Source organism: Aedes albopictus, chromosome 2, assembly GCF_035046485.1.
Source record: "Aedes albopictus strain Foshan chromosome 2, AalbF5, whole genome shotgun sequence".
NCBI lineage: Eukaryota > Metazoa > Arthropoda > Insecta > Diptera > Culicidae > Aedes > Aedes albopictus.
The window spans coordinates 214,840,929-215,417,644 of NC_085137.1; the positions used below are offsets into that span (position 1 = coordinate 214,840,929).

Here is a 576,716-nt window from a genome sequence, read left to right on the forward strand (position 1 = left end):
GAATGGGAACTCTTCTAAAAATTCCACTGAGAACTCTTCTGGAAGTTACACTGGGAGTTTATGTATGAAATCCATTTATGAATTAAACCACCACTAGGAATTCCCGTATGAGTTCCAGTGGATTTTTTGTAGAAGTTTAACTGACCATACCAACAAAAGTTGCACTGAAAAATCCTCTAGGAGTTATACTGGGAATTTATTCATACTGAAAGTCTCATTAGGAATATCATTATAAGATTCGCTAGCAGTTCCACCGAGGATTCTGATGTTTAATATTCATTCAAAACTGAATTTACAAGTTACGTCCTTACAAGTTATACCTACTCATTTAGGAATTTGACCAGGAATTTCTCTAGATATTTCATAAGGAATTTCTCATGAAACTTCACTGGGGACTCGAGTCCCCTCATTTGTATTTGCAACGGGAATTTCTCAAGGAGTTCCTTCGGATATTGTTGTATGACATCCACTAGAAATTTTTCAGGAAACTCCAGCAGAAATTTTTCTGGCATTAGAAATCTGTGGGGATTATTGTAGCAACTCCTTTGGAGACTTTTGGTATAAATACGTTTGTAATTTCTTCCAGTAGATCTTTCGTAAGTTTATTTGAGAGTTCTTCTGTAACTTCCTCTAGAAGTTTATCAAGGAATTTGTTCGAGTGGAACTCCTAAACTTCTTCCGGTAGTTTTTTCAAAAGTTCCTTAAGGAATACTTCAGGGAGTTCATCCGTGTCTAATTTCCGAAGTTTCGCCGAAGACTTCTTCAGGAGTTCCTGCGGAGATACTTCGTAGATACTTTCTGCGGGAATTTTCCATGAAGTTTCTTCAGAAAATCTTCAAAAGACATTTAAAAATTTCTTTCAAAATGCCATCCGGGCATTGTCCTAGAAATTCCTTTTGAAATTATACCTAAAAATTTTCTGGATTTTTTTTTCGCCAATTCTTTTGAAAGGCCCTCCGGGAACTCTTGCTCAAGATCCTCTGGAAACTCTGTTGAAAGATCGCATAAGAATCCTCTCAGAAGCTTCTTCCGAAATTCATTCTGAAGTTCTTTCGGAATTCGTACTTCCTGGAACTTGTTCGAGTGATACTCCAAAAATTCTTCCGGAAATTCGACCCTGAGTTTTTTTAGAAGTTCCTCAAGGAATACTCCCGGACCCAGACGTTCCTCTGGGACTTCTGCCCAAAGTTCCTCCAAAGATAATTTTCAAAAGACAATTTTGAAGTTCCTTCGAAAGGCCATGCATAAATTCTCCCGGTAATTCCTTCGGGAATTCTTCTCAATTTTTTTCTAGGAATTTAGTTTTACCAATTCTTGCGAACTTTTGCGCCAGATTTTATGGACATTCTTATGTAAGTTCCCAGGTGAATTCATGTGCAAGTTTCTTTGAGAACTCTTCAGAAGGTTCATTCGGAATATCTACCGCAAATTTGTCCCGCAATTTGAGCTGGATATTCCTCCTGATTTAAACTTTTTCAAAAGTTCCTCCGGAATTTTCTTTTCTGGGATTTTCTATAGATGTTCCACTAGTAATACTTTTGGAAAACCAGCGAAAACTTTTCTGAAATTGCCTGGATTATTGAAGTATTTTCGGTAATTTTGTAGAAATTCGTTTGTTATCTCTCCCAGAAGCTCCTTCATAAATACTTCTAATAGCTCTTTCGGAAGTTCTTTGAAAGATGTTCAGGAAATTCATGCGCAAGCATATCCCGAAATTTGTTCGAGTTTTGATACCTCCAAAAAATTCTTCCAAAAGTTCGACCGTGAAGTTTTCCAAGGAATACTTCCGGAAGTTCCTGTGTGACATCTTTCCAAACTTTCTCCAAAGATGCATCCAGAAAATCTTCAGAAAACTCTTCAGAAATCCGGGAATTCCGCTAGATATACATTGAAGAATTATTCTCAAAACTTTTCCAAGAATTTATATTTGCCAATCCTTTTGAAAGGCCCTCTGGGAACTCTTGCATAATATCCTGAAAAAAATTAAGGGAATTTTCAAAAGATGTTTTTTTTTTTGAAGTTCCGTGAGAATTTTTCCAGGAGTTTTTTTCGAAAGCTTTTTAGGGTCCTTTCGCAAATTTGTCTAGAAAAATATCCAATAATATGTTCAAGTGGTATTAAAAAAAATCTACCGAGAGTTCAACCGTGAGCTTTTTAAGTTTCTCAATAAGTAATTCCGGGAGTTCCTCCATTCTTCATAAAGCTTTTCCAGAGATTCTTACAGAAGATTCTCGGGGAATTACACTCAAAGTTTCTTCTGTAATTCTTGTGGAAGTTCCTCCAGAAAATCCTGAAAAAACTCTTAGGTTATTCGGTAAAATCCTCCCACAAGTTCCTTCAGGAATTCTTCCGATTTTTTTTTTCCATAAAATTCTTTTGATAATTCTAGTTCCTCCGGGCACTCTTGCACAAGCTACTCTGGAAATTCTTGTGGGAGTTTCTCGCAAGTTCCCTTGAGAATTTCTCCGGAATATTTCTCCAAAAGTAGCTGCGAGAATTTTTCCAGAAAATCCTTCAGAATTTCTTCTAGAAATTTGTCGTGAAATTCTTCCGAAAATTCCTTTTAGAATTTTTAAGATAAACCCTGCGAGAATTCGTTCAGGCGTGCTGGAGAAACTTCTTGTGTAATTTCTGAAGTAATATTATGGAGTTTTTAAATTGGAATTCATTGAAACATTGCCAGAGAAATTATGCTGGTATTTTTATTTGAACTTATTGAAGTATTCCTGGGTGAATTCTTAAAAGATTACTTTTAAAGTCACTCAGGGTTTTTCCCCTTATATCAGGGTTACTCAGAGTAATCTTTAAATGAAGCATTAACATAAATAACATATAAACGAAAGAATTATGTTGCAATTATTCAGCACTTCTCGAAAGGATGCCCTCATAGAATTATTTTGAGTTATATTGACAGTTTGACAGTTTTTTGTTCGTCATGACTGGTTTTTGTCAGTAAAATTTGGCTTCTACGGAATTTGACTCTACGGAATAAATCATTACTTGTTCTGTGGCTTAGTTGGTTAAAGCACCGGTCTGCTGAATACAGAGTCGTGGGTTCGAATCCCACCGGAACGCGATTTTTTTTTTCGCAAATTTCATCTCTCAATTTGTCAATTAGCAAAATTTCGTGCCTTCTAATTACAAGTTTGTGAAATCACTGGCAAAATCACCAGAGGAATCTCTATTGAAACTTGGGAGAACCCACGAAGCAATCTCTGTAAAAAAAAAAGAAAATTATTCATTGAAGAAATCTTAGAACCTGTGGTATAATCCCGGAAGGGATGCTTGGAGAAATTAAGATAAACCCCGGAAGAAATACCTGGATTCATCCAGGAAGGATCCTTTTGATGACAAATTACGAAAAGCATCCCAGAGATATCCGAAGAGGAATCCAAGGACGAATCTTGGGTGGAATCCCGAGAGGAATCCTTGGAAACATATTGGAAGGAATTCCGGTAGGAATCCATGAAAGAATGTTTTAATAGAATTCTTGGAAAATTCCCGAGGGGATCCTGGAAAGAATCTTGGGAGGAATTCTGGATCATCTGCGATTAATCCCTGGACTGGCAGAAAAAAAAAATATTGGAAGGATCTCTGGAAACATTTCTGAAAGAAGTTTCTGGACGAAGCCTGAGAGATATTCCGAGAGGAATGCAAGAAGACATCTCTGGAGGAATTTTTTAGAGGAATACCTGAAGAAATCCGAACAAAAAAATCACTGGAGCAATCCTTAGAAAAAAAAATTGGCAAATAGGGTATTGGTTCCATTCTTAAGCATGTGGCTCCCGTTTTCATCCTACGAAAAACAAAGGATTGAAGCGTTGTTTGTTTTGTTTCATATTTTTGTATTTTTTGTTAGAAGTGAGCACGCATGAAAACAAAAAGAACTAGGGGTCGCAGTACCGACCACTTTCGGTGAGTACCGGTATTTCGGTACTGGAGCGAACAGTACCGGTAGTACCGGTAAAATACCGGTACTGGGAAATTTTTCACTAAGATGAAGAGTAATCTAATTTACACAGAAAATCTACAATTTAACAGACATTCGTGAATTCCGGTTTTCAGAAATGTCTTGAAAGCTACCCAGAAAATAATAAATTAAACAAAAAATATGGATTGATAAAAAGATAGAAAGAAATTAGTTGTATGAAACTGATTTCAGAGCTATTGATTAGCTTCTGCGCAGGCAGTATCTTGGTCAGTCTAAAATGGAACAGATACAACCTTACATGTACAAAAATCAGATAGCTGCGAGGAGAAGACAGAAGAAGATTTAACTATTTTTTCCTTTATGATGCTATCAACGGATTCTAAAAACAGAAGAAATAACAAGAAACCCTTATCTAACCAGTTTTATTCTAAGCTAGTAAATCCATTTCCAAAATTGAACGTTCATCAAACCAATCATTATGATATCCTGGATTTGCAAAAATGTTACACACATGAAATGTTTGTTTGTCAAAGTACTTGGTTTTAAATGTTTTGTTTAATATTTCTATTGCATATTGGAATCCGTCCTACTAATGACCGGATTTCAACACTTCGGGAGAGATTTCGCGGTACCGGAAGTACCGGTACCAAGGCTCAGTTAGTACCGGTATTTCGGTACCAAAAATTGGTCGGTAATATCGGTATTTTCGGTACCGGTACTACCGGTACTACATCCCTAAAAAGAACGGAATCAATCGGTGCCGTAATCGCTTGTTTTCGAATAAGATTAATATGGGAACGTGAGATTAATGATAGCACACGTACCCTACTCCTGAAAGAGTCCCAAGTTGAAACACTAAATGCATTCTGGGAGGAATCTTGGGAGGAATCCCTGAAGTAATCACAGGAAGAATTCTGTATGGAATCCGTGCAGAAGTCTCTAGAACCGAAAGAAATCATCAGAGGAATCCCGGGAGGAGTCCCTTGACTGAAGGACTGGAGGAATCCTAAGAAAAATGCCTGGATGAACTCTGTGAGGAATTTTGGGAAGAATACCTAGAAGAATCAAGGGAGATATCCTTGACAGAATCCCAGGAGAGATTCCAGGAAGAATGGAAGAAATTCCTGATAGTATTGCTAGAGTATCACCGTAGGAAACCCAGAGGGAATCAATCCTGTGAGGAGTTCTGGAAAATATCCCTGTGGGGGTCCCAGGTAGATGAACTTCTGCATTTTTCCCCTGTTGGGGACATACTAGATATCACTACTGTAATCATTCAGTTGACCTATTCTGCCCATAACTGCATCTTTGTAACATTTGCATATTTTGCTGGTATTGAGTTAACATCGGGAATCACCATCAAATCACAGGTACTTTCGGCTACCTGAATAAAAATTTCAAGTTTGTTCTAGGATTTATGAAAAAAAAAATATCCAGTAATTTTGTCTCATTGACCAATGTAACCGCATAACAGTCACACTGGAAAAATATGCTGGCTTCAAGCGTTGCATCCATCATAAACAGGTCCGATTTATTTTCTGACAATTCATCTAGTATATAAGATGTGCTGTAGTAAAAAATATTGCTAAATGATTGATTACGAATTTATGAGAAATTTTTAAAATTTAGGTTCATTTTCATACTATTAAAAGTTGAATCTTTGGGCTCCATTTTCTCCAACGCCTTCTTTTGTCGAATGTTACTCATATGTGATTATGGGCAGTATTGTGACCAGCAATTATTCTTGGAGGAAATTCACCAAGAAACTCCTTTGGAAATTTCCCCTAGTGTTTTTTTTTTAATTCCCGGATGAGCCATGTTATTTTCAAATGAACTTTTTGAGTAAATTTCTAGCGCTTCTTCTGAAGGAGTTACCAATATAAGAAAGGTAGTCGCCAGGCGAACGACAACAAATAACAAGAAGCAACAAATATGAATTAATTTGGAATGGATCGATTCCCATTCCGAATGCTGCGAGATATGAAACAATGCATAGAACAGTTTTATTTTGTTTGCCGGTGGAACAGAAAATCTTAGTTCGGTCTATTTAACTGCCAACCACTCGTAGAAGTTGTCATAAGTGCGAAATCGCAAATAAAAGTGCGCAATTGTATCAAATAAACTCGGTATATTCGAAGCACTTTATTTAGCGTAGATCGAAGAAATAGTGAACTGAAGGCACTTACTCAATTTCTGCGCACTTTTATCCAGCTTTTTACGCTGGCTATAAAACTGCGAGGGGTGATTCAAATTTGACAATTCTTGCCGACAGATTTTATGGTTTGATCCAAGTAGACAGGAATTCTAGTTTGTTGATTTTACTGTCAAAATTTTTCACTGAATGTGTGTGCAGACTAAACATTTTTTGCGAGCCATTTTTTATGTATTTATAGATTTATTTTTTCTTTAATAACTTGCCTTTTTTAATTTTAGGAATCCGGCGATCGCAAAACTCTACATTGAATTGTTTCCTTGTCTATTAAAACTTAAACGAACAGTCAACAGGACGAAACTCACACAGGCCCCGAAAACCACCCGTTTGTTTCCAGTCCATGTCCAAGATTTAAAATTATAATTTAGGGCCATAATTTTTATTACCAATTCTGGCGTAGTTTTCAGTAGCCTTATTTTGCTTTGTTCGAAGCAAAGTCTTGCAAATAATTGCGGTAATTATTCAAGGAAAAGAGATGCACTATAGTTCAAATTTGTAAAATGAATAACAAAGGAATAAATTGATAAATTTCAAAACATGCCGGATATAATTTTAATTCTCCATACAGCACGAATACAACACATCCAGCAGAGGACGATGTCCAGATAGTTTCTGGTCAACTTGCTAGCTTGAAACTCGTTACTTGCAAAATGACGTGCTAGTTCCCATTATACCTCGCCGTAATTTCACGAGCCCCAACGGGCCAAAGACTGGATGGACCCCTACCTGAATTGTACCCATTCTCGGTCCAGTTTAGAAGGAATAGCCCCATTTTTATTTTACGACAGAATTCAGATCGAAAATCAACATGAATTTAACAGAAATTTGAAAATAGGTATAACTGAAGCGTTCGGTGGAACCTGCGCTGGAATTGTGATTGAATGATGAACGGTCTTCGGCGTCTTCGGCGTTGCACAATTTTCGGTAAAACCAATGTAAAATATGATATTGTATTCCATTAACCTATTGCAGTTGCCCAAGCAGTTACCGTTTTCAGCTCTTCAACCACCTAAAATAAATAGTAAAAATAATTAGATTACATGTAAGGATTCAGTAAAATTAGATTGATTTTGTACAAATGTAAATAGAAATGAAAATTCTTGACGTGTTACAACAATCAAAACCAACACCACGAAGATTGCTTTGATTGAACCATAATAAAATTTATAGTGTCGGCAAGATTTGTCAAAGGGGGGTGACTCAAAATTTATGGTAGGCTAGCGTAAAAAGCTGGATACACTCAGCGAAGTAACCTACCGAAATTCATCAAAATACTTTATGAAATTTAGCCATAACTGTAAAGTATGGATGCCATAAGAATACCTTATGAAAATTGAACATGCTTATTATGACTTAATTACATAAGATAAACTTATGAAAAGAGCAGAAAAATCACAAAATGATGCATACTGGAATCGATCCATGAACGTCGAGATCACTGAGATCGACGCTTGAGAATATCGTGTTGCTAAATGTGTATAAAAGCCAATCTGTGAGTCGATTCTGCGTCATAGACCGACCTTATGAAAATCGTTCTAGCCGTTATGAATTGTTTTAAGGCCATTTCATAAATTAGACCTTATGATAATCATAGGTTTATTTGCCTGAGTGTACAAGTTATCTCACTTATGAAATCTAAGTGCACAGTCCAGTGGAGAACGTAATGCGAAAGTTTTTATTTTTGACAGGAATGCGTGAGAATTGGATGATAGAGTGACGCTTAAGTATTAGATAATTTTAAATCCTGACTAATACGGATGATATATATATAAGTTAAGAATAAACCAAACCAATTTGAGGTGTACTCACTCTCAAAGGCTGTGTTGACAATAAAACCCTAGTATGTAAGATAATCATAAAACACAGGTTAACGATTATGTTCTGTTCCGAGTTGAACCGTTTATCTTTTCAATCAATTGTTAAGTTTTCAACACGATTCACTTTTAGTTGATTACCTTTAGCATGTAAGCAAGCATGTAAAGAGCAAAAACCAAACAAATCACAAATGTGACGAATACAATAAAACTCTAGATTGTAAGCGCTGATTCAGAAGAATCTGTGTATAATACTAGCTGATTTAAACAAAATACCGCTTCTTAGTTGTACGCCTGCAAGCAAATATTTAACTTTGCTGCTCTACTATGGAGCGTAGTGTAGACATAATGAAGCCATCATCTGCATCATAATGAACTGAATAGGAACAACCATTTTGGAATCGAGTGCATCATTGTATATATTTAGTACCCTGTACGCAGAATTTAAAACAGTATGCAAATCCCTGTACATAATAACAGGTGACTGATTCTACACGTTCAGTTAATTTAGTCAAATTTGTTACTAATATGTATGGATAAATAATTCAATAACGGGTATTGCGGTTAAGGTTCATTAGGATTTGTGTTTCTTCAACAAATATGTCTGTCCCTAAAAGTGATCGATTTAACTCTGTTACCATATAGTCGTTTAATAAGTATGATTGTCATTTATTTCTTATCAACTAAAGAGCACTGTATATTCAATAACTAATAAGTTTAATAGACCTAATAAATCCACTAGGATGGCAACTTCTCCAGTAAGTTCCATCCTCCCTTTCTAGTAGCACATCCTTCCCGTAAGTATAACAAACTCAATATACACACCCAATCTAGACTAGCAGACAACGAGACAACCTAGCCGTTTTGATCGTTCAGAGCTGGGCCGATTCTCAGACCGGTTAAGTTTCGTTATACTAATTGTTGTTGAATTGAAAAGTATTTAACAGACTCTTATTATATGGAAGAAAACAGAAATCTTTGCTGAGCAGGAGAGGGGAAAATCAGTATTCAGGCAACTGACAAACAAGAATATAAAGAAAAACATTGCAAATCATTATCAATATAATTGTTTACACTGATAGCGACAGGTGATAGGATATTCTAGTAAATAATGAAATATAATAAATCATAAGTTTCAAGTTCGATTACACTAGTCTCCAATGTATAAATCAAATCAAGTGCACCCATTACTCAACTATGACATTGATCGTATGTATAACAACTAACTGGAAAAGTACGTTTCTTCATCGTGTTCGCGAGCGAATGTAGGCTCTACGGTAAATGTAATGAAAAATGAAAATCAAACGGAAATAAGCTGAAGTCCCCAAAGAATCCAATAGAGAAGTGTGGTACAACGGCTACAACAGCAATCGAAGATAAAATTAAAAAAAAAAAGACAAGAAGAACAGCAACTATATTGAATCATTTAAAAGTATGAGACAACAATAAAGATACGTATATATTAAACTGTTGAGAATCGAAAAGCGTTTTATTCATTATTCTAAGGTGAACACTTTATTTGCACGTCATTCAGTAAGCACAAGTTATTTTGATCATTACTGCTACATTTCACAATCCTATCAAGTGGCATTCCTCAGAACAGGTAACACTTGTTTTCGCAAAGCACTCCGCGTGCCGTTTCTCCTTGGAAGCTTAAATCTATTTGGCGCGTTTACTAGTTTAATTCGCTTCTAAGCTGCTCACTTCTAGCCAAAGTGCATAAATTATTCGACGGTTTTGATTCTCTACATGTCTACTGCCTACGGTTACGGTGTTAATCTGCTGCGTATTTGAACTTTCCCCACGTTGTTAGTTTCTATACTCTGTATCCGAACACACTACACTTCTACTCTACACAATTAACTCTAGAAATACGGTTTTATGTCACTGATTTCGGCGTTTGATTTCCGTGCGCTCCGGTGTATGCTTCTATGCTTCTTAACAATAACATATTTTATTGTATCACAACCATTTTGCTTTCGATGACTCCGCTCGGCTTTGGAAGAACCGTCTACCAGGGTCACTTCCGCCGGACGCCACCGTATTCGCTGTTTTTGGCCGTTCGTCGATTCTTCCCCGGAAAGCCCCTGGCGTAAGGGGGTTTGGCGTTCGTCGTTACGTAGTACACTCCACGAGCTCTGAGAACGAACATGAAATAGTCAATTTGAGTTTCAGTTTAGATTTCTGTGTCACAAGATACTCACTTATGGGAAACGTGCTCGCCCATCAGTACGTAATCGGAGTCCTTGGGTTCACACCAGCCCAGCAGGTAGGACACCAACGTGGAACAGGGACCAGCCCAGAACCCACGTTCGCTGTTGATCGATTCGATGAAGTACGGCGTTACTTTGGTGTGGTCGCAGGCGAGCGTTTCTGCAATGGAAAGAGGGATTTCTTTTATCTGGCCGTATTTGAATTTCATGTTTCAAGATTCTAAGATTACTGTTATGTGTGAACAAAGGAATCATTCCCATTGCCTGTCCTTCCCCTACCATACCAGTGATAGCAAGCATCATGACGAGGTTGTCAGTTTGATGCTGTCTTATTGAGCAACGGAGCTTTGGCTGAGTAAGTCGCCTTGATCGTGAGCCGTGAGGTCGTATAATGCCAAATTATTCTACTGCAGTTTGCTGAACTGGCTGGGAACAGATGGTTCCAGTGAGTTACGCAATATTCACAATTACGACCAAGTATTAGTATAATAATACACAATATACAATTATTTCGATACTCAGTAATTAAATTCTCTAAAGATTGACATCACTTAAAATAAGAAGCAAAAAAGGAGTAAACTCAGTCAACTGAATGCTGTCGTGGTTAAGATTCCGGAACGTAGCGCCGACATTACGTCCGACCATCAACTCTTAATCGACGAGATCTGACTCCGACAGGAGGAGAAAATCGAGCGCTGGTTCAACACACGCCGACTGGAAGACGATGCGTTGAAAAGGTTCTTTGTCGAGGAGCTATTTATTATTACTAGCTTTATTTACGAGGCATTCAGCCCTAGGCTGGTTCGCCTCGGTATCGAGCAGCGAGAGAGCCGTGCTGCGAATATCTTAGAAAGTGGAAGCGTAGAAGATCAATGGATCGTTATCAAGAACGCCTTCATCGCCACCGGCGAGAATAATTTGGGTGAGCTACGCACCCGGAGAAAGCAGTAGATCACAGAAGATACCTGGAGGAAGATAGAAGAGCGAAGGAACGCCAAAGTCGCGATAGAGCGAGCAAAACCACGAGGAGCCAAAGCCGTAGCCCGTCAGCGCTATTCGGCTCTCGAGAAGGAAGTGAAACGCTCATGTAGGCGGGACAAAAGAGCGCAGCCGGACTCCCTAGCTGACGAGGGCGAGAAAGCAGCAAACACCGGCGACATCCGTCTCCTCTACGATGTCTCACGTCACCTTAGTGGGACCAAGATGAATGCTACGATGCCCGTGAAAGACACGTGTCTGGACAGTTACTGAACCACCCGACTAACCAGTTGAAACGCTGGTTCGTGCACTTTAGAAACCTTTTTCAAGTGTCGGCCACGCTATCAACACCTCAGCATGATCCTCCACGGGTTCGACACATTACCCGTGTCAACACCGAAGCTCCATTAGTGCAGGAGATAGAAACAGCCATCCGTAGCATGACATCGAACAGGGCCCCAGGGGTCGTTTGCATATCAGCTGAGATGCTTTAAGCTGACCCCGTAGTATCCGCACAACTACCGCATCAATTATTCTGCAACATGTAAGAAACCGCGACATTTTCGACTGGATGCAAGGCGTTTTAATAAAGGTACCAAAAAAGGGGACCTGACTGTATGCGATAATTGGAGGGGCGTCATGTTACTGTGTATCGTTCTCGAAGTCCTCTGCAAAGTGATCCCTAACCGGATACAGGAGATGATTGACGCAACTCCCCGGCGGTAGCAAGCAGGATTCCGTGCTGGACGATCCTGTGTGGACCATATTGTCATGCTCCGTATCATTCTGGAGAAAATCAATTAAAGTATCTCTACCTGGTGTATATTGATTACGAAAAAGCTTTCGACCGTCTCAATCACGAAAACATGTTGGAAGCCCTCAGGCGCTAGGGTCTCCCTGAGAAAATCATCGGCCTCATTGAAGCACAGTACAGGGCATTTTCGTGCAGCGTACTGCACAACGGTATTTTGTCCGATCCCATCCGGGTCGTTGCTGGAGTTAGGCAAGGATGTATACTATCACCGCTATTGTTCCTCATCGAAATCGACGAGATCCTGGTAGGTGCGATTGATCGTGAACCAAATCGTGGATTGCTGTGGCAGCCCATTACCATGGAGCACCTAAATGATCAAATCGTTGGATGTTAACACGGTCAACCCTTCCAGCTTTACGATAGCTGGACAATGAGTGGATAATGTTGAAAGCTTCCAACATCTTGGTAGCGAAATGGCTGCCGATGGCGGCACCAAGATCGACATAGGTTCACGGATCAAGAAGGCGAGGGCTGCTTTTGCGAGTTTAAGAAATGTATGGAAAAACAACCAGATCAGTCGACGCACCAAAATCCGAATTTTCCACTCCAACGTGAAATCTGTGCTGCTCTACGTCAGTGAAACATGGTGTGTATCAATGGAGATCACGGAACGGCTGCAGGTCTTCATCAATAGATGCCTGCGGTATATAATTCGTGCATGGTGGCCTCACAATTGGATCTCCAACATGGAGTTCCATTATCGATATCATCAAAAGCCGATAGCGACGGAAATTCGGGTGCAAAAGTGGAGGTGGGTCAGCCACACTCTACGCAGGGGCGGAAACGAAATCTGCAAACAAGCGTTAGACTGGAACCCAGCAGGACATCGCAGCAGAGGCAGACCCAGAGGCTCATGGCGGCGCCGCCTCAACAACGAAATCAAGCAAGTCGACAAAAATTTGACCTGGCCACAGGTCAAGGCGATGGCTGGCAATCGCTCAGGATGGAAATCTTTCAGTTCGGCTCTTTGCACCACCGTGAGTGCCAAGGACTGAAAGCGAAATATATATGTATGTGACAGTAAAAGTAGCGAAATCTCCTCAGTACCATTGGTAAGTGCAGCAGCGGCACAAGTGATCGTCCAGCAAAAACCAATGCACTGAAGACATCGATTCCAACGTTCGTTGAACCCTACCAAAAAATATATCTTCGTGTTAAGTCAACTGCAAAATAAAAGTTTACCGAGTTCATTTTAACGAAGTATAAGGCGGAAGATATCAATTAAAAATCCGCATTATCAAGCAAAAAATAGTATCTATAACAATAGCAATCCGCGTAAAACTCTGTTTCCATATCTTGAAGTCAGGTCAGCTATATCTAGTGAACAACCTTCCGCTTTTGCGAGACACCACTTTGGGTGGATTGTATCTGGTGTCTAACGTCTCTCTACCAGCCAATCACAACTTCGTGAACGAATTATGCAGCAGTTCTGGAAAATCTAGTAGTTGCCAGATTGGCCCGTGCACAAAAAGCGGAAAGGCAGGGATTTCCCATTTTCGGTAAAACGCGATGGGACGCTTAGTATATTAAATTTGGGAAAAGGGAGGGGTTAAACCCCCAAAGCCCCTCCCTTATGCACGGGCTTGGTGCCAAATGTTCCCAAGCTTAAGACTGAAGTCCCGACTGAAGACCCAAGTTTCCTGCAGGTGGTTCAACAGCCGCGAATGGATGTGTTGGTGGGTAATCGATTGTTTTCGGCGACAAAATGATAATACTTTAGTTTTGCCAGATTATTCGGACTGGTAATGGTCGTTCGATAGTGAAAAGACAACTATAAGATTAGTCCGCAGAAGATGGTCGGAGTCGAAGACCAGTAAAATCGAGCGAAACAAAAGTTTTATCATTGTTTCGCCGAAAGCTATCGATGACCCACTAACAGAGAACTTCTGGAGAACCCACCCATCGCAATCGCTGCGGGACCAACGAGGTTCAACGACATCGATGTCTAACATCAACTAACGTGGAGGTCCAACGACAACTCGAGCCGGTCATAGTGTTGGTGAACCGACTGTTGAAGTTGTTGAAGGCTTGTTGGGACGATCTAATCAACGAAATCACGGCGCAAGACATGCGTAACATCTGTTGGAGTGATTACGTGCGATTTGCATGGGTTCTTCGATATCTCAACTGTGGCATTCGAGGCCTGTATCTCTAGCGTCTAAGTCTCTTGGATATGAGATTTTCGGGAAGTTGTGCTGAGGTTCGACACGATTGTCCTGGCCTGGATAAGGACTCAAACAGCTACAGCTCTTTGTTCGTAACCGAATAGCTGCCATCCCGGATGCAGATGCAAGTACGTTCGATTCCTATCCCAGCTTGCATTGTCGTGAAGCGAGGCCAAGTGGAATGGGCCCAACTCACTTCATAGAGTGGTGTATAAGGCTGACACAAATTTCGATTTTCTCTTATGTCACCGCCCCCTCGGAAAATTTTGGTCAAAATTCAACATTTTGAGGGGGGACACCAATAAATTTTTCACGAAATTTTAAAATTTTAAGGTGCCATTAGAGTTTTACAGAAAATTTCTTAACAAATCCGATGAGTTTGAAGATTTTGCCGAATTGTTTGGGTATTTCTTCATCAAATATATTTATTATTTATTGTCCTCCCCCTTAGCGAGCCAACGATTATTGTGACAAAAGAAGAAAATGAGATTTGTTCCGGCCTAATATCGACTAGCCAGAGCTCGTCCCATATGATCATCCAACGTACGTTGAGCAGGGATGGAATTTCTCTCATCGTGTCCGTATCCGTGTGTGAGTTTATTCGCACCCGCTTGTTTCATGAGTATGAAGCAAAACAAAAACAAAATATTCATGAATTTATATTTGCGAACAACTAGTGGAGGTGCGGGAAGTGCATTTTAGAGCAAATTTCATAGTAAACCTTGTAATTATCCATCAGAAAATAATGCATTGTGCATCATTGTTCCTGAAAAGCAGAACTTTCAGCCGTGTGAACGCGTTTATGTTTACTCATCTGCAATCCTCACTATTTTCTATCCCTGCCGTTGAGTACGTTCTGCATTTCACTCGGAATGAATAAATAATTTTCCACTTAACCCTGTGGAGACGACATTTTCACCTCTCTAGATGTAACCTCGCTAGTCTAGAACAAATTTGCGATAACTTCGCACGCACCGCTATCCGTCAAAACAGTGCACAGTAGACCTGTTCACTTTGAAACTTTTTTTCTCCGATTCTCCGTGACACATCAAATTATCAATCCACATGCAAAAACAAGTCTTCAGTCCAAAATTGAGCCAAATTGATAAAGATTTAAAGGTGTATCAAATCGATTTTATGTTTTTTTAACCGTTTTCACAGAAATTTACTCATAAATCCAGAAAATTGCTCCGAAAGGGTGCCGAAAATACCGTTAGAATATAGTTGGAACAATACTCTACAACTTTGCCGAAGAAACTACGGTGTTTAAATTGCTTATTTCGAAGTTATTCAATAATTTTAGTTGAAAAATCACGAAAAAACACGATATTTTTACGATTTTACATATAAAAGTCATGTAATTTTACATTATTTTAAGTGACCAAATTAATTAGCTATTTCTCCTTTGTGTAACGAACATTTCGTCCATACATCGTTTTTGTGTTGGAATTCGTTTTCAATGACTAATTATCAAAAGTATGTCACGTTGATACTAAAAATCGCGTAGAGTTGCCAGCACGAATTAAAACAAAGTTACCCATGATTAAGACGTCATGCCATCGTATTCTAATTCGATTCGATTCAAGTATCAGAAATGGCGCAGATGATAAGGCTCGTGCCTGCGGATCAGAAGGTCCCAGGTTCAAGCTCAAATACATAATAAACTTTTTTTTCTTTCTTTGTAGCAGTTAGGATGATGAATCTGCCATGAGCCATGGCCCATGACTTACACGCAATCTCCCAAATAATGATGATCGGGACCTGCCAATTAAGCCCATTCCAGGACTAGCTAGATATTTAGTTTACTTGTTGACAAGAAATCGTGTTGACGAGATCAGCTGGACGAAATATTGGACATCTGTTTGATACCGATTAATTTAGCTAAAACAATTCAATACGATGATGAAACTGCGTCTGGATGCAAAATTTATCATACAACTGTGGAGATTACTTGCATCTATCTAGCCACAAGCTACACAACTACACGATAAAGGGAAACTTCATTCTTACAATGCACTCTACGGTTTCGAAACAAGGCTATGATGGCAAATTGCAATGAGATGCAGAGTGTAGTCTCATTAACTTATAGCTGGATCGAGACGCAAAAAAATCCTATTCCAGGGCTCGAACCTTGAATCTTCGAATCGGCAGTCTCATGCTCAACCATCTACACCAAATTGAAACTGATGCAGATGCGACAAAGAAATGTAATGCCGTTTTAATCATGGGTAACTTTGTTTAATTTTGTGCTGGCAACTCTATGCGATTTTTAGTATCAACGTGACATACTTTTGATAATTAGTCAATGAAAATGAATTCCTACACTAAAATGATGTATGGACGAAATGTTCGTAACACATAGGAGCAATAGCTAATTAAATTAGTCACTTAAAACAATGTAAATTTACATGACTTTTACATGAAAAACCGTAAAAATATTGTATTTTTTCGCGATTTTTTAACGAAAATTGTTGAATAACTTTGAAATAAGCAAATTAAACACCGTAGTGTCTTCGGCAAAGTTGTAGAGTATTGTTCCAACTATATTTTAACGGTGTTTTCTGTACCTTTTCGGTGCAATTTTCTGGATATTGGAGTACATTTTCGTGAAAATGCTCGAAAAACCACAAAATCGATTTGATACACCTCTAAACCATTATCAATTTGGCTCAATTTTGGACTGAAGACTTGTTTTTGCATGTGGATTGATAATTTGATGTGACAAGAGTAGGTCAAAAAAAGTGAACAGGTCTAGTGCACAGTGGTCCACGAACCAGATTTACGAGGAAAGATGCATTCGACACCTTCAAATGAGTTTTTTGGCAAATATGGTCTTCTATAAAGTTGTCCCTAATAATAAGGCCCTCTTTCCAATGTGCATAAAAATTAGGGTGGTCCATATTTTCAAAGAAATTGGGAACCAAACATTTTTATTTGCAAGAATAACTGTATACATTCCTCGGGAAAGTTGTAGATCTATCAATTTTGAGCAAGTTTGATAAAGACACTTTTTATGTAGCTTTTAAATTGACCAATCTAGAGGTATTTTTCTGAATAAACTTAGGGTGATTCAAGAAAAACCGGTTTTCTGGCGTTAACTTTTTCAGTTTCGATTTTTCATCAAAGTCGCCCAAGTAACACTTGTAGAGCATTTGAAGACGCGTCGTTTCGTGCGCTGAGATGATCGTTATCTCTTTTGGTTCAAAAGTTACAGGCGTTTTTCTTAAAAAAAATCATAGTTTTTTAAAAAGGTGTTATGACGGGGTGGGGCAAAAATAAAAAATATCTTTTTCCCGCATTCAAAAGAAAAAATGTTGTTATAAAACATATAAAAAAATTAGAGGGGTGTTATTTTAGTAACCAAAGTGAAAAATACTTGAAAAGTGCCTATTTTGAATGACGTAGCAACATTCTCAGTGCACGAAATTGCGCGTTTTTGGAAGCTCTAAAAGTGGTTCTTAGGCGACTTTGACGAGAAATTTGAAACAAAAAAGATAAAACAACCCCCCCCCCCTCTCCGTAACGCTTTTTTGTATGAAAACCCTAAAATTTTTGTATGGACCGTAACGCTCGACCACACTCCCCTCCTCCCCCTAGAACGTTGCGTAATTTGTGGACGGCGCCTAAAACGATTTGTTCCAACGCCACCCTATGAAAACTATGAGAAAATGCTCCAAATTTGGTCAAAACAGTTTAAACGCTTTATCTTTTTTGTTTCAAATTTCACATCAAACTTGTCGAAGAACCGTTTTAAGAGCATTAAAAAACGCACATTTTCGTGCGCTGAGAATGTTGCTACGTCAGAGCAAGCAGTGTTTATCAATGCTTGCTTTTTACAGATGGGACTGACGGCAGTTAAGGAGGGTTCTTGGAAAACATTAAGTAAAATACCCCAAGTAAGAAATTTCCAATGGATTCTCTGGAGAAGCTTTTGAATGAATCTCTGGAAGAATTCCACCAAACATCAAATCTTATTTTATTTTATAAAAAAAGTTCTGCATTCTGCAACTTAGCAAACTTTGCTTAATAACGTCATGACTTGAATGGGTAACCAACTGTTAAAAAGGACAAATACAAAGTGCCAAAACGTCGGGCAGCACAAAATTAACCATTTCGATCCATTTGACAGCGAAAGTCAATAAAACCCTAATATATTTTTTATGTTTCACAAAATAGGGTTATACTCACGAAATATTGTAGTGCTCGCACAGCCCGGCTGACTAGTTCCACCATTCACGTAGAAATCGGCATGTCCACTCGCGCTCCATTGCCCCAAAATTCCGGCTCCGGTATGAATAATATCTACAAAATGTGCATCACTGGTATCCAAATCTCTCGAGTTGTTCGTTCCTGCATAGAAGAAAATCGTCGGATCCAATCCAGTGATCCGCCCCAGTTTTCCTTCCTCCGGCGTCAGGTAGTTCGCCACCAGTCCAGCAATGTGCGCCCCCACACTGTACCCGATCAGGTGCATACTATCGGGGGGAACACCTCGCGGGTGCTTGGCCAAGTATTTGACTAGTTGCGACACGCACAAGCTTCCGAAGCGAGGCGCCCACTCGATTTGGCTCAGACATGGCTCCGTTACTGCCGACCCGTAATCGACGATGATGATGTTATAGCTACCCCGAATGAAGTAAGCCTTCCTCATGTCGGGGCTGGGTGAAAGGTTGCGACCCCCACCGAATCCATGGATGACAATTTTCACTGGGTGCTTCGGATTCCAGTGGGTGTTGTAGAGAGACTCCTGATCCAGAACATCGATCAGCTCCGGGTTCTGCTGGGTACGTTTGGTGTAGAGGTAGAACTTGATTCGTGGGTGAGGGCAGCGATAGGGTTTCTCCAGACACGAGCTGGTGTTGAACACATTGTTGGGGTCTTGCTGGTTTTGTGCTGCGTTGGAGAAGTGTGAGGAGAGAAAAAAAAATAAGAAAGAGGTTAAATTGCGATTAAGTGACCGTAAATCGATGATTTTAACGACGTCTTCGTGGCTGGAAAGTGCATATTATTGTGTTATGTAAGCTAAAGAGACAATAATCATAAAATGGGCAGTATGTGCAATGAGCCGTGATGGAATTTTCTTGTCATGAGAAGCGAGTACATCTGCTGCATTTTAGACTCGTGGTTGTGTTGCACTGAGATTGACAAAGCCAGTATATGTAGCTGTACGAAGATTCAGCTTTACACAAAGTAATCATTGGTTTGAGTTGAATAGAACAAAAATTATTTCAATTCAAATATTGATTATATAATCTGACCTTCATAAAATTACCGCGAAACTTCTAGCATGATTCTTCAACAGTTTGAACGTTGTATCAAAAAGAAGGAGAGTAAGTGTTGAAATTTTTGTTTTCATTAATTTTTCCTTTTAAAAATACACTGTAGTTGAAAAATATTCAGTGAACGTCTAGATCATCTCATTTCTGATATTCCTATTGAATTTGGATTGCCTTAAATTCCGTTATGTAATAGAAAATAAAACTTTTCTATCGGAAGCCTGGAACCCAAATGATGAAGAGCGATTCGCTCTAATTGCTTAACGGTTCAAGCTTTGTTCGTTTTGATGACGTATAACCCAACATAAAATCATTCTCCTGTTACTATTTTGACCACCAAACCCAACATAGACCCAATAGTTATTCAATGTGGGTCCAACAGGGGTCCGAGAAAATTTTACCTGACTTTGGCCCGATATCCGATAACTTTTCAGTTTGGAGGATTTTTTCCAGGATTTTCATGTTTTGTGTCCATTTATTTATTCAAATGACAAGAAATCGCTTCTCTTTCGCAGAGAGCTCTGATTGACTGCAATCGTTTTAAACATGACTAGAAGCGAATACTACTGGAAAGATTTGTGGTTGAGATTCAGAGGGTTGTCAAGCAAATTTCAGGAAATTTTCAGAAAGGTCTCAAGCTGTTTCAGGATTTTAGATGATATCAGGTATACATTCCCTGGAACGCCCCTGAAACTACCTGAATCCACCAGGAACGCCTTTGGAACTTCTTGGGATCCACACGGAACGTCATGGAACATCCCGACGACTCCCTTTAATGCCCATGAAGCCCTTTGAAACCCCCTAGAACGCTCCTGCCCCTGAAGCACCCCTTGAAAGCTCCTAGAGCACTGCTAGAAACCTCAGGAACGCCCATGGCATCCCTTTAACAAATTAAGACACCATTGAAAAGTCTCTGGAAGACCTGGAATACCCCAGGAACACCCTGAACATCCCCTAGGACCCTTTTAACCCTCTGATTCCCTCTAGAACACCCTTGAAACGTCCTTGGAACGCCATTTGAACTGAACGCCTTTGAACGCCCTTAAAGACCCTTGAAAACCCCTGGGACGTTCGTGAAGGCCTATGAAGCACCCCTCGAACAATCCTGAAACGCCTCTGAAACACCTTGGAATGCATGATTCTGTAAAGTAAAAAAAAAAGTCCAGCCGTCAGCAGTTTAGGTTTAGGTTATGTTCAACATTTGGATCACGGATGCATACTACAAGTGCGATATAAAAATATTTTTTGTTCATGCAACAACTATGAAAATGTTTTGTAAACAATGTAAAAGTGTAAAAGGCTTTACGGAGGACCCCAAAAACAGTGCCGGATTTAGACTTCGGGGGGCCCGGGGCAAACCCTTTAAACTGGGCCCCCTAAACCAAAATTGAAAAACAAAACAAACCATACATTAACTTTTTTTAAACTTTTTAATATTCGAATTTTTTTTTTCAAAAAAAATTTGGCGCGTTAGAAAAAAAAAACGATGAGAGATGATATTGGACTTTAGTTTTCCAAAACTGACCCAAGTACCCAAAAATCTCTATATCTTACCTGCTTTTTCTTATAACATCTGTCTTCAGCAGACCGATGCAGATGGGTAATAACACGGGCATTAGGTATTACATATGTTATCAGTTGTTATCACTATATGATCTATGATGAAATTGATAGAACTGTGAAAACACAAGAATAATTGAATTCTCTAGAGATGTAAAAGTTACAGTTACAGTTATTTGATGATTTTTAATGAAATAATCCTAATGAATCAAACTTTTTTGGATTAGGATACAATAAGGAGGTCATTGTCATACAGGATCTCTAAATTTTTTGTCAAAATATTCATTGGTTACGTATATGGGATACCTTATAATTGTTATCAATTTCCAAATAAAATCAAGTTTTCCTCTAATTTTCAGAGCAAAATGAACTAAAATTAAAACTTTTAAACACGTGAAAACCATGAAGAAATATGTACTCTTTAATACGCCCATGTTTGAACAATATTTTAAAAATAATTTCGAATGTTTAGGAAACAAAATAACTAAAAAAGGTGTTACATATTAAAAATCGTATTTAAGATAAATTAATAAAAAACTATACACTGTTTGAACATTTTTCAAAACAATTTTTTGTCGATGAAGGCATATAAACCTACCTTCATGATTGGTACAAATACTAAGTACAATTTCATGCTTAAGTGCAGATAAGTGGCTCTATTATACTTCCAAAAGATACATGCAAGGTTAATCAGTTCGAAGTAGGGGAACGATGACTTTGAAAACTTTCGCATTTTTTATGGGTCATACTGTATACCACTAAAGAGCTCAATTATAGACATGCACAAAATATAAACGTCTATTGAAGTTCATTTTATACGGTTTCGTTGAAAAAAGTAAATAGTATTCGATTCCGAAATTCTTTGGGGGCCCCCCTTACCGGGGGGCCCGGGGCACTTGCCCCCATTGCCCCCCTTAAATCCGGGCCTGCCCAAAAAGATCTTCTGGAAGAGAAACAGCCGAAACTACCTTCCTGGATTTCTTCAGTAGTGGAATTTTCGATGTCGTTCAGGTTCCAAGATATAACGCATTCTGGAGGATACCCAGAAATCCGTCGGGGATTCACGAGAGGCATCTCTCCCTAAAATCACTGGAGAAATTCCTAAAAAAAAACACAGGAGAATCCCAGGAAGAATCACTGTAAGAATCCTGGGATGAATCCTTTGCAAAAGTCCTTGAATATTCCTCGAATATATCCCGGAATCTCTAATAAAATCCCGGAAAGGGTACTTGACGAAATGCCTAGACAAATTCCGGGAAAAATACCTGGGATTGATCCTGGAAGGGACTTCTAGATGAAAAACTACGGCATGCATCCTTAAGGAACGAATCCAAGGACGAATCTCGGGACAAATCCCGAGAGGAACTGCTGGAAACATTCTGGATGGAATGCCGGATGGAATCCATGGAATAATTTTTAATGAAATTCTTGGAGGAATCCCGAGAGGAATATCTAGAAAATTCCTAGCAGAAATTCTTGGAGGAGTTTCTGGAGGCAAGGCTCTCCGACGACTGATGACCGGTGCTTTGTTCATCATTCATGACATATACCTCAACATAAACCTATGGTAGACTTGTTTTTATTTTGGCCACCAAATCAACAACACAACCCAACAGTAATTCGGTGTTAGTCAAGTAGAGGTCCAATTTTCAGTAAAATTTGACCAGACATCCAATAATTTTCTACATCGAAGGGAGAAAGGAGTGCCTGAAGATGTCAGGGGCGTTTCGGAGGATTTCAGGGGATACCAGGAGATCTCATGGACATTTCAGGGGGTCTCAGCTACATTTCAGGGTATAGGTCTCAAGGACGTTATTGGGAGTCTAATTATGATTATAATATTTTATTAAAGACACTTTACCAAAAAAAGTTGGCATTCGTGTCCAATTGGGAGTCTAATGAAATACCTGAGGTGTCCTGAGAATCAGCTTAAGCTAAAATAAAATAAAAAAAGGATTTGAAGCGAGTTGCAGAGTGTTTCAGGGGGTCCTTGGACGTATCATACTACTGAAACACTCCTGAAATCCCAATAATCCTTCAAAAATACCCCTGAACGCCCAATAACTCCTGAGATCCCTTCAGTATAAAAACTTGAAACGGTCCAAGAATGTATCGAAACGCCCCTTCACATCCATAATCCCATTAAAACACCTTTAAAATCCCCGTAATAAATTTGAAATACCTTTGAAGACCTTTTGAAGAAACTTAAGTTTTCTGAACCTCCCCCCCCTCTGAAATGACCCTGAAAATCCCTTGAAGAATCCTAGAAATGCTATGAAACGCCCCTAAAATCTTTTGTAATGCCCTTCAAACTTTCATAAAACCCCTGAAACTTTCCGAAATACCTTGAAACGCCCCAGAACCCCCTTGTGTAACGCCCATTGATGACTCTTTAGATACCCTTAATCACCCTTAAATCCTCTTGGAGCGTCTCTGAAACCACCCTAATTCTATTAATACACCATTGAAATCCACGTAATCCCATCGGAACGCCAATGAAAACTGTTAGAATGCTTTTGAAAGGCTCCTGAAATCCTCTGGAATAAACCCTTGAAAAGCCGCTAAAGCCTCTTGAAACCATCTTTTTTGAGTATTCCAGGAGCTTCCTGAAAACTCCCTTGGGTCCATCTCAAATTTCCAGAAGCAAGGCCTGTACTTGTGAAATAACTTTCCTCATTAATGCCCTGACCTAGAGAACCGTCAAACAGATCTGGCTGAAAATGTAAATCAATGTTTACTGTGTGGAAGCAAGCATCAAGTTACAGATAGTTTGACGGTTCTCTTGATTTGTGCTCGAGAAAATTGTAGCTATGTACTCCAAATACTAAGCAGTCTCATGAAGATTTTTTGAACGATATCCAGGAGTGCCCCTGAGAGGAATCCGCAGCTGGATCTACATACATTTATTTGTTCAACATCATTAAGACAAGACATAATCAACAATAGTACGCCACAATACTCGGTTTGTGGCTGCCGCTCTCCATCCTCGGTCGCGCCCAATGCTCGCCAGGCCACGCTCCACCTGGTCCGCCCATCGTGCTCTCTGCGCTCCACGCCTTCTTATGCCAACCGGATCAGTTGCAAACACCAGCTTTGCAGGGTTGTTGTCCGGCATCCTTGCAACATGCTTTGCCCAGCGTATCCTTCCGGCTTTGGTCACCTTCTGGATGCTGGGTTCGCCGTAAAGTGCAGCGAGCTCGTGGTTCATTCTTCTCCGCCACACACCGTTCTCCTGCACACCGCCGAAGATCGTCCTTAGCACGCGTCGCTCGAAAACTCCGAGTGCTTGCAGGTCCTCCTCGAGCATGGTCCATGTCTCGTGCCCGTAGAGGATCACCGGTCTTATTAGCGTTTTGTACATGGTGCATTTGGTGCGTGGGTGAATCTTTTTCGACTGCAGTTTCTTCTGGAGCCCGTAGTAGGCCCGACTCCCACTGATGATGCGCCTCCGAATTTCACGGCTCACGTTGTTGTCAGCCGTCAGTAAGGATCTGAGGTAGACAAATTCCTCCACCGCCTCGAAAGTATCCCCGTCTATCGTAACACTACTACCCAGACAGATCCGGTCGTGTTCGGTTCCGCCTACCAGCATGTACTTTGTTTTTGAGGCATTCACCACCAGTCCGACCTTTGCTGCTTCGCGTTTCAGGCGGGTGTACAGCTCTGCCACCGTTCCAAATATTCTAGCGATAATGTCCATGTCGTCCGCAAAGCACACAAATTGCCCGGATTTTGTGAAAATCGTTCCCCGGCTGTTGAGCCCAGCTCGTCGCACCACACCTTCCAGAGCGATGTTGAAAAGTAGGCATGAGAGTCCGTCACCTTGTCGCAGTCCTCGGCGAGAGTCGAATGAACTGGATCATTCATTCGAAACCCTTACGCTGTTCTGCACACCGTCCATCGTTGCTCTTATCAGTCTAGTCAGCTTCCCAGGAAAGCCGTTTTCGTCCATGATTCTCCATAGCTCTGCGCGGTCGATACTGTCGTATGCCGCTTTGAAGTCGATGAACAGGTGATGCATTGGGACCTGGTATTCACGGCATTTCTGGAGGATTTGCCGTACGGTAAAGATCTGGTCCGTTGTCGACCGGCCGTCGATGAAGCCAGCTTGATAACTTCCCACGAACTCATTCGTTTTAGGTGACAGACGACGTAAGATGATCTGGGATAGCACTTTGTAGGCAGCATTCAAAATAGTGATTGCCCTGAAGTTCTCATATCCCAAATGGTCGCCTTTCTTGTGAATGGGACCCCTTCCTTCCACTCCTCCGGTAGCTGTTCGGTTTTCCAGATCCTGACTATCAGCCGATGCAGACAGGTGACCAACTTTTCTGGGCCCATCTTGATGAGTTCAGCTGCGATACCATCCTTACCAGCTGCTTTCTTTGGTTTTGAGCTGGTGAATGGCATCCTTAACTTCCCTCCCCAAGCAACACACATGTTATATAAAAGTTACGGCAGCGCAAGTTTTGGTTGTATAGAAGTATATTTTACGTTATTGAAACACAATGCTAAAATTACGTCAAATAAACTTCTATACAACCAAAACTTGCGCTGTCGTAACTCTATTATAACATGTGTGTTGCTTGGGTCAGCGTGGGAGTTGGTTCATTTCCGTCCTCCGCTGCACTGGCGTCGTCGTTTCATCCGTTGCCGTGGGCTCGCGTGCCTACTTTCTCTACGCCGTTCGGGTGCTGATCGAAGTGCTGCTTCCACCTTTCGATCACCTCACAGGCGGGTCTGCTGTTTCCGCTTCTGTTTGTAACGTTCCACGTTCTGTCGAGTCCCTGCTGCAGCATTACCGCCTCCGCTGCGTTCTTCTCCTTCAAAACCGTTCTGCACTCTTCGTCGAACCATTCGTTCCGTCGATTCCGTCCCACGTACCCGATGGTGCTCTCGGCTGCGTCGTTGATGGCTGTTTTCACTGTACTCCAGCAGTCCTCTAGAGGGGCCTCATCGAGCTCGCCCTCGTCTGGCAACGCGGCCTCGAGATTCTGCGCGTATGCTGAGGCGACATCCGATTGCTTCAGTCGCTCTAGGTTGTACCGTGGCGGTTGCCGGTACCGTACATTGTTGATAACGGAGAGTTTTGGGCGCAGTTTGATCATCACCAGATAGTGGTCGGAGTCGATGTTGGCGCCACGATAGGTCCTGACGTCGATAATGTCGGAGAAGTGCCGTCCGTCAATCAGAACGTGGTCGATTTGAGATTCCATCTGCTGTAGTGATCTCCAGGTGTAACGATAAGAGAGGCTGTGTTGGAAAAAGGTGCTACGTATGGCCATATTTCTGGAGGCGGTGAAATCAATGAGTCGTAGGCCGTTTTCGTTCGTCTGCTGGTGGGCGCTGAACTTACCAATCGTCGGTCTGAATTCCTCCTCCTGGCCTACCTGAGCGTTCAAATCTCCTATGATGATCTTGACGTCGTGGCTTGGACAGCGATCGTACTCGCGTTCGAGCTGCGCGTAAAATGCGTCCTTGTCATCATCAATACTTCCGGAGTGTGGGCTGTGCACGTTTATTATGCTGATGTTGAAGAATCGGCCCTTGATCCTCAACCTGCACATTCTTTCGTCGATCGGCCACCAACCGATCACGCGCCTCTGCATATCACCCATCACGATGAAAGCTGTTCCCAGCTCGCGTGTGTTGCCGCAGCTCTGGTAGATGATATGATTACCTCTAAACGTTCGCACCATGGATCCTGTCCAACACACCTCCTGCTGCGCTACGATGCCGAACCCACGGTCCTTCAGTAGATCGGCGAGTATGCGGGTGCTCCCAATGAAGTTGAGAGATCGGCAGTTCCACGTACCGAGTTTCCAATCGCAAGTCCTTTTCGTTCGCTGGGGTCGTTGCCGTTGGTCTCGGTTCGTATTATTCTGTTGCTGATTTTCCGCTACAATGATTTTTTACGGCTGTCTCGTAGGGCTTGACACCAACCCCCTACTTTCCGGAGGACCAGTGCACAGTGGAGCTTAGAGTCCTTCCCTGGCACTCGGACGTAGATCAGCCGCCCCTAACATGGGGATCAGACGCTGTTGTGAGCCGCTCCTCCTAGAGAACAGACGCTCAAGTTTGCCGAAGCAAACCCCCCTTTCCCTGTCAGCCTCCGATCAAAGTTCCCACTGGGGTTGATTACCCGATCTTCCCTAAGATTGCTCATAGTTTCCGGCCGGTACCGCGAGGAGGTAGGGATATGAGTTGCTGGGCAGAGGCTAGTGGATCACAATGGGATCTGAATCGCGCAGCATACCCAGCCTTTACCGTGCTTCGCAGCTGGATCTCTGGAGAAGAATTCCTGGAAAGATTCTGGCGATAATCATGAGAGAAATTGTTTTCCCCGGTGCAGTCCAGGTGTGAATGCCTGAAAGAATTCCTAGATAATTCTCGGAATTAATTCTGGTTGGAATCTCTGAAGAAATTCAAAGAGGCATAATGGGAGGAATCTTGAGTAGAATCCATATAGGAATCGTGGGAAAAAGGCTTGCAGCAATCCCGAAAATCTCTAGAGGAATTCAGAGAGCAAACCGTAGAGGAATTCTAGAAGGCATCCCTGTTAGAATTATAAAAGAATAGTGATGGAATCCCTTGAAGAATGTGTGGAGGGATCACATAAGGAATCCTAGGAAGAATCCCGGGAGGAATTCTGGAAATAAAACTTCCTGTAGAAGTCCCAGGAAGATTTTCTACAAAAACAAATCCCGGGAGTTATCCTTAGAACCTTAGACAAACCCAGGGAAGAATTCCTTAAGACATTGGAAAAAAATCGGCAAGAGTCGTTGAAGCAATTCCAAGTGGACCCCTTGAAAAATACTTGGAGGATTTTTTGGAGGAATTCTGGAAGGAATCACTTTAGGTGTACGAGAATGGTGTGATAAAACAAATTAAATAATTGCATCGACTTTATGCAATTATTTAGGCGAGTACTGTAAACAGCAGATTGGAGCAGAAAACTAGGCAAACAAATTTGCTTTGACATACAAAGTACAGTGAACAGTCAGTTATAGGAGCAGCATCCAATGCAACATTAAAGACTATGCAACCTAAACTGCGTGTTATTCAATGACTCGCCGTCCAGGCACTGCATGCCTTACGAAGTCGCACCGATTATTAATAATGATGAACATGATGCATCAACTTCACCATCAACGATCTCACATTTTACCTTGCAACTCATCAACAAACGAGATCGCAAGGTGTTACCCATTTTCAAATCGTATAGTAAGTTATATCACCAAATTGTGACTCGCTACAGTGACAACCACCGTCGATGTGTGCAACTTGCGATGAGATAGCAACCCGTCTTTGAAGCAAGTTGGCTAAATCTCGTAAGAAAACGGTTGTTTAATAAGTGACATCTAGTTAGTACCTGGTATTTATATTCCCATCTAATCAGTAAACCACCGCACACCGCCGGTCTGTCATTAATCAAGCAGCGAGCGTTTTTTCGGTTCAATAGCGCAGTCGACGGACGAACCAGCAGCGTGTAATCCGGTAGGCCTTCGGTTTGGAGCCGGCCCTTCACGTAGCCTTCTGCCGAGACATTTATTGGAAAACAACGCAACGCAGACAATAGCAACGAGGGCATACTGAGCGGGTGGTGCATTCATGGGTATTATTGAAACAAATTATCACTAATTCGAATGCGTGGGTATGTACTTGGGATGTGACAGAAATACGCAGTACTGGAGGTCACCGATATGTAGGCTAAGTACAGGTTGATGTTGGGTCACAGAAAACGTGTGTCATCAATTTTAATGTATGTGCTAAAATGTTACAAGGTAAAAGGGCATGTCACTATGGTAAGAAATTTCTCATTACATTATTGGAGTTTCAGTGGGATTCCGGAAAAAAACCTTATCTTAGCTAAAAAAGCAAAGCAACTATTGAAAAATAAGGGACGTCCTAGTGGAAAGCATGCAAATTGGTAAGCAGTTACGCCTTTTTTAAAACGTTGCTACCCAAAAAAAAGTCAGCCAAATCAACACTATCAAGCTCGCATATAAAAAGAATAAATGCTTACTCTATTTCGAGCCTCAGCTTATCCGCCGCCCAAAACTGCCCAGTGCTCATATTCCATAAAGCAATGCGTTCAGCGCCAAGAGAAAATCTCCCAATTTCAATGCCAAACATTTTGCTCTGCATCTAAAATAAAGCGGATCCAATCGACCTTGAAATGCTGGAAACGTATCAAGTAGCTGGCTAGCAGTTTGGCGGTCTCGTGGAAGTAGCTCGCTCAAGCCCCGTAAATCAACCATTGTCGGGCGGACGGACGGTCACAGTTTGTTAAACTGCATTTTAGCGCTCGGTGGAACCGGTTTTTGCTCCCATTTCGAAGCCTGCAAATATTTAAAGCAACTATGATGAATATTCATCGACCTATCAAATCTACCTGTTTGCACTGTTGGAGGTTATTACGGGTTGACTACGATAGGCTTTTAGGTTTTGAAAAATGTCAACATTGACCCCAAAAACTCAAAAAAGTGACCACATATGTCAACGGTGGCTTTGGGTTGATTGATTGCAGCATGCCTATCGCACCCTAGTAGCTGTAGTGGTGCAGCGTGCTGAAATGCTTTAAACTCCACTAGATCATTCGTTGACCCGTGCTGCCGTGGGGTGTTTACCTGTTCCGTGTTTGTAGCCTCGAGCAATCGCCGGCGATCGGCTGCTACTGCTGCTGCTGCCTTGCAGTTCGCATTGAGAATAAACAATCAGTTTTCATTGTCAAGATTGGTGCAAGCAAAAAAAAAAGTGTTTGATCAGATGCTTTAACTGCACTTTGCGGGTTGCGATCGACGAGGTAGCTCATTATGAGTGAGTGTTTGGAAAATAGCATTTAAGGCGGAATTGCTTCAAGTTTAAGGTTTGAGGAGAACAGTGTGTAAGATTTGATGTTATCAAAAAGCTAAGTGATTGCAACGTTTAGAACGTCAGCAATGGTCAAATTCAAGACACTCTAGCAGCGAGAGAAAATAAAACTCTCGTCGATTAATGCTATTTGCTATCTTATTTTTTGAGTCTCATGTATTGCAATACATAAAAAATCCAAAATTACTTTGAAAGTAGGGTAAGGTTCGATATTGGCAGGGTGTCTTATTTTGGTTACTTTGCACTATAACTTAGTCAGGTTCATTTCAATTGGCTTCATGTTTGTAAAAGTATTTACCCGTGAGCAAAGTTTAAAGTGTCCAAAATAGAACCTCCTGTCTAAATTGCCTCGCACACAATGCACTGAAGTATGTATAGGAAGAAAGCAATACTACTCCATTGAAGGGCCGATTACAAACTACGCTGACCAAAGATTAGTTACATCAGACTCCGCCTCCTTCTCGTGTACTTGAAAGTAAAAAAAAGCAGTTTTATTCACTGAAGCCTCCATTTAGGTGAAATCTATTTAGGTTCCTCCATTTAGGTAACGTTACCTGAATGGAATTTGATTGTGTTCAGAGCAGTTGGAGTACTGAAGATTACAGATAAAGTTGGTTTACGAAAAAAAGCAGAATTAAGAGTTAAGGACGTTTACAGAGTGTTTAAGGGTTAAAAATTTAAGAGTATTCGAGAACACCCTGGAGTTAAGGCCATCTGATCTACAAGCGTATTCAGTGATCTATTGGTGCATATGGAATGCAATTTATACTTACACAGCCTGTTGCTATGTGTTGTCAAGTGGTGGGCTCGTTGTCAGTTTGAAGATCATCAAGAACTCGCTTGAGAATAGGTCATCGAATCTACGAAGGTTACTAGTTGTATCTAAGAGCATAAAGAATTAGGTTTATACTCACACAGCCTCAGGCGTTTATGTTCTATCAAGTGAGTTCTATGATTGTAAAGGAATATCCGAGAACTCCCTGGAGTTAAGGCAATCTGATCTACATGTGTAATCAGTGATCTATTAGAGCATTATGAATGAAGCTTAGGCTGCAAAACGGTGAGTCGATAAGGAGAGCGTCCAACATAGCTCTGGTCCTCACAAATTCCTACCTCATGCTTCCACGGGTCAAGCGATGACAAAGACAGCCAGCTAAGAGTTGTGTGCTTAGCTGAATTGAGGAGGTACGATTCGAGCGTTTGTTCACCAAGGAGGTGCGGCTCAAACAGCGTCTGTTTGGGCATCCAGCGGCTGAGTAAGAAACGCTGCACCACGCCCAGCTAGATCCAAGGTGGCAGCCCCATCAGCGTGGTCGTCCCAGTGTTGTTTGGGACGTTAAACAGAACTGGCACGATGGCCCTCCGGCGAGACAGGAGTGTTGGCGTAGGCCCAATAAGCCACCCGTAAAAATCCCCATTGCGAATAACATATGAAAAAAATACGACTTGATACAATCGGCAAAGACCCACGCGACGAAATAAGGACTACGATTGGAAACTTGGAACATATAATTGCAAGTCACTAGGTTTCGCAGGATGTGACAGGATAATCTACGACGAACTACATCCCCGCAACTTCGACATCGTGGCGTTGCAGGAACTTTGTTGGACTGGACTGAAAGTGTGGAAAAGCGGGCATCGAGCGGCTACCTTCTACCAAAGCTGTGGCACCACCAATGAACTGGGAACAGGATTTATAGTGTTGGGCAAGATGCGACAACGTATGATCGGGTGGCAGCCGATCAACGCAAGGATGTGCATGTTGAGAGTTAAGGGCCGTTTTTTTCAACTACAACATCATTAACGTCCACTGCCCACAAGAAGGGAGACCTGATGACGAGAAAGATGCGTTCTACGCACAGCTAGAGCAAACACACGATGGTTGCTCGACGCGTGACGTGAAAATCGTTGTCGGCGACATGAACGCGCAGGTAGGAAGGGAGAAAATGTACAGACCAGTAATCGGGCAAAACAGCCTGCACGCCGTATCGAATGATAACGGCCAGCGATGCGTAAACTTTGCAGCCTCCCGTGGTATGGTAGTCCGAAGCACCTCCCTCCCCCGCAAAGATATCCACAAAGCCACCTGGAGATCACCCGACCAACAAACAGAAAATCAAATCGACCACGTTTTAATCGACGCTAAATTCTTCTCGGATATAACCAATGTCCGCACATACCGCAGTGCGAATATAGATTCGGATCACTACTTAAGGTCCCATTAGACATGACAAATATTTGGCCAAACAAGCCCAACAAATGACCAACACAACGTGAATCGTAGCAACCTTGGATGAATGTCAAGCTTCGATGGCAAATATTTGTCATAATGACAAACAGTCTAATGACACCTTTAGTCGCTGTATGCATGCGCTCAAAACTTTCGACAGTTATCACCACGCGTCGAAGTCGAACTCCGCGGCTCAACATCGAGCAGCTGCATAACGTAGAAGTGGCTCAAGACTACGCGCAGCAGTTAGCTGTGGCCCTACCAACGGAAGAGCAGCTTGGCGTAGCTACATTTGAAGATGGCTGGAGGGACATCCGATCCGCCATAGGTAGTACCTCGGCTACAGCACTAGGCTTCGCGACTCCGAATCACAGAAACGACTGGTACGACGGCGAATGTGAACAGTTGAAAAACGAGAAGAATGCAGCATGGGCGAGAATGCTGCTACACCGTACTAGAGCAAATGAGGCACGTTACAAACAGGCGCGGAACAGGCAGAACTCAGTCTTCCGGATGAAGAAGCACCAGCAGGAAGAAGGAGATCGCGAAGCGATGCACAATGGGAAAAATAGGTATAAAACGCGAATAAATTCAATATCTCTGTTCGGAGTGGATAGATTCGAATGAATTTTTGACACAAGCTTCAAAAATCTCTTCAGATTCAGAAAAGGAGGGTGGCATTCGCCGCACGAAGGTGGAAATCAGTGTATCGGGCCCGTTCTCCCCCTCTCTCTCCAGTTTTCTCCTTTTTGGAAAAATCCTGAAGTGCATAATAAATGATTTATTTAATTAGTGTTTGTGTAAAAACTTCCGTAGTATCGAATGGAGCTGGTTTGGCTCACCGCACAGCCTTAAAAATTGAAATATCTTCAAATAACCCCGACATGCCCTTTTTCTTTAAACTTTCACATGCATCTCCGCCTGGAATGGAACGCAATCCATAAGAACAGGACCAACCCTATGTCAAATTGCCTATACTATGGAAGTTTTTACACAAATACGAGCTAAATAAGGCATTTATATTGCACGCCTGGTGGCCGACATGTGCCGAGATAATTACGGGAATATTTTCACGAGCGAGCGTGAGGTGGTCGAGAGGTGACGGCAGCATTACGATGGCGACGTTGCAAGTACCGAAGGTGGCAAGGTAACAGATCTAGGAGTATGTGCACAGGACGAAAGACTTCCGGCCCCTGACCTCCAAGAGATTGAGGAGGAGGTTGGCCGGTTAAAAAACAACAAAGCCGCTGGAGCAGATCAACTACCAAGCGAGCTTCTAAAATACGGTGGAGAAGCACTCGTGAGAGCACTACACTGGGTCATTACCAAGATTTGGGAGGAGGAAGTATTACCGGAGGAATGGATGGAAGGTATCGTGTGTCCCATCTACAAAAAGCGCGACAAGTTGGATTGCGGAAACTACCGTGCGATCACACTACTGAGCGCTGCCTACAAGATACTCTCCCAAATTGTGTGCCGCCGTCTATCACCGATTGCAAGAGAGTTCGTGGGGCAATATCGGGCTGGATTCATGGGTGAACGCGCTACAACGGACCAGATGTTCGCCATCCGCCAGGTGTTGCAGAAATGCCGCGAATACAACGTGCCCACACATCACTTGTTCATCGTTTTCAAATCGGCGTATGATACAATCGATCGAGAACAGCTATGGCAGATTATGCACGAATACGGATTCCCGGATAAACTGACACGGTTGATCAAGGCGACGATGGTTCGAGTGATGTGCGTAGTTCGAGTATCAGGGACACTCTCGAGTCCCTTCGAATCTCGCAGAGGGTTACGGCAAGATGACGATCTTTCGTGCTTGCTGTTCAACATTGCGTTAGAAGGTGTAATAAGAGGAGCGGGGATAAACACGAGTGGAACGATTTTCACGAAGTCCGTTCAGCTGCTTGGTTTTGCTGATGATATTGATATTATTGCTCGTAAATTTGAGACGATGGCGGAAACGTACATCCGACTAGAGAGTGAAGCCAGACGAATCGGATTAGACATTAACGTGTCGAAGATAAAGTACATGATGGCAAAGGGCTCCAGGGAGGAATCAACACGCCCGCCACCCCGAATTTATATCGACGGTGATGAAATCGAGGCGGTTGAAGAATTCGCGTACTTGGGCTCACTGGTGACCGCCGACAACGACATCAGCAGAGAAATTAAGAGGCGCATAGTAGAAGGAAATCGTGCTTACCTTGGACTCCGCAGAACTCTACGATCGAATAAAGTTCGCCGTAACACCAAGGTAACCATCTACAAAACGCTGATTAGACCGGTCGTCCTCTATGGGCACGAAACATGGACCCTACGTGCAGAGGACCAACGAGCCCTTGGAGTTTTCGAACGGAAGGTGTTGCGTACCATCTACGGCGGAGTGCAGATGGAAGACGGGACTTGGAGAAGGCGAATGAACCACGAGCTGCATCAGCTGCTGAGAGAACCAACCATCGTCCATACCACGAAAATCGGGAGGCTACGGTGGGCGGGTCACGGCATCAGGATGTCGGATAGCAACCCGACTAAAATGGTTCTCGAGAGTCATCCGACCGACGTGGAGCGCAGCGAGCAAGGTGGGTCGACCAAGTGGAGGACGATCTGCGGACCCTAACTGGAGACAAACAGCCATGGACCGAGTGGCATGGAGACGGCTACTATGTACAGCAGAGGCCACCCCGGCCTTAGTCTGATCGATAATTACTTAAGTAAGTAAGATGGAGTTTCCATTATCATTCACAGGCGCATCGACCACCTTTTTACCTTTTACGTTCACCAAAGTGAACTGAAAGGCTATATGTTCACTCAAAAAACGGATTTTCGATAGCAGGTTTGGAGAGTCAAGTCACATATACCAATCAACTCAGTTCGACGAATTGAGATGATGTCTGTGTGTATGTATGTGTGTTTGTATGTATGTCTGTGCACAAAAATGTCACTCACTTCTAAGTCACTTCCCATTGGCCGATGTTTCGGGTTATAGCTCGAATCGAACCGAAATTTTACCGCATTGTGTATAATTGAAAATGGTCCCGATCGGTCGAGGCGTTCCGGAGTTATGGGTATTTCAGTGATCCGGACTTGCACCGGTTGAACTGGCCGTATATAAAACTGAACCAAGCCCCACCATGCGACACAGCAAACTGCGTCGATTTGTGTGTATCGCATGTTTGACGAATTCGGTGTAGAAATTAAAACTGGAGACCAGAAATTCGACGATGTAGGCCAAAAATTCAAGATGGCAGCCTAATATTCAATATGGCGGCTCCAAATTAAAGATGGCGACTGTTTAATGGAGTTTAAATCCTGAAACCATGCAATATGGGTATATTTGGTATGGGGAAGATGTCCGGAGTCCACTGATGGCGATCAGAATATCCTAGATGGCGATCTAACATCAAAAGATTGTGGCTCAAAATTCACGATGGCGGTTGTTTAATGGAGTTTTAGGCTCTAAGGGCCGATTTCTTCACCCGGGCTTAAATTTTATACCAGGCTTAGCAACATTTTAAGCCGGGCTTAACTTTTTTTCAATTTCTTCACCTCGGCTTAACCCCTAAACCCGGTTTAATAAAGCTACGATTTACGTTAAGTGTGGCTTATTTTAAGCGGTGCTCTGAGGTGGCTTAACAACGCTAAGCCAGGCTTAAGCCGCAAATTGCAGAGTTTGGGTTTCTTCACCTGCTTCATAAATAAATTTTTGAAACGGCAGAAAATATTTTTTAAGAAACATGTACACTTAGGAACGATAAAATTGTAAAACGTTTGGTTACGGATGGAGACGATGATAAAGAAAGTGATAACCTATAGCCGGCGGGTCGTCAATATCAAATATTCACGTCGGGTTTGGGACAATCAAGTTTTTACATTAGATTGAAAGCCTTCAAAAAGGCACCGTGTTGAAAGTTTTGGAAATTTGTCATACTGATTTGAAAGTCGAAAGTACATTTGCATTGAAGTTTCTATTTATTTTAACTAGCGGGACCGCGGTCCTTCCATAATTTGAGGTCACAATAAACAACAACAACCGTCATGGGGGGTTTTTGTCGGCCAAAATGCCTGAAACATTGCCATATCATTCAGCTTACTTTGGAATAGAGGTTCCAACCCGGGATATCCCGGGACAAAAAATCCCGGGATCTTGAAAAATTCGGGATTTCCCGAATCCCGGGATAAAAATTTTCACCGTCCCGAAAATCCTGGGATTCCCGGAAAACACATTTCCTACATATTTTTTTCGCTTTGATTTCGATCTGAAGAGTCTTTGAAACGAATTCGAAATCGTGATAATTTTTCAAAAATTGCCTTCAACAAAAAATCACGAAAAAGTTACATAAACCACTTCAACTGTGTGTGGACGTCAAAACTCGTTGAAATTCAACTGAAACGATGCTGGAACACTTCATTCGCTGATTTGATTGTATCAAAGAAACAGTTTCCGAAATAGGCCTTTCAGTTCTTATGTTGGATAAGTTTCGAGGTTGCAATAAACCTTTAGGAAGTTCTTCAGTCAATCAGACTCGCTTAAGAAGCGTTGGGAAGACAAGATGCTACATTACTCTCTGCGGAAGGCAGCTTGAGTTTCTTGTAATCGAAGCTTGAAAAGTAACTCCAAAGTTGGAAACGACCTTTCGACGCAATCACGAAGAGAATCAATGAACGGCGACAAAAAGAAATAATAACAGTGCTGTAGTTCCTTGACGGTCTTACGTTGTCAACGCAAGTGCCAGCAGAATTCGAAAGCTTATCTAAAACGCAAATAATTAAGTTCATGAAGAAACTAGAACTACGATTGTTGCAAGACTGCCAAAGACAGACCGAAAATGGTGCTGCCGAGGAGTTGAATGCTGGGTTGTCCTGTATGCATGACACCATCGAGCATGCGTGAATAACTGGAATCGGCTATAAAGGAATATGTTAATCCGTTCCAGACTGATTCGGCATGATTGATTTTTCAAAAGTTATTGCGAAAGAGCTGTCAGATTTTGATCTACATGGAACATTAGACCGACAACTGAACCGACGTCATCTAATAGCGAGCGCATCTTTTCGAACTCCGCATATATTTGTTCAAAAAAAACGAACCTCACTATCCGATGAAATCATTATTAACATTTACTTCTTGAAGTCGTATCTTCAGAGAACGAATTTAAATTGATAAGAACAGTAACTTGATTTTTTTTTATTGATGAATAAAACATATTCCTAACCACCAAATTGCGTTTTTAACCACATTAAAAAATTTCCCGGGATCCCGGGATTTCCCGAGACAAACAACAAATTTTATCCCGAATCCCGGGACAAGCAAGTTGGTCGGGAAATGGAACCTCTATTGGAAGGATTTGAGGCCAACTTCGAGTTCCATAGTGTAGTGTATGTGATGTGTAGTGTATGTGATGTTTCTAAAATCCTCCCGTGACGAAGAGAACAAAACTGCCGAAAATACGACGCAAGTGGATTTTAAATATCTTTTTGCAACTCAGCACTATGAAATTTGATTTATACGTGCCGTATCACAACGGACTAGTTTATCGTACTATACCAAACAATTGCAATATGATTCATAATGCAACTGATTTCGGTTGTATTATGAATCATAATGCAATTGTTTGATCCACAACACGAGTTGTCATGGCAAGAGCTTGCTAAATTGTCACGGTTATGGTACAGCTTGCTTGATCAAAATTTAGTGTCTAGAATGATAGAACACATGACTGTTCCCATCGAACCACCGCGAAGCATGATGGTACTGATAGAAATGATCATATTCTAGTAATTTGTTTTACATTGCAAAAAATGCAACTCGTTGCAAAACAAAAGCGCACATTTAATCCCATTTTTTTCATGATGAATATTAATTGGACACGATCGGCTAAGTACTAGATTTGTAGTAATGAACTGAATTTTTGTATGGTGAGAAGGTGAATTCTCCGTTTCTGCAAGGAAATCGTGCAAAAAGCGTGGGTATTATGGTTCCTTGCATAATTTGATGCTGTTTGAGCAAAACTTTAGAAAACTGTGTTGTTGTTTTGGCTATTTCTTGTCCCTTAATTAGTACAGTTTTCCAAAGTTTTGCTCAAACAGCATCAAATCAGGTAAGGAAAAAAACGGAGAATTTAACTTCTTACCATACAACAATTTAGCTCATTACCGTCTACCCCCGTTGGATTGACCCCCTCTAATCTGCACATCGTTCAAACCAAAAATGATTCAAACGTCATTCTGCTCATGGAACGCAGAATCATAACAAAACAGCAAAAAGGGTTACCATCAGTGTGTTTTTCGATTCCCACAGGGTTACTAGAAGTTCAAATTAAAAATGAACCCTGTTCGTTTGCATGAGGTGTCGTTCAAACCAACGGGGGTAGACTATACTACAAATCTAGTGCTTCAACGACACGATCGTTGTCTTTTTCGAAGATATTCGATGACATTGAATCTAGATAGGGTTTGTGTTCCATCAGTAATCTCACGCTCCCAATTTCATCCTATTCGAAAACAAGCGATTACGGCACCGATTGATTCCGTTCTTTTTGTTTTCATGCGTGCTCACTCCTAACAAAAAATACAAAAATAAGAAACAAAACAAATAGTGCTTCATTCCTTTGTTTATCGTAGGATGAAAATGGGAGCCACATGCTTAATAAGGGAGCCAATACCCTAGGTCGAAATTACATTTTCGTAATTACGTTTCGAAAGTGCTTACTTTTCAATCGGTGAAAAGGCAGCAAATTGGCCTACTTTTCCAACCACACTTTAACAAGTGTGCCGAAAAGTAGTACTTTTCGGCACTGTTGTTTGAATGGACAATTTGCTCCTAGTTTGGCTTAATTTATCATAGTTAACAAAGGTAATATGCCGGAAAGCAATACATTTTATGTCCGCGCACTTTTTTTTCGGTCACTTCCTGTATTATTTCTTCCAAAAACTTCTCCTTTTAGAAGAAAAACGTACCAGATTGAACTGGACGAAAGCTTGAAAATTTGCGACAGCCATCTCGGTCTGTCCTGGTCTGTAGGCCTAGTGAAACGCCTACTTGATCGGATAATAGGCTAAGACGGCTAATACACGTGAAAGCCCGCTTGCATGTTTTCTCAGAATGTGCAGTTAAGGTTGTAATTGATGGGTGTTTTTCGTAATTACAAAAAAAACTTTGTATGCAACACGTTGCAAAACTCGATTTTTTCAGCACTCGTTGTATTTATCCAACTCGGTAAGCCTGGTTGGAAAAGTGTACAACTCGTGCTGAAAAAACCATCATTTTTGCAGCTTGTGGCATAAATAACTATTCCAGCACTGCGAAAAACGTTCCGTTTCATATTTTAGTACAAGGCAGCGTGCAACGTAATAACGCATTTTTTATATTAAAATTCTATTTTTTGAATGGTATTAAAACACCAACGAATGGAATAAAAGTAGAATAAACTGTTTTTATTAAGGGATTTCAGTTTCTAGTGTAACTTGAACTTTGCTGTGGCTTTCATTGAATGTACACAGTTCATAATTTTAAACATATTCGAAAATATGTATGAAAACTCGCTATCGAAATGCAACTTTATTCGAAGGCGATTATGGATATCAAAACATAAAATCAACATTGCAACCCCTTTTCTGCAAAACTTTGTACAATGAGAGGCAAATTCGAACACCAAATGTTGTGGAAGGATCATATGTAGTAGGTACTAAATCGTAGATTCTCGATACTAGCGTTGGATAAAACATCAACAGTTTAGGTAGATCATTATTGTTAATTTTCTTCTGTATCCGAAAAAATTACCGAGCGATTCTGCTTTTCCTGCTAAAATTTCAGTGGATGTTTTGTTGTTGTTACTCCATACTGCATAAAACGGGCATTTCAAAATATCGGCGGCTTAAAATGACGTTTCCATTGGAAAGTCACTGGAATGATATGGGAAATTTCGTTAAGCTTGGCTTAGCGTAAGCCGTCGCCTTTATTTGCTAAACCGGTGTGAAGAAATGCAAATATTTAAACCTGGCTTAAGAATTTGGCTTAACTTTAAGTGTGGTTTAAGATAAACCAGGCTTACGTCGTTAAGCCGGGTAGGTGAAGAAATCGGCCCTAAAACCTCTAAACCTCTATATCTGGTATGAGGATGAAGTCTGGAGTCTGGCGACCAGAACATCCAAGATGGCAGACTTATATCCAAAATGGCGACTCAAAATTTAAGATAGCGGCTTTTTCTTAAGAGTTTGAGGCTCAAATATCACAAGCAAGATAAGCGATATGATTTATGTTAAACGTATGAAAGTGCGATATTCATCATCATGTCACTTGAGTTTTGTTGAAATGGGTTATCGAAGGCACGAGAAAGGCGCCATCACCGCTAAGTGGATTAATTAAGGTTTTTCTATTTTATGTTTCTTCATTTGTTGTTTCAAGAATGTTCTTTGCTAAAACTGAACTAGAGAACTGGTCGCTGAAACATTTTTTTTCCAATGTGTGTTCAATCCACCGATATTATCTCAGTGCATCATAATTTGGGATTGTTTGAAACGTAATCATCGAAAAAGCCCGAGCAAGTTCAGAGCAAAAATAAACCCAATTCCATCAAGATCGAAACAAGTTTATCTTCCGCAATCAGCCACTAGATGCCTAGAGCCATTGTCTTAGTGTTCCCGCCAACTTCTCGACGTTTCACTGCCAGCGATGTCGGTCGCTAAACGACGGCGGCGCTGCTGGTTTTGCTGGCGAACGTCGTCGTCGTTGTCGTCATTTAATCCACTATGATTATTGTTTTGTTGTACTTGATATTGATGGCAATAGGGCCCGCCCCGGCCCCAGCCCCGGCCCGATGACGACGACGTTCGTTGTTTTAACGTATAATTCTAAAAAGTGCACAGGGCTCAGTCAAGCGTGCAGAAACATTTTGTTACATCATATGTAAAGCCGCAAATCCACTTCACACTCATGTATGGTACCTGTGTGTAACTGCAGCGCAGCAGTGGGTTTGTCCCAGCAAACATACATATGAGTAGGGGCGGTCCAAACCATGCTTGAAGACGGTTCATGCTGATCGTATGCCTCAGCTACTGAAAGAGGGGTATGGTTTGAAATGCAAAGTTTTAGGGATAATGTGCCTTTTTTATTACAAATTTCTTGAAAAAAAAATATGTACACGTTTTGTGAGTACTATTAGAGGTAGACAACAATAATATACCAACTATAATTCTAACGCTGTATTAATTACTTTGTAATGCGGAAGATTTGCGTAACTGACACATTTTTGTTCAACTTTCCTAGAGCATTCCAAAATAAAAACTTTATCATTCTTAGAAACGCTGTTCTCAAAAATTGAAATTGAATAGAGTGGGATCTTGCTTAAATATTGAACCTTCAATTAATCATTTCCTCGTGTAGAGCGTTTTACTCCGTACCCACCCATGCTCGCTAAAGAAATCATTTCAATTTCCATCCACTGCACGTTTTAAATGTGCTGCTCTCTGATGAATCCAACACTCGAGCTTTCGAGACTACTCGACAGAGTGCTATACCACGAGCGATCGTATCCGGATTCCGTGGCGCTCTAGCTAGCCAGTTGTCATAGAAACTGCGTTGGGGTTTTTGACACTTGTTGGACCGATGGTGGTCCTTTTTTTTTCTGAACAACAGTAAAATGTCCAGACTTGTCATGGTAACAAATGAATTTCCTCTCGATCGCACAGATTCCGTCATCCTCGTTTCAAATTGTGGTTTAACAAGTGTCATGTGTCATAAGATTCAACTGTTTTTTTCTTCTCCGAAAGTTGGCTTGGTTCGCTGGTCAAGGTCGAACTGTTACGATCATGGTGACATGGTTTAGTACTTCAACTATGGCTTTTTGGCTCACCTGCCAGCAGCCTGATGGGGATTTCCAACAATCAACTTGGAATCAGAATCATTGTGTTGTGACCTTAAGTTTAAGAGAGTCATCTCCAAGTCTCCAGTTAAATAGATTTTTTTAATCCATTTAAACCCATTAAAAACCACACCCGGCGAAGACTGGCGCTTGAGTCTAACTATTTAGCACTGTTTTTGGAGGAAATGAATATGCAGAACCCAAAGGTAAGGCCAGTTCCCTGCCCATGTAACTACGGTTCTGAGTAGAGGTGTGCGCCGCCGCGCCACACCGGCGCCACCGCCGATTTTTAATTCACGCCGCCGCTGCCGATTCTTTTTCGGCGCGCCGTTGCTTACGCCGCCGTACTCCAATTTTCTACGCCGATCCCAAAAACGCATTGAAAAATAATATTATTTCTTGGGGAGCATCCATTAAGTACGTCACGCCAAAATTAGGAATTTTCAACCCCCCCTCCCCCCTTCGTACGGGTTTTTCCTATACTTAATACATTGCTTGTCACACTTTCACAAACCCCCCTCCCCCCTTGGACCATGACGTACTTAATGGATGCCCCCTTGATTGATTTCATTATAATATTTCAAGCAATTTATTGGAGTCATCTGCATACATAGCATTTGTAAAGTCGTTTTCAGTGGTGGTCCATTTTTATGGTCCAAATTTATAACAGTTCTTGAAATTTAGAACGCTAAATATAGATCAAATTACGCTCAGTTTCACCGGTAGTTGTTTTAAATTCTAAACTTCGCATGTCGCATCAACGATGTTTTGAAAGTGATAAAGTTTGTCCTTTGAGTTAAATCGAGTATACAAAGATATCGGGGGTTCCTGAAGATAACTGATGGCTGCTGAAAGATCTACGGACTCCGAAGATTGTAGAAAATGCTAGTGCTAGTGATTCTAAAAAAACATGTTGTTGTCGTATACATCTCCAGAAGAGATAAAATTTTCCAGCAACTCTTTTGAGGATTCTTCCAGCAGTTTTGCCAAGAATTCCGCTAGGAGTTCTTCCTGGAACTCTAGAAGTTTCTTCTGGAATTCCTTTAAGAGTTTATGGAAATTGCACTGGTAATACCAGAAGTTTACTCCGGTAATTCCTCTTGAAGTTCTTCAATTTCAAGTTCCTGTAATTTCTGTATCAGTTCCTCCTGGAATTCTTCCAGAAGCTTCCTTAAGATTTCTTCCTGAAATTCTTCCAGAGGTTTCTCCGGAATGTTCTAGAAGTTCCTGTGGGAATTTCTCTAGCATTTCCTCCGGGAATTCCTCCGTTGATTCCTCCACGAGTTCCTTCGGGGATTCCTCACCGATTTTTTTTTTCGGGAATTACACAAAGAGTTTCTCCGTGACTGTCTCTAGAAGTTCTTGCAGGAATTCGTCTGGGAAACTTCTGGGAATTCGAACATCTTCGGGAACACCTTTACGAGTTTCACCGGGAAGAAATGCCCCAGGCAACTTCGCTACGAGTTGCTCTATAAGTTTTATCTAGCAGTTGCACTGGGTATGCCGAAGTTTCCTCCGAAAGTTCCTTTAAGAATTCCCCGGAAGTTCCTCTAGAAGTTCTTCCGGAAATTCATGTAAAGTTCCTTCAGTAATTCCTTTAGGAGATCCTCCGAGAACTCTTCTAAGGAGTTCCTTCAAGATATCTTCCGGGAATACATCCAGGAGCTTCCTCAAACGCTCCTCTAGGAGTTCTTCCAGCAATTTTTTTAAAAGTATCTCGGGAATTTCTCTAGAAGTTCTTCCGGGAATCCCTTTATGAGTTCATCCGGGAGTTCCTCTACGAGCTCTTCCGGGAATTTCTTCATGAATTTCCTTGGAATTCTTCTAGGAGTTCCATCGAGAATTTCTATACAACTTTTCTCAGGAACTTATGTGGGAATTCATCCGGAAATTTTTTAGGAGTACCTCCGGGAACTCCTCTACAAGTTCCTCTACGACCTCCTCTAAGAGTTCCTCATGGAATTTCTTTACGAATTTCTTCGGGAATTCCTCAAGGAATTCTTCCGAAAATTCTTTTAGGAGTTCGTCCGGGAACTCATCTAGGAATACCTCTGCTTGTTTTTCTACGAGTTCTTCCTTGAATTCCTGCCCGAATTTCTTCGGCAATTTCTCTAGTAGTACCTCTCAAAATTCCACCGAAAGCTCATCCGGCAATTTATTTACAAGTTGCTCTCTGAGAGTTGCAAGGAATGACCAGAGTTTCCTTCGAAAATTCCTCTATGAGTTCCTCCAGTAACTCCTCTAAGAATTCCTCAGGAAATTTCTCTAGGAGTTCTTCCGTGAATTCCACTGAATGTTACTCTGGCAATTTCTCTAAGAGTTCTTCTAAAATTTGTTTCCGGAATTCTTCCAGGAGTTTATCTAAACGTTCCATTAAGATGTTTTTTTGGAAATTCGTTTAGGAGTTCTTCCGTGAATTCCACTGATAGTTCATCCGGGAATTCCTCTAAGTGTTTCTACGGGAATGCCTGTACGAGTTCCTCCGGGATTTTTTTTTAAGTTTATGCGGAAAATCCTCTAGAAGTTCCACCGGGAATTTTTCTAGAATTTCTTTCGGGAATTTATTTTGGAAGCCATTCTGGATTAATTTTTGCGAAGCTGATATGTATTCGGCGTCATGCCGATCACGCCGCCGCCGCCGGCCAAAAAAATGCAAAACGCCGCCGCCGACCGATTTCAAATCGGCGCACAGCTCTTGTGCTGAGGCCTTATTGCATGCAGATATACGGTGTATTTAAAGCAATCATTACAGGTTAATTTAAAGTGGAAATGAAAATTAATCGACTGATTCAAGATTATACCAGTAGGGGAATTGTGGGTAAAATGAACAGGGTGTTGTTTTACAGCAATTAGCGTATTTCTGCATGTTTTAACGATTGGATGCTGTGTGATAACGTAAAACATTATACTTCTGCTGATCTTGAACTTAAAAATTGAATAAACCACTTGATTATGACGAAAATATCAAAAACCACACAAAAAATATGCTCTGATGTAAAATTGAGCTTATCTGAATTAAGGTCAATTCGTATATTTTTCGCAAATTATGGCATACATGTCATGTGTGATACCATATTCCAATAATGTACTTCCAAAAGATAATATTCGGTTGAAATGAAAAATTAGGTTACGCTTTCAATACAATTTTTAGAACAACTTTAAAACCAGAACGACTTGGGGGTAAAATGAACAGCTGGTTCAAACTTTACCCATTTCTTATAAAATTTTGTGCAAACTCGATATATTGAAATCTGTAGCACATATTTTGACACAACTAGTGCAAAAAGTTGAGGAAAAAAAGTATTTTGCGCTCATAAAATAAGATTTTTATCCGAAAAATTGCTTGTTTTAGTACATTTTTTACAAATAATTATTTCAGCACATTCCAAATTACATATCAAAAGTTTTAAAAGTGTAGCATATAAAGTTTGTATTAAATTTGTTGGCCTACACTTGAATATATTGAAATTATACATTTAACCCTTATGTGTCCGACAGGGTACCCGGGTACCCAGCGCCCATTTAAAAAGCACGGTGTAGAAAAAGGCAAAAAGTTCGTCGGACACATAACGGTTAAACTTATTTTTGAAGACATGTTCATTTTACCCCCATCGAATGTTCATTTTACCCACACTATTTTTCGTGACTCTGTTTTCTTGCATGTTTTGTAATCGAAAATAATGTAAGAAAACTGTATTTTTCATTAATATTAATCCAGAACTCTTTGAATATATAGCCATCTACGATATTACGGGGTGAAAAATAAAGATTTTGTCATATTTACATTGGAAACGACCACAAACGCTTAGGGTGTTCATATTACCCCCAATTCCCCTATGATCGTAATATGATTCTATAATTGCCCATTTCCACTTTAAATCAACCTCCACGAAAGAAAATACTTATAGATCGGCTAAAGAAACTTCCTCTGTATTCTTGGTCTCGTGTACACGTTTCTTCCACTTCCTTCTTGACGTCCTACTTTCCTACCACTTTCCTCTAGCTTTCTGGCGTCCGCCCACAACAATGGACGACGCCTCCCACTTTCTTACTTCTCTACTCCTACCTTATTCGAACTTCGTTCTCACTTCTTTGGGGCCCGCGCACTGCAACGCCTTCGCTCCGCTCCTGCGTTCGTGGGATTATTGGAACGTTACACGTAACCTAACTACAAACGTTTTCTTTTTTTTAACAAAATTCAACGAATACTACACGCGACCAATCTCATCAATACTGGACGTTACACTGCCACTTGTTACAGATTGCTCCCTATACAGTCATGACTCGCTGGTTGGGGGCTTAATAGTTGGGTGACTTTTTAGTTGGGGCCCCGTTAGTTGAGCTGTCAGCCAACTAAAATGTACCTGGATGTCATAATTCAATGTCAAACTGAAAATGACAACCAATCTGTAATTCCGAGGGGCGAGCTAATGAGTTTTTGGTTTCTTAAACTTTACTGATAATCGAAAAGAATTTCTATTTCATATTTCTTCAAAAAAAGAATATATACAATTACTTCGAAACAAAGGCAAAACATCGGTACCCAAGCAACCAAAAGTTCGAATTCCACTTGAAGAACGAACTCAGAAGTTCAAGTTTGGTTCAATTCCAGTTCCGTTGAACTTAATTCTCCAAAAAGTTACTCTTGTATTGTTTATGAACTTGGAAGTACATATACAAGCTTTTGACTTCTCTTAAAAACGACATTAAAGTCGAAAAAAGGTTCGAAAAGAACTTTTGTTGAACTTTAAATCAGAGTTCAATCAAATATTAACCGAACTCATGTTGAACTTTTGCGTGCCTTTAAAACTCAAATATAGTTCATTTGGACATATTCCAACAACTTGAAATCATCCGTTACGAACTTGTTTCGAACTTGTGTTGAACTTACTACTTAAAGTTCGGATAAATATTAACCGTACCAAAAGTGAACTTCACTTGAACTTCGGCGACAGCGGGGCCGGGGAGAAGTTCTCATTCAATTAAATCACTCGGAAATCGAGCCCAGCAGCCACAGCTTGTGTTGATTTCACAAGTACACTTTGTTCCACTATAATATTTCGACGTACTTACTTGTAATCAATGCAAAGGATCCATATTGTGTGGCTCAAAGGCTGCCCCCGCAGCGTACAACTGTTCCCCCCAGGATTCCGCCGGGGGTTTTTCAGCTGCGCACAAAAATTTTTCAGCTTTGCTGAATGTTTTCACACCCGTCTCACTTGTCGCTGCAGTGCGCTGGTAATCGCCGCAATCGTAGTCACTGGATACCAAGCTGAAAACTTATAATCTTTTCTTAAAGTCGATGCACTGGCCCGAATTTATTGCTTTGCACTGCGAACCACAACAAATTGAAAATGTCAAACTGTGTAAGTTCACAAGAAGTTCCACGTGAACTTCTTTTGAACTTTCGACTTCAAAAAGTATTCCAAGTTCAGGGAAAGTTCACACGCTAACCTGAATGAGCTCTACTATATGATATCAGCACATTGAGTAAAATCCCACAGTGCCTAACAACACATACACGGAGTAGTGGTTAGGCACCGACTTTCAACGAGGAGAACCCGAGTTCAAATCTCAGTAAGTAAAAAACATCAAAAATTATTTCAAGGTATTGATCAATTTGGATTCCACATGAACTAATGTTTCTTAATAATAAATTACTTTTGAGGACTAAACACATTTTTTTCATTTTTTCGAAGTTTATTTTTAAGCTGAATAGCGTTCCTTTCAGCAACACAAGTGTACTTTTTGTGAACTCAAGTTCGGTTAACTACTTAAAAAGTGAGCTGAATAGAATGCTATTCATCTTCCTTCGAATAGCTGATTAAGCCCAAACATGCTATTTTATCCGAACTTTTGGTTGCTTGGGTAATCTTTATTTTGTCGATCATTGAAAGCGTTTTGTGCTTGCTTTTGGTCCGGGTGGTTTCATAAACATCTATATTTTCACTTCACCGACTAAAAATGGGTGAAAATAATTATTTCTCGCATTGGCCATATATGTATCTTGCAAAACGTATCAGTTTTGCTCTAAATGTTAAACAAATTGAAAAATTTTCCTTCTTGCTTCCAACCTAAACATAATTTAAAAAAAAAAACAATGCGCACGCCCCTTGTGCTGCTGTCACTTCACCCAACTAGCGAATCGAATTCGTTGGTTGGGTGGAGGTTGTGGCTCAACGAGCGGGTTCCGACTGTATCAGCATGCAATAAGGCTTCAACACCGTGGTTACTTGGGTGGGTTAGTGGGTTGGTGTCAGGCCCTGCGAGCCAGTCGTAAAAAGACAAAAGGTTTCCAAAATTCTGTTCTCGAACCAGCGTTTCAACAGGTCAGCCGGGTCGGTTAATATTTGTCCAAACGTGTCTTTCACGGGCATCGTAGCATTTATCTTAGCCCAATTATGGCGACGTTAAACATCGTAGAGCCTCTAAGTCCATCCTAGAGCCTCTAGAGGAAACGGATGTCGCCGATGTTGGCGACTTTCTCGCCTTCGTCGGCTAGGGAGTCCGTTCACGTTCGTTTGTCCAGTCAACATGAACGTTTCACATCCTTCTCGATAGCCGAATAATACTGATGGGCTACGGCTTTGGCTTCTCGTGTTTGCGCTCGCTCTTTCGCGGCTTTTGCGTTCCTTCACTCCTATATTTTCCGCCAGGTATCATTTGTGATAAATTGCTTTCTCCGGGTGCAATTTATTCTCGCCGGTGGGGATGAAGGCGTTTTTGATGGCGCTCCATTAATCTTCCACGCTTCTACCTTTCGGAATATCCGCAGAGCGGTTCTCCAGCTCCTCGACGAAGGACATTTTCACCACAGTGTCTTCCAGTCGGCGTTTGTTAAACTAGCGCCCGATTTTCTCCTTTTGTCGATGGATCCTCGCTATGCGCAGCCGGATCTCGCCAATTAGGAGATGATGGCCAGACGCAATGGAGGCGCTACGATTGTTCCACACATCAAAAAGGCTCCGTCTTCATTTTTGGCTATTGCAGATGCGGTCGATTTGATATTCCGTCCCAATCACCATGTCATTGTTGTCCCAAAACTCTGCAAACAGCTCTCCGTTCTCGCTCATTTCTCTGAGACCATGGCGTCCCATGACGTCATGGTCCGAGTTGTCGGACCCAACCTTCGCGTTGACGTCTCCCACGAGGACCTTTTTGATTCTTGTCCACGACAGCACTCAGTTGGTTGTAAAAGTCCTCTTTGTATTGCATTTCAGCAGCATCGGTTGGCGCGTAACATTGGATCATGGTAAGGTTTCGAACCTGTGTTCTGAATCTGGCCATAATTATCCTACAAATATCCATTAATAGGTTCCCACTTAATAAGCGCAGCGTGGGCGTGAACGCTGAGCAGGAAACCAACTGCAACACCACCGTGGCGAGGGGCGTGTGAACTTCACATCACAGGCCAGAATATAGTAAAATTTGACTCGACGCCAATTTGTGTTCTCCAAAGTTCGGCCAACGGACTTCGTACCGTACTAGGACCTCAAGCTTCATACAGCATGCTTCATTGGCTAGTTGTGCCAGTTTACTCTTCAGAGCTCTTCTGAGTAATATATTAGCCATTCCAAGGTTGTCCGTTGTTTTGCGCTAATAGTCATTGCCATTGAATCAGTTCGTAATCTTTCATTTTCGGTGTCTGTATCGGTTTTTGGGTTTCGGGAACAGTAGGTTTTTGGCCTAAGGTCCCCTATCCACCATGGTGGGGCTGCCACCTTAGGTGTAGCTTCCGGTGGAGGAGCATTTCATACTCAGCCGCTGGATGCCAGAACAGATACTGTTTGAGCCGCACCTCCTTGGTGAACAGACGCTCGGGTTGTACCTCCTCAATCTAGCTGAAAATCAGAAGGACAACAATGCCCATGCTGATCTACCGCTTAGCTGGCGGGCTTTGTCATCGCTTGCCCGTGGAAGCATGAGGTAGGAACTTGTGAGGAACATAGCTATGTTTGACGCTCTCTTTCTTGACTTACCGTTTTGCAGGGTACGTAGATCAGAGTCGATGAAATGATTGGTTCGACGAGGAGTGCAGAACGGTTTTGGAGAAGAAGAACGCAGCGCGGGCGATAATGCTGCAGCATGGAATCCGACAGAATGTGGAGCAATACAGACAAAAGCGGAAGCAGCAGACCCGCCTCTCCCGAGAGAAAAAAAGCGCCACCTGGAAGAGGCGAAGTGCAAGGAAAGGGAACTGCTGTGCCGTTCACAAGAATCGCGGAAGTTCTACCAGAAGCTCAACGCATCCCGCAAAGGCTCCATGCCGCTAGCCGAAATCTGCAGGGATAAGGACGGGAGACTCCTGACAAACAAACGTGAGGTGATCGAAAGCTTGCAGCACTTTGACGAGCACCTGAATGGCGAAGAGGATGTAGTCACGGGCAGTGGAGCAAATGAAATGACTATGTTGGTGCAGCAGAGGACGGGAACAAACCAACTCCTATGCTCAAAATCAACGAAGCATCTGATATGGACAGTATCGCAGCAGAACTCATCAAGATGGTCCTATAAAAGTTAGTCACTTTGATAATGATTTCACAGCGCAATATTTTTTTGTCTCGAGAGCAAACTTATGTGTCTCTGACAGATTTTGGGCCGCTGAATCCGAATCCGGGCTCAGATTTGCTCCAGCACGTCACGATTTTGAGCTATACCTCAATTTATAGGACAAAATATGTGATTTTGGGCTTTCTAGACTGCAAGTAATTAAGCGTGGAAATATATATTTTTAAGCAATCAACGGATAAATGGGTCAATTAACATCTAAATTTATGACACATGCAAAAAAAATCGTTTTACCAAACCAAATTCGATAGATTCAAGCATTTAATGTCAGTATTGAAACTTGCATGCAACTTTTGGAGGGTGACTTGTATGGGAAACATCGTACCTGACATAAATCGCTAAAAACTATCAAATTCGATTTGGTAAAAAGAAATATTTTGCATGAGTCGTTAATTTAGATGTTAATTGACCAATTTATCCTTTGTTTGATTAAAAAATATATCTCCATGCTTAACCCTTCAGCGCGCGCGCTGTTGTAAAAAGTACAACACTACCAAAAAACCTCGCTTTTCGTATACAGCGCGAGCGCGGTGCAGTTTCGGTTGCTTGATGGCTCGCGTCCTGGAAGGTTAATGGCTTGCCGTCAACAATGCCCAAAATCGTATATTTTGCCCTATAAATTGAGGTATAGCTCAAAATTGTGACGTGCTTGAGCAAATCTGAGCACGGATTTCTGATTCAGCGGCCCAAAATCTGTCAGAGACACATAAGTTTGCTCTTGACACAGACCTAAAGTCAATATTTGTTATGCTGTGTTTTTCATAGGGGCCTAACTGACTTGATCGATTTCTCTTCGTCGACTCTCCCTATCGCTAATAACTTGATCAGAACAAACAAAAACATTATTCTTTTTGTTTCTATAGCAAGATGTAGTCGGATTCATTCGAATCTCGACGGGGCCGGGAATTACGACAAGCTGGGATGAACTCTCATACCTATTCTTCAACATTGCTCTGGAGGATGTTATGCGACGAGCCGGGCTCAACAGCTGGGGTACGATCTTCACGAAATCCGGCCAATTTGTCTATTTTGCGGATGACATGGGTATAATTGCTAGAATATTTGGAATGGTGGTAGATTTGTACACCCGTCTGAAACATGAAGTAGCAAAGATCGAGTTAGTGGTGAGTGCGGCTAAAACAAAGTACAAGGTGGTAGAACAATTTGTCTACCTCGATGCCTTTCTGATGTCTGACAATAACGTGAGCCGTGAAATACGAAGGCGCATCATCAGTGAAAGTCGGGCCTATTTATGGGCTCCAGAAGAAACTGCGATCAAAAAAGATTCAGCTCCGCACCAAATGCACCATGTACAAGACGCTAATGAGACCGATGGTCCTCTTTTTTTTTTCTTCTAAACCATAGGGGGATAATCTGCTCAACAGACACCCTAACAGAAGGTTAGGGTAGTGTAGGTCTGAGGCCGTCTTCTACAACAAAATTAAAAGCCAGGACTACTCTCTCCTCGTACCCACTAAACCATTCCTATGGTCGCCAAACCCTACGTCTCTCCGGAACCACCAAGAAGGTATTGCTTCAGAGAGGGGCTAGTGCACATCGCACCCACAAGGTTAGCTGCGTAGCCTGCAGCAACGAACATCGATGACTCGCTTTGGAGAGTCCATCACGGTAGCATGCTGGCGCTTAGCCAGTTTCCCGAGTGGTCCTCGCCACTCCCTTTGTCCTCGGAAGGCGGGCAGGGTCAATCCCGCCCGCGCCCTACTGCTGAGCGGACATCAAGAACTGATGCCCACATGCAACCCGATCTGGCCTGCCCGCAAAGGAAGGGTATCACTACCCTTCAGGCCCTATCAGATGCATCCGTAGGTTGCAGACAGCAGGGTCTCACCTACCCCGACCCTTGCCGGGGACCCCTTTCCAAACGCAGGCTCAGATCCAATCCAGTAGACTGACGCCACGACAGCACCGCTACCGGGACTTCCTCTCCGCGGCCACATAATCGCTGTAAGGGTCGATCTCGACCGCAGGGCACCGGTATGACCTACGAAGCCGACTCCGAACCCCTGGACCACCTCTTGTACTGCATCTGGACTAGCCACTCTCCGAGTCCACGCGCCACCTCCTCTGTAGCTCCCAGACGAATGGGTGATAGCCGTTAAAACGGCGTTCCAGCCAAACTCATCCCTACACATCCTCTGGACCAAGTTGTCCGGATTTGTGTCCTCCCCGCATGTGGCAAGTATGCGGTCACGCATTGTGCGAAAACGCGGGCACACGAACAAAACGTGTTCCGCCGTTTCCTCTAAACCATTGCACACTGGGCATTCGGGAGAATCCGCATGCCCGAAACGGTGTAGATACTGTCGGAAGCAACCATGACCTGTAAGGACCTGTGTCAGGTGGAATGTAACTTCCCCATGGCGCCTATTAATCCAACTATCCAACGATGCCCAAGCAACCAAAAGTTCGGATAAAATAGCATGTTTGGGCTTAATCAGCTATTCGAAGGTAGACGAATAGCATTCTATTCAGCTCACTTTTTAAGTAATTAAAAGTACACTTGTGTCGCTGAAGGGAACGCTATTCAGCTTAAAAATAAGCTTCGAAAAAACCAGAAAAAAATGCACTTAGTCCTCAAAGTAATTTATTATTAAGACACATTAGTACATGAGGAATCCATATACCTTGAAATAATGTTTGATGTTTTTTACTTACTGAGATTTGAACTCGGGTTCTTCTCGTTGAAAGCCGGCGCTTAACCACTACTCCATGTATGTGTTGTTAGGCACTGTGGGATTTTATCAATGTGCTGATATCTTTTAGTAGAGCTCAATCAGGTTCGCGTGTGAACTTTCTCTGAACCTGAAGCCGAAGGTTCGAAAAAAGTTTACGTGGAACTTCTTGTGGACTTACACAGTTTGACGTTTTCAGTTTGTTTTGGTTCGTTATTTGAACAAGTGCAAAGCAATAAATTAGTACCAGTTCCAATAATTTAGAAAAGTTTATATGTTTGCAGTGATTACGATCGCGTCGATTACCGGCGCGCTGGTACGACTAGTGAGACGGGGTTGAAAACATGGGAGACTATTATCCGCAGCTGAAAAAAACTCCGGCGGAATCCTGCTCTACCAGTTGTCCGCTGCGGGGCAGCTTTTGAGCCACACAATATGGATGTTTTGCATTGATTACAAGTAAGTACGTTGACATATTATAGTGAAACGAAGTGTACTTGTGAAATTAACACAAAATGTGGTTGCTGCGTTCGATTCCCGAATGATTTAATTGAATGAGAACTTCTCCCCAGCTCCGCTGTCGCCGAAGTTCAAGTGAAGTTCACTTTTGGTACGGTTAATATTTATCCGAACTTTGAGTAGTAAGTTCAAAACAAGTTCGAAACAAGTTCGGAACGGAACATTTCAAATTGTTGGAACATGTTCATATGAACTTCATTTGAGCCTTAGAGGCACGGAAAAGTTCAAAATGAGTTCGGTTAATATTTGATGGAACTCTGCTCTAAAGTTCAACGTAAGTTCTTTCTGAACCTGTTTTCGACTTTAATGTCGTTTTGAAGAGAAGTCAAAAGCTTGTACATGTACTTTCAAGTTCATAAACAATACATGAGTACCTTTTTGGAGAATCAAGTTCGACGAAGCTAGAATTGAACCAAATGTAAACTTCCGAGTCCGCGCTTCAAGTGAAATCCGAACTTTTGGTTGCTTGGGTGGTCCTCTACGGACACGAGACATGGACCACGCTCCAAGAGGATCTGCAAGCACTTGGAGCTTTCGCGAAACGCGTGCTATGGACGATCTTTGGCGGCGTGCAGGAGATTGGCATGTGACGGTGAAGGATGAACCACTCTACGCTCGCTGCACTCAACGGTGACCCCAACATCCTGAAAGTGGCCGAAACAGGACGGATACGGTGGGCAGGCCATGCTGCAAGAATGCCGGACAACAACCTTGCAAAGTTAGTATTTGCTAACTACCGGTTGGTACAAGAAGGCGTGGAGCACAGAGAGCACGATGGGTGGACCAGGTGGAGCGTGGACGTTGGAGATCTGCAGCTGCAAATCGAGTATTATGGCGGCAAACAGTTAAGTAAAAATTATCTGAATAACTTAGTTTAATTATGAAATTGATGCTGAACTATATAAATGAAATGTATGAAAAGAACGCAGATACGCCCGCATGATACTAAACGCAAGATTTGTTCGAATGAGTGTAACTAATTTCTATGAGTAACTTGCCACTGATGTTACCCATGAATCAAAAAAGTAAGGTCATTACCATTTTTGATTGTCAAAACAACCTGCCTAATTATCGATCCAAATGGTTTCTCGAAATTCAAAGTCACGATCACCTACATCCAAACATTTTGGCTCTCCACCACCCCATAGAAAACTCACCTCAACGCCCGGCACACTTACCTTGAATTGGTTCCACCAGCAGTCCCAGGGTGAGGCAGATCAATCCAATTAGGACCGCCGGAGCACATGACAGCACGGATGCCACGCCAGGAAGCTTCATCTCGAACCGGCAGTCCCCCCGTCCGGCAATTATGCTCTATGCGGCAGTGTCAAATTACACCTGTTCAATTTTTAAGGAAATAAGTCTCAACTGGATTTCCTACTCCTCACGAGACGTGCGGCACCTTCTGCTATCCACTTGATTTAAAGTAAACACCCTGCAGCAGCCTCGGAAGTCAAACCCGTTCAGTCATCGTCGCCACTCCTAAATCACCCAATATCACACACAACTCGGTTAAGTAATACCTTCGGCTTCGGCTTTGGCACCGTCGTCGTCGTCGACGTCGTCGTTGGAGCCACCCGTGATTGGCAGTCACGAAAAGGGGGCCACCACAACCCAGAAACTGGTCTTCACTCGCACCACCCGAGTCTTTCACTTTCGTTTGAACTAGGGGTATCTCTACAATGTGTCACCGCCAACAAGACGCTCAAAGCACTTCACTTCACTTCGGGACGGGGTGTGTTGATTGGTAAGCAAGCAGTCAGCAGTGGCAATCGTTTAGGTCGTCCCCCTAGCTGGTGCAATCATGATGGTTAACCTGATTTTGTCTTAAATCTATCAAAGCGCGCTCAATCAAATGGTGGCTACGAATGTAGCTAGTCTTTGACTGGCTTGTGTCGAACTGAATCAACTAGGTAATCACTGCTGATTTTAATGGCAGGTTTAGAGCTTGAGATACAATCGGTGGTTTGTGACTCTGCATTTTAAATAGTTTGTCTGGAGTAAACAATCGCAACATTTTGAAATATGGAAGTTTATTAAATGGAATAACTACCCAAGTAACCATGACGCTTTATATAGAGCATTATTTTCGACTTATAGTGTATTATATGACATGCGATATAAAGTTGTTTTGCCATATAGGCACCATTAAAGTAGGTTTAGAATCGAAAGTGGCGCTACTATTGTTGATTTAAAGCAAGCATTACTGTAATGATTGCTAAAGCATATAAAACGCTTGTACCTTATAGCTAATGCAATCAAATCGTATGGAATGCATACTTAATGCATCATGTCAAAAAAGAAAAAAAGTATGTTTTTCATTTTTCTATCTATTTTTATCTTCCGATACTCTCACTTTGATGTTTTTTATTGTATTTCGGGATTTGAACCTAGACTGCTGAAACTGACCACGATGAAACTCGGACGCGCTAACGCTGTGTGCTACGATACCATGTATTTTGCACCTGGAAAAATGTGCAACATAAGGTAACGTATACTTAGCTCGTGCCTTATTGAGTTGTGTTTCCAGCAACTCTAAAAAATGTGCCGGGGTCTGAATGCCATCAGTTATGTTACTCTCGAATATAAATTCGTTTTTGTTCCCTCAGCATCTGATTGTTTTCATGTCCCAACCAAAAACCCAAAAAACCATACATAATATACATTTTCACGCAGCAACATCTGAGCATGATAATCTAAGTGCTCCGCAACAATCCATGAAAATTTTGGTTTGTTTTTCTTTTGTTTTGATTGGTTCTGTTTCTAAATGTGTTTTACAGTTTTTTTTTTTCGAACTGAGCGAAATTTTTCTGTTTACAACGATGGAAGCTTTAGTAAAGGTATATATAAAGTAATAAATGCTTGCATTATTGATTGCTATAAAACTTTTAACATGGTAATGCAATGAAGCATTTAACAACGGCTCTATAAAACTATACAGAACTGTCAAAATATCGTAATGCTTCAATGCTTTCATAATGTAGATTAAACGCTTCATTACTTGACAGATGTAAAATAAAAGTTATGTTGCATTAGCTAAACTATAATACGATTGAATTAATGTTATGATATAATGCTTGTGGTTACTTGGGTATGTTGTTTGCATCTCCTGAAACTGGGTTATAGCCATCCGTTATATAGAAACATAGGAATTTCAATGGCATTCTATCAGGTCGTGGTTTTTAAGGTTCCATTTGAGGTCCCCGAAATCTTTGGGCACGATTGTTTATGCCTAGGTTTTGAAATTTGTTTCAGACACGTCAAAAAATACACTTTTCTTACATTTTCGCGAGAAAGCCTCGTAATCTTGGACTGTATAAACGATGCGATTTACATGCATCGGATGTCTTCGCGGTCTTCGACAAAATGTTTAGTCTAACACACTAGAAGATCTACTTAAAAGCATCACAAAACTAAAACAAAAGCCATTAGGTTTTGTGACGGTTCCCAAAACCTCTACAAGACTAATTGGTCATCAAAATGTTACTTGGGCAGGATATATGAAAGGTTTAGTGAGAGAACGGGGGGATTCTGATGGATTCCGATGAGGTTTCAAGGAAGTTACAGATTTGAAGTGGGAACGAATTTCAAGGAGTTTAAAAGGAGTAGGGTAAATGTACCAATAGTGGTGCTATTAGTAGCTCCTTGTAGAAAAATAATTAAATAAAATTGATAATACCACAAAATAAAAAGTCTCAAAACGTTAATCGGTAGTTTTTCACTTAAATTTGATAGGAAAAATGTAAAAACCATTGTTTATTTCAGTTTTTGCTAATAAATCACTTGCACCAACTATAGGTACACGGTTCCTATTATGGAGGTAAAATTTATTATTGGTTCCTATAGTGGGGTGGAAGCTCAGGTAAAATATTATCTCCTGGGCGCCCATTAAAAACACCACCCCCGGCGAAGACTGGCGCTCGAGCCTAGCTATTTAGCACTGTAGTTGGAGGAAATGCCAATGCAGAACCCGTAGCTTCCGGGAAGGTAAGCCCAGCTCCCTGGGTTAGTGGGTTGGTGTCAGGCCCTGCGAGCCAGCCGTAAAAAAGACTAGCACCGGAAAATCAACAAGAGAAGAATGCGAACCGATACCAATGGCGACGACCACAGCGACGAAAAGGGACTTGCGATTGGAAGCTCGGTACGTGGAACTGCAGATCTCTCAACTTCATCGGGAGCACCCGAATACTCGCCGATATACTGAAGGACCGCGGGTTCGGAATCGTAGCGCTGCAGGAGGTGTGTTGGACAGGATCTATGGTGCGAACGTTTAGAGGTAATCATACCATCTACCAAAGTTGCGGCAACACACGTGAGCTGGGAACAGCTTTTATAGTGATGGGCGACATGCAGAGGCGCGTAATCGGTTGGTGGCCGATCGACGAAAGAATGTGCAGGTTGAGGATCAAGGGCCGATTCTTCAACATTAGCATAATAAACGTGCACAGCCCTCACTCCGGAGGCACTGATGATGACAAAGACGCATTTTACGCGCAGCTCGAACGCGAGTACGACCGCTGCCCAAACCACGACGTCAAGATCATCATAGGGGATCTAAACGCTCAGGTAGGCCAGGAGGAGGAATTCAGACCGACGATTGGAAAGTTCAGCGCCCATCAGCTGACGAACGAAAATGGCCTACGCCTCATCGATTTCGCCGCCTCCAAGAACATGGCCATTCGTAGCACCTTCTTCCAGCACAGCCTCCCGTATCGTTACACCTGGAGGTCACCACAACAAACGGAATCGCAAATCGACCACGTTCAGATTGATGGACGGCACTTCTCCGACATTATCGACGTCAGGACCTATCGTTGCGCTAATATCGACTCTGATCACTACCTGGTGATGGTTAAACTGTGCCCAAAACTCTCCGTTATTAACAACGTACATTACCGGCGGCCGCCCCGGTACGATCTAGAGCGACTGAAGCAACCGGATGTCGCCACCGCATACGCGCAGAATCTCGAGGCAGCGTTGCCGGACGAGGGTGTGCTCGATGTGGCCCATCTAGAGGACTGCTGGAGTACAGTGAAAGCAGCCATCAACAACGCAGCCGAGAGCACTATCGGGTACGTAGAACGGAGTCGACGAAACGATTGGTTCGACGAGGAGTGCAGAGCGGTTCTGGAGGAGAAGGATGCAGCGCGGGCGGTAATGCTGCAGCATGGAACCCGACAGAATGTGGAGCGATACAGACAGAAGCGGAAGCAGCAGACCCGTCTCTTCCGGGAGAAAAAGCGCCGCCTGGAAGAAGCGGAGTGCGAGGAAATGGAACTGCTGTGTCGTTCACAGGAAACACGCAAGTTCTACCAGAAGCTCAACGCATCCCGCAAAGGCTACGTTCCGCAAGCCGAAATCTGCAGGGATAAGGACGGGAGCCTCCTGACGGACAAACGTGAGGTGATCGAAAGGTGGAAGCAGCACTTCGACGAGCACCTGAATGGCGAAGAGAATGTAGGCACGGAGGACCAAGGCAGCAGAGGAAATGACTATGTTGGTGCAGCAGAGGACGGGAACGAACCAACTCCCACGGTGAGGGAAGTTAAGGATGCCATCCACCAGCTCAAAAACAACAAAGCGGCTGGTAAGGACGGTATCGCAGCAGAACTCATCAAGATGGGCCCGGAAAAGTTGGCCACCTGTCTGCACCAGTTAGTAGTCAAGATCTGAAAAACCGAACAGCTACCGGAGGAGTGGAAGGAAGGGATAATCTGTCCCATCCACAAAAAAGGCGACAAATTAATGTGTGAGAACTTTCGAGCGATCACCATTTTGAATGCCGCCTACAAAGTGCTATCCCAGATCATCTTCTGTCGTCTTTCACCTAAAGTAAATGAGTTCGTGGGAAGTTACCAAGCCGGTTTCATCGACGGCCGGTCGACAACGGACCAGATCTTCACCGTATGGCAAATCCTCCAGAAATGCCGTGAATACCAGGTCCCAACGCATCACCTGTTCATCGACTTCAAAGCGGCATACGACAGTATCGACCGCACAGAGCTATGGAAAATTATGGACGAGAACAGCTTTCCCGGGAAGCTGACTAGACTGATAAGAGCAACGATGGACGGTGTGCAGAACAGCGTAAGGATCAGTGCTGGGAAAAATCGTGAAGTTCATTCTGCGGAGTCAAAGCTATTCAAATCACAGCTACCCATGGTTTTGAATGCAAAACCGTTCGCTACGGTAGTCTAGCTTGTTGAATTTCATTAGAAACCCAATGTTGCTACGGTAGTTTGCTACAGTAGATCGCTCTCGCTGTTGTATCAGGTTCTAATGAGATTCTCTAGATGGGTCGTATTCAGGGACAAGCTTGGAGACAAGGCTTCGGGATAATTTGGTATCAGGCTGGGTAGACATTCGCTGGATGTATAGATCGGGCTCCTGGGTGAGATGAGCGGAGGAATGTTCCCTTGACTGATTGATAGCGAGGATTTTCGCAGGCAAATCGCACGGGAAATCGGAGCAGACCTCTGGAGAAACGCCACTGGACGTGTGTGTGTTTCGGCTTGGAACCAGCGTATACCGGTTTGTAGCTTCTCAAGCATTTGAAAATAAAGCTAACTAATTTGTTGAATAAGAACAACAGGACCTCTTGTCTTGATCTGATTCAGATTATTTTATTCCGATGCATAGCCTTTCTGAATAACGGTACGCAGATCGGTGTGGGGTTTTCACGCCGCCGCCGATGCTTCCTGGAACGGCATCATACATCATAACCAAAAACTGGACACACCAGTGATCCACAATGCATACAATATACTATATTCTTGAGAACTTGGGGAGCCACAAGCAGCCGATTTGCGTCGATTTCACAATTTTACATCGAAAAAAAACTCCCACTGGAGAGGTGGAACGAGACAGCCTGTTCCTGCTGAATCACGAATGAGGCATTCGAGGACCGAGAGTAAAGTTGTTACGGGAGGGTTTCTGCTAAAAGGCATAGTCGGGCTTTCGGAAACGCGTCCACGGGAAGTATGGTGCTTTGGATATGATGGTCGATCATCCTAAAGAAGTGCGCCAGGCGGCAGTACGACAAATGAATTTCAATGAAACTCATTTGGAGCTCCCGCGTTGTAGCTGCTACTGTAGCAGTTTATTGGATCGCCTACTATACTGGTTCAAAAAAAAATCTCCCAGATATGAAGAGCCAGCGATACAATCATCAAATTCAAGCAAACTACTGTTACCATTCCCAGCACTGGTAAGGATTTCAGGTGAACTATCCAGTTCATTTGAATCTCGACGGGGACTACGACAAGGTGATGGACTTTCCTGCCTACTATTCAACATCGCCCTGGAAGGTGTTATGCGACGAGCCGGGCTCAACAGCCGGGGTATGATCTTCACGAAATCCAGCCAATTTGTCTGTTTTGCGGATGACATGGATATTATTGCTAGAACATTTGGAACGGTGGCAGAACAGTACACCCGCCTGAAACGTGAAGCAGCAAAGGTCGGACTGCTGGTGAATGCGGCTAAGACAAAGTACATGCTGGTAGGTGGGACTGAGCGAGACAGGACAAGCCTTGGCAGCAATGTTACGATAGACGGGGATACTTTCGAGGTGGTAGAAGAATTCGTCTACCTCGGTTCCTTGCTAACGGCTGACAATAACGTGAGCCGTGAAATACGAAGGCGCATCATCAGTGGAAGTCGTGCCTACTATGGGCTCCAGAAGAAACTGCGGTCAAAAAAGATTCACCCCCGCACCAAATGTACCATGTACAAGACGTTAATAAGACCGGTGGTTCTCTACGGACACGAGACATGGACGATGCTCGAGGAGGACCTGCAAGCACTCGGAGTGTTCGAGCGACGCGTGCTAAGGACGATCTTCGGCGGTGTGCAGGAGAACGGTGTGTGGCGGAGAAGAATGAACCACGAGCTCGCTGCACTTTACGGCGAACCCAGCATCCAGAAGGTGGCCAAAGCCGGAAGGATACGGTGGGCAGGGCATGTTTCAAGAATGCCGGACAACAACCCTGCAAAGTTGGTGTTTGCTAACCATCCGGTTGGTACAAGAAGGCGTGGAGCGCAGAGAGCACGATGGGCGGACCAGGTGGAGCGTGATCTGGCGAGTGTTGGGCGTGACCGACGTTGGAGAGCTGCAGCTGCAAATCGAGTATTATGACGGCAAATTGTTGATTCAGTATTATCATGAATTTGATGTTAACTAAATAAATGAAATGAAGTGGCGCATCCCATTGAATTCTTATGGGGCCCACCACTATAGGAACACTATCACCACTATAGGTGCAAAGGAGCAAAAAAAACTAAGGAAAAAATTATTTAAAATAGGTGTTTCGGCAAATCCTGAACACAAAACTGAATTAATGTTATTAATTAGTTATGATGCATCTATTAAAAATGTCATTTGCAAGCTTTTTGTTCGAAATAGTGCTAAATTGGCACTACCACCACTATTGGTACTACCTCCACTAAGGGAGCTTTTACCCTATAAGGAATTGAATCGGGAGTGAAAGAGGTTTCAGGGGCTAAGGCAGAAATGGTTTAAATAGTAGTTAATAAGTGGAAAAGACTTAGGAGGAGGGATTCAGGAGAAATGACTTCAGCACGACCTCCAACTATATCTTCCGAGACAGCCGTCGTCTCAAAAACAAATTAGTCTTCTGAGCAACTGTAATGTTACTTTAATTGACGGTGCTGGATCACTTTGTAAAGAAATCTCATTTTTACATATCAAACTAAGTTGATAACGATCAATATACTCATAACTCCATAAGTACTGCATAACAAGTCAAAAATAATGTAATGGTTCGTAGATACGATCTACATACGTTACAATTTCACATGCCATAAGTAAATGCAGACATAGGTACTCAAACAACCGTTTATCTCTATGCACCCAAAACAAAGCTCACGTGTGCACGGCCAAGCATTCGGTAAGTTTAAAAGAGACGACTATTATTCATCCATTCATATAATAGCGCAACTGTCGGAGTACACACATCAGTTGGCTTTATTCCTGAACCAAAACTGAAAACAAAAGGCTTTTTCGCGAACCGCTTGGACGGCGCGGCGGTGGCAGTATAGCACACCGCGTTTCTTCGTCTGCGCTCAAACCAAAAGAGTAAAGACTGGAATTATCTAGCGTTTCGGTTCGTTTTTCCTGTTGACGCCGTTGCCGCTCGTCATTTATTATTTCATAACTGACTGCCTGTGTGACCAACGACTACGACGACGATCACTTCCATGCGTTGTTGCCTTCTCCCGATCTTATTGCGCGGTCACTAAATTGCCTTACCTAGTAAGAGTGCAATACTTTTGTCGGTCACGTTCAAAATTGTTTGCAACACTCAGCGAAGTAAACTAATGAAATTCATCAAAATACGTTATGGAATTTAGCCATAAATGTGAAGTATGGATGTCAAAAAAATACCTTATAAAGATTGATCATTATCATTCTGATAAATGAATGAAAAGGGCAGAAAAATCGTAAAATGATAGAGTAAAGTGGGGTACAAGCTCGAGCGGGGCAAAAGTTTCTTTTAAAGTTGTTGAGCTCAATACAAACTATTTCTTTCGGGTGTCAAGATTGTTCGAAACCTTTTAGAATGAGAATCTTTCACTCTGAAAATTATGAAAATTGATTAATTTTGCGAAAAGTTATGACTACATGTTGGATTTTGGTCAAAAAATTGTTATTTCTCGGTGGTACTTTCGACGCATGGAATGAAGTTGTAATAAATTTGAATTTGGTTTTTCATTTTGTGGTGTAACTAGGTATATTTTGAAGATGCTTTGGCATGTATAACTTATTGCAAAAAAGTTTTGGAAATCACACTTGACACATAGTGGGACAAAAAAAAAATCTTCCACCTAGTGGTGATGGCGCCTTTCTCGTGTCTTCGAAAACCGATTTTACAAAACTTCAGTAGGGTAAGTGTACCAATTATGGCTATAGTACCAATTATTCGCCATAGTTAATTTTTACCCTTTAACGATGTAAATCAACAAGAAAAATGTCGTGAACAACAGATCACGTTCACAAAAGATAGTCGCACTCATTTAAACTCCACATTTTCCTCAAATCATGGTAGAAATTAATCATTTTCCTTAAAATTTCAGCTTCCTTGCACCCTTTTTCGCCCTAGTGTACCAGTTATGGCCAACTCCATAAGGAATGCATGCAAATAGTGCGAAAAGGAACCGAAGTTAAAAAATTTAACCATTACTGATACAGGGTTCCTATCATTGGCATACGCTGTAATCAATACTAAAAGTAGTTTTGGCTCCGTTTCTATATTTTTCCTGTAAGGTATGGAAACTAAGCTGTTCTTTAACTTATTGAAGACATTCGATGGTCTTCTCGTTATTTTAGTATGAATAGCTTTCCTTAGGTAGTGCAATAATTGGTACACGTACCCTAATATGTTAACGAATTTCGCTCTTTTATTTGTTAAACAAAAATCCATTTCGTTACACCAGGCTTCTGATGCTTGTGCCTTAAACTCTAAAAAGAGCCGCTATCTTTAATTTTAAACCGCCATTTTGGATGTAAGCCCGCCATCTTGGAAACTTTTATCACCATTTTTGGACTCCAAACTTCTTCCTCATAACAAATATACCCATATTGCATGGTTTTAGAGACTGAAATTTCTTTAAACTGCCGCCATCTTGGATTCTCGACTCCAGACTTCTTTCCATTTATACTATATATGTATATATGCAATTTACCCATATTGCATGGTTTTACAACATTAAACTTCAATAACCCTAGTAAGATTTTGGGGTCAATATGATCCAGACAGGCTCGTTGAGCGTGCACTACAACATCGTTGTGAGCCTTGCCTAATATCCTAGGAGAGTTTAACAACCGCCATCTTAGATATTCTGGTCGCCATTTTTGGACACCGGACCACTTCCCCATACCAAATATACCCATATTGCATGGTATTAGAACCTAAAACACCTTAAACTGCTGCCATATTGAACCATGAGCCGGCATCTTGGATTTTGGGCAGCCATCTTGCATATTATGGTCGTTATTTACTTTTGGACTACGGACATCTTCTTAATACCAACCCAAGCAACACACATGTTATATAAAAGTTACGATAGCGCAAGTGTTGGTAGTATAGAAGTTTATTTTACGTTATTTCAACACAATGTTAGAATTACGTATAATAAACTTGTATACAACCAAAACTTGCGCTGTCATAACTCTATTATAACATGTGTGTTGCTTGGGAAATATACTCATATTGCAAGGCTTAAGAGCCCAAAACTCCTTAAAACAACCCCTATATTGAACTTTGAGCCGCCATCTTGTATTTTGGGTCGCCATTTTTGAACTCCGGGCATCTCCAATGATGAGATTCTCCATACCAAATATACCCATATTCCATGGCTTAAGAGCTTAAAACTCCTTGAAACAGCTGCCTTGTTGAAAGTTGAATCGCCATCTTAGATTTTGGGCCACCATCTTGGATATTCTGATCACCATTGCTGGTCTCCGGACATCTTCTCCATATCAAATATACCCATACTGCATGGTGTTAGAGCCTTAAACTCCCTATTATAGCCGCCTCTTTTAGTTGTGGGCTGCCATCTTGAATTTTAGGTCGCCATCTTGACTTTTTGGCCAACATCATGATTTTAAGGTTTCCATTGATGATTTCCGCATAAAATTCGGCAACCACGTTAAAGTTTACAAAGTTCGGCACAATTTGATGTGTCGCATGATAGAATTTAGTTCAGTTTTATATATGACCACTAACCAGTTCACCGGTGCTGGTCTGAATCACTAAAATGACCAGAACTCCAGAACGCCTTGGCCTATCCGCACCATGTTCTATAGCAAACAATGCGATGAAATTCCGGTTCGATTCGAGCTATAATCCGAAAATCCGACCAATTGGAAGTGCCTTAAAAGTGAGTTAATTTTGTTTGAGCACAGACATACATACATACACACATACAGACATCATCTCCATTTGTCGAACTGAGTTGATTGGTATATGTGACTCGACTTTCTGAGATGTCTATAGAAAAATCGTTAATTGAGTGAACGTATAATAGCCTTTCAGTACAGTTTGGTGTACGAAAAAGGCAAAACCTAAAATTCTTCAAAATGTACATATTATTTCTAAAAATAAAGAAACTAGTGAGATAATTCGATCGGAGTTATAAGAATTTATCGTTTTTTCTAAATTTAGCGAAATGCTACTATTTTTTGGTGTAGTAAATTTTACCCTAATTTGGGTAAAATCCATGAAATGTTAATTAGTTTCAAGTATTCCTATCACTAAAGAGTCAAAATATTTTGTTACGGCTAACTAAACTCGTCAAACACTAGATTGGAACTTTTGAAAAGACATTAGGCGTACCTTTGTTCAGCAAAGTTTTAGCTCATGGATGGTAGAATCACCAAACGGTATCCATTTATTTTTATTTGCTTTGGGGTTTTGGAAAATATTGAATTTTCAACTAGGGTCGAACTTTTGCTCCACCTTACTCTACAGACTGGAATCGATCCATGAATGTCGGGATCACTGAGTATGACGAATATCGGCGCTTGGTAATATTGTGATGCTAAATATGTATAAAAGCCAAGCTGTTAGTCGATTCTATATCATAGGGAAACCTCTTGAAATAAAAATAAAGGAAGTTACTGTTTTGATAAGAAAAGATATTTCACCATTGATTGAAGTAATTTCACTGGATAATTTGATCAAAAACCATCATTACGGGCCTTCTCGATGCAAAAATTTTTGCTGCAAATTTCTCAACAAAAAACCCAGATTAATCCACCTAGTGGTGATAGTGCCTTTCTCGTCGAATAAATATTCATGATCTTTCCGTCGACGTTGGCAAAAATGTTCCTGGGTCCTTTATATAGAAAAGCAACAATTTTAACAAAGCCACCATCGATTTGGGAAACTTATTGGTGGTACATATTTCGCTGTTATGTTCAACAGCAAAACAGAGTTGCAAAATGCATTGGGATCATTATAACTCCATTCTTTTCACTACGGCAGCGGCGTGAGCGTCAGCTAATGCATGAAGAAGGTTAACTTTATTTACAATCACGGATTACTTTGTGATCTTCGACAATAGTTATTTATGTAAAGAGTTGCAAAACGTTGATTTTTTCAGCACGAGTCGTACATTTATCCAACGAGGCTTGCCGAGTTGGATAAATACGAAGAGTGCTGAAAAAATCGAGTTTTGCAACGAGTTCCATACAAAATTTTATGCAATGATTTTTTCATAATGCAACCCATTTGAGTTGCATAATGTTCATAATGCAACTCAAATGAGTTGCATTATGAACATTATACAACTATTTTTCATTATGCAACTCATTTCAGTTGCATAATGAGCCAGTTCGGAAAAATTGGCCATTATGATACCAAAATGAGCTATATAAAATGTCAATTATAATACTGAATTGCATAAAGTTTTTTTTAGCACACTTTAGGCTATAGTTTATGTATTATCATTGGTAACACGATCCATGTGAAATTTAAACTTTGATTTGATGAAAAATGCAGAACATGGAATTTTCACTTCAAATTTCAATTAAATTGCTATGAGAAGAGCGAGGGCTCAACCAGCTGCACCCAAATTGTGAGCTGACATTTTATAAGCAAAAGGTGATTGAAGATTGAAAAAACTTTACTCGGTGTTGATGCGATCAAATTATATTTTTTTCCATAAAACGTTGATCCATCCTACTAATTTACACCGCAGGAATCTGAAATGGTGTGATTTGATGAGATCGCTTTGGTCACGATTTTGTTCTCTTGCATATATGAAGACTTTTACCATTTCTTCACTTATAATCTTACCAAACGTTTATTGCTTTGACGTTTATGTTGTTCACTTTTATAATTCCGATATTTGATGTGCAGCTTGCATGGGTTTTGTTTAATTTTACGTTTGACTACTTCCGGCGGGACCGATTCCGGTTATCTCAAATATGGTCTGAGACTATGTTCTTGTCAACTGTTCATCGGGTTACATAAAAAGCCGAATATTATTGTGATCTGAGGCTATTTTCTTGCTAACCGTTTGGCAAAGTTTTGAAAAAGCCACGATTTTATGTGTCGCATGCATGATTTTGGTTCACTTCTATTTAATTACTCCCAATGGAACACCCGCAACCGATTCCGAAATACTATTAGTTGTCCTAGATATGGCGTGAGACTACCCAAGTAACAATCAGCATGCTTTGAAGGTTTATTCATGTTTTATCCTGGTTTTATACGAGCATGTCATAAAGCTAGTTGTTCTAAATTAGTTTTATGTGGTAGTTTTTTACTTTGAACCTTTGGCGTTCCATAAAACTATCATATACCTTCTGCTATAAACATCTTCAATTAAAAACTTGCCAGTAGACATGAATTGGTTTTATCACTTGTTATATACCATTTCAATAAAACTTGTATTTGCGGTTGTTGTCGGAGAGATTTTTTTTGTAAACAAATACACAAAACTGTGAGGCAATGCATAAAACCAACAAAAGATTTCGTGGCCGTAACATAAACCAAAATCATGCTGTGATAAAACCGCTAGTTCTATCATGAGCTCAGTTATGACCACCTCAGGAGGGTTAGCCCTATTGGAGGAATCATCAGGAACACAGAGTTTTATCAGAAAAATATGTCGCCTAGCCGGGATAACTCATGTAAATACAGCAAAATTATTGCTCATTTTTATGATTTCACGTACAGATTAAGATCAAATTGAACCATACATCACGTTTCCGTCATTTTATTTCGTCAGAAAAATTACATAATTTTTTTTTAAACTCCGGTATGTTGAAAAAACCTATTTTGCACCCAATTCCACCAACTAAATTAAATGCATTTAACTTCCAAAATATGCATAGTTTGTGTGGCGCACTTAGTTTTTGTCATTATCACAGTCACATTCACCATAAATTTTCCGTGGCATGTCTCCTGACACGTATTAAATAGGAAAACAAATCTGAATTCCATATCTGCATCTTTCCAATTGATGGCTGGATAAACAACCAAGCATAATTTATTCTGACGATCGAACATTGAGAGTGAAAAATAATCAAAACAATTATTTGACAAGTCAGAAGATGGTTTTATTTAGAAGATTGATAAAACTATGATACAACCCGAAATCCTAAGCCGGTTTGCACACGAAGTCCTGTAAACCATAATAAGACTGGGCCAACTAGCCAGAACGTGGGCTTATTGAGGCATGCAAGAACTCGAGAGCATTTTAAAGTCGGCATCAATGGTTTTATGTTTAGGATTTTTGGAGCGCTAAAAAACTTTGATAAAATTAAAATTGTTACTTGGGATATTTTCTTGTTGGCCGTTCATCAGATTATCAAAAACGCTGCTCTGGTTTGGTTTCCATCTATATTTTACCACTTCCGGTGGGTTACTCGTCTCATCACCACTTCTGGAACACTACCGGTTCTCCCAAATATGGGCTGCGATTATTTGCTGGCTAACCGTTTATCATGTTATTGAATAAGTCAATGATATGTCGCATGTATTGGTTCTCTTTTACATTTGACCATTTCTGGCGGGACACCCGGAATCTGTTCCGCAACACACTGATATGACTTGCGTCTATTTTTTGCAACTTTTCATCATGTTACCTAAAAAACCACGAAACTTCAATGTATGGGTTTGGTTTGAGCCTATTTCCTTGCTAAGTTTATCGAGATATCAACAAAGCCGCGCTTTGCTGTTTCGCATGCATGGGTTTGGTTCAATTTTATATTTAGCCGCTTTTGAAGGGAAACTTGGAACTAGTTTCGGCACTACTGTCAGTCGCTAATGTGGTCTTAGCCTACTTCCTTGATTAGCGGTCATCAAGTTGTCGGAAAAGTCGTGATTTGATGTGCCGCATGCATAAGTTTTGTTCACTTTTATATACGGCCACTTCCGGCGGGACACCCGGAACCGGTTTCGAAACACTACCGGTCCAGATATGGTCTGAGTCTTTTTTTATGCCAACCTTTCATTATCATAAAAGCCGCGCTTCGAAATGTCGCATGCATGGATTTGGTTTACTTTTATATTTGGCCACTTCCAGCGGGACATCCGAAACCGGTTCCGGAACACTAAAAGTTCAGTTATGGTCTGAGACTGTTTTCTTCCTAACTGTTCATCAAGTTATCGAAAATGCCGCAGTTTGATGTGTCGCTTGCATAGTTTTAGATCACTTTTATATTTGGCCACTTCCAGTGGGACATCCGGAACCGATTCTGGAACACTACCGGTGGCCTGAGATTGTTTTCTTGCTAACTGTTCATCAGGTAATCGAAAATGTCGCAGTTTGATGTGTCGCATGCATAGTTTTGAATCACTTTTATATTTGGCCACTTCCAGCGGGACATCCTGAACCGGTTCCGGAACACTACCAGTTTAGATATGGTCGGAGACTGTTTTCTTGCTAACTGTTTATCATGTTATCGAAAATGCCGCAGTTTGATGTGTCGCTTGAATAGTTTTAGATCACTTTTATATTTGGCCACTTCCAGTGGGACATCTTAAACCGGTTCCGAAACAGTACCGGTTCAGATATGGTCTGAGATTGTTTTCTTGCTAACTGTTAATCAGGTAATCGAAAATGCCGCAGTTTGATGTGTCGCATGTATATGTTTGCTGCATTTTATGTATGGCCCCTTCCAAGGATACTGGTCCGGAACACCTAAATGGCCATAACTCCGGAACGGCTGGACCGATCCGAACCATTTTCAATAGGAAACAATGGGACCAGATTCCGCGTCGAATGAACCGTCGGTCATTAAAATCGGTTGAGGTTTACTGCCAAAAAGTGATGTGAGTTTTTTTGTACACATACACACATACATACACACACACATACACACACACATACACACACACAGACATCACCTCAATTCGTCGAGCTGAGTTGATTGGTATATGTAACTCGACCCTCCGGGCCTTCTATCAAAAAGTCATTTTTGGAGTGAACATATAGCCTTTCCTGTACACTAGTGTACGAGAAAGGCAAAACGTTAAGCGAACGAATGTCTTACTTGATGTTTACTGTACATATTCGTTTTTATGGTATGACAACCTATGTCATCTAAAAGAAGCTATGTTTAAAATATGAAACTTGATGTCAGAAAAAATGCCTTTATCGATTTTTCCAGGATTTGTTGAAGGCATTTCTTGGAAAACTTGTAGCGAATATAATAAGAAGCCGAAAGTCTTTATTTAAACAAACCAATTAATTATAATAAGAAGATACACCGTGTCCAATAAGGTCTCATACAAAATACAAATTTAAAAAATATTATTTTATTTCACATCTGTGATTTATATTTTCAAAATGAATGCATGTATTGAAGGGCAACATAATATTGATAAAATAAAACATACGGTTTAGAATAACATTATTTTCTATTTGTTTTTATAAAACTTGCAATATACTTCCGTTTTCTGAAATCCGTTTGCTCCGGCACGCAAGAAAAATGTTCGAAAAGTTTTTCATTCTACGGTACCTAAATAGAGTCCATACCCGAGCAGAGGAGAATAGCAAGTTAATAACTACGAAATCACATAACCTGTTTTTATATCTTGTTTTGTTATTATTAAATTATCAAGGCATAGCTTTTCCATAACAAATTTTGTTTGACAATCTTGTTTTGTTATAATCAAGCTATTGATATACATTAACTAAATTACATTTAAATAACGTGTTGTACTAATGATGAACTTTTCAGCAATAGCACAACAGTAACAAGTTTTGAAATCACAGCAACAATTCGACAATTATGACCTGTCCCTTTGTCTTGCTCCATTTTTGTATTCAGGAAATTCCTGAACGACTCCTTTTAAGAATTCCTTAAATAATTTTCGGATAAGCACTTGGAAGTTCTGGAGAAATCTTCAAGAGAACTAATGGCGCAATTTTCTCAGAAAATCCGAAGTAAATTCTTCTGAGCAATTATTAGGATTCTTGGCAGAATCTTTTGAAAAACTCCTGGAGAATCCATCGGAAAAACTCATGATGAAATCCTCAAAGAAATTTTCAGAGAAATCTTAAGATGAACTTCAGGACTAATGACCGCAGGAAATTCTGAAAAAACCCTTGAAGGGATTCTATGCAGGATTCTGGAGGAATTTCTTGAGAAGTCTTTGAAAATCCATGGAAGATTCCGTCAAAGAACTTTCGGAGAAATTTCTGGAAGATTTTTGGAGTCATTTATGGAAAAGTTTATGACCAAATCTGTCGACAAATTTTTGGAAGAATTTTATGACTGTCATTTGATAAACATAAAAGGAGTTTTTGACAGAATCCTTAGAGAAATAAATAGAGGAATTTTATAAAAAAAATATTGCAAAAAATTCTGGTTAAAGTCCTGTAGGAATCATCAGTGGAAGTTCAGGGGAAATTATAGCAAAATTTCTGAAGGAATTCTTGTAGAATCCAGGAAGAATAGGGTAACCAATATAATTTGGACCCCCATATATTTTGGACCCCCTGGGTCGTATTATTACAACTTACACAGATTTAATGAAGAGATGACGCAAAATTTAAAAATCATTCGTTAAACTAGATTGCTCTACACGGGTAGCAATCATTTCCTCACTGGAAATATCATTATTTGCCTTGAAATTAAATTTTATCAATCTGGTCATCCATACGAGTGTCGCAACATGTTTACATAAAGAGATTGCGATGCTGAAGAAACTTGCAGATGTAAACAAAAACGTTTATCATTCTAGCGCATTAAATTCGCAAAGTTCGTCTAATCAGCCTTTGTCAATCAAGTAATTAGGATGTGATCCAACTTATTCAAGTGGCAGATTCTTTGAAAATAGTTTCAAACGGGTTTAAACACCGGGTGTCCAAAATATATATTGAGGAGGGTCCAAAATGTATTGGGGTGCCCAAAACAGTGTAATTTGATGCTATAAAAATCAGTCATTTTCATCAAATATTCAGCCAGAAATGACCTTGTATATATTTTTAACGGACAGCGGAGGCTTTTACGACCATACTTACATCATCATTATGTGTAATACCATCTGAATCTGTTTGATTTTGACTTAAATTCAAACTAATGTCCTCTAGGGGTTCAAAATTCGACCGTTACCCTATTCGACATAATTCTTGAATCCAGGAAAAAATCGGATAAATTTAAACAATCTTTCCAGGAAAAATGCAATAATCTGTACAATATTTCCAATATCCCAAAAAAAATCTGCAAAACTGTTGAGCATTCTAAAAATTCTTCAGTTTCTATGCTGAAAAAAAAAACAAAGGTCACACGTGCTCCGAAAACAATTAAAGCATAACAGTTCATAAATAACAGGTGGAAATCGAAACTCGTCGTATTTGAAAATACAGAAATTATTAAAGTTCGATTATCTTAAAATCTCTTAGAATGAATTAAGAGCTGAATATAGTATTTTTCGATCATTTGAAAATATTTTTTACGTCATAGTGATGAACCTCATGCTATTGGCGGGTTTGAGAGACAAAGCGAATAATTTTATATGATAAGCATTATAACTTATTCAGTAACAAGTTTGATATCATAGCTATTTCTGCTCTCCGATTATTATTAATAACATATTAATATCAAAATTGGTTATTGAAATATTTTCCGAATTCACTGTTATTAAGTTGTTATTGAAACTAACAAAACAAGTTAGTGAAATGGTTTTCCAGAAACATTTTTTTTGTTATGGAATTTGTTATTTTGCCGCTTATGACAGACAAGTTTGTAACACAATATGTTATGGTAATAACTTAAAAATAATCGATTCTATTATTTAGTTATTTTTCTCAAATAACACAGCTCCTTATGCTGTTGTTATTCCCTTCTGCTCGGGTAAGGTTAAATTTTTGGTTTCCTTGAAAATTATCGTTATATTAAAGATAAACATCATAAACCGTTAATTTTGGACAAAATTTACCACAATAAGGATACAAGTACGTTTTAGAAGTGAGAATGTTGTGAATCAACAAGATAAGATACAGCCATGCTTCTTTAACACAACAAATTTCATTAAAACAGGTAAATGGACATTATTGATCGATTCACGTTTTATTTTGTACAAAATAAAATGGCTTCGTACTCTACCAATACAGAGTTTCATATTTTTCTCTCTTTTGGTCATAATTACTACTAGCAATGGTGAGGACAGGAACCTAATTAATTTTAGCTTAAAATCATTACTCGTTGAAATGTGACTAAATACCAAAGAAATGGCGTGCGTGCCAGCTGGAATGGAGTTACGACACATAAGCGATCATCAGAGAAGGAAAAAGGACAGTTAATTCCAAAACATATGCTGCATTTGGTCAGAGTTAATTTGCCTTTCAATAAATATATTTACTTTGATAATCCTAATTACAGATGTGAAATGAATTGAATTTGATTTTGCATGAGAACTTATTGGACACGGTGTAGATAAAATTTTGTATTTAATGATGAATAATGTTGAAATCATTCAAAATTCCTATTGGGATTACAGGAGTTTTGTCTGTTTGGAGTTACTTACTTTGGGGAACAGGAGTTTAGTCTGGGTTCCAGGTATTCGTAGGATTTCTTTAGAACTCCTAAAGGATTCCCAAAAGAAACTCCTAAATAAATCTTATCAATTCTGAACTTTGCATTCACACAAGGAAGTTCTGGAACATTTGCAGAAGGAACTTCTGGAGGATTCCTAGGAATATCTTCTGGAACAGCGTTTCTTAAACTATGAGTCCCAACCCACTGATGGGTCGCGAAAGCTACGGCGATATTGCAATAAATGTCTCAATTAATTTATGTCAACTGTTATTGTTAGACATGTTTCTTTTTTAAATTTTCAAATTCTCTCTAAAAGAATCACGAGTAATCTCCAGAAATTAGGTTTCACCCTTATTAATCTGGAAATCCATTCGAAAACTATGAGTTTACGTTTGAAAGGTTAATAGTTCAAATCTTTCTAGCCTTCTAAAAAATAATTTAAGTTGTTGCTTGAAGTTTGTATTTTCAGTTACTCAGTTAGATTTATACGGTTAGTTTAGCAGTTAGAATTTCAGAAATTTGTTGATATATTAAAAACCAGTAAACAAACTACCGAAGCAAACTAACAAACGCTTGGTAATCTCCAATAAATTATCTGTTCATTTTTACCGAACTTCGGTAAAGCATAGGTTCGGTAAAATACTCCTAAATTTCAATAATCCGGAATTTCACAGAAATTAGAACTGCTAAAAAGTGAAAGTGAAAAGTGAAAAGTTTTACAGAAGCATGAAATTGCCTATAGATCTTCATAGATTTATAAACTCTACTTTCGTTTGTTTCTAAAATTTGTATTAGAAACTATCTAACGTTGGTTTATTAAAGACTAGGAAAGCGATAAAATGTATTTATTCAAAAAGTTAGCCCATTTTTTAAATGTATACGACATGAACATATGAGCTGGCGGGTCGCCAAGTTCCATAACAATCAAAAGCGGGTCGCTAGCTTAAAAAGTTGGAGAACCCCTGTCCTGGAAGATTTCTATAAGGAACATAAGAACAGCTCCCAGAAGAAACTTCTGGAATGTTTGAAGAAAATCCTGAAAAAATGCAGAAATAATTCCTGAAGTATTTCCAAAAAAAAAAGTCATGGAGGACTCCCAGAAATAACTCCATGAGGATTCTTAGAAAAAAAAACTCTTGGAGAAGTTGTAAATGCAAATGAAGAGAGAATTCAGCATATAGAAAGTATTAAAAACTGAATTTCCAGAGGGGGCTCCTGCCGCATAAATACCTAGATTTGCTGCAAGACTTCAGGAAAGAACTTTTATTAATGATTCTCAGAAGCATGTCCTGGAAAAATACCAAAAGAAGCTCTTGAACGTTCCAAAAGAATTTTCAAAAGGAAATTTGAAAAAAAAAAAATCTGGGAGAACCCCAGCAAATAAGTCCACACTAGAGTCAGTCTAGTTAGAGTCTGTCGGACTGTCCCTTTCGATCGGAGGCAATCGAGCATGACGTCACGGTGTAGCATTTATCGGTGAGGACACTATGACGTCATGTTTGATTGGCTCCGGTCGAAAGTGAAAGTCCGCCAGACTCTAATTATAGGGACTCTAGTCCACATTAACACACTGTGTATAACCTCCATGTAGAGACAAAACAATAAAGAGTTGAATTCCCCATCCCGCCGCGTTTACACGTATTGTGGTGTTATTCGGTTCTGTGGCGTTCGAAAGTTACCATTTGCCACGGTTCAGCACGGGATTATTCTCGTCCACTGGTACAGTGCCCCTGGGAGTGAATCTATCACATATTAAAGTGGAATTGCGAAAGAAGTTCAAACTACCCGCTGGGAAGTGTCCCACGGGCAACTGAAGGAAAGAAGAGTTGTTAACCTTCCAGGACGCGCGCCATCAAGCAACCGAAACTGCACCGCGCTCGCGCTGTATACGAAAAGCGAGTTTTTTTTGGTAGTGTTGTACTTTTTACAACAGCATCTGGGTTAATCAGAGAAAAAAACTCCAAGGGGAGACCGAGAGGAATTCCAAACTTCCTAAGGAATTCCGAAACTAGTTCTGGAGAAGTTCCAAGTGATTGCATTGAAAAAATCCTTTAGATTTCCTAAAAGTATCGCAGAAGAAACTTCTTCAGGAATCCGTGAAGGAATTCCTGCAGAAATATCAAAAGATACATATCCTTCTTTGTTATGATATCGAAATTTTCGTTCCGGGGGATCATTGATCATTGATCATTGTAGGACGTGCACTGAACGCATCATTCCGGGTAATGGATGACAGTTCCATGTGTCACTCTTGCGTAAATCTAAAATGGACAGATATATTACTTCACATAGATATTTTGATTCAGATTCAAGGTGAATCAATATTCACAATTTCAGGTGAAAGGTAAAGGCTGCTTTAACGCGTAATGCAAACCCCGTTATCTCTGCCTCGTTGCGTGCACCGGCTGGGTTGCGAGCAACTCTAGGGAAGATCGAATAACTAACGCTGGTGGGAGCTTTGGTCGAAGGCCAACAGGGAAGAGGGTTAGCTTCTGCTAGCCCGAACTGCCGATCTGCGAATGTTTAGAACTAGTCATACCATCTACCTAGAGCTAAGCCAACACACAAGAGCTGGGAACAGATTTCATCGTAACGCCTAACGCACATAACCATCACTCAGGAAGTACTGATGATGACAGGACGCATTTTACGCGTAGCTCAAACCTGATACGGTATCCAAGGTCGTATCAGTACGACTTAGGACGTCTGTCCACAATAACCAGATGTCACCTGAGCTTATGCGCTGAATCTCGAGTCAGTGTTCTCGGACAAAGACGAGCTCGATGAAGCCCATCTGAAGGACTGCTGGAACGGAGCTGTCAAAAGTATTGAACGGTGAGAAGTGTAGTTACCGAGGATCATGATACTCAACAACTCAAGAAATATAAGGCATCTAGTAAGTATGATGATAAGCTGAAATCAAGATGAACCCGAAAAGTTGACAACTTGTCTGCATCGACCAGTTTGTCAGGATCTGGGAATGGAACAACTAAATACCAGAAGAGTGTAAGTTCAAGGGAATTTATCAAGCTGGCTTCGTTGATAGCTGGTCGACAATCTATTACATGGCGAATCCTCCAAAAATGCTGTGAATATCAGATCCCCTCGCATCACCTGTTTGTCGACTTCGAGGTGGCATACGACAGTATTGACCGCAAAAGAGCCTTGCAAAATTGGGGCCGAGAACGGCTTTTTCGGGAAGCCTTCATGTTTGATACAAACAACGATGGAAGGTGTGCAATACTGCGTGAAGATTGCGGGCGAACACTCTGATTCTTTCGATGTCGACGAGAACTACGACAAGGTGATGAACTTTTGTGCCTGCTGTTCATAAGTGGCATAAGTATCAAGCGAAGAACTGGGGATAGCATCCTAGGTACGATTTTCAATCGATCCGCAAAATTGTTTTGTTTCGCTGACGTTATGGATATCATTGGCTTGGTGACAGGGCTGTAAACCCGCCTGAAACGAGTAGCGAAGGACATGGTTGTAGCGGGAACTAAGCGAGAAAGGACAAGCCTTGGTAGCAGTTTTACGAAAGCCGGGGATACCTTCGAGGTGGTGAAGGCATTCGTCTACCTCGGTTCATCGTGAACCACGGAATACGAAAACGTATGATCAGTGGGACTGCCTGCAGAACAAACTGCGACAAAAAAAACACTGCTACTCCAGGACGCTCAAAAAACCGACAGTTCTCAACGGGTACGTAACATGGACCATGGTCAATAACCAGTGCTAAGGACGATTTTGGCAGAGTGCAATAGAATGGTGAGTGGTGACTAAGGATGATCCACGAGCTCGTTGTGCTCTACGGCGATACCGGCATTTAGAAGATTTTAAACGACAAACAGATGCGATGGGCAGGGCATGTCGCAAGAATGCTTAAAACCAAACTTGCAAAATATGTGTCCACACGAGATCCGGGTGTTATAAAACGACGTGCAGCACAGCAGACCAGGCAGCTCACCAGATCTTTGTAGATGTGCTGCACTAAAAAATGAATGTTTGAAATTTAAAATTCCTGTTCATGATAACGTGTATGAATTTGTATGTCTGTTGTGAAGCTGCCAGACCTATATGACAGCTAAACGTGTTACTAATTCCAACTTGTTCATTTAAACGCGTTAAAACGGCCATTTCATACACAGTGCGCTGTATTGAATAAGAAAGAAGTCATTGCGTGATTGCCGCTCACTTTCCATCAGCACGCATGCGGTAGGTACCAAAACTGACGGCGCAAATTTTGAAATTGTCCTAAAAATGGAAATACCGCAAATTTCGCGATGAGTAATGAATGATAATTTATCACTTGTAACAGTCCGCGACGAGACTTCGACCTTCCTCACTGAGTCCAAGCACCTATACAGTTTTTCACTGCCGAATCCGTATTTCCCCTGCGGTGGTGGTCCCCTCACACCCCTCACACGACGTCTGCTCTTCACAACAGCAACAACAACAACAGCAACGCCAACAACGAGGGCCGATAAACTTGCTATCACTGAACTACATTCGAACTGTTTTGCACGTCTGGGGGACGACGACGACGATGATGACGACGATGGCAGCGACGTTGTTATGGATGTTACGCGATCAGTTTGGAGCACTGAGACTGAGACACACCGAATCGCGCCACTTACTAACTTGACCGCTTTGAGTTGAGGAGGGTGATTCCGATCGCGACGACGGTTGAAGAAAAACTAAACGAACGCAACGGAGCGCGGGCTTTCTTGCGGACCGCGTGGTGTGATCGCGAGAAGCTTGTCGGAGTTGCTTGTTGAGGCGCATGGCGCGTTCGCGGTGAAGCCGGCCGATCGTCAGTCATTGCGATGCGATGTTTGCGCCGAGGTTGAGGTAGGTGAAGCGGGCTGCATTGCTGCATAGAGAGTGAGAGTATTTTGTGCATTCGGACGGAACTCCGACGGACGCCTTAGATGCAGATTGCTCAATATGGTTGGGCTGTGGCAAAAAGTTTTGTTTTGATTTGCTTTTTTTTTTCTGTTGGAAGGTATGTTGGCTTAAACGGTGCGAGGTATGTGGTTCGAGATGGCTTGTACCAACGTTATTGACACGGTCGTAAAATGCGGTGCCCTCGGAAAGGTTACGTTGCCGCAGAGAATAAATCTGACAAACGCTTTGAATGGCAGTTGAACTTTTTCAATTGAGGATAGAAGCAATTGATCAGACGCATGGCATCCTCTTCGGAGTTTCGCTTCTTTGCGAATGTTTTCCTTCGTTTCTTTGTAATGAAATACCTAAACAGAAGTCGCATCATAAAAATGGTGTACACTAATATCCTTTCCACGAAGTCAATAAATTACCGTTGCTTGAAAAATGGACTAACAATTATTAGAACATGTAATAGAGCAAACTCAGGGAAAACCTTAATGGGCATCTTTAGTGGCACAAATGCTCTTGAAAAGTATATGCATCGCTTTTATTGCCAAATTCGGCCATACAAGAGTTCCATATACTTTTGTAGATTATATGTGCTACTCAAGATGAGCATATCGTTCAATTCGTCGATGCAACTCCAGACCACTGATCAGAATAATTGAATCTACACAAGGAATCAACAAACCGAGAGATGACCGAGACTCAGGGTATTTTTTTTGTCATATAATAAGAAAATCTGCTTATCAGATACGCAAGAGGTGGTTCTGTGGGGTTATGTGGGGATCGACCCGCAAGAAACACATTCTTGTTCCTTAACTTCGCGTTACACCCGTTAGGGATGACTTCGAGAAGGGGACTAGTAGCACACATGTTCTACAAAAGCTTATATTAATCATATATGACCAAATTTGGTCATATAACAGCGACATATACTAATATAGAACAAGTGTGCTACTAGGGGCGTACATGAGTACACTCTAATAGTAAGCGTTCCACCTGCCACCGCCTCAAGTTGTTCACTCTTCACTGGATACTCGGGTCCTGGCTAGTACTTATGCTACCCGTTGAACTCAAGCTCCTGGATGTGGAGTGCGGGGGTAACTCAAATAGCCGTGGTTCGGCTCGCTATTTCCTCTATAGTTCTAGTATAATTTGAGAAACCGTGGAAGTAACGGAACCCCACTTGTCCGCCCCACTTGTTTTCTACAAGGAGCATTGATCGTTTTGAATTAAGGGGACAAAGGGCGACCTCTGGGATTTTTTATCTGAAAGTATAACTTTTCCCATACTGTTTTCGGGTGGCTTTTCAGTCTAGCGTAAAATCAAGACGCTAGACTGAAAAGCCACCCGAAAACAGTTCATTCTACAGTCGAACCTAATTCAAAAAAAACTTTTCCCATAGTAAATCCTATGAAAACTTTGAACCGCTTCCGCTAAATTATAGTTTCACCGATTGCGCTGAAATTTTGAACAGTTCATATGGGACCTAAATGGAATCGAAAAAGTCGACTGGATCGAGAATTTGATGTTTGTCCCATACTAATGCTCACCCGAACAGCCGAACAACACCTAATGGGTTGGTTTTAGAAGCTACGGCACGAACGCTCAACACGCAAGCAGAAGCAACATGCGCATGTACCGACACCACACCAATAATGTTTCCAGCCTACGATGCTTTGCGATAAGCTGATCGAAAAGCATCGAAAGCGATGAAAAGACAGGCTTGGCTGGAACGCAACAGCTCAACGACGAAAAGGAGCAGCCAACAATGCTGATCAGCGTCGAGTCTGTTCGTGTGCTATTCGTACGGGAGGTTGATTTGATAGAGCGAGGAAAGATGAAAACGTATCATTGTCGAATGCGAATCGCATCATTTCGCGAATGTTTTCACCAAATACCAAGCTTGGTAAAATCATAATCTATTCGTTGTATTAAGATGCGCTACACGGTTCAACAGGTTCCATACCACTACACACAAACACCGCTATTCAAACCCGAGAAATTGAACCGGGTTGTTTCTAAAAATAACTTTCGCTTAGCTGCTGAGCTTCGCGTCCTATTGTCTACTAGGAATTTTCCATCAGTAAACAGCACACTGCCAAAAATGTTTCTGCTAAGTCTGTCATTTTTTTTGTATTATTGTGAAATGAGTACGGTCACTCGAGTGTGGCTTATCCGAAAATCTGCTGATTGATTATTCTCTCTACAATTTCAAAATGTTCTACAAAGTTGTAGCAAATTTGCAATGATTAGAACTTTTTGAAAAGTATTCAATAAGTTGCAACTTCTTTTCCCTTTGGACATACTTTAGTCGAGTCCAACTGTACATGAAGAGCAATACATTAATCATAAACTTTCAAAATTAAATTTAATTCGGTTCGCTTAATCCTAAGGTACAGTAATTTGCTAAACAGAATTCAAATAATAGGTATTCTACTAGAAGGGCTCTTATTTCGTGTAGAGTTAATCAATCAAGACTAAATTTGTACCAATTATATCTAACTCGTTGAGGAACAAGTAATTAAAATTTGAATAGTTTTTGTGTACTTTATAAAAAGAAACAACTTGCTAAAAATGTTTTAGGCAATTTATCAAACTTGGCATGCTTTTGCATATACCACTAGGCGACGCTAGAGATCAAGCAAATTTTAAATTTCATATATTTCAGAACTCTTGTCACTTACAAAGTTGGTGTCTTGGACAATGTTGTTTGGTAGGTCAAGGGCTTACAGTTAATAGTCCACTTGTTTCGAAATTTCACCACTAGGAAGCGCTAGTTACACATTTCCAAAATTATGCAAATAAACGTAAAGTAATCAAAAAGCTGTAATTTTGTTTTCTTTGAACGTATTTAAGTCAAGTCAATGGTTTTTCAATGAGCTATATTTTAGTCATAAATGTGCAAAATTTCATTTCATTCGGTTCACTTAATCATGAGATATATCAGTTTAACGAAGAACACTCAAATATGAATCATTTTACTAGAGTCGCTCTAACTTCATGTAAAACTATCCAATCGAGCTCAAATTTGTATCATTCATAGCTAATTAGTTGTGCAACTAGCAGATAAATTTTGAGAATTTTCCCTACACTTTATAAAAACTTACAGCTTGCTGAAGATTTTCGAGATAATAAGTAAAAGTTGCATGCTTCTACTAATTTGCAACTAGCGCCGTCTACTGGCAGAATCTTGAACCAATCAGCTAATCAACTGAAAGGCCTTAATAAACCAAACAACATTGCCGAAGAAACCAACTTTCTAAGTGATCAGAGTCCTGAGATATATAGAATATAAAAATTGATTTATCGTCAGCGCTACCTAGTGGCGAAATTTTGAATCAAACGGCCCATCAAAAGTAAGACCTTGGCTGACCTAACAACTTTGCTAAGTACACCGAATATTTGAGTGATCATGGTGCTAAGATATACGGTATGGAAAATTTGCAAGTGCTACGTCTTGCTGTCTGTGATATCTGTCATGCCAGAGACAAACAGACGTAACACTGATGAAATGTTTATACCAAATATCTCATGATCCTTATTACTTGGAGAGTTGGTGTCTTCGGCAATATTATTTGGCTGGTCAAGAACTAACAAATGATTGACCGTTTGTTTCAAAATTCCACCACAAGGCGGCGCTAGTGAGCATACAAATCTTATGTTCCATATATCTCAGGACTCTGATCACTTAGAAAGTTCATGTCTTCGGTGATGTTGTTAGCTTGGTTAAGGTCTCTCAGTTAATTAGCTGATTGGTTCAAGGGTCTGCCAGTAGGCGGCGCTAGTTGCAAATTAATTGAAGCATGCACCTTTTATTTAATATTTTGAATATATTCAGCAAGCTGTTATATTTTATAAAGTAAACCAAATATTCTCAAATTTTACCTGCCAGTTGCACAACTAGTTAGCTATAAACGGTACAAATTTGGACTCGATTGGATAACTTTACATGAAGTTGGAGCAACTCTAGTAAAATGTTTCATATTTGAGTGTTCTTCGTAAAATTGCTATATCTCTGGATTAAGTGAACCGAATGAAATGAAATGTCGCACAATTATGACTAATACATAGCTTTTTGAAAAACCTTTGACTTGACTTAGACCCGTTCAAAGAGAACAAAATTTACAGCTTGTTGATTACTTCACAAAAAAAAATCCAGTACTGTAAATATGGAAGTGATACTATCATCTGCAAAACTTCATTCGCACTTGTTTGATAAATCTTGTGCCACCATACTTGAGTGCAACGCTCAATGAACGCATTCAGTTATCAGTTCCCCAATGCGATCGTGAGAATGCAGCAATTATTATGTTTTCACCTCCTCCATCATCCATGTGAGGCTGCAGCCATACTCCACTACTTAATTACCATCTCTAATTCATCATCAAGGTGCCTCATTAGCGCGACTTCTAACATTCGGTTGATTGGCGGTCAAAATAAATGACTTCCTTATTACTTTAGAGGGCAACCTGAACGTGGAAGAGGTTAATCACCTTCCACCTGGCTTGACACAGAACCACAGAATTGTAGAATTACGGCATCATAAAGTGTAATTTCGCATAAAACTGAATCTAATCGTAGCTCACAGCCACTTACCTTGATCTCCTTCCACTGCTGACTGTCGTGATCCGCTGGAAGTGTTGATACCGGTTGGAGCAATAAATTTAAGTTGACCATTCGCCCCCACAGTGAGATATTCAATATGTTTGTACACCCACGAAGTAGAGTCAGTAAATGCTCGAAAAATGCACCATCATCCATATGCATCCATGCTGCTGGTGCAATTCGAGTAGAGACCATCGGATTGTTTTTATTTGATGGGCATCTGATAGAAATATGGTGAACTACACTGGTCAACGGAATCGAAAAAAGTTGAGTTCACGGTTACACAGTTTGGATCCAGTAGGGAATCGCGCCACTTGGGCGGTGGCTTCTATATTCGTCTGTTTTCCGCTATAACTTAATCAATTTTGAACCAATTGACACACTTTTTGGAATGCAGTGAAATAGGTATAGTATCTACCCGTGTACAACATTTCAAGTCAATTGGTTCAAAATTGACTGAGCTATAGCGGAAAACAGACGAATATAGAAGCCACCGCCCAAGTGGCGCGATACCCTATATCCGGGAAGGCATTGGTGGTGAACTGACCAAAATTGATTAAAAACATGATCATGGCCGCTGTGGCCTCGCTGGTGTTGTGTATTATCAGCGAGGTAATAATCTAAGTAACCCATCACTATTGCAACTCTGAACAAGTTGCAATAAACTCGTATAGCTCTGTATTTCTGATTAACGTTTTTCACAAGCTTTCTTACTGTCGACCAGTGTCGGTCAGCCACATCAGTCAGCCTACGTACGAACCAGGGAGGTGTGTATGAGAGCAATAACAAGACACGCGCAGGTTGCATCAGGTGCGAAGGTTGAATTGGTTAGATCGGTTTTTATTGTTTTAAATGATCGATGCTTTCATGCTCGCGGTCATCTGGGCTACCAGGTAAGGTGAACAACAGGTGTCGGCCGCTTCACCCTGGAATGGGATATTCGTCTTTAAGCGAGAAGTTTCTACCTTGGGCGTACGGTGAATTCATGTTGGCACTCAGGAAGTAAAGACCGCGGGATCTGTGAAGGGAAAGGATTAGAAACATCAATTTGATGAGATTTGATGTTTAGCTTTCGTTAGAAGTATTTCCAAACAATCTTGTTATTATGTTAAATCTTAGTTTTAAGTAATTCTCCTGCGGTGGCGCAACAAAACGATCCCAATACATTGGGAAAGCAATTACGGACAACACCTCACAGCCTAAAGGAGTACCTTTCAATGAAAAAGAAATTGCCAACCAAAGTGGTAACGAACGATAATGACCGGCTTCAAAGACCTGCATACCGAAGCACTAGGTTTGATCGAGATCACGCCGCCGCCTGTTCACACAAATGCGTGCGATCTAGGACGGCCATAAAGCCAAATTGCAGCATTATTCGATCAATCCTTCAGAGGAGCCATTCTTGCGATGGTTTTTTCACTTCTATGTCATTTTTCTAGATTACATAATTTGCTTTGTTTTTACAGCACGTAACCTAAAACCTGCTGCTCTCGAGGAAAGTAAAAGGGACTAGGAAATGCCGTAGAGCGGGTAATGAGGTGAATACAAACCAGACTGATGTTTGCAAAATTAAGATGCATCAGACATGCACTAATGCCAGACAGGGGCGTGACTAGAGTCACGGGTTTGCGTATCGGAATGCACAATAATAAAGGCTGAATTCAAGTAAGGCTTACAACAAAAGTCTGAAGGTATGGGATAATTACATAAGGCTGACACTTGGAAAACCGAAAAATTAATAGGGCTGAATATTTAAAAAAAAACATGAATTTGGTTAGAGAGCATTTCCAGTCCAAAACGCGAACAAAACGCCATTTTATTTAAATTTGAATGTGATTTTGGTAATGCGCTGGATTTCATGAATCATTTACTGTTGCATTAACATATAATAATTTTTCCTCATCCAACTTTTGAAAAGGGCGTTTGAAAAAACCCTAATTTGCTGCTTAAAAAAATATTTCTCAAAAACAGTTCGTTAGCTTTAATTGACATTTTCGAAAATATTTGGGGATATTTGATGGACCTTTAGAAAAAAAAAATACACTGAGAGTATCATCGCGAATCTATGTTAGTTGGCATATAATTTCAGTTTTCCACAAACCTTACCCTTCGATTGTTTTTTTTAATTATTTTTCTGTAGAAAACTGACTTTCAGCCTCAAAGTTAGCCCAGTACACCAGGATGGTTAACCGTAGTGTGGCCAGCAAAAAAAACACCCGTAGAAGGCCGGCAGGGTACCCGGGTACCCACGAAATGGAAATGATCATATCTCAACGATTTTTTCACCGATTTTAAAAGTTTTTGCCTCATTCAACTCAGAAACTCATTATCGAGATCGTATTTGGTTGGACCGGTCCGATCACCATAGGTACCGGAAAATCCGGATTTCCGGATCCATGTTTTTATACAATACAATATACGGGATTTTCGGTAGGTTCGTAGCAATTTCGGTGCCAAGCATCGTAAAATTGCTTTGGCATATTGTATCTGACCGGCCTGGAATCATAAAACGTGTTGACTTTGAAACTGTGATTTCGGAACACGCTTCCCGTGGGGCCATGGTTGACCATAAACAATTTAAGGTATCCTAGCCTTAACAATATATGATTCAATATGGTATAAGGACATGCTCCCAAAAATATGGATTTTCCGAAAACCACGGTGATTAGATCGGTCTAACCAAATATTTTCCCGATAGATGATGAGTTTTTGAGTTGAATGAGCTAAAAATTTCTAAAATCGATGAAAAACTGACGGAGATATGATCATTTCAAATTCGTGGGTACCCGGGTACCCTGCCGGCCTTCCACGTAATAAAAAAATGCAGGAGCCCCTCCCCCTGCCCCTCCTCACTTTAAAATTCGGTCAACTCCATTAATTGATGTACATTCACGAGTTTTAAGATCTAACAGAGTTTCGACATCCTAGTCTCAATAACCATTAAAATATCGAGATTTGAAATTGAAAAAGGTACCCGGGTACCCTGCCGGCCACATAAGTGTTAGGGGCTGTCCATAAACCACGTGGTCATTTTTTTGGGACTTCTCAAACCCCCCCCCCCCCGCGTGGTCATTAGTCCATACAAAAAATTTAATTCGTCCATACAAAATGATCATTGGCCGAACCCCCCCCCCCCCCCCCCCTCATGACCACGTGGTTTATGGACAGCCCCTTAAATACATACTTCTAACTATTTTTCTCAAATTTGTTTTTCATGTATTTTTAATAAAACAAAAGCAAACATTTTTTGCATTTTTTAATCAAAAATAGTTTTGACAGGCTCCAATGAAAAACAATGCATATATTTTTCTTACATATAACTACACTGAAGTTAGAATGCCTGTAACAGTTATGGTACTACCTAAGGAAAACTAATTCTACAAAAATATGAAGACTCTTGCAAATATTGTCTATGTGTCAAATGATAGTTACGTTTTCATACTTTACAAGAAAAATGTGGAAATGAAGCCAAAAGCACATTAAGTATTTAGTTAAGGACACAATATTTTAATTTTCAATTTCCACTTCGCATTAGGGAAGTGGAACCATTTCGGCAGGGGTCCTATTTTGGGCACTTTTCTGTTATAACTCAGTCAATTTTTAACCAATTGATACATTTTTTGGAACGTGGTGAGATACGTATAGTATCTAGCCGTGTACAAAATTTCAAGTTATTTGGTTTGGAATTGACTGGGTTATAGTGAAAAGTGCCCAAAATACCGGCCACTGCCCAAGTGGCTCGCCACCCTATGTGTGCATTCCTTACGGGATTAGCCATACTGGTACACTATGGCGAAATAAAGTGCAAGGGAGCCAAACTATTAAGGAAAATGTTTTTTTTTCTGATAGAATTTGTGGAAAGTTTAAACTAATGCAACCATCTTATGTAAACGTAAACTTTCATTCATAAAGTGTTTCCTGTTGATTTTCAGCGTAAAAGGCTGAAAATCAACAATTTCATGTACTATAGCCATGACTGGTACACTGAGCTTATAGCAAATAAAAAAAAATAAGAAAAAAGTATCCGACTTCGTGAAATATTATTCGGGATTTTTTTTACTGGTTTACAGTTTTTGTCAAAAAAAAGGATCAATTATTTTCCAGATTTGTGTATTTTTAGACCGTCTCGAATAGCATTTAACAAGGTCCAACTTGTTTTCATAGTTTTTTTTTAATTTTTTGAATTCGCTGTTACCACCAGAGTTTAAAATTTTCAATTTCAATGAGTGAAATCAACGTGAATTTTGAAAATTCTCAACTCATTTTGGTGATCAAAGTTCGTTCAAAGTAATATTTACAGTCGCAAAATTTATTTCACATCTGTCGTTTAAATTTTCTAAATGAATGCATATGTTGAAGGAGCACATAATACTGATCAAACAAAGCATACGGTTTAAAATGACGTATTTTTTTACTTGTGTTTGCCTTTCTCGTACACCAAAGCGTATTTAAAGGCTACATGTTCACTCAAAAACGAACGCTCGGAAGGATAAGTCACTTTTACCAATCAATTCAATTCGACGTATTGAGGAGATGTCTGTTAGTATCTGTGTGTATCTATGTATATCTGTGAACGAATTGATCATTCGAACTGGAATTTTACCATAATGTTTGCTACTGAAAATAGTCCGGATCGGTCGAGCCGTTCCGGAGTTGTGGCCATTTTATTGGTCTGGAAGATGGTGGTTGTTTTATTGAGTTTTAGATTCCAAAACCAATAAGGGTACATTTGCTATTAACAATAAATTTGGATTTGGATTTGGATATCCAAAATGGTAACCCAAATTTCCCACAGTTACAGTAAAAGTCGCAGTTACGCGGTATGTTATGAATATACACATGCTGTTCTAGTCTAGTCTACACATACACAGCCATTAATTGAAAAAATCATGAAAAGTGGTAGGATCGACTACTACAATCATTTTTCTTGTCATTATTAATGGTTGCAGTACATCAGAGATGCATTACAAGCATTAAAGTGGCCAGGCCTACTGTGCAGCGTTTTTATTGTTTTTAGAATCAGTAAACGGGTACATCTCGTACCAATTGTTTTGTGAAAAGGGAAAATAATATATTGCTTCGTTTGGAGTTACTTTGCTAAGAATGTTAATGTCACTCCATATCCTCTGGAATCCTGGGATAGGGCAAATGCATTTCCCCCGTATGCCCTGGCTCAACTTATTGTGGTGAATCTCACAGGCAACGTAAACAAAAGTTTGTTCGCACACATATAATTATAACTAATGGCTCAATTATGAAAACAGTTAACATAAAACAACATAACATTAAACATAAAACAAAGACTAAACAGATGAAAAAATATGCATAGCTGCTATTGCTCGGCAGCACGGCGTCACGAAAAAGATATTACAATTAATAAGGGGGTTAGGGATATAATTGACACCCAAAGCAAATGAGTAAGTTGGGCCTGAAAAACAAAGAAAAAACATAACATACCATCAGTTTAGGCCAGCGTTTCTCAAAGTATGGGTCGCGACCCACCAGTGGGTCGCGAGCTGATTTTTGGTGGGTCGCGGAAGTTTAGACAATATTGTATTAAATATACTGAAGGTGAAACTAGATGCATTTCTTTTCTTTCTGAGTGGAAAATGTTTCCCTTTTTTTAAGAAACCATTTTTTAAGAAATTTTGATTAAAAATGTTTTTTAGTGAAAATTTAAAAGTTTTCGACCAGCCTTGAACCTCCCTCTAAATGTGAATGAAAACCGATTTAGAGAATATCGAACCGTCATTTGATGAAAATCAAAAACCAATATATGAGAGAATGCATTCAGTTAGGCTTTTTGAGATTAAACATTAGGAATCCTCAGATTTTTTTTCCCTAGGAATAAGGTTTTTTCTTTATTTCTATTCAAACTTTCGTATTACGAGCCTTATTTATACATTTTTATTGAATCACAGCGCAACATTTTTTTGTCTCAAGAGCAAACTTATGTGTCTCCGAAGGATTTTGGGCCGCTGAATCCGAATCCGGGCTCAGATTTGCTCCAACACGTCACAATTTTGAGCTATACCTCAATTTATAGGGCAAAATATTTGATTTTGGGCTTTTTTGACTGCAAGCCACTAAGCATGGAAATATTTTTTTTAAGCAATCAAATGGTTAATTGGTCAATTAACATCTAAATTTACGAGTCATGCAAAATATTTCGTTTTACCTAATCAAATTTGATAGATTTAAGCATTTTATGTGAGTATGAAAACTTGCATGCAACTTTTGGAGGGTGACTTGTATGGCAAATATCGTACCTAACATAAATGGCTTAAAACTATCAAAATCGATTTGGTAAAACGAAATATTAAGCATGAGTCATTAATTTAGATGTTAAACGAGCAATTAACCTTTTGATTGATTAAAAAAATATTTCCAAGCTTAATAAGTTGCAGTCAAAAAAGCCTAAAATCGCATATTTTGCCCTACCAATTGAGGTATAGCTCAAAATTGTGACGTGTTGGAGCAAATCTGAGCCCGGATTCGGATTCAGCGGCCCAAAATCTGTCAGAGACACATAAGTTTGCTCTTGAGACAGACCAAAAGATAATTTTTGTTACGCTGTGATATTAAAATTACTGCTGCCGTTCTGAAATCGATTCCGGAACAAGTTTAGTATTAAATGGTGCTAGATTTTGGGATGTTTCTATTAATTTAGATATCTTTTTGCATCTTTAGATTATTTTACACGCTGGAAATAAAGTGCCAAGTTCAGCAGTTAGAATTTCAGGAGAACAAAAAAGCAGGCCGTCAAATTCTATGTATATTTATTTTTAACAAACTTCGGTAGAATTTTGCTTAATCTTCCAAAATCAGAACTTTTACAGAAATCACTAACAAAAAAACCCAAATTAATCCACCTAGTGGTGATAATGCCTTTCTCGTCGTATATGTTCTCACGACCTTTCCGTCGACGTAAGTCAAAGTGTTCTTGAATTCTGATATTTAAAAAAAAAGTAAGCATTTTATCAAAGCCATCATTGAATTGACTCAAAAATTATTGATGGGATATAGTCCGACGTTATGTTCAACGTATAAGCAGAGCTGAATAATATCAGATTTCTCAGTTGACCGCTTGAGCACCTTCACTAACACTGGGGGCTGATCAATATCAACATGATCCTAACAAGCAAAGATATAACTTTTTAAACAATCACAGATCACTTTGTGGTCTCCGATACTGATATCGATATATGGCCGGAAACTTTTTTTTGCTAAATCAAAAAACCTAAAAATCCGCGATTTGATGTGTCACTTGCATGGGTTTCGTTCACTTTTATATTTGGCCATTTCCGGTGAGAAACCCGGAACTGGTTCCGGATCAAAACCGATTCAGATATGTTCTGAAAATATTTCCCTGCTTACTATTCATCAGGATAAAAAAGCCACTATTTGATATGTCGCATGGATGGGCTTGGTTAACTTTTATACTTTGCCACCTCCGGCGGGACATCTGGAACCGGTTCCGATATGGTCTGAGAATGCTTTCTTGCTTACTGTTCATCAGGTTATCGAAAAAGCTGCAGTTCGATATGTCGCATGCATGGTTTTAGTTCAATTTTATATTGGCCACTTCCAACGAGACACCCGGAACCGGTTCCGGAACACAACCGGTTCAGATATGGTCAGAGAATATAATACTACCTACTGTACATCAGGATATAAAAAAGTCACTATTTGATATGTCGCATGCATGGGTTTGGTTAACTTTCATTTCCCACCTCCGGCGGGACATTTGGAACCGGTTCTGGAACACTACCGGTTCCGATATGGTCTGAGAAAGTTTTCCTGCTTACTGTTCATCGCGTTATCGAAAAAGCCGCGGTTTGATATGTCGCATGCATGGGTTTAGTTCACTTTTATGTTTGGTCACTTCCGGCAGGACAGCTGGAACCGGTTCCGGGACACTACCGGTTCAGATATGGTCTGAGACTATTTTTCTGCCTACCATTCATCAAGTTATCGAAAATGCCGTAGTTTGATGTGCCGCATGGACACTCAGAAAAAATAGCATATTGATTTTAAAATGTCTGCACTTAGATTGAGACCAGTTGCTTTCACACTTGAAAAATATGTGCGCCGCTATTGAATCTTTATCGATTCAGTCATGATAGATTCCATGTGCGGCGCTTTTGCTTTGCAATAACCAATCTATTGGTTTTCAATCGTACTGCTTATGACAAGGCTCATGGTTTAAAGCCATGAAATAAGGAAAATGAATTAAAAACACACTCATTCGGATTCAAAATAGGAACTAATGAGGAATTTATTATCATTGAATATTTAGTGTTCACAACGCAGGACTCGGCTACTGCAGCACCGCAAATTTGAGTGGCTGATGTTGATTTATCCGCTCGGTCCGCTCGATACTTTCCATAGTGGCTTGTAGTGGCGATGATCCGGAACAAACCGCCTGCTGCTGCTGTTTTTGAGAAGTGGTTATATCATCTGGTAGAGCTGTAGGTAGGCACTGTAGATAAGTTTGGTTCCTTTTCTGCTGTTATCCGGTAACATAACTCATCCCAGCTGCTATTGCAGCCAGGATCCGGATGCTTGTTAACCAGCTCGTCGCTCGTCATATTTGAGCTCGCAGTGGACCATCATAAATGACTGATTCCATATGTACAACTCTGCAAACGAAATCCTACGTGAGAATAATTTTCTTAGATTATAAAGAAACGAGTAACGATTTACTTACCTTCCAATATCTAATAATTCGCCAATTAATTGAACGAAAATGCTCGCCTCTTGCGCACCCCATTTTGTTTTTCATGTTCAAGTTTGTTTTGAAATGTCGTGTGTGCAGAGTTTTTGCTTTTTATGCTCCTACACTTCGAATGTATTCTATTCATAATGTAAAATGAAGGTATTCCTAATAGTTTCTATTACTTGCACTTAAACTGATTACACCTGCAATCTATGTGGTTTGTGCACATAGAATTTATCAGTCAATTTATTTGAGTGGATGGGTTTGCAGCGTTTTCATATCTGGCCCCTTCCTGGGGTACCGGTCCGGAACACCTAAATGGCCATAACTCCGGAACGGCTGGACCGATCTGAACCATTTTCAATAGGAAACAATGGGACCAGATTCCGCGTCGAATGAACCGTCGGTCATTAAAATCGGTTGAGATTTACTGCCAAAAAGTGATGTGAGTTTTTTTGTACACATACACACATACGCACACACACACATACATACACACACACACATACATACACACATACATACACACACACAGACATCACCTCAATTCGTCGAGCTGAGTCGATTGGTATATAAGACTTGACCCCTCCGGAGGCTCTATCAAATTTTCGTTTTTGGAGTGAACATATAGCCTTTCGGTACAACTTGGTGCACGAGAAAGGCAAAAATAATGGTAGCATTTTTAGCCCATTCTGATTCATATATCTCGAACTTTATGCACGTAAACACGATTTCAAAAGATATTCTTAAATTCAGCAGAAGCGTATACCAAATTTGTATGAATTTTTAGGTTTTCTTTAGCTTCAAAATGTGTGATCGTATTCTTAAAATATGAAGATTTCTGAAGTGTTACATTGAGCTAGAAAGTTTAAATTTGTATTAGAAACCTGCCAACTTATCCTTAATTTTTAAGACAGAGAATTAACTAAAACTTGTGTATTTGAACCAAAAAGAGAGCTGCAAATTAAAAAATAAACATCAAAATGTCTAACAATAAGTGTTACGTAACTGAAGCTAATCGCAACATTTAAATAGACATTTTTCACACAATTACACTTATATAACAATGAAATTAATAAAAGAAATATACCCAGCACCCATTTGAAAAGCACGGTGTAGATATAGCAAAAAATTGTCGGACACATAACGATTAAGAATAAGTTAAATATTTTGTACCATTTGATACATTGTGGAAGCTCATACATTCACCCGTTAAAACAATAAATTTGGTTGTCCCCAAGATTGTTCCTGTCATAAAAGAAAATACTCTGTCATTGACGTAGGTGTCAAGATTAAGATGACAAATTACTATACCTGAAGCTATTTAAAAATTTATAAATTGCCGAAAAACACCCGAACGTGATCTCCTTCTCGTCGAAAGCCCCTGCACGTGTCTTTCCTAGCTCAGCCAATGATCGACCGGCGCTACAATGTTTCAACGCATCAACCATACCCATCGCAACATCTGAGGCACCAAATTGCTAATGTGACTGCGCCCAATAAAAGAAGAAAAAATGCAGTTTGTTTTGCAGTAGGTAAGTAGTAGACTTACGTGTTCGGCGTATGTGCTCCCATTATCTCAACCATGCTGTCATCGTTGGCCATGCACAGACCCAACATATACAGATACCAGTGGGCGCATCTGTACCCCCAGAAACCGACTTCCGTGGCAATGGATTCCGCATAGTACTCCGGGGCGCGGTTGTGATTGCATTCGCCAGTGGTCATCATGGATTGAGCGTTGCAACCCGGTTGTTCTACACCTCCGTTGATGTAGAAATCGGTATGCCCACTGGGATGTAGGATTCCGCGCGCAAAAACATCCGTGTGGATCACCTTTTTTAAATGGAGAGTTCTTTATGAGTATAATTTAACAATTAGTTATGGGGTCACGCTAACATTTTTGTTATTTAAAAAAAAACTGAATCAACTAGATGAATCTCAATTGGGAAATTTCAAATCCCTTCCAAGCTCAAATTCCGTCGTGCTTTCTGAGAAATTCCAAGAAAAAATCATTAGGAAACAAAGCATGTTACATGTTTGATCTGTTGCATTAACAAATTGCATTTTTACTTTTGTTACCTCAAAACTACCAAACAGTAATTCAGAAATATGTTCGAGTTGAAGATACGTTCGTCTATCATGGGAAGTGTCATTCGCTTCGGTAATAAAACTTACCTGCACAAACTCTGCATCGGTCTGATCCAACTTAAATTGACTAGGCGCAGTGATGAAGAGTGGTTTCGCTGGATCCAAGCCGGTAATTCGTTTGAGTTTACCCGAGCGCAGATAATTGGAGATCATGCCGGAAGTCTGACCTCCCAAGCTAAAGCCTACCACGTGAATGTCGTCCAGTGTGAACATCCTTTCGGCGATCAGGAAATCCAGCAACTGAGCTGTGCAGTTTGCCACCGTCGGAAGATTGCGCACGCCTTGGTAGTAGCACGGTTCCAGTACCAGCGGATTATAGTCCAGGGAAATGATGTTGAACTCGTCGTAGGCCAGGTAGGCGGGCCGAATCGAGGTGTTAGGTGCGTAATCGCGGTGGCCTGTGTAGCCATGAATCAGTACGATCAGCGGACGGTTCGGTACGAATGGAGCTTGTTTTATCGTGTCAGGTGCGAACATGCTTAGTTGGGTTGGGTTGCTTTCGGTTTCTCTGTAATAGGGGAATAATAAGCGACATAATTGAATTTAACGTTCTGGCTCGCTCAATGGTTTTGTTGCAATATATTACTGTTCTCCATGTGGACCCATGTGGACAAAGCTTGTTTATACGAGAAATTGAGCGTACATTCGGTAAACGGTCATTAAGCAGAAAAGTTGCCAAAATTATACCAGAATGCCAAAATATAAGTCAAACGGCGCAATAAAGGCCTGTGCCAAGCCTTTGATGGCCTCCCTGCTTGCATAGATAATTACCAGGATCATTGGAAACTACTTCATTGGCAGTGATGGATAGCGGCTCTTAGGGGACCCAAAATCAATGAGTGGAAAAATTCCAACCCAACAAGTGAACGAAAACGCAGTGACAGAGGAATCTGCGTTGAACAAGAAGAACAACTGTCGGAGCACGAATCAGTTAAGCTCTGCATATCGCATGCCCTGGCCAAGAAGGAGTACAACCTCCTTGCCAAAGAGCGGTCCAACCAGCGCAACATGGCTGAAACCTGCCGAGGAGACGCGACTCCCGGCGGGCAAGAAGCGCCCGAAAGAGACGGGCGGAATGTCAAAGTGGAAGAAGGGGACGGTTAGCGCGAACAATCTGGCCTCCAAGTCAGCTGCGAAACGCGCAATCAAAACCAAGCCCCAGGAGGCCAACCCCAAGAGAAACGGGGGCCAACCGAAAAAAAAAACCTTGGATTACGGTTGCAAAAAAAAGAAGGCGTTGAGAAATGTCAAACCAGCATGCAAAGCTGAGACGGATATGTACGCCGAGATGCTAAGGGCCATGTGCGGCGAAAATCGTCTCCCACCGCTGGATGCGGATGTAAAAAACATTCGGCACACCAGAACCAGAGCAACAATGCTAGTGCTAGAAGGGTCGCCAACAAAGGGCACCGCCTACAAGGCACTAGCTCAGGAGACACTGGACGAAAAGCTGCAGGTGAAAGTCATGACGGAGAAGGCAACTCTCCAGGGTCAAAAGATGTACGAGATCACGGACGCAGAGGAGCCTCAAGCAGCAGTAAATGGACAACGTGCACCGATTCGTCTGTAGAAGGGCCCGGCAGGCACGAATGTCGCCACGAACCTCCACGAACAAGCTCTCAGTAAGGAAGGTGAACAGTCGGCAAGATCATAGTTGGCTGGTCGGTGTGCTCACTTAGCATTTACGAGCCGCCAGAGACGTGCATCAAATACTTCGAGCAAGGACACAAATCACGGGCGTGTAAAGGCCCTGACAGGAGTAAACTCTACAGGATGTGCGGAGTACAAGGACACATCGCCAGAAAAAAACAACTAGGCTCGGCACCCAAATACCTGATTTGACGAATAAGAGCCACATGACGGGCGGGCCTAAATGCCCACTCACGTGAGGAGTTTGATCAACTGACGATTACGCAGATGTAGGTTACACAGCTAAACCTGAACCACTGTGAGGCCGAACAATAGTTGCTGTGGCAGTCAGTCTCGGGAGTCAAGTACACAGATCGCTTTACTATCGAATCCTAATACCGCATCCCTCCCGATAAAGGGAACTAGGTTGTGAATAAGGCTAATCTATCGGAGATCTGGTAAACCGGTCGTTTTCCGGTCCAGGAAATAGTCTCCACATCGCACGAGGGCTTTGTAAGAGCGGAGATCAACGAGGTGGACCTACTACTGCAGTTGTTATGCTCCTCCTAGGTGGCTGATAGACCAGTTCTCGTTTATGCTGGATTCGGTATCAATCGCACTAGTGAGTCCCATGGTCGTCTGTGCAGACTTCAACGCCTGGGCGAGTCAAAGATAATGTCAAATAGCTCGACAATAATGCAATAGCAATAGAGTAAGGTGGGGCAAAAGTTCGACCCTAGTTGGAAATTCAATTCGTTTCAAGGAGTTGATGCAGATAAAATTAAATGAAATTGCAGATTACATCTCAAATTGGACTATCACACTTTTTTTGATACGCCTAAAAAGTATGATAAAAGTGCACATTCGCCTCGGATCGTCTCGACGTCTTCGGTGCATTTATTCCTCCATTTACAAGGAGTAAGTGCACCGAAGACCTCAACTCGATCCGACTTGACCCTGCGCTGCAATCACACTTTGAAGGTGTGTGCACACTATTGTTTCAGTCCAATTTGGGGTGCAGTCAGCAATACTGTGTGGCGATTCTACCATCCATGAGCTAACATTTTGCTGAACAAAGTTACGCCAAATATCTTTTCAATTTTGAGTTACAACACTTTTAGTATGTGTGTGTCTTATTCGAAGTCTTGCCCCACCACTGGGGCAAAAGTTCGAATCTAGTATTTGTGGAATTTCGCTAACCGTGGCACACTATTTTGACACTTTTGTAATAGGAATAACTGAAACCAATTAATAATTGATTGGCCCATTTTCAAGATTTGGCTCTGCTATGGATTTATGCCGTTTGAGCCTTTATTATAAGTTATTATATTACCTTTGTAAATGTTTTGTGAAAAGATGAAGAGGTTTTATGCCTTTTTGAGAACGATTTCATAATGAGAAAAAGGAAATCACTCAAAGGGGCTTTTCCCTCTTCCTAAATTTTTGTTAAAAAATAAAACTAAACTAAACTAAACTAATTAATAATTGATGTTGGAACTGGAATACACTTTAACGTTCGATCTAGATTTTACCCAAATTAGGGATAAATTAAATACAGCAAAAATTAGTAGATTTCCGCCAAATCCAGATAAAACAACATTTGTTTTCAACTTTGATCGAATTTTCTCACTAATTCCATCATTCTTAGAGATAATATGTACATTTTGCACTATTTTAGGTTTTTACCTAAAGTTGTCACGTGACTCTAACTCTTACCCCACAATTCGAACTTTGCCCCACTATGTGTAAAATATGATTTCCAGATTCTTTTGCAAAAAGTTATACATGCTAAAGCATCTTCAAAATATACCTAGGTACGCCCAAAACAAAATATCGAATTCGATTTCATTACAATTCCATTTCATGCGTTGGAAAGGACCATGGCATGTTACAATTTTTTTTTATCAAAAACCAACATTTTGTCATAACTTTTCGAAATATTGATCAATTTTCATATTTTTTGGAATGGAAGACTCTTTTTCAAAAAGGCTTCGAACAATGTTGACAACCGAAAGAAATAATATGAATTGAGCTCAAAAACTTCAAAAGAAACTTTTGCCCCACTTTACTCCATATAACGAAGAGCCGGACCGTACTATTTGGAATGAAGGAGGACCGCAAATTTGTCCAGGTTCAATCGTTTTTTATACTGACGGATCGAAACAAAACGATCAAGTGGGAGCTGGAGTAATAGGCCCAGTTGTCAGTCTCAATGGGTAGATGGCCAACCGTCTTCCAATCTGAAATACAAGCAATACTAGAATGTGCCACAATTTGTTTGAAGAGGAAATACAAGCATTCATATATTTGCATTTAACTACTGTAATTCGAAGTTAGTATGGGAATGTATTCTCTTGCTACAGTAATTATCTGCCAACAATACCATAAATATTTACTGGGTGTCAGGGCACCAAGGTATAGATGGGAATGAAAAAGCAGACGAACTAGCAAGAATTGGATCATCAAAACCTCTTCTAGGCCCAGAGCCTTTTTGTGGCAACTCTCCATGTTCCATAAAAATGGAACTTCGGAACTGAGAAAGGGTTATGGTTCATGCAAATTGTAATAAAACCCAAGATGCACGACAATCTAAAAAAGTTCATTACTACAAATGTATCAATTACAAACAAACTTCTTTCTCTGTCCAAAAAAGACCTGTGCACATATACAGGACTAATAACAGGACACTGTCTTACCAATTATCACAAGAAATTAATGAGAAAAGTTGAAGATGATACTTGTCGATTTTGTGATGAGGAATCTGAAACTTCTGCATATTTATTGTGTGACTGTGTTACATTCTTTACTACAAGAGTAAGATATTTAGGTAAGGGATTCCTACAGCCCCTGAAATATGGTACTTACAGCCTTGTATAGTAATTAATTTTATACGACACACTTTTCCCTGCGGGGAAACATCCGACGATCATGCGCTGAGGATCTCTGCTCATAGTGACCTATTGCCTTGATATGTGGTTATATAGATTAAAGCGGGTGGTGTATCACAAAAGATCAGAAAATTGGTCGCAGTGATAAGTTATCCTACAGAAAAAAAAAATATAAAGTCGTTTCCTTCGTAGGAAAAACCCATCTCCCGGTTTGTACTTTCAATGCCAACATCATGTTTACATCTATTAGATAATATACGCTCCCGAAAACAACGGGATTTCGTGGAGACTTTCGGTGAACCTTGCCTTCTTTTGCAGGAGTAAATCTTGTTTGATGTTGCAGCTGGAACTTGTGAGTTTTGTTTATGTTCTTGACGGTGGAACGGGGGACTCCTAAATGGGTATTGTCGTAATAAATGTGTAATTGAGCTAGTTTTAAAAATTAAAATTTTAGTTTTAAACATTTTATTAGTTTACCGAATAAACACGAATATTTTTGTTTCAAACGAACGAAATTTGTCTCTGTGTAGGTGGAGGTATTTTGACGGACGATTGTAAAGTTTAGCACCCACCAGCTGATGTACGAAAACGGCCTACGGACCATTGAATGTTACAAACGGTAGCGGAAATATCAGACCCACCTCTTTAAAGAGAAGAAACGCCACCTGGAAGTAATGGAGTGTGAGGAGATTCGTGCTTTTCGCAAGAATCAGTTCTTCAAGGACTTTATGCTGTTAACGAACTTGAGGAGACTAAAAGATGGACGCAGCATTTTGACAAGCACCTGAATGATGCAACCCAGTCACATATGATGTTGAATAGGATGCTAAAGTGGAGGCGATATGCATACACAATATACAAAAATCGATTGAGGGTTTCAGCAAAATTTTGCTGAATTTTGCCGAGCTGAAGGTTTCAGCAAAAAAATTGCTGAAATCCAGCAAAATTTGCTGATTTGTTCAGTAAACTCTGCTGATCAGCAGTAATGTTTTGCTGAAATTCAGCAATCTTTGCAGAAAGTTCAGCAAAAAGTTTTGCTGGACCCTTCAGCTCGGCAAAATTCAGCAAAATATTGCTGAAAGCGTTTGGTGTGTAGAGCAGGGGGTTTCAAAACGTGCACTTGATGTACTTCACAATAGTTTGCCTTAATTTGAATTATTACTACTTGTTTAGTAATTAATTGACCCACCATCTTTCAGCTACACAAAATAGAGGTGGCCCTGCTGATTAAATAAAACTAAAATAATATAATTCAGGTTCTATGATAGTTATTTGAACTTGCCAATAGCTAGTTAGACTTGAAAGTGTTGTTTGGGCTGATGGCTTATTGAATTAACAAAATTTGCAATAAAATAATGATGAAACCGATGTAGAGAATGGATCGTATAAAAATTCTGAGTTGAGAAATCTTTGACTTTCTCAAAAACTGCGAGAAAAACCTACAAGAAATTTTGCTAATGAACCAAAGAAAACATGCAGGAAATTCAAGGAAGGTCTCCCAAAAACAGTTCGAAGTTCTTTAAAATCCACATTTACCAAGCATAAAAGTAGGACTTTACTGCAGTACTCGGCAGGAGTTAAGAAAAAACATTTATTTAAAAAAAAAAACAACTACAAGAATGCTCAAGGGAACTTGATCAAAAAATAATGACATAAAATCAATTCAGAGATATGATCAGGGAAAAAAAATAAAACGATAGTGTACCTAGATGTAACGTCGAACAATTTACCAAGAATATTTAAAGAGCTAATAAAAACTGAATTCCCCGTCACATGAAATAAACACATGTTTTACGTCACATTCAATTAAATTTTACAAAAGTCGCGTAACATTAAGTCCAAGGACCTGTCAAACATTTATTTTTACGTTTAGTATAATGCTTTCTGGGGCCTTTAGTGTCGTGTTTATTGCTTACCCAACGTTTTGGCACCTAGGGATGCCCGAGCAAAGGTGATTAACAAAATGATAACAAGTTCTGTTAGCTGGTTTTCATTCGTTTAATTATTCAGTTTGTTATCATTTAGGTTGAATAAAGAGCCAACATAACAAAAATTAAAGCTCAAATTTACTTCTCGAATACCAACATGATAAGGAATTAAGTTATCATTGAGTTCAAGTTGATAACTAATTGTATAATACAACATTTTGTTCAACATTGCATTTAGTTATCAACTTGAAAAATACATCTGATTGATAACTGGTTTTGTTATCAGCGATCATTCATAGCTATTTTATCGACGAAAAAAGCAAACGTTTACTTTACCCACATCGTCAGTAATTGAAAAAAGTTTCTTATAAATCACAACCCATGGTTTCAACTGTTGCACCCACCGGGTCTCGAACCCTGATTGCGGTCGCAGCCTATAGCCCCTATACCAACGGGACTCAGTGTGAGTGAGAGTAATTGAAAGCAACGATTTCGTACTGCAGTTATGAAGGTGGAAAGCAGAATCTATATTTAGATTCGAGGTTAATCAGACTCTCAGTTTTAGGAAAGCTTTGAAATATGCGTTTGGTAACTGATATCATATTTTATTATCATTTAGTATTTTTATGTTATCGCAATAGATGAAAATTATCGATAACTAAATTTGTTATCATCTGGTTATCACCAATTGGAAAAAATAATAACAAAAATAATAAAATGATAACACAGTTCATTACACTGCTCGACAAAATTTTACAAAATTTTGTGTTATGGGATGAGAAAAAAAATAACAGGGGTTTGGGACCCTCGAAGTGTCATAGTGAAAGAATTTTTGGAAAATATTTTACCGGGCCTTCACAGTTTAAAACCGAAGTTTGTATGGAGAACTTGGGGTGTTCAATTGATACGTGCATTAGAACGCGCTGTGCATATATTTAGGCGTTAGATAATAACGAAACTAACTCAAATACCGATAGCACCTAAAAATATGCACGGCTCATTCTAATGCACATATCAATTGAACACCCCAAGTTCTCCATACAAACTTCGGTTTTAAACTGTGAAGGCCCGGTCCAATATTTTTTCAAAAATTCTTTCACTATGACACTTCTAGGGTCCCAAACCCCTGTTATTTTTTTTCTCATCCCATAACAAAATTTAGTGTTGAACGGTGTTATCAAAGCGATATCACTTTGTTATCCACATTTGCTCGGATAATGCCTTTATCACGGGGAACATAATGTTCTCGTTTTGAGATATGCGAATTGTCAAAAGTGAGGCAGATGTCACCATTTAGCTTGTCAAAAGACCATTATTTGCGAATTCAATTTATAGAACGTTGAAGAATTCCCAGCCAGCAATTTGGTTGCTATATCGAAATTGAAACTGAAATAGTCAAACATATATGTTTATGCATATGTATTATGCATCAAAGAAATCGTATTCAATGCACGAAACAGGCATGGATCTTCAAAAACATTTGTAGTTATTCCAGTAGCTTCTGCCGCCTTTAAGGGTATCATCCCTAAAGCCAATCCGAATCTAGAGTATTTTTTTTTATTATTTTTTGGTTCGTTAAAGCTTCGTTACTCCAAAGGCAAACCGTAAACCGTTCGAAATGCTCGCCGTTAACGCTAATGGAAAGTTGGTGGTTCCGCAGTATGGGGCTCTACCAAATCAAACAACTCGCGCACTCATGAAGAACTGGGTGCTGCGAATAGAAACGGTTTTTATTTTTCAAGCTAGCCAACACACACCTACACGCTCCCGGCATACAGCTTGTAAACACGCACGAGCGTACAATTTTCTTGCCCTCTCTCAGCGCGGTTGTCAAACACGCCGTCGCGACGCTGTTCGGAAATGGTAAACATGATCAATCCACCATTATTCCCATTCTGTTCTCGTGTTCAAAGTTTATTATTTTCCATTCGCGATGGAAATTTTGATGGATAGATGTTACAAAATTAGCTTAAATAGGCTCAAAACAATGTTTATCCTTCTCCTCGCTTTCCAACGGCTTGACAGTGGCAAATAAAGATATCGTGACATCAGTTTTGATTATATCCGCAGCACAGATAACAATATTCTTCAATCAATCACACAGGTTCGCGAAACTCAGAGGTACACCTGTAGTAAGCCCATGTAACACATTTGTCACAGAACAGTCACGGTGGCTCAGGTTTTTGTTGCGCAGAAGTCACTGTGACTTACTTCTAGCAAGTGAGTATTTATTTGTCAGAAGTAAGTCACGGTGACTTCTGCGCAAAAAATGCTTCGCTGCCGTGACGCTTCTGTGACAAGTGTGTTACTTGGGATATAGATGTTGTCAAGCCGGCATTATCGACCGCCTGTCGACAACGGACCAGATCTTTACAGCACGGCAAATCCTCCAGAAATGCCTTGAATATCAGATCTGTACACATAAAAACTTAAACTTAGCCCACGCAGAAAACACATTGAGTTTGAAGTTCTGGAACATACTATTCGAAATTTCTAAAACCACCAATATTCATGTGGCAACGTGGTATTTTACAACGCAACTGCCCATTTCTATTATTCATAATTTTAAACATTGCCATGGTTGGAGACTGTAGGACCATAACCTTAATATTTTGTTACTGACACACGACCTTCAGATTGGTAACTTGGTATACACTCGTTTAACAGGACAACTAGAGATCAAATATGCTTCGCAGGGAACGCTTCACTCATGAAGTTGAGTACCGATTGATTCAAAGTCGAGAACACTGAAACAGTTTATCGATCACGGTAGTAACCAAATTTTCAATTTGAACTTCTCAGTTATTCACTGTACAAACTTTCTTAAATTCATTTGATTTCCCGGCTATATCAACGCACCTGGTATACAGCCAAAATGTAACGTTTTCGTTAGGGCATCTTCTCTCCGTTTCAAAACATTTGAAGAAATTCCAATCCGCAGCACTCAGTGAAAGAATTCCAGTAATTATAAATATTCCCCAGTATTTCATCATCTTCTTGGCACTATTAATAAAACACCAAAAAATATTCTCGATTCAAATCAGTTCATCACAATCGTCTAGATTTCATTCTTACAGAGCACTTCATTTTAAAATATCGATTCGTTTGCTGGTATTCGCCGATTCGCGCAATTTTCGAAATACACCTCCGGGAAAAGTAGTTAGAACGTTCTGAAAACCACTTTCCACCGTGGAACAGACTTTTATATCGAATGTCGTCGAATGAAATTTTCGAAGAGCTGTCTTCTTGAGTCTGTACGCCGTGTGGCGCTATCAGGCTACGTAGGGGAGAGTGTTCAAAAATGCATCTCTGGACCAAGACTTCTCGATACAAGTTATGCCAGAAGGTTTGTAAAGAACAGGTGTTTCAGGACACAATGTGAAACGCATAACTATTTTAAATATTATTTTCCTTCCGGTTGTTTGTGAACTTTTTCGGTATTTATTCTAAACATATTAGAAAAAAAAACTTAAGTACACATGCATTGTGACATCTACAAAGCATGTGTGATAAAATGTGATATAGCTATTGGTATTTAAGGACAAACGTCTTGAAATCCCGCTACAACAGTGCATCAGAACTTCAGACGCACAAATCTCGAGAAGCAAGTTTCAAACAACAGTGCATTTTATTATTCTGTTCTTGCTCACTTGTAATAAGCTTAAAATAAGAAGCTCAGGAACGCTGGTTTTGTTCATGTAGAGATTTGTGCCCTCGAAATCATGAGTAGGTGCCAAAGTCATTGTGGCGGCCATTTTGGGATTCTAACAAGTCTGTTCTTAAATGTTGCTTGAAAATAGTAGACAACTCATATTGTACCATTTTGCAGCACTTTTCCCTACTCCCCCAAGCAGGCAATAATTCATTTTCTTATCAACTTTGGCGCAAAGGCCGAAAGGCGTGTGTCGAACATGGGTAGTTAGACAGAAAACACAATAATGAGGATCAAGTGCCAAAAGCTTCTTTCCCTCGATGATGACGGTGACGCTAATAAGTTCCGTGTACTATACGATGTGGGAGTACCTCGCCAAACGCCAAGCCAGGTTCTGCTGGGTGGATCGGTCCAATCGGATCCGATGCAGGGCTTTAATTAGTTTTTTATGCAAATGAGACTCGTCGTATGTAAATACTGGCGATAATTTGGCAAACACTTGTTGAACCCTTCCTCCTTCTGTTGTTGGAACTGGAAGAGTGATCTTTACCGTTGCTGCTGTCTGGTAATCCGGCGAACTTGTCGCTGTCCGGGAACAAGATAACTACCGTTAGAAAGAAGCCGTTATCAGACTCGTCAGCTGAGTACAAATTGAAGTCTTCGTAGCCCGGTCTGGGGTTCTGGGCTTCTTGAACTTGACACGATCTATAGGGGATCAGGTTGGGTGCATTTTTACCATATGGAATTGTGGATCGAATAGTACTGAAGTTGAATTCTTTTTCTAGATACATTGTATTAGGAATAACACAATTAGCTGAATCAGGGCTACACTTTCATGTATGAGTTCAAAAATGCTAATTATTTGCGCACAGAAAGTGTCACAAAGTCGTTAGGTAAAGCTATTTCTTAATTAAAATTTATCGTAGGCAGGGCCCAATTAACTTGTCGGAGGTTTTATCTACAGGTTAATTGAATAAGCATGGCATTGATTTGTGAATCGTTATGTCGTCTTTCATTTCTATGAGGAATAAAATTTTATTTTTATAAAAAAACCTATTTGAACAGATTTTATTGTATTCAATTATGGTTTTGATAAAAACTTACTTCACGAAACTAAATCACGTCAAAAAGCGCAGCATTCATCATCTGCAAATTACGGGTCTTCAACTAGTTAGAGAGCCCTGGGGAAAGGTTCTTAACTATACCGGTCAAGATAAAAGATTGCTCCAAACGGAATTTACTTTAGCAATTCCGTTTGAGGTCCATACATAGCATTAAAAGGTACAAATGCCACTTACACGGCTAGACGGTTTATTACGATGATATCGAAGTATCACCGAAAATAGAGAGATAATCCCTGAAGAAAGGGCTTAATAAGTCTTATCCCTGCCTGGGCTTAATAAACAATCCCTAGAGGAATATCTGAAGCAATTCCTGGAGAAACATCAAGAAAAGCTTCCAGAAAAATCTATATTAATATTTCACAAATACATAGTTAAAAAAATCCCTGAAAAAATGCCTGATAAGTAACATTTCTTAGTCAAATAGACTAGAAAATGTTCTTGTTCTTCTTCTTCTTTTCTTCTGCTTTTCCTTATTCCTTATCTGCTATTTAGCTCCAAGTTTCACTGAACCTTCGCCATTCCGTAACGAGGGTAGATCACCTTGTAATGGTGCGTTACGGCGTAAGATCTACCAGAACATTTTCTGAATTCTGATCTTGTATTTTTTTTAGCTTTGTTAATTTAAATGCAAGAAAAAAAATCCAAGATCACAATTTGGTCTACTTTTTTGTATTTTGTTTTTCATTGTTAATAAACCATTTGTTTCAGGAGGATTCAGAAATTTTTTTGTCTATGTCTAGAGGGATTTATTTCCGAAAATTATGTAACTGTTGTGAGCCTATCACCATTTAATACTATTTTCTCTTTCAGATGTACAAGCAGGCAACCCTACAGTCGGGCTTCGGGCCGAGTGTCGTAATGTCGCGATTTTTTTTCGGATCGCTAACTTTTTTTTTACTCGTTTGGCGTGATCTTGTTTTATTTTTTTTTATTTTTCATTTTTCAGATAAATTGAGATGTTTTTTTGTTGTTGTTTAACACGATTTTTTGTTTATTTTTTTGCTTTCCTTTTATTTCGTTATTTCTCAAGTCGCCATTTTTTTCCTCGCGTTTTAAACATTTATTGTAATGATGATGATTAACCTGGGCTTGTTAGGGGAATATCTGTAAATAAAAGAAAATCAGGTTAAGTACGGTTCCTTTGAATTCCACTAAGAATTTGCATCCTTTGACAGATACGTATTTCGACCTCAACTGTAAGGTCGTCTTCAGTGTCTTGTACTTGACTCGACTTGAGTCAAGTCGACCCGATTTTCTTTTATTTATTTATTGTAATGTTCCGATGACCCTGAAGGGATCGATTCTGCTTGGACCTCTCACTGCGCAGAAACATAATTATTTAAACAATAAAAAGAAAAACATCTCTTTTGATTGTCGGCTTTCAAAAGATTAAATCTTAACCAAGTAAACAACCAATGCCGTGGGTCCATCGCCAGCTTTTCAGGCGAATCCTTGACCTACATAATACATCTGCCAACCACCCACTCCGTATTTATGGGAGTGTCCTTCCCCTATCCCAAGTTACGGTAGAGATGGGCGTGGCCGGGAATAATGACAATTGTGCTTTTGGTATTCTTGCAAAAGATTGGAGCAAAGTTAACTCCCCGGCCTTGCTCCGAAAAGCAATCCGAGAAGGTTAGCAAAAGGTACTGAATGTTGTTAGTATCCAAACTACGAAGTACATATACCGTAACTTCGCTATCGTTAACGCTAACGCCAAGTTTCACTGAACCTTCGCCAGCCTCTTTTCAACTTAGGGTTCTTTGAGCATTTCCACAGTTATTAATTGAATGGCTTTTTTGCCTACCATTGCATGAATTTGTACAATTGTGAGGCAAGTATCCATAGAGACGGGCTTGGTGGTCTAGTGGCTACCGCTTCTGATTCATATGCAGAAGGTCCTAGGTTCAATCCCTGTCCCTTCCCTTACCTCCTACTTTGTATCTTTCTATATACTTTTTCCCTCTTCTCTACATTTACAACATCATGTATGATGTACATGTTCATTGCCATCGCTAGAACAGAAACGGGTTGAAAATGCCGTTTCCCTTCATTCCAAATTTTCCTAGCACAGTGTTACAATCCTATTAGATAACGCCTACAAGTTATGCAATCAAGGGAAGTGTGCCGCACATCTTCAGAATAATAAAAAACAAACTATTTTATTACCTTACCCTGGTATCCACGCACCAATGTGTGAACCTTCTGCCAACCCAGTCCTACCAACACTCCGACATCCGCATGAATTTGTGCTGACGCAGAGGTATATTCGGTCAGACGTGGATACAAACGATTGCGCAATCATCACTTCCTTACCCTTCCCCACATTGACCAGCAACCTGACGTGGCAGGCGCCATTGTTGCTAAAAAAAATAGAAGATCACCAACGCTCACACACTGAAGTTGCCTGCTAGTCCCCGGCAGATATCTCATTGGTTCCTTGTGAGAGTGTAGCTGGTCTGGCGATACTGGAGTAGCACACGGACGGTCAATCAAGCTCAAGCTCAAGCTCAATTGTGAGGCAAGCATCCATCATAGCCTTAAGGTGTCATAATGCATCACGAAACTTTCAAACGAATCATTGACTTTTTGCTTTTCAATGATTGTTTGCCTCACGTTTTCGAAGTGATAAAAAACTGTCAATTCTGCAGCAACGCAGCAGAAAAAGTATCATCGTAATCACTGCGAGTGAGCAAATAGAGTGATACTTTTTCATACGAATATTCGCTTTGGTAGCAGAGAATTATCACTTTGAAATTTCGAGCTGCATATCCAACATGGCTGTCGATGCTGATGATGCCGTAAGAAGCCTTAACTACTACGCTAACTGGAGAAGAGGTTCCCAAGTAGCACTTGTAACTTAGGAAATATTTTAGAAAAATATTAAAGATTGCATAGCCGTTTCACTTCAGACTAATGGTAACAATTCTGTTTTTGCAGTACACATTCTGGTTGCTCAGACATCGCAATGCAACCTTAATCTTGCAGAAGCTACATTAATGTCACACAGTGGCTTTAGTGAAACCTGCTCTTGAACTGTCAAATTCAAAAAGTTGCATGCTTGACATCATCCTGTTACATTAAAACCAAAAACCAAAACAAATAACCAGACCAGTTGCTGCGAAGTCATTGTTTGGTTACCATGTATCATGTTACCGAAAGTCGTTTCCAAATGACGACAGTGTAACTTTTTGTTGTTACTTTGTAAACACATATGAGACGCGCAAAAACGTTCGGTTACTTTGTCACAAATGTGCAACTTACCAGTTACTAACAGGTTGAGTTCAACACTGCATGTCGAAAGTATTAAGTAATTAGATATGTTTGTATGCTAAAACGTAACAAATACGATGTTTAGAACTTATTATTTTAAAGAAGCTCACGGAAAATCCGAACTACCTATATTTTTGGGTGAATTTTACCAAAAAAAAAGAGTATATCGAATAAATTAGTTTCCCAAAAAAAAAACAAATAGAGATGCATCGACCCAAGGGGAGGATCATGAGGTGAACTCAAATATGACGATTCAGTGAATTAAAAAAAAATGCTTTCAAGCTTTTAGTTGGGAATTCTGTATGAAGTAATGTTTGATGTGAATATTGATATCTTCAGACATCCAATTGGCAATGTAGGTTCTACCTAATAATCACAATGGCGATTAGTTGTACCAGTTACAAAAAATTGACATAATATATCTTTCAATTATGACTATGGAGTTCTAAGCGAACAGAATAGAAAAGAAAATTTATCAGAAGTGATAAATAAATTGGCCTAACAAGCCTAGTACCCTTTTTCTCGTTCAACAATTGTACAACGAATCAGTGCGATGTGCAAATGTTTATGCTAAAATTGTCGAATTTTGCAAGCGAGCGATTCCAAGCAACAGCATCAAAATTAAGGACATTTTTTAATTCATGATTCTCTATTGAACTGAAACTTTGCACAGTTTTTCAGTTCCATCTAAATCGCCATTTTTCGATATCAAACTTTTATTTTGAATCACGACTAACTTTTCAAAAGGGTGTATGTGAAAATGGTTCAAAAATATTCAAAAATCTGCACAGCCAAAATGGTTCGTTCGATTGCTATTAATTTTTCAGCAAAGTTAGATAACTAAATGGTGATTCCTAAGAAAATATACACTGTGAAAAAAAAATCTTTTTTACATGAAAAAATATAATTTTTGCCACAAAAACTCAAATAACTCAAAACCCTATCTTTTTACCAACGTATTTTTTTAGGGAAGACGGTCCATTGTATTAGCAATCTACCATAAAAATTTGGTGATGGTAAACTTATAAACAAAAAAGTTATGACAATTCAAACATTTCACAATTTTCACATTTAGTAATAATTTTTTTTCAGTGTAAATTATTTCGGCCGGAAATCGCAGTTTGATGCTGATTTTATTGTTAATGGCCTTGTGTGAGTAAAACAAGCTGTTTTTTTTTATGTATTATGTATACACGGTAAAAATTCTGCACGCTGGATGGAAGGGAAAAATCCCTTAACTATTCAACGTCTCAATCAACATGATTAGAAATTCTTTTCCTTTTAAATCGCAATGCTGTCAGTTTTGATTTGAGAACCAAAACAAACCCACCGAAGAAATAAACTGAAAATCACTTCAATTTGCACTAATGTACAAAGCAATACAATCGAAAGTGAAAAGCTGTTGATTTTGTAATGACTGTTTTGGGCATGAAAGTAAATATAGATGACAGGTAGTAGAAAGTGTTTCGCTTCGATTCGCACCTCAGCATCAGATGTAAAATAGTGTGGTGGTAAAGCAGAAGACCGTGAATCTCATGGTCGTGGTATCGAATCTTGGTGTTGCGGGGATATGCTTTATTTTTTATTTTGAAATCAAAATATTGTCAACAATGAATTGAAGTGCACTTCCAGTAAAACTGAAGAGGCATTGGATGTTCTTTTTCAAATGATATTTAGATGATAATAAACTGTTTGGACAGTAGTGTGAATTCAAGTGCCAATCTGTTCATATCAGAGTGCAGATTTTTTACCGTGTATTATATGTACAGTAATGTTCCGATTTTATCACGCCCTCCGCGCATTAGTCGTTTATTCATTAATCTGCTGTTACATTTGAGGACAAGTGTTTTCCCTCTTCTTCAAGAATGTTGAAAGCGTGTTTTGCAACGTTAAAATATTGAAATGGGTATAGATGTTGAAGAATATTTCTTAGCATTTTTGAAAAGGGGCGTGATTAAATTGTTTAAACAGATGTCGCTGATGGTACGGTGGCATGACTCTCTGCACTTAGCACTTCTGGCAATTTCTCAGTTGTTGTCGTTTTCGAACTTCCTGCGCCCTGCTTTACCGATGATATACAGATGGCTCGTTTGTCAAAGGACGTGAAAATGCGTAAATTTGCATTCAATGTGGAAATTGCACTCTTAGAAAAATTCATGTAAATTTAAGTTCACTTGGATGCACATAAAAGGAGCGGCCCGTTTGACACAAATTTACGTCATCTATCACTAATAAAAGTCGAGCTAGCAATCGCTAGAGCCGAAGCGAGAGATAAAACATATGTATGTAAAATAATGAACCGGATTCGAACTCTGGTCCGCTGATTGAGAGGCACGTTCTATACCTCTCGGCTATATCACCGAGTTCTGAGACATATGATAAATGTAAAACTGTTTCTACCTATCTGGTCAGATAGGTTTGTTGACATCTTGTGCCACCAACTCGAACTTACATGATGGATGTAAAATCCAGTCAAATTTGCCATTCAGTCATGAAATGTTTACGTACGTTGATGGTTTACGTCACGTGTAAATTCCTAATTTTTTAAGAGTGTGGGCATAACCAGTCTCTTTCAGTTTATCTATGGTGCTTTCGGTGAGATTTCGTATCTCTTTTGAACATTTTTTTTTCATCAAACGGTCTACAAGAGAGCGTTGAGTTGAGGACCTTTGAGAAAGCGACTGTTCATGTTGTTCGTTAGATTATAATATACAAAATCACTTATTAGTTTTAACTGACTAGTTTGGTGTTGTTTGCTTGGCTGAAGAAAAAATTTACTATAAAATCTTTAATATCCATAGCCGTAGTATTTTTTTTTGCTTTTTCGTGAGCATTGTCATGGCATGTATACAGACAATCAAACGTAACACTGACGAAATTTTCATTGACCACGCCTTTAACGATCATTTTGAATCTTGATTGTTGCTTTCATAACCAGAAGAGCGCCCATCGTTTTTCATTGCGTTTGACGTTTCTCACTAGCGCCTTCTGATGATGATATTGCACAACGCAGTGTTTCGTGAAACATTGCCACCAGGTGGTGGTAGTGTGAACTGGGCGATGGATTTTCACGAAAATTGTTCTAGACGTTTCGTCTGTTTGTCTGTGGTATGTACCTCTCATGCATTTGTTGTTGTTGAAGTTACTCGCATTCTTCCGATCATAAAGTCTGTTCTCTAAGAGGTATTTTTTTTTGCAGATAAACTAGACGTATACGCGTATATAAAACTTTTATTATACAGCTTTTGTCTTAAAAATAAGTTTAATCCCATTTTTCTTAAAATCAACAACTTTTCAACACTATCATTTTTCACCAGTCACGTACAATAAAAAGTATGACACTCTCAATATTCTGATCACAACACTGGATCGCGTCTAAGTTTCAAAAAGATACTATAGTAATTATGAATAATCAAACAAAAATATCATGAAAACAACTTGTTTAATTCAGGCGGTAGCCTTTACAATAAAATCAGCATCAAAATATTATTCTCGAAATAATTTACACAGAAAAAAATTTTTATTGTTATTAAATGTAAAAATTGTGAAATGTTTAAAATGTCATAACTTTTTTGTTTATCAGTTTACCATCACCAAAATTTTATGGTAGATAGCTGATATAATAGGTTATTTCCCCTAAAAAATTGACGTTGGTAAAAAGATAGGGTTTTGAGATATTTGAGTTTTTGTAACAAAGATCATATTTTTTTATAGTAAAAAAAGAAATTTTTTACAGTGTATATTTTCTAAGGAATCGTCATTTAGTTATCTAACTTTGCTGAAAAATTCATAACAATCGAAAAATCCGTTTTTGCTGTACAGCTTTTAGAATATTTTTGAACTATTGTCGCATACACCCTTTTGAAAAGTTAGTCGTGAGTGAATATGAAGGTTTAATATCGAAAAATGGCGATTTAGATGAAATTGAAAAACTGTGCAAAGTTTCAGATATATTTGAAATGGTCGCTCAGGATCGACTGACAAGACTCCGTGGAATTCCTCAAGCGCACGTGTTTTTCGCTAGTAAAATTGACAATTTCACCAGAAAAATTCAATTGCCAGTCAATTTTATGTGTGTCCCGACGAAACACATTTCCATTTTACTAGAAAGATACTTATTTCCAATCGCCATTGCCATGTTTATCATTTTCCATAATTGTCATGACGAAACAAGCAATGTAACTTTGAGTTTATTTTTCTATTGCAGTGTAAACAAACTATATTACACATTGGTTACCATCCATGCTCTTATGCGACGAACGACATATGTTGCACAGGCTCCACCTCCTGCGCTTTTTCGGTGACATAGCTGTAGAAATCAACGTTGCAGTATTTTAAAATCGATTTTTGTATTTGACGCGTAGAAGTTACCGTGATTTAGTTGTAACAAAGTGTGCTGCTTGGGTTCTTAGAACCATCAAAACCCCAAAACAAAAGGTATTAGGCTTAATAACAATTCTCAAACTTCTTCAAGACTAATTGAGGGGCCAAGAAACAAAGGGGTGTAAGTGACCTTTTTGCCAATTTTGAGCTGAGCATATAATAAACTTCTTCAGATTTCAAGCTTTCCCGAACTTTTTTAAGATTGTTTCCACGATGATTGAAAAAATTACAATAAATCAGAGAAAATTGGGTGGATTTTGAAGCTCCATACATTTTGAATGGGATGAGAAATTGGTCAAAACCTTTAAACCTCATTTACTCGAAAGTGGGTTTTTTTAATTGAGAAAATTTAGAAATAGAAATATATTTTAGATCTGATGATGGCTGAAGAAGAGTAAGCCGAAACGTAATAAATCGAAGCGTTAGTGTGTAGCACTCACCGCAAAATATCAACAACCAATAAATATACAAAAATTTAAAAGTTTTGATTGCCCAGGCTAGAAAAAATACAAAAATGTTTTCACCATACCCCGTCTAAAGGCGGAGTTGGGTATTAGAGGGTTAAAGAATCTTAGGAGTAATTTTAGACGAAATTAGTTATTCTGTTATAATCAACGCACCCCCGGGCCGTGGCCAATCTGCGTTGAATCGCAGGGCGTAGGAGTACTTTTAGACGAAACTAGTTTCAAAACAAAACCTTAGACAAACCCTAGATGAAGATCCAAGGATAGATACTGGAGAAGTTTCTAAAAGTATTTCTGTAGAAATTTTCGGGGATTTTATAAAGAAATACATAAAAAAATCGGGAAAATTTTGACAAATTTAAAAAACAAAAACCATAGAGAATTTTCTGGCGATGTCCCTGAAGGTAATCAATGAAGAAAATTTTGAAAAGTACATGAAAAGAAATCCATTATTAACCCTACTTTGGCATTAGGGTCATTTTTGACCCAAAACGTACACGACGTCAGCGAGCTGCTCCCAACGTGATGCAAAAGGAAGGTTAAAGAACTCTCAGGTAAATCTCCGGAATGAGGAATTTCTGCAAGAATGTCTCTTCCACAATAATTACCTAAAAATATTGTGAAAAAAAATCACAGAGGAATTTCCCCGGATTTTTTTCTAAAAGTGCAAAATTGAAAACATTCCCAAGCGGGCATTACTGTATAGGGGCCCCCAAAATTTGGAAACCTAGAGTAACCAGCGCTTATTTTACCATAAAAGCACTGGTGTACTCCCAGAGTTTATCTATGATTTGTCGCAGAGTAAACATCATTTAATCCGTCGTTGATCGGCGCTTTCAAAAACCAGCTTGGTATTTGTCGACGAAGGAACCTTTTGCCCTCAGACAGTTGAACAGAACACATGACATATTTTTTACGCTGAGTTGAGGAATGTTATTCTTCTTTTTTTTCCTTCCCTGTTGGGGAATTTAAGCCACTGCGTCCAATAAGCTGAACTGTTGTGGCATGTCCCGTTTTGATATTCGCATCTAGCCAGCTAATTACCATGTGTCAGGTAATCAGCTACTGCCACGACGCGTCGTCTCCCAGTCAGGTGCAATGGAATTAATAAACCCCAAGATCTTCCCAGGTTCTGCAGACCAGATCTCACTGGGTTGCAAGAAACCACTATTTAGAGATCTTTGCCTGCGCATGTATAAAGCACCACAACTGCAAAGCAGATGTTCCGAGGTTTCACGTTCCATATTACAGAAACGACAGATATCACTCTGAATCTGGCCAATATTTTTCAAGTGATACCTGCTCGGACAGTGTACAGTTACTAGGCCAGTGTATGTACATTAGTGTGGGACACCAAAATACATTTTACTCCTGTACACTTTTTGAGTTCCATTTTGGCCCCATATCAACTGTGCAAAATTTCAGCTCGATCGGAGAAACTATATTTTAGCGCCAGCCGTTTTAAATTTTCATACGATTTACTATGGGGAAAATCACTTTTTTAAAGAAAAATCACCACAGGTTACTCCTTAACCCCTAAAAATATAGCGATGAATGATTTCTGTTGGAAATTTTACGAGGAACAAACCCTCTGAAGACCACAAAGCGATCGGAGGCATGTGGAAAAAGTTATTGACTGAAAACCGAATGACATGCCCACGCTGTTTAACACGTAAGGAATAACAATAAATAATAAAATCTCGTCATTTTATCGATCAGGTAAGGCTTAATAACTTTTTCCACAAATGTCGCATCGCTTTGCGGTCTTCGGTGGTCTGATTCCTCGTGAAGTTATCTACAGAAATCATTCAACGACTTATTTTTAGGGATCAATGGTTGACCTCAAGCGATTTTTCTTTGAAGAGGTAAATTTTCCCCATAGTAAATCGTATGAAAAACTAAGAATGGCGGGCGCAAAAATATAGTTTCTTCGATCGATCTGAAATTTTGTACAGTTGATATGGGACCAAAATGGAGCTCAAAAAGTATACAGGAGTTGGAGTTTTTCCATTTTTTATATTTTCCCATATAAACCGTGTACCAGGCTAATGTACATAGAGCACTCTTGTTAAGCTCTAAGAGCTTTTTGGTTTTATAAACACTTGGTGTTATGAATCGTTTTGACTGATTGCAATTTTTGACATCCATCCAATTGGATATCACCCTCTGCTCAACCCAGCATTTCAGGTCCATTTTAATTGTGCAGTTTGATATACCGCAGAATGGTTCTGGACCAACAAATTGTGAATTGGAACCACTTTCAGCAAGCTCGTCTGCCATTTCATTCCCTTCATATTATTCTTCTTTAGTCTGTGTCCCTTTTTGTAAATAAATCTTATTTATTTAAAAAGATCGTCAAACCAGCTTGCAGGGTGTTCTTCTTGTTGTTTTTTGGAGTTTTTTCTCTCCATACGCCATCGACAATCTCGTACAATTTCCGCATATCATTTTGTTCCATGTTCTTTTGCGCCTCAGCAATGGCACTCCCTTAATTCTGCTACTATTTTCTTGTATTGAAATCTTTTCTCGGCTGCTCTCGCTACCTTGCGCGGCTCTCTATTCTGCCGAATATCAGACACTTAGGGTCTGGGACCATTTGGGCAGGAGCACCTATTTTGCGCACTTGCTACTGTAACTCAGTCAATTTCAAACCGATTGATTTGAGTTTTTAAACATGGCTAGATACTGTGCCTATCTGATCGTGTCTGAAAATTCAAAACAATTGGTTCAAAATTGACTGAGTTATAGCAGCAAGTGCCCAAAATAGGTGCTCCTGCCCAAATGATCCCAGACCCTATATCCGGCTACTGGCAACGTACCGTTGCATTCCAGCACTTCTCACCGAAATTAACATTTCTATGTCGGTTTCCGCGCTCCTGTGCTCGCTGTTTCGTGGATAAATTGGCCGGGGTTCTGCTAAACCGAACTAAGCGCCAAAAAGTTGTAGCACGCCAAAAAGTCGTTTGGGAACGACTGGCGGTCTACTCCGCAATAAGGGACTAACACTCCAAAAGAACACGCATGGGACTACCGAGCCGCATTCCGTTGTATAACGAATGGCTCATGCGCCACCTCTATTGAGGACCATTCGCACGTTCGATTGCCCGGTATGAGACCTAACCTCAGGTAGGTTCAGATCGATCCTTGGAAAGGATAAGAAAACGGTTCGGCTGTCCCCAATTTCACCCACATTAGTCTTACAGATGACAATCTCTTCGAAATACCATAACTAACGACTCTCCCCTAATTGAAACGGTTATGAAATGTTTCCGGAAAGCTTTCACATCTCATCATCGGAAGTTTACCCATCACTCAAACCAAAAACTGAAACCGATCTGGAAATCTGTCCAACCTTCATAGAAAACTTCACTCCATTCAAAATTCAAATCTAAGCGCGCGCAGTGAAATCTTTCATGAAATTAATAACCATGCTTCAAGTTCCGGAAGGGAATCTAAGGGATAATTTATTATTCTAATAGTCTTGAACAGCGATACTCTAGTTCACAAGGTTTATTTCATGTCGCATTTCGAATTCAATTCTTATCCTATTCCCTATCCTATTCTGTGCGTGTCTCACTCCGCTTTATCTCCAACCATCTATTGTATTCCAAAAACAAAACGCTAGCAAAAATCTCTCGCCGACGGGCAAATTTCAGAACGCCGCAAAATCACAGCCGGTCGTTCATTGACGAATCGATTCGATCGTCGGTCGCATGTGCACACGGACAAAATAGTTATTTATGCAACAAGTTGCAAAATGATGATTTTTTCAGCACGAGTCGTACATTTATCCAACGAGGCTTGCCGAGTTGGATAAATACGACGAGTGCTGAAAAAATCGAGTTTTGCAACGAGTTGCATACAAAGTTTTTTGTAATTGCAAAAATACCCAATTAGTATAATCTTTCCTTGCACACGAACTTGTATCAAGAGGAACCACGTGCCACCATTCATGCGCGTCAGCGTGCTGCTTACGTTCGATCAGGTAGGCTATGCCAGGGTAGGTGTCAGAAATTTGCAAGCTCCCGTCGTCGTCATACCGCAGCATGGGCAAGAGCAAAAGTAGTTTCAGCTGCTGTTTCTACGCCTAATCTAGTGCAGTAGTAATCAGAATCTGAATTCGAGCTGCTCAGAGGATGTAGAAGCAGCAGCTGTGTCTACGATAGCCGCAAAAGTTGTCGAAAAGATAGTTCTGTCAAAGGTGCCGAAAAGTGCTACTTTTCAGCACTCTTAAGAGTGCCGAAAAGTAGTACTTTTCGGCACTTTTGTTTTAGTGAAGAAAAGTAGGCCGTTTTATCATTGTAATCGCGAGTGAAAAATAGGGGAATACGCAACGCAATTACAAAAAAGATATATAGAGCTCTATTTGTACTTACAGGCGCCTGTTTTTGATGATACGGGAAACGTGGTCGATCGTTCGCCTCCTCGATCACATGGTGTCCTGGTAGTCGATCAGGTGGTTCACACGGTGGGGGGCGTCAAACTTCTCCTCCTCGCTTTGCACGCTACTAGGGCTAAGGGCTGGCACCTAGCACGGCGGAATCGAACCTCGAAAGGTTAATGCGGACCCACTCCACGTGGATCGGCTCGCTTGGGCACGTTGATGACGGTTGGCCCGACTGACCGTGGTGACGGTGGTCAGTTAATTTGCACACCAGAAATCTCGATGGATCAATGTGGCTGGGATGATGGCGGTTGGCCAAATCAAATCTAAACTGGAGATAGAAAGCCGTCGTACGGCTGTACGACATCGGAATATGAGGACACGCACTTTGCACGCACAGAATCAATTTATTACCTTTCTTGAGTTTCTAGCTCACACAATTTATTATCCTATTGGTAGTCAACTGACTTTGGGTTTTAGCTACTGAAATTGAAGCACAATTAATTAACTGTGAAAGATCTATCTAAGTCAAACACTACTTCGATTTCCGCGATCACAGGCAGAGCCACACTTCCAACACTTTTTCGAGTCTCCGGGCAAATGACAGAGTCTACGTTGGTCCTCAGATAGGAAAGCTAAGAACCTAAATTAACCGGAAACACATCAACCCCGAACAATTACGAAAGAGTCGTTAATTATTTCTTAAGGGTTGATTGCATCTCGCTCTTGCCAGTTCCATTAGATCTAGCTTTCCCATTTCCCCATCCGACCCAAGGACACGAACTGAACCTAACCTTCGGATTTGTTACGAACTCTTATGCTCGGTATCGTTAATCATTACTCTACTTCTTGACCTTGTAACTCCTGGAAATCGCGGTGCGTTACCGAGTGTTCAACTTATTGCATAGTGACTAGGCGCATTCCAACATTCAATAATATATTTACATCCTACAGTAGTAACTCAATTTAATAAACAAGGGTCATGGATGTGAATTCATTATTAAAGTTTAAAAAAATATTTACAAAGTTATTTACTTTTAGTATCTATTATTATATACAAAGTAACGGACGCTAGGCGTACCGGTTACAAAGTTTATTCCGAGATAATTAAGCTTCAAGTTCAACCACTCAGAAATAAACAACAGCTAAGATTGTTTGAAACTTTTTCGCACACATGTAACTTAAAAGCCTTTATTAACCATCAGAAATGAAGAATTTATGAAAATTAATTGTAATTATTGATATAATTACATTTAATTTCTCAGTACTTTGCACTCAGTTCACTCTGGCTGAACAAAAACATTGGAATATGGTTAATAGTTCAGTGTGGCTGACTGTGTTTCTTTGTTTCAGAGAAAACCAGTCGGAATGTGATAAAAAATCTCGATTTTTCAGTGTCTATGAAGTTGAAATCGATATCACTCACAATTCTCAGAGAGGACGCGTAGTATGATAGCACAAAGGTCTCAAAATAGTGTGAAATGTAAACGGCGGAAGCCCTCCCAGCTCAGCCCTTCCCATCTATGTTTTTTTTTATAGGCGGTGCATGTGCAGGCACAGAACAAGAGTGATTATGTCAAATTATGTCCTTGCATGTCCTGAGGTCCTGAGATGTGAAAATGGAGCAATTTGTGTACTTCAAATTTATACTGGTCGAAGAAAACCATGAAAATGATCTGCCAAAGTGAACTAAGACAAAAAAAAATTCGAAAATAACAAAGAGATTCGAACTTGGGTCCTTTAAGTGATAACCAAACACGTTACCTCTAGGTCATTTTAATTAGCTGAAGGTCAGTTGTTAAGTCTGAATCAAGTTCTAAACATTCTTCTCTAGCATGGTTTTCGTGAAAACGCCATTTTTCGATCAGCCAAAGCGAACCAAGTGTTTGATTTTTTTCAAGCTTTATTATTCTTATTAGCCTTGTTGTTCAATGACGGCTCCTGGGTTAAATAATAAGTATGAGGTGTATCAACATAACGCATGTATTCAAAGCCAGTTCATCTTTGTATTGTTGAGAATAAATTGATTTTTAAATGCAGGGGATTTGGTTCGGACTGGCTGACTGTGATTTGGAAAAATGGCGATCAACGCCATCGAAATCCAAATCGATCCTCCAACACCCGTATTTTTGATTACGTGGTAAATTCTCTCACAGATTGTTACTATGAGTCGGTTAGAAGTTAGAAATCTGACAGCGATGAGGAAAATTTGAAATGTTCATTATTTGGACCAAAACTAAAATATTTCGCTGATTCTATGGAATGGTTTACAGTTCACTCTGGTTGGATGCAATTTTATTTTTTGTATGTTCTGCCATACAGAAATTTTGAATTTACTCCACGAAGAGCTGTCAGAATTACTGGATTTTTACACGGAAAGAAGATCATCATATTCTAATGGTTAAGAAAACTCAATTTTTCAAAAAATGGTCTTTGGTTCGGTTTAGCAGAACCCCGACCAATTCCCACAGGTTGTTGAGATTGTCGTATATTGCTTCCCCTTGTCTGCTCATTCAGCTTCTGGAAGTACTCATCTGCATTCCTTCCAAGATTTTTTCAGAAATTCCTCCAAGGATTTCACCGCGGATTTCGATAGAAATTATTTCAAAAGTCCTCCACAACTTTTTCCATGGATTCCTAAATCGCTTTACTATCCAAAACATATTTAAGCATTTCGCAAGAAATTTTTTTAAAGATTTTTCATAGTATTTTTTAAGAAGTTTCACCATGGATTCATCTAAAAAAAATTCTCGTCAAAAACACCAGACAATAACAAGGAGACACACTGCATTTTTAAATAATCCGGATAATTTTAAAGATTCCTTTGGTGATTCATGCAAGTAGAGTAAGTGTACTAGTTATCGCCATGGTGGTTCCCTATTTGGCCATAGTAGAAATTTAGAAAGCTTTCAAGCTTTGACTAATTATGAGAATTTGATGGTATCTGGGATGATTTACTGCGTGGCAGTCGCAATTGCAATCAAGCGATCAGATATTCTTCATCATCATAAATTAAGGTTCACTTGGATGCACATAAAAGGAGCGGCCCGTTTCACACAACTTTACATCTTCTATCACAAATTAAGTCGAGCTAGCAATCGCTAGAGCCGATTCGACATATTAACTAAATGAAAGTGAAAAAATGAGCTGGATTCGAACACTGGTCCGCTGATTTAGAGGCATGGGCTATACCTCTCGGCCACATCACCGAGTGTGTTAGATAATAAATGTGAAACTGTTTCTTCGTATCTGGTAAGATAGGTTCGTTGACAGTCTGTGTAATCGACTCAAACTTACATGATGGATGTAAAATTGAGTCAAATTTGCTACTCAGTCATGGCATATTTACGTACGTGGATGGTTTACACATGTGTAAATTCCTATTTTTAAGAGTGCACTAACGGCCCTGAAGAAGATGTAATACACATCGAAACGTCGGATGAAGGAGAATATCTGATCATTTGATTGCAATTGCAACTGACGCGCCGAAAATCATACCAGATGTTCAATAATACCTCAGTCAAAAACTACCTCAAAATTTTATGGCACCTTAACACTAAATCTCTTGAAATGATGCAAAAATGTTGAATATTATCAAATAACCACAATGGCCAAATAGGGACCCACTATGGTGATAACTGATACACTCAGCCTATGCGTCTAGTATTTTCTCTAAGAATCCTTCATCAATTAATTGAAGAATTCCTGTATGAATTTTTCTATAGAATTTTCATATAAAATTTGTTTACATAATTTCTCTAACACGTTCTTGGAGTGTTCCTCCAAGGGTGTCCAAGGTTTTCTTCAAGATCTCTCTCAGTAATGGGAATGAATTTTCTTTTCGTGGATTTTTTCCATGGATTCCAACAATAAGCTGAGGCAAACTCGTATTGCTGCTATCGCCGACTACAAAAGCAGAGAGAATCCTCATACCGGTTCAAACCTACAGTCGATAAGCAATCAGATTGAATTTCTTAGTAATTTCTTAGGTTGTTTCAAAGAATTTATCCAACGATTCCTGTTGGATTATTTCTATAAATTCAACAAAGATGCTCCACTAACAATTTATTTAAATTGTTAAATAAGGAAGGTCCAGGAATTTATCCAAAGAAATCTTCCAACCAAGGACTCCTTCAAACTATTTGTTTTCTTAAGATTTTTCTAAAAAAAAATCCCAGCACTAACTGAATTTTCATATACAAACTTTTTGAGAACATAACTAAAAACTCTTTGGATGCATTCTGAAGAGAATACTGAATAGAACTAATAAAATTACTCGTGAAAGAATTCAGGTAAAACACTGTGGAAGATACTTTCCTTACTGGTCAAAATAAAGCCTGAGCATCCTCTGTTGTACGTAGAAGTTGTCTCCATTCGACTCGATCCACAGTGGTGCGTCTCTAGTCCAGCACTCTGCAAAGGGTCCGCAAATCGTCCACTTCTTGATCGTTGAAGATAGACTGGTGAATTGCCTGAAGAAGCCGGTAGAAGAATTTTTGGAATTTCAATGGCGTGATTAAAAAACACATTGAACATTTTCGGTAGGAATCCATGTGATAATTCTTGGAAGAATTTCAGAAAGATATCTTTGAAAAAAATCTGAAAGAGATTTTATTATAGATTAGCTGTCCCGGCAAACATCGTACTGCCTGCCATCGTACTGTCTTTTTTGTCATACAGCCCTCTAGAGAATTCCCTCGCAACTTCACCTGTATGGGAGGCCCTTCTATGCTAAGAACCTTCCCCGGCCCAAACTACCCACATACGAAGTTTCACGCCGATCGGTTTAGTAGTTTCCGAATCCATAAGCATCAGACGGACAGACAAAAATTCATTGTTTTAGCATATTATCATATTATCATATTATTATCATCATATTATCAAAAATTCATTTATATATTTATAGATGTTTCAACAATTTATAGCGGGATCATTGAATGGCTCGGAATTTCGGAAGAAAACTTGAGAGAATTGAATCAAATACTTTTCCGACGGAATCCTCGAAATGATTCTTGGAAAATCCATGAGAAACCCCTGGATCATTTCTTGGAGGATTAAATAAAACATAAATGAAGAAATTAAAAAAAAAACTTCTGGAACAATTCGTGCGTGTACGCAAGATTTCTGGAAGATTTCTCGATGGGTTGTTAGAAGATGATATGCAGAAATATGAAACATGTTTGCATGGAGCCCTTGAAGCAATTGTTGAAAAAATCCCTATAGGAAATACTAGAAGAATCAATTAAGATTTTTTGGAGGAAACCTGGAAGAAATTCCTAATGAATCCTTTGAGGATATCTTATAGATCCTTGTAAGATCCACTGGGGCAATTCTTAGAAGGATTTCTTATACAGTTTTCAGGATAAATTGTTGAAGATTTGCTTAAAAGAAAACTTGAGCAAATTTATAGAAGGAACTTTATAGGAATTTTATTTAAAACCATCCAGAATTTTATTCTGCGATATTTCTCAAATACAGAGAAGAATTCAGATGGTGGGGATACTTGAGAACATTTTAGCAGAAATTCACTATAAATCTTTCGGAATACAAAATTGGAAGTAAACTCCGGCCAGTATGAACAAAATTCTCGGAAATATTACAAAAATCTGAATGAGCCTTCTAAGAATACTTGAAGTTGTATAGCGCACGTGACTATCACGCCGAGGACCAGGAATCGAATCCCACTCCCGACAAACTCGCAAAATGTGAGTTCTTCCTTCGTAAGGGAAGTAATACGTGGGTGCCGAGATGAACTAGCCTGGGGCTTAAAATCCCGGTAAAACAAATAAATGAAAATACTTGAAACAATCCACAGAAGAACTTTCCGGAAAGTTCCGGAAACAAATTGATAGTTTGATAGACGATCGTGGAATTTAATGGGTTTTCCTACTTATTTCAAAAATTTATTGAGTGCACAATTTTTATAAGAAGTTTCTGGTGAAATTTGTGATGAACGATTTAATAAAAACACTCCAGACGAAATCTTGTTGTTTTTTTTTTTTTTGTATAAACCTGAAAGGAAATTCTTGCTTTCGTTTCATCAGTTAAGCGTAGTTAGCCAAATAAACGCCTCATAAAAATTTGAAAATTTAATAAATCATTCCAAATTTGCCAATAATAGAGGCGAAAGCAATATTCTACTACAAAAGTTCCATAAATAAATAAAAATTCAAAAACTTCCCATAATTAATTGATTTTCGAGCAAAAAAAAAATCAGAATTTTTATATTATTTTCATATTTTTATATTTTAGACTTATGCAATATTTATAAGAAACTATAGTTTTCCCACCAAAAAAGTTTGAACTTTCCTTTTACATAAAGTCTGAATACACGATAAAATCTATTTATGTGTGCAATTTTACAGATAATCGCTTGCTGTCGGAACGCGTTATCTCTCTTCGGATTTTAAAAAGGGATAACAACTTTGTTCGTTTTATACCGAACAAATGCATGGATCTGTTGATTGCCTAGAACCAAATCGACGCAGTTACGGCGCGTTGGATATCGGAACTGATTGGGATTTTTTCTTCTACGTCCATTAAAAGATAAATTTCATTTTCATGTCTAAGCAAGAATCTATCTTTGCAAACACATTGGTTGCGGGTACAGTCAAATCAATTCTCATTTATTGTATAACAAGCACAGAAATCTAATTGGATTTTTATTCACGAAAAGTACCATTTGATCAAGCACAAAAAAATAACGAAAGATGGCGCCAATTTCGGCCAAAGCGTGCAGGGAAAAGCTTATATTTGTTCATTCGTCATTTCGTTCAGTTGAGATAGAGAGTGTATATTTTTGCTGCATGGGCTCACTGTACCCGCAAATGAAATGCTGTGTTGTTTTGCTTAGAAAACCTTATCGGTGTTTTTATTATCAAAGTTTTGCCAGAGTAATATTAATAGCAAGGATCAATAGTTGTAACTATCTTATCTCGAACATTTCGGTAAGTACCATAGACTTTTTGAAGCAATGAAGCGAATTAGCATAGCCTTTGTCTTATTGTAGATTATATTTTGGATGCTGATAAGTCTTCGATTCAATCACTTCGCATATATTCATGTTATCATCATTGCTTCGAAGGCATTCGAATCTGGTATCGGTTGGATATCGAAGGTTACACGTGAATTGTACAATGGATCCCCATATTGACGTCCTCAAATCATTATTCATCGGAGCCGTCAATTCAGTTAAGCCAAAGGCGCTATTTGAATCGTTCCTGCAAGATGATTCCGTCAAGAACCAACTTCACATTCCGGACAAACGCTACCATGTTGTGGGCTTCGGAAAAGCAGTTCTTGGGATGGCTGTTCAAATAGAACGTGTTTTGGGGGACAGATTGACCAGCGGCTGTATTAGCATTCCGACGGGAGCCCTTGAGCGGTTCAAAGATGACTACGAGTTTCAGCTTAGTAAAAGTTCAAACATTGCGGTTATCGAAGGTGCTCGCAACAATCTCCCCGATGTGAAAGCTGTGGAAGCTGCTAGGAAAATCAAACTCCTGGCTGAAAGCATGACCGACGAGGATATTCTCTGTGTTCTGGTTTCCGGAGGAGGATCCGCGTTACTTCCATTACCAAGGAGTCCCGTAACTCTGGACGAGAAACTAGCTGTGATAAAACTTCTTGCCTCGGCTGGAGCAACGATCGAAGAGTTGAATGTGGTGCGGATTCTTTTGTCGGACGTCAAAGGAGGAAAACTTGCATTGGCCGCCAAGAACTCACACAAGTTATTTAGTTTTATAATTTCCGACATCGTTGGCGACCCCATCTCACTGATTGCAAGTGGACCAACTGTTAAAAGTAGTGCTACCGGTAAGGAGCATGGACCATTTTGGAGAGGTATCATCTAAGTGATCAAATGCCTCATTCTGTTGCCAAGATTCTGAATCATACGGATACTAAACAAGTTGAAGTTCCAGGAGAAATCCACCTGATTGGTTCCAACAAAATTGCGATTAAATGTATCGTTAACGAAGCTTCAAAAACAGGAATCGTCACAGTGCCATTAACATCTAGTCTATATGGAAACGTCGCAACCCTTAGTATAGCTTACGCTGAGTTGGCAACCCTCATCAGACAGTTTCAGCAAAACGATATAGAAAAATCCACTTTCCTACAGATGGTTTCACAGTTGGGAAAGTCGCTTCAATATGACACAACCAAAGCTACTGAACTGGCTGCAATCATTGCCAACAATCCATCGAAAGACTTGCTCTTGGTTGCCGGAGGAGAACCCACTGTAGTAGTGCAGGGCCACGGATTGGGCGGACGGAATCAAGAACTTGCCTTAAGGTTCAGTTTGGAGTGCCATCACAGAAATAACAAATCCGTTCACGATGTAATCCTTCTGTCTGCGGGAACGGATGGAATCGATGGACCAACGGAGGCTGCAGGTGCGATTGGAGCAGCCAGTGTTGTTGAGCAATTCAATGCAATGGCAAGCGAAAAGTTTGTGCTGGGTTTTGTTGAGGACAATGATTCCAATACTTTCTACAAATTGGTGGGAAATGGGAAATATCATATCGTTACCGGGCATACGGGGACTAATGTTATGGATATTCATATGCTGTACATACCTAGGGAAGAGCAATAAAAAGATGATATATAACTCGATCAATTGAAATTTATTTTGGTTAAAAGATCAGATTCCAAAGTGAGGGAAATCTTAAAAAAAAATATTTTTAAAGAAAACTCTTTACGGAGAAATAAAATTTAAAATGTTATAAACTACTACAAGAAACTCCGAAGAGTAAAGTTTTGCACAAAAATTCCATATGAATTGCTCCCAAGTATCAAACATTGCAAATATGTTGATTGAGCCTGTCCAATTTTTAAAAATATTCTCTGATTTTCAAGTCCATCCCATATTTTGATTGGTATTCTAAACGAAGAAACTGATCAAAACTTCAACCAAATCCATTGATAACATAGAAATTACAGTTATTTGCATACGCTGTTCGGAAAACATGTAACAAACAAGTATATATTTCATCTTGTGCTGAAAGAATATTTTTTAATCAAGTTATAGTGTACTCATGATTTTTTGAAGTTTAAAAATACTCAAAAATTCAAAATTGATTTGCTTCTTAATTTTAGTGGATTTGATTGAAATTTTTACCAGATACTTCTTTTAGGATTCCAATCAAAATATGGAGGTGGACTTGAGAATCAGAGAACATTTTTGAAAAAGTGGCCAGGCCTAGTTGACAGATATTGAGAAAATTTCATCAGATCATTTTTAATAATTTCCACAACACTTCCAATATTTTTATAGAGTTCTACCTTGCATTGCTCCAGGATTTCAACAATTATGTATCCAAAGGCTTGGAAAACGAAACCTCCAGCAATATTTGATAGATGCTTCTACCAATTTTCATAATCAGCTAATTTACCAAAATATAACTAATTTATCAAAGTAGCTTTTAATTTATTTACAAGAGAACTCGTGGGAACCTGATTCGTGGAGTAAATTAAACACTTTTCATTATCCTGACCCTTGCAGCATTCTTTTCCACGGTCTAGTTATCTATATCTTCTCTCTAAAAGGTTCTTAAAAATCCAGGCAAATGATTTTTTACAAGTTAAGTGAAGTGCGGCTGATTTTATTAAAGTTTTTGCAAAACCTATTTTTTTTTTCTTTCTTTTCTTACCTACACAAATTTTGCTGTAAGGCAAATTGTGTACACTTTCTCACTTATCCGCCTTTTGTTATAAAATAATGAATCAATATTTTTGAAATCGGTTTCCGGTAAACTATTATTTTACGTGATTTTAGAAAATGCTGATGTTCTCCAAATTTATTGGAAATCAATGTCGAAGAGATTTATGTAAAAAGAAATCGGGTAAAAATTGAGAAAAGTATGATATTTAGTGTTGTACATATGAATTTTCCACAAGCTGTACAAGCAACTTCGTCGCCACCAAATCATAACTTTTTTGTCGACTTTTATTCAACCACCAACTTTATCACATAACGAGCTTCAAAGCGCTGCTAATTTGTAAAATTGGCAGAGTTTCTAAATTCTAAATACTGTATAGAAGCAGCTGAATAGTGGGGACTCCTAAAGGGTGTCCCGATCTAAATTGCACCACGGAAAACAGTGCATAAATGTTGATTGCATGCATCGAAATTGCCGATTTTTTAACCAGCAGCAGTACATTTTGTTTGGATTATGCCATACAATTTTCATATTAATCGGTTAAGTATTGGCGGAGATATCTCCGACGCGAGAATATTAGATTTTTGGAATCTTGTACACTCATTCTGAAAATGGTTTAGGCTATAACTTTACTGTTAGTGTTCCAAAACGTCTGCAAATTTGGCTATAAGTTTTCAACATAATAAATATTGAGCGGTCAGCGTTTCATTGAAATCGGTTGAGTACTTTTTTTTTTGTATAATTCAAAACTCAAACCGCTTCAGAGCACTTCACAACAATTTCAAGGTCCGTTTGCACTATTTCGACTATACAACTGTCAAATCTGCTGCGATTCTCAATCAAATAACAGTGTTAACTAAACATAATAACATGTTTTCAATCAAATTTTGAGCCATTTTGGTTCAACACTTTCAAAGTTAGAAAACTTTGAACGTCACAATACATTAAAACATGTTTGCATACTGCAACTTTTGGCTACATTGCGACCACAACTTCTTATCCGCTTGACCAAATGGAATGAATTTTTAAAACAATACTTCTACATACATATGCCACCCACGGAAAAAAATCATTGTATTCGGTTCTGTATATATGTAAAATATTTGTTATTTTTATTCTTTGTTTGTACAAGATCCTCAAAACCAAATTTCTAGCGTCAGAGATATATCCATCAATACTAAACCGATTGTGATGAAATTTTGATGGCATCATCTGCACGGTTTATCTGCTGCTGGTTGAAAAAATCAGCCAATTTGATGCATGCAATCAAAAGTTATACACTGTTTTTCGTGATGCAATTTGGATAGGGACACCCTTTATTCCTTCATACTCGATTGGTTCAAGTTTTTACATCTTTCGGGAAACCACCCACAGTTAGATTATAGTGCAGTAAAGGCAGCTCCGGTGTTTGATTACAGAAATTTCCCGTAACGTGGGTAGATCACCTTATAATAGTGCGTTGCGGTGTAAGATCTGCCAAACAAAATTTAGATCTTGCTACATATTTTCCTGTCTAAAGTAATAAGACAGACCTTTCAAGATCTAAGTTTGGTGTACTTTTTATGTGTTGTATGTGTTATATTTGAATTTTTACTGCTAATTAACATTTTATTTCAGGAGGATTCAGGTAAATTTCATGTATAAATATAAATGCCAACCAAATATAATCATAACATTCAATTTTTAGATAACAAAAAGGTAAGAATGTTCTATCATATAAATAAACAGTCACACATATCATATCATATATTGGGAAAAGGAGGGACTATCAGGGCGCCCGATTAAAACGATTTGGACAGGAGCCTGGAACTGCCTCTTCCTTGTTGTTAACATTTCGTGGGCGGGCTCTTCGATCCCATCTTTTGAGGGCGGTCTCTTTGAACCCTTCTATTGGGGTTAATCGAGGGCTTGATTTTGCAATTGTTCGGGAGAACATTCTTTTGGAAGGAGAACCCTGCACATCCCTTTTTGGCCCTTCATACAGGAGAATTGCTTATCACTAACAACAGCACAATCTTGATCAAATTGCTTTTCAGATGATTCCAGTGCTATAGACTGGGGCCCATATAGTCGAAGCGGTAAACGCACGGGTATTCAGCATGACCATGCTGAGGGTGACGGGTTCGATTCCCGGTCGGCCCAGGATCTTTTCGTAAAAGAAATTTCCTTGACTTCCTTGGGCATAGAGTATCTTCGTGCCTGCCACACGATATACACATGCAAAATGGTCATTGGCAGAGGAAGCTCTCAGTTAATAACTGTGGAAGTGCTCATAGAACACTAAGCTGAGAAGCAGGCTTTGTCCCGATGAGGACGTTACGCCAAGAAGAGGAGAGGAGAGGAGACTGATGCCTTGCTACAATAGATGGTAGAACAAAATCATCATCCAGTGTTTGATTAAAAAAATCTGAGATGGATGATTGTATGGTGTTTGTATTGCAGCTGTATTATAGCTTATGCTTTGTTTTTGACTTGTTTTCTTTTAATTTTGCGAGGACTATTTCAATTTGATTTTTATACAGTAGAAAGCAAAAGACTGAAGCTTATAGCACTGAAAATGTTAATTGGGAAAGGATCAAATTGTGTTTAGGAGCAAAAAATATACGATTAATAGCGTTTTTTTGACGTTCGGGTCCAAATTAGTTCCCTTGTTTTACATTCATATCAGAAAGTTTCCTAATGAAAGAAGCTTCCATTTCAGGGATTCTTTAATACATTCCACCCAGAATTCTTCAGGGGTATTTTGCAGCATCATTCAATGTTGTTGCACGATAGGTTTGCTTTTGTTCTATCATATAATCCTAAAAACATCGATGTAAGTAATAAGAATACCAAGAAATAAAGCAATGAGTGAAATCGCTAGTCAACTCATGCATGATTTTTCTCGGCGATGAGTTTGGCGAGACAAGAATCGCGCGTGAAACAGCTCAAGCATGAGATTTGAGAATTTGAGTTTTTACCAACACTGGATGGCGAACATCTGAACCGTTGTAGCGCGTTCACCCATGAATCCAGCCTGGTATTGCCCCACGAACTCTCTTGCAATCGGTGATAGACGGCGGCATAAAATTTGGGAGAGTACCTTGTAGGCAGTGCTCAGTAGTGTGATCGCGCGGTAGTTCCCGCAATCCAACTTGTCGCCCTTTTTGTAGATGGGACACACGATCCCTTCCATCCATTCCTCCGGTAATACTTCCTCCACCCAAATCTTGGTAATGACCCAGTGTAGTGCTCTCACCAGTGCTCCTCCACCGTATTTTAGAAGCTCGCTTGGTAGTTGATCTGCCCCAGCGGCTTTGTTGTTTTTCAACCGGCCAACCTCCTCCTCATTCTCTTGGAGGTCAGGGGCCGGAAGTCTTTCGTCCTGTGCACATACTCCTAACTCTATTACCACGCCACCTTCGGTACTTGCAACGTCGCCATTGAGGTGCTCATCGTAATGCTGCCGCCACCTCTCGACCGCCTCACGCTCGCTCGTGAGAATATTCCCATAATTATCTCGGCACAAGTCGGCCTGTGGCACGAAGCCTCTGCGCGAGCGGTTCAGCTTCTCGTAGAACTTTCGTGTGTCCTTAGCGCGGTACAGGTCTTCCATCGCTTCGCGATCTCGTTCTTCCTGCTGGCGCTTCTTCATTCGGAAGACTGAGTTGTGCCTGTTCCGCGCCTGTTTGTAACGTGCCTCATTCGCTCTCGTACGGTGTTGCAGCATTCTCGCCCGAGCTACATTCTTCTCGTTTTTCAACTGTTCACATTCGCCGTCGTACCAATCGTTTCTGTGATTCGGAGTCGCGAAGCCTAGTGCTGTAGGCGAGGTACTACCTATGGCGGATCGGTTATCCCTCCAGCCATCTTCAAGTGTAGCTGCGCCAAGCTGCCCTTCCGTTGGTAGGGCCACTGCTAACTGCTGCGCGTAGTCTTGAGCCACATCTACGTTACGAAGTTGCTCGATGTTGAGCCGCGGCGTTCGACTTCGACGCGTGGTGATAACTGTCGAAAGTTTTGAGCGCATGCATACGGCGACTAAGTAGTGATCCGCACTGCGGTATGTGCGGACATTGGTTATATCCGAGAAGAATTTATCGTCGATTAGAACGTGGTCGATTTGATTTTCTGTTTGTTGGTCGGGTGATCTCCAGGTGGCTTTGTGGATATCTTTGCGGGGGAAGAAGGTGCTTCGGACTACCATACCACGGAAGGCTGCGAAGTTTACGCATCGCTGGCCGTTATCATTCGATACGGCGTGCAGGCTGCTTCGCCCGATTACCGGTCTGTACATTTCCTACCTGCGCGTTCATGTCGCCGACAACGATTTTCACGTCACGCGGCGAGCAACCATCGTATGTTTGCTCTAACTGCGCGTAGAACGCTTCTTTCTCGTCATCAGGTCTCCCTTCGTGTGGGCAGTGGACGTTGATGATGCTGTAGTTGAAGAAACGGCCCTTAACTCTTAACATGCACATCCTTGCGTTGATCGGCTACCACCCGATCACACGTTGTCGCATCTTGCCCAACACTATAAATCCTGTTCCCAGTTCATTGGTGGTGCTACAGCTTTGGTAGAAGGTAGCCGCTCGATGCCCGCTTTTCCACACTTCCTGTCCAGTCCAACAAAGTTCCTGCAACGCCACGATGTCGAAGTTGCGGGGATGTAGTTCGTCGTAGATTCCTGTTACATCCTGCGAAACCTAGTGACTTTCAATTCCATGTTCCAAGTTTCCAATCGTAGTCCTTATTTCGTCGCATGGGTCTTTGCCGATTGTATTGAGTCGTATTTTCTCCTATGTTATTCGCAATGGGGATTTTTACGGGTGGCTTATTGGGCCTACGCCAACACTCCTGTCTCGCCGGAGGGCCATCGTGCCAGTTCTGTTTAACGTCCCAACCAACACTGAGACGACCACGCTGATGGGGCTACCACATTGGATCTAGCTGGGCGTGGTGCAGCGTTTCTTACTCAGCCGCTGGATGCCAGAACTGACGCTGTTTGAGCCGCACCTCCTTGGTGAACAGACGCTCGGATCGTACCTCCTCAATCTAGCTGAAGTCAGAAAGACAACAGTGCCCAGGCTGCACTACCAGCTAAGCACACAACTCTTAGCTGGCGGTCTTTGTCATCGTTTGACCCGTGGAAGCATGAGGTAGGAACTTGTGAGGACCAGAGCTATGTTAGACGGTCTCCTTATCGACTCACCGTTTTGCGGCCCCGGGAAAAAAGGCGACCCTGAATTTTCCTCAATTTTTTTTTGTTCATATATCCATGAGCCCTGCCTGTGGAAAAAGTTTCATGAAAATCTGAGACCCTTCGGCTCTAACCCGTACGGTAATAAAAAAAAAACCCTAGTAATAACTGCTTCCAACTAGTGGAACAGCATATTTTAGTAATCAAAGGAAAACACTTTGGTCCATATTACATTTTACACATTGTTGAAAGTGAAAGGTCTCAATTTTAGGTGTGGCCGAGATGGATCTTGAAGCAAGGAAAAATGGGTAAGTATTCCTTATCTTTTAATCAGTGTTCACTGGTTTGAGACAGTAAGGACTAGGGTTCCGATGCGTGGTCAATATCGGTATGAAATTTTCGTAAAGGAATTAAATTTTGACTGAAAAGGGAGCTTGTTAAAAGCGGAACCCATCATTTGAAATCCTTCCTTGCGATTAAGTTGAAAATTACTACTGAAACAAAACCAAATACTTTATAATTTCTCAATAGTGATAAAGTGATACGACATGCACCAAATGACAAGCGATAAACCACATAGATTAAATATTTGTAGCTTGGAGAAGAGAAAAAAAATCTTCTAGTGATTTCTACCTTGTTTTGATTTTACTGTAACATAAGTATGATTGGGTGTGAAAAAAATACGCATAGTTTTTGCATTGGAAGCTAGACTTAGAATCGGCTTTTAATATCATAAATAAAAAAATAGTTTCGTTCTGCTTGTCACATTTATTGTGCCTTTCTCAAAGAATTTACTATGCTCTTTTATGACCGAAATTTCGCATGAAAACTTGGGACTCTGGTTTTCAGTTATTCCTCTCAAGACTGAAACCCATTACCCCTAAACATGATCCGGAAGCTTTCGAAATATTTTGGGCACATCTAACATCAATCCTAAAAAAATCTTCTGAACGGTTGATTCTCATCAGTCCATCGAACCAGAAAAGACTAAGTGTCGCCATCGAGAGAAGTTCAGGGACAAGATCATCGATAAAGGTCATCTGGGTAGATTTGCTAGGCCGCCATCCATCTCCCGAAATAAATACATATACTTAAATTCATCACATCACTGTCGGAGTGGATCGACCGGTTGAAACTTGACCCCTTGAGACTTGTTGCTCCGAAGCGATGCTGCCAATGATGACGACGACGACAAGAGAACATCAAAGATTACGTGCATGAAGGCAAAGAACTCAAGCCTGTCTTGTTTCGTGTACCCCCGAGGCCCGAGGGTACATTCATTCATGCTGCTGACTTGCTACCGCTGCGCTGCGCTGCTGCCGATCTAAATGGTGTCAGCCGATCATCAGGAAGAGACCTTCCTTCCTTCGGTATGTGCAAAGTAGCTGGCCGAAAAAAAGTATCCAATTTCAAACACCGCTTGATTGGTTGCTATAACACGGCAGGACTCCCCGATAGATTCGTGTTATTGGCTAATAAAGTCATCCAGGTAGAAAAACGATGCATGAAACGATCAGATTAGATGCATCTTTCGGGCCAACAACAATGTTGCAGCAATATGGTAGGGATTTTTCCCGGAAAATGTTGTTTGCTAAACTGAGGCTCGCTCAAATATCGCTTGAGGTGGTTTCTTTATGTGGTCGATTGGCGAGGGATTGAAAAATGGATAACTGGATCGGAACAAAATTTATATAGAATTCACAACAAAGGGCCTAGATCTTTTATCTTTCCAAATAGTGAGTCTGGAAGTTGTACTCCTGGAATTCGACTTGGATTTACTGAAATGGGAAAATATCTGATCCGTCGGTTGTTCTGGAAACCAATCCGGTATTCTCCAATGAAGGACTCTTCAAGTGTGTCAGGACACGCGACAATAACGTATACGCTAAATTCAGAATGGTAACTCTCCTTATTAGAATTTGGCGAATTTATTAGTCCAATTGCTCGCTTCCTTCTCAATCTCTTTCAAAGTTTAAGGTCGCACTGTCACATTGCTTTACCGTGATCAATTAAATATGGGAATCCTCCTGCATGGCACACCTTCGCCTTCCGGCAAATTTTGCATAAAACCTTCGCATACCGTTCCGACCCATGCTCTAATGCGCTTCAGCAATCACACTTGTGCTGTCGTTTCTTGCTGCAGTGTAGGTATTCGGTTCTCTTATGCTCTTGCCATCCTGTACCGTTTGTACGCGTTCCATGATTTCACCCAACTTAGCAGTTTTTAAGCATCAAGCTTTACATTCCATCTATTCAATGCGCTGGTGGTCCCCGTACAAAGTTGTCAAAAAAACATCCAGTCAGTCCACAACTCATCTGTTAAAAAGGTTAGAACGTTTAGGTGGAGCGTTCGTTGATTTTATCGCCGCGCTCCTATCTTTAGATTGCGGTCGGCATCAAGGCAGACCCCGTGGCGATCCGGCGAATCGATGGACTGGACCGTCATCGTCGTCCATCGGGTATGGGTAGATAAAATGTTTTACGGCCCGGCCCGGTGAGCCACCATCGATCGAATGAACAGCCAATCTAGAGACAAAGAAGTTCAATGAGTTTATTCTCGATCACCCCCGGGGAGTCTGATCGGGCAGTAGAACACAATCTCGGGTGAGGCACAAAGTCGTAAAATTAGCGGTGACTAATGTTGGAAAATTTGATTATCGGTTGATGGTTGTTTAGAAGGTAAACGGAATGTTTGCTTTCGATACTCTTTTATAGATTCAATGACGAAATGATGTTAATAACGTAGAATAAAAATAGTATAAAGTGTCAATTACTAATTTTCGAACTAAGATAAATGCTGTCCAAGCGTAAAATTAAAGAAAATCCTTCCCCTAACAAATTTTATAACAATCTTTTCAAAATGTGCATTTTCTAAAGCTTTGCCTTTTTCGTACACCAAAGTGTGCTGAAAGGTTACTCAAAAAAAACTAATTAACGATAGAAGGCTGGGAGGGTCAAGTCACTACCAATAACCTCAGTTCGATGAATTGAGATGATGTCTGTATGTGTGTATGTATGTATGTCTGTGCGCAAAAAAAAGTTCATTCACTTTTAAGGACAGACTTGTAAGAATCCCAAAATGGCCGCCACAATGGCTGACTTTGGCACCTACTCACGAGGGCACAAATCTCTTCGTAAACAAAACCAGTGCATCTGAGCTTTTAATTTTAAGCTAATTACAAGTGAGCAAGATCAGAATAATGAAATACATTGTTGTTTGAAGCTATCTTCTTGAGATTTGTGTTTCTGAAGTTTTGATGCAATGTTGAAGCGGGATTTCATGACGTTTGTCCTTAAGGCACTTTCTATTGGCCGATTTTTCGGATTATGGCTCGAATCAAACCTGAGTTTTACTGCATTGTTTGCTATTAAAAATTGGTCTAGATCGGTCAAGGCGTTCCGGAGTTATGATCAATTCAGTGATCACCGACACCGGTAGAATTGGCCGTATATAATTGAGCCAGCCCCATCATGCGACACATCAAACTGCGGCGATTTTTGTAACCTTTAGCATCGCTGATGAATTTTATGCGGTAATCAAAATTAGAGATCAAAACTTCCATGATGTCGACCCAAAACTCAAGGTGGTAGCTAATATTCAAGATGGCGGTTCCCAATTCAAGATGGCGGATGTTCATTAAAGTTTTAGGCTCTAAAGCCATGCAATATGGGTATATTTGAGAATATTTGGAAAAAGGCTGCACTCCACAAATGCCTACCAAGATGGCGGTCTAAAATTCAAGATGGCGGCTTAAAATCCAAGATGGCGGATAAGCAATATGGGCATATTTGGTATGGGGAAGAAGCCTGGACTCCAAAAATGGCAATCAGAATATTAAAGATGGATGCTCCAAAATAAAGATGGTGGCTTTTAAATGGAGTTATGAGAGCCCCAAACCCATGCAATATAGGTAAATTTGGTATGGGGAAGATGTCCGGATTATAAAAATGGCGACCAGAATATCCAATATGGCAGCTGCTTAATAGAGTTTGATGCCCTAAAACCATGCATTTGGGTATATTTGGTATGGGGAAGATGTCCGGAGTCCAAAAATGACGACCAAAATAATCAAGATGCCTTTCAAAAATCCAAGATGACGGCTACAAATTCAAAATGGCGTCTATTCAATAATGTTTAGAGCTCCAAAACCATGCAAGATGTGTATATTTGGTATGGGGAAGAAGCCTGGACTTCAAAAATGGCGACCAGAATATCAAATATATCGGCTGTTTAATAGCATTTTAGCCTTTAAACCATGCAATTTGGTTTTATTTGGTATAGGAAAGATATCCGGAGTCAAAAAAGGCGACCAGGATGGTGGCTTCAAATTCAATATGGTGGCTGTTTAATGGAGTTTTAGGCTCTAAAACCATGCAATATGGGTAAATTTGGTTTGGGAAAGATGTCCGGAGTAGAAAAATGGCGACCAGAACATCCAAGATGGTGGCTACAAACTCAAGATGACGGTTCTAAATTCAAAAGGGTGGTTGTTTAATGGAGTTTTAAGCTCTAAAACCATGCAGTATGGGTATATTTGGCATAGAGAAGATGTTTGAACTCCAAAAATGATGACCGGAACATCCAAGATGGCGGCTCCAATTTCAAGATGACGACTGGTAAACGGAGGTTTAGGCTTCAAAATTATGAAATATTAGTAAATTCGATATGTAGTAGATGTCCAGTCCGAAGTCTTAAAATAACGACCAGAATATCCAAGGTGACGAATTTAAATCCACAATGGCTGCTCAAAATTCAAGATAGCGGCTTTTTCTTAAGATCTTACGGCTCAAACATCAAAATCCAGATAAACGGTATGGTTTTTGGTGCCTTGAAATGAATTCTTGTTAAACGTATGAAAGTGCGATTATCATCAACATATCACTGGATCCTTGGTGGATTTTATTAAGAATTTTGGAAGTATTTCTGAAATGATCCTTAGAGAAGTTTTTGGAGGAATTTCAGAAGCAAACTTTAAGAATTTTCTAGAGTCAATCCTGAAAGCATTTAATGCGAGTCGCCGTCGAAAACGAGGTGGTGGAGCAGAAGCAGAAAGGGACCCCGCAACGCAAAAGAACAGGCCAGATAGTTAGTAAGAAAGTAGGAGCAGAATAGTGCCAGGAAGAAGCCAAGAAAGTGTTGAGCTGTAGTCAAAATAAACTGGTGTAGAAAGTGTTAATGTGCTGTGGTTTTCCTCCATTTTGCACGAAAATTACCTGCCCACGATTAATTGTATAGTGACTGAACATATCTCAAAAACTAAATAACATACATCTCTGATTTTTGTTATATTTTGCGCAAAATTTCCTGAATTTTCTGATGAAAATATAAACCTCTTTGGTCCCGAGACCTTCAGAACGTGATAAAACTAATATATTTGCAAATTTGTTGCACAAAAACACAATTTGACCCATTTAACGTATTTTTCTTCAAATCCACAATTCAATAGCTTTCAAACAAAAAAAAATCGGTTAATTGGTTCAAAAGTTATGATTTATTTTTATTTTTTTAGTTTTTAAAACTTTCGATTTTTAGGACCACCCTATCCGAAAATAGGTCACTCTTATCACGAAATAAAAAAAATACGCGTCTAACTATTTTCAAAGAACTTCGAACCCACCAGGTTTCATGACAATCGGAGTTGGACTATATCGTTTTTCTATGGAATGGCTGCATAAGGAGTTACAAAAATGTTTACATACGAGGATGCACAAAAACTTGAAATATTCACCAGGGACATTTGTATAATTATCGGAAAATCACATGAGCAATTTTTCTTTACTCGAGAAAGCAAAAGAAAAATTCCAATATCTTAGTGATTAGTCACCCGAGCAAAGGCGGATTACAAAATGATAACAAGTTCTGTTACCTGGTTATCATTCGTTTGATAATTGAGTTTGTTATCATCTAGGTTGAATTAAGAGCCAACATAACAAAAATGAAAACAAAAATTTACTCCAAGAATACCAAAATGATAAGAAGTTAATCTATCATTGAGTTCAAGTTGATAACTAATTGTGTTATACAATATTTTATACAATATTACATTTAGTTATCAACATGAAAAAATACAGCTGATTGATAACAGGTTTTGTTATCATTAAGTTATCATTCAGATTTATTTCACCGACCAAAATAGTAAAAATCTACTTTACCGACATAGTTAGCAGTTGAAATAAGTTTCTTATAGGGTATCGCGCCATTTGGGGCGGTGGCTTCTATATTCGTCTGTTTTCCACTATAACTCAGTCAATTTTGAACCAATTGACTTGAAATGTTGTACACGGGTAGATACTATACCTATCTCACCACATTCCAAAAGTTGTGTCAATTGGTTCAAATTCGACTGAGCTATAGTGGAAAACAGACGAATATAGAAGCCACCAATTGTTTACAACAATTGCGCCTAGTAGGTCTCAAACCCTGATCGAGTGATTACCGGTCGCAGCCAATACCCCTATACCAATGGGACTCAGTGAGAGGGAGAGTGGTTGAAGGCTACGCTTTCGTACTGCAGTCGCATTGAAGATGGAAAGCGGAGTCTATTTTTAGATTCGACGCTTACCAGACACTCAATTTAGGAAAAGCTTTGAAATGTGCGTTTGGAAACTGACAACATATTTTGTTATCATTTAGTATTTTTATGTTATCGTGATATACCAAAATTATGTATTGATAAATTTGTTGTCATCTGGTTATCATCAATTGAAAAAGATGATAACAAAATGATAACACCGATAACATGGTTTGCTATGGAAGTGATATCACTTAGTTATCCGCCTTTGCTCGGGTATACGTCTGGATAGCCTTAGGAACTCAACGTCGAAAGACAAAACGTTAGATGCCAAAACGTCAAATGACTAAACGTCGAAAATTAGTTATCTTACAATTGGGTTCTTTAGGGGTATCCAGATTATTTCATAATCAGATTCTCCACCCAAAAATTAGTCGAAATCCAACATTTCATAATTTTTGGAGTCTGCAAATTATTTTTAAAATGCATTTAAAGTTTGTATGGAGAATTTTTTTTTGTTCGGGTCGAACTGTCATTTTATCGAATGAACTGTCATTCTATCAACGAAAGTTAAAACTGTTTTGTTAATTAAACCATCAAAACAAAGGTATTGAAATCCAGTAAAATCACGTTATGCTCAGAAAAAATAGCTCTTTCGATTATGATATAGAAAATAGCAATATTTTATTCACTAAACAACCCAATTAACGAATAATGAGATCTTTATTCTTTCACTTTTCAACATTCTGTTATTTCAACGTTTTGTCCAAGGTAAGTAAAAGGAAGGTAATCCAATATGTCAGATTCCACCATCCGCCATATTGGAAAACCTAACGACAGCTGGCGAATTTGTATTCAACTTTTTTTACTAGTGAGATGACAAACAAAAACTTTCAGCCCTAGCAACGTAGCAACCCAAAGAAACCATGCACGCTTAACTTTTTCAACACTAAAATCGGACAAACTCCATGACACTCATCGAGTGTTCCCTACTTACACGGATTACAAATTAGCTCGTACACCCACTCAAGCAAATATTTTGCAATATTTTCGGCAAAGCAATCTCTTTTGGTTAAGAAATCACCATTGTATTCATGATTAACAAAAATGCGGGGGCACGAGCAAATTTCAAACCTGGGGAAATATTACTCATTTTATGAGTGCCTTGGAAATATGTCAACATTGGTTATCCGTGTTGAAAATGTTGTTGCCGATGCGGCGCAGCAACGCTTCTGTAGCGTTCTGCAGCATAAACAAACTGGCCGGCTGTCACCTCCATCCCCCCCGCAGTGTGCCGCACTCCCCGCATCCACTTACTGCTTATACGCTAACACCTTCCTTATAAACATCTTGGTTTTGTCATTCAAACACGTCTGGGTATTCCTCTATATATTTTTCCAAAAAATAAAGGGGGAGGGGATCAACACCCAAAATCCCTCGCTTGAGCACGAACTTGTCTCACGTCATTAGAAATGCTTCTTGAAAAAAGCCATCTTAGCGTTGAAGCTTATCAAATGAAAAATCGATTACCTTGTGGTGGAACAAACTTGATTTGCGTGCTGATTGCAACTTTGTGCAACAAAAGTTTAAGTAAGCAACACAACTAACGGTGGCATTAGTAGCAAAAAACATCATGATGAAAGCTGCACTCTTTTTCGTGGTTACTGTTCTGAGTCTTAGCCTACTCACGTACGCGAAAGAAAGCCCCGAAAGCGCTTCGGATTCTTTGAGTTCTTCAAGCTCTTCGGAAGAAGTGGTAATGACGTCCGCGTGTAACTAATCGAAAGATTTGTTACATTTAAAAAATGCTTTTGAATTGCAGGTAGGCTGGGGTCGCTGGGCAACCGTTGATAAAAGGAAACCAAATGAGATGAAAACCAGGATAGCTGGAACGATGACTGAGGCGAGCAGTTCAGCAATGCACAATGGTCCGAATCCACGTTTTAGCAGGAAAAAAATCCGTATCTCTGTTTTCGTTAATTTTAGGTGTTTGGTGTCTTCAGAGAAGTTGTTTGCATTTGTTTGGTGCATCTTTTCCAAAAATTTTTGGTTAGGGTGGTCCGCGTCTTAACTCAAATCTGGAAAAGAACTTTTTAGTTTTAAGTCATACGCGATCAAGTTCTTCAGAAAAGTTGTGGGCAATGCTATTTCGAGCAACTTTGCCGAATACGCCGTTTATCTAGCTCTTAATTTGAACATAGTAGGTCAATTTTAAGTTTTAACTTAGGGTGAGCCACCCAAAAACGGTTTTTTTCGCAATAACTTTTTTATTTGATTTTTTTCGAAGATGTGAGCTTCGGAGCATTTGAAGAGCAAGTAATGACGCATATTTGTTCTGAAGATTTCATGTTGCTAGGTCTTGTCATTCAAATGTTATGGGTAATTTTGACTTAAAAACAACGATGTCTTCAAATGCTTATATATCATGGATCTGGTAAAATAAAAAAAGTTCTTTAAGCGGCATTTGAAAGGTCACATATAAAGCCAAATTTGGAGTAAAAATTACTAGAACGTAATTTTTTAAATTGGAATAAATCGACTCCAAAAATCCCCTTAAAAAATCGAAAAACTACATATAACTCATACAATTTTAAAGATAGAGTCAAACTGTCTTCGGAAAAAATGTAGGTTTTTACCATACCTAAAAGTTTCCCATACACGGCTTTTTTGTAAAACGTGAAACAAAAGCTTGAATTGGTAATTTGTTTTTAAAGAATATAATCGTTCTGATTTCCTAGAAAAACATAGCATGTACCCCTAAGAATCAAATTATCAATTTCAAGCTTTTGTTTCACGTTTTGCAAAAAACTCGTGTATGGAAAACTTGTAGGCGTGATAAAAACCTACATTTTTTCCGAAGACAGTTTGACTCTATCTTTGAAATTGTATGAGTTATAAAACTACTATTTCAATTTTTAAGGGGATTTTTGGAGTCGATTTATTCCAATTTAAAAAATTACGTTCTCGTAATTTTCGCTCCAAATTTGGCTTTATATGTGACCTTCCAAATGCCGCTTAAAGAACTTTTTTTATTTTACCAGCTCCATGAGATATAAGCATTTGAAGACATCGTTGTTTTTAAGTCAAAATTGCCCATAACATTTGAATGACAAGACCAAGCAACATGCAATGTTCAGATCAAATATGCGTCATTACTTACTCTTCAAATGGTCCGAAGCTCACATCTTCGAAAAAAATCAAACAAAAAAGTTATTGCGAAAAAATCGTTTTTGGGTGGCTCACCCTAAGTTAAAACTTAAAATTGACCTACTATGTTCAAATTAAGAGCTAGATAAACGGCCTATTCGGCAAAGGTGCTCGAAATAGCATTGCCCACAACTTTTCTGAAGAACTTGATCGCGTATGACTTAAAACTAAAAAGTTCTTTTCCAGATTTGAGTTAAGACGCGGACCACCCTAACCAAAATTTTTTGGAAAAGATGCACCAAACAAATGCAAACAACTTCTCTGAAGACACCAAACACCTAAAATTAACGAAAACAGAGATACGGATTTTTTTCCTGCTAAAACGTGGATTCGGACCATTGTGCAATGTCATCTGAGTCGGGGAACTCCGAGTCATCTGCTGAGACGGATTGAAGCTATTTTGGGTTTTTAAAGGATAAGTTGACAATAATCTCATGAGTGATCACTACTTATGAGTTTATTCCTATTCAGATGAAAAAAGAATTGCTATTGAACACTACAATTTACTTACTACTTTCAGTCCTGAACACCCACGGTGGTGCAGAGGGACGAATTAAAAGATCTCCATCCTGGGCGATTGCCAGCCATCGCCTTGACCTGTGGCCAGGTCAAATTTCTGTCGACTTCCTTTATTTCCTTATTGAAACTGCGCCACCATGAGCCTCTGGGTCTGCCTCTGCTACGATGTCCTGCTTGGTTCCAATCTAACGCTTGCTTGCAGGTTTCGTTTTCGAACCTGTATGGAGTGTGGCCGACCCCCTCCACTTTCGCTCCTGAATTTCTGTCGCTAAGAACTTTTGATGGCATTGACGATGTAGTTCTACGTTAAAAATCTAATTATGAGGCCACCATGCACGAATTGTATACCGCAGGCATCTATTAATGGAGACATGCAGCCGTTGAGTGTTCTCCACTGATACACACCAAGTTTTACTGGCGTACAACATCACAGATTTCATGTTCGTGTCGAAAATTCGGATTTTGACGCGTCGGCTAATTTGATTGTGTTTTCATACATTTCTTAAACTCGCAAAGGTAAGTAGTTTCCGCCTTGTTGATCCGTGCATCTATGTCGATCTTGGTGCCGCCATCGGCCGTTAGGTATTTGGCTATCATGATATTGGAAGCTTTCAACATTCTCCACTGATTGCCCAGCTACCACAAAGCTGGAAGGGGTGACCGTGTGTACATCCAACGATTTGGTCTTGTTGACGTTGATGGTAAGATCTGCCGCTGAGGAGCGATTGGCAGGATCGTCGAGCTTGCTCTGCATATCAGAGCGCCGTTGAGCTAGGAGAGCAACGTCATCAGCCAATTCGAAGTCATTTAGGTGCTTCATGGTAATGGGCTGCCACAGCAAACCACGATTTAGTTTATGGTCAATCTCACCTACCAGGATCTCGATGTCGATTACGATGTGGAACAGTAGCGGTGATAGTGTACATCCTTGCCTCACTCCAGCAACGACCCGGATGGGATCGGACAAAACACCGTTGTGCAGTACTCTGCACGAAAATGCCCTGTACTGTGCTTCAATGAGGCCGATGATTTTCTCAGGGAGACCCTTGCGCCCTCAACACATGTTTCCGTGATTGAGATGGTCCAAAGCTTTTTCGTAATCAATGAACACCAGGTAGAGAGACTCTTGGAATTCATTGATTTGCTCCAGAATGATACGGAGCGTGACAATATGGTCCACACAGGATCGTCCGGGACGGAATCCTGCTTGCTTCCGTCGGAGAGTTGCGTCAATCTTCCCTGTATCCGATCAAGGATCACTTTGCAGAGGACTTTGAGAACGATACACAGTAACATAATGCCCCGCCAATTATCGCTTATAGTCAGGTCACCCTTTTTTGACACCTTTACTAAGGCGCCTTGCATACAGTCGACCAGATATGTCACAGTTTCCCATATGTTGCAGAATAATTGATGCAGTAGTTGTGCGGATACTACGGGGTCAGCTCTAAGCATCTCAGCTGATATGCGATCGACCCCTGGGGCCCTGTTCGATTTCATGCTACGGATGACTGTTTCTATCTCCTGCACTGATGGAGCTTCAGTTATGACACGGGTAATGCGTCGAACCCTTAGCGGATCATGCTGAGGTGTTGATGGCGTCACCGACACTTGAAACAGGTTTCCAAAGTGCCAGAACCAGTATTTCAGTTTATCAGCGGGATTGGTTAACAACTGTCCAGATGTGTCTTTCACTGGCATCGTAACATTCATCGTAGTCCAACTAAGTCAACATTTGGTTTCGTAGATGGAACAAATGTCGCTGGAATTTGCGGTTTTCTCTCCCTCGTCGGCTATGCAGTCCACCTACGCTCTTTTGTCCTGTCTAAATGAGCAATCAACTTCCCTTTCGAAAGCCGTGTAGCGCTGACGGGTTACGACTTTGGCTCCTCGTGTTTGCGCTTGGCTTTGGCGTTCATTCGCTCATCCATCTTTCTTTATTTGTCATCTGTGATCTACTGCTCTGTCTGAGTGTGTAATTGACCAAAGTTACTCCCGCCGGTGGCAATGGAGCCGTTTTTGGTGGTGCTCCGCTCCATCGATCTTCTACGCTGCCACTTTCCGTAATATCCGCAGCACGGTTCTCTAACTCCTCAACAAAGAACCTTTTCACTACAGAGTCTTCCAGTCGGCGTGTGTTGAACCTACGGCCGATTTTTGTCCTGCTGTTGATGCTTTGTAGCAACTCATAGCCGGTTCTCGGGAAGGAGATTTTCGCCGATCACCATACCGTTGTTGTCACAAAACTATGCATTGCGCGTGAGAAGCTTGGTGTCACCTTATGGAATCTTATCCACGACAGTATTCAGTTGGCTGTGAAAGTTCTCTTCAGTTTTCATTTCGATAGCATGGGTAGCAACATTGGATCATTGTGAGGTCTCGACCCCGTGTTTTGAATCTGACCACTATTATCCTCTCGTGGGCGTGAACGCTAAGCAGGAAACCAATTCTACGGTTAAGAGAAGCTTGTCTATAGCGGATTCTCGTGTTTCAAGGTTTGCGCCCTAATTCTCCCTATCCATCGTGTTGAGCTGCCACCTGAAGTATATCTTTCGGTGAAGGAGTATTTTTTGTTCATCCGCTAGCAACCAGAACAGATGCTGTTTGAGCCACACGTCCATGGCGAAAAGATGCAGCTTCGGCTATTTGACCATGTGTCATGGTGACATATAGAGATCTGCAAACCATAAGCTTTACAGTCGCTAGCAGAAGATTATTCAAATAATTATTTAAATGTGTTTGCCTCAATTAACGGAATGATATGAGTAATTATACACTTCACTCGGCCAGGAATGCCACACTAGAAAGATGAATTTCGCTGCCCCAAGAGATAATTCCTCACTAAAGCGATGACCGTCAGCCTCAGAACTACGCCCAGCGAGCTCCTACGGAGCTCGTGTGCGTAATTATACCGGCACACGGTGCTTGACTACAACGCTACAACGCCAGAACGAACGATGGCAACCCTCGTCGGCTCCGTCATCCGCCTCAGCGTTAAGCGAAATGCCAGCTCATAACGGGGCATTCTTCCCACATTTGAGACGCAGTTTACCCTGCTCTGACTCCGGGGCTCTTGCCTCGTAGTCGTATCACACTTGCGCCAATTAAGCCCGGCCGGAAATGAGTCTGTTCTGCAGCGCGCGGCGTACTTTCTAGCCCAGAGGAGGAAGAGGACAAGCCGAGGTCGCAGTCGGACGGGGAGAAGCGGGTGCAAAAATGCTGCCATCTGGTCTGAAGCGGTCCGTTTGAATTGGCTCCACCGAGTCTCGCTCGGTGAGCTTCCCTTCTGATGATCTTCGGTGAGTGTGTTTGCACAGGTTCCGGAGGCGTAGAGAAGAAGCTGCGCGCTGACGGGACGGATGATGACAAAAGTTTTTGCCGAGCGGTTTTTACAGCCTCCGGTGGGGGTCTTTATTTCATTAGTAGTAATTTGATACTTTTTTGCCGGTAGGTATTTCGGTCTTTTCCTGATCGAATGGGCAGAATCGTAAGTACAGTTTTAGTGAGTTAGGTCTCATGTTATTCATTTTTTTTTCTTTTGAGTTACGAGAGAACCAAGGCTTGACTCAAGTCTTGTGACTTCTGACATTTGAGTTAACTAAATTTACATATATCTCTCAATTATTATAAATGATACAATTTTACAAGACACCTAGAAAACAACAGCCTTAGCCCATTATTTATAATTGACAGAACTTGCTAGGGCAGAACGAAATTCGTTGACCGAATTTTGGAGACCGCATATAGGCACTGATTAAAATTCTGATGTACTCTGGCTTACCAGTCGAACACACTCCTCGTCGCCGTGAAGTTGTTTCACTACTCATTGCTTACGGCCACGATGCGTCGATAAAGTGGGACTTTATTGATGAAAGGATAATAGAGGTCAGATTCAGAACATTCGTCCCCTTAATGCTAGAACTAGGTAACTCGAAATTTGACGTTTTTGAGTTGAATATACCATTATATCGAGCTTTTTGAGCTCTATAATATTTCCAAAGACCAATGAAATACGATTATAAACGACGAAAATATTCATCATTTTCAAAACTAGGTATCTCAGTGTAGAATACAAGAACTGAGTGCTATAACTAGGTAACTAAGAAAATCATATCTATTTCCAACCGCACAGGTTAAAAGCTATCAGATGCTTGGACTTGGAAATGATACTAGTCATTCTTTTGTTAGTAGATTGAAAATTGGAAATGATACTAGTCATTCTTTTGTTAGTAGATTGAAAATCTACTACTGTTTTTCATTTTAAGCCTAAAATCTTACAATGTTTTACTTGTATTGATTTTGCTTAAAACTGTGATTCTTCGTAGACGATTATTTATAAACCTTTTGAGGTGTCATGTGGTGATATAGCAGGCATCCTAGTAAATTCAGTAATTACACGTTAATTTCAATATGTGAACCCTTTTAAATTTGCATACGGCAACAAGAAAACTAAAAAGAATGATATCAATTGTGGCAAAAACTAGGTATCTCAGAACATCCTCTCCATTGTTTATGTTGCATTTTGAGTGCTATAACTAGGTAACTCGACATTTTTTTAACCATTTATTATTTTTATCAAAGGTTTAAACCAAAATATTTCAAAACTTTATCTTGTAGCAGAAAGAGTAGAAGCTGAATAAGCCATCAATGCAAAAAATAATTATATTGAAGGCTTCATACCTTTGGAACAACTGCATGAAAAATTGTATAATTTTCAAAGTCGATTTTCTCGAAACTATGATTTTCGAGTTAATACCTAGTTCTAGCATTAAGGGGACGATATGTAAGTTCAAAAACTTACCATGAATCAATGTTACGAGCCAACTGATGCTGCCGATAACTCGAACTAAGGAGTGAGCTAAGAACACACGCAAATCTGTGAATCTCTCTCTCTCTTCTTGGCGTAACGTCCTCATTGGGACAAAGCCTGCTTCTCAGCTTAGTGTTCTATGAGCACTTCCACAGTTATTAACTGAGAGCTTCCTCTGCCAATGACCATTTTGCATGCGTATATCGTGTGGCAGGCACGAAGATACTCTATGCCCAAGGAAGTCAAGGAAATTTCCTTTACGAAGAGATCCTGGACCGACCGGGAATCGAACCCGTCACCCTCAGCGTGGTCATGCTGAATACCCGTGCGTTTACCGCCTCGGCTATATGTGAATCACACTTGACAAATAGAGGAATAAAAAAGAGTGAAGGAACACTAGAGTCACGATTGAGTCAGCAATAACACGAGGAGCCAGAGTCGAAGCCCTCCAGCGCTATTCGGTTTTCGAGAAAGAATTGAAATGTTTCTGTAAAGCGTACAAAAAAAGCGTTAGCGGACTCCCTACTCGTCGATCATAGCCGCCAAGTGCTTGATAGAGCGCTTCAAATTGATATTACATGTACTGATTTATCGACCGTATTCTATAATTAACTTGATGATTTTGTGGCTATATCGGTCTCTTTCTACTCATAAGTATAAGGGAGTAGAGATCAAAGTGGATAATGAAATGATAGATATGATAGAATTCGCTAGGTAGCGAACAAGTGTGAAAATTTTATAGAAGGTGAAATTAGGCATGTAGGCCATGTATTGAACGAATACATCGAATGCGTGAAACTTCTGCCGTGCGACCTGTGCTTTTAAACAGATCGGCTTGGTTGGTAGTTCATACCACCTTGGTAAGGTGGTAACTTTTGCCAGTCTTGGTAAGGTGTTATGAACTACCAACAAAGCCGATCTGTTTAAAAGCACAGGTCGCACGGCAGAAGTTTCACGCATTCGATGTATTCGTTCAATACATGGCCTACATGCCTAATTTCACCTTCTATAAAATTTTCACACTTGTTCGCTACCTAGCGAATTCTATCATATCTATCATTTCATTATCCACTTTGATCTCTACTCCCTTATACTTATGAGTAGAAAGAGACCGATATAGCCACAAAATCATCAAGTTAATTGATATTACAATCGCTTGCACTATGGGTCAAACGGCCTGCAGCAAATTTCACTTCTTCGATCGATTCCCGTAGATCTCCAGCGTAATATCGCCAGCGAAGCCGACGATGGCCACGGCCAGCGGGAACTTTAACCTCAACACCTCGTCGTACATGACATTCTAGGACCCATGGGATGGAACCTTGCTGAACTCCTGAGGTTATGTAGCTGCACATTTGACTAACATCTGTGCCGTAAGCTAGTACTCGATTCTAGTCGTATCCCAAGTAACATTTAGGTTTTGTTCGGATCTATAAGAGATCTTCATAACCAATTTTATAAAACTTGCAATAAAACTGATTTATACATCAAAACCTCTTGATAACCTCTTGAGAGCATCTTCCGGCTAAGTGGACCACTCTCGGAGAGGTTTTGCAAACCACATTAAGAGTAGCAATAAACTCGTTTTGAAACCTAGCTGAAAAATGTTCCATTCTCGTTTGTTGTTGTTTTTTTTTTCAACAAAAACTATGACAGCTCAAGATGCAGAAAAGCTTCTGCGATGGCACGTAAAGTTCAGGAGAATACATCATTCGTAAGTAGAAAGCGATCATTTCAAAGTAATATTTCAGTAGTTATTGTGCATAATCCTACATGCGCATTCGAATTTACCGTGAATATTGGGGGTACAGAATCATAAAATTAATGCGCTTCGAAAATAGTGAATATTATCATCTTGGAATGAAATAAATCAATTTTTGAATTTAGTAAAACTATCTCGAATCACAAGAAAACTCAGCAGAGAGAGTTTATTTATGTGAGCATGTTATGAAAATGGTGACAGACTATCAATTTATTGCTTATTTAAGCAAAATTAAGTATTTTCCATTCACGTAAGCTAATTATTCAATATGGCGACGACCATAATCAGCGAAAATAAAACGAAAGCAAGTTCGCTTTTATGATGACCGCAATAAACCTAGCAGTGTCGTAGTTTCTGCTTTTCCACCAACAGATGTCGTTACTAATCGAACGGATCGCCATCTGTTGAGAGTTTTAACAGTTTAATTGTGGTAATAATGATTGCCAGAAAGTTTACATATCGGAAAGTTTTGTTTACTCTTAAAATATGTCTTTATGAATATCTTCAAGTATACTATAAATCATTTTATCAATGGTTTTCATAAAAGCAGTCATAAAACTGTGAGTTTTAATTATTGCTGTAATAAAACCTTAATAAAAATCAAACAAAACCAATCTGCAATGGAATTGTTACTTGGGATGTTCCGAGCGTCTTGTACAGGTACGCGGATATTCCCAGGTGCAGTAGCGCATCGGCAACAGCCGCCCAACAGGCGCTATTGAACGCATTAATCACACACATTTAGAGGAAGATCCAGAGTAACTACTACACAGCAGTGAATTCCACTCCTCATACGCTGGATAGCTATCTCGGCGGTCTTTGTATCCGTCAAGATAGCCTCTCAATAGTTTTTTAATGGTGATCTTCTCGAGCACCTTCCCCGCCATGTCGATCAAGCATATTGGTCTATATGCTGATAGATTCCCGGGTGATTTCCCCGCCTTTAGAAATAGAACCAGGCTCTGCCTCTTCCAAACCTTTGAGAAAACTGCCTCGTCCAGGTATTTCTGCATAGCAGACCTGAACATCTCGGAAGCCTCTGCAATAGCTACTTTAAAGGCCAGGTTCGGAACTCCGTCCGGACCTGGGGCCTTACTAGGCTAAGGGACTTTGCTATCCCCGCAAGTTTCACTTCGGCGACCCTCTCTTCATCGCCAGCTCCAGTCCCCGGCTGTCCTACAAAAGGAGAAAAAGGACTAGGATCATGACACGGAAAAAGCCCCTCGATGATCCCCTCCAACATCTCTGGAGATTATGCTGAAGTAGCAATTATACCTCTCGTCTCGGTCATCACGATCCTGTAGGCATCACCCCTCGGATTCGCATTGGCACTCTGACAGAGACCCTCAAAGCAGGCCTTTCTGCTTGACCTTATCTCGGTGTTCAGCGCAGAATTTGCAGCGGCGAACATCACCCGCCGTTCGCATCGCTCTTCCTGAGATCGTGCTTGCTGCATCCGCCGCCTAGCCCGTAAACAGGCGTGGCACAGGTCCGCAATCGCGTTTGTCCACCAGTAAGCCGGTGGCCTCCCATTTCTAGGGTGGACTCACCTCGCATCGCACGCATGCTACCAGCTCGTCGCCGTTTAAACCAAATAGGTTTCGCTCACGACGGAGCGCCTCCCTAAATACCCCATCTTCGAAGTATGATGTCTTTCATCTGCGAGGGCCGTCTCTTCCTCTACCCTGCATGCTGTTGTTGTAGCCGGTACTGTAGCGAACCGCCAGGTTGTCGCTGTGAGTGTAGATATCGTCTACTCTCCAATTCAAACTTCTTGTTAGGCCAGGACCACAAAAAGTAATGTCAATTATCGACTCCGCACCGTTCCGACTAAAGGTACTCTTGGTACGGACATTAGCCAGCTCGACATCTAGTGTGTCCAATATCTCTAGCAGGATCTGACCCCGCTGGCTCGTGAAACGACTTCCCCATTCAACGACCCAGGCATTAAAGTCACCCGCTATTACTCCCAGCCTTTGTCCTGTTAGCGCGGTCGTCATACAGTCCAGCATCTGCGAAAACTGCTCGATTGCCAACCGTAAAGGCGAACAACAGATATAGAAGACGATCCTGGCGATTACTTTGGCGACCACGAAGCCCGCATAGGTAGTAGACACCAACTCCTGGACGGAGTATTTAGCCGTCGTTCATATAGTCGCCATTTTTCTGGACCCATCTGTGACCCAATTGCCGTTGCCGGCGGGTACTCGATATGGGTTCGCTATGGTGGCGGTATCCGTCCCCCACTCAGAAACTGCCTGACAAAGCAGTTGCTGAGCCGCGTCACAGGGGTTTAGGCTCAGCTACGTTACCTGCACTGTGATTTGTTCACTGTAGCTTTCTTGAAGGCCGAGCACCTTGGACCACCCGTTGGATACCTGTTGTTCACGGATTTCCCGGTACAGATCAGACAAATAGGTGGACTCGTGCAGCCTTGTGCCTTATGGCCTTCGGCGCCGCATCTTCCACACAGTTTGCTCCTGTCAGGGCCTTTGCAGTCCCATGACTTGTATCCTAGTTCCACTTGAAGCAAATCTCCGGTGGCTCGTGGAACGTCATATGACATCATATGACGTCATATGAGCTCGAGGATAAATTTGCCCTGTGCACAAACTTGGTCGCTCAGGAGTAAAAGTAATAAGTAAGTAGACGAGGACAGTCCTTCAAATAATAATTAAGGAAGTCCTCAAAGAATACTAAAACAGAGAGCAGTTGGCCAAGTTACTAGAACTTCTAGTATGCAATCTTTTTGTTAAAAAATTCAGAAATGTTAAGACTTTTGAGGTTAGCGAATTTCGTAGCAGTAATTTACAGTCGACTATCGATATCGACAGCAATCATGATGACTACCTTCGTTGTAGTCAATTTTATGCAATCATGCTCACATTTTTTGCAATCAATTTGCCTCTCCCATTTGCTTAAGAATTCCAATATATTATCAAAACTCGCCGAAAGACCTACTAAAACATAAGAGGAAGACGAGATGCACAAAAACCCACAACTGATGATCATTCGGCAACAATGTGCGGCAGATGACGCGGCCCGGGAAAAAAAATTAACACACTATGCCATCCTCCGAATGGAATCCATAATAATGAACCGTCACCGGTGTCGATCGATCGGGGCCCCAGCGCGAAACCATCGAAAGGTCTTCGTCAGTGAGTCTAGCTAGGCTGGGAAACCGTCGATCCCTTCCCAAGCCCCATACGTCGCCCAACCAAAAGCCCATCGAACACTCCACAAAGCACAAAGTTGGAAAACTGGTCAAACCTCTTCAACAGATGTACAACATTTATGGGAATCTGGAAATTAATATATTTTTGCATAATTTAACGATCAAAGCAATAAAATATATGTAAATTGCTCAAATATCATCGCCAGCCGCGGAGGGATCGACAGACTCGAGGCTCTGCTGGGACCCGCGGTCGATGCGCGACCGGCGAAGGAGGACAAATCCTCCACATCTCAGGCCACGCAAGAGTCTGCAGCGAGGTTCGCGCGCTTGCGCAGTTGGTTTTTGCTTGGGGATCAACCGAGGCAGGTTTTGCCTTCTTCTTCTTCTTTTTGCCGTCGTTTTCCACCTTTTGATCGAGAAGTGGCTATGGAAGCTGTATCGTATCTACCGTCCGAACTCTTCTCGCGGGTGACGATTCTGCTTGCTATGCGAAATTAATGACTAAAAGAGTCAACCTGTCTATATGGTATTCTACCTCGTGGTGGGGCCATTGGATTGGATGGTGCACGTTGAGGACGGACAGCACTTCGCTCGGTTGTCGGTCGTTTTTTTTTCTCCAACGTTGGAGACGGGGACCCAATGACCATACGCCAAAACACTCAGCATGACCGTTGCAAAATGATGACAGTCAAAAGGCTAATTGGGTGATGTCGTTCATGTTTATGGAAATTGTGGCAAGGAATGGAGGATAAACATTCACATGCCTTTCGGATGTGGTTTGGAATCTTGGGATATCGATTTGAGCTTTAAGGTAAATAAAAAGAAGTCTTTAAGCGCTGTCTAGGTGAAACTTATCAGTTTACTTTCACCAGAAATGTGGAATTTACTTCACCCACGCGTAACGGTCTGATTAAGTATTTGAATGTTTAAATACTCTGAGTAAGCTGAAATAAATGCAGATCAAGAGCGTGTTGTCAGTTAGTATGTTTGAATATAAATAACGTTAAAGCTCACATCAAAATCAATATCAGAAATCAATTTGCTTTGAATAAAGTTCATGTCTATAGCCATCGAATAGTTTTAGGACTACTAAGGAGCTGCTCAGTGCTCATGAACCACGTGAACCATATTTTGGCCATCTCAGACCCCTTATCCCCCTCGTAGACTTTCGTTCATACAAAAATTTTGAAATTTATATGGAGTGTAGACTTTGGCCAGACCATCCCTTCCACCAAAAAGTCCACATGGTTTATGCACAGCCCCTGAGTGACGAACGCTTACACCCGAAGACCAAAAGACGACCATGAAAGATACACTTATCAACCATGTTTTGATATTGAGGGAAGCTTCCCAGCTAAGAAATTGAGGCACATCAACGCAGTGGTCTTTCCGCCATTCCAACGCTCCTGAAGAACCCGCTATAGGACATGCAGGTAGTCCATTGTTGACCTCTCAGGCAAGAAGCCTTCCTGATGATATCCTATATAATAGGCCAATCGTACTTTGGACCTATCCATAAACTACGTAGACTCTTAGGGGGGACGGGGGGGTCTGGCCAAAGCCTACGCTCCATACAAATTTTGAAAATGTTGTATGAACAAAAGTCTACGGAGGAGGAGGGGGGTCTGAGGTTACCCAAAATGAGTATAAGTAGTTTATGGACAGCGCCTTTGCGGTTTGCTTAAAATCCACGCTGCGTAGACCTCATGCGAAACAACTTAAATAAATGGGGCTATAGTCACTAACTGTCGAGGGACTTTTCACCTTGGAGATCGGTACCACTAGCTCATGTTTTCATTCCGCATTCAAAAGCGCTTGTAGGTCCTGTATGGTGCGATCGTCACAATACTTGTAAAACTCCGCGCTGATACAATCTACCCCAGCCGCCTTTCCGTTCTTCATCCGATCAACAAGGTTTGGTTGTGGGCTGAGTAGGAAAGGGGTAAGATCGTGCGGCTAGTGTCACCAAGCTCTTAGTCACATCGTGCTAAGGAGCGCGGGTTCGATTCCCGCCGCAGTTGTCATGAAAAGTATTGGGCTGTGTCACTGGGCGTTGCATCCTGGTCCGTTGTCCTAGTGTCGACCTTCCTTCAAAGAGCGAAAAAGCTCACTGGAAGCAGTGTCTTTAAAACCTGAGCGTTTGCTCTCGAAGCTGAGAGCGGCTCACAACAGCGTCTGCCACGGTGGCTGATCGACGTCGGAGTGTTTGCTGGTGTCTAATTTTGTATGCGTTGAGAGCTCGGTACGGTCGCACGCTCGACGACCAACTGTGCCATCGACGCAAGCCACGGTACAGTTGATCGTCGAGCGTGCGACCGTGCAGACACAGACAAACTAACGTAACACTCTTCAAAACGGCTTGGCACATGCATATAACGATCAATTCAAATTTCAAATCATTTGCGCGATCCTACCACCAGAGGCGCTAGTGTTCGATCGCTTTGTCGTTTGTCAGCAGTGATGCCATATATAGAGATTAAGGTGGCCCCACGCTAGGTGGCGCTGTAAGCGTTCAATAATCAAACCCTTTGGTATTATTGTAGGTGACTATATGCCAAACAACTTTGTCGAAGACCGCAAAGTGATCCAACGTCTGTGAATAAAGTTATACCCTAGGAAAAGTGAGGATAAACTTTATTGTTATTTTTCCAATACATGTAAAGGAATAATATCAATAATGAAATCTCAATACTTTGCCTCACTTTGCCGAGGGTATAACTTTTTTCACAGCCGTCGGATCACTTTGCGGTCTTCGACAAAGTTCTCTGGCATATAGTCACCTACAATAATACCAAAGGGTTTGATTATTGAACGCTTACAGCGCCACCTAGCGGCAAAATTCGAAAACTTAAAATTTCTGCATACATTTGGCCAAGTTTTCCCATACAAACTTCAAGCGTTTTGAGCGGCCCTTAGGCTCAACCGATTTTTCTAAAATTTTGAACGTAGCTTCTGGGAGTCCAAAACAACTGATTTAGGAGGTAAGACTTGGTATTTTTCGAAATTTTTGTTTTTCATATAAGTTTGGGCCACCCTAATAGAGATACAGGGGATGGCCAAAATGTTTGGGATAGGCAACTTTTTTTTTCTGTCACAAAAACGTTCAACATGCTGTAACTTTTCATAGCGTGCATCCAAAATTCTCAAATTTTGACAGTTTGTTCACCTATTATATGTGCATGATTGGTGCAAGTTTGAGCACGATTAATTAATCTTTCGTGAAGTTAGAATCGTTCTGGTAAAACACTATTTTTAGACAACTAGTTTTTGAACCGTCATATCTCGGAAACCAGTAAACCGAATTGAATGAAATGTTTAATGTTTTTCAACAATATATTGATACACTAAGGTCTTTTTTTACACGGGTGGTTTTTCTGCTTTAACTCGGTCAATTTTGAACCTACCTATCTGATTTTCCGTACACAGGTAGTACTAACCGTGTCTACCTGTGTACAAAATTTCATGTGAATTGGCCCAAAATTGACCGAGTTAAAGCAGAAAAACTACCCGTGTAAAAAAAGACCTTAGTGTACTTGATACGACGCTATAAAATGTAATATTTTCTTACGATCAGGGATGGGAACACTCACTTGCAAAGAGTTATACTCACTTGCTGTTTTCTCAACTTAGAAATAATAGTAATTTACATTTACCTCGTGGAGAGTTGCTTTCGCAGCTCCCTCACGACGTCGGTATGCGTGTGCGACCCCTACTCTATTCGGCAAACTTTTAGACAAAACCATAAGGCAAAAATCGTCCACATATCGTTTCTTGATTGCACGTTTCTAAGCTGAGAAAATAGCAAGTGAGTGTAACTCTTTGCAAGTGAGTGTTCCCATCCTTGCCCACGATGAATAAAGTTATACCTGTTTGACCTTTTCACCCATATAGAGGAAAATAAGTCAAATTTACAAAATCATACAAAAAATACTAAATGTTTTATTCTTTCAACCCATATAGGATCTAATACATCTTATCAGAGATACACTACCCGTCATAAGTACGGACTCACAAAAAGTATTGCAACAATATTGCATCACCTTGACTCACCTCGGTATCTCCAAAACCTGTGGACTTACAAAGATGTTGTCTTCAGCAAAGTTATTCAGGAGCCCAAAAGCAACAACTTTTCTGAAGGCGGCATTTTCGTAGCTGATCTGGTTTTAGAGATATCGAGGTGAGTCAGGATGATGCAATATTGTTGCAATACTTTTTGTGAGTCCGTACTTATGACGGGTAGTGTATCTTGAGAACAGAAAGAGAAAATCTTTTGATATCAACACTAAAATTTAATGACATTGATGTAAAAAAATTACATTTTTTCAAGAAAGATCCAAAAAGTTTCAATCCATGATAACTTTCTTCAACTTTCAAAAAGTACACTCTTAAAAAATTAGGAATTTACACGTGACGTAAACCATCAACATACGTAAACATTTCATGACTGAATGGTAAATTTGACTCAATTTTACATCCATCATGTAAGTTCGAGTTGGTTGCACAAGATGTCAATAAATTTATCTGACCAGATAGGTAGAAACAGTTTTATATTTATCGTTTGTCTCACAACTCGGTGATATAGCCGAGAGGTATAGTACGTGCCTCTCAATCAGCGGACCAGAGTTCGGTTCTTGTTCATTATTTTATTTACATATGATTTATCTCTCGCTTCGGCTCTAGCGATTACTAGCTCGACTTTATTTGTGATAGAAGACGTAAATTTATGTCAAACGAGCCGCTCCTTTTATGTGCATCCAAGCGAACTTAAATTTACATGATTTTTTCTAAGAGTGTACCTATGTTTTAATGACATGAGAAGCATCAATTCATTGTTGATGGCTCAAAAGTTCATTAAATTCGGTTCACTGGTTTCCGAGATATGAAAATTCAAAATTAAGTTGTCTAAAAAATAATGTTTCACGAGAACGATTCTAGCTTCGCAAAGGATGAACCAATCGAGCTCAAAATTGTACCAATGATGCACATATAGTAGGTTAACAAACTGTCAAAATTTGAGAATTTTGGGTGCACTCTATGAAAAGGTACAGCGTTTTGAACTTTTCTGTGAGAGAAAAAAAAAGTTGCCTATTCCAAACATTTTGGCCACCCCTTGTATATCTTTATTATACAGATTCTTAGGCATCCATACAGATTTCGTTTTATATGAAATACAGATTTTTGAGATAGAGGAGCTATTTTATTTTTGTATGTGATACAGATTTTGCACCCAAATTTTGTATGAGGCACAGATTTTTGAAAATTGTGATACAGATTTTTCAAAAAATCATCTGCATCCCTGTTTGCCAGTGTACACGTTGCTGAATGATACAAACGATAATTACAGACGATTTGCACAGTGATGTGTGTGTTGGACAAACGTCAATTCGAAATCCATCATGGCCGACAGTGTCTTGCGCGGTTCTACCAACAGGTGGCAGTGTGCGCATGAGAAAGACCTGGCTAAAGTTTATGATGAATTTCCTATAATAGTTACGTTTGTTTGTCTGTGGTAGGAGCCCTTGACGCTAATTAAATTAGACTCGTCTGTTTGCTGGTGTTTGCTTGGTGGCTACACGCAGAACTCGATGTACACAGCGCAACGAGTAACTTTCACGCAGCGACCAAAAAGACAAAAGAATTTTCACGCAGATTTGTGTAACATCGGATCAGCACATTTTTTGTGTTGATCCAGTTGTACACAAATATGAGTGAAAAATCCTTTGTCTCTTTGCTCGCTGCGCGAAAGTTTCTCATGCGCTGTGTTGTTTCATTTAAGGGTGTAGGTATGAAGTACGAGAGTAAGTCTGGGCTTCAAATAAAAACAATTCGCTCTCACTTGTAGGGCGATTTGGCTTTCTATTCCGCTGAATCATTACCTGGTCTGTAGCTTAGTTGGTTAACCCTTTGGAACCGGATATTTTTACCATCGCTGCCAATATCTCACTGACCTCGAACACGTGTCCTATGCTCAGCTTCACCGCCGGGGTCACATTGACCCCTTCGGCTCCAAAGGGTTAAAGCGCCGGTCTAGCGAATACGGTGGATTGGACACGGAGGCTTCAAGCGGCCTGAACGGGCCCCGTTTGACGTTCTGCGAAACCTGCGATTGGTCACGTGGACGACCTACTGCCTAAAAGGGTCCCGATCGGTTTTCTGTAATGGACCTCGTCCTGAGTGGGTCTTTGGTTGGGCACGTTGGTTAATCCGGATCGAATAGTTTGCTGATCGGTGTTTCGTCGGGTGGTTGGGTTCGGCGTGGTTACCGATTCCCTAACACTACCGGTAGTTTCTAATGCCAATTCTTTCTAATCGTTCATAAGGTTATCGAATAGGTCATGATTTGATGTGTCGCATGCATGAGTTTAGTTCACTATTATATTTGTTCACTTCCGGCGGGACACCCAGAACCGGTTCCGGAACACTATCGGTTCAGATATGGTCTGAGACTGTTTTCTTGCCAACCAATAATTAAGTTATCAAAAAAGCCGTTTTTTGTTGTGTCGCATGCCTGGGCTTGGTTTAATTTTATATTTGGCCACTTCCGGCGGGTTACCCGGAACTGGCTCCGAAATACAACCGGCAGTCCCCAAAGTGGTCTGTGCCTGCTTCCTTAAAAGCCGTGATTTGATCTGTCGCATGCATAGGTTTAGTTCATTATTATATTTGGCCACTTCCGGCTAGACATCCGGAACCGGTTCAGATATGGTGTGAGACTATTTTCTTGCTAACCGTTCCTCAGGTTTTCAAAAATGCTGCAAATGATGTAACGCATGTATGGTGCATTTTCATGTCTAATTCCTTCCAGGGGTACCGATCTGGAACACCTCCCTCTCGTTTGTCGGGTGAAGATCACTGCGTCCAGATTTTAGAACTATTGTGAAATACCCTTTTGCTGTGAGGTACGTAAGTTATCTCAGTAACATATTTGTCACTGAGATACCTTGGTATCGACTGAACTCAAGACCATCTATTATTGATGAATAGAGATCCTGAGTTACAGTATGTGACTCCCCCATTCTGGCGAGACTAGCTTTATGAAGCCAACCACGTTCATGGGAGATAAGATCCATATGTCAGCAGGACCTAAAAAGGGCTTGCTGAGAACTTTGAACCTACGTTGAGTGAGTGCACTGCAATATCAGAGGATGTGTTCTGATGTTTCCCTCTCCTCGTCACAGAAGCGGCAATTTGAGGTTTGGATTGCTCCGATCTTTTGTAGATGGTATCTGCAGGGGCAGCGTCCAGTTATTAGACCGGTGTAGATGTTGAGATCCCTTTTGTTGAGACCTAATAGTTGTTGGGTTTTCTTGGGGTTTATCGTTACGAGCCTTTTGGATTGGCTCGTATGGGGAAGTGCATTCCAGTTTGATGTGATTTGACTGACCATATATTTGTTCAGTTCCATTTTTACAGAGCAGTCTGAGATCCCGCAGAAGGGCTCAGGGCCAATGAACCTTTCATTAGATCCATTCCTGGCTAGCTCATCAGCAATCTCGTTTCCCTCTAGACCCGTATGTCCTGGGATCCAATATAGGTAGACTCGATTGCGTATGGATAAGTTTTTCAAAGCCAGAATGCATTCCCACACTAGCTTTGAGTTACAAGTGTAGTAATAACTAATATTAATAAAGCGACTTAAGAGCCGCTTGGCTGTCAGAGAAAATACATATTTTTGCAAACCTATACTTTCTGATCAGGCATAATAACACGCATTCTAATATTGCATATATTTCCGCCTGAAATACTGTGGGCCACTGTCCTAAGTGGACAGAGATTTTTGTTCTAGGGCCATAGATTACGGAGTCTGTCAGATTATTCGTTTTCGAACCATCTGTGAAGAAATTTATAGAGCCTGTTGGAACGCTGGGTCCACCTCCGTCCCACTCCTGGCGGGAAGGAATGAACACATCGTAAGGTAAGTCATAATTGACTACCATTTCCATCCAGTCACTACAAATTCCTATTGCGGGAATTATGGCAAACTCATTTAATATGCTGAGGTGACCCGTAAGGTCTCCCGACAGCAGAGTTTTTGTTCTCTTTAACCTTTGAGCACTTTTTTCCGCTTCCAGCTTTATGAATTGATCTAACCGGGGCAGGTGAAGCATTGCGTCTAGGGCCAAAGTGGGTGTACTACGAACTGCGGTGCGTTGGATTTTGTTGAGCTTAGCCCTTGCAGCAGACTCCTTAGTTTTAGGCCACCAGACAAGGGAAGCGTAAGCAGTGACAAGCAGGGCGCGGAGGCTGAAACTTGCCGCATTTCGTCGTTCCCGCGTTTTCGTATTTTTCTTTGTGTTTTTTGTTCGCGCTTTGTGTAAACGATCGACGATGGCTCGGTGGCAAGAGGCCACATTGCCCGCATCGTGGTGCTCGTGTTCGTCGTTATTCCGAGTTCGGAAATGCTAGTATCCAAGAGATTGTGTTTCAGTGCGTCGGGTATTCTCGCTTATGTATTTTTTTCGGATTCTTCGATGGACGATTGGAGAATCAGCGAGCGGTGCGATCGAGTGCACATTTAATATGGTTGGACCGTTTGCATGCTGAGACCAAAGCCAAACATAGAAAACCAGCTGGTCAGGATTACCCGGTGAGTTCGTTCCATATTATTACTTTTTATATTTGAACATGACATATATGGGGATTTCGGAGGGGTAGCCTAAGGAAGTTAAATGAACTGGTTTCCGGGCAAATGTTCGTGGGGTGGCCAGACTTTGTCACGAGATAACAATTATCATGTTGTTTTCCGAAGGTCTCCAGTGAATTTAGCTTACCCTGCTACAACAAACCATCAGGTAGATCATTCCGTTCCGGTATGACTCTGCAGCCATAGGTAATCCTTGCGCTGATGGTGGGTACACAATCATCATCATCATCACCAGACAAGGGAAGCGTAAGTAGTCCTGGGACGAACAATGGTTTTATATATCCACATGATCATACTTGGTTTTAGGCCCCATCTTTTACCCAGGGTTTTTGAACAAACCCAAGGTGTATTGAGACCTTTCTGCACAACTGATTGGAGATGAGTGCTCCAATTCAGTTTTGCGTCGAGTATGACACCTAGATATTTTACTTCGCTTGAATAAACTAGTTGTGTATGATTCAAGAAAAGGGGTTTCAGTTGGACCTTCCTCCGTTTGGTGAAAGGGATAATGGAAGTTTTTGTAGGATTTATGCCTAGTTGTTCCTTTTGACACCAGGAAAAAGTGTGATTTAGGGCAGATTGCATTCTTTCCACGATAACACTTTCGAATTTGCCGCGTACAATAATGACAACGTCATCAGCATATCCAACCACTTCGAAGCCTCTTCTCTCTAAGCTGTCTAGAAGCTCATCCACCACCAGTGACCACAACAAAAAAGAAAGCACCCCGCCTGGCGGACACCCCCTTGTTGCTTTAACAGTAATGTATGAACCGCTAAGCTCAGAGGAGATTTTTCGATTAGCTAGCATAGCATGTACCCAGGTAACAATGCATGGGTCGAATTTTCTCCTCAACATTGCTGACCCTATAGACGAATAAGAAGCGTTATCGAATGCGCCTTCAATATCAAGAAATGCTACAAGAGCAATTTCTTTTGCATTAAGTGTTTTTTCGATCTTTTGAACTACCGTATGTAGTGCCGAGATCGTAGATTTTCCACTTTGATAAGCGAATTGGTTTTTTGACAAAGGCATTGCTTTCATGAATTTGTGATTTATGTGCTCGCATAGTACCTTTTCCATAATTTTGAGCATTACAGAGGATAAACTTATCGGCCTGAATGCTTTGGGGTTGGTTTTATCTCTCTTTCCTGCCTTCGGAATGAAGACAGCCCGGATTTGACGCCAATCGTTGGGTATATGCCCCAAAATCAGACTCGCCCTAAAAATCTCAACCAAGGGTGGAACCAGTGTTTTCTCCTCTTTTTGGAACAACGCTGGGAATATTCCATCCATGCCAGGAGACTTAAATGGCTCGAAAGATCTCACAGCCCTCTCAACCCTGGCCCGAGTGAAAGCTTCCTTTGCAACCTTTATTGCGTCTTATTTAGATCCAGAAACCCATGATTGGATCTCTTGTGGATCTGAGACAGCAATTCCAGTGTCTTGGTCGCCGATGCTCGACTCAGGGATTGAATCAGGGAAGTGGATCTTTAACAATTCGCTCAGTGTATCGCTAGGCTCTACAGTGAGCGAACCATCCGTCTTTCGGAGGCTACCCACACCATTGGAGTGGTCTTTTGAAAGAGTTTTTTGGAGTCTGGCCACTACGGTTGTATTCTCTATGCTTTCACACATTAGAATCCACGATATCCGTTTGGCTGACCTTATTTCTTTGTTGTAGTTCGTCAGGGCCTTTCTGTATAGGCTTCAATCGCCGGTTCGCTTGGCATGATTGAATTCCCTACGCGCAGTTTTCCTAAGCGTCTCAAGAGTTTTATTCCACCATGGAACGTCTCGGCTCGAACTAATTGGAACACCTAAATGGCCATAACTCCGGAACGGCCGAACCGAACCGATCCAAACATTTTCAATAGTAAACAATGGAACACACACATACACATACAGACATCACCTCAATTCGTCGAGCTGAATTGATTGGTATATGCGTCTCGACCCTCCGAGCCTTTTATCAATTTGTAACAAAGTCCAAAGAAAATGCCTAAGAAATTTTACAAATCCAATGGAATTACTGAGAAATTTTCAAAATGAATCTAAATTCTTGGCGATGATGAGATAATCCCATATTTTGAATCTACATGCTAAACTGAGCCGAAAAACAAATTTTCTTGAATTTTGGTGCCCGGGAACCTATTCAAAAATCAATTTAAAGTTTGTATGGGAGCAATTTGTCGAATCACCTCTCGTCGCATTTTGTACTGGGCGGAGCTGTCAAAAGTTGATTTCAAAAATCTCTTTGAAATTGATTATAAGTACCGTAATCCGGGTTCAAATTGATCACTTTAAATTAACTTATGTGGATAACATCAGTGCCAATTCAAATATTGCCAAAAGAATTTCTGTAAAACCAGTATCCTGTGGATATCCATGGAATCATGTGACATAATTTTGTTCAACAAATTTAAACTTTATGTTAAATAACTCCAAATATCAAAAAATTGAAAATGTCACTGTGGGGCGAAATTGATCAGTACACAATGAAGCATCGGTTGGAAAGAAAAATTTCCTTCTCCGGTTAATTTTGCTCTTCTAAACCCGAATAAAGCGTTTAAAATCTTATAACTAGTGAATTTAATACTTAAAATGCAAAATTAAATTTTGAAATTTCCCCCTTAAACGCCTAAAGGTAGGCAATTTCATTTGAAATAAGTGATTTCTATCACACTAAATGACTATTTCATCATAAAATGAACTTTTTATAACAATTTCATGTTCTGATTAGCTACATAACTTCCCAACCAAGGTTCCACAAAAATGTTAAAACAGAGAATTTACGGGAAGTCCTATTAGCAATCGATTGTTAAGTAGCGATGATTTTAACTTAATGAGAAATACATTGCAAATTCCTTGAAAAAATGAGGCAAAACTAACTTTTTTCTAAAAAAATTTAAAGTTCTCACTTATCTCTAGACAGTTACGAACCAGATGACGTAAAAAGATTAAGATCATTACGACGCTTAAGAGTTCCTAGTATGGAATTACAATCTAGTACCCGAATGATCAATTTCACCCCGGTTTACGGTACCAAAATAAAGTTTAAAAATTAAAAAAAAGTGCACTTTTGTTGCGTTGCGTTGCGTGGTAGTAGAGTAATTCGAAGATTGTATACTGGAAGTTTGCATGTTAAGAACTTAAATACTCTAATTACAGTTACTTATGGATAGATATTTGGGAACGAACATCTATCCAATCGGAGTTTGAAGTAGAAAAGACATGAAAACTTCCATTGCCGACCACGCCCATCTTCTCCGTTACAAGGATAGGAAAGGATGTGATGATCTGACACCTATTTTACATGAGGACAGCGACTCACCGACGCCCCCATAGGTGTCAAAGAGTTGGATATTTGGTTGATTGGGGAATCGCTATAAGCGAGTTCTCTTTGGTATTAAAAAAAAAAACAACCAAAGACAACGGTCCATACAAACGCAGAGGGGGGTGGGGGTGTTTGGTCGGGGGTTTTGGTTGGTTCAGAATCTCAAAAAAAAAATACCACGTGGTTCAGGGACAGCCCCATATCATATATTAAGAAATTGAGGGCAGATCGCTATTTCCTTTTACACATACAAACTGATGCCTTCTAAAACTGGTATCCCCTAAGAAAAAATCCTAGATACGCCAATGGTATACAATAGGGTGGCCCACACTAATATGAAAAACAAAAAATTCGGAAAATGCCAAGTATCCAGCTTTTTACGCTGTGATGAGGGGTGATCCATTTTTGACAGATCTTGCCGACAACCCTTGCAGCATCACAGCAATCGAAAATTTCAGTTCACTGCTCCAGACTTGTCAATAATTTTCACCCAGAATGTTTTCAAACCTGTTTGAGTAGTGTTTGAGTAGGAAACTTGATTATGATTTAAAATTTCTTTCTTTTTAGGTCCGTGATTACTGTCCATGAAGAAACCTTTGCTATGAGTACAACATTATAAACCAGCACCCAAGCGGATAGCATTCGGAACGCGATTCGGAATATTACTTAGTACCAGTTCCGATGGGGCTCGCCCAAGGGCTCGCCTACGATCAAATTCGATTTGCAAGGCACATTTTATTCTTGATGGATATTGGCCAGCACAAACCATCAATTTTTTTGCTCTTGCTGCCTTGCTGTGCAGTTTGTCTGCCAGTTTAGAATTCGTATATTTGGGTTTCCACAGCTGTTAGAACGGAATTTAGTTTTTGCGTCACGGATCACCGGCCTAACCTCTTGGGCCAGGTGGTTCGACGACGACTGTCAGTTGATATACATAGGTCGTGGCGGCGTGCTGGCAAGGAGGTAAGGGAATAAGGCTCCCGTGGCCCGACGAAAGCCGTTGCGAGGAACTGATGGGGATGGCTCATTAGGAAAAAGGTCGCTGGCTCGGATGACCACCCAGAGATCTTGTGATCCACGAGTATGACGGGCAGGTACGGGGTATCGCTCCGATGGCGTGACAGGAGCCACGTGATCGGTTGGGATCTGCCTTGAGGCCTGGTCATCAAAAACGACAAGGTGGGAGAGGCTGAGCCTTGTTTATTGACGCAAAGCACTTCTTATAGGATCAATAGTGAACGGAATACACGTCGATAGGACAACTTCTAAAGGTCTCAAAGTCGAATACTTAAAAAAAAACTTTGATACTTCGTCCGAGAACACACTTCGGTAGACTCTGCTCGCGGTTTTGTCGTTGGTTACCTACTGTCGCTCCCAGCTGTCCGCTTTCTGATCGCCCTTCCCAGCACTTAATTTTGTCGGGTTGTGGGTACTGCGTTTTCTTGCTTCCGCACGCCAGACTGCAGCGGTCGCTCACCCATCTATTGCGCTATACATTTGGATTGTTAGTTCATCAGCCGCCCACCGATTCAAAGTTTTTGAGTCTATCGTCCCACATCGTAGTCAAAAGAAACACTTTGTTACCGTACGGTAACAATGGTTATGTGGGGATGTGATCACGGAACTCAATGCATCCAAAATTCAAACGGGGTTGCCACTGCAATTTTAATAGAGAACCCAACTATATTTAGTTCTTATTGTCTCAATATCCAACAAGTAGTACTTTCAATTCATCTCCTTAAGGCAAGGAGCATTCAAGGTTTCAAATGATTGAAAATGTTTTATTTATTTTTATGGTAACAATGGTAACCTCTAGGTGAAAACTTTTGACAATTCTGGAGCAGTGAACTGAAATTTTCCGCTACTGTGATGCTGCAAGGGCTGTCGGCAAGATCTGTCAAAAACGAATCACCCCTCATCGCAGCGTAAAAAGCTGGATTTCCTCTAAAATCAGTTGTTTTGGACTCTTAGAAGCTACGTTCAAAATTTGAGCAAAATCGGTTGAGCCTAAGGGGGCGCTCAAAACGCTTGAAGTTTGTATGGGAAAACTAAACGTTGGGGCGATGTAAGCGTTCAATAAATAAACCTTTTGTATTATTGTAGGTGACTATATGCCAATGAACTTTGTCGAAGACCGCGAAGTGATCCGACGGCTGTGAAAAAAGTTATACCCTACGCAAAGTGAGGCAAAGTATTGAGATTTCATTATAGATATTATTCCTTTACATGTATTGGAAAAACAACAATAAAGTTTATCCTCACTTTACCTAGGGTATAACTTTTTTCACAGACGTTGGATCACTTTGTGGTCTTCGACAAAGTTGTTTGGCATATAGTCTCCTACAATTATACAAAGGGTTTGATTATTGAACGCTTACAGTGCCACCTAGCGTCAAAATTCGAAAACTTAAAATTTCTGCATACATTTGGCCAAGTTTTCCCATACAAACTTCAAGCGTTTTGAGCGCCCACTTAGGCTTAATTGATTTTGCTTAAATTTCGAACGTAGCTTCAGGGAGTCCAAAACAACTGATTAAAGGAAGTAAGACTTGGCATTTTTCGAAATTTTTGTTTCTCATATAAGTGTGGGCCACCTTACAATCATCATCATCATCATTGAAAAAATCTTTTAAGAATAAGTAGATACTACTCTTGAGCTCTTATTTGTTTCGGTGAAATATTTAATGCCAACAAAATGCTGGAAGATTGTGAGTTTTAGGAAATGGGTGAAAAACTTAAGAACATACAAAATTGATAACATTCACATATTTTCTCTTCAGTGTAAATTTCATTTCCTTGGCATGCTAATCGAATGGACATCTATGGACCCCCTAGGAAAACTATTCCGCTCGAATGAGTGTCCTCGCAAACAACGCAACCCGCGCCTTGTTGACAACGATTCTGTGTGTGCCGCAGCAACCACGAGGCATCTCTCAAACTCGAACTGGTGGTGAACAAGGCGCGAGAAACCTGTTCTACCTCTTTTTGATACGCAAACGAGTAACGATCGAACGTCTCCCTCTATCTGTGTGTTGAAAGCGAACTCCGCGCGCGCACACAGTGCATTGCATTCAAAATATTGCAATTCTGCAACCGCGATTGAATCTAGTGGTGATGGAAGGATTTGATATAAAAAAGATTCACATCGTTAAGATGAACTTGTTATCGTCGGATTCGTTGGGAAAGAAGCAATTGCGTTCTAGCACAGTTAGCACGAAGGTGACAGCATCATTTAGCTACGAGAGAAACTTGATATTTTGAACTTCGATAGCTCATCGACGAAAACGTCCATTCTGTCTGACAAAGAACACTAAGTAGAGCGTGCTGCGCAATACGATTGAGCGATTTGTGAGATTCCAAAACAAATCAAGCTAGAGAAAGATGGGGTGAAAGATTACAATTTTTCTACGGCATTTAATTATTTAACACTATTCGATGAAACCTATCCAAATTGAAAGAAATGAAATGAAAATGGACAAATTTAAGAAATTCCTACGCATTCTAGAAGGGTTATTTATTTATGTGCAATTTTCTGAAAGAATACAGAAAATCACAAAAAATATCCTTGTAAACGGATACTAAATAAGTGCAAAATTTTCCCCACCCTCATCTACAGGACAAGGGTGCAGGGGTGCAATTGCTTCGCAGACCCACTACTATAACTGCCACCTGGGAATGTCATACCGTGCGAGTGCTAGTAGAGATGCAAATTATAAAATTAAACGTCATGTAACCTAACCCAATCTGGCCCCAAGAGGCAGCACAGTGCGATGTGTACGACACTTTCACGACTGTGTGGCCGCCGCCGGTGGTTGAGGGGTGAGATTCCAGTTCCATACGAAGGCCTGAATGCGTCGTCGTTCGTCCGCAGTACATACAGGAGGAGAGTCGATGCTGTATACTAACCAGCCCCAACCGCATCGAACCAGATGTGTAGCCAGATGGAATTATTCATAACGTGAGGATGTTTGGAAACCAGCTCGAATGTGGAATAAGCAAAGGCATTGGTGGAAAATTTTGCTGGATGTATCTAGAAACTCATGACTTCTTCTTATTCTTCTAGACGAGACGTTCGGGTGACACGCGCGGGTATTTAACAAGACCATGTTCAGGCTGGGTAACGCGTAATACAGACCCAATTGAGGTCATAGGCGTTTTTCCAGCAACTTCTTACACTACCTCCTCGTGCCACCGGTCGGATTGTAAGCAACCTTAGGGAAGATCGGCTACTATCCCAGGTGGAAACTTTGGTCGTGTTCTGACAGGAAAGGGTTTTATCACTTGTGAGGAATATGTAAGCTCCGCCTCCATGAATCGATGTCAAACACGAGGAATTTGATGATTTCTATGAAACAAATCCGAAACAAATTGAAATTCTGAGTTAATTGACAAAATGGAAGTTGCGTGTGCTTTCAGTGCAACTCATTTAGACCAAAGCATAGAAAGACACGTTTTCAATAATGTTGCAGGTGCTGCTTGGTAATGCAAACCGAGATCAATGGCAACGACCCGACGAACAAAAAGGACTTGGAGTGGAAGCTCGGTACAAGGATCTGTCGATCTCTCAACTTCATTGAGAGCACCCGCAAACTCGCTGATCAACTGAAGGACCGCAGGTTCGGCATCGTAGCGCTGCAGGAGGTATGCTAGACAGATCCATGGTGCGAATTCTCAAATTTTTACTGCTTTCAACCTATTATATGTGACGAATTTCGCGCCAACTCGACCAGTGGTTGGCAACACCCTCTCAGAATCGAATGAAACTTGGTGGGCATAAAGACTAGGTTTTTATAAGCAACTTTGCATACTTAAATTTTCGAAAATTTTCAAGAGTAACATTTGAAGAGGGCCTAACTTTTTTTCGAAGATTTTTTTAAAATCGATATAACTCAAAAATGACAAGACCTATAGAAAAGTGTTGTATGGGGGACTTTTAGAGAATTGTACAAGCTTTCATGAAAAAATATTTTAAAAATTCTAAATACATTTTTACACGCTAAAAAATATATTTTTAAAATTATAAGTCAATTTACAGAAAATGCCCACTTTTTTATGTTTTGAAATTTTTTTCCAAGAAAGTCAATATTGTTGCCTAACTTTCCTCCATACATCACAAGATGGGCACTTTTAAGGAAAAAAAGTTTTTCTAACAAAAACTTTTTCATGTTATTTTTTTAGCGTGTTGCGCATTAACTCGTACAGGATGTATCAAGAATCCTTATACCCATTTAATAACACTCAATGGGCATTACAACTTTGTTTGATTGGGTGCCTTCTTTTTCTTGGCGTTACATCCCAACTGGAATAGAACCTGTTTCTCAGCTTGTTTTGATATCTGAATGCTTAAAACAGCATTCTGTTTGCTGAAATTGTATTATTGTGTGCCTAGAACCAGTGAACTAATATCATTATTAGAAGCGAATGATAAAGAATCGGTTTTATTTCAACAATGGCTAACCACTGATCGATGCAATTTGGAAACTATTACTAAGACTATAGACGAGTTTGTTCCGTATTTTGTAGAAAAAGTTGATAAGCTTATAACTCATGATTTCATTTATTTATTTATTTATTGTTTCTCTTCATCTGATCTACTTGGATCTCATATAAAGAACAATCCTCATTTTTGCGGGATAAAAAAGAATCTCTTAAACAGGGTGAAGTATTAACAATTTGTGACTTTTCAGAAAATTATTCATTTATCATTCAAAATTCAGCTCAAGGTTACCATTGGAATAATTCTCAAGCTACCATTCACCCCTTTGAAGTGTACTACAGAAAAGAAAATAAGTTGGAAAACTTGAGCTTTATAATAATATCTGAAGTACTTACACACGATACAACAGCAGTTCAGTTATTTATATCAAAACTGCTGGATTTCATTAAACAATCGATTGATTTCTCAAAAATTACTTTCATGTCAGATGGAGCAGCAGCTCATTATAAGAACAAAAAAAAAATTGCCAGTTTGTGCAGTTTTCGGTCCAATTATGGATTGGAAGCAGAATAGCACTTCTTCGCAACTTCACATGGCAAAGGTCCATGTGACGCTGTTGGAGGTATGTACTCTCAAGCAAATGGCAAAACGAGCAAGTCTTGCTCGAGATTATGGAAACACAATCACAACTCCTCGAGAACTGTATGACTGGGCAGTTAAACAGTCAGATATACATATAACAAAATTGAATTTCTGCTTTATTTCAAATGAACAATATGCAAAAATGACGGATGAACTTGAAGAACTATACACATACAGTCACGTAAAAACAATACCTGGTACACAAAAATTTCATTCATTTGTGCCAATTTCTGAAAACCAAATTGAAGCGAAGAAGTTTTCGAATTCAAAAGATAATCCAAAAAAGTTTACTTTGTTTCAGATAGACTAAAGATCTAATATTCAAAAAACGTTACAATAGAATGTATAAAAGAAAGATGTATATATTGTAGAAAAGAAAATAATTGAATACACATATACATATGTACATATTTCATCAATACACAAGCGTTTTCATTGATATAAAACCTTAAAAGCAAATTTGTCTTGAGCCCTTTCCAATATCAAGCACGTTTTCAATGTCAAGCACGTTAAGATATTAAAAAAGTAGTTGAGCCCATTAAGTTTTAATGGATTGTCATTAGGATTCTGGATACATTACTGTACGAGTTAATGCACAACACGCAAAAAAAAAAAAAATAAAATGAAAAAGTTTTTTTTTAGAAAATTTTTTTTTCCTTAAAAGTGCCCATCTTGTGATGTATGGAGGAAAGTTAGGCAACTATATTGTCTTTCTCGGGAAAAAAATTCAAAACATAAAAAAGTGGGCTTTTTCTGTAAATTGACTTTTAATTTTGAAAAGATATTTTTTAGCGTGTAAAACATTTTTTTATATTTTTTAAATATGGTTTCTTGAAAGCTTGGACAATTCCCTAAAAGTCCCCCATACATCACTTTTTTGTACAACTTATCATATTCGAGTTATATTTTATGTGAAAAAAACGGCTAATGCGCAACACGCTAAAAAATTTAACATGAATAAGTTTTTGTTAGAAAAACTTTTTTTCCTTAAAAGTGCCCATCTTGTGATGTATGGAGGAAAGTTAGGCAACAATATTGACTTTCTTGGAAAAAAATTTCAAAACATAAAAAAGTGGGCATTTTTTGTAAATTGACTTTTAATTTTAAAAATATATTTTTTAGCGTGTAAAAATGTATTTAGAATTTTTAAAATATTTTTTCATGAAAGCTTGGACAATTCTCTAAATGTCACCCATACATCACTTTTTTGTACATCTTATCATATTCGAGTTATTTTTTGTGAAAAAAAAAACGGTTAAAGAACTTTGACTCTTTTTAAATGTTAGTCTAGGTTAATTTTGAAAAAACAAAATACGCAAAGTTGCTTGAAAAGGTAAAGTCTTAAAACCTACAAAATTTCATAACATTCTGAGGGGGTGCTGCCAACCCCGAAGACGAGTTGGTGCGAAATTCGTCATTGTGCATCATTGGTAAAAATGTCAGCTCGATTGGTTAATCAACAATTCCACTCTGGGACGCGATATGATCAAGTTCAATCTTCTTAAGAATCTCCCAGATACCGCGGAAAGACGATTACTGGACCTGTTCAACTCATTTATGGAAAACAACATTGTTCTGCCAGAATGGAGACAGGTCAAAGTAATAGCTATTCAAAAGCCTGGTAAACCAGCGTCTGATCATAATTCATACCGCCCAATTGCTATATTATCATGTTTAAGGAAATTGTTAGAAAAAAAATGATCGTATCGCGACTTGACCATTGGGTTGAATCGAATAATTTGCTTTAAAATACACAGTTCGGGTTTCCCAAGGGCAAAGGAACAAACGATTGTCTAGCGTTGCTTTCAACAGATATTCAACTGGCCTATGCGGAAAAGAAGCAACTGGCTTCAGCTTTCCTGGATATTAAGGGCGCCTTTGATTCAGTTTCCATAGGAATATTGTCGGAAAAACTGCACAATAGTGGACTTCCAGGAACTTTAAATAATGTCTTGCATAATTTGTTGTGAGAAAAACATATGAGCTTCAATGTCAGACAACTGACAACTTCCAGAATTAGCTACATGGGCCTACCCCAAGGCTCATGTTTAAGTCCTTTGCTTTATATTTTTTACGTGAAACACATTGATAGTTGCATGGAAGAACAATGCACGCTAAGACAACTTGCAGATGATGCTGTGGTTTCTCTAAAAGGCCCACATGCAGAAATGTTGCAAAGACCATTGCAAAATTCTCTATATAATCTGTCAACCTGGGCAAGAGAATTGGGGATCGAATTTGCTCCGCAAAAAAACTCAATTGGTTGTGTTTTCTGAAAAGCGGAACCCAGCCCAACTGAAACTCAATCTTGTGGGAATAGAAATCGACCAGTCTTTGACTTCGAAATACCTTGGGATCTGGTTTGATTCAAATGGCACTTGGGGTACCCAAATCAAGTATTTGGTGCAAAAATGTCAGCAAAGGATCAATTTTCTACGCACAATTACCGGAACATGGTGGGGTGCTCACCCGGAAGACCTCATAAAACTTTACAAAACGACTATTCTCTCTACTCAACGCATAATGCGAGCCTAGAGGTCCTGGCAGGGTTGAAACCTCTCCAGAACCGCTTCTGGGAGCTCTCGCTAAGGTTACTTATCAAGTGTGGAGTAAGCAACACACTTGTTATTGAAAACTTCGAAGAAATGCTCAGTCTGAACACTCAGTCAAAATTCATGAGAATCTATCTTTTCTACATGTCATCTGATATAAGCCTCCCAGGTTATAATCCTTCTCGTGTACACTTCACCAATGACAGTTCCTCTGTTGAACACGATCTGTCCATGAAACAAGCTGTTCAGGGAATACCAGATCAACTTCGATGTATATCTATTCCCCGCATTTTTAACGAAAAGTACCAAAATGTCAATTCTTGTAAGAGATTCATCACTGATGGGTCCCGCATCAATGGATCTACTGGCTTCGGTGTTTTCAATGAAAATTCCACCGCCTTTCGAAAACTTCAAGAACCTTGTTCTGTTTATGTTGCTGAACTGGCAGCAATTGACTTCGCTTTGGGGATGATTTCTTACATGCCCGCAGACCATTTCTTCATCTTCTCGGATAGTCTTAGTTCTATTGAGGCACTCCGGTCGATGAAACCTGTAAGGCATGCATCTTAATTTCCGTCAAAAATAAGAGAGCAGATGTGTGCACTGGTCGAAAGATCATACAAGATTACCTTTGCATGGGTCCCCTCACATTGCTCAATTTATGGCAATGAGAAGGCGGATTCTCTCGCAAAGGTGGGCGCACAGGACGGCGAGATCTATGATAGCAGAATTTCACATGATGAATTTTTCCGTTTAGTTCGCCTGAGTTCTCTTCAAAGTTGGCAACATGATTGGCGAGATGACCAACAGGGACGGTGGTTACATTCGATTATTCCTAAAGTTTCTTTGCGAGCGTGGCATTACGGTTTGAACGTAGGTCGAGATTTTATTCGCGTAATGTCAAGACTTATGTCAAACCACTACTCGCAAGGCGCACATTTGCATAGAATAAACCTCGCGCTCAACAATGTTTGCACTAAGTGCGGTTCCGGTTATGATGACATCGACCACGTAGTTTGGCAATGCCCGGATAATGACGCCTCTAGAGCACTACTATTGGATACCCTTGAGGCCCGATGTAGACAACCCTTCGTTCCAGTAAAAGATGTGTTGGGATCCCGCGATCTCCCCTATATGCAATCCATTTATGAATTTCTCCGGTCGTCTGGTATAAAAGTTTAATTCGCTTGTGTTTTCCTCTCCAGTTTTTTTTCTCTGTTTTGTCCTCCTCGTGTTACCGAGCTGCTCCTGGCCTTCCGGAAGACCAAGCCCTTCAACAAGCTGGTACCAACACCACAAGGCACCGAACACGCTTGAAAAATGCGATTAGCACCCGGATGAGCTGCAGTTAAACCTGTGGTCCAGTCCTCACCTTGTCCATCCTGCAAAATGTGACCTTCTAACCTCGAGCTGCCACGAGTACCCTGGCCTCCACCCATCACTAATAAACATGATTGAAAAGTTATTATATTGTACATAGTATATTATTAAGTGCAAAACGAGATCTTCGGCTCCGTAAAGCGTTATACGCGATTGAGCCTCAAATAAATGAACTAGATAAAAAAAAATCGAAAATCTGCGTAAATGAAAACCGTGTTTTATAACTTTCAACTCAATAATTTCCTTCTTGATTTTATATTAAAAAACGAACTCAACGAATTATTTTTAGACAACATTTTAAGACTTTTGCCTGTCACTCAAAATTTCTACAAGTTACACGAACTGTCAAGCTATTGCTTAAAGGTTTAAAGCACGGGTTCCCAACCGGTGGTCCGCGGCCCCCTGGGGGCCGTGAAGGCAGTCCAAGGGGGCTGCGATGTTACCAAAAACTTGTTAAATTTTTATTCTATTTTGTGCAAATTATACCAATTTTTATTTTGTATACCGCCACCCCCAAAAGCCACAATTTTAGGAACAAATTTTCAATATAAAACGCCTCCAGAAGAAAAAATTTTCGGCTGCGCCGCTATTTTTCAGCCATAATTAAAATTGAATGTACATGACATCATTGTTTATGAAATGTAAGTGTCGAATAAAAAAAACGTATCATTGATCATCGAAAATCCCTCCCACAGTAAATTTCTAGCAACGTCACTGTATCCCAAAAAACTCGGTTTCGTTAATTTAATTCAATTTTTTTTTCAAAAAAATATCATTGGGCTCCAGATGTTTCGACAATTCTTAAAGGGGGTCGCCACCTCAAAAAGGTTGGGAACCCCTGGTTTAAAGTTTTTACCATCATTGATGACGTCCAACCCGACATCAACCTATCATTCACCTATTTTTATGTTGGCCGCCAAACCCAACATAGATCCAAAATTTGTTCGATGTTGGTCCAACAGTGGCCCAACATTCGATAAAAAATGACCCGACTTTGACCCGACATTCGATATTTTTTCAGTCTGGCGGAATTTTGCAGGGTTTTTTCGTGTTTCGTGCCTAGCTACTCATTCGAGTGACAATGCATTCAATTGACAAGGATTCGCTTCTCATTTGATAGGTGCTCTGATTGAATGAAATCGTTTTGAACATTAATAGAAGGAAAAATGGTCACAAAGCATTCTTAGAAAATTTTGGGATATTCCAGGTAATCCTAAGTGTTCTAGAACTCAGTTTTTAAAGTCTATGGCTATGACAGTAGTTTCTCAAGCTAAAATAGGCACTATACATAATAAGACAGGGTTTAAATCAATAATTATTCCAAAATAGTTTTAAAATATTCCACATCAGCCAGAACAGCCAGAAATGGACACAATAGATATAATAATAGATATAATAGATATAATAACTGATAGATAGATACAATAATATATATAACTAGCTGTCCCGGCAAACTTTGTCTTGCCAAGCTTTGGTTGTTTGACAACTGTTTAGGTCATTGCTGCAACGCACTCTAGATTGATTTAATTTTGATCACGCTGAATTTGTTCCCGGCTCATAAAAAATCAGTACTTTATCATTTTTTTTACTTTTCTAGCAGATTTTCGTAACTTTCTATACATATAAACACAGCCACCATGAATACGAATCGAACCGTGCAAGAGTCATGCTGATCGGTTCACCCGTTCGTGAGTTTTGTTGCCTCAAAGAAACTCCGAACTCATTTTTAAATATATAGATAATAATCTCTGGACATAATAGATTACAAATCGTAGATTTGTACAATGAAAAAAGATCATGTAATCTCAAGAACGGTTTGGATGCCCTGAGTCATCTCGACAGATCTGATGCTGTCAATTGAACATTGAGCTGTTCAGTAAGTCATGAAAGATTACAAGTCGTAGCTTTGTATTATGAATGAAGTTACCGGTACGCCCGTAGACTTTAGGATCTAAACTCCAGAACAGTTTGGATGACCTAGGATATCCTGACTGATCTAGAACTATCTATAGAACTTTCAAAAGACTTACTGGGCATAATAGATTACAAATCGTTGCTTTGTGTAATGCAAGAAGTTACCGTTACTGACGTGGACTTCAGGATCTAAACTCCAGAACAGTTTGGATGTCCTAGCATATCCAGAAAATTACTCAGCATTATATTCTGCATTATATTCTACCTTTTTCATGCTGACTGAATGTCCCGTCTATATGAGCGCTTCACTTCCTTCTCGAGAGCCTGAATAGTGCTGACGGGCTACGGCTTTGGCTCCTCGTGTTTTCGCTTGCTCTATCGCGGCTTTGGCGTTGCTCTTCTATCTTCCTCCAGATGGTATCAATAGCTTATTCAATAAATAATATTACTATATTACTATTATACTATATTACTATATTGCTATATTACTATATTACTATACCAGCTGACCCGGCAAACCTTGTATTGCCCATTTTAATTTTTGCCCATGCACTACAAATTGAATTGTTCAAAAATCGCGTTGATAATTTCTTTCATGAATTAGTTGTATGGTATCAAAGGGTATGTAAATTAATTTGTACAAACATTGGAATGCCGGCCTCAGAGGCATTTTATCGTCCATTTGCTACGTTTTTCCCCATCCGTTTTGGCTGATTTTTTATGTGAATGCCCACTCTTTCATATCAGTGCAAAAGAACAGTGTATTTGAAAAGAAGGAAAAATCTTAAAATAAGAAAACAGTTTGGTGGTTTGATTGCTAATTAATTCTTTATCAACTTGACTTAAAGGGACAAATCGTATATGACCGTAACAGTACAACTGCTATAAACTTACTCAACAGTGCCACTCGAAAGAAAAACCTTCGATAAAATGGCGGAAACATTTAGATGTGCAGTAAATTGTAGCAGTTGGTCCGTAAAGAAAACGGGACTTGAAAGAACAGCTTATTACTAAAAGAAGGAAACACCTGTGATGAAGTGAGCATTATAAGCAGCAGGAAGTCCAATCTGTGTGACAAAGATGGCATGGTGATCATTATGCCTGTGGATTCAATGAACATTCGGCCTGATGTCCATTCGAGCTATTCTTCATTCGACTCCATGAACTTCGGCCTAATAACCGTCGGCCGTACACTTTTTCCTAGTTATGCAATCATTTATATTTCATTTGTATGAGAACCTCCTCCTACCTCTGGAAGGACTCACAATATCACAACCATTTCATGCCTTCAAAAATGTCCACATGCCAAATTTAGTTCGTTTTGCACATATAATGCAGACAATTTTGTTTCATTAGGGTGGTGAGGTGCTGCTCCCAGATAAAGGAGGGGTCGCAGACCCTCAACTTTTGAAACGTTCCTTATCTTCAAAATCATCCACCTGCCAAATTTTGTTAAAGTTGCTTGATTATTTTTTGAGTTATGAGTCATGTTTTATCTGTAAGAGAGCCTTTACCTTTACCCACTACCATAAAAACATTTCTGGTCTTCAAAAAACCTCCACATTTTGACTAAGAATAAGTTCAAACTTCTATCAGAGCATCCCAAGTAACACCACTAGCTCTATAACAGTTGGGAATTCACGATTCAAACATAGTCGATTGTATTTTACTTTTAGAATCTACGTAAAATTGAACACTTATATAATCAAAACAGCGCAAAAAATGGCGGCTTATAAAACATCTTTCAAAGTATAGATAGTTGTATTCTGATACAGTTCTGATACTAAAAATTGCGCCTGACCTACGCTTTATCCAACTCGAGATTTAACATTTGTTACATTGGAGTAATTTATCGTATAAGGAACTTGAAAATTACTCATATAATACAAACACAATCAGTGGTTGTAGTTAAGCTATTTTTAGCTGATATAACTATCAGATAACATTTCCATTACAGATTAAATGGAAAGGTTGAAACTAAGCTTTTCGTTTAGTAACATAACTTTTAGAAACCAGTAATCCAACAATAAACTATCGCACCGCACTTGACTTGGCGCAACTGAAACAACAGAAACAAAACACAACAAATATATAGGAAAATACGACTTTATCTCAAGAAAATGTTTCCATGTCATAATACCAATAGTCATGAGATATAATTAAATAAATCATCGATTTTTTATCGCCTTATACTCAGTGAAGGCAAAGCTTTGTTTTACCTGCGGCTTAAGATTTATGGTGAAACCATTGATTTTACTCTTCCATAATTCAAGCGCCACTGAGTTCAAATTAAATTTAAATCATGAAGAACCCAAATAGTGCTGTTTTGTGCGATTTTTTTAATATCACATCAAGAACCAATATGGCAGCTTCTCAATAGAGCATACAGTGCCGCTCAAAAAATGTAAACAAAATTTAACTTTCAACAATGATTTTAATTGAGTATATGACTCTTTGATTCGGTACTGGTTTTGTCTCCAGTGAATCTTGATATTTTTATAATCAAACAAAACCGTTTTTGTTTAACATTAGTAAACATATTCAAGGAAATAAGACTACATTTTTATCGTATTTTTAATTGTGTATCAATATTTTCACACGGCACTATAACCTAGAGCAGCTTTGCAATATATGGTGGAACAAGTTGAGCTAACGTTAAAATTAAGTTATTGTAGCTGATTTTCAACTTACCCACATAAACTCTAAATCCAGATACTTTTTTTTAACGCTTAAATAACACAATTATAACTTATTTTTCAACGAGTCCAAATCTGTCAAAACGTCAAAACATTGCCGTAAACAATCACGCTGTTTTCATTATTGTTTAGAACGTCGTATTAGTTTTGATGATTTTGCGGAATTAGTGATAAAATTTCGGTAAGCCAAAAAGTTCCCTGCCGAGTAGTTGAAGGATAGATAATACTGCAAGGCAATTTAAGGCCCAAAACAGCGTTTTGGTAACGTCCTGAGCAGATCATCTAGGTCGGGTTTGTGAATGTGTTCCGGCTGAGGGTGCTTTTTAAGCGAAAAGTTAATGGCAAGTAGTACCCCGACATTGATGGGCACGTGGCCTGGACAAACAAGAGGAAGTTGGATGTAGAAGAGCCAAGGTTGTTGAATACGTGATTCCACTAGATATCTCGCTTTTCATCCTGAGAAAATAATAGCTGGTCGATTTTTTTTCGATGGAGGCGACGGACACACCAATAATCAAACATATTTAAAATGGAAGGGTTTTCCATGTCATGATTTAACTCGAGAATACATAATTGCATTCGTGCGTGCGGGGTTCTGACATGATCGTGTGAAAAAAATACTAGGGAAAAGTGACCAAAAATTCAAGTAAAGCGAGAAAATCAAAAATCACAATTTGCTGGGGAACATTTTAAAACAGTATGTCAAAAAACGCAGTTGGCAGCGATGTTTTGCAAGTGTTGTATAAGTGTTCAAATAACGTATTTTATTCTTCTTCGAGCTGACGTCATGTTTTCTTATGCATGTTAGCGAATAACATAGTTACAGCTTTTTTCCTACACATGATGTTTTATATTTCGCTTATAATACTCTTATAATCCATATTTTTAGATTTTAATTTTTGAAGATGTTTTCTGTGTTACTTGGGATGCGTATTACCTGAAAACACACGGTTTGTGTTTAATTGTCTGAATAAATTTAATCTTTTGTCTTTTTTTTCTTGAATGCCCATTCCTTCATAGTAGAGTAAAACGAAAGAATTACCTATTTTTAAAGGATGGAAAAATCTCAGATGGAATAAGCAGCATAAGTATCAGGAAGTACACCTGTGGCACAATGAGGAAATGATGATCATTTTGCCTGATGGCATTTTGGTTCAATGACCATTCTGCCTAATGACCATTAAGGGTATTGCTCATTCGGCTGCATGACGTTCGGCCTAATGGTATTTTGCCTTTGTTATTCCTTAACGAATTACTGGATTGATTTCTGCAAAAAATCTTGAGAAATTTTTTGCAGGAGTTCCTAGGATAATTCCTGGTTTAGTTCTTAAAGGATTTGCTGGGAGAGTCCAAGAATCAAATTCTGAAGAAATGCCTGGATGAATCCCTGGAGGAATCCATATGAAAATACCTGGAGGAATGCCCGGAGGTATTCCCAAAAGAATTCCTTGAGGAATTCCTAGAGCGATCCCTAGATGATTCCCTAGAGAAGCTCCTGAAGGAATGCCTGGACACATGCTTGTGCGAATTCCTGGAGGAATATCTCGAAAAATTCCTTGAGAAATCACTGGAGGAACTTCTGGAGGAACTTCTGGAGGAATTTCTGAAGGATTTTCTTGAAAAATCGCTGGAAAACTTTCACGTAGAATCCCTGGAGGAATCCTTTAATGAATTTCTGAAGAAATTCCTCGTGGATTCCCTAGTTGAATTTCTACAGTAATTTCATGACGTATCTCTAGACAAATATCTGGAGGAATCACTGGCGGAATCCCTGAGAAATCTCCAGAGGAACTCCTTAAGAAATCCATTAGGAATTTCCTGAGGAATTTCTGGAGGAATTCCTGGAAAAATTCTTGGAGGAATATCTGGACGAATTATTGGAGGAATCATCGGAGGAATTCCTGGAGGAATCTCTGGAAGAATCCTTAGAGGAATTTCTGGTAAATACCTGGATCAATTCGGGAAGCTGACTAGACTGATAAGAGCAACGATGGACGGTGTGCAGAACAGCGTAAGGATTTCGGGTGAACTATCCAGTTCATTTGAATCTCGACGGGGACTACGACAAGGTGATGGACTTTCCTGCCTACTATTCAACATCGCCCTGGAAGGTGTTATGCGACGAGCCGGGCTCAACAGCCGGGGTACGATCTTCACGAAATCCAGCCAATTTGTATGTTTTGCGGATGACATGGATATTATTGCTAGGACATTTGGAACGGTGGCAGAACAGTACACCCGCCTGAAACGTGAAGCAGCAAAGGTCGGACTGGTGGTGAATGCGGCTAAGACAAAGTACATGCTGGTAGGTGGGACTGAGCGAGACAGGACAAGCCTTGGCAGCAATGTTACGATAGACGGGGATACTTTCGAGGTGGTAGAAGAATTCGTCTACCTCGGTTCCTTGCTAACGGCTGACAATAACGTGAGCCGTGAAATACGAAGGCGCATCATCAGTGGAAGTCGTGCCTATTATGGGCTCCAGAAGAAACTGCGGTCAAAAAAGATTCACCCCCGCACCAAATGTACCATGTACAAGACGTTAATAAGACCGGTTGTTCTCTACGGGCACGAGACGTGGACGATGCTCGAGGAGGACATGCAAGCACTCGGAGTTTTCGAGCGACGGGTGCTAAGGACGATCTTCGGCGGCGTGCAGGAGAACGGTGTGTGGCGGAGAAGCATGAACCACGAGCTCGCTGCACTTTACGGCGAACCCAGCATCCAGAAAGTGGCCAAAGCCAGAAGGATACGGTGGGCAGGGCATGTTGCAAGAATGCCGGACAACAACCCTGCAAAGTTGGTGTTTGCTAACCATCCGGTTGGTACAAGAAGGCGTGGAGCGCAGAGAGCACGATGGGCGGACCAGGTGGAGCGTGATCTGGCGAGTGTTGGGCGTGACCGACGTTGGAGAGCTGCAGCTGCAAATCGAGTATTATGGCGGCAAATTGTTGATTCAGTATTATCATGAATTTGATGTTAACTAAATAAATGAATGAATGAATGACCTGGATCAATTCCTGAAGGAATTCCTGGAGGAAATGGTGGTGGGATTCCTGGAGTGATCCCTTGAACCAATTCCTTGAGAAATCTCTGAAGGAATACCTGGAGGAGAAATTTCTGGAAAAAATCTTAAAGGAAACCCTGGAAGAATTCCCGGAGGAATCCTTGGAAGAGCCATTCCTAGAGGAACTCCTGAAGGAATGTCTGGAGGGCTTCCGAAGGAATTCCAGTAGACATACCTGAGAGAATTTCTGGGAAAACTCTAGAGAAATTCCTTGAGCTATATTCTAAGGAACTACTGGAGGAATCTCTAGAGAAATCCCTAGAGGAATTTCAGAAAGATTTTCTTGAAGAATCACTGGAGAACTTTCATGTACAATCCCTGGAGAAATTCTTGAACAAATCCCTGAATGATTTCCTGGAGGAGTTCCTGGATGAACCCCTGGTGGAATTTCTATAGGAATTGCTTGAGGCATATCTAGAGGAATATCTGGAGTAATTTCTTGAGGAATCTCTAGCGGACTTTATAGAGGAATTCCTTGACGAATCCCTGTAGGAATTTATAGACGAATCCCTAAAGGAATTCACAGAGGAATCCTGGAACAACTACTGAAGGAATTTCTGAAATAATCCCAAGAAAAGTGCTTACAGTCATTTTTAAAATACTCCCGAAACTTGTTCCTGAAAAAATCACAGAAGGAATTCCCGGGTGAATTTCTGAAGAAACCCCATGAGGAATTCCTTAGGGAAACAAAGGAGAGTTTTCTTAGCGAATTCCTGGAAAAATTTCTATAGACATCGCTGGATAAAAAAAATCTGGAGAAATCCATGTCTGCAATAATTTCTAGACGAATTATTGATGGAACAATTGAATGGACTCCTTAAGGATTTTTTTAACAAAATGTTTAAAGAATTTCTGGATCTAAAGATATCTAAATCCCCTCTTTTGGACAAATCCCCAAATAAATGTCTGGTGTAATCCCTAAATGCATTTTTGAAGTAATCTCTGTGGAGCGGACCTGGTGTGATGGTTAGAACACTTGACTATCACGCCGAGGACCTGGGATCGAATCCCACTCCCGACAAACTCGCAAAATGTGAGTTCTTCCTTCGGAAGGGAAGTAAAGCGTGGGTCCCGAGATGAACTAGCCTAGGGCTAAAAATCTCGTTAATACAGATAAAAAAAAAAAAGTAATCTCTGGGTGAATCCAGTCATTTTGATTCTTCAAAACTGCAATCTAGATTTGCATATTCACGTATCTGGCGACTACACTGCTTAAAAGTCATTTCAAGTCAGGTCCCCTGGGCCCCCTCCACAAAAAAATCATCCGGTTTTTCCGGGTCGTAGTGTCCTCAGAAACCTGCCGGTTGGTGGCTGCCCTTTCAAGTCAGTTGCCCAGCCCCCAGTCCTCCCGGGCATGCTTTCTCGGGACAAAGTCGTCACACCACTGGAGTCAGAAACCACGGCCTTTCCGCTGTGGCTATCGGGGCCCACCTGGCCAGCCACCGCCGTGTTTGTTCCAACATTGGTATTGGCAATTCAAATTTGGCAATTGTCACTGGACTGCGGTCACTGGAGCACCGCACTCTAGAATGGTTTAGTCTGCGACCGTGTTGAGCTTCTGTTTCAGCTCATTTCCGGTTCATTTCTTTGGGAGTCCCCCTTCCCAGTGACTGGAGGAGTCTCACACTATGCTAAGAACCTTCCCCGGCCCCAAAAGTACCCACATACAAAGTTTCACGCCGATTGGTTCAGTAGTTTCCGAATGCATAGCGGTCAGACAGACAGACAGACAGACAGACAGACAGACAGACAGAAATTCATTTTTATATATATAGAAGATATATATAGAAGATATATATAGAAGATTACTATATTACTATATAACTGTTACCATTACTAATTTGGTCGAGCCAATATTTAGCGACACTGCCTTAAGTTTCAATTATAACTAAGAAAACACAACAAATAAACAATAAACAGAAACAAATAAACATTTTATTCAAAGTTTTCGGCCAAATTATATTGTATGTTTCTATTTCCATTTGGATGCGAGTTATGGGCGTTTAAAATCGCATTTAAATAGACTACCCGCTTGGCGCACACCCACAGTTGATCAGCAGGAGTAAATCCATTTTATTTTGTATGGTGAAAAGCATCTAAACTTGAATTACTTGAAATAGAAAGATTTTTCTGAAAAAATATTTGGTAGGCTTAATAGTAGTCACCATTGTGCACAACCACTACCAAATATTTTTTCGAATAATGTATTCCACTTCGATAAATTTGCCTTTAGATGCTATTCACCATACAATATTTTTGCGATTTACTTTTAGCGATTTTTCGCGCATAGAAGCTAGCGCAACATTGGTCGATGCGGAGAGTAGGAAAACAGCCGATGTAGTTAATTCATTGGCGGAGATGTGGGCTTTAAAAATGTCATATTTTTGAACTGGAGTGTATAAGAGTTTTTTTATGTTTTTGTTAAGTTGCTTGAGCTAATAATTAACAAGTTACGCAATAGTCTACGCCTTCGTAACTTTACCAAAATATTCATAATACTGTCTTTGTATATGTCTTAAGCAACATTTGACCTAAAGTCAGTGGTCAACAACAGAATCCACTATTGATGAAGTAGGAACATTTTAAAATGCTCCCAGATAGATTTGCCCAGTAGAGAGTTGAACGTTGTAGACATAACAGCATCTCGACAACAGGTCCACCACGACCGGTAGCAGTCGGATCAGCAGCAACGGCGTCATCGTCGTCATCACCGCCACCACCATCATCATCATTATCATCATCGATTGATTATAGCAGCAGAAACCACCAACAACCGCAAAAGTTTGGAACGAGAGCCTCCACTGGGGTAGATGGCTTAACCCGGGCTGCGGCCTGTCACAGTAGTAGTAGCTATTTAGTCGTCGAACAGCTTTTAGTTATTCCAACCAGTTGCTCGGTCGGCAGTGTGACTTGGTGCGACTCCTTCAGTTTTCTCAGCTGTGGTGTGTTTTTCGCATCTGCATGTTGTGGCGTAGCATCAGAATCGTTGTTAATTAGTTTGGATTTTTCGGGAGAAACCTGACGATCGCGCATTGCACCTCGGAGAATGGTTTGAAGTGTGAAGTCCGAGTTGTTCAGAGGTGATCGGAAACTAGGCTACAGGGTCCCCGGGGTTTCAAGTTGATCAAGGGGATTTTTTTCTGCCACCTTATCCATGCCAACCAGAAGATCGTGTTCCGAAGAGGCAATTGAAGAAACACAGCTCCGGAAACGGTACAAGTTTTTTTCATTTCTTGTTTTTACTTCGACAACCGTGTGCCTGTCCAGCGAAGTCTTTTGCGAAACGAGATCCAAAGGAAACGGTCGCGCGCGCTCCTCGTGGTACAAAACAGAAGATATGTTATCTTCAACAGTCGAATTGCAATCGTGATAACAACGTTTAAGAGAAGAGTGACAGATAATCAATAAAGTGAGTGAGGTAAAAAGTGAAGAAAAAAAAGTCGCAACGAAACGTAGCAAAGGAAAATTGTTACAAATTCAGAGTGTGTCCCAAGTCTTCGGAGAAAGAGGCCCCAGTGCATGTGTCTTTGTGCAAAAGCTCCTTGAGGTTTCCTTCGCGGTGGAAAAAGTGTTCGAGAAGGCCTTGCCAGGGAGAAGAGTGACAACGGTAAGAAGAAAAGTGATTGGCGCAGTGCGTTTCATGTATGCGATCAAGATCCTCAACATACTTTGCGACAGCGAAGGAATGCTTGATAAAATAAAAATATAAGCAGCAGAAATAAATGCCACGGCAAAGAAGAAGAATAACACACAACCGTGAAGTGCAAGAAGCTTGAATGAAAACAAGAAAAGAGAGTATAAAATATTTATATAAAAATTAAGCAGAAGAAGCGAAGAGATAATCAAAACGCGACAACCAGTTGGAGCAAAACGCGAAATAGCCAAGAAGAGTACGAAGAAGGAGAAGAAGAAGCAATCAGCGATCGAACGAGTGAACATAGTTGGCTTGGCAAAAGATAAAACAAACCAACTGCGGGCGCATTTCCGAGATCTTAACGGTAGGATCTTGCTTAAGGTCGCCTTCCTACCCCTCTCCGATCCCACGATCCCGAACAAGAGGGGTGAAATTCGGATTGCCTGAGCTCGGCCTCGAAGAGAGATAATAAATATTTTTCTTAGGCTCGTGGTTGTTTCGTGGTAATGACAACTTGTAAGCGTTTTCGAATCTTGACCAGTGTCACCTTAATCGCGCTGATTATCATCATCTCGCGACGGCAGTGTCATTGTTGTTGTGTTGGTGGATCTCTGGTCAGCGATCAGTGTTATTGTGCTTGTAGTGGTGAATGTTGTGACGGGCGTTCGAATAGCCGTATGTTGTGCAACGCGATTTAAGTGGAACGTGCGTAGGTGTTTCGGAAAACCTAGTCCTGATTGCAGTGTTGTTCATGCTTCTGGGGGTCTTACGGTCATCGTATGTTCTCTTGGTAGTGACCCAAGGCTTTGTAGTTTAGTTTTACACGAAGTGTTGATTTTCCAATTGCATAACTTGAAAAAGCAAACAAAGGAGCAGCGGACAATACAACTCGGCCTACCGTTTTTTTGAGGATATTTCTTGTCAACCGAAATAGTAAGTATTAAAAATACTGTGATATGCTTGATGATATAATTTTTTTGCACATGTGTGTAAAACACGAACATTAAAAAATCTAATCCATTGTAAAAGTTACTCATTTAATGGGTATAGAAAGTTGTAACGAAGCATGTCGAGTTCATTTTGTCAAATGTTTATCTTGTTTCAAATCTCCTATAAAAAATAAACCATTTTCGCTGACTTAGAGGTAATATTGCATATTTTTTATCATGTCTATATTTTTTCTATCTAACATATTTAGATTGTCTTTTGAGCTTTTTCAGATTGCTACGGTTACAATACATTTCTACCATTTGTTTTGTTCCTTGAATGCATTTGGCATAAAATATGTTCGTAAGTACAGATAAATTAAAAGAGAATATCCAGTCATACAGTCCGGCGCAAAATGGGGCAGATGGCTCAGTCGGCAGTTGAAAGATTAAACTTTTAAATATCACTTGGGGATGGAAACCCTCGTGGGTTATAGTCGGAAAGGTTAAATACAAGGTAAAAACTTATTATTTTGCCTGTAAAACAAGACACATATCTAAAAAATAATAATATAGAAGCCTGCAGTTATTTTTACTGTATTGCGTAACTTCCGGTAATATTTTTACAACATTTTTTTTTGCGGAAAACTGCGATTTTTTATCACTAAAATTTTTAAAATAAGAAGAAAATATTAATAAACCAGAAAGTAATTGGTTAAGAGATTGAAAATAATAATCATTTTCCACCAGGGTTTTCACTTCCAATTGATAGTAAAAAGTCTAATTTTTCAACTACCGGCTGGGACATCTGCACCATTTTGCACCGGAAATAGTTCACCTTAAGTAACTTTTACCTAAAAATATGATAAGATTGCCTGTAACTTTTATGTTTTAGAATGTAATGACTTTATTTCTTCGGAAGAGATGTGTATTTTGAAGTCCTAAACAAGTTTATAGAAGGTCACAAAACTGTAGGAATTTAGCTGTTGAAGCTACACTGAAAAAACTAGATTTAGGAATACTTTGCCAAAAATCGCCTCATATCTAGAAGACCGTAAGGAGCTTTGACATGTTCTATGAAACATTTTCTCTTATCTTACTTACCTTACCGAACAGGCTAAGGCCGGGGTGGCCTCTGCTGTACATAGTAGCCGCCTCCATTCCACTCGGTCCATGGCTGTTTGTCTCCAGTTCCGCACTCTGCGTAGGGTCCGCAGATCGTCCTCCACTTGGTCGACTCACCTAGCTCACTGCGCTCCACGTATTCTTGTACCGGTCGGATGACTCTCGAGAACCATTTTAGTCGGGTATGAATTTAATGTACCAATTTTGTAATTCGTGCAAGCATTCTAGCAGAAATACCTGGAGGAATTCCTAAAGGCAATACTTAAATTCCGACAAGAATTCCTGGAGGAATTTCTGGAGGAATACGTGGAGGTGCAATTCCTGTAAAAAGTTCTGAAAAACTTCTGGAGAAATTCCTGGAGGAATTCTTGGAGCAATTGCTCAACGAATTTTTGAAGCAATTCCTGGAAGAACTTCAGGATCAATTCCTGGAGGAATTTCAAGAAGAAATTGATGGAAAAACCATCGAAGGACTCCCAGGATGAATCACTGGAGGAATTCCAGTGGAAATCCTTTGAAGAATCTCTGGTAGATTTAGAGGAATTCCTGAAGGGATTTCTGGTAGAATCTCTAGAAGAATTCCAGGAGGAATTCCTGAAAGAATTCGTAGAGAAATTCCTGGAAGAATTTTTGGAGGAATTCCTAGAAGAAATCTTTTAGGAATCCTTGACGGAATCCCTAGAGGAAATCTTGGGAGAATTCTGGGAGAAATTCCTGGAGGAATTTATGAAGGGTTTCCTCGATGTATTCCTGAAGAAACCCCTGCAAGAATTCCAGGAGGTACCCATAGAGGAATTTCTGGAGGAACCTCTAGAGGAACTTGTGGAAGATCCCTTAGAGAAATCCGTACAGGCATCCCTGGAATAATTTCTAGACAATTTTCTGGAGGATTTTTTGGAGGAACACCTGTAGAAGTTGCTGGAGAAATTCCTGAAGGAATCCCTGGAGGATCCTTGGAAGAATTCTTGGAGAAATCCGTGGAGGAATTTCTGTAGGAATCCATGAAGGCATTGCTGAAAATTCCTGGAGGATTTTCAGAAGGAATTCATGGAGGAATCCCTGAAGGCATTCTTGAAGGAATCCTTAAGAGAATGTATTAAGGAAGCTATGGAAAATGCTTCGAGAATGCAGGTAGAATCCCTGGAGGAATTTCTTAAGCAATCTGTGAAGGAATTCCTGGAGGTAATCTTGGATGAATTCCTGCAGGAATTTCTGGTGGAATCCCAGTAAAAATTTCATTCATCTTATATGTCACAATTGAATTTTATGCACCAATTTTGTAATTCGTGCATCAAAATTTTTCGTAGCCTATATTGAGAATCACCTATCCACCTGGAAGAATTCCTGTAGAAATTTTTGGAAGCATTTTAGGAGAAACTGTAAAGAGCATATTCGTGGAGAGTACTGCACAACGGAGTTTTGTCCGATACCATCCGGGTCGTTGCTGGAGAGTGAGGCAAGGATGTATACTATCATCGCTACTGTTCCTCATCCTAATTGACGAGATCCTGGTAGGTGCGATTTATCGTGAATTAAATCGTGGATTGCTGTGGCAGCCCATTACCATGGATCCTAAATGACCTACCTAAATGACTTCAAACTGGCTGGTAACGTTGCTCTTCTAGCTCAACGGCACTCTATGATCATGCCAATCGCTCCTCAGCGGCAGGTCTTACCATCAACGTCAACAATACCGAATCGTTGGATGTAAACACGGTCAACCCTTCCGGATTTACGGTAGCTGCGCAATCAGTGGAGAATGTTGAAAGCTTCAAATATCTTAGTAGCCAAATGGAGGCCGATGGCGGCACCGACTCGAACTTGAAATCTGTGCTGCTATACGCCAGTGAAACGTGGTATGTATGTATCAGTGAAGAACACTCAACGGCTGCAGGTCTATATTAGTAGATGTCTGCGGTTTTTAATTTGTGCATGGTGTCCTCACAATTGAATCTCCAACGTGAAGCTCCATCGTCGATGACATCAAAACCCGATAGCGACAGAAATTCGGGAGCGAAAGCGGAGATGGGTCAGCCACACTCTACGCAGGGGCGGAAAAGAAATCTGCAAACAAGCGTTAGACTGGAACCCTGCAGGACATCGCAGCAAAGGCAGACCCAGAGGCTCATGGCGAGGCAGCCTTAACAACGAAATCAAGCAAGTCAGCAGAAATTCGACCTGGCCACAGGTCAAGGCGATGGCTGGCAATCGCCCAGGATGGAGATCTTTAAATTCGGCCCTCTGAACCACCGTGTGTGCCCAGGATTGAAAGTAGTTAGTAAGTATTCCAGGAGAAATCCCTGGTATTTTTTTCAAGAGGAATCCATGGAGGCATTACTTAAGATATGCTAGGAAGAATTCCTAGAGGAAGTTCTGGAAAACTCCTGGAATAACTCCTGAAAGAATTCCAAGAGGACTTCCTGTAGAATTTGCTGGGAGAACTTTTGAAGGAATTGCTAGAGAAATTCTTGGAGGCATTCCTACATGAATCCTTGAAGGATTTCCCAGAAGAACCATGACGGGATTTCTGGAATAAACATCAGCACAAATATTTGGAGGAGTTCAATGACGAATGCCCGAGATTTCTGGTGAGATTCCTGGTGGAAATTTTGGATGAATTCCTGAAATAATTTCTGGAGGAATACGCGGAAGCATTCCAGGAGGAATCCCTGAAGAAATTTCTGAAGGAATCCCTGGAGGCGTTGGTGCAATTCCTGTAGAAAACTCTGAAAAAGTCCTGGAGCAATTAATCAACGAATTTCTGAAGGAATTTCTGGTAGAATTCCAGAATAAATTCCTGGAAGAGTTTGTAGAGAAATTCATGAAAGAATGTTTGGGGAAATTTCCGGAGGAAATTTTCGAAGAATTTCTGATTAAATTCCTGGAGGAATTCGTGGAGAAATTTCTGGAAGGTTCCCTTGATGTATTCCTGGAAAAATCCCTGGAAGAATTCCTGTAGTAATTTATAGAAGAATCTCTGGAGTAATCCCTGGAGGAATTCCTGTAGAAATTCCGAGAAAAACCCCTGGAGGAGTCCCTGGAAAAATGTCAAGAGTAATTCTTGAAGGAACTTCTGGAGAAATCCATAGAAGAACTTCTGGAGAAACTTCTATTTTTATTTTTATTTTATTTATTTCGTCAATCATTACGTAAACTACATATATGTTTAGGGCTGTATCTGTATCCTATTGTATCTTAGAGAGTTGAAATAATTCCTTAACCCTCTAATACCCAATCCCGCCTTTAGACAGGGTATAGTTTGAGCATTTTTGTAATTTTTGTTTCGTGGAAAATCAAACTTTTTATATTTTTAGCTGATATTTAGGGCTGTTCTGTATATCCCAAAATAGTGTTTGGTGTATTTTGAAGCGTATTCACTTTTTTTAAAAATCATTGAAAAATTGATGTTTTAGTCACCTTTTAAAAGTCATTGATTATTTTGTATTAAATAGCTACAATCGACATATTTTAAATTTTCCCCAAATCATTCTATCCTTGTTTAATAGTTTAAGGGAATCGAATATACTCTAAAATTATTTTCCTTAAAATTACACGGAAAATAAAATTTCTGTGAAAATAAATTAAAATAATAATATTTCAACAATAATCATAAAATCTCAAAATGTTTTCATCTAAAAAAAATCCGTTCCCCAAATTGGCTTCCAGGAAAAATATAAAAGTGTGGGGATGTTCAAAAATTAAAATTAGAAAAATCAAAAACTGAAATTGACGAAATCGAGAGTTAAAAAGAATCATCTTCCAAAACATGTTTAAATCGATTTTAGATGACGAAAAATGATATTTAGATCAAAATCAAAAATTTGGCTATTAGAGGGTTAAATTTGTTCGCGATATGGTCAAACCAATCGATACACAGTGCTGGTTGTAAAGAGACATCATTCGATTTAAAGGACTAAATTTGGCATAATCTCTTCGATGATTGTTTAAAGCAGACAGATTTTTATTTCTAAATTGTCGTACATACAGACTTTATCCTATTAAACCACACTAACTGCCCAAATAGTTGTTGACTGCGTCTTCAATCAAATGAAAATCTATCATTATTAAATATTATTATCATTGCCGTTTTCAAACCCCGAAAGACTACATTTCGCATTGAATAACCTCTGAATCCTATCGAACTGACTGACTGACTGACACTTGCTGCATCAGGATCACACCAGTTCTTCCTTAGTTGAAACACTTTTTGTCATTCATGTTTGGGTAAACATAAAGGTGTATGCGTTGCTCATTTCTTGGCGCAGTTTGCATTGCAAACCGCGCAGTAAGTACTTATCTCTTCGCAAACTCACTGGTCAGTACTGGCCACTGGAACGATGGCGTGGTGCAAGCTTTTCATGTTGAAATGCTTTCACGAAATCAGCACATGCTTATACTTTTTGCCACATCCTGTTTGAGTGGAAGGCATGTGCGCGTGACGCGTGTACAAAAGCCTTTCGAAACGGCGAAAGATGATGGACAAATACGACACCCTACGGCCTGTAGCATCAGGAGGCGCAAAAAGCGCCAAACGAACTGCGCATCAGAAGCGCTGGGCAGCATAAATGAAGACAAACAGCATCCGACCCCCATCAGTTCGGTAAACATGTAGCAGCATCACTGACGTTCATTGATAAATTTCTATGTCCGATTGTTGGTGGGGACGGTTGAGGGGTCAGGTGAAGAAATGGCAAACAGGTTGATGGACAGTTGATCAACGCGTTTGCGAAAGATGTCACCCGGAGCCTTTTAGCCATTCATGTCAGGACTGAAGAGAACAGGTACCGCGTGGAAAGTCCAGTAGCATCATTTTTTTTCGTGATGCTTCTAAAGAGCGATTCAACGCTTGTATTTGAAGAAGTGGGTTGCTTCAAGCTTCAAGCATTCTATAATATTTTGTAAAAGCTTTAAGTCTTGTGAATGTTATAATTGATGCTGATTTATATTTAGCCTAATTTACCTATAACTTTTTAAATGAGCGATTCCAAGCAACAGCATCAAAATTAAGGAAAATTTTTAATTCATGATTTTCTATTGAACTGAAACTTTGCACAGTTTTTCAGTTCCATCTAAATCGCCATTTTTCGATATCAAATTTTTATTTAGAGCCACGACTAACTTTTCAAAAGGGTGTATGTGAAAATGGATCAAAAATATTCAAAAATATGCACAGCAAAAACGGATTGTTCGATTGTTATGAATTTTTCAGCAAAGTTAGATAGCTAAATGGTGATTTCTAAGAAAATATACACTGTGAAAAAAAATCTATTTTATCATTGAAAAGCATCATTTTTGTCACAAAAACTCAAATATCTCAAAACCCTATCTTTTTACCAACTTGTATTTTTTAGGGAAAACGGTCCATTGTATTAGCAATCTACCATAAAAATTTGGTGATGGTAAACTAATAAACAAAAAAGTTATAACATTTCAAAAATTTCACAATTTTTACATTTAGTAAAAAAAATTTTTCTGTGTAAATTATTTCGGCCGGGAATCGCGATTTGATGCTGATTTTATTGTTCAGCAAAGTTAGATTACTAAATGGCGATTCCTAAGAAAATATACACTGTGAAAAAAATCTTTTTTAACATTAAAAAATATCATTTTTGTCACAAAAACTCAAATATCTCAAAACCCTATCTTTTTACCAACGTAATTTTTTAGAGAAAACGGTCCATTGTATTAGCAATCTACCATGAAAATAAACAAAAAAATTATGACAATTCAAACATTTCACAATTTTCACATTTAGTAATAATTTTTTTTGGTGTAAATTATTTCGGCCGGAAATTGAAGTTTGATGCTGATTTTATTGTTAATGGCCTTGCGTGAGTAAAACAAGTTGTTTTTATTATATACTAGCTGGCCCGGCAAACTTTGTCTTGCCGTCTTGTGGTGGTTTGACAACTGTCGAGCTCATAATAGCACCGCACTCTAGATTGATTTCTTTTCGGTCGTATTGATTTTCATCCCAGCTCATGGAAAATCAGTTCTTTATCAATTTTTGTTACTTTTTAGCTGATTTTCGTAACTTTTTGTACGTATAAACACAGCCATCACGAATACGAACCAAACCGTGCAAGAGTCATCCTGATCGGTTCAGCCGTTCTTGAGTTTTGTTGCCTCAAAGGGAGATCAAACTCATTTTTATATATATAGATTATATATACATATAATATACTATGTACCGTAATGTTCCGATTTTATCACGCCCTCCGCGCATTAGTCGTTTATTCATTAATTTGCTGTTACATTTGAGGACAAGTGTTTTCCCTCTTCTTCAAGATGAATGTTGAAAGCGTGTTTTGCAACGTTAAAAATATTGAAATGGGTATAGATGTTGAAGAATATTACAGGGCATTTTTGAAAAGGGGCGTAATTAAATTGTTTAAACAGATGTCGCTGATGGCAATTTCTCAGTTGTTGTCGTTTTCGAACTTCCTGCGCCCTGCTTTACCGATGATATACAGATGGCTCGTTTGTCAAATTTTAGACGGCAGGACGTGCAAATGCGTAATTTTGTACACAATGTGGACATTTGGGCATAACCAGTCTCTTTCAGTTTATCTATGGTGCTTTCGGTGAGATTTCGTAACTCTTTTGAACATTTTTTTTCATCAAACGGTCTACAAGAGAGCGTTGAGTTGAAGACCTTTGAGAAAGCGATTGTTCATCTTGTTCGTTAGATTATAATAAACAAAATCACTTATTAATTTTAACTTACTTGTTTGGTGTTGGTGGCTGAAGAAAAAAAAATACTATACAATTTTTAATATTCATAGCGGTAGTATTTTTTTTGTTTTTTTCGTGAGCATTGTCAGGTATGTATACAGACAAACAAACGTAACACTGGCGAAATTTTCATTGACCACGCCTTCAACGATCATTTTGAATCTTGGTTGTGGCTTTCATAACAAGAAGAGCGCCCATCGTTTTTCTTTGCGTTTGACGTTTCACACTAGCGCCTTCTGATGACGATATTGCACAACGCAGTGTTTCGTGAAACATTTCCACCAGGTGGTGATAGTGTGAACTGGGCGATGAATTTTCACTAAAATTGTTCTAGGCGTTTCGTCTGTTTGTCTGTGGTATGTACCTCTTATGCATTTGTTGTTGTTGAAGTTACTCGCATTCTTCCGATCATAAAGTCTGTTCTCTACACACTTAATTTTGATTACCGAGTTCGGTAATTTTTTGACGAGATTAAAACTGCTGAGCACCGAACTCGTTCAGCAAAAATGCATTGTTTACCTTTTCCATACGATTTTGACAGTTGTTTTACTGAGCCTCAGTAAAATCGATTACCGAAACTACCGAGATCGTACTGCTGTTATAATCTCGTCAAAAAAGTACCGAACAGGCAATTCAGAAATAAGTGTGTAAGAGGGATTTTTTTGCGGATAAACTAGACGTATACGCGTATAAAAAACTTTTATTATACAGCTTTTGTCCTAAAAATAAATTCAATTCCATTTTTCTTATAATCAACAGCTTTTCAACACTATCAAGGGATTTTTTCACCAGTCACGTACAATAAAAAGTATGACAATCTCAATATTTTTGATCACAACACTGGATCGCGTCTAAGTTTCAAATAGATACTATAGTAATTACGAATAATCAAACTAAAGTATCATGAAAACAACTTGTTTAATTCAGGCGATAGCCTTTACAATAAAATCAGCATCAAAATATAATTCTCGAAATAATTTACACAGAAAAAAAATTTTTTTTGTTACTAAATGTAAAAATTGTGAAATGTTTGAAATGTCATAACTTTTTTGTTTATCAGTTTACCATCACCAAAATTTTATGGTAGATAGCTGATATAATGGGCCATTTCCCCTAAAAAATTGAAGTTGGTAAAAAGATAGGGTTTTGAGATATTTGAGTTTTTGTGACAAATATCATATTTTTTCAAAGTAGAAAAAGAAATTTTTTATAGTGTATATTTTCTAAGGAATCATCATTTAGTTATCTAACTTTGCTGAAAAATTTATAACAATCGAACAATCCGTTTTTGCTGTACAGCTTTTAGAATATTTTAGAACTATTTTCGCATACACCCTTTTGAAAAGTTAGTCGTGAGTGAATATGAAGGTAATGGCGATTTATATGAAATTGAAAAACTGTGCAAAGTTTCAGATATTTTTGAAATGGTCGCTCAGGATCGACTGACATGACTCCGTGGAATTCCTCAAATGCATTGCTTTACATTATAGATTGTACTTTCGAGGAAGTTTTTCACAATAATAACATGCTTTTTTCAGAGCTGGTTACACAAGATTTTTTTCCCGATTGATAACGTCTCTCCCCCTTTGTAAGGATTTGTGTGATCTCCAGTTCAATTTTTGTTTGGGGCATAAGATTTCCAAAAATTCTTCTATGTACCTACCAGCATCTTACCCTTACGTAAATTATAGACAGCTCCTCATCACGCTTTTAACCGGTTTCCATTCAATCTTTCCATGGAGTCTTGGAACTGTTTCAATACATACTGAGCAATAAGGGTGGATCCTTGATCAAAATCATGTACTGATTTCAAGAGCAAATAGTTAAATAATGTAACAACTGTTTATGCTCCTCAGAAATGAATACTAACTTCTCACGAAAAAAAAAGCACACGGAAGTTTCTTTATTCTTCAATCACTTAACCCAATTTACAGCTCTATTGTCCACTAGGGCACTGCGCGAGCGATTCCAATTGGAAGCTGTACTTACACTTTGACCAGCGCCTAAATGTATTCTATTCTAACTGTACTATATCTCACTGGTTGCCGTTGCGCTGCCTTCACTTTCTACCTATCATGGTAGAATGATGAGCACGAGGATGTTGATGTGTTTCCAGTCCGATTGGGGGTCCATTATGGGTTGCAGTTCGCCGATGTCCAAGTAACCGGGTCCGGTTGAGCCATGGGCTGAGAAGAGGGTCAGTGTCAGCTGCTCTCAGAGGGAAAAAGCAACTGACGAAAGTGCCGGGGCTGGGATCGAACCCATGACCATCTGCGGATGAAGCAAACGTGTGACCAATTGAGCCACGGGCCCCGTTAATAAAAAGAGGTTCCAGTGTATAAATGTACCTGGATCCCCATAACAGCTTCTATGAGAATTCATATTGAAACTCATGGAAAATTTCTAAATGAACTATGGAATGAATCCTAGGAGGAATACCTAAAAGTATACCTGGAGGAAATCCTGGAGAAATTTCTGAAAAAAAATACATAGCGGAATATCCGGATAAATTCATGAGGATATCTCTGTATAAACTTCTGCAGGTATTCCTGGGGGAATTTCAGCTTTGACCACTACAATAAATTATGCAAGAACTACTGGAGGTTTACCTGAACAATTTCTTGTTGGCATTCTTTTGGGAATCTGCAGGCCCAGATTAAGGACTGTGGGGGCTCGGGACCGAAGTGAATGTGGATCCCCAGCTAACACGAAATCATATATTATGTTGGATAGGATGCTACAGTGGAGGCCATATGCGTACCTGCTTCCATTTAACCGCGTGTAAAGTGTATGTATATCGCCTGCACTTTAGCATCCTATTGAACATCATATGCGATCGTGTGTTGACTGGGGAGGCCCCTCGGCGGTACAAATGCGATGTGCAAAAAAGTTTTTCTTGAACAGTAGTTGAGCAAAATGAAATAATAAAGTTGATATGTACACTCCCGTGCAAAAGTTTGGGGTCGCCCCCTCAAAAACATGGAAATGTTTTCGGTCATATCTCAGTCATCTTTCATTTAATCCACTCGTTTTTAGACTCTTTCGAAAGATAAAGAGTTAGATTTGATTCGTAGGTACTTTTTGTGAAAAAAGTTATGGTTATGAAATGGTTATGAAATGTTCATAAACTAAGCTCTAGACTAATTTAAGGTAGAACGGTATATAAAATCCATACTAAATCAGCTAAGTTCGTTATATAAAGTGCGAAAGAGGATAGAAGTGAGACAAAAATGACTAATTCGTGAACTCTACCCTATATAACAGTAAGTGTTAAAACCACAAATATACCATTACCCCAAAATCCATAACAACGAATGACATTTCTCGGAATGTACTATTACATTCGAGATTTTGGGTTTTGGTGCAAAGAAAAGGGATTATTTTTTGATATGGCATATTTATTAAAATAAAATATGTAACATTGCTGAAACTTATGGATTTTAGGGTAATGGTATGTTTGTGGTTATAACACTTACAGTTATATGGGGTAGAATTCACGAATTAGTCATTTTTGTCTCACTTCCATCCTCTTTCGCACTTTATATAACGAACTTAGCTGATTTAGTATGGATTTTATATACTGTTTTCTACCTTAAATTAGTCTAGAGCTTAGTTTATGAACATTTCATAACCATTTTTGTGTCTTGCCATTCAAATATCAAAGAAGGAATTAGAGTTGCACCAAAAACAATGACGATTTGAATAAAAATCCGACTCAGACTTCATTTGGAAGGTGACCCCAAACTTTTGCACTATGCAGCATACTAAGGGGTGACCCCAAACTTTTGCACGGTGACTTGTAAACCTAACTCGATCATTCAAATTATGTTATGAATTTTTCCGCTAAAATCTAATGAATGGCTCTCAAAGAGGATAGAAATAAGGTTCTAATGCAACTTTAATTTTGAAAATTGGTCGACCCAATTTTGAACTACACGGAAAACAATATTTCGTACAGATTTAGGAAAAACATGTAAGTTTAGGTAAACTTTTCATACTAAAAATTTCATATGAAATTTGTGAAAAGTACCTACGAATCAAATCTAACTCTTTATCTTTCGAAAGAGTCTAAGAACGAGTGGATTGAATGAAAGATGACTGAGATATGACCGAAAAACATTTCCATGTTTTCGAGGGGGTGACCCCAAACTTTTGCACGGGAGTGTAGCAAGCAAGAATGAATTTTGTGGAGTCTCCTAAAATGTGGTGGCCCGGAGCCCTGCAATTCGAGTGGATTTTTAAAGGTATATTTTCTGAGGGCCCATATAGCCGAGGCGGTAAACGCACGGATATTCAGCATGACCATGCTGAGGGTGACGGGTTCGATTCCCGGTCGGTCCAGGATCTTTTCGTAAAGGAAATTTCCTTGACTTCCTTGGGCATAGAGTATCATCGTGCCTGCGACACGATATACGCATGCAAAATGGTCATTGGCAGAGATAGCTCTCAGTTAATAACTGTGGAAGTGCTCATAGAACACTAAGCTGAGAAGCAGGCTTTGTCCCAATAAGGACGTTACGCCAAGAAGAGAGAGATTTTCTGGGATTCCTGCCAGTATTTCTTTAAAAAATTTCTTTCGGGGGGGTTCGGCCAATGCCCATTTTGTATGGACAAATAAAAACATTTGTATGGACTAATGACAACGCGGGGGGGGGGGGGGGGGTTGAAAAGTCCCAAAAAAATGACCACGTGGTTTATGGACAGCCCCTAAGTTAGAATACACAAAAATAAAAACTAAAAAAAAAAAAATGAGCGGATCTTCCAAATTTATTCGAGCTTCTGAAAGAAATTGTAACCTCGCCATGTCAATGGATCTAAATTTGATCAACGAGAACTTCAATTCGAAGGACATCTTGAAAGTCCATCTCATGTTCATCAATGATTGAAATCTTTTGTCTCAACTTTCCGCGGAACAACTATCAATTACAGTTTGCTGCTGTTAAGTGATTCGTTGCAAAAAAATATCCCCACGCAACATGCCCTAACGGAGGTACATCTCGAACAATAATGACAATTGAATACCCATCAAGTGACAAGACCTGTTCCGTCAACATCTCTGACTCTGACGAACTGGTTGCAGCGTGCTCTGGGCACATGCTGCGCCACATTATCACCGCTGCGCTCTGGTCTCCTCAGCAGTCAGTGCAGTTGCGAACGAAGGTATTCGCACTTTGTCCGCCCGTCCATCCGATCCGCCGTGCATCTGGTGAGGCTGCGCACGGTCGCTGCTAATTGTAATTCTGCGCTCGGATCGAATCCCGCGGAGCGAGCAGATATCGAAGAGGATTCCGAGCATACATTATAGCGGACGCACCAGCCAAGCCGCCTCAGCCTCGGAACGGGACCCTTTTCCTGCGCCATGCCAGCACAAGTGTTTTGGTGCGTGCGCATCATCCGCCGGTCGTCCGGGTGTGCTCAGCTCCACTCTACTCAGACTTCGAGGGAGAGAGATCTGACCGTGTGGCGTGTGCAATCCACTTTTAATGACCGGTTTTTATGTTTTATTTATTCGAAACTCACCACAAACATTCCTCTTAATTGGAATGGAGTGTATCTCCTTATAAAGGAAAATTTGTTTTTAATTGAAAATTTTTTCGTGTCGTTCGTCCCCGTTTTACTGAATCGATTGGTGACGTGCGGTGACTTCGTTATGATCCCCAGGAGGGTCGTTCGAATCGGAACCGATTTGGTGTTAGACTTTTGTTGATACGTTATATTACATTTTTTTTAGCATTGCATCGTTATTACAATAGGACTGAATCATATATTTTAGAGATTTTCAGTCCTGATCTCGTTCGTCTCTTTAGGCTTTGCAAAATTGGTATTCACGGCATTTTGGAGATTTGCTGCACGGTGAAGATCTATTCCGTTGTCGAGCGGCCATCAATGAAGCCGGCACGCTCTGTCAAAAGGGAAGTATTATGAAAAGTGAATGTACCTCAAAATTTATTCGCTAGAACCATGTTTTTAGACCTCTAGATTCAGAAAAAGTGTGGTTTAAAACAATCCATCTTGGGTTTTTTTTCCCATACATTTTTATATGGGACGAATTTGACCTTAAAATGACTTTTTTCGATATTTGTATGGGAAAATTGAAAAAAAAAATATACAGTATCGGACAATAAAAATGCACCAAAGCCGTTTTCTCATACAAAATAGTCAACTTTACACGGAAAAAAATCCATTCCCAAGACCATCAATATGACTCATAGTTTCCCGATATTTTTATGATTTTATGTTATAAATATACACCATGATTAAATTTTATGATCTTATGATTGATTTCACCATAACGCTATGCACCCGTTATTGTTTTGGCTTTCGACGACCAAAAATGGAAAATATAATCATGAAGCTATGATTAAATAAGCTGGGATCATGAGTAGCATTCATGAAGCCAAGAATAATTTTCATAAACCTGGATGCAGATCCTGATGCTTTACCACCAGATTCATAAAATTATGGTTTGGTGAGGTAGAACCATGCATAGAATTCATGGAATCAAAAAATACTTTTATGATTCCGTCGTCGTTGGACCTATATGTTTCTCAGTCAAATTCATAAAATCATGGTTGAGGGAAATGGAACCATGCATAGAATTCATGAAATTAAGAATTACTTTTATGATTCCGTCGTCGTCGGACCTCAATGTTTCTCAGTCAAATTCATAAAATCATGGTTGAGGGAAATGGAACCATGCATAGAATTCATGGAATTAAGAATTACTTTTATGATTCCGTCGTCGTCGGACCTATATGTTTCTCAGTCAAATTCATAAAATCATGGTTGAGGGAAATGGAACCATGCATAGAATTCATGGAATTAAGAATTACTTTTATGATTCCGTCGTCGTCGGACCTATATGTTTCTCAGTCAAATTCATAAAATCATGGTTGAGGGAAATGGAACCATGCAGAGAATTCATGGAATGAAGAATTACTTTTATGATTCCGTCGTCGTCGGACCTATATGTTTCTCAGTCAAATTCATAAAATCATGGTTGAGGGAAATGGAACCATGCATAGAATTCATGGAATTAAGAATTACTTTTATGATTCCGTCGTCGTCGGTCCCAAATGCTTTTAATTAGATTAATAAAACGATGCAAGCTAAAATCATAAGAAAATAAAATACGTGATATCAGAGCCCATTTCTATGATTTTGGGACCTATCCATAATCCTTTTTTCTATGAGCAAGCAGCACTTTTTAGTTGGCCTCTTGTTAGTGAAGATATGTAATGTTCAAATATAAAAGAGAACAACAATGATCGAACTCACCGGATAATCATATTTAGCTGGTTTTTTTTTTTTTTATCTGTATTAACGAGATTTTTAGCCCTAGGCTAGTTCATCTCGGGACCCACGCTTTACTTCCCTTCCGAAGGAAGAACTCATATTTTGCGAGTTTGTCGGGAGTGGAATTCGATCCCAGGTCCTCGGCGTGATAGTCAAGTGTTCTAACCATCACACCAGGTCCGCTCCACATTTAACTGGTTTATTATTTTTGCCTTTGGCACCTACATCCAACAGGCTAAGGATGCCCTCCAAACCACATCAATTGTTCACTAGTTCACATCACTTGCTGAGTCTCCGAAGTCGTCGAACGATGGATAAAGCGGAAAAATAGAGAGAATTACCGAAAATTAACGCGCGATTCTCACTTTGCTTCACCCTCCGTACATAAACTCGGAACTACGACGGATGGCACAACGAAAACGCGAACTGGGCACTGTTTACTTTTTGCGCGTTTACTGTTTAGTCAATCAACTCCCAACAACCTGCCTAATCTTACGGGCACACTGTTTCGATGTTCCATTTCCTCATATATGCACATTTATTACTCTAACCAAATAAAAACTTTGCAAAAATAGCAGGTTCAACTTTTTCCACATGTCTGTGCTGGACGACCGCGCGATTTATATAATTGCATATGGCAGATAACTGTAACGCTAGGAAGCGACCATGAATATAATTTATGAAAATGCTTGTTTCTATTCATATTTCTGGTCAACTCATTCATGATTTTATGAATTTTAATTATGATATTATGAGTTGGCAGACATCATAAGAACATGATTTTTTATTCATGTTTAGGGGAATAGATTTTTTTCCGTGTAGATTACCATATCTCAGTTCTCAACCGATTGTTTTCATTTTTCTGTGACGAACTACAAAACATTTCAATTTTTAAAAACTATTGAAAAAGTTCAGTGATAACTATTGTTACAAAAGTTACAGATAGGTTGAATTTTGACAATAAAATTGCACCAAGACAAAAAATGTTATAGCAAAAAATGATTACGCCATACCATTATGGTGTCTTCGGCAAATATGTTTCTTGTGTGATGACGAATAAGTTTGCTGAACAGACCAACATGATTTGACTTCAACATTTTTTGCTATACAATTTTTTGTCATGGTGCATTTTTATTGTCAAAATTCAACCTATCTGTAACTTTTGTAACAATAGTTATCACTGAACTTTTTCAATAGTTTTTGAAAATTGGAATAATTTGTAGTTCGTTACAGAAAAATGAAAACAATCGGTTGAGAAGTAACTGAGATATGATAATTTAAAGTTGACTAGTTTGTATGGGAAAACGGCTTTGGTGCATTTTTATTGTCCGATACTGTATCAAAAAACCCAAGATGAAATTTTTCAAACCGCACAGATTCTGTGACTAGAGGTCCAAAACTACGATCCTAGGGGATAACATTTGAGATACATTCGATTTTCATGATACTTTTCTTCCCCACGCTATGTGGCCGGCTTGATAACTTTCTACTAACTCTTTTACTTTAAGTGAGAGACAACGGAACACGATCTAGGATAGCACTTTAGAGACGACATTCAGAATTGTGAATGTTTTCTTCGATGATCATTAGCTACAAATGGTAGTTTGTGTTTTGAATACCTGATTAAATGTTATACTTAGTTGATTTTTTTGTATAAAATGAGAAACCCCCATTCCCATTTCCGTTATCTTGTTGTACGAAGTTGTTTATTTTGATAATTGCTGTAACTTTACCAAAATTCTCCTAGTTGCATTTTGCGTTATTTTCTATTAACAAAACGAAGTTGTGTTGTTTTAAAAGTTTAAAATTTTCTCTTGAAAGAAATCATTACTGCTGGCTTGGCTACACTATGCTGCGCATCCTGTTTATCTTTTTTGTTAAATTTGATGGATGGGAATTACAATTCATAGATCCACATCATATTGTCGGCTTCAAAGTATATTGTGTGGATCGCATAAATGGCCCATATGACAAAGGAATCCCAGCAAAGATGGAACAAATATGAGATTAAAGACAGTATAAAAGCTATCGACACTCCCAAAAACAATGAAAACCAAAAACCCAATCTTCGAATACATAACGTTCCAGATGAAACCAATAAATAGTCCATAATGGGAAATCCCTCTTCGTTACAGCAACCCAGTTAAAGATCCCACATGCCACGAAGCCAACCCAAAGTCAGGGGTCAAAATTTTGCCAGACAGCTTGACTCCGAACACACAAGCCGAACACGTTGCTCTCTAGACGTTGGCCTATTGTTGACTGCTTCTTTTTGACGGCCCGCCAAGACTATCCCAGGTCTGAAAGCTGGCAGATTTCGCCGCAACAACGCAGCCTGAAGATTCCCTCAAGTGTGATCGGTCGTCGTCGGTAATTTGAGATCCATCAAGATGGGCATTCTTGGTTCCTGCCTGGTTCGATCGCTGCCGCTTTGTCTTCTCGGGAATTATTGTCTTGTGTGCCCCGCCGCAGCAGCACGCGTTGTTTAGAAGAAAAGAGCATTTCCTAGGAACACAATGAAGCTGATTGTCGGTCGGCTGCCATATGTGTTACGAAGATGATCGTCGTCACTGCTCTGGACCGGGCCGGGATGGATGCTGCTGTCGTTGATTGCTCTTTTGTGGAACACCACACGGCAGAAGATCCTTCCTTCTTGCTGGCCCGGAGCTCTCCGGTCTGACTCCGCCGCATGGCAGTTGAGCCGAGTATGAGTAGGTAACCATCATCGCATCGAGGGGCGTGTGAAGAGGCTTTTGATAGGAAAAACAAATATTTGAAGAAAACAACGCACAGGCTTTGCACATTGCCTCCAGCGGTGATTGATAGACCCCGGTGTGGAACTCACTCGCTCGATGGAGAAGACTATTTAATGGGAAATTATTGGCTCGAGAGCGGTGGAATTCCTGGAATTTGTGCACGCTTGATCGGCCGGCCATCGGTGGTGCAATCTCTTCGGCTGTGGGCTTGAAAATTAGAAACAAGTGCGATCTCCAAGGGTATGCGATATATCGAATGGCTTCATCTATGCTTCGCAGGTTTACCTAAATGTTTTAAGTAAAAAGAAAATCGTGTTAAGTATTGTTCCTTTTAATTCCACTAAGAATTTGCATCCTTTGACAGATCCGTCAGATAAGGACTGTTCATTTGCTATATCGACACTGATTTGGGCCTAACTGACATTTTCGAGTTCTCTTCATCGATCCTCTCTTTGTGTTATCACAGAATGTGTATTGAGTTTTCCAAAGATTGTTTGGTTGAAATGCGAAGAAGACGACTACATGTTGCTATAAAAACAAAAAGAAAATGACTTTGTTTTGATCAAGTTATTAGCGAAAGAGAGAGTCGACGAAGAGAAATCGATCAAGTCAGTTAGGCCCTTATGAAAAATCATTGTCGATGTAGAAAAAACGCGATGTTCAAATTTGAGCAGCCCTAATTGGTTGTTCAGTACACTCTTAAAAAATTAGGAATTTACACGTGACGTAAACCACCAACGTACGTAACCATTTCATGACTGAATGGCCAATTTGACTCAATTTTACATCCATCATGTAAGTTCCAGTTTGTTGCACAAGATGTCAACAAACCTATCTGACCGGATAGGTAGAAACAGTTTTACATTTATCATCCGTCTCACAACTCGGTGATTCAGCCGAGAGGTACAGTACGTGCCTCTCAATCAGCGGACCAGAGTTCGAATCCAGTTCATTATTTTACTTACATATGATTTATCTCTCGCTTCAGCTCTAGCGATTGCTGGCTCAAATTTTATTTGTGAAAGAAGACGTAAATTTGTGTCAAACGGGCCGCTCCTTTTATGTGCATCCAAGTGAACTTAAATTTACATGATTTTTTCTAAGAGTGTACATTATATTTTAGCAGATAATAACCACAATTAAATTGAGTTAAAATGGCTGAACTTCATAGAAATGTGGCAAGGTGTAAGGAGAGGTCAATTTTTCGATTCCCGAATATGAAAGAACAATTTAACAACTTAATCGGAATATTAGTTTTTGAGATAATAAAGCTACAAGTAGGACTCGATTTAAAAAAAAAATATTTGTTAAACAAAAAGGTATGAAAATATTAAATTAAAAAAGTTTTCTATGGGATTAGTCGGAAGTACTAATAATGCAGTTTCAAATAAACGATGTTACCCATTGCAAATTTAACATAACAATGATGTCGAAAATAAAACATTACAAGTAGTTATTTTCAAATAAGGTGTATAATGACATAGAATCAAGCCTTGTTGAAAAAAAAAACAATAATAAGTTTCTCTAGAGTCGAAAAGTTGCATGGGGAAAAAAGTATGCAACTTTTCACTATGACCATCATTATGGATTAAGTTTATGTTGAAGAATGCACATAAAAAGCATATCTTCCTTTTGTATAATTTTGAAGGCGATTCTCTACTACGCTGGACAAATTTTGAGCCAAATTTGTAGTGCTATTGCATCACTGGACCTAAATAAGTATTTTTTATATCATACATACATACATTTATTTGTTCAACATCATTAAGACAATACATAATCAACAATAGTACGCCACAATACTCGGTTTGTGGCTGCCGCTCTCCATCCTCGGTCGCGCCCAATGCTCGCCAAGTCACGCTCCACCTGGTCCGCCCATCGTGCTCTCTGCGCTCCACGCCTTCTTGTGCCAACCGGATCCGTTGCAAACACCAGCTTTGCAGGGTTGTTGTGCGGCATTCTTGCAACATGCCCTGCCCACCGTATCCTTCCGGCTCTGGCCACCTTCTGGATGCTGGGTTCGCCGTAAAGTGCAGCGAGCTCGTGGTTCATCCTTCTCCGCCACAGATTAGTCTATGGCCACACACCGTTCTCCTGCACACCGCCGAAGATCGTTCTTAGCACGCGTCGCTCGAAAACTCCGAGTGCTTGTAGGTCCTCCTCGAGCATGGTCCATGTCTCGTGCCCGTAGAGGATCACCGGTCTTATTAGCGTTTTGTACATGGTGCATTTGGTGCGTGGGTGAATCTTTTTCGACCGCAGTTTCTTTTGGAGCCCGTAGTAGGCCCGACTTCCGCTGATGATGCACCTCCGAATTTCACGGCTCACGTTGTTGTCAGCCGTCAGTAAGGATCCGAGGTAGACGAATTCCTCCACCACCTCGAAAGTATCCCCGTCTATCGTAACATTACTACCCAGACGGATCCGGTCGTGTTCAGTTCCGCCTACCAGCATGTACTTTGTTTTTTGCGGTATTCACCACCAGTCCGACCTTTGCTGCTTCGCGTTTAAGGCGGGTGTACAGTTCTGCCACCGTTCCAAATGTTCTAGTGATAATGTCCATGTCGTCCGCAAAGCACACAAATTGACCGGATTTTGTGAAAATCGTGCCCCAGCTGTTGAGCCCGGCTCGTCGCATCACACCTTCCAGCGCGATGTTGAAGAGTAGACATGAGAGTCCGTCACCTTGTCGCAGTCCCCAGCGAGATACGAATGAACTGGATAGTTCACCCGAAACCCTTACGCAGTTTTGCACACCGTCCATCGTTGCTTTAATCAGTCTAGTCAGCTTCCCAGGAAAGCCGTTTTCGTCCATGATTCTCCATAGCTCTGCGCGGTCGATACTATCGTATGCCGCTTTGTAGTCGATGAACAGGTGGTGCGTTGGGACCTGGTATTCACGGCATTTCTGGAGGATTTGCCGTACGGTAAAGATCTGGTCCGTTGTCGACCGGCCGTCGATGAAGCCGGCTTGATAACTTCCCACGAACTCATTTGTTTTAGGTGACAGACGACGGAAGATGATCTGTGATAGCACTTTGTAGGCAGCATTCAAAATAGTGATCGCCCTGAAGTTCTCACATTCCAAATGGTCGCCTTTTTCGTGAATGGGGCAGATTACCCCTTCCTTCCACTCCTCCGGTAGCTGTTCGGTTTCCCAGATCCTGACTATCAGCCGATGCAGACAGGTGGCCAACTTTTCTGGGCCCATCTTGATGAGTTCAGCTGCGATACCATCCATACCAGCTGCTTTGTTGGTTTTGAGCTGGTGAATGGCATCCTTAACTTCCCTCAGCGTGGGAGTTGGTTCATTTCCGTCCTCCGCTGCACTGGCGTCGTCGTTCCTTCCGCTGCCGTGGGCTCCCGTGCCTACGTTCTCCACGCCGTTCAGGTGCTGATCGAAGTGCTGCTTCCACCTTTCGATCACCTCACGTCCGTCCGTCAAGAGGCCTCCGTCTTTATCCCTGCATATTTCGGCTCGCGGCACGAAGCCGTTGCGGGATGCGTTGAGCTTCTGATAGAACTTCCGTGTTTCTTGGGAACGGCACAGCAGTTCCATTTCTTCACACTCCGCTTCTTCCAGGCGGCGCTTTTTCTCCCGAAAGAGGCGGGTCTGCTGTTTCCGCTTCTGTTTGTAACGTTCCACGTTCTGTCGAGTCCCTTGCTGCAGCATTACCGCCCTCGCTGCGTTCTTCTCCTCCAAAACCGTTCTGCACTCTTCGTCGAACCATTCGTTCCGTCGATTCCGTTCCACGTACCCGATGGTGCTCTCGGCTGCGTCGTTGATGGCTGCTTTCACTGTACTCCAGCAGTCCTCTAGAGGGGCCTCATCGAGCTCGCCCTCGTCTGGCAACGCGGCCTCGAGATTCTACGCGTATGCTGAGGCGACATCCGGTTGCTTCAGTCGCTCTAGGTTGTACCGTGGCGGTCGCCGGTATCGTACATTGTTGATGACGGAGAGTTTTGGGTGCAGTTTGACCATCACCAGATAGTGGTCGGAGTCAATGTTGGCGCCACGATAGGTCCTGACGTCGATAATGTCGGAGAAGTGCCGTCCGTCAATAAGAACGTGGTCGATTTGAGATTCCGTCTGCTGTGGTGATCTCCAGGTGTAACGATAAGGGAGGCTGTGTTGGAAAAAGGTGCTACGTATGGCCATATTTTTTTTTTTTATCAATTACTATGAAAAAACTGGATGCTGCTTGGTGCACTATTACTGACCAACTATTGAGCTCTAACCTTAGTGGAATAGTTTTAGATTCCAATACATTAAAACGTTGATTAAAATGTGAATGTTGAGCATGTGGGAAGTTATGTCGAATCTTGAGGAATAGGTTTTCATTGAGGTCTAACGAAAACCGCTTTAATTATATAATAAACAACTTTTTGTATAATAGGGGTATTCACCAAACAGATTAAATTGCTGCGTAAGCCATGGTTTTCTGCTTATTTGAAATGTTTCATGATTTTGCGAATGAAATAATCGAAGATTGCCTTGGCGATCGCGACGTTTAATCAGTTTAATCAGTTTACGCTGTTAAGTGTATCCCCCTAATGTTATATATTTTCTACATTGTAGAATAACTATTGAAACTTATGCAAAATACTGATACTGGCTTTTTTGAAAAAAAAAAATAAAAGATATCGCACAAACAAGGTGTCCTCTTTATAAAATGAACGGTCCTTATGTATTACGACCTCAACTGTAAGGTCGCCTTCAGTGTCTTGTACTTGACTCGACTTGACTGACTTGAGTCGAGTCAAGTAAAAGACACTGAATACGACCTAACAGTTGAGATCGAAATACGTATCTGTCAAAGGATGCAAATTCTTAGTGGAATTAAAAGGAACAGTACTTAACACGATTTTCTTTTAACTTACAGGTTTTCAGCACAGGTTCATCATCATCTAAATGTTTTGTCTTAACCCTCGTCGTGCATTGGGGTCATAATGACCCAGACAAGCACGCTGAGCCTACACTGCGTCCGCGAAGTGAACTTTAGCTAATGCACAAAAAAGGTTGAACGATATATATTTTTTTTACAAAAACGCTTCCCACTTTTTTTTATTTTTGGTGCGACTTTTGCTTCAGCAATTCAACTAGACCCCTCCGAACAATAAACCGGGGAGTTGCTGGTAGGCTGGCCAAAAAAACATAGCGAATAATTCTTGAATCACTACACTGAGGATACTGCAACTCCGAAAATCATACGAATCAACTATGATTTTTTGACACAAGAATTTCTTGGGAAAATCATAGTTACGAACTACACTCAGGAAAATTGCCTCATACTTAATGGCAAATATCCATGTGCCAAACCACATCCAAAGTATATGCAACCAATACCCGATTACGCAGGCAAATTAGCACATGAATAGTATGTGCTCTAAATTGTATGAGTCGCTGCTGTATGGTGCCTCATCAAAAGTATGAGTCGTACTAATGGAAAACATTTGTTTACCCCCATTTCAAAAATCCATGTCCCAGACACATAGAAGGAATGAAGATTTTTTTCCCAGTGTATGGTTTTGGATTCAAAGCATCAACTAGTATTATCATACTGTTACTGTATAAATTTCATAACTCACGTATGGAAATCATACCAATAACGTATAAAAACTGAAACTATGTCGTATGACTACCATACATATTTTTATGAAATATTTTGCACAAATTAAAAAAAAATCGCAACCTGGAATCGAACCAGGAACGTCAAGGTTGGCAATTGCGTGCTTTACTCATACGCCCATTTACGCTTCGGAAGTTGAAGTGGTTAGAAGCCAATAAAAGTTTTGTTGTTTTTTTTAGCAATGGTGTTTCATAACACATCTCATGGTTTTCATACGATGCTTTTTATGAGATTTTTCTTACGACAAGTCTTATGGATTTCACATTTCAAAGTATGAAAAGCATACGAGAACTATGAAATGATGTAAAAAATAAATACATATAACTGATTCATAAGATGTAAACTATGAAAAACATACGAACAGTATCCTCAGTGTAGTTAACAATTAAAAACACTTCACTATTCACTTTTGCAAAAACGAAAAACTTAAAATGACTTTTAAAGAAAAACTAGAAAATGACGAGTAAATTCCTTTTAATTCCACTACTTTGCATATCTTCAGACAGGTAGGACTATTTTGTTTCAAGTGCTAATTTTTAACTAGGCTCAGTGTACCAGTTATGGCTATAGTACCTCAAATTCGCCATAGTTGATTTTCAACATTTAACGATGCAAATCAACAAGAAAAAATATGTGAACGAAAAATCACTTTCATAAAAGATGATAGCACTCATTCAAACTTCCCATTTTGCTCAAATTATGATAGAAAAAAATAATTTTCCTTAAAATTTTGGCTTCCTTGCACCCTATTTCGCCATAGTGTACCAGTCATGGAAAATCCCATAAGGAATGCATGTAAATAGTGCGAAGTGGAACCGAAATTAACAAATATGTCCATGACTGGTACAGAGTTCCTATCATTGGCACACACCGTAATAAATAGTAAAAGTGGGTTTGGCTCAGATTTTATATTTTTCCTGTTAAGTATGAGAACAAATCTATCGTTTGACGTATCGATTACATTCGTCGGTCTTCTTCTTATTTTTGTAGAAGTTGTTTTCCTTAGGTAGTGCGATAACTGGTACAGGCACCCTAGTGATTCAAGTATAAATGTTCTACTAAAAGCTCCAAAAGTGTTAATGAAGAGCGAATAATTACCGATAGCATTCGAGCCAAGATACGAACCGATACGATTCGAAATGACTCCAGCGATAAGGCGCTGTCCATAAACTACGTAGACTCAGTTTTGGTCATCTCAGACCCCTTTCTCCCCCTTCGTAGACTTTTGACCATACAAAATTCGAAAGCAGCGTAGACTTTGGCCAGACCCCCATCCCCCTCAATCAAAATCTACGTAGTTTATGGGGCATAGGGACAAAACGTCGAAAGACAAAACGTCGAAAGGGACAAAATTCAGAAAGGACAAAACGTCGAAAACGAGTAATCTAAGCAAATAGTGAGTTCTTTATTCGTTCAATGGAAACCCATTCTTTCACTTCGCGGACACGGAATATTCGCACTGTCGTATATAAAAGAACTCACATCACATTACTTTTGCACGTATTTATTTCCGGACATTTCCAGACCTCTTCTTTTCCTTACACTTTCCCACATTCTCAATCTCTATTCTAACCTGTCTTTTTCCTTTCCTTACTTCTTTGGGGACCCTACTGCTACCAGCTTCCACAAACTTTCACCATTACGTCACAGTTTCCTTCAGAATGGCTAAGGCTACGATGGCAGCCTTTAGCTATCGACGGTTGGATCTCTGGCATCTTTAGGGTAGCGATGGTGATTATCGGGCCCATTATTAGTTCAAGAGCATCTGGTTTGGTTAACGCCGGGACTCGCCGGTACTTTCCAACGTAAGGAGGGAGGGTGCTTTCAAACCGAAGCTCTGCTGTCCTTCTCCGCAATTCATCCGGTATTTACAGGATATGGTAGGCACTAGCACAAAAATACTAAGTATCCACACAATACTCTGTACTAAATCTTTTCAGTTGGTGGTTTAAACACGAGTCTAGTCTGAAGCATCTGGAGTGCAAAATGAGTAACAGGCCTTCAGCGCTCGGGCAGTGACCCGAAATAGCGAGACAATAATGTTCGTTTTTCCCCGTTAATTAGTTCGTCATCCTTCCGTCTAAGTGGACCTACCGTATTAGCAATCGATTGTTTAGTAACGATGATTTCAGCCAAATGAGAAATACATTGAAGATTCCTTGAAAAAATAAGGCAAAACTAACTTTTTTTTCAAAAACATAAAAGTCTACACTCATGTCTAAACAGCTACACGGTAAAAATTATGCACGCTCGATGTAAGGGAAAAATCCCTTAACTATTCAACATCCCAATCAACATGATCAGAAATGTTTTGCCTTTGAAATCTCAATGCTGTCAGTGTCGATTTCAGAACCAAAACAAACTAACCGGAGAAATTAACTGAAAATCACTTCGATTTGCACACGGTAAAAAATCTGCACGCTGATATAAACTGATTGGCACTTGGATTCGCACTACTGTTCAATATATTCGAATCAATTGAATGTCAGTTGGTAAAGAACATCCATCGCCTCTTCAAAATAAATGGAACATCACTTCAATTCGTTGTTGAGAATGTTTTGGTTTCAAAACAAGAATAAAAAAAAGTATGCCCGCACTGAGATTCGATACCAGGACCTCGAGAGCCATGATCTTCTGTTCTACCGCTACACTACTCCACATCTGTTAGAGAGGCGTGAATCAAAGCAGAACACTTTCTACCACCTGTCATCTATATTTACTTTCATGTCCATTATCAAATCAACAGCTTTCCACTTTGGATCGTACTGCTTTGTAGTGCGAATCGAAGTGATTTCCAGTTGATTTTTCTGGTGGGTTTGTTTTGGTTCTCAAATCAACACTGACAGCATTGCGAATTTAAAGGTAAAGCATTTCTGATCATGTTGATTGGGATGTTGAATAGTTGAAGGATTTTTCCCTTGAATCGAGCGTGCATAATTTTTACCGTGCACTACTGTTTAAAGCAGTACGATCCAAAGTGAAAAGCTATTGATTTGGTAATGACTGATTTGGGCATGAAAGTAAATATAGATGACAGGTGGTAGAAAGTGTTGTGCTTCGATACGCACCTCTCTAACAGATGTGAAGTAGTATAGTGATAAAACAGATGATCGTGAATCTGAATGTCCTGGTATCGAATCTGGGTGAGGTGAACACTATTTTTTTATTCCTTTTTTTGAAATCAAATCATTGTCAACAACGAATTTAAGTGAAGTTCCATTAAAATTGAAGAGGTTTTAAATGTTCTTTTTCGAATGATATTTAATTGATAACTAACTGATTGAACAGTAGCGCGAGTTCAAGTGCCAATCAGTTCATATCAGAGTGCAGATTTTTTTACCGTGTACGAACCAGATGACGTAACAAGTTTAAGATCGTTACGTTGTGGGCTTCGTAGCCGAGCGGTTAGCAGCGGCGTCAATCGTTTAGGTGTCTCGTAAGCCTCGGGGTGTGGGTTCCATTCCCACTCCAGTCGGGGAAAACTTTTCGTCGAACGGAAAATTCTCCACTGGGCCACTGGGTGTTATATATGTGTTGTCCGTCGTCATATGTTAGTAATGTTCAGTCTGTAGAGGCCGCAAGGTCGAAGACGGTGTAATTGTCTTTATATTGTAAACGTGTGCAGCTTACTTTCGAACGGATGTTGGAGATGGAACGATCACCTGTGTTTTGGTATTTGGTAAATCCAAGGTTGGCACGGTAAAGGCTGGGTATGCTGCGTAATTCAGATCCCATTGTGATCAACTAGGCTCTGCCCAGCAACTCCTATACCCACTAGGCTGCGGCTTATTTTTCAAAAGTTGTTGAAACCGTGAATTCGTAAGCTCTTTTGGATTCTAGTGACACAAAAAGAGAAACCTCTGAGTTTATGCCAAAAATATTGAGATTTAGAGGTCGCTTCAAAGTTGAATTTTCGAATAATAAAAAGGTATTTTCACTTCAAGTGCTGTTCGATAGTCAGGGAGCGTCTTACTGGTTCTTTCTTACTTTGGACTCCTTCCAGTTTATCGCGAATAATTTACACATCCAGTTACTTGGAATACAATCTTTATTCGCGCCCGGTTTGTATCATGGACGATCAAATACTGAATACAGCTAAATATACAAAGAATCTATATCTCTAACTTTACAGTGGGTTTCTCGTATGTAGGAATATTATAAACAAATCTGGCGTATACAAGTGCCATAACTTTCTCAATTTTCAACCTTTTTTTTATGAATTTCTTACAAATTAAATTTCGAATAAACTCGTAGAACATCATTTTTTTTTTCCAAAGTCACGCAAAATATGAGTTCATGAGGATTTAACTTAATTTTTTCTTCTTTTTACACAAATTTTAAACTTTAGGGTCCTATAACTTTTTAACCGTTTGACCAATTTCAAATTTTTAAGCTTGCTTTTGTAGATATTTTTGTTGCCAATCTGTGTCCCAAACAAGCTTTTTATCAATACTTTTCACCAAAAACTGTTTCAACAACTTTTGAAAAATAAGCCGCAGCCTAATACCCACCTTCGCGTGGTACCGGCTGGAAACTACGAACAACCTTAGGGAAGATCGGGTAAACAATCCCGGTGAGAACTTTGGTTGTAGGCTGACAGGGAAAGGGGGGGGGGGGGGGGGGTTTGCTTCTACAAACCTGAGCGTCTGTTCTCCAGGAGGAGCGGCCCACAACAGCGTCTGATCCCCATGAAAGGGGCGGCTGATCAACGCTAGGGAAGGACCCTAAGCTCAACTGCGTACTATGGTCCTTCGGAAAGTAGGGGTTTGGTGTCGTAAAAAACCATTGTAACGGAAAATCAGCAACAGAATAATACGAACCAAGATCAACGGCAACGACCCCAGCGAACAAAAAGGACTTTCGATTGGAAACTTGGTACGCGGAACTGTCGATCTCTCAACTTCTTCGGGAGCACCCGCATACTCGCCGATCCACTGAAGGTCCGTGGGTTCGGCATCGTAGCGCTGTAGGAGGTGTGTTGGATAGGATCCATGGTGAGAACGTTTAGAGGTAAGCATACCATCTACCAGAGCTGCGGCAACACAGCGAGCTGGGAACAGCTTTTATCGTGATGGACACTCCGGAAGCACTGATGTCAAAGACGCATTTTACGCGCAGCTCGAATGCGAGTAGGACCGCTGGCGCTGCCCAAGTCCCAACTTAAGATCATCATAGGAGATTTAAACGCTCAGGTAAGCCAGGAGGAGGAATTCAGACCGACGATTGGAAAGTTCAGCGCCCACCAGCAGACGAACGAAAACGGTCTACGACTCATTGATTTCACCGCCTCCAAAAACATAACCATACGTAGCACCTTTTTCCAACACAGCCCTCCCTTATCGTTACACCGTTGGAGATCACCACAGCAGACGGAATCTCAAATCGACCACGTTCTGATTGACGGAGGGCACTTCTCCGACAATATCGACATCAGGACAACATCGACAACATCATGGTGCCAACATCGATTCCAACCACTACTGTCTGACCACTTGTCAAACTGCGCCCAAAACTCTACGTCATCAACAATGAGCGGTACCGGCGACCGCCACGGTACAACCTAGAGCGACTAAAACAATTGGATGTCGCCTCAGCATACGCGCAGAATCTCGAGATCACGTTGCCAGACGAGGGCGAGCTCGATGAGGCCCCTCTAGAGGACTGCTGGAGAAAGTCGACTATTTGGAATGTGAGAACTTCGCTTCTAGCACCCGTCTGGCGAAGTCGAGTCTAACCGGAGTACGTGGATTTCTTTTCATAATTCAAATCTCAATTTGTTCATCGAGCACATGTTCTGTTGTGCACATGGATGTCAAAGCATTTTCAACAGTGTGATTTTGGATTGTTGCGTTTGGTTGATGCTGCATATAGATGTCAGCTGTGAACTTCACCAGTACATTAACATATTTTTACTAGTTTTATGAAAATTTCATATCGAATACCCCTAACGTAATCATTATGAAGCGTAACTATGCGATTGCTTTCGTATGTACGAGGGAAAATCAATCTTCTAAATAAAACGGGATCATACGTGGATGCGCAATTACCACATGCCCCCGTTCAAGTGACATGATAATTTATTAATTGTTTGATCAAATACACATTTCAGTCAGGCTAAATAACCAATAAATTTCCCTTGATTATAGATAAATTTCACTTAACAACTTTCCCTTTCGGAATCGGGCCCCCGGCTTCGCAGTAGAGCGGCTTCGTCGGTATGCAGAGCAGGTCTCAAAGATATGTAGTTTTGAGCAGTCGTCGTCGTCGTCTTGGTCGTAGCTTGGCTGCTGAATCACTCAAAGGCTTCATCGACTTGCTCTAACGCTTCAAGAAGCAACATGAAAAGATATATGAGCTTAACTTGCCCTGAGCAGTGCGTGGTACCGACTGGAAGGTATGTTTTCCATTAGCGCCGGGTGTAATAAATAATTCGGAAGTGAAAAAGACATGAGTGAATGGCTCCCGCACTGTAGCACGCGTTGATCTAAACGAGTCCGGTCGTTGTCTGTCCATCCAACCATCCATCCATCTATCCATCTGTCTGTCTGGCTTGTGTGCAATTGCACATTAGGTTGGATTCCGTGTGTGTGACACTCTATTTAACACTTGGCCGCAGTCACAGATTAACCATTAAGATTGTTAACCCACTTTCATAAGACGACCCTTTCCTTGCGGCGGTGGCGGTGGCGGTGGTACGGTGAAGTGCGTTCACTCAGCAAACGCCAGTCAGTCAGTAGTCGGCAGCAGAGGAGAATCCAATCCAACCGAAGAGGCGAAGAAGGAGGGCACACAATCCCGGCAACGCGACAGACAGTCTGTCACATATGTTGGTTGGTTGGTTGGTATGCCTGATGATGGGGAAAAGCGATATCAAATTGCTGCTTATTCAACCTTCCGCTCAGATAGCGTTAATTGTGGTGTTGACAAAATTACGCAACGCGTGCGTTCATTTGCTAGAGTTGGAAAATATTTCAATTGGAGATTAAAACAAATCCACAAGTCCGACGATTTCATATTCAAATCTGTGCAGAAACTATAACCGCGGTCGTCCGCGTAATCATTGCATTGTTCATTAGTACAGCGCAGTAGTGTTAAATTTTGCCGCCAGTCAACAAATATTTCTAGTTGTTACTCCTTACATATAATTTTTGAACATTATAAACAAACTCTATAGATTAACGGCAAACAAATTGATAACTATGGGAGTTTTTCCGCTTTCAGTCACGGTAAAAGCGTTGATATTGTTATATCATTTCCAACGTTTCGATCCTTGGGTTGGGATTGAGCCCTGGTTGGATCCTGAGGAAGATCCCAACTCAAGGATCGAAACGTTGGCAATGATAAAAAATTATCGACGCTTTTACCGTGACTAAAGCCGAAAATTTGCCATAGTTATAAACACAGTGATGTAGTTCTGCTTATCGTGGATAGTGGTAGAAGTCGTACATTGACATTCCGAACTAAAAATATAACAGCTGGCTCTTTTTGTGTCGAATTTTCTCGGTGAACAACGTATTTTGGAACACGAAAGTTGACAAACCATTCTTGATTTTAGTTCACTGGCTTTTCGCAAAACTTTATAGTTATCCAACAATTAAAGTTTTCCGCGATGTTTCCTTAAGATTTGTCAGTTTATGACTACCATCACAAACAGACATAACACTGGCAAAATTTCCATCAACCATGCTTTTAACCTTTACGTCCCTAACGGGTTGACCAAAGAAGACCGCCTGGAATCAATTTGCTCTACAACAATGTTTTTTTCAATTTGCGGCTTCTTCTTGATATAATGTTGCTTGGAGAATCTAAATGTGGTCTTGAACCTCATGACGGGGATAAACAAAATTATCGGGACAAATTTCGACTTTCCAAAAAATACTAGTTGAGCATTGTACACACTCAAAACCGATTTGCGGGCTCGGCAAAAACGCGCACAGCCGTCTGCTCAGTAAAACTATCAGCTGATATCCCAGCAAAAAGTGACATTTGTTAGCTGATTCTCAGCAAAACGATTGCCGAAGCTCAGCAATGAACTGTCAAAATTGCTGAGATCTCAGCAAAATTGTTGTTTGCTGATTACTCGGCTGTGCAAATCTCGGCAAAAGAATGGCAAAATGCTGATATCCCGGCAATCTGAATTAAGTGTGTAGTTTTTCGTAAGGCGTATAAAATTTTCACTGTAAGTTTATCAACTAGCATTCTGTCAGTAGTCTAAATTTGGACAGGATTGGATTATACTCCATGAACTTATAGCAATTCTAGTAAAACACATAACCAGGGATCAATATTTCAAAAGGGTGTAACTGCATTTTGAATTAAACTACTCTGGATTCATTGTTCTCATAATATTCACCGTAATCGGAAAGAAAAGCAATTTAACTGTCTAGAAAACTTAGCGAACTACGTAGGAAATATAAAATACAGTGCACAACTTTGAAAGAGGCTAATGTATCCAAAAGCAGTTACGCCCATTTGATATGTGTGGTAGCCATGTTTGAACTGTTATTTCTCTGGAATCAATTAACCGAGTGGAACAAAAATTTGAACATTTATGATTCATATAATCATCTTTGGAAAACGCCAATACTGTAATGGTAAAATCAGAGCTGGTTATTCAAGGTTGCCAAGATTCAGCGCCCCCAAGCTGGTACGCCTCCAAGAAAATGGGTCCAGTATCGCCTTCTTTTTACATTTTTGGAATGCTTTTTCCTCATCTGGACAAAAATGCTTCAGTAAAATTGCGCTAATCCAAAAATTGCGCTGAAATATTGAAATATTTTTTCTTCGGAGAAGTATATTGACAAACTCCTGTAAAATTACTTGGAAGCTTTTAAAATGAATTCCTAAAGTTAATTAAAAAAAACTACGAAATATAATTTAAAGAAAGCACTGCTAAAATTTCTGACGTATTTCTTGGAACACTGAAGAAATATTTGAGGATATTTCCGAAATATATTTCAGAAGAAATCACACTTGTGTAATTAATATATATAATTTGTAAATAAATTTCTGAAGGATTTCATACATGAGTTACCGAAGGACTTCCTGAAAAAATCTCTGGAAGGATTCTTGGAAAAAATCCTTAGAGGTCTCCTGGAACATCTGATGGAATGAAGCCATGAACCAATTTCTGAAAAAGTAAGTTTTTTAAAGGAATATCTGAAGGACAATTCCTGGATAAATTTCTTAAAAAATATCTGTAAAAACTTCGAAGGAATCGCAAAAGCAATTTCTGAATTTTGTTGGGTTTCGTTAAGGATTTCCAGTAATTTCTAAATAAAAATCTTGAATGGTTTTCTGCAAGAATCCCTGGAGAATTTTGTGAAGGAATTCAAGATTTTTTTTCGAAAGAATTCATGAAAGATTTTTTTTCGAAAGAATTCATGAAATATTTCCCTAGCAAATCCTTGGAAAGCCTTTAAGAATGCTTATAAAATTTTTGAAAAAAGAAATACGGAAGGATCCATGAAAAAATGTCTAAAGCAATCTTTAGAGAAATTGTTGAAGAAATTCATGGATAAATTTTTGGAACAATATATGCCAAATTTTACCTGAAAAATCGGTTAAGTTTTTTTTTTTCAAAGAATTCAGTGAAAGATTTTCTGAAAGAAATTTTTGAAGGATTTTCTAAAATAAATAGTGGGCAAACATTTCGGAAACAATCTATGGACAGCTTTCTGAAGCAGCTCCAGAAGGAATTTCTTTAGCAAACTCTGGAGTCGGGAGGAGTCGCTGGAGGAATTTTTAACGAATTCCCAGAGGATAGCATGTCTGAGTATTTTCTGAGAGGAGCAACCCATAATGGCACAAATTTCCCGAATGGATGAGAACGTGCCTCTAGAGCCGACCTACTGAACCCATAAGAGATAGGCATAAAAGAATTCTATGAAAATTTCTGAAGGAATCCGTACAGGAGTTCTGAAGAAAGTGTTGAAAAATTTTAGAAACAAATGTCTGAAGGGAAATTACCGAGTTATTATCAGAAATATTTTTTGAAAGAATCTCCATAAGAATTTTGTAGAATCTCAGAAGATTTTGCAATGACATCCTTTGAGAAATTTCCGGAAAAAATCCTGATTTCTAGATGAATTTCCAAAGACTTACTGGAGAAATTTCCACAGAAATTTTATGAAAAATCACTTGCAAAATTTCTGAAGGAAATATTTGATAAATCTAAGCCAACCCCAATTAAAATCTAAATTTATGCCTAGAGGAAATTTTCAAAAAATTTGAAGGAGTTTCCGAAAAAAAATTGTAGAGAAGTCCTAGGAAAAACTTTCAAAGCAAACCCTGGAGAAATTTATAAAAACAAATTTGGAAGAATATCTAGTAAAAGCAGGATTTTATGAAGGAATCTTTTTAGAATTTCCTGAATAAATATCTAAATTAATTTCCTCAGATATCTCTGCACGAAGTTCTCGAGGAATCTCTGAAAGAGTTTGTGAAGAAACTCGCGGAGCAATATATGAAGAGTTGACGCATTCAATAATTCTTTCTTTGTAAAAAAAAATATAAATCTTCTAGAGAAACCCCAAAAAAATGACTTAAGTGCAAAGTCTTCGGTATACCAATCCGTGTAGTCAAAGTATAATTTTTAATCAACTCAACATGCATATGTACAGATGGATACATTATTAGTGAAATTGCAAAAAAAAAATCCACAGCTTAGGTGAGATTTGATCTCACGACCCTTAACGCTAGACAAGTGCTTTACCAACTAAGCTACCGAGCCAATTAATGAGACGACATTTTGGTTGGAACAAGGTAATTCAAATCTCATAGATCATGCTTCATCTTTCCCTTAAGACGAAACTAGAAGCATTTCCACACTTTTTGGTTTTTGATTTTTTATTAAATAACAAAGCAATATTTTCAAAACCGGTTTTCGTACACATGTAGAGTATGGATCAAGGTATCTTCTGTTTTTTTTGTGGTGGAAAATGGTTTTCGTTTTTGCAGAAAACATTTTTGAACGAAATTTCACAAAAAAATGGTTTCTGCAAAAACGGAAAACATTTTTCATCTCAAAAAAAAAATCAGAAGATACCTTGATCCATACTCTACATGTGTACGAAAACCGATTTTAAAAATATTGCTTCGTTATTTTATAAAAAATCAAAAACCAAAAAAAATAGAAAATGCTTCCAGTTTCACCTTAAGGTGAAACATCAAGAAATCCTATTGCAATTTTGCGTACAAACTTTAGAGGCACAAATCTGACGAACGAAGCATCGAACCAAGCCGCACTTGTTAATCCTGGCTTTGCTCACTTGAAAGAGGAGGCAGCTTTTCCAAATCAAGCGCATTTGTTTACGAAATTGGTGCTCTTGAAAACGTGAGTAGGGGTCCAAGTCGGACATTGTGGCAGCCATATTTGTATTCTCTGAAGTTTCTTCTTAACTGCACTGCAAATATATCCATCTCTTGATGAAAGAAGACGCAAGCACCGGCGACATCCGTCTCCTCTACGATGTTTCACGTCGCCTTAGTGGGACTAAGATGAATGCTACGATGCCCGTGAAAGACACGTCTGGACAGTTACAGACCGACCCGGCTGACCAGTTGAAACGCTGGAATCCTTTTTCAAGTGTCGGTCACGCCATCAACACCTCAGCATGATCCACCAAGGGTTCGACGCATTTCCCGTGTCAACACCGAAGCTCCATTAGTGCAGGAGATAGAAACAGCCATCCGTAGCATGGAATCGAACAGAGCCCCAGGGGTCGATCGCATATCAGCTGATATGCTCAAAGCTGACCCAGTAGTATCCGCACAACTACTGCATCAATTATCCTGCAACATATGGGAAACCGCGACATTTCCGGCCGACTGGATGCATGGCGTGTTAGTAAAGGTACCCAAAAAGGGTGACCTGACTGTATGTGATAATTGGCGGGACACCATGTTACTGTGTATCATTCTCAAAGCCCTCTGCAAAGTGATCCTTAACCGAATACAGGAGAAGATTGACGCAACCCTCCGACGGCAGCAAGCAGGATTCCGTGCCGGATGATCCTGTGTGGCCCATGTTGTCACGCTCCGTATCATCCTGGAACAAATCAATGAATTCCAAGAGTCTCTCTACCTAGTGTTCATTGATTACGAAGAAGCTTTCGACCGTCTCAATCACGGAAACATGTGGGAAGCCCTCAGGCGCAAGGGTCTCTGAGAAAATCATCCGGCCTCATTGAAGCATAGTACAGAGCATTTTCGTGCAGAGTACTGCTACTGTTCCTCATCGTAATCGACGAGATCCTGGTAGACGAGATCCTGGTTGACCGTGAACCAAATCGTGAATTGCTGTGGCAGCCCATTACCATGGTGCACCTAAATGCATCAACGTCAACAATGATGTAAACACGGTCAACCCTGCCAGCTTTACGGTTGCTGGACAATCAGTGAAGAATGTTGAAAGCTTGCAATATCTTGGTAGCCAAATGACGGCCGATGGCGGCACCAAGATCGACAAAGGTACACGGATCAGGAAGGCGAGGGCTGCTTTTGCGAGTTAAAGAAACGTATGGAAAAACATTCAGATTAGTCGACGCACCATAATCCGAATTTTCAACTCGAACGTGAAATCTGTGCTGCTATGCTCCAGTGAAACCTGATGTGTATCAGTGGATACTCAATACTCAATACTCAAAGGCTGCAGTTATTCATCAATAGATGCCTACGGTATATAATTCGTGCATGGTGGCCTCACAATTGGATCTCCAACGTGGAGCTCCATTGTCGATGTCATCAAAAGCCGATAGCGACATAAATTCGTGAGCAAAAGTGGAGGTGGGTCAGCCACACTCTACGCAGGGGCGGAAACGAAATCTGCAAACAAGCGTTAGACTGGAACCCAGCAGGACATCGCAGCAGAGGCAGATCCAGAGGCTCATGGCGGCGCAGCCTCAATAACGAAATCAAGCAGGTCGACAGAAATTTGACCTGGCCACAGGTCAAGGCGATGGCTGGCAATCGCCCAGGATGGAAATCGTTCAATTCGTCCCTCTGTACCACCGTGGGTGCCCAGGACTGAAAGTAAGTAAGTAGTAGGAACCGTTCAACAATAAGCGACCAGGATTAGTATTAGCTAGTCTAAGGATACTCCCGACTTCCGGTACAAATGTTTTAATTTGTCTTAGAAAATAGAATTTAAGGGTATCCAAATTAAATGGAAATTGCAAGAAATAACTATCTAGACGATCACTGGATATTTTGCTATTACTTTGGAACTGTACCCGAAATACAAATGAAAACGAAAATCCAAGTACTAACTATTCAACATTAAATGATTACCTTCTTAGTCTTCAAGTCCAGAACGAATTGTTTTCTACTCTCCCGACGTTTCGGCTGAAGGGTTTTGGCCTTTCTCAAGGGTCGTAGTGTCTATCGTCCCGTGTGGATTGTTGCCAAAATATTTCAGGCCAAACATGTCTAAAGGTCCTATCTGCAGAAGAGAGGCTCTCTTTGGTTCCCCTCTCTTTCGTTAATATCCCAGTTGTTTATTTGTATTATGATTGTCTCCTTGCATTGAACGATGGTCAAAACAATCGTTTTTTGATTTGTACTGCAAAAGCAGTTGAAAAGTTTACCATTACATTGCAATAATTGAAAGAGAAAGTGAACAAAGAGAGCCTCTCAAATGCAGCCAGGACCTATTGAAATGTTTGGCCTGATTTGTGTTTGGCCTACCTTTTCAATACATGTTGTTTTTGTATGATTTTTCAATATTTTTAGTTTTCTTTGGATCTCAATGGAATGGCTGGTGAAACCAACCATTTTGAAATGATCGTTACCAGTGCTGTGAGACCCAACAATCTACATGAGAGACGATAGACACTACGACCCTGGAGAATCTGCCGTAATCGTTTGTTTTCGAATAAGATCAATGTGGGAGCGTGAGATTACTGATGGCACACATTCCCTAATTGATAACGAGAACTTGGTCACGTATACAACTAATCAAACTGATCTGCTTGCTATTCGTGACTTTTAAGCCACGAACGAAGGTGTAGGGTTTCGAACTACTTGGGCACCCGCGTCAATTCCCGGCACCTCACAGCAAAAGAAATCAAAATATCACTTGCCCCATATTTTCCAAACGCACTTTCGTAGGCATGGTAAACAGGTATAATATGCCCCCCCCCCCTTAACCAGAAATGGCAATATATCTGAAACTGGCGCCTTGTTCCATCTTTTGTTTACTGCAAATCGTTGTTAATAAAGTTAGTGAAGTGTTGCATGCGAACTTTGCCTTTGGAGAGGAGGCTATGGAAGCTTTGAAACGATTTTTGAAAACGTTCCAAAATTTGCCTTTTCGAAACAAACGGGGCAATAGGCCCCATCAAAAGAAAAATGTCCAGCCCATAAAACTGTCCCAGGGGATAATTCCACCACATGCTTATCCTAGGAGGGTCTTTCAACAAGTGTTTAACTGCATAAAAGTTGTAAAGTAACACAAGCGTCGTTTACAATGAAGTCAGCTCACAAGAGGTAAAATATTACGCCAAAAGCCTCAATTTCAGACTTTTTGATATTTTTATTGCTATTCTGTACCAATCCACTAACGGACCAGCTTGATGGCAATAATTCTTCAATATTTGAGATTTCTAATCAATCACGCATGCGAAAAGCGCTTGAATCGCTAGAAAATGAAGAGGGGTGTTTTGCCCCGGTGAGGCGCATTATTCATTTTTACCCTAATCATCTCCCGCAAAATTTCCGCAACGAGATCCACAGTCAATAGGGCACTGCAAGCTGTGGTTGCTATGAGAAAATTTTCTAAGTCTTTGACGTTTCGTGGCCTTGTTGTTTACATTTTGGACTTAGAGAAATTTCGTTCGCTTCCTCAGATAGTGTGATTGAGATTGAAATCTATTGATCGCGCCCGGTTGGGGGAATAATTCAATTAACAACTTTTGGGTGAGTTTCTATGGAAAATCCAGATTGTAATATTCCAATGGAGTGCTAGGTCATTCCAAGGAAAATGCTGATAAGTTATATTCTGATGGTATATTCTGGGGGAACTTTTACTAGCATTGCAGCGAGAACTATGGTGGGATGCTATTTATAAATCAAGCCAAGATTCGATTGTGATTTGGACTACGGTGGGAAAAAAAACCTCCTGGGAATTTGGCGGCAACTTTGTGGAGTTTTAGTAGAAATACTAGGACTAAGCTTTACTGGGAAATTCATCAGGAGCTCAACGGGAATTCTACAAAAATTACTTTGGGATTTTCATTAGAAGCTAGAAGACATCTTTCCATGAATTCATTCTAAGTTTCCTTCAAAAGTTAATGCATGGGTTCTTCCAAGATTTCCTTCAGGATTTCCTCCACGGTTTTCTTTTGAGATTCTACCAGGAGTTTTTTGGGACCTTCCTCCAGGAATTTCAACCAGAATACTCAGATAACTCAGATAATCATTCCGAGATTCCCGCAGCAATTCCTTCTGAGATTTTTTCAGGAGTTCCTTCGAGGATTTCTCCTCCAGTTTATCTTAAGATTCCTCCAGAAGTTTTTTTCTGCGGTGTATCCAGGAGTTCTTTCTGGGATTGCTCCAGGAATTTCTTCCTTCTTTTTCTTCTTCTTCTTTCCTTCCATTTCCTTCTAGGACTCCTCCAGAAGTTACTACACGAATTTCTGCCATAATTCCATTTGGAATTCCTCCACAATTGTTTTCTGACATTACACCAGGATTGGCATCTGGGATCCCTCCAAAAACTTCACCCGGGTTATCTTCCGGAATTTCAGTAATTTCTTCCAGAATTTCTCCAGACCTTCTTTCCGGGATTCTTTCAGGAATCCTTCAGGAATTCAATTCAGAAATTCTATCTGGGATTCATACCGGAAATCCTTCCGGGGTTCCTCTTAGAACTTTTTGCCGGATTCAGATAAGAATTTCTTTTGGGGCTTCTCTAGAAACTTTTTTCGGAATTCCTCCAAGAACTTCATTCGGAGCTCCTGCAGGAGTTTCTTATTTAAATCTTGCAATCATTCTGGAATTCCTCCGGACGTTCATTCTGGTAATTTCAATGAAATCCTCCAAGATTTCTATTTGGAGATTTCTCATGAGATTCTTACAAAGTTTTTAAGAACTTTCTTGAGGAATTCTTCCAACAACTTCTTAAGGAATACTTCCAACAGTTTTGTATGGATTTCTCACAGGAGTTCCTTCTGAGTTTTCTCCAATTGTTCCTTCCAAGAAAAAAAAATCTGATGGCATTGCAAAAGGAATAGGAGGAACAACTCGTAAAAGAACCCCTGATACATAGAATTTCTACAGGGATTTCATAAGGAACAACCCAAATAAACAAATCCTGAATATACTCCTGGAGGAATCTGAAGGAACTCCCCGAGGAATCCTAGAATGAAGTACTGGAGTAATGCTGTATATATATATATATATTTTTTTTGAGAATCCTAGAGGCGATCACTGGAGGAAACCCAAAACAGGTTCCTGGTTAAACTTAGGAGAAACTCTAGAAGGGTTGCAAGAAAGAACTCCTGGAGGAATCTTAGATGGGGAAATTCTCAAAAGGAGGAACCCAAAGCGAACACCTAGATCCATCTTTGAAGGAACTTCTGAACTACTCACTGGAGGAATTCCTGTACGAATTTTAGTATGTATTCCTGGAGAAATCCCTGAAGGTACTCCTAACGAATAATCCCGGAAGGAATTCCTTGGCGCATCTCGGATTAAATCCCGGATGAAATACCTGAAGGTAATTGTAGAACGAAGCCATGCCTTGATTTTTTTAAAGCACAAAGAACCAAATATCATACCGCAAACGCGCTGAGAAGTTGATCGATTGGTCACCACCAACTTTTCAGTGCAATTCGTCATTTGGTATTTCAGATTCGTGCTCTTCAAATTTCGAGGGATGGATTCGTCACCACCTGAAGGAATTCCGGAAGGAAGTTCTGGAGCAATCCCGAAAAAAATCTTGGTGGGGTGTCTGAAGAAACTACTGGTGAAATCTCAAAAGGAAACCCTGTAGGAGACTTTGAATCTACTCTTTAAATAACCCATGAATAACCTTCTGGGGGAACACCTGAAGGAATTTTACAAAAACTTCTCGAGGATTCTTAAAATGAGGTATCTTAAGAAGGAGGAATTTAGGAGGAACTTCTTAACTCATTGAAAAATATTAGATGGAGCACTTGGAGAAATACAAGAGCTACTTGGAGAAATACCAGAAGAAACTCCTGCAGGGTACCTCCGAGGAACGATGTTTCGCGGTGATTTTTATTCAAATGGACGTAATTTAATATGCTGAGTAGATTTATTAGTAAGTATGCTGGGTCTTAACTATTATCTTCAAAAAACTTCTTGACACACATGATGTTTATCGGTTCTGTAGTAACACCAACTTCCTGTCCGGTAGTAACCAGGTCCTGAGCTTCACCTTGGTAGGCACCTAGGCATAATCTAGCATAATCTTCTCTGGTTGCACCTACGGTTGATCAAGAAAACGAAGAGTGTTTATGGCGGCAATCTGACTCTGGCAGTCGTCGATGCTGGTCTCACGTTTATTTGATTTTTTTTTTGGGAACCTGTTTCACCTGATTTTTGTTTAGGAACCTCTTGGACCAGGAACGACGGGAGTTGGTCTCCTGTAACATCACTGTTTTGTCACCAATTACGTTAGTTCTCATAATAACGAAAATACGCAATCGAATATTGAAAACTTTTCCACGCATGCGAGTTACTTACTGAACCGACTTCATGAAAATCGACAAAATTTCTCTAAGTCCAAATCGTAAACAACAAGGCCACGAAACGTCAAAGACTTAGAAAAAATTATCATAGCAACTGCCGTGTGCAGTGCCCTATAGGGCACTGCATGAAATTCTCTCCTTCTCTTTCACTCTTACAGAAATTTTATAAACAACAAGGCCAAGAAACGTCAAAATCCCATATAAAATCAAAACAATGCAGTGCCCTATTATACGCAGACGGGTGCACTTCGTCAGCACAAAGATGGGTGCCGAAGTGATTTCCCATTTGATTTTGCTGTAAGTTCGGCACTGGTGCCGAGAATTGGTGCTGGACTAGATGCAGTAAACTCGTTCAAAATCAACTTTCCGGCAGAAAATCTTCATAACAATCACTGTTAACAACAAGTTCACGCAATAAGGTATCTGATTCGAATGGAAGAAGTGGACGAAAACGGTCAGTTCGTTGTGAATTTAGGTATTGAACAATTTTGTTTACCTGTAGTGCCAGGAATGGGGTCAAAAACCCTACTTGCTTCTGTTAATTTGATTTGATTTGATATGTATTACAATGAATGTACGGTTCTCAGTACAGCATATTTTGATATGGAGATCAAAAAGTGATGTGATTTTAGATATTATTTTCAGATCCTTTATATCAATCAAACCAATATCTCGTTTTGATCGTCAGTATTTCACCTCTACCCAGGTATGGTCTGAATAGCAGGAACGGCATCCCTTTGGTAAAAGGTTTAAATTCGTTGAAAGCCCTTGATTCAAATTGTTATGGTATTATCCAGATGCAATACTAAATCTTAAGACAACCTTAGCGTCATATGTACGTAACAGAGCATCTGAATAACTCGGCTCAGCAGCCTGCAAGCCTTCATCGCACCCGCAATGCAAGCGCTCCACCGGTGGTGGTTCTGTTCCTCTGGTAGCCTCAATACATAACAGAACCAGGCGTGAAGCGTGCTAGGGGTAACCTACGATAAAAGCTTCAAACTCAAGGAAAACCAGAAATAAATCAGCCAACTCAAATGAAGCACAAAAACAACGACAACAGCTGCAACCAAGCGGTGGCAATCCAATCCAGCCAGCCCGGTCGACAACGACACACATCCACCGAACTGCTTTGGCGTGGATAGGTAGCTGAGCCTAGCCTGACACCTGACCGAGCCGGCCACCGAACGAACGGTCGACCGTGGTGCTGACGATGGGGTGAAGGTGGCACGAAGTAGTACAACCCGCAGCGGGATTACAAGAGCTCGAGTAACGCTGCAAAACGATGGCTATCTCAAGAGGCCTATTCCGCACACCGCGCACCGTCGTCGATCGGAGAATGCATGAGGGCTGTCAGAGGTCTCTGGTCCGTCCATAGAGCCGGAGAGGAACGACACAACAACCTGTTTTTCGTTCAGCAAATGTCGTGTATGTTATTTATTTTTTCGTCGTCGATAGCTTATAGACTGGGGACGCGGCTCGAAACAGGTTCACACAAGCACACCGCAGGCGCAAAACAAGTGGATCAGACAGCTAGCCGATCTTGCGAGAGATCTATTTGGTCGGTGGTTTAGTAAACACAATTTCAATGTGAGCTGATCACAAAAAGCGACGAACTAGGTGAAGATGACAAAGTCAATGGGAGAGGTTACTAACATTTGGCTTGGAATGCTTCATGAAGATCTCTTCAAAGTTTCATCTCCGTTGAGTGTACTAATAGACAGTTACATAAGCTCCAATCATCGTGATTCATTATCTCATTTGAATGCTAAAAGGCAAACTTTCTATATTGCTTTCCGGATTGATGTGACCGCGTTCAGAAATCAAGCAAATAGGCCAGATATATGTAGTCATAGGTGTTCAAAAATTCCAAAACCGCGTTGGTTCCTGCACAGAGTCCATGTTTTGTGCCCATAGAGGAGCTTGATTTTCTGCCACAAAGTGTTTCTGAATTTCTCTGCTGGTATCATTGTCGGCGGGTCACCAGCGTTCCCAAGTATACGAATTCTACAACTGCCTCGATTTCATCACCGTAGATAGTCATTCGGGCTGGCGGGTGCCTTAATTCCTCCCTAGAGCTCTTTACCTTCATGTACTTTGTGTTTGACACCAAAAAATGCAAAAAAAATGACAATTGGCTAAGTAAGATCTTCTGCGGAAGTGCTCATGGATCATTTAGATGAGAAACATACTGTGTCTAGCATCCCAAATGCCAAGAAGAAGAAAAATATGTAAGCACATCAATGAACCAGTCATACCATTATGGCCAGCAGTATACGACAACTCCTGCGCGGCGCAATGACATTCGAATCAGCCTAATGAGCTGTAGACTGAAAGTCTACTTCGTTCGACCGTGCCAGACCCGCTGGAATCGAATAATACCGTCCAATTGTCTGGGGGTCTAAAAATAACCCTCGGCATCGCGTATACAGCAAACAGAGCGCCGAATGAGACACGGAGCCAGGCGGCACAGAGCTAGATTCGGCCGCGCTCGAAAAACGTGTGGTGGCACATAAAATCCACGCGAATACACTTCAACCTGTCTCCCGTGTCGTCGTCGTCGTCGCCGGTTGAACCCTGGCCCAAGCTCGCTCGCACTCGACTTCAGCCTCGAGCTAAACAAAACACTTCGCAGCCACAGCCAGCCAGCGAGCGTGCGACACCGCCGCGCCTCGTCGCGCTGCTCGATGACGACGACGATAATGGATGCCGCGACAGATCATGACAACGCGACGGAGGGAAAGCGAAAAAATAATTATTGATTCTTTCATGTTTCATATCTATATGGGAGCCGAGCAAATGTATGGTTATTGTACTTGCAGGTTCATACCGAGATACTGGTTTTGGACAAGGTATGAGGACATAAACTCAGCCACCTGTGGCTAAAGGATGCATTGACCAGCTGAAGTCACGCGTCGTCCAGGTTTGGCTGAATGGGTTTCTTAGTCAAGAGAAATATGTTAATAACGGGCTGCAAGCATTGATAGCAATGGTTAGCCTAAGGTTCACGTGGGTCATTAGATGTCCATCAACTTCAGTGTTATTATTGCTAAACGATTTGAAGTATCAACAGAAATATAGAGGAACTAACTTCGAAGAAAGCATCAGCCACACCCTTATAATTATACATCACCCCATACCACTGACAAAACTGTTACCTTCATAGGCTTGAAGCCAGTAGTCTTCAACCGAATTATGGTCGTCAGAATACCTTTTCAGATCTTGAAACACATATGATTCTTGCTAATAGAAGCTGAAACGCTGTGGGATCGAATACTAAATGTGTAACCACTGGGGTGCATATAACTCCCTTAGTTTAAAGTTATTTCGTTAAAGTCGGTGGTTAGACCTGCTTCCAGTCCAAATTTGATGGACGGCACTGTCCGACATTAACGACTTCAGAACCTATCATGACGCCAACATCAACTCCCACCGCAACCTGGTGACGGTCAAACTGCACCTAAAACTTTCCGTCATCAACAATGTACGGTACCGGCGACCGCCACGGTAACCTAGAACGACTGAAGCAACCGAATGTCGCCTTAGCATACGTGCAGAATCTCCAGGCAGCGTTACCAGACGAGGATAAGCTGGATGTGGCCCCTCTAAAAGACTGATGGTCTACAGTAAAAGCAGCCATAAACAACGCAGCGCAGGTGGAAAAAGTGGAGTGTAAGGAAACGGAGCTGCTTTGTCGTTTCCAAGAAACACGGAAGTTCTACCAGAATTCGTTGCGCAACGGCTTCGTGTCGCGAGCCGATATACAGGAATCAGGACGAGAGCATCTTGACAGCGAACGTGATGTGATCGAAAGGTGGAAGCACCAGAATGGTGTGGAAAGCGTAGACCGGGAGACCACGGCAACGGAGGAAACGGCTACGCTAGAGCAGGATATGACAGAAATCATCAAACTCCTACGCTGAGGAAAGTTAGAGTGCCATTCACCATCTCAATATCAACAAAGCATTTGGTATGCATGCATGGTATCATGAACTCATCAAGATGGGCCCAGAAAAGTTGGCTACCAGTCTGCATCGGTTGACAGTCAGTATCTGGGAAACCGAAGAGCTAACGGAGGAGTGGAAGCAAGGGGTAATCTATCCCATTCACAAAAAATGCGACCATTTGGAATGCGAGAACTTCCGAGTGATTACCATTTTAGATACTGCCTACAAAGTGAGTTCGTGACAAGTTATCGAGCCGGCTTTATCGACGGACGGTCGACAATACACCAGATCTTTACCGTACGGTAAACCCTTCAGAAATGTCATAGATATCAGGTAGAGACGAACCAGCCAAGGGCTGAAAGTCTCTTTAATAAAGACAAATCAATCAATAGACATCAGGTCCCAACGCCTGTTCACTGACATCAAGGCGGCGTACGACGGGTGAACTATCCAGCTCATAAGAATCTTGCCGGGGTCTATGACAAGGTGATGGATTCTCATGCCTACTTTTTAACATCGCTCTACATAGACAGATTCGTCCAAGGATTATTATTGGTTTTCATTCATGTATTCTTTTAGCTATTCCTCTAGAACTTGTTCCCGGGATTTTTCAATAATATGTGATTGTGTTTGAAATGTCTCCTGTAATGCCTTTTGGAATTCCTCCTATGATTCCCTCAGAGATTACTCCCGAGATTCCTTCATTGATTATTCCCGGAGTTTCTCTAGCAATTTATTCTGGGTTTCCGTCAGATTCCATCAGAGGGTTCCTGGTCATTTGGCCAAACGCCATTTGGCCGAATACCGTTTGGCCGAACGCCATTTAGCCAAAAGGATCGTTTGGCCGAATGTCATGTGGCCGAATGTCATGTGGCCGAATGTCGTTTGTCCGAAACATGAATGATGAACTTAAGTGACCATACCACTGTTCCCCGTCTCAGTATAACTCGAAAGAACAGCCCATCTTTCAAAGAAGAAAAAATCGTTGATAAAATATTGGCAGTTTCAACGCCAACTAATCTCTGAATATCAAAACTAAAAAGAATAGCCTATGATCAAAAGAAGGAAATACTTCCGATGATCATATTGGCAGTTACAATGTCAAAAACATTCTATGAAAGCTTTTGATCATGATTCGACCCAATGACCCTTTCGGCCAGATGGCATTCGGTCAAATTGTGTTCGACCAAACGGCATTCGGCCAAACGGAATTAGGCCAAAAGGCATTCGTCCTGGAATTTCAGAATGGATTTCTTCCGGGTTTTCCTCCGAAGTTCGCATATGATTTTTTTTAGGATTCATCAACGGATTCCTTTCGCTTAGACCAGTGATGAAACTGTGTTAAGACAAGATGAAACCTTAACAAAAGAGCTCTATGTACATACACTAGCCTAGTAACTGAACACTGCCTGAACCGGTATCACTTGTAAAATATTGGCCAGATTCAGACTGATATCGGTCGTTTCTGTAGCACGGAACGTGAAACTTCGCTATGCAGTTGTGGTGCTTTATAGAAGCGCAGGCAAAGATTGCTCAATAGTAATGGCTGGCAAGATCTGGTCTGCACAATTTTGAAAAGTTTTTGGGTTTTTGCATTCCATTACACCTCACCTGGGTAGCAGGACGTTGTGGCATAAACTGATTACTTGAAACATGGTAATAAGTAAGCTAAATGTGAATAACAAAACGGGAAATGACACAAAAGTTAAGCTTATTGGATGAAGTGGCTTCATTCCCCCAACGACAGATATACATAAAAAAGGCCTTTAGGAATTTGTCACGAGTCATGTATTAGGTCTAGTGGTATAGCAACGAGGGGAGATGAAGGAGTTAGAAAAAAAAATGCTACGTTATTTAGGGGTGCTACCTTTCAGGGAATAGTTACGCAAATTCTACCGGGATTCCTTCAGGGATTCCTGCTGGAGTTCCATATTGATACGACCCAGGCTTCCTCCAGGGATTCCTTCCAAAGTCCCTTCATTGATGTCTCTTTGATTTCCCTGTAGAAATAAAAGATTCATCTAAAGGGGTTTCCTCCCGAGAATCTTTCAGGATTTTTTTTTCAAGATTCCTCAAGGTATTCCAGGGATTTTTTCACAGATTCTTCAATGATTTCTCCAGAGACTCTTACCGGAATTACTTCCTCGGATTATTCACGAGATTATTTTGGAGATTATTCTAGCGATTTCCCTCTGGCTTCCTTCATGGATTTTTATCAATGGTTCCCCTCGGGATTCCTCCCTAATTCATTGTGGGATTACTCCCGCGATTTTCCTTAAGGACTGGTTCCAAGATTCTTTCAGGAATTGCTTCAGGAACTTATCCCGGGGATCGGGATTGCTTCAGGGATTCCTCATGGGTTTCCTTTGGAGATTTTCCCTGGAATTCCTTAAAAAATTCTTCCCATCCCGGGATTTCTTCAATGACTGTCGCTTCTCTGCTCTAGAGATTTCATTCGCTAATCTTTGGGGATTTTTTTCCAGAATGCCTTAAAGGATTCCTCCAAAATTAATGTAGGGATACCTGTCCTGGAAGAAATCCTAAAAAGAAAATCGTAGCAAAACACTGTAAGGATCTCTCGAAGAACTCTGGACGTAATCTATGAAGAAACCTCTGGACGAACTCCGGAAATAATCCCACTTCCAGAGATTCCTTCCAGAGTTCTTCGAGAGATCCTTACAGTGGTTAGCTACGGTTTTCTTCTTAGGATTTCTTCCAGGACTTTTCTTTAGGCTTGATTTCTCAATAGATTTTCTACAAGATTTCTGCAAGAATTACTCCATAATGGGGTAATGTCTTTGATATAACTAAACTTGGTTAAAGTATGAGAAAATAGGCAGGAAGTGGAAATTCAAATCCCATTGAGATCACTAGCCTGGTACCGGCTGAAAACTACGATCAACCTTAGGGAAGATCGTGTAGCCAATCCCGGTGAAAACTTTGGTCGTAGGCTAGCAGCGAAGGGGATTTGCTTCTGCAATTTTGAGCACCTTTTCTCCAGGAGGAGCGGCTCACAACAGCGTCTGCTCCCCATGTTAGGGGCAGCTGTTCAACGTCCGAGTGCCAGAGAATCAGCAACAGAATAATACGAACCGAAACCAACGGCAACGACCCCAACGAACGAAAAGGACTTGCGATTGTAAACTCGGTACGTGGAACTGTCGATCTCTCAATTTCATTGGGAGCACCTTCATACTCGCCGATCCACTGAAGGACCATAGGTTCGGCATCGTATGTGGCATCGTAGCGCTGCAGGAGTTGTGTTGAACAGGATCCATGGTGCGAACGTTTATCATCATACCATCTACCAGAGCAGCGGCAATACACGCGAGCTGGGAACAGCTTTCATCGTGATGGGTGATATGCAGAGGCGCGTGATCGGTTGGTGGCCAATCGACGAAAGAATGTGCAGGTTGAGGATCAAGCATTGGCGTAGCTAGGGGGGTTCCAGGGGTGCCTGGCACCCCCTAGAACAAATTTGGCACCCCCTAGATTTTTTCCTTTACAGGCACCTAAAATTGAAAACTTCACACAATATTTATTAATGGCACATTTAAACAAAACATAAGCAAACCTAAAATTACTTATATAATTATATATGTACCTGTTGTACATTTTGGCGTTTTGGATATTGGTAAGAACAATGAACAAACTTCTCTATTTATACAGTGATTTCTGTAAGCCTCCTTTATGGATTCCTCCCAATATTTCTTCAATAAACTTCCCTTGGGATTCTGCTTCCTGATGGGGTTGTACATACAAGTAATTTCTGCAGCGATTGATCCAGCAATTTCTCCGGTGATTCTTCTAGGAATTCCTTCAGAGAATTTATTCAGAGATTCTTCCAGAAATTACTCATGGAATTCCTCCAGGAGGTTATTTTGGCCTTCCTCCGGTTATTGTGGCTAGGATTCCTCAAGCAACTCCGGGTGAGATTCTTCCAGCAATTTCTCTTAAAACTCCTTTAAAAAATCTCAATCTGGTACCTCCAGGAATTCTACTAGGGAAGTTCTTCTGGGAATTCTTCCGGAAAATCTCTCTGGAGTTAATCTAAAAATCCCTTCGGTGATTCTTCCAGAGATTTCTTCAAGGATTTATCCTCTAGAAATTCCACAAGGGATTTCTCCAAGAACTTCTATTGACCTTCCGCCATAAATTCCAGCTGGAATTCTTCAAGCAATTTCCTTTTAGAACTCCATCAGAAATGCTTCTAGGGTTTTCTCCCGGCATTCCTCCAGGAATTCCTCATGCAATTCCATTAACCTTCCGTAACTCGCGCGGTTGGCCACCACCATCAGCACCACGCTAATGCTGAGTACAAAAAGCGAGATTTTTTCAACGTGTTGTACAAAATACAACAGCGCGATCGCTCGTGGGTTAATGATTCCTCCAGTATATTTCTACCGATTATTTCAAGGAGAACTGTAGGTATTCCTCCAGGCATTTGTTAGAGGAACTTCTCTTAGGATACCCCCGACATTCTTGATTCAAGGATTTCTCTAGAAATTACTTCTATGATACCTCCTGGAATTCTAGGAATTCCTTCCGATATTCCAGCTGGGATTCCACAAGCAATTCCTGCGTTTCTTCCAGCTATTCCTTCAGAAATTTTAACTGTGCTACTTCAGAAACTATGCTACGGATTCTTCTAGAGCTTTCTCCTAGCTTTTTTGCTGGGATCTTACCATGGAATCTTCCTGGAATTCTTGCAGAAATTGTTTTGGTTGTTCTACCAGGGATTTCTCCAAGGACTCATTCAGGAATACCTCTAGAGATTTTATCCAAAGATTTCTCCAGAAATTCCTCATGGAATTCCTTCAGAAACTCTTTTTGGCCTTCCTCCAAGAATACCTCAAACAACTCCTCCTGCGGTTCATCCAGCAATTCCACCAGAAGTTCTTACTATGATATGGCCAGAAATTCTTCTAGTGATTCCTGTATGAATTTATCCTAGCATAATGGCTGGAATTGATCCGGGAAATCTTCCTGAGAATCCTTCAGAAATTCCTCCTGCGATTCATTCAGGGCCTTCTTTACAAATTCTTCCAGAATACCTCTACCGGTTCTTGCAGGGACTTCTCTGGGTATTCCAAGGATTTTTTCTTTAGTTTCTGCCAGGCATTCCTGATCGGGTTTCTGCCAGGCATTCCTGATCGGGTTTCTCTAGAAATTCCTGTATAGTTTACTTCAGCAATTCCTTCTAGGATTTCTGCTTAGATTTCTACGATGATACATCCCAGAATCCTTCTATTGATTGATTGATTTGTCTTTATTAAAAAGACTTTCAGCCTTTCCCGAGCAGGAGAAAATAGCTGAAGAATAACAAACTCAGGTATGGAAAACCCAATACCTACAAACTGAATGATTTATTAATTAGCCCTGCATAAGAGGTGAAATACCTCAAATAATAACTGGGATGTATATGGTGCATAAATAGTGAATAATGACATCAGGTATTGCAATACCTAAATAATAATCGGCGATTTTTCTTTACAAATAGCGATTTTCCCATAGCTGAATAATACCTCAAGCAGTCCTCAACAGCAAACTAATAACTCGTTGAGGTATTTTATCAATCCCTACAAAATACCAGAATAAGTTATTTTCAATACCTGGGTAACCGACCAATACCTTGTCGTGGTATGATACCTGATTTTGGTATGCTGCAGTTATGTGTCAGTTATTCTTTCCTGCTCGGATTGGCTGGTTCGTCACTAGAATCATTCTAAAAATACCTCCTGAGATTTTTGTTTGTTATTTGTTCAGAAGCTCTCCGGTGATTCCTCCAGGAATTTTTATCCAAGGACTCTCTCATAATTTTCTCATGGATTTTCTTCAGGAACTTCTCTTGGCCTTCCTCCAGGAATTTTAGCTGGATTTCTCAAGCTATTTCTGCTGTAATTCTTCCAGCAATTCCTTCTAGGATTTCTCCAGAAATTCTTACTATAATACATCCCGGAATTCCTCTAGGGATTCTTCTAATTTTTTTTCCAACGATTACTTCAAAAACTTGCTTTGATTATTCAAGGAAATCTTCCAATGCAAGGCTTCTAGCAGAAGTACCTTCGGTGTTTCTTCCTGGAAATCCTAAAGGGTTTTTTTCCTGGGATTTCTCCAAATATTCCTCATTGGATTCCTCCAGAAACTCTTCTTGACTTTCATCCAGGGTTTCCTCCTGGGATTCTATAAGCGATTTCTGCTGCTTCTAAAGTTTCAGGCATGCCTCCTAGGTCTCCTCCAAAAATTCTTACTGTGATACCTGCAGGAATCCCTCTATTTCTTCCCTTCTATTTCTTCAGGTATTGTCAAAATCGGAATTTGGTGCGAGCATCAAAATCCCGAAGAGAAAAATCGAAGTTCGATCGCACCAAATTGCAAGTTTGAACTGGATTATCAATATGTTCGTGAAACTTCAGAACGGAGCTCGGATAATCGAGTCCAAATTTTGTAGTTTTTAGAATCATACTCACAATTTCTCTGTAAAAGTATGTTCATGTCCACGTGGTAGAGTTCAACTAATGAAACAAAAACGCTGTCGCCATAAATGTTGTGGTCAAACCAAAAATGCAAATATGTATCCTGATTTTGCAATTTTAAGTATTTATAACTCTTATAATTGTTCTTGAAAACTAATTTTATAAGGCTGTTATTATTCAATAAATCAAAGAGGATGTCACAATGACTACAAGTTACACGAAATTTTGTGGATATTTTATAGTTTCCGAGATTTACACTCCTAATAATTGCTCCGAAAATGTATTCTTGATTGTTTTCAATTCACAAAACAAAGAGGTTGTCGCGATGATTGTTAACTGAAAATGCGAATTCCATGTATTATCCACAATCAAGTTATCAAGTTTTGGAACCTTATATGACGGAGAAAGTGTTAAATCAGTACAATGGTTCGAATTTTCAAAAAAAAAAGCAAACAACCTGGAAGCCACTGAAACTGGCACCCTCTAGGTACCCCCTAGGAAAAAATGCTAGATACGCCAATGGGATCAAGGGCCGATTCTTCAACATTAGCATAATAAACGTGCACAGCCCACTCTCCGGAAGCATTGATGATGACAAGGACGCTTTCTACGCGCAGCTCGAACGCGAGTACGATCGCTGCCCAAGCCACGACGTCAAGATCATCATAGGGGATCTAAAAGCTCAGGTAGGCCAGGAGGAGGAATTCAGACCGACGATTGGAAAGTTCAGCGACCACCAACTGACGAACAAAAACTGCCTACACCTCATTGATATCGCCGTCTCCCATAGGCGCCAACTTGTGACGAAGTTGGGGGGCGAAGCTCTCCAAAATTGGTCAAAATTCAACTTTTTTCAGCTCAATGCACTAGTTTTCACGTAAATATGCCTAAACTAGGTGAACTGCGTCGATATTTTCCGAATTTGATTGATTTTGAGAGGCCTCGCCCCCTCAACTACGTCACAAGTTGGCGCGTATGCCGTCTCCAAAACATGGCCATACGTAGCACATTTTTCCAACACAGCCTCCCTTGTCGTTACACCTGGAGATCACCACAGCAGATGGAATCTCAAATCGACCACGTTCTGATTGACGAACGGCACTTCTCCGACATTATCGAAGTCAGGACCTATCGTTGCGCCAACATCGACTCCGACCACTATCTGGTGATGGTCAATCTACGCCCAAAACTCTGCGTCATCATTAATGTACGTTACCGGCGACCGTCATGGTACAATCTAGGGCGACTAAAACATCCAGATGTTGCCTCAGCATACGCGCAGAATATCGAGGCCGCGTTACGAGACGAGGGCGAGCTCAATGAGGCCCCTCTGGAGGACTGCTGGAGTACAGTGAAAGCAGCTATCAACGACGCAGCCGAGAGCACTATCGGGTACGTGGAACGGAATTGACGGAACGAATGGTTCGACGAAGAGTGCAGAACGGTTTTGGAGGAGAAGAACGCAGCGAGGGCGGTAATGCTGCAGCAAGAGACCCGACATAACGTGGAACGTTACAAACAGAAGTGGAAACAATAGACCAGCCTCTTTCGGGAGTTTCCAAGAAACACGTAAGTTCTACCAGAAGCTCAACGCATCTTGTAACGGTTTCGTGCCGCATGCCGAAATATGCACGGATAAGGACGGAGACCTCTTGACGGAAGGACGTGAGGTGATCGAAAGGTGGAAGCAGCACTTCGAACAGCACCTGAATGGCGTGGAGAACATATGCGCGGGAGACCAAGGCCACGGAGCAAACGACGATGCCAGTGCAACGGAGGACGGCAATGAACCAATTCCCACGATGAGGGAAATTAAGGATGTCATTCATCAACTAAAAATCATCAAGGCAGCTGGTAAGGATGGTATCGCAGCTGAACTCATCATGATGGGCCCAGAAAAGTTGGCCACCTGTCTGCACTGGTTGATAGTCAGGATCCGGGAAACTGAACAGTTACTGGAGGAGTGGATGGAAGGGATAATCAGCCCCATTCACAAGAAAGTCGACCATTTGGAATGTGAGAAATTCAGAGCGATCACTATTTATTATGAATGCTGCCTACAAAGTGCTATCCCAGATCATCTTCCGTCGTCTGTCACCTAGAACGAATGAGTTCGTGGGAAGTTATCAAGCCGGCTTCATCGATGGCCGGTCGACAACAGACCAGATCTTAACCTTACGGCAAATCCTCCAGAAATTCCGTGAATACCAAGTCCCAACGCATCACCTGTTCAGTTCATCGACTTCAAAGCGGTATACGACCGCAGAGAGCTATGGAGAAACATGGACGAAAACGGCTTTCCTGGGAAGCTGTCTAGACTGATGGACGGTATGCAAAACTGCGTAAGGGTTTCTGGTGAACTAACCAGTTCAAGGTGTGATGCGCATTATCAGCGGAAGTCGGACCTACTACGGGCTCCATGAGAAGCTGCGGTCTAAAAAAATTCACCCACGCACAAAATGCATCATGTATAAATACAAAACGCTAATTAGACCGGTGGTTCTCTACGGACACATGACAAGGACGATTGCCTAAAAAAAATTTCCATGGTTTATGGTTTGGAATCAAAAAAGCCCCCAATAGCATATTTTGCCCTATAAATTTAGGTATAGCTCAAAATTGTGACGTGCTGGAATAAATCTAAGCCCATATTTGGATTCAGCGGCCCAAAATCTGTTAGAGACACATAAGTATGCTCTTGAGACAAAAACGTGTTGCGCTGTGTTATTTTTCTGTGTAGTAAATGATTCATCGATTATTTGTTACCATTTTTCCTAAAAAAAAAAATCGAATATTTGAAGCAGACATGCCGTCTGATGCAGTTTCAAATTTTGCCAGCTATCATGTGGTCTCAACCTTTTCTAAGTATTCAAAGAGTCCGCCTAGATTATTCAGATCGATTTTGGTAAAGTTAGCTTATTAAAATTCTCAAGAAATACCCATGCGAGAAAAAAAAATGTAACCGTCCGATTGCAGATCGTTCACACATGCGGTTTCAAATTTTGGCCGGCTGTGCGATAGTTTTTCCCCGATTCTAGACAACCAGACGCGTTCGGAGTAAAACGAGAAAAAAAGCAAATTAGCACCAAATGGTCAAATCTTGTCGCTAACCTTGACTGTAGATTAACACCTCAAGATTGAAAGCAAAACATCGCCGGTCAGTTTATTGATGAATGAGCAAACATTGACGAATGCTAACGGAACGCGGACGAGCAAATATCGCTTCCCAGTCAACAGCTTTTGAATGATTTCGAAAAACACATCGGAAATTGCTGATGCTCTTATCTCAAGTTGGCTGGCAAGGTTGGGTTGAGAATCAGTTTCAGCAAATGAGTGTTAATTTTGATGTTATCGATTTCAACTGAAGGAACGGGATTTATCCATTTGGTTAAAACATATTCATTCATAATGTTATTAGGAAGTAAACCAGTTCATTCAACTGACCACGGCTGGGTGTCAAATGTCTATCAAATTGAACAGATCTTTATTACTTTTTAAATGTATTATAATTCGATAGTCATATAGATGTCGGAACTGTGATGGCTCTTTATTGGAGTTTTTCAGCTTAGTGATCCATTTACAAAACAGGTTGTTTACGGAAACAAAACTGAATGAGAGTTTGAAAACATCAACAATCTATCTATCAAAGCATCGAGATCACTTTTGCCAAGTGGCCTTCGAGAAACAGCTAGAAGTGATTGTGTTTTCATATGTAAAACTGAATATGCATCCAATACAAGAATGCCATCGGTAAGCTCCAAAGATTGATCACCTGCTTGGCTCACGACTGATCCTCGTCTTAACGGTGTGGGGTGCCGTTGTAGCTTTTTCCCATCCAATCCCATGTGGCAAAGCTGCTCTTGTAGCGGTGAGAACTCACTTCAAGCAAACAAACTTGCCAATATCACCCTGGTGTTGACCGAGTGGATGCTGTGATGGGTGAATGAGTGAGTTAACGAGCGAGCGATCAACCTCCACGATCGCTTCGACAACGACGATCGCGCTTGCTTGGTGAGTGGCGATGGTAGTGCTACACGTATGTGAATGGCATCAACTGAGGCAGCAAGGGAACGTCGTCGTCGTCGAGGCTCATAACCTTCTGAAATATTATGACGGACTCGAAGGTCGCTAAGTACGGCTCTAGACATACCGACTCCAAGCTGCTTTTGCTCCGGCTGCTTGCCAGAGAGAACCTATCGATATACACAAGGCGCAAAGTGCGAAGTTGGAATCTACTCTGTACATGTGCTGCTGAGGCTGAGGCCTGAACCTGCTTCATCATATATGCTGTGGTCCGTCCAGGCACACTGTGGAGGGTGCTCGAGACAAGAAGTAGCTTATACACACATGTGGGCCTTCTAAATATGGGATGGATGATACACGGATGAGGTAAGGCATTTCGAAACACTCAAGTTTGTTTATGATTGTTTATGAATGAGAGCAGTTAGCAGGAAAATCTCGTTCAAGTTTGACAGTGGAGTGTCTGATGCTTCAACATGCGCAGGAAATTTCTAAGAATGAAGAAATCACTTGAGAGTGGTTTGAAATTTGAAAATGTTTCATGAACCACTCGCTGGTGGATAAAAAGATGTACCAAATGTTTCGACACATTTAGTATTTGAAACAGTATGCCTTGTTATTACAAACATTGCCAATCGAACAGTCAAATGTTGAAACATATAACAACCATAGTATTTGAATTAAATTTGTACTTCTCAGTGATAATTATTGAGCTCTTGTGGTAAGATTTATGGCCATTTTTATCCCACCCCGCTGTTAGGGAAATAATCCGCTGCGTCCATTTTACTTAACTAATAAGGCAAAAACTTATTGAACGTTGAACTTCATTACTGTTTTACATGTTTTTTATATAATTCATTTCTAAACAAAGTACAACAATCAGCTTTGGCCAGTCGGGAGTTTTGTTTTGTTTACATTATACAAGTAGATCCCACTAAAATACGATGATTTCAGCGATGAAAGCTATAGGATTTACGCTTATAATGAAGTACCATGGGGATCAATCTAACTCTTACCAACAACAATAGAAGAAGAAGGAGGCGCATGGTAGTGAATGGATAAATATTATAGCCACTGCGCAATCTTAAACTCTGCGCGGATTCGTATGAGTGTAATCAGTTTCGTACCTTCTAATTCCGCCCTAATTGCTTATCCTTTGACAGATACGCGTGTTTCGACTACCACTTGTAAGATTCCTCAGTGTCAGTTATAACTGACACTGAGAAAGATTACAAGTGGTAGTCGAAAAACGCGTATCTGTCAAAGGATAAGCAATTAGGGCGGAATTAGAAGGTACGAAACTGATTACACTCATTCGAAGAGGGTATTCTGCTTAGAGGGTTCGAAAAGTCGGTACAAGAACGACTCTGTGCGGAGTTCATTAGATAACCGTTGCAAATGCGGAAAACATTGTTTTCCTCGCTTATCTTTCGATCATATCTGCCGTTCTCGGTCTTAACCTGTTCCTCTTCAATTTCTGATCGAGTTTCCTTGCATTAGAAGAAATCCTCCCTAATATTATGATATCGCGTGAAGGGGCCCGTGGGGGCGGTCTGCCCTCAATTTCGCTACAATCAATTGACGTGATTTAAGACACGTGGCCAGTCGTGGCCAAAACGACTACCTTGAGATGCTCCAGAAGATCCTGGACACCCTGTTCCCGCGCCACGATACAAGATCGTGGGTCCCGTCTCCCATGGCCAAACCGGCCATGGCAAGATCGCCCCGATGACGAATGACGAACTCATCGTAATAGCGAGTCGCTTAACATAAACAAGGCTCCGTGTCCGGACGGCATCCCGACAGTAGTCATCAAGGCGGCCATCGAGGCTGGCCCTGACATGTTCAAAATGGTTATGTTCAAAATGCCTAGAGATATGCGAATTTCCGGAGAAGTGGAAATGGCACAGATTGATTCTACTACCCAAATCCGGGAAGCTGATCCATCGGCATACAGACCTATCTACCTTTTGGACACCATCGAGAAACTGTTAGAATGGATCATTCTATCGAGGCCGATGGTCTATACCGAAAAACCCGATAACTCTGGCCTCTCGGATAACCAGTTCGGCTTCCGGGAGGGTCTATCGACGGTGAACGCTATTATTAGGGCTGTACTCAAAACGGCCGAGATAGCGCTCCAAAAGAAGCGAACGGGAATCCGCTATTGTACGGTCGTCACGCTGGACGTAAAGAATGCGTTCAACAGCGTCAGTGGGCCGCCATCGAGTGCGCCATACCTACTAGTTCCGGTTAGACAGGCTACCGAAAGCTGAAGAGCAACTTCCAAAATAAGGTGCTAATCTATGACACCGAGGAAGACGAGAAGAGCTGGGTGCTTTAGATGATATCTGCACAGATTCGGACATGCAGGGTCCCCCGCATGTCTGGAATGCTTAGACTGCGACGAGACCGGGAAGCATGTGCTCTTTAAATGCCCACTCTTCGTGGCACAAAGGTCGAATGTCACGGATATATGGTTAAGATTATTTGCAAAAAGCTCATTTTGAATCGGTTACCACTTCCAATGCTATATGACACTGTTGGTTCTTCGCCAATTTAATGTATGGAGGAGGCGGGAGTGCATCATATTCGTCTTCAAATGTCGTCACCCAACCGCCAATTCGACACCACCTTTCGAGTATTGAAGGACATTAGTGTTACTTGCAGTGCGCAAAATTTTCGAACAGATGCGCTGAAGTTCATCGGGCGGCAATTTTCATTCACTTGCCTGCATATTCTTAGTCAGCTGCTCGATACTCGTTTGCCAACTAAATGAAAGTCAATGAATATTTGTAAACAAGTTACAAAGTGTTAATTGCTGATAAAATTTTAACGTTTCGATTACTTTTCATGGTGCTTTACACAAATCTTGTCCCATTTGATTGTCGTGGAGTGTTTTTGGTGGGAATCGTAGCCATAATCGTAAATAAGTAATTTTGAAGATGTTTCTCGATCGGCTTCATATTCAATGACAACGAAATGATTGACTGTGTGAAGAGGAAGAGTGAAAATGAAAATGTATGTTTTGAATATTAAGTGCAGAAATAATCAAATTCGTGCTTTTCTGAGAGAGCGAAGGAATTGCTGCGGAATTCACTAGCACACAAACTACGTGAAGTTCATTCCCTCAAGCAATCCGCACATGAGAGGAGGGTGGGAGAGACTGGGGCGTAAACCAGAAACCGGGCGACGAATCATTACTGACTTGTTTGGCGGAAGCCGAAGGTATCGTCAACTGCAGACCACTGACATACTTGCCTCTGGACTCGGCCGAGCAAGAGACCTTAACCCCGAACCATTTTCGGTTGGGCAGTTATTCGAAGGGTTCGTTTACCAATTGAGCAGACCGAACGAAACATCTCTTCTGAAAGGTTCGTGGACAGCCATTCAGAAATATCTAGATACGAAAAGACTTTTGGACACACTGGACTTAGTGAATACCTCCCGCCCGACTGTTACAAGACGCACTAAATAGAGACCTAATTCTGATCTTGGATGACACTAAACGCAACGGATGGATACGGAGCCGAGTACTGGACGTCCTACCTGCTGCGGATAGGTAAGTACGCCAAGCTGTTGTTCTGACGGCAGGAAGTTCTCCGGCTAGAAAACTTGTTTCAAAATTGGCGGCTCTGGATATATCAAAGGATGCTGGAACGTCTCAGGCTCATGAGTAGATGTATGAGAAATTACATCGCTAATGGCGCTGTAGCTAATAAAATAATTTATTTTATGCAATTCAGTATTATAATTTCAGTTTTATCTGACTCATTTCAGTATAATAATGACCTACTTTTCCGTAAAGGCTCATTATGCAACTGAAATGAGTTGCATAATGAAAAATAGTTGCATAATGTTCATAATGCAACTCATTTGGGTTGCATTATGAACATTATGCAACTCGAATGGGTTGCATTATGAAAAAAACATTGCATAAAATTTTGTATGCGACTCGTTGCAAAACTCGATTTTTTCAGCACTCGTAGTATTTATCCAACTCGGCAAGCCTCGTTGGATAAATGTACAACTCGTGCTGAAAAAATCATCTTTTTGCAACTCATTGCATAAATAACTATTATTTCATACCTCAGATGTATTTATCCATTATTTTTAAGCAGGGATGTTTTCGATCACATGGCAATCATTTGATTCATTTATCCATAACTCAGTACAGAAGCATAATATTGAAATAAGATGTTCGGCAAACTTGTAGATAAATGTTTTTCCTACAATTATCACCAAGGACGCCATATCCTATCTCTCATATATGCGACGTGACAGCGCTAGTACCACCTACTCATACTAAACGATCGGATTTTTCGATTTTCTAACACTTTTACGCCGTAAATATAAGAGTTAGAATATGGCGTCCTTGGTGATAAGGCTGACACAAAATTCGATTTTCTCTAATGTCACCCCCCCCCCCCCTCGGAAATTTTTTGTCGGAATTTGACATTTTGAGGGGGGACACAAATAAATTATATAGGAAATTTGAAAATTTTAAAGTGATTTAGAGTAGTCGTGAAAATTTCTTAACAAATCCGATGAGTTTGACGATTTTGCCTAATTGATTGAGTAATTTTTCATCAAATACATTTATTATTTATCATCCCTCCCCCCCTTGACGAGTCAACGAGCAAAGTGACAAAAGAAGAAAATGAGATTTTTTCCGGCCTAATTGTAGGAAAAACATTAATCTACAAGTTTGCCGAACATCTTATTTCAATAGTATGCTTCTGTAATGAGGATAAATGAGTCAAATGATTGCCAGGTGATCGAAAACATCCTTGTTTTTAAGTACACATGTTGTTGGGGATGTTTTATTTTGGCTATAAAAATTGGTTTGACACTTGTAGGACCGGTAATGACGCTGTAAGGGCGTGGCAAACTAGATGTTGGTCACACATTGACATTGACATTCTGTGGCTAGTTATTCTACTGGCTCATGGTACCAAAAATCATATCGTTTATCTGTATGTTGTTGTTTGAGCCTCAAAATCTGAAGAAAAAGACGAATCTTGAATTTTGAACAGCTTTTTTGAATTTAAGTTCGCCTGGTTGCCATTTTTGGACTCCGCACATTTTCCCCATACTAAATATACCCATATTACATGTTTTTGGAGCCTAAAACGCCATTGAACAGTCGTGATCTTTGATTTGGAGCCGCCATCTTGGATTTTAGACCGACATCTTGGGTATGGGAAGATTCAAATATTACGTCCATCATTTTTTTTTTTGGATTTCTAAACCCCCTTCCCCTCTGTCACGCTATTTCCCTATACTTAATACACGTACTGCCAAACTTTTCTAGACCCCCCCCCTCTCCCCCAAATGTTGGACGTAATTTTTGAACGTTCCCTATTCTGTTCACAATTTTTTTGACTCCAGGCATTTTAGGGCCTGAAATTCCATTAAACAACCGCCATCTTGAATTTGGAGCTGTCTTCTTTGATATTGTGGTCGTTATTCTTGGAGTCCAGGCTTTCACATATCAAATATACACATATTGCATGGATTTAGTACCTAAATCTTCAAAAAATAGACACCATTTTGGATTTGGAGCCGCCATCTCATTTTGGTAAGCCATCTTGGTTATTTTGGTCGTCATTTTTGGACTCCGGAATTCTTCCCCATACCAAATATACTCAAATTGTATGGTTTTTGGGCCTAAAACTCCATTAAACAGACGCCACCTTGAATTTGGAGCCGAAATTTTGGATATTCTGGTCGCCATTTTTATACTCCGGACATTTTCCCCATACCAAATTTATCTACATTGCATGGGTTTAGGGCATAAAACTTCATTTTAAAGCCGACATCTTGATTTTGGAGCCGCCACCTTGGATGTTCTGGTTGCCATTCTTGGAGTCCAGGCTTCTTCCCCATACCAAATTCACCCATATTGCATAGCTTTAGGGCCTAAAACTTCATTAAACAGCCGCTATCTTGAATTTAGATCCGCCATCTTGGATTTTAGACCGCTATCTTGTATATTCTGGTAGCTATTTATGGAGTCTAGGCTTCTTCCTCAATCCAAATATACCGATATTGCATGGCTTTAGAGCAGCCATCTTGAATTTGGAACCGTCATCTTGAATATTAGGCTGCCACCTGGAATTTTTGGCCTACATAATGGAATTTCTGATCTCTAATGTTGATTTCCTCACAAAATTCATCAACCATGCTAAAGGTTACAAAAATCGCCGCTGTTTGATGTGTCGCATGATGGAGCTTGGTTCAGTTTTATATACGGCCAGTTCTACCGGTGCTGATCCGGATCACTGAAATGGCCATAACAAACTATGCGGTAAAATTTCGGTTCGATTCGAGCTATAATCCGAAAAATCGGCCAATGGGAAGTGCGTTAAAAGTAAGTGAACTTTTTTTGCGCACAGACATACACACATCCACACATACAGACATCATCTCAGCAGGGCAGCAGGGACGGATGTCCTGGGGCCTGACGCACCCCCCCGCTTGCGAGTCAGCCGCGTAGTTGCCGGCTAAGAATAGGACTACTAACCCCAATTCAAGGTGTCAGGCGACCCGTGCCGAGGAATGAGTGATCGAGGGGGTGAAAAAGATGCTCGATCTTTAACGGAGCCTGTGGGGTACCTGGGCACCCCCCACAGTATGCTGTCCCTTACCGCGTTAATGCAGAGCTCTGGCGTGGTGGACATTATTTCTCGTGCAACTCGTGGGAACAATGAGCAAGAATCAAAAATCAAATATCTTAGGTGGAAGTAGTGGTGCGATCAACCCCTTCGCAAGAAGTGGGTTGATGAGGTCTCCGACAAGGAGAAGCGAGGAGTCAGGTGCTGGTAGCTTACGTAGCTCAAGCGTGGGAGCTCCTGTCCACTCCACGGCAAGCCAGCCGGTGGAGGTCATGGACGGAGCGTGGCTGCTGAGGGCCATAAGCCAAGAAGTTGGTAAAGGACGGCCCGCGTTAGAGGTTGCTGAGCACCAGCTTGGCAAAATCATCGACTTTGCGACAACTAAGTCGAATATAAGCAAGGACCTGAAAACGGCCTTGCTTAGACTTAGAGTGTCTGTCGATGAGGCCAAGCAGGAGCACGCGGTGGCGTTGCTGGCTGCTACAGCTGCGGAACCAGCAAAGGAGAATGTGTCGAAGTTTACACAAACAGAGGCCTTCTCCTTCGCAGGTAGTCCGAGGAGTGTGGAAGCGAATGCTCGTGACAAACGTGACAAGCATTCGCAGAAGCGGGCGAGGCAGCCGTCAGGTGAGGAGCTGTCTGGCGGCGCCCGCAAGGCCAGGCGTATAATAACCCCGAAAGCCGGTGGTAACGCTGGAAAGTCGGACCCCAGCCAGGGTTCCCGGAAAGCTGGGAAGGGTGGGCCTGAAAAGGCTGGCCCGTCCCGGAATGAAGGGAATAAGGGGTTGCGACCAATGGTGGGCCCTCAGCAGCCACAGAGCAGGGCGGTCCAAGGAGAAGACCCTCCTTGGACAAAGGTAGAGCGGAAGAAGAAGAAGAAGGTGATTCCGCAGGTAGAAGCGCAGGTCGCCAAGCCAAGGCGTAAGAAGGCAGGTGCCAGGCGCGAAAAAGGTGACGCTATCGTCATCAAGACCGAACAGTCGAAATACTCGGACGTCTTGAAGGCGATGAGGTGCGACGCCAAGCTCGAGGGTCTTGGAGCTGATGTACGCAGTATCAGACGTACTCGTACGGGCGAAATGATCCTGGAGCTTAAGCGCCAGAAGGATCACAAGGGCGCCGCCTACAAGAGGCTGGCAGAAGAGGTCCTTGGTGATGGAGTGGAGGTGAGGGCTCTTACGCATGAGGCGACTCTGAAGGTCAAAGACCTAGACGAGATCACCGAAGCGGAAGAGCTCGTCACGGCACTGCGGCAACAGTGCGATGTTCAGGTGGCCGCCACAGCCGTCAGGCTGCGGAAGGGGCCAGCAGGGACACAGATAGCTCTGGTTCAGCTACCTGTGGCGGATGTTAAAAAATCCGTTAAAGTAGGGAATATTAAGGTGGGCTGGTGTGTTTGTCACCTGACATTCCACGAGCCACCTGAGGTTTGCTTCAGGTGTCTGGAACCAGGACACAAGTCGTGGGACTGCAAAGGCCCCGACAGGCGCAAACTGTGTAGGCGATGCGGCGCTGAAGGTCATAAGGCCCAAAGCTGCACGAGTCCGCCTATCTGCATGATCTGTACCGGGAAAACCTCGAAAAACAGACATGCGATGGGTGGTCCAGGGTGCCCGGCCTTTAAGAAAGCCGCAGTGAGCAACAAATCACAGTGCAGGTAACGCAGCTGAACCTGAACCACTGTGATGCGGCTCAGCAACTGCTTTGTCAGGCGGTTTCTGAGTGGGAGACGGATATCGCCATCATTTCGGATCCATACCGAGTACCCGCCGGCAACGGCAACTGGGCCTCGGATGGGACCAGAAAAATGGCGGCGATATGGACGACGGGTAAATACCCCGTGCAGGAGTTGGTGTCTACTACCTATGAGGGCTTCGTGGTCGCCAAAGTAAACGGGGTCTTCTTCTGTAGCTGTTATGCGCCTCCGCGGTGGCCGATCGAGCGGTTCACGCAAATGCTGGACCGCTTAACGACCGTGCTAACAGGGCGAAGGCCGGTGGTAATAGCGGGTGACTTTAATGCCTGGGCTGTGGAATGGGGAAGCCGTTTCACGAACCAGCGGGGTCAGATCCTGCTAGAAACACTGGCCATCTTAGATGTCGACTTGGCTAACGTCGGTACCAAGAGTACCTATAGTCGAAACGGAGCGGAGTCAATTATTGACGTGACCTTTTGTAGTCCTGGCCTAACAAGTAGTTCGAACTGGAGAGTAGATGATGGCTACACTCACAGCGACCACCTGGCGGTTCGCTACAGTATCGACTACAACAACAGCAGACAGCGGATAGAAGAAGAGGCGGCTAGGCCAAGGCCAAGCCCTCGTAGGTGGAAGACATCATACTTCGACGAAGAGGTATTTAGGGAAGCGCTCCGCCGTGAGCGAAACTTACTCGGTTTAGATGGCGACGAGCTGGTAGCGGTGCTCTCACGTGCGTGTGATGCGACCATGCCTAGGAGAGTCCACCCTAGAAATGGGAGGCCACCGGCTTACTGGTGGACCGACGCGATTGCGGACCTGCGCCGCGCCTGCCTACGGGCTAGGCGGCGGATGCAGCGAGCACGATCAGAGGAAGAGCGAAACGAACGGCGGGTGGTGTTCGCCGCTGCAAAAGCCGCGCTCAAGACCGAGATAAGAGCAAGCAAGAAGGCCTGCTTTGAGGGTCTCTGTCAGAGCGCCAATACGACCCCGTGGGGCGATGCCTACAGGATCGTTATGGCCAAGACGAGAGGTGTGATGGCTCCTACAGAGCAATCTCCAGAGATGTTGGAGGGGATCATTGGAGGACTTTTTCCGCGTCATGATCCTAGTCCTTGGCCTCCTTTCGTAGGACAGCCGGGGACTGGGGCTGGCGATGAGGAAAGGGTCACCGATGTGGAACTTGCGGGGATAGCTAAGTCCCTTAGCGTAGGTAAGGCCCCAGGTCCGGACGGAGTTCCGAACCTGGCCTTAAAAGTAGCTATTGCAGAAGCTCCCGAGATGTTCAGGTCTGCTATGCAGAAATGCCTGGACGAGGGAGTTTTCCCAGAAGCTTGGAAGAGGCAGAGCCTGGTACTATTGCCAAAGGCGGGGAAACCACCCGGAGACCCGTCGGCATATAGACCAATATGCTTGATTGACACGGCGGGGAAGGTGCTCGAAAAGATCATCCTCAATAGAATGTTGAAGTTCACTGAGGGCGTAAATGGTCTCTCGAGCAACCAGTATGGCTTCCGGAAGGGGAGGTCCACCGTAGACGCTATCTTGTCGGTTACAAAAACCGCCGAGAAAGCACTCGAGCCTAAGAGGAGGGGAATTCGCTTTTGCGGGGTAGTGACTCTGGATGTAAGGAATGCATTTAATAGCGCCAGTTGGGCTGCTATTGCTGATGCGCTCTTGCGTCTGGGGATACCGGAGTACTTGTACAAGATTCTCGGAAGCTACTTCCAGAATCGCGTACTAGTATACGACACGGAGGTGGGTCGGAAGTGCTTTCACATAACCTCAGGAGTCCCGCAAGGTTCCATCCTGGGTCCGGTGTTATGGAATGTCATGTACGACGAGGTGTTGAGGTTAGAGTACCCAGTGGGAGTGGTGATTGTCGGATTTGCCGACGATATTACGCTCGAAGTCTACGGTGAAACGATCGAGGAGGTGAAGTTGACTACCGACCACTCGATCAAGGTTGTGGAGGCGTGGATGCGGTCCAGAAAACTGGAGCTGGCTCACCACAAGACAGAGGTGACGGTTGTGAACAACATGCAGTCGGCGCAGCAGACGGAGATCAGTGTAGGAGAGTGCACTATCCTGTCGAAGCGCTCTGTCAAGCACTTGGGCGTGATGATCGACGATAAGCTTACCTTCGGTAGCCACGTCGATTATGCCTGTAAAAGAGCCTCCACAGCTATTGCGGCACTGTCCCGGATGATGTCCAATAGCTCAGCGGTGTACGCCAGTAAGCGCAAGCTTCTGGCTAGTGTTGCTACGTCCATACTTAGGTATGGCGGCCCGGCGTGGGGTACCGCGCTAAGTACTGAATGCTACCGACGGAAGCTGGAAAGTACTTACAGGCTTATGTGTCTGAGGGTTGCAAGCGCGTACCGTACCGTGTCACACGACGCTCTCTGTGTCATTACTGGTATGGTGCCCATCAGCATTCTTATCAGTGAGGATATGGAGTGCTTCGAAATGCGCGGCACAAGAGGCATACGCAAGACTGTCAGGATGGCCTCTATGGTCAAATGGCAGCGCGCGTGGGACAGTTCCACCAAAGGAAGGTGGACCCATAGGTTGATACCGAGGGTAGATAGTTGGATTAATAGGCGCCATGGGGAAGTTTCATTCCACCTGACACAGGTCCTTACAGGCCATGGTTGCTTCCGACAGTATCTACACCGTTTCGGGCATGCGGATTCTCCCGAATGCCCAGTGTGCAATGGTTTAGAGGAAACGGCGGAACACGTTTTGTTCGTGTGCCCGCGTTTTCGCACAATGCGTGACCGCATGCTTGCCACATGCGGGGAGGACACAACTCCGGACAACTTGGTCCAGAGAATGTGTAGGGATGAGATTAGCTGGAATGCCGTTTCAACGGCTATCACCCATATCGTCTGGGAGCTACAAAGGAGGTGGCGCGTGGACTCGGAGAATGGCTAGTCCAGATGCAGTACAAGAGGTGGTCCAGGGGTTCGAAGTCGGCTTCGTAGGTCATACCGGTGCCCTGCGGTCGAGATCGACCCTTACAGCGATTAAGTGGCAGCGGAGAGGAAGTCCCGGTAGCGGTGCTGTCGTGGCGTCGGTCTACTGGGTTGGATCTGAGCCCGCGGTTGGAAAGGGGTCCCCGGCAAGGGTCGGGGTAGGTGAGACCCTGCTGTCTGCAACCTACGGATGCAGCTGATAAGGCCTGAAGGGTAGTGATACCCTTGCCTTCAGCAGGTCAGATCGGGTTGCATGTGGGCATCAGTTCTTGATGTCCGCTCAGCAGTAGGGCGCGGGCGGGGTTGACCCTGCCCGCCTTCCGTGGACAAAGGGAGTGGCGAGGACCACTCGGGAAACTGGCTAAGCGCCAGCATGCTATCGTGATGGACTCCCCAGTGCGAGTCATCGATGTTCGTTGCTGCTAGGCTACGGCAGCTAACCTTGAGGGTGCGATATGCACTAGCCCCTCTCTGAAGCAATACCTTCTTGGTGGTTCCGGAGAGACGTAGGGTTTGGCGACCATAGGAATGTGTTTTAGTGGGTCGAGGAGAGAGTAGTCCTGGCTTCTACCGGCATTGTAGAAGACGGCCTCATCCCCACACTACCCTAACCTTCCTGTTAGGGTGTCTGATGAGCAGATTTATCCCCCTATGGTTTAGAAGGAAAAAAAAAAAAAAAAAAGACATCATCTCAAGTCATCGAACTGAGTTGATTGGTATAAATGACTTGATCCTCCGAGCTTTCTATCGAAAATTCGTTTTTTGAGTGAACATATAGCCTTTCAGTACACTGTGGTGTACGAGAAAGGCAAAAACGTCCCTACGGCCCTAGCTACTCTCTAAACAGTACTTACTATAGGTTTGTGTAAGGTGTCAGTGTTGGGGCCCTGATGACTCTGCGTGGTGCCGCCCTGCCGCCTTGCCGTCCTGACCGTCGCTTGGCACTTGTGGGATGGCTTCACCGGCCGGAGTTTCATGACGGGCCCGCGGCTGTCTTGCCGTGCCCTGCCTGGCACGGTTTGTCCGCCGAGATCAATCTGCGGACCCGTAACACCTTCACTTTCGTCCTCGTGATCTTGTAGTGGCCTGGCTTCGCAGACCTGGGTTACACGAGGGGTTCTAGGCTGTCCTAACGTGGCTGGCCTGACGCATCTCGTCCACCAGGAATAACTGTGCGGACCCGGAGTACTTCGTCACATTGTCCGCCAAGCTTCTCAAAAAAATGACCACGTGGTTTATGGACAGCCCCTATGAACGCGCAGGTAGGAAGGGAGGAAATGTACAGACCGGTAATCGGGCGAAACAGCCTGCACGCCGTATCGAATGATAACGGCCAACGATGCGTAAACTTTGCAGCCTCCCGTGGTATGGTAGTCCGAAGCACCTTCTTCCCCCGCAAAGATATCCACAAAGCTAAATGGAGATCACCCGACCATCAAACAGAAAACCAAATCGACCACGTTCTAATCGACGGTAAATTCTTCTCGGATATAACCAATGTCCGCACATACCGCAGTGCGAATATAGATTCGGATCACTACTTAGTCGCTGTATGCATGCGCTCAAAACTTTCGACAGTTATCACCACGCGTCGAAGTCGAACGCCGCGGCTCAACATCGAGCAACTTCGTAACGTGGAAGTGGCTCAAGACTACGCGCAGCAGTTAGCAGTGGCCCTACCAACGGAAGAGCAGCTTGACGCAGCTACACTTGAAGCTGGCTGGAGGGACATCTGATCCGCCATAGGTAGTACCTCGGCTACAGCACTAGGCTAGGCTTTGCGACTCCGAATCACAGAAACGACTGGTACGACGGCGAATGTGAAGAGTTGAAAAACGAGGAGAATGCAGCATGGGCGAGAATGCTGCAACACCGTACGAGAGCGAATGAGGCACGTTACAGACAGGCGCGGAACAGGCAGAACTCAGTCTTCCGGATGAAGAAGCGCCAGCAGGAAGAACGAGATCGCGAAGCGATGGAAGAGCTGTACCGCGCTAAGGATACACGAAAGTTCTACGAGTGTGTCCCATCTACAAAAAGGGCGACAAGTTGGATGGCGGGAACTATCGCGCTGCCTACAAGGTACTCTCTCAAAGTGTATGCCGCCGTCTATCACCGATTGCAAGAGAGATCGTGGGGCAATATCAGGCTGGATTTATGGGTGAACGCGCTACAACGGACCAGATGTTCGCCATCCGCCAGGTGTTGCAGAAATGCCGCGAATACAACGTGCCCGCACATCACTTGTGCATCGATTTCAAATCGGCGTATGATACAATTGATCGAGAACAGCTATGACAGATTATGCACGAATACGAATTCCTGGATAAACCGAAACGATTGATTAAGGAGACGATGGATCGAGTGATGTGCGTAGTTCGAGTATCAGGGACATTCTCGAGTCCCTTCGAATCTCGCAGAGGGTTGCGGCAAAGTGATGGTCTTTCGTGCTTGCTGTTCAACATTGCGTTAGAAGGTGTAATAAGGAGAACGGGGATAAACACGAGTGGAACGATTTTCTCGAAGTCCGGTCAGCTGCTTGGTTTCGCTGATGATATTGATATTATTGCTCGTAAATTTGGGACGATTTCGGAAACGTACATCCGACTAAAGAGTGAAGCCAGGTGAATTGGTCATTAATGTGTCGAAGACAAACTACATGGTGGCAAAGGGCTCCAGGGAGGAATCACCGCGCCCGCCATTCCGAATTTATATCGACGATGATGAAATCGAGGCGGTTGAAGAATTACTTGGGCTTGGTACTTGGGCTCACTGGTGACCGCGCCGACAACGATACCAGCAGAGAAATTCAAAGGCGCATTGTGGCAGGAAATCGTGCATACTTTGGACTCCGCAAAACTCTACGATCGAATAAAGTTCGCCGTAATACGAAGTTAACTATCTACAAAACGCTGTGGAATGGAAACGGCTACTATGTACAGCAGAGGCCACCCCGGCCTTATCCTGATCGGTAAGGTAAGTTTGTTTAATAACTGCAGGTTTTGTCATATTTTAAGTATTTATGTATTTAATTGTTTAATTAGCTGAGCTAGCTAAGTAAATCCTTTGTCTTCCCTCTTATATTACTCAATTATCTGAGACCTGACTGAAAAGCCTTAAAAAAGAGTAGACATTGCGGAGCGACTGGTCACACTAGCTACCCTAATATAACTAAAATATGTATGAGATTAGAAGAAATACATCTCACGCTATGCCTGAACTAGCTGATTATAAAAATTGAATGTACATCGGGTTTCTTTCCACATAATATCAGAATTCATGCTATATTATCATATGCAGAAGGTTTCAAAATATTTCATCGGGGAAATTTTGATTTTTTCACCTTTTTAGCTGTTTTTCATACACTTGCATGAATTCTCATTTTCGACCATTTCTCACCCATACAAAATGTATGGACAATTTTTCACCGATAGAATATTTTGAAACCTTCTGCAAATGAAAATATAGCTTGAATGCTGATGTTTGGTGGGAAGAAACCCGATGTACATTCATTTTTTATAATCTGCTGGTTCAGACATAGCGTGGCATCTCTAATGTGCAGTAGTGCGGTAGAACTGGATAATTGGCAAAAAAAAAACATACAACTCCATATTTTAAATAAGCAATATTATGATTGTCGGGTCAATTAATTCTAAATAAATATGCAAATAGAATCATGATGAATTATGCTTTTTTTATACTGATGAATTCATATCTCTGATGACCGCAAAAAATGTTTCTTTACTGCCATAAATGACTGTTTCAAAATCGGAAAACAATCCTACGTGTCCAACTAAGGAGCACTCACCGTAAGTAAATAAATGAACAATGGAACAAAGAGCAGAAGTATGCCACTTACAACCCCCTGGATTCGCATCCTGTTTGTCTGTCAAGTACTAGGAGGATCAAGGAGACAAAATGAGCCAAAACTCAAGAAGGAAAGAATCCCAAATTGCGGATTACATGCTTTATACAGCCCGGCCGGTGAAACAGCATAGCATCGATAGATGGATGGACGGATGTTTCACATTCCCGAACACCCTCCTGTGTGCGTGTATGCATGCGCATCCTACCTTCGTCCAATTCTCCGAGGCACTTGAAATCTCACCGGGGGGTCACATTGTGTGGGCTCTTGACTATACGACCGGCTTAGCTACCTCAGTTTCTTCGGTGATCATTCCTTTAGAGGAGGACGACCCGCACACCCGTACACAGAGGATGCATTTCGCGTCCTTTTGGCCTTACCTTCTCTGCTGTTGTTCTTGAATCTGTCATCGAGTAGTGGAGCGGCAAGTGTGACTTTCCTAATGGTGATCAAATGGAACTTTTAGTAGTTGAACATTGGTTTTAAATAAAATTCAAGTATTTTAGTACATTATAGAAGATGGGTCACAAGATTTTTGCATAAGAATATTTGAGGATGTTTTCCTCTGACAAAATAAAAACTCATTAGTAGAACTGGTACTGTCATAACAACGGATCAGATTAAAAAAAAAAAGCTTCTAAGTGCTCCTTATGTTGAGAAAGCTTGACTCATCCAAATAGGGTGCTCTTAAAATAATTGTTCTTATAAGTTCTATAGTATTCGTTAGGTAATGGAACGACATTTATCTTTAATAGTTGAAAACCACTGCGCTAGACGCACTGCCTAGAATCTGCTCAGGCAGCCATGTGCTGTTTCAGTCGAATGATCATTCACGATGCTTTGTTCTAGCTTCCCTGAGCAATTATCGTCCTCCCCAGAAGTTTGGGTGCGCTTCTGTATGTGTGAGTGCTTCGAGGGTCTTCAGCAGGTAGCGAGAATGATGTAGGTTAATTCACGAGACCAAACGGGATTTCCAACTGACTTTTATCGGAATGAAAACGTGGAATTTCCAGTGTGGCGAGGTGATTTTGGTTCTGTGAAGTAATTGCAGATATTTACATATTTTCGGGAAAGGTAACACAACAAAACTTGTTGGTGTAGGGTGTAGCATAAGCCATTAATCAACAATAATTAGTTTACGTTCCCTTTCCGGTGTGCTTAGAACGAACCGGAATGGAAATTCCCATCTAGAGCCATTCATGTGTTGCTCAGGTAAGTAGGAGCAAAAGGTTTTTGATTCAATTAAAAGAGGCAGTCTAGGACAAGCTTTACAAATCCAATATTCTCTTGATTTCCAAATTAATGCATGCGTTGCTATCACGATATGCATATCAAAGTATTTCAAATAAACACGATTATTAAATTACATCATCTTCGACATTTTTTTCAACTTACGACAAAAATGCAAAAGAGTACGTTTTTCCATACAAAATCCCATACAAATTTCAATATGGACGCGAAGGAATCGAAAAAGCTTTGTTTCAAAAAATCGACCATGTCTACCCAGTTTAATGTGCTATGGGTATCTAGCCTTTCATACGTGCTCAGAAATCTTTCGTCGTGTTAACGCTTCGTGGACCTACAATATTCGCCATTTCTCCATTTCTTGCCTCTTCAACAATACAATGGTCCAAAGCTTTGCTCAAACAGCATCAATTTACGCAAGAAACCATAATGATCCCAGCTGGGTTATTAGGCCAAAGTATGTGAAGTCGAACGGATCAATAGGCCTAATAGATAATTTGGTCGAATGAGCCTATGCAGTTGAATGATTTGAATTTGTTAAGAGCTGGGTCTTGCGGACTGACTCAATTTGCTCTCTCAGCGGGAGCCCAAATCGGGAGTCAAACATTGAGGTTATGTTCAACCTGTGTGATCGGTTAGGAAGTATACATAGGAATAAAAAAATATATTTTCAACTTTATTTTTTTTTTCAACAAACTGTATCTCACATATGATCAAACCATTTTCCATTTCTCATTTTGATTACATCCGCCGAGAAGCAATAAAACATTAACATGCCCTTTCCGACGGCAGCCTTTCACGGTACTGAAGCTGTGTAAATTGTGAATAAGCGATAAAGAACTGCAGCAAACATCTGCATTATCCTCTAATGTAAACAAACTTAGTTAAAGTCATGTGTACAAATTCAAGCTTGATTATTGTTTACCTCTTTTGAGAAAGCGCAGAGAGTAAAATCCGAAGAAAAGAGAAACCCGAATGACAGATCTGATCAAAGCAATTTAACACATGAAACGTGTTTCAAGATTTGCTTGAAAACAAAAAGGGGTTGAGTCCGCGTTACTCAGGATAAGAGGTTCGTACATTTTATTATTTAAGACACGGTAAAGGCTGGGTATGCTGTGCAATTCAGATCCCATTGTGATCCACTACACAGATCGAAAAAAGAATGTAAAATTCTGTGACATATGATGCACATGATTGGAGCGTGGGATGTCACAGAAGTTTACATGAGATATCATGTAAAAGTCATAAAATATCATGTAAACTTCCATTATATGTCATGTAATTCAGCATGACTCTGTGTGTTTACATGACATATAACACAAATTTACATGATATATCATGTAAACCATCATAACATTAAGTTTACATGACTAAACTGAAGTTTACATGACGTGTAAATCTCATTATTTTTATCTGTGTAGCCTCTGCCCGCAACTCCTATCCCTACCTCCTCGCGGTATCGACCGGAAACTATGAGCAACCTTAGGGAAGATCGGGTAACCAACCCCGGTGGGAACTTTGGTCGTAGGGTGACAGGAAAGGGGGGGTTGCTTCGGCATACCTGAGCGTCTGTTCTCCAGGAGGAGCGGCTCACAACAGCGTCTGATCCCCGTGTGAGGGGCGGCTGATATGCGTCCGAGTGCCAGGGAAGGACTCTAAGCTCAACTGTGCACTATGGTCCTCCGGAAAGTAGGGGGTTAGTGTCAGGCCCTACGAGCCAGCCGTAAAAAAACCATTGTAACGGAAAATCAGCAACAGAATAATACGAACCGAGACCAACGGCAACGACCCCAGCGAACAAAAAGGACTTGCGATTGGAAACTCGGTACGTGGCACTGCCGATCTCTCAACTTCATTAGGAGCACCCGCATACTCGCCGATCTACTGAAGGACCGCGGGTTCGGCATCGTAGCGCTGCAGGAGGTGTGTTGGACAGGATCCATGGTGCGAACGTTTAGAGGTAACCATATCATCTGCCATAGTTGCGGCAACACACACGAGCTGCGAACAGGTTTCATCGTGATGGGTGATATGCAGAGATGCGTGATCGGTTGGTGGCCGATCGACGAAAGAATGTGCAGGTTGAGGATCAAGGGCCGCTTCTTCAACTTCAGCATAATAAACGTGCACAGCCCACACTCCGGAAGTACTGATGATGACAAGGACGCATTTTACGCGCAGCTCGAACGCGAGTACGATCGCTACCCAAGCCACGACGTCAAGATCATCATAGGAGTTTGAACGCTCAGGTTGGCCAGGCGGAGGAATTCAGACCGACGATTGGTAAGTTCAGCGCCCACCAGCAGACGAACGAAAACGGCCTACGACTCATTGATTTCGCCGCCTCCAAAAATATGGCCATACGCAGCACTTTTTTCCAACACAGCCTCCCTTGTCGTTACACCTGGAGATCACCACAGCAGACGGAATCTCAAGTCAACCACGTTCTGATTGACGAACGGCACTTCTCCGACATTATCGACGTCAGGACCTATCGTGGCGCCAACATCGACTCCGACCACTATCTGGTGATGGTCAAACTACGCCCAAAACTCTCCGTCATCAACAATGTACGGTACCGGCGACCGCCACGGTACAACCTAGAGCGACTGAATTAACCGGATGTCGCCTCAGCATACGCGCAGAATCTCGAGGCCACGTTGCCAGACGAGGGCGAGCTCGATGAGGCCCCTCTAGAGGACTGCTGGAGTACAGTGAAAGCAGCCATCAACGACGCAGCCGAGAGCACCATCGGGTACGTGGAACGGAATCGACGGAACGAATGGTTCGACGAAGAGTGAAGAACGGTTTTGGAGGAGAAGAACGCAGCGAGGGCAGTAATGCTGCAGCAAGGGACTCGACAGAACGTAGAACGTTATAAACAGAAGCGGAAACAGCAGACCCACCTCTTTCTGGAGAAAAAGCGCCGCCTGGAAGAAGCGGAGAAATGGAACTGCTGTGCCGTTCCCAAGAAACACGGAAGTTCTATCAGAAGCTCAACGCATTCCGCAACGGCTTCGTGCCGCGAGCCGAAATATGCGGGGATAAAGACGGAGGCCTCTTGACGGACGGACGTGAGGTGACCGAAAGGTGGAAGCAGCACTTCGATCAGCACCTGAACGGCGTGGAGAACGTAGGCACGGGAGCCCACAACAACGAAGGAAACGACGACACCAGCGCAGAGGAGGACGGACATGAACCAACTCCCACGCTGAGGGAAGTTAAGGATGCCATTCACCAGCTCAAAACCAACAAAGCAGCTGGTAAGGATGGTATCGCAGCTGAACTCATCAAGATGGGCCCAGAAAAGTTGGCCACCTGTTTGCATCGGCTGATAGTCAGGATCTGGGAAACCGAACAGCTACCGGAGGAGTGAAAGGAAGGTTTAATCTGCCCCATTCACAAGAAAGGCGACCATTTGGAATGTAAGAACTTCAGGGCGATCACTATTTTGAATGCTGCCTACAAAATGCTATCCTAAATCATTTTCCGTCGTCTGTCACCTAAAATGAATGAGTTCGTGGGAAGTTATCAAGCCGGCTTCATCGACGGCCGGTCGACAACGGACCAGATCTTTACCGTACGGCAAATCCTCCAGAAATGCTGTGAATACCAGGTTCCAACGCATCACCTGTTCATCGACTTCAAAGCGGCATACGACAGTATCGACCGCGCAGAGCTATGGAGAATCATGGACGAAAACGACTTTCCTGGGAAGCTGACTAGACTGATTAAAGCAACGATGAACGGTGTGCAAAACTGCGTAAGGGTTTCGGGTGAACTATCCAGTTCATTCGAATCTCGCCGGGGACTGAGACAAGGTAACGGACTCTCATGTCTACTCTTTAACATCGCTCTGGAAGGTGTGATGCGACGAGCCGGGGAACGATTTTCACAAAATTCGGTCAATTTGTGTGCTTTGCGGACGACATGGACATTATTGCCAGAACAACGGTGGCAGAGCTGTACACCCGCCTGAAACGCGAAGCAGCAAAGGTCGGACTGGTGGTGAATGCCTCATAAACAAAGTACATGCTGGTAGGCGGAACCGAAAACGACCGGATCCGTCTGAGTATAATGTTACATTCGAGGTGGTGGAGGAATTCGTCTACCTCGGCTCCTTACTGACGGCTGCCAACAATGTGAGCCGTGAAATTCGGAGGCGCATCATCAGCGGAAGTCGGGCCTACTACGGGCTCCAGAAGAAACTGCGGTCGAAAATGATTCACCAACGCACCAAATGCACCATGTACAAAACGCTAATAAGACCGGTGGTCCTCTACGGACACGAGACATGGACCATGTTCGAAGAGGACTTGCAAGCACTCGGAGTTTTCGAGCGACGCGTGCTAAGGACGATCTTCGGCGGTGTGCAGGAGAACGGTGTGTGGCGGAGAAGAATGAACCACGAGCTCGCTTACTTTACGGCGAACCCAGCATCCAGAAGGTGGCCAAAGCCGGAAGGATACGGTGGACTGGGCATGTTGCAAGAATGCCGAACCCTGCAAAGCTGGTGTTTGCAACTGATCCGCTTGGCATAAGAAGGCGATGGGCGGACCAGGTGGAGCGTGACCTGGCGAGCATTGGGCGCGACCGAGGATGGAGAGTGGCAGTCACAAACCGAGTATTGTGGCGTACTATTGTTGATTATGTCTTGTCTTAAATGTGATGTTGAACAAATAAATGTATGTATGTACATATTATCGTTATTCAAATATGATAACCTTTTCATGAGCTTGTGTATGAGCATAGATGACCGCACAATTTGTAGTTGTTACTCCGTGACTGACCAGAGCAATCGAAACTGCACAAAGAACCAATGAGTAGAGCTTGGGACTAGCTTACCACTCTTAATTTACACAGTTCGAGAGCTCTCAACTTAAGTAAGGTCAATAACGGCACCGGCCACGTCCTTACGGTCATCGGGGATGGGAGGGAATGTTAATAAGACAAACGCTGTTATAAAGACCGCGAATCGCTGCATCTCCATGTTTGTCTCCGGAAGGAATTTTTGTTAGTAGAGTAGAGTACATTGTCAATCTGGGAGTCACCTATGGTAGGTAATGTTATTTGACAATGGATCAATAAACACTAACTTTCGCGCACAAATGACCACTTTTCTTTACGAAAACTTATCGAATAAAAGAAACCCTGTAGCGCGTCTCCACCCCATCAAGGAGCAGAAACTTTAAGCCCATTCCACGCAAAAAAGGACACATCAATAAACCAAACTAAATGCATCCACAAGATCGAACAGCACAATACAAACACTAAACACCCGTGCATCTATTGTTTTCGTTTTCGCGCGAGACAATAGCGAACACGATCGATCGGACTGACGATCTCCTGCGGCTGGAACATGAGGGAGGCGTTCCATTCGACCCGGGAGCCGCTCGAAGTAACCACCAGCAGCCATCACTGATGTCAACACGACCGTTGGGATCGAGTTTTGCTTCGCCTAGCCGGTTCCTCCAGCTCTACTAATCCCAACGAGTGGCAAGTACCAACACCAAATACATGTTGTCTCTGTCATGCATGACCATGAGCCCCATAGTTAACGCATCGGCCGCAATGAAACCCCCAAATCTCCAGACCCAAACCATTTTGTTTGTATCTTTACATAAATAAATATGTATAAGCGTAGCTTCTCTTATGTTGCGCAGGACTTGATTTGCCTGTGGCGTTGTTCGTTGTTCCTGTGATAATGGTATCGTAAGTCTACCTTAAGAAAATGGCGTGATCGACCCTGAGAACGTAAGCCCTGAGCCCTGAGTCGAGACTTACAATTGGCACCCAACTAGGGACTATGTAAGAGACATTTTTAAGATAGATAGACATTACTGTAGTAAGCTGTAATATAATCTGAAAGTTCTTATCAGCTATTCCATAGAAAATCGATATAATAGTTCTCCAAAGATCGTGATACTTGGCGAGTTTGTTGTTCATTTGCCCATGTGTATGTTTTGTTTCGTCATTGGGGTGACCTGTTTTAAGATGGAGGAGGCCCAAAATTTTAAGTTTATCAAAAAATTATACTTAAAAAATCATAACTCGAGTTAGAAGTTTGGCCGCTTGTAAATTCTGAACTTGAAGGAACTGCCAATTTTTTAAAGTAGGAAAAATCTCATAAGACGCTAGTGTTTCGTCTATCAATAAACTAAGCGAAACTTGAAAGTACAACTTTTGATGAAGAAACGTTTCTAATGGCGAAGTAATAGTACACTTAATCGTAGAACAGCTTTTTTCTAAAAGAATACAAAGAAAGAGGTGAAAATGCTGGTAATTTGGCTGTCAGTCGGTAACAGTATAAGCAGTACGAAACAAGTAACCAGTGTTACAAACGGGCGAGTTTTTGTGATGTAAAGGTTACCATATTTGAAGAGTATTGTGTTGTTCTTTGCTGTGCATGCATCGCTCCTGTGTGGAGTGAGCATTGCAGCAGTCGAAAATCCTGAAAGAAACCAGGGAGAAATTCCAGGAGAATCGTAGAACGTTTCCAGGTAGCAATCCCTGAATCAACCCCGGAAAAATCACTGCACAAATACCTGAGTGAAGTAGAAATGCCGTGAGAAATGAAGGAATCGTTAAAGCAATCTCTCGAGTAAATCCTGGAAGAGTCAATGAAGGAATCGTGAAAACAACTATGAAAATATCTTTGAAGGAATCCAGAAGGTATCCCCGAAGGAGTTTCTGAATTAATCTCAGGAGAAATACCTTAACGAATGACTTAAAGAATCACGGAAGTTCATCAATGAAGGAATAAATAAAAATCTCGGAAGAAATATCTACAAAATGTCTGGAAGAGTCCTTGAAACAATTCTCAGGAGGAATCTCTAAAGAAAACCTAAAAAATCAAAGCAAAATCGGTCAAAGAAATTCTGGGTGAAATTCCTCAAGGACTTTCGGAAGGAATCCTGGAAGCAAACCCGGAGGTAATCCCGAATGGAAACTCGGAAAAAAAAAACAAAAGAAATCCCTGAAGAAATTTCGAAAATATTCCGTGAAAAATTCACTGAAGCAGTCCCCAATAGGAAACGTTGGATGAATCCCTGATGGAAAACTGCCAGAATTCCTGAAAAAATCCTTGACAGAATCCTGGAGAAATCCATGAACAAATTGCAGGAGAAATCTCTAGAGAAACCCAGAGAAGAGTATCAGAAGGGATCCCGGAAAAAGCTCTGGAAGAAATCCATAAAAGAATCTTGGGAAAATTCAATGAAAGAATCCCATGAGAAATCTCTGATGGAATCGTTAACGCAAACCAAGGAAATTTTTCTACAGAAATCCCGGAATAAGTCCATAACGAACTCCCGTTATAAATCTCTGAATCCCTGAAAGAATCCAGAAGGAATTCCCAAAAAAATCCCTAAATAAATCGTGGGTGGTATACCTGTAAGAATTTCGGAAGGAATCCTAGAACAAAATACTTAAGGGAACCATCAATAAAGGTATGTGTTTATGAGCGCGGGAAACGGATCAGGCTTCGGCCACTGAAATAATCACTTCGCGACGTATCTTATTGAAAGTAACTATACACTTAACTTCTACGGTTTATTGAAGAACGATAGGTGTCGATACAAAGGACGTCTATTTCCCGGCGAATCTGATACAAAACTAAACTTTATTAGGCTATGTACACGATCAGCTGACCATGAGAGAATTGGTATACTCCTAGTATACTCAAATATCTCATTCTCTTATCTCTTATCATAATTCAGTTCGGTTGAAATGACAATAGTGCAAGCGTGTAACAAACGAGGATCGATAGAGTTAGAATGTTGTTTCATCTTCTCGCATATACCCTCTCGGTTAACCCTCGCGTGACCATGCCGGCCGCCTTGAAATCTTGGAGATTTCAAAAATACTACCTGACCCTACGCTAAACTTATCTACTGCCATCTGTATTGGTTTGTTTTGGAATTCACATTGTTTCTTCATATATTGAACACTGTCGGTCGCCGGGTTGACCGCATTATATACTTCTGCTGCTGCTGGAGCTGGACGTGTTGTTCTGCTACTGCTTCGACATCGATTGGAAATGGCACGACCTTGACCCATACTCGTCGGTAAACATTGAACTGCTGCCGTTGATGCTGTTCGACGTGGATGGGAACTGGACTTCATGATGGACGTGGGATGGATTTGCTCTGGACCTGGATGCTGGATCTTTCTCGCTGCTGTGCTTCATCGAGCTTAATTGGGATCTTCTTCGTTGTAGGATTGTGGATAGTGACTCTTCGGTTGGTAGATGCTCTGTACGCGTGGATGCTGACGCGGTACGTTGAACCTTTGGATGGTTTGTGTACTCGGTTGCTCTCCGTGGTGGTGGTACGTCTTCGATGATGACTAGACGGGGCCCCTGTGGCCGCCGTCGGCGGTGCTATGAATCAAATGAACGGGTGCTTTTTTAAACTGAATTACTGAACAAAACAAGGACTTGCCTGAAACGGAGGCCAGTTGGCCTCCGCGGCGCCGCCAGGCGCTGATGATACCCCTACACGTCACGATGGTGATTGTCGTTACTTGCTGGAGAGTTGCTCATGTGCTGACGGAACATCAAAGTACCGAGACCGTTGTTCGAGTTGGCCATACTCGTTGACGATCTCTTCGTTGGTTCCTGGAGGATGAATAGCGCTCTTCTACCTCCGCTGCGGGCTCGCGTACTTGTACCTCAAATAGCCAAGCGTGGAATAGTGTTTAGCAGGGTTTCTGATAGTGCAGTCTAGGACTGCCACGGTAACTGACTTCACGGACAAATCTGGACAATGCTGAACCTAGTTCAGACCGACTGCTACATGCACCGTTCATGCAAAACCACCACCAGAACAAAACAGATTACCTCGATAATTGGAGAGGCCGGATCGAATAGTGACTTCCATCGTTTCTTGGACTGGAAACGAGGACGGAATGTGGCTCCGAATGAAAAATAAGCCGATTAACTTTTTGAAATTTAATAAAATACTTAACTTAACTGGTCTGCGGAGGCCTTTCGACCTCCGCCGGTGGAGGGGTCCTAGTTCTCCCCTGCTGACGATTGGAAACTGTCGCTGATTGGAAGGATGCAGACCTTCGAGATTGCTCGTTTGTAGCTGCCATCCTTCGTTCGAACAGTCACTACCCGAATGTTTCCGTCTGCTCCAGTGTGTACCTCGGTTATTCGACCCAGAAGCCAACTCAACGGTGGCTGATTCTCGTCCTTCAGCACCACCATTGTTCCGACCTTCACGTTGTCTCGCTTCTTGGTCCACTTCGTGCGGTTATGCAGGTTTGATAAATATTGAGTGGACCATTTCCTCCACAAAAGTTGCACAAAATGCTGCACGGTTTGCCATGCAGACAATCGGTTTTCCGGTAAGCCATCAAGGTTCGGCTCCGGAATCGCTGCCAACGGACGTTGGATGAGGAAATGACCCGGTGTTAGAGCCACGTAGTCACTGGGGTCGTTGCTAACCGGAGTGAGCGGGCGAGAGTTTAGAATTGCTTCAATCTGCGTGAGCAGTGTCTGGAACTCGTCGTACTGCAGGGTTCTTGCCCCGATGGTTCGTTTCAACAGTGTTTTGAAGGACTTCACGGCGCTCTCCCACAATCCTCCAAAGTTTGCGGAGTGGGCGGGGATGAAAGGAAACTCTATATTGTCGTTCGCTGTTTCTCTGACCACGGTGTTCTGGAACTGTTGTCACACATGATGAGAGACGGTCTTCCTCGTCGTGACGTGAAACGTCTGAGGGAAGCTAAGAATGCCTGAGACGTTTGATCAGCTACCAATTCCAGGTGGGCTGCCTTTGTTACCAGGCAAACGAAAACGACGACAAAACATTTCACGGGACGGGCAGATCGCTGAGGATATTTCATTTGGAATGGTCCACACAGATCAATGCCGACGCGTTGGAAGGGACTACAAGGTGTAACCTTCTCTGACGGAAGATCCGCCATCAGTTGCTCGTGAATCTTCGGCTTGACACGGAAGCAGCGAACACAGTCGTGGATAACCTTTCGAGCTACATTGCGAGCATTTGTTGGCCAGTATTTTCCGCGAACGGACGAGACCAATAGCTGCTGTCCCGCATGGAACAAATTCTGATGGTATTCAGTCATGACAAGCGTGGTGAACGGATGACGATGATCAATGACATATGGGTGTTTCCGGCCTGCAGGAACCTTGGCGTTCCGCAACCGGCCGCTGACGCAAATAATGCCATCTACCATCTCGGGATTCAGTGAAGCGATACGGGAGGAATCTTGAACCGTTCGACCACGTGACAATTCGGCGTATTCTTGCGGAAAGGATTCTTTCTGGGCGAGGCGAACTAGCAAACGAAGCGCTGCGTCACGTTCGGCGAGCGTTAGACGACCTTGCTTGCGACGCTCCCGATTTGGGGCTCTCGCATTGAAGCAGAACCGTTGCAGGAAGGCTACCAGCGTCACAAGATCTGTTAGTGATGACCGACGACTGAAGATTTCGCTAGGCTCCGCGCTGGGCAACAGTGCAGAAACAGCTCCCTTTTCCTCCAGAATCGACGGCTGAAGTTGACTTGTGTCCGGTTCAGAATTTGGCCAGTTTGCTCGGTCTTGGAGTAGCCAGTGAGGTCCATGCCACCAGAGGGACTCGTACTGTAGCTGTGGGGGTGCCATGCCCCGAGAAATGATGTCTGCTGGGTTCTCTGTTCCGGGAACGTGATTCCAGGTCCCGGCCTTGGTGACGTGCTGGATCTCCGATACACAGTTGCTGACGAATTCTTTCCATCTGGAGGGAACTGACGCTATCCAGTATTTCACAATTGTCGAATCTGTCCAGAAATGCGATTCCACGGTCATGTGGATGCTGTCGATAACCTTCTCGTAGAGATGTGCGAGTAACAGTGCCGAGGAAAGCTCGAGTCGTGGAGTGGAGAGTGACTTCTTCTTCTTCTTCTTGAGATTCTCTAGAGGAGCAACTCGAGACTTCGCTGTAAGCAACCGTACGTCTACGGTACCATCATTTGTAACGGTTCGGATGTAAATGCACGCGCCGTGAGCCTTTCGCGAAGCATCACAGAACCCATGTAGTTCGACGGATTCCAGTGACTTTGTGACTCCAATCCAACGTGGAACCATGATTCCGTCCAAGCCGATCATGTTTCTGCGGTACTCTAGCCATCTTTCCCTCAACTCTTCGCTTAATGACTCCAGGAATCCTCATGAAAACGCATTGGCGAAATCACACGAACTTCTTCTAGTATGTAAAGAAAAAAAAAACTCGGAATGATCACACCCAGTTCCATGTCGTCGGGTGACCGCAACCACTCCTTAGCTCCTTCAAGTGTGCATCCATTTTTATCACTTCACGAGGAAGGACAATGTGCACCTGCCCCAAACTCGTGTCACTTTTCAATTTTTCCTTCGAACAATAAAACGCGACCGAGAATTTCATCGCAACTGCCACAAACATGCGTCACTTTCCGTTTTTCCGCCGAACAATGCAACCCGATCGAGATCCCCATCGCAACTGCCCCAAACACGCGTCATTTTTCACTTTTTCCTTCGAATAATCCATTTTTTTTTTGCTGAGATTTTCACAGCTGAGTAATCAGCAAACGAGTCCGCAAATCTGTTTTGAGTATGTAGTAAGACACTGTGACTTACTGCTGGCAAATAAGTATTTATTTGTTAGAATTAAGTCGCAGTGCATTCTGCGCAACAAAATCACCGCTGCCGTGACTCTTCTGTGACAAATGTGTTACTTGGGGAAAGAATCTGTAAAGAAATTCCTTTGGACATACCCAGAGAAACCCTCACGAGAGGAATTCTAGAAGGAATTCTTAGAAGAAGAATTTGAAGATATTTGAAGGAAAATAGAATATCCCAGGAAAAATCGTGGATGAAATATCAGGAGAATTTTCAGGAGAAAAGCTGAATGTGTTAGGATTCTTGCTTGAAGAGTTTGTTGCGTTGGTAGTTATATCTGTAAACGAGAATTCATTCGGAAAATGTCCCATAAAGTTTGTGTAATGTGTATTCTAAGAGCCAATTTCGTAGGCTGCCATACTAGTCGCCATAAGGATGGGATTTTGCAGAGTATTGCAACAATATCTAACCACAAACAATATTTCAAAATATTGAGAATCTTTAAATATATGGTGTTCTAGACAACTTTGATAATTTCGTGAAAAAAAAATAAATCATTGGGATTTCTGGGTATTTCAAATTAAGCAAAATTTTGTGAGTTGATATATCATGACATCATTGTAGCTTTATTTTTTTTTTTTTGGTTTTGTGTGCCATCAGTAATCTCACGCTCCCATATTCATCCTATTCGAAAACAAGCGATTACGGTAACGATTGTTGCCGTTTTTTTTTTGTTTTCATGGGTGCTCACTTCTAAAAAAATACAAAAATAAGAAACAAAACAAATATCGTTTTAAACCTTTGTTTTTCGTAGGATGAAAATTGGAGCCACATGCTGAATAAGGGAACCAACACTCTACAATATGCTATAATTAATGTCACAAAACGCAACCATCGTGTGCATCCTCTGCTCCTAAAAGTCGCATTTCTGAACCCCAACCGATCTAGAGGCAATTGGGCGCAATAACTGTACGCGATACGCAAAAGATTCCCCTCTTCCCAAGTTAAACCGAAACACGGCAAGCAGCATAGCTCCCTCGAAGAGCAGCGAACAAAACGCACCCAACTCCCGCACGGCAATCAGCGCCAGCAGCAGTGCTCGCTCGGAATCCGGAAGATTCTGATTGGTTCTGGAGTAGCAGCAGCAACAGCAGCGCACCCACTGCACTGCCTCACCACCCCCGCCCGAAGGCACTCACTAACCTGGTGGCAGACCGATCGACCGGGCCCCTCGACGTCTCGCTCGATGCGACGACGACGACGACGACCACGACGATGGTGAATCGTGCAACGAAGAAAAAATCAGCGGGAGGGGTCATAATCACTTCTTTCCCAACCGCCGCGCGACTCCGGGCCCAGTCGACGATCGACGATCACGTTGCGCTTCTTTGCTGGAAGAAGATTCTTTGTTCGGCGCAAAACGGTTCTTAATCCGATGCAAGGAAAGAAAGCAAGGCGAGGTGCTGGGATGAGAGAGAGAAAGATTTGAATGCGTGGTTGGAGCGAGACGGGATGAGTGGAAGCGGGAGAGTGAGGGAGATGACTGTATGATTGGGTTGGCACTCAGTGAGAAGATGAAGAACTCAACATAAACGAGGGAAAGACGCAACATAGAAAAAGCTCATGTTGTTAAGGCATTCCTCGATCAACCCTCTTGAACGATCCACCGTAGTCTGACGTATTCTGTGAAGTGCAATCAGGTCTGGCAAAGAGAGTGAGAGCGAGCGCGCGGTCGCTCACTGATCTTACCCTTAAGATCGGGGCACTCGGCGCTGGATACTACTTGGCAGGCAGTTAAGTTTGGTTCGCGGAGGTAGACACTTTTCAGTTGATCGTCTGAATCTGCGGTGATCGTTCATGGAAAAGTTTCGCTGTGCAAATCCTTTTTAATTGAAGGCCTATGAAATCGAGATAAAGTGCAAGAGTGAGACGAAAAGAAAAGGTGTCAATTAAGGCTTAGCAGGTTTTATTTGTGTTTCGCGAGAAAACGGATTACTGCGGTTGTTGATCACTGTATATTTGGAACAAGGTTTCGTTGAAGAGCTGCTCTCTCTCGCATAGCGAGGGGGTGAACGCTGTGTGTACCTGGCCGAATTGGGTCATCCAAAAGTGTTGTGGAGTCTCATGGTAGTGAATGAATGTGTTCTGAAAAGAATAATAAAAAAATAATTGAAAATGTGAGTGCTCGATCAATTGAATCAAAACATAGCTAATGAAAGGGCACAGTGATAAAGTGAAATAAACAGTGATCGTTGCGTTGATCAACAAGAGCATGCACAGATTCGGTGTTGATCCTGCGGCGTTACATCTTCTCACGTTGAGTCAACGCTTAGATGCGGAAGTTAACCCGAGCCTTAAGCAGCCAGAAGACCGTCGTTGTGAACAGAAGCAGCAACAGCAGCAGAAGAAGACAATTACAGCAGTACTATAAACTAGAAAACTTCAATCGAACACACTTTCGGCGGAAACGAACCATCCTGCACGGTCGTCCGCAGTACCTTTCCCAAACATTCTCGGCGGACAGGAGTTGATTTTACAACCTCTCGAGCGTTTCTTTCTACGCCCAAGTTTCACCGCAAACTCTCGACCAGACGAAACAAAACAGGAAGCAATTATCAAACCGGGCAGCTATTGGAAGCAAAGGTAAGAGACCCTTCAACCGGAGGAGAAATGATTGGACCATTCGATGCTCTTCTTGGCATTCTTCGCTGGCACCACACCCCGATGACGATCGAACCCTCTGACGATCGGCACGGCTAGATAACAGAGTTCACCTTTTTTCGGCACCTTCTAAGCCAAAGTACTGGCATAAATCTACGGACCTCGACGTCGGCGGCAGCAGCATAGGATCTCCGAGCGAGCTGCCCGGGATGATCCTCTCGATTGACTTTTTACGTTGCATCGCTGCAGCAGGCGTCCATCTTCATTTTGCCTGGAAAACCATTAAGAACCACTTATCTAAAAGTTAAGATCTTTGTCCTTCTTTGCGTCCGTCGTCGTCGTCGTCATCGTCCCTCTTGATGAGTGTGTTTTATTTTATGCATCCCATTCTCGGGAGATCTGCGCCACAAGATCCTTTGTTGCACGCTGGCTGCTGAAAGTTCTTCATACCTTTCTTTGTGCCGTACCAAATGACCACATTATTTTCATCCGAGAACCGGTGCGGTGTGTTTGCAAGCGCCATGTTAGTGCGAGTTGGCGAAAGAGCTACGTTCAGGATTTTTTGTTTTCCTGCATTGTGATAAGATCGTGAGAAATCCGGCGCTCAACTCGGTGTGGAACGGGTGGTACGTGACTTTTGACCCCAGATTTCGGCGGAACTTGCTATTTGAATCGCGATTGACGCACGTGACTGGTGGTCCAGATTCAGAGATACGGGACGACTATGTAAAAGACCAACGTGAGAACATTTGGGCTGTTTTTGGAGGAGATTTTCGTAAATATTCGCAGAATGTGTCGCCTTTGCGTCATATTGATGCAACCGGTTAAAACTTTGAAATTGTTTTTTTTTTGCTTATTCTATCAATTCTCCATCAAAAGCTGGATTTTCAAATAACACCGTACGATCGAAGGTCAAAACAGTCAAGTTTTCCACGAGCAATGTTGTTGCATAATTACATATGCCAATTATGCAACACATGTCAATTCTGATTTGAAATTTCAAACCGATTGAAATAGGGATTCCTTAAGAAATTACACAAGGGCAGAGAAGAGAAGTTGGGACAAACCTATGTTGGGTTAACCCGAGACCCCTTTCCACACTTCTGGAATAAATTTTCAGTACAAAACGTGTAGAAAATATTTTTTGGCTGCGTTGCTATTTTGAACCTATGGCTCAAATAAAGTGCATATATTTACACAATGTGACTGTCAAATAAATAAAGGTATTATTGAACATCGAAAACCCTTCCAGAGCAAATTTCTTGCTATGCCACTGTTACGACACATTCGAAATTAAAGCAGAAAGGCAACGCAAACAAAGCCAGCCTTTTACTTAATCTATATATATATATATATATATATATATATATATATATATATATATATATATATATATATATATATATATATATATATAAAAATGCAGTGGCATACGTGGGACCGCGCATAACTTGCGAACGGAAGGTACAATTTTGGTCGTCTTAGTTTTGTTCTGTTAGTTTTCACCCAAGGAAGGTTTATGAGGCCAAAAACATGGAAAAAATGAGAGTTTTTGAAAATCGATCTTCCATACATTTTGACCGGGGATTTGGTCTTGCCTAGAAACTTGAAACGTCAAAAAACGCAGTAGGCAAGACAAAGTTTGCCGGGTACAGCTAGTATCTATATATATAAAAATGCAGTGGCATACGTGGGACCGCGCATAACTTGCGAACGGAAGGTACAATTTTGGTCGTCTTAGTTTTGTTCTGTTAGTTTTCACCCAAGGAAGGTTTATGAGGCCAAAAACATGGAAAAAATGAGAGTTTTTGAAAATCGATCTTCCATATATTTTGACCGGGGATTTGGTCTTGCCTAGAAACTTGAAACGTCAAAAAACGCAGTAGGCAAGACAAAGTTTGCCGGGTACAGCTAGTAAGGTTTATTTTTGAAATCTATAGCTCGACTTCTAAATCCACAATTGAAGTATACTTGAACATTCAAAAATAAAAAAAAAATAAAATAAAATTTAGGGCAGTTCTTTTTGATGAAGATAGTAAAAATACAACAAAACGCAAAAAACGCAAATTCAAGTCCACTCTTTTGATTGCATTGAGAATGTCAGGGGCCGGCGGTGTCAAATTTGGCTAGATTTTTGCTTTCAGTTTGTCCGTCGCGTCGTCTTTTTGATTATGTACGGAAGAAAAATGGAAAAATCAGTTCCGCTGGCATATTTAAGACGAGTAGATGATGGCGCCCGAAGCATATTCATTTTAATGAATGCTTACTAAGATTTCACATACATTGGTGAACTCGTTCCATGCTACCTGTAGATATGTTGCTGCATACCAATTTCATTTTGTATTATCAACGATTGTTTCAAAACAAAACTGTCAATGAATAATTATAACAATTATGCTGGTATTAATTACTGGCATTCAGAATCGGACACAGTAGTGTTTTCCTTCTATATTGCAGATTACACCCCAAATTTGACTACCACACTGTTTTTAGTACACCTCAAAAGTATGATAAAAGTGCACATTTACCTCAGATCGCCTCGACGTCTTCGGTACACTTATTGTTCTATTTATAAAGAATAAGTGCACCAAAGGGGTATACAGTTAGCCTAGTGGTTAAGGCTATGGATCGCCAATTCGGAGATGGCGGGTTAGATTCCCGTTCCGGTTGAGAAAATTTTCTCGACTCCCTGGGCATAGTGTATCATTGTACTTGCTACACAATGTACAAATTCATGCAATGGCAGGCAAAGAAAGTCCTTCAATTAATAACTGTGGAAGTGTTTAAAGAACACTACACGCTCAGAAAACCGTTCTGATAAACGTGAACAAACAAACGCAATTATGAGAACAAGCAAATATACACCGTGGGCCCATATAGCCGAGGCGGTAAACGCACGGGTATTCAGCATGACCATGCTGAGGGTGACGGGTTCGATTCCCGGTCGGTCCAGGATCTTTTCGTAAAGGAAATTTCCTTGACTTCCTTGGGCATAGAGTATCTTCGTGCCTGCCACACGATATACACATGCAAAATGGTCATTGGCAGAGGAAGCTCTCAGTTAATAACTGTGGAAGTGCTCATAGAACACTAAGCTGAGAAGCAGGCTTTGTCCCAGTGAGGACGTTACGCCAAGAAGAGGAGGAGGACACCGTGAACTGGAACTAGTTCCAGCTGTCAATATGGGCGTTCTAGAAAACGTGAAATCTAGTTCATGGTGTACATTTCTTATTGTTGTTATCGTTGCCATGCATAGTTCACGTTTGTTCCCGTTGCCGTGATTGGGAGTGCACGTATATCGGAACGGATTTTTTTGCGTGGTTTGAAGCGAGGCAGGCCAAGTCCCAGTGGGGACGTAAAGCCATAAAAGAAGAAAAAAAAAGAAGTGTACCAAAGAACTCAACTCGATCCGACGTGGTTCTGCGCTGCAATCACACTTTGAAGGTGTGTGCACACTATTCTGTCAGTTCAATTTGGGGTGCTGTCAGCAATATCTAGTGGAATGTAGTGTATCATAAGAACAGGTACACCAAGTGCATTTCAACAAACACTAAGTTGAGTCAGAATGTCATGATAAAATCAATAGACGTATTTCATAGGTGGTGTTTGGTGTTAAGTGCAAAGTACGGCTCGTTAATCCAAAGCTTATCAGTGTGACAAAGGCGAGAATTTGTTCATATATTATTAGGTTACATAAGATGCTACATTTCATCGCAATTGTACAGCTATACCTGAACTAAACACTAAGAGCGTTATCTTCCAATGGTCATTTTACATTTATACATCATGTGAGATATACAATCATACTCTTTGTCCAATAAAATCAAGAAAATTTCCTGGACCGAGCGAGAGTCGAACTCGTTACCCTCAGATGGTTAACACCGTGTATCGCATAAAATAATGCTTCAAGTCAAATAGTGTGATTATTGGCAGATCAATGAACGTATATCATCTTCATTTTTGTACGCGTAATGCAGTTTCCATGTATTTTATACGTTTTACCACAGACAAACAGACGTAACACTTTGAACAGTTTTCAATTCAAATCATGGTCACGGAAAAATATTCGCCCAATGCTAAAAGGACTATGTTTGGCCTACTACCAACTAGGTGGCGGTAGTGAGCAAACGTCAAACTCGAACAAAAACGACGCGAGCGCCACGATTGGGCAGTTGGCCAACTATAAAATTTTGAAAAAGAACGTTAAATCGGTGTACGATGGGAATTATCAGAGTGTTACGTCTGTTTGTCTGTGGTTTTACCATTCTTGTCCTTAGGGTAGAAATTTACTTTGTCATACGCGCTAATTCCCGTCATATCAGACGGAAAAGAGCCTATAGTTACAGATATTTCAACTTATCATCACCAAAGACTCATAAGATGGAGGCAAAATTATGTAGACTGTCAATAACCGGCACATATAGCACTGTAAATCGAATAATTACGCAACATTTCGAATTCACTTTACTTACGAATTCATATTTTTTCTCGTTTTGCCTATGACGAAGGCAACCGCACCAAAGCAGAAGCTAGCCGAATTGTTCTTCATCACGGTTAAATTTCACTTCGCCAGTTTCACTTATTGATCTGACCTTCAATTCACACCCAACAAAAGCTCTGTGGCATTCCATCCAAAGTTGAATTTCACTGCTGCATAATGCAGTAAAAGCTGTTAAATTTTTGAAATAAATTGTTTTTCCCGTCGGTAAATTGTAAACAAACAGTTGTCTTCGTCTTCAAGCAAATGTGTTTCCGTGGATTTTCTGCTTACAAAACGTCGTATTGCACAACCACAGAGAAAGATTTCTTCGTTGCACAGTGATGGCGTTTATGATCTGGTGGGCCAAAACATTAATTGAAATATGTTGGTCGTTATTCTTAAAAGCTACATCTATCTCAATAGTACTTTGAACACACGATTTGATTTGGAATGCGTAGAATTTGAACGACTTGTCGAATACACAACTACGGTAAAATCGCATTTTTTGACTGTCCTATGTACAGTAGCCTGGTATACGGTTTATATGGGAAAATACAAAAAATGTAAAAACTAGCTCCTGTATACTTTTTGAGTTCCTCTTTGGTCCCATATCAACTGTGCAAAATTTCTGATCGATCGAAAAAACTATATTTTAGCGCCCGCCATTCTTAGTTTTTCATACGATTTACTATGGGGAAATTTTACGTCTGCAAGGAAAATCGCTAGGAGTCATCCCTAGATCCAAAAAATTAAGTCAATGAATGATTTCTGTAGAAAACTTCACTAGGAATCAGACCTCCGAAGACCGCATACCGATGCGACGTTCGTGGAAAAAGTTATCAAGACTCACCGATCGACAAAATGACGAGATTTTATTATTTATTGTTATTCCTTATACATGCTAAACAGCATTGGCATGCCATTCGGTTTTCAGTTAATAACTTTTTCCACATGCCTTAGAACGTTTTGCGCGTCTTCGGAGGGTTGGTTTCTCGTAAAATTTCCAATAGAAATCATTCATCGATTTATTTTTAGGGGTTAAGGGGCAACTTGTGGCGGTTTTTCTTTGAAAAAGTGATTTTCCCCATAGTAAATCGTATGAAAACTTAAAACGGCTGGCGCTAAAATATAGTTTCTCCGATCGAGCTGAAATTTTGCACAGTTGATATGGGACCAAAAAGGAACTCAAAAAGTGTACAGGAGTAAAATGTCTTTCGGTGTCCCACTACAGTGCACTTACACGGATGTTCCGGGTTGTTCCGGAACCACAAATGGACCACAGCAACCAAATAGACAACCGATATTATCCAGAATGCGATTAACTCTTGATTTGCGGCTTCAGAATAAATATCAATATCATATCCCAGAGATTTTTTTTTTAAATTAGCCCCACCCTAATGTTCCGGGTTGTCCCGGATTGTTCCGGAACCACAATTGGACCATAACATGCAACTGATATTATCCGGAGTGCGGTTGACTTCTGATTTGCGGCTCCAGAATAAATATCGGGTGCGAAAGTATTATTGGATGACAATGATTTTGCTTTCCGTAAGGAACTCGGATTGATTCCGGCCCTCTAGCTGGCCAGGGTGAGGCCTCCGGTCAACGAGACCCCCACCAATCGATTCAGCACACTTTTTCCAAGCGAAAATGGTCTCAGCCGTTGGCAGAACCCGTTACCCAGCTGAGAAAATGAATTTAGTCGTGTTTCGGGTTCATTTTTTCCCACTGTGCAGTGTCATGTAGAAGGTGTGATGGGAATTGAACTCATGTTGTGCACGAAATAGATGTGTAGATTTACGAATTAGCCATTGTAGTCAAATTGTCCATGAGGCATTGGGCGAGGTGCAAAAATAAACTTGATTATTGTTGGTCGGTGCTTAATATGACGGGAATTAGACTAAAAACCCTTTAACTATTTTCAAATTATTCCTACGAATACGAGTAGTCGTATTGGACAAAATGTCGTCAGCAACCTTTGGAGCATAGTGGTTTCGCAGCGTGGCGTCACGAACACTAACGCAAATCTACTGGTTGAAAATATGCCCATTTGATTTTGCCGGGAACAGCTGATTTTTGTTTACTATTTTCCACCAGTAACTAAAGTAGTGTTCGTGTAATGCAACGTGTACGTACACGCAACACCACCAAAAGCAGAAACCACTATTACACGGTCAACTAGCCAAAGCAATGGTTGCAAAAACAGCGTTTGCTCCATCAGATTACTAAAATAGGTAGGCAGTCACAGAGTATGGTTTAAGGCTCAAGCATCCGTCATCATTTTTCGGAAAATAAAAAAGCAGTTTTCTCGCTGTAAATCAAAACATCGACCATGAAAATATATTCACTGCATTCCACATGAGGAATAGGATGCAGTGAATATATTTTCATGGTCGATTTTTCGACTTACAGCGAGAAAACTGCTTTTTTATTTTCCGAAAAATGATGCAGGATGCTTGAGCCTTAAGGGAAGTTTCCTCAAAGCGTTTCATAGAAACGATCTTTGAACACGTTTGATGCGTTTTGGGTGCATTGCGTGGTATAGTGACCATACCTGAAAGTCGTTCCTTTGGAGCCGACCAACTTCCCAAGCAACACACATGTTAAAATAGAGTTACGACAGCGCAAGTTTTGGTTGTATAGAAGTTTATTTTACGTAATTTTAACATTGTGTTGAAATAACGTAAAATAAACTTCTATACAACCAAAACTTGCGCTGTCGTAACTTTTATATAACATGTGTGTTACTTGGGTTATACTTGATACCTGAAAGGCGTACTCTGGAATATTGCGGACGAGTGCACAGTAGAGAGCCTTCGAGGTATGCCGCTATCTAGGAATGGTAGTCAAAATTGTGCTGGCAGTCGCGCTCCTTCTTTTCCAACTTCAGATAGTCTGCCAAATTCACACAGAGCAGGTAAAACAATCGCAATCCAACAAACGCTGGGGTGAATAAGAAAGTTGTTATTGTAAAGCGTAAAAAGGTTACCAGTTCGACACAGAAGCTGCATAATATGCTACATCGCATCGCAACAGTACACACTGCAAATCGCATAATATAATAATTCAAGTCACATAGCGTAAAAATTGTTCCGCCAATGAACGTATATCGCCTTCACTTTTGTATGCATGACGTATTTTTGATCCTATTTTATGTTATTACTTTCCCATATAGAAGTACGTATATGTAACATGATCTTAATCTGCATTATGCGTGCAAATTGATCATTTGGAAGATATCTCCGTTCATCGTAATACTTAAAAGGCTTGGCTTGTTTCACTCCCACATATCAGCAAATACTTTTGATGCATTATCACCAATTCGATTTTTTCCTGCTTCGCGTTCCAAATGTTTTGCCGATTTTACCGGATTGGTTGAAAGCCCCGTTTGATACGCCCGAGTGTGCCGTGCATTCTAGCTAGCACACTGTTAAACAGCAGGTCCATCAGCTTAAGTCCCCTTCAGTATTCCAACAAACTAGAGCATTTGCTCAAAATTGTTACGCATTTTTTAAACATGCTTTAATCAATCTGGCAAGTTACCTGGGGAGCTCTATGTGATCGACAGTTTCGACAGTATATCGCCTAAATATCGATGAGCTCAGGACGTGGCGTATGACACAAATTTCCGAAATGGAGAAGAACGTTCCTCTGGAGCTGACATACTAATACCAGGATCCGCCGTTAGACTTTACAAATGATCAACACTTCCGAGCCTATTTTGATGAGTTCAGCTGCGATACCATCCTCACCAGCTTCATTATTGCTCTTTAGCCGTTGAATGTCATCTATAACTTCACCCATCATTCGCCCTGTTGACGTAGTCATTTCTTTCACTGCCTTGATCCTTAATGCTTGCGTTTCCAACTCAATTCAGGTGTTAGTCATGGTGCTGCTTCTTCCTTTCGATCACCTCATGGTGACCCATCAGAAGGCTCCTGTTCTTATCCCATACACATTTCAGCATGCTGAACGAAGCTCTTTTGGGATGGGTTGAACTTCTGGTAAAACTTCCGTGATTCCTGAGAACTGCAAAGGAGTTCAATTATCTCCATTATCTCTGCTTTCTGGGAGGTTAAAGTACATGACTGTCACGCCGAAAACCTGGGATCAAGTCGCACCACTGAGAAACTTTCAATGTGAGTTTGCTTCTTTCAGAAGTAAAGTTAAGCCGTTGGTCCAGAGATGAACTAGCCTCACGTTAAACATATCTTTAATAACACAGCGCAACGTTGTTTTGTCTCAAGTGCAAACTTATGTGTCTCTGACAGATTTTGGGCCATTGAATCCGAATCCAGGCACAGATTTACTCCAGCACGTCACAATTTTGAGCGTTGGAAACACATAAATTGCTCTTGAGACAGACCAATAGTTAATTTTGGTTTCGCTGGGTAAGGGGGCATCCATACAGTACGTCACGCTTGGAGTAGGGAGGGGCATTCTGAAAAAGTTCCACAGCAATGTCTTAAGTATAGGAAAAACCCGTACGAAGGAGGGAGGGTGGATTGAAAATTATTATATTTAGCGTGACGTATTAAATGGATGCCCCCTAATTGGTACTGACGAGTCCAATGCTGCGAAAACCAATACTAATTCCAAATTGACTCGACTCACGCATATTTGTAGTTAGTAGCTTTTTCGCAAATCCGCTTTCCGAATGTGTGAAAAGACTCGTCCATTCAGAATCAAATTTTCATAAAATGTACCTCGCCTGTGAGCACAGCTGGTCTTAAATTATAACATTGTTACACCATCCTTTTTATAAATTACTCCTTCAAAAACAACATCGTTAATCGTTCCACTGGTGCCATTACCCAGAACAGAAAGATGACCCAATTCTGAAATTGCGATTTGACTGTACTTTGCGTATCAACCAAACTACCGACGGAATTACAAGCTGCTTCTCAGCTTATTGTTTTATAAGAATTTCCACAATTATTAACTAAAAGCTTTCTCTGATAATGACTATTTTGCATTTAAACATCGTGTGAGATATATGACGATACTCTATGCCCTAAGAAATCACGAATACTTACATTACGCAAAGATACTAGAATATGTGGGTAATCCGACCGGGAATCAAACCTATCACTTCAGCAAGATCTTACTGAATATCTACGCGATCACTGCTTCGTCTATACGGAATCCTCAACCATTAATATTGTACCTACCTCATTATAGACAAACCTTCCTCAGGATGGACTTCAAGGGATACCACAGCAAGGCAAATATCAGGAACATTATAAACTGGTACCAGTCAGTATCCATCCTTTACTGAAACTGTGAGTCTTACGCACAGAAACCCAAATTCATACTAAAGTTTGAAATAATATAGAAAGAGTAATTCCCGACAAATTCGTTCTTCGCAACGCCGCCCAACAAAGAATCAATTGTTAAACTAGCCAGACAATAAAAAAACAGAGACACTTGCTCAAACACCTCCAATATCTAAGACTTCTTTTATGTAACCACTCCGCCGTTGTAAATGTCTCCCGTCGCCAGACGGGTTGTCAAAGAGTCTCACCTTTTTCATTCCTGCTCGAAAGATGCTAATAAGGTTTTTTACACCCTCATTGAAATTGTTTTACAATCATCCAATCCAATCCAAATGTGACGCCTCGGATCGCTCGCCCGGCTGGCAACACTGCCCGTTCCCCGTTCCCGTCGCAGAGGAAGCTGATACCTGGCTGATACCCTCCCAGTTCAGCCCAGCACAGGCACCTCTCATTTGCATCCAATCTCACCATTATCGCGCGCCGCGCGCACATCGAACGCGTGCGTGTTCCGATCCGATCCGATCGAGTCAATCAATCGATTCTAATGAATTTTAACCACGCTGTGCGCCACTTAATTTCCAACGAAATAGAACCGGTGTGCTGCTGCAGGTCTGGCTCTATAAATAAACCTGTGCGCGAATGTGACACCCGATCCATCGATAACAACAACGCGGTTGTTATTGCTGATGTTGTGGCAGGTAGCGTGGAAATTGGCGCCAAGGCGGTTCAGGTTCCCTCCCCGATACGCATGTGACGGCGACCAGTGCAAGTGCCGAGGAGTTTTGCATTTTCAGAACTTGCAATGTTCTAAAATGTTGCACATGCACACGTGGCGACGGGTTGCTGAACAAAGTGTTCTAATACTTCAGCAGGGAAAAGCCTTTTGCTTAGTTTAATGTTCTGCCATGTGCGGCATAATTGTCCCATGTTCTATGGGAATCCCTATTAACATGGGACAACTATGCTGCACACGGCAGTGTTGGGTAACATCATTGCTAGGCAGTCGTTTGATGTTGTGGGGGAACGGATTTGAATATATGGACATTTATCAGATATTCTTTTCCGTGCAGCAAACGAATCTAGTCTTTAAGGAGACATCAAAAAATACAAATATGGCTGCCACAATGGCTGATATGGACCCCTACTCATGTTTTCAAGGGCACCCATCTTGGAAATTCGTAAACAAATGCGCTCGATTTGGAAATGCTGCCTCTTTTTGAAAGTGAGCAAAGCCAGGATCAGTGCTAAAAATTTAATTTCGACATATCTAAATTCAACCACATCCAGCTCATTTTAGAAGCTCAACCTGAGAATATAGTATATGAAAAACTTGTGTGGTTAGACCAGCTCTACAAGAAAGTCACGGAAAACTGATCTTTTTCGAGTATTTAAGATAAATGTCACGGACTACCTTCGAAAAATGCAAGTTTTTCATATGTCATACTCTCAGATTGAGCTTCTAAAATGAGCTGGATGTGGTTGAATTTAGAAATGTCGAAATAACATTTTCAGCACTGGCCAGGATTAACAAGTGCAGCTTGGTTCGATGCTTCGTTCGTTAGATATGTGCCTCTAAAGTTTTTATGCAAAACATCAATAGGATTTTTTTTATGTTTCACTTTTTTTTTATCTGTATTAACGAGATTTTTAGCCCTTGGCTAGTTCATCTCGGGACCCACGCTTTACTTTCCTTCCGAAGGAAGAACCCACATTTTGTGAGTTTGACGGGAGTGGGATTCGAACCCAGGTCCTCGGCGTGATAGTCAAGTGTTCTAACCATTACACCAGGCCCGCTCCACTACATATGGTTCACTTCAATAGGTGAATGGCATTTTTCACACCCCTGTAGGAAGGGATTTAGTTGGTCCTCATCGTCCTACGTACTACATAAGTAGAAGTTTCTTCTTCTGCTAAAATCCTGCGTAGCTGAGTTCCAAGATTCGTGTGTTTGCTGAAATACTGCTTCCATATTTCAACCATCTTACGTTGGCCCGTCAATATGATTCCGTCTATACCTAACCTTGATAGTTTGATGGCGCCAACAACCCAACAAGTTTTGCCATATCATATTAACTTGGACACTTGGTGGGCTACATTTCCCTCCGTTGAATCTACGCCACAGCAAGCATCCTACTCAACTGGACTCAGTCCAAGTTTTTTCAAGTTTCCTTGGACGTGGAATGTTCTAAGCTCGTAAATATTAAACAACAAGTTCGACAGTGCATTGCTCTGCCTCAATCTGCATAAACATTATGTCGAATCCTCATTCGCAACCGTATACTTGATTTAAATCCATTAAGTGTTGCACGAATCAGCCTAATCAGTTCCGTTGGAAAACCATGAAACACGATTATTTGCCTGAGCTCATTCATGTTCACTGAATCGCATTCTGTATTGGAATTAACAAACAGATCTTGGGTCTGCAGGTTGTACTCCCAAAATTTATTTAGGATTTGTCGCAGAGTAAACATTTGATCCGTCGTTGATCGGCCTGCATGATAATCAGCTCGTGATTAGCCAACGAAGGACCCCTTTAACGGTTTCACTATTTTGGAAATTATCGATAAACCTTTGGGAAGTTGTTACCGGAGTTCCAATAATTTTGGGATTTTTTTTCTTTCCGTTTTTTCTTGGGTATTGCTATAGCAATTATATTGGTAATTATCATAAAGATTATTTCGGAAATTATTTTTTCTGGAATAACCCAGGAATCCCTTTGAAAATTTCTTCGGTAATGCTTTTAGTAAATACTTCGGCAATGCCCATGCGAATTCTTTTGCATATATCTTTGAAAACTGTTTCGACAATTTTTTTGGAAATGTCTCAAAAATTTGTTCGGGCATGTTTTATGTAATTCCTTTGAGAATTTCCTCATCAAAGCCTTCCAGGATTCCGTTGGCAATTTCTTTTAGGAATCCTTCTGCAATTTCTTTAAAAACCCCTTGCAGAAGGAATTCACAAAGTTCTTTTGTGAAACCCTCCTGCAATTCCTATGAATTCTTGAGACAATTTCTTTGTGAATTCTTCAGTAATGCTTTTGCTGTGAAATTTCCTTTTGGTATCTATTCGGCAATACTTTTGAAACTTATTTCCAAACTTTTTTTTTCAGATTTGTTCACTTGAATTTCATAAAAAAAATCACCGGCAAATCTTTCAAAGCTCCGTCGGCAATTTCTTCTTTATTTTTTTCCTTTATTCCTGGAGGAATTTATCTGGCATTGTCGTTGAAAAATCATTCGATATTTCCTCTGGAAACTTCTTAAGGACGCGATTGTTAGACTCCAAAGGTAGTCGCCACTAGAGGTTACTTATTGCTTGCTCACTCGCAAAGAAAACTGAGTAATATTTTCAGCTCACTTTGTTCAACGGTCGATCGATCTTTAGATTTGTGCTCGTAAAACAGTGAGGCAAAATGCAATATTTAGATAAAGGACGCCAGGGCCCTTCACCTTAAGACCTTCCTTTCGTCATAATCTTTGAGAGCTTTGGCTTTGTTATGGTTTTTTAAAGTTTCCAAATAACTGGTGTTACGCATAGTCGCGTATCTTAAATTTTAAGGCAACCTCAGATGTACTTAAGAACCCCTGCGGTTCAATACTATATACCTAGACCTAAAAGAATTATAATTGAATAGAGATTGCCAATATAGTGAGGAGGTGTTCCCGTGACAGGTCACCGAAATTGTAAATTAGTTAAGGTATATGTATTTTTAAATATGCTAATAAACTTTATTTTTAGCTTTTTAGCTAACTAAGACTGTAACCGTCGTGTTTGCTGTAAGATTCGTTATCCACACCTCCCGCAATAACTGGTAAAGAGAATTTCTTATGAAATGGCCGTAGTTGCCTATGAAGTTTATAAAAAAAATAAAAGAAATTATCAAAAGAATTTCTTTAGAAATGCCATGGGAAGGTACGAAGAAATGACCAAAGAAATTCCAAAGAAGTTCATGTATAAATGTTTACGGAATTACTGAAGAAATTCATCAAAAATCTTCGAAGAAATTTCAAAAAATCTGAAGAAATCCTCAGAGCAATGCAGATGCAGCTTTCTGAGGAAAAAATATAAGTACAATAACATATAAAGGAATTGCAGAAAGAATCTCAAATGAAAAACGCTTGAAATGTTCGAAAAATAATTATACACTCCCGTTCAAAAGTTTGGGGTCACCCCCTCAAAAACATGTAATTTTTTTAGGCCCATATCTCCGCCAATTTGCGTCCGATTTCAAAACCCTAGGTTTCATTCAAAAGATAATAAGTCAAAGAAACTTTGAACATGATTTAAAAGAAACTTTTTCAAAAAAATTTGTATGTAAACTTAACCCAAAGTTGCCAAATTTTCTAAAAAATGAATTTAAACTTACGGCAGTGTCGCTGGAAGTTGGGTCGACCAAATTTTAAGATTAAGCGGTAATATGACCCATTTTCTATTAGCTTTCAACTGATTTTTACAGAACTTAGCTAAAAAATCTAGAAAAAAAGTTATTAAGTAAATTAATCCTTGATGTCATCGACCAAAAGTTTGGGGTCACCCCTCAAAATGCTGTATCGGCCAAAAGTTTGGGGTCACTATCATAAAACATGGAAAAGTGATTTGTTGATATCTTTGTCATCTCTCAATCAATTTTAATTCTTCTTGGCTTATTTGAAACAAAATGAATGATACTTACTGCATAGACATTGAACCACTCATATTTGTTGAAATTTACATACTAAAACTTAACGTAAAGTTGCCCTATTTTTTGAAGCGTGGTAAAATGTGCTAACTTTACATAACATTTTTATATACAAAAATCGTTAAATACGTTAAGTTGAAGACATCAAACGTAAATTTAGTTTATTATCTTTGAAATGAGCCAAAAATAATTAAAATTGGACTTTAGATGACGAAGATATCACCAAATCACTTTTCCATGTTTTACGATAGTGACCCCAAACTTTTGGCCGATACATCATATTGAGGGGTGACCCCAAACTTTTGGTCGATGACATCAAGGATTAATTTACTTAATAACTTTTTTTTCTAGATTTTTTAGCTAAGTTCTGTAAAAAGCAGTTGAATGCTAATAGAAAATGGGTCATATTACCGCTCTCATCTTAAAATTTGGTCGACCCAACTTCCAGCGACACTGCCGTAAGTTTAAATTCATTTTTTAGAAAATTTGGCAACTTTGGGTTAAGTTTACATACAAAATTTTTTGAAAAAGTTTCTTTTAAATCATGTTCAAAGTTTCTTTGACTTATTATCTTTTGAATGAAACCTAGGGTTTTGAAACCGGACGCAAATTGGCGGAGATATGGGCCTAAAAAAATTACATGTTTTTGAGGGGGTGACCCCAAACTTTTGAACGGGAGTGTATATGGAATTGTCCTAGAATTTACAATAAAATAAACAAAAAATATTATCCAAGAAATTGCCGTTAAACTTTCCAAAGAAATTACTAAACAAATTCCAATTAAACTACCGCATATATTCTCATTGCCCATTGCCAAAGAAATTTTCAAAGAAATCGACCAAACAAACAAATTTTATTTTCATTACTGAAGAAAAACACAATAAATAAATCGCCGAAAAAATCCAAACACATAACCCAAGGAATTCTCGAAGATTTTCTCGAATATTGAAAATGACAATGGTCGAAATGCTGAGTTCGATTCGAAATACAACCATAAGTTGTTGGAAATTGGAATTCGACTGCCCTTTTAGATTCTAATCACATAAATAAAAAGAGAAACCTCCGAAAATTCTGAAAGTCGCCTCAAAGTTGAATTTTTGTGTAAAAAAAATGCTTTCACTGTAACTTTCACAACTTTCTCATTTTCAATCTTATTGCTTGAATCTCTTTCAAATGCATTTTTGAATAATTAGTAGAACGTTTTATATTTTTTTTCCAAAATCAACCAAAATATGAGTTTTTTTTATGATTTTTTCTACTTTTTACTAAAAATGTGATTTGATTATGTAAAATTGAAATTTGGTAAGATTTTTTGGAAGTTTCTATTCAAAATACTACTAAAACACGACTGGATATGGTACACAGTGGAACTTTTTTTTTTCATATGAAATTCCGCTTCAACAGTGCATCAGAACTTCAGATGCACAAATATCTTAAGAAGCAAGCTTCGAACAACAGTGCATTCAATTATTCTGTTCTTGCTCACTTGTAATAAGCTTAAAATAAGAAGCTCAGGTGCGCTGGTTTGGTTTATGAAGAGATGTGTGCCCTCGAAAGCATGAGTAGGTGTCGAAGTCGGCCATTGTGGCAGCCATTTTAGGATTCTAATAAGTCTGTCGGCTGTCCTAAAGGCTTCCATGTTACAATTTGAAGGACTTTTTTTTTAAAAGATCGAAACTATGCACGAAAACAATCAAAGTTTAACCAAAAATCTCATTTTTCTTGCCAAATAGTGGTTTTTGAACGTTTTTAATATTTATTGGACCTCAACATCAAAACTTTTAGTAAAAAGGAAAATAAATATAAAAGACATAAAAAATCATATTTTGTGCAACTTTGGAGAAAAAATAATGTCCTAGAAGTTTGTTCAAAAAACAATATGAGGTATTTATGAAAAAAATGTAAATCGGATAAAAAATTTAGAAAGCTATAGCACTTATAATGAAAGATCCTTTTTATTACTCGAAATTTCCACTTTGAGGCATTTGCACTACCTCTAAATCTCAGTAGTTTTGGTATAAACTCAGAACTTTCTCTTTTTATGTGATTTGAATTCAGAAGTACATACAAATTCCAGGTTTATACTTCTTTTTAAATATAAGCTACACCCTAACACAGAGGTTGTAATAGTCTTTATATTGAGTACATAAACAGATATTTTTGTAAATCACTTTAAATATCAAAATTTGTATCAATACAATTCCAATCGTCTCCAAAAACAGTATTTTTTCAATACTTGATCTATGTTCTTAGTTCCTAAAAAGATCGTATTGGTACAAACAGGGGATATGCAAAATGATCGGGCCAGGCAAAATTTTCACTTTTCAAAAAATGCTGTAACTATTCGAAAACAAAATCTAATATTCCAAATCTTTTTACTGTAAGTTGATCAACTGTAGCAGTGGTCCAAATATGAAAAAAGATCGGGCTACTCTAGATGAAGTTAGAAAGATTCTAAAAAAAAAGTATGATTATTCGATAGCCAGTTAAAGACTGGACTCGAAAAAAATGAGACACTCAAAATAATGTATAACTTTTGATTGCGTTCACAAAAATAGCTGATTTTCTAATCAGGAATAGCATTTTATGTGTAGTTAATGACCTAAAAATTTCATCAAAATCGGTTCAGTATTGGCGAAAACATTTTTTTTATTCTTGATCACTTAACCTATTTTACAGCTCTGTTGTCCACTAGGGCACTACGTGAGCGATTACAAATACAGCTGCACTTACACTTTGTACAGCGTCTATAAGTATTCTATTTTACTATATCGAATTGGTTGCCTTCGTGCTGCTTTCACTGTTCTACTCTTTTCTTGGTAGAATGATGAGCACGAGGATGTCGATGGGTACTTGTTGTTCCTTTTCCAGTCCGATTGGGGGTCCATTATGAGCTGCATTTCTCTGATGTCCAGGTTTCCGGGTCCGTTTGAGCATATGCTCAGAAGAGGGTCAGGTGTCAGCCGCTCTCCGGGAGAAGAGCAACTGACGAAAAATTGCAAGTGCCGGGGCTGGGAATCAAACCCATGACCATCCGCATATGAAGCGAACGTGTGACCAACTACGCCACGGGCCCCGGCATTCGCGAAAACATTGTCGATACAATGAAATGTGATTTTGGAAATTTTGGGCTTCCATTTTAAAAAAATGTTTAGGGTATAACTTGGTTGTTAGCTCATCAAAACGTCCGAAAATTTGACTGTAAGTCCTTCAAGTAAGTTATAATAAGTGGTGAAAATTTCATTTTAATTGGTTCAGTACTTTTTTTTTAACAATTCAAACAAAAAAGGGGGTTTTCAAATTTTGGGCACTTTTTAACATTTTAAAATCAGTGTGCATTATTTTGACTGTAGTATTGGCAACACTGTTCCGATTTTTTTTTAAACTTTGACAGTGTAAAATCGTTGTGTTAATCTGTTCTCAGTGAAAATTTCAGCCATTTTGATTGAACATTTTAAAAGTTAGAGCAGTTTGAATGTCACTATACCAAAAACCACATCTGCTTATTGTGACATAGTGCTACATATATGGCTATAACTTTTTAAAGGTCAAATCAAATTGAATGAAATTTTGACACAATACATCTACACACATACTTTTTGTACAGAAAAAAATTCATTGAAATCGGTTCAGTATTTTTGGCTCTACAGTTTTAGGTAAAAAATGTGATATTTTTTTAAAGTGTTTGTTTGGCCCAAGATTCTCAAATGGTAAGTATCTTGTTTCGACGATATCTCCGCCAACACTTAACCGATTTTGATAAAAAATTTATGATATTAGCTACACATAATGTACTATTCCTGGTAAAAAAATCAGTTATTTTTGTGCACGCAATCAAAAGTTATACATTATTCTTTGCGTCTCATTTTTTTTCGAGTCCAGTCTTTATCCATATTCTGGATTTTCTGAATTTCTAATTTTCCAAAAAATCTTAAAATAAATTAATTTGATTTAACTTTATTTTCCTAATAATAATTTCAAGTTGAGTCGATCGTTTTTCAAAGCGATTAAAACTAATCAATAAACGCTCAAATTTGGCTATCGAATAATTATATTTTTTCTAGAATCTTTCTAGCTTCATGTAGAGTAACCCGATCTGTTTTTTCCTAGATTCAAACTTAGATTCAAATTTTGTTCTCGTTCAAACCCGTCGTCAGTCGCATAAGGTGTTACATGCGAGTGTTTGCGACCGGTTAGATCCCACTATTTGTTTATTAATCGCTAGAGCTGCTGCCAATCTAATATGTATGATGATGCAAATGCAGCTGTCCGGAAAGCTGCAGCTTCGATTTCAGCAGATTCCTTGAATTGAGCTCGAAAAGTGTGCTAATGGCAGGAACACTTCTGCTCAAATACAACAGCAAAAGCAAACACACCAAAACAACAGCTAGCAGGTAAACCTCTCGGCTCGGGCTGCAAAGCTGATGGATTGGCTGTAAAATGTGTTAAAATGTTTATATTGACTGGAGATGAAACGCAGTTTAGCTGGTTGTCTCGTGAAAAGGTGGAAGAAAAAACGAATTTTCTCAAAAAGGATTTTAAGAACTCGTCGGAGACAACCAGGTTGACGCCAGGCGCATTTAAACATAATCGATGGTGAAGGTGCAGCTTGAAATTGCTACCGAAGGTTTAGCTGGGTAAAGTAATTTGGGAATGACACGCAGAGAAAAAAATATAAAATAAAAATAAAATACTATTTTATTCACGTACATGTCTTGTCTATGATTTGGCCTTACCTATCGAGGCAATGACTTTTGCACCGTGTCGGACAAAAACTGGTCCCACATGGCTCTAAAACAATGCCCACTCTATAATTTCGAACCATTCGACCAAGTACGCAACCCGAATTTGATTACCCCCTTGTAGCAACCCCATGTGGTGATCGAAACGGCTGTGAACACGATGCTCTTCCATCAGGTTCTTGAAAACTTACCTACCGGATAGATGGAATCACCTTCCCCACTCTCGAACACCCCGAGAAGAAAAAACACATAAATTATAACGTTAATAAGAGCTCACGTCACATGCTGTGCCGGGGAATATTTAAAACATTGTTGTTAGAAGACCGTTGCAAACTAGAGCAACCAGCTTTCGGAACGGCTGTTTTGTGCTTCGATCACCGAAAGCCCCCTGCGTCCGTCCACCTCTCATCAGCAGCAACATGGGATCGAATGACGGAAATAGTTCGGGTGAAGTTGAGCTGAGCAACAACGGCGCGAATAAGACAAGAGAGCGCGAGTGACACTTGACTGCCGAAGTTGTGCGCACAACCACGCCGCGCCACACACATCAACCGCGCAGGTTAGGTCGTTGATCATAAACGACTTCGTCGAGCGAACCAGCACGTCGGTCGTTGTGTGGACGCACACCCCGTATGCTTTCCTGTGTAGAACTCGTTAAACCGCGTAGACAACGTGGCGGCGCGCGATCATACAATTTTGAGACCTTCTTCGCGCACGCACCTCCGCGTCGCGGAGGTTGAGTCGGACGGTGCGGTGTGAGTAGACGTTCGAGCAGCAGTGAACTTTGGTGATCGCGGTCATCGATGGTTAACCGGTCAGCAGCCTTGCGAAGTTCACGGTGACCTTCCAGTTGAACTCCTCGATCGCACTCGATCAAAATGTCGCACTCGAGCTGGCCCTGAATTCGGCTCTGACCAGAACTCACACTCACAAGCGCACCCGCCCGCACCTTGCCCGATCATTAGCAAAGGGATCAACTGACGAGGATCATAAATGCGGTAGTAAAACACTTTCGGTCGGAGTGCTTCTCAGGCCGGACGGAAAAGGACGACCTGGCTGATGGAGGGACTCGAACGTTGCCGGCCGGGACTTGCACAGAAATCGAAGGCGGGGAACTGAAGAGCGACCCGACAAGTGCCACACACACCGGAGGAGTCGAAGCGAATAGTAACGGGTACACACAGTTCGGGCGACGAGGGCATTTTCATTCTTCGGTTGGATGAGGAGAGAGAAAAAACCCTACGTCGATGTGATTGAGTAGAAAGTGCAGAAATGGGGGAGGGCCGCTGGACGGCCCCTGAATTATGATTGTTTCTCTGTCGGTCCCCCTCTGGCGAGTAACAAAACAAATTTTGCATATTGTTGCTTCTGGTGGAGTTGCTTGGGACGTGTTTTGTGCGGTGTGCAGGGGTTAATCATTGGCGAATAGGGATAAAAACGGTATTTTTCAATCCAATTGGGATTATTGACCATGATTTGAACACGTGCAAATACGATCATATTTGGAAGTGAGTTGTATTTGTTTGAACAAACATGGGGAAGAGTGCCCTAATAAGCACCAATTCTTCATTACACGGTTTTTCAGGTCATTCTGACAGTTCTGCACGAGTAAGGCTGAGACGGTCATGATTCATGTCCTTTTCTAGCTCACGTATTATCTGTCAAAATGTTCGTTCGTGCAATGAAGAATTATATTTTTTCGGTAATTTTATCATTATTTGAAAATCATAACACTTGTTCGATGGACTAATCAACATTTGAACTGCGAAAAAAAAATCCGCGTTCTTCAATGGGAACCAAACCCTTGATCCAAGACTTACTTTACGAGCGCTTCCCATACCCAATGGTTGCAAGGATGTCGCCGGTACCGTTATGACCCTTCTAAGCTTGAGCTCTCAAGCTGTACGCATGCGAAATTCGACTAATCTCTATTCCCCATTTATTGATTCTCTGGTAATTTCGATTGTCCTGGCCCATCATGGTGCTGCTGTTGCTACTCTAACTACTAACGAAAGAGAAATTATTTTAAGGCAAAACTGGAAACATTTCCTCACTTTTTGTTTTTTTTTATTGAATAAATTATAATTTTTTATTAAATTTTATTAAATAACTAAGCTTAATTTTCAAAATCGGTTTTCGTACGCAGTTAAAGGAAGAAACAAAACATCTCCTGATTATTTTTTTATTTGGAAAATGTTATTTAGTTATAAGGAAACCTTTTTTGAATGAAATTTCAAAAAAAATATGGTTTTATAAAAACTGGTAAAAGTTTTACACTTGGAAAAAAATCCAGGAGATAGCTCGATCTTTTTTTTTTATCTGTATTAACGAGATTTTTAGCCCTTGGCTAGTTCATCTCGGGACCCATGCTTTACTTCCCTTCCGAAGGAAGAACTCACATTTTGCGAGTTTGTCGGGAGTGGGACTCGATCCCAGGTCCTCGGCGTGATAGTCAAGCGTTCTAACCATCACACCAGGTCCGCTCCACTGCTCGATCCTTCTTCTAACTGTGTATGAAAACCGATCTTGAATATATTGCTTCGTTATTTAATAAAATATCAAAATCAAAAAAAAATGCGTCCAGTTTCCCCTTAAGGTGAATATATGACGAAGCCACACCTAAAATTTTTAAGAGCACAAATCTGAAGAACCGAATGTCGGTTTGCCCAGAAAAGTTGATCGATTGGTTACCCGCTGGTGGTGACCAATCGATCAACTTTTCAGTGCAAACCGACATTCGGTTCTTCAGATTTGTGCTCTTGAAAATTCTAGGTGTGGCTTCGTCATATATTCACCTTAAGTGATGTGTGTGCTTTTACATCATTACGTCAGCTGCCCAATGAACACGCAGTGCACCGTCCAATTACAGTTTCCAGTGGCGGCACCATTCACATGCGCAATATTTACAAAATAAGGACTGTACCGTCGCGCGGGGTTACTTTTGAAATGCGGGGCTACTTTGGACACTTTCGAATATGGATTTTTTGAATTCGAAATATGGTTCAAATCTGTTTGATGTCTTTTCGACTATTACGAAGCAATAGTTTTCACTCCATTTGGTTGAAATTATTTTTCAAACAGACCGTTTATTGCTTGGCAGGACGCGAAAATACATCGAATAAATCAATAAAATATACATAACGTATCAGAACATTTGGTCTGTAAGCATTGTTTCTACAGTTTATAAATTTCAAAGGGTTGATCAATTCATTCAAAATATATCATCGTAGCATATACAATCGAATATTTTTATCGTTATACATTATAAATGACCATTTCACTCAAATAAAGGATTGATGGTCCTTTTTTTCAGGCTATTTATATAGCAATATCACGCTGCTCATAATACGAAAGGTAGCACGGAACCATCTTCAAACGCATATTTTTGATGAAATCATGTCTGATATAGTATACTACAGTATTGGTACAAAGTAGTTTTCTAAATAAACCTGGAATTTGAAATGCAATTTTGTTTTAGATAAAAATGTCCAAATGTCCAAAGTAGCCCCCATCTGGTTCTATATGAGATGTGTCCGATTGGTGTATGAACAACTTTTTTGTTTATTGATGGATTTAGTTCAAATTTTGCATACATCCTACATTCATACTCACAATTATTATGTGTAAAAATTGTGGAAATCCATTCACTACTCTGGGAGTTATAATGTCATAAAGTTGAAAAATCATGAAAAAGTGTAAAAAGAAGCCCCGCATGACGGTATTGGAAATTATCTGTAAACATTCAAAATGCTATATCTCAAAGCATGGTTGGCCTTTTCATTCCGTAGCCAGAAATTTGGTCTGGGAGGGATTTTCGATGTTTAGTTATACTTTTTTTTTATTTTACTGTCACATTTCGTAAATATATGCACTCAATTTGAGCCGTAGGCGAAGGTTCAAATTTGCGGCGCTGACGAAACATTTTTTCATTACAAAGTTTTTTATAATAGAAATTAGTTCCAAAAATTTTGGCTGTGTGGGGGGGGGGGGGTATTCGTTAATTTACCCCTTAAACTACTCAGTAGCGTCACCACTGTTCAAAGTATATTGAAGAATCTCAAAAAAACGAGTAAAGTTAATCACATTCTCCGTCAATGTAAATGAAGCCGCAAAGTGACCCTCCACACGTAATTAACAACAGGACGACTGCTCAGACTCAGTAATGATCACGTTAATACTGGAAGCCGAAAATTCTCGTTACATAACTACAACCACAGTCGATTGTCATACAACACACAAACTGTAAAGCAGTGCTGCGAATCATCGCGACCATCACGAGATAATCATACGATCCGTTTTTTGAAATAGCTCTTTTCGAGAAATACAAACTAGTTAGTATGTCACGCTTGGAATGTCAGGCATTTTATGAATTTTACCCTTCACCATTTTGCAGGGATAAGTGTGCCTCTGGTGCACCATGGATTGCGAGAGAATCGTTCTCTCCGAGTGCCGTTCTTGTGCTTATCTAAAAACATGCACCGTTTCACATATCGTTGTGCACGCCTCTGTATCCTACTGCAATAGATGAAGGAGAGAGTCACGACCAGGGCTGCAATGTTTCGATTGGCCTTAACCCTTTGGAGCCGGAGGGGTCAATATGACCCAGGTGATGGAACCGAGCATAACAAACATATTCGAGGCCAGCGAGGTTGCGGCAGCAGTGGCGAAATTATCCGGCTCCAAAGGGTTAATGATTGCGATATTTTTTTTTTATTTTCTCCGTTTTGAACCTGTACCACACTCGCACGCAGCGTGCTGAAAGCGAGATCTGGAAGCGTCCAATTTTCATTCAATATTTTGTGTAGGTGAGTCTGTACACTCGTGAGAGGAGTATAGAGCACTCACTCTCACAGGCAGAGATGGCATGGATACACTGATAAACAGCTCTGCGTACACATCTTCAATAAATTGTGCGCCGCTTTGTTTTGGTACGAATGTGGTCCGGCAACAAACACACATCGCTCAGCCGTAAAACTTTGCGTGAGAGTGCGAATGTGTTAGTTGCCACACCAGCTGCGCGAGACGTCGCAGAGCTCAAACTACTTCTGCGTGAGCTTCGCTCATTTCTAGGAATGTGCTACACATCTGCGCTGTCTGAGCTGCAAGTTGTTCGCTCTCGGCAGTACAGAGTAGCGCAGTGCTGTGATGTGAACTGTGGGTTGGATTGTACTTTCTCTTGCTTTCCTGCGCTCACCGTCGTGCGCGATTCGACAACGATGCCGAGCGCGTGCAGTCAGACCACGCAGAAGATAATTCTTTACACGCACTCTTTCTCATCATGCAGGCTGTGTGTAATGTATATTTTTTTATCTTCTCATTAGTGAGCTCTGAGGTGGATGCCATCTCTGCTCACAGGCTCGTGCTTGAGACGATTGGCTGTCAACACAAGCAGTGCATGGATAATGTGAAACAATGTTTCCAGCCCTGAAGAAGATCCCTACATCTGGATCGAAACGTCGGCGATGAGATAAGAAAATCAACGCTTTTTTTTGGCTTTGAAAGCCGAAATCCCATGAGAGATATTTGGTTGGGTCGCTCACTAATGGAGATCGTGGATTTTGTCAGTTCTCACAACGGGGAGCTGAAAGCGGTAGCCGCAGTCATTCAATATCGGCCAAAAAACAAGCATTATTGAGACGAATACTTTGTATCCCAGGTCACGACAATCACATCCATGTCAATGGTGATAGTCGTAAAACGAGGATGATGGGTGACGTGTGTGGGATTCAGTCTTTTTTGCTAATTGGGTTATGACACCATGGTTTTAAAGGCTGCACGGATCGTTAACGTACTCATTCTGCACCAGCCCAAGCAGTACCTGCAACATCATGCAGATTGTGGCTTTCTATGCTTTGGTCTACTTGAGTTGCACTAGAAGCACACGAAACTTCCATCTTGTCAGTTGAGTTGCATTTAAACTCCGAAATCCGTAAAGTTGCGGCTTTGTTTCATATAAATCACAAATTACCACGTGTTTGTCATCGATCTGTGGAGGCGGAGCTTACATATTGCTCGCAAGTGATAATACAGTCAGCTTACATTAAATGTGCTATGCAACATGCATGAAACAACTAACTCTGGTTTGTTTTTTTCAGATTAGGTTCCATATGCGTTACAGAAAACTTGAGCGTCTTTTCATTTTGAAAGTTCTCTAACTTGTGACAAAGAAGGTGCAATAAAGTAACAAGTAACTTCAGTAGCTTTTATGGTCTGTTGAGCATCGATTCTCTCACAGAGCTTTTGTTGTAGTATGTAAGGTGAGTAGATAATACTCCTGGTGTCCGTGGTTCGAGTCTGGTCAAAATCTATTCCCAACTTTTTTATCATTCCTTCTCGTTTATGTTGCATAAGAATTCAGAATCTGCGCTTTTTGGGTTTCAAAGAAGAAGCAATTGTGTTCTGTCGTCCGTAACACGGACAGTGAATAAATTGCATTAAGGTTACTGTTACTGGATTAGCAAGAAGTCGTGTTTCTTGGCAGTAGAGTTGATCAACATTTATGTAAATTATAAAACATCTTCCAATCAAATTATAATTTGTGGAACTCAAAGATTGTTCCAAAACGAAACGCATGTTCGATTATCATGTCTTATTTCCCAAATTCTCTCGAGGAGAAAACATGGCGTCGCCTGACATGGAATTCTCAAGATACAGAACTTCTCTGCGGATTTGAGCCTTAATTTCCCACGATGCAACGTTTTGACTCTACTTCGAGTCTTCTTCAAGAAGGAAATTCCAAACAAACATTTGCGCATGTGAATGGTGCCGCCACTGGAAACTGTAATTGGACGGTGCACTGCGTGTTCATTGGGCAGCTGACGTAATGATGTAAAAGCACTCACATCACTTAAGGTGAATATATGACGAAGCCACACCTAAAATTTTTAAGAGCACAAATCTGAAGAACCGAATGTCGGTTTGCCCAGAAAAGTTGATCGATTGGTTACCCGCTGGTGGTGACCAATCGATCAACTTTTCAGTGCAAACCGACATTCGGTTCTTCAGATTTGTGCTCTTGAAAATTCTAGGTGTGGCTTCGTCATATATTCACCTTAAGTGATGTGTGTGCTTTTACATCATTACGTCAGCTGCCCAATGAACACGCAGTGCACCGTCCAATTACAGTTTCCAGTGGCGGCACCATTCACATGCGCAAATGTTTGTTTGGAATTTCCTTCTTGAAGAAGACTCGAAGTAGAGTCAAAACGTTGCATCGTGGGAAATTAAGGCTCAAATCCGCAGAGAAGTTCTGTATCTTGAGAATTCCATGTCAGGCGACGCCATGTTTTCTCCTCGAGAGAATTTGGGAAATAAGACATGATAATCGAACATGCGTTTCGTTTTGGAACAATCTTTGAGTTCCACAAATTATAATTTGATTGGAAGATGTTTTATAATTTACATAAATGTTGATCAACTCTACTGCCAAGAAACACGACTTCTTGCTAATCCAGTAACAGTAACCTTAATGCAATTTATTCACTGTCCGTGTTACGGACGACAGAACACAATTGCTTCTTCTTTGAAACCCAAAAAGCGCAGATTCTGAATTCTTATGCAACATAAACGAGAAGGAATGATAAAAAAGTTGGGAATAGATTTTGACCAGACTCGAACCACGGACACCAGGAGTATTATCTACTCACCTTACATACTACAACAAAAGCTCTGTGAGAGAATCGATGCTCAACAGACCATAAAAGCTACTGAAGTTACTTGTTACTTTATTGCACCTTCTTTGTCACAAGTTAGAGAACTTTCAAAATGAAAAGACGCTCAAGTTTTCTGTAACGCATATGGAACCTAATCTGAAAAAAACAAACCAGAGTTAGTTGTTTCATGCATGTTGCATAGCACATTTAATGTAAGCTGACTGTATTATCACTTGCGAGCAATATGTAAGCTCCGCCTCCACAGATCGATGACAAACACGTGGTAATTTGTGATTTATATGAAACAAAGCCGCAACTTTACGGATTTCGGAGTTTAAATGCAACTCAACTGACAAGATGGAAGTTTCGTGTGCTTCTAGTGCAACTCAAGTAGACCAAAGCATAGAAAGCCACAATCTGCATGATGTTGCAGGTACTGCTTGGGCTGGTGCAGAATGAGTACGTTAACGATCCGTGCAGCCTTTAAAACCATGGTGTCATAACCCAATTAGCAAAAAAGACTGAATCCCACACACGTCACCCATCATCCTCGTTTTACGACTATCACCATTGACATGGATGTGATTGTCGTGACCTGGGATACAAAGTATTCGTCTCAATAATGCTTGTTTTTTGGCCGATATTGAATGACTGCGGCTACCGCTTTCAGCTCCCCGTTGTGAGAACTGACAAAATCCACGATCTCCATTAGTGAGCGACCCAACCAAATATCTCTCATGGGATTTCGGCTTTCAAAGCCAAAAAAAAGCGTTGATTTTCTTATCTCATCGCCGACGTTTCGATCCAGATGTAGGGATCTTCTTCAGGGCTGGAAACATTGTTTCACATTATCCATGCACTGCTTGTGTTGACAGCCAATCGTCTCAAGCACGAGCCTGTGAGCAGAGATGGCATCCACCTCAGAGCTCACTAATGAGAAGATAAAAAAATATACATTACACACAGCCTGCATGATGAGAAAGAGTGCGTGTAAAGAATTATCTTCTGCGTGGTCTGACTGCACGCGCTCGGCATCGTTGTCGAATCGCGCACGACGGTGAGCGCAGGAAAGCAAGAGAAAGTACAATCCAACCCACAGTTCACATCACAGCACTGCGCTACTCTGTACTGCCGAGAGCGAACAACTTGCAGCTCAGACAGCGCAGATGTGTAGCACATTCCTAGAAATGAGCGAAGCTCACGCAGAAGTAGTTTGAGCTCTGCGACGTCTCGCGCAGCTGGTGTGGCAACTAACACATTCGCACTCTCACGCAAAGTTTTACGGCTGAGCGATGTGTGTTTGTTGCCGGACCACATTCGTACCAAAACAAAGCGGCGCACAATTTATTGAAGATGTGTACGCAGAGCTGTTTATCAGTGTATCCATGCCATCTCTGCCTGTGAGAGTGAGTGCTCTATACTCCTCTCACGAGTGTACAGACTCACCTACACAAAATATTGAATGAAAATTGGACGCTTCCAGATCTCGCTTTCAGCACGCTGCGTGCGAGTGTGGTACAGGTTCAAAACGGAGAAAATAAAAAAAAAATATCGCAATCATTAACCCTTTGGAGCCGGATAATTTCGCCACTGCTGCCGCAACCTCGCTGGCCTCGAATATGTTTGTTATGCTCGGTTCCATCACCTGGGTCATATTGACCCCTCCGGCTCCAAAGGGTTAAGGCCAATCGAAACATTGCAGCCCTGGTCGTGACTCTCTCCTTCATCTATTGCAGTAGGATACAGAGGCGTGCACAACGATATGTGAAACGGTGCATGTTTTTAGATAAGCACAAGAACGGCACTCGGAGAGAACGATTCTCTCGCAATCCATGGTGCACCAGAGGCACACTTATCCCTGCAAAATGGTGAAGGGTAAAATTCATAAAATGCCTGACATTCCAAGCGTGACATACTAACTAGTTTGTATTTCTCGAAAAGAGCTATTTCAAAAAACGGATCGTATGATTATCTCGTGATGGTCGCGATGATTCGCAGCACTGCTTTACAGTTTGTGTGTTGTATGACAATCGACTGTGGTTGTAGTTATGTAACGAGAATTTTCGGCTTCCAGTATTAACGTGATCATTACTGAGTCTGAGCAGTCGTCCTGTTGTTAATTACGTGTGGAGGGTCACTTTGCGGCTTCATTTACATTGACGGAGAATGTGATTAACTTTACTCGTTTTTTTGAGATTCTTCAATATACTTTGAACAGTGGTGACGCTACTGAGTAGTTTAAGGGGTAAATTAACGAATACCCCCCCCCCCCCCACACAGCCAAAATTTTTGGAACTAATTTCTATTATAAAAAACTTTGTAATGAAAAAATGTTTCGTCAGCGCCGCAAATTTGAACCTTCGCCTACGGCTCAAATTGAGTGCATATATTTACGAAATGTGACAGTAAAATAAAAAAAAAAGTATAACTAAACATCGAAAATCCCTCCCAGACCAAATTTCTGGCTACGGAATGAAAAGGCCAACCATGCTTTGAGATATAGCATTTTGAATGTTTACAGATAATTTCCAATACCGTCATGCGGGGCTTCTTTTTACACTTTTTCATGATTTTTCAACTTTATGACATTATAACTCCCAGAGTAGTGAATGGATTTCCACAATTTTTACACATAATAATTGTGAGTATGAATGTAGGATGTATGCAAAATTTGAACTAAATCCATCAATAAACAAAAAAGTTGTTCATACACCAATCGGACACATCTCATATAGAACCAGATGGGGGCTACTTTGGACATTTGGACATTTTTATCTAAAACAAAATTGCATTTCAAATTCCAGGTTTATTTAGAAAACTACTTTGTACCAATACTGTAGTATACTATATCAGACATGATTTCATCAAAAATATGCGTTTGAAGATGGTTCCGTGCTACCTTTCGTATTATGAGCAGCGTGATATTGCTATATAAATAGCCTGAAAAAAAGGACCATCAATCCTTTATTTGAGTGAAATGGTCATTTATAATGTATAACGATAAAAATATTCGATTGTATATGCTACGATGATATATTTTGAATGAATTGATCAACCCTTTGAAATTTATAAACTGTAGAAACAATGCTTACAGACCAAATGTTCTGATACGTTATGTATATTTTATTGATTTATTCGATGTATTTTCGCGTCCTGCCAAGCAATAAACGGTCTGTTTGAAAAATAATTTCAACCAAATGGAGTGAAAACTATTGCTTCGTAATAGTCGAAAAGACATCAAACAGATTTGAACCATATTTCGAATTCAAAAAATCCATATTCGAAAGTGTCCAAAGTAGCCCCGCATTTCAAAAGTAACCCCGCGCGACGGTACAGTCCTTATTTTGTAAATATTCCTTTTTTCAACGGGTGTTATTGTTAACAGAGAAGAACTTTCCCACCAATCCCACTTGCTTTTCCAATGAGGAAACAGGAAGCAAATTATCACAGTTGATACTATGTGGAGTGCTGATCTTTTTACATGGCGAAAAATAGAAAATCAATTTTAAAGGGCTTCTAAAAAATAAAAAATAAATTATTCAAAACCAATTGGTGTACGGGATACATTAGATTTTTTATCTCGTACACTAAATCGTTTTATTTCTTTTTATTCGTGAATTTAAGCTCTAGCAAATTTTTCACATATACGCACACTCAGCTGTTCTTAATTAAATCTAAGATTTTAAAGATTTTTAATTTATAATATTAGATGTTGTTTTTTTTACCAGGCCAATTAATTATGCACTACAAATCTTGAAAAAATGAACCGCCGGAGCCTGCTTGCTTAGAGTGCTCCAGGAAAATCATAAAATGTCAAGAAGAATTTTCTGAGGAGGAAGTCCAATGGAAATTGTGTTGAATCATATTTTAAAACTGTATGAAATTCCTAAGGAATCTTATAAATTAGTTTCGTAAATAGTAAATGGATGAACGTCATGAGAAATTTCAATTAAATAACGATTCAAACCAAATTATTTCATAAATTCCAAAGTTCACGACCCACCAAAAATCATCCCGTGACCTATAATAAGGGTTTTCAGACCTTTTGTTTCGCGGTGCACTTTTTGGAAATAAACTTGTTCAAAAATTCGGAAAGATAAAATTTGGTGATTGTTATGTTAGTGAGTTTTTCGACGTGAGTTTTGATATTTCCGCACGTCGATGCATTTTTTCACACAGATTTGAGTTTTTCGAAATTCTTCAACTAGATTCCTTGAGAAATCTTAATGAAATCAGAAGCAGGCTTCTGGTGGAATTCATGTTAAGATCTCTTTCAAAACCTTCTTCAAAATCCCTTTAGGATTCTTCGATGTTTTTCAGACATTTCGCAAACAGTCATAAGCAAACTTCAATTAAGGCCGGATGGGACGGTGTTTGAATTGTCCGCTATTGCTCTGATGTTAGTAAGATGCAAATCTCAACATCTACTTCATATTATCGACTGGAAATTTGATCATTCATTTGCTCGCTTGCGGTACACAATCGATTTAAAGTTTCAGCTACGTCAGTGCAGTGGAAATTGATATTTGCATCTTCAAAATCGCGAGCATTTTGGAGAGAGAGGGAGGATAGCAATAATTACACGTCGTCCCGTACGGCCTTAAGATACTTGATAAATTAATTGAAATATACTTGAAAACCCTTTTTCCAATTCTCCCAAATACTATTTAAAATATTCCTTTCAAAATTCTCCTCGGTGTTCTCGGATGTATTTTCCTATTTATTTTTCTATAAACTTTGAAATTTAAATATGCTTCGCTGTTTATTTGCTGTTACACTTGCTGTATATTTTCAACTCAACGATAGAACAGAACCAAGCAATAAAACGATCCGCAATATTACCGCTGTGTCATGCTACGTACCTACAGCAAATCCACTGACTCACATTCATCCGCTCTGCTCAGCGCAGCTTGTAAATTGATAAACAAATTATCCTAACTTCAATTATTTGCAATCGCGCGAAACCACTCATTAGTTTATGACCATCTCACCGCCCACCCTTGCCTCACCCCACCACAGATCGAAACCATCATCCAAGCCGCCACTCGCAGACCGCAAATATCCACGCTAGCCACTCTGGCGGCCGCCATTTTGTATACTTAACCCCCGCAGCCAGCAGTGCCAACGCGGTGTGGTGCGATGCGGTTGTGGTGCGTTCGGTTCACCGTGCGTGTCACTCCACGGTTGACTGGTTGGGATTTTCCTACTACCTCAACTCGGCTACTGCCCTGATACTCCTTCCAAGTCCCAAGATTGAACCGCATTTAGTTAAGTTTTATTGGTTTGAGTCGCACACGCGGCTCGACGCAAGCACGAGCGGCGCGTGATTCCAATCGACAACAACTACCCCCTGGAACACAGTGGTTTCGAGTTTGAAGAATTTGGGAAAAATGCTAACTTATGGTAGGTGTTGGCGGTATCGTTTTTAAATGTTTTTATAAACTTGTCCATAGATTTCATGGAAAAATTGTCATGACATACCATCATTATAGTCATTATATGAGTTTCACAATGGTTTTTCCGTCCTTATAATACTGATTAGCTATATGCTGTCGAGAAACATTTCTACTAGGGAAAGTGAAATTTTTGGAATAAAAGTCGATATTTTCATGATATTTCTCACCCTTGGCGAGGTGAGGTTATGCTTAGAACGTTACACACGTAATCGATAAAAAAAACCTTCATTGACACACCCCTGCCAATAGATTTTAGCAAGCTCTGAAACAATACCAAACCTCCGTGCACCACGAAGGGCACGTCTGTTCGAGATCCACTACCTACTGAACTGAATCGATTCTAATGCCTGTTTCCAACTTCTCCGGTTTCTGTCTTTCCAGAGCTGCAAACACGAACATGCACGCGTGGCTTTATGTCCTCGCGGTGCTGGCGATTCTACAGGGTGTAACGCAAGTCGCTAGCACCGGCGATCAACCATCATCATCCTCCACCTCCTCCTCTTCCTTCTCCTCATCGTCGTCGTCGTCAGCATCCCTCATTAGCATCAGCAACAACAGTCCAGATGAGCAACGAGCACCAGCAGCAGATCGTAGGCCGTCGTCAAGTGATGGTAGTGTGGCGAAAAGTGAGTCAACGATGGACGAAGATAGTTTAGAACGACCGGCGGCCGGTGAGCTGCACCTGCAGCTAGATCCGGTCGAAAACGCGGAAGAAGAAGAAGATGCGGTGGGCGGAGATAGTGATAGTGATAACAGTCTAGATATTAGTGATAACAGAAGCAGTAGCAGTAGCAGTCATGGTAGTCATAGTAGTGATAGTGATAGCATTAGCACCAGTAAGCCCGATCCTGAAACGCTAGTCGAAATCGAGAAGAATCTCCTAAGTCTGTTCGGTTTTCCCAAGAGACCAAAAATTGATAGATCTAAGGTGGTGATACCGGAGGCGATGAAGCAGCTGTACGCCCAGATCATGGGCCACGATCTGGTCGACTCCGTCAACGTGCCAAAGGAGGGCCTCAACACGCGCAACGCGAACACGGTGCGGAGTTTCACGCACGAAGGTGAGCATATTTTTTTCAGTTTACTTACCGTTTTGATTCTAATAGTTTCGTATAAAGATAGTACATACATAGAGTAAACATAGATCCGCGGACACTGCTGACTAAAATGTTTCAAGCGTGTAAGTAGTAATTTTCAAGAGGGCGACGGTTGAATATGCGTCATGCGCTCTATTGATGTTGTCCAAATCGTGACGTCATGCTCGTTTGGATACAGATTTTTACATTTCGTTTGGATACAACGGATTCATCAACACGGATCTGTGTTTACTCTACTATCTATAGCTTCGTATAGATGTCCACAAGATGCCTGTTTATCTATACAATAGACATAAATTGGAATTTAACGTCATTGCAGATTCACTTCGACCACGAAAAAATATTGATGATGTATCATCAGGATGAAAAAAATTAGCATACACAGAAAAAAATATCCATGTAAAATTCAGCGATAAATCATGAATATAAAGGGAATGCTAGAGTTAGTGCATATTTACACGGAATATCATGTAAAATAATGTTACAATCGTGTAAATTTCCGCTAATAGTCACGTTATCGGTTGGAGTCCACGATGGTTTACGCGATGGTTGGCGGAAATTTACACGATGGTAATATAATTTTACATTTATGTCATGTAAAAGTGCAATAACTCTAGCATTCCCATTATGTGCATGATTTCTCGCTGAATTTTAATAACATATTTTTTTCTGTGTAGATTGGCATAAATCGATGAACTCCTTGTTTAACAGTTGCTTGTCGAAGTGACAAAAATAGGATTTTTTTGTCAATGCTTTTACCCGAATTACATCGTCAAATCTTTTAAACGTCCATGATCTTGAATATGGATGCAAAAGCAAACCCTGTATTTCCATTCTATGAATCGAAAGTATAAACCTTTCCTGTAAAGAGAAAATTTATTGGCAACCACCTTGAATTTGGCCGCCATTTTGAATGTTATCATTAAAACGAGTTTTACAATTTGCACGCTTCTATCGAATACAATACTTAAGTCACCATATGAAAAACCACTGAAAGTGTCAGCTTTTCAAAACACTCAAATTTTAGTGAATATAGACCACCAGCAATTTTGTTCTTGATCTTTAAGCGTAAAATGTAAGTCCAATCCTAGCTGTCAGATTATGTGTCTGTAAGTTGTACTCCCTAAATTTATCGAGAAGTTTATTAATCGAGAATCTGCTGCAGCGTGAACAATGAACATCTGTCCGTCGCTGATCGGCCCTCACGAAAACTCGCCTGATATTTCCCGGCGAATGATTCCTCAATTGGATGCTGACCAAATTTTGTACGCTGAATTGAGAAGTGTTATTCCTCTGTTATTAACGTACATACTCCAGTTGATGCCCTTTCTTGTATAAGTAGAGGGCAAAATAGGCCATCCAACCAACTAGCAGGGAGTTCTTCCTCTATTCATATGTTCACTGTAATACGGTGATGAGTTGATATACCTGATCACTACCATGCTTCAGCCATGTACTTCAGCCCTCTTATGGCTGTCTTGGCCTCGTCTAGCGTTGACGATTTCACAGCCTGACCGTCGTCGTCGATTTGAATTCTGTCTGTCGCTCTTTCGTTCCCACCATCCTACAAAACCTTGACGTGCTCTCTCCTCCTGGGAGCCACCATTGATTGTCCGTCAGCAAGTTTCCATCACATGACGAGAGAAGGCGTAGTTTTTCTCCTTACGCCCCTGCCAGTTTCGTAAAGCCTCCGCATATCATTTTGTTCCTTAGCCCTTTGCGCCCTAGCAATCACATTATCCTCATGGTCTCTTTTCTTTCCCTGTTCTGTCGGTTCGCTGACACCAGCATCTGGCTTCTGGCAACATTCTTATCGGTCGTTGCCTTCTGGCACACCTCGTCGAACCATCCGTTCCCAAGTCGTCTTCCCAGGTGCCTATCATCAACCGTGCTTTTCAGCGGGCTTCAAATCCGGTGGATGCGACTTATTAGGAAAATCCCTGATTGACTTCTAATCGAAATTGAGAACCTTGCTACCACGAAAAAGTGCGACATCGTAGCGACCGCTAGAACTAGGAACGGATTTGTAAAAAAGCCGTATCTCTTCCTTCTAACTTGCATCACAGCACATCGTGTCATTCTATCATATAACACCTACAAGATATGCAACTAAGCGAAATGTGCCGCATGACAGTAATCTTCACACAATCTATCACTTTACGCCTGGCATCCATGGGCCAATGTATGCCTTGTGCCAAAAATAAAACATTTCCCACCAACACTCCGACATCCGCATGACCTTGTGCAGGTGCAGAGGACTCAGCGGCCTGTTCTGCCCATAATCGCGTAGTCGACGTAAGCACCACTGCAGTTTTAAGCGTATCAACGACTGTAACAGAGCTTGGGCACGTTAGTTCTCACTTGATAAGTAATTCTTCTCCAAAGTTTGAAAGAATTTCATGGCCTCGAACAGGTCTTCACTTCACGGTACAGATCTGCATCGAAGCGCGAGCTACACTCGCGAATGTGATAGTTTCGATGCACCCCATTGGCATTGTTTGAGTCGGGACGGAGGCAGCTACCGTGCATTTCCCATCCAAATGCTGATTGGATCCCCTTCCTTTCCGTTGTATACGAGTGGCACCCTGGCATATTTCACGTCTACCAGGAGTCGTGGTCGAGCGTTCGGATAGGAAGCTACCAGAAGGCCACGAATATACAGGATGTTTTCTGTCAGGATATCCACGTTATTGAGCACAAATTTCCTCTCAGTTTGCCCGATGCTTGACAACATCAACTCCCGGAGATTCCGCTTGAAAATTACGAGTTCCATCGTACCGTTTCAGATACGGAAGCGTTGATTTACCTGGAACTTTCAAACCCTTGGTATGACCTTAATCCATTAACGTTAACTCCGAATCATCGTCCAGATATGCATAGCATCCAATCCGTTTCTTGGCTCCAAACAACGTAACCGGTACACTCAAACCTCCATTTAGGTCGAATCCATTTAGCTAAAATCTATTTAGGTCCCTCCATTTAGGTAACGTTACCCAAATAGAATCTGATTGTGTTCATTGCAGTTGGAGTGTTCTAAAACTAAATTAGGGATAAGGTTGGTTTAAAGGAATAAAATTGCAAGTGGAGTTAAGGAGAGTTTAGGGTGTGCTCAGAAATGAGGGGGGATGAGATTGGTTTGGGACTGTTTAAGTTTTCCTCAGAACTTTCTAGAGCATTCTACATGCCTAATTTGTATGCTTAAATCTCCCTGAAGCTTACTTAAGAGGTGTGATCCAATATGTATTATTAGAAACTGTAGGCCCCCTTAACCCCTCTCAAACTTGCCATGCTCGGGCAGCTGCTTCCGGATCTATGCTAAAGCTACACTGTCTCTAGCTCCTAATTTCCTGATCTTCAAGTTGGACCTTCAAATGTCCAGATTTCTCCTACTTCTGTATGCATCATGCAGATTCCGGACATTTGCTTGAAACAGCACACTCCTCGGTAAATGCGAGATGTTTTTATTTCACTTTTCCTACCGTATCCAACGGTTTTCCACTGATAAAGGTCTGTCGAGAGAATCACTTGGAGAACACCTGTTTTTCATTGGGAAAATACCTGGTTAATCCGCGAGGCCGTAAATTGAATTTACTTTTTTTCGGCGACGACGACGACGACGACGACGTGCCAGCGTTACGAACAATGTAAACAAGACTAGCTCTATTTGGTGCAATTCAAAATCGTTTCAAATTGTATAAACTGACAGGTCACGGTATGATGCATCAAATTGTGTGATTGTGTGAGTGCTACTGAGAGTGAAGCCACGCTACAGTGCATCATTCTAAGAAGTTCTGCTTTTTGCAAAAATACAGTGCTTCGAAAATCTTAAAAAACTGTTTATCGGCGAGAGTTGTCTTTGCTCGACAGTTAAAAAGTGGATTCTGGACAAACTTTTTAGTCTCTGAACTATAATTTTGACAATAAAGTCGCAAGACAAGACCTGATTGCATTCATAAGAGTGCTTGGTTGCGGTGATGAGTGTTGCTTCCCTCCGAAACAAAAGACTAGCCATGGAAGAATGCCAATCATGCCACATCGAAATAAAAACAGATGAAAAACAAGTTAAGTGCGTTTACTGTAGTGACTCATTGCATTTGAAGTGTGCGGGAATTTCGGATTCTCGCTACAATAAAGTTCAAAAAACTCACTGTTATTACTGTTCGAGTCAGTGTGAATCTTCACACACCTCAAATAAGAAGATGGATGAGCTGCTATCTACGAAGAAGTGCCTGCAAGTTTCGATGGACAAAATTAACGGGAAATGTGAGGAAAATGGATTGAATCAGAAAAAAACTGATGATGCGGTGAAAAAATTAGCTGTGTCTATCGGTGAACTATCAAAGTCTCAAAAAGAAATCAAGTGTTCGATGGAAGATGTGAAATCCTCGCAAGTGTTTATCTCTGCCCAGTATGAGGACATTAAAAAACTACATGAGGAAATGAGGAAGGATTTTGCTGGTTGCTTGTTGAAAGTGAGTGACCGTGATGCTCAAATCCGTGCCCTCAATAACTCAATCAGTGATATGAAGAAACGGCTACGCTTAGCAGAGCAGATTGGGCTGAAACACGAAATTGTTATTAACGGCATACCTGGAGATCTCTCAATGGGTGAGTCGGCCATCGTCACCAAAGTTGCTGGCGCTGTTGGTGTTCAGCTGTTTTCCACCGATATTGAACGGACTCAACGTACAAAGAACGGGATGATTATTGTTGAATTCAGCAATTCGAAGGTGAGGAACGATATTCTACGTGCTCGAAAAGGAAGGTCGATACATCTTGATGAAATCGACTTTGGATGCGAGGTGCTGCCTGCTGGACCTTCTCCGAGTAACTCCAGGTCGTCTCCAAATAACAAGCGTTATCACACGAAGGTCTTCATCAACGAAAATCTGACCAGAGAAACCAGACAGATTTTCAGAGAGACAAAGACACTGAGAGCCTCTCATGGTTATAAGTATGTGTGGTGCAACAGATGAAACATCTACTGTAAGCGTGATGATTCTGCTGAGGTTTACATCGTCGATTCTCTCGATGACATTAAAAAGTTACGCTCATTTCCCAGAAAGGCCTGATCTCCCTGCGTTGTTGCTGCTGCTGCTGTTGGTGTGGTTGCTGTTGTTGGTGTTAGTGTCGTGCGTTCAATACAATCAATACAGTGGACTCGATAGATCCCGATAGATATATTTCCCAATTTGAATCTACTGTTCACATTGTATGCATTTCGGAAATGAGATTGAGTTCTGATGAGTTGTATATGTGTAGTTTACCCAACTATGATGCTGTTTGCTGTCCAAGATCGAACCGATCCGGTGGTGGGGCCTGTATATTCATTCATAGCTCAATTGAGTATAATACGATTAGGAATGAAGAGTTTTTGGAAGGCAGTGCTATAATTTTAACCCTACACACTTAGAATAAATTACAGTATTCGGTGAAAAAAATCACCGAAACTGGTCTGTAAACAAGCAAACTACAGTATTACGGCGAAATCGATAAAATTGCAGGAGAAAATCGGTGAAATCTAAGAAATCACCGAAGAACCGGTGAAATCAGACAAATTTACAGGAGACCTGTGAATATTTTACCGAACAGATCGGTGATGGGACTATTTTACCGTACTACTGTAAAATGCGTTTGACAGCCACGCCGGCAGCTTCGAGTATCAGTTCTATTAGAATTTGCGCATCATCTCCAAGCAAGACTCTCTTGTACAGTGGCAGCAAGTGTGATTCCTGATGAGAAGGTCATGTATTCAATCCCATCATCGACGTTTTTTTATGAAAATATTGTTTTTTGTGCTCGCATAAAATCGCCGTAAATTTGTAAAATTTACCGTACGTTCAGTGATATTGAGAATTCATTTGTAAACAAACATACCGAACGTTCTGCGATTTTTACGGTAAATTTTAAAAAAGTACCGAACGTTCCGGTAATTTTGACAGATGCATTTTCCTGAGATTCGCAGTACGTTCGGTGGTTTGAAAAATCACCGAACTTTTTACCGTACGTTCAGCTGTTGAGATTACGGTAAAATTTTACCGTAATCCGTCATTTTTTCTAAGTGTGTAAAAGAACCAAAATTGAACATCTCAGTGATATACAGACCTCCGCATGCCACTCTTAGCGAAAGTATCCAATACTTGGATGCATTATTCGAAGCTAACAGACGAATGCTTTGTCTTGGAGACTTCAATATAAATCTGCTCAATTCAAATTCCAATCAATATCTATCTATGCTTGAATCAAACGGCTTCGCATGTTTAAATCATATTGATAGCAAATACGCTACGTACGTGCATGGTTCGATTATAGATCATGCTGTAACTGATTTATGCGATCATACCTTTTCATTGAGCTTGCACAACGTTAGTTTTACGGATCACAAAGCTATACTGATCAGCTTCGGATCGAGTGTTCGTATTGCTACTCGTCGTTATTCAATTCGGTCTATTAGATTTGATTTTGATCGCATATCCAACGACTTAGAACAGTCTTTAGAAAGTGTAGACAGTTTCGAAAATCTCACAGAAATAATTGTTAACTTAATGAATTGTAATTCGTTCGAAGTTCGTTCACATAACAGGAAACATGATAGAGCTCCATGGATCACTGATACTGATTTGAGAGAAATTCGTTTAAGAGAAAAATTGTATAAAAGAACAGCTCAATGGCCTGAAAATGCTCTTATAAAACAAAACTACAAAAAGCAAAAGAACTATGTTACAAGACTTATAAAACAGAAACAAAAAAATTACTATCAAAATTTGATCGCTGAAAATCGTAATAACATAAGAAAGGTTTGGTCTATCTTGAATGAAATAATTTTTTGTGGTAGAACAAATCAAAAAAAGAGCATTAAAGAAATAGTTTCGAATAATATAACTTTAAATGACGGAGTGGAAATATGTGATGCTTTCAACAAGTTTTTCATAAATATGCCTTGTGAACTATCTGATAGTTTAACTCGAGCATACAACAATGAAGCTAGAAATTATACATTGAGCACTACTGTCCAGGACTCCATTGTGTTGTGTCCTGTTACATCCAATGAAATAGCCAATTATGTTCAAGGGTTCAATAAATCTAGTGCTATAGGTGTCGAAGGAATCCCTGCCAGACTTGTAAAAAATAACGCTCCGATTATTGTACCTATTTTAAGAGATCTAGCAAACATGTCTTTAGAAGTCGGTGTTTTCCCAAGTTGCTTAAAAACAGCCAAAATCGTACCGATTCATAAAAATGGCCAAAGGACTAGTTTAGGTAACTACAGGCATATCTCCATACTGCCCACGTTATCTAAGCCGCTTGAAAAGGTCATACATAGTAGACTAAGCAATTTTTTCGAAAGAAATAATATCATTGATAGGAATCAGTATGGCTTTCAACCGAAATCCCATACCACTAGTGCAGCAGTTAACTTGGTAGATGAAATACAACTGCACAATGTGCACATTGCACATTGATAGCCGTCGGATTTGCTCGACTATATTCATCGATGTTTCAAAGGCATTTGACTGCGTACCACATGATTTATTGCTACGAAAATTGTACAGCTATCGTATAAGAGGAGACGCTTTTCATTTGATTGAATCGTATCTTAACAATAGGAAACAATGTGTCACCATTGATAACCAGACAAGCTCTTTAGACTCAATTTCTTGGGTTTGTGCACACTAGGGCAGTTCAGACTTTAAACATGTCAAAAATTCAAAGCTCCCATATGTTCATTACAACCCTTGGTGCAAAACTAGAGTCCTGTCAAATTTTCAGCCATTTCGGTGGTGATTTAATGGTGGCCCAAAAGCAAAATAGGTTTATATGGGAATTACTATGGAGAATTTTCGAAAAAGGTTCTCCAAGCTGTAGAGAATTACCACATGGATGAAGTCATGGCGTCAAAGTCAAATTGAATTCTTCAGACCTCAATGATGAATGTTGCCGAAGACAAGATCTAATTTCGACAATCGAGTGAAAAGTTATTAAACAAATTCTCACTCGCATGCGCATCTTCCTACACGATGTCCTGCAAGGTGTGCAAGAAGGTAACACGCATACTATGATTGCGTGTCAAGCGTGCCGATGGAGTGCCCGTCTTCTGTTCAAGCATGCATGGATGAATATTGATTAATAACTTCTGTCTCGTGAGTCGAAACGAGTTGCAGCCTTCGGCAACATTCATCATTGAGGTCTGAAGAATTCAATTTGACTTTGACCCTATGATTTCATCCATGTGGTAATGCTCTACAGCGTGGACAACCTTTTTCGAAAATTCTCCATAGTAATTCCCATATAAACCTATTTTGCTTTTGGGCCACCATTAAATCACCACCGAAATGGCTGAAAATTTGACAGGACTCTAGTTTTGCACCAAGGATTGTGATGAACATATGGGAGCTTTGAATTTTTGACATGTTTAAAGTCTGAACTGCCCTAGTGCACACGTAAGAACTATTTACACCCACGAGACGCGACAACGAGAACGGACACAACACGTTTTGTTCTTACTAACGATTAAAAAGGATTAATAATTACCTTTTTTGCCGACCGGTTTCGGGCTCGATGCAGCCCATCGACGGGACGATGTCCGACTAATTACTATTGGTTGCTCACACGACACACATATTCATACTGTATACAGTACACGTCGAGAGATGAAATTTACTGCATTTTCAGCTTCGTCAAACGGAAGAGGGATGATTGTATTTCAGCATCATCCTCATTCATCAATGGGGAGTTGGCAGTAGCTATGTGCATTGATTCCCAAGCATTGAGGTGGGAGGTTTTTCTAACGGTTTTTAGCAGCTTAGCTTGTTCCCAATCAACAGTGTGATTTTCGGCCAAAGCATGTACTGCCACACTCGATTCGTTCAGCCTACCATTCTCAACCGCATTCCTATGTTCCCGCAGGCGAACTTTCAATTTGCGGCGAGTTTGTCCGATGTACACTGCTGGACAATCTTTGCAGGGTATTTGATAGATTCCAGATTTTTCTTCGGTGGGAATCTTATCCTTGAGATTGCACAGCAAGTCCTTCAGTGTGTTTTGACTTTTGTACACTACGTGGAAACCATGGCGCTTCAGAGTGTGTTGAACCGAATTTGTTAATTTGGGATAGAAAGGGAGACTAATCCTTCGGACATCTTCTTTCTCGGGTACCAGTGTTGTAGCACTTTCTTTTTTCGTGTTCTTTTTTTCGTGTTTGCGAAGAATTTTGTCAACGAAGTCTTTGCCGTACCCGTTCAGCTCCGCCGCTTTGTGGATTCTACTCCTTTCTTCGATGAAGTCTTCCTTTTCCATCGGTACGTTGAAAAGACGATGGGCCATGGAGTGGAATGCTGCTTGTTTCTGTGCACCAAAATGATTTGAGTCCGACGTTATGTAGCGATCGGTCGATGTTGGTTTACGGTAGATTGCAAACTTCTGAATTCTTAATATATATAATTCTTAATTTCCTCTGAATATTAAGACATAGTAGCTATATGCTTCCAACTAAAGAAAAAAAGAACCTTTTCTATGCCCATGTTCATTCGCAAATATGTTATTTGAATATTATCTGGCAAAATGCTCCTATTTACGTTATAAACAAAATCACTATTACGCTAAACAAATTTATGCGAGTCATATTTTGGGAACAATATTTAGATCCAAATATCAGAACAGTAAATTTATATTCGTCTAATCAAATAATGAATTTTAACCAAACCAATTTTTTTGAATCAGCTCTGTTTATTTTCAAAGTGAAACGTAACTTAATCAAGCATAACTTTGATCTCCAAACAATAAGTGAATTACACCATTACAACCTCCGAAACGTAGATAATATAAATCTTATGGCACCTAGAACTAATTATATCAGATTTGGATGCCTATATCAGGCAATTTCGAATTTCAATAATTTGCCTTCAAGCTTGAAACAAATAATTTCATTATATACATTCAAAAGAGAATTAAAAAAGTTTGTTCTGGAAACCATACTATAATCATAGTAAAACAAATGAATGTAGCGTTTGGTTAAGATCTCTCATGCACACAATTGATAAGAGAAGAACGGCCTCATTATCAGTCTCCAGACTGCTCGAGGTCAAACAAGTTATATATTTTTTGTATAAATAAATAAATAAAATAAATAAAAAAAATCAGAGAAACATCGTATAGAATCGCATCGACTTAGAGAGAATTGACACCCAGTCTTCATAACAGAATCTAACCCTCTAATACCCAAATTTTTGATTTTGATCTAAATATCATTTTTCGTCATCTAAAATCGATTTAAACATGTTTTGGAAGATGAATCTTTTTAATTCTCGATTTCGTGAATTTCAGTTTTTGATTTTTCTAATTTTTATTTTTGAGCATCCCCAAACTTTTATATTTTTCCTGGAAGCCTATTTGGGGAACGGATTTTTTGAGATGAAAACATTTTGAGATTTTATGCTTATTGTTGAAATATTATTATTTTAAAATTTTTTCATAGGAAAATTTATTTTCCGTGTAATTTTAAGGAAAATAATTTTATAGTGTACTCGATTCCCTTAAACTATTAACACGCTAAGTACCGACAGGCAAAAAAACGTGGAACTGTTTTTTTGCACATCCATATCTCAGCAGTTAGTGAACCAAATTTCAATCTTTTTGCGTTAACGGAATCCTACACTATCCTAGAGAGGTGTAGTGAAAGCCGATTGGAATTTCATGCAGCTTCCGGTGAGAACCAGGCGAAAACATTAGTTCCACATTTTTAACTTCTTCCGGTTCCGTTTTGTTCTCGGATTGGTTGTGAGTACCATGTCTTTGTAGCGAGTTCTTTCGGAACCTCGACAAGATAGCACCATTCTGTCTTCGGCAAAGTTGTTCAGAACAACAACCACTTCCTGGTGATGGGTTTCATAGTTCCGAATTTCCCCACCACGTGGCGCTGGCGTACATAGTGACTTCCGGTACGACTTTGGTGGGATATAGCACGAGATTGAAGCCAGATAGGAAGATGCGATCTTCGGCAAAGTTGTTCAGGACTACGAGTACTTCCAGGTCATGAAGAGCATAGTTCATAATTTCACCACCACGTGGCGCTAGTGTACATAGTGACTTCCGGTACGGCTTTGGTGGGATATAGCACGAGATTGAAGCCAGATAGGAAGATGCAATCTTCGGCAAAGTTGTTCAGGACTACGAGTACTTCTAGGTCATGAAGAGCATAGTTCGAAATTTCACCACCACGTGGCGCTAGTGTACATAGTGGCTTCCGGTACGACTTTGGAGGGATGTAGCACGAGATTGAATCCAGATAGAAAGATGCGATCTTCGGCAAAATTGTTCAGGACTACGAGTACTTCCGGGTCATGAAGAGTATAGTTCAAAATTTCACCACCACGTGGTGCTAGTGTACATAGTGACTTCCGGTACGACTTTGGTGGGATATAGCACGAGATTGAAGCCAGATAGGAAGATGCGATCTTCGGCAAAGTTATTCAGGACTACGAGTACTTCCATTTCATGAAGTGCATAGTTTGGAATTTCACCACCACGTGGCGCTAGTGTACATATTGACTTTCGGTATGACTTTGGAGGGATATAGCACGAGATTGAAGCCAGATAGGAAGATGCGATCTTCGGCAAAGTTGTTCAGGACTACGAGTACTTCCAGTTCATGAAGTGCATAGTTTGGAATTTCACCACCACGTGGCTCTAATATACGTAGCTACTTACGGTGTGACTTTGAAGGGATATAGCACGAGATTGAAGCCAGATAGGAAGATGCAATCTTCGGCAAAGTTGTTCAGGACTACGAGTACTTCTAGGTCATGAAGAGCATAGTTCGAAATTTCACCACCACGTGGCGCTAGTGTACATATTGACTTCCGGTATGACTTTGGAGGGATATAGCACGAGATTGAAGCCAGATAGGAAGATGCGATCTTCAGCAAAGTTGTTCAGTGCTACGAGTACTTCTAGGTCATGAAGAGCATAGTTTAAAATTTCACCACTACGTGGCGCTAGTGTACATAGTGACTTCCGGTACGACTTTGGAGGGATATAGCGCGAGATTGTAGCCAGATAAGAAGATGCAATCTTCGGCAAAGTTGTTCTGTGCTACGAGTACTTCCGGGTCATGAAGAGCATAGATTAAAATTTCACCACTACATGGTGCTGGTGTACATAGTGACTTCCGGTACGACTTTGGTGGGATATAGCACGAGATTGTAGCCAGATAGGAAGATGCGATCTTCGGCAAAGTTGTTCAGGAATACGAGTACTTCCAGTTCAAGAAGTGCATAGTTTAAAATTTCACCACAACGTGTCGCTAGTGTACATAGCTACTTCCGGTATGACTTTGGAGGGATATAGCACGAGATTGAAGTCAGATAGGAAGATGCGATCTTCGGCAAAGTTGTTCAGGACTACGAGTACTTCCAGGTCACGAAGAGCATAGTTTCAAATTCCACCACCACGGACGCTAGTGTACATAGTTACTTCCGGTACGACTTTGGTGGGATATACCACGAGATTGAAACCCGACAGGAAAGTACGATCTGCGGCAAAGTTGTTCAGGACAACAAGTATTTCCAGTTCCGAACGTCACCACCACGTGGCGCTAGTCAAGGATGGGGACACTCACTTGCAAAGAGTTACCCTCACTTGTTATTTTCTCAACTCGGAAGCGTGCAATCAAAAATCGATGTATGGATGACTTTTGCCTTGTGGTTTTGTCTAAAAGTTTGCTGAATAGAGTGGGGGCCGTACACGCATACTTAAGTCGTGAGGGAGCTGCGAAGGCAACTCTCCACGAGGTGAATGTAAATTACACTCTCCTCGTGGAGAGTAGCTTTCACAGCTCTGTCACAGCTTTGATATGCGTGTGCGACCCTTGCTCTATTCGGCAAACTTTTAGACAAAACCACAAGGTAAAAGTCGTCCATGCATCGTTTTTTGATTTCTCGCTTCTGAGCTGAGAAAATTGCAAATGAGTGTAACTCTTTGCAAGTGAGTGTTCCCATCCCTGGCGCTAGTGTACATACTAATCTCCGATACGAATTTGATGAGGTTTTGCACGATCTTCAAGTCTGATAGGAAGGCAAAATTGTTCAGAGCTACCAGCACTACCGGGTTTGAAATTTCACCACCACGTTTTGATAGTATACAAAAAAAACGATTTTTAAGAGCTATGTAAGAGAAATTTAGGCCAGATTGGGACTTCTTTGACTCACTCTAAGGAATGTTCTGACAATTTATCTAGCTATTTTTATGAGAATTCCTCAAGGAAATTCCAACAAGGAATTTCCTCAGGATTAGTCCTGGGATTTTTTTCAATGATGTATTCGAGAATTTTATTAGGGATTTTTGTTCCACAGATTTCTACTGGAATTTATTTATAATTTTATTCAAGCATTTCTCCGGTGATTTGCTGGAATAAACTCCCCTATTCATAATGTCTCCAGGAATTCCTCCGGATATTTTTCAAAGCATTCCTCCAGGAATTCCTCAAAATATTGTTCAAGAAATTCCTCCTCCAAGGATTCCTGTGAATATTCATTCGTGGAATTCCCAAAGGAATTTATGCAGTCATTATTACTAAAATTCCTCACGGACACCCTTCAAGTATCCCTCCAGAGATTCCAGCTAAATTTCTTCCAGTAAAAGAATTGCTTCTGGAATTTTTTGAAATATTCATTCAGGAATTCTTCAAGAAATAGTTGAATAATTCATTCAAAGATTTTTTCAGGTATTCGAAAAATTCTTCAAAATTTCTCCAAGAATTCTTTGGGATTTTTTAAGAGATTGCTTCGAAAATGCCTCCCAAGATTCCTACGAATATCTATTCTCCTGCGCAGTGTTGGTAAAAACTCAAATTCTCAAATCTCACGATTGACTTGTTTCACGTGCGCTTCTTGACTCGCCAAATTCCCCGCCGAAAAAATCATGCATGAGTTGACTCATGATTTCACTCATTGCTTTATTTCTTGGTGTTCTTGATATTTACATCAAAGTTTTTACGATTGTATGATAGATCAAAAGCAAATCTAGCGTACAACAACATTGAATGCCGTTAAAATTGATTTGAATTCGTTTTACAAGCGACGCTTGACTCGTGAGAGCAAGATTTTGCATGAAATTCTCGCGCGTGAGAAAACGATTTAGAATCGCGTGCGAGTTTGCTCACGCAGGAGCGGTTCATGAGCAAGCTTTGAGTGTGAGTTTACCAACACTGCAACTGCGATTTCTTTGCCAAATTCTTCCAGGGATTCTATCGGGATTCCTCTAGTGATTTTTTGGAAATTCCTTCAGCGGTCCTTTCTGGATTATTTCCAAGATATCTTTCGGGAAATCCTCAGGGTGATCCATTTGGGATCCTTGAGTATTGTTTTGCAAATCTTTCCAGGAATTCAGGAGATTTTCCAGTGATATCTTCAAAAATTCACCCAAGCATACCTTTATATTTTCTACAGGGAATTTTTAACAGGGATTCTGGAGTTCCTCTAGATGCCCGTTTGTATTTTCCTTCATGACCCATCTTCTAACGCTTTCTTTCCCCACCGATTTCTTCAGAAATTCCTCCGGAGCTTGAAAACTTCAGCGATTTCATTTCAAATCACTCCGGAGCTTCTTTCGGCGATTCATTCACGATAAATTTTAGAGAATCTTTCAGAGATTCATTATGATACTCACGAATATAGGAAAATTTTTTAGTGATGCTTTCGGAATATGTTTTGCTGGGATTACTACTTTTTTTTTTTCCTAGAGATCGTTCGCGAAAGATTCCTTCATAAATTTATGCAATGATTTATTCGAAAATTCCTCTCCAGAGTGCCCGAGTCCGTGGCGCAGTTGATCGCATGTCCCCCTTTATTTGCCGATGGTCATGGGTTTGAAATATTATTCTGGATAATAAATATGAATTTGGAGCCAGAAATTTATTTGAATATCTTTGCTAAAACTTGTGTGAATCATCAATATAAGAATATCTTTCTGAAGTTTACATTTTTCACGAAAACAAAAATCTGCCATGAGATCAAAGCTTTTGCAATAATTATACTAAAACCATAATTCTACTAGAACTGAATCTCATAGAGAAACGCCATTGGCATTCGCGGAAAGTATTTCCGTAGATATTCTTAGGGAATACTCTCCTAGTGGTCCTGAAATGATCCTTGATCATTGATCCTTGAACGTGGGAGCTAGACTCATACCTTTCTATCTGGCTTCAATCTTGTGATACATCTCACTAAAGACGTATCGGAAGTCACTATGTACACCAGCATCACGTGGTGGTGGAATTCGGAACTAAGTTCTTCATGACCTCGAAGTACTCGTAGTCATGAATAACATTTCCGTAGATCACACCTTCCTATCTGACATCATTCTAATGATATAGCGCCACGTGGTGGTGTTAGTCGGAACTATGCTCTTCATTACCTAGATCACAGTTCTGAACAACTTTGCTGAACATCGCACCTTTCTGTCTGGCTTCAATCTCGTGCTATATCCCACCAAAGTCGTATCGGAAGTAATTATGTACACTAGCGCCACGTTGTGGTGAAATTCTAAACTATGCTCTTCATGACCTGGAAGTACTCGTAAGTCTGAACAACTTTGCCGAAGATCGCCTTTTTCTATCTGGCTTCAATCTCGTGCTATATCCCACCAAATTCATACCGGAACTAGCTACGTACACTAGTGGCACGTGATGGTGAAATTCGGAAGTATTAGTCCTCAACAGCTTTGTCGAAGATGGTACCTTCCTATCTGGCTACAATCTTGTGATATATCTCACCAAAGTCGTATCGGAAGTAACTATGTACACTAGCGCCACGTGGTAGTGAAATTCTGAACTATGCTCTTCATGACCTGAAAGTACTCGTAGTCCTTAACAACTTTGCCGAAGATAGCATCTTCCTATCTGGCTTCAATCTCGTGGTATATCCCACCAAGGGCGTACCGGAAGTCACTATGTACACTAGAGCCACGTGGTGGTGAAATTTTGAACTACGCTCTTCATGACCTAGAAGTAATCGTAATCCTGATCATTTTTGTCGAAGATTGTACCTTCCTATCTGGCTTCAATCTTGTGATATATCGCACTAGCATTAGCGCCACGTGGTGGTGAAATTTTGTATTATGCTCTTCATGACCTGGAAGTACTCGTAGTACTGAACAACTTTGCCGAAGATTGCATCTTCCTATCTGGCTACAATCTCGTGCTACATCCCTCCAAAGTCATACTGAAAGTCACTATGTACACTAGCGCCACGTGGTGGTGAAATTTCGAACTATGCTCTTCATGACCTGGAAGTACTCGTAGTCCTGAACAACTTTGCCGAAGATTGCATCTTTCTATCTGGATTCAATCTCGTGTTATATCCCTCCAAAGTCGTACCGGAAGCCACTATGTACACTAGCGCCACGTGGTGGTGAAATTTCGAACTATGCTCTTCATGACCTAGAAGTACTCGTAGTCCTGAACAACTTTGCCGAAGATCGCATCTTCCTATCTGGCATCAATCTCGTGCTATACCCCTCCAAAGTCATACCGTAAGTAGCTACGTATACTAGCGCCACGTGGTGGTGAAATTCCAAACTATGCACTTCATGAAATGGAAGTACTCGTAGTCCTGAACAAGTTTGCCGAAGATCGCATCTTCCTATCTGGCTTCAATCTCGTGTTATATCCCACCAAAGTCGTACCGGAAGTAACTATGTACACTAGCGCCACGTGGTGGTGAAATTTTGAACTATGCTCTTCATAACCCGGAAGTACTCGTAGTCCTGAACAATTTTGCCGAAGATCGCATCTTCCTATCTGGCTTCAATCTCGTGCTATATCCCTCCAAAGTCATACCGGAAGTAGCTATGTACACTAGCGCCACGTGGTGTTGAAATTTTGAACTATGCTCTTCATGACCCGGAAGTACTCGTAGTCCTGAACAATTTTGCCGAAGATCGCATCTTCCTATCTGGCTTCAATCTCGTGCTATATCCCTCCAAAGTCATACCGGAAGTAGCTATGTACACTAGCGCCACGTGGTGTTGAAATTTTGAACTATGCTCTTCATGACCCGGAAGTACTCGTAGTCCTGAACAACTTTGCCGAAGATCGCATCTTCCTATCTGGCTTCAATCTCGTGCTATATCCCTCCAAAGTCATACCGGAAATAGCTATGTACACTAGCGCCACGTGGTGTTGAAATTTTGAACTATGCTCTTCATGACCCGGAAGTACTCGTAGTCCTGAACAACTTTGCCGAAGATCGCATCTTCCTATCTGGCTTCAATCTCGTGCTATATCCCTCCAAAGTCATACCGGAAGTCACTATGTACACTAGCGCCACGTGGTGGTGAAATTATGAACTATGCTCTTCATGACCTGGAAGTACTCGTAGTCCTGAACAACTTTGCCGAAGATCGCATCTTCCTATCTGGCTTCAATCTCGTGCTATATCCCACCAAAGTCGTACCGGAAGTCACTATGTACACTAGCGCCACGTGGTGGTGAAATTTTGAACTATGCTCTTCATAACTCGGAAGTACTCGTAGTCCTGAACAATTTTGCCGAAGATCGCATCTTCCTATCTGGCTTCAATCTCGTGCTATATCCCTCCAAAGTCATACCGGAAGTAGCTATGTACACTAGCGCCACGTGGTGTTGAAATTTTGAACTATGCTCTTCATGACCCGGAAGTACTCGTAGTCCTGAACAACTTTGCCGAAGATCGCATCTTCCTATCTGGCTTCAATCTCGTGCTATATCCCTCCAAAGTCATACCGGAAATAGCTATGTACACTAGCGCCACGTGGTGTTGAAATTTTGAACTATGCTCTTCATGACCCGGAAGTACTCGTAGTCCTGAACAAGTTTGCCGAAGATCGCATCTTCCTATCTGGCTTCAATCTCGTGCTATATCCCACCAAAGTCGTACCGGAAGTCACTATGTACACCAGCACCATGTAGTGGTGAAATTTTAATCTATGCTCTTCATGACCTGGAAGTACTCGTAGCACAGAACAACTTTGCCGAAGATTGCATCTTCCTATCTGGCTACAATCTCGCGCTATATCCCTCCAAAGTCGTACCGGAAGTCACTATGTACACTAGCGCCACGTAGTGGTGAAATTTTAAACTATGCTCTTCATGACCTAGAAGTACTCGTAGCACTGAACAACTTTGCTGAAGATCGCATCTTCCTATCTGGCTTCAATCTCGTGCTATATCCCTCCAAAGTCATACCGGAAGTCAATATGTACACTAGCGCCACGTGGTGGTGAAATTTCGAACTATGCTCTTCATGACCTAGAAGTACTCGTAGTCCTGAACAACTTTGCCGAAGATTGCATCTTCCTATCTGGCTTCAATCTCGTGCTATATCCCTTCAAAGTCACACCGTAAGTAGCTACGTATATTAGAGCCACGTGGTGGTGAAATTCCAAACTATGCACTTCATGAACTGGAAGTACTCGTAGTCCTGAACAACTTTGCCGAAGATCGCATCTTCCTATTTGGCTTCAATCTCGTGCTATATCCCTCCAAAGTCATACCGAAAGTCAATATGTACACTAGCGCCACGTGGTGGTGAAATTCCAAACTATGCACTTCATGAAATGGAAGTACTCGTAGTCCTGAATAACTTTGCCGAAGATCGCATCTTCCTATCTGGCTTCAATCTCGTGCTATATCCCACCAAAGTCGTACCGGAAGTCACTATGTACACTAGCACCACGTGGTGGTGAAATTTTGAACTATGCTCTTCATGACCCGGAAGTACTCGTAGTCCTGAACAATTTTGCCGAAGATCGCATCTTTCTATCTGGATTCAATCTCGTGCTACATCCCTCCAAAGTCGTACCGGAAGCCACTATGTACACTAGCGCCACGTGGTGGTGAAATTTCGAACTATGCTCTTCATGACCTAGAAGTACTCGTAGTCCTGAACAACTTTGCCGAAGATTGCATCTTCCTATCTGGCTTCAATCTCGTGCTATATCCCACCAAAGCCGTACCGGAAGTCACTATGTACACTAGCGCCACGTGGTGGTGAAATTATGAACTATGCTCTTCATGACCTGGAAGTACTCGTAGTCCTGAACAACTTTGCCGAAGATCGCATCTTCCTATCTGGCTTCAATCTCGTGCTATATCCCACCAAAGTCGTACCGGAAGTCACTATGTACGCCAGCGCCACGTGGTGGGGAAATTCGGAACTATGAAACCCATCACCAGGAAGTGGTTGTTGTTCTGAACAACTTTGCCGAAGACAGAATGGTGCTATCTTGTCGAGGTTCCGAAAGAACTCGCTACAAAGACATGGTACTCACAACCAATCCGAGAACAAAACGGAACCGGAAGAAGTTAAAAATGTGGAACTAATGTTTTCGCCTGGTTCTCACCGGAAGCTGCATGAAATTCCAATCGGCTTTCACTACACCTCTCTAGGATAGTGTAGGATTCCGTTAACGCAAAAAGATTGAAATTTGGTTCACTAACTGCTGAGATATGGATGTGCAAAAAAATTAGTTCCACGTTTTTTTGCCTGTCGGTACTTTACGTTACAAAAACCCTGTTGGTATAAGCAGTGTTAAGCAAGGATAGAATGATTTGGGAAAAATTCAAAATATGTTAATTGTAGCGATTCAATACAAAACAAACAATGGCTTCTACAAGGTGACTAAAACATCGATTTTTCAATGATTTTTAAAAAATGTTAATACGCTTTAAAATACACCAAAAACCATTTTGAGATATACAGAACAGTCCTAAATATCAGCCAAAAATATAAAAATTTTGATTTTCCACGAAACAAAAAATACAAAAATGCTCAAACTATACCCCGTCTAAAGGCGGGGTTGGGTATTAGAGGGTTAAGGAAAACATTATTGTGTGCAACAAGCTTAGATGCTTGGGTTTATGTTAGACACAATTTACACTCCCTTCAAGAATGGTAAGCTGACACAGTGGTATGATCTCAGACTGTTAATCTAGAGGTTCTATGTTCGAGGCTGGATGTCTGCCTTTTTTATTTCATTGGTTTGTAGCATCGTAATACTTATCAATGAAAGACGTTCTAATCGTTTTTTGTCGACAGTTTTTGACATCGTATTATTATTAGTCATGGAAAATCGAAAACAGTCGTCGGAAGTATCTATATGACCTCCACTTTGGTACGTAAATAGCAGTTTCGTGCACTTTATACGATTGAATAAGTTCTTATATGATGATGCATAGCTCAAATTATGTAGCCCAAAATGTTAACTGGGCCTGTTAAACTCCTAATACACTCAGAAACCCTCAAAAACGCCTGCGTAACGCCTGAGTAACAACCTCTGAATCTCGCCAAAAATCATCTGAAGCATTCTGAAATGCCTTCGAAACCCCCCTAAACCCCTTCGACCCCATGTAACGCACCAAAAATACCCCTGAAGCCCACCCGGTGCAACGCCTCTGACAACCCCCCCCCCCCCCCGCCTCCTCCTGAAACTCACGAAATCCCTCTGAAACCCCACGTGGGTCCCTTTAAATCTCCTGATCACTCGTGCAATCTTCAAATCAATTTAGGTAATGAACTGAATCAATTTAGGTAAAAACTCTATTTAGGCAGTCCCGACTCGTTACATTAATGGAGGTTTTGGTGTAGATAACAAAAAAATCTTATTTCTAAGCGTGACAGATAAGCATTTGAATACACATGCTTCTTCTAGCGCTGATCGACTCTTATTGATACATACTAGGCCCAGTAACAAGTCGATATTTCACTAGGCGCTGTCCATAAGCTACGTAGACTCAATTTTGGTTATCTCAGACCCCCCTCCCCCACCGTAGATTTTCATCATACAAAAGTTTTAAAATTTGTATGGACAGTAGACTTTGGCCAGACCCCCCCCCCCCTCCTTCGAGACTACGTGACAGGCCCTTACACAAACACAATAAACTGCTTGTTTCACGTCTCAAGCTTGTCTCAAATATTATTTTAAAGTCATCAGACTCCCTGAGGTTCTCAGAACTCCTCATAAACTAAAAATAATATGTTTTGTTTCACCACGACTTTTAGAACTTCTCCAGAATTAAGGGACTTCAAACGGTTCTTTAAGGTGATACGCTGGTGCGAACTTTAGAATTCACCAGTTCAAGAACTTATGTGAATGTATCAACTGACGAAATTTTTAACATTTCGTCTACACATCTCCAAGCTCAGAACTCGAAAGCAACCACAGAAATCTAACAGGGACATTAAGTGCCGTGCTATTTTTAGCTTTTCCTGTTTCTTTCATCATCATTTGCCTCGCGGATTGGATTGACGTAAGATATCATGCTAATTGGCTGACAGATGTGCTCTTTTCAAAATAAGGCTATATTTAGCAATCAGAATCAAACTTCATTATGACATTCGCATCGTTTCAGCATCACCAGTTCTATTTTTGTCTCGAATTAGAAAAGACAATCAGGTTTGGATTTTTTATAGGAAGAAATCTTGATGACTCAACTTCTAACCAGAAATGATCGTCGGAGAATTTTTGACAACATACAGCAATACCTCAAAATACAATCACCTCTACAAGACGTTGTCGCTCACATTACACCCTCCGCAATCTCTCAACAATCTTGCACCCTCTGGAGCTAATTGTTTGAGCGATGTTAGTTATGTTTGTCACATAACAGGTAGCAACTAAATTGATTGTAAGACAAATTGTAAATTACAGTATAATCCATTGAAATTCACAAATTTCTATAAGAAACAATGTCTGATATTTTGTTAGAATAGATAGTTCTCTTCATTCGGTCTCGAAACCGAAAGGCACAATGAATTATCTTAAAAAAAAAAACAGACGCAGTAAACCTTCCACTCAATACTCGAGTGAACAACGCGTTTAAATTACTACCAGGATTTCGTTGATTTTCACCTCCACATTCCAACGATCGCAAGACAACATTTACATCTTGCACATTTACCTTGACAAGGCCGTCCCCAGCGCGCTGTCTGACGTTCCAAGGGTAGGTAATCTACACCAGTGGATAACTACACCTCCACACACCTCCAGCCCATCGCGGGCACCCGCATAAAACTCTAAAAGAGCGTCGTCATAACTCGATCGCTCCCCTGCTTACTGCTCCTCACTGTACTGGTTGGATTGCCGCAGCTTGAGAGATCGTTGGAATTTACAATTTCACATTACGCGCAAGTATACGCACGAATTAAGGTCAGTTGAAAGGGATCCCAAGCCCAAGCCCAAACGCGCTTTTAGTGGAGTAGTTGTTATACTGCGAAAGGGAAGCGCGGTCCTCCAGAGTACCGGTTGTTCGGTTTGAACCCTGCAGCTGAGCTGGGAAGAAAGTGATTGTGAATGTGTGGCGACCGGGGTAGCCAGTTGGGCAGGTTACTAAACGACTGCTCTGTGCAGTCGGTGTGCGATCACGGTTGACTTGATCGGGCGGTTTATTTTTTCGGTTGATGGTGTGGCCTCTCTGCCGGTTCTCTGTCTGTGATTGTGGAGCTTTTTCTCCGACTCACTTTCAATTGCTGCTGCTGCGGAGTGCGGAGTCCCTTAGAAACAGTTGTCGAAGCTGTTGCACATGCACTTGTGGCTTCTGGCTGTATCAAACGACGACTCCAGCGACAACAGCGTCAGCATGGAGAAATCCATTTGCCTGTAACAGGGTGTGTGGAGCCATTTCAGAAGATTTATCGTGAATTTATTCAAATTGAAGAATACCAGAAGCCGGGGAGGGTTCTGTGTGTGTCTCTCTCTCCCTCGCGCGGCTGTTGGAGGCCATACCAGTAGTCGCTAATGAAATATCGATAATTTATGACCCCGACTAACTGATGCGGGTTTGTCTGGTTTCTGGGCTGCTCGCGCGGGACCGCCAACCCTTGACGCCACCTACCGGTACCTTATGCCATGCCGGACCTTGGCTGCAACCCCTCGTCGGCGATCCGCGGTTCGTTGAGCGGTTATTTATTGAACTTGATTGTTTACGTAATTAATTCCCTCCCGTTTGGCGCGCGAGTGCGATCACCGTCGTCGTTACGCGCTTCAACCCTAGATCCGATCAGAGGCCGTCAAAAGTCCGTCGGAAGAGTAGCAACGCCACGCCGGTGCGGCCGTCGGGCAGCATCACAATTTGCACGAGCACGTAATGGCCAGCTCCAGCTGGGCGTGCGGGTTCAAGGAGAACCATTTCCCGCTACCCTATGGAGTTTGTGTGGCGGCTTTTACCCGCCGAGCGCGAGATTGACCTACACACTCTCACGGAACGAAGATGATCGCGCCCGGCTCTAATCGTTTGTTTACCAAGCAACAGCAACTGTGTGCTACATTGAATGATGGAGACGCGTTATGGATTGTTCGCACGTTGAGAAATACAAAGCCGATCGAGCCGACACTCGAAAGGGGCTTTCCAAAAAGAAAAAAAAAAGTTGTTTTGTAACAAACTGGTCCGGCGAGAGCAGCCATCAGCAGCAGCACCTGAGCCGGCCTGGTATTCATCGCGCGCCAAACCAGACGACGGACGTGTGTTGGTTGGAGGTTTCTGTCAAGCATTTCTTGTGGACATGGGTATAGCCTGATCTCGGGTTGATAGCAACACCTGATACAAGCACGCCTACGCATCGCCTTGAACGGCTGTCGCTCGCGAAAGGTGATTCGAAGACCGCGCGCTGGCCGTTGAGCTATGGTATTACGAGAGAGGTGAGTTGAGGAGCGGAACAAAGTATAGGTAATGGAAACAATAATAAACAGCCTCGGTCACAGCTGTCACAGCTGGAACTTTGTGATTGCAATGCAATCCACTTGAGAATATATGTGTCACTCAATTTTCTAGGGATTTGATCGATTGTACATATATACATTTAATTCCACAAAATCATATTTAAAAAATAAGACATACTCAACAATAGAACTTCGCAATACTCAGTTTGTGTCACGCCCAATTCTTGTTAGATCACGCTCCACCTGACTGATGAGCTATCGTACTCTCCGCGCTCGACGCCTTCTTGTACCAACCACTAACATCAACTTTGCAGGATCGTTTTCCGGCGTTCTGAAATCAAATGCTCTGCCCACCGTATCATACCGGCTGTGGTCATCTTCTGGATGCTGGGGTCGTCGTAGAGTGCTGCAAGCTCGTAGTTTATGTTTCTCCGACACTTCTTCCGTACACCACCGGAGATCGTCCTTAACATGCGTCGCTGAAAAACTCCGAGTACTTGCAGGTCCTCTTCGTACATGGTCCAGTTTTGTGTCCTTAGAAATCCACCGGTCTTAAAAACGTTTTACACATGTTGAACTTTCTTAAGGAATCGACTGTTGATCTTATGTTTTGAGGTTATGGCTTTCAGTCTTGGAAGAAAAACTCAAAAACGGATTGTTAAGTCTTCATCCGACGTTTCGGTCACAATATAGTGACCGAAACGTCGGATGAAGAGTTAACAATCCGTTTTTGAGTTTTTCTTCCAAGACTGAAAGCCATAACCTCAAAACAGTTTTACACATGTACATTTAGTGTAGGGTTGAATCTTTTTTGATCGCAGTTTGTTCTAGGCCCCATACTTACCTTACCGATCAGGCTAAGGCCGGGGTGGCCTCTGCTGTACATAGTAGCCGTCTCCATTCCACTCGGTCCATGGCTGTTTGTCTCCAATTCCGCACTCTGCGTAGGGTCCGCAGATCGTACTCCACTAGGCCGACACACCTAGCTCGCTGCGCTCCACGTCTTCTTGTACCGGTCGGATGACTCTTGAGAACCATTTTAGTCGGGTTGCTGTCCGACATCCTGATGACGTGACCCGCCCACCGTAGCCTCCCGATTTTCGCGGTATGGACGATGGTTGGTTCTCTCAACAGCTGATGCAGCTCGTGGTTCATTCGCCTTCTCCAAGTCCCGTCTTCCATCTGCACTCCGCCGTAGATGGTACGCAACACCTTCCGTTCGAAAACTCCAAGGGCGCGTTGGTCCTCTGCACGTAAGGTCCATGTTACGTGCTCATAGAGGACGACCGGTCTAATCAGCGTTTTGTAGATAGTCAACTTTGTGTTACGGCGAACTTTATTCGATCGTAGAGTTCTGCGGGGTCCAAAGTAAGCTCGATTTCTTGCCGCAATGCGCCTCTGAATTTCTCATCTGGTGTCGTTGTCGGCGGTCACCAGTGACCCCAGGTACACGAGTTTTTCAACCGCCTCGATTTCATCACCGTCGATATAAATTCGGGGTGGCGGGCGCGGAGATTCCTCCCTGGAGCCCTTTACCATTACCTTTACCATTGTGTCTTCGACACATTAATGACTAATCCGATTCGCCTGGCATCACTCTTTTGTCGGATGTACGTTTCCGCCATCGTCTCAAATTTGCGAGCTATAATATCAATATCATCAGCGAAACCAAGCAGCTGAACGGACTTCGTGAAAATCGTCCCACTAGTGTTTATCCCCGCTCTCCTTATTACACCTTCTAACGCAATGTTGAACAGCAAGCACGAAAGACCGTCATCTTGCCGTAACCCTTTGCGAGATTCGAAGGGACTCGAGAGTGTCCCTGATACTCGAACTACGCACATTACTCGATCCATCGTCGCCTTGATCAATCGTATCAGTTTATCCGGAAATCCGTACTCGTGCATAATGTGCCATAGCTGTTCTCGATCGATTGTATCATACGCCGATTTGAAATCGATGAACAAGTGATGTGTGGGCACGTTGTATTCGCGGCATTTCTGCAACACCTGGCGGGTGGCGAACTTCTGGTCCGTTGCAGCGCGTTCACCCATAAATCCAGCCTGATATTGCCCCACGAACTCTCTTGCAATCGGTGATAGACGGCGGCATAAATTTTGAGAGAGTATCTTGTAGGCAGCGCTCAGTAGTGTGATCGCGCGGTAGTTCCCGCAATCCAACTTGTCGCCCTTTTTGTAGATGGGACACACGATACCTTCCATCCATTCCTCCGGTAATACTTCCTCCTCCCAAATCTTGGTAATGACCCAGTGTAGTGCTCTCACCAGTGCTTCCCCACCATATTTTAGAAGCTCGCTTGGTAGTTGATCTGCTCCAGCGGCTTTGTTGTTTTTCAACCGGCCAACCTCCTCCTCAATCTCTTGAAGGTCAGGGGCCGGAAGTCTTTCGTCCTGTGCACATACTCCTAGATCTGTTACCACCCCACCTTCGGTACTTGCAACGTCGCCATTGAGGTGCTCATCGTAATGCTGCCGCCACCTCTCGACCACCTCACACTCGCTCGTGAGAATATTCCCGTGATTATCTCGGCACATGTCGGCTTGTGGCACAAAGCCTCTGCGCGAGCGGTTCAGCTTCTCGTAGATCTTTCGTATGTCCATCGCGCGGTACAGCTCTTCCATCGCTTCACGATCTCGTTCTTCCTGTTGGCACTTCTTCATCCGGAAGACTGAGTTCTGCCTGTTCCGCGCCTGTCTGTAATGTGCCTCATTCGTTCTCGTACGGTGTTGCAGCATTATCGCCCATGCTGCATTCTTCTCGTTTTTCAACTGTCCACATTCGCCGTCGTACCAGTCGTTTCTGTGATTCGGAGTCGCGAAGCCTAGTGCTGTAGCCGAGGTACTACCTATGGCGGATCGGATATCCCTCCAGCCATCTTCAAGTGTAGCTGCGCCAAGCTGCTCTTCCGTTGGTAGGGCCAGTGCTAACTGCTGCGCGTAGTCTTGAGCCACTTCTAAGCTTAACTAGTTTCTTGTTGCCAAGTAGAGCGCTCAAGTAAAATTCCACCTTTTTCCGCAAGTAATTTTGACAACTGATCCAGTATGGGGAGAAACGTTACTTTTCCTTACGGAGTAATAGCGCGGACTATTTTTCCGCAAGGAAAAGTGACAGCTCCATTTGATTCGCACGGGAGGTGTTACGAGTGTTACACTTTTTTCCTTACTTGCCATCTGCGAACAGCTCAAGTAATTTTGAAGCGGAATCATTACTTGATCATTACTTGTCCTATCTTTTTGCACAGTACGTACCAGGTGGAAACTAGCCATTTCGCAGCTGCTCGATGTTGAGCCGCGGCGTTCGACTTCGACGCGTGGTGATAACTGTCGAAAATTTTGAGCGCATGCATACAGCGACTAAGTAGTGATCCGAATATATATTCGCACTGCGGTATGTGCGGACATTGGTTATATCCGAGAAGAATTTACCGTCGATTAGAACGTGGTCGATTTGGTTTTCTATTTGATGGTCGGGTGATCTCCAGGTGGCTTTGTGGATATATTTGCGGGGGAAGAAGGTGCTTCGGACTACCATACCACGGGAGGCTGCAAAGTTTACGCATCGCTGGCCGTTATCATTCGATACGGCGTGCAGGCTGTTTCGCCCGATTACCGGTCTGTACATTTCCTCCCTTCCTACCTACACGTTCATGTCGCCGACAACGATTTTCACGTCACGCGGCGAGCAACCATCGTATGTTTGCTCTAGCTGCGCGTAGAACGCTTCTTTCTTGTCATCAGGTCTTCCTTCGAGTGGGCAGTGGACGTTGATGATGCTGTAGCTGAAGAAACGGTCCTTAATTCTTAACATGCACATCCTTGCGTTGATCGGCTGCCACCCGATCACACGTTGTCGCATCTTGCCCAACACTATAAATCCTGTTCCCAGTTCATTGGTGGTGCCACAGCTTTGGTAGAAGTTAGCCGCTCGATGCCCGCTTTTCCACACTTTTTGTCCAGTCCAACAAAGTTCCTGCAACGCCACGATGTCGAAGTTGCGGGGACTATGTTATTCGCAATGGGGATTTTTACGGGTGGCTTATTGGGCCTACGCCAACACTCCTGTCTCACCGGAGGGCCATCGTGCCAGCTCTGTTTAACTTCCCAACCAACACTGGGACGACCACGGGGATGAACCAGCCTCGGGCTGAAAATCCCCATAATAAAGAGCCAATAATAATAATGGGACGACCACGCTGGTGGGGCTACCACCTTGGATCTAGCTGGGCGTGGTGCGTTTCTTATTCAGCCGCTGGATGCTAGAACAGACGCTGTTTGAGCCGCATCTCCTTGGTGAGCAGACGCTCGGGTCGTACCTCCTCAATCTACCTGAAGTCAGAAGGATAACAGTGCCCAGGCTGCACTACCAGCTAAGCACACATCTCTTAGCTGGCGGTCTTGACCCGTGGAAGCATGAGGTAGGCACTTGTGAGGACCAGAGCTATGTTGGACGCTCTCCATTTTGCAGCCTAGGCCCCATACCCAAGCAACACAGAAAACATCTTTGGAGATCAATATTTCCTACGGTGTATTTTAAGTGCATTATAAGCGATTCAGAAAACATCTTGTGTTAATATCCAGCTGTAATTATGCTCACAGAAAACAAACATCATCAAAAAGTGTGATTGTTTGGATTACGTATGAAATTTTTATTATAGAACTATTATGGAACAGAAACATCAGTTAGCCAATCAGAGATGAAAGCAAACACGTCATAACAACAGAAGGCAACCAAAGATTAAAAATGAAACAATATGCAAATAGTGTATGCGTTTATTTCAACCATTCCTGGGAGGCTCTGGTTGATGGGGGCCTGTTAGTGGTTCAAGAGAATTGACCTAATATATTAGTAGAATTTAGGAAAAAAATCGATCGGCCCTGCTCGGGCGGTTGGACTGCCATCGATTTTCCAGTCCCACATATTGTTTGCCGGATACAAATCCCCTATTTGTGGTGCTAAATAGGGTCAGCGTACAGTAATCTGGTCAACATCCGAAAGGGCCGAAAGTCCAGGCTACTGATCCAAAAACTGGTTTGTCGAATACCATTAGGACCACGCAACTTGTATTCCGGCCTATGTAAAAGAATCCGAATCCAGCAGTCGGTGCTAGTCCAACATAAATTCTGGCACTTAAACTCGACATCTAGCAGGCATGAATTTCACCGAAACCACCAAATACACTACGTCATGAATCTCCCTGCTATCGCAGATTATTCGGAAAACTGAATGGTCGGGTAAATCATCGACCACATATAAATAATTCCACGGAAAACACAAACCTCCGACGCACGACCAGCAGCGCAATTGTTTACTATTTGCAATTATTTTGCCATTTTGACAGGTATAGCCCCATTAAAAGTGTAGTATTAAATAAGTTATTTAGGAGTAGTTATAATGTTTAGGGAACAATATTAGAGCTAGAGTGAGAGTATGTTGAAACGATGTTATTTTGACGTATTATAAATGCTTTTTCTGTTCTGTTTCAAATCGAAGCACTTGACTTGTAGAGCTTAGCTGTTCTTATTCAAGAGACGTCATGACGATTACACTGCCGAACAAATATGTTAATACACACATTTAAAAATTGGTACAAAATTCACGCTTATCTCACTCGTTCGAAATTATTAAGGAACCAGCTTTTCAAGTTTAAAAATACTCGAATTTTACTTGAGTAATAATCAGTAGTTAGTCAAAAGCTCAGTTATTGAAAAAAGTAAATATAGATTGCAACATTTTTGAATGGCACTGTAAGCCAAATGGAGAAGCTGCCATATTGTTCTCACCACAATTTGGAAAAAAAATGAACATTTAGAAAAAAAATACGACATCATATGATTGATTCAATCTGCATATTTCAATACAATTTAGTGGCGCATGAATTTTGAATGAGTAAAATCAAATATTGTACCATAAATCCGGATTCGCAATCAAAATAACACTACCCTTCCTGAAAATAAATCAATTCATAAATTTTCAATAATTTGTTTTAGAAAATATCATTTATGGTCTTTGCCTGTAACCTGAGAAAAGTTTTCCAACTTGTTGGAGTTACTTTTATTTTCTTTTCTGTTAGTCGCTGCGTAGCAATATCGTCATTATATGATTACATTATAGTAATAGTTTGTTGTAAACAAGGCTCTCGCAAGTTGTATCACAATCTAATTTCCTGATTTGAACCTTTGCATGTTTTATGTTATATAATAGTATTTTACAAGTCATATTACTTAGATGCAGCTAAGTTTCAACCAATGAATATAGTTGTATTATTCAGGTATTTTTCAAGTATCTTTTGCATACAAATAACTTTATTATTGCATGTCATCTGAATGGAAATCAATTATTAGTACTATAAGAGTATTCCTATAGATCTTATATGACCTGTAAGATGTTCTATAAGCCGCCTTTTTTTGCGCTGTTTTGAATATATAAGTATCCCATACGACGTAAATAATGCAAGAATAAAACAATAGAATATGTTCGAAACTTGTATTTTAAACTCTTATATAACAAGTTGTGTTACTTGGGTAGTAAACCTGAATTTCACTAATAATGTTAATTCGAATTCCACGACTCACATTGTTGTCAGCCGTCAGTAAGGATCCAAGGTATACGAATTCCTCTACTACCTCGAAGATATCCATGTCTTTCGTAACGTTACTTTCTAGACGTGTGTGATCGTGTTCGTTTCTAGCGCTAGTACTAACATGTACTTTGTTGTTGACACATTCACCACCAGTCTGATCTGGGCCACTTCGCGTTTTTGGTGGATATACAACAGCTCTGCCACCGTTCCAAATATTCTGGTGATAATATTCGTATCGATCCAAAAGCACACAAATTGACCGGTTTCCGTGAAAACCGTACCTTGGTTGTTAAGTACGGCTCGTCCCATTTAAACTCGCAGAGCGATGTTGAAGAGTAGGCATGAGAGTCTGTCACCTCTTCGCAGTCCCCGGCGAGATTCGAATGAACTGGATAGTTCACCGTCTATCGTAGCTTTGATCAATCCGGTCAGCTTCCCAGGAAAGCCGTTTTTGTCCATTATTTTCCATAGCTCTGTGCGGTCGATACTGTCATATGGCGTCTTGAAATCGATGAACATCCGATGCATTGGGACCTGGTACTCACGGCATTTCTGGAGGATTTGCCGTAAGGTGAAGGTCTGATCCGTCGTCGACCGGCCGTCGATAAAGCCGGCTTGATAATTTCTTACGAACTCGTTTGTTTTAGGTGACAGATGACGCAAGATGATCTTCTAATTGAAAATAGAAATCACAGGTTCAGGTTACTCTAAAAACATGTCCATGTTAGTTTATTTTACAAATAAAACTTTTGCTTCATAAAAATGAGATACAAATATAATATCAGATCTGAAATATTTGGCCTGACAAACACGGAATAATAAATGCGAAAACAAAAACAAACATAATGACCGCATCCTAATCGCATCGCAAATCGATTCCGAGCAAACCATTCCCATCGCTCCTTTTCCCGATCCGGGAACACTTCCACGAACCGCCTCAACCATCAACAACGGCAACAATCACTTAGCGCGCATAATAGGTGCGAGAGTTTTCCAGAACCGTTCAGCGCAACTGTCAAATATTTCAATAAACAAACACTCAATCTACTGCTTATGGCGTGCACCGGCCGCCATCAGCACAGTCCGACAAACAGGCCAACCTGTGTAAGTCCGCCAGCCAGCGCAGCAGCGGCTTGGTGGGACTTTGATCGTGGCCGCACCTCAATTAATCGATATCACGTTCCGGCTTGCCACCACCACTCACTGCTGCACTGCAGGCATTTCCAGGATTGCTTCATCACTCAACAGCAGCTATAAGCTGCGCGGCCACTCAATCGATCGACCAGATGCAAATTTTCCGCTTAATTTTGTGTGCCAGATTTGCGCCGTACCATCGCCGTTCGCTGGATTTCAAACATCGGAAATTTATGCACTTTTACCCGGTGCGCTCGCACATATCCTGACGAATCTGGTAGGTAGGCGAGCTCTGCACAAGGGGATTTGATGGATAAAATAGTGGACAAAGTTCTGGAATGCCGGGGCGTTCATTATGAACTCGTCAGTAACGGAACAGCACGCTTATCACAAGACTAAGCACAATTCCTAAAAGAATCTCTGAAGGAATCCGTAGAAAAAGCCCAGGGAAATACTTTGAAGGAATCTCCTTGTAAGAATACTCGGAGAACCTAAAAAAGCCCAAGAGGAATCACTGGAGAATTGGGTTGTTTAGTGAACAAAATATTGCCATTTTCTATATCCTAAAAGAAAGAGCTCATTTTTCTGAGCATAACGTGATTTTATTGCGTTCCAATACCTTTGTTTTGACGGTTAAATAAACAAAACAGTTTTTATTTTTGTGGATAGAATGACAGTTCAATCGATAAAATGACAGTTCATCCCGAACAAAAAAAATTCCCCATACAAACTTTAAATGCATTTTAAAAATAGTTCCCGGGCACCAAAAATGATGAAATTTTGGATTTCGACTAATTTTTGGACGGAGATTCCGATTTTGGAATAATCTGGATACCCCTAAAGAATCCAATTACTTGATGAAATTATCGATGAAGTTTTCGGAGCAATCATTGCAAAAATTCTTGGAGAAATTATTCGAGGAATTGCTGGATTAATTCCTAGAACAATTATTGGAGGAATTTATATTGAAATCTCTGAAAAAATCCCTGTTAAGACTTCAGTTGAAATTCCTGGAGGAATCCACGGAGGAATACCCGAAAAAAGTTTTGGGAAATATCTGGAACGGTTCCTGGAGGAATCCTACGAAAATCGCCAGAGAAATTCCGGGATAAATTTTTTTTAAAGGAATCCTAGAGAAGTCCCCGGAAAAATCCATGGAAAAATCCTCGGTAGAATTTCTGGAGGAATCCCAGCAGGTTCTTAAGGAAACTTAACAAAAACTGACATCCAGAAGTACACATCACAAGAGCAATGCCTGGAAAAAAAAATCCTTGACTATTATCTGACGGGATGCATATAGAAATTCCCGGAAGAATACCTGGGGATAAATGCTTGGAGGACCGAAATTCCTGGAAAAATCATAGGAGAAATTTCTGTAGAAATTGCAGCACAAGTTGCAGCAGGAGTTGTTGAGAAATCTTTAGAAGAATTCTTAAAATATCCCATATGAGAATCCCCAAATAAATTCCTGTATTGATCTCCGGAGCAAGGATGGGAACACTCACTTGCAGAAAGTTACACTCACTTGATGTTTTCTCAGTTCAGAAGCGTGCAATCAAGAAATGGTGTATGGACGGCTTTTGCCTTGTGGTTTTGTCTAAAAGTTTGCCGAATAGAGTAGGGGTCGCACACGCATACCGTAGTCGTGAAGGAGCTGCGAAGGCAACTCTCCACGAGGTGAATGTGAATTACACTCACCTCGTGGAGAGTTGCTTTCACAGCTCTGTCACGACTTTGATATGCGTGTGCGACACCTACTCTATTCGGCAAACTTTAAGACAAAACCACAAGACAAAAGTCGTCCATACACCATTTCTTGATTGCACGCTTCTGAGCTGAGAAAACATCAAGTGAGTGTAACTCTCTGCAAGTGAGTGTTCCCATCCCTGCTCCGGAGTAATTCTAAAATGAATTCTAAGAGGAACCCCTCACAGAATCGTGGGATACATACATAGAGAAGTTCCAGTAGAAAATCCTGGGAAAAATGGTTTAGGAGTACCAGCAAGAATTGCTGGAGGGATCCCAACAAAAGTCCCTTAAGGAATCCTGACAATCCTGGGGACTCCTGTAGTTCTTCTTGAAGCAATACAGAATGCATGGAAAACTCTTAGGGAAATGCCAGAAGGAATTCTTAAGAAAACCCCTGAAGGAGGAATTTATAATAGAAGTCTGTAGAGAACTATATGTAGGATTTTTTTTTGAGAAATCTCAAGAGGAATACCGGTAGTCATTTTTGAAGCAATCCAAGCAGGAAATCTTAGCATATGTTCCTGGAGCAATATCAGCAATTGTTCCTGGAGGAATCCCTGAAGGCATCTCTGGAAAGAAGTAGCAATTTTTTGCAATGCTCCATGTTAGGGCGTGGATCAACAGGCAACGTTTAACATTTGTTCTGTCCCAAAGGTTACTAAGAAGAAAAGTCTGTCGACAATTTGAAACGATAATGTTTAAAAGGTACAACCCTAGTGGAGTACAAATGCCCCCTGAAAGGACAGTAGAATCGAGTTCAGTTCCGTTCGGTGATTTATACCTACACAATACCAAAATAAGATATTTTCAATACAAGGAAAACCAGTCAATACCTTGTTTTGGTATAATACCCGACTTTAGTGTGCTGCATATATGTATCAGTTATTCGTTCCTGCTCGGGATTTAGGGTGTCATATAGGTGCGCATACAAATGTTATATAATTTTAAAAGCTGTCACAACCTTAAATGTTGGCTTTGCCAAAATTGAAGTATACCGAATGCTTTGTTACAAGTGTAGATCTAAATGCCTTTAACTGCAGAATTAATTGAATGGTCTACGCTATCGCTAAGTACCCGGAGTTTCATTTATGCTGGTATGTCGGAACATTCGTGAAAAAAACTTGAAGTTAGAAGTCAGTGAATATTGATGAAATTGAAAATTAAGAGTTGAAATTGTAAAAAAAATCGCCATCTGTAAGGAATCGAACCCGCGACTCCGTACTAGCTAGAACGGCGCCTCAATCAACTAAGCCACAGATAACGATTCTGCTGAATAAAAAGCTGAACTGATTCCGAGCCCCCACCATGAACAATCCTATTTCAACAATTCCATCTCTCTTTCGGCTTAGATACCAACTTCTCAACAAGCTCGCTGTTGTGCCTTCCAACTACAAGCGAGAACGTGTTGAGAGGTTGGTATCTAAGCCGAACAGTGGTATCATCGAGGTTACTCCTTGGGTTACTCCTTGGGTTACCCCCAGTTACTCAATGAGTAACCACTAACCAGCTTTATATCTTCAGAAATACAAACTGCCGTGTGCAGCATAGTTGTCCCATGTTCTATGGGAATCCCTATTAACATGGGACAACAATGCTGCACACGGCAGCAAACTCCTTGACGTACGTCTTAAGCCCAAATGCCTTCAGAAATGCCTTTGGAGATTTCTTTCAGAATTATTTCAGCAAATTCTTAGTTTCCTTTAAAATTATCCTTGACGGTTTTTTGTAGAGATTAACGCAGAAATCTGAACGAGAAATGCTATTGGAAATGCGCGCAGGAATTTCTGCAAATATTTCTTTAGGATTTTTTTTAGAAATTGCTTCAGAGATTGCTTAGATTCCATAGATTTTTTTAAAAGTTCTTTATGTTTTACAGAATCCTTGAAATTCCTTCATGGAGATATTTTTATTTTCAACGACTTCTTAAAAATTCTAGGGATTTTTTCAGCAAGGGCTTTCATCAAAAGGCTTTTCAGACATTCTTTTGAAAAATTCTTTAAAAAGCTCTATTTGGGATTTCTTCGGAAATTCTTCCAAGAGTTTCTACAAAAAAATCCTTGAGAAATTCCTTCAATGATTCCTCTAGAAATTCATTACACGATTTTCTAGAAATTCCTCCCGCGATTCCATTACATCCTACAATCCTGGGATTTCTTTAGAGCACCCTGCAGAACATGTACAAATATTCCTTCGTGGATTTTAAGAAGTTCTTCCTCAAATTGCACAGAAACTACTGAAGAACTGTTTGTTGAAACCCTGGAAGATTTTTTAAGCAAATCAAGAACTATCTCACGAAATCTGTTAAAAAATACTGGAGAGTTCTTTAAAAAGTCCTAAAAGAAATTCCTGGATATTTTCTAGAGGAATTCTGTTTCTGAAGTTATCTATGAAGCCATTCGTGGATTAGTACCTAGCAGAATAGCAGAAGTTCCTTAAAATGTCTCATTAATTCCTTTGAAAAAAAATATTTGAGACTTCTAGAAACTGCAAGTAAATCCATGGATAAATTTCTGAAGAAATGTTTAGAAAAATGTCTGCAGAAATCTCAGACAAAGGTACTAGTAGAGTTATTGAAGAAATGTCTCAATAAATTCCTTAGGCACCCCGGAGGATTCACTGAATGAAACCTTGGAAAAATACCTGGAAGTACGTCTGATGGAATTCCCAGAAATGTTTCTTATAGAACTTCTTAAGGAGTTTGCACACCAAAATCACTGAAAACTGGAGAAGTTGTTGAGGAAATCCTGCAGCAACAACTAAAGTCATGGAGGAATTCTTCAGAGAACCACTGGAAAAATCTGCAGGCCTTCATATAAAAATATGTATGTATTTTTAAAAATGCTGAGAAATCGATAATGGAGTAGTTTCTGTAGGAATTGGGATTTTTTTTAAATAAAAACAATTTTTTAAACAATCCCAGAAAAAATGTCTGAAAAAGACGGGCTTGGTGATCTAGTGGCTACCGCTTCTGATTTATATGCAGAAGGTCCTAGGTTCAATCCCTGGCCCGCCCCTTTCCTCCTACTTTGTATCTTTCTATATACTTTCTCTCTGCTCTCTACATATACAACTCATGTATATTCACATGTTCATAGCCATCGCTAGAACAGAAACGGGTTGAAAAGCCGTTTCCCTTCCTTCCAAACTTTCACAGCACAGTGTCTCAATCCTATTAGAAAACGCCTACAAGTTATGCGATCAAGCGAACTGTGCCGCAAATCTTCAAAATAATAAAAACGCACAATTCTATCACCCTGGTATCCACACACCAATCAACTCCCACCAACACTCCGAAATCCGCACGAATTTGTGCTGGCGCAGAGGTATATTCGGTCAGATGTGGATACAAACGATTGCAATCATCACTTCCTTACACTTCCCCACATTGACTTGCAACCTGACGTGGCAGGCGCCATTGTCGCCTAAAAATAGAAGATCGTCAACGCTCACACACTGAAGATGCCTGCTAGTCCCCGGCAGATATCTCATTGGTTCCCTGTGCGAGTGTAGCGCTGGTTTGGCGATACTGGAGTAGCATCTACGGGCGGCCAATCAAGCTCAAGCTCAAGCTCAATCCCAGAAAAAAGGTCTGAAAAAAAATAAAAAGCATTTCCTGGAGAAACAATTGGAAAACTCCTGAAGAATCTTTCAGAAGAATCTCTTGAGAATTATCTGGCGGAATTTCTCAATATATGACCGGGAAGATCCTGTAGGCCCTAAAGGTACCCTCAGAGCAATTCAAGCAATAATTTCTGAAAAAGTTTCTGGATTTTTTTTTCTAAATGTTTAAAGGATAACCCTTGAGAAATTCCAGTAAAATGAAAGTAATTTATTCAGGGACGTAGTAATATAGGGGGCGCTGAAATGTGGAAAACATGAGTAACTAACCTTGAATTTGCCATGACTGAAGCCGAAAGAGAGATGGATTTGTGAATAAGGGAGTGATCATAGTATGGGCTCGGAATCAGTTTGGTTTTCTATTCCGTTACTTAATCTGTGGCTTAGTTGATTGAAGCGCCGGTCTAGCGAATACGGAGTCGTGGGTTTGAATCCCATCGGAACGTGATTTTTATTTTCACATATTCATCTCTTAACTTGTCAATGATACCTCGTTTTACGATATTCTTCCGTAGCTCGCGCGGTTCGCCACCACCGCTAGCACCACACTAATGTTGAGCACAAAAAGCGAGATTTTTTCAACGTGTTGTACAAAATACAACAGCGAGATCGCTCGAGAGATATGTAAAAACATAAGTAAGAACATAGTATGTAAAAACATAAATAATATCCGAGGCTTTTAAGAACTTTATGGAGTTCAGTTTTAACGACCTACACGAGGATAAAGCCTGCTTCACACCTTAGCCTTCTATAAGCTCTTCCACAGTTATAAACTGAGAGCTTCCCACATCAATGACCATTCCTAGTTTGAGTTCAAATAAGGGCGAAAGTAACATGATCGATTTCTCTTCATCGGCTCTCTCTCTCTTCTGTAAATTAAAGTGACAAGATGCAAATTCAATCGAACTTTTTTACACTTAGACGCTAGATTGCATCGCAACCTAGCGATTTATGACCAAATAGTGCAACCATACTTGCATCTTGCCACTTTAATTTGAAGCAGAGAGAGTCGATGAAGAGAACTCGCTCATGTTACTTTCGCCCTTATTTAAACTCAATCTAGGCTTTACACTTGCGTATCGTGTGGCTAGCACGAAGAAAAGGGTTGAGTGATTGATACCTTAGTCTTGTTGTTGACACCATGCTGTCATGTCTCAACAAATAGCCCCCATCACCATATCCTTTCCTCAAATATTTTTGAGGACTTCGACTTACTTCGACCAAACCGCGAGTTTTACGGTTCCCCAAAACTAACATAGTTTATAAGTCAAAAACATAAAATCGTAAAATGTTCTAACTGAATTCGGTTCCATTATGCTTGTTGGCGCATAAGCCTAACAATAAACGTTTAAGTAAAAACAAAAACAATATAAAATAAAATGCGGCCTACGATGGAAAATTTAGCCGCACAACTGATCCTATTTTCCCAATGTGCGCTCAGTCGAGACAGAAAGGCGCAGCAAATGGCGGCACGCGGCTACAACAACACAAATTTGCACCCACCGCGAACACCCCCTGCACCCCACAGACGCAGAATCCCAACCCCGACTAATAGCCAATCATTCCGGCATGTTTACAGATATTCACCAGACAAAATTCATTCGCGGAATCATTCAACATCAAACAGAAATAAATTACGCTCTTTATTAGCCGCTCGCCGGGGGATCGCCTTTTTGCGCACCCTCTTTTGCGACCGACCGACCGACTGACTTTAGACGGAGACCGACGACGACGACGACGCGGCCTACCCCAAGGGGACGCGTGGTGGGACCGGCTGGCGTGTGTGTTTGTACGCTGCTGATGAGGATCGATATCGATTATTTGTGCGCGAGATTTTCGGACTTTCTTGTTGTCGAGAGCCGACCGACCTGCCTTGCGCCACCCACCGCCACTGCCGCCGTTACTGCTGCGTGCACAAAACCGAATCCGCCGCATCCCTGCTGGAGCGACCCGGCTAGGCACAGGCAGGCAGATGTTGATGTTGTGCCGCGCGGAACACAAGCGTGGATCAATTCACACCTAAATCGCGAAACAAATAATCGTGTAAACACCGAGCCAGATCCAGTATAGGTACCAGGGGGAGATTCGTTAACTCACTGGGAGGTATGGTAATGGTGGATGCGGGATCAGACGGAGTAGTGCAAATCCAGGGTAGCACACAGCAGCGCCCAAGCTAGTTTCGATCTAACATAAACAAGCAAACAACAACGGTGCATGCAATCAGAGTGTGCTTGCGAAGGCAAAACATCACCGAGAGTGCGATACCGCAGGGGAGACTTTTTTGCGTGTCGGGTCCCCTGGATTCAGGGAAATGCAAACGGTACTAGGAAGATCTGATGCGAATTTCAGGGCATCGAAATTCAGATCATTTGGAAAGGAAAACAACAAATATTGAAAATACTTGTGAATTTGATGAAGTAACTGTAAATTCGAAGACAAATCGCACTAGGGGTGAAGTCGGTAGCAGAACGTTTCAGAATACTCAACTGTATACGATCTGCAGTGGGCAAGCGACCGCATTATCAGCTTCATTTTCTGCCAACCTAAGGGCAACCTGGGCGTAGTCTATCTTGAGGAAAGACTAATGCTACATTTTACTCAATTACCACAACTATTAGCATTTTTATTCATTCAACAACAATTGCCTAATGATCTCTTTATTTCTCCATCTCTTTCAGAAAGCCATATAGACGACCGCTTCAAGCATCACCATCGCTTCCGGTTGATGTTCAACGTGTCCAACATCCCTCGAAGCGAGAAGCTGCGGGCAGCTGAACTCACACTGAACCGTGACGCCATCGAGGATCTTCGGGCACGATCAGTCCAGCATCAGATCCTGGTGTACGACATTGTCCGGCCGGGAGTCAAGGGCAAACGTGCTCCCTCCTTCCTGCTGATCGATTCCAAAACCGTGAAAATAAACGAAACGAGCTCGATCAGTGTTGACGTTCTGCCGGCCGTCGACCGATGGCTGCGATCACCCAAACAGAACCACGGTCTCTTCATCCAGGTCACCAGCAAGAGCAAGCGAAAACCACAGTCCACGCCAGAACACCACCACGTGCGACTGCGACGAAGTATAGACGAAAGTCACGACAAGTGGTCCCACAAGCAGCCGCTGCTGTTCACCTACACCGACGATGGTCGACACAAGCAGCGGCCTATTCGGGATGCCATCAGCAACGCCAACCGAGCCCGGCGGGCGCCAATGCGAAATCGACGAAGAAAGAACGGCAGCGAAACCTGCCAGAGGCGACCCCTCTACGTGGACTTCAGCGACGTGGGATGGAGCGATTGGATCGTCGCGCCACCTGGCTACGAAGCGTACTACTGTCACGGAGACTGTCAGTTTCCCATCGCTGACCATCTCAACACGACGAATCACGCGATCGTGCAAACGTTGGTCAACTCGATCAACCCCAGCCTGGCACCGAAGGCGTGCTGCGTCCCCACGCAGCTCTCGTCCATCTCGATGCTCTACCTGAACGAGCAGAACAAGGTCGTCCTGAAGAACTACCAGGACATGACTGTAGTCGGATGCGGATGTCGTTGAACCACATCTCACATTGTACATTTCACAAAAACCCCTGTATTATAGCAACGTATCCTCTTAAAGAAGATACCGACAAAGTATATAGATATACAAACTAGATTCGATGTTGAACCGGCCGGGCCGTAGCTTACACAACTCAACCTTCTTATCTAATGTCATGTAAATTTTTCTACTTATAAGTGAACAAAGAGGTTAGGAAACGATCGAAGTCGACTGAGTCAAATGCGTGGAATCAAATGAATGGATTGAATGAACGCGTAGATGCATGCATGTGTTGAACGATTCGGGAATCCCGCCCGAGATAGGTGTTAGGCTCCGTAAGCTCTAGGAAACAACCCCAGTGTTGAGATATAGAAGGGAACATACAAATTGTACAAACAACCAATCCAATGTGTGTATTGCTAGACGAGTGCACGCTTGATCGGAAATTGCCACCACTGCGTTGTAACAAAGCCTCCATGATGCAACCAGAGAAGGCAGTCCGTGTTAGCCAGAACTCGCAAGCAGATAGGCAAAGAAACCTGTTTTGTAAATACGTCTAATTTAAACCCGCTAGCTAATACATATATTTAACTGCGACCCAAGCTACCACTGTATAAATTGAAAAAGCTACCCCCGAGACACTTACCTTACACACGACGAATGAATCACTCTTACCGACCTTTGTGAAGCAGCAACAGCCAGCGGGATAGGATTGTGTAAATTTTTACTCATAGCCAGCCAGGAGAGCAACTCAGCAGTGCGAAAGATGGTTGTTTTATAATGTAAACGAACAATATTTGTTGAAGCATTATGTTTTATTTATTTACGGTACAGTTAGACAGAGGGCATATCCTAGAACGTTGTTTTGACTAGGTTTTATTGGAGTCGATTGAGGATAATGGAGCAAGTCAATTTTTGTTGTAAAAAAGAGAATGATTGATAGGGAAACACGGACACCCACACACGCGAGGACAGAAAGAAAAACTTTGTATTCTAGACGCGATGCAAGTCCATTGTTTCATTGTAAATTTGTGTAATATACTAGTACCTGTATTTGAGGAAAGTATTTATTTAATAAATGGCCGAAAATTGAGAGAGGAATAAAATTTGTAAAATCCGTATTTTAAATTGTTGTGTTTCAGTTGAATCATGCAATCCGAAATAATAATTACTTTAAAGATAGAGGAAATAACTCTGCTGAAATCTGGATCCTTCCTCCTAATGTTCCCAACTTGTGTCATAATGGAAATCAATTAATTAGTATACCAGTAGTCGCTTACTATTTTAAAAAAAAATCGAATATCCGCATACAGCAGTAAGTCATGACATGATACATACCATTTTAAAAACTTTCTTTATTTTCAATGGTAAGCGATTATATGTTAAGGGCTTAAGGCTTCTTACGGCATCATCAGCATCGGCAGCCATGTTGGATATGCCGGTCAAAATGACAAAGTGATGATTCTCTACAACCAAAGCGAATATTCGTATGAAAAAGTATCACTCTATTTGCTCACTCGCAGTGATTACGATGATAATTTTTCTGCTACGTTGCTGCAGAATTGACAATTTTTTATCACTTCAAAAACGCGAGGCAAACAATCATTGAAAAGAAAAAAGTCAATGATTCGTTTGCAAGCTTCGTGATGCATTATGACACCTTAAAAAGCAGCCGAACCACATTTGATTGCCACAAATATTTGGTTCTTTTATTTCATCGGCGATGAAATAAAAGAACCAACGATTATTTCTGTGAATGCAATCCAAAACCATTAGAAGTCCCACCAAAATTAGTCATCCAAGAAACAAATTTTCTATTAAAAATGGTCCGGATCGGTCGAGGCGTTCCAGAGTTATTGCTATTTTAGTGATCCGGACCAGCATCGGTAGAATTGTCTGTATATAGAATGTAACCTGTGGTTACAATTTTGTGTACTTTTGTTTTTGCGTGCATTTTACCCACATACACCACTGTGTTTTGTGCCATTTAATTTGATTTTTTTTTATTAATTTTTATTTGCGTAGTTAGAAATTATAATGTAGGGAAATTTAATTCGCACACATTGTATCGGTGAAGCATTTGACCCCAATATCCCACCCCATTGCACACATCGACAGCAGCAGCAGCAGAAACAATCGAGTGCGGTGTGTAGCTGTTTTGTTTTGAACCAGGAGAAAGTTACGGACCACGTAGTGCGACGGTCGCGATCATTTTCCACTCCGCGGATTTAACCGGGAAAGTGCCGTTTTCGTGCGCCTTTTTGCAAAGCGAGCCAGCTGGAAGGTTGTTCCCAGCCTCGGGAGTGAGTGGTTCCTATACGGACAGTGCCGGCCCGTGGTTCGGGAACGTTTTAATAGTGCTGTGAAAGTGCAGTGAAAAGGGTGTTGGACCGCCGCCATTCGGGAAGCTAATTAACAAGGAGATTTCGCTTCCCGGCGGTACCGTCAAGTGTCCTATACACCCACCGTCCTCGCTACACGGGCTCAGTCAGTAGAGCCAGTCTCGCCCGTGTAGCTAAACGTCAAGGAGGACGAAGACAGGTAGGTGTAAAGGGGCTCACCACCTGTGGTAGTCAATTGCGGTTGCTACCAGGGCAATTCACGGCGAGTGAATTGGCCCGGCGTTTTATCGCCACCGTCGCTAGGGGGGATCAGATAAAGGAGTACGCTCTTCCCCCTAGCTAAACGCCAAGGACGGTTGCATCGGCGACCCGAAAGTGCCCATTAAAAGGAGTAGAAGGAGAAAGAAGAAGAAGGAAGAAGCTCCGCATAGACCATGCGGGAGCAGAAGAACAGCGACCACCACCACCGCTGCCGTTCGTCGAAGGGCCCCAACGTGTGACATCGACCAGTGTCTTGGGGAGAACGGGGCAAAAGGTCAGATTAGATTATAAGTATTTAAAATTGCAAAATTATTTATGTCTTCATTTAATTTCATCCGAAGTCCAAGATTTAGTGGAAGTACCCTGCTTTAGGCCGCCCTGCCGGGTAACAGCAGGTAAGGGCTGAAAGACTCTCCTTACAAGAACCAAACCAAGCCCCATCATGAGACACATCAGAGTGTACCGGATTTGTGCAAGGTTTTGTGTAACCTTTAGAACAGTGGTCCTCAGGCGTACTGTCTACGCGGGCCACATTTCCATTTTAACAAGAAGACTACGGGCCGCAAGGCATTAAAAAAAATTTGATCAAATTTTCATAGAGGATTTAACTTCGACATACAAGCCCTTATATTCTTCAGAATAATGTTTTCGAATCAAAATATATGGCTTTTTTATATTTTTTGGGCATAGTTATTTTGCAGATGAAAATGATTTTTAAAGTTAACTTTACTGAATTAAAAGAGCTTTTTTGTTTATTTGTATCTTTAGCTTAGGAATTAATTCTTTACTTTTTAAAATGCATTGATAAAAGTGTTTGCTTTTAGTTTATGAAATCTTTCTAATATATCCCAAAATCAGATCGCGGGCCGCACTAAACCTTCTCGAGGGCCGCATGCGGCCCGCGGGCCGCAGTTTGGTGACCACTGCTTTAGAATAACGAATTTTATGCGAAAATCAGCACTAGAGACTATAAATTCCACAATGTCGACCCCGTTTTAGGCCATTGTCAAATCATATCACCAACCATAGGTGACTCCCGGACTGACAATGTACCTTACCCTATTAACAAAAAATTCCTTCCTGAGACAAACTTGGAGATGCAGCGAGTCGCGGTCTTTATAACAACGTTTGTCTTACTAACATTCCCTTCCATCCTCGATGACCGTAAGGACGTGGCCGGCGCCGTTATTGACCTTATTAAAGTTGAGAGCTTTCGACCTGTGTACATTGAGAATAGTAAGCTAGTCCCAAGCCCTATTCATTGGTTCCTTGTGCAATTTCGATTGCTCTGGTCAATCACGGAGTAGCAACTACGAATTGTGCGGTCATCTATGCTCATGCTCATGCTCACGCTCAATGTCGACCCAGTTTTAGGCTCTAAAACCATGCAATATAGGTATCTATCGATCGGGCTTGATGTGTAGAAGAGTATATGTTAGGATAGAGAGTAGGGTAGACGGTGGGTTAGACGGTCGGGTAGAGAGTTTGAGTGAAGGATAGAGTAAATGGAAGGATAGAGGGTTAGGGTGAAGGGTACTTATCGTACCTTTTCGGTCAGACTAAGGCCTGAGTGTTCTCTGCTGTACACACGAGTCGTCTTCATCCTACACGGTCCATGGCTGTGTGTCTCCAGTTCCGCACTCTACGGAGGGCCCACAGATCGTCCTCCACTTGATCGACCCACCTAGCTCGCTGCGCACCATGTCTTCTTGTACCGGTCGGATGACTCTCGAGAACCATTTTGGTCGGGTTGCTATCCGACATCCTGATGACGTGACCCGCCCACCGTAGCCTCCCGATTTTTGCGGTGTGAACGAAGGTTGGTTCTCTCTGCAGCTGATGCAGCTCGTGATTCATTTACCTTCTCCAAGTCCCGTCTTCCATCTGAAATCCGCTGTAGATAATACGTAGCACCTTCCGTTCGAAGACTGCAATGGCGCGTTGGTTCTCTGCACGTAGAGTCCATGCTTCGTGCCCATAGGTCTACTCAGCGTTCTGTAGATAGTTTCGTGTGACGGCAAACTTTGTTCGATCGTAGAGTAAGCTCCAAAGTAAGCTCGATTTCCTGTCAGAACGCGTCTCTGAATTTTTCTGCTAGTTTCGTTGTCAGCGGTCTCCAGTGAGCCCAAGTACATGAATTCTTCAACCGCCTTAATTCCATCACCGTTGATAGAAATTCGGGGTGCCGGGCGCTGTGGTTCCTCCCTGGAGTCCTTTGCCATCATGTATTTTGTCTTCAACACAATAATTACTAATCCTATTCGCCTGGCTCAATTCTTTAGTCGGATGTACAATTCCGCCATCGTCTCAATAATAATATCAATAGCATCAGCGCCCATATAGCCGAGGCGGTAAACGCACGGGTATTCAGCATGACCATGCTGAGGGTGACGGGTTCGATTCCCGGTCGGTCCAGGATCTTTTCGTAAAGGAAATTTCCTTGACTTCCTTGGGCATAGAGTATCTTCGTGCCTGCCACACGATATACACATGCAAAATGGTCATTGGCAGAGGAAGCTCTCAGTTAATAACTGTGGAAGTGCTCATAGAACACTAAGCTGAGAAGCAGGCTTTGTCCCAGTGAGGACGTTACGCCAAGAAGAAGAAGAAGAAGCATCAGCGAAACCAAACAGCTGAACGGACCTCGTGAAATAGTTCCAATCATGTTTATCTCCTCTCTCCTTATTGTACCCTCCTAAAATCAATGTTAAACAGCAAGCACGAAAGATCATCACCTTGCCGTAACCCTCTGCGAGATTCGAAGGGATTCGAGAGTGTCCATGATACTCGAACTACGCACATAACTCGATCCAGCGTCGCCTTGATCAATCGTATCAGTTTTTGCGGTAATCCGTTTTCATGAATAATCTGCCATAGCTGTTCTCGATCAATTGTATCATACGCCGATTTGAAATCGATGCACATTTCGATGAGGCATTTCTGCAACACCTGGCGGATGGTGCACATCTGGTCCGTTGTAGCGCGATCACTTATGAATACAGCCTGATATTGCCCCACGAACTCTCTTGCAATCGGTGATAGACGGTGGCATAAAATTTGAGAGAGTATCTTGTAGGCAGCGCCCAGTAGTGTGATCGCGCGGTAGTTCCCGCAATCCAGTTTGTCACCCTTTTTGTAAATGGGACACACGATACCTTCCATCCATTCCTCCGGCAATACTTCCAACTCCCAAATCTTCGTAATGACCCAGTGTAGTGCTCTTCCCAGTGCATCTTCATCGTATTTTAGAAGCTCGCTTGGTAGTTGATCTGCTCCAGCGGCTTTGTTGTTTTCAACCGGCCAACCTCCTCCTCAATCTTTTGGAGGTAAGGGGCTGGAAATCTTTCGCCTTACGCACGTACTCCTAGATCTGTTACCAAGCCACCTTCGGTGCGTGCAACGTCGCCATTGAGGAAGCTATCGTAATGCTGCCGCCACCTCTCGACCATCTACGCTCGCCCGTGAGAATATTCCCGTGATTGTCTCGGCACATGTCGGCTTGTGGTACAAAGCCTCTGCGCGAGCGGATCAGCTTCTCGTAGAACTTTCGTGTGTCCTTAGCGCGGTACAGCTCTTCCATCGCTTCGCGATCCCGTTTTTCCTGTTGGAGCTTCTTCCTCCGGAAGACTGAGTTCTGCCTGTTCCTCACCTGTCTAAAACGTGTCTCATTCGCTCTCGTACGGTGTTGTAGCATTCTCGCCCATGCTGCATTCTTCTCGTTTTTCAACTGTTCACATTCGCCGTCGTCAAGCCGCCAGTCGTCAAGCTGTTCTTCTGTTGGTAGGGCCACTGCTAGCTGCTGCGCGTAGTATTTTACTATAAGAGGATTTATTGCGCATTGCGCGGTTATAAGTGCGACGATGAAGTGCGGAATCTCAAATAAAAGTGCGATTTTGCGTCAGATCGTTCCGGTGTCTTCACCGCACTTATTCATTAGCTCGTGATGAATAAGTGCGGTGAAGACACCGAAACCATCTGACGCAAAATCGCACTTTTATTTGAGATTCCGCACTTTGTCGCAGTCCAGTTAGCAATGCAATAAACTATATTTCATCAACCAGCGTAGACTAGTACATTGTATAGTGTATACATATACATTTGTTAATTGTCTTAAGACTATTATGGATTATAGATTATGAAATATCTATGAATACAGTAAAACAGAGAATACGTAGTGTAGATCTATGATCTTCTTTAGTGCTGTGTTTTAATTCAAGTTCTTATGCCACTTCTACGTTATGGCTAGTTTCCACCTGGTAAGTACTGTGTAAAAAGATAGGACAAGTAAAGGTCACGTAAAACTTTTGCAATCAAAATTACTTAAACGTTACTTAACCCACGAGCGATCGCGCTGTTGTATTTTGTACAACACGTTGAAAAAATCTCGCTTTTTGTGCTCAGCATGAGCGTGGTGCTGACGCACGTAGTCAACCGCGCGAGTTACGGAAGGTTAAACGCAGTTGATAAGTAATTCGCAGTCAGAAAGATTTGCCAACAGATGGCACTGTCATGCGATGCTGTCAGTCATGTTGTTATTGTCGCGCTTATCTTAGATTCTCAGCAAGCTGCGTTCGAAACGCGCAGCCTCAGATCGCGCCAGACCGCGCAGGTATGATTTGTACACGGTGTGCACCTTGGCTAAATCTGTTTTGCAGCCGCCGGGTGGAGCTGTCAGCCGCCGTGTACAAATCAAACGGGCGCAATCTTATAGCGGCTGACTCATATCAGCAGGATCTGAGTGATTAAGCTAGGATGCACAATAATTTTCCGTACGGAATAATATGTCGATGTATTAGGGTAACCAATATAATTTGGACCCCCTATATATTTTGGACCCCCTGGGTCGTATTATCACAACTTACACAGATTTAATGAAGAGATGACGCAATATTTTAGAATCATTCGCTAAATTACATTGCTCTACACGGGTAGCAATCATTTCCTCAGTGGAAATATCATTATTTGCCTTGAAATTAAATTTGATCAATCTGGTCATCCATGCGAGTGTCGCAACATGTTTACAAAAATAGATTGCGGTGCTGAGGAAACTTGCAGATGTAAACAAAAACGTTTATCATTTTAGCGCATTAAATTCGCAAAGTTCGTGTAATCAGCCTTTGTCAATCAAGTAATTAGGATGTGATCCAACTTATTCACGTGGCAGATTCTTCGAAAATAGTTTCAAACGGGTTTAAACACCGGGTGTCCAAAATATATATTTCAGAGGGTCCAAAATGTGTTGGGGTGTCCAAAACAGTGTAAACTGATGCTTTAAAAATCAGTCATTTTCATCAAATATTCAGCCAGAAATTACCTTGTGTATATTTTTAACGGACAGCGGAGGCTTTTACGATCATACTAACATCATCATCATGGGTAATATCATCTGAATCTGTTTGATTTGGACTTAAATTCAAACTAATGTCCTCTAGGGGTCCAAAATTCGACCGTTACCCTATTCCGTGAGTAAAAGTTACATTTCTCTTTCTTTTTTGTTTCTTTTTTCGCAACAAAGACATCAGTGTGCATTAAGCTGTTAGTACACAGGGGCCTTAGGCCTGTAGTACACAGGGTCAAATATTTGACAAGGAAAGAACTCAAGAAACAACATCAGTTTGAAGCGGGAAATGCAATGGGGCCGGCAACGGAATGCGGAAGCACTGCGGAATGTTCTTAAAAAAAAATCCGCAAGTATGCCGCTGTGGCAAAACACAATGAGCGCGGATTTCCTGCGGTTAATTTTAAAACAAATTCAGTGAATATATTTGTTTCCTGGAAGAAGGGAATTATGTGAGAATCTGCAGCATTGCTCTTGATCTGTCTTGCTCTATCGAAAGAAATCTGAGGTTTCCTAGTACTCCAAATTTCCTAAAAGTTCTTTCAGGAGTTCCCCGATAATTCCTCTAGAATGTCCCCCAGGAGTTCACGGGAATACATCCAGAGCTTCTCCTTAAGTTCTTCCTTCAGGAGATTATCAGAAATTCCTCCGGAGTTTCCCGGATGTTTCCGTAGGAGTTCCCCGGGAATTCCTCAAGGAGTGTTCCGGAATTTCCACCACGGAATTCCCCAGGAAATCATCCAAAAATTCTCAGGTGCTTCCTCCAGGAAATCCCCGATAAAACTTCCGGGAGTTCCCCAGGAATGCCTCCAGAAGTTCCCAGTTAATTCCTTCAGGAGATCACCGGGAGTATATCCAGGAGTTCCCCATGAATTCTTGTAGGAGTTTCTCGGGAATTCTTGCAGAAATTCTTTTGGAATTCCCCAATGAGTTTCCAAGAAATTCCTCCAGGAGTTTCCCAGGAACTCATCTAAAAATGTCTCTGAAATTCCCGTGCGATTCTGCCAGAATTCCTGCTGGACTTCCCGGAGGGATTTTTAGAGGAATTTCTGGAGCAACCACCAGAGGATCTTCTGCAGCAAATCTCCAGAAATTCCTTCTGAGATTTTTCCAATTATTTCTCCGGAGATTCCTCTAAAAATTCCTCCGGAGATTCCTCCAGAAATTCCTCCAGAGATTCTTCCAATAGTTCCTCCGGAGATTTCTTCAGGGATTCCTTCGGAGATTCCTCCAAGCATTCCTCCGGAGATTCCTCCAAGAATTCCTCCGGAGATTCTAGCAGTAATTTCTTCGAAGATTCTTCCAGGCATTCTTTCGAAGATTCCTTCAGGAATTCCTTCGGAAATTCTTCCAGAAATTCTTCCGGAGATTCCTCCAGGAATTGTTTCGGAGATTCCTTCAGGAATTCCTCCAGCGGTTCCTACGGAAATTCCCCCAATGATTATTGCAGAAATTTCTTCGGAGATTCCTTCGTAGATTCCTCCAATAATTCCTTCGTAGATTCCTCTAGGAATTCCTTCGTAGATTCCATCGGGAATTCCCCCAAAGATTCCTCCTAGGAGGAATTCCTGGATGAATCCTCGTAGGAATTCCTGGAAGAATCCTCAGAGGAATTCCTGGAGGAATTTTTGAAGGAATCATCGGAGGAATTCCTGAAGGAATCTCCTGAGGAATTCCGGGAGGAATTTCTGTACGAATCTTCGAAGAAACCTCCGGAGGAATTCCTGGAAGAATATCCGAAGGAATCGCTGAAAGAATTTTTGGAGGCATTTTTAGAGGAATCTCCAAAAGGTTTTCCCCGAGAAATTTCCGAAAAAAAGGAACTGCAGGAATCTCCGGAGGAAATTCTGGAGGAATTGTTGGAGAAATCTCAGGAGAGATTTCTGGAGAAATCTCCAGAGGAACTCCTGGAGGAATCTCCGGATGAATTTCTGGAGGAATCTTTGGAGAAATCACCCTGATGCCATTCTTGGTGTAATCTTAAAAGAAAATCCTGCAGAAAACCCAGAAGAAACTAGAAGAGGGACCCATAAAGTTACTCCTAGAGGAGACTTTGAAGGAGCTTCTGGAGGAATCCCGGAAGAAGTTGCTGGAGAAAGGATTTCGCAGATAAATCGGATAAACAATTCCTGGAGAAATCCCAAAAGGAATTCTTTGAGGATTCATATAATAAATGCCCAGATAAATACACACGCGCGCGAAATGTACATATCAATTTCAATAACATTTCCTGAGGAAACGAACGAAATTTTTCCAAGTCCAAATCGTAAACAATCTGGTGCCCTTTTCTTCACATCCTTCTAACAGCATCGTTTCGGTAAAATGCTGTCAGTCGAACAAATGTCAAAATTACTTACGGAAAAAGGTGAAATTTTACTTAAGCGTTCTACTTGGCAACAGGAAACTTAGCTTTACGCAGCGTCCCAACCAACACTAGGACGACCACGCTGATGGGGCTATCACCTTGGATCTAGCTGGGCGTGATACAGCATTTGTTACTCAGCCGCTGGATGCCAGAACAGACGCTGTTTGAGCCGCACCTCCTTGGTGAACAGACGCTCGGGTCGTGCCTCCTCAATCTAGCTGGAATCAGAAGGACAACCGTCCCAGGCTGCACTATACCAACTATGCACGCCACTCTTAGCTGGCAGTCTTTGCCATCGCTTGGAAGCATGAGGTACGTAAAACTTGTGAGTTAATATGGAAAAACAGAAACTTTGCTATTATTACAATTTTATGTAAAACTAAATATATATCTTAATGTAATAATTAAGAATGAAGCCAAAATTCACCAGCACTGATACTGAAGAAAATCAAATAGTGCTTTAGCTCATATTACAAGTCACTCTATTTGTTTCAAGACAACAAGCTCAATGGTGTAAACTTCGATTAAGGCGGCCACCTATCGTCGCAAAACCAAAGCAGTTTATGAGGCAAGATCAGAAAAAAAAAGTGTGCCGACCGACGACAAGTCACCTCAATAGAACGCTCCGAGAAGTTGTTCAGAAGTGGCAAATTGTGATTGTAAGTATGCGCGTAATTGCTTGTAATCTTATGACACCGGCAGCTCGAGCAGCCGGTCCCTCGAGTTCAGACCGCTTGTCGAGGCAAATCAATCTAGATTTTTTTAATTAACTCATTTAATAAACACTGCATACGCTGTATGGTGCGGCTAAAAATAACCGATATTTAAAATTCTAAATTGATAGTGATTAAACGGGGCGAAAAATGCTAGCAGTGCGTTCGCGCGAACCGCTACCTTCTAGGGTTGGCAGCTAGGGCGATCTGTGGCTATGCATATGTGTACTAGTGTGGGACACAAAAAGACATTTTACTCCTGTACACTTTTTGAGTTCCATTTTGGTCCCATATCAACTGTGCAAAGTTTCAGATCGATCGGAGAAACTATATTTTAGCGCCAGCCATTTTAAGTTTTCATACGATTTAGTATGGGGAAAATCACTTTTTCAATGAAAAATCGCCACAGGTTGCCCCTTAACCCCTAAAAATAAATCGATAAATGATTTCTGTTGGAAATTTTACGAGGAACCAACCCCGCGAAGACCGCAAAGCGATGTGAGGCATGTGAAAAAAGTTATTGACTGAAAACCGAATGGCATGCATACGCTGTTTAACATGTAAGGAATAACAATAAATAATAAAATCTCGTTATTTTATCGATCGAGTGAAGCCTAATAACTTTTTTCACGAACGTCGCATCGATTTGCTGTCTTCAGAGGTCTGATTCCTAGTGAAGTTTTCTACAGAAATCATTCGTCGACTTATTTTTAGGGATCTAGTGGTGACTCCTAGCGATTTTTCTTTACAGGAGTAATATTTCCCCATAGTAAATCGTATGAAAAACTAAGAATGGCGGGCGCTAAAATATAGTTTTTCCGATCGATCTGAAATTTTGCACAGATAATATGTGACCAAAGTGGAACTCAAAAAGTATACAGGAACTTGAATTTTTCCATTTTTTGTATTTTCCCATATAAACCGTGTACCAGGCTAATGTGTACCCAGCCAGATAAAACAAGTGTGCTTGGGCAAGTCGTCCACTCCAGTCACCTAGGACTCAATTTGAGCTACGGAGAGCACGATAGAAGAGATAACTGCTAGATCACCTCCGATCAGTCTGGCAGCATCGTATGTTGCCCACGACATGGAAGGGAAGTGCAAATGAATGGAAATTGCGAGGCGAACAGTCTACGCAGATGACTATGCAGTGCTCCGGACACCTTCTCCGGGAGCACACTGCTGCAGCAGTGCTAATAGAGTAACTTTTCAAAAGATGCAAAAATGATCCTATACAACAGTAACACATGGTCCGCCGATGGCAAGCCACGGGGCGAGAAGATTAGAACAGGTTGGTTCGCTCGTCCATGCTATCGTCATCGTCGTCGTCGTTGTTGTAACCTTTGTGAGCTGACTCAAAGCTCCAAGTTGGCAAGCGCGCGACTTCTAAACTGGATTTCCGAGAGCCCAAGAAGTGTGTTATTTTACTGCCTTCAGGCATACTTTTACGCCCCGCTCCGAGCCGCGCGTTACATCTATCGCATTAGATATTAAATTATGGTAAACATAGTGTTTCTGGCGAGGTAATTGTAACACGTAATGATGATTGCAGGTCGTGTGTTAATTGGGTACCGTCCATTTTCGCACCACCATGTGGCGATGCGTGGAATGTTCTGATCGCTTTCTGTGAAGAATGTTTATATGCTGTTTTGATATGTTTGAATAAACTTAAATACATAAGTTTGATTTAATGTGGTACCCCAAACAAGTGAAAATAAAATGGACAATAGGATGTCCCTAATTTTGAAAAAATTAGAAATGTTATAAGTTCAGTAGTGGAAAATGATCGTTATTTATTTATTTATTTATTTATTTATTTATTTATTCTCAATCAGTAACATAAGACTATTGTCTCTTTTAATTGTTACATAAGCAAAACAAGCGTAGAAAGATGCGTCAATTCATTGTTCCAATTACAAATTCATTAAACTAATCCAAAATTCAATTATAATCTAATTATTGAAGTGCTCAATACATTTCCTCCTAAAAGCTAATGAAGAGTTTTCCAATGTTATATCATTGGGTAAAGAATTCCAGTGAGAAATGCCTCTTACGAAGAATGAATTGCCATACAGCGACGAATTATGACGTGGAATAGCATATTTTTTCGCGCGTAAACTTCTTAGCGGTTTTAGTTTTGTATGTAAATAACCTGGAGCAAAAGTTCTCGCAAGCTTGAATAAAAATAGACAGCTTCTCAATTGAGTAAATCTATTAAATGGACATCCTATTAAACGATGTTGAAGATGGGAAACACTGGCATATTTATCCAAATTAAAAACAAATCTAATGCAAGAATTCAATGCCACTTGCAATCTTGATTGAGCATACATAGAAGACTCGGATAAGAGGAAGTCACATGCTACGAAATGTGGGAATATTAGACTTTTAAATAGCTTAAGCTTAATATCTGTGCTCAGAAAAGTGGACAACGCATACAATGTACGTAAACTGGCATATATTTTACCACATTGTTTAAAAATAAACTTATCAAATTTGAAATTGGACTGAATCGTTATACCTAAACTCACACCTTCATCCAAAAACGGGATTTCTGAATTGTTCAATTTAAGAATAGGTTTCAAGAAACTATTAGAATGCGAGTGACTTAAAAATAAGGCGCAGGTTTTATCTGCATTTAACAGAAGCTTGTTTCTAACTGACCACGCATGAATATTGGACATATCTTCATTAATTTTCCGGGAAATAACCGCGGCTGAATCATCTGTGCAGCCGAAGTACAGCTGAACATCGTCAGCGAAAACATGTATGCTACAATATTTTAAAACTTCTGGGAGATCATTAATGTACAGCGAGAAAAGAATTGGTCCTAAAATAGATCCCTGCGGTACACCTGACGATATTGGAAGGTAGCTTGAATAAAATCCATTGTTTAATACCGTTGTGTTCGTCCGCTCAAATATGATTCGATGAGATTCTTTGCATGATTAGAAAATCCAAATCTTGCACAAAGCTTATGACAAAGTATTTTATGAGATATTGTATCGAAGGCTTTCGAAAAATCTAGAAGTAATAAAACAACTGGTCGACCTTTATCCAAAATTAGTCCGATATCGTCGAATACCTTTAGCATTGCAGTTTTCGTGCTATGTTTTGCCCGGTACCCAGACTGCAGAGCGATGAGTAGATTTTCCTGATTTATATACTGGCAGATTTGATTTTTAATAAGGCGTTCAAATATTTTCGATAAAGCAGAAAGAATGCTTATAGGACGTAGGTTTTGTAGTGTGTTTAGGTTAGTTTTTTTCTTGAACGGTAAAATTTTGGATTTTTTCCATTCATCAGGAAAAATGCTAGTTGCAATGATACAGTTGATCAGATGTGTAACAGGTTTTATTATCAGTGGGTTGATCGATTTCAAAAACTTGATGGGAAGTTCATCTAAACCAATTGCATTGGACTTCATGTGATACAAAGCACTTATTACATCAATTTCATTTATTTGACTAAAATAGAATGAGTTCTCTGCCGGTGTTTGATTGGAGACACTACCGCTACCCGATCAGAAAGGCATAACAAAAATGTAACAAAATTATATCAACGGTTGATAGATATATCACCGTTTGTTATATTTAGATATATTTGACAAAAATGATTTGAAACCCTGATTTAATTATATCAGAATTATAACAAGGTTAGTTATAATACAAATAAATTTATTTGGATCATCTTTATATGAACATTATAACAAACTCAGTTATAGTTTTGAAAATGCAGTTTATGTCAAATGAACATTTTACAGGTGGTGTTTGGTACGCAGTTACGCCGCTGTGCGGTGCTACTGTGCTTGTAAAATACAGTAGTTTTAACAAGTTTGAATCATGATCCAGACCTTTAAGGCGAAACTGGAAGTATTTTCTCACTTTTTAGGTTTTTGATTTTTTATTAAATAACGAAGCAGTATTTTTAAAATCGGGTTTCGTGCACATGTAAAGCACGGATCAAGGAATCTTCTGAATTTTTTTGAGGTGGAAAATGTTTTCCAATTTGGCAGAAACCATTTTTTTGTGAAATTTTGTTCAAAAATGGTTTCTGCAAAAACGAAAAACATTTTCCACTACAAAAAAAATCAGAAGATACCTTGATCCATACTCTACATGTGCACGAAACCCGATTTTGAAAATATTGCTTCGTTATTTAATAAAAAATCAAAAGCCAAAAAGTGAGGAAATGCTTCCAGTTTCGCCAAGGGTCTGTTCCAAATCGCGAATTAAGATTAATTTTTACTTAAATTTGACAGTTTGACACTAAAACTTGAAAGTTCTCCAAAGGAAATAATTATCCAACTGTCAAATTTAAGTGAAAATTAATTTTACGCCTATTGGAACAGACCCCAAGAAAGCTCAGATAGATATTGTCGCGCTTATCTTGGATTCTCAGCCGGCTGCGTTCGAAACGCGCAGCATCAGATCGCGCTAGACCACGCACGTATAGTTTGTACACGATGTGCACCTTGGCTAAAACTGTTTTTGCAGCCGCCGGGTGGGAGCTGTCACGTATACTCAGTCACCTTGTACAAATCAAACGGGCGCAATCTTTCCGTTATAAACTGCGGCTGGTTAACGTTGAATAATTCGTCATTGAAATCATCGCCGTCATCAAACATTTGAAAGCAGTTTTTTCGATCAAAACAAAAGTCTTTGCTATGAAAATATATTCGCTGTACTCCACATGAGGAATAGAATGCAGTGAATATATTGTCATGATTGATGTTTTGATTTACAGCGAGGTAATTGCTTTTTACTTTCCGAAAAATGATGACGGGTGCTTAAGCTTTAAGATCATCAGTAGCTTAGTGATGAGGCCACAATATTTAGGTCCTTGGTGAATGATTCTATATAGCATCGCACAACAACGTAGTTAAATAAAAATAAGAAATAAGTATCCCAACAGTTGTCATTGTAGGTGAGCCTGAGCCACACTAGAGAATCTAGTCAAATTGAATGCCCAACGTATGCCGTGATTTAACCCACTTAAGATGTTAGATTTTTCGAACCACGATGGCGCAGTGAACGTTCATATTGACCCCAAAATCCTACTAGGGTTGATGCAACTCTCAAACGGTCATATGAAGCTATGATAAGTGAGGCAACAAAATGGATATGAAAAGGATGACTTTCATTGAAACTGTTAACATTCCTGAAGTAAGTTTTAAGTTTCACAATCCTCCATAGGTTTTGCAGTTTGTAGTCCCATTCAAGATTATTTTTAATAAATTATTCTGAAATTAGAAGTTTTATCATTGTTATTGAATTAACATGATACAACTGAATCAATTAGCAAATTAAAAACACCTTAGTTTTTGAAGAATTGATTGATAACAAATTATTTGTGGAGGTTTGAAATTTATATTCAATTTCGTCACATCATGTCCTTAGTCACGTTTCATTACCATGCAATTCGTTCATAATAATTCCGTAGAAATACAACTTCTTATCATCTGCAAACATGTGGATACACCCGATTCTTTTTTTGCACGGGTCTGGTTTTTGGTATAACTCATTTTTTAACCGATACTCATGAAATTTTGTACACATGTAGACACCAATATTACTATCCGTGTACAGAATTACATGAAAATCGGTCAAAAATTGACTGGTCCTGAAACCAATCCTTGTGGCACTCGCGATGGAATACCAATCGGACTTCAATGATTTCCTTTAACTTCCACAATTTGAAAGCGGTTATTCAAATAGGATTTACTCAATGAAACAGAATCTCAACTGAAATCAAATAAGTGTGATAATCTGTGCAGTAGTTCAAAATGAGGAACTCTGTTAAAGCTTTTCAAAAACCAATCAATAGCAGAAGGCTATTTTTTACCAAAATGTTGATGGACATCGTCATGCATTTTTAGCAAATTTCGAAGCAGATACCGAATAGGTGCTTTCGACTAGTGGGGGAATTGCTTGTTTAACTGCTGAAAATAAAAACATTATTTTAGATCACGAGGCAAAGCGAACGAAGAATTGCCTTAGTATGTTAATTTTTGTGTTGTATCATGTATGTAAGGTTAAATATGTACTTTAAACACTTATTTTTTATTTTACAAATCTAACAATCTCCAGAAATGCACACTAACGCAACGAAGCGGTGACATTTCCAATCACAAGACTACTGCATAACGTTGCCATAGGCATCAGGAACTTCCTTGTTGGTGAGGAACATTAGATAATTATTTAATAACACATGTCAAAATGTTCTAATTCATGGGTTCCAAAACTTTTCGGATGCGCGACCCCCTTTCGCCAGCAGACGTACTTTTCGCGACCCACCATAATAATTCCCTCATTTGTTGTCTGTTGTCTGTGTAAAATATTCAACTGTCCCTCGCGACCCCCTGGATGAAGGCTGGCGATCCCCCTGGGGGGTCGCGACCCACAGTTTGAGAAACTATGTTCTAATTTAATTACTCGCTTGCACCAGCAGAAGGTGAAATACCACAATTTTCACTGTTTAAGAGCCATTAACTATCTCTACAACTTTGATTAAGATACGACACCTGTTTCTTGTCTGAATCATGAGATAAAGCCAAAATGCTGAGCAAATTCTTTAGTTACAATTATAACTTAATTATATCCACTTTTGTTATAATATCCTAAGATGACGTCATTGCGATCAATTGTATCAAAAACACTTTTATGTGACGTCATATTTTCTCTCCCATGTACGTTGGACAAATGAGTCTATTTATAGACCAGCCGCCAAAACGAAGAACCACTTGATCATATACCAGCACTTCAAGTGATGAAATAGCCTCATTGATAAAGGCGCCGGATTTCAGATGGAGGGTGGCGTCCTTGGTTCAATTCCTGTCTGGGTGAGGGTTTTTTATATACTACGTGGGGCAGCTTTTTAAAAACAAAAAACTTTTCGCTAAAAATAAATAACACTCTAAATAAAAATAACCCAAAAAATGAGTTAAAATTTACCCAACTCAATTTTTACCCAATATATTTATATCTGATTTATAACAAAATGCGTTATAATTTTTTGATCATTCCAATATTTATTATATCTCACGATGTTATAAATTTGTTAAAATTGTATCAACACCTGTTATAATTATGTTATGGCTAGAGCAAGTTTAGTTATATTTTTTGTTATTTTAACACCTAACCGGCGAATTTTATAACTCATTTTGTTATGAAAAATCTTTGAAATAAATAACTCAATCGGTTATAATTTTGTTATGCCTTTCTGATCGGGTATCGCAACTACTGGAACTCATTGAGAAATTTCTAGCAAAATTTGAATTGATTTCATCCGCCTTAAACTGATTGGAAGGAGACTTGGAAGATTTGCCGACACCAATGCTTTTTAACCGTTTCCACAATTCCTTGGAAGGTAAATTTGTGTCAAGGGTGTTTTCATAGTGTGCTTTTTTTGCTTGACGAACTTTTAAGTTCACTTGGTTACGAAGAGTTTTAAATAGTTTGAGATCAGATGTACTCTTAGTTTGTTTCCATCTTTTATATGCCAGATCACGTTCAACAAGTGCTTTACTAACAGCATCGCTAAACCACGTGTTTTGATTTTTCCTCGACACAAATGTTCTAAGAGGGACAAATCTGTTGTGCAGCTCTAGGATATTGGAATTAAAAAAACTAAGAAGAAAGTTGGGGTCATTCGATCGAAAAAAACTACGCCAGTCTAAGGAATTGTATGCATTCAACAGACCATCAATGTCAACTGAGTTATAGTCGCGATATTTAACTTTCTGTGGAATGTGGATCATGTCGAAGTCTAGTGAAGCAAATATCATATCGTGATTTGAAAAGTTTGGTACATCTATTTGATTAAATCTAAGAACTCGTGACCTTGAATTGAATAGCATAAGATCCAACTGCGAGGACCCATATTTATGATAAAAAGTGGGTTCAGAGCCTAAGCTAAACATATTATGGATGCTCAGTAGTGAAGTCAACTGTGTAGTTTTAATAGAATTGTGATTCAAAAGATTTGTATTCAAGTCACCTGTAACAAATAGATTGCTATAGTGTGTTCCATATTTTGACAGTAAACAATCAATCACATCTGTGCAGTTTACTTCGGGTGGATTGTACATACCAACAAAAAATAGCTTTTCATTTCCCAGTAAGATTTCAATGGCAAGGTATTCAGCATGGGGTACACCTGTTTGGTCAACTGATTTCTCTAATAGAGTATAGTGCATTCCTTCTTTGATGAAAATTAAGATACCGCCCCCAAGTCGTCCTTTCCTGTCATGCCTGACAATATTATATCCCTCTATTGTCAGTAGCGGATTATCGATTCTATCATTTAGCCAACTTTCAGTGACACATATAACGTCAACATTGCTTAATTGGGATATTTGTCGTAATTCATCTAGTTTGGTAAGCTTGCGAGCACAGATGCTCTGGCTATTGACGCTACATACCGAGAATTTGTTTTTAATAAGGGCACTCTTCATGACAGTCCCTGGCAAACACCAATTCGCTGAGGCATTTCTACCAGAAACATTAGCCATAAGGATATAAGAACATAGCAGTTAAGAGGAAATAAGTAAAGAGCACTATCAACTGATTACAAACGAAAGAGTTCACAAATACAATTTTATACATATTCATTATTTTTCGACGCAAATATTAATGAAAATAGCAAACCACGCTTAATGAACTGAACATTCAGCAGCATTCAACAGCAGCCAGCACCCCAAAAGCAGCATTCGGGCAACATCCAGCATCTCCAACAACAGCAACAGCAACAGTTTAAGCTTTCAGGAGAGGAGACATGGGAAAAAAGGATGGAAGAGAAGGAATAAACAGAAGCTTTAAAGGAAAGGTTAACGTAGAGTGTGCAGATCATCCTCCGACAAGATTGGCTTTTCCCGATCGTTGGTTGTTTTCTTTACATAGAGGATCCCCATCCTCGTGTAGACTCCACTTAGCTGTCCTTTCTTCTTCATTTGTAGAGCCTTCGTGCGAAGTTCCCTGGTAGCTGGTTCTAAATTCTCGTTCACAAATATGCGTTGATTCGATGAGAACCCGATATCCATGAGCGAAAGCTTCCTTGACCGTAAATAGCGTCCATAGAATTCATTTCGCTGTGTAGTGATTGCGAACTGAATCATTATTAGGTACACCACACCAGCTGTGGGTGTACCTCTCACCAGTCTTTTAACATCGGTCAATGGAATATCTTCATCGGCATACCCCAGAGAGCGACACCAGACAGCAAAATAATTGGATAGGCTCTCTCCTGCGACGTACGGCACGCCGTTGACGATGAGATCATTGGCGCGCATACTCCTATCTACCGCTGCAAGACACTCATTTTTGTTCAAACTAACAGTGTTTAGTATCGTGGTCGTGGTCTTGGTAGATTCTTTGCGCATGTTATCAAGGTCTACAGCGATGTCCGAACGCAGTTTGTTCATTTCACTTTGGAATGAGTGCTCCAGTCGTCGTATCTCCTCCACTGTATTTTGTTGGTATGTGGCAAACTGCGTTTTCATCAGTTTTGCCAGTTCGGAGACAGTCATGTCGTCGCCGGTGTTGGACAGCTTTGTTACCGATTGACTACGAAGTGGACGGCGTTCTTCGGCCATAACTGCTCGACTTTCAGGTCCAAGCGAATTTATTGTTCGTCGGTGTCCGTAGTATGGCTTCCAAATTGGAAAATAAAATTCGATTTTACAACAACGGTCGACGATCAATTACGCAGTCTTCACTACTAAATGCTGTGTCGTACTATCAAATTTACAAAATTTGGCAGATACTGATTTTAACTTGGGAAATAACCGTGGTTTTGGTGATTAACGTCGACACACTATTGTTCACGTACACACCATTTCTACTACGACTCTCGTTTCAGCTGAAAACTGATCGTGTCAAAATTTGAAGTCCGTATCTCAATCCTAAGTGGCCCTCAAGGGTCCTAAAGTTGTCAAAAATGGTATGGGAACATGAAATTTTTTACAGCAAAAAAAAGTGCGCTATTCTACTAAAACCGGAGATTTTAGGACCTTCTTAAAGGGCCAAAAATGTGCTTAGATTTGCGATATCTCTACTCGTTTCGAGTTATTGACAAAAAACGATCGAAAAATCAGCATTTCTGATCATTTTTTTAGATTCCGAAGAAAATCTACTTTATTTTGTTCAATAACTCAAAAACGAATAGAGATATCGCAATTCTAAGTACATTTTTGTCTTATAGGGTCCTAAAATCATTGGTTTTAGTAGAATAGCGTTTTTTCGTCCAAAAAAAGTTCATGTTATTTTTTTGTTCCCATACCATTTTTGACAACTTTAGGCCCCTGAGGGACCACTTTGCCTTGCGACGCAACGACGGACTTCAAATTTTACCACGATCATTTTTAGCTAAAACGATCATTTTCCACTAACGAACTTATAACATTTCCAATTTTTGCAAAATAAGGGATGGACAATTACCGCTTCCCATGACAAAATGCACTTCCAAGTTCCACAGAGTTCAGATAAAGTTCCGAACGAAATTTTCTAGCTGCTTAACCCATATCCGCGCAGCGTCCTATTTATAGGACAGATGCCCCGAACGCCCAGCGTCCTATAAATAGGACAGTCCTTTGGATGTGAATATCTCCACAATTATGCAAAATTTTAGAATACTTTCTTCAGAGAAGATGTTCTCCACACCCATACCTTGTTCATAGTGCACAATATAGTATGTGACTGGTTCACTAGGTGGCGTAAACGATGCTGCAAAGAATGCATATTGTCACGATCTGTGAGCATCATTTCCAATGCGAAAAAAAAATTATTTCCCTGGAATCTTGACAATGGTTAATAACTAACAGTTCATTTCTTCGGCAGAGTTGTTAGTCACACATTCCTTCGAATGTGGAGGTGGTAGCAAGGATATTTAAACTCAAGATGGCGACTTAGGTTCCAAGATGGCGGTCAAAACTCCAGAATATATGCTTTTTAACGACAATGGAGCTTCGGATACTATGCAATATGGGTATCTATCGATCGGGCTTCACAAGTAGAACTCAAAAATGAATATCCGACGCCATTTTGAAATTAAAGATGGCGGACCATATCCAATATGGCGGCCATGAAACGGCAGTTTGATTTATAATACCATGCAATATGGGTATCTATCGATCGGGCTTGATGAGTAGAAGTCAAAAATCCATATTTTACGCCATTTTGAAATCCAAGATGGCGGGCCATATCCAAGATGGCGGCCACGTAATAGTAGTTTGATCTATAATACCATGCAATATGGGTATCTATCGATCGGGCTTCATGAGTAGAAGTCAAAAAACGATATTTGACTCGGTTTAGAAATCCAAGATGGCGGCCCATATCCAAGATGGCGGCCACAGAATGAGAGTTTGAGCTATGAAACCATGCAATATGGGTATCTATCGATCGGGCTTCATGAATAGAACTCAAAAATTAATATCCGATGACATTTTGAAACCCAAGATGGCGGACCATACCCAAGTTAGTGGAAACGGAATGGTAGTTTGAGCTATAATTCCATGCAATATGCATATCTAAAGGGTAGATGGTAGGGTAGCGGGTAGGATAAAAGGTGGAGCAGACGGTCGGGTAGAGGGTTTGGGTGAATGATAGAGTAGAGGGAGTGGAGTAGAAGGTTAGGGTAGCGGATAGGGTAGACGGTAGGGAGAAGGGTAGAATAGAGAGTAGGTTTGAAGGTAGGAAAAATGTTAGGGTAGAGAGTAGGGTAGACGGTACGATTAAGTACAATATATACTAGAGGGTACGGTAAAGGATATGGCAGTGGTTATAGTAGAGGATAGTTTAGAGAGTAGGGCAGATGGTAGGGTTGAAGGTTATGATAGAGCGTAGGATAGAGGGTTGGAAAAGAGGGCAAAGAAGACAGTAAGGTAGAGGCTAGAGAATAGGGTGAAGAATTGAGATGAGATTAGATGAGATTAGATGAGCTTTTTTGAGGCACCTTAAGGATTTCTTTGCAGGATTTCTTCAGGCATTCCTTTCAAGAATCTTCTCAGGTTTATTCCCGAGATTCCTTCAAATATTGCTTCCGAGATTGCTGTATGGATTGCTCCGGAGTTCTCTTCAGGGATTTTTGCAGGCGTTGTTTTGGTAAATCCTGAAAGGATTCTGTTGGGTATTCTTTTCTGCATTCTTTCAGGGATTTGTGCTGGAATTCCTTCAAAGATTCCTTCCATGATTCCTGCTGTTATTCCTTAAGGGATCCCTCCCGAAAAAAAAAATGAAAAAATATATATTTCTTCCGAGATTGCAGCCCTAGATCATAGAGACATCTTCTATGGTTCTTGCAGGAATGTCTGCTCAGCTTCTGGCCGGCATTCCTGTCATGATCTCTCTAAGGAATACATCAGGTATTCTTTACGGGATTCCTTCAGGAATAACTTCAGGGATTTCTGCCAGAATTGCTTTAGAAAATCTTTAAAGGATTCTTTCAGAAATTTTACCCAGCATTCTTTCACGGATTTTTTCTGGAATTACTTCACAGATTCATTTTAGTATACTTTCAAAGTATTCTGTCGAAACATATTCGGAGAATCCTAATGGAATTCTTTCTATGAGCCGGGATCCTTGCTCGGGATTTATACAGCAGTTCCTCCCGGGATTTCTTCTGTGATTATTTCAGGAATTCCTACCAAGCTTTCAGTTGAGATTTCCTCGGAACTCCACCAGACATGACTCTCAGAATTCCTTCTGTATATCCTCCCGGGATTCATTCGGGGATTTCACATTATCTTTTCGATGTAACTTTGATAGTTCCCAGAATAACACCATAAAATTCACATATTGTTCATGAATAAGCAATCATGGAGTAGTACATACATAAGTGGAGAAACCGTGTAGAGTATATCTGGTTGAAATTTTATATCAAAACATGGAATGATGATGAACCTGGGCGTGTTAATAGAATACCTGTAAATACGAGACACCGAAGACGACCATATAAATGAGGTCTAAATACGTATCTGTCAAAGGAGACAAATTAAATGGATTTTTTTTTAAATATAATTAAACTTTTGAAAAGTTTACGTATGGTGAGTACATAAAGAGAGTTTGTGGGGTGTTGAAGGAAAAACTCAATTACTTTATAAGAAATAATATTCTGTGTAAAATCTTACTTCCAAAGTATTTTAACGTTTGCTTATGCCACACATAGTGAGCTCTCTTTATTTGAGTTGGTAAAAAATTGAGAAATGTTGAACACTGCAGTCGAAAGAAAATACATGAAATTACAAGAACCATGCATTGCATACTTTTAGGCGTTTATCGGGTTATATTTCTGCCCCAATTTATAAGCCCTTTTTCTATTCTTTTTGAGTGGTTATCATCTCTCTCACTTGTTTAGAGCTGCATTCTATCTTTACGGATCAGAATATAACGATAGCATAGAAGTTGTGCTGAAGTAGAACTCAAGAAAATTATCAGATATTGAGGACCTACAATGAAGAATTTTTTTGGAACTAGGGGAGGAAGGGGTAACTCCGTCACCTTAAGCATTGGGATTTTTCAAAGTTAATGTAATGTAATGTTAATGGATATTTTCAGTACGCAGAATCTTTGATTCATTACCATTTTATAAGATTTGTGCATTACAATTGTCAAAATATGTTTGTTCTGATGTACAATGTACATAACACAATCGTATTAAATATGTATGTTTTAAATTCAGTGCGGGTAAGACCGTCACCCCTATGGGGTAAGGCCGTCATACCTGTTTTTCAAGAAAATTTTGAGGGTTTCAAATTGAAAATATTTTAAAGATATTTTTGATGTGTAGTGATGGTTTACCAATCATTGTACATCAATCGTTTTGTTATTTGAAACAGGTTCCGGAGATCGTATAATGGTTAATTTTAAAGTATATGCAATGCATAAAATCTTTCCAGAAGTCATTCGTTATCAATAAGATGTAGTTTTTTTTAGCTTAAATAAAATATTTGGTTCAGGGTTATTTTCCCGAATGGCATTTGGTCGAACACCATTTGGCCGAAACGATATTTTTTCCCGAATGTCGAAAAAAAAAACCTCAAACGATCATGACCGTCCGGGATTCGAACCCATTACTCACACCATCGTCATGCTGATTATCCATGCGCTAACCGCATATGCATACTCGAGTGCGGTGCAGTTTTGGAATCAAACAAACAAGCGTCTTGAAAGGTTAAAATAGGAAGTCTCTGGTAGCGTTCGGACAGATGACATTCGCCAAATGGAAAAATGAAAAATCTCTGATGAAAATATTGGCAGTTCCAACGCTAAATGATTCTTTAACATTTAGACACGGAAGAATCGCCAATTATCAAAAGAAGAAAATAATTTTATAATCATATTAGCAACTAAAATGTCAAAAAATTCCTTCTGAATAATAGAAAAATAGGATAATCTATGTTACACGAAGGGGAAATCTTCGCTGAAAGTTTGAGAAATCGCTTTAAGCTCACTTTTAGTTATCTGAAGATTTCCCATTCCTCTGAATTCATCCGAACATAATTCGGCCAACCAACATTTGACCAAACAAATTATTCGGTCAGATGGCATTTGGTCAAATGGCGTTCGGGCAAACGACATTCACCCAAATAGCTGATTTTTTTGTAATTTTTTGAGTAAAAGACATGTACACAGTCATACATCGATATAACAGAACTTTAACCCTGATATAACATTCGGCTCCGTAAAGCGTTAAAAGTGATTGTGCCTCAAATAACTGAACTAGATAAAAGTATTGTTGGTTCTATTTTTTTAGCCCTTACGTGATTCCATGAATAATCACTGGAAGGATACCTGAAGAAGCCCCAAGAAGAATTCCTGAAAGAATCCCTGGAAAAATCTTTCAATGATTTTCTTGTAGAAATTCCTGGATGAATCTTGTCAGTAGCGATCCTTACAAAACCCTCGCAAGAATCGCTGAGAATAATATCCTTAGAAGTTTCTGAAGGAACAAAAAAAATCCAAGCAGAAACTCCTGGGGAAATCCTAGTAGATTATTGGACAAATCACCGAAGGAATTAATGGAAGAATCCCTAGAAAAAAAAATCCCACAGGAATTCCAAGAGAAACTCATGTAGAAATTTCCTCGGTTGTTCTTCCGTTTGTAGTTGCGTAGCACCTAATTGAAATGCTTAGTTAGTTCAACAAACATGCGGTGATCCAAAGAGCATGACGGTGTTACCCCCACCGATGGGTGACGGGCTTACCCGAAAGCCCACTTTTTCTAAATTACACCGTAATTTCTGAATAATTGTTGAAACTGACCTTTCGATGAATCTTGGCACTGAAGAATAGTACAGATGAGAATACATGATTGATGAAAGTGAATTTCTGCACTTGTTTTGTAATTCCGAGGCTGAATTCTACCGACGAAAAATTACATCTGCCATTGGTGCGACGACGTGTGTGTTTGTTTTGTTTATTTTCTTCCCGTTTGACAGGTCAATGTTGGTATCATGTGTGTCAAAATAGTAGAAATGGTAAAACCGAATGAGGTGAGTGGCCAAAAATCTAATAAATAACTGTTTTCTGGTAAAATCATTGAGGTGACGGGCTTACCCACCCTGACGGTGTTACCCGCCTTTCCCCTACACCATAGACTTCCATTTTTTTCATCAAATCATACTTATTTTATTGGAACTTGACATTTGATAACATATTTATTTGAAGATTTGAATTGTGAGACACCTTGGGCGTTAACGGGTTAAAAGGCACACAATGAGCCTTGCTGGAACTTCGCACATAAGTTCCAGCAAGGCTCATTGTTTGACTTTAAGCAGCCAGAAAGTTCCATTCGGAACTTTATCTGAACTTGGTGGAACTTGAAAGCTGCTTAAGATGCTACTCGGAACTTTGTTGGAACTTTCTTTCAGAGTTTCTTCTATAAATTTCTTAATGAAGGAAATACTCATTAAGCTCTTTCATGATTTTGTTGTGATTCCAGTAGGTAGTCTTTCAGTAATTCCTGCAGAAATTCGAATAGAGATTCCTTCAAGAGTTCCTCCGGGTTCCTCCATTTATTGCACCAGAAATTCCTCCTGGATTTCTCAAGAGGATTGCCTGAGGAAGTTTTACTCGGATTCCTTTAGAAATTCAGACATTTCTTCAGAAGCAATTTCTAGAAAGTTTAACGTAAATTCCTTTAGAAATATCTCTTGAGCTTTTTCAAGGAACTTTTCCAGAAGTATTTCTCCATACCATTTTCCCAGGAATTCCTTTAAAAATATGCTCATGAATTCCTCCGGCATTCTGTCAAAAAAAAATCTAAGTGAATTTTGGTGAGAGATTTCTCTAGGATTTTTTCTAAATATTAAATAAAAAAATTCTAATAGGAATTCCATCAATTGATTTTGAGAAAAACTGTTCTCTTTAGTAACTCTTTCTAAAATTCCTGAAGCATATTCTTTAAGATTCATTCACATAGTCCTCCAGGGGTTTGTTTAAGAATATTTCATGGGATTTCTGCAAGAATTAAATAGACATTTTTTTTCAAAAATTCCTCCAAGGACTGCCTTAAAAATTCATCCATACATTCATTCCATCCAAAACATACTCAGGAGCTCCTTCAAAACATCACTGAAGATTCCTTCAGTAGATCAAGGATTTTCATGAATATCAGTAAAGATTACCCCACGGATTTTTTTTTTAATTTCTGAATTTTCTAAGCATTTTCAACAATTCCTTCGGAAATTCATCCAAGAGTCCTTCAGGAATTGAAAAATGTCGTTAGGGGTACCCAAAGTAATGTGTAGAAGTTTTTTTTTGAATTTCTTTTACGGTTCTTCCAAAAATATCTCCTGGGATTCCTTCAGAAATTCCTCCAGTATTTTTTCTGGATATTCCTTCACAGATATTAACAGAGATATTTCATCAAATTACATAAACATATTGAAGTAATTCTTCAAGGGTTACCTGAAGGAATTTCATAGCAATGTTCGAAAACTTCCTGATGATAATATTCTTATAAATATCTGACGAAATTCCGGGGGGATGAACTGAAACAGCGTTTGAACTCCTGGGGATACTAAATATCTGGAAGGTATTATGTAGTATATAAAATTCCCCGATAAAACTTCCCTGAAGGAAAGAGATGCCAAGAAATAAATCCTTAAGTGATTTCTAAGGGAGCTCGTGAAACAATCTCTGAAGGGTGAAAGAATTCCTAAAGGATCACCAGAAAAAAAAATCAGAAAGGTCTGAAGAAAGGTTTCTATGCTTAGTGAAATTTACGAGCTTAAGTTTACGATCAGACCCCTAGATTATTATTATTTTTCTTTATTATCGAGATTTTCAGCCCTCGGCTGGTTCATCTCGATCAGACCCCTAGATAAATATCTGAGCACTTTCAATGAAGCCCCTTGTAGGACCTTCCAAAAGAATCTCTTGAGAATTATCTATAGGAATTCCTGAAGAAACACCTGAGAGAATCCCTGGAGGAATTCCCGAAAAGAATCATGAAAAATATAGATACAGGTCGGACTCGATTATCCGGGTGACTCCGAAAAACAATCACCCCGGATAATCGAATTTCCGGATAATCGAGCCATATTTTTTAAATTTATTTTTAAGAATTTTCAATCAAAAACAGTTCGATAAACATAGAAGCAAGCTTGTATGATGTTATAATCCTTGAACTCAACGGCTGGTATGATTATAATCATATTTGTTGAGAATGGATTTTTAGCTCAAAAATCTGAGTCTGATTTATGGGTGTTGTATTCAACATTTGCAACATCTTTTGACATATTGTCATCTAAAATTGTGCAAACAAAACGAAAAATTATTTGATCCCCGGATAATCGAGCCCCGGATAATCGGGCCCTCGGTTATTTTTTTTTCTTTTTATTTGTGAATTTTAACTTAGGCTAATTCTTCACACAGGCCCCCGGTTAATTGAACCCCTGGATAATCGAGTCCGACCTGTATAGAGAAAATAATTTGGGATTCTTTCGAGAAACTTCAACAAAAATTCCAGAAAGTTTTCCGACAATAAAAATTATAGTTCTCTAAAAGTTGAAGAAATTCTACTCTAAAGCATTATCGTCCTGATCAAGAAAAATCATCCAAATAAGGTTCTATATTAATGCATTTTTTTAGGGGCGTACCGGTATATGAGACACTGGAATTTGAAATCCTTGAGTAACCAGCTCTGATTTTGTCATGACAGCACTAGCCTAAAATGAGTATTAGAAAAGAATATCCTCCGAAGAGACGTACGGCGTTGTGTATTTTTATTTAGAAAATTCTTTTAAAAAAATTCCTGGCGAACATCCTCATCGATTCTCACTTAATTTGGAATTGGGAAGATATAAGTAGCAGTTCATCAAAAATAGAAGTAGCAATTCACTAACACAAATAAAAAAAAAGACAAGCTCACGCCTCCACTGAATAGGGCGTACTGATCCGGTGCAATCTACTTCTAATTCAAAACTTCAAAATAAATATTGAGAAATGGTAAGCTATTACCAAACCCTGCCTGCGGATTGCTACAAATTTTACAATGTTAATGTTCACGTTCATATTGTCTCTCCCTTATTGACACGTGTTCAGATTTTAAATACTTTCACTTGAGTTTTTTTTTTAATTATATCTCTCTAGTATCGTTACAATTATTGAAACCAATCACATTCAACCCAGACATATGCTGGTGGAAGAATCATCAAATTCATCGCTGTTGGTTTTTGCCCTCCCCATTCGACCTACCGGGTAAAGCAGACAGTATGTCTTCTTTTTATTACCCCCTACCTAAAGAACCGCGGAATTCCATCCAAAGATTCATGTATAATAAAATGAAACACGAGATTCGCCCAAGAGTAAACAGAAAAAAAAACTACACACGGCAATCTAGCACGACTGACTTCATTAGCCTCCTCGTTCGAATCCCGGCGCAAAAACAACGCGCAATATCTCCTCCGGACTCTGGGACTGCGGTCCCAGAAGGAACGGAGCCTTTCGGATCGCCGCTGGTTTTCTACAACATCATCAAACATGCTGCTAAAAGATCCTACATGACTTATGAGCATTCTTCCCATCCACACTCCTTCGTCGCGACGATCAGAACGGCCGGCGATGACCAGCACTACCACCGTTACCGATGATGTTGGCCGTGATTATGATGTTTTCGTTAACGGTGGTGATAGGGAGATTCTGGAGCTGCACCAAGAAGTAGAGCTCAGCGGGCATTCTAAATTCGACTGGAAAGTCACCCTATAGCCTTGATCTCGATATCCACTCGGGTCTGACTGATAGTTGTTTATCGGTCAGCCGACCAGCATCAGTGGACCTCACGCTCACCTCGCGTTGAAGGGGGTTTGTTGTTTTTCTTGCAGTCTCCTTAATGGAATACCCGGTGGATGAATTTTATGATGACGATGACGATCAGCACGACGCAAAAGAATTCCGAAAATATAGTTATTTCAGTGAATGGTTTTGCGATGGAATAATTTTGCTATGCATGTTTGCTTGTTGACGATCTTCTACATTGAGGAGTTCTCAAATACTAGCATATTATCCAAAATTAACAATCTTTGTTTCTCTATAGCAGTTAAGCCAAATATGGCTTAAAGAGCACCACTTCAATCTTATCAAATAAAATATTACCAAATAACAAGATTAGAACGTCGGCTCAGGTGGCACGTTCTCCTCAAGATGGAAGATTTGTGCCTCAAAAAGCTTAGTTGAATGTTTTGTGATTTTTATTCATGGAATACTAAAACTATATTCCAAATTTTCCGGATATGCCAGAACCGTTTCTGGTAGAGAAAAAGGGTTTTCTAGAATCATATGCTGCTATAGAGTGTAGAAGCTCAAAATTCACAGATTTTCATTAGTTTTCAATTCAAATGCTACGAGCAAAAATTGCATTGGGATTTCTTTTTTAAGAATTAGCAACACCTTCAGAAATTGCTCATCAGGAACCAGGGATGGCATTCACCATTTGCAAAGAGTTACATTCACTTGCTACTATCTCAGTTCATAAGCATGCTATCAAAAAACAATGTATGAATGACTTTTACCTTGTAGTTTTATCTGAAAGTTTGCCGAATATCATAAGGGTCGCACACGCATGCTTAACTCGTGAGCGAGCTGTGAAAGCAACTCTCCACGCCGTGAATGTAAAGTAGCAAGTGAAGGTAACTCTTTGCAAATGGTGAATGCCATCCCTGTCAGGAACATCTCCAGGAATTCCTTTAGGCACTTTTGCAAGGAAGCATCGACGAATTTCTCCAGGATTTTTCACGTAGCTTCTTCCAGTGATTCTTTGAAGAATCCTTCTAGGGAGTTCACCAGACATTCCTCCGAATTTGCCCTGGGGTATCTTTAGTGGTTCCTCCAGTGATTATTCCAGCGCTTTTTTCGAAGATTCCTTCAGGAATCTCTCCAGAGATCCATTGAGGTATTTCTGAAGCTATTCCTTCAAAGATATCTTCAGGGATTTCTCTGTATATTCCTTCAATAGTTACGTTAAAAATTGCTCCAATAATTCCACCTGGAATTATTCGATATATTTCTAAAAGAATTTCCTCCACGAATTCTTTCAGAAAATTTCAGCAGAGATTATGCACAAAATTACCTAATCCAGGAATTCCTTAAAAAATTAGTACATACTTTAGGAGGCCATCCAAGGATTTCTTCAATAATTCGTCCAGAAGTTACTGCAGACATGGTTTTTGTCGAAAATGAGTGAATTCTGTTACCGTGTACAAATTCCTCTCGGGATTGCTTCCGGGGTGCCTTCTGGGGCTTCTTCAGGAATTCCCCCAGCGATTCCTCCAGGAACTGCTACAGAGATTCCTCCAGGAGTTCCTCTACGAATTCTTTCTAGGATTCCGTCAGGATTTCTTCAAGAATTCCTTCTGCGATTTCTTCAGTACTTTCTCCTGGGATTCCCTCAGGAATGCCTCCTAGAATTTCTTCAGTTATTCTTACCGGGACTCCTCCAGGAATTTCTCAAGGGATTCCTTCGAAAATTCCTCCAGGGATTACTCGAAAAATTTCTCCAAGGATTCATCTGCGCATTTTTGTAAAGATTGCTATACAAAATCTTCCAAGGATTCTTCCAGGAATTCTTCCACGGATTTCTCTAGGAATTACTTTTGCAATTCCTTCTATAAATCCTCCAGGAATTCCTTCCGGGATTTATCTACGAATTCCGGCAAGGATTCCTATTGAAATTCTTCCAAGAGATTCCGCCGGGAGCTCCTGCAGGGAATCCTCCAGTAATTCCCCCAGAGATTCGTCCAGGAATTCTTCCAGGGATTCCTCAAGGAACTCTTCAAGGACTCCTACTGGAGGTGCTCCAGTGCTTTTTCAAACAATTCTTCTAAGATTTCTTTTGGAATTTCTCCATGGATTCTTCCAGGAATTGCTCCAGACATTCTTCCAAGGATTCCTTAAAAAATCCTCCAAGGATTCTTCCGAGTATTTACGCATTTTTCTAGGAATTTCTATAAAGATTCCTCAAGGAATTCCTACAGGCAAGTCTCGAGGAATTCCTCCAGGGATTGCTCTAGGTATTTCTTCAGAAATTCCTCCAGGCATTACTCCAGGAATTCCCCAGGGGGGTCCTCTAGGGATTTCCCAAAGAATTCCGCCAAACATTCCTCCAGGAATACCTTCTTTCATTCATCCAGGAATTCATTCAAGGGTTTTTATAGGGATTCCTCCAGGGATCCCTCTAGGCGTTCCTCCAAGAATTCTTCCAGGCAGTTTTTCAAAATTTAATCCAAGAATTCCTCCAGGAACTAGTCTAAGAATTTCTTCAGGAATTTCTTCAGGAATTACTCCAGGAATTCTTCCAGAAATTCCTTCAAGAATCCTTCTAGGAATTGCTCCTGAAATTCCTCAAGTAATTCCTGAAGAAGCTCCTTAAGGAGCTGATCAAAGAATTTCTCCAGGAATTGATCAAGGAATTCCTGCAGAAATTGATAAAGGAATTCCTCCAACAATTTCCTTCTACGACAATTTCTCAAGAAAACCCTCCAGGGGTTCCTTTAAAAATTTCCCCAGGAATTCGACCCGGATTCTTCCTGAAATTCCATTTGAGATTTCTGCAAGAATTCCTCCTTCAGGAATTCCTACAGAAAAAGCTACAGGAATACCTACAGAAAATCCTCCAGGCATTCCTCCAGGAGTTCTGCCATGAATTCTTTTAGAAATTCCTCAAAAGATTTCTCTGGTGCTGAGGCCGAAGGATACCGCGGGCCAAATTTACAATTCGGGATCGACCAGCGGGCCGCATAGAATATAGATGAACAAAATCAACAGAAAGAACCATTTTAAAACACATTTATTGAAAATCTAAACCGTTCAGAACTTGTGTAAGGGTCAAAATTGCTTCATGTAGTTTTTAATTTTCGTTTAGTGACAAAAATTGACTAATAGCTGTGGTTCTACAATATATTTAGCAGAAGTTTAAGTTTTTTTAGTATTTTAATGGAAACAAAACACAATTTAGATTCATGGGCTTGCTATAGAAAAATGTTTGAGTTTCAAATTGAAATTTAAACAAACAATTTAGGAGTCGCCCCTAGATTACCTTGAAGCCATTTCAGAAATTTATCATGCAACTTTTATATGATTTTCTTCTAAATCGCTCCAAAAATGCTGGATCTTCTTTTGAACTTTATTCTGGAGCTGGTCCAGAAGAATTTCAAGCAATTTCTTCAACAGCTTATCTTGAAATTGCTTATTCAGAAAATTTTCTGGAGTTTTTTTTTTGGTATTTCTAGAATTCCTTTGGAACGCCTCCAAGAACTTTTCTTGAATTTACCTTATTATATTATTTTTGACAGTTTCTTAAAAACTATCTTTTAAAGTTGCTTCAAGATTAATGTTCAGATTTTCCTCAAGCGTTGCTGCAATTGGTCGGCGTTCAGTCAGAGTGGGCTACGCGGTTTTTCAGGCAGGTAAAGAAAAGCTGAGGAATTCGTTAAACCTGAGCTTTTCGACGTTATTTTGATGCAGATGTGTCATTACATAAAAGAATAATAGTATTTCTGAAAATAATGCCAGAGATTTCAAATTTGAAGTGCTTGCAGGACATTTTCTTGAAATCATTGAAAAACAGATGGTCCGGTCTGACTTAGCGCCGACCAATTGATCCTGGGATCTTGTTTGTAGTTTTCAGAATATATTTTGTTGCTCCAGGAATTTCTTCTAAAGTTGTTTGAGATATTTCAGCTACAGTGGCACCGTGGCACCAGAACTATTTGTTTCGTAACTGGTTTTGTGGCTTAGCTGTACGACGCCGGAATATTTGGGAGTCGTGAGTTCGAATCTTACCGGAACGGATTGTTCTTTTTGTATTTTTAACATTTGACATTTAACACTGTGTAAATTGATCAGCTAAAATTTTGTTGTTCGATTTCTTAAGAATATGAACGAGTTATTCCAAAAAATCGTTCAAAAATTTCTGAACGTCGAAAAGTACTCCGCGGGCCGCATCTCAAGGCTTGGAGGGCCGCAGGATGAGCACCACTGCTCTAAGGGATTCCTCCAGGATTTCCTTTACGCATTCTTGCTATAATTCCTCCAGGATTTCATTCAGGAATTTCATCAGAGACTCCTTCAGAATACATCCAGGAACCACCCCAGGAATTTCTTCAGGAACTCCTCTACGAATTGGTCCAGGAATATCTCCAGGAATTGCTTTAGGAATGCCTACAACAATTCCTCCAGAAAAATCCTTGCGAAATTCGTTCAGGATATTCTCCAGGATTTTTTCCACAGATTACTCCGAGAATTCCTTCTTGTTTTCCTCCAGGAATTTCTCATCTAGGGATTCCTTCAGGGTTTCTTTGTAACATTTTCGCAGGAATTCCTCCACGGATTCGTCCAAAATTCCTCCCGCGATTTTTTTCAGGAATTCTAGGGATTTCTCTGGGTATTTTTCCAAGGTTTGCTTCCAAAACTCCTCCAGAGATTCCTCCAGGAATTCATCCACTAATTTATTCAGGATGTTTTCCAGGAATTTCTCCGGGATCTCCTTTATGAATCCCTCCAGGATTTCCGCCAGGAATTTGTCCAAAGTTCTTTCTGCAGGATTTCCCCCTTGAGAATCCTCGAGGAATTACTACAAGGGATCCTCCTGGAATTCCTCCAGGAATTCCTCTAAAAATTCATCCAAAAATTCCTCCATAACTTTGTCTAGGAATACGTCCAGGAATTTCTCCTGGGTTCCCTCCCAGAAATGCTCTAGAGATTCCTCCGGGGATTGCTCCAGATTTTTTCAGAGATTCCTCCTGGAATTTCTACTGGAATTCCACTATTTCTTTCAGAAATCCCTCTAGAAATTCCTCCCGGAAGTCCTCCAGGGACTCCTCCAGGGTTTCCTGCAAGGATTTTTTCAGGAATTCCTCCAGGGATTAAACCAGGTTTTTATTTTCAGGGATTGCTCCAGGAATCCATTAGAGATTCCTTCGGATATTCCTCTCAGGATCTTTTCAAGGGATGCACCCATGAATTTTTCCAGGAGTATATCAAGATTTGTTTGAATTACTACAAGGAATCTAAAGAAATTCTTCCAGCGAATTTCTAAGGAATGCTAAGGAATTCCCTAAAATAATTTTAGCAGAATCCATACAGGAGTCAGGTTATTCTCAAATAAGTAATCCATGCGTTCTTTCACAATTATCTCCAAGAAATCTTTAAGGAATTCATCTACGGATTTGTTCAGGAATCTTTTTCTGTGAATTCCTTCAAGAAAGCGCCCTGTAGCTCCTGCCAAGGATTTCCTTCAAACTCATCCTGCGATTCTTTCAGGAACACATCCTGTTATTCTTTTATATCACTAAGAACCCCTACAAGAAGCTATCCATTGTTTCATAGGAACTCCTGCAGAGATTTCATCAGTAATTCTAACAATAAGTTTCCCATACATTTTTCCAATATGCATGTCCCAGAAAAGTCACGGAAGCGCAGGCTTTGGTATACCTTACCTTACCGATCAGGTTAAGGCCGGGGTGGCCTCTGCTGTACATAATAACCGTCTCCATTCCACTCGGTCCATGGCTGTTTGTCTCCAGTTCCGCACTCTGCGTAGGGTCCGCAGATCGTCCTCCACTTGGTCGACCCACCTAGACCCACCCCGTCTTCCATCTGCACTCCACCGTAGATGGTACGCAACACCTTCCGTTCGAAAACTCTAAGGGCGCGTTGGTCCTCTGTACGTAGGGTTCATGTTTCGTGCCCATAGAGGACGACCGGTCTAATCAGCGTTTTGTAGATGGTTAACTTCGTGTTACGGCGAACTTTATTCGATCGTAGAGTTCTGCGGAGTCTGAAGTAAGTCCTGCCACAATGCGCCTCTGAATTTCTCTGCTGGTGTCGTTGTCGGCGGTCACCAGTGTACCCAAGTACACGACCATTCTTCAACCACCTCGATTTCATCACCGTCGATATAAATTCACCGCCGATTCCTCCCTGGAGCCCTTTGTCATCATGTACTTTGTCTTCGACACATTGATGACTAATCCGATTCGCCTGGCTTCACTCTTTAGTTGGATGTACGTTTCGGCCATCGTCTCAAATTTACGAGCAATAATAATATCAATATCATCAGCGAAACCTAGCAGCTGAACGGACTTCGTGAAAATCGTTCCACTAGTGCTTATCTCCGCTCTCCTTATTACACCCTCTAAAGCAATGTTGAACAAGAAGCACGAAAGACCACCACCTTGCCGTAACCCTCTGTGAGATTCGAAGGGACTCGAGAATGTCCCTGATACTGGAGCTATGCACATCACCCGATCCATCGTCGCTTTGATCAATCGTATCAGTTTATCCGGGAATCTGTATTCGTGCATAATCTGCCATAGCTGTTCTATTTCTTTTGGTATACATTCTAGAAAATCGTCCAAAAATTCCTTCCGGTGAATTCCAGGATTTTTCCAAGAATGCCATTATGTGTGAGCTCTCCGGAATTCTTACAGGGATGCCTGGAGGGTTTCCTCCAGTGATAGTTAACAGGCTTTTATGAGAATACCTCCAAGTATTCTTCCAAGGATCCTCCAGGTTATAGGTTAATTGACATTTCTATAAGATTATGCTTAGATGATGCCAGGTAGTGTATTTCTAACTCTAAAACTTCGGAATTTCAGACTTATCATTACAAGCGATGTGTCATACACCCAGATGATGCTTGAGAACCGCTGTCTCTATCACGTCGACGAGCCATCTTAAGCTTCCTTGGCCTGAAGCAGCACTGTTCACGTTACTCTTGCTGTTGCTGGTTGTTGATTTTGTTTCTGCTACTTTACTTTTGGTTCACTCGGTGGATGGAGATCGACCTCACGCGCGCCAACTTGCCTGGGATCGTTCGGGTTCGCGGAGGAGATATGCCGGCCAGCGGATCTCCCATCCTGCATACCAATCGCATCTTCATCGATGATCGAGAACCGTTCACAGCTTGACACGGTGCTCCCGATGTCGGTGCTGCCAGTTTTCCATGGCCAGCCCATGGTCAAACGGGATGAAGCTTACTAAATAGGATGAACTGCGATCTGGCAACCACACCGATGGATTCCCGAATAACCCTCGGGATTCCGCCGCCTGCCTTCCCTCGCGCACCATCCATGTAAGCCCATAATGAGGCATTAAAAATCGTTGTTTTATGTTTCATTTTGCCCTCATCATCCAAATTAGATACTTACAATGTTTTGATTATTCGATTTAATGCGGCCGAAGCGGTTGTTCTGTTCTCTTCTGCTGCTGTTGCTGCTTTTGAGGGCTCCCATCGATGGCAAGGCAACGGTTCCCCTTCAGTGTGGGTACCGTAACAAGGGGTGTCTGTGGCCTTTCAAGATTTATTGTGGAAGTTTCAGACTTTTCTTCCGTCTACTTATTCTGCTTGTTCTTATTTTTCTTATTGGTATCATGGTGAAATACTATTCAACAAGCAGGAATCCTATCAAAATTACTCCGTTCTACTGTAATTTGATGGCCAAAGTCATCCCATCCCGAGGGAGTTGGTTTATCGTCTACTCTTCTTCTCGGTGGTGTGGTGGAAATCAATCAGTCAATTTTACGGAAGACCCGACCTTTCCAAAGGTACTACGAAGGTACCACGATCGGGAAGACTACGGACCCTCTGCTCGATCATGGAAGAAGACCCAGCCGCAAACCGTTCCAGCCACTTGGGCCCCTCTGCTCTCGGGCTCTGCGCTACGAAAAAAGGCTCCGCCGAGCGGATACGAGGAATTTAGCCATTAAATTTGATTAAATCAAATCATCATCCATTCATTGCTTTCTTCAAGCCAATTTTCCCGCGCGATTGATTGTTTCTTTTCGGTGATGGCGAGGAATATTGATTTGATTTTAATTGTAATCGCCCGAAACTATGAGTAGAGGCTTTTAATGTTTGGGGTACTCATGTGGTAGCGTGTAAACTCGTAGCCCAGGATAAAAGAAGAAGGCGAAGCACACCGACAGATAGGCAGGCAATTACGTAATGCTGGCGATGGTTGGCAACGGTAATTAATAATGACCGGAAAATTGGCAGCCCTTACGGTGCTTTTTCATTGAGTAGATCGAATACGGTAATGTATTCTGGTCACCTTTAAGATTAAATGCGAGTATGCAAAGTGGCCAAAATTGAATGTTATACCTACACTCAATTGTTGTGAAAGAATGGGAGTTCAATGGCGTTTCATGATTGTCCCATGACATGGGCCCAGGATTAACACCTGAGGTGATGTTGAAGCTCCTCTTTTCTTCCACGGTGTTTGCTAACTCTGTTGGATGCGTTCTTCATGTCTAGCGATATAATGGCTTCTCCTTTCTTTTCTTTTGAAGAGCCTTGGAGACAGAGTGGACACCATGCCTGCTTTCAACTGCACAGCAACTATCAAGAACTGATACCACGTGCACAACGATTTGACCTTCTCGCAAGTAAGGCCCTATCAGCCAAAGGACTTGCCGACATGGGACCTGCCCGAACCTTGCCGAAGACCCCTTTCCAACAGCGGGCTCGAATCCAACCCAGAAGATCGACGCCACGACAGCAACGCTACCAGGATGTTCCAACCGCGACCTTCCGGCTTGGCCACCTTCTGGATGCAGGGTTCGCCGTAGAGTGCAGCGAGCTCGTGGTTCGTCCTTCTCCGCCACACACCATTCTCCTGAACACCACCGAAGCTCGTCGCTCGAAAACTCCGAATGCTTGCAGGTCCTCCTCTAGCATAGTCCACGTCTCGTGCCCATAGAGGACCACCGGTCTTATCAGCGTCTTGTACATGGTGCACTTGGTGCGTGGGTGAATCTTTTTAGTCCGCAGCTTCTTCTCCAGCCCATAGTAGGCACGACTTCCACTGATGATGCACCTTGGTATTTCACGGCAAGCATTGTTGTCAGCCGTCAGTAAGGATCGGAGGTAGACGAATTCCTCTACCGCCTCGAAGGTATCCCCGTCTGTCGGAGCATTACTACCTAGGCGGACCCAGTCGAGCTCAGCTCCACCTGCCAGCATGAACTTTATTTTGGACGCATTCACCAACAGTCCAACTTTTGCTGCTTCGCGTTTCAGGCGGGTGTACAGTTCTGCCACCGTTCCAAATGTTCTGGCATAATTTCCACATCGCCAACAAAGCACACAAATTGACCGGATTTTGTGAGAATCGTTCCCCGGCTGTTCAGCCCAGCTCGACGCATTACACCTTTCAGAGCGATGTTGAAGAGTAGGCATGAGAGCCCGTCACCTTGTCGCAGTCCCTGTCGAGATTCAAATGAACTGGATAGTTCACCCGAAACTTTTACGCAGTTTTGCACGCCGTCCATCGTTGCTTTAATCTGTCTAGTCAGTTTCCCAAGAAAGCCGTTTCGTCCATGATTTTCCATAGCTCTGTGCGGTCGATACTAGGCCATATGAATAAAGTTGAGTAAGTACTCTTTACTAAATCTTTGTGAAGCCGTGGAGCAAATCTGTGTGAAACTTCACAGAGATTTGAATAAAGAGTATTTATTCAGCTTTATTGATATGGCCTACTGTCGTATGCCGCTTTGAAGTCGATGAACAGGTGATGCGTTGGGACCTAGTATTCACGGTATTTCTGGAGGATTCGCCGAACGGTGAAAATCTGTGGTCGCCTTTCCTGTGAATGGGGCAGTTACCCCTTCCTTCCACTCCTCTGGTAGCTGTTCGGTTTCCCAGATCCTGATCTATCAATCGGTGCGGACAGGTGGCCAACTTTTCGGGGCCGATCTTGACGAGTTCGGCTGCTTTGCTGGTTTGGAGCTGGTGGATGGCGTCCTTAGCTTCCCTGGGCGTGAGAGTTGACTCATTTCCGTCCTCTGCTGCATTGGCATAGCTGTTTCCTCCGTTGGCGTAGTCTCCCATGCCTACGTCCTCCACGCTGATCAGGTGCTCGTCTCCGTCTTTATCCCTGCATATTTCGACGCGTCCCGAGCAGAAGGGAATAACAACAGCATAAGGAGCTGTGTTTTGTTTGGGTAAAATAACTGAATAATAGAATCGGTTATTTTTAAGTTATTAACATAACATATTATGTTATGAACTTGTCTGTCATAAGCGGCAAAATAACAAATATCATAACAAAAAAATGTTTTTGGCAAACCATTTTAACAACTTGTTTTGTTAGTTTAAATAACAACTTAATAACAGTGAATTTGGAAAACATTTCAATAACAAATTTTGATATTAATATGTTATTGATAATAATCGGAAAGCATAATTTGTTATGATATCAAAATCGTTAAATTCTGATAAGTATCAGAATATATAATTATGTAGAATTATTCACTTGTCTAAAAAACCCACCAATAACATGAGTAACAATACTTTAAATGATCGAAAAATAATATATTCAGTTTTTAATTTATTCCAAGAGAATGTAAAAGAAAAATCTTCCAGAAATTTCTCCGAGAGTTCAACAAAATCGTTCACAGATTTTCAAAGACACCTCTAGAAATTTCTCCAAACCTAAGAACAGAATCTCTTCAAGGATTTCGTCAGAATTACCCATAATAATAATAATAATAGTAATAATAATAATAATAATAATAATAATAATAATAATAATAATAATAATAATAATAATAATCGACGAGATGATCGTAACGTGGAAGCAAAAGGAGTTGCATGGGACGCACCCCCATCAACTGGAACTCGAGCACATCGATAAGGCGGCGTCAAACGCGTGGCTGGTGCGGGGTGACCTGTTCTCAGAAACAGAAGGTTTCATGGTAGCCATCCAGGACCGGGTAATTGCGACGAAGAACTATCGGCGGTACATATTGCACGAGGACGTGGAGGACCGTTGTAGGAAGTGTAATTCAGTAGGGGAAACGATCGAGCATGTCATTGCAGGCTGTTCAGTGTTAGCTGGATCAGCTTACCTCGATCGTCACAACGAAGTTGCCAAGATTGTGCACCAACAGCTTGCTTTAAAGCACAACTTGGTCGACAGATTTGTACCCTACTACAAGTACCAGCCGGACCCGGTTCTGGAAAATAGTTGCATAAAGCTGTACTGGGATCGCGAGATCATTACGGACGTCCTCATTCGTGCCAACCGGCCTGACATTGTGGTTTTCGACAAAAGGATGAAGCGAGTAACTCTCATCGACATCGCTGTACCGTTAGACCATAATGTCCAATCAACGTTCTCCGGCAAGATAACCAAGTACCACGACCTAGCGGAGGAGTTGAAGCAGATGTGGCACCTGGAGGACGTCCGTATAGTTCCGGTTGTCCTCTCGGCAACCGGAGTTGTCCCTAAATCTCTCCTGAGGTCCCTAGACGAGCTGGAATTGAAGAAGGACCTGAACAGCATCCTGAAAGCGGTGATTCTTGGAACCTGTAGTATAGTTAGGCGGTTCCTGAATCATCACAACTGAAAGTACATCCAAAAGCAGACTCATTAGGATAAGCCAAAAACAGAGCCTAATTAGGATAGCCATTAGGATAAGCCACACAGAGCCTAATCCCCTTTGGCATTCCGATTGCCCGGGGTAGGTGAAAGTTTCCAGCATTTTTTGCTGAGAAGTGCCAAAACTCTATAATAATAATAATAATAATAATAATAATAATAAAAATAATAATATGGAGACACGAGCTAGACGAAATAGAAGAATGCGATCGCCCGAGGAGGGAGCCCCTACTGGAGCTGGTCCTGGAACGGGGGACAGAGCGAGCGGCCAGCGGCTGGAAGAGGAAGTGGTGCAAGAGCGGCCTTCCAGTCAACGGGCACAGCCCGTACCACGAACGCAGAGCAGAAACGGCAGCAATAGCAATCACAAAGGCCATGCTGCACCTGCCAATGTTGCTGTGGCTGATCGACGTCAGTCACTCACGTTAGCAGGCGGCCGACGGCAGCGGATCATGTGGACGAGGGAGATGAATATGTACGTGATTCGCTGCTATTTTGTCTGCACGAGGATGGAGACGGACATGTCCGGCAGATCAGGGATGCTGGAAATGTTCAACGAGAGATTCCTTCGCTTTGCGAACCAGCTTGACTTGAACAAGCTGTACACACGACAGCGAGCAATTATGTCTCATAATATGCTCACAGCTGCAGAAGTGGAGTGCATCAAGCTGGAAGCGCAGAGGGAATTGGGAGAGAAGAGGACAAGATCGAGCGATACGTCGAGAAGGAGTTCTGATGGGCTGGATGCATCGAACGCGAGTGAGAGTCGTGATACGACTGCACCCACTGCTCCAGGACCAACAGCGGATATGCAACGACAGCAACTACGAGACGAACTAGCGCTCCACATGGCCACAATTCCGTGGGACAGACCCCATGTCCCGGCACCGAATACCAAAGCTGCGGAATTCCTATCGGTTAACAAGTGCAGTAAGCATCCTAAACCAGGATATTTTGCCACAGTACTTGGAGGCCGTACAGCACCTTGAGGATCTGCAGTTTACGGTGTATTCAGCTGCGGTGGCTGTTGTCAAGACGCTGGGACTGCGGACGCGCCCGCAAGGCGACGGTGAAGGTCGCACACGCCCCAGCATACAGAAACCCGCGTGGATGCGACGTTTGGAGAACCGGATCGCCACATTGCGGACCAAGATTGGTCGATTAACACAGTACAAGCAGGGGAATCGATCAACAGGGCTAGTTCGTTATGTTGCTGAAATTGTCAAGCCCGCAGAACTCCGAGATCTCACAGAAGTCAACATTACGGAGATCCTCGACACCCATGTACAGCGGTTGAGTGCTCTTGCGAAACGATTGCGGCGTTATGGAGAATGTTCGAAGCGGAAGGAACAAACCCGGATGTTCAACATTAACGAAAGAGAGTTCTACAACTGCATCCGAAACGACAAGCCTGACTATGGAGAAGGCCTTCCTAAGATTGGCGAAGTCACACAGTTCTGGGCCAATCTATGGGAGAACCCTGTCCAGCACAGCAACGATGGGATGTGGTTGGCAGAAGAATAGCGACAGTGTAATGGAGTTGGAGACATGACCGCGGTCGTAGTAACCGCTCAGGATGTACGTGAGGCTAGGGAACGTCCATAAATTACGTCACGCAAAAATTGGTCATTTTCAACCCCCCCCCCCCTCCCCCCTATGTCACACTTTTTGTATGGGACGTCTGAAATATTTGTATGAGTCGTCACACTTTGCTGAACCCCCCCCCTCCCCCCTTAAGGCAAAACTGGAAGCCTTTTCTCATTTTTACGGTTTTTGATTTTTTATTAAATAACGAAACAATATTTTCAAAATCGGTTTTCGTACACATGTAGAGCATGGATCAAGGTATCTTCTAATTTTTTTGAGGTGGAAAATGTTTTCCTTTTTTGCAAAAACCATTTTTTTGTGAAATTTTGTTCAAAAATGGTTTCTGCAAAAACGAAAAACATTTTCCACTACAAAAAAAATCAGAAGATACCTTGATCCATACTCTACATATGGACGAAAACCGGTTTTGAAAATATTGCTTCGTTATTTAACCTTCATCCAGCCAACGTACATTTTCCACCTTCGGAAAAGCACAAAAATGGTCATAACTTTTTTGTTTTTCGATGGACTTTGATGAAATTTTCACAACTTCCCGAAAAACTCTTCTAGTTTATTATGCCGGGGACATGGGTGCCTGGTCTACATGGTTCCGGAGTTATTCCGGATTGTCTTGGGGTACCAAAATTGGCCACATACTTTGCGCAACATATATCTCAAGATCCCGATGAGATAGGAGTATAGTGTCTTCGGCGAATTTGTTCAGCAGGTTAATAACTAACTGGCAACGGCGACTTTGGTTCGCGATTCGGCCGCTAGGCGGCGCCAGTGGCAAAAATGTTCAAACCCTCATATCTCAGAAACCTGATAAGATAGAATGATGCTGTCTTCGGCAAAAATCTTCAGCAAGCTCCGAACTATCTGATAGTGAAGTCTTTGGTTTGGGATTTATCCGCTAGGTGGCGCATTGTGTCTGAAAAATTCAAACACGTTTATCTCGATACTCTAATGAGGTACAAGCATGCCGTTTTCAGCAAAGTTGTTCAGCAGGCTAAGAACTATCTGGCAATGGCGTCTTTGGTTCGAGAATCGTCTGCTAGATGGCGCCAGGGTCAAAAATCTTAAAACTTCTATATCTCAGAATCCTGATAAGATAGAATGATGCCGTCTTCAACAAAGTTCTTCAGCAAGCTAAAAACTCTTTATCTCAAAAATCGGAAAACGTCCAAACTTTTCCGAAAGTTAAAAGGAAGTAAGACGTATCTGGTGTCATTGGTTCTGATATTATTCGATAGGTTCCGTCTAGTATTAAGAAAATATTTGTATGAACACCCTAATTACCAAAAAGTATTCCATTTTCAGCATAGTTGTCCAGCAAGCTAAGAGCCATTTGGCAGGATAGTAGACTGCCGAGTACGGTGGTACAAGAGGCAATACTTTAACACCGTCGTTGACACCCTGCAGACAAATTTTGTCGCCCTACAATATTGCTTCTTTTACTCCGTTTTTTCTTCCGGGTATGTCTCCGGGAATTTCTACAGGAACTCTTCCGGGAATTTTTCCAGGAATTTCTCCGGGAGTTCCACCGGGAATTTATCCAAGAATTCCACTGGGAATTCCACAAGAACTTCCTTCAGGAATTTCTTCAGGAAATCTGCCGGGAATCCTTCAGAAGTTCCTCCGGGAAATCTTCTAGGAAATCCTCCAGGAATTCCTCTGGGGATTTCTCTAGGACTCTCATCAGGAACTCCTTCAGGATTCCTTCGGCAATTTCTGCGGAAATTCTTCTGGGAATTTTTCCAGAAATTCATCCGGACTTTTTTTCCAAGATTTTCTTCGGGAATTTCACTGAGAATTTTCCCAGGAATTCGTCCATGAGTGCCTCCAGGAATTCTTCCGGAAATTTCTTCAGGAATCCTTCCGGAATGTTCTATATGAATTTCTCCAAGAATTTCTCTAGGAATTTCTCCGGGAATTTTTCCAGGAGTTTCTCCAGGAACATATCCGGGAATTTTCTAAGGAAAACTGTCGGTTTTTTTTTCAAAAAAATCCTCTGGTAATTTCTCCAGGAATCTCTTCAGGAAGCTTCCGTGATTTTTTTTCTCACAAGACCCTCGAGAATTTCTCCCGGAATGGGGCAAGTTCGGTGTAGTACTAGATTTGTAGTAATGAGCAGAATTTTAGTATGGAGAGAAGGTCAGTTCTCTGATTCTGCAATTAAATGGTACAAAAAGCGTGAGTATTATGATTTCTTGCCTAATTTAATGCTGTTTGAGCAAAGCTTTGGATAACTATGTTGTTTATTTTGCAAGAAATTTAGAAAACAACAACACTGTTGCCCAAAGTTTTGCTCAAACATCATCAAATTAGGCAAGGAATCATAATACCCACGCTTTTTGCACCATTTCCCTGCAGAAACGGAGAATTGTCTCACCATACTAAAATTCAGCTCATTACTATAAATTTAGTACTTCACCGATCTGTCCTATTCCTCTAGGACTTCCTTTACGAATACCTCCGGGAATTTCTCAAGGAATTCCTCCGAGAATGTCTCCGGGAATTTCTCCAGGAAATCCTCCAGGAGTAATTTTGGGAATTTCTTCTGGAAATCTTCCAAAAAATCCTCCAGGAATTCCTCCGGGAATTTTTAAAGGAAATCTACAGGATTTGCTCAGGAAATCCTCTGGGAATTTCACCATGTATTCCTCTGCGAATCCCTCGAGGATTTCCTCCAGGAATTCCTCAGGAAATGTCTCTAGGAATTCCTCCTTCCTGGGGGATTCCCCGAAAAATTCCTGGAAGAATCACTGGAGGAAACCCCTGAGGGAATTCCAGAAGGGATCCCCGGCAGAATTCTTGGAGAAATACCCGAAAGAATTCCTGGAGATAAGCCCGGAAAAAGTCCTGGGGAAATTACTGAAGGAATGACCGGAGGAACTGCTGGTGGGAGTGTTAGAAGAATTCCCGGAGAAATTCCTGGAGAGAATCGTGAAGAAAATCCTAGTGGAATTTCAGGAAAAAATTTGGAAAGATTTCCTGAAGATATTTTTAGTGGAATTTCTGGAGAAATTCCAGGGAGAATTTCCAGAGACATTCGTGGCGGAGTTCCTGGAGAAAACAAAGGAGGAATACTTAGAGAAATTCCCAGAGGGTTTTCTGAAAAACAAAAAATGTCACGGAAGACTTCCCGGAGAAATTTCCAGTGGACTTTTTTGAAAAAAAAAACCGGAAATTTTCCTAAAGAAATTTCCAGAGGAATTTCTGGGGGAATTCCCGGAGGAATTCCTGGAAGAGTTTCTGGAGGATTTCCCGGACAATTTCTTGAAGAAATTTCCGAAGCAATTCCTGGCGGATTTCCTAAAGAAATTCCCGAGGGAATTCCCGGAGACATTCCCGGAGATATTCCTGGAGGAACTCCTAGAAAAAATTCTTGGAGAAATTCAGCCTGGAGAAATTCTTGAAGGGCCCATATAGCCGAGGCGGTAAACGCACGGGTATTCAGCATGACCATGCTGAGGGTGACGGGTTCGATTCCCGGTCGGTAAAGGATCTTTTCGTAAAGGAAATTTCCTTGACTTCCTTGGGCATAGAGTATCTTCGTGCCTGCCACACGATATACACATGCAAAATGGTCATTGGCGGAGGAAACTCTCAGTTAAAAACTGTGGAAGTGCTCATAGAACACTAAGCTGAGAAGCAGGCTTTGTCCCAGTGAGGACATTACGCCAAGAAGAGGAGAGGAAGAGGAGAGGAAATTCTTGAAAGATTTCCTGGAGAAATTCCCAGAAGAATTCCTGGGGAAATTACCTAAGGAATTCCTGAAGGAATCTCCGCAGGAGTTCCTGATGTGGGTTCTAGAGGAAACCTTGGAAAAAATTCCGAAGGAATTCCCGGAGACATTTCCAGAGGAATTTCTAGAGAAATTCCCGCAGAAATTCCTGGAAAAACTCCCGGAAGAGTTCCTGTAGAAATTCCCGGAGACATTCCCGGAAGTACAAACGGAGCAATATTGTGGGTGACAAAATTTGTCTGCAGGGTGTCAAAGACGGTGTAGCGAATAACCTAGCGAATAAATCACGAATCAAAGACTCAACTATCAGACAGTTTTTAGCTTGCTGAAGAACTTTGTTGAAGACGGCATCATTCTATCTTATCAAGATTCTGGGATACAGAAGTTTGAAGATTTTTTACCCTGGCGCCACCTAGCGGAAGATTCTCGAACCAAAGACGCCATTGCCAGATAGTTCTTAGCCTGCTGAACAACTTTGCTGAAAACGGCATGCTTGTACCTCATTAGAGTATCGAGATAAACGTGTTTGAATTTTTCAGACACAATGCGCCACCTAGCGGATAAATCCCAAACCAAAGACTTCACTATCAGATAGTTCGGAGCTTGCTGAAGATTTTTGCCGAAGACAGCATCATTCTATCTTATCAGGTTTCTGAGATATGAGGGTTTGAACATTTTTGCCACTGGCGCCGCCTAGCGGCCGAATCGCGAACCAAAGTCGCCGTTGCCAGTTAGTTATTAACCTGCTGAACAAATTCGCCGAAGACACTATACTCCTATCTCATCGGGATCTTGAGATATATGTTGCGCAAAGTATGTGGCCAATTTTGGTACCCCAAGACAATCCGGAATAACTCCGGAACCATGTAGACCAGGCACCCATGTCCCCGGCATAATAAACTAGAAGAGTTTTTCGGGAAGTTGTGAAAATTTCATCAAAATCCATCGAAAAACAAAAAAGTTATGACCATTTTTGTGCTTTTCCGAAGGTGGAAAATGTACGTTGGCTGGATGAAGGTTAATAAAAAATCAAAAACCAAAAAGTGAGGAAATGCTTCCAGTTTCGCCTTAAAGCGTGACGTAATTTATGGACGCTCCCCTACCCGGTATACCAGAAATTGGGCTGCACCAGGACCCGATTTCGTGCACAATTTTTGGTATAAAAAGCTCACGACGATCCACGGGCGGATGGCGGAATCCCAAGCAACACACATGTTATAATAGAGTTACGACAGCGCAAGTTTTGGTTGTATAGAAGTTTATTTTACGTAACTCTAACATTGTGTTGAAATAACGTAAAATAAACTTCTATACAACCAAAACTTGCGCTGTCGTAACTTTTATATAACATGTGTGTTACTTGGGATGCTTCAACATGGTGCTAGAAGACCCCACGCAGCTACCAGAGTTCATTACCAGGGGTATCACTTATCTTCTGCCGAAGGACCAAAACACAGCTCATCCAGCAAAGTACAGACCAATAACGTGTCTTTCGAGTCTGTACAAAGTGCTGTCGTCGGTGATAGCGAGGAGGATACAAACCCACTGCGATGCCAACAACGTGATGGCCGAAGAACAAAAAGGGTGTCGCAAAAACACGCAAGGCTGCAAAGATCAGGTCATTATAGATGCAGTCATTGTGAGTCAAGCCACCGATAAGCAGAGGAACCTGAGCATGGCGTACATCGACTACAAGAAGGCGTACGACTCAGTGCCGCACTCGTACCTTCTTAAGGTGCTGCAGTTGTACAAGGTAGACGGGAACGTCATCAGGCTGATGCAACACGCGATGGGGATGTGGAGCACGTCCCTACAAATCACCGACGGAACAGCTGTGTTGCGGTCCAGAACTCTCAGCATCAGGAGGGGTATATTTCAAGGCGATACCTTCAGTCCGCTATGGTTCTGCCTTGCAATGAACCCCCTCAGCAGAGCACTCAACCAATGCAACTATGGCTACCAACTGAAAAGTGGGGGAAGGAGTACAAGAATAACCCACACCTTCTTTATGGACGACCTGAAGCTGTTTGCGGAATCAGTACAGAGGCTGCATCAACTGTTGCAGCTTGTGACGGTGTTCAGCAACGACATCCGGATGTAGTTTGGAATTGACAAATGTCGGTCAGTCCATCTTCGCCGGGGTCAAGTAGTGGACGCCAGCTGTTTCCGCGTCAACGAACAGGAGGAGATTCGGAATATGGTAGAAGGCGAAGTGTACAAGTACCTCGGCTTCCTGCAACTTAGAGGTATTCGCCACACAGCGATCAAGAAGGAACTGCAGGACAAGTTCTTGCATCGTGTCAACTGTGTCCTGAGGAGCTTTCTGTCAGCCGGCAACAAGGTGAAGGCGATCAACACGTTTGCTGTGCCCCTGTTGACCTACAGCTTTGGGGTGGTAAAGTGGAACAAGACTGACCTCGAGGCGTTAGAACGAGCAGTACGAGTGGCATTCACCAAGCACCGCATGCGCCATCCAAAGTCGTCCATTGAGAGAGTCACCCTGCCACGCGCAGTAGGAGGAAGAGGCGTCACCGATATCCAGGCACTATGTGTCTCCCAGATCCAGTAGCTGCGGGCATATTTCGTAGAAAGGCCCCCTACAAACATTATTGCTGTACAACAGATGAATAAGCTGCTCTTAAGCTTGATTTTGAATATTTTAGCTTAATAAGCTTTTATTCAGCTTTCATTGTTACTTGGGCAGAACCGTCACGAAATGTACCGCACTGTATGTGAAGCTGACCACGGTTACAGCGCCCTGCATCTGGCGCAGGAGGATTATCAGCTGAACTGCGACATCAAGACCGTCGACGAGATGATCGTAACGTGGAAGCAAAAGGAGTTGCATGGGACTCACCCCCATCAACTGAAACTCGAGCACATCGATAAGGCGGCGTCAAACGCGTGGCTGGTGCGGGGTGACCTGTTCTCAGAAACAGAAGGTTTCATGGTAGCCATCCAGGACCGGGTAATTGCGACGAAGAACTATCGGCGGTACATATTGCACGAGGACGTGGAGGACCGTTGTAGGAAGTGTAATTCAGTAGCAGAAACGATCGAGCATGTCGTTGCAGGCTGTTCAGTGTTAGCTGGATCAGCTTACCTCGATCGTCACAACGAAGTTGCCAAGATTGTGCACCAACAGCTTGCTTTAAAGCACAACTTGGTCGACAGATTTGAACCATACTACAAGTACCAGCCGGACCCGGTTCTGGAAAATAGTTGCATAATGCTGTACTGGGATCGCGAGATCATTACGGACGTCCTCATTCGTGCCAACCGGCCTGACATTGTGGTTTTCGACAAAAGGATGAAGCGAGTAACTCTCATCGACATCGCTGTACCGTTAGACCATAATGTCCAATCAACGTTCTCCGGCAAGATAACCAAGTACCACGACCTAGCGGAGGAGTTGAAGCAGATGTGGCACCTGGAGGACGTCCGTATAGTTCCGGTTGTCCTCTCGGCAACCGGAGTTGTCCCTAAATCTCTCCTGAGGTCCCTAGACGAGCTGGAATTGAAGAAGGACCTGAACAGCATCCTGAAAGCGGTGATTCTTGGAACCTGTAGTATTAGGCGGTTCCTGAATCATCACAACTGAAAGTACATCCAAAAGCAGACTCATTAGGATAAGCTAAAAAACCGGCTAATGAGATCCACAGAGCCTAATCCCCTTTGGTATTCCGATTGCCCGGGGTAGGTGAAAGTTTCCAGCAATTTTTGCTGAGAAGTGCCAAAACTCTATATTAATATTAATAATAATAATAATAATAATAATAATAATAATAATAATAATAATAATAATAATAATAATAATAATAATAATAATAATAATAATAATAATAATAATAATAATAATAATAATAATAATAATAATAATAATAATAATAATAATAATAATAATAATAATAATAATAATAATAATAATAATAATAATAATAATAATAATAATAATAATAATAATAATAATAATAATAATAATAATAATAATAATAATAATAATAATAATAATAATAATAATAATAATAATAATAATAATAATAATAATAATAATAATAATAATAATAATAATAATAATAATAATAATAATAATAATAATAATAATAATAATAATAATAATAATAATAATAATAATAATAATAATAATAATAATAATAATAATAATAATAATAATAATAATAATAATAATAATAATAATAATAATAATAATAATAATAATAATAATAATAATAATAATAATAATAATAATAATAATAATAATAATAATAATAATAATAATAATAATAATAATAATAATAATAATAATAATAATAATAATAATAATAATAATAATAATAATAATAATAATAATAATAATAATAATAATAATAATAATAATAATATGTCGTTGCAGGCTGTTCAGTGTTAGCTGGATCAGCTTACCTCGATCGTCACAACGAAGTTGCCAAGATTGTGCACCAACAGCTTGCTTTAAAGCACAACTTGGTCGACAGATTTGTACCCTACTACAAGTACCAGCCGGACCCGGTTCTGGAAAATAGTTGCATAAAGCTGTACTGGGATCGCGAGATCATTACGGACGTCCTCATTCGTGCCAACCGGCCTGACATTGTGGTTTTCGACAAAAGGATGAAGCGAGTAACTCTCATCGACATCGCTGTACCGTTAGACCATAATGTCCAATCAACGTTCTCCGGCAAGATAACCAAGTACCACGACCTAGCGGAGGAGTTGAAGCAGATGTGGCACCTGGAGGACGTCCGTATAGTTCCGGTTGTCCTCTCGGCAACCGGAGTTGTCCCTAAATCTCTCCTGAGGTCCCTAGACGAGCTGGAATTGAAGCAGGACCTGAACAGCATCCTGAAAGCGGTGATTCTTGGAACCTGTAGTATAGTTAGGCGGTTCCTGAATCATCACAACTGAAAGTACATCCAAAAGCAGACTCATTAGGATAAGCTAAAAAACCGGCTAATGAGATCCACAGAGCCTAATCCCCTTTGGCATTCCGATTGCCCGGGGTAGGTGAAAGTTTCCAGCAATTTTTGCTGAGAAGTGCCAAAACTCTATAATAATAATAATAATAATAATAATAATAATAATAATAATAATAATAATAATAATAATAATAATAATAATAATAATAATAATAATAATAATAATAATAATAATAATAATAATAATAATAATAATAATAATAATAATAATAATAATAATAATAATAATAATAATAATAATAATAATAATAATAATAATAATAATAATAATAATAATAATAATAATAATAATAATAATAATAATAATAATAATAATAATAATAATAATAATAATAATAATAATAATAATAATAATAATAATAATAATAATAATAATAATAATAATAATAATAATAATAATAATAATAATAATAATAATAATAATAATAATAATAATAATAATAATAATAATAATAATAATAATAATAATAATAATAATAATAATAATAATAATAATAATAATAATAATAATAATAATAATAATAATAATAATAATAATAATAATAATAATAATAATAATAATAATAATAATAATAATAATAATAATAATAATAATAATAATAATAATAATAATAATAATAATAATAATAATAATAATAATAATAATAATAATAATAATAATAATAATAATAATAATAATAATAATAATAATAATAATAATAATAATAATAATAATAATAATAATAATAATAATAATAATAATAATAATAATAATAATAATAATAATAATAATAATAATAATAATAATAATAATAATAATAATAATAATAATAATAATAATAATAATAATAATAATAATAATAATAATAATAATAATAATAATAATAATAATAATAATAATAATAATAATAATAATAATAATAATAATAATAATAATAATAATAATAATAATAATAATAATAATAATAATAATAATAATAATAATAATAATAATAATAATAATAATAATAATAATAATAATAATAATAATAATAATAATAATAATAATAATAATAATAATAATAATAATAATAATAATAATAATAATAATAATAATAATAATAATAATAATAATAATAATAATAATAATAATAATAATAATAATAATAATAATAATAATAATAATAATAATAATAATAATAATAATAATAATAATAATAATAATAATAATAATAATAATAATAATAATAATAATAATAATAATAATAATAATAATAATAATAATAATAATAATAATAATAATAATAATAATAATAATAATAATAATAATAATAATAATAATAATAATAATAATAATAATAATAATAATAATAATAATAATAATAATAATAATAATAATAATAATAATAATAATAATAATAATAATAATAATAATAATAATAATAATAATAATAATAATAATAATAATAATAATAATAATAATAATAATAATAATAATAATAATAATAATAATAATAATAATAATAATAATAATAATAATAATAATAATAATAATAATAATAATAATAATAATAATAATAATAATAATAATAATAATAATAATAATAATAATAATAATAATAATAATAATAATAATAATAATAATAATAATAATAATAATAATAATAATAATAATAATAATAATAATAATAATAATAATAATAATAATAATAATAATAATAATAATAATAATAATAATAATAATAATAATAATAATAATAATAATAATAATAATAATAATAATAATAATAATAATAATAATAATAATAATAATAATAATAATAATAATAATAATAATAATAATAATAATAATAATAATAATAATAATAATAATAATAATAATAATAATAATAATAATAATAATAATAATAATAATAATAATAATAATAATAATAATAATAATAATAATAATAATAATAATAATAATAATAATAATAATAATAATAATAATAATAATAATAATAATAATAATAATAATAATAATAATAATAATAATAATAATAATAATAATAATAATAATAATAATAATAATAATAATAATAATAATAATAATAATAATAATAATAATAATAATAATAATAATAATAATAATAATAATAATAATAATAATAATAATAATAATAATAATAATAATAATAATAATAATAATAATAATAATAATAATAATAATAATAATAATAATAATAATAATAATAATAATAATAATAATAATAATAATAATAATAATAATAATAATAATAATAATAATAATAATAATAATAATAATAATAATAATAATAATAATAATAATAATAATAATAATAATAATAATAATAATAATAATAATAATAATAATAATAATAATAATAATAATAATGCGTGGCTGGTGCGGGGTGACCTGTTCTCAGAAACAGAAGGTTTCATGGTAGCCATCCAGGACCGGGTAATTGCGACGAAGAACTATCGGCGGTACATATTGCACGAGGACGTGGAGGACCGTTGCAGGAAGTGTAATTCAGTAGGAGAAACGATCGAGCATGTCGTTGCAGGCTGTTCAGTGTTAGCTGGATCAGCTTACCTCGATCGTCACAACGAAGTTGCCAAGATTGTGCACCAACAGCTTGCTTTAAAGCACAACTTGATCGACAGATTTGTACCCTACTACAACTACCAGCCGGACCCGGTTCTGGAAAATAGTTGCATAAAGCTGTACTGGGATCGCGAGATCATTACGGACGTCCTCATTCGTGCCAACCGGCCTGACATTGTGGTTTTCGACAAAAGGATGAAGCGAGTAACTCTCATCGACATCGCTGTACCGTTAGACCATAATGTCCAATCAACGTTCTCCGGCAAGATAACCAAGTACCACGACCTAGCGGAGGAGTTGAAGCAGATGTGGCACCTAGAGGACGTCCGTATAGTTCCGGTTGTCCTCTCGGCAACCGGAGTTGTCCCTAAATCTCTCCTGAGGTCCCTAGACGAGCTGGAATTGAAGAAGGAACTGAACAGCATCCTGAAAGCGGTGATTCTTGGAACCTGTAGGTTCCTGAATCATCACAACTGAAAGTACATCCAAAAGCAGACTCATTAGGATAAGCTAAAAAACCGGCTAATGAGATCCACAGAGCCTAATCCCCTTTGGCATTCTTATTGCCCGGGGTAGGTGAAAGTTTCCAGCAATTTTTGCTGAGAAGTGCCAAAACTCTATAATAATAATAATAATAATAATAATAATAATAATAATAATAATAATAATAATAATAATAATAATAATAATAATAATAATAATAATAATAATAATAATAATAATAATAATAATAATAATAATAATAATAATAATAATAATAATAATAATAATAATAATAATAATAATAATAATAATAATAATAATAATAATAATAATAATAATAATAATAATAATAATAATAATAATAATAATAATAATAATAATAATAATAATAATAATAATAATAATAATAATAATAATAATAATAATAATAATAATAATAATAATAATAATAATAATAATAATAATAATAATAATAATAATAATAATAATAATAATAATAATAATAATAATAATAATAATAATAATAATAATAATAATAATAATAATAATAATAATAATAATAATAATAATAAATAATTATTTGTCCCGGATTTCATCTTGTGATTTCTCTGAAAATTTCTTTGAGAATTTCACCAGGAGTTTTTTTTCCGATGAATTCTAATAATTGGCCAGAAGAATTTCTTTTGGAATTTTTAAGCAGATTGCGCCAGGAGTTCCTCTGAAGACTGCTCCAGGGTATTGAAGGGTTCCTCCAGATCTTCCAAGTGTTTTTCCGAATATTATTTGAGGAATTTTCAGAGGACTCGTTCAGAAATTTCCGTCCTCACTGAATACAAAAATGGAACAAAGCAAAAAGACAGATCAGTATTATCGAATTATAGCTTTGATTTCAAAATATGTTACTTTTTTGCTATTGTCGATAACTTGATCAATAGTACAACAATAACAAAACTTATACTTCAACAAAACATGTTATTGAAATGTTATTGAGTGAATGTGCATCAATAACTTGATTATAATAAAATAAGATTGTCAAACAAAACTTGTTATGAAAAAGCTATGCCTTGATAATTAAATAATATCAAAACAAGATATAAAAACATGTTATGTGATTTCGTAGTTATTAATTAGATATTCTCCTCTGCTCGGGGTGGCACGAAGCCGTTGAGCTTCTCGTAGAACTTCTTCCAGGCAGAGTTGATGTACACGTGCTGTAGCCCATGTACGGGAGCCACATTGCAAGCAATCTCCCAGGAGCACAGTACATTTTGAGACTGAAAGTTGTGCGCCTCATTTTTCTCAAGATGTGTCTCATGAGCTTCGTCTCATGCGTTGATTAAATTAGAAAATTTCACGACAAAAACTTCCTAAACGAACGAGAATTGAAACCTTAACCTTTGCATTGAGAGTCCCTAGTTGTATCGCATAGACCAACCAGACACTTGTGTTTTGTACGAAAAAAAATTGTTGAGGTTCTTCGGTACCAAGGAGGTGTTTTTTATCTTAGATACCAACAGCTCACGCAGCGCATGAGACGGACTCCCCGGGAGCTATGTGCCTAGCTCGCACCCACCAGATTTTCGTGAGCCTCCTAGCAGCGCAGCACACTGCGTTTTTGAAGAGCTGGGAGACAATTTGGTGGGAGGCTCGCTGTCACATTTATGTACACATGAGCAATGGGAAACTCTGCTTCCAGGAGGCGTTTTATCCCCCGAAAGAGGCAGATTTGCTGCTTCCGCTTCTGTTTGTAACGTTACACGTTGAAGCACTCTTTGTCTTTCTTGATAAGGATATCGATAGGCACCATACCAGTGATGACGCAGAGTGCATCGTGTGACACGGTACGGTACGCACTCACTCGCAACCCTCAGGCACATCTGCCTATAAGTACGTTCTAGCTTACCACGGTAGCTTTTAGTAGTTAGCGCCGAGGCCTAAGCTGGTCCCCCTATACCTTAGTATGAACGTAGCGGTACTACTTATCAGTTACCGATCAGGCTAAGGCCGGGGTGGCACTGCTGTACATAGTAGCCGTCTCCATTCCATTCGGTCCATGGCTGTTTGTCTTCAGTTCCGCACTCTGCCTAGGGTCCGCAGATCGTCCTCCACTTGGTCGACCCACCTAGCTCGCTGCGCTCCACGTCTTCTTGTACCGGTCGGATGACTCTCGAGAACCATTTTAGTCGGGTGGCTATCCGACATCCTGATGACGTGACCCGCCCACCGTAGCCTCCCGATTTTCGCGGTATGGACGATGGTTGGTTCTCTCAGCAGCTGATGCAGCACGTGGTGCATTCGCCTTCTCCAAGTCCCGTCTTCCATCTGCTTTCCGCCGTAGGTGGTACGCAACACCTTCCGTTCGAAAACTCCAAGGGCGCGTTGGTCCTCTGCACGTAGAGTCCATGTTCCGTGCCCATAGAGGACGACCGATCTAATCAGCGTTTTGTAGATAGCTAACTTCATGTTACGGCGAACTTCGTTCGATCGTAGAGTTCTGCGGAGTCCAAAGTAGGCACGATTTCCTGCCACAATGCGCCTCTGAATTTCTCTGCTGGTATCATTTTAGGCGGTCACCAGTGAGCCCAAGTACACGAATTCTTCAACCGCCTCGATTTCATCACGGTCGATAGAAATTCGGGCTGATGGAGCCCTTTGCCATCATGTGCTTTGTCTTCTACACATTAATGATTAATCCGATTCGCCTGGCTTCACTTTTTAGTCGGATGTATGTTTCCGCCATCGTCTCAAATTTGCGAGCTATAATATAATCATCAGCTAAACCAAGCAGCTGAACGGACTTCGTGAAAATCGTCCCACTCGTGGTTATCCCCGCTCTCCTTATTACACCCTCTAAAGCAATGTTGAACAGCAAGCACAAAAGACCATCACCTTGCCGTAACCCTCTACGAGATTCGAAGGGTCTCGAGAGTGTCCCTGATACTCGAACTACGCACATCACTCGATCCATCGTCGCCTTGATCAAACGTATCAGTTTATCCGGGAATCCGTATTCGTGCATAATCTGCCATAGCTGTTCTCGATCGATTGTATCATACGCCGATTTGAAATCGATGAACAAGTGATGTGTGGGCACGTTATATTCGCGGCATTTCTGCAACACCTGGCGGATGGCAAACATCTGGTCCGTTGTAGTGCGTTCACCCATAAATCCAGCCTGATATTGCCCCACGAACTCTCTTGCAATCGGTGACAGACGGTGGCATAAAATTTGAGAGAGTATCTTGTAGGCAGCGCTCAGTAGTGTGATCGCGCGGTAGTTCCCGCAATTCAACTTGTCGATCCACTCCTCCGGTAATACTTCCTCCTCCCAAATCTTGGGAATGACCCAGTGTAGGACTCTCACCAGTGCTTCTCCACCGTATTTTAGAAACTCGCTTGGTAGTTGATCTGCTCCAGCGACTTTGTTGTTTTTCAACCGGCCAACCTCTTCCTCAATCTTTTGAAGGTTAGGGGCCGGAAGTATTTCGTCCTGTGCACATACTCCTAGAGCTGTTACCACGCCACCTTCAGTACTTGCAACGTCGCCATTGAGGTGCTCAATGTAATGCTGCCACCACCTCTCGACCACCTCACGCTCGCTCGTGAGAATATTCCCGTGATTATCGGCACATTTCGGCTTTGTGGCACAAAGCTTCTGCGCGAGCGGTTCAGCTTCTCATAGAACTTTCGTGTGTCGTTAGCGTGGTACAGCTCTTCAATCGCTTCGCGATCTCGTTCTTCCTGCTGCAGCTTCTTCATCCGGAAGATTAAGTTCTGCCTGTTCCGCACCTGTCTATAACGTGCCTCATTCGCTCTCGTACGGTGTTGCAGCATTCTCGCCCATGCTGCATTCTTCTTGTTTTTCAACTGTTCACATTCGCCGTCGTACCAGTCGTTGCTGTGATTCTGAGTCGCGAAGCTAGTGCTGTAGCCGAGGTACTACCTATGGCGGATCGGATGTCCCTCCATCCATCTTCAAGTGTAGCTGCGCCAAGCTGTTCTTCCGTTGGTAGGGCCACTGCTAACTGCTGCGCGTAGTCTTGAGCCACTTTTACGTTACGCAGCTGCTCGATGTTGAGCCGCGGCGTTCGGCTTCGACTCGTGGTGAAAACTGGCGAAAGTTTTGAGCGAATGCATACAGCGACTAAGAAGTGATATTTTGGCATCTAACTAAGGGTTAGATCTTGTGATCTATTGAATAAAACTTGTCCCAAATATGCACATGCGTTAGGTATTAGCTTTTGTACGGTGGCATTGCCAGTGGTGGTTACATCGACTATGCGAATATGGGCAGTGTGGGTATCTTTGCGGGGAAAGAAGGTGCTTCAGACTACCACACCACGGGAGGCTGCAAAGTTTACGCATCGCTGGCCGTTATCATTTGATACGGCGTGCAGGCTGTTTCACCCGATTACCGGTCTGTACATTTCCTCCCTTCCTACCTGCGCGTTCATGTCGCCGACAACGATTTTCACGTCACGCGGCGAACAACCATCGTTGTTTGCTCTAACTGCGAGTAGAACGCTTCTTTCTCGTCATCAGGTCTCCATTCGTGTGGGCAGTGGACGTTGATGATGCTGTAGTTGAAGAAACGACCCTTAACTCTCAACATGCACATCCTTGCGTTGATCGGCTGCCATCCGATCACACATTGTCGCATCTTGCACAACACTATGAATCCTGTTCCCAGTTCATTGGTGGTGCCACAGCTTTGGTAGAAGGTAGCCGCTCGACGCCCGCTTTTCCACACTTTCTGTCCAGTCCAACAAAGTTCCTGCAACGCCACGATGTCGAAGTTGCGGGGATGTAGTTCGTCGTAAGTTATCCTGTCACATCCTGCGAAACCTAGTGACTTGCAATTCTATGTTCCAAGTTTCCAATCGTAGTCCTTATTTCGTCGCGTGGGTCTTTGCCGATTGTATCGAGTCGTATTTTCTCCTATGTTATCCGCAATGGGGATTTTTGCGGGTGGCTTATTGGTCCTACACCAACACTCCTGTCTCGCCGGAGGGCCATCGTGCCAGTTCTGTTTAACGTCCCAACCAACACTAGGATGACCACGCTAATGGGGCCACCACCTTGGATCTAGCTGGGCGTGGTGCAGCGTTTCTTATTCAGCCGCTGGATGCCAGAACAGACGCTGTTTGAGCCGCACCTCCTTGGTGAACAGACGCTCGGATCGTACCTCCTCAATCTAGCTGAAGTCAGAAGGACAACAGTGCCCAGGCTGCACTACTAGCTAAGCATACAACTCTTAGCTGGCGGTCTTTGTCATCGCTTGACCCGTGGAGGTAGGATCCGTGTAGGTCAGGGCTGCAAAACGGTGAGTCGATTAGGAGAGCGTCCAACACAGCTCTTATAGACTCACCGTTTTGCAGCCCTGACCAGATCTTTTGCAAATCCCCATTTTGCAGCTCATCATTTTGCAAAAAACTTCATACCAGATGCAAAACATGTCCAGGAAAAAGAATGCAATCAACTTGAACAAATGTGAGATGATCGAAAGGCAGAAGAAGCACTTCAACGAACACCTGTGTATCGCAGTGAAAGTGTGCACGGGAAATCAAGAAATCATTTCATTAGTATGGATACCTGCAGTATAGCATAAAAAATGGGTGCGTACTACATTGCCTTTATGCACCCCTCAAATCAAGTGTTATTGTGACAAATTCTTGATTCAATTTCATCCATTGGTAAATGTGTTATTGATGGAATAACGACCGTTTGGATGGTAATTAGTTAGTCAATCATTACATCTATCGACGACATGACATCAAACAGGTATTTTCGGTCACTCTCAGTAACGGGCAAAATATTCAGAATCGCTAGGAATACACGCAACTCAGCCAGAACAGCTCTCTAGGTTAATTGGATGCCTGGATCACGACTCGCGCGTTCAATCCTAGATCGCACCACAAATCTGTCTCCGTTTAAACCGAACGCAAGAGTAAAACTTTTTATTTCACATGGGATTCGTTAGATGCATGCAGGTGCGAGTACCACCAGTAACCGTAATTTTCATATCGTGAAAAGATATTTTGCAATTTGACATATCAAACGCTTTGGAGCAAGCCGTAGAGGTTTCGGTTGCACATATGCGAACTCGTATGACCGGCAAACGAAGTCGTCGTCGTCGTCGTAGTAAATATTGGAGAGTGGCACGCGAAGTGATTTATTTATTGGGCCTAGAGTTACCTACCCAGCATCCAGCCGACGACCGTCACCCCCTCGGACAAAAATAATTCATGTTCCAGTACCACAGCCTGCGGATTATTACGCAATTGAATTTATTGCTGAAACGTGAGAAAAAGTTTATAGCCATAGTCCCAGACTGCCAGCTAGCAGCCAGCGCTCCAACAACGGCGGCGGCGGCCAGCCAATTCGGACACAATCGGACTGGGAGGCATTTGAATTGAATATACAAGAAGGAGAATATCCTGCCATTGTTGCATTCTCGGGAGTGTGTTCGCTCGACTGGAGTCGTCGGAGCATGCTCCTCTGGAGGTCCCGAAATTTCTTCGTGTGGGGTATTTTTGAATTGAATGGGAAAATTCCTGTTGGCAAACTCGCAAATAAATAAATTTTCATGTGTGATCGTGAGCAGCTTTTTTGCATTCCTTTCGCATTCTGGGGGCACTAAACTCGTTCAGTTTTATTTGCTTTTAATTGAAATATGCTGGTTACAGTATGGCGCTGAGCAATGAAACCGATTGCCAAAACTACCGAAACAGTTCTGCTGTTCTAATTTCGTCAAAAAAGTACCGTAGGCATTTAGAATTGCGTGAGTAGCCTTCTTTGAACCACCGGGTTTACTTCCTTTGCTATGGAAAAACTCACGTATTGTGAACATGTTGTGAGTGGATGTTGATCCCAGGTTGATGGCTGTTCGAGCCCGTATGAAGTTGATCATCAATATTAACTTCTTTTCTCGATCAGCCTAGATAGCTGTGAAATGTCGGTAGCGATTGTCTCAATGTGCTAAGAATACTTAACGCTATGGACCGCCTGTTCCGGTGGTAAGAATCCACCAATAGGTGACCCCTAATACATGGTGTGATGCGGCTTCATGCTTACCGTGCCTAGGAATAAATGGCTAGGGGGGTCTAATAAAAACCGAACCGCAAACGGAGCCTGTGGAGTACCAGGGCGCCCTCCACAGTATTATGTCCTTACTGCGCTAAACCGGAGCAATGGTGCAGTGGACCCTGTGTTTTTCCGAGACAATCAGCTGCCCTTCTTTAGTCTCACTTGAGACCACTATCCTAGTGGTTAAGAATCCGGAGACGGCGGATGCGATTCCCGTTCCAGTCAGCAAGCTTTCTCGACTCCCTGGGCATAGTGTATCATTGTACTTGCCACACAATATACAAATTCATGCAATGGCAGGCAAAGAAAGCCCTTCAATTAATAATTGTGGAAATGCTCTAAGAACACTAAGTTGAAGAAAGGCAGGCCAAGTTCCAATGTGAATGTCGAGCCACAAAGAAGAAGAAGAATAAGAAGAAGAAGGGGAAGAAGAAGAAGAAGAAGAAGAAGAAGAAGAAGAATAAGAAGAAGAAGGGGAAGAAGAAGAAGAAGAAGAAGAAGAAAAAGAAGAAGAAGAAGAAGAAGAAGAAAAAGAAGAAGAAGAAGAAGAAGAAGAAGAAGAAGAAGAAGAAGAAGAAGAAGAAGAAGAAGAAGAAGAAGAAGAAGAAGAAGAGGCTAAATAAGGGAGGGATTATGAAGATGTTGTTAATTAGCTTAAATTATCACCTAAAGAGGTTTCGCATTATACGATTTACACAGTGTATTCTGTGTATCCTCGCCTTTGGCGCTTTCCAATCGATACCGATCTGGTTTTATTGCAGCTGTTCTTTGTTGTGCTGTTATTGCGAAGAGTTCAATCCTACCTGGTTTGGGTAGTGGCTACGGTAAGGATAGCTCAGATCAATCTTCAGCATCAAAGAACAGCAACGATCAATCTTTGCAGACTTATGCCAAATGGTACAGCCCAAGCGGCCTTGGTCCAAGAACCTTACTTTCGTAAGGGAAATTTCTATCTTGAAAACCTTGTGATCCCGGTGTTTGCTACTTCCAGTAAACATGAAATGGCAAACTCGTGTGTCATGCATCGAGCCTGTGTGCTTGCCAACAACGCAATAGTTGCTACACTCATCTCTGAACTAACCACCAGAGATGTGTGCTATCACAATTGATGTATCTGTTGGAAACCTCAACAGGAAATACGTCTATTGTTCGGTTTATTTACCGCATGATGCACCATCCTCTACGGATGCTTTGAAACAAGTCATCGCATGCTGTACTTCAAGAGCCCTCCGATAATTGTTGGCAGTGATGCTAATGCTCACCATATCATCTGGGGCAGCTCAGACATTAACTTGAGAGGCTCCAGTTTGATGGAGTACTTAAGTAGTACAGGTCTTGCATTACTTAACATAGGCACAACCTTCATGGTATCTGCTAGAGAGGACGTGTTAGACATAACGCTTTGCTCTAGTAGAATTAGTCACGAGCTAACCAATTGGCATGTGTCAAATGAAGAATCTTTATCTGACCATCGCTACATCTTTTTTGAACATTTAAATGTTATTCCGCTAACATTGCGTTTCAGGAATCCCCGGTCAACAAACTGGGATCTTTTTACTGATTTGGTTGCGGCCAAATTTCATGGATACTCACCATCCATTGACACTCCAAGTGATTTAGATGATGCCGTTGATACTACAACGACCTTCATCATGAAAGCTTTTGAAGAAGCATGCCCTCTACGGTCTGTGAAGATCACAAAAGGAACCCCTTGGTGGAACTCTGATCTGGAGAAACTCGGGAAACAATGTAGAAAGAGTTGCAACAGACGACGTTCGGCTGGTTCGGAGGCTTTCAGGTCGGCTCGCAAAGCCTACAGGAAAGCTCTCCGGTCTGCTGAACAAAATCCTTGCGAAATCTAAGGATTTCCGAGTGAACGAACTTCGTTTGCCAAATGGCGATCTGACTTCCTCTGATGAGGAAGTTCTGGAATGCTTGTTCAGCACATACTTCCCTGGATGTGTGGATATTACATCTTCGGATGAACCTGATGTCTTTTCTTGTAGTTATGATTCCCTGGCCTTGGCTCGGAGTATTGTAACTATAGAATTGATTGAGTGGGCACTTAATAGCTTTGCCCCCTTCAAATCTCTTGGGGCAGATGGGATTTATCCTATTTTGCTTCAGAAGGGATTTGATTATTTCAAACATGTTTTGAAAAAAATACTTGTTTGCAGTTTTGCTACAGGGTATATTGCCAAATCCTGGCGGGATATTACTGCGAAGTTTATTCCGAAAGTGGGTCGTGCGTCGTATGAAGAAGCAAATAGTTTCAGACCTATCAGTTTGACTTCTTTTCTTCTGAAATGCTTAGAACGCATTGTCGATCATCACATCCGTGATGTTTATCTGGCCAGCGTGCCTCTTCATGTGAACCATCATGCCTACCAATCTGGTAAGTTCACTGTGACTCTTTTACACAAGGTTGTTTACGATATCGAGAAAGCATTCGCTCAAAAGCATTATTGTTTGGGCGTTTTCTTAGATATCGAGGGTGCCTTTGACAACGTGCCTTTCGATGCCATATTGGAAGCCGCACGGAGTCATGGTATATCTCCAATGATGTTCAATTGGATTCATCAAATGCTCAAAAACCGATATCTCTTCTCGACATTGCGTCTAGCAGGGATTAGAAAATTGAGTGTTTGTGGATGCCCCCAAGGGGGAGACTTATCAACGCTTTTGTGGAATATCGTAGCAGATACGCTATTGAGGCAACTCAATAATATCGGTTTTTCTACTTATGATTACCTAGCATTGTTAGTTAGTATGTGTATCACCACCCTTTTCGACCTGATGCAAAGTGCCCTTCAGGTAGTTGGGGGTTGGTGTCGCCAATATGGCCTTTTGGTTAATCCGAGTAAAACATCTATTGTTCTTTTTACGACAAGGCTAAACCGTAATGGCGTTCGACCTTTGCGTCTCCTTGATTCTGAAATCGATGTGACTGAACAGGTAAAGTACGTTGGAGTCATTCTTGATTCCAAGCTTTCCTGGATTCCTGACATTGAATTCAGAATCAAGAAAGCTTCGGACAATGCCGGCGAACCTTTGGTACAACTTGGGGTCTAAAACCCAAGTATATCAAATGGATTTACACAACTGTTGTTCGGCCAATATTACCCTATGGATGTCTTATGTGGTGGCAAAAGGGCGAAATGAGAACGATCCAATCAATGTTAGGCCATCTCCAAAGGATGTGCTTGATGGCGATGTCTGGAGCGTTCTCTTCAACTCCCACGGCAGCGCTCGAAATTCTCTTTGACGTTTCTCCACTACACATTCACAAGAAGCACTTTCTTGCACTTACCGTCTACGGGTACTCGGTCTACTAGAGGAAACTCCTATGAACCGCACATCAACACACACCTCGTTGTTTCCACTTTTGGTGAATTGGGAAAACATTGTCCTTGCTCTAAGTGATCTTACAATTGGTTGTAATTTCCCATATAGGACATTTTCCACGAAATTCCCTTCCCGGGAAGAGAGGACATCTGGTTATCTGGAGAGAAGTATTTCAGACGGCATCGTTTGTTACACTGATGGTTCCCTTCTCGAAGGTCTAGCAGGTGCTGGTGTTTATTCTCGTGAGCTAAAGCTGTATCAGTCTTACTTACTTGTTAGACACTGCACCGTTTTTCAAGCCGAAATCTTTGCTCTTATGTGCGGAGTGCAATCTACACTTCAGTAGCACGTAATGGGCAAAGTAATATACTTCTGTTAGATAGCCAGGCTGCTATTAAAGCACTTGCTTCGGCCAACTCCAGGTCGAAGATAGTTATCACTTGTCGAACTCAAATCGAGGAGCTGAATTCAGCAAACGCTATTCACCTTGTATGGGTACCTGGCCATTCTTTTATCGCTGGAAATGAATTGGCTGATGAGTTAGCTCGCACTGGAGCATCACATGACCTCATTGGCCCTGAGCCAGCTATTCCGATATCGAAGTGTTGGGTAAAGCTTCAGATTCACACCTGGGCTGCTACTCAATACAGACAATACTGGAATAGTTTGGAGTCATGTCGTCAAACCAAATTGTATTGTACTGAGCCATCTCCAAGGGTGGCGAAGTATCTTATAAATCTGTCCAAGCAGAATTGCAGCATTCTGGTCAAAGCATTGACTGGTCACTGCCAACTCAGCTATCACATGGCGAATACTCAGCAAGCTGATTCATTTACATGTGATCGCTGTAAATCCGATTATGGAACTTCGTTTCATTTAATATTTAACTGTCCAGTTTTCGCGCAACTGCGTTTCCAAGTATTCGGTAAACACTTATTAAGTGAAACTGACTTCAGAAACCTGAATGTTCAGGATATTCTGTTGTTCTTAACCCTTTGTGGTAAAGAGCTATAGACTCTCTTTCGCTTTATGCGTTTTTACAGTGCCCTTTTCAGGGCGCTGTATGAACCCATTGTGGTATGCTTATGCGTTAGTATCCACTTCCAGGGTATTTTTGAAATGGTTTCGGATGGACACGAGAACACGGATGAAACACGGATTTAACTCTACTCGATTAAAGGCTTAGTCACATATATTCAGGGTTATCTCTTATTACTAATGTTTACCTCTGTCACACTGAAGGTAGTAAAAAGTAGGACACATATGGTGTACACTACAGGAAATATAAATACGGGCTACTTACTAACAGGGGTTGCATTTCTAACATTTTTTCCTATTCCCCTACCTGTCCTTATCCCCATCCTTATTTCCTTCCTTTTCCCTCAGGTAGATGTTGAAATAGGCTATTATTATGGCGATGGCACAAATGTTCCAAATGGAACATTTGATGGAAAAACTCACGTATTGTGAACATGTTGTGAGTGGATTTTGATCCCAAGTCCTAGGCATGAAAGCACCATGTATGTCACTCCAGCTCTACAAACAATGATACTCCTAACCTTAGCAAACATTTGATTTTCTAAAATCGCACAACATGGTGATAAATTTAAAAAGACTTTTATGCAATTCAGTATCATAATTTCTATTTTATACTACTCATTTCAGTATCATAATGACCTACTTTTCCGTGCCAATTCATTATGAAACTAAAATGAGTTGCAGATTCAAAAAAAAAATGCATAATTTGTTTATTTGTTTATTCCGGTATGCCAAACTGACCTGTAACGGTCTTATTGAACTTCTTAAAACTAAAATACAACAAAACATGTTTATAAGTACTTCACTACAGTAAACATCTTTAAACATTACATAACAATTCCATACATTATATTACAATCTATACAATCAACGCGGAAATAAAAACATTCATCTCAAGGTCATTTAAATTAACATAAAAACACTTAATCAATTAAACATCATTTGACAAATTCAGTTCGTATTTAGGGCTTCCATGTTTCATTCATCCGATTTACAAATTCGCGATATCTAATTCGTTTAGGCCACGTAGATGCGCTCAATGCTAAAGGTTTCAAATCCGTTCTCAATACAGCTTTAAACGACACATATTCTAATACAGATACATTTTTGTTTTTGGGGACAAGCTTAACTACATCATTACAGCACGATAAAGGAACATTTAGAGAACGTGAAATTAACACACTGATATAATTTTCTGTGGCACTACTATCGACATTACTTAGGTACAACGAAAAAGTTTCACACTCAGGCATTTGCATGGAACACTGCGATACTTCAGGCTCAGGCTGTACTCGTTCACCAGTAACCATATCGTTTGGTCTGTCGAGAGGTTTGGGAGAAGATACAGGCGTAGATTGACAAATCGGAGCAGGTACATTAGGCTTCGGAATAACTTTTGAAAGCATGTCGGCGATTTCTTTTACTGCGCATTTCACATCGTTAAGCTGATCTTCAACCGTTGGGGCGGATTCGTGGGATGATTCCGTGTTCGTACTTGCATCGGCATGCATTCTCTCTCTCTCATCCTACAGAATAGCGCCATACAGGCATCGCACATCCAAATAATATTGCTTTTTTCACTGAAGATTTTCCTTGCTTCGCTGAACAACTTGACGTTTTCTTCCAGCGAAGGCTTACGCGATACAGAAAATCGCTGAATTTCACACTAACACTGCAGAAATCTGTCAACAATAACTCAATACACATGCATTTTCAGCGAAAAGATCTATTTGCGTGACAACAATCCACTCCCATGACTACCAGGCGGCCGCCGTCAAACATCAGGATTGCCAACTGTCCGGCGACTGCTGTCAATTTTCTTTGTCGCTGAATCTGGCGCTGGGTCTTCGGCGCGGAAACCCAAAGGTGGGAATAAAATTTTGGGGTTTGCGCGCAATATTGCCGGATAACGCACACAGATCGTCTTCGGTGAGACCGACACAGGCAGCGTGGAAATATTTGGCGCAATTCCCTTCACACACCGTATACAGGTCATTATCAACGTTGACAGCGAGTGCGCACTTTTTGCATTTTTTATCCATTGTAATGGAATGGAGTTGTTATGACCAAATCAATCGTAAATTAACAATTATCACCGATGAAATAAGGCAAATTCGCGATGAAGAGATAGTCTAGTTACTAATCAATAAGCACATCCAATTTCGGTGATTTTTTATCTAGCAAATTTGAACTTTTAGCCGTTCAGAACAGAGCGAATGAAAATAACGTGCGTATGCAGGCAGATACGAACAACAACAACAATGTTTATAATGCAACCCATCTGAGTTGAATTATGAGCATTATGCAACTCAAATGGGTTGCATTATGAAAAAAATCATTGCATAAAATGTTGTATGGAACTCGTTGCAAAATTTGATTTTTCGTATTTATCCAACTCGGCGAGCCTCGTTGGATAAATGTACGACTCGTGCTGAAAAAATCAACTTTTTGCTACTCGTTACATAAATAACTACCGTCAAGGCGCCTTGACGGTATATCAGTATTTTAATCATAAAAAATAAGGAAAGAACTGAAACTTCGACCTCGTGTCCAGTTTGCCCATTTTTTTTTTCAATCTTTGGAATTTCATCATACAAAACCGAAAAAATCTTAATTGCTGCACAAAATTTCCAATGCCAATAAATCATTGGATCAGGTGCTGCTGCTGTGCTAGCTGCCTGCCTGTCTCGGCACAAGCGAAAGAACAACCTGTCCAAATGTCAACTCGCATAGCATAGCTGCACACAACCTCATGGCATCTGTCGGAAAGTAAGAATGTAGACCCCGGTTGCACCACCGCCCGCCGGAGAAAAACTTCGAACAAAACAAGATTCGTTTCGCTACTTTTGCCGTTGCCATCGCAAATGAGTAAATTTGTGGAGGAATCTTTGGAGTTGCTCAATGGTACAGGATGGTGGTATGGTTCGTGACAAGCAACGAGGATCGGTGAGATCTTCTTTGCAAAACGGTATAGGTACCAGTTCGATGAGGCAGTTGGTCGAATCGCGGATGAAAACTTGTAACAAAAATCAACGCGCTTAGTTAAGTGGAATTTAATTAACTCCTTGTTCTGGTTGTTTACGAAATATTTTTGTCTGTACAAGCCACAGCCAGCCGGCGTGTACGATCCACGCTGAGTATCCGGTCCGGTCCTTTGAGTTGATGTAATTAAAAGCAACATGGGTGAGTATTTTGCGGTTAACTCACCTAACACAGGTCAAGCATTTGTATACTATCGATTCTTGGAATTTCAGGGAGCTGTTCTCAAATCTTTGGTTGAGGTTATTGATTAACAAATTAATTTTATAGAAAATATACGAAGAAATCTTTTAAAAATGAATGAACATCTTTGAAATGATACTCAATTCTGTTTTTACTCGTTGGATACGTCCGCGCAAAAAAAAATCGCGTATCTTCGAGAAACCGCGCAAAAAAAAACACTGGAATGACCAAAATCGCTTCATGAGTGGATTGAGAGTAATTTGAATTTGTAGTTCAGAAATACTTTCAGCGTTTCATTAAGAAAATCAAAGGCTCCTCCAAAAATTTCTGCCCCCTACTACTTGAGAAATTCTTCCAGAGATTATCCCTGATGGTTCCTTCAAAAAGTCCTAATGATATTTTTCCATAAATTTGTTCAAGATTTCCAAGTCCCAGTGCTGAAATTGTTATTTATGTAACGAGTTGCAAAAAGTTGATTTTTTCAGCACGAGTCGTACGAGTCGGCAAGCCTCGTTGGATAAATACGAAAAGTGCTGAAAAAATCGAGTTTTGCAACCAGTTCCATACAAAATTTTATGCAATGATTTTTTCATACACGCATAAAAATCCGTTCTGGTATCCGGGAACAAATTATCATGAATGTCAGAACTGGCTACTAATGCATTTTCGTGATTTTGTTCCCGTTAACGCGATTTAATGCATGCATATTCTATAAATCTGATCACATATCCCAGAACCTTGTTCATGTTAGCATATCGCAATAATAATTTCGTAACGCTTTCATAAATAAGAAACTAAATCACGATATCGAGAACGCATGTTCTTGAATCCAGGAATGTGTTCCCGATAACGCGAAAAAAAAAGTCACGCGCTCTGTCATTGCAGCGACGGCCTCATAAGATACCCAGTTGAAAACAAAAGTTCCGTGAGTGCGAAATATGGTGCAAGTGCAAAAAATTTTAATAGAAAAGTTAAAATTTAGGCAGTAAAGACGCTCCATTAAGATTGCAAAGTGATCCCTGTGGTCGGAAAGTGATTTTTTATTTAAAAAGGTGCTGTTACTCATCGGAATACTTCGCGGGAGCGGTAAGTTACCTGCTGTGAAAATTGGGCAACATTATACACTGTTCGTACCGTCAAAAAACCCACAATTATTCATCTAATCCAGCATGTTTTCGTGAATTACGGTTCTTTTAACAATAAAAATCGGCTCTGGCTTCAGCAATGGCTATGCATTTAATTCAAAAAGTTTCCTGAAAAGAAAATTCAAGTTGTTTTCTCCATCAATAGAATCCACATTCTCGTGAACCTAGTTTCAGTGGCTGTCATAAACATTACACACCGTGAACTGTGTTCCGATTCCCGTGACCTCCCATCTTGTTTCCATGAATATAGTTCTTATTTTCGTGAACTAATTTCCCGATTACATGATTGAATGCTGTCAAACGCTGCGTTACGGAGGCGTTACGGGTGCGCTGTGGAACTAAGTTCTTGATTTTGTGATTTATATTCATGGTGTATATTCGTAAACGAAAATCTAGCATGTTCTGGATTTCGTGACCGAATGTTGACAATTTTGGGAACGAATTATTTTGCGTGTAAAGTGTCTCGAGTATACCTATAGTATAGTATAGTATAGTATAGTATAGTAGTGTTTTATCCAGGCTCGTTAGTACCATGTTATGCATATTTTCGGCCGATATTTTTAAGTTCCATAGGGTAGAAATCAAACGAAAAATAGCCAATAATTACAAATAATTAACTTTCTTTTGCAATGACCCATCAGATCTGAATAAAAAGATATAGGTTATCAATGATCAACCTCTATAGCACTATTGTCGGGCCGCCACCAAACCGGACGTGGCACAATCAAGTCGCGACGCGATCAAACTCGCGACGTTTTTGAATCATGTCAAAAGTAGTGCGCATCATTTCCGTTGTTGTCAGCAACACAGCGCACTAGATGCGAAACAGTTGCGACACTTGTGGACCAAGAAAATGGCAATTTTTGATTGAATGTCTGTCTTTATTGCAACCGAATAGACAATATAAATCGAATGATTATTGCGCATTTCCCACCCACTGGGCTATTTTCGCAGTTAGCATAAGTGCGGGATCATGTTGAAAACTGCGATTTCGACACCGACGCCATTCGATGCGAAATTGCAGTTTTATCCACGATCTCGCACTTAGGCTAACTACGAAAGGCGTCTTGTATGTGAAATTTCATTCCACTTAAGAGTAATGTTTCTCGTTTTGCGTACGTTGAAAGAAACCGCAGCAAAGCAGCAGCTAATCGAATTGTTCTTCATCACCATTAAATTTTCACTTTGCCAGATTCACTTGTTGAACAAATTTTTAATTCGCACCTCACAAAAGGTCGGTGGCTCTTCAAAGGTGGATCGTACAGCTACATTATGCAACAAAAGCTGTTCATTTTCAATTTAATTTATTTAATACTAGCTGTCCCGGCAAACTCTGTCTTGCCAATCTTGTGGTGGTTTGACAGCTTTTGAGCTAATTTAAGCACCGCACTCTCACGCAGAAAAATAAATTGTTAACATAATTAAATTCTAGTTCAAATCAACCGATTTTCCAGTTTACTATAGCGACAAACTGATTTCTAGTTTAAACTGAACTGTTGCATTGTTTCATAATACAAATGTTTTCATTTGACGAAATTTTTCACAGTTTGTTAGTACAAACAGAGATTTGGTAGTTTCAACATAAAATAACAGATTGTTTTAAACGACTGCACTTTTGTGACTAACAAAGCCGAAATGTGATTGTGTTTGTGACGGCAGCTCCTGCGGCAGCTCGGAAATCTATTTTTAGACCGTCGGTGAGCGGATGGGGAGGAGAACGACTAAAAAAAGACAAAAAAGGCGAAGCCGATCAACTTTTTGTGGATGCTGTCGTGAGTACCTGCGCGTTATCCATCACGACCAAAGCTGCACTTGGAAGTTGGCGTGATGGATTTGCTGCACCTTCTTCGTTGTGGCGATGTTGGGGTAAGCATTTCATAGGTGTGTGAGTGCTTTCGGACCATGTTTATGGTTTTTATTTTGTTGAAACAAATGAAATTTTTGACATTATATGAAATGATGGTAATCGGTTGTTTTTATCGATAAACTCTAAATGAAAACAATTAAATATAACTTTGGAATAAGTAAATTCTCAGTTTGAAAATCAACCATGCGTTTTATTGTTTTAAACAAGCGCCATTTTTCTGCGTGTAGATTGGTTTGATTTCTATCATGTTGATTTTCTTCCCAGGTCATGCTAAATCAGTTCTTCATCAATTTTCTTACATTTTTAGTTCATTTTTGAAACTTTTTATACATATAAACACAGTCACCATGAATACGAATCGAAACGTGCAAGGTTCATGCTAATCGGTTCGGCCGTTCGTGAGTTTTGTTGCCTCAAAGTGGCTGCAAACTCATTTTATACGAATACTAGCTGTCCTGACAGACGTTGTACTGCCCTTGTGGTTGTGATTGTTTTACAACTGCTGTGGGTTCATTTAGGCACCGCATTCTAGATTGATTTTATTGCCATCGCTTTCAATTTCTTCCCCGCTCATAATAATTTCAGTAATTTAACAGTTCTCTACTTCTAAGTTGATTTTCGTAACTTTTTCCACTTATAAACACAGCCACCATAAATACGAATCGAACCGTGCAAGAGTCTTGCTGAACGGTTCATCCGTTCGTAAGTTTTGTTGCCTCAAAGAAACCTCTAACTCATTTTTATATATATAGATATAGATTTCATCAAATACCGTCAAGGCGCAATTCACCGTGGGGGCTCTATTCACCGCGCACCGTGCACCGTGTGTCTTCCAATATTTTTTTCATTATTTCCATATTACGATTGAATGATATGACAATTTCCCTTCAATTTCACCAATACAATACTAATGTATTGTTACCATTTTAAAACGCTCATTAGAAACATTTAAAAGTATCATTTTGACATTAAAGTGTGTTTACATGAAGCGAGTTTCTATATGACCTCTGTGACTATTTCAATTTGACAATTTTGAACTCCGGGGAAGCAACGCGAATTAAACCTCCAGATCCTCCAAGTATGTTAGACCTCTCAATATGTTCGAATTCACTACCATTGGATTGCACGTGGAAGGTAATTCAGGATCCCCATGGTAGTGATCATCTGCCGATCAAAATTTCAATCACCAATGATTCGTGTCAGGCTCGCCAGATTGACGTCGCGTATGACCTCACGAAGCATATCGACTGGGGTAAATATGCTGAATTGGTCTCAGAGGGCGAGCAGTCGGTTGACGTTCTTCCACCGCAGGAAGAGTACCAATACTTGTCCGGGTTAATCGTCGAAAGTGCTCTACAAGCGCAGCGTAGACCGGTTCCGGGAACTTCGATACGGCGAAGAACCCCCACATTGTGGTGGGATGAGGAATGTACCGGAGCCTATCGCGAAAGATCCGCCGCGTTTAAAACATATCGGAAGCGAGGTACACGGGAGAACTACGAGTGGTATTCCTCTCTCGACCATAAGTTCGCGAACCTCGTGAAGGCGAAGAAACGTGGTTATTGGAGGAATTTCGTCAACGGTTTATCGCGGGAGACGTCAATGCGAACTCTCTGGACGGTCGGAAGGAGAATGCGCAACGCGGTATCGGTTAATGAGGATCGAGAAAGCTCGCCTCGATGGATTTTCGATTTCGCAAAGAAAGTCTGTCCGGATTCGGTCCAAGTACAAGCGAATTTTCGTCGTTATCCTCCCGAAAGGAATGCAATGGATTCACCCTTTTCGATGCTAGAATTCTCACTCGCGCTTCTGTCATGTAACAACTCTGCCCCAGGAATGGATAGAATTAAGTTCAACTTGCTTAAAAACCTCCCAGACGTTGCAAAGAGGCGCTTGTTGAATTTATTCAATCTATTCTTGGAGAGCAACACTGTTCCGGATGACTGGAGACGAGTGAGGGTGATTGCCATTCAAAAGCCCGGGAAGCCCGCGTCGGATCACAACTCGTACCGTCCAATTGCGATGTTGTCGTGCTTACGGAAGCTGCTAGAGAAGATGATTCTCCATCGGCTTGACAAATGGGTTGAATCGAATGGCCTTCTTTCAGATACTCAATTCGGTTTCCGCAGAGGCAAGGGAACGAGCGATTGTCTGGCGCTGCTTTCTACAGAAATTCAACTGGCCTACGCTCAAAAAGAGCAAATGGGCTCAGTATTTTTGGATATTAAGGGGGCTTTTGATGCCGTTTGCGTTGATGTCCTTTCAGACAAACTCCACGAGTGTGGGCTTTCTCCGATTTTAAACAACTATTTGTACAACTTGTTGTCTGAGAAGCACATGTTTTTCTCTCATGGAACCTCGGCAACTTCACGAATTAGTTACATGGGTCTCCCCCAGGGCTCATGCTTAAGCCCCCTTCTTTACAATTTTTACGTCAGAGATATCGACGAATGTCTCGTGGAAAATTGCACGCTACGACAGCTTGCGGACGACGCCGTGGTCTCTATCACCGGACCAGAGGCGGAAGATCTGCAAGGACCACTGCAAGATACCTTAGACAATTTGTCTGCTTGGGCTGTAAAGCTGGGTATCGAATTCTCTCCGGAGAAAACTGAGTTAGTTGTCTTTTCTAGGAAGCGTGATCCAGCAGATCTAGAGCTTCAATTTTTGGGTAGGGAACTCACTCAAAGTCTTTCACATATGTATCTGGGGGTCTGGTTCGACTCTAAAGGCACCTGGGGAAAGCACATTAATTATCTGTATCAGAAGTGCCAACAACGAATCAACTTCATGCGTACACTTACCGGAACATGGTGGGGAGCCCACCCGGAAGATCTGATAAAGCTTTATCGTACAACGATACTGTCGGTTCTCGAATACGGTAGCTTTTGCTTTCAGTCCGCCGCGAAAACACACATACTGAAGCTAGAGCGTATCCAGTATCGCTGTCTTCGGATCGCGTTAGGCTGCATGAACTCGACGCACACAATGAGTTTGGAGGTACTAGCAGCAGTACTCCCTTTATCAGATCGTTTCGTGGAATTGTCGCTAAGGTTCCTCATCCGCTGTGAGGTGCTGAATCCATTGGTAATTGAAAACTTTGAGAAGCTGATCGAACGAAATCATCAAACAAAGTTTATGACAGTGTACTACTCGTACATGACTCTGGAGGTTCATCCTTCTTCGAATGTTCTCAACCGTGATTGCTTCCCAGACTTCTCCAATTCCACTATAGTTTTTGATCTGTCCATGTTGCAAGAAATCCGTGGAATTCCAGATCCGCTCCGATCGGAGCACATCCCAAAAATTTTTGCAAACAAGTTTGGCCAAGTCAGTTGCGACAGAAGGTTTTTCACTGACGGGTCAAAAACAAATGATTCCACTGGATTTGGTGTATTTAATGAGCTTCATAGCGCCGCTCATAAACTTCAAACACAGAGAACAGACGATTAAGCTCGTACAAAAATACGTCGAAATCGTGTGTAAAGGATTTGAGGGTACCTCAACGCCACCAACGGAGACTGCTCCACTCATAAAGTCGATATGACCCCACGATGGCAGTGTTCATCGTTAAAATACACTAGCCCACAAAGCGACACGAGCGCCAAACGGCCAAAAACGGCGAGCACTGGAAACAAAAATGACAACACATCAATGTAAGTGATGGGACGCTAGCGCCACGCAACGGGAGCATAACCACATACTCTGAAATGACCGTTACAAAGTTTTACACAAGGCAGAAAGTGAAGATAGACGTCTGTTCTCTGTGCTTCAAAGTCCTTGCTCAGTATACATCGCAGAATTGGCGGCTATACACTACGCATTAGAGCGAATTGCCTCTCTTCCCTCTGATCAATATTTCATTTTTACGGATAGTCTCAGCTCAATTGAGGCTATTCGCTCAATGAGGCCGGTGAAGCACTCCCCGTATTTCCTGAGCGAAATTCGATCAATTCTGAGTGCTTTATCGCATCAAGCATATAACATCACTTTGGTTTGGGTCCCTTCACATTGCTCGATCCCGGGCAATGAGAAAGCGGACTCACTCGCCAAAGTGGGCGCTATGGAAGGCGATATTTATGACCGTCATATCGCTTTCAATGAATTTTTTTCGATTGCTCGTCAGCATGCCTTGGTTAGTTGGCAACAAAAATGGGATGCAGGAGAGTTGGGCAGGTGGTTACACTCAATTCTCCCACAGGTATCGAAGACGGCGTGGTTCAAGGGGTTGGATATGGGTCGAGATTTTATCAAGATAATGATTTTCGACGGATATAGATTTTTTAAATTTTGGACAAAGTTTGTCTTTTACTTGAAATTGTTATAATATTTTTATTTAAATCTGATATACGTTAGCTTTATGTGAATAGAACCGTGGATGAAACCTTAGCTTCAAATATACATTTACCGCTTAATTCATAAGTGGGTATGAAAAAAAAATCAAATCATTGCTTTAGCGGTTTACTTCCGTTTAAAATTCCACTCGGATTCAATACGATTTCTTTTTCCATGGCTTTATTCCAGGAAAACCTTTAACTTACAATCAAGCGTAAGTTATACCATTCTACTTAATTTCTTAGCAAAACTCTTCCAACCCCTCTTCACAAATCTGCCCGTAAGCTACTGCAGCAAATCATCTGACTCTATTAGGCAAGAGAATTGTTCCACAGAAAGCCTACAATACGCTCTGGCGGCGCACTTGGTGGCAGGGCTCATTTAACATTAGAGCACTCGACGATTACTGGGTCTTTATATCGTAATTATATCGAATCCCATTTCGCACATTTCAGAACTAGCAGCCAACCTTCCCCATTGGCGTATCTAGGATTTTTTCCCAGGGGGTGCCTAGGGGGTGCCAATTTCAGTGGCTTCTAGGTTATTTTGCTTTTTTTTTTTGTAAAAGGAAGTTCCGATCCACCATCAATTTCTTAGAATAATGATATACTGCGTCGTGGAAAAAATAGAACGTAGGGGAAATTACCTATTCTCGGCCGTTTTGTTCTCTTCGTCTTTGGTGTTTTTTTGAAACTTATTGAACTCAGAGTTGGTCTCAAATCCTTCCCAGCTAAGCTGAATTATATGGCCAAGTTTCAGAAAATTAGGCTGACAAAAACCCCCCATGACGAAGAGAACAAACCTGCCGATAATACCCATTGTCACCCTATATGTAAATGCGCTATATTTTAAAGAACATTTTTTTTGGAAAATCCAAACCGTTGTACTGATGTGAGGTTTGGAAACTTGATAACTTGATTGCGTATAATACACGGAATTTGTATTTTAGAAATTGTTTTGCAATTTATTTCAATTAGGGGGATTAGGGGCATAATGGACACCCGGGGCGAAATGGACACCCCTGTTTTGGCCGAAACCGTTGAATTTTATGTAAAACTTTCAATGCATAAGTGTAAAGTAACAAATCATTGTTCTATTTTTCAAAAGTACAATTTATATTCCTTCAGAATAACCAAAATAGCATTGAAATTGAAGTATGTTTTTCATATGGTGGATTTCTTATAATTTCGAAGCAGCAGCAAATAAGGTATTACGAGTGATTGCGTGTGTCCACCATACAAACAAGTGAATTGTTAGCTTATCTACATGTATACGGAGATGTAGCAATGGATGAAGTATTATATTTTTGATCAGAAAACACTGAAAATAGCAATTTCAATGTTGTAGTCTATTCGGGGCGAAATGAACACTGGCAATTATGAATGAATGTAAGCGCGTTGCATACTGTTAGGCGTTTTAGAGAGTTTGAAAAAAATGAATCCGATTATTTTAGCCTGAAATTGATTTAATTAACTTTGAAGTTATGTAAACTCGTTTAAGATGGAGTATTGTATCTGTGGTATTGATCTCCGTTGGCAAATTACTTAACTGGTCGATATTCTCAAAGATACAGCATAAAATATGCAGGGGTGTCCATTATGCCCCGATAGGTGTCCATTTCGCCCCGTACCTTTCATGCCAGCCCCAAAAAACACACGGTTTTCAATTCATTATTTCTTCACAATAATGACATTCTACCAACTGTAAATGATTGAAATACGTAGGAAACAAGTTAAAGTTGTAAGCCAACTGATTATATGTTAAGTTTTTGTCTGTTATACAGGCCTAACATACTCATTTGCTTAGGGTGTCCATTATGCCCCTAATACCCCTAAGACTTCTTTTGCAAAATTCTCAGAAATTCCTTTGGATTTGGCAAATTTCTTCGGAAATATCTTTGGATCCCCTTCGGCAATTTCTTTAAGAATTCATTTGGTAATATGTTTAGAAATTGACACTAAACACCTTTCACGCATCTTTTGAAAATTGTATCGGCAATAACTTTGAAAATCTATTCGGAAATTCTTTTATAAATCGCTCCAATAATTGTAATGAAAATTCTTTAGAAAACTTCTTCTAGATTTCTTCGGTAATTATTTAAGGAATTCCTGCAGCAGATAGTTTTGGAATACCTTCGGCAATCCCGATATTACTTGCATTGAAAATTTATTTGGGAATTTTATCAGCAATATCCTTGGAAATTTCAATAACTTCGAATATAACTGTGGGAACTTCTTCGGTAACTCATTTGGAAATTGATTCGGCAAATTCCTTAAAGATTTCCTTCGAAAATTTATTTGAAAAAAAAAATCTTTGATGGTTCTTTAAAAATTCTGTCACGGCGATACTACGACAATTACTTTTGGAATTCTTTCAAAATTTTATTCAGGAACTCCTTTGATGATTTCGGAAAATTCTTTGAGGATTTCTTCGAAATTTTTTTGTGTATGTTTGGGAAAATTTTTAAAGAATATATTTCGGCAATTTATTTTGAGATTGCATTTAGCGAATTACAAAAAAGCCTTGATGTTTTCTTTAGGAAGTCCACCGGTAATGAATTCCTTTGCAACTATTTTGAAAGATTTTTTTTTATCTGTATTAACGAGATTTTTAGCCCTAGGCTAGATGGGCTAGACCACGCCCGAAACCGGTCGACGTAAAGGTAATTTTTATCTTTTCTTGACGATTGTAAGAACGATAAGTGTTATGTCTTGTCTCATGTCGCGTCTCGTGTGTGTCGTGAAGTTCTTACGTTAGAATAAACTGAAAAAGTTAATAGTTCATTCAGCATGTTTTTTTTTCAATTTCTGTGGTAGTTTCATTGGAATTTAATTTATTTAATTTTTTTAGTTTTTTTTTAATAATTTCAATAGCTTTCCTTCTGAAATTATTTTAACAATTTTTTCCAGTTGTTTTTGCAAATTTCTCTGGCAATTCCATCGTGATTACTTTTGCAATTCTTTATGATGTAATTCTATTTATATCTATTGCTTCCGAAAATTGCTGAATTGAAATATCAGAAATTCTAAACTGGGTTTGCTTGAAGAAAATCCTATGAAATTGACGGAAAACTTCCCGACAAATTCCAAAAGAAATTACTGGAAAAAAATCCATCATTTTAGAACTTTCGAAGTTGTGGAGTAGACCTGCTGTGATGGTTAGATCACTTGACTATCACGCCGAGGACCTGGGATCGAATCCCACTCCCGACAAACTCACAAAACAATGTGAGTTCTTTCTTCGGAAGGGAAGTAAAGCGTGGGTTCCGAGATGAACTCTTCGTTTTTCGACGTGTACGAACAACGTACGAAAATCAACGCAGTCAGTCGGACATTGTCCTGTAGATGGGCTAAATCACGTCTGAAACCGGCAATATTAATCTTTTCTTGATGATTGTAAGAACGATAAGTGTTATGTCTTGTCTCATGTCGCGTCTCGTGTGTGATGCTGAAGGAACTTGCAAAGAAATGGCCATACTGTGGTCTAGCGAACACGGAGTCGTGGGTTCGAATCCCACCCATCTCTCAATTTGTCAATTAGCTATAATCTGTGCCTTCCAATTAATTATAAGTTTTTCCCGTACATTCCTGAACGATTTCACTAGAGATATTTCTAGTGATACCTCCTGGAATTTCTCTGGAAATTCCAACTATTCCCGAAATTCGTTTAGGGAATCCTCTAGAGATTTATATTTGAATTTCTTCAGCTGGAATTCCTTGAAGAAGACCAAGAGGAGTTCCAGCAGTAATATCATGATTAATTTCTAGAGCAATCTATGAATAAAAACTCTAGAGGATCTCCTGGATGAGTCTTAAGAAAAATCCCTGGAAAATCAAAGGCAAGAATACCAGAAGAAATCCCTAGAGTGATTCTTGCAGGTATCACTATAAGAATTTCTGGAGGAGACCTAGGAGGCATTGCTGACACATTAGAGGCAGCAGGAATCGCTTATGGAATCCCAGGAGGAGTTCCTGGATGAAAGTCAAGAGGAATTCCTGGAGGAATCCAATGATAAATATTTGGATAAATCCCAGGAAAAAATCCTTTAAGATTTCCATGAAAAAACACTGAAGGCAATGCTCCTATGAATATTGCCTTGAATAATCCCAGCAAGTTTTTGGAGGAATCCCTGGAGAAATTCTTAGAAGAATTCCCAGAAGAATTCCGTGAGGTATTTCAGTAAGTATTTCAGGAGGAGTCCTAGGAGGAATTGCTGGAAGAACCACAGCAGGAACATCTTGAGAAATCCAGCTGAAATTGCTGGAGGAAGAGCATGAGAAGCTTATGAGAGAATCCTTGGTTAAAAATTCCTGGAGGAATCACCGGAGAGCTTCTGGAAAAATCACAGGAAAAATCTCAAGAGGTATTATTTGCAGGATTCTGGGATGTATCATTGTAGAAATCTCAGCATAAATCCTATGAGTAAATGCTGGAGGAAACTACACAGGAAACGCCTGGGAGAATCCAAAGAAAAAATCCTTGGAATACCCAGAGAAGTCCCTGCAAGAACCGGTAAAGGTATTTTGAAAGAATTTATAACGATGGCCCTGATTGAATCGCAGAAGAAATTTCTGAAGGGATCTCAGGAAGATTTTCCGGAAGAATTTCAGCCACAATGCTAGGATAAGTTCGTATAGGGATCACTAGAAAAATTTCTGGACGTATTCTAGTAAGAATTTATGGAGGGATTGTTGGAAGAACTGCAGGAAAACTTGTTTGAGACATCCTTGAAGGAAGGCCAAAAGGAGTTTATGCAGGAATCTTTGGATAAAATCTCTGAAGAAATTCCTGGATGAGTGCTTGGAGAAATCCGTGGTAGAAATTTCTGCAAGAGCTCCAGGAAGTTTGCCTGGAAAGATCCCAGCAAAAAAGTCAGGAGAAAGCTCTAGAAGAATCCGTAGCAGAATTTCTAAAGTTCCACAGTTAGAATTTCTGGAGGAAGAATAGCTGGAATAACCGTAGGAATAGCTTGAAGAATCGCAGCTGGAATATCTGGAGGAATTCTTAGAATCAGGAATACCGGGGGTATCCTAAAAGTAGTTCCCCTAAAATGCCTGGAGGATGCCTGGAAATCTCAGTAGGATTTCCCGAAAGTATTGCAGCAAGTAAGTATGCCAGGAGAATTCCCTAGAAGTATTTCTGAAGGAGTTCTAATGGGGATTGCTTGAAGAATTCCAGCTGGAATTCATGGAGGAAGGGCAATAGAAATTCTTGGAGAAATCTTCTGTGGAATTTCTGGAAGAAACTCTGGAGGAAGTCCTGGATAATTCCTTGAAGAAATCTCTGGAAGAATCACAGAAAGGGATTTTTTGAAAAATCCAAGGGAGATTTTCCGGAAGAATCTCTGGAACTTTCCTAGTAGAATACCTGAAGGTACTATATTGAGAATTTTTGGAAGAGTTCTAAGAGAAATTGCTGCAAGAATCGCAGGAGTTGTTTGAGGAAACCTAGCCACAATTCCCGGAGGAAGGCCAATATAAGCTTCTGGAGAAATTCCATTAGAAATTTCTGGAAGAATCTCTGAATAAAATCTCTAGAGGAATTCCTGAAAGAATCACCGGAGAAACTTCTGAAAGGATCCCAGGAAGATTGTCTTGAATAATCCCGCCAGAAATTCCTGAAGGAATCCCAATAGAATTTTTTTAGAGGAATTCCTAGAAGAATTCCGAGAATTTCCTAAGAAATCATAGGAGAAAATGCTGGACCAATCTCTGGAGAAATTTCTAGTATGTACAGGGGATGGCTAAAATGTTTGGGATAGGCAACTTTTTTTTCTCTCACAATAAAGTTCAACATGCTATAATTTTTCATAGAGTGCATCGAAAAATCTCATATTTTGACTGTTTGTCAACCTCAATTGATCAATCTTCCGCAAAGTTAGAACCGCTCCGGTAAAACATTATTTTTAAGCCAAGTAATTTTTGAGCTGTTATATCTCAGAAACCAGTGAACCGAATTGAATGAAATTTTGAACCCTCTGTACAACCCCATCAGGACTGCCTGGAGAATCGTAAGGGAAGTTTATTGAAAGAAAAACCGGTAGGAATCCATAAGAAAACCTAGAGAAATCACTGTACAAATAGATAGAGGTATTTCTGGAGAAATCCATAGAGAGTCAGTTGATTCTGACCAATAGGCGACAAACATATCTAAAGGTCCAATCTGCAAAAGAGAGGCTCTCTTTGTTCCGGTTCTCTTTAAATTATTACGATGTCACTCTGAACATTTAGACAATTTGTGATGTAAAGGTCGGCAAAGGATTGTTTAATCTACCTTCCGATGCAAGAAGTAAATCAAATTTTATAAATACAAGCACGTTATAATCGAAAGAAAGGTGACTTAAAGAGAGCCTCTCATCTGCACTTAGGACCTATAGAAATGTTTGGCCTGAATATCCTAAACGCCAAAACGTATAACAAGTATTTAAGTAATTCTGGGTGGGTTTTGTTGAAATGTGCCATTAATAAATATTAGAATTATTGTGTTAAGTTTTAAATTTTAGGTGTCTGTCAAGAAAAGATTCTAGGGGGTGCCAAATTTGTTCTAGGGGGTGCCAGGCACCCCTGGAACCCCCCCTAGCTACGCCAATGACCTTCCCCTTCTTGCTCACTTCTTATCTACTCCTGGAAAAAACGTACGGCGAACACATGTGCTTCTATAATGCAACCCATTTGAGTTGCATAATGTTCATAATGCAACTCAAATCAGTTGCATTATGAACATTTTACAACTATTTTTCATTATGCAACTCATTTAAGTTGCATAACGAACTAGTTCGGAAAAATTGGCCATTATGATACCAAAATAAGTTATATAAAATATAAATTATGATACTGAATTGCATAAATGTCATTTCGACATATCAACCCAAGCTCAGCAGGGTAAACAACTAGCCAATGAGGCATGCCGTATGCAGCTTGAGATCCTAGGACTGAACGAAGCCCATTGGCCGAACTTTTGAGAAAACAGAATGGCGTTGGGCTAAATTCTGCTATGCCCTGGCCTACGAGGTGAACACGCTCCTTGCCGCCGTGGAGTTGGTTTCCCGCTCAGTGCTCACGCCCTCGCTGCGCTCATGAAGTGGGAACCTATTAATGAGAGGATAATTGTAGCCAGATTCAGAACACGGGTTCGAAAACTTATCATGATCCAATTACAGCCAACTGAATGCTGTCGTGGATAAGATTCAGAAAGGTGATATCAAGATCCTTATGGGCGACTTCAACGCGAAGGTTGGTTTCGGCAACTCGGACTTTAAGCACGTCATAGGACGCCATGGTCTCGGAGAAATGAACGAGAACGGTGAGCTGTTTGCAGAGTTTAGGGGCAACAATGACATGGGGATTGGGAGATCGCTCTTTCCTCATCGACCAGTGCACAAAGTGACATGGGTTTCCCGTGATGGCGTCACGGAAAATCAAATCGATCACATATGGATCAACCGAAAGATGGGCACGGAGCCTGTTGGGTGGTAGTGCGTAATGAATTTTGTGAATTTATTGATCGATTGCAGAGAATTACAAAATTCCTAAAATAAAGGGAGACACGTTTGTATGTATAGTGTTAATGTTGTAGCTTACTGTAGTGTTTGCTACCACACAACAATATCGCAATCGGTTTGGGTGGGACCTTCGTTCTAACGTAACGGTCTAGTCTGCTAATCTAGGGGCATATGGCATTAGGTATTTCAACTCAAATATACTTATGATGCGGCTTACCTATAATGGATCAACTAGCAGTCTAATTGCACACAAATCTTGTTGTGTTATGAACGGAAGGCTTAATCGACCAGTAACAACTAGATTCAAGAGTATTCATTAGTTTAACAATACACGTTACTTGATTCTATCTCACCATTCACAGCTCGCTAGTAAGTATTTCGAGCTTCGAGTTCAACAAAGGCAAAAATGATGAGAAGTGGTTAGATCATGCTGCAACATAGAATAGTAAGAAATATAAATTCGTCGAATTTATTTGGTTCATCCTCTGTCACTAAATACCTACGATCGTGTTATCAAATCTAATCGAAGTTTAACACTTTGTAGCCCAAAAATACAAATTTCGATAATAAACTTCTAATGAGCATCTAACACGCGTTTTCATAGATGATATCTGTCTCGCTATTATTCCTCGGTGTTCAATTGTTCCTATCTTGTTTTGGCATTCCTCCTATTTGCGGGCACATCTACGAGTAGGTAGCTGTTGTTCAGCGTCGGGTACATTGGGCATAAGGGGCTCGACGGGCAGTAACGTAGCGCAACCCACACTTCCCCTCGTAATGCAGTCATCCTGAGCTTCATTGCTTCGGACGCCTACGTCCAGCACGGCGAGTTTCAATGCGGGTCGTTCGTAAATACCACGGGAAGTCTGTACTGTGGCACTTCTCACCTGATGGTCTGGTCCTTGTTTTACTCCAATTACGCGGCCTTTCGGCCAGGTATTCCGAGGAAGGTTAGCATCTACGATGATAACGAAATCATTGTTTTGCGGGTAATATACGGCAGATAGTCGCGTAGCCACTGTTTCCAAAACTGATTAGCTAAAGCTTGCGACAGTTTCCAGGAGTTTTTAAGCACTTCCGTGCTGTCGGTGAAAGGAACCCAAGAACGTAGACCATTACTAGATCCCAGCAAAAAATGGTTGGGAGTTAATACCGGGGATTGGTCGTCATCCAAAGGTAAATGGGTCATTGGGCGTGAATTGACCACGTTTTCAATTTCCGTCAATAGATTTTCCAGAACTTCATGGGACATCGGTCTTGCAGGTTTCAGCTTAGCGAGGTTTTGTTTAACGATCCGCACGAGTCGTTCCCACGCGCCGCCCATGTGGGGTGAAGCCGGTGGTATGAACCACCAAGACGTATGCGAAGTTGTGAACTCCACTTGAAATCGCTCTTGATCCAAATTCTTCATAGCCTCTTCCAATTCCTTGCTGGCCCCTTGAAAGTTAGTTCCATGGTCGCTGTATATAACACAAGGCATCCCTCTCCTGGCCATAACGTTTCTAAGGGCCATTATGCACGAATCCGTTGTCATGGTGTGAGCTATTTGGAGGTGAATAGCGCGTGTAGTAAGGCAAGTGGCCAACAGAACCCACCGCTTTTCAAGACGTCGTCCGAGGTTGATTACATAGGGTCCGAAGTAGTCAACCCCCATATACGTAAAAGGGCGAGCGTAGGCAGCTAGACGGGACAGGGGCAAGTCCCCCATGGCTGGTGGTTGTGGCCGTGCACAGTCGTTTTTGCATCGCTGTCAGTCTCGACGGATCTTTTTGTACCTTGCTTTCAATTGAGGAATGCTGTATTTTTGCCGCAATTCGTTGATAGTTACATTATGGTTTTGATGATGGTATTTGTTATGATAGTAGGAGACAACCAAAGCAGTAACATGGTGAGCTTTCGGAAGGATGATGGGGTTGATAGCCTCCTGGGTGATGAACGGGCATGCTGCAGTCCTGCCCCGCACGCGTAGCAAGTCATCCTTACCGAGGAACGGGCAAATATGGTAGATTGAGCTGCTTTTGGAAATCGACTTAGAGGTTTTCGTCGTCCTTCCATCTAGTAGAACTGCCACTTCGTCCGCGTAAGCGCTTCGTTGGGCAAGTCGATAGAAGTAGTTTTCACATAAACTCAACTCTTCAGTTGTTAACGGCCCAACAACTGAATTTTTCGATATTGTTAACAGGTTCAGGCATTACTGTGTGTACAAGTAGATGAGGTCGTAACTCCTCTAGAGTTGCTCCGGCGGTTTGTCGCTTTACTGGCCACTCTGCTTCAACTTACCGCAAGATGTCGGGTCCATTTAGCCAACGGCTTGTCTTGCTCATATCTGGAACTCGTGCCCACTTGGTTCCTTCATCGGCGACGTTTTGTTTTGTCTGAATCCATTGCCATTCTCCGACATCAGAAGCTTCCAAAATTTCGCTTATACGGAAAGCGACAAATTGACTATACCGACGATGATCAGATTGAATCCAGCTGATAACGTCGCTAGAATCAGTCCAAAAGTAACGTCGGTTGACCTTTTTTTTTTTTTTTTTCCTTCTAAACCATAGGGGGATAATCTGCTCAACAGACACCCTAACAGAAGGTTAGGGTAGTGTAGGTCTGACAGGCCGTCTTCTACAACAAAAGTAAAATCCTGGACTACTCTCTCCTCGTACCCACTCAACCATTCCTATGGTCGCCAAACCCTACGTCTCTCCGGAACCACCAAGAAGGTATTGCTTCAGAGAGGGGCTAGTGCACATCGCACCCACAAGGTTAGCTGCGTAGCCTGCAGCAACGAACATCGATGACTCGCTTTGGAGAGTCCATCACGGTAGCATGCTGGCGCTTAGCCAGTTTCCCGAGTGGTCCACGCCACTCCCTTTGTCCTCGGAAGGCGGGCAGGGTCAACCCCGCCCGCGCCCTACTGCTGAGCGGACATCAAGAACTGATGCCCACGTGCAACCCGATCTGACCTGCCCGTAAGGAAGGGTATCACTACCCTTCAGGCCCTATCAGATGCACCCGTAGGTTGCAGACAGCAGGATCTCACCTACCCCGACCCTTGCCGGGGACCCCTTTCCAACCGCGGGCTCGGATCCAACCCAGTAGACCGACGCCACGACAGCACCGCTACCGGGACTTCCTCTCCGCGGCCACTTAATCGTTGTAAGGGTCGATCTCGACCGCAGGGCACCGGTATGACCTACGAAGCCGACTCCGAACTCCTGGACCACCTCTTGTACTGCATCTGGACTAGCCATTCTCCGAGTCCACGCGCCACCTCCTCTGTAGCTCCCAGACGATGTGGGTAATAGCCGTTGAAACGGCGTTCCAGCCAAACTCATCCCTACACATCCTCTGGACCAAGTTGTCCGGAGTTGTGTCCTCCCCGCATGTGGCAAGCATGCGGTCACGCATTGTGCGAAAACGCGGGCACACGAACAAAACGTGTTCCGCCGTTTCCTCTGAACCATTGCACACTGGGCATTCGGGAGAATCCGCATGCCCGAAACGGTGTAGATACTGTCGGAAGCAACCATGACCTGTAAGGACCTGTGTCAGGTGGAATGTGACTTCCCCATGGCGCCTATTAATCCAACTATCTACCCTCGGTATCAACCTATAGGTCCACCTTCCTTTGGTGGAACTGTCCCACGCGCGCTGCCATTTGACTATAGAGGCCATCCTGACAGTCCTGCGTATGCCTCTTGTGCCGCGCATTTCGAAGCACTCCATGTCCTCACTGATAAGAATGCTGATAGGCACCATACCAGTAATGACGCAGAGAGCGTCGTGTGACACGGTACGGTACGCGCTCGCAACCCTCAGGCACATAAGCCTGTAAGTACTTTCCAGCTTCCGTCGGTAGCATTTAGTACTTAGCGCGGTGCCCCACGCCGGGCCGCCATACCTAAGTATGGATGTAGCAACACTAGCCAGAAGCTTGCGCTTACTGGCGTACACCGCAGAGCTATTGGACATCATCCGGGACAGTGTCGCAATAGCTGTGGAGGCTCTTTTACAGGCATAATCGACGTGGCTACCGAAGGTAAGCTTATCGTCGATCATCACGCCCAAGTGTTTGACGGAGCGCTTTGACAGGATAGTACAGTCTCCTACACTGATCTCCGTCTGCTGCTCCGACTTCAGGTTGTTAACAACCGTCACCTCTGTCTTGTGCCAGCTCCAGTTTCCTGGACCGCATCCACGCCTCCACAACTTTGATCGAGTGGTTGGTAGTCAACTTTACCTCCTCGATCGTTTCACCGTAGACTTCGAGCGTAATGTCGTCGGCAAATCCGACAATCACCACTCCCACTGGATACTCTAACCTCAACACCTCGTCGTACATGACATTCCATAACACCGGACCCAGGATGGAACCTTGCGGGACTCCTGAGGTTATGTGAAAGCACTTCCGACCCACCTCCGTGTCGTAAACTAGTACACGATTCTGAAAGTAACTTCCGAGAATCTTGTACAGGTACTCCGGTATCCCCAGACGCAAGAGCGCATCGGCAATAGCAGACCAGCTGGCGCTATTAAACGCATTCCTTACATCCTGAGTCACTACCGCGCAAAAGCGAATTCCCCTCCTCTTAGGCTCGAGTGCTTTCTCGGCGGTTTTTGTAACCGACAAGATAGCGTCTACGGTGGACCTCCCCTTCCGGAAGCCGTACTGGTTACTCGAAAGACCATTTTCGCCCTCGGTGAACCGCAACATTCTATTGAGGATGATCTTTTCGAGCACCTTCCCCGCCGTGTCAATCAAGCATATTGGTCTATATGCCGACGGGTCTCCGGGTGGTTTCCCCGCCTTTGGCAATAGTACCAGGCTCTGCCTCTTCCAAGCTTCTGGGAAAACTCCCTCGTCCAGGCATTTCTGCATAGCAGACCTGAACATCTCGGGAGCCTCTGCAATAGCTACTTTTAAGGCCAGGTTCGGAACTCCGTCCGGACCTGGGGCCTTACCTACGCTAAGGGACTTAGCTATCCCCGCAAGTTCCACATCGGTGACCCTCTCCTCATCGCCAGCCCCAGTCCCCGGCTGTCCTACGAAAGGAGGCCAAGGACTAGGATCATGACGCGGAAAAAGTCCTCCAATGATCCCCTCCAACATCTCTGGAGATTGCTCTGTAGGAGCCATCACACCTCTCGTCTTGGCCATAACGATCCTGTAGGCGTCACCCCACGGGTTCGTATTGGCACTCTGACAGAGCCCCTCAAAGCAGGCCTTTTTGCTTGCTCTTATCTCGGTCTTAAGCGCGGCTTTTGCAGCGGCGAACACCACCCGCCGTTCGTTTCGCTCTTCCTCTGATCGTGCTCGCTGCATCCGCCGCCTAGCCCGTAGGCAGGCGCGGCGCAGGTCCGCAATCGCGTCGGTCCACCAGTAAGCCGGTGGCCTCCCATTTCTAGGGTGGACTCGCCTAGGCATGGTCGCATCACACGCACGTGAGAGCACCGCTACCAGCTCGTCGCCGTCTAAACCGATTAAGTTTCGCTCACGGCGGAGCGCCTCCCTAAATACCCCTTCGTCGAAGTATGATGTCTTCCACCTGCGAGGGCTTGGCCTTGGCCTAGCCGCCTCTTCTTCTATCCGCTGTCTGCTGTTATTGTAGTCGATACTGTAGTGAACCGCCAGGTGGTCGCTGTGAGTGTAGCCATCATCTACTCTCCAGTTCGAACTACTTGTTAGGCCAGGACTACAAAAGGTCACGTCAATAATTGACTCCGCTCCGTTTCGACTAAAGGTACTCTTGGTACCGACATTAGCCAAGTCGACATCTAAGATGGCCAGGGTTTCTAGCAGGATCTGACCCCGCTGGTTCGTGAAACGGCTTCCCCATTCCACGGCCCAGGCATTAAAGTCGCCCGCTATTACCACCGGCCTTCGCCCTGTTAGCACGGTCGTTAAGTGGTCCAGCATTTGCGTGAACTGCTCGATCGGCCACCGCGGAGGCGCATAACAGCTACAGAAGAAGACCCCGTTTACTTTGGCGACCACGAAGCCCTCATAGGTAGTAGACACCAACTCCTGAACGGGGTATTTACCCGTCGTCCATATCGCCGCCATTTTTCTGGTCCCATCCGCGACCCAGTTGCCGTTGCCGGCGGGTACTCGGTATGGGTCCGATATGATGGCGATATCCGTCTCCCACTCAGAAACTGCCTGACAAAGCAGTTGCTGAGCCGCATCACAGTGGTTTAGGTTCAGCTGCGTTACCTGCACTGTGATTTGTTGTTCACTGCGGCTTTCTTGAAGGCCGGGCACCTTGGACCACCCATCGGATGTCTGTTGTTCGAGGATTTCCCGGTACAGATCATGCAGATGGGCGGACTCGTGCAGCTTTGGGCCTTATGACCTTCAGCGCCGCATCGCCTGCACAGTTTGCGCCTGTCGGGGCCTTTGCAGTCCCACGACTTGTGTCCTGGTTCCAGACACCTGAAGCAAACCTCTGGTGGCTCGTGGAATGTCAGGTGACATACACACCAACCCACCTTTATGCTCCCTACTTTAACGGACTTTTTGACGTCCGCCACAGGTAGCTGAACCAAAGCTATCTGTGTCCCTGCTGGCCCTTTCCGTAGCTTAACGGCTGCGGCGGCCACCTGCACATCGCACTGTTGCCGCAGTGCCGTGACGAGCTCTTCCACTTCGGTGATCTCATCGATGTCTTTGACCTTCAGAGTCGCCTCATGTGTCAGAGCCCTCACCTGCACACCCTCACCAAGGACCTCTTCTGCCAGCCTCTTATAGGCGGCGCCCTTGTGCTCCTTCTGGCGCTTCAGCTCCAGGATCATCTCGCCCGTACGAGTACGTCTAATACTGCGTACGTCGGCTCCAAGACCCTCAAGCTTGGCGTCGCTTCGCATCATCTTCAAGACGTCCGAGTACTTGGACTGTTCCGTCTTGATGACGATAGCGTCGCCTTTTTCTCGCTTGGCACCTGCCCTCCTACGCCTTGGCTTGGCGTCCTGCGCTACTACCTGCGGATTCGCCTTCTTCTTCCTCTTCCGCTCTACCTTCGTCCAAGGGGGGTCCACCCCTTGGATCGCCCTACTCTGTGGCTGTTGAGGGCCCACTAGCGGTCGCAACCCCTTGTTCCCATCGTTCCGGGACGGGCCAGCCTTTTCAGGCCCACCCTTCCCAGCTTTCCGGGAACCCTGGCTGGGGTCCGACCTGCCGGCATTATTACCGACTTTCGGGGTAATGATTCGCCTGGCCTTGCGGGCACCGCCAGACAGCTCCTCGCCTGACGGTTGCCTCGCCCGCTTCTGCGATTGCTTGCCCCGTTTGTCGCGAGCAGTCGCTTCCGCCTTATTCGGACTTCCTGCGAAGGAGAAGGCCTCCGTTTGGGTAAACTTCGGCACTTTCTCATTTGCAGGCTCCGCTGCTGCAGCAGTCAGCAACGCGAGTGCCGCGTGCTCCTGCTTGGCATTGTCGATCGACGCCCTAAGTCGAAGCAAGGCCGTTTTCAGGTCCTTGCTTATATTCGACTTAGTGGACGCAAAGTCGATGATTTTGCTAAGCTGCTGCTCAGCCACCTCTATTGCGGACCGTCCTTTGGATCCTCGGTTGACGGCCCTCAACAACCACGCTCCGTCCATAACCTCCACCGGCTGGCTTGCCGGGAAGTGGACTGGAGCACCCACGCTTGAGCTGCGTACGCAACTCCCAGCGCCTATCTCCTCACTTCTCCTTGTCGGAGATCTCATCAACCCGCTTCTTGCGAAGGGGTTGATCCCACCACTACTACCTGCTACACTTGATTTCTGTATTGGTTTGTTACTCATATTTTATTCCCACGAGTCGCACGAGAAAGAATGTCCACCACGCCAGAGCTCTGCATTAACGCGGTAAGGGACAGCTTACTGTGGGGGGTGCCCAGGTGCCCCACAGGCTCCGTTAAAGATCGAGCATCTTTTTCACCCCCTCGATCACTCATTCCTCGGCACGGGTCGCTTGACACCTTGAATTGGGGTTAGTAGTCCTATTCTTAGCCGGCAACTACGTCGGTTGACCTTCACAGTGAGTGATTGTATTATACTGTTTGCAAATCTCACTCCGATGACGCAAGCTTGGAGTTCCGAACGGGGGATTGATAAGAATTTGATCGGTGCAACACGAGTCTTTGAACCAACCAATGCTGTTTCGATTGTGTGTCCTTCCTGGAATCGAAGATACGCTACCGCAGCAAACCCTTTCTCACTAGCGTCGACAAAAACATGCAATTGTACTTCGTTCGAGCTTTCTATCGATGTGGAGGTCCTGTAGCATCGTGGTATTTCTACGTTGGCAACGTCTGGGAGAACATTGAGCCACCCGATCAGAGAGGCATAACAAAAATCTAACAAAATTATATCAGCGGTTGATAGATATATCAACGTTTGTTATATTCTGATATATTTGACAAAAATGATTTGAAAACCTGATTTAATTATATCAGAATTATAACAAGGTCAGTTAGGGTAATTCATGTATTTTGGACAGGCTGACGACAACGTTGGAAAAATCGTTCCCTAGCTTCCTTGTAAAACAATTAATTATTTTGCAAAGTCACTAATACGCTTATAATATGATTGTACTTTGCGTTCCTGATGATGAAAACCTTAACGAAAGCATTTTAAGCTAAGAAAATCACAATTTCTTATCGCCTGTTAGAATAGCATTTTGGACACCGAATATATGTTTTGGAGACCCTCAAGTATACAGGGTGTTAGGTTCATGAGTGCAAACTTTTTAAAGGGTGATAGAGGACCATAAATGGTGAAAAAAATTGTTATACGCATATGGTCAAATCTCAACCGTTACGTAGTTATTGAACTCCCCATGTCTTTGACTCTTATTGCCTTAGCTGGCTATAACTTTAAAATGATCAAACTTATCGCTGTTTTTTTACCCTTATTCGAAAGATTATTGAATTTTGTATCAAATGGCACACGCAAAATAATTCGTTCCCAAAATTGTCAACATTCGGTCACGAAATCCAGAACATGCTAGATTTTCGTTTACGAATATACACCATGAATATAAATCACAAAATCAAGAACTTAGTTCCACAGCGCACCCGTAACGCCTCCGTAACGCAGCGTTTGACAGCATTCAATCATGTAATCGGGAAATTAGTTCACGAAAATAAGAACTATATTCATGGAAACAAGATGGGAGGTCACGGGAATCGGAACACAGTTCACGGTGTGTAATGTTTATGACCCCAACTAACAATTGCAAGTCACAAACAAGCAAGCTTGCTGAATTGTTGCTTAATAATGGTAATGATAGCTGAACTAAAATTATGCTCTACACATTACTGTTTAAATGATTTTTCAATTGAGAAAATAGTCAATGTTCGACTTTCCTCATCGGTGTCAACAATGATAAATTAAAACACTTTTCAAAAGTTTAACAAGAAATTTATTCGACAAGCATTGATTCCTTAACAAAAGAGTTTAACAAAACATTTGTCTGCATCTTATTAAGCTGATGTATCGATAAGCACATTGGAGCATAACAATGTGCTTTTCACTTGTCAAATAAACGCCTTCAGCCCGTCATAGTTTGACTCGGAACTTTGTTCGGATTATGGGATAAATCATGGCTAAAACTGTTTAGACAACCAAATTATTTAAAAACCAAAATTTTAAACGAATCACATAAAATTAAACAGAATAGAATTATGCAGTTTAACATTGAGTGCCAAGAAGCGTAATCAACGTAAAAAATGAGATATTTATTTATTATTATTAATCTGTAACAAGATATCTTGTACCTTGATTATTATATTTTTTATCTTCCGCAGCAGCTCGATTGTACGAGACGCTTGGATCGATGCATTTGACATTTCAGTGCTGTCGTGTTTACTGAATATTGTTGCCACAGTCACCCAAGCAGTCACCTATCAAACAGCATTCAGAAATCGACACATTTCAAGTATCCCTAAACATTCTTATGCACTATTTATTGTACATAATATCAAGATCCCATAACAAAAGCGTAAGTAAAAAAATGCTTAACGGATCTTTGATTGAGCATGCGTAGATTACCTGAAAAGATGCTGTGAATGCACCATGTCCAAGACCATACCGCACTACATATTGTCATACATTTTTAAAGATCGATATTTAATAATAAAAATGAAAACATATTCATATCGCAATTAGTTCGTCTGGAAACAATATCTTCAATAAGGGCCAACACTTTTTGGCCGCATTCGATACAAGTTTTCTCACCGTGCGATAAAAATACTGACAGCGAAATCAGAATGGAAAACACGTGTTTTGGGTTGAACAGCAGTTGAAGTATAAGGCGCTGTTCAGTTGATTACCACGTGCTGTGCTAATTCACCACTGCTGAACACTAGTTCAGGAGTGATCATTATTGAGTTATGGGAAGATGATGTTTTGCTTTGGGTGCTGCAACTCACCATCTCTAGGACGGCGCAGATAGGAAGGCATGCGGCTGGCAATCGACAGGTCTCGAGTTCTAATCCGGATTTAGGTAATTTTATATGTAATTCTTATTTCATAATAGGTGTTCTCAACATGAAAGCAAATAATTACTCTCGTGAGAGTTCAACATTTTTGCATTTTATTTATTTTCAGTCATTTTTGCCATAGCTTAATAACAACTTTCTAGTACATTTGTAAAACGCTTTGAAAAACAAAATAATAAGTTGGTGCACAACATGATGCTTTATAACTTCTCCAAATTTGTGTGAACAAAACCCGAACATAGGTTGTACGTGAAAATAATTCAAATGTTATTCAACATTATGCTGAATTAATTCGTCATAATGGTGCCTGTTAAATGAGTGATTGTTAGTTGGGACAGCCACTGAAACTAGGTTCACGAGAATGTGGATTCTATTGATGGAGAAAACAACTTGAATTTTCTTTTCAGGAAACTTTTTGAATTAAATGCATAGCCATTGCTGAAGCCAGAGCCGATTTTTATTGTTAAAAGAACCGTAATTCACGAAAACATGCTGGATTAGATGAATAATTGTGGGTTTTTTGACGGTACGAACAGTGTACAATGTTGCCCAATTTTCACAGCAGGTAACTTACCGCTCCCGCGAAGTATTCCGATGAGTAACAGCACCTTTTTAAATAAAAAATCACTTTCCGACCACAGGGATCACTTTGCAATCTTAATGGAGCGTCTTTACTGCCTAAATTTTAACTTTTCTATTAAAATTTTTTGCACTTGCACCATATTTCGCACTCACGGAACTTTTGTTTTCAACTGGGTATCTTATGAGGCCGTCGCTGCAATGACAGAGCGCGTGACTTTTTTTTTCGCGTTATCGGGAACACATTCCTGGATTCAAGAACATGCGTTCTCGATATCGTGATTTAGTTTCTTATTTATGAAAGCGTTACGAAATTATTATTGCGATATGCTAACATGAACAAGGTTCTGGGATATGTGATCAGATTTATAGAATATGCATGCATTAAATCGCGTTAACGGGAACAAAATCACGAAAATGCATTAGTAGCCAGTTCTGACATTCATGATAATTTGTTCCCGGATACCAGAACGGATTTTTATGCGTGCATCTTTCAATCGATTGGTTAAGTTAAATAACTAAGTTTTCTAGAGTAAAATAGCTGAAAATAGCGTGTTTTAATTTGTTTTTGTCAATTACCTTTGAAAAATGCGTAATAAATTAAAATTCTTTCTTTGGCAAAGTTGTGGCCCCTATTCCACTCTACAATTCGTTCATTGATGCCAAACTTCTTACTCTTATCATTTTCTTGCAATTTCGATTTAAATGTGCGGCACAGTGCGCAAAAAGGTGCTTACCATGACGATTGCAAATTTATGATCTGAAATGCGACGTTTAAATCGAAATTGCAAGAAAACGATAAGAGATGGAAGTTTGATGTCAAAGAACGAATTGTAGAGTGGAACAGGAACCACAACTTTGCCAAACAAAGAATTTTAATTTATTACGCGTTTTTCAAAGATAAATGTTAAAAACAAATTAAAACACACATCTTTAAGGCTATTTGCTCTAGAAAACTTAGTTATTTAACTTAACCAATCGGTTGAAAGAAACAGCGATAAGTTTGACCATTTTAAAGTTATAGCCAGTTAAGGCAATAAGAGTCAAAAACATGGGGAGTTCAATAACTACGTAACGGTTGAGATTTTACCGTATGCGTAGAACAATTTTTTTCACCATTTATGGTCCTCTATCGCCCTTTAAAAAGTTTGCACTCAGGAACCTAACACCCTGTATGTAATTTGGACAGGGCAATCATCTCAATGTTTAGCCATGAATACTGCTAAATCATGGAAGTAGCATAAATTAACAAATATTTTCTTGCAAATAATCAAATGTTTCCGCTTAACAAGCATCTATTTTGATAACTATTACAGTTTTTGTAAAAATCGAGGAAATATCGCCAGACCCACAGAATACGCCTCCAAGTATTCAATCGCACAGCATCACCATGTAGTTCGTCAGATGACCAAAATATATTTACAGTAGAAAACTTGTAATGTATTTTGGACACCACCTATTTCAAGCGTTCTAGATGAATGTTAAGAGATTGGCTGCCTAATGCTTCTTCATTGAACATGTTTCATTGTAATTAGGCTTTCAAATTTCTTACAATTATTAATTCTTCGATTTTGAGGTGAATATTGTATTTGACTGTGAAGTGTATGTCGTCTTGCATACCTGTGCATTTGAGGGGTTTTAGTGAAACAATGTACCGTAATCCGGGGTCAAATTGATCACTTTAAAACAACTTTTTCGGATAACATCAGTGCCTGCTCAAATATTGCCAAAAGAATTTCTGTAAAACCAGTACCCAGTGGATCTCCATGGAACCATGTGACAGAATTTTGTTCAACAAATTTAAACTTTAAGTTAAATAACTTCAAATATCAAAATATTGGAAATGCCACTTTGGGGCGAAATTGATCAGTATACAATTAAGCATCGGTCGAAAAAGAAAATTTCCTTCACCGCTTAATTTTGCTCTTCTAAAACCGAATAACGCGTCTAAAATCTTACAACTAGTGAATTTAATACTTTAAATGTAAAATAAATTTTCGAAATTTCCCCTTAAACGCCTAATGGTAGGCAATTTCATTTGAAATAAGTGATTTCTATTATAATAAATGACTATTTCTTCATAAAATACACTGTTTATAACAATTTCATGTTATGATTAGCTGCACAACATCCCAACCAAGGCTCCACAAAAATGTTAAAACAGAGAATTCACGGGTAGTCCTATTAGCAACTGATTGTTTAACAGCAATGATTTCAGCTAAGCAGGTAAATGAGAAATACATTGCAAATTCCTTAAAAAATTAGGCAAAACTAACTTTTTTCTAAAAAAATAAAAGTCTACAATCATCTCTAGACATCTACGAATCAGATGACGTAGAAAGTTTAAGATCATTACGACGCTTAACAGTTCCTAGTATGGAATTAAAAAGTAGTACCTGAGTGATCAATTTCACCCCGCTGATCAATTTGACCCCGGTTTACGGTACATTTTCGATAATTTTGAAGTGAATTCTTAATTCATGCATGTCCAAATTATATTTTTTACCCTATATATAGTAAAAGATTTCATTGAATTATGAGAACCTTCGTACCAATTAATACGATAATAAAATAAATCCCCTACACAAACAGAAAATTGACAAAATGCTAGATCGTAATGAAAAATCATTGTCGAAGTATTTATGTTAAAGATGAATAGCACAGAAATGATTTTGATAAATGTAAGAAGGATTCGGTTCGCCGTAGATGGATTAAATTAGGTTTTTCTATTTTCAGTCACGAAATCAGACCGAGCTGGAAGAGGTTGTGCAACGCCTCCATGACGTTGTTAGGCACATCCTCCGGGATACACGGGCCCAGCGTTTACCGGGAAACGGTAATAAACTAAAAACAAAATCTATTATTTGTTTTATTATTTTAGTTTTTGTCTTTCCCGAGATAATACGTTACAAAAACAGACTTTGGCGTACTGTGAGTTCGTTAAAACGACTCCACCGTCGTTGAAAAGGGTTTTTGTTTATTTTTTTCTAAAATGTATTTTCTTTTTTTGTATTTTGTTTGTTTGCATTTTGTTGTTTGTTGTAAAATAAAGTGTTGTATTTTTGTGAAAAAAATAACGTGTTTCTATTCTATTGAGATGCTTTTCAATACTGGCTGCGCAACAAGTTTTGGGTTGAGATATTATTCAAACATTTATTGCAATCAGGCATGGGCGAAACTACGGATTTTTGCTTAGGGGTGCACTTCAAACAAATATTCATTAATTCATCCATTCATCATTCATCACCCCATATCTCACAGCAATAAACTAAAATTCTAGGGGGTGTTTGGCATGATTGACAAAGCGTTTTGAATTAAATAAAGGAAGAAACGGAGACAACCGTATTTTGTTTTAGGGGAATGGTATTTGAACATAAAATCGTTGGGAGTGGTGCTGCTAATCTTTATGTTCCAGACAAGTCTCGCTTGAGCGTTGCAACGCAAATGCAAAAGTTTTTTGGAGTATTCCGCTTGGAAATCAAGCGATTTTTCCGATGCGACAATCGGGTTTTCGATAGAAGGCACCAAAACCTTAGCATCGGTCGATTTGTAGTTAGCCTCGAAAAACCCTTCAACAGCAAATTAAAAACCGAGGCTAAATCGAGGCTAACTACAAATCGCTCATTACACCAGAGCCCCATCACTTGTTACAAAAATAAAAGAAAATAAATTACTTACAAAGGATTAACATATCACGATACACAGAACCTTATAAATGCACAAACAAGAAACGTCACAAGTGGACACAGCACAACACATTACATAAATGTGCCCTGTTATTCAGATGGATAACATCTTCCGATCACAGGATGACGAGGTTTCATGTATTGGTTTGGGTCCATCAGTCATCCTGGAATTGTATTTTATTTGGCGGTATGCCTTTTAGTTCACAGCATTTGTTGCTGTGTTCATAGCTTGGTTTTGTCTAAGAAAACTAATCCTAATTGGGCATCCCGTTTCGGGTTTTACCTCTAGAGTTCTGTGACTTGAAATCTGTGCCAGGGAAAGGGTTACGTCTCTAGTATTTAATTGCGGCCCGAAATGGCCTGAATGTTGGCAATCGAAGTAGGATTACAATTCATGGGCCTCTATTCTGCTAGAACCCTATAAATGTTAATTAATACTAGGGGAATATTTACAAGTTAAAATTCAACATGCAACACAAAGGACGCAGGAATATTAAACTTTGAACACATTAAACAATTATTCTGTCTTATTAATGTAACAAATATTTATACCCGTAACACACTGCAGGAGACAGAAACAACCATCCGTAGCATGAAATCGAACAGAGCCCTGGAGGTCGATCGCATTTCAGCTGAGATGTTCAAAGCTGACCCGGCACAATTATTTATTGTGCAACCGCAACATTTATGGGTGACTGGATGCATGGCGTACCCAAAAAAGTGACCCGACTGTATCCAATAACTGGTGGGGCATCATGTTTCTGCCGTTCTCAAAGTCCTTAACCGGATTCAGTAGAAGATTGACGCAACTTTCCGACGGCAGCCAGCAGGATTCCGTGCCGTACGATCATGTGTGGACCATATTGTCACGCTTCGTAACATCCTGGAGAATATGATTGAGTTCCAAGAGTGTCTCTACCTGGTGTTCATTAATAACGAAAAGGCTTTCGACCGTCTCAATCACGAAAACACGAGCGCTCTGGCGCAAGGGTATCCCTGAGAAAATCATCGGCCTCATTTAAGCACAGTATAGGACATTTTCGTTCAGAGTATGCACAACGGTGTCTTATCCTATCCTATCGGGGTCGTTGCTGGAATGAGGCAAAGATGTATACGAACACCGCAACTGTACCTCATGGTAGTTGACGAGATCCTGGTAGGTGCGATTGATCGTGAATCAAATCGTGGGTTGCTGTGGAAGCCCATTACTATGGAGCACCTAAATGACTTCGACTTGGCGCTCTGATGTGCAGAGTTAGCCCGATGATCTTGCCGATCGCTCTTAGAAGCCAGGACTTACCATCAACGTCAACAAGACCAAATCGTTGGATGTTAACACGGTCAACCCTTCCAGCTTCAATGTAGCTGGGCAAGCAGTGGAGAATGTTGAAAACTTCCAATATCTTGGTAGCCAAATGGCGGCCAAGCAAACCATAGTTAAAGCATCTCAAACATTGCAACCCGCCCCACGATCGACATTGAACCTTTTTTCTCATTTATTTTACCTATTCATTCTCCACAGAATGAAACATGCCATCTCGTTAGCGCAGCCGACTATCATCACACCAGATGACAAATTTTATGTGCCTTACTAAAAGCTTGTCACATTTTACTGCCCCGGTCTTATCTTGAGATGTTAATTTGTTACAATTAATCTAATATGGATGGTTTTGATTATCTCCCGAGCCATTGTGTGTGGCACTCGACCCGGGAGGAACAGGTACATGACTCATAAAACGACACCACAGGGCTTCGTTCCCATCCCAGCTTCATCTGATCACCGCGCATCGGTCAACAGAACCTAGATGAGTCAGCCACATTAAGATCATCAACGCAGCCAAAGGGGGAAATGTGGTTCGATCAAACGATAATAAAGTCCATGTAAAACAAACATCTGAACTTGGACCCAGGGAGCAGATTGCTGCAGGCTGCAAGGCACGCCCGACTCAGAGGAGATAATACGATGATATCGTAATTTCATCAACTTGTGAAAAGCTTCCGTAAAATGTCCATCGCTACTGAGATGTTTTTCTTACTAACCGTTTTTAAAAACCATACTATTTTCAAAGCAACGGCTTATTTTTAAATTTTGTTTTTCTTTCTAGTCGGAAATGGTCTCTCAGCGGCCGATGCCGACTTCTTACCACCAAGTATTTTAAAACTATACCTACCTGTCTACGGTGACCGGAGAGACTTGGCGCAGCCAGAAATTCGACAAAACGATAAATAATCGTTAATTGCATTTATCGTTAATGTCACGGCGATCCAGCTGCATAGCGCTGCATGTTGACCGGATTAAGGAATATTTTCGAAAATAAAAACAATAAAAAACAACCTGAGCCAACGGCCCCGGGACGAATCACACATTCACATGGTCACGGTTGTTTTGTCCATTTGGCAATGTTTTTTTTTGTCGTGGCCTGTCCATCGATCGGACGTAGCGAGAAAGACAGAGAGAGAGATAGGCCTCCATTAAAAAATGTCGATTGCAAACGCACTCCATTCATTTTACTTATTTATTGATTGAATTCCAATGTGACATCTCTCCGCGGGTTGTGCACGCCACTGACACAGGACCGGCCATTGCAATGTTTGCGAACGAGACTTGGTCCTCGTTGTTGCGGTTGTCGTGAGGGTCTCCTTGTTGTTGTTTAAGCTGCGGAGTAGACTTTCGTGAGACAGTACGAATGCCAGTTACACCATCCGCTCCGCTGTTAATCCGATTCAGGCAGAGTCACATTCAGGCACTTCTTAAGGACATCAGATCTGCAGGCCAAAAGAGGGCTGGTACGATAGTTATGAATTCAATGAATATCGGAGATCCTGGTAACCCTAACAAGATTCTCCCTTAAATACGAATCATACGCCACAGATGAATTTATAAGCGTAAATCTCACGGCTGGTATCTGAAGTGGACAACGCGCAAGTTTTCAAGAGTCCAAGACAATGTTAAAGGTTCAAGGATACGATTCCTGATCAATCTAGGAGCGTTTCGTAATGAGCATTGTCGCGATCGGCCGCATTTTTCACGGTCCAGGTTTGGTCCGCCATCTCTGTCTTCCAAATTAGTTCGCAATATTTCCTTTGATTTCACAAGCGGAACAACCAACCGGGCACCGCCGGAGGCTGCGGCTTCAGTCCGTACGTTCCGATGCACGCCGCTGCAATGTTGGAGATCTAAGCGGAATAGGCAACCGGGCGCCGCCGGAGGCTGCGGCTTCAATCCAAAAGTTCGCACGAGCAGGAAATTAGTGTTGCAATATCGCCGATGCAAGCGGAACAGGCAACCGGGTACCACCGGAGGCTGCGGCTTGATTCCAATCGTTCCCGGCCACGAGAGATGAGTAATTATGTCGGAGCTACTGCTGTAGGTTTGTGCACTCTACCACGTTCGCCGAAAAATCGATCGTTCACCATGCGCGCAGTCCTATTTATCCCTTTCGTGACGGACCATAAAAGAATGATTATCTCAAATTTTCTCTTATAAACTTAACGTCGTCTAGAATAAAACTTTCTTTACTTCGGCTACTTTATCCACCTATGCACTTTTTGGGGTCAAATTAGGACCAGCACAATTGTGCTGGTCCGTTTTCAAGCCGGTCGATGTTTTCTAAGTAATTGCTAAAAATTGCCTACTTTTAGGCGTTTTTTGGTACAGAAGATTTATTGTAATTATTAAATCACTGCAAAGTGTTAGTTTGTAAAAATTTGGACGTATAATTTAAAATCTACACACAAAAGAAAGTTGCGGTAGAAATTACCATTTCAGGGGGTTAAATTGACTGCAAAGCACCCACAATTTTCAGCAGACAACATTACAGTATTATTTCAGCAATGAAAGCAGTTAATTTTACCATGGCATAATTTTCACGCTTCTTAGTATTTTCTACCATGTTTGTAGTATTACTAGGTCCCAATGTTTTACCATGCTAGTAGTAAAATTAACGGATTATGCATTACCGTGGCCATAGTAAAATTGACCACGACTGAAGTTAGTTTACATATGCCCTGGTACTACTTTATAGGTTCTTTTTTCGTTGAAATATAAACAAAAAAATAACATTTTTCATACATTTTACTTATGCGGAATCTTGTCCGTAATTCGCCAGACATTGTTGAATAAGATTCTTCACTATCCAGTCTTCGTTGTCGGATTATGACCGGATCGCAGTTTGGAATCTTTGTCAAGCAATATTTTCGAAGTCATCATACGTGGTTTGCTGCCTCCCTTGGTGCACCGTCTTCTCTAGACGATCAAAAACAACTTTCCGAAGTTTTATTTTTATTTAGCGGTTCTGTAATTTGAATTTCGCCATTATGAATCATTTCTAGGTATATTTTAAGCGCTTACCTAAAAAATTGAAGAAAAATCCACTTGGAGATTAAATCGCCTGCTTCTCACCTGCGAACGAAGTCAAAAATATTTCCAGATTTGCTTTTATCAGCATGAAATAGACTCACCTTTACGTCTGCGTTTGCCAAACTGCTAATTGGTTTTCCACTTTTTAAGGAATATTTACTAAATTTAAACTGAATTAATCAATAAATTTTAAAAAGGTTCATGCAAACAAATTTGACTGCTCTTTTCATTCCACAAAATGGCCAAACGTCAGTTCAACTAGCAGAATAGAAAAAATTTACCATGGGTGTGGTAAATTTAAGTACAAGCATTGTCTGCTGAAAAACGCTGGTACAACACGCTTGAGTTGACAAGAAATGTGGTAAAATAAAATCCGTCATGGTAGCAATGCTTCATACTAATCACGCCCATGGTAAAGTTTACTACAAAAATAGTACTTCTGATACCAAAATGCATAGTATTTTTAACTGCAATAAGTAGTTATCGCCACTTTACTATTTCTGCCTGAACAATAGTATTTTTTACTACAAATCAGTCAAAGCGACCATGTTGTCTGTTATTATCGCCATAATTAGCCATGGTAAATTTGAACACACTTCTGTGGTAGTGTTTACTATACAATTTTTTTCTGTGTAGGAACACGAGATCAGCTTGACAGGGTATTCAAATCATAGAAGTGAATAAAAAGAAGATAATAAGAACAGCAAATCCCTGTTTCAATCTAATTCATGATTTCGATATTATGGAGTAATATTTTTCACCCAAGTATTCAAAGTTCCTTAAAAAAAACTCGTACAAGCTGATATCGCGTTCCTTGAGTTGAAATTATACGTCTAAGTTTTTACAAACTAACACTTTGTAGTGATTCAATAATTAAAATCAATCTTCTATACCATGAAACGCCTAAGAATAGGCAATTACCGATGGAACTTGGACCGCTTTGGGGACGGAATAGCACAATTGTGCTGGTCCCACTTTGACCACCCAGAAATCTTGTGCTTTTCAAGAAAGCACCACTTTTTCTTCGCCGTTTTGCAGAACTACTCTTTTTCTATCGATTTTTATTCCTGCATACCTGGATTAAACAAATATTTATAAAAAAACGACAGATAAAATTTTTTCAACTTCTAGGGTGATTGTTTACTTTTTGTTTAACTTATTGTGACGTTTTGCCTTTCTCGTACTGGAAAGGCTATATGTTCACTCCAAAAATGACTTTTTGATAGAAGGCCCGGAGGGTCGAGTCACATATTCCAATCGACTCAGCTCGACGAAATGAGGTGATGTCTGTGTGTGTGTATGTGTGTATGTGTGTGTGTATGTGTGTGTACAAATAAACTCACATCACTTTTTGGCAGTAAACTTCAACCGATTTTAATGGCCGACGGTTCATTCGACGCGGCATACAGTCCCATTGTTTCCTATTGAAAATGGTTCAGATCGGTCCAGCCGTTCCGGAGTTATGGCCATTTAGGTGTTCCGGACCGGTACCCCTGGAAGGGGCCAGATATGAAAATGCAACAAACCCAAGCATTCGACATATCAAACCACGGGATTTTCGATCATCTGATGAACGGTTAGCAGGAAAATAGTCTCAGACCATATCAGAACCGATAGTGTTCCGGAACCGGTTCCGGATGCCCCGCCGGAATTGGCGAAATGTAAAATTGAACATAACTCATTCATGCGACACATCAAACAGCGGCGTTTTCAATAAACTGATGAACGGTAAGCAGGAAAATAGTTTCAGACCATATCTGAACCGGTAGTGTTCCGGAACCGGTTCCGGATGTCCCGCCGGAAGTGGCCAAATATCAAAGATAACCAAACCCATGCATGCGACACATCAAACAGCGTCATTTTCGATTACCTGATGAACGGTAAGCAGGAAAATAGTTTCAGACCATATCTGAACCGGTAGTGTTCCGAAACCGGTTCTTGGTGCCCCGCCGGAATTGGCCAAATATAAAATTGAACATAACTCATTCATGCGACACATCAAACAGCAGCGTTTTCAGTAACCTGATGAACGGTAAGCAGGAAAATAGTTTCAGACCATATCAAAACCGGGAGTGTTCCGGAACCAATTCCGGATGTCCCGCTGGAAGTGGCCAAATATAAAAGATAACCAAACCCATGCATGCGACACATCAAACAGCGGCATTTTCAATAATCTGATGAACGGTTAGCATGAAAACAGTCTCAGACCATATCTGAACCGGTAGTGCTCCGGAACCGGTTCTGGGAGTTCCGCCTGAAGTGGCCAAATATACAATTTAACATAACTCATTCATGCGACACATCAAACAGTGGCATTTTCGATTACCTAAGCAGGAAAATAGTCTCAGACCATATCAGAACCGGGAGTGTTCCAGAACCGTTTCCGGATGTCCCGCTGGAAGTTTCCAAATATAAAAGAGAACCAAACCCATGTATGCGACACATCAAACAACGACATTTTCGATAACCTGATGAAAGGCTAGCAGGAAAATAGTATCAGACCATATCTGAACTGGTAGTGTTCCGGAACTGGTTCTGGGTGTCCCGCTGGAAGTGGCCAAATATTAGAGGCCTAAATTGAACATAACTCATTCATGCGACACATCACACAGCGGCGTTTTCAATAAACTGATGAACGGTAAGCAGGAAAATAGTTTCAGACCATATCTGAACCGGTAGTGTTCCGGAACCAGTTCTGGGGGGTCCCGATGGGTGGATGCAAACTTTTTAAGGAGTGATAGAGGGGTCTCCAGTTAGGCTAATGGATAAGGCTATGGATCGCCAATCCGGAGACGGCGGGTTCGATTCCCGTTCCGGTCGGGAAAATTTTCTCGACTCCCTGGGCATTGTACTTGCCACACAATATACAAATTCATGCAATGGCGGGCGAAGAAAGCCCTTCAATTAATAACTGTGGAAGTGCTCTAAGAACACTAAGTCGAGTCACATATATCAATCAACTCAGTTCGATGAATTGAGATGATGTCTGTATGTGTGTATTAGAGTGGGTCAACATTGTATGGAGCTGAAAAAGCGTTGCTTTTTCAATCTGTATTAGCGTCCAAAGCAACTGTGCAAAATTTGGAAGCGATTGGTTGCGTCCCCGTAATCCGCATTGCGATTGAAATTTGTATGGAATTTAGTATGGAAAAAACGTACTTTTTTGCATTTTATTCCCAATATGTTAAGCACCACTGGGCAATCTGGACGTTATAACTTTTTTCACAAGTGTCGGATTATTTTGCGGTCCTCGGCAAAGTTTTTCAGCATATTCTAGGCTATACTTTAACGTCATTAGTTGGATCGTTTTAGACAAAAAAAATCAATTTAGGAGAAAAATGCAAAAAAAAAACACGTTTTTCCATTCTAAATTCCATACAAATTTCAATCGCAATGCAGAATACGGGAACGCAACCAATCGCTCCCAAATTTTGCACTGTTGTTTTGGACGACAAAAGGAATCGAAAAAGCTCTGTTCCAAAAAATCGACTTTGTTGATCCAGTCTATTGTGTATTGCTATTAAACATGGTACGGATAGGTCGAGGCGTTCCGGAGTTATGGCCATTTCAGTGATTCAGACCAGCACCGGTGGAACTGGCCGTATATAAAACTGAACCAAGCCCCATTATGCGATTTATCAAACTGCGGCGATTTTTCTAACCTTTAGCATGGTTTACGAATTTTATGCGAAAATGAAAACTGGAGACCAGAAATTCCACGATATCGGTCCAAAATTCAAGATGGCATCCTAATATTCAAGATGGCGGTTGTTTAAAGGAGTTTCAGGCTTTAAAACCATGCAATATTTGGTATTGGAAAGATGTGGGAAGTCCAAAAATGACGATTAAAATATCCTAGATGGCGATCAAAATATCCGAGATCGCGCGTTGCGTTGCGTTGTGTGCCAAAATATCCGAGATCGCGTCTCAAAACTCAAGATGGCGACTGTTTAATGGAGTTTTAGGACTTGAAACCATGCAATGGTGGGGAAGAAATCTTTACTCCAAAAATGACAAACAGAGTATCCAAGATGGTGGTCTACAATCCAAGATGGCAGATCAAAACTTTAAATGACTTCTGTTTAATGGAGTTTCGGGCTCTAAAACCGTACAATATGGGTGTATCTTGTATGGGTAAGAAGTCTGGAGTCCAAAAATAGCGACCAGAATTTCCAAGCTGCCGGACTTTAATCCTAAACGGCGGCTCAAGAATCAAAAACCAGATAAACGATATGGTCTCTGATGCCATGAAATGGATTTCTGTTAAATGTATGAAAGTGCAATATCCATCAACATGTCACTTGAGTTGTGTTGAAGGCACGAGAAAGGCGTCATCACCGCTAGGTGGATTAATTAAGGTTTTTTATAAACAATTCCAATCAAAACTGAGGCTCAGAAATACAAGTTAGAGTAATAACTCGATCATAAAAAATATTTACATCACATATTTTCAGGAAAAAAACAATTGAAAAAAAAATGTGTAAAACCAATGCCGAAAAATATTTAGCACGATTGTGCTGGTTCGTCACGAAAGGGCTATGCTAGCGGAAAATTTTCTTCTTCTTCTTAATGCTCTTGTCATTAACCGATGAAGAAACGGATTTTCGTTGTTTTTTTTTTGACAGTAGTGAAATAGCATTGGGGCGTTATAGTGAGTTTACAGTAATGGGCGGTTGTCAACGAAACGTTTTATTTTTTTATTACACGGAAAAGTTTTTTTTTTGGCTTTATTATTATTATTTTATTTGAGTCAATCTCTACATTTCATTTTACCCCTACTCTTAAATCAAACATTTTGCAAACATATACTTTTTTTTTTGTTGTTTTAGCTGTTTTATTTATTTGTTACGTATTGGTCGTGTTCTGCATTGCTAGACCATACTGTTAAACAAAATCTACCTTAACAAATACGTTGTACATATGTCATTTAAACGACACCTTGGCTCTCTAATCATATATGTTATACAAAACCATGTCCCTTAGACTGTCTGGAATCTTCCTTTTCCGTCTTGGGCGTTGAATAGTCAGATCTGCACCGCAATACTGACTCCGTGGTTGTAGATTGTGCCCAGCATCATCTATACAACAAAAAAAACATACATTTACGTTCAACATAAACCAAATTCAGTTCAATATCCAGCCACAGACAAACAGGCGTAACACTTGGAACAAAATGCGATAAAAATCATCGTCACGCAAACATAATCGCCCAATGCTAATTGGCCGGGGTTCTGCTAAACCGAACTAAGCGCCAAAAACTTTATTCCGAGATAATTAAGCATAAAGTTCAACCCCTCACAAATAAACAGCAGCTAAGATTATCTGAAACTTTTCCGCACACATGTAACTTACAAGCCTTTATTAATCATCAGAGACGAAGAATATATGTAAATTATTTGAAATCATTGATTTAATTACATTTAGTTTTTCAGTAATTCGCACTCAGTTCACTCTGGCTGAACAAAAACATTGGAATATGGTTTATAGTTCAGTGTGGCTGACTGTGTTTCTTTGTTTCATAGAAAACCATTTGGATTGTAAAAAAAAACTCGATTTTTCATCGTCCATGAAGTTGAAATCGATATCACTCACAATTCTTTACATGAATCAGAGAGGACGCGTATATTTTGGTAGCATGGAGGTCTCAAAATAGTTTGAAATATGAACGGCGGAAGCCCTCCCAGCTCAGCCCTTTCCACTATGTGTTTTTATAGGCGGTGCATGTGCAGGCACAGAGCAAGAGTGATTACGTAAAATGATGTCTTAGCATGTCCTGAGGTCCTGAGATGTGAAAATGAAGCAATTTGTGTAGGGTAAGTGTACCAATTATGGCTATAGTACCAATTATTCGCCATAGTTGGTTTTCACCCTTTAACGATATATATCAACAATAAAAAAAATGTGAACAACAGATCACGTTCACAAAAGATGATTGCAGTCATTTAAAGTGCACATTTTGCTCAAATTATGGTAGAAATAAATCATTTTCCTTAAAATTTCGGCTTCCTTGCACCCTTTTTCGCCATAGTGTACCAATTATGGCTAATCCCATAAGAAATGCATGCAAATAGTGCGAAAAGGAACCGAAGTTAAAAAATGTAGCCATAACTGGTACAGGGTTCCTATCATTGGCACACGCTGTAATAAATACTAAAAGTAGTTTTGGCTCCGTTTTTATATTTTTCCTGTAAAGTATGGAAACTAAACTATTTTTTAACATATTGGTGACATTCGTTGGTCTTCTCGTTATTTTTGTACAAATAGTTTTCCTTAGGTAGTGCCATAATTGGTACAGGCACCCTACTTCAAATTTATAGTGGTCGAAGAAAACCATGAAAATGATCTGCCAAAGTGAACTAAGACAAAGAAAAATTTCGAAAATATTAAAGAGATTCGAACTTGGGTCCTTTACGTGATAAACAAGCTCGTTACCTCTAGGTCATTTTACTTAGCTGAAGGCCAGTCGTTAAGTTTGAATCAAGTTCTAAACATTCTTCTCTTGCATGGTTTTCGTGAAAACGCCATTTTTCGATCAGCCAAAGCGAACCAAGTGTTTGATTTTTTTTTTTTCAAGCTTTATTATTCTTAATAGCCTTGTTGTTCAATGACGGCTTCAGTGTTAAATTATCAGTATGAAGTGTGTCGACATAACGCAGGTATTTAAAACCAGTTGATTTTTGTATTGTTTAATTTGAAGAAGAGAGAATCGATGAAGAGAAATCGATCATGTTACTTTCGCCCTTATTTAAACTCAATCTAGAAATGCGCAGAAGACACCGACACGCGTCGATGTGAAACCGTAGTTTAATTCACTATCCCGTATTTATGCTATAGTGGTTTCGCAGCGCGGCGTCACGAACACTAATGCAAATCTACTGGTTGAAAATATGCCCATTTGATTTTGCCGGGAACAGCTGATTTTTGTTTACTATTTTCAACCAGTAACTCAGGTAGTGTTCGTGTAATGCAACGTGTACGTACACGCAACACCAATAAAAGCAGAAACCACTATGCTAGCTGCGAAAGGGGTCCAGTGAGGTGGGAAATGCGCAATAACTAATTATTTTCATTCTGGTGCAAAAAGAATCGGAATCGACAGCATCACGAAAATACTGGTAAATAAATTTCAAAAACCGCGGTGTGGTAGTGCGTGGAGTGTGTCCTTTGCATAATCTATACACATTTTCAATATTTTTAATGTTGCAAAACTCGCCTTCAACATTCATCTTGAAGAAGAGGGGAAACACTTGTTCTCAAGTTTAACACCAAATTGGCTTCTTAAACGGTGTTAAGATAATTCCATTTTCTGAATCGGCATGTCAAACTGAGCCGAAATCCAATTTTTTATGAATTTTGGTGCCCGGGAACCTATTTTAAAATCAATTTGAAGTTTGTATGGAAGCGATTTGTCGACTCATCCCTCGTCGCAATTTATACTGGGCGGAGCTGTGAAACAGTTACCCAGTTGCCAAAAGGTGATTTCAAAAAATCTCTTTGAAATTGATTTTAGGTACCAAAATGAAGTTCTAAAATACTGAAAAAAATCATAGTGACTCAGAAAAAAGTGCTCTTTCATATAAAATCCAAAAATTAATACATTTTTCAAAATTTAAAAACCCAATTAAGAAAAGTTAAAGAACTGCTGGGCGGAGGGCGTGATAAAATCGGAACATTACTGTATTCTCAATCTAGTTGAAAATCGGAGTCCAAATCCGTGCGTCGGAAATGGTGCGCTGTATAGTAAACCTGGTCCGCTATACAGCGCACCACTTCCGAAGTTAGGTCCGACGCACAGATTTAGAGAAAACCCCAACTTCGCTAGTCGAAAATTCCGGGTTTCAATTGCACGGAGAGTAATCGAATCGAGTCACATGTTGGCTGGTAAAAAAAATAATAAACTTCGTACCTGTGACCACTTCGGGTTAGCGAAAGCATAATACTTAGGTACTAGAGCTTCGACGGTGGCAGCTTCCTGCGCCGCCAGAGCGGCTTCAAATGCCTGAAACAAGTAAAACGAAAAATTAATAATATTTAATATTAACAGTGTTGGTAAAATCACGCTCAAAGCAGACTCATGAACCGCTCTCGCGTGAGCAAACTCGCGCACGATTCTGTATCATTTTCTCACGCGCGAGATTTTTATGCAAAATCTCGCTCTCACGAGTCAAGCGCCGAAATCTCGTTCGCTTGTGAAACGAATCCAAATCAATTTGAACGGCATTCAATGTTATTGTACGCTAGGTTTGTTTTTGTTCAATCATATAATCCTAAAAACTTCGATGTAAATAATAAGAACACCAAGAAATAAAGCAATGAGTGAAATCACGAGTCAACTCATGCATGATTTTTTCAGCGGTGAATTTGACGAGTCAAGAATCGCGCGTGAAACAACTCAACCATGAGATTTGAGAATTTGAGTTTTTACCAACACTGAATATTAATTATAGAGAAAAACCCGTTTTTACCTTCTGTTGGTCCATTTTTTCTGCTTCCGCTTTTTCGTTTGCTGCTGACTGATGCTGCACTATGCTCACTCTGTTTCACTCGAGACACTTTAACCACGTCGTATAGCGCCTAACGGAATCCGCATATGCCACGATATCAACACAAAGGAGGGAATACAGTTAAGCGAAACAAAAAAATACAAATATGCACACTAAAATTATATTATTCAAATAAGGCTCTGCTGCACTGAAATAAATTTTGTTGTGGAAACTACCGATTCCATAGTAAAATTACTAACCGTACCTATGATTCTCAACCGACAACAATTTTCAGTTAATTCCACTAAAACACTGTCAACTTAACTAGCAGTGCAGTTAACATTACCAAAAATAGTCTTAATTTAACAAATGAGCATTGTATTTTTAACCATACTGTGTTGTAAAATGCGTGTCCTGGAAAAATTAACAATGTTTTGTTGTTGAGACGACTATGCTTTTAGTTGAATTTACTACAATGCATTGTTATTTCAAGCATATTTCAGTTACCTTAACAGATTTTGTTGTCGGTTGAGAATCATAGGTACGGTTAGTAATTTTACTATGGAATCGGTAGTTTCGACAACAATATTTATTTCAGTGTGTGGAAACAATTTACCACTGCACGGTTGTTTGCAAAAACCCATCAATGGGTTAAAAAACACTCATTTTCTAAAAATGTTTCTGTCACAAAACGGGTAAATTTCAAAACTAATTATGGGTAAAAAATACCCATTGATAGCTTCTCTATTCGCTTAAAAAATGGGTGTATTTTTACACCCACTTTTGTGGGGGTTTGTGCTTGAAAATCTGATAAATCAATGAACAAAATTGCACAATCCGTATTTTATGATTTTTTTTTAGTAAACCAACACGGATTTCACAGCGTAACAAAAACTAACTTTTGGTCTGTCTCAAGAGCAAACTTATGTGTCTCTGACTGATTTTGGGCCGCTGAATCCGAGTCCGGGCTCAGATTTGTTCCAACACGTCACAATTTTGAGCTATACCTCAATTTATAGGGCAAAATTCGCGATTTTGGGTTGTTTTGACTGCAAGTTATTAGGTACAGAAATATTTTTTTTAATCAATCAAAAGGTTAATTGGTCAATAAACATCTAAATTAAAGATTCATGCAAAATATTTCGTTTTACCAAATCGAATTTGATAGTTTTAAGCGATTTATGTTAGGTACGATATTTCCCATACAAGTCACCCTCCAAAAGTTGCATGCAAGTTTTCATACTAACATAAAATGCTTAAATCTATCAAATTTGATTAGGTAAAACGAAATATTTTGCATGAGTCGTTAATTTAGATGTTGATTAACCAATTAACCTTTTGATTGCTTAAAAAAAATATTTCCATGCTTAATGGCTCGCAGTCAAAAAACCCAAAATCGCATGTTTTGCCCTATAAATTGAGGTATACCTCAAAATTGTGACGTGTTGGAGCAAATCTGAGCCCGGATTTGGATTCAGCGGCCCAAAATCCTTCGGAGACACATAAGTTTGCTCTTGAGACAAAAAAATGTTGCGCTGTGTTTTCAATTCGCAGGTCTCAATCGCTTCCTTAGGGTCCCAGCTAACTCCCAATATGCGGGTTGTAACCTTGCAGTCAGCCAAAACCTTAACCTCCAAACTTTTGTGGGGGTTTGTGCTTGAAAATCTGATAAATCTATGAACAAAATTGCAAAATCCGTATTTTATTGAAAATTGTTAGTAAACCAACAAAGATTTTCAATTTCTTAGGGTCAATCGCTTTCTCAGGGTGCCTGCTAACTTTTAAGTTGCGGGTTGTGACCTTGTGACTTTATTCCTCCAAAAACCTGAGCCTTTTAGGGGCTGTCCATAAACCACGTGGTCATTTTTTTGGGACTTTTCAAACAACCCCCCCCCCCCCCCCCCCCCGCGTGGTCATTAGTCCATACAAAAAATTTTATTTGTCCATACAAAATAGTCATTGGCCGAACCCCCCCCCCTCATGACCACGTGGTTTATGGACAGCCCCTTAAGGTTTTCATCATTTCTGTAGTTAGCCTCCAAATTGTATGTCAGTGTCTAAGAAAAAAAAAATCTTCTAAAATCTGGTAATATTTATGGTAAATGAAAAGTTTTTATATGTTTTCTGATTGGAAATCGTCTGATCTTTCGATTGGCGTACTCGGTTTTGCTTTCTAAGGCCTCAAATAGTTAGCCTCCAACGATTTGTAGTTAGCCTCCATACTTGCATGTAAGTTACTATAGAAAAAATGTTTTTTGTTTGTAACTCGTTGCCTCCAAAAAATAATGTGCTGTTGTAGGGTTTTTGGAGGCTAACTACAAATCGTTGGAGGCTAAGTTTTTGGGGCATTGTAGGCAAAAACCAAGAACGCCAATCGAAAGATCAGCTTATTTCTAATCGGAAAACATATAAAAACTTTGATTTTTAAAGTTTCAAAGTTTGTATATGTTTTCCGATTAGAAATAAGCTGATCTTTCGATTGGCGTTCTTGGTTTTTGCCTACAATGCCCCAAAAACTTAGCCTCCAACGATTTGTAGTTAGCCTCCAAAAACCCTACAACAGCACATTATTTTTTGGAGGCTAACTACAGACCGCTTAAAATTTTTTCAACTTCTAGGGTGATTGTTTACTTTTTGTTTAACTTATCCTGACGTTTTTTTATAAACAATTCCAATCAAAGCTGAGGCTCAGAAATACAAGTTAGAGTAGTAACTCGATCATAAAAATTATTTACATCACATATTTTGAGGAAAAAACAATTGAAAAAAATGTGTAAAACCAATGCCGAAAAACAGCACGATTGTGCTGGTTCGCACATAGGCGTAAATGGGCCAAATTCCTGGCCATATTGCCCGTTGTGAAGATTTATAGATTCCGACGCAAATAATTGATTAGGCTCATTTTCAGCGTAGGTGCGTTATAAATGTTTGTTTATAATGCCAAACTATCACCAAATGTGTACCTAACAACACAGCGTAAAATATTCACCAGGACGCGGTCTGGTTTTATATCTGTGAGCCCACGCAAGAAAAATCCACGCAACAAATTTTCGCGCAGGAGTCTAAACAGGTGGAATCTCCGCAATAAGTCAATTTTTTTTCGGGGTTTTCCAAAGCCTAATATTTTTTTTAAGATAAATGAAGTATTGCTTCATCATGTGGCAATCAATAAAATACATTGGGATGCATATTTTTTCAAGAACAAATGCCGGAATTTGACGATTTTCACTACTGTTTTTGCCTTTCTCGTACACCAAGGTGTACCGAAAGGCTATATGTTCACTCCCAAAATGAAATTTTGATAGAGCCCCCGGAGGGGTAAGTTTCATATACCAATCGACTGCACTCGACGAGTTGAGATGATGTCTGTGTGTGTGTGTGTATAAGTGTGTGTGTGTATGTATGTGTGTGTGTATGTGTACAAAAAAGGTCACCTCACTTTTAGATATTAAATATCAACCGATTTTAACGATCAGCGGCTCATTCGACGCGGAATCTGGTCCCATTGTTTCCTATTGAAAATGGTTCGGATCGGTCCAGCCGTTCCGGAGTTATGGCCATTTAGGTGTTCTGGATCGGTACCCCTGGAAGGGGCCAGACATGAAAATGCACCAAACCCATGCATGCGACCCATCATACCACCGCATTTACGATTATCTGATGAACGGTAAGCAGGAAAATAGTCTCAGACCATATCTGAACCGGTAATGTTCCGGAACCGGTTCTGGGTTTCCTGCCGAAAGTGGCCAAATATCAAATTGAACATAACACATGTATGTGACGCATCAAACCACGGCATTTACGATTCTGATGAACGGTAAGCAGGAAAACAGTATCAGACCACATCTGAACCGGTAGTTTCCGGAACCGGTTTCGGGTGTTCCACCGGAAGTGGCCAAATATAAAAGAGTACCAAACCCATGCATGCGACACATCAAACAGCGGCATTTTCGATAACCCGATGAACGGTTAGCAGGAAAACAATATCAGACCACATCTGAACCGATAGTGTTCCGGAATCGGTTCCGGATGTCCCACCGGATGTGGCCAAATTGTATAAAAGAGTACCAAATCCATGCATGCGATACAACAAGTAACGGCTTTTCTGGTAACCTGATGACTGGTTATCAAAGAAATAGGTTAGAACCACATTAGGGACAGCCGGTAGTGTCGTAACCAGTTCCGGGACACCCGGCTCCGAAAGCGGCTAAATATAAAATTTAACTGAACCTATGTATGCGACACAGCAAAGCTAGGATTTTTTGATAACCTTATGAACGTAAGCAAGCAAACAGGTTCAGACCGGTGAAAAAAATGTTTTACGCAAATGGTCAAATCTCAACCGTTACGTAGTAATTGAACTTTACATGTTTTTGACTTTTCTTGTCTCAAACTGGCTATAACTTGAAAATGGTCAAACTTATCGCATTTGAAAGATAAATAAATTTGCTACAAAAAAAGATCTTGGAATCTATTGATTTAGTTAGATAACTAAAGCAAAAAACTCGAAAGTAGTGTTTGCCTTTCTCGTACACTTAGTGTACAACAAAAACTATATGTTCACTAAGGTGGCCCACACTTATATGAAAAACAAAAATTTAAAAAAATGCCAAGTCTTACCTCCTCAATCAGTTGTTTTGGACTCCCAGAAGCTACGTTCAATATTTTAGCAAAATCGGTTGAGCCTAAGAGGGCGCTTAAAACGCTTGAAGTTTGTATGGGAAAACTTGGCCAAATGTATGCAGAAATTTTAAGGTTTCGAATTTTGCCACTAGGTGGCGCTGTAAGCGTTCAATAATCAAACCTTTTGGTATTATTGTAGGTGACTACCCTGATAAAAAGTATCATAAAAATACGATAAATTTTATTGTTGCAACACCATTTTTTCGAAAAATATTCACCATTAAACATATTGTAATTTACACAACACACTCACCATCACCCCTATTGTTCTATACCATTCGGCGAATGGTAAATGGCACTTTTACAATAAAAAATGGTGGTCGTTATGTATCTTAACCATAAAATTTTGAGAAAATTTTCATACACTTTTTCGCGGAAAACAATAGAATGTATTGTGTTTTTATGAGACATTTTTAGGGCAATTTTTAAAAGATAACAGTATATCTTAATGTTTTTTCATTGTTCTTACAATACAAATACAATTAATTGAATGGCGTCAAATGAATCGTTGTTACAATAAAAATACAATAATATTTGTTGTTATTTGTATGCAGTTTTCGCTTTTGAAAATCCATAGAATTTATATTTCCCGCTAACATTTATATCCAGCATTTACGAGCACTAACGTCCGCCAGAATGATATGCACATTTTATGATAAGAATCAAACACTCTGATGTCTGTCTGGTATGTATTGCTTGGCAGCTGTTGATAAGATCTATCTTCAATCTTTTCAAATAACTGCCAAATATCACAAGTCAGACCTCAGGTCGTATGATCCATACCATAAATCGTTCACAATTCATGTGGCCATTAGTATCTGTAAATGCTGGGGAAAAATGTTAGCGAGAAATATGAATTCTCTGGTTTTTCAAAGGCGAAATCTGTTTACATAACAACAAATATTATTGCATGTTTATTTTAACATCGGTTCAATTGACCCCATTAAACTAGTTGTATTTGTATTGTTATCAATGGTAGTTTACTATTTACTAGATTCCGTTAATTTATTGGAAAACATTAGAAAAATCATTGTTCATCTTTTTCTTGTCTTAACATCCTCACTTAGCTAAACCTGTTATTCATTGAGAGCTTCCTCTGCCAACACTGCTTGACGTCTGTCAGTTTTAGCGAATAACATTCGATAACCGAAACATCTACTGTACTCAAATTTAAAACGAAAACTATAAAAAATATGTCAAGTGATTTTGTATTTGATTATACAAACATGATCCAAGGAACAATAATACTTATTGTTATTTATTTGTTACAAATTGTTTTTAAGTGTAATTGAGAAATAAACTCTTTTTTAATAAAAAGTCCATGAGAACTTTGCAGGCACTTTTGCAACTATTTAAAAACAACTTAAATTAATTTTTACTGATAGTAACTTTAAATTATTATAGAACTATTGAAAAACAATCGAATCAATCAGTCACTAATAAAGCTAATGTTCACTTATTGTACGAACTATATGGGCTTGATTTCTATTGTAAAAAGTAACAATATATCTACTATTGTGAACAATAAAACCAGTCATTTGTTAATAATATTTACCATGTAATGAATGGTAATTTTTTATCCGGGTATATGCCAAACAACTTTGTCGAAGACCGCAAAGTGATCCAACGTCTGTGAAAAAAGTTATACCCTAGGAAAAGTGAGGATAAACTTTATTGTTATTTTTCCAATACATGTAAAGGAATAATATCAATAATGAAATCTCAATTCTTTGCCTCACTTTGCCTAGGGTATAACTTTTTTCACAGCCGTCGGATCACTTCGCGGTCTTCGACAAAGCTCTCTGGCATATAGTCACCTACGATAATACCAAAGGGTTTGATTATTGAACGCTTACAGCGCCACCTAGCGGCAAAATTCGAAAACTAAAAATTTCTGCATACATTTGGCCAAGTTTTCCCATACAAACTTCAAGCGTTTTGAGCGCCCCCTTAGGCTCAACCGATTTTGCTAAAATTTTGAACGTAGCTTCTGGGAGTCCAAAACAACTGATTTAGGAGGTAAGACTTGGTGTTTTTCGAAATTTTTGTTTTTCATATAAGTGTGGGCTAAGGGTATGCGGTATACCGAAAAGTTTCGCCATATACAACTCGAAACGAAATTCCGCGAAATTCCACGGAATTCACCTAGGCGGAATTTATGATTTTGAATTTCGTTTCGTTTCGCCAAATTCTAAAAATTTCGTATCAAAAAAATAGATTTTGACGAAATCAAACGGAATTCCGCGGAATGTCTAGTAAATTTCGAAAACAAATACATAGTGTAAATGTCCATACCATTTATCGAAAATATTTCTAATCTCAAATTACTGAAAAGTGTTAAAAACATCTTAAATAACGAAAGACAAACCGCTCCCAGGCTCTATAATAAAAACAGAAAAAATATCAAATATGCCTCCTAGGGGCTGTCCATAAACCACATGGTCATTTTTTAGGAGATTCCGAAACACCACCAGAGCCCCCCCCACCCCCCCCCCCCCCTTGGGGTCTTTCGTTCATTCATTTCCGTGGTCTTCGCCCAACCCCCCCCCCCCTCCAACATGACCTCGTGGTTTATAGATGGTCCGTTATCTTAGACCTGTCATCAAGATCTTGATCAATAGGTATGTTTTTAACATTTGCTGTATGCGGGACCATAGATAATATTTTGGCTAAATTTTCCGATGGAACCAAATGCAAAAAAAAAAAACAAGTTTAGATCCTGTCTTCAGTTTAGATTCCCAACAGGATTTTTAGAGTAATGGATAATATTAGGTTATTTAGGATAAAACAGGGTTTGGGATACACTAGCAAAAGTTATAAGAAAACATGGGAACTCTCCCAGGATATATCTCTAGAAAAAATATTCGAAATCCCAGGAGAAATCGATTAAGAAAAAAATGGTAGAAATTATAATACATGGAAAAGTTTCTGAAGAAATTCTTTTCCAGGAAATTTGCAGTTGAACTCTTGAAAGAGTTTTACTTTCAAATCTGTATGACGAAGCGTTATAAACGGTGTTTCAAGCTATTTATTTATTTCAGCCAGGGCCGGATCTAAGGGGGGGCCGGGGGGCCAGGGCTGGCTAAACTTCAACTTTCTTTTTCATTTTGATCAAGTACTGTTCAAAAACAAAGAAACATTTTTTTGGTCATTGCAATTGTACCTCCGAGGGGCGTCCACAATCCGCTCCGGGCCCGGGCCCCCACAATCCTTAAACCGGGCCTGATTTCAGCAGTGATTTTGAAATGTCGACAGGTTAGATGAGCATGACAAATTCTAACAACGTTATGAGCACTGTCAACTTTTATACTAAATTTTGGTGAAACAAACGTTTGTTAGCTGGGTTTCAACAGATTATTCGCCAACAAACTCTCGGCTGGTGATATTACGTGAAATACTTTTTTTTTTCAAATACATAATTGCCCATAACTGCATATTTGTAAAATGCAGAAGATTTCATTGCTAAAGGATTCATTTTGAACTATTTTCATTTTTTTTTAAATTTTGATTATTTCCCAAGCTAATCAAGATGCAAACTTTCAGATCCATTTTCTACTACTTTTGATTTTAGATAAGTTCTGAAAAATCTTTTTTATTTGTTTTCTTCAACTGTTGTAACAATACCCGAGCAGAAAAAAATAGCAACTAAATAACATTCTTCTTCTTCTTCTTCTTCTTCTTTATGGCTCTACGTCCCCACTGGGACTTGGCCTGCCTCGCTTCAACTTAGTGTTCTTTGAGCACTTCCACAGTTATTAATTGATGGGCTTTCTTTGCCTGCCATTGCATGAATTTGTATATTGTGAGGCAAGTACAATGATACACTATGCCCAGGGAGTCGAGAAAATTTTCCCGACCGGAACGGGAATTTAACCCGCCGTCTCCAGATTGGCGATCCATAGCCTTAACCACTAGGCTAAATAACATATCAAGGTTTAATATCATATATATAAAATCCCAGCGTTGTCTGTCTGTCTGTCCGTAACGCTTTGAAATGTTTCGTTGAAATGTTTCACCATAGTTGTATCAAATTTCTAAAAGGTACGAGAACATTCTGAATGTTTTTTGACTTTCTAGGAATAATAAGAAGAACCTTCTGGAATGTTCAGGAACATCAATATTCTAAAAATTCTAAGAACTTTCTGGAAGTTCTAGAAAATAAATAACGTTCTGGAATGTTCTAAAATATGGAACTTCTTAAATTTTCGAGAATCCCCTTGAAGTTTCTGGACGCTTCAGAAAGAAAAAGAAGACGAACCTTCTGCAGCATTATGAAACACCTTTTTTTTTGGCGTAACGTCCCAACTGGGGACAAACCCTGCTTCTCAGCTTAGTGTCTATGAGCTCAGTTATTAACTGAGAACTTCGGCTTCTAATAACCACTTCTAAGTTGTTAAACGTTTCAGAAAAGAACCTTCTAGAATGTTCTAGAGCATGAAACTTTATTATATTGGGAAAAAGTTATGGACGTTAGGGAACGAGCAAGGAACCAAAAAAGAACCTTCTAGAATGTTCTGGAACATAAAAATCCATAAAATTTCCAGAAACCTCCTGAAAGATACTGAACGTTACAAAAGTAAAACAATCATCTGAGATATTCTGGATATCACACTTCCTCAAATATCGAAAACTTTCTGTGCGTTACTGAACGTTTCAATCAGAGAAAGGAGAAGAATTATTTGGAATGTTCTGTACACTTTTCATTCTTAATTTCAAGAACTTTCTGGAATTTAATGAAAGTCCAAGAAAGAAGTAAAGGGCCTTCTAAAATGTTCTGGAACACCCAAATTCATTCAATTTCGAGCCCTTTCTAGAGATTACTGAATGTTTCAGAATGAAGAATAATAATCTACGAAAATGTTCTAGATAATCAAAATTCTTAGAACTTTCGAGAAGTTACTAGACAAAAACAAGACAAAGACCTTCTGCAAACTTTTTTTAAATTTACGAAAAGTGTCTGAGAGTTTGTGAACGTTCCAGAAAGAATGAAAAATACTCTTTAAGAAGGTTCTAGAACAACCAAATTCATAAAATGTTTGAGAAATTTCTGGAAGCTACTGAGCATTCCAAATGAAAACAGAAATAATCTCTAGAATATTCTGGAACATTAAACTTCCCAGGTACTTTCCAGAAGTTACTGAATGTTTCAGAAAGAATAAGAAAACTAGCCTTCTGGAATTTTCTGGAACAAATTTTTAAATGCCGATTATGTTCGGGGAACTTGTCAACGTTCAAGAAAAAAAATGTCAAATGGACCTTCTGAAAAGTTCTGGAAAATCAGAATTCATTAAATTTTGAGAACTTTCTGGAGATTACTAAACGTTCAAGAGAGAAGCATCCTGGAGAGAGATTCTGGAATGTTCTCGAAAACAGTTTCATTGAAGAAGTGTAACTGGAAATTTAAAAACATTTTTTCTAGCTAACGTGGCTAGCCACGTCGGGTCAGCTAGTTAAATAATATCATACCTCGATTTGTTCCTAATTAGGTGGACATGAGATGCAAAATAACAAAAACGAATACCATAATTTTGCATGAATAATACCTAGAAAATAACAGGTCTTGTTATCTCAATAAGGAATACATACCTAAACTTTCAAAGGCTTTATTTGTTATCCAAAAGGTATCAAATACCAAAGTGATAACATATCTCAGTACTAAATTGAACATTTTCTCGATAGCTCCAAGGCGTAATAACACATCTTGTTCTTCAGTTATTTTTCCTGCGAATCACTTAATACCACATAAATACCAAACGCTGCTCAAATACCTCCAATTGTTATTGTAATGTTCTCATAACATTTCGTAGAACAACATGGTGATAACAATTTCAAGTATTAGGCAACAGGTTGTTCTTTGCATGGTATTTGTAAGATATTCCCTTCTGGTCGGGTATGTTAAGCCCTAGGCTAGTTTATTTCGGGACCCACAGGCTCGAATCGAAACACCCGAAGTCTTTTGGGAGTGGTATTTGACCATAGGTCCTGGTTTCCATATCATTACTTCATGTTCTGATAAACAAACGGCATTAGAGTACGCATTATTGGTGTGCTCTTATTGAGTCATTGAAGCAATCTTATCAGGTTATTAGTGGAATTAATAAAATTCTAAATATGCGTCGCGAAAAATTGTAAAAATATTAATGGCACTGTAGCAAATGAAGCTATGGGATGAGAGTATTTATGGAAACTCAATACGCGTAACCGCAAACACGCATTAAAAATTCGCAAAAAAATGATGTAACTGCAGATTCTGCGCAACTTTTACGAAAATTTCGTTTCGTTTCGAAAAATACCGAGTGAATTCGGATTTCGTATCGATCTCACGAAACATTTTTGAATTCCGTTTCGTTTCGTACCGCATCGTATCAGCAATTTTGTATTTCGTTTCGTTTCGTTTCGCTTTGAAAAAATCCCATACCGCATACCCTTAGTGTGGGCCACCCTAATGTTCACTCAAAAAACGATTTTTCGGAAAAAGGCTCAGAGGATCAAGTCGCATATACCAATCAACTCAGTTCAACGAATTGAGATTACGTCTGTATGTGTGTATATATGTATGTATGTATGTGCACAAAATAAGTTCACTCACTTTTAAGGCACTTCCCATTGGCCGTTTTTTTCGGATTACAGCTTGAATCGAACCGGAATTGTTTGCTATCAAAAATGGTCCAGATCGGCCAAGGCGTTCCAGAGTTATGGCCATTTCAGTGATCCGGACCAGCACCGGTAGAACTGGCCGTATATAAAACTGAACTAGCCCCATCATGCTATATCAAACTGCGGCGATTTTTGTAACCTTCAGCATGGTTGACAAGTTCTGTGCGGAAATCAACACTGGAGACCAGACGCTCCACGATGTCGGCCAAAAATTCCAGATGACAGCCAAATGTTCAAGGTGGCGGCTCAAAATTCAAGATGGCGGCTGTTTAATAGATATTTAGGCACTTAAATCATGCTATATGGGAATATTTGATATGGGGAAGATGTCTGACTTGTAAAATGGTGACTAGAATATCCAAGATGACGGTCTGAAATCCAAAATGTGGCTTCAATTTCAAGATGGCGTCTGCTTAAAGAAATCTAAGGCTCTAAAACCATGCAATATGGGTATATTTGGTATGGGGAACATGTCCGGATTCAAAAAAGGACGACCAGAATGTTAAAGATGGCGATCTAAAATCCAAGATGGTGGTTTCAGTTTCAATATGGCGGCTGTTTGATGGAGATTTAGGTTCTAACGGCTGTTTAATGAAGTTTTAGGCTCTAAAACCGTGCAATATTGGTATATTTGGTATGGTGAAGACTTCCAGAGTCCAAAATGGTGATCAGGTTATCCAAGATGGCGATCTAAAATTTAACATGGCGATTCTGAACTCAAAATCGCGGCTGTTTAATGGAGTTTTAGGGTCCTGAAACAATGCATTATTGGTATACTTGGTATGGGAATGATGTCTGGATTCCAAAAATTACGACTATAATATCCAAGATGTTGGTCCGAAATCCAAGATGGCGGCTCCAAATTCAAGATGGCGGCTGTTTAATGAAGTATATTTTTCGTAGGTAAGATGCCTGGACGCCAAAAATGGCGACCAAAATATCCAAGATGGCATTCTTAAATCCTAAATGGCGGCTTCAAATTCAAGATAGCGTCTTTTTCTTAAGAGTTTGAGGCTCAAACATTAAAAGTCAGATAAACGATATGATTTCTGGTATCATGAAATGGATTTCTGTTAATTGTATGAAAGTGGGATATACATCAACATTTCGCTTGAGTTTTATTGAAATGGGGTTTCGAAGGCACGAGAAAGGCGCCATCACCGCTAGGTGGATTAATTAGGGTTTTTTTTTTCCATTTGCATCATAACTCATCGGAAGTACTTTAATTATCGAAATATCGACAGTTTGAAAAAAATACTGAGTATGTAACACAGTTCTCCTGATAGAGATGTATCATCTATATATATAAAAATGTAATGGCATACGTGGGACCGCGCATAACTTGCGAACGGAAGGTCCGATTTGGGTCGTCTTAGTTTTGTTCTGTTAGTTTTCACCCAAGGAAGGTTTATGAGCCATAAAACATGGACAAATCGAGAGTTTTTGAAAATCCATTCTTCATACATTTTGAACGGGGAGTTGGACTTGGTTAGAGACTTGAAACGTCAAAAAACGCAGTAGGCAAGACAAAGTTTGCCGGGTACAGCTAGTTTAAACAAAAAACTAAACCTGGTTTTATTTATTTTGCCCTGTTACAGAAGAGTTTTCAAAATCATGTTTTTTTGGCAATTTTTAATCATTTTCAGCATTCAAAAAGTTTTTAGATTCTGCAGCATTCCGCGGTCTGGACAAAATTACAATAAAATATAATGCATACCCTTTGTGAATCGCAAGAGAACGGGTACCTGAAAGTACCAGACGAAAAAATGAATCATTTTGAAATTTACACCTTTTTGACTAGTTTTTAGTTTCAATTTAGGTATAGGGGGATTAGGGGCATAATGGACACCCTAAGCAAATGAGTATGTTAGGCCTGTATAACAGACAAAAACTTAACATATTATCAGTTGGCTTACAACTTTAATTTGTTTCCTACGTATTTCAATCATTTACAGCAGGTACAATGTCATTATTGCGAAGAAATAATGAATTGTAAACCGTGTGTTTTTTGGGGCTGACAGGAAAGGTACGGGGCGAAATGGACACCCATCGGGGCATAATGGACACCCCGGCATATTTTATGCTGTATCTTTGATACTATCAACTAGTTAAGTAATTTGCCTACGGAGATCAATACCACAGATATAATACTCCATTTTAGACGAGTTTACATAACATAAAAGTAAATTTAATGAATTTTAGGCTAAAATAATCGGATTGATTTTTTCCCGGAGGATTTCCTGGAGGAATTCCCGGAGGAATTCTTGGAGGAATTCCTGGACGAATCCCCGGAGGAATTCCTGAAGGAATCCTCGGAGGAATTCCTGCAGGGATCCTCGGAGGAATTTCCCGGAAGAATTCCTGGAGGAATCCCTGGAGGAATTCTTGGAGGATTCCCCGGAACAATTCCTGGGGGAATCTCCGGAAGAATCCTCGGAGAAATTCATGGAGGGATTCTCGGAGGAATTCCCGGAGGAATTCCTGAAGGAATTCCTGAAGGAATTCCCGGAGGAGTTCTTGGAGGAATTTCCGGAGGAATTCCAGGATGGATCCCCGGAGAAATTCCTGGAGGAATCTCCGGAGGAATTCCTGGAGGAATCCCTGGAAGAATTCCGTTAGGAATCCCCGAAGGACATCCCGGAGAAATTCCTGAATGAATCCCCGGAGGAACTCTTGGAGGAATCTCTGGAGGAATTCCTGGAGGAATCCCGAAAAGAAATCCCAGTAGAAATTTTAGGTGAAATCCCGGAAAGAATTCCTGGGGAAATCCTAGTACGTATTGCTCGAGGATACTCAGTAAGAATTCATACTAGAATCTCAAAGGGAATTCCTGGGGAATCCCAGAAGGAATTTTTCCAAATTAGGTTTCCAAAATATTTTGTTGATATCGCAACAGTATTTGGCAACGACCGGTACGCAATCCGGTAACTTAATATAGTAGCGACTGGTGTGGAAATGAGTAAGTAAACTAAAATGACAACTCCGTGGGCAATCATTTTACTCGCCCAGATAGTAGCCCCCGGTAAACTTGCTCTAAGTGACTTTGCTATCACCGCCAGTTCCACATGCGTGACGCACGCACGCAAAAGCACCGCTACCAGCTCATCACCGTCTAAGCCAAGTAAGTTTCACACACGGCGGAGAGTCTCCCTAAATATTCTTTGTCGAAGTATGATGTCTTCCACCTGCGAGGGCTTGGCCTTGTCCTGGCCGTCTCTACCTCTACCCGCTGCCTGCTGTTGTTGTATTCGATACTGTAGCAAAGCGCTCAGGTGATCGGCGAGAGTGTAGTCATCGTCTACCCTCCAGTTTGAACCAGAGTTGCACTTTGTCACTGTCAATTGGGCACTGCACGAAATTCTCTCCTTCTCTTTCACTCTTACAGAAAATTTGTAAACAACAAGGCCAAGAAACGTCAAAATCCCATACAAAATCAAAACAGTGCAGTGCCCTATGCTTAGCAAATCGCTGATTTTGATAGGCCGACTGCGATCCAAGTCAGCGTGCGCTCTATAGGACACTGCATGAAATTCTCTCCTTCTCTTTCACTCTTACAGAAATTTTGTAAACAACAAGGCCACGAAACTTCAAAATCCCATACAAAATCAAAACAGTGCAGTGCCCTATTCAGTCACCGTTACTTTCCTTGTTCCATCAGAACTGGACTGACTGTGATGGTGTGTGGATATCACTGGTAGGACAACTTTAAAATTCATTTAAAAATCCATTTGTACATTTACCAAGATGGTATTTCCATATGTGGTACAAAATAACAAGTTTTGCATGTTGGTCACAAAAAAGTTTTAGTTTTGGCAAAAATCACTAAAAGATCACATCAGTTGCAATGATTGTGATCTAGAGTGCGGGTCAATATCAGATCGTTGCCTATCATTGTCGTTTTGATATTAAACAGCCTGGAGTGATAGTGACGATGGTGCAATATCAGTAGTCACCTGACAAGACTGATATTGCGCAACTCTGGTTTTGACTACTTGTTAGGTCAGGACCAGAGTTGCACTCTGTCACTGTCAATGGTAGGCAAACTGCCGATTTTGATAGGCTGACTGCGATCCAAGTCAGCGTGTGCTCTGTTGAGTCACCGCGTCACCGTCACTTTTCTTTTCCTATCACAACTGGACTGATTGCGATGGCGGGTAGATATCACTGATAGATCGTCTTTAAAATTCGTTTAAAAATCAAAATAAACATTTAAAGTGATGAAATTTAAATATGTGGTGCAGAATAAAAAGTATCGTATGATGGTCACAAAACATTTTGAGTTTTGGCTAAAATCGCCAAAATATCAGTTCAGTTGCTATGATAGTGCTCTGGAGTGTGGGTCAGTATCAAGTCGTTGCCGGTCACTATCGTTTTGATATTGATCGGCCTACAGTGATAGTGACGATGGTGCAAAATCAGTAGTCAACTGACATGACTGATATTTGGCAGCTCTGGTCAGGACTACAAAATTAACGTCAACAATCGACTCCGCACCGTTCCGACTAAAGGTACGGTACCCTTGGTACCGACATTAGCCAGGTCCGGTCGTCATCTAGTATGACCAGTTTCTCTACCAAGATCTGACCCCGCTGGTTCGTGAAACGGCCTCCCCATTGCACGTCCCAGGCATTGAAGTCACCCGCTATTACCACCTTTCTTCGCCCTGTCAGCACGGTCGTCATACAGTCCAGCATCGGCGTGAGCTGTTCGATCGACCACCGGAGGTGGATAACAGCTACAGAAGAAGACCCCGCGACCCAATTGGCTTCTTTAGCGGTGTTGAGATAATTCCATATTCTGAATCTGCATGCCAAACTGAGCCGAAATCCAAATTTTCATGAATTTTGGTGCCCGGGAACCTATTTAAAAATCAATTCGAATTTTGTATGGGAGCGATTTGTCGAATCACCCCTCGTCCCAGTTTGTACTGGGCGGAGCTGTCAAACAGTTGCCAAGCTGTCAAAAGGTGATTTCAAAAAATCTCTTTCAAATTGATTTAAAATACCAAAATAAAATTCAAAAAATCTGAAAAAAATCATAGCGGCTTAGAAAAAGGTGCTCTTTTGTTTAAAAATAAAAAATCATTAAATTTTTCTTAATTTAAAAACCCAATTGATTTTAGGTACCAAAATAAAGTCCTAAAAATCTGAAAACATCAAAGTGGCTCACAAAAAGGTGTTCTTTCATATAAAATAAAAAAAAATCTATACATTTTTCAAAATTAAAAAACCCAATTGGGTTTTTAAATAAAGAAAAATGTATCGATTTTTTAATTTTATACACAAGAGCACCTTTTTCTGAGCCACTATGATTTTTTTCAGATTTTTAGAACTTTATTTTGGTATTTTAAATCAATTTGAAAGAGATTTTTTGAAATCACCTTTTGACAGCTGGGCAACTGCTTGACAGCTCCGCTCAGTACAAAATGGGACGAGGGGTGATTCGACAAATCGCTCCCATACAAACTTCAAATTGATTTTTAAATAAGTTCCCGGTCACCAAAACTCATGAAAATTTGGATTTCGGCTCAGTTTCGCATGCAGATTCAGAATATGGAATTATCTCAACACCGCTAAAGAAGCCAATTGCCATTGCGGGCTGGCACTCGGTATGGGTCCGATATGATGGCGAAATCCGTCCCCCACTCAGAATCCGCCTAGCCTTTCGGGCACTGCCAGACAGCTCCTCACCTGACGGCTGACTCGCGCGCCTCTGCAAGTGCTTATCCAAAGCAGTCGCATCCGTTACAACTTTTGGGCTTTTTGCGAAAGCGAAGGCCTTTGTCTACCCAGACTTCGTAACCTTTGCTTCCGCTGGTTCTGTCGCTGCAGTAGTCTTCTCTCGTGGTATTGCTTGGCATCGTCCGCGATTTACGTAGTCGCAACAGGGCCGTTTTAAGGTTCTTGCTTATGTTGGACTTCGTGGACGCAAAGTTGATGATCTTGCCGAGCTGCTACTCAGTCACCTCTATTGCAGATAGTCCATCTCTTTTTTTGTTTGATGGCCCTTACCAACCACGCTATGCTCAATATTTCCCCCAGCAGGGGAGTTTATCAGGCCCAGAACAGTAATTCCTCCTGCCCCAAAACGCGGTGTATGGTGGCGTAGGATGAGCCACAAACATGCCCAGCATATTCAAGAGTTCCATCTTTGAACCTAGTTATCCCAAGTAACAATTCTATTGCTGATTGGTTTTTTTTGGGGCGGAGTGAGCAATAGCGCTTAAGTTTGTATGTGTTGTCGCGTCTTTAATAGTAAATATTAAACGATCATCTGACGTGGGTGGTCGATTATTTGCTTTCCGCGTGATGCGAACAATAGCACTTTGTTGCTTCATTTGTAGTAAATATTGAGCAATCACCTGACTAGGGTGGTTGGTTGTTTGCTTTTCGCGTGAAGCGAACAACATCACTGCAGTTTGCACGGCATACTGCAACTCCAAAAGGTCATATTACTTATCGAAGTGAATCCTGACCCAACGATACCTGCCCTACTAACAATCACTCCTTCCTGCAGCCTTTGGTGGAGACGTGCGGTAAACGCCAACTTTCACATAACAAAGGTTGCTATTAACATTCCTTCACTCTTCCAACCTGACTGCAAGGACGTGGCCGGCGCCGTTATTGTACTGTTAAAGAGAGCCTCTGATGTGCAGTCAGTCTGAGCTAAGCTAAGCTAAGCTATTGCTGATTGGTTTTGTTTGGTTTTTATTAGGGTTTCTTTACAGCAATAATTAAAACTCACAGTTTTATGACTACTTTTATGAAAACCATTGATGAAATGTTTTATATTATACTTGAAGACATCCATAAAGCCAGATTTCAAGAGTAAACAAAACTCTCCGATGTGTTAACCTTCTGGCATTCATTATTAATAGTAAACAGGTAAACAGGTATAATATGCCCCCCTAAGCAGAAATGGGAATATATCTGAAACTGGTGCCTTATTCCATCTATTGATCACTGCAAATCGTTGTTACTAAAGTTAGTGAAGCGTTGCATATGAACTTTGCCTTGGAGGAACTTTTCAGAGGTGGCAATGGAAGCTTTGAAACGTTTTTCGAAATCGTTCCGAAATTTGTCTTTTCAAAACAAACGGGGCAATACGCCCCATCAAAAGAAAAATTCCACCACATGCTTATCCTAGGAGGGTCTTTCAACAAGTGTTTAACTGCATAAAAGTTGCAAAGTAACACAAGCGAACAGAACTAGCTTTGTTTACAATGAAGTCAGCGAACAAGAGGTAAAATATTACGCCAAAAGTCTTGATTTCAGACTTTTTGATATTTTTATTGCTTTTCTGTACCAATCCACTAACGGACCAGCTTGATGGCAATAACTCTTCAATATTTGAGATTTCTAATCGATCACGCATGCGAAAAGTGCTTGAATCGCTAGAAAATGAAGAGGGGCGTTTTGCCCCGGTGTAGACCTGTGCGCCGCCGCGCCACAACGCCGCCGCCGACACTTTTTGCCTCACGTCGACGCCGACCACGGATGTTTGTCACGCCGCCGATTATAATTTTTCACGCCGGTGGCACTGATCACCGGCGTGAAAAATTATAATCGGCGGCGTGACAAACATCCGTGGACGAACAAAATTTTGTTTATATAAAGTTGAGATAAAATACTAATTTTCTTTCAAAGATTCCTCTAAAATTTCAATCAAAGAATTCTTCTGAAGTCCCTTTAGAGTTCTCTTCAGGAGTTTCTTCAAAGATGTCTCCAGTAGTTCCTTCAGAGATTCAGGGATGCCTCTATAGGAGTTTTAACATGCATTTTTTTCAGAAGATCTCTTAGGAAGATCTCGTCAGAAGTACCTTCAAATTCAAGGATGCCTCCTAGAAATACATCCGAGATTCATCCAGAAGATTCATCAGGGGTTCCCATAGGAGGTCGTTCAGAGATTAGTTAGAGAGTTTCTCCAGGGATTTTTTTCTGAAATTCCATCAGGAGTTCCTTCAGGAAATAGTCCAGGAGCTACTTCAGAGATTCCTCTAGGAGATCTCTCAGGAATTCCTCTAGGATTCCAACAACGGGGTCCTCCTGGCGTTCTGTGTTCCAAGTTCCATCAAGGGTACCTTCCGGAAATTCCTCCTGGGTTTTTTTTTCAACAATCCCTCCTTAAATTCCTTCAGGGATTCCTCTCGGTATGCCTCATGGAAAATTTTCAGAAATTCTTTCAGCAGTTCTTTAGGGATTTATCTAGGAGTTCCTTCTGATATTCCTACAGAAGTTCCTCCATAGATTAATTCATGAGCGTTTTCGAGGATTCATGCAGCATAACAGTTCTTACAAGGAATGATCCAGAAGTTCCTTCGCTAACCTCTTCAGGAGTTCCTTCAGGTGTTCATTAGGAATTCCTTCAGAGGTTCTCTGAGATATATCAACAGGAGTTCGCTCGGGTATTCTTTCAGAAGTCCCTTCAGAGATTCTTTCAGGAGGATTCATAGATGCCTCCAGGAGATCCATCAAGAGTTCCGTTAGAAGTTCTTTCGGGAATTCTAACAAACGGTCCTAGAAATTAGTATAGGAGTTCCTGCAGGGATTCCTTCTGAAGTTCATTTGACTTTGTAATGGCTTTTCCAGTCTTGACAAATTTCAAATACAGCAATTTAATCTTGTCCGACGTTTCGGTTACATTTGGTATCTTCCTCAGGAACTCAACTATTGCCGATTTTCGTTCATTGTTGTTCTGTCGAACAATGGTTGACGAACGGATTGAGTTTTCTCTCATAGCAGTTAACGATTTTTGGATTCGACTGCGATAGAATTTAAATTTGAAATGGCTTTTCTAGTCTTGACAAAATTCGAATACAGCTATTTTATAACGTTCTTTTAGAAATTCATACAGGAGTTCTTACATAAATAAGTCCAAGAGTTCCTTCATAGATTCCTCTAGGAGTTACCGGGATTCATGCAGATGTTTCTTCAGAGGTTCTTCCTGAATTTCTTCAGGGATTCCTTCAGAAATCTCTCCAGGAGTTCCTTCCGAGAGATCCAAGAGTTCCTTCTGAGGAGGATCCAAGGATTCCCCTAGAAGTTTTTTCAGGTATTCCTACAGAAATCCATTCAAAAATTAGTATAAGGGTTCCTTTTGAGAATCCTTCATCAGTGCATCAGAACTTTAGACGCACAAATCTCAAGAAGCAAGCTTCAAACAACAATGCATTTCATTATTCTGTTCTTGCTCACTTGTAATAAGCCTAAAATAAGCAGATCAAGTGCGCTGGTTTTGTTTTTTTGCGCTCAAAATCGTGAGTAGGTGCCAAGGTCAGCCATTGTGGCGGCCATTTTGGGATTCTAAGTAGTCTGCCCTTAAAGTTCCTTCGAGAATTTCCTTAGGAATATAATCAGGCATATCTCCAGGATATGCCCATATAGCCGAGCCCCGAAGGGCCCATATAGCCGAGGCGGTAAACGCACGGGTATTCAGCATGACCATGCTGAGGGTGACGGGTTCGATTCCCGGTCGGTCCAGGATCTTTTCGTAAAGGAAATTTCCTTGACTTCCTTGGGCATAGAGTATCTTCGTGCCTGCCACACGATATACACATGCAAAATGGTCATTGGCAGAGGAAGCTCTCAGTTAATAACTGTGGAAGTGCTCATAGAACACTAAGCTGAGAAGCAGGCTCGGTCCCAATGAGGACGTTACGCCAAGAAGAGAGAGAGAGAGATCTCCAGGATATTTTTGTGGGATCTCTTATGGAGTTTCTATAAGAATTCCTCAAACATTTCCTTTTGGAATTCATCAAGGAATTCTTTTGGGGACTCCTCCTGACAATCTTTCGGGGATTCCTACTGGAAATCTTGCAGGGATCCCTCTACCCAGAAAGATTCCCTCGGAAGATTCCGCTGAAAATCCTTCAAGAATTCCACCTGGAAATCGTTCGGAGATTGCTACAGGAATTCTTTCGGAGATTCCCCTGGCATTCCTGCAACGATTTCTCCTGTAATTTCTTCTGGGATGCCTCTAGGACTTCCTTCAGAGGTTCCTCATGGGATTCCTTCGAGCATTCCTCCTGAAATTCCTACGGGAATTAATTCTGGAATTTATTAGGAGATTCTTCAAAGAAATCATTTGGAAATTTCTCCTGGAATTATTTCGAGGATTCCTTTTGAAATTCCTACGGAGATTCTTCCTGGATTTCTTTCAGGGTTTCCTCCTAGACTTCCTTTAAGAATTCCTCCTGAAATTCTTTCAAGGATTCCTCCTGATATTCTGTCGTGAATTCCTCCTGGACTTCCTTTGGGGATTCCTCCTGGAATTCCTCCGGGATTCCTTCGGGAATTCTTTCGAAGATACAACTTAAACTTGCTTCTTGGAATTCTTCCTGAAATTCCTTTGGAGATCTTTTCTGGAATTCCGTCGAGGATTCGTCCTAGACTTACTTCATGGATTCCACCAGAAATTCTTTCAGAGATTTGATATTCGGTCGTGGATTTCTCCTGGAATTTCTTTGATGATTCTTCTGAGCAGGCTTGTCCGCACTGAGCGCATGAGAATTTTGCTCTTTGGATTTACACCATCAAGCACATCACAAATTCGAAATCTTTTCATCTTATCAGATAGAAGGATGTTGAAATATTCTAAATGTCATTTCAAACTGTCAAAAAACTGCACCGCAGCGCCGCACGGGCCGTTCAAAGTGAAATTCACTGGAGTGTTTTCACCCGGGTGAAAATCTCTTTGCGCGCTCCGTGTGGCTCTGCGGTGCGGTTTTTCGACAGTTCGAAATGACATTTACAATATTTCAACATTCTTCTATCTGATAAGATGAAAAGATTTCTAATTTATGATGTGCTTCATGGTGTGAATCCAAAGAGCAGAATTTTCATGCGCTCAGTGCGGACAAGCCTGCTTCTGAGAACTCCTTTGGATTTACTCATGGAATTCCTTCGATAATTTCTACTAAAATCAGTGCTGAAAAATTCATTTCGTCATATCTAAATTCAACCACCTACAGTTCATTTCAGAAGCTGAACCTGAGAATATGATGTATGAAAATCTTGTGCGGCTAGACCAGTTCTGCAAGAAAGTCACGGAAAAACTACTATTTTTCGAATATTTACAGTAAATGTCACGGACTACCTTTGAAAAATGCCAAATGATATTCACCGTGAATATCATTTGGCACTTTCAAAGGTAGTCCGTGACATTTACCTTAAATATTCGAAAAACAGCGGTTTTTTCGTGACTTTCTTGCAGAACTGGTCTAGCCGCACAAGTTTGTCATATACCATATTTTCAGGTTCAGCTTCTAAAATGGACTGTAGGTGATTGAATTTAGATATGACGAAATGAATTTTTCAGCGCTGTAAAATTCATTCGGGATTTCTCCTGGAATTAATTTGGTAGCAAAAAGTAAATCGTGACAAGTACTGTTTCGTTCAATTCCACAATCGAGGATTTCGGTTTGAAATCCTTTGGAGATTCCTTCTGGAGTTCTTCGGGGATTCCTCACAGAATTCTTCCAGAGATTCCTCCTAGAGTTCCTTCGGAAATTCCTCCTGGACATTTTTCGGTGATTTCTCGTTGAATTCCTCCGGGGATTCCTCCCGGAGTTCCTTCGGAGATTCTTTCTAGAGTTGTTTCTGGGATTCCTCCTGTAATTTCTTCGGCGTTTCCTCTTGGAAATCCTTTGGAGCTTTCCCTTTCAATTTCTCCGGAGATTCCTCATGGAATTCCTCCCAGAATTTCTTCGGGGTTTCCTTCTGGAATTCCTTCGGTGAGTCCTCCTTCCTGAGCTCTCCTGGAATTCTTTCGGGGATTCCTCTTGTAATTCCTTCGGTCCTATTAGATTTTCCCCCGGAATTCATACAAAGATTCCTCCTGGATATATTTCGTTGGTTTTACCTCAAAATTCTTTGAGGGTTATTTCTTGAATCCTCCTTGAAATTCCCACTGAAATTATTTTAAGGATTTTTGCTGGAACTTCTTTGGTGTCCTGCTTGAATTCCTTTGAGATACGCGCAGGGATTGTTTCGTGATTTTTTTTTTTGGAATTGCTGCGGGAATTCCTCACAGAGTTCTTTCGGGGATTTATTCAGGGATTCCTTCTCTTGAAACTCCTTCGAGGATTCCGCTTAGAGTACCTTCAGAGATTCCTCCCGGAATTCCTTAAGGGGGTTCCCCCTGGGATTCCTGCAGGGATTTCATCTGGAATTCCGTCGGGTATACCTCCTGGACTTCGTTCGGGGATTTCTTCTGGTATTCCTTGTGAAAATCCTTCGGGGATTTCTCCTGAATTTCCTTCGAGTATTCCTCCTAAAATTCCATCATTGATTCTTCCTGTTTTTTTTTTTCAGGGATTCCTCCTGGACTTCAACGAGGATTCCTCCTGATTTTTTCCAGAGATTTCTTCTAGAATTCATTTGAGGTTTCCTCCTAGAATTCCTTTTGGGGTTTCACTTTAAATTTCTTCGGGGATTCCTTCTAGAATTCCTTATAGGATTCCTCTTGGAATTCTTTCGGTAATTTCTCCTAGAAATCCCTCAGGGATTTCTCCTGGAATTCCTTCAGAGATTCCTCTTGGATATTTTTCGTTGATTCCTCCTAGAAATCCTTACGGGATTCTTTCTCGAATTCACTTTGAAATTCCCACTGGAATACTTTCGAGGATTCTTTCTGAAATTCCTGTTAGGATTTCTTTGGAGATTACTGCTGGAATTTTCTTGGAACTCGTGCTGGAATTCTTTTGGGATTTCCTTGTGCAAATTCTGCGGGAATTTAATTTGGACTTCTTTCAGGGCTCCCCCCCTACGAACATTCCTCCTGGAACTCCTTTCGGGATTGTAGTGAATACGAGACGAATAGTAATGAGTAAAATCGAATCACCTTTACGTAGTTTACGTTGAGTGTGTATTGATGACAGATACTGAAATGAACTCGATGGAAGAAAAAGAAGCGAACGGTTCGATAAAAATTTCCCTTCAGTTTTATGACGTGAGTTACAAAGAACGGTCGACGTAGAATTAGAATTTTGTTTTTGTAATAATAGTAGTAGATTTCGAATACGACATGGCGCAATCGGTAGTGAAATGTGATCGAGTGAAGTTTCCCATCGGATCTGCTGGAGGAGAGAGTTTCTCCAGCAGAAATAGCACTTCCGCCGGATGGGAAAGTGAGGTTTTCCACCGGATCTGCTGGGGGAGAGTTTCTCCAGCAGAAATAGCACTTCCGCCGGATGGGAAAGTGAGGTTTCCCACCGGATCTGCTGGGGGAGAGAGTTTCTCCAGCAGAAATAGCACTTCCGCGGGATGGGAAAGCGAGGTTTCCCACCGGATCTGCTGGGGGAGAGAGTTTCTCCAGCAGAAATAACAAATGTGGAAGTGCCGGATGGGAAAGCGAGGTTTCCCACCGGATCTGCTGGGGTAGAGAGTTTCTCCAGCAGAAATAACAAATGTGGAAGTGCCGGATGGGAAAGCGAGGTTTCTCACCGGATCTGCTGGGGGAGAGAGTTTCTCCAGCAGAAATAGCACTTCCGCGGGATGGGAAAGTGAGGTTTCCCACCGGATCTGCTGGAGGAGAGAGTTTCTCTAGCAGAAATAGCACTTCCGCCGGATGGGAAAGTGAGGTTTCCCACCGGATCTGCTGGGGGAGAGTTTCTCCAGCAGAAATAACACTTCCGCCGGATGGGAAAGCGAGGTTTCCCACCGGATCTGCTGGGGGAGAGAGTTTCTCCAGCAGAAATAACAAATGTGGAAGTGCCGGATGGGAAAGCGAGGTTTCCCACCGGATCTGCTGGGGGAGAGAGTTTCTCCAGCAGAAATAACAAATGTGGAAGTGCCGGATGGGAAAGCGAGGTTTCTCACCGGATCTGCTGGGGGAGAGAGTTTCTCCAGCAGAAATAGCACTTCCGCGGGATGGGAAAGTGAGGTTTCCCACCGGATCTGCTGGGGGAGAGAGTTGATGATGATGATGATGATGAATTTCTGTTTTTTTTTATTCTATCGTCACAAGAGTAGAGAAGAAGGCGAATGTAGTGAATACGAGACGAATAGTAATGAGTAAAATCGAATCACCTTTACGTAGTTTACGTTGAGTGTGTATTGATGACAGATACTGAAATGAACTCGATGGAAGAAAAAGAAGCGAACGGTTCGATAAAAATTTCCCTTCAGTTTTATGACGTGAGTTACAAAGAACGGTCGACGTAGAATTAGAATTTTGTTTTTGTAATAATAGTAGTAGATTTCGAATACGACAGGGATTATTCCTAAAATTACATTGGGGATTCCTTCTACATATAAGTGATTCCAGCAGAAGTTTCTTAAGGGTTTCATACAGCAGTTCTTGTAGGGATTATTCCAGAAGTTTCTTCATGGATTCCTCCAGGCTCCTTCTGGAATTCTTTTGGAGATTATTCCCGGAAATCTAAGGTTCTAAGAAAACAAAACGAAAACTGTAGCAAAACTATATTGTTTCCCTTAATTTGCAATGGAGTAATGCCACATGCACTAAAACGGATACGGGTAAAGGTCTAATTTCTGGCCACAGTGACGGACCCGAACAGGAATAAAAAGGTGTTGAGTTCATTCAAACGTAAGGTTTTAAGTACACAGGGTCAAATATTTGACAAATGAACTGAAGAAAAAAACATCTGTTTGACACTAATGAAAATTAGATCGAGTCAAACAAGATGTTTGAGCATTGGTTTCTTTTTGATTAAATACTTCATCCTGTGTACTGGCATGTCATCAATAGTTATGAAAAAGCAAAGACGACTACAAATTCTACAGCGTAAAGACAACTTCTTCGTTTCGCCAATGTTGACATTATTATTCTTACTTAATGGTAGTATACATATATTCATTGAACCCAGATAAAACTGAAAATATTCCATGGAAAATCTTAAACGTGATACGTAACGCCAAAAACACGTGAATTACTAAGGATTTTTTTCGGTTTTTCATTCCATCAGAAATTACTTCAGAAATTTCTTCTAATATTATCCCAAGGATCCCTTGGAAAATACTTTGAAGCAATCCACGCAAGGCATCTCTCCTGTCCAAGCTCTATGTCCAGTGAAACTAAGGTTACGAAACGCTTATTGAAAGGTTAGGTATCTAATACAAACTTCATTAACAAGTCCTTTGAAAACACTCGCGCGTTTACGCGCTTAGTACATATGGGCTTTATTTCATTATTCTACTAAACCCTCTTCATACTAGAACTTGGGAGCCTAAATGTTTAAAATTTTCGTTTCTTTTCATGACGCACTCTAGTGCTAAGTGGTCTTCTCCAACGAACCGCACCAGCGCACGGCAAAATAATGCACGAAATTGTCATGTTTTGCATTTTTCTACACCGTCATCGTGGGAGCAATGTACTTAAAGGTCCATTTTATTTTATTTTGTATTCGCCTCTTCACAGTATAGTGGATCTTCATTATTTTGTGCTAATCGCGGTAAGGTCTTTTGATAAGACCCTGTCTGGAATGCAACAATAAAACGTGTCACCCTGGAAGGGTAGCAGATCCTCCTTCTCACGTTTTTATTATTATTTCGCAGTTTCTGGCGTGGTATGTTTTAGCGCAGATCTTCGTTGGCGGTAGGTATGGTGGACTGAAAGCTTGCTAGGCTTTATACATCAGAAGGCTGTTTGGGGGAAGGTGCTACATGTCCGTTTAGTGTTCAAAGCTTAGTTGGTTGACCGATCCCGGTGGCATCTCGAAAGGTGCAGCAGATTTTTGTGTAAGCCACACACAATTGAATGGAAATTAACATTCCATTTCAACTTTTCCGCCCGATGAAAATGAGAAAGGAGTTTGAGGTGACAGAGTTGGATCAAGGTTTGAATAAAGCAAAGTAATATTGTCTTCCCAAATGAAGTAAATTTTATGTTAAAACGGAATCAACGAAATCACACCATATCCCAAGTAACATTTTAAGTTTTGTTCGGCTCTATAAGAGGTTTTCATGGCCAATTTAATTAAACTTGCAATAAAACTGATTCATACATCAAAACTAGAGATGGTCGGGTTTCGGGTTTTCAAACCCGAAACCCGACCCGAACCCGAACCCGACGGGTACGGGTCGGGTTCGGGCTTGGAAATTTGAAAAAAGCTCGGGTACGGGTCGGGTCCGGGTTTAAACAATTTCAAAATTTTCGGGTACGGGTCGGGTCGGGTTTGAATAATGTCGGGTTCAAGTCGGGTTTAGAACCAATGTATATAAATCAGTATTCAGAAAAATGCTTTATTTGTTGTATCCATTACATTTAATGATTATTATTTAACTCGGGTTTCGGTCGGGTTTATTGGCAAAAAAAAAATTCGGGTTCGGGTCGGGTTCGGGTTTGATCGACGAAAATTTTTCGGGTTCGGGTCGGGTCCGGGTTTGACGGAACAAATAATTCTCGGGTACGGGTCGGGTCCGGGTTTTGAAATTGAAAATTGTTCGGGTACGGGTCGGGTTCGGGTCTGTAAAATCTGAAACCCGACCATCTCTAATCAAAACCTCTTGATGACCTCTTTAAGAGCATCTTCCGGCTAAGTGGACCACTCTCGGAGAGGTTTTGCAAACCGTATTAAGAGTAGCAATAAAACTGTTTAAAAACCTAGCTGAAAATATTTCCATACTCGAAAAGAGATTATGATGATTGTTGTTGTTTTTTTTTTTCAACAAAAATGATGACAGCTCAAGAAACAGAGAAGTTTCATCAATGACACGTAAAGTTCAGGAAGAGATATTATTCGCAAGTAGAAAGCGATAATTTTAAAGCAATAATTTAGTAGTTATATTGTTGCCAGGCTTCTGCGGATTCAATTTTACCGTGAATATTGGGATCGCAGAAGCATACAATTAATGCGCTTCGAAAATAGTGAATTTTTTATCATCTTGGAATGAAATAAATCAAACTATCTCGAATTGCAAGAAAACTCATCTAAGAAAGTTAATTTGTGTGAGCATGTCTGGGGATGACGGCAAACTATCAATTCGCTGCTAATTTGAGCAAAATTTACTTTTTTCCTATCACGCATCTGATTCTTCAATATGGCGACGCCCTCTCTCTCTCTCTTCTTGGCGTAACGTCCTCACTGGGACAAAGCCTGCTTCTCAGCTTAGTGTTCAATGAGCACTTCCACAGTTTTTAACTGAGAGCTTCCTCTGCCAATGACCATTTTGCATGTGTATATCGTGTGGCAGGCACGAAGATACTCTATGCCCAAGGAAGTCAAGGAAATTTCCTTTACGAAAAGACGCCCATAATTAGCGAAAATAAAACGAAAGCAAGTTTACTTTTATGATTACCGCAATAAACCTATCAGTTTCATAGTTTCTACTTTTCGACCAACAGATGTTGCTACTAATCGAACGGATCGCCATCTGTTGAGAGTTTTATTGTGGTAGGGTAAAAGGGTATAATGCGCCCCACTGGGGTAGACCTGTGCGCCGACTTTATTTTGCTCAGCGGCGGCGTGTGGGCCATTTTTGGCCAGCGGCGGCGGCGTCATCGGCGTCACGCCGGTGGCAGCTTTCGGCGGCGGCGGCGGCAGCGGCGGCGGCGGCAGCGGCGTGAATCGGCGTGACCAAAATTTGACCGTAATGTCAGACGCGCCAACTTGGCCAAATTATTGGGGGGGGCAAGCATGGTTTTGCCCCCCCAATAATTGACGATTTTTCGATTTTCCCATACAAAAAATCAGAAAAAATCAGGCTTTGCCCCCCCAATAATTTGGCCAAGTTGGCGCGTCTGACATTACGGTCAAATTTTGGTCACGCCGATTCACGCCGCTGCCGCCGCCGCCGCTGCCGCCGCCGCCGCCGAAAGCTGCCACCGGCGTGACGCCGATGACGCCGCCGCCGCTGGCCAAAAATGGCCCACACGCCGCCGCTGAGCAAAATAAAGTCGGCGCACAGGTCTACCCCAGTGGGGCGCATTATACCCTTTTACCCTACCACAATAAAACTCTCAACAGATGGCGATCCGTTCGATTAGTAGCAACATCTGTTGGTCGAAAAGTAGAAACTATGAAACTGATAGGTTTATTGCGGTAATCATAAAAGTAAACTTGCTTTCGTTTTATTTTCGCTAATTATGGGCGTCTTTTCGTAAAGGAAATTTCCTTGACTTCCTTGGGCATAGAGTATCTTCGTGCCTGCCACACGATATACACATGCAAAATGGTCATTGGCAGAGGAAGCTCTCAGTTAAAAACTGTGGAAGTGCTCATTGAACACTAAGCTGAGAAGCAGGCTTTGTCCCAGTGAGGACGTTACGCCAAGAAGAGAGAGAGAGAGGGCGTCGCCATATTGAAGAATCAGATGCGTGATAGGAAAAAAGTAAATTTTGCTCAAATTAGCAGCGAATTGATAGTTTGCCGTCATCCCCAGACATGCTCACACAAATTAACTTTCTTAGATGAGTTTTCTTGCAATTCGAGATAGTTTGATTTATTTCATTCCAAGATGATAAAAAATTCACTATTTTCGAAGCGCATTAATTGTATGCTTCTGCGATCCCAATATTCACGGTAAAATTGAATCCGCAGAAGCCTGGCAACAATATAACTACTAAATTATTGCTTTAAAATTATCGCTTTCTACTTGCGAATAATATCTCTTCCTGAACTTTACGTGTCATTGATGAAACTTCTCTGTTTCTTGAGCTGTCATCATTTTTGTTGAAAAAAAAACAACAACAATCATCATAACCTCTTTTCGAGTATGGAAATATTTTCAGCTAGGTTTTTAAACAGTTTTATTGCTACTCTTAATACGGTTTGCAAAACCTCTCCGAGAGTGGTCCACTTAGCCGGAAGATGCTCTTAAAGAGGTCATCAAGAGGTTTTGATGTATGAATCAGTTTTATTGCAAGTTTAATTAAATTGGCCATGAAAACCTCTTATAGAGCCGAACAAAACTTAAAATGTTACTTGGGATATGGTGTGATATCGTTGATTCCGTTTTAACATAAAATTTACTTCATTTGGGAAGACAATATTACTTTGCTTTATTCAAACCTTGATCCAACTCTGTCACCTCAAACTCCTTTCTCATTTTCATCGGGCGGAAAAGTTGAAATGGAATGTTAATTTCCATTCAATTGTGTGTGGCTTACACAAAAATCTGCTGCACCTTTCGAGATGCCACCGGGATCGGTCAACCAACTAAGCTTTGAACACTAAACGGACATGTAGCACCTTCCCCCAAACAGCCTTCTGATGTATAAAGCCTAGCAAGCTTTCAGTCCACCATACCTACCGCCAACGAAGATCTGCGCTAAAACATACCACGCCAGAAACTGCGAAATAATAATAAAAACGTGAGAAGGAGGATCTGCTACCCTTCCAGGGTGACACGTTTTATTGTTGCATTCCAGACAGGGTCTTATCAAAAGACCTTACCGCGATTAGCACAAAATAATGAAGATCCACTATACTGTGAAGAGGCGAATACAAAATAAAATAAAATGGACCTTTAAGTACATTGCTCCCACGATGACGGTGTGGAAAAATGCAAAACATGACAATTTCGTGCATTATTTTGCCGCGCGCTGGTGCAGTTCGTTGGAGAAGACCACTTGGCACTAGAGCGCGTCATGAAAAGAAACGAAAATTTAAAACATTTATTTCCCCAAGTCCTAGTATGAAGAGGGTTTAGTAAAATAATGAAATAAAGCCCATATGAACGAAGCTCGTAAACGCGCGAGTGTTTACAAAGGACTTGTTAATGAAGTTTGTATTCGATACCTAATCTTTCAATAAGCGTTTCGTTATGGAAATAAACCTTAATTTCATTGGACATAGAGGGGAGATGGTTAGGAGAGATGCCTTACGTGGATTTCTCAGGCCATACTTCGAAGTATTTTCCAAGGGATCCTTGGGATAATAATAGAATAAATTTCTGAAGCAATTTCTGATGAAATGAAAAACCGAAAAAAAATCTTAAGTAACTCACGTGTTTTTGGCGTTACGTTTAAGCTTTTCCATGGAATATTTTCAGTTTCATCTGGGTTCAATGAATATATACTACTATTAACATTGTATCCCCCTTTTTTTCGCCAAAATCAAATGCTGCCTGCCACCAACCAGGTTCGTCGCTTGTACACGGTCAATTCTTTTGACCAGTTCTCGGAAATTCGATCCTTCCTGATGAAGGCACTTTGGTAAACGCTTGGCCTCTGTGTGCCACCGAATGAAAACACAAAAAAATAAAACTACAACACAGAACGCACCAAACGTGGATGCGCCACGTTCGTCTTCCCGAAACGGCGTTCTAAATTAAAACATTTGTTTCTTAATTAGTTGATCAGATAACGAATCGTCGAACACGGCATCCTTCATTCATTAAAGCCCCGAAGGTTCACCTTTGCTCGTCCTCTTCCTCCTGCACAGCGCACGCGGATCACCATCGCCAACTGCAGCATAATTTCATGGCAGCAAGTTTCCACCACGGCTCGTCCATCTTTTCCCGAGAGAGTTGAGGCGGGGGTTCCATGCGTTAAGCAAATTCGTGTCGAACACTCAAGTTTGTAATAAATAACATGTGAAAGGAATTTGTTTTAATAAATTCATGGGCTCTTTTCGCTCATCAGAACTAGACAAACCCGAACCAACAGGCAACAGGCAGGGGTAGAAGCTGACTGTCAGCTGGGAACAAATTGCGCCTACCCTCTATCATGTTTTAGAACCAGTAAAAAGACGTAACTGACAAACAAGAAAAGTTCAATTTTCGATTGCAAAACTGATTTTAATACCGTTTTATCATGCTAAAAGCAGGTCAGTATGTGATTCAAACATAAAGAATGTTATATTCAGCATATTAGATTGAACAATTTCATTCCGAAAAAATCAGTATTTTGTTTTCACCATTATGAAATATTAGCCTTTACTCTCGTTTGTTTTTGTTGTTGTTTTGTTTGAAATGCGAAAATCGACTGAAAATTGAAAACTCCCTGAGCGATTGTTTTTCTCCAATGTGAGGATAATTTAACACTATGACTCAAGAAATGTCAGTAATTACCGAAAACACTGATCATAAGCACCAAAATCGAGAGAAAAACACTGATGTTTGTGCTACTGTTGATGTTTATAAAACCATTAAACAAAATATGTTTACAAATTAGAACCAACAGTAGATGGCGCGCAGGTGAGCATGTTTGGGTAGGCGTAAAGGGTAGGATCTTCTACCCCTGGCAACAGGCGCTCGCTCGCGCCCTCTTCGCTGAGGGTCTCCTTCAAACGCCACAAGTGGAAAACAAAAACAGAAAACTAAAGAGAACTACCGTGAGGAGTCGATTGCTGAACTGAATCAAGAAAACTACACTAGCTCGATAATTCTACTTCACTGATGGCTCGAATATCGGTAAGAATAATTCTGCACACGTTCCGATGCACTTCACAATGATATAAAAGGTAGAATGATCTCCGGAAGTACTCGTCTGACAGATCGACCGGTACATGTGACAGCTGTCAATTGCACCGCCGCGACGCTTCGACTGTGGAAACCGACACTTCCGAAACGGTTGGTGGCAGGGTTGCCTGCTGGACATATTCTGCGTCGACAGTCTCCCCCGGGTGTAGTCCGGAGGCCTCCGGAACTTCACGAAGTTGTTGTAGGTCCAGCAGTGCTAACCGTGACAACGGTCTTCGTAGAGTCTTGTCTCCAATCTGCACGACGGCTTGTCGATACCAGCCATCCGGGCACGGAATTGGCGATTAAAAGTAGAGGTTATGTCGTGGAAATAAGGAAGTTTGAAAGGGAGATACCAGTTCCCCATCAGTTTAATCATCAATTTTTTGATAAATCTATCGATAAAATGAATTTTTCTACCCCGATCCCACATTAAATATTATCTGGAACGACCCAATCACTAAAATACGAAATTGGATTTCACAAAACTTAACCTCACTTTAGGAGGCCAATAGTACGGATGATTCGACCGCGTTCCCACTTGTTGCGTCCGGTCGGTTCGGCGACCATTACCAGGTCTCCTGTTTTTATCGATCGGGTTTCTTCGAACCATTTTGACTGCCGACGGATTATCGGCAGGTATTCCATAAGCCAGCGTTTCCAGAAAGTATCTAGCTGGTGCTGCATCAGCTCCCAGGATCTTCCCAAGATTTCTCGGCGTACGAGTTCGCTGGATTGATTGCAAACTGTGTCTCTTCCCGATTCGCCGCGTCGTTTTTCCCCGTTGGAACTCAACAGCAAAAAATGGTTTGGCGTGAGTGCCTCTGCTTCGCTGGACTCGAGTCTATGGTATATACGTCAGAGGCCTTGAGTTGACAATGTTTTCCGCCTTCACAATCAGTGTTTGCAGTCCCTCGTCATCAAGCTTCCCCTCGGCGTACGCATCCGTCATTGCGGCTTTCACAGACCGTACCATGCGTTCCTACGCTCCACCCATATGCGGGGCTCCAGGTGGGATGAAGTTCCACTTAGTGTTAGCGCGAGTTAAGGTGTTCGACAGTCCCTGGCCAATTTGATGTCGCAGAATTCGTTCGACTCCTTGGAAGTTGGTCCCATTGTCGCTGAAAAATTCAGCAGGTGGCCCCCGGCGACCCACGAATCTGCGGACGCAGGAGTTACTCGACTCCGTTGACAAACTGTAGGTGACACCCAAGCAACCAAAAGTTCGGATTACACTTGAAGAGCGGACTCAGAAGTTCAAATTTAGTTCAATTCTGGCTTCGTTGTACTTGATTCTCCAAAAAGTTACACATGTATTGTTTATGAACTTGGGAGTACATGTACATGCTTTTGATTTCTCTTCAAAACGAAGTCGAAAAATGAAGTCGAAAATAGGTTCAGAAAGAACTTACTTTGAACTTTAGAGCAGAGTTCAATTAAATTTTAATCGAACTCATGTTAGATTTTTGCGTGCCTCTAAAGTTCAAATTTGGTTCAATTAGACATATAACACCAACTTGAAATGTTCCGCTCCGAACTTGTTTCGAACTTGTTTTGAACTTACTACCTAAAGTTCGAATAAATATTAACCGTGCCAAAAGTGAACTTCGGAGACAGCGGAGCTCGGGAGAAGTTCTCATTCAATTAAATCACTCGAAAATCGAGCTCATCGCCCAACTAACAATTGCAAGTCACAAACAAGCAAGCTTGCTGAATTGTTGCTTAATAAAGGTAATGATAGTTGAACTAAAATTATGCTCTACACATTACTGTTTAAATGATTTTTCAATTGAGAATGTAGTCAATGTTCGACTTTCCTCATCGGTATCAACAATGATAAATTAAAGCACTTTTCAAAAGTTCAACAAGAAATTTATTCGACAAGCATTGATTCCTTAACAAAAGAGTTTAACAAAACATTTGTCTGCATCTTATTAAGCTGATGTATCGATAAGCATATGCTCCTGAACAATGTACCTTTCACTTGTCAAATAAACGCCTTCAGCCCGTCATAGTTTGACTCGAAACTTTGTTCGGATTATGGGATAAATCATGGCTAAAACTGTTTAGACAACCAAGTTATTAAAAACCCATTATTTTAAACGAATCACATAAAATAAAACAGAATAGAATTATATATGTAGTTTAACATTGAGTGCCAAGAGACGTAATGAACGTAAAAATGAGGCATTTATTTATTATTATTAGTCTGTAACAAGATATCTTGTACCTTGATTATTATATGTTTTATCTTCCGCAGCAGTTCGATTGTACGAGATGCTTGGATCGATGCATATGACATTTCAGTGCTGTCTGTTTACTGAATATTGTTCCCACAGTCACCTAGACAACCAAACAGCATTCAGAAGTCGACACATTTCAAGTATCCCTAAACATCCTTATGCACTATTTATTGAACACAACATCAAGATTCCATGACAAAAGCATAAATAAAAAAAATTGCTTAACGGATCTTCGACTGAGCATGAGTAGATTACCTGAACAGATGCTGTGAATGCACCATGTCCAAGACCATACCGCACCACATATTGTCATACAATTTTAAAGATCGATATTTAATAATAAAAATAAAAACATATTCATATCGCAATTAGTACGTCTGGAAACAATATCTTCAATAAGGACCAACACTTTTTGGCCGCATTCGATACAAGTTTTCTCACCGTGCGATAAAAATACTGACAGCGGAATCAGAATGGAAAACACGTGTTTTGGGCTGAACAGCTGTTGAGTATAAGGCGTTGTTCAGTTGATTACCACGCGCTGTGCTAATTCACCACTGCTGAACACAAGTTCAGGAATGATCGTTATTGAGTCATGGGAAGATTATGTTTTGCTTTGGGTGCTGCTTCTCACCATCGCTAGGATGGCGCAGATAGGAAGGCATGCGGCTGGCAATCGACAGGTCTCGAGTTCTAATCCGGATTTAGGTAATTTTATATGTAATTCTTATTTCATAATAGGTGTTCTCAACATGGGAGCAAATAATTACTCTCGTGAGAGTTCAACATTTTTGCATTTTATTTATTTTCTATTTCTATTTCTATTTATTTTTGCCAAAGCTGAATAACAACTTTCCTGTACATTTGTAAAACGCTTTGAACAACAAAAAAATAAGTTGGTGCACAACATGATGCTTTATAACTCCAAATTTGTGTGAACAAAACCCGAACAAAGGTTGTACGTAAAAATAATTCAAATGTTATTCAACATTATGCTGAATGAATTCGTCATAATGGTGCCTGTTAAATGAGTGATTGTTAGTTGGGATCGGCCACATCTTGCGTGAATTTCGCAAGTACACTTTGTTTCACCCTTATATTTCATCGGTACTTACCTGCAATGAAGGAAAAGAATCCGTAATATGTGGCTAAAAGACTGCTCCCGTAGAGGACAACAATTCCGCAGGAGTTTATTTTCTCGGCTGCGAATAAACCCTTCCAGCTTTGCTTCTCGACGATCTTTCTCACTTCTAGCGTCCGCGCGATGATAATCTACGCTACGCAATCACGGCCATTAAAAACTGATGAACTGGTGCCGACGACCGAACTTGGCATTAATTTATTGCTTTGCACTGTTACCAGTTGCCGACCAAAACAAACTGAAAATGTCAAACTGTACAAGTTCACAAGAAGTTCCACATAAACTTTTTTTTGAACTTTGTTGTTTAATCGGGTTCAAAAAAAGTTTACGCAGACAACTTCAAGTTCAGGAAAAGTTCACATGCGAACCTGTTTGAGCTCTAATAAATGAAATCAGCACTTTGACTTAAATCCATCAGTGCTCAACAACGCAAACATGGAGCATTGATAAGGCGCCGGCTTTCAACGAGGAAAACCCGAGTTCAAGTCTCATAGTAAGTACAAAACATTAAAATGTAACTCCAGAAATTGATCAATAAGGATTCCACAGGTACCTACTAATATTTCTTTAATAATTAATCACTTGAGGGCAATTTTTTTTTTTTAATTTTATCGAAGCTTATTTTCCAGCTGAATAGCATTCCGTACAGCGGCACAAGTGAACTTTTTCTGAACTCAAGTTCGGTTAATTACTTAAAAAGTGGACTGTATTGAATGCTATTCATATTCCTTCGAATAGCTGATTAAGCCCGAACATGCCGTTTTATGCGAACTTTTGGTTGCTTGGGCATCGAGGTGGACGGCTCGTACTGTCAGGCACTTGAACAGTGCGATCCATCTTTTGACGTTGGAGCGTCCCATTTTCACCAGCAGCGGTCCGAAATAGTCCACCTCAGTGTAAGTGAAGGCATGCTCATGGTGAGCCAGTCGAGCAGGTGGTAGAGGTGCCATCAATGGCATTGCTGGCTTTACCCGACGAATCTTACAGACGTTGCAGTCGCGGCTAACTTGTCTAACTATCATTCGAAGTCTTGGAATGTTGTACAGCTGATGAAACTCGTTGACCACGGTTTCCGAATTGCCATGGCGGTACTGCTGATGATATCTGCGAACAAGTAGTTCCGTTGCGTGATGGTTTCTTGGGAGGATGATAGGATGGCGCGCGCTGTAAGAGACGTCCTCAAGTGCACCGATTCTACCACGTTCACGCAGCAGGCCGCTGTCATCCAGAAACGGTATTAAACGATAGATGGAGCTGTGCCCTAGTTCGTTCGCGTTCTTATTGGAAAGCGCGGCGATTTGATCCGGATAGGATTCACGCTGCACCAATATGAAAATCGTCTCTTCTGCTGCTCGAAGTTCATCCTGTTGAAGCTGTCCGGTTCGTTTTGGCTTCACCTTGACCAAGTAGTTCACGAATCGGAGGGCGTAGGCAGTCGTCCGCAGAAGCCGGTCCCATGAGGAGAACCGAACAAAATCCAGTACCGGGTCGAACGAGCAATGAAAGAGGATCTCGCTGACTTTAAAAGATACGAACTGCCGATAATTCCTGGGATCAGCCTTGATCCAGGCCAGGGCCATTCTGGAATCTGTCCAAAACACCGTCTTCGATACAGGAATGTCGTGGTTACCTCGGATGAACTTGGACCAACGAACACCTGAGACGCACCCTTGCAACTCCAGTCTTGGAATCGAACACGGCTTTAGTGGAGCGACTTTCGATTTGGCCGCAATCAGTCAGCATTTTGGATCGGTTCTGTGGTTCAGTGTACGCAGGTAGACTGCGCAAGAGTAGGCTACCTTGCTCGCATCGACGAATACGTGGAGTTCAGAGTCGCGGTATGTCGTCTGATCTGCGTGGTGGAAGAAAAATCTGGGAATTCGTAACTCAGAGATGTACTCGATCATCTGTATCCATCGCTACCACTTCGTGAAAACTTCCGCGCTGACTTGCTCGTCCCACCCGGTACCTTCTGGCAAGACGTGCAAATGTGCAAAAATGATCGGACAGCGGCACCCAAAGTTTTCCGATCACTTTTGCACATTTTGAACGCTTTGCCACACCCTAACCTGTGAACGAAAACATTTTGTACTTCGTATACGTAAAATTCAGCATATTGGTAGTTCCGTGTCAAATTTTTTTTTCAGATATGTATTATTTTTACAATTTTGGAACTAGTTCTCAACTTACAATATCTGAAGTCCTGTTTCATAATTCCTTTTCGTTTTAATTCTCTAAAGTAACGCTTTATAACTATGTTTTTTTTTAAATTGCATCGTTATCAACTCTACCAAATTGTTATAAAATATGTTTCAGGTTTCTTCCAGAGAGAGGAATCATTGATAGGGGGATTAGGGGCATAATGGACACCCTAAGCAAATGAGTATGTTAGGCCTGTATAACAGACAAAAACTTAACCCATTACCAGTTGGCTTACAATTTTAACTTGTTCCCTACGTATTTCAATCATTTACAGCTGGTAGAATGTCATTATTGTGAAGAAATAATGAATTGAAAACCGTGTGTTTTTTGGGGCTGGCAGGAAAGGTACGGGGCGAAATGGACACCAATCGGGGCATAATGGACACCCCTGCATATGTTATGCCGTATCTTTGAGGACATCGACCAATTAAGTAATTTGCCTACGGAGATCAATACCACAGCTATAATACTCCATCTTAGACGAGTTTACATAACTTCAAAGTTAGTTAAATAAATTTTAGGCTAAAATAATCGGATTGAATTTTTTCAAACTTTCTAAAACGCCTAACAGTATGCAATGTGCGTACATCCATTCGTAATTGCCAGTGTTCATTTTGCCCCGAATGGACTACAACATTGAAATTGCTATTTTCAGTGTGTTCTGATTAAAAATATAATACTTCATCCATTGCTAAATCTACGTATACATGTAGATAAGCTAACAATTCACTTGTTTGTATGGTGGACACACTCAGTCGCTCGTTACACCTTATTTGCTGCTGCTTCGAAATTATAAGAAATCCACCATATGAAAAACATACTTCAATTTCAATGATATTTTGGTTATTTTGAAGGAATATAAATGGTACTTTTGAAAAACAGAACAATGACTTGTTCCTTTACACTTATGCATTGAAAGTTTTACATAAAAGCCAACGGTTTCGGCAAAAACAGGGGTGTCCATTTCGCCCCGGGTGTCCATTATGCCCCTAATCCCCCTACCTACATTTAATGTTCTCTGAGCATAAACGGCTGTTGCGTACCATCGTCGGCAGAACTTGTAAGGCAAACGTGTGGTTAGCAAATACACCAGTGCCAGAGGATATATTTGATAATATTGAGAATTTTCTACTCTCTGAAAATGCTATTATTTGTTATGAAGCCATGGCGCAACTGACTAAGGCCAATCCGATTGATATTCAAACTAAAATTTTTGAACCAGGCGGAAAAACATTACGTGGCTGCCGGCTAGCACGTTTTCAAAAGGTCTGGTCTTCAAACGCCTTTCGTCAAATTATTACCTGTGCCTCAATCTGTCAGCGGTAGATGCCAATCGAAGCGCGAAAAACATCATACTAGTCGCAAAATCATTGCCATCTTGAATCGACAATGATTTGCTGGCTGACGCATCGAATCTTCTTAAATGTGAGGCAATAAAGGAAAAAAAAAGCACGGAATGGAGAGTTGAAGATAACTGGCGTCATTGATTGATTTAGCTTTATTATAGAGACATTCAGCCCTTGGCTGGTTGACAACAATAATACCCGTTAGTTGCAAAAGAAATAAAGGCAACTTCCTACGGAAACGCAGATGTTGAACGCGGTTTTTCAACATCTGGCAGAATTCTGACCGATGATCGCGCATCAATGTCGGAGAAGACGTTGAATGCTTCCCTCACGGTGAAATCCACCCTAAAATCGTTTGGTAACAAACCTCACTTAAAACCGATTCCCAAGGACCTTTAAATGATGGCGCATAAAGCACATGCTAACTACAAGCTCTATCTTGAAGAAGAATGGCAGAAGCAAGCTGCAAAAGAAGAGGAGAAATTAAGGCAGAAGGAGCAGAAAGAAGCAGAAGACCAAGCAGAAAATAAGAAGCAAATGCATAAGGTGAAGAAGGAAGAGCAGCTCGAAGCTCTACGCAAGGAGGAAGAAGAGAAGAAGCAAACCGCTGATAGGTTTGTTCACAAAAAAAATGAATAGAAGAGCAGTTAATAAGGTCGGGCGGCGTTTAATTAGGACCATCTTTGGCGTTAGGCAGGAGAACGGAGTGTGGCGGCGAAAAATGGACCTCGAGCTCGCCACACTCTACGGCGAACTTAGCATCCGGAAGGTAGCAAAAGCTGGAATGATACGATAGGCGGGGCATGTTGTGAGAATGCCTCTGAAAAACAACTCTGCAAAGCTGGTGTTCGCGAGAGATCCGGATGGTACAAGAAAACCTGAAGGGCAGCGTGTGAGGTGAGCGGGCCAGATGTAGAACGATCTGTCAAGTGTGGGACGCGACCGAGGAAAGAGGGCTGCAGCCACCAACCGAGTGTTATGGCGAAGAATTGTTGATTCATTTTTAACTGTTGTGATTGTAATGTAATCTATATATATATATATATATATATATATATATATATATATATATATATATATATATATATATATATATATATATATATATATATATATATATATATATATATATATATATATATATATATATATATATATATATATATATATATATATATATATATATATAAATGAGTTTGAAGTCCCTTTGAGGCAACAAAACTCATGAACTGGTGAACCGATCAGCATGACTCTTGCACGGTTCGGTTCGCATTCATGGTGGCTGTGTTTATAAGTAAAAAAAAGTAACAAAAATCAACTAAAACGTGAGGAAATTGATAAAATAGGTACTGATTTCTCATAAGCTAGGAAGAAAATCAACACGAATCAAATGAAACCAATCTAGAGTGCGATGCAACAATGTCCTCAACAGTTGTCAAGTCTCTACAATCTAAAATGGCAACACAAAGTTTGCCGGGACTGCTAGTGCTAAATAAATAAATGAATGAACCAGGTCCACTCCGCTGTATGGAATATTGTACACTCTGTCTCGGATGAAAAACCAAAGTCTGAAAACCGCTACTTTCCGCATTTCCATTCCCTACGGTCAACTGACCGTCAGTACGCGCCCAATGATGACGACCATGATCATCACATGACGACGGCGATTGGCGGTGTGGTGGCGATGCGATGCGACTACCTGATGGTGTGGGTCCGTTAAAAGAGCACTAAAAATTCTTTTAACACGATTCTCCGCGCGCCGGTTGTGGGCATTAGAAGGGTGCACATAAATTACGACCCAAACTGGATGCAGTCGACCACCGCTGCTGCTGCTGTTGCTGCTGCCGCGAGCTCGTTGATGGTTCAGTTTTCTGGAGATTTAACAGCTTGGAACTAATTATATCTCAAACAGTGCATCGGAACATGATCGTTAAATTTTTCGAGTATTGATGGATGAACGATTCGGGTCCATGATTCAGATCGTATTTTGGACTGGACGCTGGAGTATTGAGATTATTAGAGAATAATCAACCACAAAACAGCCGGAAAGTTAAAATAATACAAGATGTATCCTATACATGTAAAGAGCACAGGAATGTTATGATATCGTGTACCTTAATCCGAATTAACATTGATCTGAATTTTCGATCTTTCTTGAATAATTCTCTTGTTAAAGCAAACGTTACATGTTTCATATTTTTAAAACAAGTACTGGCCCTCTGAGTATGTGTTAAGCTACTTGAAAAGGCATTGTAAAACTTTAAAACATGTTTAAATAGGCTTTTTAATCGAATTTTTGATTTTGTTGATTTGTGGTAACATTCATCATGTCAGTAATCGCTGTTCATTTGTGTTGAAAATACCCTTACTTGCTAAAATCGGGCTCGCTGATTTCGAATATGTTGTCCAAATTCTTACAAGTTATGCACTTTTTGAGTTATTTTAGGATTAAAATCCTCCGAGCCGCTAATAACGCCTAAAGATAGGCAATGGCTTAAGGAATTGATAGCCTACTTTTAATAAATCGTATATTTCATTGAAAAAGAGCATTTTTATAAAAATTTTGTTTATTAAATCCAACTCTAGGATATTATATTGAAGTAACACAGTGATTTCGAACTTCATATTGTATCTAGTATTCACGCCAAGCATGAATGTTTGACAATGTATCTCATTGCGTTACAAAAGACAGTTATGGAAAAATCGAATTATTTCAATGTTTATGAAATTCAATTTTCATGAATTGCATGTCGTTTGATAGCTAAATGATAGCAAATTACGATATAATGTTCAATAGCAGAAACTGATTCAATGCTTGTTTGCATATCTCATGAGGTCGGTCAAGCCGATCAATGTTACCCCGCTGATCAATGATACTCCGTTTGATGGTACTCTCAATCATTGTATAGATCATTTTTAAGATATGCGTTGCGTCGCCTTCCTTGGTCTAATCCAACTGAACTACCTGCCTATGAAAATCGCTGTAGACTGATCAACCTGGAAACTTTAGCTGACCGCAAGAAAAAATTACGTAGACTGTTTATCTTTGACCTAATTGTTAAGCGTATTGACTGTAATTATTTGTTACAAAAACTATGTTTTTATGCTCCTGTGCGTTCTCTCCGTAATCATTCATTTTTGTGGATTCCTGCTCATCGCACGAACTATGCGTATTTTAATGCGTTTGACACTAGTTGTAGGTTATTTAACGAAGTTGCTGATGTGTTCGATTTTAACGTATCAAAAGTGTTTTTCGTAATATGTAGAATAAGATTTATAGGTTAGGCAACAGTCTGTACAACCTAGTGTTGAAGATGATGATAAATAAATAAATATGTAATTACCGTAATCTGGGGTGAAATTGATCACAAACGGGCTTGGTGGTCTAGTGGCTACCGCTTCTGATTCGATGTTACGGCGAAGAAGGACGTTTCTGAAAGTGGAACGGCGGATAAAGCCGTGGTTGGTGATGCAACGGCAAAGGAGGCCGTGGCTGAAGATGGCACGACGTTGGCGATCGAGGAGGCCGAAGCTGGTGAAGCAGAGGCGTAGAAGACGAATATCGAGGGGGCGAAGCTGCTTATGCTGAGCATAGCGATATAATGGAAGGGGTGGCGGAGGAAAGTATTATGAATGTCGTATTGAACACGGCATGCTATTGGATGGACGAGGATTTTGGAAATGTTTATACCGTTTTCAAAAGCAAATCAAGCAAAAAGAGAATTAGCTGTCTGTTGCACACTAGGTTGCACATGTCTTCAACAAGATGCAGACAAAAACAAGTTCTGGCACTCAAGAGGATTTTGTGACACAGGAGGAGGTTGATTTATTTTTACGCAATCCCGCAATTTTAAGTGTTAAAGATCCAAAAACAAATAACTTTGGCTCAATTCATAAAAATATTGAATTAAAGAATTATCGCAGGCTGGCAGAATGAAGAGGTTTTTGGAATCAAATTTGATGGTTTTACGACTTGATGACCTTGGAGAAGATTTCCAGTCTTTGAATGATCAGTGTGACTTACATGCTGGCGCCATTGACGTTGCCATTAAGCTCACTGGGCTGTGCTAAGCATTCAAGAAACAAAAGCTCTATTAAAAGACTTCGATTTGAACAATGTTATTTTGCAGTAAGAAAAAACCTTCATTATGAAGTGCACATAACTGAGCCCCACCATTATACAACGCTTGTGATTGATACAAAACAGGTAATTATCCATTACATGGATTTTAATGCAACAGGCAAAACGTTGATAGATGTGAAATAGAAACACTTCAAAAGTTAAATCTTGCATAGAACATTTTGCCAAACTTGGCATGCCTGAAACTGATGTACTGCGTTCTGAACCATGGATGATGAGCGCTTTTGCCAGCGAATTGCGAAAAGACAGTTACAATTGTGGTGTATTCGCTAACATCGCATGGAGATGTTGTGTGATTGCATACTGTTAGGTACTAGAATATATTCTGAGGTTAGGTATATTCTGAGGATTTAACAGTATTCATGGCTAAACTTTGAGGTAATGGTTTTATGAATTATATTTGCCTGAGGGTGTCCAAAACATATAGGGTAAAAAATATAATTTGGACATGTATATAATTTGGACATGCACGGCGATGTATGCCTTGTTCTGGAGAGCTTATAAAAGTGAATACTTCTGAATATCGATTATTGGATCAAATGGAACCTATTCTGATGATATACGTTGAAAATACGCTTAACAATTAAGAATTTGCTTCAAAATTATCGCAAATGTAAATTATTTCACTAAAACCCTTCAAATGCACAGGTATGCAAGACGACATACACTTCATAGCCACATATAATATTCACCTCACAATGGTTGAATCAATAATTGTAAGAAATTTAAAAGCCTTTTTGCAATGAAAAATGTTCAATAAAGAAGCATTAGGCAGCCAATCTCTTAACATTCATCTAGAACGCTAAAAATAGGAGGTGTCAAAAATACATTACAAGTTTTCTACTGTAAATATACAGGGTGTTAGGTTTGTGAGTGCAAACTTTTTAAAGGGTGATAGAGGACCATAAATGGTGAAAAAAATTGTTCTACGCACATGGTCAAATCTCAACCGTTACGTAGTTATTGAACTTCCCATGTTTTTGACTCTAATTGCCTTAACTGGCTTTAACTTGAAAATGGTCAAACTTATCGCAGTTTTTTGACCCTTATTCGAAAGATTATTAAATTTTCTAACAAATGGCATCTTTGAATCGGTTGGTTTAGTTAAATAACTAAGTTTTCTAGAGCAAATAGCTCTAAAGTAGTGTGTTTTAATTTGTTTTTGTCAATTATCTTTGAAAAATGCGTAATAAATTAAAATTTCTTTTTAGGCGAAGTTGTGGTGCCTGTTTCACTGTACAATTCGTTCTTTTACATCAAACTTCTATCTCTTATCGTTTTCTTGCAATTTCGATTTAAACATCGCATTTCAGATCATAAATTTGCAACTGTCAAGGAAATCACTTTTTTACGCACTGTGCCGCACATTTAAATCGAAATTGCAAGAAAACGATAAGAGCTAGAAGTTTTGTGTCAAAGAACGAATTGTAGAGTGGAATAGGGGCCACAACTTTGCCATAGAAAGAATTTTAATTTATTATGCAGATGTCAAAGATAATTAACAAAAACAAATTAAAACACACTACTTTTGAGCTATTTGCTTTACAAAACTTAGTTATTCAACTAAACCAATCGGTTTAAAGATGCAATTTGATAGAAAATTCAATAATCTTTCGAATAAGGGTCAAAAAACTACGATAAGTTTGACCATTTTCAAGTTACAGCCAGTTAAGACAATGTGAGTCAAAAACATGGGAAGTTCAATAACTACGTAACGGTTGAGATTTGACCATGTGCGTAGAACAATTTTTTTCACCATTAATGGTCCTCTATCACCCTTTAAAAAGTTTGCACTCACGAACCTAACACCCTGTATTTTGGTCATCTGACGAACTACATGAAGATGCTGTGCGATTGCATACTTGGAGGCGTTTTCTGTGGGTCTGGTGGTGTTTCCTCGATTTTAACAAAAACTGCTCTAATTTCGAAAATAGGTGCCTGTTAAGCGAAGAAATTAGATTACTTACAAGAAAATCTTTGTTAATTCATACTACTTCCGTGATTTAACAGTATTCATGGCTAAGTTTTGAGATAATGGCCCTGTCCAAATTATATATACCTGAGGGTGTCCAAAATGCAACTCTAACAGACGATTGCAAATTGTGATTTTCTTAGCTTAAAATACTTTCGTTAAGGTTTTAGTCACCAGGAATGCAAAGCACAGTCATATTATAAGCGTATAAGTAACTTTGCAAAATATTCAATTGATTTCTAAGGAATTTAAGGGGCAATGTTTCCAACGTTCCAACAATCATATTATTGCTAATACGCTAACTTTGTTAAATATTTAATTGCTTAATAAGATAGCTAGGCGACAATTTCCCCTAAGTTGTCCTCAGCCTGTTCAAAATTCATGCATTACCCTACTTTCTGGCGACTAATAAGTTCAAGACAGGCGAACTGTTCGCTAACACGGACATGAAAATGCAGCCGTCTTGTATTAGAATCCAGTTCGGGGTGGCCCGATTAGGAATGATATTCCTAGACTGAAACAAGCTATGAATACAGCAACAGGTGCTGCGAACTTAAAGTCATTCAGCCAAATAAAACACAATTCCAGGATGTCTGAAAGACCTCAAACAATTGTAAAAACTTATCATCCTGTGAACAGAAATTGTTATCCAATAGAGTAACCGGGCAATTTGCTGTTTTGTGTTAAGTTGCTACTGCTACGATCAGGCTAAGGCCGGGGTGGCCTCTGCTGTACATAGTAGCCGTCTCCATTCCAATCGGTCCATGTGTTGTAAGTAGTAGTATTGATATTGTGCATTTGTAAAGTTCTATTTATTTTTTCTCAATGAAAAATACACAAGAGCATTTATAAGGTTCTATTATTAAGGCGCCCAATCGAAGGAGATGGTACACTAAGGTCTTTTTTTACACGGGTAGTTTATCTGCTTTAACTCGGTCAATTTTGAGCCGATTCACATGAAAATTTGTACACAGGTAGACACGGTTAGTACTACCTGTGTACGGAAAATCAGGTAGGTAGGTTCAAAATTGACCGAGTTAAAGCAGCAAAACTACCCGTGTAAAAAAAGACCATAGATCGAGGTGGCCAAAGCTGGTGAAGCAGATGTGGAGAGGACTATCGTGGAGACAGCTTAGGCCGTGACTGGGTATGTTACGGCGGAGAAGGACGTTTCGCAAAGTGGCAAGGCAGAGAAAGCCGTGGCCATGACCATGCCACAAAAGTTCAGCCTATTGGACGCAGTGGCTTAATTTCTCCAACAGGGGAGGAAAAAAAGCCGTGGCTGGAGATGGCACGACGATGGCGATCGAGGAGGCCAAATCTGGTGAAGCAGAGGCGAAGAGGATGATCGTAGAGACAGCAAAGGCCGCGGCTGGAGATGGCACGGCGGAGAAGATCGTGGCTGGAGATGGCGTGACGATGGCGATCGAGGAGACTGAAGCTGGTGGAGCAGTGTCGGAGAGGACAACCGTGGCGACAGCGAAGGCCGTGGAGTTATTTGTAATTGGAGATGTCGAAGTGATGCATATCGAGGAGGCCGAAGCTGCTGGTGCTGAGCATAGCGGTATGATGGAAGGGTTGGCGGAAGAAAGCATTATGGCTGTCGTATTGATCACGGCATGTAATTGGATGGACGAGGAGTTTCAAATGGTTGTACAAATTAAGCAGAAAGGAAATTGGTTTGTAGTGTCGCACATCTCTTCAACGAGATGCAGACAAAAACAAGTTCTGGTACAAAAAAAAATCAAAAAGATTTTGTGACACAGCAGAACAACCGCCCAGAAGGGCTAAAAATTCAAGCATGTTTGTAAAGAAACAGAGGAAGGGAAGTCTGTGAAATGAGGGTGTTGATTAATTTTCACGCAATCCCGCAATTTACACAAATGTGAAAGAACCAAAGAAAACTGAATTTGGTTCTATCCATAAAATGGTTGAATTGCAAAATTATCGCAGTCTGCAGCATGAGGTTTATGGAGTCAAATGTGATGGTTTGGACGACTTTGTCTTTGTTATGATCTTTGGAGACGATTTCAAGTCTTTTTATGAACAGTGTGAGTTACACGCTGATGCAGTTGACGTTGCCATAAGACTCGTCCTTTCCACATACATGAAATCTCACTGGACTGTGTTAAGCATCCAAAAAACAAAAGCTGTATCGAGAGACTTTGTTTCGAACGATGCTATTATTACAGGGACAAAAACCCTTCAATATGAAATGATTATTTGTCTGGTGCAAATAACTGAGCCCCGCCATTATACACTGTTTGTGATTGACACAAAGCAGGTAGTTATCCATCACATGGCATCATATGCAACACGCAAAAGCTGATCGATGTGAAAAAGAAATACTTTTCAAAAGAACAATCTTGCTAACAATAATTTGCCGATCTTGGCGTGCCTAGAGCTGATATACTGTGTTCTGGACTATGGACCATGAGTGCTCTTGTCAGCGAATTGCAAAAAAAATTGTAGTGCATTCGCTTACATTACATGGAGATGCTGTGTGATTGCATACTGTTAGGCGTATTGTGTGGGTTTGGCGATGCTAAGAACTAAAAGGCATTCAGCCAAATAAAAAACAACTCTAGGATGACTGATGTACCTAAAAAAAGTGATACCTCATTATCCTGTGAACAGAAATTATTATCCAATAGGGTAATCGGACAATTTTATGATTTGTGTTGGAAGTGTGAATTCGTGATGTAATATTGTATTGTGCATTCGTAAAGTTCTATTAATTTTTCGTAATACAAATAAGCATTCATAGGGTACCGTAAACCGGGGTCAAATTGATCAGCGGGGTGAAATTCATCACTCAAGTACTACTTTTTAATTCCATACTAGGAACTGTTAAGCGTCGTAATGATCTTAAACTTTCTACGTCATCTGATTCGTAGATGTCTAGAGATGATTGTAGACTTTTATTTTTTTTAGAAAAAAGTTAGTTTTGCCTTATTTTTTAAGGAATTTGCAATGTATTTCTCATTTAGCTGAAATCATTGCTGTTAAACAATCAGTTGCTAATAGGACTACCCGTGAATTCTCTGTTTTAACATTTTTGTGGAGCCTTGGTTGGGATGTTGTGCAGCTAATCATAACATGAAATTGTTATAAACAGTGTATTTTATGAAGAAACTAGCTGTACCCGGCAAACTTTGTCTTGCCTACTGCAATTTTTGACGTTTCAAGTTTCAATCCAATACCAAGTCCCCGGTCACGCAATGTTTTGAAGATCGATTTTCGAAAACTCTCAATTTTTCCATGTTTTGCGCCTCATAAACCTTCCTTGGGTGAAAACTAACAGATTGAAACTAAGATGATCGAAATCGGACATTCCGTTCGCAAGTTATGCGTGGTCCCACGTATGCCACTGCATTTTTGTATATATAGATAGTCATTTATTATAATAGAAATCACTTATTTCAAATGAAATTGCCTACCATTAGGCGTTTGAGGGGAAATTTCGAAAATTTATTTTACATTTAAAGTATTAAATTCACTAGTTGTAAGATTTTAGACGCGTTATTCGGTTTTAGAAGAGCAAAATTAAGCGGTGAAGGAAATTTTCTTTTCCGACCGATGCTTAATTGTATACTGATCAATTTCGCCCCAAAGTGGCATTTCCAATATTTTGATATTTGAAGTTATTTAACTTAAAGTTTAAATTTGTTGAACAAAATTCTGTCACATGGTTCCATGGAGACCCACTGGGTACTGGTTTTACAGAAATTCTTTTGGCAATATTTGAACAGGCACTGATGTTATCCGAAAAAGTTGTTTTAAAGTGATCAATTTGACCCCGGATTACGGTACCATTATTATTTGTACGTGATACGGCACCCAGTATTTGTTTTTTTTTTGTTACACTGTACAACTTTAGGAGATGGCACGACGATGACGATCAAGGAGGCCGAAGTTGGTGACGCAGAGACGATGAGGACCATCGTGGAGACAGCGGAGACCGTGGATGGGGTTGTTACGGCGGAGAAGGATGTTTCTGAAAGAAGGCCGTGGCTGAAGATGGCACGGTGGAGGAGATCGTGGCTGGAAATGGCACGACCATGGCGATCGAGGAGGCCAAAGCAGGTGAAGCAGCGGCGGAGATGACGATCACGGAAACAGCGAAAGCCGTGGAGAAGGATGTTACTGGAAATGTCGAAGTGATGCATATCGAGGAGGCGAAAACTGGTGAAGCAGAGGTGGAGATGATGACCGCGAAGACAGCGGAGGTCGTAGCTGGAGATGGCACGAGCATGGCGATCGAAAAGGCCGAAGGCCGGTGATGATTCTATCTTCTTTTTTTTTTTGTTTACAAAACTTCTCATTATGGGTAATGATAATTCGCGACAAATTTATAACCAATGTGACAGGCCCCTACCTATGTAGAAATTTTAAAATTTCGCGGGCTTGCAAGCTTGAGCGTTTTCCGGTAGCAAATTGAGCTCTGCAGGAAAATACCTAATCAATGGTGTGGAAGTAAAGTAGTATTTCAAGTTATCAGTGCACCATTTAGAATCTTGCTTAGGTATGCTATTTTTCTTATAGAGAACTGAGATTTCATAAATAACAGTTGAAAATGTAATCTCTCGCCACGTGCAAATACCGGCATGACACATATTATAATTTCGTCATCATGACATTCATTCAATCCTGTACAACACGTGCTATAACGAGGAGTCACTATCGCTATAGTCCCATCTCAGACATCACATTTTTGCCACACACGACGAACCTTGAAGAATGCGCTTTGGTCCGACCTGTCAGAACGCCCAAAACTTCATCGGAAAATTGGCAAAGCCACAGTATACGACAGCAGCAGTTCTGGAAAGTTTTGAAACAAAAACAGGAATAATTCGTGCCTCTCGTTGTCCCTTTTCCACTGACACTGACCCATAAGCACATAATCACCCAATATCCATTCATCTGCGTCCGACCTGAGAGCCGCGCGTCCTGATTGATTGGCGGCGTTTGTTTCTGCAGCAGGTCTCTCGCTCTGAAGAGCGGAGGTTCCGAATCCGAAAGCGCATCTCGCATGAGGAGGGCTTCGGTGGTGGCATGAGATGTCGATTTCTGATTTCCTAATGGATTCTTGGGAAGCAAGGGACAAAAGGAACCGCACTCAATACGGGTACAAGATAAGCTCGAGCACATTGGATTGGTGGTTCCTTTTCCCCGGCGGGACGCGGCATAGGAAACGATGTTGGTTTTCAGAATTGAAGCTTTTCAAAATTGCTAACTAGCCGCCCGTCGTCACTGCCTGTTCAGAGTTGGTGCCTAGTATCAAGCCGAAGTCGAAGTGACTGACCGAGTATAGTTCCCAAAAATAGACAAGAATCAAAACTTCCTAATCATACAAACTGATGATGTGCTATGGGAATTCATTTTCTAGCATGACTCAACGGAATGGCCAAATCGAATTAAAATTCTTTGTTTTAACGCATTCTTCCCCTCAAAACCGCCGGGCCGTTCGCAGGGTTGGGCCGTTGGAGGTTCCGGAGGTGACGGTAGGAAATAAGCAATGAGACGTGGATTCACATGCCCACTTACACGAACAGAGCCAGTTATGCTCCAAAAGCTACACTCGGCGAGAGAAGGGTTCAGAATAAAGCAGGAGGAAGTGGCATTCCAGTTGGTATAGATAATTGCATATTTGCTTTTCCGATGATCCCACTTCCAAGAACTGACATCTATTTTCGATGCAATAATTTCGTTAACTTTCAACAGCCCAATCAAGATCTAGGTGAGTGGGAAAGCACTACTGAGGGCTAGGAACGAGGTATTTGAATCCATTAAGGAAGCTCCTTGAAACAAAGAGGTAAATTGATGTCTATGTTGGTCATTGGGCAATCGTAAAAGACTTGTTTTTCAATAAAGGAGAGAGCGATGAATAGGTTAGATGCTGATCAGCCAGTTGATCATAATTGATCACATCCGTTCTAACCCGCTGTGTTTTATATCGAAGCGTGTGAATCTTTTTAGACGTCGTTTACTATGACTTCACACGTAATTTACAATATCACATCGGTTAATCATATCCCATTGAGAACACTTAAAGACTTCTTCAGAGTTCTTCTTTTGGTAGTTTGTTTTTTTTTTTTTTTAAATATGACGAACGATTCAATGTAATTGTGTATGTGCTCTTACATTTATGGTGAAGATATGACGAAGCCACATCTCGAATTTTCAAGAGCACAAATCAGAAGAACCGAAAGTCATTTTGCGCTGAAAAGTTGATCGATTGGTCACCACCAGCAGGTAACCAATCGATCAACGTTTCACCGCAAACTGACATTCGGTTCTTCAGATTTGTGCTTTTTAAAAATCAAGGTCTGGCTTCGTTATATATTCACCTTAAGGTGTTAGGCCTAAGATGTTAGACTAAGCAGGCAAACACACCACAATGACGTCATTGGCGTATCTAGGATTTTTTCCTAGGGGGTGCCTAGGGGGTGCCAGTTTCAGTGGCTTGCAGGTTGTTTTTTTTTTTTGTTAAAGGAAATACCGATCCAACCTCAATTTCTCAGTCGCGGGAAAAATGAGCCCACAAATTTAAACGCACTATATTTTAAAGAATAGCTTTTTTGGAAATTTCGATCCGTTGTACTTATTTAACACTTTACTTGCCATGGAGGTACGAAAACTTGATAAATTGATTGCGTATAATACATGGAATTTGTATTTTCACTTTGAACATAACAATCATCGCGACAACCCCTTTGTTGTGTGGATTAAACACTATAAAATATACACAAATTTTCGCGTAACTTGTATTCATCGTGACATCCTCTTTGTTTTATTGCATGATAACAACCCTTATTAAAATAGTTTTCAAGAACAATTGTAAAAGTTATAAATACTTAAAATTGCAAAATCAGGATACATATATGCATATTTGGTTTGACCACAAAATTAATGGCGACAGTGTTTTTGTTTTATTAGTTGAACACCACGTGGTACATGAGAATACTTTTACAGGGAAATTATATTTCGGATAATCGAGCCTGGTTTGTACGTGTAATACAAGAAATTTATGCTTTCGGCAAAACATTATTTCGGTAATTCCTCAGGGGATATTCCCGGTAATTTATAATCTCCCAGTAATTCGTTTGGATTTGACCAATTTCTTCAGTAATGTCTTTGGATCTTTCTTTAAGAATTTATTTCGTAGTATGTTGGGAATTTGATACTAAATACCTTTTACACATCTTATCAAAATTTCATCGGCAATTCCATTAGGAGTATATTTGACTTTTTATTTCATTGGCAAATCCTTTGAAATGTTTCTCGGGAGTTCCTTCGCCAATTTTTAGTAGTCTTTCAAGCATTGGTTTGTTAATGTCAACAATTCTATTGATATTTGCTTTTTAAAATTCTCTAAATTACTTTTCAGGCAATTCCTTTGAGAATTCTTTCAGTGAAGTCTTTGGTAATCCATTCGACACTGGCTTTTGGAACATCCTCACAAATTTTCTGGAAATTCTTCGGCAAGTCCTTCTCTTGGATTTTCGTCGTTTTTTTAGACTTTCATTATCTATGCTATTCTGTATTCCTTAGCCGATTCATCGGAAATTTTTCCATAAATCGCTTCTGCTGTCCCGGCAAACGTCGTTCTGCTTGCCTACTGTGTTTTTTTGACATGCAGCTCTGTAAGAAAATGCCCCAGAGAATGTAATTTCAAAATTTCTCGTTTTCGTTGCGTTCCTGGTCGATTTTCCCAATTATTTTTTCGTACGAATACGTCGGAGCCCTGCACAAATGAAATACTGAAAGAATGGTGTAGATCCGTTGGCCCGTTCCCGAGCCTATTCGTGACATACAAACACGATTCCATTTTTATTTATATAGATTTTTCAGACAATCTCTTCAGTAATTATGTAAGGAATTCCTACAGTACATTATTTTGGGATACCTTCGGCAAATTCGATATTACTTGCATTGAACATTTATTTGTGAATTTCATCAGCCATTCCTTTGGAAAATTTGGAAGCTTCGATTATTACTTTTGGAATTTCTCTGGTAATTCCTTTGGAAATTGATTTGGGAAATTTATTAGACATTTCCTTCGGGAAATTATTTGAGAAAAAACATGTTTTTTTTTTAAATACTGTTACGGTGATTCTACGAAAATTACTTTTAAGGTTCTTTCTAAATTTTCTTCAGAAATTCCTTCGATGTCCTCGGAAAATTCTTTAAGAATTTCTTTGAATTTTTTTTAAGAATGTTTGTGGAAATTTTTATAGAATAATAGCTGTCCCGGCAAACTCTGTCTTGCCAATCTTGTGGTGATTTGACAGCTTTTGAGCTTATTTAAGCACTCTAGATTGGTTTGATTTCGATCATGTTGATTTTTTTCCCAGTTCATAAAAATCAGTACTTTATCAATTTTCTAACTTTTGGAGTTGATTTTCGTAACTTTTTATACATATAAACACAGCCACCATGAATACGAATCAAACCATGCAAGAGTCATCCTGATCGGTTCAGCTGTTCTTGAGTTTTGTTGCCTCAAAGGGACATCAAACTCATTTTTATATAAATAGATAGATAGATATGTCGACAATTTATTTTTAGATTGGATTTGATCAATTTCTTTAAGAAGGCTTAATATTTTCTTCAGGAATTCCTCTGGTAATTCTTATTTGGATTCTTTTGGCAAATACTTTGAAAGTTTCAAAGAAATTTTGATGTTTTTTTCCAACAATTTCTTTGGGAATTTTTTTTTCAGGAAGTTTTTTGTGAGTTCCATAGGATTTTCTTTGAGCAAGCCCAGTTGAGAATTCGTGAATTTCCGATTGTACGACATTTCCCCGAAAACCAGTTCCCCGAATGAAGTTTCCCCGAAAGTTATTTCCCCGAAAAACGATTCCCCGAACGAACCGTTTCCCCGAATGTACCCTTTCCCCGAATGTACCGTTTCCCCGAATGTACAGTTTCCCCGAAATATTTATAATACTATTTTTAGTACTGGTTTCTAATCATTTTCTTGATTAATATCAAGATTATGGAAACTTTCACATCTCAATGATATTGTCAATTCTCTCTTACCATGAATTCTTCGAGATATAATGTTCTTCATGATGCTTCAATGAGGTTTCCTTTTTCATTTTAAAATATGGGTCGTTCTTTTCTGTTGTACTGATTAAAAATGACATGGCACTCAACTAAGAACACGCTCATCATAATTTTCCCTTCTTTTATTCATAGGCTTTTCTTTCTATTTATTTTTGCATATTCAATCGATGAAAACGCCTTTTAAACGCATAATACCTTTAAAACGAGTCATCGTGATTGTGGTAGTAATCTGCTAAAGTTCATTGTCATTGTAAAACACATGACCCAGATGACTTCAACTTTAAGTCTTTAAGTATTCTTGCTAGCGAAGGAAGTCTATGAGCACAATTTTAATGTGTATTAACAGGCTTTAAAACAAAAGCCAATGTAATTTAATTTGTTTGACAAACAGATTTGAAGCTAAACACTCTTCAGTTTTTTTTTTTTGTAAATCAATGGATCAATCATGACCGAAGTAGCATTTGGAATTGACTTTTATACAGAACATACTAGTAGTTAGACCGCCGGCAATATTTTGAAAGAACAGTATATGATGAAAGAAGGGATAATCATTGATGAAGATTTCTACTTTAATGCCTAAAGATACCTACTAGAACAGTCGGTCACAAAAAAATAATAAATATAGCAGCAGTCAAATTACTGATGATTGATTGAGCAGTTCAACTTGAAAGAACAGTCTATGTTTGAAAGAAGGAAAATTTTATTAAATGAAAGGTTTTCAATCTAGCCAAAAATACACTGCTGGATCTTTAGGCAGAAGTATGTCAGGCCAAAGTACGTTAGGCTGCAATCATTCGGCCGAAAGTATCATTACGCCGGTCGAGCATCATTACGATTGAGTTGAAAGCCAAGAAAAAACCCAGTTTGATCATATATAACCCAAAACACATAAAAATAGCTGACTTCTCAAAGAAGGATAATCTGTCATGGGTCAGTCAGTGGTTTGATAATTTGGTGTCCGGTTATTTGGCCGAATGCCGTTTGGCCGAATGCCATTTGGCCGAATGCCATCTGGCCGAAAGAGTCGTTTGGCCGAATGCCGTTTGACCGAATCATGATCAAAAGAATTCAGAGGATGTTTTTGGCACTCTAACTGCAAATATGATTATCAGAAGTATTTCCTTCTTTTAATCATAGGCTATTATTTCTAGTTTTAAAATTTATTTATTGGCGTTGAAACTGCCAAAATATCATCACAGATTTTTCCTTCTATGAATCATAGGCTGTTTTTCAAGTTATACTGAGACGGGGAACAGTGGTATGGTCACTTGACTTCATCATTCATTTTTCGGCCAAACGGCATTCGGCCAAATGACATTCGGCCAAATGGCATTCGGCCAAATGGCGTTCGGCCAAATGACCCGGAACCAATAATTTACTACCGTCAATAAGCTATGCAATATTATAACTAAAAACAACTGCGTGTTATAAAAAGAGGCGAAATTTTCAGATGGAATGTTGGCAGAAAGATCAATTTCCAAGTAACATTGTTTAGTCAAATACACTAGAAGAGGTTCTTAGAACCATAATAAAACCAAAATAATAGATAGAAAGATTTATGGCGGTTTTCAAAGCCTCTACAAGACTAATTGTCTATCAACATGTTACTTGGGTTGATCATCAGTACTTCAGTAACAGTATAACATCAAAACCAAGAAATCATCTATGTGAGAAAAGGGAAAAGGATAGAGATGGTCGGGTTTCAGATTTTATAGACCCGAACCCGACCCGTACCCGAACAATTTTCAATTCCAAAACCCGGACCCGACCCGTACCCGAGAATTTTTTGTTCCGTCAAACCCGGGCCCGACCCGAACCCGAAAAATTTTCGTCGATCAAACCCGAACCCGACCCGAACCCGAAAAAAATATTTGCCAATAAACCCGACCGAAACCCTAGTCATATATATAAAATCCCAGCGTTGTCTGTCTGTCTGTCCGTAACGCTTTGAAATGTTTCGTTGAAATGTTTCATCATAGTTGTATCAAATTTCTAAAAGGTACGAGAACATTCTGGATGTTTTTTGACTTTCCAGAAATAATAAGAAGAACCTTCTGGAATGTTCTGGAACATCAATATTCTAAAAATTCTAAGAACTTTCTGGAAGTTCCAGAAAATAAATAACGTTCTGGAATGCTCTAAAACATGGAACTTCTGAGAATCCCCTTGAAGTTTCTGGACGCTTCAGAAAGAAGAAGAAGAAGAACCTTCTGCAGCATTATGGAACATCTTTTTTTTTGGCGTAACGTCCCAACTGGGACAAACCCTGCTTCTCAGCTTAGTGTCTATGAGCTCAGTTATTAACTGAGAACTTCGGCTTCTAATAAGCACTTCTAAGTTGTTAAACGTTTTAGAAAAGAACCTTCTAGAATGTTCTAGAGAGCATGAAACTTTATTATATTGGGAAAAGGTTATGGACGTTAGGGAACGAGCAAGGAACCAAAAAAGAATCTTCTAGAATGTTCTGAAACATAAAAATCCATAAAATTTCCAGAAACCTCCTGAAAGATACTGAACGTTACAAAAATAAAACAATTATCTGAGATATTCTGGATATCACACTTCCTCAAATATCGAAAACTTTCAGTGCGTTACTGAACGTTTCAATCAAAGAAAGGAGAAGAACCTTCTGGAATGTTCTGTACACTTTTCATTCTTAATTTCAAGAACTTTCTGGAAGTTAATGAAAGTTCAAGAAAGAAGTAAAGGACCTTCTAAAATGTTCTGGAACACCGATATTCATTAAATTTCGAGACCTTTCTAGAGATTACTGTATGTTTCAGAAAGAAGAATAATAATCTACGAAAATGTTCTAGATAATCAAAATTCTGAGAACTTTCGAGAAGTTACTAGGCAAAAACAAGACAAAGACCTTCTGCAAACTTTTTTAAATTTACGAAAAGAGTCTGAGAGTTTGTGAACGTTCCAGAAAGAATTAAAAATAACCTTTAAGAAGGTTCTGGAACAACCAAATTCATAAAATGTTTGAGAAATTTCTGGAAGCTACTGAACATTCTAAATGAAAACAGAAAAAATCTCTAGAATATTGTGGAACATTAAACTTCCCAGGTTCTTTCCAGAAGTTACTGAATGTTTTAGAAAGAACAATAAAACTAACCTTCTGGAATTTTCTGGAACAAATTATTTAATGCTGATTATGTTCGGGGAGTTTGTCAACGTTCAAGAAAAAAAAATGTCAAATGGACCTTCTGAAAAGTTCTGGAAAATCAGAATTCATTAAATTTTGAGAACTTTCTGGAGATAACTAAACGTTCAAGAGAGAAGCATTCTGGAGAGAGATTTCTAGCTAACGTGGCTAGCCACGTCGGGTCAGCTAGTTAAATAATAATCATTAAATCTAGATTGAGTTTAAATAAGGGCGAAAGTAAAATGAGAGAGTTCTCTTCATCGACTCTCTCTTCTTCAAATTAAAGTGACAAGATGCAAGTATGGTTGAACTTTTTGGTCATAAATCGCTAGGTCGCGATGCAATCTAGCGTCTAAGTGAAAAAAAGTTCGATTGAATTTGCATCTTGTCACTTTAATTTGCAAAACGGTGAGTCGATAAGGAGAGCGTCCAACATAGCTCTGGACCTCACAAGTTCCTACCTCATGCTTCCACGGGTCAAACGATGACAAAGACCGCCAGCTAAGAGTTGTGTGCTTAGCTGGTAGTGCAGCCTGGGCACTGTTGTCCTTCTGACTTCAGCTAGATTGAGGAGGTACGATCCGAGCGTCTGTTCACCAAGGAGGTGCGGCTCAAACAGCGTCTGTTCTGGCATCCAGCGGCTGAGTATGAAATGCTGTATTGCGTCAGCTATACCTAAGAAGGCAGCCCCTTCAACGCAATGTAGGCAGCGCGGCCCCGGTAAGGTAGCCTGCTGAAAACCTTCAAACACCCAGAAAAGCAATAGTAGAGTAAACGGATTGATTCAACGGCAACAGACCCGGCAACGAATAAAGGACAACGATTGGAAAGTCGGATCTTGGAACGTGAGAACTTTGAATGAACCCGCACGTGTTGGGCTCCTGGCTGGTGAACTGCGGAATGTCGGCGTTAACGTGGCCGCTATCCAGGAGATACGCTGGCCCAAAACTGGAGAACGCGAATTCCGAGCGGTGGATCCCATCGCCAACACTTCATTCAAGTACCATATCTACTACAGCGGCGGCGATAAGGCAGAACGCGGAGTTGGCTTTATGGTGATCGGGAAGCAGATGAAGCGAGTTATTCGGTGGAAGCCGATAAGCGACCGAATCTGTGTGTTGAGGATGAAGGGCAAGTTCTTCAACTACAGCCTGATCAGCATCTATGCGCCAACGAACGACAAACCCGATGACATGAAGGATGAGTTCTATGAGAGCCTTGATAAGGCCTACGGAGAGTGCCCAAAACAAGATGTCAAAATAATCATCGGAGATGCAAATGCGCAGATCGGCAGAGAAAGTTTCTTTCGGCCTGTCATTGGAACGGAAAGCCTTCATTCTGTTACCAACGATAATGGTCTGCGTCTTGTGACATTCGCTGCTGCTAGAGGGATGGCAATCAGCAGTACCTACTTCGCACGTAAGAATATCCGAAAACACACCTGGCGACACCCGAGTGGTGACACTTGCTCCCAGATAGACCACGTGCTGGTCGACGGGCGACATTTCTCGGACGTCATAGATGTGAGGTCCTACAGAGGCCCGAACATCGACTCGGATCATTATCTTGTAGCCGCTAAAATTCGGGCGCGATTATCCAGCGTCACGAGTTCAAGAAACAACAGGACGATGCGTTTCAATATCCAGCGCTTGTCAGCCGAAGGGGTTGCTGCACAGTACCATCAGAAGCTAGACGAGAGGATAGGAGAGACCAACGGATCTGGAGATGTCAACAGCTTGTGGGGAAGTATCCACGAAGCAGTGACAACAACAGCGCAAGAGGTGATTGGTACCGCTCAGCGACGCCAACGTAATGGTTGGTTTGACGAGGACTGCCAACGAGCGACGAACGAAAAGAATGCCGCCAGAAGTCGAATGCTAGTGGCCGGTACCCGGCAGAACAGAGAGCGGTACAGGGTTGCAAGAGCAGAAGAGAAACGAATCCACCGCAGAAAAAAACGGCAACACGAAGAGAGTGTTATTGCTGAAGCGCAGGAAAGTATGGACAGGAACGATATGCGGAGATTTTATGCAACTGTCAATGGCGCGCGGCACAAGACTGCGCCAGTGCCCGCCATGTGCAATGACCGGGAAGGAAATTTGCTGACAGACAAAACAATGGTGGCAGCCAGGTGGAAGGAGCACTTCGAAGATTTGTTGAATGGTAGCAGCGAAGGAGCACCCAGGAATAGGATTAACATAATGGATGACAGTCAAGCAGTGGAACCACCAACACTGGATGAGGTTAAAAAGGCCCTTAAGGAGCTGAAGAACAGCAAGGCTGCTGGGAAGGACGAGATCCCGGTCGAACTTCTTAAGCACGGAAGCGAGCAGCTACATCAATCAATCCACCAGATTATTATAAAGATTTGGGAGGATGAAGAATTGCCCACCAGTTGGTTGGATGGCCTCATATGCCCAATCTACAAGAAAGGGCACAGACTGGAGTGTGCCAATTACAGAGGGATTACCCTTTTAAATTCGGCGTATAAGATACTGTCGCGTGTCCTGTTCAACAGACTGCGACCTCTTGAGGAGTCCTTCGTCGGCGAATACCAGGCTGGTTTTCGTGAGGGCCGATCAACGACGGATCAAATGTTTACCCTGCGGATGATCCTAGATAAATTTCGGGAATATAACTTGCAGACTCACCATCTGTTCATTGATTTTAAAGCAGCGTACGATTCAGTGAAAAGAAATGAGCTTTGGCAGATAATGTCAGAACATGGTTTTCCGGCGAAACTAATTAGGCTGATACGCGCAACGCTGGATGGATCAAAATCAAGTATTCGGATCGCGGACGAAGTGTCTACGTCGTTTGTGACCTTGGATGGATTGAAGCAGGGGGATGCTCTTTCAAATTTATTGTTCAACATTGCACTCGAAGGAGCGATTAGGAGGTCAGGCGTGCAGAGGAATGGCTCTATCATCACACGGTCGCACATGCTCCTCGGTTTTGCGGACGATATTGATCTCATCGGCATCGATCGTAGGGCAGTGGAGGAAGCTTATGCTCCTCTGAAGAGAGAGACAGCGAGGATAGGCTTGACGATTAACTCTACCAAGACGAAGTACATGATAGCGGGTAGAGACAGAAGCAGGCCTAGTGGTGTTAGTGCTGAGGTAGTGATTGATGGGGAAGTGTTTGAAGTTGTTGAAGAATTTGTTTATCTTGGAACACTTGTGACATGTGACAATGACGTTTCCCGTGAAGTGAAAAGGCGTATTGCAGCTGCGAATAGGGCCTTTTACGGATTGCGTAGCCAGCTTAGGTCCCGTAACTTGCAAACGCAAACAAAATTCGCTCTGTATAAGACTCTGATTCTTCCGGTTGCCCTCTACGGTCACGAAGCGTGGACGTTAAAGGAGGTAGACCGAAAAGCTTTTGGAGTTTTTGAGCGCAAAGTGCTGCGGACAATTCTCGGTGGGAAACAAGAAAATGGAGTGTGGCGCAGACGCATGAATCACGAGTTGTACCAAGTGTACGAAGATGCGAATATTGTGAAACGTATAAAATACGGCAGACTTCAGTGGGCTGGACACGTAGTGCGAATGTCGGAAGAAAGAATAGCGAAAACAATATTCAGCAGAGAACCCGGTAGAGGTAGGCGACTTCGTGGGCGGCCGCGAACTCGCTGGCTGCACGCGGTTGAAGAAGATCTACGATCCCTACACGTTCGGGGAAACTGGAGGAACATCGCCCAAGACCGACGAAGATGGTGCTCTACTATACGCTCGGCATTGGAGTAAAGTTACTTTGTAGCCAACAAGGTATCAAGGTATAAGGTATCACTTTAATTTGCAGAAGAGAGAGTCGATGAAGAGATCTCTCTCATGTTACTTTCGCCCTTATTTAAACTCAATCTAGAAATGTATCGGATACAACAAATAAATCATTTTTCTCAATACTGATTTATCTACTTTGGTACCAAACCCGACTTGAACCCGACATTATTCAAACCCGACCCGACCCGTACCCGAAAATTTTGAAATTGCTTAAACCCGGACCCGACCCGTACCCGAGCTTTTTTCAAATTTCCAAGCCCGAACCCGACCCGTACCCGTCGGGTTCGGGTTCAGGTCGGGTTTCGGGTTTGAAAACCCGAAACCCGACCATCTCTAGAAAAGGATAAAAGAATATTGTAAAATCATGGAAGTATATATCAGTATTCATAGAATTCCCTAGACTCGAGGAATGTAAAACACTCAAGGTACTCAAACATTTCCTAGGCCTTCGAAAACAAATTTTAACATCGTTTATGAAGAAAATTAAGAAGACGGCCAACTGACCCATTCTACCCTATGAACTTCAGCTTCGCAACCCATTCGGCTTAACGTAATTCGGTCTGACGTACTTTGACTAAGCATAGTTCGTCCTGAAGACCGGATGCCACTAGTTGTGCATTGGGTCAATGTTAAATGGCATATGCAATAATCTTTTCGGGGAAACGGTACTTTCGGGGAAACGGTACATTCGGGGAAACATTTTTCGGGGAAATGGTACATTCGGGGAAAAAACTTTCGGGGAAACTTCATTCGGGGAATTAGTTTTCGGGGAAATGTCGTACAATCGAATTTCCAATTCAGAAATTCTCGGAAGCAATAAATATTAATACAATTAAATCAAAAAGAATAACAGAAATAATCATGGTAAAATTGCCTGAGAAAATTGCAAAATAACTGAAACAGAAATTGCTGAAATAATTTCAGAGGAATAGCCATTGCAATTATAAGAAAATATCCAAAGAATTTGCTGATTAAATTCCATTGAAACTATCTAAGAAATTTAAAAAAAAAACAACTATGCCGAAGCAATCCTCAAAGAATTAGCCATACTACGGTCTAGCGAAAACGGAAACGTGGTTTCCAATCCCACCAGAACTAATTTTTTTTTTCGAAAATTCATCTCCCAATTTGTCAATCAGCAAGATTTTGTGCCTTCTAATTAATTACATGTTTTTTCCGTACAATCCCATAGGATTTCACCAGAGATTTCCCTAGTAATACCTTCTAAGATTTCTCTGGAAATTTCTACTATTCCCGAAATTTGTTTAGGGATGCCTCTAGAGATTTGTATCAGGATTGCTTCAGCTGAAATACCTTGAAGAAGGCCGAGAAAAATTCCAGGATTTCTAGAGTAATCCATGAAAAAAAACTAGAGGTATTCCTGGATGAGTCTTTGAAAAAGTGCCTGGAAGAATCAAAGGCATTTTTAAAAGTATCTTAGGAAAACAGTCTAGAAGAATCCTAGCAAGGATGCCAGGAGAAATCCCTAGATAATCCCCCTAAAGGTATCACAGTAAGAATTTCTGGAGGAGACCTAAGAGGTATTCCTGAATCATTAGAAGCAGCAAGAATCGCTTATGTAATCCCAGGAGGAGTTCCTGGATGAATGTCAAGCGGGATCCTTGGAAAAATCCAATAAAAAGTATTTGGAGAAATCCCAGGAAAAAAAATAGTATTTCGAGGAGAAAACATCGAAGGTACTTCTGCAAGGCTCCTAGAAAGATTGCCTTGAATAATCCTAGCAAGTTTTTTGGAGAATACCTGGAGAAATTCTTAGAGGAATCCCTAGAAGAATTCCGGGAGGTATAACAGTAAGAATTTCTGGAGGAGTGTGAGGAGGAATTGCTGGAAGAACCACAGCAGGAATAGCTTGAGAAATCCAGCTGAAATTTCTGGAGAAAGGCCAAACGGAGTTCCTCGAGGAATCCCATGAGATAAACTTGGATAAACTATATCGGATAAAAAATACTAGAGGAATCACCGGAGAGCTTCTGAAGAAATCATAGGAAAAATCTCAGAAAGTATTCTTAGAAGGATGCCACGGTGTATCATTGTAAAAATCTTAGGAGGAACTGCTGGAGGAAACTATACAAGAATATATAGGGAAACCCCATCAGGAATCCCTGGAGGTATTCTGGAAGAATCTATGGGGAAGGCCCTGAAGGAATCGCAGGAGGATTTTCTGAAGAAATCCTAGGACGATTTCGCGGAAGAATTGCAGCCATAATGCTAGGATAAATTCGTGTAGGAATCACTAGAACAATTTCTAGACGTATCATAGTAAGAATTTCTGAAGGAATTGCTGGACGAACCGCAGGAGGAGTTGTTTGAGGTATTCTTGGTGGAAAGCCAAATAGATTTTCCGCAGGAATTCCATCAGGAATTTCTGGAGAAATCTTTGGATAAAATCTCTGGAGGAATTCCTGGATGAGTCCTTGTAGAAATCCCTGGTGGAACAATAAAAGAGATTTCTGCAAGAATCCCAGGGAGATTGCCTGGAAAGATCCCTGCAAATAGACAGGAGTAAGCTCTAAAAGAAACCGTAGCATAATTTCTGAAGTACCAAAGAAAGAATTTCTGGAGGAAGAATAGCTGGAAGAACCGCAGGAATTTCTTGAGGAATCCCAGCAGGAATATCTGAAGGAATTCCTAGAATTCCGGGAGGTTTCATAGAAGAAATTTTTGGAGGAATCCTAGCATCAGGAATACCGGGGGTAACCTAAAAAAAGTTCCTCTAATATATGCCTAGAGGAATACATACATTGCTCCTTGAAAGAATCGGTAGAAGTATACTGGAGGAATCCCTGATGGAATCGCAGGAGGAATTTCTAAAGGAATCTCAGTAAGATATCCCGAAAGTGTTGTAACAAGTAAGTATGCCAGGAGTCCTAATTTTTCTGAATATAATTCTGAAGGTGTCCTAATGGGAATTGCTTGAAGATTTCCAGCTGGAATTCATGAAGAAAGGCCAATAGAAGTTCTTGGAGAAATCCCCTGTCACATTTCTGAAAGTACCTTTGGAGGAAGTCCTGGTTAAATCCTTGAATAAATCTCTGGAATAACCACCGAAGGGATTTTTAGACAAATGCCAGGTAGATTTTCCGGAAGATCTTCCTTAGTAGAATTCCTGAAGGTACCGCAGTCAGAGTTTTTGGAAGAGTTTTAAGAGATTCGCAGCAGGACTTGCTTGAGGAATCCTAGCCACAATTCCCGGAAGAAGACTAATAAAAGCTGGAGAAATTTCATGAAAATTTTCTGGAAGTATCTGAATTAAATCTGAATAAAATAAAGGGAATCGCCTGAGGAACTTCTGAAAGAATCCCAGGAAGATTGTCTAGAATAATCCCACCAGTAATTCCTCAAGGAATCCCAAAAGAAAATGTTAGAGGAATTCCTAGAATAATTCCGAGAAGTATCATAGTAAGAATTTCCATAGAAATCCTAGGAGAAATTGCTGTATCAATCTCTGCAGAAATTTCTAGTATGTACAACCCCATCAGGACGAACTGCCTGGAAAAGTTTATTAAAGAAATATCGGGAAGAATCCATAAAGGAAGCCTAGAGAAATCACTGTATGATTGGATAGAGGTATTTCTGGAGGAATCCATGGAGAAGTCTGTTGATTGTTCTTACCGATATTCAAAACGCCAATACCTACAACAGGTATATAAGTAATTACGGGTGTGCTTATATTTTATTCGAATGTGCCATTAATACATTTTGGAATTATTGTGTGAAGTCCTTGAGTAGCTATCAAGGAAAAATTCTAGGGGGTGCCAAATTTGTTCTAGGGGGTGCCAGGCACCCCTGGAACCCCCCCCTAGCTACGCCAATGAGTGACGTAGTGCATGTTCAGCGAGCCTCTCTGGGTCATACAAACCCCAACATCCTACTTAATTACTTACCTTCAGTCCTACGCACCCACGGTGGTGCAGAGGACTAAATTGAAACATCTCCATCCTGGGTAATTGCCCGCAGGTCACCCTTTTTGGGTACCTTTACTAAAACGCCTTGCATCCAGTCGGCCGGAGATGTCGCGGTTTCCCATATGTTGCAGAATAATTGATACAGTAGTTGTGCAGATACTACGGGTCAGCTTTGAGCATCTCAAATGATATGCGATCAAACCCCGGGGTTCTGTTCGATTTCATGCTACGGATGGCTGTTTCTATCTCCTGCACTGACGGGGCTTCGGTATTGGCACGGGTAATGTGTCGTGGGACAATATCAGGCTGGATTTATGGGTGAACGCGCTACAACGGACCAGATGTTCGCCATCCGTCAGGTGTGGCAGAAGTGCCACGAATACAACGTGCCCACACATCACTTGTTCATCGATTTCAAATCGGCGTATGATACAATCGATCGAGAACAGCAATGGCAGATTATGCACGAATATGGATTCCCGGATAAACTGATACAATTGATCAAGGCGATGATGGATCGAGTGATGTGCGTAGTTCGAGTATCAGGAACACTCGAGTCCCTTCGAATCTCGCAGAGGGTTACGGCAAGGTGATGGTCTTTCGTGCTTGCTGTTCAACATTGCTTTAGAGGGTGTAATAAGGAGAGCGGGGCTAAACACGAGTGGGACGATTTTCACGAAGTCCGTTCAGCTGCTTGGTTTCGCCGATGATATTAATATTATTGCTCGTAAATTTGAGACGATGGCGGAAACGTACATCCGACTAAAGAGTGAAGCCAGGCGAATCGGATTAGTCATAAATGTGTCGAAGACAAAATACATGATGGCAAATGGCTCTAGGGAGGAATCACCGCGCCCGCCACCCCGAATTTATATCGACGGTGATGAAATCGAGGCGGTTGAAGAATTCGTGTACTTGGGCTCACTGGTGCCCGACGACAACGACACCAGCAGAGAAATTCAGAGGCGCATTGTTGCAGGAAATCGTTCTTACTTTGGACTCCGCAGAACTCTACGATTGAATAAAGTTCGCCGTAACACGAAGTTAACCATCTACAAAACGCTGATTAGACCGGTCGTCCTCTATGGGCACGAAACATGGACCCTACGTGCAGAGGACCAACGCGCCCTTGGAGTTTTCGAACGGAAGGTGTTGCGCACCATCTACGGCGGAGTGCAGATGGAAGATGGGACTTGGAGAAGGCGAATGAATCACAAGCTGCATCAGCTGCTGATAGAACCAACCATCGTCCACACCGCGACAATCGGGAGGCTTAGGCTGCACTACCAGCTAAGCACACAACTATTAGCTGGCGGTCTTTGTCATCGCTTCATCCGTGGAAGCATGAGGTAGGAACTTGTGAGAACCAGACCTATGTTGGACGCTTTTCTTATCGACTCACCGTTTTGCAGCCCCTGGAATCTGCACAGCCCCTATATCACTGTGATATTTAGATTTTTCCCTTTTTGGATATCGTGCATTTAAAAAAAACTGTCACAAATCATCATTTAATCCAATATTAAGCACACACATTATGGTGTGTGTTATGAGATTGAAGTTCCTGCCGGCATAGTAGACTCCTCAACCGACATAAACTCAGCATTGACCGTTTATATGTTGAGCACCAACCCCCACATCAACCCAATTTATACCCGATGTCCAACCATTTGAATCGGCTCTGATCAGACATCCGGCAGGTGTTACAATATCATATACATTTGCATTGTCTAGCACGGTACTCTTGGGTTGTTTATATTCGGCTATTCATTTCAGTGACATTTTATTGAATAGACAAGTTTCATCGTTGCTCATTTGATAGGTTGTCCTGATTGAATGAAAGTGCTTAAATCATATGAAATCGAAAAATACTGAAAGATTTGTTGGTTAATGAATGAATGAGACAAACTTTTGCTACACTGCATATTTTTTTGTCACTAATCACATTCATGAAAGATTATTTCAAAACCCAAATTTATGATTCAACTTTTTGTGTCTTTGTGGAAGGACGGTAACTACACGAGGTCAACAAATATTATATTTTCTTAAGTTTCATGCCATAGAAGCTTACTTAACCACCCAACGACGCTTCCGAAATTCCATCATCCAGTTTAAATAGAGTCGTTAATTCATGTGCAAGCACTCCGTGTGCGGTTTGATCCCAATTTCACCTGCAAGTCAACATTGTGTCCCCACAAACCATAATGCATCTGCTGACCAATGGTTTGCCCATCCTATTACCTACAATATACCGCGGTAGTGGTGCTACACGCCTCCAAGTCGTACCTCACGCGTCATATGTCAATAGTGTAGTGATCACTGGCTTCTGGCACTTCTGGTACTGCTGGTCTGAAAGAAACGCACCACCTCAGCATCAGTAGCGCTAATCGCCTTATCGTCTACTTTTACCCTACGCAAACAAACCACGGCGAACAAACTAACAAGTGCAACCGAAAGCAGAGTCAATATTTGGCCGACTTGGTAGGTATCGCGGGCACTGTCGGGTCACGCCGCATGTAACGTCTATTGAACCAACGGAGTGCGATCCGTGACGGACTTGGATTAGTGTAATGGGGTCCGACATTTGTTTGCACCTCTCGTGCGATTTGGGTGATCCAACTGTTGAGAGCGCCTTTTCTGTACACATACAAAACTTTCTGAAAAGTATGTGAGAATCATACATAGTAAAACGAATGCTTTCATAATATTGAAATGTGAACAAATTAGTGTTCACAGGAACACAAAACAAACCATGTTGGCAAGCAAGTTGCCAATTCCTGTAAAAGCTATCATCACTGTTCCCATAACATTTGAATGAAATGTGTCTGCATTCATTCAACCCTCAATAAATGTCGAGACTCAATAAATTTCGAAAAAGGTACACATTACCACTGGTCCACAAAAAAATCATCCTAATGCGATATGGAACCCGGTCAGTGCATCACCAGTGATGAATATTTAATGGCTTCGGATGAATAAAATTCGGCCTCTAATAACAAGATTGCCACCTTCGACCGTAGATATTCCCCCAAGAACGCCAATTTCCTGTTCCACTAATTTGCACGTTCGGAAATTAAATTATCATGTCTTCTCGATTATTCACATTTTCTGCTATTTCGTCAATTAAATATTTCCGTTGACTTAAATCTGTTCCCCACCGAATCGGACGGTCATCGCCGGTCGATCGGGGTACTCCTCTCCTACTCTCAACGTGTGCACACAACAGCGCGTTCTAGCTCCCAACCTTCGGCACCGCTGCCGACGTCAGTTTGGCTAAGCCGACCACTTTGGTAACCGTGAGTATGGCCCATTCATGCACTGAGCGTTTTTCATGCAACGGGCGTGGAACACCATAAATATGAACGTGTTGAAGGATTTTCTAATTAAACTGTTTTTCTCCTTCATATTTAGTTTTTATCCTATTGGACATTTGGTTGCTGAGATATCTTTCGAAAAGTATTTGGAAGTAATACTACTTAAATTTTTGAGAGATTTTTGACCAAGTGTAACATAAAAAATATCTCAGCTGTCTGTCAACCGATTTAGAATCTCTTAGCACCAAATGAAAACTACAACATCGTAGTAGAACCCTTTTAAATTTTATTACGATTGGACATTTGGTTACTGAGATATCTTTTAAAGAGTACTTGGGAGTAGGTAATACAGTTTAACTATTTGAGAGTATTTTGACAAAGTTTATCATAATAAATTTGTCAGTCGTGTGTCAACCGAATTGAGTTCTTCTACCACCAAATGAAAGCTACAACATCCTATTTTTTATTAATGTGTAGCGACAACATTCTAGTAGAATGCTCTTGAATCTTATTTGGATTGAACCAGGCTTGTTATTTGCTCCCATAATGTGCCTCAAATGCACGTTTTTGCTCTCTTTATCTTTGTGCGTTCCTACCGAAGTCGTTTGCGCGGGAGCCATGCACAAAGAGAAAAAGGGAGCGAGACAAAGAGTAACTAGAAACCACTAGAAACTAGAGCCACTAGAAACAACACAAAGTGTTACTTTTTTGTGCCTCATTTTTGAGGAACCCGGTAAGTTGATCGACAATTTCTATGGCTTTGTTCACAGGATGAGCTCGCCGGTATGACATAATTGCACACATATAAATATACCTGTGAATTGATTAATAAATGATTTATTATCATAAACATATTTTTGCTTACCCCGGCGTGCACAAAGTGCCTCAATTTTGAGGAAACGCACTTTTTTGTGCAATCAATCCGCACGTTTTTCGGAGTCACAAGCTACAAGCAGGAAGTTGAAACAGAACGAGAGAAAACGCTCTAGCTTTGGGTACGGGAGCGCGGTGCAGTTTTTTTGTTCTCTCGTTTCGCTCTGAGGAGGATTCCATGCCTGGATTGAACTTGATCGGCCCTCACGGAAACCCGCCTGATATTCGCCGACGAAGGACTCCTCATTCCGGCCTCAGCCTGTTAAACAAAATTCCTGACAAAATTTTGTACGCTGAATTGAGAAGTGTTGTTCCTCTGTAATTCAGGCACTCCAGTTGATGCCATTCTTTGTTTAGAGGGCAAATGAGACCATCCAACCAACATTCAATATAATACGGTGTAAGAGTTGATACAGTTGCTCACTACCGCGCTTGAGAAGCACGATCGTGATTTGTTCTTCAGCCCTGTAATGGTTGTCTTGACCTCGTCTAGCGTTGGAGGTTTCACAGTTTGTCCATCGTCGTCGATTAGAATTCTGTCTGTTACTCTTCTATTCCCACCGTTCAACAACTCCTCGAAGTGCTCTCTCCACCTGGCAGCCACCATTGCACAGTGGTCCACGAACCAGTTTTACGAGGAAAGATGCATTCAACGCCTTCAAATGAGTTTTTAGGCAAATATTATGGTATTCTACAAATTTGTGGTCCACACGCTAACGCCGCTCAGCACTAAAGTGCATAATTTCCAGGCTATACCAAAAATGTGTAACCCTTGTGTAGGCGTGGAATTCGTGGACGATCCCCATCTAGCCAGATGAGCACCAATTAGTTCAATTTCTCCTTAACCACTCACTCTCTGACACACACGAGTATTGTCAAACTACACATTTCCTATTCTTTTATATTAATAAAGTTAGTTATATTTAGTTCGTTGAGCCGTATACACGCGTTTTATTCAATCTCGTTCCGAATCGGATTGGGGAAACGTCCACCGGTTTTTTTCCGAGTTTAACAAACCGTTCGTCGTACTCCGGGCATCATAGTGGTCCTTCGAGCCGGATCCGGGACAATTGGTCAAGTGTGCGTCTAACCATACTTTCCCCACTCCCGCGCCGTCGTTGTGAACCGGAGTGTAACCGTCGCGTCCGTCAAAGTGTTCGCGATCGCCATGAAAAAGTTAATCCGCGAAAGAAAAACCCTCGAGGCTCGACTGAAACGCGTTGTCGAGGATGTAGCAGACCTAACACGTGGTGAGCGTAGTGAGGCTGTGGAGGACGTGGAGCTCCTCAGCGAACTGGACAGCGTAGACCAGATCTGGGCAGCTTACCTCATCGTTCACAAGCAGATGCTGGAGCTTTGCGAAGATGAAGAGGAAGACGAAATCCTGTCACAGTTCGAAACCTTCGATCGAAGCATCGTGGCCCTGAAAAACAGCTTGCGCAAACAATTGAAAAGGTTGGACTTTTGTTCTACTCGTCGAGAAGCCACAACGCAAGATGGCGGCGATGCCATTAAACAATTGGCCGAACAGCAAGCTGATTTTTTCCGTATGATGTCCACTCATTTCAACACATCCGCTGCTTCTACGAGTATTGGTTCTACTCCTGCAGCTGCAGCTTCAACCACGCTGCCCCATCCGGACCTCAAGCTACCCCGCATGAACCTTCCCGTTTTTAGCGGGAATATTCTAGACTGGCCCTCGTTCTATGACCTCTTTGAAAGTGCCGTTCATAGCAATCCCTCGCTGCAGGATAGCCAGCGGTTGTATTTCTTGAAAACCAACCTGGCCGGCGAGGCAGCGTCTCTCGTATCTCATCTGAAGATCGAAGATGCCAATTACGCACCAGCGCTTGCGAAATTGAAGGAGAGGTACAACAAGCCGCTCAACATTGCTGCTCAACACATCCAGCGTTTTCTGAGCCAGCCTGCGATGACCTCGCCAAGTGAAAGTGGCTTACGCTCGCTCCACGATGTATCCGATGAAGTTGTCCGAGCGCTCAAGGCCATGGGGAGAGAGGATCGGGATATTTGGCTCCTCTACATTCTGGTGGAGAAATTGGATCCCGAGACGAAACAATTATGGTGTCAGAAGAGAGCTGAGTTGCAGGATGGTGACATCACTCTCGAGCGGTTTCTCAGGTTCATCGACGCTCAGAGTTCTGCATTGAGTGCCATGAAGCAGAGTCGCCAACGTCCCACGACAGCCGCTAAATTCGCTGCAAAGTCACACCCTAGACCAGCCTCGCTTGTGTCACTCACCGAGCAGGCTTCTAGGGTAAACTGTTCGTACTGTTCAAAATCGCCCCACCAGTTGTACCAGTGTGGCAGATTCAACCACTCCAGTGCTACTGAACGTTTGGATTTCGCTCGGAAGCAAAAGCTATGCTTCAATTGCCTCAAGCAACATTGGAATGAACCATGCCAATCCGGTAATTGCAGAAAGTGTCGTCAATCTCACCACACACTGCTGCATGATGATTTCGTTCCACACACAGTGCAAGTGCCCACGAGCTCGTGCCCCACCGACACGACATCGACAACGGCTGCGCCCAGCCGCTCACCGCCCTGCCAGTCGCTGATCTCTGCTCTCGCGACGAATATAGTCGACACGAACGTTCTCCTCTTGACCGTTACTATCAACGTGCTGGACCAATACGGCAGACCACGCACATGCCGCGCGGTGCTTGATTGTGCGTCTCATGCGAGTTACATCACCAAAGACTTGTGTGCTGCGTTAGGGTTACCAGTGGCTGATATCGATTTCGAATTTGGTGGTATCGCTGGTTCAAGTGGCTATGCAAGCAAAGGAGTTCTCGTTCCCTTTTCGTCGCGTTGTTCCGCGTATCGTGATGTTGTACCGTGCGTGATTTTGGACAAAATTACATCGGAATTGCCATTAAAGTGTGTTGATGTGACGGATTGGCCGATTCCCGATTCAATTCACCTGGCTGATCCCCAGTTCAATCATCCAGGGAAAATTAGTATGCTGCTGGGAAACAAGTTGTTCTTCCAGCTACTCGAGCCTGGTACCATCAATCTCAGCACCGATAGCAGTCTTCCAGTTCTGCAAAACACTAAGCTAGGCTGGGTGTTCTCGGGGGCGTACAAGGAAGCCTCTCAACCGTCCTCTTCTCAATCTAGTTCCTGCTTCTTGGCGGTCGGCAACGACACACTATCTGAGCAGCTACAACAGTTCTGGAAGTTGGAGGAGTATATGAACCGTTCGCCGCAGTTGAGTGAAGAAGAAAGGAATTGTGAAGAGCATTTCGCAGTTCATACAACTCGTGATAGTGAAGGTCGGTTTACTGTTCACTTGCCGTTCCGCGAGCATCCTTCTAGCCTGGGAGAATCGCGTGAAATTACCGCCAAGCGCCTATGTCACATCGAGCGTAAATTGGAGAAAAACCCACTGCTGAAGGATCAGTATCATGGATTCTTACGTGAGTATACCGACTTGGGCCATATGTCACTTGCTTCTTCTCCTAGTTCCAAAGACTGCGTCTTTCTTCCGCACCACTGCGTCGTGAAAGAGTCAAGCTCTACAACTAAATGTAGAGTGGTTTTCGATGGATCCAGCAAAACCAGTAACGGTAAATCTTTGAATGACATCCTGATGATGGGACCAATTCTGCAAGACTCGCTGATAAACATCTTGCTGCGTTTTCGCTTCCCTGCTGTCGTGATAACAGGCGATATTCAGCAGATGTATCGTATGATCCAGCTCTCCGAAGACGATCGGGACTATCAGCGAATACTATGGCGGTGGTCGACTACTCAACCCGTTGAAGAATATCGGCTTAACACGGTCACCTACGGCACCAGAAGCGCATCGTATCTCGCTACCAAGTGTGTACAGCAACTCCTATTGTCGAATCAAGATTGTTTCCCCACGATCGTTGAGAAGGCAATCAAGGGGACGTACATCGATGACGTCATCACCGGTGCAGATACTGTAGAGGAGGCCAAGGAACTAAGAACCCAACTGTCGGAAATCTTCGCATCAGGCGGTTTCCATTTGCGCAAATGGGCTTCCAACAGCACAGCGGCTTTGGCCGGTGTACCGGAAGAGGACATCGAAGTGAAAGCAGCAATCGAACTGGACGACTCTACTACGATCAAAACCCTCGGAATCCACTGGCAGCCGTGCAGCGACGAGTTCAAGTTCGTGTATCATCAACCCCAGATCTCTCAGCCCACAAAACGCGTCATACTGTCCCAAATCGCCAGCCTCTACGATCCCTTAGAACTGCTGGCGTCCACCATAGTCATGGCGAACCTGGTGATGCAAAAATTGTGGGAGCTGAGGGTGGACTGGGATGCAAATCCCCCGGGTGAGTTGACTAACCATTGGCTTTCTTTAGTGCAGCATCTGTCGGTTCTCAATCATTTCCAGGTACCCCGACGAGTGATTGGCGTGTGCAAGCCTCAACGAACTTACCTGCACGGCTACAGTGACGCTTCCGAGAGGGCAATGGGCGCCTGCGTGTACGTCCGGACCGTCGACGATGCCGGGAATAGTTCGTCTCGGCTGCTTTGCTCCAAATCCAAAATTGCACCCATCGGAAACAATCGCACCACGTTTCCTCGCTTGGAGCTTTGCGCTTCTGTGTTGCTGGCCCGTCTCATCTCCAACGTTAAGGCTGCCATCAATGAACCAATCTTCGAAGTGCATGCTTGGACCGACTCGCAAGTCGTTCTAGCGTGGCTCAGCGGTGGTGCATCCAGGTGGAAAACCTTCGTCGCCAATCGTGTGGCGGAAATTACCACCCATCTTCCAGCCATCAATTGGGACCACGTGGACACTCATCAAAATCCCGCTGATCTGATATCACGTGGGGCACTTCCTGAGAAACTTCGAGACAACTCTGGTGGAATGGGCCTACCTGGTGCCCAAATACTGGTCACCATCCACCCCCGCAATCCAACGGATCGTCTCTTAATCAACAACAAGTTCAGCAAATCGATCGAGAACAGAAGACAACTGCCGTTTCTCTCGTCGCAGTTTACGAGAACCATCTGCTCGACAGCTTGATGGCCAAATTTTATCCAAATCTGCAAATGTTGCTTCGAGTCACCGCTCGTGTTCTTCGGTTTCGTTTTACCGATTCCAGGGAAACTTCACGTGTGCTGCCGTATGAAATCGACCGTGCAATGAGGATTTACGTGAAGCATGTGCAGCACCTTTACTTCGAAAGCGAGCTAGCGCGCCTGGAACAGAAAGCGGAAGTATCTCGACATAGCTCGCTCCATCAGCTCAACCCGGTGCTAGATGCGGCAGACTTCAGAACTCGAGCCTTAGCTATGACAGTATGCATCCAATAGTATTGCCTCGGCAATCGATATTCACTTCCTTGGTACTGCAGCACTATCACGTCACACATCACCATTGCGGTCCACAGACACTGCTAGCAGCGTCCAGAAGGCGATTTTGGATAATCCGTGGGGCCAGCACAGCCAGAAAGATCTTCCGCCAGTGTGTTAGTTGCGGAAAGGCCAAACCAGCTCCTGTTTCACAACAGATGGGACAACTGCCTCCTGAACGAGTCCAGCCGCATCCTCCATTCACTATTACAGGTGTGGATTACGCAGGGCCTATCAGCATCGTCGGACGTCGAGCGCGTGGAGTGATTGCAAGCAAGGGATACATAGCGCTGTTCATTTGCTTCTCAACGAAGGCGGTTCATTTGGAAGCGGTTTCGGACCTGAGCACAGAGGCTTTTCTGGCAGCATTCACTCGCTTCTCTAGCAGGTATGGGCTGCCTGCTAAAATGTTTTCCGACAATGCGTCAAATTTCCGATCTGCAGCACACCAACTCCGCAGTGTCTACACGTTGATCAATTCTTCTGCCCATAACAACACCGTCACCGATTTTCTGACCGACAAAGGAGTAGAGTGGAGTTTTATTCCGGCAAGATCGCCTCATCACGGCGGCTTGTGGGAATCCGCAATCAAAGTTGCTAAACAGCTCCTTGGAAACCTCACGAAGAACCAAACGCTGACTTTTGAAGAATTGTCGACATTTCTAGCTCAAGTAGCGGCCACGATGAATTCGAGGCCGATTACTCCTATTTCTTCCGACCCAAGCGATCATCAGCCTCTCACACCTGCCCATTTTCTAATTGGGAGGCCGCTCTCTACTGTTCCGGAGGTGAGTCTGCTGGAGCGACAAATCAACTCGATGTCTCGTTGGCAGTTCATTCAAAGGCTTTCGCAGGATTTCAGGACCAGATGGCAAGCCGAATACGTTCGAACCCTTCAGCGACTGACCAAGTGGCAGCAGTCTTCACCGAACGTTTCCGTTGGCGATTTTGTGCTACTGTTGGATCCTGGCTATAAAGGGAAGCAATGGCCATTGGGACGAGTCCTGGAAACATTCCCAGGAAAGGATGGACTAGTTCGAGTACTGTCGATCATGACTTCTTCAGGCGTTACTCGGCGAGATATCCGGAAGATTCGAATCATTCCTCTTGATGCGGACGAGTTCATACCAGGAAGACGTGAACCTGAAATTGCTGATCGCAATTTGGTGGGCGGCTTATGTAGGCGTGGAATTCGTGGACGATCCCCATCTAGCCAGATGAGCACCAATTAGTTCAATTTCTCCTTAACCACTCACTCTCTGACACACACGAGTATTGTCAAACTACACATTTCCTATTCTTTTATATTAATAGAGTTAGTTATATTTAGTTCGTTGAGCCGTATACACGCGTTTTATTCAATCTCGTTCCGAATCGGATTGGGGAAACGTCCACCGGTTTTTTTCCGAGTTTAACAAACCGTTCGTCGTACTCCGGGCATCACCTTGCACATTTACAAAATCAGCTGCAGTGTCCGCAATATTGTTAAAATCGCAAAAAATTTTGTACGCCAATCTAGGTAGGATTACTAGTGACCTTGGAAAACAAAAAAAATCAACATTTCGCATCTAGAAGAGTGTACGAGCTGTTTTTTGAGAATGTGTAACTGCTACACATTTTTGTGTGGTCTGGAAATTATGCACTTATGAGTAGGTCTTACACATTTTAGTGCTGAACAGTTTTAGCGTGCATATTTGGGCTGCAAAACGGTGAGTCGTAAGGAGAGCGTCCAACATAGATCTGGTCCTCACAAGTTCCTACCTCATGTTTCCACGGGTCAAGCGATGACAAAGACTGCCAGCTAAGAGTTGTGTGCTTAGCTAGTAGTGCAGCCTGAGCACTGTTGTTCTTCTGACTTCTACTAGATTGAGAGCGTCTGTACACCAAGGAGGTGCGGCTCAAACAGCGTCTATTCTGGCATCCAGCGGCAGAGTAAGAAACGCTGCACGTTGCACCACGCCCAGCTAGACCCAAGGTGCAGCGTGGTCGTTCCAGTGTTGGTTGGGACGTTAAACAGAACTGGCACGATGGCTCTCCGGCGAGATAGGAGTGTTGACTTAGGCCCAATAAGCCACCCGTAAAAATCCCCATTGCGAATAACATAGAAGAAAATACGACTCGATACAATCGGCAAAGACCCACGCGACGAAAGGACTACGATTGGAAACTTGGAACATGGAATTGCAAGTCACTAGGTTTCGCAGGATGTGACAGGATAATCTACGACGAACTGCATCCCCGCAACTTCGACATCGTGGCGTTGCAGGAACTTTGTTGGACTGGACAGAAAGTGTGGAAAAGCGGGCATCGAGCGGATACCTTCTACCAAAGCTGTGGTACCACAAATAAACTGGGAACAGGATTTATAGTGTTGGGCAAGATGCGACAACGTGTGATTGGGTGGCAGCCGATCAACGCAAGGATGTGCATGTTAAGAGCTAAGGGCCGTTTCTTCAACTACAGCATCATCAACGTCCACTGCCCACACGAAGGGAGAACAGATGACGAGAAAGAAGCATTCTACGCGCAAACATACGATGGTTGCTCGCCGCGTGACGTGAAAATCGTTGTCGGCGACATGAACGCGCAGGTAGGAAGGGAGGAAATTCACAGACCGGTAATAGGGCGTAACAGCCTGCACGCCGTATCGAATGAAAACGGCCAGCAATGCGTAAACTTTGCAGCCTCCCGTGGTATGGTAGTCCGAAGCATCTTCTTCCCCCGCAAAAATATCCACAAAGCCACTAGGATATCACCCGTCCATTAAACAGAAAACCAAATCGACCACGTTCTAATCGATGGTAAATTCTTCTCAGATATAACCAATGTTCGCATATACCGCAGTGCGAATATAGATTCGGATCACTACTTAGTAGCTGTATGCATGCGCTCAAAACTTTCGACAGTTATCACCACGCGTCGAAATCGAACGCCGCGACTCAACATCGAGCAGCTGCGTAACGTAGAAATGACACAAGACTACGCGCAGCAGTTAGCAGTGGCCCTACCAACGGAAGAGCAGCTTGGCGCAGCTACACTTGAAGATGGCTGGAGGGACATCCGATCCGCCATTGGTAGTACCTCAGCTGCAGCATTAGGCTTCGCGACTCCGAATCAAAGAAACGACTGGTACAGTGGTACGACGGCGAATGTGACCAGTTGAAAAACGAGAAGAATGCAGCATGAGCGAGAATGCTGCAACACCGTACGAGAGCGAATGAGGCACGTTACAAACAGGCGCGGAACAGGCAGAACTCAGTCTTCCGGATGAAGAAGCGCCAGTAGGAAGAACGAGATCGTGAAGCGATGGAAGAGCTGTACCGCGCTAAGGACACACGAAAGTTCTACGAGAAGCTGAACCGCTCGCGCAGAGGCTTTGTGCCACAAGCCGACATGTGCCGAGATAATCACGGGAATATTCTCACGAGCGAGCGTGAGGTGGTTGAGAGGTGGCGGCAACTTCACGATGATCACCTCAATGGCGACGTTGTAAGTAACCGAAGGTGGCATGGTAACGGATCTAGGAGTATGTGCACAGGACGAAAGACTTCCGGCCCCTGACCTCCAAGAGATTGAGGAGGAGGTTGGCCGATTGAAAAACAACAAAGCCGCTGGAGCAGATCAACTACCAAGCGAGTTACTAAAACACGGTTGAGGAGCACTGGTGAGAGCACTACACAGGGCCATTACCAAGATTTGGGAGGAGGAAGTATTACCGGAGGAATGGATGGAAGGTATCGTCTGTCCCATCTACAAAAAGGGCGACAAGTTGGATTGCGGTGACTACTGCGCGATCACACTACTGAGGACTGCCTACAAGATACTCTCTCAAATTTTATGCCGCCGTCTATCACCGATTGCAAGAGAGTTCGTGGGGCAATATCAGGCTGGATTCATGGGTGAACACGTTACAACGGACCAGATGTTCGCCATCCGCCAGGTGTTGCAGAAATACTGCGAATACAACGTGCCCACACATCATTTGTTCATCGATTTCAAATCGGCGTATGATACAATCGATCGAGAACAGCTATGGCAGATTATGCACGAATATGGATTCCCGGATAAACTGATACGATTGATCAAGGCGACGATGGATCGAGTGATGTGCGTAGTTCGAGTATCAGGGACACTCTCGAGTCCCTTCGAATCTCGCAGAGGGTTACGGCAAGGCGATGGTCTTTCGTGCTAGCTGTTCAACATTGCTTTAGAGGGTGTAATAAGGAGAGCGGGGATAAACACGAGTGGAACGATTTTCACGAAGTCCGTTCAGCTGCTTGGTTTCGCTGATGATACTGATATTATTTCTCGTAAATTTGAGACGATGGCGGAAACGTACATCCGACTAAAGAGTGAAGCCAGGCGAATCGGATTAGTCATTAATGTGTGAAGACAAAGTACATGATGGCAAAGGGCTCCAGGGAGGAATCACCGCGCCCGCCGCCCCGAATTTCTATCGACGGCGATGAAATCGAGGTGGTTGAAGAATTCGTGTTCTTGGGCTCACTGGTGACCGCCGACAACGACACCAGCAGAGAAATTCAGAGGCGCATTGTGGCAGGAAATCGTGCCTACTTTGGACTCCACAGAACTCTACGATCGAATAAAGTTCGCCGTAACACGAAGTTAACTATCTACAAAACGCTAATTAGACCGGTCGTCCTCTATGGGCACGAAACATGGACCCTACGTGCAGAGGACCAACGCGCCCTTAGAGTTTTCTAACGGAAGGTGTTGCGTACCACCTACGGCGGAAAGCAGATGGAAGACGGGACTTGGAGAAGGCGAATGAATCACGAGTTGCATCAGCAGCAGAGAGAACCAACCATCGTCTATACCGCGAAAATCGGAAGGCTACGGTGGGCGGGTCACGTCATTAGGATGTCGGATAGCAACCCGACTAAAATGGTTCTCGAGAGTCATCCGACCGGTACAAGAAGACGTGTAGCGCAGCGAGCTAGGTGGGTCGACCAAGTGGAGGGCGATCTGCGGACCCTACGCAGAGTGCGGAACTGGAGACAAACAGTCATGGACCGAGTGGAATGAAGACGGCTACTATGTACAGCAGAGGTCACTCCGGCCTTAGCCTGATCGGTAAGGTAGATAAGAAGTTTTTTTTTCTATCTGTATTAACGAGATGTTTAGCCCTAGGCTAGAACCCACATTTTGTGAGTATGTATGTCGGGAGTGAGATTCGATCCCAGGTCCTCGGCGTGATAGCCACGTGCTTTAACCATCACACCAGGTCCACTCCAGCTATAAAAGTTTTTGGAATTTGTGTCAAAGATTCATTCGAATCCATTTACTCCGAGCAGAGATATTAAATTTATTCTCATTTTATACCTATGTTTTCCCATTGTGCAATGCCTTCTAGGTGGTTCCGAAGAGACAAAGGGATTGGTGACCATGGGAATGATGTTTGGTGGGTCGAGGAAAGAGTAGTTCAGGTGTCTATTGAGCAAGTTATCTCCCCATGGTTTAGAAGAAAAAACCTTATAAATCTAAATTTTCATTACGCACATGTTTAAAACGTTTCAGTCACTCGCGCGGGTCCAAAAATTTGATGGGATAATTCCCCACCCCTGATTTCTACTGAATCCTAACGAACGAAGGCCGGGAGAAAAGGCGATCACCAAAGGCCCAAATTAAACCAATCAGCATTTCCTCTCCCTTTTCCAAAAAGCCTGACTCGAAACGAAAACAGCCTCCTCACTCACTATTAGAAATGGAATGTGAAGCCGACGCCCCCTTTCCCAACCTCCGATCTCACCTCTTCAAAACGCACACGTACACATACACACACAACATTCACACGGCCTTTGTTCCCAGAACTTGTAAAAATTAAGTGATGAAATGTGCCTCGATTAGCTCTCAAATCCCCGGCCTAATCTATCTCATTTTCGACCGTTCCCCGAATGGCCCCTTGGATGACGAGGAGAGCCCGCCGAACCCGTCACATTAGAGGAGTGTTGTTCTGAGCTGTTCCAATCCGCGCAAGAAGCCTATAATTTCCGACCGAATGAAATCCTACCGCGCATATCCGCACATCTACCTAATATAGCATCCAGCCCAGCCGAACAAGACTACCTACCTACCTTCATATGCGAGAAGACCAAGGAGGATAAAGCGCTCCGAGCAAAGATTTCGATTCTTGCGTGTTGCACCCGCCTCCCAATTTGTGGCCGAAAACGACCCTCTCTTTCTGGTTGTATGGTTCCCGCACATGGCATGGGAAGGAATGCGGGACGCTCGAATTCTGGGTGGCATTTGCGACTGCAGCAGACATTTTGAATCCAACTGCCTCGGCTCGATTAGAGTGCCTGAGCACGTTGTTGCGTCCTAATGGAGCACATCCCAAGTAACCAAAAGTTCAGATAAAAGGGTGCTTTATAAGCTAAGCAGCTTGTTCGAGTTCGCTCATTAGCCTTCTAAGCAGCTTCATTTTTAAGTAATATTGGAACTTGAAAGTTCACATAAGCACGCTGGATAGCCTTCTAAGCAGCTTCTGACAGAACTTTGTCAAAATTCATGCAGAATCAAAAATGTGTTTTCAGAATCACACCCTGTTGGTGGGAGTTTGTGATTCACGTCTGGAAATTGATAATTATATTTTCACATATGTCGCTGCTATGTAGATTTGAACTGGATTCTCCTGCGTGATAGCCTGCCGACTTACCGCTGCGCTGCTGAAGACACTTGACAAAGTCAAGCTAACTTCACTACTGTACAAATGTGCAAAACTAGCTGCCGACAGAAAATCGATTCAAGTCAGACTTTACCTACTGTCCATTCAATCCCAGCTGTAGTACTGTGGTAGAGCGTAGGGCTCTCACCGTGGCTCTCACGCAGCGACTGTCGGTTCGAATCCGATGGGCGGCAAATTTTTTTTTGCTCAAGCCTAGTATTCAATGATTTGATGAATTCATATTTGTCTTTTATTCGTGTACGCTTAAACAGTTGTTTTCTGTAAAAGAAATAAATTTAATCTTCATTGAAACACAATGCTACTGAAGTGAACTTCTATGAACTTGAAAGTTCCGACAAAGTTCCGACATAGCATCTTAAGCAGCTTTAAAGTTCCGCAAAGTTCAGATAAAGTTCCGCATGGAACTTTCAGGCTGCTTAAGAGGCTAACAATTAGCCTTGACGGAACTTGTGACCGAAGTTCCAGCAAGGCTCATCGTTAGCCTCTTAAGCAGCCAGAAAGTTCCGTTTGGAACTCTATTTGAACTTCGCGGAACTTGAAAGTGCATTTTGTCATGGGAAGTGGAACTTTTGGTTACTTGGGATGGTCGTTTGTGCCGCAATGAAGTCTTTTTAAATAATGATAAAATCATGGAATTTTTATTGAATCTATTCATTTTTATGTTTTCATCATTCACTTATGATATTTACTTAACTTCAGTCCTCAGCACCAACGGTGGTACAGATTGAAAGACCTCCATTTCTGTCGACTTGCTTTATTTCGTTGTTGAGGCTGCGGCACCATAAGCCTCTGGATCTGCCTCTGCTGCGATGTCCTGACGGGATCCAATCTGCTCGCAGATTTCGTTCTCGCCCCTGCGTAGAGTGTGACCGACCCACCTCCATTTTCGCTCCAGAATTTCTGTCGCTATCGGCTTTTGATTACATCGACGATGGAGCTCCACGTTGGAGATCCAATTGTGAGGCCACCATGCACGAATTATTTACCACAGGCATCTATTGATGGAGACCTGCAGCCATTGAGTGTTCTCCGCTGATACACACCAAGTTTCACTGGCGTGTGAAACGTTCGAGTTGAAGATTCGAATTATGGTGCGGCGACTAACCTTATTGTTTTTCCATACATTTCTTGAGCTCGCAAAGGCAGCCCTCGCATACTTGATCCATGCACTAATGTCGATCTTGGTGCCACCATCGGCCGCCATTTACTCTATCAATATATTGGAAGCTTTCAACATTCTTCAGTACAGCATCCGTACACCATGAAGGATTAATCGTGTTTAAATCCAACGATTTGATCATGTTGTCGTTGACGTTAAGGCCGCCGAATAGCGATCGACAAGGTCATTGAGCTTACTCTGCATATCAGAGCGCCGTTGAGCTAAGAGAGCAAGGTCATCAGTCAGTTTAAAGTTATTTAGTGGCTCCATGATAAAATACTGCTGCAGCTATCCACGATTTGGTTCACGATCAATCGCACCTACCAAGTTCTCGTCGATTACGATGAGGAACAGTAGCGGTGATAGAATACATCCTTGCTTCACTCCAACAACGACCCGGATGGAATTTAAATACACACCGTTTGTACAGTACTCTGCACAAAAATGCCCTGTACTGTGCTTCAATGAGGCCGATGGTTTTCTCAGTGACACCTTTGCGCCTAACGCCAAGCCTAACGCTTAATGTTTTCGTGATGACGGTCACAAGCTGTTTTGTAATCAATGAGCACCAGATAGAGATATTCTTGGAATTCATTGTTTGCTCCAAGATGATAAGGAGCTTGACAATACGGTCCACAGGATCACCTGGCATGGAATCCTGCCTGCTGCCGCCGGAGAGTTGCGTCAATCTTCTCCTGTATCCAGTTATGGATCACTTTGCAGATGACTTTGAGAACGATGCACAGCAACATGATACCCTGCCAATTATCGCAAACAGTCAGTTCACACTTTTAAGGCACCATTGCTAAGACGACTTGCATCCAGTTGACCCGAAAAGTCGCGGTTTTCCGTATGTTGCAGAATAATTGATACAGCAGTTTTGCAGATATACTTCAGGGTCAGCTTTGAGCATCTCAACTGATATACGAACGACTCCTAGGGTGCTGTTCGATTTCATGCTGTAGGCTGTTTCTATCTCCTGCAATATTGGAGCTTCCGTGTTGACACGGGTAATGCGTCAAACTCTTGGCGGATCATGCTAAGGTGTTGGTGGCGTGGCCGACACTTGAAAAAAGTTTCCAAAGTGATCGAGCCAGCGTTTCAGCTGGTCAGCCGGGTGGGCCAATAGCTGTCCAGATGTGTCTTTCGCGGGCATCGTTGCATTCATCTCAGTCCCACCAAGACGAAGTGAGTCATCCATCATAGAGGAGACGAATGTCGCTCTTTTGTCCCGCCTACATGAGCGCTTCACTTCCTGCTCGAGAGCCGAATATCGCTGACGGGCTACGGCTTTGGCTCCTCGTGTTTTCGCTCACTCTATCGCGGCTTGGGCGTTCCTTCACTCCTATATCTTCCTCTAGGTGTCATCTGTGATCCATTGCTGTCTCTGGGTGCGTAGCTTACCAAAGATACTCTCGCCGAGTCTAATGAGCTTCTTCGCTTCCACCTTCCGGAATATCTGCAGCACGGTTCTACAACTCCTCGACGAAGGACCTTTTCACCGCAGCGTCTTTCAGTCAGCGTGTATTGATCGAGCGCTCGGTTTTCTCCTCCTGTCGATGGATCCTCGCAATGCGCAGCCGGATCTCGCCGATTTGGAGATAATAGTCGGACGCAATGCCAGTGCTACGTTTGTTCAAGAACCGTCTCCATTTCCGGCTGATACAGATGTGATCGATGTGACGCCGTCACGGGAAACCCATGTCACTTTGTGCACTGGTCGATGGGCAAAGAGCGATCTTCCAATCACCATGCCATTGCATTGATGCCCCAAAGCTCTGCAAACAGCTCTCCGTTCTCGCTCATTTCTCCGAGACCATGGCGTTCCATGATGTGCTAATAGTCCTAGTTGTCAGAACCAACCTTCGCGTTGAAGTTGCCCATGATATCACCTTTCGGAATCATGTCCACGACAGCATTAAGTTGACTGTAAAAGTTCTCTTTGTCTTGCAATTCAGCAGCATCGGTTGGCGCGAACATTGGATCATGGTAAGGTTGTTCTGAATCTGATTACAATCATCCCCTCATTAATAGGGTTCCATTTCATGAGCGCAAAGTGGGCGTGAGCGCTGAGCAGGAAACAACTCCACGGTGACGAGGAACGTGTTTGCCTCGTTGGCCACAGTATAGCAGAATTTGGCCCGATGCCAATCTGTGTTCTCCAACATTCGGCCAACGTACTTTACTTATGATGTGTAACATTAGTGTGAAGGAAGTGACTTTATCAACAATAACACAACTTATTACCTTCGGCCACGCACAACGCTCCAGATCGCGCTTCTTCTAGGTCCAAACATTTGTCTGCTGCGCTCTACAAATCTTCTACCAATCGTAGCTGTTGCGAATGCCAGCTTTGCAGGAAGGTTTCTCGAAATGTGCCCTACCCATCGTATCCTTTCAGCTTCAAACATCTTGAGGAAGCTGGTTCTGCCGTAGAGTGAAACGGAGCTCGTGGTTTCATACCAGTGGCACCTGTCTGCAGTGAGAGCAGGAAAGATTTTGGGACAACTCCAGTTGCCGAAAGGACAACCGGAACTAAGCGGACGTCTTCTAGGTGCCACATCCGCTTCAACTACTCCGCTAGGTCGTGGTACTTGATCATCTTGCAGGAAAACGCTGATTAGGCATTATGGTCTACCGATACAATCTTGGCCACTTCGTTGTGGCGATCGGGGGGGTAAGCTGACCCAAATAACACTGAACGAACAGCCTACAACGACATGCTCGATCGTAATTCTTCGCCGCAATACCCGGTCCTGTGGATGGATTCCATGAAACCTTCTGTCTCCGAGAAGAGGACACCCTGCACCAGCCACGCGTTTGTCGCCGCCCTATCGATGTGCTCGAGCTCCAGTTGATGGGGCAACTCGTTCTGCATCCACGTTACGATCATCTCGTCAACGGTCTTGATGTCACAGTTCAGCTGGTAACCTTCCTGCACCAGATTCAGGGCACTGTAACCGTGGTCAGTTTCAGTGCGGTGCATTTCATGACGGTTCCGGCTTTCTACAAAATATGCCCGCAGCTGCTGGATCTGGGAGACACATAGTGCCTGGACAGCTTGGCGACGCCTCTTCCTCCTAGTAAGTGTGGCAGGGTGACTCCCTCCATGGACGACTTTGGATGGCGCAAGCGATGCTTGGTGAACACCATTCGTACTGCTGGTTCTAGCGCCTTGAGGTCAGTCTTGGTCCAATTTACCACCCCAACCAAAGCTGTAGGTCAACAGGAGAACAATAAACGTGTTGACCGTCTTCACCTTGTTTCCGGCTGACAGAAATCTCCTCAATTCACACGATGCAAGAACTCATCCTGAAGCTCCTTCTTGGTCGCTGTTTGGCAAATACCTCTAAGTTGCAGGAAGCCGAGGAATGTTCAAAAATACTTTGTCAAAAATGCAAGACGATCTGAAGCCTATTGTGCAGAACTATGACTTCAAAAGGAACCTTATGACGGATGACCCAATCTAGAGATAAAATTTACCGCACTAATGAGCTACATTTTATATTACAGCACTCAGAGTTACATCGTGGAGCGCTACGAAAACATCTCTATATGGAACGACCTGATAACAACTCACCGTCATCATAATTCCCATCATTTGGATGTAACCAATTTACCGATCATTCATGCCCTTATTTCCAATCGAGGGACCGAGAAAACATCCAGATCCAACAACGCGTTCAGCATTCTCGAAACGTTCCACCGCGTGCTCGAAAGTATCTTGTTAATTTTCTCACGCAGTTATTTGAATAAGCTCACCCAGGAAGAGCCACGGCCCGACCCGGCCGGCATTGCATTCCCGCAGCAGGGCCTCAAAAACTCGAGACCAACAGCAGCCACAGTAACCGGAGTGATGTATGTTTTGTATAGGTATTTGTTTGTTGATGATCCCTTCTCGTTCCAGGCCACTTCTTCTACAGGTCCTATATATACATAGGGACAGGGGGCAAGCCACCCTCGGCGTGAAACGTAGAGTATAATCGCTGGAGCAGCGATTGAGTTATGGATTCATTTATCTCTACGTTTGTGCTGTTTTGCCGCTTGTGCTTCATTGCTCTTTCAGTACGAATTATCTCATTCGTTTCGTGTACTGTGCTCCGAACACTCATCGCATGTTTCGAAAAAAAAATATGTTGATTCATCCATCTAACAATGAATTTGAACAGTTCTTGTGGCATTGTCGGTGCGGAAGAACGTTAAAAAATGGCTTTAACCTTTCAGGACGCGCGCCATCAAGCAACCGAAACTGCACCGCGCACACGTTGTATACAGCGAGATGGTGTTGTACTTTTTACAACAGTGCGCGCTGAAGGGTTAATCGAAAATTGATTTTTCTCAAAATTAAGTAAATCGCAAAGATTTTGAGAAAATTCATTTTCGGTGAAAGCCATTTTCTATCTTCTTCCGCACCGACAATACATATTGTAAGAACGGTTCAAATTCATTAATAGGTGGATAAATCACCATCATTTTTTTTATTAATTTGCGATGAGTGTTAGGAGCACAGTACACAAAACGAATGACCATTGCCACAATGATGACCATTTAGTCTTGTAGTGGTTTTGAGAACCATCATAAAACCTTATACGTTTTATTTTGGTTTTATGATGGTTTTATGAACCTTTTCTAGTCTATTTGACAGGAAAATGTTACTAAGGAGCACAAACGTAGGGATAAATAATTCCATAACTCAATCGCTGCTCTGGCCATTATGCTCTACGTTGCACGCTGATGAAGGATTGCTCCCTATCCCTATGGTACTAGAATGGGCATTGGTAGAGGAAGCTCTCAGTTAAATATTGTGAAAGTGTTCATAAAATATTACTTTTAGAAACGGGCTTTGTTCCAGTGGGGGCGTTACGCCAAGATGAAGAAGTATAAGATACATAGGCTCGCAGACAGAAGTTGATTTCTCTTTTAACGTATTGGATCTCCAAGCGTTCATCCCAAAAGTCTTTATTTATGTTGAAATGATAGCCTTTCTGTACAACTAAGCCATACGTAAAAGGCAAAAAAAAGATACACCATCAAGATCTACTCACTCGAAGTACCGCGCAAATCTTGAATCACGCAGAGAGCCCACCAAGCGAGCCTGAGGTCCGAATTCGAGCCTTCTTCGATGGTTTCCCTCCGCTTCGTACGGTACGCGGCTGCTGGCTGCTGCTGCTGCACTCCAACCGGCGATGGCGCGCTGATGATGATCTCCGGGTTTGTTGAGCTGCCCGCTGCTCGGTGAAGTTCTATATAGTCATCACGCTAATAAGGCATGAAGAAAATCAATTTCGAGGAAATGTTATTTGTTTTTCAAATTACTTTATTATCGGCAGTTGCCTCTTACTAACCGACCGACCAACCGATGACAACGACCGAGACGTGAGATTTTTTTGGGGCTATTTTCGGTGCTTGTTTGATCAACGGCATTCTTGGCGCGCTTGCGCTAGCCGTGCAAGTTCAGGGGGTTTGTTAAACAATCAAGTCGATAAACTTATGCGACTATACGCAGGGGCTAGCAGAACAACGGAGGAAAGGTTGTGCAAATCACGTCGTCCGAGTGGAATTATTGCAAAATCGACCAGTCCTGCTGGAATCGCCAGGAATGCAAACATCTATCGACGAGTTGGCCTGACGTACGCCCCAATGGAATTCCCCGCACCGCGTCAGTAACGTAAATCAACCCCAAGAGGAGGTAACAATCGAAGCAATTCAGTAAACATGTTATATTAATTAACGAAAAGGCAGATATCTGATCAGCACTTATTGCCGCTTTGAATACTAAATATGCGCTGAAGCACCTATCGGGAGTTGTGGAAAAACACTCGAGGAAACGCTTTTACGCTGAAGCAGGCTCAGCAGGCAAACATCCTCCATGGCGAATGGTGTTGGCGACAATTGAAAGCCTTTAAGCACTATCTATTGAAATTGTCATTTTTTCTTTTATTCCTCCGGTACTTGGTTCGCTAGATTGCTTGACGCTTCAGCAGAAATGTTCACGAAACTACAGCATTTTCATAGATTCTTAGCGATTTCAAAAGTTGGTTCGTACAACGGAAGTCCTGCAAAAAGACCATGCGGTAAGATGTCACTTAAATAACAGTGTAGGCACTTACAGCCATGCGCCTCCATGTGCTTTTCAATCTACTTGGAAACACTTGGCTGATAAAAAAAAAATCTCCAGAAAAACTTGATTCTGAGCACGAAAAACCGAAAGTTGTCATTTTTATTGGGAAAACAAAAGATTTTTCGTGGGTTTGCCTTCTGGCTTCTAGAAGGATGTTTCAAGCAAACATAACTTGGCATAATTCTCCAGATAACAATTTGATACTGTACAAACGTTCCTCCAACTATTTCAAATTAGCCTTCATTTGAACAAAAGCTGAGCACAAGAGGTATAATCCTTTATTAAGCTCCTAAACATCTAATTTTGGTGATCTTATTCAACCTTTAGCTGATTTGTGGTTCATTGGAAGGCTGATTTAAGGCGTAATAAGCGCACATCAATAATCAATAAAATTGATTTATTGTGTTAAAATAAAATAAAAACACATTCGTGATCCTATTTTTACCATTTGCTGCGTCTATTTTTAGAAGAGATGTTTAGGAATGTATATATTAATCTGTGTGGAAACTGGGAATTGAACTCGGACCTCCTGATTTATAGTCACTTGCCTTAGCATCCACACACAATTGTATACATATACTCGAAAGCAAGACAATTACTTGTTGTGTCTGAATACCCAGACAACCAGTAATCGTATAAGATGTTGCATAACATGATAAAGTGGAGGTCATATGCGTGCATGCCTCCATTTAGGTGCATGTAAAATGTAGGCATATCGCCTCCACTAAATCATCTTATGCAACATCTTATATGATCACTGGTTTACTGAGTAGTCAAGAACATAAGTTGAACTAAGTCTGTATTGAGGCTTAAGAAGCGATGTGGACTTCACGAAACTATGGTGCCATGCATGCTTGGGTCAGCTGTCAAAAATTTTTTGATTAAAGGTTGAACAATAGATGATTAATTCTGCATGTTTGTGTATGTTTTAAAGCTGATTACCCAGATTGATAACATTCTATTCAACTTGATATTCAGCCATCTATGTATTGTTGATTACAGAAGTTGAACAAGTCATACTTCAGACCAACATTTAGCTGTCATTGTGTTCAGCCATTGATACCATTAACCAGCTATTATTCAGCTAATACTTTCACTGTTCAGCATTCATTGTTACTTGGGTCATTATTATCTTGGCATAGAACGCAAAGAATCCAATTATTCCCTTCCTCACTTTTAAGAGGATTGATCATTTTTACCAACAGTTAAAAAGAAGCACTTTATTAGGGTAAGTAATCATGAGTTGAATCAAATTGCGGCTTTCTGAAGCATCTGGAATTTTGACTGATATTTTCACCCACATGGGAATAATTTGCTACGGTAAAGTCTCAGGTATATGAAAGCCACGGGTACTAGCTTTTCATAAAGTGGATAAAGTTTACATTTGCACCAAATTTCATTGAAAATTTAATTATTTGTCAATAGTGATTTTAATCTTAATTTGAACCATCGTAATCATAATTTGAGCCAATTTTCATCTAGATTTGAACTACTGCCGGCAGCAGCTCGAGCAATTCCCACAACAGCCAATTTCATTCTAAACAACTAAAAATCACATAGATCTGCTAATACTCATAACAATTTTTCATTAGGCAGTGGAATTTCAACTCAGAATGTTCGGAATTTGGAAACTAAATTTGGAATTTTCCACCTCTCAAGAGTAAACAAAGCAGCCAATAGCGCAGTCTGCCGGCCAACACTGGAAGCTCGCCCCCATCCACTAGTTCAAATCTAGATTACAAATGGTTCAATTCAAGATAAGATTCTAAGATAAGTTTCAACGGCTATCACCCATATCGTCTGGGAACTACAGAGGAGGTGGCGCGTGGACTCGGAGAGTGGCTAGTCCAGATGCAGTACAAGAGGTGGTCCAGGGGTTCGGAGTCGGCTTCGTAGGTCATACCGGTGCCCTGCGGTCGAGATCGACCCTTACAACGATTAAGTGGCCGCGGAGAGGAAGTCCCGGTAGCGGTGCTGTCGTGGCGTCGGTCTACTGGGTTGGATCCGAGCCCGCGGTTGGAAAGGGGTCCCCGGCAAGGGTCGGGGTAGGTGAGATCCTGCTGTCTGCAACCTACGGGTGCATCTGATAGTGATACCCTTCCTTACGGGCAGGTCAGATCGGGTTGCACGTGGGCATCAGTTCTTGATGTCCGCTCAGCAGTAGGGCGCGGGCGGGGTTGACCCTGCCCGCCTTCCGAAGATAATGGGGCTGTCCATAAACCACGTGGTCATTTTTTTGGGACTTCTTAACACCGCACCCCCCCCCCTACCCGCATGGTCATTTGTCCATACAAATTTTTTTTTTCGTCAATACAAAATGGTCATTGGCCGAACTCCCCCCCCCCCTCATGACCACGTGGTTTATGGACAGCCCCTAAAGGGAGTGGCGAGGACCACTCGGGAAACTGGCTAAGCGCCAGCATGCTACCGTGATGGACTCTCCAAAGCGAGTCATCGATGTTCGTTGCTGCAGGCTACGCAGCTAACCTTGTGGGTGCGATGTGCACTAGCCCCTCTCTGAAGCAATACCTTCTTGGTGGTTCCGGAGAGACGTAGGGTTTGGCGACCATAGGAATGGTTTAGTGGGTACGAGGAGAGAGTAGTCCTGGATTTTACTTTTGTTGTAGAAGACGGCCTGTCAGACCTACACTACCCTAACCTTTTGTTAGGGTGTCTGTTGAGCAGATTATCCCCCTATGGTTTAGAAGGAAAAAAAAAAGATAAGATTCTCCAAGTAATAATTACGTAAATTTGATAATTTTATGACAGATAATGTGGAATATCATTCGTTTGGTCGATTCTACGATGAATTTGTTTTCAATTAACGTATTCACATATTGTGTGTGATACAATGCGTGAGCTGTACGAGTGCACCGAAAATGTGCTCCTCTGGGGGGGAATGGGTGAAATCGCAGTGAATTTTCAATTACTTATTTTCGATAAAAACAACGCTTCATTCAATGCTTTTAAAGTCAATGCTACTAGATTATATTAAGGAAAGTCATTTACTAACATTTTTGTGACAATATTTGCCCAAAAAGTTTGTCATTTTACTGAATTTGAGTTTAAAGCTAGATTTCTTACCCTAAAGTGAAAAACTTCCTCGAAGACGCCATGACACTAAACATCATGGTTAAATTAACAACTGTGCAATATAGTAGTTGGATTCTTCACATTCAATATAAGAAATTCTCAAAACATCATTTCGTAAAAACACCATTTCTCGAGAATGGCTTGATGGATCTTCGTGAAATTCTTCCTAGATTGTCACCAGTTGTAACAATAAGTCTGAGTATTTGGGATGCGTACATATATATTGCATGTCACCGTGTTATTCATTCAAAAATTTAAATTATTATAATGCCATAAAAATATCCCTGCCTACACATAGTCATACGAATTCACCACACTACAATAAAAAGCAGCAATAGTTATAGTTCCGTGGCAAAGGAGAAAATAAAAGCGAAAAAGGGAAAAGAAGAATATGGCAATTACACGATAACGGGATTAGGTAGCATTAAAGGATTTTGTTTCATATGTATTAACCGAGATTTTTAGCCCTACACTCAGCGAAGTAAACTACCGAAATTCATCAAAATACCTTATAAAAATTTAGCTTTAACTGTAAAGTATGGATGCCAAGAATATCTTATGCAAATTGAACATGCTTATTATGACCTAATTACATAAGATAAACTTATGAAAAGAGCAGAAAAATCACAAAATGATGCAGTCTGGAATCGATCCATGAACGTCGAAATCATTGAGCTCGTGCCCAACCCACGCGGCTATCGACGCTTGAGAATATCGTGTTGCTAAATGTGTATTAAAGCCAAACTGTGAGTCGATTCTGTGTTATAGACCGACCTTATAAAAATCGTTCTAGCCGTTATGAATTGTTTCAAGGCTATTTCATAAGTTAGACCTTATGATAATCTTAGGTTTATTTGCCTAAGTGTAGGCTGGTTCATTTCGGGACCAACGTTTTACTTTCCTTCCGAGGAAAGAACCCACATTGTTGTGAGTTTGTCGGGAGTGGGATTTCCAGCGTTTTCCAGGTCATCGGCGATTGAAGGAATGATTCAGCCTATTTCTCGAAAGGTCCTCATTCGAAAGAATCGTTGAAAGATCGGTAAACAAGTAATATCTAAGAGTTAATTTTGTAAAAAGTTAGTAAAACCTTTGATAGCAAAACGACCCGCAATACGCTTTTGTCTAGTGTTACGTATAGAGCCGGTAATCCGAAGTTTCCGGACGTGCTGAGGTGGTTCGGGCCAACATACCGTAGGGCTCGCTGTCCTGCCACCGTTATGCTCCAGAACAGAAGGTTTCGTGGACATAACCTCATTATGTCCCACGCCGAGTTACTCCGAGTTTAATGCAAATTCGGACCCCACATAATTCTGCGGAAACTCTCCTAAGACTGCCTGGCAACCGTCGTTGGCGCTGCACCAACCCCCAGAGCGAGACTAGTTGTCATCAAGCGTTCTCATCAATTCTTCAGAAGCTCCCGGACGGCCCCTGTAGGAATTTATTGAGGAACAAACTACAGAACACACACACACCCTCATCCACATAGATACGTAAAATTGTTAAACACTACTTTTTTGTCTTACACCGACATATCCAAGGTCTGGTTAGCCGACTAGATTCCACTGCAGCCGACCTTGAGACCAGAGAGGTGCCCCAGATCGCGCTAGCCAGGAAAAGAGGTTGTTGTAGAACCCGGCCGTTGCTTTTGCAAGCTTGCCGAGGTCTTTTGTCCTGGTAGCACGTGTCCCAAGTGACACACTTGTCATAGAAAAGTCACGATGGCGCAGCTTTTTGTTACGCAGAGATCACTGTGACTTACTTCTGACAAATAAATACTTACTTGCTAGAAATAAGTCACAGTGACTTATGCGCAACAAAAAGCTGCGCCACCGTGACTCTTCTGTGGCAAGTGTGTTACTTGGGGTGCAACCCTACCTACCAATAACAAAATATTTTCCAGGATTCGTTTCGATATTCTCCCGAGGTTCCTTCATTGATTTCTCATATATGAGTCCTTCGGGGATTTCTCCCGGAATTTCTTAAGAAATTTCCCCTGAGTTTCCGTCAAGGATTCCTCCAGAGACTCCATCCAGACTTCCTCCTTAGATTTCTTCATAGACTCTTTCCGGGATTGCATATCTGTAATATATTGGGAGATAACCATTTAATAAATGTGACCTTGACCTAACGTGCATGAAAATGGCGATTAATATTTTTATACCACACATCATCCCCGATAACAAGATCATTATGTGACTGTGGTATATCGAGTAGCTTCTTGTAGTATTTTTTGGGATTACCCAAATCTAAAACTGTGTTTGGTTTGTACGAAAAAATAGTTTCTGTCGAAAAATGCCCGTCTTTTGTCAAATTGAAATTTCTAAAATTAAATAGAAGAATATTTATCCGGTCCTCCAGGTCTAACTCTATAACATCAGGATCCATTAAGAATCTCTGAAGGACTTCTTTAACTCTCCTTACCAATCTTTCGGCCCGTCTGTTAATTGAGGAATTATATGGTGGATTCTTAAACACTCTAATGCCCTGTTTCTCTAGAAAGTTTACAAAGTTGTAGGAGTTGAAAGGAGGACCATTAGGCCGTCACTTATTTTGCAAAAATTGGAAATGTTATAAGTTCGTTAGTGGAAAATGATCTTTTTAGCTAAGAATTGATCGTGTCATAATTTGAAATCCTTATCTCAAGGCTAAGTTGTCCCTCAAGGGGCCTAAAGTTGTCAAAACTGGTATGGGACCAAAAAAACAACAACAATGTAGGGTAGGTTTTCTTCGGAATCTAAAAAAAAATGGTCAAAATGCTGATTTTTCGGTTGTTTTTGTCAATAACTCGAAACGAGTGGATAAAAAATAAAATCACCGGTTTTAGTAGATTACCGTACTTTTTCGTCGAAAAAAAAATTCATGTTTTTTTGGTCGCATATCATTTTTTACAACTTTAGGCCCCTTGAGGGACCACTTAGCCTTGAGATACGGACTTCAAATTTTGACACGATCATTTCTTAGCTAAAGCGATAATTATTCACTAACGAACTTATAACATTTCAATTTTTTACAAAATAAGGGACGGCCTACTAAACACTTGTCGGGTTGAAGTTTCAGAATAGACTACTATCATTTATAGGTATATTTCCTCGAGCCTTTCGACTCATTTGAGCACGCTAGAGGAACGTGCGAAAGTAGAACTGTGAAGTGACAATGATCAAGGTTCCAATTCCTTCAGAGATTCATTCCGACATCCTTTCAGTGGTTTCTTCCGGGATTCCTACATATTTTTTTTGGATTACATAGTTCAAGAATTCCTTCAATGATTCAGGAATGTCTCACGGTATTTTTACAAGCATTCCTCTAGGAGGGTCTAGATTATTAAAAAGGCCTTCTTTAAGGCTTTTTTTTCTAGGAACACTTCCAGACTTGTTTAGGGATTCTTTCAGGAAATTCTTTTGAGATTTTCTCCCAGGTTTCCATCATGGATTCCTTCCACATATTTCGATATTTATTTGGATATTCCTTCAGAGGTTCTCTCACGAGTTCTTTATTGGTTCTTCACGGATTTTCTATGGAGATTTCATTAAGGATTCTTCCAGGGATTTCTCCCGAGAGGCTTTCAGGGAATCCTTCTGAGATCCTTTAAATAATTTCTCCAGGAATTTTGCTAAGATTCTTTCATGAAGAACTCTCGAGATGCTCTTAGGACTTCTCTTGATATTTTTTCATATACTACTTCAGGATACTTTCATAGATTACTATCGGGATTCTTTGCGGGATTTCAGCTCGCATTTCTCCCGGAATTTCATCAGGAATTCATCATAAGTTTTATCCTGTTTTTTTTTTCTGATTCACGGCTTTCGATAATATTTACGGGACCCTATGAGATTAAAGAGTGGAAAGCGTGGTGGTTTGGTTGGTATTATTCGAGAGTGTAACGATCCATGCATCTATTATGAGCAAGCATGATTCAATGGGCAGGCAAATGTTATGGATTCTTCCATACAAAAAGATCCTAGACCAAGCGGGAATCATACCAAGATCCTCGCAGCATGGTCTTACAGAATAAAAAAATAGATTAGATCAAATAAGACTGAGCGCATAAGAGACAAATAAAATACATTTTTTAGACAGACATATCCACAGTGAGTCGTAATGTAATTTAACACTCCATTTCCTGAAATTTGTGAGTAGTAACCATGTCTACGAACCATGTATTAAGTAGCCTATATATGAGGGGATTGAATCGATTGGGGTGTCAAAAATATGCCAAAATCTACGTCATTTATGTATGCTTCCTAATGACAACTTTTCTAAAAACTGAAAAGACTCTACTCATCTTTAGACATTTATGAACTAGATGAAGTAAAAGTTTTATGATCATAACGACGTGCAGCAGTTGCTAACATGGAATTACGATTTAGTCCGAGAATGATAAATTTCACCCCACTGATCAATTTGATTCCAGTTAACGTGTAGGTACTATTGTACCGGCAATTCTTAACCCCCTCTGTATTCTACGGGCGCTTTCAGTAGACTGCTCATCTACCGCATCACATCACCACCGACTGCGCGCTTGCTTGCCTATATAGGTTTCGATCGCGAGCGCAAAAGGTTAAAATGCTAATTTGATGAGCGACTCCTTCAGGTCTGGCTCGACTCGAAACTCAACAACATCAACGACGACGACGGCGCGAGAGACTCCACCACCTCACCAGCGTGCAGCGTGCTTCTCGACATCATCCTCGATTCGTTCCCATTGAAGTGTAGTTTTCACCATCTTCGCTTCCTCCAACACCAGCCATAACCCACATTTGCACCCAACCCAGCTAATGGCGAAAATAAAGGTATTTGAATTGTAAATAAAAATTGATATGTTTGTTTTCTAATTTAAATGACAATGTGAGAAACGACACCCGCCCCAGGGTGTTCCTCTCGCACCCTCCTCCAGCTTATGGGCCCATAACCGGTATGTATGTACGACGGTGTATTCCTAAGGTCAACCCATTCAATCGAACCTGTTGTACAGTATGCATATTTTGCACTTAAGACAAATGATTGTCAATAGAGTTAGTTTGTTGGAGCCTCTTTTTCGTGTTTGCGAAACACGCCATCATCATCATGACCGTGTTGGAAATCGTGAACGATCGAGGTGAGAAGTTCCACGACGACATCTCGGTGCTGTCTGACGTCTTTCAGACATGGTGGCGACTTGACGACCAACTGGGGTGAATTATTTCTGCAAACTGCACTGCCAGGAAGAACGGCAAAAAAGTGGAAGGCGCAATTGCTTCAATCAACAACAACGGTGCATGCAAGCATCGCAAATGAAATATTTGTGTCGATAATTTAGAATTGGCATAAACACTTTGTAACGAATAAATTAGAACCTTACGAATGCTCATTTTATTTTCCGCATCGGGCCCCACGTGTGGGAACCTGGATACGAAAACAAAATGGAACATTACAAATGCACACAACACAAACATGCAACAGATAACATTAATTCAGTAACAAATTTTGAAAACGACGTATAATCAATGCTATACCATTGATTATACGTCGTTTTCAAAATTTGTTACTGAATTGTGCCCAGTTATCTAAATAGATAACTAAGTCCGAACCCAGGATGACGAGGTTTCATAATTGTTCTTGGTCCATCAGTCATCCTAGAATTGTGTTTTGTTTGGCAGTTCGCCTTTTAGTTCGCAGCATCTGTTGCTGCATTCATAGCTTGTTTTGGTCTAGGAATTTCTAATCCTAAGGGGGCTTCTAGATTCGGGCAACAACACAAGACCGTCTACAATTTGATGTCCATGTTAGGGGACGGCTTGCGTGTTTTGTACCGGATCGCTCCTAAAATGTTTGGAGCGCTACTAATGTACATTAAAATTCAGGGACAGATGTACAAATTTTAGTATAACTTACAAAATAAACTGACAAAATGTTCACAACAATTTACAAATGTAACACACTCCATGCAACAATCGATGAATTTTCCATGAATTGCATTCTCCAATTCATGGAAAATTCTCAAAACTATATTACATACGTCAGAACTATTTTACAAACGTAACAACTTTTGAGAACGCGTAAAACATCATCATCTACTTTGTATACTATATTGATGTAGTGTGTGGTTGGTAAGGAAAAATTGCAGCTTTGGTAGTACCTTAATTTGATCAGAATGGCAAATAATCCATGCACGAATCATATACCTCAGACACCTATTGATTGGGGCAGCAGGGATTATAGTCCCGGAGCCTGACGAAACCGAAACCGAACAGTCGAAGTACTCGAACGTTTCGAAGGCGATGCGAAGCGACGTCAATCTCGTGGATCTGGGAGCCAACATGTGTAGATCAGATGTACTCGTACGGGCGAGGTGATCCTAGAGCTAAAGCGTGATAAGGAGCGCAAGGGCGCCGCATACAAAAGATTGGCGGAAGAGATCCTTGGCGAAGGGGTAGAGGTGAGTGCTCTCACACAAGAGGAAACTCTGAAGATGAACACCCTAGACGAGGTCACCGGAGTGGAAGAGCTCGTCACGGCACTGCGGCAACAGTGCGACTTGCTGGTGACCGCCGCAGCCGTTAGGGGGGACTGCAAAGGCCCTGGCAAGAGAAAACTTTGTAGGAGATGCGGCTCCGAAGGCCATGAGGCACAAGGCTGCACGAGTCCATCCATATGTCTGATCTGTACCGGGAAATCGGTGAACAACAGGCATTCATCGGGAGGTGCAAGGTCGATGTGGATTACCCATAGGTGTGGCGATTGGAAACTAATCGTAGTTCAAACATGACGTCAGTCCCATAATTACGCCGTAGGATTGGAAGAGCCGACTAGTTTCCTATCGCCGCACCTATGGATAAATTCACATCGGTCCAAGGCGCCTGGCCTGCAAGAAAGTCGCAGTGAACATATCACAGTGCAGGTAACACCGCCAAACACCATATTGCCATAGGCAGTGGTGAATTGAAACATTTCAAGTAGTGAACTACATTAGTATGAGAAACTAACCGATTACAGCGCCACGCTACAGGCAAGACAGAGCTCACCAGAGAAAATTTGCGTTCAAAGTGTTGCTTAGAATTTTACACAATTCCTCAGGTTTTCTTCCGTTTGCACCGAAGTGTAACCTGGCATCAGTTTCAAATCCAATAGTGTTGCGTGTGCTGAAGGAAAACAATAAAATTCAATGAAAATATTTCAAATAGCTTGTTCAGAATTTTTCAGAGTTGCTCCCGTTTGCACAGTGTCTTGCCTCATGGCGCCACGCTATTGCCACGTGTGTTGCCGATGAAATATTCCTTACACAAAATTCAGATTGGACTTGGTCTTGGACTTGGACTGTATGATGACCGTGCTAACAGGGTGAAATCCGGTGGTAATAGTGGGTGACTTTAATGCCTGGGCCGTGGAATGGGGAAATCGTTTCACGAACCAGTGGGGTCAGATCCTCCTAGAGACACTGGCCATACTACTTTGTCAACCTGGCTAATATCGGTACCAAGAGTACTTTTAGTCGAAACGATGCGGAGTCCTTAATTGACGTTACTTTGTGTAGTCCTGGCCTAACAAGTATTTCGAACTGGAGAGTAGACGATAGCTACACTCACTGCGACCGCTTGGCGGTTCGCTACAGTATCGACTGACGGCTACAACATTAGCAGGCACCGGGTAGAGGAAGAGGCGGCTCGCAGAAGGGGTATTTAAGGATGCGCTCCACCGTGAGTGAAACTTACTTGGTTTAGACGGCGACCAGCTGGTAGCGGTGCTTTCGCGTGCGTGCGATGCGACTATGCCAAGGTGAGTCCACCTTAGAAATGGGAGGCCACCAGCTTACTGGTGGACCAATGCGATTGCGGATCTGCGCCGCGCCTGCTATGAGCTAGGCAGCGAATGCAGCGAGCACGATCTGAGAAAGAGCTAAACAAACGGGGGTGGCCAAGCAAAAAGACCTGCATTGAGAGTCTCTGTCAGAGTACCAATGCGAATCCGTGGGCTGATGCCAACAGTATCGTGATGGCCAAAACGAGAGGTGTAATGGCTCCTACAGAGCAACCTCCAGAGATGTTGAAGGGGACCATCAAGGGCCTTTATCCGCGTCATGATTCTAGTCCTCAGCCTCCTTTCGTAGGGCAGCCGGGAAATGGGGCTGGCGATGAGGAGAGGGTCACCGATGTGGAACTTGCGGTGATAGCAAAGTCCCTTAGCGTAGGTAAGGCCCCAGGTGCAGACAGAGCTCCGAACCTGGCCCTAAAAGTAGCTATTGCAGAGGCTCCTGAGATGTTCAGGTCTGCTATGCAGAAATGCCTGGACGAGGGAGTTTTCCCAGAAGTATGGAAGAGGTAGAACCGGTTCTATTGCCAAAGGTGGAGAAACCATCCGGAGACCCGTCGGCATATAGACCAATATGCTTGATCGACACGGCAGTGAAGGTGCTCGAAAAGATCATCCTCAATAGAATGTTAAGGCACACCGAGGATGTAAATGGTCTCTCGAGTTGCCATTGCGGCTTCCGGAAGGGGAGGTCTACCGTAGACGCTATCCTGCCGGTTACAAACAACGCCGGAAAAGCACTCGAGCGTAAGAGAAGGGGGATTCGCTACTGTGCAGTAGTGACTCTGGATGTAAGGAACGCGTTTAATAGCGCCAATTGGCCAGCTATTGGCGATGAGCTACTGTGTCTGGAGATACCCGGGTACCTGTACAAAACTCTTGGAAGTTACTTCCAGAATCGAGTACTAGTTTACGACACAGAGATGGGTCGGAAGTGCACATAACCTCAGGAGTACTGCAAGCCTTCATTCTGGGTACGGTGTTATGGTATGTCATGTACGACGAGGTGTTGAGGCTAGAGTTCCCAGTGGGAGTGGAGATTGTCGAGTTTGCTGACGAATCTCGCTTGAAGTCTACGGTGAGTCGATCGAAGAAGTGGAGTTGACTACCACCCACTCGATCAAGGTTGTGAAGGCGTGGATGAGGTCCAGGAAATTGGAGTTGGTTCACCACAAAACTGAGGTTGTTGTTGAATCAGCGCCTGATTTTCTTCTCCTAACGATGAATTCTAGCAATACTTTCGATCTTTGGAGCATATATTCAATTTTACCTAAGAATCAGATATTAGTACCACATCTGAGTGCTTTGGTAACGGTGGGTAGAAGGCAATTGCGCGAGCTGCTAAATGCTGTTGCTGGTGCTAATGCTAGTTGAAGAAATTGATGAGTGACTATATCTTTTGCAGGCTCATTTGCATGGGGATACTTTTGTATCTAGTGAATGATTGATTTCTATAAAGTATAGTCATGTAACCAGGAAACTATTACGCAGTCAAGAGGTATGTCAAAATCAACACTCTACTAACAATCGCAACCTAATAACGTCAGGATCGTTCAGTGATAATAATCATTATAACCGGTAGTTAGAATAAGTTGTGCAAACAAGTACTCTTCCATTGAAGCGAGCAAAAGCGCGCGCAAAACACCTCGATAAACAACCCTCATCATCCCTCTTCAAGATGGCACGCTGAAAGCCTTTGGGGTTGCGTCATTCATAAACTTAACATGAGCAAGAGACGGACAAACCGTGCAAAGAGGAGGAGGAGGTTCACGGTGCGCGGCCCAGAAAAGCACTAGACGAAATGTCGCCATGAAATTCCACGATCGCGCGATCATCACCTCCCGAACGTATGTATGTACTGACATACTGCGTCGTCTTGTTGTACAGATAGAGACACAGGAAGGTGGCAGAAGATTGAGAGAGAAAGCCTAGCAAGGGGTACTTTTGACTGTGATTGACAACAATAAGCACTGCAGGCCCAGACGGACGATTTCGCTACTTCCCGTGGAAAGTGTCTGCACTTGCGCACGTAAATGATGTTTATTGATTTGTGAACGGGATGCGCAATATGGAGGAATTATTATTCTCATTCAAATGACGATTGTCACGGCGATGTGAGCTTTACTGACGATTGATTTAATCACAGTGGAATGAGGATTAACAAACAAACAGTTAAAGTGTTTTTGTACCAGCTTTGAGATATTTTCGATGCGCGATACCCGTGACTATTACGCCGAGGACCTGGGATCGAGTCCCACATCCGACAAATTCTCAAAAAATGTGTGTTCTTCCTTTGCAAGAAAAGTGAAGCGTGGGTCCCGAGATTAACCTTCCTCTTATTGTTTTCTTTTCCTGTTCGGGTCTGTCACTGCGACCACTGCGACCAGTCTTTGGATCTACTGTGACATTACCCGTATCCTTAGTGTAATGCATATGAAGGGCAATAAAGTATCGATTTTCATATAGTTTTTGTTTTGTTTTATTATGTACTTCAGGAGCAATGACAAAACAAGAGTACTGATCATTGGCCATGCATCGGAAACCTAGCATCACCCTTGTTTTACTGCAAAATTCTCCCCAGTAAGAAGTTTAGAACCCGAGTTTTAACATGAGCAACACCCGAGCGGAGGGGAATATCAAATTAATAACTACGAAATTACAAAACCTGTTTTTATATCTTGTTTTGTTATTATTGAATTATCAAGGCATTACGTTTCCATTACATGTTTTGTTGGACAATCTTATTTTGTTATGACCAAGCAATTGGTATGCAGCCCTTAAATAACATTTCAATATTACATTCTGTTGTGGAACAAGTTTGGTTATTATTGTATTATTGAGAGTGCACAAATACTTTATGGTATTGCTATCTAAACTAAAACAAATTTTGAAACAAAACCTACGTCATTCTACAACGTTATTTACAGCATTTTAGGGAAAGCAACTGCATATTCACTCATCAATTTGTCTTCCTCTTCCATTTATCATTACATCCAAACTGAGACAAAGTGCATGCCCCATATCATTAGCTAGTATTCCGTGGGAAAAAGTTTGCATAATGCACCAGAAAAACTATTTAACGATTTTTTGAAAAGTGCGCAAAGTTAGGCCCTAGGTGCGCAAAGTATGGTACGCTTACGGTATCACATTTGATAAGAGGTGTGGTATATTACGTGACATGGAGGTGCTGTAATGTGTACAAAACAAAGTCCCTGCTGGGCGGCGCGAGGTTTTGCTAAATTTCTGAAATTGACTGAGTTGTAGCTGAAAAGTACCCAAAATACCAGCCACTGCCCAAGTGGCGCAGTAATATCGGCGTTGTTGTGGAGTTAGCGTATTGAAAAGATATGGTCTCTCGTGAAACATGCTTCGTAATTACACTGTTGAAAACGCTTTGACATCCACGTGCAGCACAACAGAACATGTGCTCGATGAACAAATTGAGATTTGAATTATGAAAATGCTACGGTCAACCTTGGCTTGGTCAGCCAAAGCAAAATCAAGAAATTGACATTTATCCTTCGTAATGATTACTTTGAAGCCAATACTTCGGGCCTAGGCTGGGCAGATATGCTATTGGTGATTTGATGGTGCATGAAGAAGAAGAAGAACGATGGTGTTTTGAAATATCCTATCCCTACCACAAAGGAGAAGATTTTAAAATGCCTCTATAAAATCTAAAACAAAATCTAATTAAAAACGGTTTGATGTACGGTGTAAGACTTTGGACGGACTACATATTGAATGTATAAATTTAAATTTAACATTTTTTTCTTGGTAAGGTACTTAATTTGTACCAATCACCAATTGGGTTTTTAAATTAAGAATAATATATTGATTTTTTGATTTTATTCGAAAGAGCACCTTTTTTTAAGCCAGTATGATTTTTTTCAGATTTTTAAAACTTTATTTTGATAGGGAATCGCGCCACTTGGGCGGTGGCTTCTATTTTCGTCTGTTTTCCGCTATTGCTCAGTCAAATTTGAACCAATTGACACAATTTTTGGAATGCAGTGAGATAGGTATAGTGTCTACCCGTGTACAACATTTCAAGTTAATTGGTACAAAATTGACTGAGTTATAGTGGGGAACAGACGAATATAGAAGCTACCGCCCAAGTGGCGCGATACCCTACCTAAATTCAATTACAAAAAGATTTTTTGAAATCACCTTTTGACAGCTGGGCAACTGCTTGACAGCTCCGCCCAGTACGAAATGCGACGAGGGGTGATTCGACAAATCGCTCCCATACAAACTTTAAATCGATTTTTAAATAGGTTCCCGGGCACCAAAGTTCATGAAAATTTGGATGTCAGCTCAGTTTGGCATGTAGATTGTGAATATGGAATTATCTCAACACCACTAAAGAAGCCAATTGCAGCTGGTCTATGGAAAATTCCACGTGTATGGCAAATCGGGTTTTTTCTTAACTCACGATGACCAGATCGGTTCAGTCGGATTTGTTGTTGATGGAAAAAATAAATCTGGATCACATGAGATCAATATTGTCAAAATCGGAGAAAATTTATCGCAGATATAACCATTACATAGTTTACCTTCTTTATTTTATTGTCTGCTGTTTCATATTATGAAATAAAAAATAAAGGCATTGCAACTTCTAGAAATTTCATCAGACTCCCGTATTTTTTATTTTATTCATTGCTATAATTTGAGTTTTGAGTAAATATAGCATCATAGCTATTGATATGTTTATCTTTGTGTTAATTTCCTTCTTTCAATATCCCAGTCCCGTTACGGTGCCAAATTCCTATCACTTTTCTACGATTCCCAATTCTTATAGGTTAAGTAAAATTTTACCTTCAAAAAGTGATACATCTGCAAATGAGTTATTTTTTTATCTCAAAATTGAGTAAAATTAGTTGAATTTATATGTCATTTTAACAGTACTGCTATTCTAACCTCTAATTATAACGTCAAAAAGTACCGAACAGACTATTTATTACGAAGTAATGAATGTTAGTGAGAGTGGAGATAGCAAATAAGGTACCTACTAAATAATTCTAATCAATAAAAATGTCAACTATACAGACAATTCTGCTCAATTGATGATTGCATTTGTCTATTATAACTTTTTTCTTTCGATCTATTATTATTCGATCATATATTGTTTGACATTATGTCATAAATATCTTTTTTCATTACTAAAAATAATCTAAAACAGAATAAAACTAAACAGCATCTGCAGAAGTAATCATATCGGCATATGATATAATTACCTTTTACCTTCGCTCACGTAGGTACGTGTATAATCGCCGTTCTCACAACGCGAACAAAACAAAAAATTAAAAAAAATCATCTCCGTCTGGAAAGAATCTTTGTCACCGCCAAAATGCACCCCATGACGAAGCTCAATCATAAATAGTCGACTAGGTAGCAACTTTTTCGTCGTTCTCTTTGTTCCGAAACAGCCGACGACGGGCCATGCGAACGCCACCACTGTTATTATAATAACTATAGTGTTACAGTGCACATGTCTGCGCACCGCGATAGCGCTGTTGGTAAGAGAGAGAGGTTCATTGTTTGATCTTGCATTCAAATCTCTGTCTATTTTTGTCCTGCGACTGGCAAACATGAAATGGGGGAATGGGGAAACTGGCAATACGTAGAACCAGTAAAGCTTCTATCATCCTTCACTGCAAGTGCTGTGATAGCCTCATTGGTAAAGGCGACTGAAAATTTACGATAGCAGGATTGGAGGTTCAAATCCCGTCCATGTTTGTAAGTTTTATAATGAATTCGAATTTTTTTTATGTGACCTGTTATTTTCTAAAAATAGAATAACACATTTAAAATAATTACCCAAAAATGAGTAAAAAAAGTTAGTTTTTACCCTAATTTTGCTTTCGAAATGTTATCAATAACTCTTTAATATCAAAATTTGTTATTGAAATATTTCCCAAATTCACTGTTATTAAGTTGTTATTGCCACTAACAATACATGTTATTAAATTGATTTTTCAGGAACGAATTTTTGTTATGTGACTTGTTATTTTGCCGCTTATGACAGCCAAGTTTATAACTCAATATGTTATGTTAATAACATGAAAATTACTAATTCCGTTATGCAGTTATTTTGCCAAAATAACGCATTTTGTTATGCTGTTGTTTTTCTCTTCTGCTCGGGCAATACCATTTCAATAATGGAACATGTGTTCAGTAATAAGGATTCTAGTACCGTGATTTCGGGTGAAATTGATCACTTTTCAGAGTTTATGGTTTGTAATTTTTGAATTGTTATCGATATGGTCAAACTCAATGCTTTAAAACAAGTACTACCACGGGTTTCATCAGTTAACGAGGTTGAAATTTTAACTGCAAATCATTTTATTGCAATAAATATCATTTAAAATAAAAAATCGGAAATGTTAGTTTCGGGGTGAAATTGATCAGTCAGTGAAATGTCTTTGTAAGTGCTGAACATAAATTTTCCATCTGAATTAACCACCCCAGAATGCGAAAAGCTTTGTAAAACTTACACAAGTTGAGTAAATTCCTAATTATTTAAGTTTAAAGTTTAATAAATCTAAAGAAAACGCCTAAAAGTATGCAATTTTTATACCAAACGAGTCATTACTTAGCAAAAGTACAATTTCATGCAAAAATATCAATATTTATAGAGCTTTTGATGACGAAATCAGGGTTAGCGAATACTTGGCAGCTATAAGCACTCATTCGAATATTTATACCATGTGCTAAACAGCTATGGTAACAAAAGTTTGAAAGTGTCTTTGAAATTCGCCAAACACGCAGTTTCGGAAAATATTAAATTTAATACAGAAATATTTGACTAATTAGCTGTAAAACATGTAAAATGATCATTCAATAATCCTTTAGCCAGATGATGGTTATTTTCTACAAATTGTTTTAAATCCAAAGCTTTATTTTTGACAAATAAAAATTGTCCTCACGTCGATCAATTTCACCCCACTGATCAATTTCACCCGAAATCACGGTATCTTCCTTGCATACCAGCACTTACCAGTCTTTGAAGAGTTAGTACATACATGGATCCCTAACCCGATTTGATGTTCTTTGCATCAAGTTTTATTCAGAGACCGTAAGCCACCACGATACCAGTGACAAGGACTACGAAGAAGTCCGTGTAAAACGAACGCACTACTTTGGTGTCACAAGCATTCAAGCTTGGCGAGAAGCTAACTTGTGCTGGCTGCCGTTATCTCACATTCCACATCTAGAGAGAATCTGTCGGCTACAGTCGGTTTCGATTCGTGTGCATTTCCCAAAGTCAATCTGTGTCTTCTCATTCGGTAATTGATGTTTCCTAAGGTATATTTAAGATGTTCAGTTTTATTTTCTTTCCGTTCTTCTTGGAGGTCATCATTTTTTGCCGCAACTCCAAAAGTCATTTGTGTGACTCGATGGCAAGACGTTCGGCCGTGCCGCCGGCCGCCCCGAACCATCGAGGAGGAAGGAAATATCGGCGAAAGGGAGAAAAACTAATAATAAATTAAGTGGATCAGAATGGTTGTTTTATTCGTTTCCAAAAGGTTTCGTTTTTGTTAATGGAAAGGCATTTCGCCTCTTTTTTTTCTCTGCTCTTCTTGTCCTTCACCAAAGTCCAGTTGCACGCATTTCTCAAGTGAGCTCAAACCCACTTAGGGGTCGTAAAGCGGACACAAGTTGTGAGTCATCATTCAATAAAGTGCAGCCGCCGGCCGAGAGCCACCTCTTGAGACCGAAGTCCAAGAGAATCCCAGGAGGAGATAGGGCGCTTGTTTGTTCTTGCTCGGCTTATCGTATTATTGATTGCACCTTTCGTTTCAGTTCATTTCATCGGGTTTCTTGTTGATCCATCATCGATGTCTTGCTCTATCTCTCGGCTCGACGCAGCAAATGCTGTTCTCTGGTTATTGCCTGAGAAGAAGGCTCGCTGAGCGAAGCGGATGCAGAACGCCGGGTGGCCACATCGCTACCCTAAGAGGCAACTGTCAAGAAGGGATGTAGATAAGCGCCACTTTATTTGTAAAATTGGTTGCCCGATCTGGAATGTCACGGCAATGGATTCCAAATGAGCGCAGATGATGGATTGTCTCTGTCACCTAGAAGCTGTCGGTTCCCATGTAAATGATTATACAAAATGAGTTGAAATTGATATTACTGGAATGTGGGTTGATGTTAATCGTAAAGATGAGATTATCCATTTCGTTCGCTTTTTCTCATGGCTCGGGCTTAGTCCGGAGTTTTAGCAAAACACTTCTCTGGCGATTCTTCGACTTGTCATGCAATGTTACGCAGTAAAAAAAAGTCCTTGTGATGAAATACAGAGTAAGTTAGGCTGATACAAATTTAATTTTGACTTTTTGTCTCTCTCCCCCCCCCCCCCCCCCCCTTCAAAAATTTTTGGCTGGATATTGCATTTTGAGGGGGCAGATAAAAAAATATTTATCAAAATATCGGGCTTTTGTAAAAATTCTTTAACAAATTCGATGAGTTTTTAATATTTTTCAGATTAAATGCTTTATTATTTTTATCCCCCCCCCCCCCCCTCGACCCATCAAAGAGTGGTGGGACAAAAAGTGAAATAAATATTTGTAACCGCCTTATTGCACAAAAAAATGCTGGATTTAGTGAAGACTAGTATTGTAAACTTTAGTTATCATTTAGTAAAATTGGTGGGTTTGTGCTACAAGAAGGTGAATCGACAACCTGCAAGAGCATCCAGCATAGCTCGTCCTCACAAGTTCTAACCTCATGCTTCCACGGGTCGGTCGATCGCCCGCTAAGAGTAGTATACCTAGCTGGTAGTGCAGCCTGGGCACTGTTGTTCTTTCGACCTCAGCTGGATTGAAAAGGTCCCAAGCATGGAGTGCGGCTCAAACAGCGTCTATTTTGGCATCCAGCGACTGAGCATGAAATGCTCACTAGCATCGCGATGTAGGTAATGCGACTTCGATCAGATGGCATGCTGAATTTTTCAATAAAACGAAAGAAGTAAAAAGAGCGAAGAAAGAATAATAAACGAACGACACTTTCAGTAAGCGGCTCGACAACGAGTCGATAGTCCTTGTCACTAGAAGCACGATATGTATATGAAATTGCAGGGCTTTGTGAGTCCTTTGGATCGTTAACTGTAGATGCTTGGAGTGAGCGTAGGTCAAATTCAGGAAGTGTCTAGATGGTGGCGCAGATCTGTAGAACGTGAATTCAGGGCAGTGAACCCATTGCTAACGTTTCGGTTGGTTCGTAACGATTATTTGGAAATCGGTTAGCGAAAGAATCTCTGTGTTGAAGATACGGGGCAAATTCTTCATCTACAGCTTGATCAACATCTATACGCCGTCAAACGATAAACCCGATGATAAGAAGGACGCGTTCTACGCATGTCTCGATAGAACGTACAGAGAGTGAACATTGTTATCAGCGACGCCAATATGATCAAGTTGGTAGAAAGGACTTCTTCCGGCACTTAGGCCTTAGTCTGACCGATAAGGCAAGTATGTGGAGAACGTTCAACAACTAAAGGTGTTTATCAATAGGTGTTTTTTTTTTTTTCTTCTAAATCATAGGTCGAAAATCTGCTCAACAGACACCCGAACAGGAAGGTCAGGATAGTGTGGGGTTCATACCGTCTTCTACAACAAAAGTAATAGCCAGGACTACTCTCTCCTCGACCCACTAAACAACATAGGGTATATGGATCATTCCTTGGCCTAATTTGTAAACCGCTTTGACAATTTTGACCATAACTCATGAATTAATAGCACTAGAAATAATATGTTGACGCTATTACGCACTCTAGGCAATGCATGTTTGACCAATTGGAAGTAAACTAACGTAAATATTCAAAAATTTACTTAACTAAGTTGAAAAGATTCGATGTGATGGTATGCAACGTTGGTCTATGGTACAAAAATTGGCCTATTAGTGGATACAACGTTGGCCTATTGCTTTCCATACACTAGAACCACTTATTATCTCATTTTTTCAATATTTCTGCTGAGGTATTATCTCTGTTTGTTTACCAATCATACTTTCAAATTACATTTTCAGAGACAAATTTTCAAAAAACTATAAATAAATCACTTAAACTAAAGTTCTTTCTTTTTTAGTAACGAAAACAAGGCAACCCGATTATTGTGTTATATTTTTTCAGTCACCGCAAACAAAATCTATCTTTCTGTTCGTTCTTTCTGGTTCTTACGCAAGCAATGTTGTTGCCGTCACTTTATCGGTGTTTTTGACGTCACTTTACTGATGGGCCAAGATTTGGGTACATAGTGAAAAAACTAGGGGTGGGTAATGTCTGAGACATAACCGCAATGTTGACGTAGGACAAAGGCTGGAATGAAGTTCTGATTTTTATATATTAAAATGGGCCCTTTCATTTGAGGTCTTACATCAGCTGATTTTTCGGGTCATTGTTGTCCGACCTTCGTAAATAAATGCCTAACGGATTTATCACATAAAAGGCCTATACAATGTATACTGGCAAAATTAAAATCGGCGGAGTGATGTGTTGATTAAAGTTGTTATATCGTCGGTTTCCTGCAATAGGGGCACAACTCAAAATTTGTCATGACAAATGATGAAAAACTATGCAAACTTTCATCTCACAAAGACTCGTTCCGAAATTCGTTAAGAAACTCGAGATTTTTGCATTTTCACCAATTTTCCGCAATAAAGGCACAACTCAAAATCAGTCAACTTTTTCAATAGTCGTTGAAAAATAGTAATCCAAAATTCATGAAACCGATAGTCCTTCAGTCCCCCTCCATGATACAACAGTCGAAATTCGTTTACCTTTGTAGAATAATGAGATAAATAAGTGAGCTTGTAGGAGGTGCTTCAAGGTTGCCAATTTTAAAACGTTCATTCTAAAAAATCACATTTTTTGAGTTGTGCCCCTATTGCAGGAAACCGACGATATGGTTCATTTCACTGAACGCATTCATAAGATGTTAATTAGTTAAATCTTCCGTAACTCGCGTGGTTGGTCATCACTTGGGGGTTGAGCATTATTTCATTTTGAAGATAAATGTTCAACCATTGTTTGAAAGAATTTTCGTCGAAAGGATAAAATGATTATAATATTGAAAGGCGTTAAGCCATAGCTTCCCAAACATCATATTGCGATCGTGGATTAGAATAATGACCAGTTTCACTATTGCTGGCAACGATGCTCTGTCTTTTGCTTTTTGGTTGCACTACATCTCGATCGATGTTGGAAATTATCGAATTAACTCTTGAGGATTCATTTTCGATGGTCCTGAAAAGAACTGGTTTGAATAATGGACGATTATGATGCATTCACCATGCCACGTAATGCGTGTTGGTTTTCTCTGCGGAGAATGCTGGACGCCGTCGAAAATTGGCCCACCGCTCCGCTGCCATGGATGCGATTCCTGGTGCTATCATTAGCACGATAGCCGAGAGTAGTCGCTGAGTTGGTGTGCTGCTGCCTTGCTGGAGGTGACATCCACCTCCAACCTTCTTGACTGAACCAACGAAAATGTTGAAAGAAAACAGAGATGCTTTTATACCCCTAGATTAGCAGATGAAGCTCCTCCCATTTGGTTGGCTTTGCAGTTTATTCCGTTTGCATGACCCGTCCCTCATGCTCCAGACGCTTCAAACGATTAATCAACCAAGAAATGAGAAAATTTTCATTGAACGGCTGAAGTAACCAAAATATTGAATAGTTGCACCACACTTTTCTTGTTCGATGGAATGAAATTATCCAATTCACAACTCTTGAGGAATAATTTTTGGTGGTCCTGTAAAGGACCGTTTGATTAATTGACGATTTTAGGAAGGAAGTGGCATGAATTCACCATGCCACGCAAGGCGTGTTGGTTTTCTCAGTGCTGAATGATGGACGCCACCTGAAACTGCCCCGCCGCTTGCTGCCGTGGATGAGATTAATGACCGGCTTCACTCTTGCTGGCAACGAAGTACACCTTTCTCGATCGAGGGTGGAAATTTCTCCAATTAACTCTTAAGGAATCATTTTCGATGGTCCTGAAAAGGACCGTTTGAATAATGGACGAATTTGATGGATTCATCATGCCACGCAATGCGTGTTGGATTCCTCCGCGCTTAATACTAGGCGTCGTCGAAAACTGGCCCGCCGCTTGCTGCCGTGGATGAGATTCCTGGTGCTATCAGCCGAGAGTCATCGCAGTCGATATGCGGCTGCTTGCTGGCGATGACATCCTACCTCCTTGGCCGATCCAACGAAAATGAAGACAGAAAACAGAGGGCACAGCTTTTATACTCCTAGATTAGCATATGAAGCTCCTCCCATTCGGCTGGCTTTCCAGTTAATTTCGTTTGCATGACCCGCCCCTCATGCTCCAGACGCATCAAACGATTAATCAACCGAGAAATGAGAAAATTTCCATTGAACGGATAATGTAACCAAAATATTAGATGATTTAGATCATTTTAATTTGAAAAATGTTAGAATTGAAAAACTTTTCACACAAAATGGTCCGGATATGATAATGCGAAACCAAAGTCCACTGCCGGTCAAACTCATAACTCTTTTGGAAAGATTTTATTTGGTCCTGAAAAGGACCGTTTATATTATGAACGATTTTGATGAATTCACCACGCCACGCAATGCGTGTTGGTTTTCTCCATGCTGAATGCTGGAAGCCGTCGTAAACTGACCCACCGCTTGCTGCCTTGGATGAGATTTCCAGCCGAGCCGAGCCGTCGCTGGGTTGGTGTGTGCTGCTGTCGTACTGGAGGCGCCACCAACCTCCTTGACTGATCCAACGAAAATGACGAAAGAAAACCGGGGACAAAGCTTTTATACCCCTAGATTAGCAGATGAAGCTCCTCCCATTTGGCTGCCTTTCCAGTTTATTTTGTTTGCATGCCCCGCCCGCATGCACCCAGACGCTTCAAATCATTAATCATCCCAGAAATGAAATATAGGGGGATTAGGGGCATAATGGACACCCTAAGCAAATGACTATGTTAGGCCTGTATAACAGACAAAAACTTAACATATTATCAGTTGGCGTACAACTTTAACTTGTTTCCTACGTATTTCAATCATTTACAGCAGGTTGAATGTCATTATTATTAAGCAATAATGAATTGTAAACCGTGTGTTTTTTGGGGCTGGCAGGAAAGGTACGGGGCGAAATGAACACCCATCGGGGCATAATGGACACCCCTGCATATTTTATGCTGTATCATTGATAATAACGACTAGTTAAGTAATTTTCCTACGGAGATCAATACCACAGATATAATACTTCATCTTAGACGAGTTTACCTCTCATCCAAGTTAATTAAATAAATTTTAGGCTAAAATAATCGGATTGATTTTTTCCAAACTCTCTAAAACGCCTAACAGTATGCAACGCGCGTACATCCATTTGTAATTGCCAGTGTTCATTTCGCCCCGAATCGGCTACAACATTGAAATTGCTATTTTGAGTAAGTTCTGATCAAGAATATAATACTTCATCCATTGCTAAATCTGCGTATCATGTAGATAAGCTAACAATTCACTTGTTTGTATGGTGGGCACACTCAAACACTCGTAATACCTTATTAGCTGCTGCTTCAAAATTATAAGAAATCCACCATATGAAAAACATACTCCAATTTCAATGATATTTTAGTTATTTTAAAGGAATACGAACGGTACTTTTGAAAAATAGAACAATGTCTTGTTCCTTTAAACTTATGCATTAAAAATTTTACATAAAAGTCAACGGTTTCGGCAAAAACAGGGGTGTCCATTTCGCCCCGGGTGTCCATTATGCCCCTAATCCCCCTACGAATGGTCTTATTTGGAAAATGCGTTGTGGAATTCCAGGTGGAATCATGCTGCTTTTTTCTTATGTCACCGAAAAGAGCCAACCCACATAAATTAGTGGAATCATTAGTGACCGGCTTTATCATTGTTGCTGAGCCATCAATCATTCAATATTTCACTTTTTTGTTGCACCACGCTTTTCCCGATCGATGACGCAATGCGTGTTGGGTTTCTGCGCGGTGAATGCTGGGCCACCGGAAACTGACCCACTGTTTGCTGCTATGGATAAAATTAATGGTCGGCTTCACTTTTGCTGAGAAGCGGAACTATCTTTCACTTTTCATAACTCTGTAGGAAAGATTTTCCGTGGTCCTGAAAAGAACCGTTTGTATTATGGACGATTTTGATGTGGTCCTGCCATGTTAATTTACGCCACGTTGAATTCTGAATGCCTTCGAACACTAACCGGCAGCTTGCTGCCGTGGATGAAATTCCTGGCCGAGCAGAGTCGTCGCTGTGTTCGTGTGTGTTGCTGCCGGGCTGGAGGTGACACCAACCACCTTGACTGATCCAACGAAAATGACGAAAGAAAACAGAGGGTACAGCTTTTATACCCCTAGATTAGCAGATGAAGCTCCTCCCATTTGGCTGGCTTCCAGTTTATTTCGTTTGCATGCCCCGCCCCACATGCACCAGACGCTTGAAACGATTTATCAACCGAGAAATGAGAAAAGTTTCATGTAACGAATAAAGTAGCCAAAATATTGGAAGATTCAGATCATTTTAACTCTAAAATGCTATAATTAAACAATGTTCCACTAAAAATGGTCCGGATAGGATAAAGCGTTGCTAAATTCCGGATGGAACCAATGGTGGCCGGCATCATAATTGCAGGACTGTTACAGGTGGCGCGGATTTTGCGTTTTTCGCGGTTTTTGCGTTTCGCGCGGATTTGGCGCGTTTTTTTGCTAATTTCGGCGCGGTTTTTGCGGAAATGGTTTTCAAATGCACTTACATCAAATATTTAGACATGTAGCTCAACACAATCAGAATAAATAAAGAACATTTCCATATTGGAGTTATGAATTTTGTGATTGAGTAAAGTGCTAAATAAGTTGCACTGCATTAAACGCTCAATTTTTGAAAACAGAGAAGTTTTTCTTCTGAATTTCGTAGTCAACCTCTTGAAGTCATTTCTGTCTTAACCCGGCTAAATTTTTGGATAGAATTTTTTGGACGGAACTTATTTAGTAATGTCTGAGGTTCGAAAAACACTGAATCATGGCAAGATGTCTGCATAAATTCCTAGAGTTTCTTGGTAATTCTGAAATCTATTTTTATGGAATTTGCAAATTTTGGATAAACTTTCTCACTTGATAAACTTTTGATTGAATTAGAAGAATCTTTTGATTGAATTAGAAGAATCTTGTATAGAAAATCATTGGTTTTGTAGTTGACTCTGTTGCTTGTAGATCTTTTGTCGAATCGATTTTTGTTAAAAACTCTGGTAGAATTATCCTAAAAATAAACTTCTGTTGTAATGGTAAAATTTATCTTTGATTTCCAATTCGTTGAGAGGGGAGTAGCAAGCACAGCTAATAAAGGGTTTCTTGGTAGAATTGTGGAGGATTTTTTTACATGAAAACATGAAGCTTTTGGAATCCTATGCAGGACATTCTTGCTGAAATCTTTACTGAATTTCTAAAGTCGTGGTATGGGCAGAAACTCTTATCTTAAGTTTCTAATAAATTAATACTTCTCTACATACCTTTTGCTCAAAGGTGAGAACATTTGTCTGACATTTTTCATGAAATGTTTCTAAGAAATATCACCCTTAGATTTTATTCCTTCTAGAATTGATGATTTATTTAATCAATGGATTACGCTAAAATCAATTACTCAATTTGTATCTTCACAAAAAATTAAAATTTTCTTACAGTTCTCTCGAATGATCTTTTCAGACTTACTACAGATTTTATAGCAGGATTTCTACAATAATGTTGGTTATAATTATTTCAAAAAAATCTTTTTGGAACTGTTTCAGGGAACAGGAAATCCCATTCTCGTAAAATAGTAGTCACCCTGATTGACCAGCAATCAAAGAACTATTTATTCGAAACTTTTTATTCTAGTTTAAAAAAACTTACCTGTTTGCAACATTTCTTGCTTGATGTGGAAGATGCATGGATTAATAATGATTAAAATCGGTTTTAACATTAGAAATGATCTTCACCAGGAGTGCAACAAAAAACATGCTCGAAAAATTGAAAAAATCAGGCTTTTTATGAGCTTGAGTCATCAAAATCATATGTTTTTGTACTGGCGCGGATTTCAAATGGCTTGGCGCGGATTTTGCGGTTTCCAATTCGACAGTTTTGTAACAGCCCTGTAATTGTTGCGGGGCCATCAAGCATTCAATCTTTCACTTTTCGGTCACACCACACTTTTCCTGTTCGATGGAATGAAATAATTATCTGATTCACAACTCTTGAGGAATAATTTTCGATGGTCCTGAAAAGAACCGTTTAAATATTGAACGATTTTGAACAGAAAATGACATGAATCCATCATGCCACACAATGCGTGTTGGTTTATTCCTTGTGAATGCTGAACGCCGTCGAAAATTAACCCGCCGCTTGCTGCCGTGGATGCGAATCCTGATGCTATCAGCAATGCGCCGCTGTCACTCAATCCAAATCGAGGCCCCGAGGAAAGAAAAGCGACGCAACTCGCAAATTCGTCCGTCACGGCGGGTCTTTCTGTGGATTTTGCTGCTGCCTCTGCCACCACCGTCGATCAATCCAATTTTCGAAACACTTCCCTGGTCTGCCGCGCTAGACGGTTAGAAGGTGAATGTGCAACATACCCTTGCCGACAACCACCAACGCCGAGCCGACACGGTCGTCAAAGAATAATGAGCGAAAACGAAGAAAGTGGGCAGCTCTCGTTCGATGCGTTCACCTCGAGACGACAAAGGCAAATGAGGGAAGATGCGAAGAAGCAGTA

The 576,716-nt window shown here is 41.0% G+C and overlaps 5 protein-coding genes across 13 annotated transcripts; 2 read left to right on the forward strand and 3 right to left on the reverse strand.

Annotated features, from left to right (window-relative positions):
• Positions 1-7,383: 7,383 nt before the first annotated feature.
• On the reverse strand, positions 7,384-79,199 carry LOC109401719 (pancreatic triacylglycerol lipase). Of its 7 annotated transcripts, none has more exons than XM_019674306.3 (5): positions 78,881-79,199; positions 54,895-55,198; positions 18,316-19,020; positions 10,162-10,330; positions 7,384-10,095 (listed from the first exon to the last, which is right to left on the reverse strand). In XM_019674306.3, the coding sequence occupies exons 2-5, from the start codon at positions 54,992-54,994 to the stop codon at positions 9,978-9,980; spliced, it is 1,092 nt and encodes a 363-aa protein (XP_019529851.1). In that variant the 5' UTR covers positions 54,995-55,198; positions 78,881-79,199; the 3' UTR covers positions 7,384-9,977. The 7 variants fall into 7 exon arrangements, with proteins under 7 accessions (XP_019529851.1, XP_062707092.1, XP_062707093.1 ...); XM_062851108.1 differs by having other exon boundaries at positions 78,876-79,199; XM_062851109.1 differs by having other exon boundaries at positions 78,855-79,199.
• A 5,351-nt stretch (positions 79,200-84,550) lies between these two features.
• Positions 84,551-143,528, reverse strand: LOC109401725 (lipase member H-A). Of its 2 annotated transcripts, none has more exons than XM_062848727.1 (4): positions 143,399-143,528; positions 94,630-95,110; positions 94,004-94,287; positions 84,551-84,750 (listed from the first exon to the last, which is right to left on the reverse strand). In XM_062848727.1, exons 2-4 carry the CDS (start codon positions 95,077-95,079, stop codon positions 84,654-84,656), a joined length of 831 nt encoding a protein of 276 aa, XP_062704711.1. In that variant the 5' UTR covers positions 95,080-95,110; positions 143,399-143,528; the 3' UTR covers positions 84,551-84,653. The 2 variants fall into 2 exon arrangements, with proteins under 2 accessions (XP_062704711.1, XP_019529861.3); XM_019674316.3 differs by lacking the exon at positions 143,399-143,528 and adding an exon at positions 103,907-104,188.
• On the forward strand, positions 125,147-126,927 carry LOC109401722 (glycerate kinase). The gene is given in 3 exon segments (XM_019674314.3): positions 125,147-125,274; positions 125,337-126,145; positions 126,148-126,927. Coding segments are annotated over 2 exon segments (1,533 nt in total). The 5' UTR covers positions 125,147-125,274; positions 125,337-125,388; the 3' UTR covers positions 126,924-126,927.
• Positions 143,529-144,793: 1,265 nt separating the features above from the next.
• On the reverse strand, positions 144,794-440,267 carry LOC134287909 (uncharacterized). Its single transcript, XM_062851114.1, has 2 exons — positions 438,626-440,267; positions 144,794-144,930 (listed from the first exon to the last, which is right to left on the reverse strand). Exons 1-2 carry the CDS (start codon positions 440,055-440,057, stop codon positions 144,908-144,910), a joined length of 1,455 nt encoding a protein of 484 aa, XP_062707098.1. The 5' UTR covers positions 440,058-440,267; the 3' UTR covers positions 144,794-144,907.
• On the forward strand, positions 185,580-348,580 carry LOC109401713 (protein decapentaplegic). Of its 2 annotated transcripts, none has more exons than XM_029855074.2 (3): positions 185,580-187,389; positions 306,416-307,095; positions 346,603-348,580. In XM_029855074.2, exons 2-3 carry the CDS (start codon positions 306,432-306,434, stop codon positions 347,475-347,477), a joined length of 1,539 nt encoding a protein of 512 aa, XP_029710934.2. In that variant the 5' UTR covers positions 185,580-187,389; positions 306,416-306,431; the 3' UTR covers positions 347,478-348,580. The 2 variants fall into 2 exon arrangements, with proteins under 2 accessions (XP_029710934.2, XP_019529842.3); XM_019674297.3 differs by lacking the exon at positions 185,580-187,389 and adding an exon at positions 273,234-273,732.
• Positions 440,268-576,716: the final 136,449 nt, after the last annotated feature.

Bases quoted from the DNA above. Each gene is read 5' to 3' on its own strand.
- LOC109401719 (XM_019674306.3), bottom strand. From the start codon at position 54,994: ATGAAGCTTCCTGGCGTGGCATCCGTGCTGTCATGTGCTCCGGCGGTC. The intron at 10,331-18,315 runs GTGAGTATAACC...TTTCCATTGCAG, and splicing joins TGCGAGCACTACAATATTTC to AAACGCTCGCCTGCGACCAC. The intron at 10,096-10,161 runs GTGAGTATCTTG...GTTCGTTCTCAG, and splicing joins GGCGAGCACGTTTCCCATAA to AGCTCGTGGAGTGTACTACG.
- LOC134287909 (XM_062851114.1), bottom strand. From the start codon at position 440,057: ATGAGTAACAAACCAATACAGAAATCAAGTGTAGCAGGTAGTAGTGGT. The intron at 144,931-438,625 runs GTCATAAGGCCC...CCATCAGTGCAG, and splicing joins CAGGCGATGCGGCGCTGAAG to GAGATAGAAACAGTCATCCG.
- LOC109401725 (XM_019674316.3), bottom strand. From the start codon at position 104,040: ATGATGAAATACTGGGGAATATTTATAATTACTGGAATTCTTTCACTG. The intron at 95,111-103,906 runs GTGCGTTGATAT...CCCCTATTACAG, and splicing joins ACATTTTGGCTGTATACCAG to AGAAACCGAAAGCAACCCAA. The intron at 94,288-94,629 runs GTAAGTTTTATT...CATTTAAAAAAG, and splicing joins CCGATGCAGAGTTTGTGCAG to GTGATCCACACGGATGTTTT.
- LOC109401713 (XM_029855074.2), top strand. From the start codon at position 306,432: ATGCACGCGTGGCTTTATGTCCTCGCGGTGCTGGCGATTCTACAGGGT. The intron at 307,096-346,602 runs GTGAGCATATTT...CATCTCTTTCAG, and splicing joins GCGGAGTTTCACGCACGAAG to AAAGCCATATAGACGACCGC.